General features: G+C 46.3%; 11 protein-coding genes, 3 long non-coding RNA genes and 1 other non-coding gene across 22 annotated transcripts; 7 read left to right on the forward strand and 8 right to left on the reverse strand.

Annotated features, from left to right (window-relative positions):
- Positions 1-2,946: 2,946 nt before the first annotated feature.
- Positions 2,947-4,803, reverse strand: HBQ1 (hemoglobin subunit theta 1). The gene is given in 3 exon segments (XM_007181818.2): positions 2,947-4,240; positions 4,341-4,545; positions 4,636-4,803. Coding segments are annotated over 3 exon segments (429 nt in total). The 5' UTR covers positions 4,731-4,803; the 3' UTR covers positions 2,947-4,111.
- Positions 4,804-6,647: 1,844 nt separating this feature from the next.
- Positions 6,648-7,461, reverse strand: LOC130704884 (hemoglobin subunit alpha). The gene is made up of 3 exons (XM_057529309.1): positions 7,309-7,461; positions 6,998-7,202; positions 6,648-6,872 (listed from the first exon to the last, which is right to left on the reverse strand). The coding sequence occupies exons 1-3, from the start codon at positions 7,401-7,403 to the stop codon at positions 6,744-6,746; spliced, it is 429 nt and encodes a 142-aa protein (XP_057385292.1). The 5' UTR covers positions 7,404-7,461; the 3' UTR covers positions 6,648-6,743.
- Positions 7,462-9,573: 2,112 nt separating this feature from the next.
- LOC103009910 (hemoglobin subunit alpha) lies at positions 9,574-10,377 on the reverse strand. The gene is made up of 3 exons (XM_007181819.2): positions 10,235-10,377; positions 9,924-10,128; positions 9,574-9,798 (listed from the first exon to the last, which is right to left on the reverse strand). The coding sequence occupies exons 1-3, from the start codon at positions 10,327-10,329 to the stop codon at positions 9,670-9,672; spliced, it is 429 nt and encodes a 142-aa protein (XP_007181881.1). The 5' UTR covers positions 10,330-10,377; the 3' UTR covers positions 9,574-9,669.
- A 1,665-nt stretch (positions 10,378-12,042) lies between these two features.
- On the reverse strand, positions 12,043-12,824 carry HBM (hemoglobin subunit mu). Its single transcript, XM_007181821.2, has 3 exons — positions 12,696-12,824; positions 12,336-12,540; positions 12,043-12,225 (listed from the first exon to the last, which is right to left on the reverse strand). The coding sequence occupies exons 1-3, from the start codon at positions 12,785-12,787 to the stop codon at positions 12,097-12,099; spliced, it is 426 nt and encodes a 141-aa protein (XP_007181883.1). The 5' UTR covers positions 12,788-12,824; the 3' UTR covers positions 12,043-12,096.
- Positions 12,825-13,522: 698 nt separating this feature from the next.
- On the reverse strand, positions 13,523-14,884 carry HBZ (hemoglobin subunit zeta). Its single transcript, XM_007181822.1, has 3 exons — positions 14,790-14,884; positions 13,752-13,956; positions 13,523-13,651 (listed from the first exon to the last, which is right to left on the reverse strand). The coding sequence occupies exons 1-3, from the start codon at positions 14,882-14,884 to the stop codon at positions 13,523-13,525; spliced, it is 429 nt and encodes a 142-aa protein (XP_007181884.1).
- Positions 14,885-25,466: 10,582 nt separating this feature from the next.
- On the forward strand, positions 25,467-60,188 carry NPRL3 (NPR3 like, GATOR1 complex subunit). 3 transcript variants are annotated; one of them, XM_057529191.1, is made up of 14 exons: positions 25,467-25,836; positions 29,836-29,905; positions 30,439-30,504; positions 36,636-36,765; positions 37,656-37,730; positions 43,058-43,211; positions 44,387-44,468; positions 50,997-51,134; positions 52,059-52,215; positions 55,146-55,252; positions 55,688-55,817; positions 57,727-57,916; positions 58,608-58,800; positions 59,352-60,188. In XM_057529191.1, exons 1-14 carry the CDS (start codon positions 25,719-25,721, stop codon positions 59,515-59,517), a joined length of 1,776 nt encoding a protein of 591 aa, XP_057385174.1. In that variant the 5' UTR covers positions 25,467-25,718; the 3' UTR covers positions 59,518-60,188. The 3 variants fall into 3 exon arrangements, with proteins under 3 accessions (XP_057385174.1, XP_007181887.1, XP_057385175.1); XM_057529192.1 differs by lacking the exon at positions 30,439-30,504 and adding an exon at positions 35,135-35,264 and having other exon boundaries at positions 25,701-25,836; XM_007181825.2 differs by lacking the exon at positions 30,439-30,504.
- MPG (N-methylpurine DNA glycosylase) lies at positions 60,138-73,131 on the reverse strand. Of its 2 annotated transcripts, none has more exons than XM_007181824.3 (4): positions 72,997-73,131; positions 65,837-66,070; positions 62,975-63,179; positions 60,138-60,577 (listed from the first exon to the last, which is right to left on the reverse strand). In XM_007181824.3, the coding sequence occupies exons 2-4, from the start codon at positions 66,056-66,058 to the stop codon at positions 60,171-60,173; spliced, it is 834 nt and encodes a 277-aa protein (XP_007181886.1). In that variant the 5' UTR covers positions 66,059-66,070; positions 72,997-73,131; the 3' UTR covers positions 60,138-60,170. The 2 variants fall into 2 exon arrangements, with proteins under 2 accessions (XP_007181886.1, XP_007181885.1); XM_007181823.3 differs by lacking the exon at positions 72,997-73,131 and adding an exon at positions 68,085-68,242.
- Positions 73,132-73,195: 64 nt separating this feature from the next.
- On the forward strand, positions 73,196-89,403 carry RHBDF1 (rhomboid 5 homolog 1). Of its 4 annotated transcripts, XM_057529424.1 has the most exons (19): positions 73,196-73,335; positions 81,912-82,052; positions 82,122-82,252; positions 82,521-82,625; positions 83,202-83,415; positions 83,856-84,065; positions 84,139-84,261; positions 84,334-84,491; positions 85,002-85,259; positions 85,360-85,471; positions 85,592-85,666; positions 85,747-85,908; positions 86,992-87,092; positions 87,253-87,316; positions 87,702-87,796; positions 88,012-88,087; positions 88,160-88,260; positions 88,368-88,521; positions 88,726-89,403. In XM_057529424.1, exons 2-19 carry the CDS (start codon positions 81,936-81,938, stop codon positions 89,143-89,145), a joined length of 2,676 nt encoding a protein of 891 aa, XP_057385407.1. In that variant the 5' UTR covers positions 73,196-73,335; positions 81,912-81,935; the 3' UTR covers positions 89,146-89,403. The 4 variants fall into 4 exon arrangements, with proteins under 4 accessions (XP_057385407.1, XP_057385406.1, XP_057385409.1 ...); XM_057529423.1 differs by having other exon boundaries at positions 81,912-82,252; XM_057529426.1 differs by lacking the exon at positions 82,521-82,625 and having other exon boundaries at positions 88,726-89,402.
- A 597-nt stretch (positions 89,404-90,000) lies between these two features.
- On the reverse strand, positions 90,001-92,839 carry SNRNP25 (small nuclear ribonucleoprotein U11/U12 subunit 25). The gene is made up of 5 exons (XM_007181828.2): positions 92,596-92,839; positions 91,725-91,815; positions 91,394-91,499; positions 90,704-90,778; positions 90,001-90,272 (listed from the first exon to the last, which is right to left on the reverse strand). Exons 1-5 carry the CDS (start codon positions 92,635-92,637, stop codon positions 90,215-90,217), a joined length of 372 nt encoding a protein of 123 aa, XP_007181890.1. The 5' UTR covers positions 92,638-92,839; the 3' UTR covers positions 90,001-90,214.
- A 173-nt stretch (positions 92,840-93,012) lies between these two features.
- On the forward strand, positions 93,013-96,303 carry POLR3K (RNA polymerase III subunit K). The gene is made up of 3 exons (XM_007181829.2): positions 93,013-93,171; positions 94,238-94,325; positions 95,525-96,303. The coding sequence occupies exons 1-3, from the start codon at positions 93,061-93,063 to the stop codon at positions 95,650-95,652; spliced, it is 327 nt and encodes a 108-aa protein (XP_007181891.1). The 5' UTR covers positions 93,013-93,060; the 3' UTR covers positions 95,653-96,303.
- Positions 96,304-98,030: 1,727 nt separating this feature from the next.
- Positions 98,031-114,648, forward strand: IL9R (interleukin 9 receptor). Its single transcript, XM_057529891.1, has 8 exons — positions 98,031-105,079; positions 105,401-105,506; positions 105,588-105,766; positions 106,238-106,383; positions 106,714-106,915; positions 107,397-107,502; positions 108,862-108,946; positions 111,648-114,648. Exons 1-8 carry the CDS (start codon positions 104,596-104,598, stop codon positions 112,143-112,145), a joined length of 1,806 nt encoding a protein of 601 aa, XP_057385874.1. The 5' UTR covers positions 98,031-104,595; the 3' UTR covers positions 112,146-114,648.
- An 11,337-nt stretch (positions 114,649-125,985) lies between these two features.
- Positions 125,986-331,196, forward strand: LOC130704965 (uncharacterized). Its single transcript, XR_009005565.1, has 4 exons — positions 125,986-126,429; positions 257,780-257,867; positions 329,751-329,860; positions 330,558-331,196. It is a non-coding gene; the product is annotated as an uncharacterized LOC130704965 (long non-coding RNA).
- On the reverse strand, positions 175,590-175,696 carry LOC114237897 (U6 spliceosomal RNA). Its single transcript, XR_003623366.2, has one exon. It is a non-coding gene; the product is annotated as a U6 spliceosomal RNA (small nuclear RNA).
- Positions 331,197-331,340: 144 nt separating the features above from the next.
- Positions 331,341-341,400, forward strand: LOC130704964 (uncharacterized). The gene is made up of 4 exons (XR_009005564.1): positions 331,341-333,431; positions 334,265-334,355; positions 337,183-337,451; positions 340,525-341,400. It is a non-coding gene; the product is annotated as an uncharacterized LOC130704964 (long non-coding RNA).
- A 13,898-nt stretch (positions 341,401-355,298) lies between these two features.
- LOC103012798 (uncharacterized) lies at positions 355,299-369,049 on the forward strand. Of its 2 annotated transcripts, none has more exons than XR_450955.2 (3): positions 355,299-355,404; positions 357,343-357,425; positions 368,978-369,049. It is a non-coding gene; the product is annotated as an uncharacterized LOC103012798 (long non-coding RNA). The 2 variants fall into 2 exon arrangements; XR_009005566.1 differs by lacking the exon at positions 368,978-369,049 and adding an exon at positions 365,318-366,570.
- The last annotated feature ends 93,640 nt before the right edge of the window (positions 369,050-462,689 follow it).

The raw sequence follows: 462,689 nt of genomic DNA on the forward strand, positions 1-462,689 counted from the left end.
CTCTGTTGCAGTGTGCGGGCTTCTCATTGCGGTGGCTTCTCTTTTTGTGGGGCATGAACTCTAGGCGCATGGCCTTCAGTAGTTGCGGCACATGGGCTCACAGTTATGGCTCGCAGGCTCTAGAGCGCAGGCTCAGTAGTTGTGGCGCACGGGCTTAGTTGCTCTGCGGCATGTGCGATCTTCCCGGACCAGGGCTTGAACCCGTGTCGCCTGCATTGGCAGGTGGATTCTTTTTTTTTTTTTTTTTTTTTTTAAATTATTTATTTTGGCTGTGCCAGGTCTCAGTTGCTGCGTGTGGACTCTTAGTTGCGGCATGCATGTGAGATCTAGTTCCCCGACCAGGGATCGAATCCGGGCCCCCTGCATTGGGAGCATGGAGTCTTACCCACTGGACCACCAGGGAAGTCCCGGCAGGTGGATTCTTAACCACTGCGCCACCAGGGAAGCCCAAAAGAAATTTAATATTTTTAAAAAAATAAAGGATACATACAGCCAGCGGTGTGCTGGAGCCTGCACAGGTTAAGTTGGCTCAGGTTAAGTTGTAGGAATTTTGAGAGCTTGTTGTTAAACACAACCACTATTAAAAATTAAGTTATAGTAATTTACAACTAAATAGGTCATGTGAAAAACAGGTAATAAATACTGAAAGCCAATTACTTCTTAATTATGTTACTACAGTTTACTGTCATCTACGCTTACGTCTCTTGTATCTGGACAGTGGAAATACGACACAATGGCAGCTACTATACGTCTCTTCCTTTTTTTTTTTTTTTTTTTAAAAAGGTGAAACCGAATCACTCTTTTTTTTTTTTTTTTGCCGAGCCATGCAGCATGCGGGATCTTAGTTCCTCGACCAGGGATTGAACCGGCACCCCGCTGCAGTGGAAGCACAGAGTCTTAACCACTGGTCCGCCAGGGGTGTCCCTATATATCTCTTCCTAATTTCCCATTCAGTGATAACCTGTTTGATAGCCTGAATCAACCATGATGGCAGTAGTTATACCACGGAAATTGGCAAATGCTACAAATCAGTTCCCATTCCGTTCTTCCTGAGTGCCAGTTATTTAAATGTTTACCAGCCCACAACTGTATACATCTGAATTACCTCCCAAAAGGTTATACTAAAACTTCCACCAGGAGTGTATTGGATCTTGCCTTTTTAAATATTTCCATAACAGGTGTCTTGTTAATGAGCATTTTAATTTGCATGTCTTTATGCATCTTTGCAAATGTCTCTTGGTCGTTGGTACACTATGAGTTGACTGTTTGTCCTTTGGCTAATTTTTCTATTGGGTTGACTGGTGTTTAAAAAAAAAAAAATGTAGAGGGGGTGGGAAAGAAGAATTTGGATCTTGTAAAGAAAAAGATAATAACCCTTTGCTATTTGTGGCAAATATTTTTCTCCCAGTTCCTCTTTTAACTTTGTTTATGGTGTCTTTTCCTCCCATACCAAGTTTTTGCTCTTTATATCATCCAGTGTGTCCATTTTTTCCAGTGACACTTTGAGGATACCATTTCTTAAGAAAATCTCTCCAAGGAACTTCCCCGGTGGTCCAGTGGTTAAGACTCTGTTCTTCCACGGCAGGAAGCATGAGTTCGATCCCTGGTTGGGGAACTAAGATCCCACCTGCTGCACTGCACGGCCAAAAGAAAAAAAAGAAAATCTCTGCACATGTGCCTAGAAGGACCTGGAAGGCTTATATTACATGCTACCTTGTCACATGTCTCTGTGGGGCTGTTCTGCCTGTGGGTGTTTGCAGCTCTGTGTGTGTGTGCGTGTGTGTGTGTGTGTGTGTGTGGTATGTCTATTCCCTTTTTATTTTTTTTAAATAATTGTTTGCTGTGTTGGGTCTTCGTTGCTGCACACGGGCTTTCTCTAGTTGCAGTGAGCAGGGGCTACTCTTTGTTGCAGTGCGAGGGCTTCTCATTGTGGCAGCTTCTCGTTGCGGAGCATGGGCTCTAGGTGCGCGGACTTCAGTAGTTGTGGCACGTGGGCTCAGTAGTTGTGGTTTGCGGGCTCTAGAGCGCAGGCTCAGTAGTTGTGGCGCACGGGCTTAGTTGCTCCGAGGCATGTGGGATCTTCCTAGACCAGGGCTCGAACCCGTGTCTCCTGCATTGGCAGGTGGATTCTTAACCACTGTGCTGCCAGGGAAGCCCTCTATTCCCTTCTTATCCACTGTTTCACTTTCCATGCTTTCAGTTATCCACAGTCCACCCAAGTCCAGAAATGTTAAATGGAAAATTCCAGAAATAATTCATAAGTTTTAAAATGTGCATTCTAGTATTGTGATGAAATCTCCAGTGTCGCACTGCATCTCGCCTGGGATGTGAACCATCCCTTTGTCTGGTGTGTACCACCCATTTGTCACTGAATAGCCCTCTCTGTTATCAGATAGACTGTCCCAGCATCTCAGTGCTTGTGTTCAAAGTGATCCTTATTTTACTTAATAATGGCCTCAAAGCACAAGAGGATTGATGTGCCAAAGAGAAGACCTCACGTGCTTCCTTTAAATGAAAAGCTAGGGCTTCCCTGGTGGCGCAGTGGTTAAGAATCTGCTTGCCAATGCAGGGGACACGGGTTCTAGCTCTGGGCGGGGAAGATCCCACATGCTGCAGAGCAACTAAGCCTGTGCATGTTACAGCTACTGAGCCTGCGCTCTAGAGCCGGCGAGCCACAACTACTGAAGCCCGCATGCCTAGAGCCCGTGCTCCACAACAAGAGAAGCCACCGCAATGAGAAGCTTGCACAACGCAATGAAGAGTAGCCCCCGCTCTCTGCAACTAGAGAAAGCCCTCACACAGGAACGAAGAGCCAACACAGCCAAAAATAAATTAATTTTTTTTTAAAGCTAAAAGTTCCAGACTTAATAAGGAAAGAAAAAAATCATATGCTGAGGTTGCTAAGATCTATGGTAATAACAAATCTTCTATCTGTGAAATTGTGAAGAAGGAAAAAAATTCATGCTGTTTTGCTGTCTCACTTCAAACTGCAAAAGTTACAGCCACAGTGCGTGGTAACTGCTCTGGTATTGAGATGGAAAAGGTATCAAATTTGCACAGCAAGATATTTTGAAAGAGAGACCACATTCACATAGCTTTTATTACAGTACATTGTTATCGTCTTATTAGTTATTGCTGTTACTCTCTTACTGTACCTAATTATAAATTAAATTTATTGTAGGTGTGTACATATGGGAAAAAGCATAGCATGCTTCAGGTTCGGTACTGAGGTTTCAGGCATCCACTGGGGGTCTTGGAATATATCCCTCAGGATAAGAGGGGACTCCTGTCTGTGCATGTCACACATGTATTCTTGGATGGGACTCCATGCCCTCCATTTGTTCACACAGTTTCCCCATGTATCAAGTGGGGAGTGAAGGAATAATGGATGTGCTGGGCCCACTGGGATACACAGGCAGGTGCAGCAAGTGGAGTTGTTCTCCGAATTTTTTAAAGGAAGGCGCTCTGAGGTCTGCCTCCTGAGAAGTGTGGCATGTGGGCAGGGCTCTCTGACGGCTCCCTGGTCCGCCCTGTCCGCTGCAGGAGCCACCTCCTTCCACCAGGTCCAGAGTCTGGCAAAGGCGCCTTTGACCCCAAGCCTACCGGTTACCCAAAGTCCCTAGCACGTTCCGGAGGCGGAGTTCCGGTCCGCGCCGGCAGGGGCGCCGGTCTCTAATTTTCTCCCAGGCTGTGCCGCGCGGTTCTAGGTGGATCTGAGGTGTCCGAAGTGGGCAGTCCGGAGAAGGGTCCGGCCTCGCCAGCTTGTGCCTATGACCGCCACCTGCCACCCCTTCCCGAGCGGCCGAAGCCCCGGGTCTGCACCGCTAAGTGGCCGCGCCCAAGGGCATGGCGAGTCGGGGTTTACCACTTGGGATTTGGGACCCGCTGTCCAGACTTGCCTCAGGCTGCCGGGGTTCGGGGGGCGTCCGCGCTGGGATCTGACAATTGGGAGTGAGACTCGGGCTTCCTCAGACCCCTACTTCCTTTGGGAGGGGCGCCCCCGCCCCTCGTCAGGCCCAGGGCGCACTCCCCTAGAGAGAACACGTGCGCACGTGAGGCTTTGTCCGCGGACTTTACTCAAATACGAGCCCCACGCGACCACCCTCCCAATTCAGTGACAGTTGGGGACCAGCGCCGAGATCACGTGGCTCAGAAACTTGTCCAGCGAGGCCTGCAGGGAGGGGCTGAAGTCTCCGGGGTAGTGCCGGGCGAGGGTCACCAGCAGGCAGTGGACCAGCAGCTGCGGAAAGAGGGAGTCGTTCCCACGCGGGTGCACACCCCTTCCCTGACGGGAGCCCCCTCCCCCGGCGACAGGGGTCAGGCCCCGCCGGCGAGCTCACCTTGAACTTGACGGGGTCCACGCGCAGCTTGTGCGTGTGCAGCTCGCGCAGAGCCGACAGGGCGCCGGGCAGGTCGTCCAGGTGGTCCACGGCGAGGGTCAGCGCGTCGGCCACTTTCTGGCCGTGCGCTCTGACCTAGGCGGAGCCGGGGCTCAGGTCCAGGTGGAGGAAGTAGGTCTTGGTGGAAGGGAAGGCCAAGAAGGTCCTGCGGGAGGAACGGCGAGTCAGGCTGGGGAGGAAGGAGGACGCTTTCCCGAGCGGGCTGAAGGCAGGGGAGCTCGGGGCCTGTGCGCACCTCTCCAGGGCCTCGGTCGTGTAGACGCCGACGTTGCTACCCAGCTTCAGCCACAGCGCGCGCACCGCAGCCTGGTCCGCCGCCTCCAGCACCATCGTGGAGCCCGGCCGGCCGCGCGCTCGCCGCCTTGATGAAGCCCGGGTTGCGCCTGCGCGTATCTGCCCGCGGTCCCCTTGGCTTCCGGGGTTCGCCGTGCCTCTGGTCGCAGAATCTGGCCCCAGGGGCCCGGACCGCTCCACGGAGCGTCTGCTCCGACCTGGGGCCTTCCTAATCGCCCTGGACTCTGAGGCCCCTATTTTTGAAGGTTTACTCTATGGAAACTAATATTTAGTATGTATCATTAATATTAGGTAGCCCTGAATTTTAGCATGGATTTTGGCATTGAACGTCAGCTTATTCTACCTCCCTCCCGAGTCTATTATGACACCTTTCTGAGTCTATTTTCTCATTTATGGTATATAAGGAAGGTAACAATTTCTTCTTTCCAAGGTTGTGCCTGGCTCATAACAGACGCCCCTTTCTGACAATGAGCATTTATATTGGGTGCCTGGGCTATATCCCAAAATAATAGCTAATACCTATGCAGCACTCATGCTGTGCCAGGCATCACTATACATCCTTTTTTTTTTTAATTGCGTTGAAATTCATATAACATAAATTTTACTGTCTTAGCTATTTTAAGGTGTACAATTCAGTGTCTTTAATTACATTCACAGTGTGTGCAACCATCACCACTCTCCAGTTCCAGAACGTTTTCATGGTCCCAAATAGAAACTCTGTCCCCATTAGCAGTCAGTCCATAACCCCTGCCCTCCAGCCCCTGGCCATTACCAGTCTTTCTGTCTCTGTGCATTTGCCTATTCTGGACATTTCATGTGAATAGAATCATGCAATATATGGTCTTTTGTGTCTGGCTTCTTTCACTTAGCATGTTTCCGAGGTTTATCCATGTTGTAGCGTGTATTGACACTTCGTTGCTTTTTATGGACGGATAACATTCCATTTTATGGATAGATAGATCACATTTTGTTTGTCCACTCATCTGCTGATGGACATCTGGGTTGTTTCCACTTTTAGCCCAGGCCCTCATTTTTCCTAATAATAAAATAAGGAAGACTGCCTCTTACAGAGCTCATACTGTGCCACCAGCTGTGCTAAAAGCATGACACACTGAGTCAGGGAACCCGCCATCGCATTTTCTGAGGATGACACTTGGGCCCAGGGAAGAAAGGACACTGCTCTCAGTCGGGGGCTCAGGGCTGGACGACTACCAGGACTGGACACTAGGGGCACTAGGGGCATTCTCCATGGGAAGGAAGCACATCGGAGTGCAGGTGCCCCACCCCCACCCCCACCCCCACCCCGGGCTCTCTTCTCCACTGCTGCACTGGGGGGAGTCAGTGGGCCTCAGGGTGATGCAGTGGATCCTGAGCTGGGCCCCCCAAATCAGGCCTTTAGACCCTGTGAGTGTCCTGGGGGGTGTACCAGGTGAAAGGGGCATATCCAGGAAATTGCCTGGCTCTGCAATGGCACTGCTCACCCCAATTTCCTCTAGACTGTGCATGTACTTGGGAGGCACTTCATGGGGAGGGGGCACTCAGTGAGCCTCTGAAGAAGTGTGATCTCTGTGTTCTCCCCACCACCCAACTCTGGGAAGAGCCCTGGGAGAGCTCCAAGGTCCTAGGCTGGAGGTCCACCAACTCTCAGCACAAGTGTGTGTGCCATAAAATGTAAAGACAGGAAACAAACCCATTATTTGAGCAAACCCGCGATGAATATGCAAGTCTCTAGAATTAATTCGGTAAAAGGCAAGTCACTCCAGGGTGAGGGTGACGGCTGCCCAGGGAATCCCGGGCAGTGGCAGTGGGACTGGCTCCAACCCACTCTTCTGTACTGTTTTCCCCTTCCCTCTCTTCACCTGCCTCGGAGAGTTGCTTGGTCCAAGGCAAAGAGAACCACTCCGACCCCTCCTGGTATGGTTCGTGGACACAGAGAACTGAAGCTACAGAGGCTGCAGCCCACTCAGACTTTATTCAAAGATTGGGAAGTGAGGGTGCCCAGAGCTCCAGGGGGCCCCAGGCCAGGGTAGGGATCGCGGAGGCTCCAGCTTAACGGTATTTGGAGGTCAGCACGGTGCTCACACTGGCCAAGAACTTGTCCAGGGAGGCATGGACCGAGGGGGTGAACTCAGCGGGGAGGTGGAGAGCCAGGGTCACCAGCAAGCAGTGGCTCAGGAGCTGCGGAGAGAGGGGGTGTCAGGGGGCGTGGGGTTGGGGGGCACCACCGTGCTCCACCTCTGGAACCCCACCGCACTCTCTGCCTTCCTAGCTCAGATCTCTCCCGGCCCGGCCCGCGAGCTCACCTTGAAGTTGACCGGGTCCACACGCAGCTTGTGGGCGTGCAGGTCGCTCAGATCAGACAAGGCATCGAGCAGGTTGTCCATGTGGCCCACGGCTTTGGTCAGCGCGTCGGCCACCTTCTTGCCGTGGCCCTTGACCTGGGCGGAGTCGTGTCCCAGGTCGAAGTGGGGGAAGTAGGTCTTGGTGCTGGGGAAGTTCATGAACATCCTGAGTGGAGAAGAGGCGGGAGAGCCGGGCTTAGGCCGGTCGGCCCAGGACCAGGACGCGATGGGGCGACCGGCCCCGGTCCCAGCCAGGCAGGTGGGCTGCTCACCTCTCCAAGGCCTCTGCGCCATACTCTGCACCGTGGTTGCCAATCTTAGCCCAGGTGGCCTTGACGTTGCTCTTGTCGGTGGGAGACAGCACCATGGTGGGTTCTCTCTGAGTCTGGGTCAGGACCAGAAGCGTGCAGGGCTCGGAGTGCGCGAGCCTTTATGCCTGGGGCGCGAGGGGCACGCCCGATCGCGCCGCGCTCATTGGCTGGCGCGGGGCCGGGATGCGCCTTTGGACCTGGACAGCAGGGGGCGCGCGGCGCAAGGTCTGCGCCTGGCTGAGCGGTGGGTGCTTCGCTCCCAGTTTGTGGAGGGACCTGGAGACTCTGGCCAGGGTGTTCTCCCTCCCACCGGCTGCTTCCCGCCCGCTGCGTCCACCTTCCCCGGAAGTGATATCCTGGTCCCAGCTGGCGGGGGCCGGTTTGTGGAGCGGGGTGGATGCCCGCTCTTCCACCCTTTAGAACCCCCGAGGGATGGAAGGGAGTAGGTCATCCCGTCCCACCCACCCTGGACCTAGGCTTGGCACACGCTAGGCATTTTAAATTTGGGCAGAATCAGTGAATGAATGGGCGATTCAGTGCGTCTAGTTCAGGCCAGAGACGGATGCACACAAGACGTGTGCGCATCGCTCACATGTCCTCAGCAAATCTCTCCTGGAATCCCTCCGGCTGGGGGGCTCCGGGTTCAAGTTTCTTCTTCCAGGGTGGTAGTTGCTGCACCCCAGCCTTTTCTTTTTTGGGGGGGGGGAGTGGCGAGCCGCGGGGCATGCGGGATCTTAGTCCCTCGACCAGGGATCGAATCCGTGCACCCTGCAGTGGAAGTGCAGCGTCTTAACCACTGAACCGCCAGGGAAGTCCCCACCCCGGCCCTTTTAAGGCAAGATTTGAGGAACATTTCTCAGCTGATGTCTTACATTCATAATATGGGAAGACCTCCCACAAAGATATAAGGAAAAGACAAATGACTTATGAGAACAGTTGACAGAGGATTTTAACAGGAAATTAATGGAAATATCAAAATGACCAACAAATATATGAAGTGAGACAGAGCTGAATGAATTGGCCAGAAGACAGGTAGAGGAGACACAGTTCAGTGAGAAGAGCAGGTTGTAGAAGAAAATGCCTAAGGTAGAATGGTATTTTTGACCAAAAAAAAGTACAGTTGTAGACGTAGCTGTGTCCCCTCAGCGCAGGATAGGAGCCAGTGGGCTCAGTCCCAAACTGTGAGCCTTGGCTCTTTCTGCGGGGGTTAGGTGGACAGGACAGAGGGACTCTCTCCCTCCTTTGAATCACACAAAGAGGGTGTGCGCGTGTGTGTGAAAAAAACCATGGGTGGATTTTAATTTAATTCTTCAGTGTTTTTCTATATTTAAATGAAAGTGAATTGGACTGTGGGGCAGAGGAAGAGTGCGTGGTGGAGAGGGGGAAGCCACTCCCCAGCTGTTCAAAGAGGTCCTTGTCCAGAAAGAAAGTGGTGAGCAGGGGCCCCACCACCCTCCCCAAACTTTTATCCAGCGCTGGGTGTTGCCCTGAAGATGAGGGCTGGGCTGGAGGTGCTGATAGGGTCCCTAAGAGCTACAGGGTGGGTAGGGTGTGCAAGGTTTCAGCGTGGAGTCCGGGGCACTGGCACGTGGGATGGGGGCCTTTGTGAAGGTTGCTCACAGCACCAAGGCAGAACTGCCGGGAGACCCCAGGAGCCTGGGGCTAGAGGTTGGGGGTGGGGTGCATGATGAGCTGGGATCACAGGGCTGGGTGCACAGTCAGCTATTCAGGTGTATCTGGGACTACAGGGACAAGGGAGAGAGGAACTCTGCTCAAGGCTGCAGACAGCTCGAGGCCCCTCTTCTTCCCTGACTTCCCGCCTCCCTCCACACCACCGCAGGGAGTTACTGTGACCCCAGGAAGGGTGCCTGAGCCTTCGACCCCTGTTCCAACTCACCTTCCCTCTGGTAGGAAGGAAGTGGAAACTCAGGGAGGTTGTCCAGCTCCTACATTTGCACCAGGAAAAGCCTATTTGTGTGGTTTGTTTGCTTGGATCTAACTATCTTTAAGGGGGATCAGAGAAACTGCAAAACAGGGTGGCCATTTTAGGACTCCCCACCTCGGGGAGAGCCCTTGCAAGTCAGAGCTTGGTTCACTTGGTTCAGCAGATTCTGGGAGGCCTCAGCCTTAGCTCCCGTCGCTCGTCCACACTCCCACTCCTCGCTGCTGGGAACCACCCCGACCCCGGCACGGTTCGTGTACACAGAGAACCAAGGCTACAGAGGCTGCAGCCCACTCAGACTTTATTCAAAGATTGGGAAGTGAGGGTGCCCAGAGCTCCAGAGGGCCCCAGGCCAGGGTAGGGATCACGGAGGCTCCAGCTTAACGGTATTTGGAGGTCAGCACGGTGCTCACACTGGCCAAGAACTTGTCCAGGGAGGCATGGACCGAGGGGGTGAACTCGGCGGGGAGGTGGAGAGCCAGGGTCACCAGCAGGCAGTGGCTCAGGAGCTGCGGAGAGAGGGGGTGTCAGGGGGCGTGGGGTTGGGGGGCACCGCCGTGCTCCACCTCTGGAACCCCACCGCACTCTCTACCTTCCTAGCTCAGATCTCTCCCGGCCCGGCCCGCGAGCTCACCTTGAAGTTGGCCGGGTCCACACGCAGCTTGTGGGCGTGCAGGTCGCTCAGATCAGACAAGGCATCGAGCAGGTTGTCCATGTGGCCCACGGCTTTGGTCAGCGCGTCGGCCACCTTCTTGCCGTGGCCCTTGACCTGGGCGGAGTCGTGTCCCAGGTCGAAGTGGGGGAAGTAGGTCTTGGTGCTGGGGAAGTTCATGAACATCCTGAGTGGAGAAGAGGCGGGAGAGCCGGGCTTAGGCCGGTCGGCCCAGGACCAGGACGCGATGGGGCGACCGGCCCCGGTCCCAGCCAGGCAGGTGGGCTGCTCACCTCTCCAAGGCCTCTGCGCCATACTCTGCACTGTGGTTGCCAATCTTAGCCCAGGTGGCCTTGACGTTGCTCTTGTCGGTGGGAGACAGCACCATGGTGGGTTCTCTCTGAGTCTGGGTCAGGACCAGAAGCGTGCAGGGCTCGGAGTGCGTGAACCTTTATGCCTGGGGCTCGAGGGGCACGCCCGATCGTGCTGTGCTCATTGGCTGGCACGGAGCCAGGAGGTGCCAGCCTGGAAAGCTTGGTCTCGAGAGGGTGCAGGAGTGCTGGAGTCCCAAGCGGGCCCCACCCAGTCCTGCCTAGAGCTGCCTAGATCCAGCTCTCTAGGGCCCTCTCTTTTCCTGCTCCTGTGGGTCTGGGACCTCACACATGTTTCCGAGCCACCCAAACCCACTGGCACCCGAGTTTGTCCCCAGCTGGGGTAGCCTCGAGGTGTCTATTTGCCAGTCTTGGAGAGGAGCACAATCTTTTCCGAAGTGAAACAAGCTGCTTTCACACTAAACTTTTCTCCAGGATGAAGAGCTGTAAACTGCCCATGTAAATAATGTGGGTGCAGGATGTAACAGGGGGGAAGTCCTTTAAGCAGCGTACCCACAATGGTGGGCAGGCCCTGGGGCAGCGCGGGTTAGCAGGTGTTGTCATGGACGGCGGGGGCATTCCACCCAGCCAGGGTCAGGGCTTAGCATCCAGCAGCCCCTCCCCACCCCCTGCTTTGGACTTGGTCCCCCACTTCCCGGCCCTGCACAGATGTGAGATTGTCAGCCAGGGAACCATTCTCATTCAGAGTTTGGAGAGCTCCTAGGGTCAGGCTCCTGCATTCGCAGAGGCTCTATCTAAACGGAGCACTAAGATCCCTGCACCAGTGCTGCAGAGGGAAGACAGATTGACAGGGCACGTGTGTGTGTGTGTGTGTGTGTAAGGTGGGGCGCCATGGCCCAGGGACCCCAGAGACTGAGCGGGGCGGCTGGAGCTGGGGTGGGGTTTGGGTGGCCGTGGGCCTGCCAGGCACCCACCCTACATTACGATCTTCTAAATTATTTCAAGACCCAGCGAGGTTGGGAATTTTCCATCGGATGCATTAGGCTCAGCTCGCTTAGGGACAAGCCTAGTATCGCACCTCATGTTGACGTGACACGGGTTGTGGCTGTAGAGGTCTTCCTCCCTACCCCCACTCCCTGCCCCAGGAGATTCAGAGGAAGGGACTAACTCGGACCAGGGCAAGGCAACTACAGAGTGAGCGCTGGAGGTAGGGGAGAAGATGGGAAAGGACAGAGATGAGGGTCCGTGGAGCCCTGGGCCACAAAGTCTGTTTGACCTCAGGCCAGAAACTTGCCCCCTAGGCCTCAGTGCCCTGCCTGTCTGTTAAAGAGGCGAAGATTGAGGCTTGCAGTTCCCGGAGCGAAGTAGGGACGGAGATGAATGAGTGTGTGAATGAGGACGTGCTTTGCGAATGGTACAGCACCGCACGGGTGTCAGATGCGAGATGAAGCTGAAGACCCTTCCCCCATCCGAGCACGCGCTCGGCCCCACCACATTCCCCTGCCCCGGGAGGGCAACTGTTCTGTGCAAGCCTCTGGGTGTACACACCCGGCCCGGACCCCCAGACTGTCAGACCGGGAACTGTCCTCGTTCAGGGTTTGTTGAGTGCCCAAGGTCCCGTTCCTGTGCCCCTGGTTCCATTGTCAGCAAAGGTTGGGGATCCTGCCCTAAGATTCCGCGAGGCTCCCCTCAGGACCCGGAGCTTCTCTGCCCGGCAACTGTGACGTCAGTCCGCCCGCTCCCCAAAGACCACACCTGCGCGGGGTCCAGCCTTTTGAGCCTTGTTTATTGACATGCGCAGACCTAGACCTGGGGCACAGAACTCAGCGGTACTTCTCTGTCAGCACTACCGCCAGGCCCGTCAGGAACTTATCCCACACCGCCTGCATCTCCACCGTGAACTCGCCCTGCAGGTGGGAGGCCAGCACCACCTGGAAACACTGGGTCAGCAGCTGCGGGAGAAAAGGCTGGTGAGAAGAGCTCTGTCCTCGCCAATTCCTTGCCGAATGCCTCCCCACCTCGGCTGCGCGCGCGAACCCTGCTGCGTCCCGGGGTGGCTCACTGGGAAGTTGGTGGGGTCCACGCGCAGCACATGTGCGTGCAGCTCGGCAAGCGGACTCAGGGCCGCGCGCAGGTTGTCCATGTGCCGGACGGCCACTCCCACCGCCTCGAGCACGCGTTGTCCGTGGCTCAGCAGCTGCACCTCGTCAGGGCGGTCGCCCAGGTGCTTAAAGTAGGCTTTGGTGCTGGGGTACACCGTGAAGAGCCTGCGAAAGCAAGGGTGAGGAGGGAGGGCGGTCCCTCCAGCGTCTGCGCCGCCCAGACCCCGCGAAACCCCGGTCAGGCCCGCCCCACTCCCGACTCAGGCTCAACACCCCAGTCTCCGCCTCGCTGCGGTTCTGGAGACCCAGCCCCAACCCACCTGAGCAGAAGCTCCGCCCCGAAGGGCGCCTCATGGCCGGCGATCAGGTCCCAGACCTGTGCTACGTGGGCGCGCTCTTGGGCGCTGAGCATGGCGTTGGCGTGGCGTGCTCTGGGGGCCGCGCCCGCAGTCCCGGCCTCCTTATAGCGGCCCTGCCCCCGGCGCCCTGCCCGCCCTTATCTTCAGGAGCGCGGCGCGATCCTGGGGACCCTGGTTACCAACCCAGGTCCCTGTCACCGCGGAGGAACTGAATCACGCCGTGTGTGTGTGCCTTGGCTGCAGACTTTAGGGGGATCTACAATTATTCCACAGGGAGCCGATGGAGGGATTGGGAGAAAGAGGTCGGAGGGCCAGGAGGTATCAAGGGTCCTCTCAGTGCGTGAGCTGTGACAACAAGCTTTGAGGAAAGGCCCCTGAGTCCCTACACATACCCTACACATACACACAATACGCTGACTGAAGCGACAGACTGGGTGATTTGGGAGGCGGGAAAGAGGCACAAACTCAGGTCTGACCCGAGAAAACGGCGTGGGCGGTCCTGGGCTGTTCTGCTCCCTCCGGTCGCGACTCTGGGGTCCTCAGGACCAAGGACCGCCCCCAAAGCACCCTTGGAGTGACCTCCAGGCCGGGGGTGACACTAGGGTCGGCCGTGTTCCTGCGAAGCCCCCATTCCCTCCCTTCATTCTCCTCCGCTTCCCCCCAATACTGAGACGCACGACCAGGCTCCCTCCATCCTCATCCATTTATTGGGGGTCCCGGGTGGAATCGTAAGAGGGTGCAGGGGAAGGGGAGGGCTCGAAGCCTGCCCTGGGGGTCGGGAGGCATCCTCAGCGGTACTTCTCGGTCAGGACGCGGGACACAATGGACAGGAACTTGTCCCAGGCAGCGTGCGCGTCGGCCGTGAAGTCGGCAGGGAAGTGCGAAGCCACCGTGACCAGCAGGCAGTGGGACAGCAGCTGGGGCGACAGGGCGGCTCAGGGCGGGCGCGGCGCGAGCGGCGGGCACCCAGCCCCGCCCCCGGACCCCGCCCCGCCCCGGGCCCCGCCCCGCGCCCACCTTGAAGTTGACCGGGTCCACGCGCAGCACGTAGGCGTGCAGCTCGCTCAGCTTGGAGAGGGCGCCCGCCACGTTGTCGATGCTCTTGACCGCGTCGCCCACGGCGGCCACCACTTTGGAGCCGTGCGCGCGCAGCTGCGCGGAGCCCGCATGCAGGTCGAAGTGCGGGAAGTAGGTCTTGGTCTGGGGGTAGCTGGAGAAGAGCCTGCGGGCGGGGCGGGCCGGGGCACGTCACGTTTGCACGCGGGAGTTAAAACGTAAATATTAGGGCAAAAAATGCAACTTGACCCCAATATGAACATTTTAAAGACAGACAGGATCGGTATTGCGGACTTCAGCTGTTGCCCCGGCTCCAGTATGGCCCGGCCCACCTCACCCTCACCGCCCCGTCCTCCAGTCATTCGTCCCTTCCTTCACTCACTCATTCAGTCAGCAATGATTGTGGAGACCTGGGTGCTGGGCGCGGAGGGAGAGACACAATCGACCCTCATCACCCTCCCCATTCCCCTCCTCTTCCTGCCCGCTGACCACCGTGCACCCGCCTCACCGCTGCTCATGCTTACTGAACCTGCATATGTCCCCTCCTCACTGTCCCCTCCTCAGTGTCACCTCCTCACTGTCCCTCCTCACTGTCCCCTCCTCAGTGACCATCCTCAGTGTCACCTCCTCACGGTCTCCTCCTCACTGACCCCTCCTCACTGACCATCCTCAGTGTCACCTCCTCACGGTCCCCTCCTCACTGACCATCCTCAGTGTCCCCTCGTCACTGTCCCCTCCTCACTGACCCCTCCTCACTGACCCCTCCTCACTGACCATCCTCAGTGTCACCTCCTCACGGTCCCCTCCTCACTGACCATCCTCAGTGTCCCCTCCACACTGACCCCTCCTCACTGACCCTTCCTCACTGACCCTCCTCACTGTCCCCTCCTCACTGACCCTCCTCGCTGACCCATCCTCCCTGACCCCTCCTACTGACCCCTGTCCTCACTGACCCACACTGTCCCCTACCAGGCTCCATCCCTCCCACCTGGCGCTCACCTCTCCAGGGCCTCGGTGCCGATGATGTCTGCCTGTGTGGAGATCTTGCCCCACATGGACACGACTATGGTCCTCTCAGCCCTGGTCAGAGACATGGTGGCGGCTGAGTGGGAGCTGGGCGTGCTGAGAACTGGCGTCCGTGGTGCTCAGCCCCCAGGGTCCCCTTATATACGTGGAGCCAGGGTGGGGGCCAGGCTGTGGTCATCGCTGGGAGAGGGGAGGGGGCCATGGGGGGTGGGTCTCTTATCAGATCCAGTGACAGTGGGCAGTCAGGGCCCGGTGGGCCTGGTGGGGTGAGGGGCTATCACTCCGGCTGCCCTTGCTGGGCCTTAGAGGGGGCGTTGGCTGCAACCTGACCAGACTCCAGGGGAGATAGGGGCCCAGGCAGCCCAGTGCCGCACTCCCCTTGTCCGTTTCAGAATTACAAAATGGGAGAAGCCAGAGGAGCAGTGCCCACACACCCTCCTCGGCTGGCCTGTGCCCGTGCTGCCTGCATTGCTCCTCGGTGGGTCCTGTGGCTGGACCCACGTGCCAGCACCCCACCCCCACACCCCCCTCCCCCCAGACACTGGCTCTAGGATCCCTGGGTTTCCTCCAGGAAAGCAATGGTTTTGCCAAGTGGGCCCTGAGGAGAGAGGTGCTGACTGGTCCTGTTCCCGAAAAGCTGGAGGAGGTGGCCAGTCAGTAAGAGAATCCTAATGTCATGTGCTTTTGGGGACTGCTCTGTTGCTCACCATGTTATAATTTCAACATAATGAGGCAAATATGCCTTTTAATTTTATTTCAACATACAATACAGCTGATTTTTTTAATGTACTGCTCTGTGAATTTTGACACGTGTGTAGATTTGTGTAACCCCACCACAGTCAGGACACACAACAGCTCTATCAGCCCCAAAACTCCCACAGGCTGCCCCTTTGCAGTCTCACCCTCCTCTGTCCTCTAAACCCTGACAACCACTATAATTCTGTCTTTTTCAAGAATATCCTATAAATGGAACCATGCGGCATGTCATCTTGTAGGACTGGCTTCTTTTACTTAGAGTAATACCCTTGAGATCCGTGCATGTTATTGCCTGTATCAGTAGTTGGCTTCCTTTTATTGCAGAGTAGTACTCCACGGTACTAATATTCATTCATTCTCCCACTCAGACATGTGGGCATTTTCCAGTTTGGGGCTATTACAAATAAAGCTGCTATGAACATTCTTGTGTAGGTCTTTATGTGAACATAAGTTTTTATTTCTCTGGGATGATACCATATCTAGGAGTAAGATTGTTGGTTCATGCGCTAAGTGTATGTTTAACTTTGTAAGAAACCACTAAACTGTTTTCCAGAGTGGCTTTACCATTTTGCATTCCACTCAGCAATGAAGGGAAGTCCTAGTTTCCGTGCATCTTTTTCAGCATCTTTACATGTTAGTAGTTCTGACGGTTGGTTGTGAGACAATATATCATTGTGGCTTCAATTTGCGTTTCCCTGATGGCCAGTGATGTGGAGTGTCTTTTCACGTGCTTATTTGCCATCCCTGTAGTCTCTTTTTAATTAATTAATTAATTAATTAATTAATTAATTTTTGGCTGCGCTGGGTCTTCGCTGCTGTGCGCAGGCTTTCTCTTGTTGTGGTGAGCGGGGGCTACTCTTCATTGCAGTGCACGGGCTTCTCATTGCGGTGGCTTCTCTTGTTGTGGAGCACGGGCTCTAGGCACGCAGGCTTCAGTAGTTGTGGCTCGCAGGCTCTAGAGTGCAGGCTCAGTAGTTGTGGCGCATGGGCTTAGTTGCTCCACTGCATGTGGGATCTTCCCGGACCAGGGCTCGAACCTGTGTCCCCTGCATTGGCAGGCGGATTCTTAACCACTGCACCACCAGGGAAGTCCCATATATTCTCTTTGGTGAAATATCTCTTCTGGTCTTTTGACCATTTTTAAATTGGGTTGTTTGTTTTCTTATTGTTGAATTTTGAGAGTTCTGTATATATTCTGGATGCAATCCTTTGTCAGATATGCAATTTGCAAATATTTTCTCCTAGTTTGTAGCTTGTCACTTCATCCTCTTAATAGTGTCATTTGCGGAGCCAAAGTTTTATTTTTGATGAAGTATAATTTATCAAGTTTTTCTCTTAAGATTCATGTTTTTAGAGTCATACCTGAGAATTCTTTGCCTAATCCCAGGTCACAAAGACTTTTATCTATGGTTTCTTCTAAATGTTTCATAGTTTATATTTTACACTTAGATCCATGATCCATTTTGAGATAATTTTTGTATGAAGTGTGAGGTTTATGTCCGGGTTTTTTTTTCTTTGCCTATGAGTGTTCAATTTTTCCAACACCTTTTGTTGAAAACACTATACTTTCTCTATTGAATTGCCTTCTCTAATTCATTTGTAAAAGATTAATTCGACATATTTCTGCAGGTCTATTTCTGTACTCTCTATTTTGTTCCATTGATCTATGTATCTATCCTTCACCAAAATCACACTGTGTTTATTACTGTAAACTTTATGTTCGGTCTTAAAATTAGATCCTGTCCCAAGAATGGGAGAAAACATTTGCAAATCATACATCTGTTAAGGGACTGATCCACAATGAAAAAAAATCTTACAACTCAAAAATAGAGACAAAAAACTAATTGAAAACTGGGCAAAGAACTTTAATAGACGTTACTCTAAAGAAGACATACAGATGTCCAATAAGCCAATAAGCAATAAGAGATGCTCAGCATCGTTACTCATTAGGGAAATGCAAATCAAAACCAAAAAGAGCGCACTCACTATAATCAAAACCCCTAACCCTGAACTCTAGCCCTAACCTTACCTACACCTATTAGAATGGCTATATTTAAAAGACAAATGACAAGTGTTGGTGAGGAGGTGGTGAAATTGGAATCTTTAGACACTACTGGTGGGAATGTAAAATGGTGCAGCTACTGTGGAAGACAGCCTGGCAGTTCCTCAAAAGGTTAAACATAGAGTCACCACGTGACCCCAGCAATTCCATTCCTTGGTATATACCCAATAAAATGAAAACATACATCCACTCAAAAACTTGTACTGTGTTCGTAGCACCACTATTTATGACAGTCAAAAAGTGCAAAAAACCCAAATGTCCTTCAACTGATGAATGGGTGAATCAAACATGGTATAATCTATGCAATGGAATAGTATTCTGTCATAAAAAGGAACAAAGTACTGATACATAAATGAACCTTGAAAAAATACATATTGTGGGACTTCCCTAAGTGGCACAGTGGTTAAGAATCCACCTGCCAATGCAGGGGACACAGGTTTGATCCCTGGTCTGGGAAGAGCCCACATGCCGTGGAGCTAAGCCCATGTGCCACAACTCCTGAGCCTGTGCTCTAGAGCCCACGAGCCACAACTACTGAAGCCCACACACCCTAAAGCCCACATGCCGCAACTGCTGAGCCCACATGCCACAACTACTGAAGCCCATGTTCTCTAGGGCCCGTGTACTGCAACTACTGAGCCTGAGTGCTGCAACTACTGAAGCCCGCAGGCCTAGAGCCTGTGCTCCACAACAAGAGAAGCCACCGCAATGAGAAGCCCGTGCACCACAATGAAGAGTAGCCTCCACTTGCTGCAACTAGAGAAAGCCCGAATGCAGCAACGAAGACCCACCACGGACAAAAAAAATTAAAAATACATATTGTATGATTCCATTTATATAAATGTCAAGGACAGGCAAATCCTTAGAGACAGAAAGTAGATTAGGTTGTCTGGGGCCGGGGTAGTTGGGGGGTGTGACTGCTAATGCGGATGGGGTTCCTTTTGGGGTGATGAAAACGTTCTAAAATTGCGCTGATGGCTGCATAACTCTCTGAATATACTAAAACCCATTGAATTGCACACTTTAAATGGGTGGAATATATGGTATGTGAATTTTATCTAAATAAAGGTGTTAAAAGACTGGGTGATGTCATTCCTCCCTCATTATTCTTTTCCAAAATGGTTTTAGTGATTCTGGTTCCTTTGCCTTTCCATATGAATTTTGGAGTTAGTCAAAGAGTTACCTGCACAAAAGCCTATTAGACTTTTTACAGAATGGGTAAACGTTTCCCGCGTGGAAAGTTCTGATCACAGATATGTTGCTGAACTATTCTTAGAGAAAATTGTGAGGCTCAGACAAGCCCTCTGATTGGAAAACGTGTACAAGAATAAGCAAGGATCGAGCACCTTCTGTATGCCAGACACTGTGCTTGGCACGTTATTGTGCCATGATGTTGGTCTCTTCTACGCCCAAGCCGGGCTTGATGGGAGTGTGGAGGTTTGAGTGCAGGAGCTGAGTCCAATGGACGCCTCCCCACTGCTGAGCAGACAGGGCAGGGATCTCACCCGGGCTGTTGGTGCCTGTCTGTGGCCTGGAGGTCGAGTCTGCCTTCATGGAAGCCCCTTCCAGGTCTCTCCCTACTTACATTTCACAGCTGTCCCCCTCTTCTACTGTGACAGGGTCGCCCTCTCCCAGGGAGGCGCTCACCCTCCACTGGCCTTAGGCTTGTTGCTACCTCTCCTGGCAGTGCTGACTCCAGGGCCCCAGGTGTTCACAGGGAGTGCGGTTTTGCCTCTCTGGGTTCGTTCCAGAATGGGATGAGCCCGGCCCTCCCCAGTCACCTCTGGCTGTTGCTTGGTTCAGAAGGAAACTCCAGGGCCACCGCCAGCATATGGGCCTTCCATAAGGGTATGTAAGGCTGATCCTGAGGCTTCAGCTCCTAGAAAGGAGAGGTGTCAGCAGGGAGACAGACAGAGACAGATGGACAGACTGGCAGAGAAAACAGACTGAGCGAGGGAGACAGAGGAGGCTGAGCGCCAGGTGGAAGGTCACGCAGAGGGAGGGAGTCTGGAGGTCCTGGGTGAGGCTGGAGCGGGCCTGCCAGGCGAAGGTATTAGGTCTGCCAGAGGGGGAGGCACAGTGGGGTCTCAGTGAGGGATGTGTCTGGGAGAAGCCCCCCAGCTGCAGCGTCTGGGGTCTGTGGCCAGGAGCCAGTGCGGGAGGTAATGAGTGCGGACTCTAGGCCTCCCACTATGGGGCCGGTCCTCCCCTCCTCTCCGGCCTCAGGGCCTCCTGCTACTCTCCTGGCAGCACTTCCCCCCATCCTTGGCCTCCATAGGAGAGGGAACCACAGGAAGCCACTTTGTTTCTGAAACGACCAAGCCCTGCAAAGCATTGGTGTGGGCAGGGGTCCTTTTCTTTTTTTACTTTTTTCATTGTAAAATATAGCACAAGATTACATCATAGCCTAATGAATTACGTCATAGCCTAATTAATTATTATAAGGCACATCTCAGCACCCCAATCCTCCCCAAGGGTGACCCCTACCCTGACTTACCTTCTTGCTTTTCAATAACTTTTTTAACATTTTATTTATTTAGTTAGTTAGTTTTGGCTGCGTTGGGTCTTCGTTGCAGTGTGTGGGCTTCTCACTGTGGTGGCTTCTCTTGTTGAGGAGTACAGACTCTAGGCTCGCGAGCTTCAGTAGTTGTGGCTCGCGGGCTCTAGAGCACAGGCTCAGTAGTCGTGGCTCTGCGGCACGTGAGATCTTCCCGGACCAGGGCTCGAACCTGTGTCCCCTGCATTGGCAGGTGGATTCTTAACCACTGCGCCACCAGGGAAGTCCTTCAATAACTTTTTACTACCCAGACATGTGTCCTTAAGCACTTTAGTTGGTTTTGCCTGATTTTGGCCTTCAGGTACATGAAACAGTACAGTGTCTTCTGTCACCCATGTTTGTGACATGCCAGAGATGCTGTGGGTGTTCATTGTCATCTCTGTGTTGTATTTCCTTGTAGGAGCATATCACAAAGTTACGCAGGGTACTGGGGAATGGACATTTGGGTTGTTTAGTTCTTGGTTGTTGTGAATGATGCTGCAGTGAACATTCTGTCAGATATATTCCTAGGAGTGGGGCTGCTGCGTCTAGGGCATGGGAATTCTCAGCTTCAGTAATTAATGCCATACCGCTTTCTGGAGCAGCTGTACCACCTTGCATTCCCCTAGTGATGGTTGAGTTCCTCTTTCTCCACATCCTTACAAATGTTTGCTGTGGTAGGTCTCCTGGTCTCAAATTTTAGCTATTCTGGTGGGTGGGTATTAGTTTCTCATGTGGTCTTAATTTGCACTTACCTAACACTGATGAGCTTGGGCCCCTGTTCACATATTTGCTGTCCTTTGGATTTCCTCTTTTTTGAAGTTTCCAAGTCATGGCCATTTTTCTCTGTGTTGCCAGTCTTATTGATTTACAGGAATTTTAAAAATATTCTGGATATAAGTTCTTTGTCAGTTTCATGTGTCTTATATCCCCCAGGTCTGTACCTTGCCTGAAGCCTCTTAGCACTGTTTTTGAAAGGAAGTTTATAATTTTAATGCAATAAAATGTAGTGATTTGTAAAATTGGGTTTAAAAATGTTGTACCTTTCTATACTCAACAGCCAAAAGGTGGAAACAACCCAAATGTCCATCAGTGGAGGAATGGATCAACAAATCATGATACTTCCATACAATGAGATACTATTCAGCCATAAAAATGAAGTACCAACACACCCTGACATGGATGAACCTTGAGAACATTATACGAAGTGGAAGAGGCCAGATGTGAAAGGCCACACATATTGTGTGATTCTACTTATATGAAGCATCCAGAACAGGCAAATCCAAAGAGACAGAAAGTGGATGAGTGGATGCCAGGGTCTGGGGGGAGGGCAATGGGGAGGATGGGGAATGATGAAAATATTCTGGAACTAGTTAGTGATGATGGTTGCATCCATTACGAATATACGAAATGCCACTGAATTAACTGTTCACTTTCAAATGGTTAATTTTGCGTCGTGCAAATTTTACCTCAATTTTTTAAAAAAGTGGAATAAGCGTTGGACTGAAGGCTTCAGTGAAGTGAACCTTCTGTATTACTTTTCTAAGAACTTTACTGTTTGGTCCTTTGAGCCGGGCAACAGTCCACCTTGGACTGATTTTGTGTGGTGTGAGGTGAGGTCTGTTGTGTGGCCCTAGCTAACATTTACCAAGTGCTTTCTAAGTCCTGGGCATAGACCGATACTCTTCATGTTGGGTATTTGACCCTCACAGCTCTGTGAGAGAAGTTTTATTTTATTATCATGACATGTTTTAAGATAAGGAAACAGAGGCTCGGGAAGGTTACGAAACACGTTCAGTTTCAGTGGAGGGGGACCAGCCCCAGTGGGCAGAGGAGACCAAGTTTTGTTGTGGGCAAGGTCTTCTGTCTCTAGGCCTTGCATTCCCCGCCGAAAACAAGAGGGGCCCGAGCCTGTGCAGGACTTCAGGGTGCTGAAACCTGCTGGCCTCTGGGCCGAATTCCAAGCCCCAAGCTTGTTCTGAGCTTGTGTAGCTGGGGCTGAGTTCAGAGGGCCCTGGTCTCAGCAGAAGACTGAAGAGGGATCTGCATACCCTCACCAGAAAGCAGCCCCTGGGTGACCCTGGGCAGGGTCAGGTAACTTGTGAGCCCCAGTTTCCCTGGTTTAACCTCGGGTGGGGGTTAGAATAGCCTCCACCTCACTCTTAGGAGGGATGAGCTGTCACCATGTGACCTTGAGACACGGCAGCATGAATTCAAGATTATCGTGGTTCCTATTGTAGGTGAATGATTCTTTCTGGGCAGAGATGGTGGAGATGTCAAGGTGGGTCTGAGATAGGGTCTGTGAGCCCCGCCTGGCCCTCTGGCAGTGGTGGCTCTATCAGGCCCAGACCAAGTGGCAGGACTGATAAGGCCTGGCCATCCAAGGAGCCTCCTGGCCCTGTCCCGGGGAGTAGGGGGAGAACCCAGGCTGGGAGGAAAGGTCAAGAGTTTCAGTTTCCAAGAATCCACTTACCTTCCAAAAAGCAGGTTACTACAGAGAGTTATCTAAATTTAAAATGAGGACTTAGAGGTGAGGGGTGCTGGCAGGGAAGAGTCTGAAGACATACCCTGCAGGGAGCAGAGGCTGGGCCTGGGCACGTCATTGTTCAGGAGACCATTTGTTCCCACTGCTGTTACTGGTGGGGAACCTGAGGCCCAAAGTAGGGCCAGCCTACCCTCGGTCCCTCTGGCTGCCGGCACCAGGCTGGATTGGCCAGGGAGTGACCGTGAGCCCTGGCTTCCCTAACAGCCCAGTGAGGCAGACAGACAGACAGACATGGACTGAGATGCTGCCAGTGAGGGTGATGTGGGATTCAGACCCTGCTTTCTCCAGTCCAGCCCTCGACAGCCCTGCACCTGGGCCTTGGGAAGGGTTGTATCCTATATCTGGGACCTCCGGGAGCAGGGATCCTGGTGAGCTCCCATCACCATTCATTGATTCCAGTGCTTGTTACAATAAAAAGACATTAGCCACACAGCCAGAAAAATAAACAATGGATGCTTTTGTGAAGGTTGCTAGCAGGGAGCGGGCCCTAAGGGGGTAATTGAGGAATAGTGGTTTCTCCATGTCTGGGCCTTCCCCCAGCCTAAGGACAGCCAGGTTCTGGGGCCATAGGACCATCCAATGGGCAGCAGCATGTCCAGGGAAGTCGGAGGAAGGAGGCCTGAGTCGGAGTCCTGGTTCTTATGTCTGGGCACACGCAGAGTCCCAGCACCCCTGTGGGGTGGCCCCCATTACCACAGCTAGCCCATCTACCCAGCTCTCCCAGCCTCACATCCTGCTCCTGTGCCCTTGTTTCCATTCTGGGGACATTCATGGGAACTGGGGGGAGAACTCAGAAAACTTTTGATGATACATAAAATCAATATATTCTAGAGTGGGAAAAGGCTTGCAGAATCTGTAACAGAGGGTAACTAACCCTCACAAAATAAAAATACATCAAAGAAGGACAAACAACCCAAAAGGAAACATGAAGGCAATTCTTAGGCTCTGGCAAATAATCAAGTGATACAGTTAGTTCTGCTCCTCAGTAATAAAAAAATGCAACGTAAGACACTATTTCCTTTTTTTTGAAATTTTGGGAAAAAATAAAGTCCATGCTATGTAGCCCTGGGCAGGGCAATATGTTGGTGGGCAACGTCTGAGACACTTCAAATGCATGTACCCGTTATCCTGGCAGATTCAACCCATGAATCTGCCCTGCAAAATACACGTTTGTGTCATCTCAGTGCAAGAGGTTACTTTGGCAATGAAAATCTCATTCCTTAGCCCATTGGTTACTTTCTCATGCATCTGATGTGCTTGAAAAGATTCGGAAACAGTTGCAGTAGACTCTTCACTACAGTAATCTCTGGGGGAAGACTGAGATGGGGTGGGTGGGGTGATTTTTTTTTTTACTTTTTAAAAACAGCTGTATTCTGAGATAGAATTCACATATCATACATTCCACCCATTTAAAGTGTGAAATTCAGCGGGTTTTAGTATATTCAGAGTTATGTGAACATCACCACAATTTTAGAACATTTTCATCGCCCAAAAGAAACCCCATCCCCATTAGCAGCCACACCCCCCAACTACCCCGGCCCCAGACAACTTAATCTACTTTCTGTCTCTAAGGATTTGCCTATTCTGGACATTTATATAAATGGAATCATACAGTATCTATTTTTTCAAGGTTCACTCATGTATCGGTATTTTGTTCCTTTTTATGACTGAATACTATTCCATTGCATGGATTATACCTTATTGGATTCACCCATTCATCAGTTGGAGGACAGTTGGGTTATTTGCACTTTTTGGCTATTATGAATAGTGGTGCTATGAACACAGTACAAGTTTTTGAGTGGATGTATGTTTTAATTTTATTGGGTATATACTAAGGAATGGAATTGCTGGGTCATATCGGAACTCTTATGTTTAAACTTTTGAGGAACTGCTAGGCTGTCTTCCACAGTAGCTGCACCATTTTACATTCCCACCAGCAGTGTCTCAAGATACCAATTTCACCAACACTTGTCATTTTTCTTTTGGATTATAGCCATCCTAGTGGGTGTGATGTGTTCTCTTTCTGGTTCTGATTTGCGTTTCTCTAACGAGGAATGACGTTTGAGCATCTTTTCACGTACTTCCAGGCTACTTGTCTATATTTCTTGGGGAAATATCTATTCACGTCTTTTGCCCACTTCTCAGTTGGCTACTTGTCTTTTTCTTGTAGAGTTGTAAGAGTTTGATATATATATATTCTGGATACAATTCCCTCATCAGATATATGACTTGCAAACATTTTCTCACGGTTCGTGAGCGCTCTTTTAACTTTGTTGGTCTTGTCCTTTGAAGCACAAAATCTCGCAACTCTATTCAGGCCAATTAACTTCTTCTTTGGTCGCTCGTGCACTTGGTGTCGTATTTAAGAAACCTCTGCCTAGCCCCAGGTCACGAGGACTTACCCCCGTGTTTTCTCCTAAGAGTTTTACAGGGTCAGCTCTTACATTTAGGTCCGTGATCCACTGAAGTAATTTTTTTTTTTTTACTTTTTTATTTTTAGTACTTTATGTTTCTAAAAAAGAACTTTCTGCCCAAAGCAAGTGTTCCTTTTATAACGAAGAAAGCAACATTTAGAGAAAGAGTCCTTGAACCGGACGGCTAAGCCGGCCGCACCCTTCCGCTAGCATTCCCGCTGGTTCTTCTCCCCACTGCAGAAAAATGCCGCCCCCCGCATGCGCGCGAGCACAGCGCCCAGAGACTGCCTCGCGCCTGCGCACACGGCAGCCTACGCCTGCGCAAACTCCTTCGGTCTGCGCGCAGGCATCTTCTGCGCGTTTGCCCCGTGCTGTCGCGCGAGTCTCGTGAGCGTCGCCGGCCGCGTTAGGGGGCGCCTGGGTTGCGTCACTGTCGCGCGGGCGGCGTCGGCCTGGCTCCCCTCGCCCCCCGCCCCCAACCAGTCCTCAGAGCTCTCTGTCCCGCGTCCCCGGCCCGTCCTCCTGGGGGTCCCCACCTCCCCGTCCCGGCCTTGGCCCCGGCCCGACCCCTCCCCAGGCCCCCGGCGGGATGGGGGACAACACCAGCCCCATCAGCGTGATTCTGGTGAGCTCGGGGAGCCGGGGCAATAAGCTGCTGTTCAGGTACCCCTTCCAGAGGAGCCAGGAGCACCCGGCGTCCCAGACAAGTAAGTGGGCGCCGGGCGGAGGGCCTGACGCCGCCTCCCTCGCCGTTAGCGGAGATGTCGTTTCCTTTTTCCTTCTCCTTATCGTACAGGCGGTGCCTTCTCATCACAAGAGTGTTGGGGAAGGATAGAAAAGTAAAAAGAAGCAGGGAAAAAAAAAATCACTCATAGTTTTAGCATGCCAAAGCCACTCCTGCTAACGTTTCATCGGTGTCTCTGGCCTTTTAAAAGAGCTAAAGCACCGTATGAATGTATTCAGCTTGGATAAAGTAGGAAATACAGGTACATCGGAAGTTTTCTTTGACCGCTTCCCCCCAGTTCTGCTGCTCCTCCCCCGCTTGCAGGGATAACCACTTACCATGTTCATAATTGTTCCTCCTGTACATAGACACCAAATATACCTCCATAGAAAAATAGTTTATTGCTTTGGGTTTTTCTCCCTCTCACATAGATGTATTGTTCTCAGTCGCTCTTTTTTCCATTGGACCATCTGCCTTGGAGCATTTTCCAACCTAGTAAACAGATAACCTCCGTTTTTGTTTGTACACAGCTGCCTGGTAAGAACATGCCCTTTCCCTATGGATGGAAGTGTAGCTTACTTGCAGTTTTTCACTATCATGAATGTTCAATTTGTAATTTATGTGATTTTAAAAATTACTTTTTAAAAAAAATAAATTTATTTATTTCATTTATTTTATTTTTGGCTGTGTTGGGTCTTTGTTGCTGCACGCCGGCTTTCTCTAGTCATGGCGAGCGGGGGCTGCTCTTCATTGCGGCGCGCGGGCTTCTCATTGTGGTGGCTTCTCTTGTTGTGGAGTACGGTCTGTAGGCACGTGGACTTAAGTAGTTGTGGCACGCGGGTCCAGTAGTTGTTGCTCGTGGGCTCTAGAGCGCAGGCTCAGTAGTTGCAGCGTGAGGGCTTAGTTGCTCCGTGGCATGTGGGATCTTCCTGGACCAGGGCTCGAACCCGTGTCCCTTGCAGTGGCAGGCAGATTCTTAACCACTGCACCACCAGGGAAGCCCTAAAAATTGCTTTTAAGTTTGTTACTATGGTACAAAGTTTTAAAGGTACAAACGGATTTAGATTATGAAATGAAAGTTCTTTCATCGATCCCAGCCACCCACATCCCCTTGTAGGGTCACGTGCTGTTACCATTTTCTTGTGCATCTTTCCGAAACCTTCTGTATAAATACAAGCATATACATGCATTGTTTTATTTTCTAAACACAAGTGAGCACACGATTCACACTGTTCTGCCCTGTTTTCATTTTCACTTTACATCTTGGATTATAGATTCAGAATTATCAGAATCATGGGAGGAACTTGCTGTGATTTAGTCATCCAGTCTTCTGTTGATGGGCATTTAAGTTGTTTCCAATCTTTTGCTAATACAGTGTGAATGTCCTTTATGGATATATATTTTCATTCTGCAGAATATATGATCGAGTCACAGAAATGGGGTGTTTGTATCCAAGGGATAATCCGCTATGTATTTCTTTTTAATTTATTTTATTTTTGGCTGCGTTGGGTCTTTTGTTGCTGCACGCGGGCTTTTCTCTAGCTGTGGCGAGCAGGGGCTACTCTTCGCTGCGGTGCATGGGCCTCTCATTGTGGTGGCTTCTCTTGTTGCGGAGCACGGGCTCTAGGCACGCAGGCTTCAGTAGTTGTGGCTCGTGGGCTCCAGAGCGCAGGCTCAGTAGTTGTGGCGCACGGGCTTAGTTGCTCCGCGGCATGTGGGATCCTCCTGGGCCAGGGCTCAAACCCGTGTCCCCTGCACTGGCAGGCGGATTCCCACCCACTGTGCCACCAGGGAAGCCCCTCCGCTATGTATTTTTTTTAAAATTTTTTTTAATTTTAATTTTTTTAATTTATTTATGGCTGTGTTGGGTCTTCGTTTCTGTGCGAGGGCTTTCTCTAGTTGTGGCAAGCGGGGACCACTCTTCATCGCGGTGCGCAGGCCTCTAACTATCGCGGCCTCTCTTGTTGCGGAGCACAGGCTCCAGATGCACAGGCTCAGTAATTGTGGCTTACGGGCCCAGTTGCTCCGTGGCATGTGGGATCTTCCCAGACCAGGGCTCGAACCTGTGTCCCCTGCATTGGCAGGCAGATTCTCAACCACTGCGCCACCAGGGAAGCCCTGTATTTTTAATAGATCGGATTTTTCTATGTTTGTTAATGAGATAGGTGAAAAAGTGTATCTGAAAGTAGTTTTTATGGGCATTTGCCTTCCAGCTGAGAGTGATCATGTTTTCTTGTTTTCAAAGCCATTTGGATTTCCTTTTTAGTGAACCACCTATTCATAACCTTTGCCTAATTTCCTCTTGGATTGCTTGATTTTTTTTCTTTACAGATTTGAAGGCGTTTTTTATATATTTAGGATAAAGATACACCTTTTTGACAAAGCTGTACATATTTAGCCAGTTAGCCTCTGAGTTTTGATTTTTATGGAGTCAAGTTTTCAGTCTGTTCTTTCGTGGTTTCTGAGTTTTGTTACACATAGGAAGGCCTGCTCTCCAAGATTATTAACAAAAGGAGTCTCTCTTGTTTTCCCGTGGAATGTTTATCTTCTTGTGTTTAAAATGTGTTTCTTTTGGTGTAAGGTGAAGGCTCCTCCCTGGAGCTGGTATTTTCTGGGCACTTGCTGAGAGTTGTGTGTGTGCCCCCATTTGCCTCCTGGAGCCCTGTGGAGCGGGCGCTGTGATGGATGAGGAAGGGTGTGGGAACATGTGGCCCACACATGGCTGGAGAGGGGTTGGCTCAGAGTCAGTATAATTTTCTCTTCCGTGTGTCTGCCTGGTCCCAGCATCATTTTATGGACTGATTCACGTTGCCCTCCTGATTAGTTTTGCTGCCTTCATGGCATACTAAATTCCCATGTTTATTTGAGTTTGTTTTCTGACTTTTCTTACCTCTCCCAGTAATCTATCTATCTATGTGTGGGTTCCACACAGATGAATTATTGTAACTTTATACTGTGTTATACCATCAGGTAGGATTTGTCATTTATCATCACTTTTCTTCTTCAGCATCATCCTGGCGTTTCTGCCTGCTTTCCTGGTAAACATTAGTAGTGACTGTGTTAGGCCCCACTCCCAAGCCATTGCTGTTGTTTTGGGGGTCACATTAAACATGGTGATTAAATGGGGAGAATGGGATCTTTATGTTGAATCTTCTCATTCAGGAACATAGTCTGTCCTCTTTTCATTCTCGTCACCCTTGTTAGCATATCTGTTTTCTTCTTGGGCCTCTTGTACATGAAAAACTTGCTTGTGATAAATGTCCTTAAGTCTTTAAACTTTATTATTTGGGTAAGATATTGTTGTTTTTGTATATGAAGGATATTGCTGTATAGACATTTAAAAATTCTTTCTTTTGCCTTTGCTTTTTCCAACCTAGTTGCCAGCATACACTGAGAGCGTGTGTGTGCGCATGCACGCATATATATATAATCCCTTTTTTTTTTTTTAACTTAACATAGTAGCAAGAGCATTTCCCATGTTATCACAACTTCTTGGAAACTATAATTTAAAACTTTTTTTTTGTGGCCGCGCCACGTGACATGCAGGATCTGAGTTCCCCAACCAGGGATTGAACCCACGCCCCCTGCAGTGGAAGCACAGAGTCTTAACCACTGGACCGCCAGGGAAGTCCCAGTACCACACTGTTTTGATTACTGTAGCTTTGTAGTATTGTCTGAAGTCTGGGAAGGTTATGCCTCCAGCTCCGTTCTTTTTTCTCAGGATTGCTTTGGCAATTCTGGGTCTTTTATGGTTCCATATAAATTTTAGGATTATATGTTCTAGTTCTGTGAAAAATATCATGGGTAATTTGATAGAGATTGCATTAAATCTGTAGATTGCTTTGAGTAGTATGGCCATTTTAACAATATTAATTTTTCCAATCCAAGAGCAGAATCCATCACTTTTAATGGTTCAACAACCTTACTGTATGTGGATGGATCCTGTTTTCTTAGCTATTCTCCCCTTTTTACCTTCACTCAGGTAAGCCTCGTAGCAGATACGCTGTCAACAGCACCAGAGAGCATGCCGAGGACCAGGACGGCGACTCCAGGTATGGGCTCTGCAGTCACTCTCCGTGGCAGGACTGGTCCTCCCATTGACCCAGATGTTTTCTCCCCTGAGAAACCCCGTGTTCTCTTTTCCACTTGGTGGGTGTTTCAGGCAGACACAGGTGGGGATTGTGTTGCCAGTCTCTGGCTTTCTGCATAATTCAGTTTCATGGTCCTGCTGTGGGCTGTGTGGTTGGTAGGGCAGGTTGGAGAACAGATGAGGCCGTGTCGCTGCAGGATGTTTATCTCCCATGAGAGGAACGTGCAGGACGGCAGATCCCGGTGCTGTCCTCAGACCCTAGTCGTCAAGCACGTGTCCAGAGGTCAAATGTAGGTGCTTAGGTGCAGCACAGCCTGTCCAGGTGGTGAGGTGGCCTGAGAGCCAGGGCTGTTGTGACCCTTGCTTTTTAGGGCCCGGATGAAAGGCAGGTCCTGTTCTTTCCTGTGCATGCTACCCCTCTTCTCTCTGGGAAGTGCTTTCTGGGTGGCAACCTTGAGAAATGACCACTTCTGCCTTCTTATGTTCATTTTAAAGCTTAATGAATGGTAACTCAGGCCCAGATGAAGAAGAAGAGATTGTAAATTGCCAGTCCTGCGTGAGGTAATGTCCGTGGGAAAGTCGCTGAGGTCCCCATGCTGGGCCCTCGCCGTGCAGTGTGTTAGTACGGTTTCCCTCAGTTCTCCGACATGGCACCGTGCCTGCCATAGCGCTGTGTACTTCCAAGAGTGGTTTGTATCCCTTTGTGTAAGGATGTCAGGGGCCTCTGGCATGACCAGTGACTACCTCTGAGGGGAGTGGGTTCTGGAAGAGGGACCAGTGGTGGGGGGTGCTGCTGGATATCCTGTGGGTCATCCTGCTTGACTTAGAGGCCTGTGGATGTCATGTCCTTTAAAGATGGCAACAGGGAACAAACTCTTGTTTGTGAGGCACATAGAAAGCTTTTGCCCCTGCACACCCCCTGAGTGCATTTTGTCCCCGACCTGTGTCATGGAGAGTTCAGAGCAGGGCTGGCCACCTGCCTGCTCCGTGACGTGAGGCTCGGGCTCCTGAAGGCTCAGAAAGAGTTCTTGGAACAGTCTGTAAGGAGGACCGGCAACACCTAATTGCTGCAGTTACTTTTCAGAGGCTTGTAATAAAATGACCATGAGGATGTTTTCTGGGGAATTCATTCTGTATTTAGCATAATGAAGAGAGGAAACCAGGGGAAGGGAATAAGACACTGTGGGTCTTTCGGGACCCCAGACATCCTTGTTCCCTAAGGAGAACAAGCTGGTCTCTTTAGACGTTCATTAAACTGAAGAATGCCTCTATTTGGTCATTTCAACACATTGTAGCACCTGGTGATCCCACTCCCCACCCCACACCTGCAGAGGTGCAGGTCAGTACCCCCAGGGGCCCGGCTGCATTTTGTCCTACAGACCTGCCAAGCTCCTGCTCTTGCCCTGGCACCGGGGGGGCCCTGTCCCAGCCCAGACATCTTCCCGGAGCCACGCAGTGACGGTGCCTCACAGCCATTCTCCATTTTCCTTAGTTGTCATTTTCAGAGGTGCTTTTTCTTCTGCAGCTGATGGAACGTTCCTGCTTGTCAGTTTGCCAGGTCAGAGGCACATTAATAGGGCTGATGGGTCGCCTCTGCGTGTGGTGATGGCCGGCCTCAGGGGAGGGAGGACGCAGAGCTGTGCTGCCCAGGGCTGTCCTCCCTGGCCCGGGTGGCCGTTTAAAATGAGGTGGACTGAAATTAAATAAAATTAGAAACTGGGACTTCCCTGGCAGTCCAGTGGTTAGGACTCTGCGCTCTCACTGCCGAGGGCGTGGGTTCGATCCCTGGTTGGGGAACTAAGATCCCGCAAGCCGTGCAGTGAGGCCAGAAAAGAAAGAAAGAAAGAAATTGAGTTCCTCAGTTGCACTGACCACATTTCAGGTGCTCAGTGGCCACACGTGACCAGCTGCCACTGTGTTGGAAGGCGCAGGTTTAGTGTCTTTCCATCGTATAGAAAGCTCTGTTGGCTGCACTGCCTTAGAGCACGGGCTAATTTTATAAGATGAATTATCATCATGATGTGTTTCAGGGTGCACGAATTGACCGTCACAATTTTTTTAACCCTTTTCTAGAATTCACTAGGGAGAGAAGAAAATGGTTATTGTCTGTTTTTTCTACAGCCTGAAGGTCAAGCTTAGAAAATGTGTGGTCTTCCTGTCAGGGAGGTCAGCTCTGCAGGTGGCCACAGGACCTCGGGAATCGGGGCTGAGATACTCATCAGCGCTCTGCGGTTTTCGTGAGGCTTCGACCTGTGGGACTTCATTTGATCTTGTTGAGACGGTTTGGTCAGAAGATTGAACACTTGTGCCCAGGCGTCTAGCTAGTGCGTGTGGTGCTGGGCTCTGACCGGGGTCCTCTGGCCTTGCTCTTGCTTCTGGGAACTGACTCATTCTTGCCTGGCCTGGGTTCACACGTGAGGATTGCAGCGTTGGTGGAAAGACTGTGCAGTACGTCTTCCACGTGGGGAGTGTCTGTTCTTGCTTGTGTGGCAAAGTGGCTTAACCTTGACCTCAGTAGTTAATGTAAGTGGTGGTACTTCTGCCAGACCTTAGCACTGTGTTGATCACGACCTCGTAACTCTTCATGATTTTTAGAGTTGGTGTGTTCTTGTTTGGTCTCGATGGTCCTGTTCCCATCTCAGCGAGCCGTGTCCTCCAGGCGATGGGTGGTTGGCTGCAGGGTAAGGCCAAGGGTTCTCCACCGTCCTTCTGTCTCAGTTCCTGCCGCCTTCTCCTGTTGTTGTGCTGGACTCCTGATTTCCCTCAGTGTTGGAGAAGGACTGACGGGCACACAGGCTCACTGCCCTGTGCCCCATGAGTGCCCAGGCTTTCCACAGCCCCTGCCCTTTCTCCCCCTGGACTTAGTTAGCTGGTTCTCTGTACCTGAGTGCCAAGACAGGGTTGGCTGGCACCAGGGACTTCTGGGACTAGGCATGCACACAAATGCCCCCTCCTCCAGGCAGACACCGTGCCCTGGGAGGGTGGTTGGCAAGCAGGAGCAGGTTTGCTTGTCTCACCCGCCTGCTGCCCCCCAGAGAGACCCTTGATCATTGCTCCTTGCCTTCATTTATCAGCGGGGCTTAGTGGGGGTCTCTACCAAGGGCTGAGTGTTCCATGTGATGCTTGGGCTTGGATGCTGTTGTGTGTGCCCATTAGAGGCAAAAATGTTCCCATGGGGTTTATATGACACTTTACTGGAAGGCAAGGATACAGTGGGGCCCTCCCATCCCCGACAGGGTGAACCCCCTGGGTGTTGGAGGTGCACAGAGCATCTGGGAGCCCCCAGAATGGGAGGGGGCAGAGTCGAGCTCTCTTCCGTGCTGTCCCTTCTTTTTTTGGCCAGGTCAGAGAACAAGCCCTGTTCCCAAGTGTCTTAGCAGGAATGGAAGGTCTTGGCTTGTCTTCCAGCTGGGCTGATTCATCTTTCTAAATGTGTTTTCTTTCTTAATCTCTAAATTATTACAGGAATGTTAGTTTTTGTAGCAGCGATTTTATTGTGTTACAATATATTTACCAGGCCTTTCACCATCAAAACAAGGGAAAAGTATTTTTCTAAATTTTGGAAACAACAAACAAATATTGAGGGAATTCCCTGGCAGTCCAGTGGTTAGGACTTGGTGCTTTCACTACCAGGGCCCAGGCTCAATTCCCTGGTCAGGGAACTAAGATCCCGCAAGGCATGTGGCACGGCCAAAACAAACAAACAAACAAACATTGACACTTGTTTTTGTTTCAATTTGCTATTTATGGCAGTTATGTCATGAGGGACATAACTCTGTCTTTGTGCATGTTATGTCAGCAGATGCTGTATAAAGTATAAAGCCACTCAAGTGTTTTTTCTGTCATCAGTGTGTAATATTAAGCTCTGGTGAGTGGATTTCTCTGTGAACCAGACTTGCTCAGACAAGCAGAGTGGCCAAACAGCAGAGGGACCTCCCTGAGTGGCCACTTAGGGCAGTGTGGCTTTTAACTTGAGCAGCACCTGGCTTTCTGGTTGGCTGCCTTCGCAGACCCCAGCCTCTCTGGGCCCAAGTGGGGAAAGCGCTTTCTGTTTGGCCTTTGGATTTGGACATTTATAGTTGTGAACTTGGCCACCACTTCTTGCCTCTGAATCTCAGGCCCCATCCCACAGCCCGGCTAACTTAGGTTCCTGGAATGGTGGCTGAGGGTCAGGGCTCAGGCCCATCTGAGGCTCTTCGTGGCAGAGCAGAGGTTTTCGGTAGAGATTTTTGGATATCACGGTAAAAAGTGAAGTCTCTGGGGTGGCGGGAGGTTGTTTTTCTATCTGTTAATTGGTGTGTCCTGAGTCAGTGGGTGGCAGAGTAGAGGGAGGTGTTTGTTCAGATAGGGCGGGTAGTGTTGGCACTGGGTCAGGCGCTAGGGCAGCAGTGTTTGTTAGGTTCCACCACCCTGGGCCCTCCGTCACCCTAACCGGGCCCCCAGACGCAGCTTCCAGGGCAGAGTGAGCCATTGGGGGCTTTTGAAGAAAGCATGTAACGATTCCGGTCTAAGACACTGGAATATTCCATCTCTGGTTTAATCACTCCAGAGAGCAGTATTCCAGGGCGAGACACCCACAGGGGAGGCCAAGAGCTCCGGCTGTGGGGGCCGCGTGTCCCAGAATGTCTTTGATGGTATTGGTGTCGGAAGGTCTGACCGCAGCCCAGACTGTGCAAGTGGAACGGCAGCCCATTCTGACAGACCCTCTGCATCTGGTTTGTTTGGGGGCCACGGGGCGACTTAGGACGCCTAGAAGACCATGTCAGTCCTGGAGGAAGGCTGGACACCAGCGTGACCCCACCCCAGGCTCCCCACCCGCTGGCGGGGAGAGGCTTGGGAAGTCCCGTGCTTTGTCTTGCTCAGTGCTGGTCGAGCGTAGCCAGGCCCTTGCTGCAGGTGGCTCCGAGTCACTCCTGCTTCTGTTGGTGAGCCCTGCAGTGTGCGAGGAGCCGGGAGTGAGTGGCCCCTCTCCTAGATCCGTTTATCCCAGAGGTGTTGGCTGTTTTGGAGTTGCAGCATTGTGCAGCACCCTTCCCTTCTCTGAAGGCGAGGGTTCTGGTGTGAAGTGCTTCCCTTCCCCCAGAGCAAGGGCCTCCTGGAGAGAAGTATCTGGTGTGGTGCCCGTTCACCACAGCTCCTCTGGAAGGCCCAGGACTCAACGCTGAGTGTTTGTCCTTGATGGGCTCTTTAGGACAGAATGCGGCCCCAGGGAGGCTGGAGCCCCTCCCAGCACAACCTGTCCTCCGACCTGACCTGCGTGATGGAGATGCTTTCCCCAGGTGGAGAAATGAGCACAGGACTTGTCTGCCTTCTGGCTCCAGGTTAGACACGGTTTCCAGAGTGGAGGCCCCGAGCCTGGGCTCTGAGATAAGAGTCTGCACTGTCCTCTCCTCCCTGCAGTGACTCTCCCTTATCTGATCCGCACCCCCGCCACCGGCCTGGGCAGGAAGGAGACCTAAAGGTGCAGAAGAGCCTGGAAAAGGGGCAGTTTTACAGGGATCATATCCAAATCTGCTCTTACCTGCACCCAGTCATTCCTCCTCCGTGGTGTCCAGCCCTGTCCATCCCTCCGTCCATGTCAGTCAGTGGGTGTGCACATCTAGTGCATCTGGAACCTTTCTTCCCTAATAAAAACTGGAAGGTTTAAGTGTTGAGGGTAAGGGAAGGGACGGGCAGCCGAGCTGTGAGGAGAGTGATCCGTACGCTGCAATTCGTGCTTCCTCTCGGCCTTCGCACAGTGCTGAGGGGTGGGGGTCCCGGGGGCTGAGGGGAGCAGCCCAGCACACCTGGGCCGCTGGGGGAGGCCCCCAGCCTGACAAGCCGCGCAGGCTCCCGCAGCTTCCTCCTCTCCGGGCAGGTGCCTTGTTCCTCCTGCCCTCCCAGGCGGGCAGGGCCCAGGGTGGCAGCACGCACCTTCCGCCTTGTAGTTCTGGTGACTTTGTGACCCTAGTCTTGGGGATTGCTTTAGAAGGGAGACTGTCGGGGGACTTCCCTGGTGGCGCAGTTGTTGACAATCCGCCTGCCAATGCGGGGGACATGTGTTCGGTCCCTGGTCCGGGAAGCTCCCATATGCCGCGGAGCAACTAAGCCCGTGAGCCACAACTATTGAGCTTGCGCTCTAGGGCCCGCGTGCCACAACTGCTGAGCCCGCGTGCTGCAACTACTGAAGGCTGCGCACCTAGGGCGGTGCTCCGCAACAGGAGAGGCCACCGCAATGAGAAGCCCACGCACTGTAACGAGGAGTGGCCCCCACTCACCGTAACTAGAGAAAGCCCACGCCCAGCAACGAAGACCCAATGCAGCCAAAAATAAATTTAAAAATAGGGACTTCCTGGCGGTCCAGTGGTTAAGACTTCGCCTTCCAATGCAGGGGGTGCGGGTTCGATCCCTTGTCGGGGAGCTAAGATCCCACATGCCTTGGGGCCAAAAAACCAAAAACATAAAACAGAAGTAATATTGTAACAAATTCAATAAAGACTTTAAAAATGGTCTACATCAAAAAATAAATAAATAAAAAATAAAGGAAAAATCTCCAACGTCCAAAAAAAAGAAGGGAGACTGTCAGAAGCTTCCAGGTCAGTGGTGGGGGCAGAGCCACCCTGCGCGCAGCTGCCCCCCACCCCTGGGGCAGCAGGCTTGGTGCTGTGGCACTTGGTTAACTCTTTCCCACTCTACCTTTTTTTAATTTTAAGGTTTTCAGATGTCATTCTGGCAACAATTTTGGCAACCAAGTCTGAAATGTGTGGGCAGAAGTTTGAACTGAAGATCGATAACGTGCGTTTTGTTGGGCACCCGACGCTGCTGCAGCACGCGCTGGGCCAGGTACACCCTCCCTGGGCTGACGCAGGCCTGTAGAAGGCAGCCCCGTGCAACAGACCCCATCAGGTGCTTGCCTAGCTGCACCTCCTCCTGGGCCCTGAGGGTCTGGCCGAGAAGGACACAGGCATCCTTGCCCTGGTGTCTCAGCCCCTGCCCTTAGCTTTTGCTGTTTGCATCCAGCCTTTCTCCTGACTGTGGCCTTCTACTTTGTAGATAACGATGCCGGTTTCTGGGGGGAGGCCAAGAGAATGAGATCAGCAGCGTTTGTCAGATTCTTGAACTTTATATAAAGTAGTACAAGCATTTCTTCTTACTTATTAAGTGATATCATAGCCAGTATTGTTATTAATTTAGCTCTTACTGTTGTGCCGTACCCTCTCTGACAGGCCTGATTGAGACGGCCCAGGGACTCCCCTGCCCTCTGGTGGCAACACTTGTAGGCAGCTTGGTGTTTGGGCCCTGGGCTGGCTGGGTGGCAGCCCTGTCTCTCCTGGGTGGGAGCATTGTCCTGAGTACTTGTCCTGCCTGGGAGGACTCAAGTGGGCACGGGGGTTGGCGTGGGGAAAGGAGGGTCTGGGCAGGGAGCACTCCATCCACTTGAGCACCTCTCCACCTTTTCTCCTCTGGGCACCTCAGCTCAGTCGAGGTGACTGGGACAGTCTCGTCACCTTGGGTCTCAGCACCTTCCTGCTTCTTTCTCCACTGCGACTGTCTGTCCATGCAGCCAGCACTTGCCTGTGCAAGGGCGCTGGTCACTTATCAGACACCAAGGTCTCTGTTTTTCTCTGGTTCTGCTGTATTCTGGAACACTTTCCCTGCCTGAAGTAATAGCTCTAAGTGCTTTTCTTGGGAAGTGGTGGCTCTCATTCACTAGAACTGTGCCTCTTTCACAGGTCTCCAAAACAGATCCATCCCCGAAGAGGGAGGCTCCCACCATGATTCTTTTTAACGTGGTATTTGCACTGAGGGTGAGTGTATAAATGGCTGAAGAGCAGATCAGGGAGGTGGGGTGGGGAGGACGGTGGGGAGGGGGTGGGAGGGCAGAGCTCATTTCCCGTGACCGTGTTGTTGATTTAGAGCTCAGACCACTGTGGGCACGGCACTGGCCCTCGTGGGGTGCTGGAAGAGTCTAACTTCATTGTTTCCCTCTTTTTTTTTTTAAGTAAAATATACATAACATCAAATTTACCATTTTAACCATTTTAAAGAGACATTTTGGTGGCATCTGGTAGCAATGTTGTGTAACCATCACCACTATCCAGTTTTCGTTGCCCCAAAAGGATACCAGTTATTCCTCATTCTCTCCCCTCCCCCAGCCCCCAGAAACAACCAATGTGTTTTCTCTTTCTGTGGATTTACCTGTTCTGCATGTTTCATATAAAAGGGATCCTACAATATGCAACCTTTGGTGTCTGACTTCTTTCACTTAATATAATGATTTTGAGATTCATCCATTTTTTTTTTTTTTTTTTTTTTAATTTTATAGCTACTTTATTTATTTATTTCTTTATTTTTTGGCTGTGTTGGGTCTTCGGTTCGTGCGAGGGCTTTCTCTAGTTACGGCAAGTGGGGGCCACTCTTCATCGCGGTGCAGGGACCGCTCTTCATCGCGGTGCGCGGGCCTCTCACTATCGCGGCCCCTCCCGTTGCGGGGCACAGGCTCCAGATGCGCAGGCTCAGTAGTTGTGGCTCACGGGCCCAGCTGCTCCGTGGCATGTGGGATCTTCCCAGACCAGGGCTCGAACCCGTGTCCCCTGCATTAGCAGGCAGATTCTCAACCACTGCGCCACCAGGGAAGCCCCCATCCATTTTTTTATAATTTTTTTTTTTTACTTGAAGTGTGGTTGATTTACAATATTTCAGGTGTACAGCAAAGTGATTCAGTTAGGTATACGAACTATCTTCAGTATCTTGTAATAATCTATAATGGAAAAGAATCTGAAAAAGAATATACATGTATATCTATATATACATACATATCTCTACTGCTATACAGTAGGGATATATATAGCAGGTCCTTGTGGGTTTTTAAAAATTATTTTTAGTTTTTTTTAAAAATAATCTTTTAATTGAATCATCCATGTTATAATGTATATCAGTACTTTATTCCTTTTTATGGCCCAATCATATTCCATTGTATGATAGACCGTACTTTATCTGTTTATCTACTGGTGAACTTTTGGATTGTTTCCACCTTTTGGCTATAAGAACAATGCTCTTAAGGACATCTGTGTACAAGTTTTGTGTGGACAGATTTTCCTTTCCCTTGGGGTCGACAGCTAGGAGTTGAGTTGCTGGGTCACGTGGTGACTCTATATTTAACCTTTTGAGGAGCTGCCAGGCTGTTTCCCACAGCAGCTGCACCATTTTACATCCCCACCAGCCATGTACGAGGGTTCCAATTTCTCTACATCCTTGTCAACACTTGTTGTTTTCTGTTGTTTTATAATTAAGCGTAATTATTTCTTATGGCAGTTCCCAGCACTGTCTGAAGTTGTGTTTTCACTAGTTAACAGGGAATTTCTTTTCAATAAAGCTGTCAAAATATAAGGGATCTAAATAAATATAAAAAGCACCCCTGGGTAAGGACTGGCTGGTATTACGAAGGGACTTTGAAATTTAGGAAATGTGTATATTCTGTACTGTTAAATAATGGCATTCCTCAGAAATATCCCACTATCAGTTTTCACCAAAGAATTCAGTAGTTCTTTCTGGCTGGGCACATGTGAGCTGCACGATGGCTTTTTTTTTTTTTTTTTTTTTTAAATCAAGGTTGGGAACCATGGTTTTTAAACTTTGGGTTTATTTATTTATTTATTTATTTATGGCTGTGTTGGGTCTTCGTTTCTGTGCGAGGGCTTTCCCCAGTTGTGGCGAGCGGGGGCTGCTCTTCATCGCGGTGCGCGGGCCTCTCACTATCGCGGCCTCTCCTGCTGCAGAGCACAGGCTCCAGACGCGCAGGCTCAGCAATTGTGGCCCGCGGGCCCAGTCGCTCCGCGGCATGTGGGATCCTCCCGGACCAGGGCCCGAACCCGTGTCCCCTGCATTGGCAGGCAGATCCTCAACCACTGCGCCACCAGGGAAGCCCCGCACGATGGCTTTTGTACAGAAGTGTCAGTGAGAAAGTGGCTAGATCTTGGTGACAAGGAGCAATGTGCTCTGTACCCTTTGGTGTGGTGGGGGGGAGCCTGAGCAGGAGGGAACCTGTCCTATCAGGTGCCGTCTTAGTCTCAGAGTGTTTTTCCCACTGAGGCTTTTCTGTTGTGGAGACCACAGGTCTCACTGAAGAGTTCAGAATCAAAATAATGCTAGGGAAAAGCTCTTAAATGGAACTTTCTCCTTTCTGAAGGGAGCTTAATTCTTAAAACTGGCCCACCTTGTTGATAAATAAAGAGCTGCAAGTTAAAATAAAGTCAACTGTTCCTGGTGGCTGTCCCTGGGGCTCAAGGTTCCGAGAGGAGACTCTTAATTTCTGCTTCGTGCACTTCCATAGTGTTTGCATTTTCACAGTGTCCCTTTATTACTTATATCGTTACGTAATACAAACATCTACAAAGAGAACTCAAGTTAAAGACAGGCAAACCAAAACCGTGACCAGTGCTGTCCCCCTGTCAGCACTGATAGCCCTGTGGGGTGGGCCATGAGAAGCAGCCTCGGCCCCACCCTGGACGTTGCTGGCAAGCCCTCATCTCTGGGGAGCAGGGTGTGATAGCGGAGTGTATGACACCCATGGACATGGCAGTCAAGAAAACAGGCAGATTTTAAAGTTGTATGAAGATTTTTATAATAAGTAGGCTGGAAATAATCCTGGTATCCAGTAGTTGGGGATTGATTAGACAGGGTGGTGGTTTTACACACTGGAACGTCCTGTGGCCACTGAAGATGAGAAATGGGGGTGAGGCCAGACCCTGGAGCGGGTGGGTGGCTCACTGCCAGGTTAAAGCAGTGGGAACAGGGCAGTGTAGGATTTCAGAGCACAGAGGCTGTGAGGTGAACAGTGGGAGGAATTTAAAATAGCGTAAAGGGTGGACCAGTTTTTTTCTTCTTTTCTGTAGTCACTTAAAAATGTGCAGGCTAAAAAAAAAATGTGCACCCTTTTTACTTTGAAAAGTTTTAAGCAAACCCTGAGCTAGTGACAATAGATTGATGGTCCTTGCACACCTGTCTCTGAGATGCCACAGCTGCTGCCTTGCACCCTGGCTCCATCTGCCCCCAACCCCATCGCTCAGGCATTTCAAGACAAGTCTCAGACCTCATGTCTGCTCACCCCCACATACTTCAGAAGGCGGCTCTGGAAAAAGGGGGACAGCTATTTTATACCATACCTGACAGAACTCACCGTGAGTTGGTATCAACTACTACCTGGTCCATGGAAACGCGCCCTAGTTGCCACAGCGTTTTTTCCCGTTGACCTGTCTGAACCGGGGTGAAAACCAGAAGCCAGCCCACACAAGCTTGGGGGTTGTGTCTCCAGGTCTCTGACTCTCCCCTCCTTTGTCCCGTGAGGGGTCCACGGTCGGACCCATCTCAGTGCGCAGGCAGGCTTGCTCCACGTCCGTGTGTTTTCCGCAAGCTGAACGTTAGCTCTGAAGGCCTGACTGGATTTGGGTACAAGTTTCAGGGTGAGAAAGTCTCGCAGGCAAGTCCCTACACTTCATTGTTGCTTCATGTCGCATGCGGGGAGAGTGGGTGTTTCTCAGAGCTCCATTCAGGGCTGGCACGGCCTGGGTGGTCGCTTTCTCACTGTGGCCCCACGTAGCCCAGGCTCTGTGGGCACCCTGAGCCGAGCCTGGCCTGTGCAGCCGGTGGGGACACCCAGGCACGCTCCATCCTCGCTCATCCCGGAGTGTGAGCGTGCGGCCCCGGACGCCTGACTTGTGACACCGTTGTGCCCCAGCCAGTAGGAGCGTGATGGAGGGTCAGGCCCTCAGGTGTGACTGGGCTACTTCTTCAAGGGAGTAACCACGCGCCTAGGTCATTCTCCTCTCTCTGCTTTGCTGCGGGGAGGAATTTTACACAGATTTCTCTAAAATCTAAAGCAGAACATTTTGTTCTGAGGCAGTTGTGTACACCCTATACCCCAGACCCTCCGTTCTATGACCTTGCGGGGACACTTGAGGGGCTGTCCTGGGCATGGGGCAGGGCTGCTGCCTGTAGGTGGGCCCGGCGTGGAGTCAGCCCTCAGCCCTGTCCCCGCACAGGTGTGCTGCCTGGGGTGTGCTCTGTTTGCGAACATGGGTCTGCTAGGAGCTCAGAAAGTGTCTCCAGCTCCAGGTGGTGAAGGGGTTTACTGAGTCAGGTCAGGATCTGGCCCAGGAGCCTGGCTGTGGACACTCACCGCAGGGCCCTGCCTGTAGATAACCGGGAGCGGGGGCGACCAGAGGTTCTAATCGTGGGCACCACTCCTCCCCCTCCTCCCACCTCCACCCGCGGGATGACTCAGCTGTTCTGGCGGCCTCCTGGAGCGCTGAGTCACGGTGGGCTGGTTATCTGCTCCGGGGACCATCTTCACAGACCCCACAGCTGCCTGCCCCACCCTTGGCCTGGGTGGATGCGCCCGCCTGGCCTGGCTGTGGCCCTGATAGGTCCCAGAGTGAGCACGGGTGTGGAGGGAAGGGGGTGGCCTGGCGCCTCCTGGCTTCTCTGTTAGCCAGGGTCTCAGGAAGAGCTGCTTACCCTGAGGACAGGTCTTCACTGAACAGTGGGCCTGGTGCTTCTGTTTCTCACACTGTGTCCTTATTGTAACATGGGCCGTGTGACCAAATTCTCACACAGCCGGTCCTGTCCGCTAGCACTCAGCGGCACATTGGTGACCGCAGACACTGCCAGGGGTTCTGCTCTGTTCTGAGCACCTGACATGTTGACTGATTGCTCAGAGAGGGGCCACTGTTCTTCTTTCTCAGATGGCAGCCTGTGACCCAGGGTTGCACAGCAGGTGGCTGATGGGATCTGTGCCTTCCATTGTGCCACTGGGCTGCCCCTGTCATGCCCAGAGTGGATGCCTGAACGTCCTCTGCCTTCCTGGATGGCCCTGGCCTGGGGCCCTGGGCATGGGCACCTCTCTCTGCTTGTTAGAAATGCCTGTGTTCCCCCTCCCTCCACACCGGGGACCCCCACGCAGCCATCTGTGCTGCCGTCCAGGCGGCCGTTCCATGCCCACGTTGCTGGGACAGGCCCTAGAGGGCACCTGGGACTGGGGACAGTGGTGGCGCCCAGAGAGGGGCTCTGAGTGTTGCTGCGTGTCCTCCCCGAGTGCGTGTGCTACGATCGAGTTGGCTGTGGCCTCTCCCTGCAGGCCAACGCTGACCCATCGGTGATAAACTGTCTGCACAACCTCTCCCGCCGCATTGCCACCGTGCTGCAGCACGAGGAGCGCCGCTGCCAGTACCTCACGCGGGAGGCCAAGCTGATCCTGGCGCTGCAGGACGAGGTGTCTGCCATGGCCGACGGTGAGGGCTGCGGGCGGCCTCTCTGTGCAGGGACCCCACTGGGTGGGCCGATCTGGAAACTAATGGTCTGTATGGTGGGCTGAGCATGCCCTGGGTGCACAGGAAGACCCCCAAGGGACACAGCTAGACCCAGATTCCTGAACTGATGTTCCGGGAGTGACTTCCCAGCCCCAAACGTTCCCCTCCCCCCAGACCCCTGCATGGTGGCTCTTCCTGCAGGTCAGGCACCGCCTGTCCCGCCCTGGTCCCGCTGGACAGTCCCCTGAAGCAGGGGGCATGCAGAGGGGCAGCAGGAAGATTGAGCTGGCTGAGGGGGGGCCAGTTCTTTGCTTTCACCTAAATTGAAGGGGGACCCAACTGAGTTGTCAGTTGACCAGTTATTAAAAGTAATGTCTGCTAATAGATCCCCATGAGGCTTTGGTGTACTGTCAACATTTTAGAGCAGAGAGATGCCCACCTGTCACACACTGTTCACCTCCGTCTTCTCGGGTCAGCACCTCTATAACAGAAGAGAAAAGTAGGAACAGATTTGCCAGTGAACCTGGGCTAATTTTAGCAATAAGTAGAAGTGTACATGAACTGTGTCACTCGGGTGCATTTTTTCAGTAAAAATTAGCTTTTGATGTTTGACAGTTAGTTGTCAAAATGTGTAATATATTTGTTTTGCCCAGTTATGTACTAGCTAATAACAATCCAGAAGTTTTGTTTTTTAAACATTCTCTTTAGAATCTGTGACTTTTTCACAGGAAAGTTTTAAAAGTTCAATTTAAGTACATATATTTTTTGTTAGACATTTATGAGAAAAGATTAACAAGAGACTTTGGATCCTGAAAATAAATTGCACTAGTGTAAGTGTGTGGAGGAAGGAGTGGGGTGAGGCAGGGAGTGCTTGGTCTGAGGTCGGGGTGGCTCTGGCGGCCTGCTGGGGGCCTGCAGGGTAGCTGCAGAAGGGTTTCTTCCTGTAGGGCTGTGGCTACAGGGTCAGGTTGGGCCACTGGTGAAGGGTAAATCCAGACATCCCGTGTAAAGACGGTTGAGCACACCAGTGGGGAATTTCCTGATGTTTGGTTTACAGCCACTTAAAATTCTTTTTAGGTTAAGCTCGTCTTCTGGCCTGTGCAAGCTCCTCGCTGTGCAGACTCTGAGTCGAGTCCTCTGTGTTACAATCCTTGCAGCAAATGATGGGCCTCAGTCCCCGTTCCATCACATCCTGCCCAAGTGCAAGCTGGCCAGGGACCTCAAGGACGCTTACGACAGGTGAGACGGTGGCCTGCTTCCCATGGGCCTCCCCAGGCTGGTGCCGTTTCCCTGCTGTGCCTGAGATGGAGGGAGGCTGGGGAGGAGCCCCACTGGGACGGTCACCTCCACACTTGTCTTTAGCCAGAAAGTGAACCTGAAGAAAGCTGAGCATGGGACCTGAAATGCACGGTGATGCTGACCGAGTGCAACACCGTGCCAAGTTCCAGGCCCACCTTCGTTAGGCATGGTCACTGTCACCACCTCACCCACGAGGAGACTGAGGCTCAGAGGCTGGGGCTGGGGTTGGCTCTGCTCCCCCCGCGCCAGGGTCGTGGGGGTTTGGGACCCTGAGTGTGTGAGGGCAGCAGGCGTTGGAGACACTGCTCATATTAGTGGCTCAGCACCAACTCTCTTAAATGTGGACCAGCAAGGCACTTCTCTTCTTTTTAAAGAGCATCCGTGTGGCTCTGACCACTGCTCCCTGGCCCTGGGTCTGCAGTGGGGATGGGATGGGGAATGGGGGTGGGGGGGCCGTCTGCCCAAGTGCACCTGGCCAGTTGGCTCACCAGGGGCCTCTCAGGGCTGAGGGGACCTCGCAGCACCAGGCATGTTGCTGGACAGATAGTGTGCAGGTGCAGGCCTCCCTCCTCTCCACCACCCCCAACTTCCCCACATTCTCCTCTGCTCCCCCACCTCCCCCGCCCCGGCTTTCTCGGGGCTTCGCTCTGTCCAGTGGACCCACATTCCCTGCTGGAGGTGGACCTGATCTGAGAGCTTGGGGCCACAGCACCATCGGGGATCTTCGTTGCAGCGTGCGGGATCTTTAGTTGCAGTGTGCGGGATCTTTAGTTGTGGTGTGCGGGATCTAGTTCCCTGATCAGGGATTGAACCCGGGCCCCCTGCAGTGGGAGCGTGGAGTCTTAGCCACTGGACCACCAGCGAAGTCCCTTTCTTTTTTTTTAATGTTAATATTTTTTCTGATTTCACCAATGATATGTGTTTATTATAGACATTTAGGAAATATAAGAAAATATAAAGGAAATAAAAATCATCTATAATCCCATACCCAGTGATAATCACTATGACCTTTTGGTAATTTTCCTTTTTTTTAACTTAAGCCTTTGAAAAGGTCACCTGTCCTTTGAGTCTGAAAGTCAGAGCACAGAGTTTCTTTCCCGTTGCACCCTCGCCAGGTTTCCTTCCTGGTGGCAGGGTGCATTGCATCAGGCAGCCGAGTGTTGTACGCCCTGTCACAAGGTGCTAAAGCACATACGGCGAACCCTTTCGCAGCCAGAGCGCGCTGAGTGCACGGTTTGCCCTTTACCTCCTCACTTTAACGTGTAGCTTACCGACAGGCTTCTGTCTGTTGGTAAATAGGGACTGACTTCTTGCTGTACAGCTGCCTCCCCCCTCCCTGGGGCATCATTGGCTGCAGCTTTTGCTGCTGAAAGACGTGCTGCTCAACTATATGCGTGTTATTTTGTGCGAGTGCCTGTGCATCCATGAGATAAAGTCCTAAAAGTAGAATTGCCGGGCTGAATAGGTCAGGTGTGCATGTCATTTGGAGGCACTTCCTTCTGTGGCTCAGTCTGCATTCCCATCAGCAGCACCTGAGCTTTGCCAGCACAGGGTCTTGTGAGCTTTTGGGTTCTGCCCACTGTGATGGGTGGAGGACGGGGTCTCAGGGCAGCTTTATCTGAACGCAGGTGTGCACGACTTCACGTGTGGAACATCCCTGTTTCCTATTCTGTGAGCGCTCTGCTCCGACCCCTCACCTGTTTTGTTTTTTGTTTTTTTTTTTCTTTTTTGGCCCAGCTGCACAGCTTGGGGGATCTTAGTTCCCCGACTAGGGGTTGAACCTGCGCCGTCTGCGGTGAAAGCGTAGAGTCCTAACCACTGGACCACCAGGGAAGTTTTCCCCCCTCACCCATGATCTGTTGGGGGCACAGGTGCCTTTATGTGGGAGGGAGAGCTGTCCTTTGGGGTGTGCGTCTGGGCTGGAGTTTCCATTTCTTTATTTCGGTGACCTCTGGGCATTGGGGGAAATCAGAGCAGCATGAAACGCCCCTTGCTGTGTGATTGCCTTGGTTTCTGGTCCTTCCTGCTCTGGAGACCTCTTGGCGAAGCCTTGGTCTTGACCCAGAACAGATTTCTGGTCTTGTAGTCTGACCCTGTCTCTTTTTATCCACATGATCACATGGAAGTTTTTCCTGCAGTAAGAGAATTGCTGCCCTCTGGTCTGGGTGGGCTGGTATGAGAAACCCCTTCCTTGGAAATTGTTGCCATTTTCTGAGTGGGAGTTTGCATGCCTCAAGTAGGATTAGACTACAAGCTAAATTCACGCTAATGTGGAATTACAATAAAAAGCAAACCAGAACCACACTTTATGTTTCTAAGTGAATATAATGAGCTGTGATTTCTTAGGTTTGAATTGTGTTGGAAAGTTGGAGGGAATGAGGCCCTGGAGAGTTGGCTGCTTCCTTGGTGACCTGCTGGGCCGGCCGAGCTGGGGCTTGGGGCAGCCCAGCACCCTCTAGTGGCACTAGTTCCAAGGACAGGAGTCAGCGTTTGCGGCGAAAACAGCTGCCAGGGTCCACCATTCAGCACTTAGCTTCCTTCCAGAACCCAGGTGTGTCAGTTTCCTCCAGGTGAAACCCCACCCCATCCTTCCTGTTTCCAGACCCCACTCTGACCAAGTGGGGTCTGGAAACAGGCTCCTGGGTCCGGCCCCAGGGAAACCGGCAGTGCTTCTCCCGCAGGAGTCCCAGGGGCATCGGTGTCCTCCCCGTCCCCTGTCCCCGCCTGGCAACAGCAGCGGCTCTGAGACTTCCCAGGAGCCCCCTGGTCTGTGGCCTTCCCTCTGACCCGCCAGGTCTGCGTTGGCCTCGAGGGTCTGGACTGGCCCGCTCCGCTCCTGCAGGGTGGACTGCACCTTGGAGCTAAGAAGGGGAGGCTGCGCAGGTGGCGGGGAACATGCAGCTCTTTCTTGGTGGAGACTTGCTGGCTGACCGCTGGGAAGGGCGTTCTCAGAGCAGAAGTGAGAGGCTGGAAGCTGTGAGAACTGGTTGAGGTTAGGGGTTGGGGTGGGACTTTGCAAAGGAATGGCTCTGGATTGGCTGCTTTAATTAAAATCCGGGTTTGTGGTGTGGCCTGGCGGTCCTGTGCCCCGGGACCTACGCGTCTGTGGCCGCCTCAACTTGCCCAGCACCTGTGTCTCCCCGTGCAGCTTGGTGACTTGAGTGACAGCACCCCGCGAGGTCAGGGATGTCCCCTCACTTTCTGTGACACAGCCCTCGTGCTCGGCATGTGGTTGAAGGGATGAGTAAACAGGAGTCCCCTTGATGTGGATTCCGTGGGGCTCGAAGAAGTGTTTGTTGAAGAGTTCTCAGAGCTGACAGGGCCTGTGGTGGGCCCGGGAGGCTGGGAGCCTGGGGAAGCCACCCAGGTCCGGGCCTGCGGGTGGTGCTGTGTGCGCGGGGAATGCTGCCTCACTGCTGCCCACCCAGAGCAGGGGTGGGCCCACAGACGCGTCCGCAAGTGTCCTGGGAACTTCAGTCCCTGTTGCCATTAAACGCGCTTAACTTAAACTTTAACATTTCAAGGTTGGCCTTTTGGAGCCCACCCAGACCTCGTGGGTCATGTGCAGTTTCGTCCCACTGCATGTTGTGTTTGGGACCAGAGGGTGCAGGGCTGGCTTCGAAGGCCTCTGGCCTGGGGCAGGAAGAAGGGTGACCGGTCCGAGGCTAGAGGAGGACGTTAGGTTAGGAATTGAAATTCTCTCTTGGATGCTGAGGTGTGAGCTGATGAAATGAGCTGGTGCACAGTCGTCTGGGGTGTGAAAGATAAGAACTTGTTGGAAGGCCGGTGTGGCCGCCTCAGGACTTGGGCTCTGGAGGAGCATCTATCTCAAGTCGCAGGCGGGGCGGCGTCTCGGAGCTGTGTGAGGGGCCGGATAAGCCTCACACAGGGACAGTGTTTTTCCTCAGTGTCCCCAGACCCAACCGTTAACTGCCGGCAAATAGAAGTGAGAGCTTCCCAGGACCCTTTTCGGGCCCAACTTCTACTCTGCTAGTCTTGTCTTAAAACCGCACGCACTTGAGAAACAAGGGCAAACGTTTCTCTTTCCTCCTGACAGACCTCAGCACAGCTCCGGGCTCACCTCTTGATGGCGGTGGGGTTTATAGGGCATTCCCAGCGTGGCGCCCTCCCTCCTGGCTTGTTCCAGGGTGTCCCGGGGTTCGCCTGGGCCTGCTGCTGGCCCTCGGGTGTTGCTGGAGGTGGCGCTTAGGGTCTGCACGCTACAGAGCTCCGTTTGTTTGTAAAGAGGCACCAGCCTCAGTGCCAAGTGCCCCACGGGAGGAGGTCGCCAGTGTTGGGAACACGGAGTAAAGTCCACGTGGAAACTAGGGACCCAGGGAGGGCGTGTCTCCCCCCAGAGAAGAGGACCCCATGCCAGCGTGTGCCCAGACTGTGTGGCCAGGGCTCTGGGGACAGTGACATGGTGGAGAGGCTGCACAGGCCTTGACTCTTCGTTTCCCTGGTACCCAGATTCGGCACTTGCAGCTGAGTCTCCATGAGGCCTGTCCTGAGACCCTCCCAGCCCATACACACCCCTGCACCCTCCCCCCATCCTTTTCTTACCGCTCTCTCCAGCTTCTCGTGTTCACACAGTTTGCTTACTATTCCCCATGTCTTTCTCGGCACCGCTGAGTGGGAGCCCCTAAGTGCAGGGCTGTAAATTGTGCCCCAGGAGCCCGAACCAGTGCTTGGGGCCTCTGCACGTGCCACGTGGCTCGGCGACCTGCACGCGGCATCCCTGGACTCCTGGAGGAGCCCACACGGCTACCTCTGAAATGAGAGGCCTCTCAGTGTTTACTTCTGACTCTGTGGCATTCATTCCAGCAGGCACTTTGAGCCGTGTCCTAGAGGGGAGCTCAGAGACAGGAAGGCCTTGATTTTGAATCCACCAGCCTTTCCAAGCAGGGGTGAAGTGAATGGAGGAGGAGCTGGCGCCCGGTTTCCCCTGCCTGCTTTCCCTCATACACAGATGCTGAGAGCATAAATGTTGCCCAGTCAAGTGGAGCCACTACCCTGGGTCCCCTGGGCGAGTCTCTTCGTGTGACTTTTGATCCCGGAAGATGCTGTTTGTCAGGGTTTGACGTGAGCCGTCCAGCCCACAAAGGCCCTTGGCCAAGGAGTGGGGAGGCTCCAGGAGCCTCCGTCTGCTCAGGTGTACTTGCTTCCTTCTGGAAGAAGCCAAGAGCGGTGTTCTCCACTGGGACCTGGGGAAGGACCCGGGGTCTCTTCCCCAAATCGTGGCAGTCACCAAACTCGTGCCAGGGTTTCACCCTGAGGGGCTGTGGCATCAGCAGTGGCCAAACCTTTGCCCTCCAGACTCAGCCACAGCCTGCAGCCCCACCCCTGCAGCTCAGAGCCTAAGACCATCCCTTGAGGGGGGCTCCTGGGGGCCTGGTTCTCCTGATGCCCTGGTGGCAGGACAGGCAGAGGGAGCAGACGCTGGTGTTGGCAGGAGTCCTGGGGCAGTTGAGGTCACAGACGTGCTCTTTGTTCTTCCCACGGTCCTCTGCCCGTTGCCCATTCCCTGCTGGAGACAATGAAGGCTTATTTTTACATTTGAAACTGCTGACCATGGATTCTGCCGTCCGTCTGGGCGGAGCTGTGGGGAGAGACTGTAAGAACGGCCTGTGGGCACAGGGCGGGGGCCACGGGGCCGCCTCCCAGCACCCTGCATCTGTGTGCCTGAGAGCCCTGAGACCTGGGCGCCAGCAGGGCCAGCAGAGTGGGGCTGGAGTGTGACGGGGAGGGCACCCCGGGCAGGGCAGGCGGACCTCGGCTGGGCACAGACCCCCTTGCCCTCTGCTCCAGCAGTCGCTCCCCCCGCGTCCACACCAGGTGCCATGCCACGGAGCCGTGGCCCCAGCTTTGTGTGTGGTCCCCCTGCACGGCGCCGCTAAGAGACTGTTCTCCTGGCAGGGGCTTCCTGAGAGATGGTCCCCCCAGAGCGGACACATGTTCCTCGGGCCTTTTCCTTCCTCCATTCAGGAAATGCCCTCAGTGCCCCCGCGTACCCCACCATTACCGGCTGTGCGGTGAGCAGTGCACCCTGTGACTGAATTCTGGTCGGGAAGCAGCACTGACCAGCAGACGGCAGGTCGTGCTGCTGTCCGGTGCACAGGACACGGGAACTGTGAGCGGCCTGTGGGGCCTGGCTCATGGTTGACCCACTGAGAAGGTGGCGCTTGAGCTGAGATTTGAAAAGGGGGGAAGGAACCCCGGGGCACCTGGGGGAGAGTGTGTGGCCCAGGGCAATTACACGGGCCTGGAGAGCCGCAGGGCAGCCTATTCTGCTGGACCCATGGGAGGCGGGGAGGAGACAGGGTCGGAGAAGAATGGGCAGGTCCCACAGGGCTCTGGCACTCTGGGGTCTTGGTTGGGACTGCTTACGTGGGAGCCCTGGGGGTCTGAGTGGCTTGTGTGCACGGCTGGGAGCTGCTGTGTGGGTGGCTGATGGCCCGCTCTCTGCAGCCTGTGCACATCTGGTGTGGTGCGGCTCCACGTCAACCGCTGGCTGGAGGTGAGCTTCTGCCTGCCCCATAAGATCCACTACGCGGCCACGAGCCTCATCCCCCCCGAGGCCATCGAGCGGAGCCTGAAGGCCATCCGGTGAGTGCCAGCCCCACGCACACCCTGCCGGGGCCCTGCTCTCCTGTGTCCTGAGGTTTACCAAGTACTTGGCTCCAAAAAAAATCGTCTTTTCCCTTTCCTGCCACAGAAATTGGCAGGTAGGGCGCTGCTGTTTACAGAGTAAAAACACACGCTTTTGTGTCCAGTTTTGTCTAGGGATGACCACCCCAGGTTCCCCACGGGCCCTCTCAGGGCTCTCACGGGCCCCCACTGCCTGGCCAAGCGGGGCGCTGTGCTGCGGTCCCAGACGAGGGCCTGGGCAGGGCTGGGGGGCTGAGCATCATGGCGGGGCCCGGGAGCCGACCACCGGAGGCATTGTGTCTTCATGGTGGTACTCACCGGACCTCCTGCTCAGATCAGAACTTGTGAGATCTGTTTCTTCATGTCACTGATTTCCTTCAAGGAAAGCGCTGAGCCCAATCTTCTGCCTCCCCCTCCTCCACCAAGTCCTTTGTTTCCTTAAATGTTTTTTAACCAGAAAAAGAAATCTGGGTACATAACAGAAAATGTTGAGACGACAGAAAGCAAAGCACTGCCTGTTCCTCCTCCCTCCCCAGGCCTGTGCGCCGCCCCGGGCTTCCTTGCTAAGCGTATTTCTAGGTAGTTCTGTTCATAGTCTGCAGTGGGGATTTTGCTTTTCCTGTATTTGGACTTTTTCCATAGGAAAGATTCACTGGTTTTTGAACGAACGTTTGCTGGGCAATCCCAGAGGTGGTGGGATGGGGCCGGGTCACCCGTCAGGCCTTCCTTAGTTTTTGCTGTGGGTGATCCTTGCAGGTTTTTAAAGGCCTCAGGGCAGAGCACTGTCTTCCGCTTCCTCCCCGGCCTCTTCTCTGCAGGTGCACACCCAGGGCAGGGGCCTGGGGCTCGCTGGTTGTGCTGACCCGTGTCTCTGCCCCACAGCCCGTACCATGCCCTGCTGCTGCTCAGCGACGAGAAGTCCCTGCTGGGCGAGCTCCCGATCGACTGCTCCCCAGCCCTGGTGCGTGTGATCAAGACCACGTCTGCTGTGAAGAACCTGCAGCAGCTGGCCCAGGACGCAGACCTGGCCTTGCTGCAGGTACCCTGGGGGCTTGGGGAGACACCCTGGGTGGGCAGGATGGGCAGCAGGGAGGGGCTGGACGCATCACAGCTGGCACCTCAAGCTGCCTCCCGAGGGCCTCTGTCCAGCCGAGGGCTGCTGCATGGCCTGCTGTGGTGATGGGTGGATCTGGAGTCCGACCTGGGATCAGGGCCTCGGGATTGACTTCCTCCTCTGTGGAGGGAGGGAGCAGTGAAACTGCGGCAGAGGAGTGAGGCCGTCGTGATGCCAGGTGATGGGGCCGCACAGGACCAGAGCCAGGGCTAGGGACTTGCAGGGTTGAAGCAGGGGCACGCAGGGTGCCTTAGCCCATGTGGGAGCCATGCAGAGCCAGCACCAAACCCAGTGGCCTTGATTCCCCCCGCCACGCCCCGCGGGCACACAGGCCTGTGTTCTGTGCAAGGTGCCACCTCCTTGCTGAGCCACGTGCTCGTGAGCTGCCCTTTCTGATCAGATGAGGGCCCCTCCGCCCTGCCTGTGGATCTGGTTTGAACCTGGGCAGGGGCTGGGGCCAAGGAAGAGCACAGGGAGAAGTTGGAGGCCAGGGGCAGGGGGCCTTCCAAGCGACAGCGTGAGGGTGGACTCAGGGTCTGGAACGGGGCACTGTGTGACCGCCAGGGGGCAGCAGGGCATGGCCCAGGGACCAGCGGCTCCTACAAAGGCCAAGGGTGGAGCACCATGAGGCAGGCCCACCTAGGCCTCTGCGAGGCACCTCCAGGGAGCCCTCGGCCTTTGCTGCTTAGCACGTTAGGGGAGCTTGTCTACCAGGCCTGACTCTCAGGCCATTTTTCCCCAAAGCTGCCTTTCTGGATTCTGTCGTCCAGAATAAGCCCTTCCCCTGTCTCTACCCCATGACTTTGTCCACCCCGTCTGAAAGTGTTTATCGGACTCTGCCTTGGTGTTTCACATGGGCTCCTGGACTGCCTTCCTAGCACCCACGAGACACAGAACATTTAACGCGCTAGCTGTTGTGTGTGTACCGCGGAGTTTGTGTTCTGACCAGTACTGGCTGATCGGCAGATGCCTGTGAGTGTGCAGCTCTGAGGGGGTGACCCTCACTGTCCCCTGAGGCTGCCCATCACGGAGGCTGTTTGGATGCTGTGCCTCACAGTTCCCCAAGACACAGACAAAGCTCTGATGATGTCCCCTTCGCCTCTCCCCGGCCTTGCCATGGGGTCCCCTTGCTGTTTCCTTCCATGCCCCTCCCTACTGAACCCAGTGCAAATCAGGGTTTGCCGCTGGTGTGGAAGTGCAGACGCCCCCTGGGGCCCAGCCCTGGTGGTGGACCTTACCAGCCTCTGGGACTGCTGCTTCCTGCAGCAAACCACCTAGCGGAGGCCCCGTGGGGAGGCAGGCCAGCGAGCCCAGCTGGAACCTCGAGCGCAGGTGTGAATGTCACCAGATGATTTAAAATCACTCATGTTCCATTCTAGGCAAAAAAGCTCTACAAGTATTTTGAGGGTTTTTTGTCATGATGAAATTAATATATTCTTATAAAAATTCAAATATCATACAAATTATAAACAGAAAAAGAGAAAGTCCCCATAATCCCATATCCTAGTGGTAACCTAGATTCCTCCAAGCTTTTTTTTTTTTTTTTTAAAGATTTATTTATTGATTGATTGATTGCTATGTTGGGTCTTCGTTTCTGTGCTAGGGCTCCCTCTAGCTGCGGCAAGCAGAGGCCACTCCTCATCGTGGTGCGCGGGCCTCTCACCATCGCGGCCTCTCTTGTTGCGGAGCACAGGCTCCAGACGCGCAGGCTCAGCAGTTGTGGCTCACGGGCCCAGCCGCTCCGCGGCATGTGGGATCCTCCCAGACCAGGGCGCGAACCCGTGTCCCCTGCATTAGCAGGCAGACTCTCAACCACTGCGCCACCAGGGAAGCCCCGAGCTTTTTATATACATATTAACACATAATCTTTGAATAACAAAATTGGGATCACACCTTACTTGTGATTGGGTGAGCAGTGGCCCCGTGGACCTAATCCTTGGGACCTGTGAGTGTGACCTTCCTTATGTGGGACTTTGCAGATGGGAATAACGCCCTTGAGACAGGGTGATGATCCTGGATGACCTGGGTGGGCCCTTGTTAGAGGGAGGCTCGGATGTGACCATGAGGCAGAGATGAGACGTGTGGTCACAGCAGCTTGGAAGCAAAGAACAGAGTCTCCCAGCCGACAGCTTGACTCCAGCCGGGTGATCCTGATTTCAGACTTGTGGCCTGCAGAGGGCGCTCTGGCTGCAGGGAGAGGTGGGAGGTGGAGCCCATTGGGCGAGGGTGGTGGCAGAGATAGAGGGAAGGGGGCCTGTGTCCTTTAGAGCCATCAGCACTGGGACTTGGGCTGAGAAAGAAGAGGGTCAGCGATGGAACTGAAATTTCCTCTGTGTTCGAGTTGGCTGTGGCACTGGAGGCCCTGTTTGCCGAGACGAGGTAGAGGTGTCCCCGGCACTGTCACAGGTATGCATGCACCCTCAGAGGCACTTGGCCGTGGTGCTGCAGGATGAGCGGTGCCCGTTGCCGTGGTCTCACCCTGGCTCCCTGTCCTGGCATCATGGTCTGTGTGTGGCCCATCCTGATGTCTTGAGAGTCCAGGGCAGCAGGACAGTGGGATGTTCTCCAGGGATGAGTGTGTGGAGTGGGGGCAGGTGCAGTGACCCACATCCACTGTCACGTGGAGCCCCGTCCCCGTGCTGGGCGCCTGCTGGGCTGTGGGCTGGCCTCTGCCGGGATGTGCAGCCAAGCCCCTTGATCAGCTGGACTGGCCTCATCTCGGGTGCCCCAGCGTCCCTGTGCTGGTGCCAGCCAGGACGGCTCAGGGACCAGTGATGGAGAGGCTTGAGGCCATGAGCCAGGGGGCTGCGTGGGTTGGCCTCCCCAGCACTGCTCTCTCGGCCCTCTGCCCACAGGTTTTCCAGCTTGCGGCGCACCTGGTGTACTGGGGCAAGGCCATCATCATCTACCCGCTGTGTGAGAACAACGTCTACATGCTTTCTCCCAACGCCAGTGTGTGTCTGTGAGTCCCCCTGGCTGCCAGAGCCCAGGGCCCCCGAGTGGGCAGGGGTGTGGCTGGCAGGGCCGGCCAGGTGGTGCTCCCCAGGTCAGCTGGGCCCACGTTCCAGTTCTGGCCTGGTCCAGCCCTGCATGGCACCCCTGGCCTGTGCTCTTCCAGCACCTATGGCCTCCAGGAAGGGTCTGCGCCTGCCCGTACCTGCCGGCCAGTGGGTGCTGCATGGGGCACCTGGTGGGAGGTCGGGAGCCTTGGCCTTGACCTGGGGGCTCATAGGGGCTGTGGTGTGGGGAAAGCATCTGGGTTCTGTCATTGCACCCATCCTGGCCCACCCACCTGGCTGCGCCCCCTCCTGCCCACCACAGGCTCATGGTAAGGGTGCAGACGCCTGAATGGTGGGGAAGTCTGCTGAGCTCACGGACCCTCATCCCCTGTCCCCAGGTACTCTCCGCTGGCTGAGCAGTTCTCACGCCAGTTTCCATCTCACGACCTGCCATCTGTCCTCGCTAAGTTCTCCTTGCCAGTCTCCTTGTCAGAATTTAGGAACCCCTTGGCCCCCGCTGTGCAGGAGGTGAGTCTCAGGAGCTCAGGGAGCCCAGGAACCACCCACCTGGCGTCAGTCCCTGATCCCAGGCTCTCAGTGCTGCCGTGCTTTTAGCCTTGGTTTGTGGGGAGGTGCTTGCTGTGTAGGTGGTACCTGCCCTGCCAGGGTGACCAGAAGCCGGGTCCCTGGCTAGGCCGCCTGCAGACACTTGGGCATTGCAAGTCCCTCCCCCCATGGAGCCCCCCTGCCCATGGTGGGCACTTCTTAGGGTTAGAACGCAGTTAAGAGGCCCAATTGGCAGGAGATCGGTGACCTCTCCTGGGAGGACAGAGCCACTTGGTGCCCCCTTCTGGGCCTGGGGATCCCATAGTTGGGGGACGCAGAGGGGATTTTGCTTTCACTGAGCCTGGTCCCTACACTCCTACTCCCTCCCCTGCCTGCCATGGTCCAGGTAGCCACAGGGTCTGTGGGTATAAGTCCTGGGCTCACTGGTCCCCAGAATCTCCTTATCCAAGGGGTCCTGGGTCTTGGTCAGGGCGAGAGGCAGGCAGGGGTGCTGGGTTTGGTGGGCTGGCCACCAGGGAGGGGTGAGACGTGTGGAGCGAACTGGTGAGTTCTGCGTTTGTGGCAGGGTTGAGTGTAGCCTGGATCCGAGAGGCTTTGCCTCCTCCCCTCTACTGCAAACCTGGGGCTCTGGGGCTCTGGGGCTCTGGGCAGGGCCAGGTGGGACAGGTGTTGGAGATGGGTCTGGGTGTTCTCAAGGCTTTGTCTTCAAAAGTAAAGTATTTGTTTTAATAAGTGCCAGGTCTGTTAGGCAAAAACAGTCCTTAAAAGCTTAAGCAAACTCAGGTTGTGAATGAGGAGGAGACCCTGTTGGTTCGCTCATTTAGATGCCAAGCGTGACTGTTCTGAATGCCGTCTTTCACGGCACCTTTGGTTTCCGGGAACTGTGCCAGGTCGTGCCAGCTGAATAAAAGACACACTTTGCATGTTCACCCTCTCCCCTCCCAGGCGGAAACTTCCCGATGGTCCGGATGGCGGGTGGCTTTTCTAGGCCGAGCCCGAGGGGCCCGGATAGAGCCAGTTCTGGTTCTGCTCAGTCCCAGGGTGAGGCCACCTGCCTTCCATACCTACTATTTCAGGCCCAGAATGTGCTCAAGTGCTGATGAAGTCTCTTAATTTAATTTAATATAATATTTATTTATTTATTTATTTATTTATTTAGGGTGCGCTGGGTCTTTGTTGTGGCGTGCAGGCTTAGTTGTGGCATGTAGGATCTTAGTTCCCTGACCAGGGATCGAACCCGGGCCCTCTGCATTGGGAGCAAGGAGTCTTAACCAGTGGACCACCAGGGAAGTCCCTCATAATTTAATGATTTTACAATCCTTTTCAATTTTCTTTGGTGTGACTGGGTCACATATGCCCCTATTTCCATGCCCGGTCAGCCAGCCCCTCCCAGCAAGGGACCCCCAGGGATGAGCAGGCGGGTGTGTGGGTCTGAGGACGTGGGCACCATGTGCACACACGCCCCCACTCACAGCTGCTGGAGCACCACCTGCACAGGCTTCCCTGTCCCCGGGCAGGCTTTCAGGTTGACCCAAGGGGAGGACTTTTCTGCTCTCAGGGCAGCTGCCAGCAGCCTCTTTCTGAACAGTGTCCAGGGTCCTCACAGAGGCCAGTGGGCTGGGGAAGAGGAGGCAGAGCAGGTCCTCCGTGTCACAGGTCCTGCTCTTCAGCTCTGGGCAAGAAAGGACAGCCGTGGGCAGCCCGGGCATGTGATGGAGCAAGGGCAGGTGTGGCCCTGCTGCCTCCCCTGGACGGGAGTTGGGGTTGCAGAACGGGTGGCAGCTGGGCGCTCCCTCTCTCGAGGTGTGGGGCCTCACCCTGACCTCCAGGGTGACCTGGGGGTCATGTCTCAGGCCTGCCCGTCCTGCAGACGCAGCTCATCCAGATGGTGGTGTGGATGCTGCAGCACAGGCTCCTGGTCCAGCTGCACACCTACGTTTGCCTGATGGCCTCGCCCAGTGAGGACGAGCCCCGCCCCCGGGAGGATGACGTGCCCCTCACCACCAGGGTTGGTGGCCGCAGCCTCAGCACGCCCAACGCCCTCAGCTTTGGCTCCCCAAGTAGGACCCCCTGCCCAGGGCATCTGTCTGGTGGGGGGTGAGCACCTTGGGCGCCCTTGGAAGAGGCAGGCAGCCAGGAGGCCCAATTTGGGCGCCGCAGGGAATGACCACAGCACCTTCACAGGGCTGCACTCGAAAACGTGCACACACAGTGCCCGTGGGCAGCTGTGTCCCCGAGGATGCCACTTCGCCCAGCTGGGCAGCTCTCCCTGGCCCCCTCGCCCGCCTCCCTGAGGACGAGGCTCTACCTTGCTGAGTCAGGAGCATCCTGGCCCAGCCTGGGGTCAGAGCAGACCGCACCCCATCCCTCAGAGGACCGCTGAAACCTCCGTGCTCAGGGCCTATGAGGAGACAGTGACTGTCATAGTCCCTTTTTGAAGGAGCTGTTTTGGCCACGGTGTGCCCCCTAAGGCGGCAGCCCCGAGCCCCAGGTCCCTGGCTTGGGGAAGACGAGGGGCTGGAAGGCTTAGGGGGAGGCACCTCCCCAGGCTAAGGCGGGGCCTTGGACGTCAGGCTCAGTGCGGGACCTGCCTGCCCAGGGCTCCTGTCCTCTGAGTGGGTGGGAGGGGTTGGATGACCAGGCTGGCCTTGGGGTGAGGGGCTGCTCCCCAAGGGCACAGCAGTTAATTCCCAGGTGGGCGCAGGTGACTCGGGCTGGGGGTAGCCGCTCCCTGACTGTGCCCGTCCTCAGCCAGCAGTGATGACATGACCCTCACCAGCCCCAGCATGGACAACTCCAGTGCAGAGCTGCTCCCCAGTGGGGACTCGCCACTCAACAGGAGGATGACGGAGAACCTGCTGGCCAGCCTGTCCGAGCATGAACGGGCAGCCATCCTCAGCGTGCCCGCAGCACAGAACCCCGAGGACCTCCGCATGTTTGCCAGGTGGAGCAGGGGCCACATCTAGGGTCAGGACAGAAAGTGGATCTCAGCTTAAATCCCGATGGCAAACAGCCCTCACTGGTTGAGGTGGCATCTGCAGTACACAGCCGTCCCCACCTGGCACCTGCATGTAGGGGTCTCTCCTGTACTTCCTGGGTGTTTCTTGTCACGTCTTGGGAAGCAGCAGCAAGTTCTTGTCCTCATGGGGATCGGGTGGGGCCCTTGGTCTCCACACCATAGGTGACACAGACTTGTCACACCCAACCCTGAGTTGGGTGCGCTGGGTGTATGGTGTTCTGGGAGCGTCAGGTTGTCAGGGACTGAGCCCCCAGCCGAGGTGCCCCAAGAGCCACAGCAGCATGAAGCAGAGAAGCTGCCAGCTGACCCTGCACTGCCCTCACCTCCGTCAGGGCACTGAAGCAGGGTGATATTCCAGGGGCCACGGTGGGCAGCGGGTCCAGGGCACTGCTCGGGGCAGGGGCCTGAGGACTCCCCCCCCCCCCCCCCCCCCGCCAGCTCCGTAGTTGTGCTCATACCCTCCCCCCACCCCCCAGGCTCCTGCACTACTTCCGCGGCCGCCACCACCTGGAGGAGATCATGTACAACGAGAACACGCGGCGCTCCCAGCTGCTCGCGCTCGTGGACAAGTTCCGCAGTGTCCTGGTGGTGACCACCCACGAGGATCCGGTCATCACTGTCTTCCAGGCCCTGCTCACCTGAGCTGGGGCACCGGAAGGAGCCTCCCCCACCCCAGGCTCCTTCCCTCCCCACGGGGCCCCTGCTCTCCACATCCTCACCCGCCTCCAGTCCTGGAAACAGCCTCAGGGGCTCTGAGCTGAGAAGGTGAGGCTCGAGCTGGGAGAGCGTCCAGGACTCTTGCCTCTGAGTGAGGCTTGCAGGCTGCCCACACCAACTCGGCCCGTGTTTCTCTCAGAGCCCCGCCCCGCCTCCCGTGTTCCCCAGGCCTGGGCCGTCCAGAGCTTCAGGTCCGAGGGCCTGGCCTGGACTGTATGGCCAGCACCGGCCACCTGCAGGCACCCTTCCCCCCAGCTTGCCGGTGCCTGGCCCAGCCCCTCCCCCCACCACAGTCCTGTGTTAGCCACCAGGAGGCCATGGCCAAGTGGTCACCCCCATGCCATCTGAGGCATGAGGACCTGGGCTAATGGTGTCCTGCAGCTGTCTTAGCTTTCCCTTGGGGGGGTGTCTGGTGCACCGGTGCTCCCCACACACGGTTGCCTCAGGCCTGAGGAGGAAGTCTACCTGCTGGCCCCGGGTCCTCCCACAGAGACGAGCTGGCCACTGATGGGGACTCTGGCCAAGACACAAGTGACACTGTTTTCTATAAACACAGCATTTATTTCATTTTTAAACAATTAAAAATCCTCATCCTGGTTGGCCTTTGCTCTGGCCTGTGCGTCCCGCTCGGCCGCTCTGTCTACCACACTGACCCAGGGGCTGCCCTGCACATAGAAGCGCAGGGGCTTCAGGGCCCACTCTCCTGCGTGGCCTATGCCCACTCGGGCTGCTGCTACCACAGCTGGCTCACTGGGCCCCAGGGGGCCCCGCTCCAGCCACACAGCCTCGTCTGTGGCTAGGTCCCGCTGGTCGAAGCTCTTGTCGATGGCCAGGGCCTGGCATAGCTTGGAGGGACCATTGCAGAGCTCAAGGTCTTTGAGGGCTCGTCCAGCAGCGCCTTTGCGGAGGGTGTGGCGAAGCTGCCGCATGGCCTCCAGGCCCCCCAGGGGCTCCACCGCTCGGAGCAGGACACACGCCCCGTCCCCTGTGGAAGAGATGGAGCCTCCCAGGCTGTTGCCCCGCTACCCAAGACCCGACCAAAGCTGCTTGGGTGACACCTGTGCTCACTCACCGTCCAGACCCTCTGCCTGCCTCCCCATCCTGCACACCTGCACCCACAAGGCACCTGTGCCTCCTATGGGCACCAGCTGGGGACACATGGAGCTCCCTGGCTCCCTCTGTGAGGTCAGCAAAGAAAACCCCGGGGTCCCCCACCCATCTCCCCCACTGGCTGTTGGGGAAGCTGGAAGCCTGGCTTGGAGCAGCCACCAGTGTGCACAGGACGCAGGTGAGCCCCACCCCAGGACCCAGTGCGGAAACTGACAGAGCAGGAGGTACCGGATATAGCCCCCCACCTCTGTGGGGTCCCCTCCCCAACCAGGCCACTTGTGGGACGGCAAACAGACACCCAGGCCCAGGGATTCCCTCGAGAAGACACATCTGTCCAGACCCCCTTGGATTCCTGGCTGGGGACAGTGATTACTTCATGCGCCCTGGACAGAGGTGCCCTGACCCTCCAGCAAGGCCACTGTCCTGGGACACCTGCTCCCCTCTCAGCCCACCCGCTAGCTGGGAGTCTGAGGGGCTCAGCCTGAGGTGTGGCCAGGCCAGTCCCTCTCTCAGGCCTCAGCCACACAGGCCTTCCCATCAGCACCCAGGAGCTGGCCTCTTGCACAGCCAGCAAGTGGGGGGGGGTGTGCGACCAGATGCCCCTTAACCAGCCAGCTTTCAAAGCACTTCAGGATGTGCCCAAGGGCACCTAAAGCCTTGAGTTTTAGTCCCTCTGTGATTCCTGGGCCACTCCCCTCACTGGCCTCAAAGCTCCCTCTGGTTCCATCCTGAGCGTAGTTGGGTACCACCTGCAGACAGGTCTGGAGGAGTAGCTGACCCATCTCCTGGGACGCACCTGAGTCCAGACTCCTGACAAGCAGGACATCCCCACCTCGTCACACCAGGCCTCCCCATCACCCCCCGCCAACCCCGTCTGCCTGCACCAACCGCGCAGCCCCAAGTCTGGTCTCTGCACGGCCTCCACCCCACAGGCAAGGACTGTCTCGGCTGCCCCTCTCCCTCACTCCACCTGGATGACCCTTGGCCCTGTCTGTACCCATGTAGTTTTCTGCTCCCCTAACCTCGACGTTCCTGGGGCATCCTGGTCATGTAACCAGAAAGTAACACACCACCTCCCACATCTGCTCTGTCCACTGTACCTGCAGAAACTTGGGCTCCTCCCTTTCCTCACTGACTGCAGCCTCTTGTCCAAGTGCAGTCTCCTCTCACGTGAGGGGTTGGTTCTAACGCCAAAGAAAAGCTCAGCGACCGGAATAAGCTCTGCGCCTGGTAACAGGGCCCTCAGAGGCAGTCCCTGTCACTCAGTTTCACACAGCACCTGCCTTCTGCTGGGCACAAGGCCAGTCGTGGATTCCCTGTGTCCTCTGGCCCTGTGGCTCTGGCTTCAGGCATCCCCAGCTGTCCATTCTGGGCAATCACAACTCAACACGTCAGTGGAATCCTTCCACGTGTGTGACCGGCAGCCCCTTACTGTCCTCGAGCCTTCATTCATCTTGCGACGGCGGCGGGAGGCTCAGCAGATGGACGCTAGCACTGGCTAGCCAGAGTGGGTTGGGCAGACCACCACCCACCCCTCACCCCCACCGCTGCTGCTCAGCGGCGGCTCTGGCAAGACGGTGCTGGGCGCTTCCTTCCCAGCACAGACCACTCAGAAAACACAGCTGCCTACCCACGGAAGACCCAGTGGGTCCCCCAAGGTGCGTGGACCCTCCCGGGAGCTTTAGACCAGCATCTCTCCCATCGGCACCACTGACCTTTGGGGCCATGATTCTGTGGAGTTGGCCATCCTGTGCATTGTGAACTGTTGAGCATCCTCCCTGGCCTCCACCCATTAGAGGCCAGGAGATCCCCACAGATGTGATGACCAAAAATGTCTCCAGACACTGCCTAATGTTCCCCAGGGTGGCAGTATCATCCCCAGTTGAGAACTGACCCAGACCCCATAACTGGCTGCCTGGCGAGGCTCCTGCCTGAGCCCAGCTCACCCCAAATCAATCTCACTCTTGTTTCCCCACATCAGCCCCTCCCGAGTCCTCTCTGGGCCGGCAGTGACACCAGCACTGAGCTCTGGGGCCAGCGGTGGGCTCGTGAACCCACGTGCTCTGTGTTCAAGTCAACCCGTGACCTCTATTCTGTGGGGCCCCTGGCACCTCTAACCACCATCCGTGCAGCCAAAGCTCCTGAAACCCCCGCCTAGCCTAGCAAGGGAACCCCTTGCTCAATCGCCTAGCCAACCTGGTCCTCCCGGGGTCTGCCAGCTGAGGGGGCTCTGCCCAGGCCTCCTGCTTCCCCAAGCCCCAGCACCACTCACCTTGGCTGGAGACATTCATGCAGAAGTACATGCCATAGATGAGGTACACATACAGCGTCCCTGGCTTCATGAACATGCCGCGGTTGCGGGGGGTCTGTCGGCCGCCCCTCGAATGGGCAGCTTCATCCTCTGGCCCCAAGTATGCCTCAGTCTCCACGACGCGGCCACGGAGCTCTGTGCCATCATCCAGCCGTCGGACCAAGACCTGCTCAGCGTAGGAAGGAGCCGGGTTCGCTCCACCCTGACAGTCCACAGCCTGGACTCATCTCCCCAGCTCAGGGTGTATAGGTATAGGACACCCAGGTACAGCCGGCTCTTCCCCACCATCCCCTCCATCCTGCTGGACCACTGGACCACAGGCCCTGCTCACCAAGTGCCCTGTCCACAGCGTGCAGCCATCTCAGGCCGGCCAGGGCTGGGCTGGGCACCAGCACTAGTGAATTCTCGCACTTCCTCTCAGCAGGGTCCCCTTGGACTTAAAGCTTAGCCTGGGGCTGAGCAGTGTGAAGGGCACAGGGCCCCGCCTGGGATTCCAGAGCCTGTGGAGCCCCCTCCCCCTGGACTAACTGCAAAGGACCATCACACTCAGCCCCCACCCAGCCAACTCTGAAAGCAGCAGGACCAGCTGCCCCGCAGTGCCCCAGGCCTGGCCTGGAGGTAACGAGCTCCACAAGGAGTGGGTCAGCGCAGGCAGCAGGCCAGGAAGGCGAGCCTGGCGACGGTTGCCTCGGACAGCACCCTGGGCAGGGTGGGTCCAGGAGGGGACAGAGGGGCCAGCCAAGGACAGGGCAGGGGGCAGTTGTCAGGGGCTGTCCCCAGAGGGGTGGGTGCTCTCAGGCCAGCAGAGCACCTAGGAGAACAGAGTAGGCCACAGGAGAGCCAGGCAGGGCCTGCGGAGCGCTGAGTACCCCAGGAGCTGAGTCCTTCCCCGCCTGGAGCCCCTCTGCCCTTCGCCACGCATCACCATGGTACGGCCCCAGGAATGGCCAGCAGTCATGCCCGTGTCCGGAGCCCCAGGTCTGACTCAACCAGGGTTCACTGTGGAGTTTCCAGGGCCAATCACCTCACCAGGGCTGTCCCTACCACCTGCCTTGTCCTTAGGCCAGAGCCTTAGGCCAGTTGGATGGCCAGGCCACCATGCCTTAGCCCACGGAGCTCAATGTGTCTGCGGCCAGGGTCAGTGTCGTGGGGGCAGGGAGGGGTGTGCTGGAGGCTGGACTCGGGGGTAAGGGTTAGAGGAGGCCTTCCTGGAGACAAAGCCCATAAATCCCCGTATGTGTGCACAGGTGGGCTTGGCCAGAGCACCTCAGGTGAGGCCTCCCTCCCATCTTCCCAGGGGATGAGAGGGAACATTCCCTGTCAGCCTGACATCTCCATGGGGCCTGGGGAGGAGCCTCCCACAGCCCTTTCCTCACTGTCTTCTTTCCTGTCCTGAATTTCACTGATATCATTTCCAGATAGCAGATGGTGGCTGCCCCTCACCCCCATCATAAGCATCTCCTCCTTGCTGGTGGAGGGTCCCGAGAGAGGCAAGACCCTTCTCAGCCGAGAGGGTGACACAAGAGTGGTCTGGGTTGTCATGGCAACTCATTGCTCCTTGCAGTGACCTGCTTAAGGATGAGTGCATGACCCAAGCCTGGTCAAGAGGTCTGTGAGGACATCCACTGGGAGGTAATGAAAAAGGCTCTCCTCCCTAACCAAAGGCACATACAGGGTGAGACCCTCCCTTCTCTGCTGGTCATCGCCCTGTCTACCCTCGGGCTCAAACAGGCGTGATGCGAGCCTAGGGGAGCCTAGGGGGAGATGGTGACACACTGAGGCCCTTAGGCACTCGACCTGATGCTGGGCCCACCTGCCCCATGTGCCCTTTTACGTGAGATCATAACCTCTCCTGACTTAAGGTGCTTTTACAAGGACCTTCTGGCCCTTGCAGCTGAAAGCATCCTCATGGGAACAGACTCTGGTCCCTTCTCGATGAGGTCACACTTGAGGTCACACTCCACTAGCTCACATTTTAGGATCTGTTCCTGGCACCAATTTTGTATTAGCCACAGAAACTGACTCTCCTTGGCCACTTTAACCTAAAAGTAGGCTCACTAAAGGACCCAGGGTAGCCATGGAACCTCCAGGAAGACCAGAAAGCCAGGCCTAGCCAGATGGTACTCCAGACGGATGTGGCCAAAACTCTGCTGCTGCAGCACATGCCATGTACACATCGCATGGTGATGGGCTCCACCCCCAAAGGCCCTGGGGGGTCCTGTTTCCCACCCCAGAACTTGGAGCTGCAGGGGCTGCTGGGAAGCCAGCTCTGGCACTGTGAGCCACTGTGGGGAGAAGGAGGCTGTCCTTCATCTAGACAATCCTGATGCTGGGCAGCCCGTAGGCCATGGCCTCAGCTGCCATGTGTCTAAAGCTGCTACACACATAGACAAGCTCCAGCAGGGGCACTGACTGTGTCAGGGGACGGGGCAGGCAAAAGCAGCCCCTCACAGACTGAGGGGCCAGCACTGACCGTGGTCCTTGTAAGAAACCTGCCCTGAGGGCAATCCCAGGTGGACCAGGGGTAATGCTCCCACAGCCCCAGGGGGAAGGCTAATGTTGTAGCTGCCCCGTCCTCACTGCCCAGAGCAGGCAGGCACCCCTAACAACCTCGGCATTCTTCCCAGCTGACCCCGGACCCAGACGCTGCCCCAGATGACTGAGGTGAAGCTACCCAGGAGCAAATGTGGGCAAAGCGGCTGACTGCATGAGGCCACGCAGGGCCAAGTCAGGGACGTGAGCCCAGCGGGGAGAGGGCTGGGCCCACAGACACTGCACGGTGATGACCCTTCAGCAGAGGCCACGCCGCTACATTTCCATTACCTGTCCCAGAAATGCCCGTGCCAGGGGGACTGCGGGCTGGTCAAAAAACTCTGATCCCAGGCGAGCAGGGCGGCCCTTTAGGCTTGAGAAATAGATGCTGCGCTGGGGGCCGAGGGTCATGGGTGGCCCCAAGCGGGGCTCCTTGGGGGAAGCTGTCCGGGTCACACCTGGCGGGCTCTGATGCCGCTTGGCCTCCAACAGTCGCTGCTTTTTTTGCCCCATTCTTCAGGAAAGCTGAAATGGGAAAGGACAAGATAAAGGGTCTGAAAAGGAGAGGACAGATGGTTGTGCAGTGAAGTCAGGAGCTCAAGGACTCATTCAACTGCCTGCCTGTCTCCTCATGTGCAAAAAAGGGGCAACCAGCCTGTGCAAACAGAATGCCATACCTGAGCCATACCTGGCATGCTCAGCCCTGCGCTGGGACCCAGGAGGACTTGGGAAATGACGGCACGTGAAGGCAGGCTGGTGGCGGCAGTGACAAGGTAGCCACTCTGCTGCACGTGCCATCCACAAGCAGGAGTGGCAAAGGGCTGCAGGGCCTGGGGAGGGGACAGTGGCACCCAGGCCTGGGACAGGAGGGCTACTACCCTCTGATTGCCACTCATCACGTGGTCTCCAAATGAACTTCTGAGCTTCTTTCTGGAACCCTGCCCTTTGCACCTGCCCCTAACCAGGAATTTTAAAACACCTGTGACCTCAGTGGGGCCTGGTCGAGGAACGGATTGTGGGTCACTGTGTCATCCACACCCCTCCCCAATGCTGGCAGGGCTCCCACTGTGCCAGACCCCTCCTAGAATGGCCCAGAAGGCCTGATACATGCACATGGGTGAGCACCAGGCAGATCGTCTACTTGGCCCCATCCCAAGCGCTCAGGGTGTGACCCCCAATGAGTCCCCAGCTATCCTCTGTCTCATGACCCAGGATGTCAGAATAAGGAAAAGTGAGGCAAAAGTGAGGTGCGAGGAATGAGGAGGATCTGCCGAGACCGGCGCACTGTCTGCCTCCCACCTGCTGCCACAGGGCCTGGGAAACCTGACCACACGCGCTTGGCCGTTCTGGGACCAGCTGCTCTCCAAGGAAAGGAGCAGCAGGGGAGCACTGGGGCCTGGAAACACCCTCCTCAGGGGCTGATTCCCGTACCTCCCTGGCATGTGACAGACCCATTATTTTTAACGTAAGTGCTGACATTCTATGCTGTCCAGAGCCGGAGCCGCCACCCTGCTGAGAATGGATGTTGATATGACCCTGTCTGCAGCCAGGCACATCTGCCAACACCCACCACAGGCTGACTCCAGGATGCTGCGGCCCCTGTTCTCCGCCCAAATTTGGCCCCCGGCCTGCCCCGAGGCTCTGGGGTGGCGCTGGGTCTCTGCCCTGACCCACCCTGCGCGGTACAGGGGGCTCATGCAGATGCCCTGGGACTGAGGCTCAGAGAGGCCTTGGCTCCCCCTCTGCAGACCTAGGATTTGAACCTGCCTCAGAGCCTCAGGCTGAAGAGTGGGGTGACCCTGCCGTTGCACCCAAGAGTGACCGCTGCCCCAGAAAGTGACCTAAGGTGTCTGTGCCTCTGTTTCATCTGCAGAAAGGGAACCAACATTGTCACACAAGATGGTTCTGAGAATAAAATGAGAAGCCGGGTAAGCACTTGTCTGGGTACAGCGAGCGCTCCCCAGTGTTAGGAAGAAACGCAAAACCTGGGGACAAGGGTCTCTTCCCAGGCTGGGCCCAGCCAGTGGAGGGCAGAAAACAGCAGCCTGGATGGGGGCACCCAAGGGACCCGCCAGCCCTCCATCAAAACCTGGGCAAACAGTGAGTTAGTAAATAAAGGGAGAGCATTTATCCGTCTGGGACAGACACTTAAGGGAGGAGTGTGGGGAAGTGGCCCCTCGAGCCAACCCTATGGTCATTTCTGCGGCAGGCGGGCTTGGGGCAGGGGGCGTCTGATCCAGGCCGAGCGCCCAGCACGTAACCAGGAAACCGGTGGCGGGCGCTCCTCCCAGACCTCACTGGCGACCTCGGGCCGGGCCTCGGCTTTGTTTTTGGCAAGTGGAGCAGCCAAGCCGGCCCAACCCCGCCGTCAGGCGCTCGTCTGGGAACTGCAGACGCCGAGGGGCGGCCCGTGCGCACATTACTGGCTCCCACTCAGGGCTCACTGCGGTGGCGGTGCGACTCCGGGGGGGTCCGCCCCCGAGGCAGTCCTAAGGCCGTGCGCCCGGCGAGGAGCACGCTCACCTGGGCGCGCACTCACCTGGGCCCCGCGGCGCGCGGGCAGCCGGCGGTTCCGTCAGGGCTCTCGAAGCTGGTACCTGCCTGCGCGGAGCCCAGCCCAGCGCGGAGCACACCCCCTCGCCCACCCGGAAGCGCCGCCCGGCCCGGGGCTGGAGCCGGCGCCTGCGCTGAGAAGGACGGAAGCCCGGCGGGGGGAGGGGGCGGGCGCAGGCGCGGATCCGCCCCGGGGGAGGGGCCGGGCTAGCGACCGGAGTTCCCCGCCGTCGCCTCTGCCCGGCGACCTACCTCCCATCCGGGACAAAGGCCCGGGGCTGCTGGGGCAGTTGTGGTGTGAGGAGGGGGAGCAGGCAACTGGGGTGGAGGGGAGCCCTCCGCCCCCCGCCCCACTTGCATCCTGGTCCCGCCGCAGCCGCAGCGCTCACTCCACCTGGTGACCTCCAGCTGGTGGTCAGACCACCAAGAAAGAGGCTTGGTCCCTGTGAACCTTGACTGGGCCCTAGAGGGGCTCTGGCTGGGGGTGTAGTGGTTTGGGAGTGCACCAGACGGTTCGGTGGGGTGCGCGTGGAGTGTGCGTGAGGGAGGTGGTGTTGGAGCCCCTGGTCCTTGGGACTGCGGAGGGGCATTACTTGCTCCATACCTGCTGAGCATTTGGGTGGAGGGGACAGATAGGGCGGGGGAGTGGGCCAGGAAGACTTTGCCCTGGAATTGGACCCAGGCCTTTCTGGAAGCACCACCACTGCCATCACAATATGGATGGGTCTTGGGATTCTGTGTCTGCAGTGGGGCCCCCTCCCTTCCCACCACCGAAGGATGCTGAGAGGAGCCCGCCCAAGTCCGGGGGTGGGCCTGCTGGAGCATGGCCAGCCTCCTGAAGAGGCTGAGGCCAGCAGGAGGGCTGTGGGGACCCGCGAACACCCCTCCTGCAGGGCAGTGGCTGGGGGCAGTGTGAGGTATGCCACTGCCCTTTGGGGCAGCAGGGGGAACGCCCCTGCCCTGGACCATGTCCTGAGCTGTCTGACTTGTGTCACCCTGGCCCTGTGAGGGGTACCCGTGGGGCCTTGGAGAACAGTTGGGCAAAGGATGGTGTGTGTGTGCGGGGGGGAGGTGCTGGACGGGCCACGTGACTGGAGCCCTGGGATGAGCGAGTGTGGCACCTGGTCTCAGGGCAAGTCCAGCTGGGAGAATCCTGGTCTCCAACTCCTCCTCCTCCTCCGTGGACCAGCCCAGGAGCTCAACTCCAGCCCAGGCCCAGGCCCAGCTGTACTCCCCGCTCCCCCCAGGGCCCCAACCAGGACTTCCTGCGGAGGGAGGAGCAGCAGCCTTTCAGCTGCCTGCTGGAAGCCACCCAGCTGTCTGTGGCACTTTGTGCCGCTTCCTTCCGGGGGTGGGCAGTGTGTCGTCAATGAGTGCTTGTGAGGCGGGCCTGGATGTGACTCTCACCCCTTTCTTTCCTCCTTACCCGCTGCAGCCATTCTGCCCGAACAATGACTCCCCCTCCTGCCTTCCTGTGTGCCCAGCCTCCCTTCCCTCCTCCCTTCCCCCTCTCCCCGCTGTGGGAGGGAAACTGAGGCTACAGTTGGGCCAGTCCCCCTGGTGGGGGCAGGGGCAGGGTGGGTGCGGTTTTGTATTCATTTTCATTTTGATTTCACAAATAGTGCATGGTCCTTGTAGAAATCATGGGGAGTCCACGCATTCCCAGAGGGGCGTCTTTTTCCCAACTTGAAGATGAGGAAAGAGAGGCTTGGAGGACAGCCCAGGAGGAGGAGGAGGCAGGGCTGGAGCCAGCAACCCCTTCTCCAGATGTTCCAGCCTGAGTGCAGGGCCTTGCACAACCTCTGCCCCCCCTTCCCCCCACCCCCCCACTTCCTGGTTTGTGGTCTGAGGCTCCACCACAGGCTGGAAGTGGTGGGCTGAGCATTCCCACTGTGGCCTACAGGGCAGGCAGGCTGCGGGTAAGAAGGTGGTCTCGGTGGGAGGAGGGGCCTGGGGCCTTCTCTTCTCATCCCCAGAGTGCCCTGCTTCTGGGCTGGGAGAGGCTCTTTGGAGGATGTCAGTGGAGAATGAAGGTGAGGACACCCTCAATGCTTTGAAAGGGGCCAGTACTGGGGTGAGTTGCTCTGCCCTGCCAGGCTAGCCATGGCCCCCGGAGGAGCCGTCAGACCCTGGAGCCTTGAGAGAAAGGACGGCGGCTCCAGCAGCCACAGAGGCCAGCACTGTTCCTACCCAGCACACTGTTCACTGTTCTTCTCTCTATGTAGGGGCAGCTAACACCGTGAAAGGGGCAGCACCTTCTGGGGGTGCCATCTCAGCAGGGCGGCCACTGGGCCGCACTGGGCCCTGCGCAGCTGATGGGTCCTGGGGGCTCGGAGGCTCCTTGGGCAGAGCGAGCAGCTGTGGGCTGCATCTTCCCTTCCTGGGGCTGTGCTGCCAGTGCTGCCGGGCCCTGAGGCCAGGTACTTAAGGGCCCCCTTGCCAGGCCCCAAGACGTGGGGAGGGGCAGCTGCCTCAAATAGACAGTGACTTCAGGCCCTGGCTGGTCTGGCCCACTTCTGTCTCTTCCCCAAATAGCCAGGGGCTGGTCCCGGGCCCATTCAGGCCCCCCAAAGCTCAGGCTGGCTTGCTGAGCTGATTCCAGAGTGGCTGGTGGGGATTCCTCTCAGTGGTCAGGACTGCCACCCCCTCAGGTCCTAGAGTGAAGTGTAGTCAGGGGGTGCTCCAGACACTTGCCCATCCCCAGTCACCTGCACACATACTGGGCAATTGCAGCTGATTTCTATTTCCAGGGCCTGGGAAAAGGAAAAAGAGGGACAGGGAGCTGGGTTTCCATGTCAGGGCCTCCTCCACCAGAACACAGGGCAGTGGGCCAGGTGTGAGGTACAGCACATGTGTGTGCACACACGTGTCCCTGTGGACTGGGTCCAGGCCTCTGCTCATACTGTCCTTCTGATACCCGGGTCCTCGCTCAGGAGGCTCGGTGGGCTGAGAACCTGGGGATTCCTGGGTTTGCCTGCCAGCGTGTACTTGGGAGCCACACCTGTGAGGGGCAAGGGTTTGCAACAGAGGCTGCTGGGGGTCCCACTGGAGCTGAGAGGATCCTTTGGCGGTAACCCGAACGAATGAACCAGGGGGAAGCCACATAGCTGTGACTGGACATAGATCACCCTCTCTAGGGAGGGGGTGTTACTTGGGGCAAGGCAGCTCTCATTCACTGAAGGTGACTCCTGGTGGGGCGGGGGTTGAGGTGGGGGGACTGGGGGATGGGCACCTTTCTCAGCTGTGAGCCAGCTATGGCTGTGCTCCTGGCAGCTGGGAATGAGTGTCTGGGTCATGGAGGGGGCCTGGGTACCCCGCAGCACCCACTGCATGAGACCTGGCAGCACTGGATGCCTGGCCATGGCAAGCTTTGGAGGTGAGCCCAGGCCCTGGACTCCAGAGATGACACCACTGCCGCTGGCCCTGCCGGCCCAGGCTGAGCGTCCAGGTGGACGGGGCATGCTTATTCCTGGGGGGGTTCGCGAATGCCAGGCATGGAGAGACTGTCTTTTCTGTCGGTGAGAGCCTGGCATGGGAGGGGTGGCAGTGCAGGCAGCCGGAGCCCTGAGCATCGGCACTGGGCAGCCTTCAGCCTTCTTCTTGCCTCGTGTCCCCAAGGTACTTGTAGTCACCACCCCAGCCCCCAGTGAAGGAGTCCTCTTGTATCCCCTCCAAAGCTTCCATTGTCTCCCTCTACCTAGGAATTGTGTTGATACACCTGAGTTCGTAAATGACCCAGAGTGTGCAGGCACCACTCTGTCCTGTGGTGTGGACGAGGAGACAGTCGGAGGATTCTGTCCCTTTCCCAGGCTCCAAGGCCAACTGTGAGTTGGCTGCCACCTCAAGTTGTCTACTTTCTGTGTAGCCAAGGACCAGGGCTTTGTCTGCGGTCGTACCCTGGGCATAGCTTGCTGACCTGACCGTGGCAGCACCTCTGTTCAGAGAGGACCACTCCCTCCTGGTCCCAGACCAGCAAAGGGCCTGTGAAGACACACTTGTGGGCCCTCCAAAGCTGGAGGGGCTGGGCCTCATGTGCCTCAGTATTCTGGCTCCCAGCGGAAGTGTCCTTAAGACACCCATGGTCCCAGTTCTGCTCCCTGCAGGGGAAGTCTGTGCCCCTCCACCACTCACAGCTCCTGGTCAGCCCTGCCCTGCTATTGGCACCCCCTCCCCCATTCCCGGGTCTTTCTCTGGTGATTGTGCCCCACTGACTCCTGCAATGTCAGGAGAGAGGGAGAGGAATGCTGGAAAACTCCCGCCAGCAGCCTCAGCCTAGAGCAGATGGGCCATTTTGTGTTCGACTCAGGGAGTGCAGGGATGGGCCCACAGGGCTGGTGGGTGAGCCCTGAAAGAGGGAGGAGCACAGAGTGGTCGCCGGAAATGGTGCTGCCGCCTCTGCGCCTCTGCTCCAGGGGTTCCAGCCTGGCCTGGGAGTGCCTGTTGGGGGAGCGGGGCTTCAGCGGGTGGGGAGCACAGGGGCCCCGGGAGGAGGTCACTGCTCTGATCCTGCTTTTGGTGCGAGTGCGACTGAGTATGCATCAGTGGTTGTGTGCACGTGTGTAAATGGGTGAGAGTGAGCATGGAAGTGTTACAGTGTGTGTATGCGGAGGTGTGTGTATGTGAGTCTGTGTAAACAGGTGTGGGTAAAGGAACACGTGGGCGACCATGAGTGTGAGTGGGTACAGAGCGTGTGTGTAAGTGCATGAACGCAGGGGCATGTGTATGCGAGTGAGGCTGCCGTGCGGCTTAGGGTGAGAGGCTGGGCAGCGCGGCCTTCGGAAGAGGCTGGCGGTTCGGTTTACGGTAGATCCAGGGCCGCCTCACACCTACCCCTCCGCCACAGCGCCCCCCGCCCACTTCTCAAGCACAAGTCAAGGCAAAAAAAGGTCAGGACTCACTCGGAGTTCGGGAGTGGCTGAGGCTGACCATCAGGTTCGGTCCAGCTGGGCCACCAGGTCCTCCCTCCCCGACCAAGGCGCTTTCGACCCCCAGCCGCAGGTGTCCCCGCCGCCCTCCCGGAGGAGGTGACTCGGCCCGGGCGGGCCGCGCGCATTCCTGAGCCTTGAGTCAGCGCGGCCGCCCCCTCCGGCCGGGCCCGCCCCCGGCGCGCACGCCCCTCGCTCCATGGCATTCCCGGGCGGGCGGGCGGGGACTCGGCGCGGGTGCCCTCGGGCCGGCGGCGGCAGCCCCTCCCCGAAGCCCTCAGGACCCCCGAGGCCCCGGTGCCGGCGGCGGCGGTGAGTGAGTGCGCGGGGTGGGGGGCGCGGGGCGCGGGGCGCGGGCCGGGTGGGTTCCGGGGCTGCGTCCGCCGCGCGCGGGGCCCGTCCCCACCCCTCCACGGCCGAAGCCGCTCGGAGCGGCCGGAGTCTGGCTGCGTCCCGGCTTCGGGCGACTCTCCGCCCGAGGCGGCCGGACTTTCCTTCCCGGAGTTTCCCGAGCCGCCCGAGGAGGCGGCCCAGCCCCGGATTCCTAACCCGGCGCGCCGCAAAAATAGCCCGTGGCCGGATTAGCGCGCCCCGGCGGCCTGACCCGGCCGGACGTCTCGGCTCCATCCCCCGCCCGACAGCTGAGGGTCCCGGGAGCGGGAGGGCTCGGAGTCCGGGGTGTCCCCAGGCGCCTCTGAGCTGTACCCTCCCCCCCTTACGCTTTCCTTCCCGGCCACCACCAGTGGGTGGTGTCTCCAAGTCGAAACTCCAGCTCAGAGGGTGGGACTTCTCCGGATCATCCCTGTCCCAGCCGTGTTCCCTGGGGATGGGAATAATTTCAGCAATAATAGCAGTAGCTGTGGAGCTGGGGGGCGGGCGGTGCGAGGAGGGAGTGACCCCACCTTCCGCTTCACAACCCAATCTCCCCGGCTTTAAACACTGGAAGCTGCCGGGCACTTTCCCTACCCTGTGCTCAGTGGCCAAGAGGAGCAGGCCAGGGCTGAGCCTGTGGCCACTACACGGTGCCTCAAAGCAGGCCTGCTCTTGGCTGGGAGATTGCTGGACCCCAGGTGCTCAGGGCACTGGAGGAGGGCCTGGCTGTCTGCCCTGCCGGGGGCATGTCTGTGGGGCTGGGTGGGGAATGGGCAGGGGAGCCAGATGGTCCTGAGCAGAGTTCCTTCTTCTGTGTGTGCAGTTTGGGGTGGTGTGTCTGTGTGTCTGTCTGGGTGGGCGAGGTCTGGGTCTGGAGGCCCTAGCCCTGTGCTGGGAAAGGCCCCCCCACCCCCACCTGGGGACTTCCTGGCAGAGAAGATTCAAGGATGAAACTGGCTTTTCAGGTTTGGCCCAGCCAGATGCTGGGTTCTCCCCACCCTGTGGAGCCAGCCCCAGCCCCCTTAGCCCCCACCCAGAGGTTGGGAGGAAGCTGGGCCACCCAGCAGATGGCGGGGGCCCAAGGAGTCCCTGAGGCTGAGTTCCCTGCAACCAGGGGTTATTCTGGGCAAGCTAGGTCCTTTTCCTTGAGAAAAGCAGGGGCTACTAGCAGGGGCTACTAGTGGGGCATAAGAGTTGAGTGGCCCTGGATGGAATGTGCCAGGCCCCAGGCTGCTTCCCAAACCCTCCAAGCAACCTCCGCCCATTGCACAGAGAGCTGACTGAGAGCACCAGAGCTGGAGCACTGCAGTGACAGCATCCCCCGTCCAGCGTCAGTGGGCCGGCCGGCAAACCACTGCCCTTGGGAGCTTGAATTCTAGGGGAGCCCTTGGTTCAGAGGGAGTCACGCAGGCCTTGCCTGCCTTCCTGGGCCCACCCTCAGGGCCTCCGGACTCAAGCTGCTGCTCAGGGCACCTCCTGTAGCTCCTCTCCCCAGATGTGAGGGGCTCCCCCCGCCTGCACCTCCCCAGCTCCAGTCCCTCCATGTCATCGGTGTCTGTGACAGGATCGACTTTCAGCCCAAGGATCAGATTCCTTAGCTTCTGCCTGTTTTCTGGGTTAGGTGCGTTTGAGGGTGACTCCTTCCTCCCTGAACTGAGATGCTCTGGGTGGAGGTGGGGTGGAGTGGTGGCCCAGAGGGGCCTGTTAGCCCTCCCCAGCCTGAGGAGCCTAGATGGTCTGCCCCTCCCCTGGGGGGCTGTGGCTACCTCCCCGGCTCCTGGGCAGACATGGCCCCAGGCTTTGAACCCCCCTGGAGGCTTGGTGACCACAGGTGGTGACTGGCCTCTCTGAGCCTCAGTTTCCTGATCTCTAAGATGGACACAGAGGACCCCTGCAGGGGTTGTGACAGGTCAGTGGGGCTAGCCAGAGTCAGGTTTGAGGCAGGTGTGCCAGGCTTCTGCTGACTGAAGCCATTTCTGCTCCGATAATCGACTTCAGGGGCTTGGTGTCCCCTCCCGCGGCCTTGCAGATACTATCCAGCAGCTGATGTGTCCTGAGAAGGGTTGCTAAGCCAGAGGGTATGTGGGCACCGGGAGCTCGTGTGGGGGTGGGGGGTTGGTCAGGGGCACTTGTGGGGCCTCTAACTGGTGATTAGGCTGCTCATCTGCCTTCTGTCCAGGCCTGTTGATGGGATGTGGGTCTTTCCACTGTGCAGCTTGAGACAGGCTTGCACCTACCTCCCAAGGTCCAGCTAGATTCCAGATTGTCCCACCCAGAAGCTGCTATAGCTGAGCCCCTGCCCTACCCCACTGCTGGCTGTGTGGCACGGATGGGTCCTCTGACCTTTCTGAGCCTGGGGCTCCCCGACCCCAGGGTGCATCCACCCTGCCAGACCCAGCCGGGTCATAGGCTTTAATTCTGGTGGCCAGTTACCCTCTGGGTCATAGTCTGCCGAGCCTTTGGGCAGCTCCCAGTCCACAGGGCCAGTGCCCCCTTTCCTGCACCACCCTCCCAGGGCAGTTACCTTCAGGGCCTCCTGTGCAGAGAGCCTCCTGTGGTTCTGTTGTTGGATCCCTGCATCCCTATCATCTGGGGTGACAGCTGGTGATGGGCGCCTTGGGGGGGTAGCGATCTGATGTGTCCTCTTGGGGACAGCACGGGGCACCCAGCAAGCCACTGGCCAGGTGTCAGGTCTGCCCTGCTCCCTTCTGAACCTCATATCTTCCACAGAAAAGTGGAGGGGTCTCTGGGAGGGGTGAGGGCCTGGCCAGGATCATTCCCGACAAGATGCCGGTTACTGATGATGAGGTCAAGAGGCACAGGGCAGCCAGCTCACTTTCGCTCTGCCACATAGTAGCACGTAGTGGAGGACTGAATTCTAGGCTGCCAGACAGCTGGCGATCCCCCCTCCCAAGGGAGACCTGGGGCCGGGCATCAGACTAGGGGTCAGACAGGACACTGAGGGTCAGAGGTCAGGGCTCACATGGGGAGGTCAGAGGAGCTGGCGCCTCCTGGGACCATGCTCAGGTGAGCTGGGCACACGTCTGGGCAGGTGTCCTGGGGTGGGCCCAATTGCTCCAGCTGACATGGGTGGCCGGCGGTCCCCTGGGCAGGTTAGGCCCCAGGCTTGGTGGGTCTGGTCCTGGGGCCGGGCCGCTTGCTTGACCTCCAGCTGCCCCTGGTCCGTGTTGTCCCTCAAGTGTGCAGGGCAGGCCTAAGTGCAGAAATAGAGGGTCCAGCTTAATCCCGGCCACAGCCTGTCCAGGCCTGGGTGGGCCAGAACTTCTCCCCTGTCTCCTCCTGCCTCTTGGCCACACCTTCCCAAACTGGGCCTCCCCAAAGGGTGTCGCCTGGGTCCTCCCACGCCTTGTGCTCTGGTTGAACGCGCTCCCGGGCCCTCCTTGGGGAGCTCCCCACAGCCGGCAGGCAGCACCAGCCTGCTCGTTTGTTTGTTTCTTTCTTTTTAGTTGAAGTATAGGTGACTTACAATATGATATTCGTTTTAGGTCCAGCCTGTTTTTTTTTTTTTGATTCAGCTGCCGCTTCTCGAGCACCTACTGTGTGCCCAGCACTGCTGTGGCCCCTGATTTTCAAAGGGGAAAATTCAGGCTCTCTCAGGGTTGCAGGTGGTAGAGGGGAGCTGGGTCAGTGCACAGTGTCTCAGGCCAGGCTCCCCGACACTGGCCTGCCTGCACTGGCTCCTGCTTCTGGACCCTCCTGGACCCCTGCCCAGGGTCCCCCGTCATCCCCAGAGCAGGCGTGGCTGCTTCTCAGGGCTGCCCCACAGCCCTCCACCCTGCTGGCTGCAGCGGCTCCCACTCCCCTCGCTCCCGCTTGAAGCAGCCCTGGTGGTCCCGGTACCCTGCGGGCCCTCCCTCTGCATCCCCTCCAGCCTCACCCCACACTCCTGAGCTGCTCAGAGCTCCGTCCTCACAGTTAGCTTTTGCTTCATCAGCCTCCCCGCTGCGCTTCTAGTTGCCTGTTTGGGTGTCTCCTGGTGGGTCTGGGCCCCGGGTGGGCAGCCACGAATGTCACCAGAGTGACTCAGACGGCAGGCAGGCCCTCCCTGGGCTGTGGTCTCTCCCTGCGCTGAGGGGCAGCAGAGCAGAGATGCTGTTGGGATTCCCCCTCAGGGACCGTCTAGGAACAAGAGCCCACTGTGCGCCTGGGGGAGACCCAGACACTGAGCCACTGTCTCCTCTGGGCGGGCACTGTGCCCCTTCCCGGCCCAGACTCTTTGTCCGGTCTGGGCCCGACCCTCCCCCACACCCTCGGGGTCCACTGTGGAGCCACCCCCGACCCTGCTTGTGAATCCCACCCACTTGATGCCCAGATTGCCGCAGGGGCGCTGGGGGATTGGGCACACAGGGGCGGGTCAGGCCGGGAACCCATAGCACTGAGGGCAGGGAGCTGTGTGGGTTATGGGGCACCCTCCAGCTTCTGCCCCAAACACAGGAGGGATCTGGTGGGGTGAGGGCCACCGGGAGGTCTGTGTGTCCAGGCAGGGAGCTGGTGCCTCCCTCGTGAGGGGACCGGCTCCTGTGTCTGGTGGGCCCAGGCCAGCGGGGGTCGGGGGGGCGTCTGGCTCCTGTGTGTGCTCACCACCCCCTTCCCACCTCCTTGCTTGTGCTGTTTCTGTTCCCACCCGGTCATGTGGTAGCTCCTCCTCCCACACCCAAGTGAAGGGGCATCTTTGGGAACTTGCCATCACCCCACTTCATGGGGACGGGCCCCTGCTAGCTCGTGCTCTGAAATGACCAGTGATCATTCAGCAGTGGCTCTGGAGCAGGCCTGTCCTAGGCACTGTGGACCTGGCATGACAGGACCGGACAGCACACACGTGGATGTGCTCCCGGCCATGCCAGGGGAATCCAGGGCCTGTCAGGGAGGGGCTGCCTGACTGAGGCGGGGGGTCCTTGAACACATGGGCAGAATGCGTGTACTGGGAGAGCCAGGTGTGAGGAGAGGCTGTGGGAGCACAGTGGGAGCCAGGGAGGGTCGCAGGTGTGTGTGTGGTGCTGAGCCAGTCAGCTGGCAAAGGTTCCTGGCACTCTTTTTTTTTTTTTTTAATATTTATTTATTTATTTAGGCTGTGCAGGATCTTTAGTTGTGACATGCAGACTTCTTAGTTGCAGCATGCGGATCTTAGTTGCGGCATGTGGGATCTAGTTCCCTGACCAGGGAACGCACCCGAGCCCCCTGCATTGGGAGCATGGAGCCCTACCCACTGGACCACCAGGGAAGTCCCTTCCTGGCACTCTTTGAGTGGAGAACCAGCTTCTGTCACCTAGAGGTGCTGGGCGTGCGTGGGGAGGCTCCTGTAGGGGCTCGTTCCTGGCACCCAGCCTGCCTGGTACCAGCAGTGATCCCGGGTCCACACTTGGCCTCTCTGGACCTCACAATAGCTTCACCAGGAGCGTATGAGACTCTGTGAGGCATGGGGTGGTCGGGTGGCAGGGACAGACTTAAGGTACCATAGCCTCTCCCATCTGAAATGCTAAGGGGGTCCCCATCCTGTCTGGCCCCTTCCTGACAAGGCCCCATGGGCACAGCACCATCTGAGGGGTCTGATCGCCCAGATCTCCACCTGGCAGGCCCAGCCCGCCGTGGCTCAGAGGGTGCACCCAGGGTGCTGTCCCAGCCCTGCAGGTTCTGGGCGCGCCTCTCAGCACCTTCTGCCTTCTCGATACGCCTAACGCTGTCTGAGGTTCCACCATTAGTGCTTGAGACCCGGAGCTGTCCTGCCCAGTGATTTCCTTACCAGCAGGGAGAGCTTACAATCACCTTGGTCTGTGAAGGGAGGGCTGGTGGATGACAAGGAAGATGCTGCCCTCCCAGGATGCTGACCTGTGGCCTGGTCAGCCACAGCTGTGCAGGGCTGGGCTGGGTTGTGGTGCGAGTTGGATGCCGAGTGCTGGTCTCCTGGTTCAGGTCCCAGAGGGACCCAGTTCTCAGTCAGGATGCCCTCATGTCAGACGCTGCCTCCATCCCCTCCAGGGACTCTCCATCTGACTACAGCTTGTGGGGCTCAGTGTAGGCGGGGCCAGGAAGGGATTCCCAGGGATGTGGGAACAAATGCTGCCCTCAGCCCTTTTCCTGAGACCAGAGCAGGTGAGGGCAGGGAGAGGCTTGGCCCTGGGAGCTGTGTTGATGGAAAGACTCCTGCATAGTCAGCTCAGGGAAAAGGTCGGAATGTGAGGGATGGGCCAAGAGTCAGAAGGCATCCCCGAAGGACTGCCTCCTTCTGGGCCTGTTCCTGGTTGGGGTAGGGCCAGTGGGAACCGTGATTAGTGTTCAGGCTCAGCCCCATTTGGTACAGGACCAGTAGGAGCTGCCAGCTGCATCCTGGCCTGGTGTCCGGTCAATCTAGGGCCAGTAGGACCTGTGTGCTGGGTCCTGGGCTGGTCCCCGATTGTCATAGGGCCAATAGAAGCTGTGTGTTGTCCTGGGCCTATCCCTGGGTGGCAGAGGGCCGCTAGGAGCTGGGAGCAGCATCCTGGGCTCTCCGTGTTTTGTGAGCAGCACAGGAGTGTTCTGTGTCATCCCGCGTCTGTGTCGGGGGGCCGGGGGTGGGGGTGGGGGGGATGAGCGACATCCCTGGCCGTTCCCAGGTCCATAGGGAGCTGTGGGGTGGCACTGAGCAGGGTTCTGGACCCCTGGACCTTCCCTGATCTGTAAAGGGCCAGTAGCAACTGTGTCCTTAGTTATGCCGCCTGAATATGTGGCCTTGGGCAAGACAAGCCTCTCTTTCTAGGCCTCAGTTTCCCTATTTGTAAAGTATTTTCTCTGTATCTCTCCAGGCAGTTGAGAGGGAGGCTCCAAAGTAGAAGCTGTTTCTAGTGACCTCAGTGGATGGGTCACAGACCCCGCAGGTCAGAATCTTCGGAGTCTGAAGCTCTTTGAGAGGCTGAGGAATTTTGGAGTCTCCACCACGCTCCTGCTATCCTTGCCCCCGCTGTGCTAGGAACCCTTCTAGTCTTGGATATCCTGTTTCCAGGCCTTGTGATCCTTCTCTGGGGCCGGGGAAGCAGATATGCCCTGAAACTGCCATTTCGTAAAGGGGGAATTAAGTGCCAAGGAGCCATGCTTATGTGGCCACTGCCTCATGGTCACATGGCCAGGCTGGGGTGGCCCAAATCAAGCCCTGGCCTCTCTGCTCTGGGTCTCAGATGCTTAAGGTGGCACGGAGCAAGGCGTCTCCAAGCACTGTTGGGCTTTGCTGCTGTTTCTGGGCCTGTGGCGCCCCCTTGTGGTCACAGCGGCCTTTTCACCAGGTGGTTTCCAGGAGGTCCCTTGGCTATAGGAGCCCTTGGCCCCTGGGAAGCCAGGTGGTCCCTCCTCTGAGAGATGGAGGGACCACGCACCCTGTCGTGGGCATAGTGAGCCCTCTGTCTCTGGAGCAGCTGTCATGGTGGTTAAGAAACTGAGGTCTGTGTCCAATAGGCTTGAGATTTGCCCCGTGTACAGACCGGGTCAGCCCCTCAGCTTGCCTCTGCCCTCGTGCTTATTCATACCTCTGCACTGGCCATTCCCTGTGTGGGGAACACCCTGCCACCTAACCTTGCTCACTAGATCAACTCGAAAGCCTTTGCTCAGATGTCACCGCACAGAGAGGCATCGCTCCTCTGGCAACTGTAATGAGCTGTTTTCTGGGTTTTTTCAAATTAACTTTTTAAAAAAAATTTATTTTTGGTTGCGTTGGGTCTTCGTTGCTGTGCGCGGGCTTTCTCTGGTTGCAGCGAGTGGGGGCTACTCTTCGTTGTGCGCGGGCCTCTCACTGCGGTGGCTTCTCTCATTGCGGAGCATGGGCTCTAGGTGTGCGGGCTTCAGTAGTTGTGGCACGCAGGCTCAGTAGTTGTGGGACACGGGCTTAGTTGCTCCGTGGCATGTGGGATCTTCCCGGACCAGGGATCGAACCCATGTCCCCTGCATTGGCAGGCGGATTCTTAACCACTGTGCCACCAGGGAAGTCCTAATGGGCTGTTTTATCCCTGTCACACATTGCAGCCTTTAGCACAGTGTATCTACGTGTAAGCTTATTGTTTGTCTGGACTCTAAGCTTGAGGAGTGCAGGGATTTTTGTGTTTCTGTTTCCCTGCTTCTCCACCAAGATGTCCCAAGCACCTAGGAGTGGCTCATAGTAGGTCCTCAACTATTCATCACATGAATGCATGTCGTCTGAGGACCTAGTGCGTGCCCAGCCGTGTCTTTCGGGACAACAGAGGCAGGAACCGAGCGCGTGGGTGCTGAGCCCGTGCTGGGACTCTGGCAGTGGAGCTGTGCCCATGCCTGTTAGGCTATCCCTGCTTCTTCCTCCTCCTGGGTCTGGGCCGCGTGAACCCTCAGAGATCTGCCAGTGCTGTTTTTGGGCTGCGCCGTGCGGCTTGCAGCATCTTAGTTCCCCGACCAGGGATTGAACCCAGGCCCCTGGCAGTGAAAGTGTGGAGTCCTAACCACTGGGCCGCCAGGGAAGTGCCTGTCAGCGCTGTTATTGAATAACACACCACGCCCCCTAGGCCCCCCTAGCTCTGCCTGGAACCATGGGTGAGGCCCGCAGGGACAGCACCAGCAGCCTGCAGCGCAAGAAGCCGCCGTGGCTGAAGCTGGATATCCCGGCCGTGGTGCCCCCGGCAGCAGAGGAGTCCAACTTCCTGCAGGTAGGCCCTGGCCAGCGGGGGCTGCAGGTGCAGCCCATCCAGCCGCCTCACTGGGTCCCCGTTGCCCAGCCCCTGAGACGCCAGGCGTTCCTGCGGAGCGTGAGCATGCCGGCCGAGCCCGCCCGCGTTCCCTCACCCCACCAGGAGCCCCGGCGGCTGGGGCTGCAGCGCCAGATGTCCATCACACAGACCATCCGCAGGTACTTCGCTGTCCTGGCTGGTCCGCGGCGGGCTGGGGGCTGGGCCGGTGGGACAGAGGCAGGCATACAGGGTCCCCTTCGGGCACTGGGGCTGGGAGTGGGGCAAGGGCTTTCTCCTCCATCCCGTCCCCACATCACCCTGTCCTCCTCCTGCTCTGGGGACTGACTGCTGTCACCTACTGCCTTTCTCTGCCCCCCCGCCCAGCGCTTGCTCTCTCCTCTCTCTCTCCCCACCCCCCCACCCAATGCTCTGGTCCCCCCCGAACAGCCGACAGGTGCGCTTTGGGCGTGTCCACACTCTGCCCCTGTTGGGCCCCCCTGCTGCCCGCAGGGCCCTCACACAGCGCTCGTCTCTCTCTCGGTCCCTGCTCAGGTACCTTGGGCAGGGCATGAGTGTGTTGGCGTCAGCTGGTGTGTGCATGGCTTGTGACCTCCCGGGAGCTGCCAGCGTGGTTGGTGTCCCCCGGGGCTCCTGACGGCAGGTGCTGGCAGTGTTTTTGCGTGCGCGTCCAAGGACTGTGGGCAGCCTGCCTGGGTGTGTGGCACCCACTGCCTGAGTTCTGTGGTGTCCAAGGTCAAGCTGCTGCCCAGGGCCACGCTTTCTCTGGCTGAGCTAAGGGCTGAACTCTGACCTCTGTCTCCAGACTCAGTGTCTCCCGACAAATGCCCGTCTCAGGGATGGCGTGAGGGCCTGTGTGAAATACTCACCTATTTCACCAAGGCCTGCCATCTCTGGTGCTGGTGGCAGTTTGGAGCTGGCTAATTGTTTAGAGGGTGGCCAGGGCCGAAACCCACTTACCCTCTTTATCAGACCCAGCCCACCTGGACCCCAGACCCTGGAGTGTCCAGAGGCCTGGGGCGGGCATGCTGCCCAGGTGGAGTGCCTCTGAGGCCCCTGCTGGGGAGAGGGGACAGCTGGCCTCCCCTTGCTGAGTCCCTCCCCTGGCAGGGGCACTGCTGACTGGTTTGGAGTGAGCAAGGATAGTGACAGCACCCAGAAGTGGCAGCGCAAGAGCATCCGTCACTGCAGCCAGCGCTACGGGAAGCTGAAGCCCCAGGTCATCCGGGAGCTAGACCTGCCCAGCCAGGACAATGTGTCGCTGACCAGCACTGAGACGCCCCCTCCTCTGTACGTGGGGCCATGCCAGCTGGGCATGCAGAAGGTATGCTCTCCCGCTGCTGCCTCCCACAGTTCCCTTACTCTGCTGCCCTGAGCTGGGGCTGGGGACACAGCCAGTCTAAGCACAGGAGGTTGCTTGGAGCTCACGGTCTGGGAGGGTGGTCGATGGTCCCGTAAAGGCACCTAAGATACTCTCTGGGAAGGGGGGCTTGGGGGAGAGGACAGGGTCCTGGGATTGTACCACATGCCAGCCTATGCGTGGGAGAGCATCCCAGGATGAACAGCAGCGTAAAGGAAATACAGGCGGAGAACGGGACCCCTCTGGTGCAGTGGGGTGGGGTGGTACCCACTCAGCTGTCCAGGGACCCACTGGGGAGTGGGACGAGCAGCAGCTGTGTTCTCCATGGTGGGGTCTGGGGTGGTGAAGAAGCCCCCTTGGCGATGACCCAGCCCCCGACTCCTGCATCTCCTCCCCTCCTCCAGATCATAGATCCCCTGGCCCGGGGCCGGGCCTTCCGCTTGGCGGATGATGCCGCCGACGGCCTGAGTGCCCCGCACACGCCGGTCACGCCGGGTGCCGCCTCCCTCTGCTCCTTCTCCAGCTCCCGTTCGGGTTTCAACCGGCTCCCGCGGCGGCGCAAGCGCGAGTCGGTGGCCAAGATGAGCTTCCGGGCAGCCGCTGCGCTGGTGAAGGTGGGTGCAGGGGCCGGGGTGGGGGCAGGGGCTGAGCCAGCACCACGCTGCGTCCTCACCCCCTCGCTGGCAGGGCCGCTCGGTTAGGGATGGCACACTGCGCCGGCTCCAGCGCCGAAGCTTCACTCCTGCCAGCTTCCTGGAGGAGGACACGGCTGACTTCCCCGACGAGCTGGACACATCCTTCTTTGCCCGGGTAAGAGCCTGGCACCATCACCCATGACCCTGGTGCCTATGCTTCCCACGCTGACCGTGCGTGTTTGCTCAGGAAGGTGTCCTCCACGAGGAGCTGTCCACGTACCCAGATGAGGTGTTCGAGTCCCCATCGGAGGCAGCGCTCAAGGACTGGGAGAGGGCCCCGGAGCAGGCGGACCTCACGGGTGGGGCCCTGGCCCGCAGCGAGCTGGAGCGCAGCCACCTGATGTTGTGAGTGCCTCCCGGCGCGCTCCGAGGGGGCCGGGGGGCAGGTCCTGCGGCTCTCAGGAGCAGCTGGCCCCAAAGGCACGACCCTAGAGGGCCCCGGGAGGGGGTCATCTTGTGGACTGGGAACCCAGCTTGGCAACTGTGTTTGGGGAACCCAGGGGTGGGCGCCATTCGAGTCTGGGCTGCCCACACCTGGAACAGGATCACAGTCCCAGAGCCCACAGGCTGGAGAGAATCTCGGGGGAAGGAGGAGGTGACGTAGTTAACACTCGCAGATTAGCAGGGACCCTCCTGTAGGTCCGAACCCACCTCCCTGCCATGCCAGGAGTGGCTGGGGATCACGCTTTTACTGGTAAGGAGGGGGCTGACATTAGCCTGCCACACAGTGTCTTCACCACTAGTTGGGAGCAGGACAGACAAGGAGGGTCGCCCGTGTTCGCCCGTGTCCCGCCGGGGATGGACTGCGGCAGGTGGGAGGTCTGGGGCTGGGGGTGATGGCACCCCTTCCCCCAGGCCCCTGGAACGTGGCTGGCGCAAGCAGAAGGAGGGCGGCGCAGCGGCCCCGCAGCCCAAGGTGCGGCTGCGGCAGGAGGTGGTGAGCGCCGCGGGTCAGCGGCGGGGCCAGCGCATCGCGATGCCGGTGCGCAAGTTCTTCGCCAGGGAGAAGCGGCCATATGGGCTGGGCATGGTGGGCCGGCTAACCAACCGCACTTACCGCAAGCGAATCGACAGCTATGTCAAACGCCAGATTGAGGACATGGACGACCACAGGTAGGCGTGGAGGGGATGCGGCTTCGGGAAGGCAAGGCTCCAGGTGGGCGTGGGGGCTCCGGGTTGGGGATGCCGCCTCTGCTGACGCTTTGCCCCGCAGGCCCTTCTTCACCTACTGGCTCACCTTTGTGCACTCGCTCGTCACCATTCTAGCCGTGTGCATCTATGGCGTGGCGCCCGTAGGCTTCTCACAGCACGAGACCGTAGACTCGGTGAGCCTCGGCACCCTCCCTGGCGAACCCTGGGCTCTGGGCTCCCTCCCACCCATTCTCCTCCCACCCGAGGAGAGGGCTCAGCTGAGATCCGTCTGATCTTTCTCCCCAACCTCCCAGGTGCTGCGCAACCGAGGGGTCTATGAGAATGTCAAGTACGTTCAGCAGGAGAACTTCTGGATCGGGCCCAGCTCGGTGAGGGCGGGGCCTGGCGGGGGCGGGGCCCCTGGGCTGGCGGAGGGCCTGGCCGCAGCTGCACATCCTCTTCCCCACAGGAGGCTCTCATTCACCTGGGTGCCAAGTTCTCGCCCTGCATGCGCCAGGATCCGCAGGTGCATAGTTTCATCCACGCTGCGCGCGAGCGTGAGAAGCACTCGGCCTGCTGTGTGCGTAACGACCGGTCTGGCTGCGTGCAGACCTCGGAAGAGGAGTGCTCGGTGAGTGCCCGCCCGCAGCTCAGCTCGCACCCTTGTCTGCACCTTGTGTTTGTGGTTATCTTGGGACTTCAGATAGAGCCGGTTGGTTATCCTAAACCCCTAGTTCTCAGCACATTATGCCGTCCGTCTTTGCCAGGCCCCTTGCATCACATTCTTTCCTTTTTATCCCACACCTCCTCCATCTCCTGCTGCTCACCCTGTACACCTGTGTCCTTAATTTTTTTTTTTTTTTTTTTTATGGCCGCGCTGCAAGGCTTGCGGGATCCTAGTTCCCCAACCAGGGATCGAACCCAGGCCCGGCATTGAAAGCGCCAAGTCCTAACCACTGGACCGCCAGGGAATTACACATGTGTCCTTAATTTGGGTGTGCTCTTCCCACACGTGTCCATCTTGTTTTTGTGCACGTGTCTTAAGTTTCTATAAATGGTATTGCCTTTTCCCACTAAATTAAAAAAAATTTTTTTTTTGAATATTTATTTATTTGGCTGCATCGGGTCTTATTTGCGGCAGGCGGGATCTTTGTTGCGGCGAGTGGGCTTCTCTCTAGTTGTGGAATGTGGGCTTTTTCTCTTCTCCAGTCGTGGTGCGCGGGCTCCAGAGTGCATGGGCTCTGGAGTTTATGGCACGTGGGCTCTCTCATTGAGGAGCACGAGCTCAGTAGTTATGGCGCGAGGGCTCAGTTACCCTGCGGCATGTGGGATCCCAGTTCCCCGACCAGAGATCGAACCCGTGTCCCCTGCATTGGAAGGCGGATTCATTACCACTGGACCACCAGGGAAGTCCCTGAATTTTAAAAACGTTATCCAAGTTTTTATCATCTTATGTGGAGGTGCCATGGTTTGTACCAGTTCTCTGATTTTGGACACTGGTGGTTTCTATTTTTAAGCTAATAGGAACTATGCTGTTGAATTCCTTATAACCATCTCCCAACATGCGAGCAATATCCAGAGTGTAAGTTCAGAGCGGTGGGGGTGTAGAACCAGAGGGAGGAGCTCAGAATCAGTGCTTCTGATTCCCGCCATCTGGAAACTGCACCGGGACAGGGTGGGCTCTGACCAGGGCTGAGCCCGTGTCCTCCCACAGTCCACGCTGGCAGTGTGGGTGAAATGGCCCTTCCATCCCAGCGCCCCAGACCTTGCTGGCCACAAGAGGCAGTTTGGCTCTGTCTGCCACCAGGACCCCAGGTCAGTCCTGCTGGCCCCTCCCTTACCTTCCTTTGTCCACGTCTCCCTTGGGAGTGCGGGTGGAGAGAGGTATAATAGCTCTCCTTGTTGTCCAGTCGGGCAGGAGGGGGCTAAGCCAAGGGCACAAAGCAAGGACTGACCACATCCTGGGCTCGTGCAGGGTGTGTGATGAGCCTTCCTCCGAGGACCCTCATGAGTGGCCAGATGACATCACCAAGTGGCCGGTGAGCCGGGGTGGAGGGGTTGTTTGGGAGTCGCCCTTATCGTGTGGGGGAGGCATCCACATCTCATCCATCAGTGATGCCAGAGGTCCCCATTGTGGGACCACCCTGTGCTTCCAGATGCTCGGCCCTGGCTGTTAGCCAGCCTGTCCGTCCACCACAGCCGACCTCTCTGAGCAGAACCCCACGTGGAGCCTTGGGAGGTCAAATGACATTATTCCAATTTGATAGATGGTCAAACTGAGGCTTAGGGTGTAGAACCTGCTTGAAGTCAAGGGAAGCCTATTTCCCACCCTAGGAGCCTGTCCATCTTTGCCCCAACCAAGCATAGCGTGGGGCCCAAGGTTAGGGGAGACCCTGACCCAACTCACCCCCGTTTGTGACACAGATCTGCACCAAAAACAGCGCTGGGAACCACACCAACCACCCGCACATGGACTGTGTCATCACGGGCCGGCCCTGCTGCATTGGCACCAAGGGCAGGTAGGGCTGCCTGTGTGGGCATGTGCAGCTGGTCCTGGGCACAAAGTGTTGCCCTGGGGTTGTGCCCTCCTCCCCTCCCCAGTCCCAAAATAACCCAAGATACCAAGGGGCGTGGGGTGAGGAAGGGGCTGGACCTATCCAGGGCCAACAAAGGTGGGCAAGTGGGGCCGAAACCTGGGCCTGGAAGCCCTCCCAACCCTGGCCTGACCTTCCAGGTGTGAGATCACCTCCCGGGAGTACTGTGACTTCATGAGGGGCTACTTCCACGAGGAGGCCACACTCTGCTCTCAGGTAGGCCTCCGGGGTGAGGGTCCCTCCCCGTCCCTGCAGCCACGGCGGGTGCTGACAGGCCACTCTGCACAGGTGCACTGCATGGACGACGTGTGTGGGCTCTTGCCCTTCCTCAACCCCGAGGTGCCCGACCAGTTCTACCGCCTGTGGCTGTCCCTATTCTTGCACGCTGGGCAAGTGACACCATGTGGGCTGAGCGGGGTTGGGTGGAGTGGGTGGTCCCAGGGACCCCAGGAGTAGCTGGTGAGCCTTCCCTGCTGAATGGCCCCCCTCCCCACAGGATCCTGCACTGCCTGGTGTCTGTCTGCTTCCAGATGACTGTCCTGCGGGACCTGGAGAAGCTGGCAGGCTGGCACCGCATAGCCATCATCTACCTGCTGAGTGGCGTCACTGGTAACCTGGCCAGTGCCATTTTCCTGCCATACCGGGCAGAGGTAAGGCTGCCCCCCAGGGTGGGGCCCTCCTACGTGCACCTGCTGCCCAGCACGAACTGGTTCCAGCACAGAGTCGAGTTGCTACAGTGCCCCGCCCGGGAGCAGCTCCACTTGGCTCCTGTCCCGATTCGCTCTGGGCGGAGGGAGGTGGGACGGGGCGACCTGCTCAGGCCCACCAGCTCACGGGCACCCACACGCCCCCAGGTGGGCCCCGCCGGCTCGCAGTTCGGCATCCTGGCCTGCCTCTTCGTGGAGCTCTTCCAGAGCTGGCAGATCCTGGCACGGCCCTGGCGTGCCTTCTTCAAGCTGCTGGCTGTGGTGCTCTTCCTCTTCACCTTCGGGCTGCTGCCCTGGATCGACAACTTCGCCCACATCTCGGGCTTCGTCAGCGGCCTCTTCCTCTCCTTTGCCTTCTTGCCCTACATCAGCTTTGGCAAGTTTGACCTGTACCGCAAGCGCTGCCAGATCATCATCTTTCAGGTGGTCTTCCTGGGCCTCCTGGCTGGCCTGGTGGTCCTCTTCTACTTCTACCCTGTGCGCTGTGAGTGGTGCGAGTTCCTCACCTGCATCCCCTTCACTGACAAGTTCTGTGAGAAGTACGAGCTGGACGCTCAGCTCCACTGAGCTGGCGGGGTGCTGGCGCCGTGTGCCCTGTGGGCCGGGGCCAGGCCTGAGGCTCGGGACTCCGCCTGCGAGCCCTGCTCCCCTTGCACAGACCCCTTGTGCCGTGTTCACTGCTGTTGAACCCCTCGTACTTCCGGGCATTTATCACAGTAGTTCCCGAGATTACCCTCTAACTAGCCTCTCGACGACCACCTCATGTGGCCAATAAATGGACCGGGAGCGTTTTAGCTGCCACTAACTTGACCAGAGCTGCCTCCTCCTTTCTGGGTTCTGGCTGGAGGCTGTGGAGGGAGGTCCTTCAGTGCCCAGGCCTCCAACTCACAAGTCCCCAAAACAGGGAACTCAGTGTCAGATGTACCTCCCAGGGAAGTCCTCAGCCAAGTGCACACACCCTGTCCCCGTTCTATAGGAGTGGTAGGTGACAAAGGGACAAGGACCTATGAATGCACAGTCACACTTCCCCACCCACACTGAGAGGCGCCCCACCCCAGCCCTCCCTGCCCAGCCGGCAGCTCCAATTCCAGCCCCGGGCCACCACCCCTTCCAGGAGCTGGTGAAGGCACTGCTGTAGGTGAGCCCTTAGGCTGAAGCGGGAGGCCCTGTCCATGGCTGGGCTCAGACACAGGCCTTTGTTTCCCCACAAGCAGAAACAGAGAGCCAGCCGCTCAGCTTTCACCTCCTCGCTGCAGAGATTACAGGGACAGGTGTGTATGGCTTGGGGAATGGGGTGGCCAAGGGCTCAGGTGCAGCGTTCAGACCATGTGACATGCCTGCACGTTCCCTGCCCTCGCCTCCTCACTGTGAGGGGCAGCGCCAGTCCCGCCTGCCCCCGTACAGTGGCTTGACTTTCCAAACTCAGAAGCAAATAGGTTTATTCTGTATACAGGGCCAGGCCCACAGCCCTGTGGGATCCACCATGGGATCAGGGTTCACGTTGAGAGTCCAGGCGGGTCCAACTGGGGTTAGGCTATCTCAACACTCTTCTGGGAAAAGGGCCCAGTGGCCAAGGCTTCCTCCTCTCGGGGAAGAGCTCGGCCACCAGCACAGAGGGTTTTCCATGTCTGGAGATTCACTTTTGTCTCAGCTTTTTGAGGAAGGATACCTCATCCCGATTCCGGATACCATAACTGAGAAAGAAATAAAGGCACAGAGTGTCCGATCTACAGAAGGGCACATCTGTGACTCCTCACCTGAGGCTTGTGAGGGATAACAGAGACCAGGTGGGAAGAGCATGGTGTCTGGGAAGGTGAGGAGGTGGCAAGGGCCATGCACACTCTTAATTCTCTCCTCTTGGCTCTATGCAGCCCTGAACCGCTGCTGGTGAGGAGCGGCAGGCCCCTTCCACTGCTCCTCTGTCTTCCGTCCTCCTGGCAGGGAGGCCTCCAGGGGGCTCCTTGCAGGAGGGCCTCAGTCCAAACAGGGACTCTCCTGGTCTCACACATTCCCTCCTTCCCTTACGAGCCTCTGGAGAGGACCCCAGCCCTATGGCAGGGCATGGGGAATCAGAGGGCCACAGACCAGATACTTCCCTGCAGCTCAAGGCGTAGCCTGAACTTACTCTCGGAGCTTCTTCTGGTCTTCTGCGAGCTTCTCTCCTGCAGAAGTCAGGTGGTACGTCCTCCACACATAGGACCTGCAAGATGGGAATTCAGTTAACCACGAGCAGGGTGAGCAGGGCAGCTGGGATGCAGCTGTGCATAAGGAGGGCTCAAGGCGCTCAGCTCTGCGGGGCCTGAGGCCGCCAGCCTCCTCCCTGGGCTCTTTCCCTGTACCTTGTGTGTACCAGGCCTGAGGCAGGTTCAAGGACGCACTGCTCTCAAAGGGATGCATGGGGTGGCTGGGGGCCAAACCCACGTTGCTAATGAAACGGGTGGCTGTACCAAGACACAGTTAATGGGACACTTGATCCCGAAGGAGACTGAGAGCTGAGAGCACCCAGGTGAAGAGCTGGCAGCTGCACCATCTGTAACCAGGGAAACCACCTCCGGACACACTGGAAGTGCCCTAAGGTGTCCTCACGTGAAGATACCCAGCTGCCTGGGTGGGGTGATGTCAGTGAAGAGCAGCTGAGGCAGGGCTCGCGGCACAGAAGCACCTGCCCTGGCCAAGGCTTGGGACAGGGAGCTCGCTGCTCCAGGCCGCACTCTGGAGCAGAGCCCAAGTGATGAAACGGCTCACGTCCAGCAAGTGCTCCTGTCAAGTCCAGCTCCTAGGAAGGGCTGCAAGGAGAAGCTGTGGCTGCACTCACCAACTGATGTGCTGAATGCCCCCTTCGCGCTCCTGCCTGAGCTGCACGTATCTCTGGATGGCCTTCTTCAGGTCCAGGACCGTGGCGTTCTGGACTACAACCACAGCTGCACAAATGGGAGAAGATCCGTGGTGGGAGTCCACAGCCACAGCCTCAGATGGCAGGAGAGGAACCCAGAAGCTTCTTCCTGAGGCTCAAGGCTGGGCAGGGGGAGCTTGTGGCTGCCCCAACACCCCTGGGCACGGCCCTGAGTTTCCACTGACCAGCCCTGCTAACATCTTCTCCCGTGAAGGTTCAGACCGCACGGCCTGACGGGGAGGGCAGCACTTACGCATAACTTCTCCATCCATCTTGCACACTCGGACTGTCATTGCTTGGCCGTATTCTAGTGCTATTTGGGAATTGACCTCTTCCAAAGTAACCTAGAAAAGACTAAGGCTGGAGATGGGAGCTCTCTTCACCACCCCAAACAACAAAGAAAAACAGCTGATAGTCTTCAAAAAGTGGTGCCACATTTTTGGGAGATTCTTGCATATGTGTTAGGATTTCCCGGTTTTTCAGCACTTTAATCTCATGTCTCATCCACGTTTTCTATGAAGTGTATGGACGCTCAGGAGAAACAGGCAAGGAGAATGAATCGCCTTGAGGAACAGCCCCTGGCTCCTCTGGGCCAGGTGCTGGGTGGGAGGAGGAACACTGGGCCCCACTGTCCAGCCTGAGAGCCCCTGATCATCAGGATCCAGGGCCTCAGGCAAGGCTGGGGCACCAAAAAACGGTAAAGATAAACATGTCAATACAACCGTTAACACAACAGAAGTTAATTTAAAAATTCCACGATGGGCAAAATAACAAGGATTTTAAAACAAGACAGTGCCAAAACTTACTGAAGATTGAAGAGAAAGGAAAAACCGGTAACAGTGATCTTTTATTGGAACATGATATTATTTTGTTTGCCGTAGGCTTTTGTAAACCAGCTTTGAGTTTTAAAAACACTGGTGAAAAGTCATGTGTGCTAACTAGTGGGGGTTTTTGGCGCCCCTTTAAATTCCGCGCCAGAGGCCACAGCCTCGCTCGCCCCCAGGCCGGGCCGGAGCCTACACCCTCGTTTACGCCCGGAGACGCCTTCCCAAGGCCTCTGGCCGCAGCCCCCATCGACACTCCGGGGTCCGTCCGCGCCCCGACGGCCCCCGGACCGCGCGCACCTGGATCGGAAGGTCGCAGAGCAGCGGGTCCTGTACCACCATGGCCAGACCCTCCTGGAACACGTCCACCGCCTCGGAGTGCGGCAGCGCCTCCTCCTCGTCCTCCTCGTCCTCCTGCGGCTCCCGCCGCGCCGCGGCCCCCGCCTCCTCCAGGCTGCCTAGCCTCCCGAGGGCTCCGCCCGCACGGTCGCTCTGCGCGACCGTGGTGCGGCGCGCACGCGCGGGGACCGCAACCGCAGCCTCTCCTTCGGGGCGTCGGGGGGCGGGGCTACCTCGAGGACCAATGAGAAGTGAGTTGCTGGGAGCCGGCCTGCCGCAGTGCTCCCTGGGAGCGCGAAGTCGGCGTGACTATTGGTGGCCTGGTTGGGGCGGGGAGGCGGCCGGGACCAATGGGAGTTCGGAGCGTCGGAGCGCCGGCGCCGAACGCCCGCGAGAGCTGTCGGGAGACCCGGGCTAGTCGCCGCGATGCTGCTTTTCTGCCCGGGCTGCGGGAACGGGCTGATCGTGGAGGAGGGGCAGCGCTGCCACCGCTTCGCCTGCAACACCTGCCCCTACGTGCACAACGTCACCCGCAAGGTGGGCCCCGGCCGGCCGCGCGGCGCGCACAGCGCGGAGGCCGACCCTAACCTTCCCCGCTCATCCTCTTCTCGGATTTCGGGTCCAGCGGGCCTTCTGCCCGCGACGCCAGCCTCTCGGAGGCGCTCCCTCCCGGCACGGGCACTACTCCCGTAGCCTGTGCACGACTTTTCCGCCCGGGTCGCTCTTCTCCCTAGGTACCCATGTCAGTCGTTGCTCGTGTCTTTGCTTAAAGGATTATTTAAAATTGCAGCTTCTTTCTAAATTTTATGTTCCTTCCCCTAATTTTATTTTTTCCGTAAGACTCGTTTGCCTTCCAGTACGCCTTGCAATTTACTAATGCTATTTGTTTATTAATACTAGGGCATAAGCTGTAGGAGGGCAGGGATTTTTCAGTTTTGTTCCCTCTTATGTTCTAGTCTGAACAACTGGAATGTATTGGATGTTCATTACGTGAGTGATGCACACTTTATTATAACTTGTTACTCTCCCTCGGTAATGCATCTTTCCTTTTTAGGACACCTTTAATTTTTAGAAGTAGAGCACGTTGGTACTACCTCATTCTTAATGTTTGTATAGTATTCCACCGTATAGCTGTGTTGTGGGAGTTTAGAGTCTGAAACTATGCAAAGGGTGACATTTCAAGGACGTCTGGTAAAACTTGGAAAACAGAAAACTCTCTGCCTGAGGAGAGTGGCTGGACTCCTTTTTGGCTTCAGTTGTATTTGGTTCTCTTATCTTGGATTACCAAGTACCTTAGAGGTGTGGGAAAAGAAGAGGGTCACACCTAAGCTATTTTTTTCCTCCTGCTCTGTTGCTTCATCCAATCCTTGGAGAGGTCTTCTCACTTCTTTTGGGGACATCCCAATCGCGGATCCTCTAAATTCTGACGGAGCATCCTGCTCTGTGACAGCAGGAACTCTGCTTTCATTTAGTATTCCTCCAGTCTGTGTTGAAGGAAGGGAGCGAAGGCTGGGGAGACACTTGAGGGCGGGTATGGTTTGGTGACCCAGGTTTGTACCGTTCACTTACTTGTAGAGTCTGAAGACCTGCTGTTGCTTATTAGGTAACAAATCGGAAGTATCCAAAGCTGAAAGAAGTGGATGATGTGCTCGGTGGAGCAGCTGCGTGGGAGAATGTTGACTCTACTGCAGGTGAGAGGGAAAACCTTTTCTGTTCCAGAGCTGTGGGTAAGGATGAGGCTGCTGGCTGTGCCACTCTGCGGCAGAGTCTGTGATGTACTTGTGTGAAATGGGCTTCTAAAACTAGAAAGTGTTTTCTTGTCTTATAATGTGTTTGTTACGCAAACAATATTGGCACAAGCTTTGGAGTCCTTCAGACCTGAGTTAGAGTCTCAGGGAGTCCTTGATTTGTCTGGGCTAATCCATAGTCATAGATTGTGAGAGCACAAATGAGCGTTTGGCATATAGCAGGCACTTAGCAGGTGTGATTGGAGTAATAAAAAACCAGTTTAAGGATTTTGTTCTCATACAGATTTCTAAAAGTTAATGATACAGAGTATTAAACTGCACTAAACAGTCAGTAAAATAAATATTTATTCCAAGTCCTGATTCATTTCTGGTAGAGATAGATGTGACCAAAGAAGGAAGGAGAGCCCTAGACATTACCTGAATTGAGAGGAGGAAGGGCTAGCGCATGATCACTGCTGTCTTTTTCCCCCCGGAGAACATCCAGATCTGCTATGTTAAAAATCCAGCACTGGCAGAATTTGTCATTAGGAGATGAATTACGTACCAAAATGGTGTTTGAGAGTGTTTGAAGGCATTTCCATCAAAAGCAAGGTTCTCAAATTGAAATCTCAGTGAAAGTAAATACGTGCCTTGGGACACTTTGAAAAGGCGTGGGATGTATGTTGAGATCTTGATAAGGACAGCCTGGACAACTTCTGCCGAGACGGATCTCTAAATTCACGGGGAAGTGGATTGGTCGTGCGTTGGGATTTCCTTTGGGAAGATGAGAGGACCTGTCCATTACCAGGTGGTGGAGATGCACTTTTTAGGGGAATCTGCAGGGCATGGACCGTGTAATGCACACAGCAGCCGTGTCACCTTTCACGTGGTGTTTCTAGCCAGTCTTCAGCCAGACTTGAAGAAGAGGGACCCAGGGAGAGGAGGACTGTTTCCAAGATCACAGGTCTCGTTCCCTCAGTGTGAGAGCGCAGTGGGAATGATAACGCTGTTGGTAACCTTAAATCGTGGTGCAGGACACCCTGGGCAAGGGATTCCAGATGAACGGTCTTTCACGTAACACCTACTTCTAACAAGTGTGTTGGTCACAAGCATCATTTTTTTAAGTAAACGTGGGTCACTTGTTTGTTTTTTCTCATTGCCAGAGCCGTGTCCCAAATGCGAACACCCTCGTGCCTATTTCATGCAGCTTCAGACCCGCTCTGCAGACGAGCCCATGACCACCTTCTACAAGTGCTGCAATGCTCAGTGTGGACATCGCTGGCGGGACTAGGGCCAGGCTGGCCCAGCTGTGTCAGCGTCTGCTTACCGTATTCCCCAGGGTGAATTCCCAGCTGCGAGTGTGAACTCTGTGTCCTGAGGGTCTTGGCTGGTGTGGTGGAAAGCAAACCCATTTAGGGTGGCTGGCCAGGGGCTGAGGAGATGTAGCCCATCTCCCAGTCAGTGGATTAACTCATTAATGTCCAGGAGGCTGTGTGTGTGGATAGGAGTATCCATAACTAAGTGCATCCTGTTTAAGGTCCTATTCTGCATCTTTTACATTTATTGGGCAGTTGACATTCTCTCACCATCAGCCGACACTCTTAAATATTTACATTGTTTGCACAACTAATAAAGTAAAACTTAGTAGTTTAGTACATTAGATGTCCCTCAGTATTTAACTGTTAATTGCAAACTTATTTAATCAAAATTTATTCTGAATATTTAATTAAAGTTAAAAGTCTAATATCACCTTCTCGGTGTTTTAAATGCCTGAAGAAGTAGACATCAAACCCCAAAACAGGATTCCAAAACTGACTACTATACTTAGGGCCAAACTAGTTACAAAATTGTGACTAACATGGATTTCTATTTCTTTATGATTTGTATTCTTTTTTCCTAGGATTGCAATAAACTTAATAGGTAGTATGTTTTTTTTTTTACACTTCATACTTTCTGTGTCCATCTGTCTACTCTAAAGAGAAAAAGGACACCCTGGGCTAGCAGGGGACAGGATCTTGGTTATTGATGGATTGGTTTCTTGCTCAGACTTAATTGCTTTTTCAGATCTCTCTCTTTTTTTAGTTTATTGAAGTATAGTTGACTTACCACACTGTGTTAATTTCTGGTGTACAGCAAAGTGATTCAGTTATACGTACATGTATTCTTTTTCACATTCTTTTCCATTATGGTTTATTACAGGATATTGAATATAGTTCCCTGTATCTCTTCTCTTCATAATGAAGTCTCACTTATGGAATGATGGGACTTAAATTTATGCCTTTGATACAGATTTTTACTTTTTTGAAACTTGGTATCTTTCCAAGAAACTATTAATCTGTATCGTTCATGTGATGGTTGACCAGGTCCTGAGCTCACTGTGTCCAATTTTTTCTGTTTCAGAGCAGTTTGTGCTGGATTTGCAAATGGGGTTTTATCCTGTGGCTGTTATCTTCAGTGTCTTCTTTCTGTGCCGTTAGTTAGTTACATTTCCTCAGATGCCTGTTCTCATTTTGGGTTGTTGTTGGAGGCAGGGTAGGGTGGATCAGTGGCGAAGGTCGCGCCCTCTGAAGTCAGCCTGCCTGCCTGTCAAGTCCGTTTCCTCCTGTGTAAAATGGAGATAATAATAGTCTATTTCAGGGGTTTACAACTTTTCCTGTAAAGTGCCAGATAGTAAGTATTTTGGGTTTTGTGGGTCAAGAGTCAAAATCTAGGAGAACACAAGAAAACAAAGTCTTATAAAGAAATTCAAAATATAATCCTACAATATTTTGTAATGCAAGTCCACTGATGAAAGGAATGGATACCATTTTGCATAATTGAAGTTCAGAGTTAGTGTTCCTTGTCATCAGCGTTGCAAACGTGCATCTCATGCTGGTTCAGGCCATGAGAGCAGAGGAAGTTCACTGTTGACATTGCTGATGGATTCAGTAGATGCAGTGTGGTGAGGGATGCAGATGTTTTCCTCAGCATATTTGCAGGTAAATAATGCAGTGCAGACTCACAGGCCATGAGCACTTTCTCTCTCTCTTTTTTTTTTTAATTAATTAATTTATTTCTGGCTGTGTTGCGTTGCTGCGCACAGGCTTTCTCTAGTTGCAGCGAGCGGGGGCTACTCTTCGTTGCGGTGCTCGGGCTTCTCATTGCAGTGGCTTCTCTTGTTGCAGAGCACGGGCTCTAGGCGCGCGGGCTTCAGTAGCTGTGGCATGCCGGCTCAGTAGCTGTGGCTCGTCGGCTCTAGAGCACAGGCTCAGTAGTTGTGGCACACAGGCTTAGTTGCTTCGCGGCATGTGGGATCTTCCCGGACCAGGGCTTGAACCCGTGTCCTCTGCATTGGCAGACGGATTCTTAACCACTGCGCCACCGGGGAAGTCCAGGAATTCTGTTTTGTGTTGAGACTCTTGCCAGTGACGAGTGCTTGGTCTGGCAACGTCGACCATTGCAGTATCGTTGCGTGATAAACACTGCTGTGCGATCCAGTTTGCTGACAGGATAATCTGCGCTGCCCTGTGCCTTAAAAACATGACGTTCAGTGCCCACTTTTCTTATTTTGACATGCTGGGTGTGCACTCATAGTAAGCAAAAAAAAAAAAAAAAAAGAAGAAGAAAATGGATACAACCGTATGGTGGCCCTTGAAACGCTGTTAAGGTCACTGCTGAGTTGTGAGCCGGCAGAGCAAGGGCTGGAAGCCCTGTCACCAGTACTTCACTGTCAGTGCATGAGAGCAGCTGCAGACAACATGAGTGGGTGGTGTGGCTGTCTTCCAGTGAAGCTGGATGCTGACATCTGAATTTCATAGTAGTTCCACATGTCGTATAATTCTTTAAGCTTTTTCCCCCCAACCATTTAAAAATGTATAAACTCTTTTAATTAATTAATTAATTAATTTCTGAGGTGCGGCTTGCAGGGTCTCATTTCCCCAACCAGGGATTGGGACTTTATTTATTTTTCATTTTTTTAAGATTTTTTTGATGTGGACCATTTTTTTTTTTAATAAATTTATTTATTTTATTTTTTTATTTTTGGGTCTTCGTTGCTGCGCATGGGCTTTCTTTAGTTGCAGCAAGCAGGGGCTACTCTTCATTGCAGTGCGTGGGCTTCTCATTGTGGTGGCTTCTCTTGTTGTGGAGCACAGGCTCTAGGCGCGTGGGCTTCAGTAGTTGTGGCTCCCAGGCTCTAGAGTGCAGGCTCAGTAGTTGTGGCGCACGGGCTTAGTTACTCTGTGGCATGTGGGATCTTCCTGGACCAGGGCTCGAACCCGTGTCCCCTGCCTTAAGAATTAAGATTCTTAACCACTGTGCTACCAGGAAAGCCCAATGTGGACCATTTTTAAAGTCTTTATTGAATTTGTTACAATATTGCTTTTGTTTTATGTTTTGGTTTTTTGGCCGCAAGGCATGTGGGATCTTAGCTCCCCGACCAGGGATCGAACCTGTACCTCCTGCATTGGAAGACGAAGTCTTAACCACTGGACTGCCAGGGAAGTCTCCCACAAGGGATTGAACCTGGGCCCATGGCAGTGAAAGCCTTAACCACTGGACTGCCCACAGATTCCTAACCACTGGACTGCCAGGGAATTCTCTGTATAAACTATTTTTAGCTCACAGGTTTTTTTTAAAGGGTGGGGTGGATTTGGCCTGTGGGCTGTAGTTTGCTAACCTCTGGTCTACCTCATATGGTTGTGAGGATTTATGTCGCTTCACATATAACATCCTTAGGACATGTCTGACTAATGGTGTTTGTTATTGGCTGTTCCTTTCTTTCAAGGGGCTGGGTTTCAACAGGTATTTGGTGACTCTGGTTGTATGGTCTTTTTCCCTCCGTCTATGGATGTTGTTTTTCTGTTTATCTCCATTTGTTATGGGAGGGGGTGGAGTGTCAGGTTGTGCTATCAGAACACTTCCTGGACAAAGTGGCACTGGTCTTCTTCCCGCATCTAAGTGTCCACGATAACCCACCTTTGTAGCCTTGGTGGTCTCTCCTTGTGGGGTTGTGGTGTGGGTGGTGTGTGGTCTGCTGGTCTCAAGGTAGTAAGTTCTAGCCTGACAGAGAGAAGGCAGCTCTTTTGATAAGGATACTAGGGAAGGGATGGCGCCAGTGAGTATAAAAGTACATGCTTATAATAGGTAAGATAGGGGCCAAGCTAACTGAAATTTAAATATTAGAAAGAAGTATGGTTATGTCCCTGGTCATTCTTAAGGTGTTTCACGGGCTTGAGCCTTTGATTCCATCTCTCCATGGGTCCTGGTTTCTCAGACTCCAGAGAAACTGGAAACCAGCTCTGGGGTCTCTAGACCTTGCCTCAGATGTTTTGATGCACAGAATACAGACATGCACACTCACACCTAAATGTAGGCACGGACACACTGAAATGTGACCTTATTTGGTACCCCAAAGAACACATAGCCAATAAGTATATGAAAAGATGCTTATCTTCACTGATAATCAAGGAAGTGCAAATTAAGACAACGTTGAAATGTCTTTGCCTATCAGATTGACAAAGATTTAAAAGACTGATAATGTATACAGTTGGTGAGGGCTACAGGCATTCTTACACATCTGGTAGGAGTAGAAGTTGGTGCATTTTGGGGGGGCCACTTGGCAATATCTATCAGTATTTTACAACAGTCAACCTTAGACACAACAGTTCCACACCTAACCTATTTTTTTTTTAATAAATTTATTTATTTATTTTTGGCTGCATTGGGTCTTCGTTGCAGCACGCCGGCTTTCTCTAGTTGCGGTGAGTGGGGGCTACTCCTTGTTACGGTGCACAGGCTTCTCATTGCAGTGGCTTCTCTTGTTGCGGAGCATGGGCTCTAGGCGCCCAGGCTCAGTAGTTGTGGCTCGTGGACTCTAGAGCGCAGGCTCAGTAGTTGTGGCGCATGGGCTTAGTTGCTCTGTGGCATGTGGGATCCTCCCAGACCACAGCTCGAACCCGTGTCCCCTGCATTGGCAGGCGGATTCTTAACCAGTGCACCACCAGGGAAGCTCCTACCTTCATTTAAAATAGCATGTAGCATATATACACCTGAAACTAATATGATAACGTCAGTTATATATATGACAATTAAATTGAAATAGCGTATGTAGGCAACAATCCAAATGTCCATCAACAGGATTATTAAACCATGGCCTGTACCACCAGTAAAGGCGTGAGATAGGTTTTTATGTACTTCCCTAGAAAGATTTTGAAAAGAGCCAGAGCAGCGAGGAGGCCGCAAAGCTCAGAGTGAGGAACGAGGCCATTAAATGTGCATTTGTTGGAGCTTCGACGTGGTCTGGAGGGACTTGTGCCTAACTTCTTACAGGGGCTTTCTCTCTGAGGTCAAAGGGGACTCCCATTTTTTATTTCCTTCCTGAACTGAGACTGCAGTACTTCTATGTTTAACACCCCCGCCACCCACCCCAGCGCTCCCGGATCGCCTGAGCGGCGCCTCCCAGGAAGCCTAGGAAAGGAGACCTGCTCTGTGCCTGGTCAGGGTTCTCACTTCCCGGCGCTAATTTAGTACATCTCACTGGTGTTTCCTGAGAGGAACGCGGCAGACACTCATCCGCCAATCAATGGACGGGTCACCAAAGTCCACGTTCAGCAACTTTTCTGTTCCTGAGGACTGAGAGGTAGGATTTATGACTGGGGTGATGGTCGCCTGTCACCCCCACTTGGGACAGCTGCTCGGCTCTGCACTTGTGGTTTCAGATGTGGGCGGCCTATGTCAGCCTGCCGTGAGAGGCTCACGTCACCGGGCCGTGCAGTTATCTCCTGAATCAGGCTGAGGGACTTGCTGCAAACGCAGGGGTGGTAGGGCGACAAGTCACCTCCAGGGCTGCAGGGTTGGGGGCCAGTCAGACTTGCCATGGGACCTAGCAGATGCGTCTGGGAAGGTGAGTCTGTAATCTGGGCTTCTCAACCACTCAGGTGAGCGTGAACTTGGCAGGACAGAGAGACTGGTGGCCCGCCATCGTGGGCCCCAGGAAGAGCCTGGGGACCACACTTGGACAGGAAGGGCAGAGGGCGTTTGGGCGGCCACCCTCATTTTACCGCCTTTGGTGTCCTGGCCTCGGGCATCTCCCAGAGACAGCAGGATTGCAGTGCTGATGACAGGATGCTGGGCTGCGATTTCCAGGCCTGTAGGGGTCACGGGTGCCTCTGGGCAGAAAGAAGGGCGCTGAGCTTGTCAGGCAGTTTGTAGTTCCTGACCTTTGTGGGGACGAGTGAGCGGGCGTTCTGGGGCCAGGTGGTCTCAGCCGTGACGACCACAAGTGGAGCTGAGGTCCAGTCCTGAGGTTGGTAAGGCCCCTTCTCTCCCCGGCACCTTTGGGGAGCTTTAGGGCAGAAGAGGAGCTGGGAGTCTGTGGACCCCCCTTGGAGCTGTGTGGACGGGGCAGTGGGTGAGGGTGGGATTCCAGGAGGGTTACTCAGCTAAGCAGAGGGAGGGGAGTAGAGGGTTCTGCTCGAATAATGTTTCAGAGCCCCCCAAGGGACCCAAGGCATTAACACCGCCTACCCCAGGCAAGGGCGGGCCTGTGGGGAGGTTCAGGATGTGTTTCTTCAACAGTGAGGGGCTGGGTGCAGGGGACGCAGCATAAATCAGACAGGTTCTTGCCCTGGAGGAGCCAGATGCAGGGGCGGTGCCGGCTGAGCCTCGCTGCCAGGGCTGCAGGGGCAGCACGGGAAGAGCAGGGGCATTGCTTCCCCGCATTTAGCCCCAGGCCTGTGTCAGTGTCCTTCCAGCCCGTGCCCATAGCCACTGCCCGCCCCGCCCCCGCCCCTGTCCTGAGCAGGCTGGGCCTGGCTCAGGGGTGTCTGCTCTGGCTGGGGAGACAGCCTGGGGGACTCGGGGGGCTTCATGAAGGTTCATCATGCAGAAGGCAGCTGGGCAGAGGGAACAGTGAGGGCTCGTCCTGAGGTCCCTCAGGTCCTCTCTGCTCCTCCGACTTCCATCCCCGGACCTCCTCCTCCCTCTGCCCTGGGCCCCACCCTCTGTGCCCCTGTCCACCCGAGGCCGCCCCTGGCTCAAGCCTGGCCTTTCCACGTCTCCCGGACCTCCACCCCACTGAGGCGGGCGCCCGTCCAGCTCAGCCCTCTAGGAAGGCAGGCGGCAAGTGCGCCGTGGAACCTCCTCCCTCTTCTGCCCTCTGCGCCTTCTCCGCGCTCTCCCCAGCTGGCCTTGACCTCTTCTGCTCCCTGCCCTTCCCCAGCAGGGTCGGCACCAGCACCACCATGGGAAGCAGAGTCCTCCAGCACTTCCGCCCCACAGCGTCAGGTCCCACGGTGCTGGGGTCGCCCACCTGCGCATGTGGGGCCCAGAGCGGGAGCCGCCTGCTCCCATTTCCAGCCTCATTTCCTGGCTAGTCCCCGTCTCCCCCAGGTTCCAGCTGCTTCTGGGGAGCCAGGACCTGGATTTCTTCCTCCTGCCCCAGCAGAGAGGACAGTGGTGGATAAGTGTGCATTTAAGCAGCAGCCTCCATCCCACCCCCCTCTGTGTCTGCCAGCTTCTGGGGTGGGCAGGGAGAGTAACAGGGTACCCCTCGCTCCCCATTAAAAATACAGACTCTGTGTGAAAGGTGACAGAAAGTGGGTGCAGTAATTGCCATGAAGCCAGTCCGGAGGGCGTGCTGCGATGCACCAGCCCCATGACAGAGGCCTGCTCTGGCCGGGCGGTTCGCCTGGCAGCAGGTGAGCGCTCGGGAGCGGAGGGGCTGAGTCCTTCTGGAGACCTGGCCCTGGGCTGGCAGCGTCTGTGGGCCCCGAGGCAGGGGTCCAGTGCACGGCAGCCCATGACTTCATGTTGGGCCGGGAAACCAGGGCAGGCAAGCTGTGGGGACCAGTGGTCATTTGGGCCAGAACTTGACCCAGAGGCCAGGGAGGAGATGGGGTCCTGAGAAGGGGCCAGAGTGGTTGTGTGCTGAAGGTCCTGATGGAAAGGGACAGTGCTGGGTGGACATGTCAGCTAGGCTCCCAGCAGGGTGGGAGGTGTAGTGGGCAGCTCTGCCCGAGGGCCCAGACTCTGGGTCCCATCCTCCTGCCGTCACAGCCGTCCCGTGACCTGGTCTTGTCTGAGCTGTGATTAGGCCTCCCTGGGGCCATCCCAGTGCCTCTGCCAGGACCAGGGAGTAGTCAGGTGGGGTTTCTGCCCCACCTGGCCCAGCGTCTGTTGCCAAGGATGGGGGCAGCCCTGCCTCAGTGTTGAGGCTCCCTGAGGAGAGAGACTGATGCCCCGGGGAGGGGGAAGCTCACAGGCTTGTGTGGGAGCTGGTGGGGCAAGTGCCCAGGCCAGGTGACCAGTGCCCCCGATCCTGCAAGTCTGGTGTCTCTGGGCCTCAGCCTCCTCGTCCATAGGAGGGTGATGGCCCTGCCCCGCTCACTATGTTTGGACAGAATCGTGCAGATGAAAAGCAGGGACCCTCCCTCTAGATGGCCGAGTTGCCGTGTGCCCTGCCCACCTCTCCCCAGGGTGGGCCTGGCCTGCTACTTCTCACGAGTGTCCCGTGTGGGTCCTGTCCTCCCCACTCCTGCCCCTGGGGCCAGCTGAGCTTGGAGCGCCCCAGTCCACGCTCCTGAGTCAGCCTGTGGCCTTGCCGGCCCAAGTCTCACAAATGCAGGTGTCCCTCCACCGCTGGGGCAGTGGCCATCCCCACTGTGGCCTGGGCCAGCTCTCAGCCGGGCAGCGGTGGCTGTGCCTGAGCCGCCCCCATCCTGGTGCTCCCTCTCATCCTGTCCTCACGCGCCCTGAGTGGGAGGGTGTCTGCTACCGGGTGAGTGTGTGCGGGCTCCTGGAGTGCCTCCGTGCTGCGGTCTGTGCATGTCTGCTGTTTTTCTGCTTCCTTATCACTCATCAGGCTTGCATAACCAGGCTGGTCCTGCTTCCTGCAGAGGAGCTATCAGTGTACCATCTGGAGCTGCAAATGGGGTGACAGGGTGTTAGCGGCCTGTTCAGCCCCAGGCGCTTCCCAGCACCCAGCCGCTGTCTCCAGTGATCCTGGGGCTGACACCCCTGCATTGAGAGCCCTGCTCCCGGGGGTGCTCTCCTCTGCAGGGCACCTGGGGACAGGCGTGTGACAGACAGCGTGTGGGAGGTGTTGGCTGTCGCGTGGACACCCTGCTGCCATCCTCCTCCACTTTCCTGGGGCAAAGCACCAGGATGGGAGCAGCTAGCTGTGTGACCCTGGGGTCAGCTCCCTTGTCAGTGATCAGGGACCGTCCCCCACCTCGTGGCTCTGGCGGGAATTCGCATGGGTGATGCGCCTCACACAGTCGGCCCAGGTGTGAGACCAGGGGGTCCAGCAGAGCTTCCCTGTGGTCGTTGTCCGCGACCCCATTCCCCCAACCGTGCCTCCCCTGCGGGAGGGCACCTGGGCCCAGGGATGGGGGGCCGGGCCCAGAGAGGCGCCCGCTGGGCAGACCTGGACACGTGGCTGAGTCAGAGTCCAGTGACCCCGGGAGGCCTGAGCTGGAGGTTCTTGCCGGTGCTGCTTGGACAGCGGTGCTCAGCCTCCTTCGCGGGACAGGGTGAGGGTGTAGGTGGTGGCCCACTCGGAGTGCCCCTCACGGGAGCACCCCTGGGGCACTCCGCCCACAGCCCCTCAGCCCAGCCCCTTCCAGGTTGGACCTTGCAGAGCAAGGTCCTGATGCGAGAGGTGGGCACCTGGCTCCTGACCTGCACCTGCATCTGCGCCTGGGTCGGCTTGGGCGTCTCTGTCCCAGGGGATGGAGGAGGTGAGGGCTGTCACTGTGTGTGGGGGGTGCTGTGGGGGCAGAGCTGGGGGCAGGGTTGCCCCCGTCAGGCTCCATGGGGAAGGGTTGGGTTTGGGCTGTGTGGGCACCCGTCTTCCTGAGATCAGCCGGGGCTTCAGCCCCACCCAGGTTGCACGCTCAGAGCCCATCCCCTCGGGGTCTCCCAGCCCTGCCAGCGGTAACTTCTCCTGGGCTCCTTCTCTGGGGCCTGCCCTGTCGGAGGGGTCAGCTGCCACGCCCTCCCCCTCCCCCAGCCCTGCCCTGAAGCAGCCACTGTGGGCTTGCAAGGGTCACTGTTCCCAGGGCCTGGGACTTTCACGTGCCACAACAACAACATCCTCAGGATTGACTGCCACTGGTCTGCCCCGGAGCTGGACCAGGGGGCCGGCCCCTGGCTGCTCTTCACCAGGTGAGGCCGGAGGGCAGGGGTGAGTGTAGGGAGCCGGGCTGGTGCAGTGGCCCTTTAGTGCCGACAACGTGCCCTTTCCAGCAACCACGCTCCAGGCAGCAAGCACAGGTGTGTCTTCCTGGCCAGCGTGTGCACCGTGGAGCTGCCACCCGAGGAGGTGCTCGTGCCTTCTGACAACTTCACCATCACCTTCCACCGTCACGTCTCTGGGAAGGAGCAGGTCAGCCTGGTGGATCCACAGTACCTGCCTCGGAGACATGGTGAGGCCTGGGTCGGTGCGTTGGCCGGGAGCATCCTGGCTACATCACCCCCACGGCCCAGTCAGTGTTCCTGGTCCCTGCTGACGGATCCAGGGCTAGGAGCAGGCGGGGCCCCCGGGGAGGGGTAGGGTTTTGGAGGAGAATGAAGGTGCAGGGCTTTGAGCTGGGGCAGGAGCCGCAGTTTGAGTCACTTGCGATCTACTTCAGTCACAGCAGGAAGGACTTCAGTAAGACACTAGGAAGAACTTCCAGCAGCAGGTTAGATTTGAAACTCACCTTGTCTGGCTGCAGAGGCTGGAGGAAGTCATTGCTGTCTTGTCCCACCTGGGGCTTCTCTGGACCAGTTTTCCAGTGAGGCCTCTGCTCTGAGGAGGCCTTGGCCATGTGCCCCATGCTTCCTGGGAATCTTTCCGATCCCCAGTCCTGGGCGTGCTGGCCCCCACACCGTTACGTGGCTTCATTCTGTTTCAGTGAAGCTGGACCCTCCCTCTGACTTGCTGAGCAACATCAGCTCTGAGCACTGTGTCCTGACCTGGAGCATCAGTCCTGCCTTGGAGCCGCTGGCCTCACTCCTCAGCTATGAGCTGGCCTTCAAGAGGCAGGAGGAGACCTGGGAGGTAAGGCTGGGTCTGCCTACCCTGGGGGCCTCTCTCTCCTGGGAGCAGCAGCCAGGGTCACTCCTCGTCCCATCTAGGGTGGTGTCACCTTGGAATTGTGGGGAGGGAAGTGACCAGAGACAAGGGTAAGTGAGTGCAGGTGTGGTGAGTGTGCCTGTGTGTACGTGTGAGCGTTCACAGGGTGTGTGTGTGTGGATGAGTGGTCATGCACGTGGATACATGTAAGTCTGTGGACACGTGTAAGTGTGCCCACGCTGTGTGTACGCGTCCTCGAGGACTGATGGGCCCAGTCTCACCCCCAGCACCTCCGAACTGTTCTCCACCCCACAGCGGGCTTGGCACAAGGATCACATCGTTGGGGTGACCTGGCTCAAACTTGAAGCCACTGAATTGGACCCTGGTTCCACCTATGAGGCCCGGCTGCGTGTCCAGATGGCCACACTGGAGGATGCGGTGGCGGAGGAGGAGCGCTACGAGGGCCCGTGGAGTGACTGGAGCCAGCCCGCCTGCTTCCACTCCCCCCAGAGACAAGGTGGGTGCTGCCGCCTTCAGGGGCCTGGGTGGGGCCTCCCCGCCCCCTGGCATCCCACCCCTTCCCCCTCCTGGGACCCCCTCCCTCGTGGCCCAGTTGACTGCCTTCCCCTGGAGGTCTGAGATGTGTGAAGGGGAAACACCTGCCAAGTGCTGGGCCTCCCAGGGAGCTGTAGCTCCCAGTCTCCTTGGAGCGAGTGTGGCCCCAGCTGCACAGCAGGCTGTTGCTGCTGTCTCTGGAGCCCGGGCAGGGCCTCGTCTGCTTAGGGGGCTGGGCTGACCCTTGTGCACAGAGGTACTGGAAAGGATCTCGGACCCTGGTGATCTTGTGGATGGGAAGGGCAAGGCCCAGGGGTGTGTGATTCACCCAGAGTGCTCTCGGAGGCGCCACATAAACCTTCCATTTTGGCCCGAGGCGCCCGTCCAGGTGCCTTTGCCAGGTGAGTTTGGAGGAACACAGCCCTGGGCCCTTCCCGCCATAGGTCGCCTGGTCCCAGCTTTGGGGCAGCCCGACAGCACCCTGGTTGCTGTGTCCATCTTTCTCCTGCTGACCAGCCTGACCTACCTGCTGTTCAAGCTATCACCCAGGTCGGTAGCCAAGGAGTGTGTGTAGGAGTGTGTGCATGTACATAAATGTGTTATTGTACGTGTGGGTGTGAGAATTTGTGTGTGCATGAGCGTGTGTGTGCATTTGTGGGTGTGGGGTAGGCGGTGCATTGAGGGCCCAAACCCGCGCCCCTCCCCCAATGCTCCTGGGTGGGGAGGGGTTTTCAGGCCTCTGCCCTGGACCAATGGGGATGTCCCCAGTTGGCCAGGTGCATGTGGGTGGCGGGCAGTGTGGCCCAAAAGAGCCCTGGAATGACCCAAAGTCCCTGGGGCCGAGTCACCTGAGGCCCTTGTCTCCTGCCTCTGGAGGTGCTTGGCGCTGGCTCATTTGCACAGTGGTTCTATGCAGGCAGTGTTGGGCATCTGGTTTCCATGGGGCCCTGTTCCCCGCCCTGATGGGTGCCACGGACAACCAGATGAACAAAAAAGCCCTCCTGAAACAAGCGATCACACATGTCAACTTACGAGATGGGGTGCAGGGGCCTTGTCCCGCAGGAGGGGGTCCCGCAGGAGACCGGCCAGGTGTGGATGGGTAGCAGAGAGGATGAGAGGAGGTTGGACAGAGGCAGCCAGGGTGAGGGAGGGACGGGGTGCTGGGCAGGGCCCAATGGGTGGCCAAGAAAGCCAGGAAGGGCTCAGGCTTGCCCTCGGGTCCCAGGAAAGCACCTGAAGCCTGGTCACGTGGGATGGGATCCGGTTTATGTTTTGAGAATGGAGTTTTGTGGTACAAGTGAGGAGGAGAACCTGCGGGGTGGCCAGAGATGGGGTCCAGAGGGAGGCAATTGTGTGTGAGCTGGCGGGAGAGGCAGAGCTGGAGCAAAGTGCAGGGAGTGACAGGGTCTCAGGATGGGAAAGTGAGGGGACATGGGGTGGATGCGATGTGACTGGTGGCCCCTGATGCCACCCTGGGGTGGGGAATTGGGACAGGCCCCCAGGGAGGCTGGCAAGGTTGATCTGGACTTGTTGGGTCGGAGTCTGGGGTGCCGTCCTCAGGGGAGGAGCAGTGGGTCTTGGGCAGGTAGATCCGGTGCTCGGGGAGAAGTCTGATGGGGTTCCCGGAAGTGCTGTCTCCCCGTCTGGCTGAAGACACAGCTGGTCACCCCCACCCCTGAACCCCCATCACCACTCACCTTAAGAGGACCCATGTCTTGGTATAAATCAGTCCTGTAGGATCATTAGTGAGGGGGCCGCAGGTGCCAGGTGTCAGGCCTGGACCCAACGAGAGGAGAGGGCGACAGCAGCACCGACGGGGCAGGGCCGATCCCTGCTGCTTGGAAGGAGCCGCATTCCTGGCAGTGACCTCCTGGAGCTGGGCCTCTGACTGCTGTCTCCTGACCTCAGGATGAAGACAGCCTTGTACCAGGACGTGCCATCCCCAGGCCCGTTCTTCCAGTCCCTGTACAGTGTGCACAACGGGGACTTCCAGGTTTGTGACCCGGTGGGCCCGGGCTGCCCAGATGTCTGGACTGCCCAGGGTGTGGGCTCTGGGTGAGGGTTGGGGGCCTCTGTCAGTGCTTTGAGCTTTTTTGGTATATATAGTGGTATATATAGTATATATGTAGTATATGTACGCACTGTGGCTCAAAGGGGCCAAAGACAAATCAGCTTTATTCTCTATTGCCGAGTTCTTTTTCTTCTCATGTCTCTGATTCCATTGCTGATGGGAAAAAATGTAAAGTTTCTCATGACGTTATCTCTGCCTCTTCTGGTTTGCAGCAGCCCTTGGAGGTAAATGGTCAGTTCAAGGTGCCAGCTCAGGGGGCTGTCTGCACCTGAAGGCATCTGTGTCTTGTGCTGCCCCTGGGGCCCTCCCTGGTCCCTGGGCTACTCTGGTGGCTGTCGTGGAGTGCCTGGCCCCTCCCGGCCCCCTGGGTAGCGATGAGTTGACCCTACACCCCCCCACACATCGTGGTGGGCTCTCACAGGCCATGACGCTGAGAACAGCCTGGAGACCCCGTCGGACCCTCCCTGCTGGCCTGGTAGTTCCTGCTCCACAGGCAGGAGGTGGGGGGAGGAGCTCCAGTGGGTGGTCTCTGGTCCCCACCCTCTCGGGCCCCTCACTTTAGGCAGAGGATGGAGGTGGTGCTGCCCAGGTTCTCCCCCACCGGCTCTGCGTGGCTGCCTTCCGCCTGGCCCTTTTCTCTCTTAACAGGGAGTCTAGTTTTCAAGCTTGTCATCCAAAAATATAATTTGAAGCTTAAAGCCGAGCACTTTGTCAGGGCTGCATGGGGGGTAAATGTTCTGATGCCCTGCACTCACCTTCTGGGCTGCAGACACCCAGCCCGTTCTCTGTAGAACCACAGCACCTGTCAGAGGTTAGTTAGACCCCTTGGGAGATGGTCTGGAGCCACGGGCTGGCTCTCCAGGGGGCAGGACAATGATGGAAGGTGTGGTGTGTGGTGCACTCGATGGAGACTCCTGGTGCCTCCTAGGAAACAGCTTCCTTTTTTTTTTTTTTTTTAATTCTTTTCCATTATGGTTTATCATAGGATATTGAATATAGTTCCCTGTGCTATACAGTAGGACCTTGTTGTTTATCCATCCTATATACACTAGTTTGCATCTACTAACCCCAAACTCCCAGTTCATCCCACCCCCACCCCCTTGGCAACCACAAGCCTGTTCTCTAAGTATGTGAGTCTGTTTCTGTTTTGTAGATAAGTTCATTTGTGTCATATTTTAGATTCCACGTGTAAGTGATATCATATGGTATTTGTCTTTGTCTTTCTGACTTACTTCACTTAGTATGATAATCTCTGGTTGCATCCATGTTGCTGCAAATGGCATTATTTCATTCTTTTTTATGGTTGAGTAGTATTCCATTGTATGTATGTACCACATCTTCTTTATCCATTCATCTGTTGATGGACATTTAGGTTGTTTCCATGTCTTGGCTATTGTGAATTGTGCTGCTATGAACATAGGGGTGCATGTATCTTTTTGCATTAGAATTTTGTCTGGATATATGCCCAGGAGTGGGATTGCTGGGTCATATGGTAGCTCTATTTTTAAATTTTTTAAGAAACATCCATACTGTTTTCCGTAGTGGCTGCACCAACTTACAGTCCCACCAACAGTGAAGGGTGGTTCCCTTTTCTCCACACCCTCTCCAGCATTTGTTATTTGTAGAGTTTTTAGTGATGGCCATTCTGACCAGTGTGAGATGGTAGCTCATTGTAGATTTGATTTGCATTTCTCTAATAATTAGTGATGTTGATCTTTTCACGTGCTTCTTGGCCATTTGTATTTCTTCTTTGGAGAAATGCCTATTTAGGTCTTCTGCCCATTTTTTGATTGGGTTTCTTTTTGTTATTGAGTTGTATGAGCTGTTTGTATATTTTGGAAATTAAGCCCTCGTCAGTCACATCATTTGCAAATATTTTCTCCCATTCTATAGGTTGTCTTTTCATTTTGTTTATGGTTTCCTTTGCTGTGCAAAAGCTTATAGGTTTGATTAGGTCCCATTTGTTTATTTTGTTTTTATTTCTGTTGCCTTGGGAGACCAACCTATGAAAACATTGGTATGATTTATGTCAGAGAATGTTTTGCCTGTGCTCTTTTCTAGGAGTTTTATGGTGTCCTGTCTTATGTTGAAGTCTTTAAGCCATTTTGAGTTTATTTTTGTGTATGGTGTGAGGGTGTGTTCTAACGTCATTGATTTACATGCAGGAACAGCTTCCTTTTGGAGATAGGGGGCCTCCTGTGGCCCCACAGAGGGGTCCAGGTCTGCTGGCCTTGGCCCCAAGGTGCCAGGCCCAACAGCACCTCCTGTGCGTGCGTGCGTGCGAGCGTGTAGTGGGGTTGCGGTGAGGGTGCCCTGGCTCTGCAGCTGCTGGCAGTGTGTGAGTCAGCAGTGTCTTCAGCCCTGTCACCGTCTGTACCCTGGTTCAGGCCTCTGTGAGCACAGGCCCTGTGCTGGGAGCCGGGGGAGGGGCCTGAAGGGAATGGGGGTTCTGTGTTGAGGCTGGGCTGGCCCATGGGGGGAAGATAGAATGTTCTGGGCACAGGTGCTCTTGGCCTCTGGGCGTGGATGTCTGGAGAGCTTCCTGGAGGAGGGGAGGATGCTCCCACAGTGAGTCCTGAACACACTGCCTGAGGCCTTCCCTCCTCTCGGTGCTCTGTTCCAGACCTGGATAGGGGCCCACAGAGCTGGTCCACAGCCAAGCCCGGACTGCATGGGCCCCGCACAAGGAGCCTGGGAGACCCATGTCCAGGAGGCCATCGCTTTGCTCACCTATGACCCGGTGGACGTGGGGCCATTAGCGGGCCTGGAGGAGGAGGGGAGCACTGGCACCGGCCTCCCAGCAGATGCGCTGCCCGCAGGATGTGTGGAGTGGGGGGGGCCGCCGCCTGCCTACCTGCCACAGGAGGCCTGGGCCCCCGCAGGCCTTGCCAGGCTGGCTCCCCCGCAGTCCCAGGGCAGCAGCAGCGACTACTGTGCCCTGGGCTGCTCCAGGTGGGGCTGCCCCTCCACCTTCACAGGAAACGCGCAGAGCTCTGAGCCCGACCCTGCCTTGGCCTGTGGCCTTTTCTGTGACCAGCAGAGCCTGGATGCCCGGCCAGGAGGTAACTGTGCAGGTGTTGGTCACAGTCAGAGGCAGGACGCTGGTGGATGGGCCGCATGAGGCCCTCCTGCTCTCGGCAGACGGTGGGCTCCGTCCCCACGGTGCTGCAGCACGTCCATCCTGGGGAACATGGACCAAAGTCCCCGGAGCCAGCGCTTGACTGGCACTGGACCTGCGGAGGGCCACCCATGCAGCCGTCAGATGTCCGGTCCGGATGGAGGCAGGAGGCTCTCCCCTCCTCCCCTCCCTCTGCATCTGTTGGGAGGGGGCTCTGCCCTCAGCATCCTGCCATCCTGGCCTCCCGTCCACCACTTCCCTCCCCACTTCCTGGCTTAACCCCAGGGCCCACAGCCAGTTCTGCCCTCCGTCCCTTCAAGGGCCAGCCTGGGCCCCGTGGACACAGGTGAGACAGGCCTAGTGTCCTGTTTCTGTGCCTTCCTGAGGTCTCTCCCCTACTGAGATTAAAAGGGACACAGCAGCTGTTTCAAACTGCTGATGGCTGGGAGAGGGGCCCAGAGGACATAGGAAGGGTGGCGTCTGGCTACTCCTGGGCTTTCTGGGCTCCAGGAATAGCAGGGGGAGGCTCAGTGACCAGCTCCAGGGAGGCCGCCTCCCCGCCCCTCCTTGTCCTCGTCCTCCCATGGCCCCCCGGGGCTGAGAGCTGTGGCCAGAGCCCCCAAGGGTCAGGGCCAGAGTGACCACCCAGCAGTGGTCTTGGTCTCTGAAGGGCCCTGCCTCTACCCCCACCCCCGTGGTCTGGAGAGAGGAGGACAGAGCAGAGGGCGCCTATGTCTGTCCCTTAGGGCTGCTGTAACGAAGTCCCACAAACTAGGTGGCTTAGAACAACAGAGATTTATTGTCTCACAGTTCTGGAGGCTGGAAGTCTGACATCTAGGTGTTGGCAGGGCCGTGAGGGCACGAGGGAGGATCTGATTCAGGGTTCCCTGCACCTCTGGTAGTTTCTGGCTTGGAACAGCGCAGCTCCAGTCCTCACAAGGTGTTTTCCCTCTGTGTGTGCCTGTCCAAATCCCCTCTTTTTATACCAACGTAATCATAGTGGATTAGGGCCAACCTGAATGACTGACTTTATTTTGGCTGGATTATCTGCAAAGACCCTATTTCCACATACGGTCATGTTCATATGTACTGGGGGTTAGGACTTCAACATATGAATTTCTGGGCAGTGCCCATGCCAGCCATGCCCACCTCCCTGCTGGCCTGAGCCGCCGTGGTCCCTCCCGGGGCAGCCCTGTCACTCTTACTGGGGGCCTCGAGCAGGAGACCCTATCCCGCCGCCGGGCTGCGGGACTTGGGTCTGGTGCTGGGATCCTCCGCCCAGTGAGGGCTGGGCCAAGACGGTCCTGGGGTTGGAGGTGCTGAAGTACTGAATGTGGGATAGATGGAGGTCTGTCCCCCTGGGTGCTGAGCCAGAGGGGGCACCTCTCAGGGGGCTCCAGGGTCCCCTGCAGCCTGAGCAGAGAGGAGCACATGCAGCCCCAGGCCCCCGAAGGCAAAGGTCCCTCTGGTTCAGACAGGCCTCCCCCTCCCCTCTGTGTGCCTGTGGAGCCCTGAGGTTTTGCGGGGGCCGCAGCGGAACCGGATCCTGGTCAGCAGGGACGAAGAGGACCCCGCATGTATCTTTAGTATCCAGAGAGCAGAGGGGTGTAGACGGAAATGAGGCGCAGGCACCATCCGCTCTAACCAAGGGTAAAAATACCAGCATGACTCCACTTCCTGGAGCCAACCCTGGGGAACCCCCAGCTGCTGTGTATATGACAGCAGCTGCATGGCTCCTGTGGCTTCACGTGGACTCGGGCCCCCATGGGATCCCACACCTGGGCACGGTGTTTGTTTGACTAACACACTCGGTCCTGGTGGCGCCTGAGTGAGGAGCCACTCAGAGGCCGGTGGTTGTAGGTGAGCCACGCCCGCCCCTTGGGACACAGGCCTGGCAGTACCTGAGCCAGGTGCCTGCATGTCGTGGGGCTCAGAAAAGGCTGATTTCCACTTATTCCGACGAGACGACCCTTGGAAACCGCACGCTGAGATCGCAACGTTTGAAAGACCCCGTGAGCCCTGGTGAGGGGTCGCTGATCCCCAGGCGTCTAGGAAGGAGTCAGAGAAGGTGGCCTGGGACTCGATGAGGAAGCTGCTGGCGGAGGAGCTGAGTGCACGGTGTGGCTGGAGCACAAAGGTCCAAAATGTGGCTGGACCGGGGAAGACCTCGGAGGCCCGGCCAGGGCAGGGTGAGGGGAGCAAACTCACCCTGCTCAGGGGAGGCTGCAGGACGCTTTCTCTTTCTTTGGCTTTTGATGAGGTGAAGTTTACATAGTACGAAAGTAACCATTTTAAAGTGTACAATTCAGTGACATTTAGTACGTCTGTAATATTTGCAACTATCACCTCTATCTAGTTCGAAAACATTTTTACCCTCCAAAGGGAAATCCCCTGCCCCTTAAGCGGTCACTCTCCTCCCCACGCCCCCTCTGACCTCTCGCCACTACGAGTCCACTTTCTGTCTCTATGGATTTACCTACTGTGGATATTTCATATAAATGGAGTCATATAATGCATGGCCTTTCGTGTTCATTTTTTCTCCTAGCGTAGTGTTTTTTTTAAAAAATATATTTATTTTATTTATTTATTATTTTTGGCTGTGTTGGATCTTCGTTGCTGCACGCGAGCTTTCTCTAGGTGCGGCAAGCGGGGGCTACTCTTTGTTGCTGTGCGCTATTGTAATTTTTTTTTTTCATTTCAAATTCCAGTTTGTCCCCTACATCATTGCTGATTGCCTTAGTCCATCTGGGCTGCTATCACAAACTACCACAGACGGGGTGCCTTATGAGCAATAGCAATTTACGTCTCCCAGTTCTGGAGGCTGAAAGTCTGAGATCAGGGTGCCAGCCTGGTAGGGTGAGGACTCGCTTTCTGGTGGCAGACTTCTCCTTGTATCTCACATGGAGGAAAGGGGCTAGGGTCTCGTTTACAAGGGCACTAATCCCATTCCTGAGTATTCCACCCTCATGACCTAATCACCTCCCAAAGGCTGCCCCTCCTACCACCATCACATGGGTGTTAGGATTCCCACGTGTGGATTTTGGAGGGACACAAACATTCTGACCATAGCACTGTGATATAGAAAATCAGTTGACTTTGGTTGACCTTCTACTTTGCTTTTCCTTACCTGTATATTTTCTGATCAAGGCACAGGACTGGTGGGCTCTACTTCAGTTGGAATTTCTAAATTATGGCATTGAATAATCGGAACACTGAATTTCAGAGATTCACCAGGACTGTCGGAGGGGATGAACTGGCCACTGCTAAACTGTGAGTGGGGCGTGTTGGGCGCTGCATCCTGGAGGACACAGCTGGGATCGTGTTGGCAGCTCTGAGTTCGCAGGGGGGAGGTGTGGCATCCTCCCAGAGATGTTAGTCTTCTACGCTTGTCTCCTGGACTCTGCCACATGGTGTATCTCTATTTCTCCTGGAGTATTTCAGCAGGACTTATTTTATAAAAGCATCCCTGCATGAAGGCTTTGGGCGCTCTTACTCATGGCACCCTGTGGTTCTTAAAGATTCAGGGTGTTTACGGGGAGAAGTCCCTGCAGAGAAAGAGGAGAAACTCTTGGGCCGTGGGGATGGCAGTCGTGCATCCACCTGAGGGCCAGATGCCCCTGTGTTCTTGCCCTCAAGAGTGTTGTAATGGTCCTTTTTTGTTACAGTGTTAACACAGTTGAAAAAATAAATTGACACACTGAAAAGCAGGTGTATTAAAACTCGCAGCATTATTTAAGTTTAAATTTAATATTTAGACCCAAACCAGAATTTATTAAAAATGTACTTTTCTGGGGACATCCCTGGTGGTCCAGAAGTTAAGACTCCACATTCCCAATGCAGAGGGCCCAGGTTCAATCCCTGGTCAGGGAACTAGATCCCACGTGCATGCCACAACTAAGAGTTCACATGCCACAACTAAGGAGCCCTGGAGCCACAACTAAGGAGCCTGCCTGCCACAACTAATACCCAGCGCAACCAAATAAATAAATAAATCTTAAAAAAAAAAAGAGCCTGCCTGCTGCAACTAAATGATCCCACATGCTGCAACTAAGAGCCTGCATGCCACAACTAAAGATCCTGCATGCCACAACTAAAGATCCTGCATGCCGCAACTAAAGATCCTGTGTGCTGAAACTAAGACCCGGCACAGCCAAATAAGTAAATAAATATTTTTTTTAGTTTAAATTTACTTTTCTGGCTTTAATGGAAGTAATCTCATCAAGAAATTTTTTTCTGAGCAAGTCAAAATTTAATTGGCATCAAAGTTTTAATGGTACATAAAATAATGTCTGTTTTGGTAAACGTTGACATCCTATATTCGATGAAATATGTAAGTACATCAAGCTTTGATATTAAAATCAGAATGTGTTAAAGGTCAATTAACACTCAGGTGTTAACTGTAAACCAATATTTTCCAATGGGAGCTTTTATATTTTCCTTAGTTTACTGTCCATTTTGTCAATGTGTATTTTTACTAGGAAATCACCCATTTCCTCTGGGTTTAGAGTTTTGAAACCAAGCAGGACCCTGCAGGGCCTTCCCTGGGACAGAAACACCACCCCGCTTCTGTGTCCATGGCCTCTTGTTTGAAGGACTTCAAACAAGTTGGCTTTGCTGTGCACAGGTGAGTGGACCTGAGTTTGGTTTGGTAACATGCCCACCACCTCATCATGAACTTCTAGAAATAAATTGGCAACTCGCGTTGTGTATCTTCTGCTGCATCTAGAGAGGCGATTGTATCCATGATTTCTTGTTGAAGAAAAGCTTTAGCCTCCTAGGCCTTCCCCAAGTTCCAAAGAACAGATACAATCAGAGAAGGGAAAAAATTCAGAGACAAAGGAAAACAGTCAGACAAGACAAAATAATAATAGTTTAGCCATTAAACAAAGTCAAGGACCTTTAATTCCTCCTCAAGGGCTATAGATAATATTCTGAGCCATATACTTTGAGCTGTTTTGCAGATACTGAAACTCCCACCAGGTGAAGAAGTTAACTTCATGCTGACCACAAACACATAGAGCCCAGACCTGTTAGAACCAGAAGGTTGATGATGCTGACTCCCAATTACCTCATCACCAACCAGTCAGAAGAATGTCCATGAGCTGATCACGTACCCCGCAACCCTCTCCCTCAACCTGTCTTTTTAAAAAAATTTATTTATTTATTTATGGCTGTGTTGGGTCTTCGTTTCTGTGCGAGGGCTTTCTCTAGTTGTGGCGAGCGGGGGCCACTCTTTATCGCGGTGCGCGGGCCTCTCACTGTCGCGGCCTCTCTTGTTGCGGAGCACAGGCTCCAGACGCGCAGGCTCAGTAGTTGTGGCTCACGGGCCTAGTTGCCCCACGGCATGTGGGTTCTTCCCAAATCAGGGCTCGAACCCATGTCCCCTGCACTAGCAGGCAGACTCTCAACCACTGCGCCGCCAGGGAAGCACCCCCTCAACCTGTCTTTAAAAACTTTTCCCTGAAAGCCTTTGGGGAGTTTGGGCCTTTTGAGCATGAGCTGCCTGTCCTCCTTGATGGCCCTGAAATAAATGCTGCACTTTCCTTCACCACCACCCGGTGTCAGTAGGTTGGCTTTGCTGTGCGCAGGTGAGTGGACCTGAGTTTGGTTTGGTAACATGCCCACCACCTCATCATGAACTTCTAGAAATAAATTGGCAACTCGCGTTGTGTATCTTCTGCTGCATCTGGAGAGGCGATTGTATCTATGATTTAGCATGTGAATAAATATGCACGCCTAGGACATTATATCCAGTTTTCACCTGAAAATTGATATCTAGTGAATGCTAGCTTTTCAATAAATGGCTGCATTGCACATAAATCAATGAATCTGTATGATAAAGAATGTGACCGGTTTTGTATGTGTTTTTATCAAGGCACTCTTTTGCGATCCTTTTTAAAATAAATGTGTTAAATTCTATAATTAATCAACTTAGACCTTGTTAGCGGGCTGGCATTTTCAGTCAATAAAGGGCAGTGAGATGCATCAGATCCCTTAATCGGCCTCCACGTAGGAGCAGCTCCATTAATTCAACGGTTCTTTATGGAGCACCTGCTGTGTAGCAGCGTCTATGTTTGGCTCTGGCCCTGGTTAGCTCCTGTTTAATAGATGCTTAGATCTGTGGGTGGAGGACAAAGGCCAAACAGTCTTGGGGACATTAAGCCCATGAGTTAGTTCTTTTGTCTCCTACACCATCTTCCTGTGTTCATTGCTCTCAGGAAGTACATCTAGGTTTGGGGGAGATAGGTTTGGAAACCTGGCCTCTACTTGAGGTCACTGCTGCCTGACGTCAGAACTCCTGGTCCATCCCCAGACTTGGTCCACGGTTGTCATGTCACTTGTCTTGCGTGTGCAGAACCAGGCACCTATTCACATCTATGCTATAGTCTTTGTGCTCTTCTCATTTCAGTAAACACTGTTACGTGAACATCTTCTCTTGGTCTGCAAAGGTTCCAGAGCGTTCCTTTGTTTACTTAGTGCCATGTTGCTGGATATTCCACTTTTTAAGCTATAATAAATAATGTTAACCTTCTAAAAAATACACTTGAGTAGTATTCGGGATTAAGATATCATCGTAGTAGATATCAAATTGCTTCACTTAAATTTTGCTTCTCTTTTCCAAAGGAAGTGTCCGTCGTGTGGGCTGCTCTCCTTCTGGAAGTGCACATGCCCAATCCAGGGAGGGAGGTGAGACGTCTTGCCTGCCCTCAGGGAGCGTGCAGTGTTGGAGACATCGGCTCCCTCTCTGACTCAGACACAAGGCCCCGATGGCATCTGTCCCTAATGGTTGTCAGCCTCAGGAGATTGAGTGTCACCTGGTGTACAGGTGTGCAGCCTGCCTGAGGTCAGACGTTTTGTCTAATGAGAGTTAGGAAGAGCGGGCACTCGCCTACGTGCATGTGACCAGGTGACACCTACGTGCGGCTGACCCCGACATCCAGGAAGCCCTAAGGAGCCACACCACATCCTGACAGTCACAGTGAGGGCACCGCTTTGCTCACAGTGCGCTCACCAGGCACTTGTTCTCTGTGCTCTGTTATAAAACGTGCAGGGCTTTCCTGGTGGTGCAGTGGCTAAGAATCTGCCTGCCAATGGAGGGGACATGGGTTTGAGCCCTGTTCCGGGAAGATCCCACATGCCACGGAGCAACTAAGCCCATGCGCCACAGCTACTGATCCTGCGAGCCACAATTACTGAGCCCACGTGCCACAACTACTGAAGCCCGCGTGCCTAGAGCCCGTGCTCTGCAGCAAGAGAAGCCCAAGCACTGCAAGGAAGAGCAGGCCCTGCTCGCCGCAGCTAGAGAAAGCCTGCGCACAGCAACGAAGACCCAATGCAGCCAAAAATAAGTAAATAAAATAAATAAAATTTTAAAAAAAGATCAAATTCTAAAAATAAAAAAAAAAAGTGCAGCCACAGGACAACTGGAGCACAGAGAATGGAAGGCAGGAGGCATTTGCTGTTGCAGGAGAGGCACGCTGGCAGCGGTGACCAGAGGAAGAGACTGGAAAACTGTGAGCAGCAGATCTGAGAGATCAAAAAGCCCAGCACACAGGGCAGGTGGTACCAGGGCTTCTTCCTTGGGTCCAAGGGCCGTTCTTTTGTTCAGTGAGGCGTGGCCTGATCTTGCAGACATGCGTGCCGTGGTCCCGGTGGGCAAGGGATTTCCCAGGCTCTGTAGCAGGTGCTTTGCAGTCATGACTCAAGCTGGTGTCTTTCTCACTGTCCGAGGAACAAGAGCATCAGTGGTCTCTGCAAGCTGCACCCCAGGCCTCCAGGTCTCAGGGGGCTGCAGTAAGGACGAGGCCTCCAATGCAGCGATGTCTGACCTCACGGGGCCCCCTCGTCGGCAACCTTTGTGCACTTTGGAAATGGGCCTGACGTTAGCTAATTCAGCCTCATCAACGTCAATAAGATCAAATTAGGTTCTATCATATTACATTAGTTGACAGCAAATCAAATTAGACATTTTTGAAAATCTGAGTTGACAGAGAAGGCTACCCCGACAAGTAAGTTTTCCAGAAAATAAGCCACGACTTCTGGAGCAGCAACTCACAGCCCAGTGACCTGGCTTGTAGCTGAGGCCCTCCTATAAACTCCTCTCCGTGGCTCATGCCGCATTTCCTGCTGCTGCCTGGTGGCGATCAACCCCAGGGCTGGCCTCCGTCCATGGCACGTACACGCCTCAGCACAACCAGATGGGCCGCTGGCATGGAAGCTGGAATGGAGACTAACAATTCTCTGAGCCCAGATGTAACGTCCAAGGGGATCCAGCCCGCAGAGCAGAGCTACCTGGGCATATGGCTCTGACACAGACATCCATGGTGCTGAAATGACCCCCTGGCCTCCCCCTACCCCACCTCCTCCTGCCATAAACGGATGACTAGAAATTCCAGTTCTAGGTGAGTGAGGGGGTATTAGCCCTGGGAGGTGGAGGGCAGCAAACTGTCCCAGGTCCGATTTCTCCCCCTTCTGGCCCATCCCTGGCAGCATCAAGTCATCTTCGGCCCCAACGTCCTGCTTCAGGACCAGACGGAAGGAGACCACTTGAAAAAGCCAACCTCACAGAATCAGCATTTCTTTCCAAGACTCCAAGTCACATCTGAGAAAGGAAAGATCAACTACAAGCAAAGAGCAGCTCTCAGCCCAGTGCTTCACACCAGCCCTGGCTGGTGCTCCAGGGTCCAGGGTTCCTGGGGGAGGATTCATGGGGTCGGGGAGGAGAGCTGCTTCCAAAGGTCTGGGTGTCTCTTCATCATTTCCACCACTGGGTGTGATTTTCTTGGCTTATCCCCCTGCAGCCTGCAGATGCTCACCTCTTCAGGGTGACAACCTGTCCACCAGAACATGTGTGCTTTAGGGGCACTTCGGGGCTGCAGAGGGGGCAGGAGCACCCGCAGGCCTGCGTTCCTTAGAGGAGATGCCCCCATGGTTAGGATGTCCGCTTGTCCGAGTGTGGAGGCTGAGGAGATGGTTGCTGGGGAGTGGGGGGGTGGTCAGTGTGACCAGGGGAAGGGATGGGGTCCAGCAGCTGGCACCCCCTGAGACCTTGACACTTGGAGGGGCCTCAAGATGACATCCCTGGTAAGGCCTGCATCCCCTCCTTCCAGCCCACTTTACCCTGCTCGGACCCACCTCTCAGAGGTCTTCATGGAAGAGTCCCCTCGTAGGTGGCCTTTGATGTGTCAGGTGACTGGAGTGTCACCTAGAGACACATGCTGGGTGAGGGGTCCCCCACCCCGACCCCCATCCCAAACCAGGAGATGCATGTGGGTCTTGGGACTGCTCTCCTCCAGGAGGGCATGAGGTCCTCTGTGTTTCAAAACCGCCCACATGTGAGGGAGGTGCTTGGTGAGGGCTGCTGTCCACCAGTTCCCTGCTTTTCCATCCCTGCCTCTCCCAACAGGGGCCCTTATAGGAAAAGCTCCTCAGATTCTTCTTTTTCAATTTCACTCTTCTCTCCCTCATTTCGGAAGGTTCTGAAGCACATTCTCTCGTTCCTTTGTCAAGCTGCTGTGTCAGAGTTTGAGATACCGTCAGGAGGCCCCTGAGCCTGGCACTGCTGGGGCTTCATCACAGGGGCTTGGGTGGAGCTCAGAACCACTGCAGCCCCGCCGATGTCCCCACTGGGAATGAATCCCATCAGGGCACCAGGGCTCACAGACTTCAGGGGACCCCTGCCTTTGGGACTGGTCTTCCTCCTTGCTCTCACCTGCTTGTCAGAAGCCCAGGCATCCCCACCTTGGCTCCAGCCCCCTGGGACAGCTTTGGGGGAATTCAAGACCCTCACACTCCTTTATCTGCCTGGGGATGAGGATGTCTTTTTTTTAAGATTTTAAAATTATTCATTTATTTTGGCTGCATTGGGTCCTCATTGCTGCACGTGGGCTTTCTCTAGTTGCGGCGAGCGGGGGGCTACTCCTCGTTGCAGTGCACGGGCTTCTCATTGCGGTGGCTTCTCTTGTTGCGGAGCGCGGGCTCTAGGTGCGCGGGCTTCAGTAGTTGTGGCTCGCGGGCTCTAGAGCGCAGGCTCAGCAGCTGTGGCACACGGGCTTAGTTGCTCCATGGCACGTGGGATCCTCCCAGACCAGGGATCGAACCTGCGTCCCCTGCATTGGCAGGTGGACTCCCATCCACTGCTCCACCAAGGAAGTCCCAAGAATGTCTTAAAAACTGCAACTGGCTGATTATGGAGGGCTGAGTGTGTGCTGCAGGTGTGGGTGGAAAGATGGGGTGTGAGGTTCCTATGTCTGCAGGGTCTTCCAAGCGTGAAGATCTGTGTGTTTCCCCCAGCCAGTCGACTCCCCACAACGTCCTCCCAGGAAGCCCAGATCCAGGATTATGAGGGCAAAGGTTTTCCCCTTGCTTATCTGTAACTTCCACTCCCTCTTGGGTTCAAGTCCCAATCTGAGTTGCATGGTGTCATATGTAGATTCATCCATGTCTTTGCGTGGGTTGATGGTTCATTTCTTTCTATCGGTAAATAGTATTCTATTGCATGTGTATGGGAGGAAAAATAATTTTCCCTCTACCCTTCTAGGTTCTTGCTTGAGATCCCCTTACCCCCCCCACCAATAAAAGACAGATTAATAGGCAAAAAAAAAATAGAAGTTTGATAACATGTATACCTATTGTATACATGGGAGATAACCCAGGAAAACTAACTCCCTGAAATGACCCAAGTTATTTCCTTAAATGCCATCTTCAGCTAAAAACAAAAGAAAGATGATGGGGTTGGGGGGGAGCCAGTAAGGGAGCTTATCAGGCAAAGGACAGTGAACAAGGGTATGATTCTTATGCAGATTTAAGTTCAGGCCTTCTCCATTGACAACAGTTTCATGTGATTTAGTCATCCTTCAATTCCCTGTGCGGAGAGGGAGAACCCTTTCAAATGGAGATTTGCATAAATGTAAATCTCCCTCCCAAAAGGGCAAATTCTACTCATTTTTTCAGAGATTCTCCTGTGTCTGCTGTTTTTAAAAATAAATGAGGGAGCGTACTGCAATGAAGAGTAGCCCCGGGCTTCCCTGGTGGCGCAGTGGTTGAGAATCTGCCTGCCAATGCGGGGGACACGGGTTCGAGCCCTGGTCTGGGAAGATCCCACATGCCGCGGAGCGACTGAGCCCGTGAGCCACAATTACTGAGCCTGCGCGTCTGGAGCCTGTGCTCCGCAACAAGAGAGGCCGCGAAAGTGAGAGGCCCGCGCACCGCGATGAAGAGTGGTCTCCACTTGCCGCAACTGGAGAAAGCCCTCGCACAGAAACGAAGGCCCAACACAGCCATAAATAAATAAATAAATAAAATATTAAAAAAAAAAAAAAAAAAAAAAAAAAAAAAAAGAGTAGCCCCCGTTCGCCACAACTAGAGAAAGCCCGCGCATAACAACGAAGACCCAATGCAGTCAAAAATAAATAAATAAAATAAATTTATTAAAAATAAATAAATAAATAAATAAATGAGGGACTTCCCTGGTGGTCCAGTGGGTAAGAGTCCGAGCTCCCAATGCACGGGGCTCAGGTTCGATCCCTGGTCGGGGAACTAGATCCCGCATGCCGCAACCAAGAGTCCACATGCAGCAACTAAGAAGCCCGCTGGCTGCAACTAAAGTCTGCATGCCACAACTTAAAAAAAAAAAAGATCCTGCATGCCTCAACAAAGATCCCGTGTGCCTCAACTAAGACTTGACACACCCAAATTAATTAATTAAATTAAAATTAATTAATTAAAAATAAATAAATTAATTAAAAATAAATGAGCTCAGGGACTTCCCTGGTGGTCCAGTGGTTCAGAATCCGCCTTCCAATGCAGGGGACGTGGGTTCGATCCCTAGTCAGGGAACTAAGATCCCACATGCCGCAGGGCAAGTAAGCCCACGTGCTCTGGAGCCCGGGCGCTGCAATGAAGATCCCGCGGGCCACAACTAAGACCTGAAGCAGGCAAATAAATAAATAAATATTAAAAAAAAATGAATGAGCTCAACAATAATCCTTATGCCAAAGAGACATATTTTGGGGTGGCACATTCTGCTCCCCTTGATATGTATGTGCCCCAATTTGCTTATGTATTCATCTACAGAAGGACATCCTGATATCTTTAAGTTTTTAGCCATTAGGAATGTGCTGTGCATAATTTTTAAAAATATTTATTTATTTATTTATTTACCTGCGCCGGTTCTTAGTTGTGGCACGTGGGATCTTCGTTGCCGCATGTGGGATCTTCGTTGCGGCGGCATGCGGGATCTAGTTCCCTGACCAGAGATAGAACCTGGGCCCCCTGCATTGGGAGCTCAGAGTCTTAACCGCTGGACCACCAGGGAAGTCCCAGGATCTCCTCCTTGAATGTCGTGCCCCTGTCCTGACTCTACTGAAGGATATATTTCAGAAGTCTGAGCTGTAAGAAAGAATGAATAACAAAAACAGAGGTAAATACAAACATTGATTGTATGTACAGTTATAATGTCTATGGAGTTAAGAAGGAAACAAACAAAAAAAACAGCCAAAAATCCCTACACAGACCCAAAACAACCGTCCTGGGCTGTGCATAATTTTATGTTAGTTTTTGTTTGAACACAGTTTTTCAAAGCAGTTGTCTAAATACTGGAGGTGTGATTGTTGGATCCTAAAGTGAGATTTGTTTAGATTTGGAAGAAACTGCCAAATTGACCTCCAACGTGGCTGTACGTGCATCCCACCAGCAAGGAAGGAGTGCTCCTGTTGAGGCAGGAGATAGACGGGCCCCAGGCTGAGCAGTTGGAGTTTGTCCCATGTGGACAGATACTCCAAGATGAGGAGAAAGAGAAGAGCTGAGTCCTGCCCAGATAAGAGATAAAAGACCACATATTCCTCATTCTCGAGGTCAAGGAGATCTCTCCCACTACACATGCGCAGAAAGGCTCCTGGGGGTCAAAGAGGGAGGGGCCGACACCCCACAGTAAGTGATGCCAACCTACCCATAGGCCTCTTCTCTAGAATACATCTTGGCTAAGAGATGCACGCACACACATGGGAGGACCCTGAGATAAACCAAATACGGACTCAGAACCAGGCAAAGCAAGATGATTGGCCAAAGGAAACCTGGAAGAAATGCCCCATAAAAGTGATTCAAACTACCACGAGGGCGCAAATCTCTCTCTGAGCCTGCCCGTGTGACTATCTACAGGTACCCTTTTTCCTCCTAATAAACACTTTACTTGTTTCACTACTTTCCATCTCTATGTGGAACTTCATTTCTACACGGCTGACGGGCCAGGGCCTTGTCACTGGCCACTGGTCCCTGGTGGTCTAGTGGCTGGGATTCAGCGCTCTCACTGCCACGGCCTGACTTCAGTCTCTGGCAGGGAACCGAAACCCTGCTTCAAGCCGCTGCAGGCCGAGGCCACCCGCCATCACTGTCTAGTCCACTAGCTCGTATTTTTTAATTAAAATTTTATTATTATTATTATTTTTTTGGCTGTGCCGAAGGGCATGTAGGATCTTCGTTCCCCGACCAGGGATGAATCTCCGCCCCCTGCATTGGAAGTGCGGAGTCCTAACCACTGGGCCTCCAGTGAAGTCCCTCCTCTAGAATTGTTAGTTTTGCGATTTAAATTTGTGGACAATTTTGAGTGCCTTTCGGTGTCAGTTGTAAAAGCTTCTGTCTGCATTCATTTCATTCCATATGGTTTCCAATTAGTTGCGCCTTAACTATGTTTTGAGAAGACACGGCAGGATATTCAGCTCGATTTCAATTTGAATTTCCAAAATTTAGTGGGAGCAGCCCAAGGGCCCGCAGGGAGTGCGGCCTGGCTGAAAGCGGAGCGCTGCGGGGCCTGCACTTCCTGGGCGTCCCGCAGGGGGCGCGCAACCCCCCCCCGGCTGACCCTACCGTGCGTGCGAGTTCCGCCCCCGGACTTCGGTTTGCGGCCGGCTGGCGGGAGCTCGGTTTCCTCGGCACCCGCCAGGGCTTCGGGACAACGCGGGGCCGTGTCCTCGCTGACAGGAGTCCAGTCTCCTCAGGACCTGCCCGGAGGTGCCGACGCGGGAGGAAACAGTGAGGAGAAAGTGGGGAGACTTCCTGAGCTTGCGCACACGCGTTCCCCGCGGGCTCGACTCTGCGCGCAGCTGAGAGCAGTTGGGTCTCCTCAGGCACTGCCGGGGCTTCGGCTGGGACGCCCGGGTCAGCGTCTCTGCTGACGGAGCTCAGTCTCCTTAGGACTCGCCGGGGTTTCAGCTTTAGGACAACACGGGGCTGCGTCCACGCTGACGGGAGCTGGGTTTCCTGACGACCCAGGCGACGCTGGGAGGAGAAGGTGAGGAGAAGTGGGGAGAAGCTTCCTGTGGGTGACTGACGGCTGTTTTCAGACGACCCAGAAGCGCTTGCTGTGGAAAACTGTGTTTTTAGTCAGTTTGGTGTGTGGTGTAGATGGTGTCCAGTTTTCCCAGCACCGTTTATGGTGGGGACTGTCCTTCCTCTTGGTGTGTCCTTGGCCCTCTGTCATAAATTAATGGACTCCCTCCATATGGGTTGAATTTTGGGCTCTCTGTCCTGTTCCTCTGGTCCGTGCGCCTGTTTTTGTGCCAATTCCGCACTGTGTTGGTGACTGTAGCTTCATACCGGTAGTGTGAAGTCGGGGAGGGAGGTGCCTCCAGCCTGTTCTCCTTTCTCAGTGTCGCCTTGGCTATTTGGCGTCCTTTGTGGTTCCACACAGATATTAGGAGGCTTTGCTCTATTTCTGTGAAAAAATACCATTGGAATTTTAGGAGGGCTTGCATTCACTGTGTACATTGCGTTGGGGGGAATAGACATTTTATTTTAATAAATTTATTTATTTATTTATTTATGGCTGCGTTGGGTCTTCGTTGCTGCGCACGGGCTTTCTCTAGTTGCGGCGAGCGAGGGCTACTCTTAGATGCGGTGCGCTGGCTTCTCATTGCGGAGCGCGGACTCCGCAACAGTAGTTGCGGGCTTCAGTAGTTGTGGCTCGCGGGCTCTAGAGCGCAGGCTCAGTAGTTGTGGTGCACAGGCTTAGTTGCTCCGCGGCATGTGGGATCTTCCCCGACCAGGGCTCGGGCCCGTATCCCCTGCATTGGCAGGCGGATTCTTAGCCACTGCGCCACCAGCGAAGCCCAGAATGGACATTTTAACAATAGTAATTCTTGCATTCCATGCGCACGCGGTATCTTTCCATTGATTTGTGTCTTCTTCAGTTTCTTCATCAACGTCTTAAAGTTTTCAGTGTGCAGGTCTTTCACATCCTTGCTTAAATTTATTCCTTGGTATTTTGTTCTTTTTGATGCAATTGTAAATAGGGTTTTTTTCCCCCTCTTTCTGATGGTTCATTATTAGTGTTTAGAAATGCAGTTGATTTGTGTGAATTGATCTTTACTGAATTCATTTATTATTTCTAATAGTTTTTTGGTGGAATGTTGTGGAAAATTGGAATTCCAAAATCCCACTGTTTTTACCACATCCAGGTCATCCACAACAGGGAAGAAAGGGAAGTCCTTTATATTGGGAAGTCCTAATATAGTCTTCCCACAATGCCTCTAAATGACATGTGGACTTTGGGGGAACTGGGTCTGGGTAAGGCTTGGCCTCTGTATGGAAGTTTGATGTTTTCTCTGCTTTTCTGGCATGGTTTTGACATGGTGGTTTGAAAAGTAATTTACTTCCCAGTAATTTCAAATGTACAGACAACTTTACATACATAAAAGCAAGTCTTGTATATTGATTAAATATATTCTTAAGTATTAATGTTGACATTATTTAAAATTAAATTGTTTTCATAAGTTCTTTTTCAGATTATTTATTGCTAGTGTATACATATAAGATAGATTTTTGTGAATTGATATTTTGTCCTATAACTTTGCTGAATTAGTTGACTAGCTCAAATAATTTTTTGTTGTTACAGGATGTTTTATATATAAGATGATGTGATCTGTGTTCTGTGAGTAGACACAGTTTTAATTTTTCCATTCACATATGGATGCCTTTTATTTCTTTCCTCAAAACTCTGGGTAGAACTTCTAATACACTATTAAGTAACAGTGGTGAAGGCCAGTTTCCTGGCCTTGTTCCTGATTTCAGGAGGAAAGCTTTCAGTTTTTAACATTGAGCATGATGTTAGCTGTGGCTTTGTGTACTACTCTTTTTCATATTGAACAAATTTCCTTTTATTCCTACTTTCTTGAGTGTTTGTATCATGAAATAGCACCGGATTTTGATTATAGCTTCTTCTGCAATAATTGATACGATCATGTGTTTTTACTTCACACCGTTATAGAGGTTCAATACATTGCTTAGTTTTAATATGTTGAACAACCTGACATTTCTGGTGTAGAGAGAGTTGCTTATGGCATCGTCCATTTCATGTTCCGTTGGTTTCATGTTGCTCTAATTTTGCTTGCGTTCATATTTACAAGGTATACTGGTGTAATTTTCTTTTGTATGATGTATTTGTGTGGTTTGAATAGATCTGGCTGGGTGTTGGTGGTTTGGAGGGTCAGCATTAGGGCTAGGGCTGGTGTGCAGGCTGGGGCTGGTGGCCGTTATGTGACCCACACGTCGCAGACCCGGCCGCCCGCCTCTGGCCGCCGCGTCCCGCCCGCCAGCTCCGGCCCGGCCCTCAAGAGACTCCTCACTCCCCGGAGGGCAGGGCTGACCGCCCCCTCGGCCGCCCTCTCGCCTCTGCCTGTCTTTCCGTCCTCCCTGAGTCAGGACACCACGTCCTCCGTGAGGCTCATGGCTTCCGGCCTTGGGGCCCCACCCCCACGAGCTGTGTCGACCACTAGGATTGGTCACCTCAAGAGGCCCCGGAAGACGGACTCCTTGGGACCTCAGAATGGGACTTTGTGGGCAGATGGGCCACCGCAGAGGTGCCCGGGGAGAGACGAGGTCACTGACCTGTGTGTGGGGAGGTCCTCATGGGCGGAGGTTTGGACACAGTCACACGGGGGAGCAGGCAGTGTGATGGCAGAGACAGAGACGGGGCTGAGGGTGGCCTGGGACCGACTGACCCCAGAACCCGTGGGAGGGGCGGGCCCCCAACACCTTGATCTAGGGCTCCAGGCCTGAGAGTAAACGTCCCCTGTTCCAACCCCTGCCACCCATCTGGTGTGCAGTGACGGGGCCGCAGGAAACCCACACCCGGCCTTGGGGGGGGGTGCTGTGCTTGTTGACACCCAGGACTGTCACTGGCCCCTCCCCTCTGGGCATGACCCCCACTCCTCCTCGGGGAGGGACCCAGGGCCCCCATCCCACACGTCCTTGTCACGGCGACCTTCCCCCCGCCACCGCTGGGGCATCTCATACCCCAGAAAGGAGCCGCGGCGGCATGGTGACCACGGCGAGTGGCTGCAGGCCACCCCACCCCACCCCGAGACCTGAGCGTGGTCATCTGAGAAGTGACCCACCAACCCCCCCGACCCAGGCTCCGCGTTTCACAGGGCAGGTCCTCTTGCCGAGTTCCTGGAGGGGGATGTCGAGCAGGGGTGACTGAGGCCTGTGAATTTGTGGTTCAGAGAGATCCTCCCCAGGAGCCCAGGCACAGCTAGGCCAGGACGAATCCATCCCTCCCCTCCCGTACCCCACGGAGTGACGATAAAGCCCCAGTGACCCCCAAGAAGAGACATGACACCCAGAGGGCTAGAGCATCCACAGAACGGGGACTCAGTGTCCACCTCATTCCCCCAGAGAGAACGATGTCTTCACCGGGGCCACCAGGCTGGCCCATGTCCCCACAAACATCCAGCCTCAGTGAACCAGCCAGACAGAAAACTCTCTTCCAGGGTCCCCTGTGTTTATAGACCCAGGCTCGGGGGAGGCGGGCTGGCCCGAGGGAGGACGGATATGCTCCAGCACTGGACACTCACTGCCCATCCCCCTGCCCATCCCCTATCCCTCTCCTCCCTGTGGTCTCACCCCCTCAGGAAACCCTCCTCTCCAGGCTCCAAGCACCCACATTTCCCACCTCAACCCCATCACTCTCCAATTCAACTTGCTTGTTTCCCTGCTGGGTGAAGAGGAGGGTGAATGCCCGGCACGGTGTTTCCAGCAGTGTAGATGGGGCTTCCCTTCTCTTCCCGGCTGGGGTCTGGCCAGACACCGGGTGGTTTCCAGCTGTGCGGGTCTCAGGCACCAAACAGCAGGGAGCAGCCCTGATACCTGCGCCTGCAGCGCCGCCTGCTGGTCTCTCTGTCCTCCCGTCGGGCACAGTCTTCACCTTCCCCGCTTCCTCGGATGATCCGTCTCCTCACTGTCCAGCCATCAGCCCCTTCTCCCCACCGCCATCACCCCCAGCTCCACACCCCTCATCCAGCCTCCGGGATGACCCAGGACCCTCCCTGGGCTCCCCCGCCTGCCCACCCTTGGTCGCTGTCCTCAATCCACCTGTGCAAACAGGTGAGGGTTCCCTCCAGCGGCTCCCAAACGCTTCAGCCCAACATCCTCCCCGAGGTCGGCCCCATGTCCCGTCGGATGTCCCACCATCACCAAGCCCCCATCTCCATGGCAAGGGCAGGTATCAGGCCTGCTGCATGCACTGCTGTGTGTCCTGCTGTATACACAGGCATGACCCTGCCCCAGGACGCAGGAAAGGTGGCCCTACCGCGGGATGTGGGGAGGTGTGACTGACCACAGGGAGCCCTGGCGTGCTCGCACCCTCCCGGGGAGGACACTTCAGCGTGGTCCCTGGAATGACCGGGAGGTCGGCCAGCAGCGCCCCCACCCAACCTCACTGTCACCACAAGAAACAAAAGACGCCTCCGTGCAGAAAGTCGGAACATCACCAGCCTGATGCTGTTCTGAGCAAGGTTGGGAACTGGGCTGCTGTAGTGGGTTGAATGGGGGGCCCCCAAAAGTTACATCCATGTCATGCCCCCCAGAATCTGAGAATGGAACCTTATTTGGAAGCAGAGTCTTTGCAGTTACAATTAGTTACGGATCTGGAGATGAGGTCATCCTGGATCAGGGTGGCCCTAAATCAATGACAGTGTCCTTCTAAGAGACAAGAGGAGAGACACAGAGGAGACAGCAGGTGAAGATGGAGGCAGAGATGGGAGAGATGTGGTCACAAGCCCAGGGACGCCTGGAGCCCCCAGAAGCTGGAAGAAGCAGGAAGGACCCTCCCCTGCAGCCTCCGGAGGGAGCGCGGCACTGGGACACCTTGATGTGAGATGTCTGGTCTCCAGGACTGAGAGGACAGGTTTCTGTTGTTCTGAGCCTCCGTTTGTGGCCGTTTGTCACAGCTGCCCCAGGAAGCTAATGCAGCTGGTGAGCAGCTCCCTGCCCTGATCTAAACCCTCCCTCCTCCTGCTAGAGGCAGGCCGCTGCACCTGTGCTGTCTTCACAAACCATGTGGTTCACGCCGAACCCCGGCTCCCCTTCTGGGCACTGGCATTTTGGAGGGTGAGGGCAGACAACACCATGTGACCAGCCCCCAGCCAGGCGCCTAGTCTCTAGTGAGCTTCCCCGGGGGGACGGGGGTGGGGGTAACTGTCATGGTTCTGCCCTTCCTCGCTGGGGGAAGAGACACCCTAGAGACCCTCGAGGGAAGGAGGGGACACGAAGGGTCATGACGTGTCTGGAGCAGGGGCCCTCCCACCCGTGCATCGCTACTGTGCACCGTGACCCGTCTCAGCCGTGAGCACACAAACGTGTGCTGAGTCCTGCGAGCCTCCCAGCAAGTCCCTGAAGGTGAGGGCAGCCCTGCAGACCCCACCCCTTTCCTCCACGTCTAGTAGGTGGAAGACCCACTTCTCCTTGCCATTCCAGAAGCGGTTCTGGAGCTGCTCTGGGAGTGGTTCTGGGGTTTTGCAGGCTGAACCCCTGTTGCTATGCCCCCACTTCCCCACAGTAACATCCAGAATAAGTTGTTTGCTCTGTTGCCTGAATGCCCCCCCGCCCAATATTCTCAGGAAAGAATCGGAGAGGACGCTCATTCACATGCCCCTTGCAGCGCACAGGGCTCTCGTGGGCAGGCACCCAGCAGCCCACGGGGCTCACATGGGAAGACCCCTCTCAGGGCACAGGGCCCATCTTTGCAGGCACCCCGACAGGCTCAGCACACAGGAACCGTGCACATAGCCCTCGTTGCAGAGTACCCCCAGCCCACCTGTTGGTCAGAGCAGGACCTGAACTAACAAACAGCAGCTCCTGGATAGGTCTGTGACCCTGGGCTTCACTCATGCGCCTCCCTCCACCGGGTCTTCCAGAGGCTTCTGCTGCCTCTGGGGCACTGGGCTCCTGTCTCCACCCACCACCCCTCCTCTCCCTGACTCTTGGGTTCTTCTCAGTAGGAGAGGGTCTTCTTGAAATCGTCTCCCACTCGTGGGCCAGATAAAATGATTAGAAAACAAGCGAGAGCTACAGCCTCATGTCCATCCTGATCCTCAAGACATCTGTTCCTTGGACTTGGCCAGTGCAGCAAGACCCATTTTCTGCAATTACAAGCCCCTGATGGGCGAGGACTGGCTGACCTGGGCAGCCTGACCCGGCCAGCCAGCCCTCCCCAGGTGTGCCTGGGTTGAGCTCTGTATAGACACCCTCTCCGGGCTGCAAGAGCACCTGCAGCTGTACCTGAAGCCATACTCTCTGCCCCATCAGCCACCGCGGGGCTGGGCTTGTGGGAGGGAGTGAGGGGCCGTGGCCTTGTGGGTGGCCCGGTCTGAGTGGGGCTCTGCTGGACCTTCCACAGGAGTTGAGCACACTGGTGTGCTGCAAGCCCTTTCCTCCAGCCTGTAAAGTCCTTGCACATATTTAGGTTTGCTTCCCTGTGAAGGGTGGATAAAGTTCAGGAGCAGCTGGCCTGGGGGTCAGCTAAGGTTTACTCAGAGACGCCGCCGCACCAGCTTTCCAATGAGGACGCTCCTTGGGGTGGGGGAGCTGCCGGCTGCATGAGAAGAAACTGCCCACCTCTGACCAGCTTGAGACTTGTTCATCGGTGTAGCAAGTGTCCTGATAGGGTTTTCATCTGTGTACCTGGCGGGTTCTTAATTAGCAGCGTGAATGGTGACATCAAAGGTCCTGAATCAAGACTGAAATACTTACTCCACACACGTACAGGTGTAAGAACCTGGGGAGGCCGTGTGCAGCCGGCACCCTTAGGGATGGGCTTCCGACTTGACCCCCAACATTCTGCTGCCCAGCCACTGCTTTAGGGTTTCTGGGGGCCCAGTGCTGACTCTAAGGGTTCCGCAATCCAGCCTCTGTCTGCCTTTAGTGAGACCCACACTTCCAGGATCCTACAGAGCAGGGTCTGTGTGACTGTTCTGTGGCTTCTCTAACAAATGACCACAAGCTGGGTGGTTTAAAACAACAGGAATTCATCCTCCCCCAATCCTGGAGACCAGACATCTGAGATCAAGGTGTTGCTGGACTGAAGTCCCTCCAGAGGCTCCAGGGGAGGATATTTCCTGCCTTTTCCAGCTTCTGGGGGCTCCAGGCGTCCCCAGGCTTGTGGCTGCATCCTTCCCGTCTCTGCCTCTGTCTTCACGTGGCTTCTTCTCTGTGTCTGGGTCGCTCCTCTTTTGTCTCTTATAAGGATGCTGTCATTGGCTTTAGGGCCACTCTAACCCAAGATGACCTCATCTCGAGATCCTTAACTACATCTGCAAAGACCCTTTTCCCAAATATGGTCCTGTTCATGTGTTCTGGGGGGACACATCTTTTGGGGCCACCATTCAACCCATCATCTGTGTATGAAATAACCCTCTCATTTTAGGAGATTACCAAGGTCCTGTATAGACTGGCACAGACAGCAGCCAAGTAGGTGGGGGTCTGGGGAGAATGAGGACCCAGGAAGCACCTGGAAAGGATCAAGGCCTGGTGAGCTCTTTCACCGTGGGGCTGTGAAAACAGCCACTCCACTCTGTCCGTGGAAAGGAGCCCAGTGCAAGTCCAGAAGTGGTCACCTTGCAAAGCTGGCTCTTCTGGGATTTCATCATCAATAGCATCATGTAACCAATAACTACGGGCTTGGAGGAATCGCTTTCTGGTGTGTGATGACGGCACTGTCACTTTAGGCTCATCAAGCCTAGAATAGGAATGTTTGAAGAAGAGTTTGGGAGATTGTGAAGGCATCTTCTTTGGGAGATTATGAACCAGTCTTCCTTGGTTGTCAAGGAAACCAGGAAGGTTTGTCAAGATTGTCAAGGAAACTGCTTTGAAGCACCATCACCTGAGTGGTGGTCTCAGCGTGAGCTGTGGTTTGAGAAAAGTGTGATGAGATTAAGCCTTACTTTCTGTAACAGCTGGGGAGGGGTTTGTAAAGCACCTTGGCTTTTAGGGCAAAGGTTCGTTGCTGGAACAAAGTGTCTCCTCAGATGGGCTGAGGCTCAAGGTGTCTCTGTCCCCTTCATGCAAGAGTCCAGGGCAGGTGGGTGTCAGGGCCCAGGCTCTGTCCCCCTTGCTTCTCCTCCCTGCTTCCAGGTGGAGAGCTCCAACCAGCAGGGTGGGGTGACCACGTGGGCACCAAGCCCTCTGTCCTAGGATGCAGACTGGCCAAAGCCCTCACCCCCTCCACCACTTCCCCTTAGTAGCAGGAGACACTGCGCCCCAGCTGCAAGGGGTGAGAAGGCTGGGAGGCGCAAGGGGAGCCATGAGCAGGAGAAAGGAAAATGGGTTCTGGTGGGCAGCTGGGCGGCTCTGCTGTGAGGGTCGCCCGGACACCAGTACACAGTCCTGGGTGCTGTGAAATGACACATCAGCATGAGCTCTTCGATGTTTTGTGGTTCTGGAAATCCTATAGGAGGTGGTTCACAGCAGGTGAAGCTAATGCTCTCAATGGAGGTGGTCAAGCCAAAGGTCTGCAGTTCAGACTGAGGGTGCCAATGTACACACAGGACAAAACCATCTCGTGTGAATGTAGTTCAGGCATGTTAAACGTGAATGCAGTTGTGTTATGCCTAAAATCTTCTATCTTGGGCCTCTCCTCGGGGACAACATCCTCAGTTCCTGAGATTCCTGTAACTCACGTACGGGGGAATGGAGAGTGGGCTCTGTCCATCTGAGACTTGAGTTACTACCCTGTGTGTGAGTCTGCTCGGGGCTGCCCTAACAAATACCACAGACAGGGCAGCTTAAACAACAGACCAATGTCCTAGTCCTAGATGCTGTCTGAGATCAAGGTGTCTGCAGGCTGGTTTCTCCTGAGGCCTCTCCCCTTGGCATATAGACAGCCATCTCTTCTCCCCATGTTCTCACATGGTCTCCCCATGTGCCTAACTGTGTCCTAATCTCTTCTTGTAGGACATCAGTCCTATTGGATTAGGATCAACCCTAGTGACTCCATTTTACATGATCACCTCTTTAAAAACTCCGTCTCCAAATACAGACACATCTGGGGTCTTGGGGGTTAGGGATTCAGCATGTGAATCTGGGGGGACACAACTGAGCCCACACTATCCTGCTTAGGTACCAGCATGTGCCTTGGTCCCTCCTTCCCTCAAGTCACACGGGGATCATGTGATGGCCCAGGGAGAGGCCACTCCTGCAGTGTTTGTGTCCAAGCTGGGGAACCCTTCTCTGCTCTCTTTGATCACGCAGCAGCAGTACCAGCCCTCTCCTAAGGTGAGCAGTTCTGGGGTTTTGTGCCGTGTCGCCTGGCCTGCTGAGGTGCTCAGTGTCAGGGAACCCAGGAGCTACAGCCTAGCAGGGGTGCCGAGGACTCTCAGGGCGTTGGCAGATGTCTGTCTCACCAGACACCCAAGCAAATGAGGGAAAACTTTTGGGGGGAATCACAGGAGGGAGGGAGTCAGTCTCGTTTATGCTTCAGAAAGACCACATTGGGGTGGGATGTGAGATGCACCGTGTGGGTGTTACTGAGTCCAGGCTGGCTCTGCTTGCTGCACGACAGGCCAATAAATCAGAGACGAGGTGTTGAGGCAAGGAATACAACTTTATTCGGAAAGCTGGTAGACCGAGAAGATGGCAGACTAGTGTCTCTGAAAAACCATCTTACCGGGGTTTGGATGCCAGTTTCTTTTATAGAATAGGGAGGGGAGGATATGAGGAAGTAAAGTAAAAAGACCATAACATTTGCAAATGTCCCCTGGAATGGCCAGCCTCCGGGAGGTGATGTGTTAATTTCTTCTTTCTTGCAGCCATCCACAGGTGGAACAGGGTCAGGATGTACAAAGGCACATTGGTTTAACATTCTGGCAGAGGGGCAGGGTTCCCTGAGGCAGGCCATTCTGTATGATTAAAATAACAAAAGCAACGAAAAGCAAAGGCTAAAGTCAAAGAAATGATCGAACTTGGAGTCTGATTGAGCTCTTCCCTGTTACAGGGGCGGGGAGCTTTGTCAGGGTCTGATGGAGGAATCAGGCCCAAGATTGGGCTTGGGCCAGGGCTGTGGGTGTAGAGGGGAATTAGCGTGGGGACTGGCCATAGACTCTGGAGGAGGAGCTGACAGTCACTGGGCACAATGGCAGTGGGAGCCTGGAGACCCCAGTGTTACCGAACCAAACTGGGTTCCACGTGCCCATGCGTGGTAAAGCCAGTCTACTGACACCAGGCTGTGGTGAAGGAAAGTGCAGCGTTAATTGTAAAAGCACCAATGCAAGGAGGACAGGTGGCTTGTGCTCTAAAAACCCCGAACTCCCTGAAGGGTTTCAGCAAAGCAATTTTAAAGGCCAGGTGAGGGGATCAGCTGGTGCACAATTCTCTGGCTGATGGTGAGGTAACGACGGTTAACATTATAAATTCTTAGGCACCAGTAGCTCTGGGGCTACGTGTTCATGATCATCAAGTAGTTAATTTCTTCCATTTGGTGGTGGGTTTAGCATCTGTAAAACAACTCGGGAAGTGTGCATCAGATACTATCTAGGTACTTCAGAGAAGAGTTACAACAGAGGATATGGTAGAGGGGTCTGTCCCGGGAAGGCCCCAGAGGGTCCTGCTCGGTTACAGCAGGTGTCTGGGCTCAGCAACCAGGGGAGGTGGGTGCCTCCTGGGTGTGGGGAGCAGCAGGATGACAGTCCTCTGAGGGGCCTGTTAGCCCCAGGGTGAGATGGGGATGCAGTGGCTGGACAGAGGTGTCTGGCCTGGGAGAGGGGTCCAGGCTGGAAATGTCACTGGAATCATCGCAGGGAGGAAGAAGAAAGACCAGGCTGAAGCAGGTGGGTCATAGCAGATTATGTGCAGGTGACAGTGGTCCTGATAGAAGCAACTCAGAGCCAGAAAGGAGTAGCTGTCAGGGGCTCAGCTTCATTATCTTGTTCCTTTGTAAAACTCCTATGACAGCTTGAAACACCGCCAGGAGACTTCTGGGCCCAGCGCTGCCATGGCTTCATCAAAGGGGCCCAGGTGGAAAACAGAACCACTGCAGGCCCCGCTCATGTCCCCACTGGGAATGAATCCCATCAGGGCACCGGGGCTCACAGACTTCAGTGAACCCCTGCCCTCAGGACTAGTCTTCCTCCTTGCTCTCACCTGCTGGTCAGAGGCCCAGGCACCCATATCCTGGCTCCACCCCCCGGCCCCCGGGACTGAGTAGTGTTCCATTTTATATCTGTACAACATCTTCATTTTTCTGTCAATGGACAATTTGGTGGTTTCTCTGTCTTGGCTATTGTAAATAATGCTGCCCTGAAAATAGGGGTGCACATGTCCTTTCGAATCATGATTTTCTCCGGATCTAAGCCCAGGAGTGGGATTACCGGATCCAATGGGAACTCTATGTTTTGGTTTTTAAGGAACCTGCATACTGTTCTCCACGGTGGCTGTACCAATTTGGATCCCCACCAACAGTGTAGGAGGATTCCCTTTTCCGCATGCCGTGTCCAGCATTTATTCTTTGTAGATATTTGTTGGCGATGGCCATTCTGACTGGTGGGAGGTGATACCTCATTGCACTTTTGATTTGCATTTCTTTAATAATTAGTGATGTTGGGTACCTTTCCATGTGCTTATTTTTTATACAGTGTGAGTAAAATTTACTCTTGCAACTGGCTTCTTGGAAGTCAGCCTGTTTTGAATTCTTTTCTGATGATTTACCCCATGGCATTTCTTGAGGGCAGGTGACATTTAGAGCCCTGCAGGCCTTGTGAAGATTGTGTCCCAGCACCGGTTTTAAAGTTGTTACGGGAAACGGCCACAAGGTGGCAACATTTCTTCATGCCCAACTCTGGTTACTCGGGCAACCAGAGCCTTAGGGAATGTCCTGTTCCTGGGTTTTCAGTTAGAGTGGAATGTGCCTGAAGAAACACCCAAGGCTTGTGTGACATTACTTCTCCCCCTAATTCCTTGCCCACGGGACAAATCCCAACTCTTGTAACACCACTCTGCTGAGGGTGCTGTCATCCGTTAAGTGGGGCGACCCTAAGGAAGGAGGCTGGAGGTGGGAGCCCACCACCAGGAGACATGGAGCCCAGGGCACTTTTCAAAGCTCTTCCAGCTCCGAGGCTCCACCATCCTGTGGATGCACTAGGCTTGCTTTCCGTGTAGGAGGGCCTGACTCGATCTGGAGACTGTGGGCTCATGCAGAGGAGAAGAGACACGCCAGGTCCTTCCGGGGGGCTCACTGGCTGGCACATCCTCCCCAGCTCACTCAGCCGCACGACAGTCCAGCCTTGAGACCCAAGCCTGCTCAGGTCCCATGCATGTGACACCATCCCAGGACCCAAGGACTGAGGGGAATAGAGTCAGCATCTCTTTTTTCTTTTTTCTTTTTTTTTAATGTTTATTTTGAATTGGAGTATATAAGTGACTTACAATGCTGTGGGTTTTTTAAAGGTGTACAGCCTGATTCACTTATACATAGATCTATATGTGTTCTTTTCCAGGTTCTTTTCCCGTATCAGTTATTAGACTGTTGAGTAGGGTTCCTTGTGCTATACAGTGGGTCTTTGTTGATTATTTTATAAATAGCGTGCATATGTTAATCTCAACCTGCTAATTTCTCCCTGCCCGCAACTCTTCCTGTTTGGTAACCATAAATTTCTTTTTTAAGTCTTCCAGGTTGTTTCTGTTTTGTGAAGAAGTTCGTTTGTATCCATTTTTAGATTCCACCTAGAAGTGATATTATATGATACTTGTCTTTCCCTGTCTCACTTACTTCACTCAGTATGATCATCTCTACTTCCGTCCATGTGCCTGAAAATGGCATTATTTCATCCTTTTTTATGGCTGAGTAATATTCCATTGTGCCTATGTAGCACATCTTCATAATCCATTCATCTGTCCTTCTACACTTAGGTTGCTTCCGTGTCTTGGCTATTGTACCTAGTGCTGCCATGATCACTGGGGCACAGGGGTTTTTAAAAATTTTGGATTTCTCTGGATCTAAGCCCAGGTGTGGGATTGCTAGCTCATATGGTACTTCTATGTTTAGTATCTTAAAGAATCTCCATACTGTTCTCCATACTGGATGTACTGATTTACATTCCCATCAACAGTGTAGGAGGGTTCCCTTCTCTCCACACTCTCTCCAGCATTTATTGTTGTAGATTTTTTGATGATGGGCATTCTGGCCGGTGTGAGGTGATCCCTCATTGGACTTTTGATTTGCATTTCTCTAATAATTAGTGATGCTGAGCATCTTTTCATGTGCTTTCTGGCCATCTGTATGCCTTCTATGCAGAAATGTCCACTTAGCTCTTTGGCCCTTTTTTTGATTGGGTTTTTGTTGTTGCTGTTTGTTTTTGATATTGAGCTGCATGAGTTGTTTGTATGTTTTGGAGATGAATTCCTTGTGGGTATCTTCTTTTGCTGGTAATTTTTCCCATTCTGAAGTTTTTCTTTTGTTTATGGTTTCCTTTGCTGTGAAACGCTTTGAAGGTTAATTAGGTCCCACTTGTTTATTTTTGTTTTAGTTTTCATTATTCTAAGAGGTGGATCAATAGAGAACTTGCTGTGATTTATGTCAAAGCGTGTTCTGCCTATATTTTCCTCAAGAGTTTTATAGTATCCATCCTTACATTTAGATCTTTAATCTATTTGGAGTTTATTTTTGTGTATGGTGTTAGGGAGTATTCTAATTTCATTCTCCTTTTAATTGTTTAGGGAACCTCCACACTGCCTGCCATAGTATAGTGGCTGTTACCAGTTTACATTCCCAGCATCAGTGTAGGTGGGTTCCCTTTTTTCCACACCATCTCCAGCATTTCTTGTTTATAGACTTTTTGACAGTGGCCATTCTGACCCGTGTGAGGTGATACCTCATTGTAGTTTTGATTTGCATTTCAGTAATATTTAGCGATGTTGAAATCTTTTCATGTGATTTTTTTTTTTTTTAACAGTGTGAGTACAACTTACCTCCTTAAATTGGCTTCTTGAACGTCTGCCCTGTTTTGAATTCTTTTTCGATGACCTATCCCAGGACATTTCTTGAGGGCAGGTGTTTTTTTACTTACAGTCCCGCAGGCCTTGTGAATATGAAGTGTCCATCACCGCTGGTTTTAAAGTTGTTGTTATGGGAAACGGCCATAGGAGGCACCATTTCTTCAGGCCCACCTTTTTTTTTTTTTTTTTTGTAATTTCATTTTTATTTTATATTGGAGTAGAGTGATTTCCGATGTTATATTTGTTTTAGGTGTAGAGGACCTTGATTCGGTTCTACATGGACATATGTCTATTCTTTTTCGGGTTCTTTTCCCTTATAGGTTATTACAGTGTGTTCAGAAGAGGTTCCTGTACTTTTCAGTAGGTCCTTTTTGATTAATTATTTGATATGTATTAGTGTATATGTGTTAATCCCAACCTCCTAATTTATCCCTCCCCCACCTTTCCTTTTTGATAATCCTAAGTTTTTCTAAGTCTGTGAGTCTGTATCTGTTTTGTAAATTAGTTCATTTGTATGAATTTATAGATTCCAGCTGTGACACCTTAGGATATTTGTCTTTCTCTTTCTGACCTACTTAACTTACTATGATTATCTCTAGGTCCACAGGTGACTGCAAATGGCATTATTTCATTTTTTTCATGGTAGAGTCATATTCCATGTGTACACGTGTCACTTCTTTATCCATTCATCTGTTGATGGACATGTTGTTTGCTTCCATGTCTTGGCTATCGTAAATAGTGCTGCAGTGCACGCTTGGGTGCATGTGTCTTTTCAAATTCTGGTTTTACTCTTTTTTTTTTAACATCTTTATTGGAGTATAATTGCTTTACAATGGTGTGTTAGTTTCTGCTTTATAACAAAGTGAATCAGCTATATGTATACATATATCCCCATATCCCCTCCCTCTTGTGTCTCCCTCCCGCCCTCCCTATCCCACCCCTCTAGGTGGACACAAAGCACCAAGCTGATCTCCTTGTGCTATGAGGCTGCTTCCCTCTAGCTATCTGTTTTACACTTGGTACTGTATATATGTCCATGCCACTCTCTCACTTCTTCCCAGCTTACCCTTCCCCCCTCCCCGTGTCCTCAAGTCCATTCTCTATGTCTGCTCAACACATATACTCTTAAAAGTGGGACTGCCAGATCATATGGTAGCTCTATTTTTACCTTTTAAAGGCACGTCCATAGTGTGCTCTATAATGGCTACTACCAATTACATCCCACCAACACCATAGGAGGGTCCCCTTTTCTGAGCTCCCACTCTCGCAATTATTGTCTGTAGTCTTTTTGATAACGGCCATTTTGACTGGTGCGTGGGGGCATCTCTGTAGTTTTCATTGGCGTGTCTCTAATAATTTGCCGTGATGAGCATCATTTCATGTGCTCTTTTTTTTAAACAGTGTGAGTTGTATTTACTTGTTGATATTTTCTTCTTGATAGTTTGCTCTGTTTTTAATTATTTTCGTTTACTTGCCACTGGAAGTTTTTTGAGGGCAGGTATAATTTAGAGCCCAGCAGTTCTTGTGAATATTAAGTGCCCGTAAGCAATAGTTTTCAGGTTGTTGTTGCTGGAAATGTCCACAAGGCGGCAGGATTTCTTCTGGCTAAGTCTGGTTAGTCCGGCTACCAGAGCCTTAGGAGAAGTCCTGTTTTGGGGTTGTAATTTGAGTGGAAATTTCCAGAACAAACACCCAATAGTTCGTATCTCATTAGGTCTGCTTTTTATTAAATTAATTTCTATTTCTTATTGGAGTAACATTGATATACAACATTGTTTGTGTTGTAGGTGTGCACAAAGATTCTCATTTATACATACATATATATCTAATCATCTTTGGATTCTTGTTTCATATAGGTTATTAAAGAGTATTGATAGATATCCCTTGGTATATATATACATCTTTGTTTTTTTTTTTTTTTTTTTTGGTTTTGACACTTTATTCAGCATGGCCCTTTTTTTTTTTTTTTTTCTCACACCAGGTTTATTTGCCTGATACATAGCATTAGTTTAGGTAGATGCAACGTCTGTTAATTCTCTACAGGGTCTTGAATATTTTTTTTTTTCCACACACACACACTGTATTTTATTTTTACAAGAGATAAATAGACTGACACCAAGCATTGTACATGGATGACCACAACAAAAGCAACAATGATTGCAATTACCAAACATGAAACACACTCATACTATGTCATAATATTGACATTCAGTCCAGTAATTCTCCACTGTAATATACATCTTTGTTGATTAACTATTTTATATGAAAGAGTTTGTGTTTGTTAATCCAATCTTCAGAATTTATCCTTTGCCCCCTTCTTTCCTCTTTGGTAACCTTAATTTTTTTTATTATTTATTTATTACTTTTGGCTGTGTTGGGTCTTCGTTGCTGTGCACGGGCTTTCTCTAGTTGCAACAAGCAGGGGCTACTCTTTGTTGCAGTGCTCGGGCTTCTCATTGCGGTGGCTTCTCTTGTTGCAGAGCACGGGTTCTAGGCACGTGGGCTTCATTAGTTGTGGCACGCGGGCTCATAGTTGTGACTCAGGGGCTTTAGAGCACAGGCTCAGTAGTTGTGGCACACGGGCTTCATTGCTCCGCGGCATGTGGGATCTTCCCAGACCAGGGCTCAAACCTGTGTCCCCTGCCTTGGCAGGCGGATTCTTAACCACTGCGCCACCAGGGAAGCCCAATTTTTTTTTTTTTTAAGTCTTTGAGACTGTTTATGATTTCTCAGTTATTTTATTCGTGTGCATTTTTAGATTCCTCCTGTAAGTGATATCTTATGATATTTGTCTTTCTTATTCTGAATTACTTCACTAGTTTAATTATCTCTAGGTTTGTCTGTGTTCCTGCAAATGGCATTATTTCATTCTTTTACATGGCTGAGTCATATTCCGTTGCTTACATGCATCACTTATTCTCTATCCATTCATCTGGACATGTTGTTTGCCTCCATGTCTTGGCTCTTGTAAATGGTGCTGCAGTGCATACTCAGGTGCATGTGTCTTTTCAAATTCTGGTTTTCTCTGCATATACTCTTAGGGGTTGCACTACCGGATCATGTGGTAGCTCTACTTTTACGTTTAAAAGGCACTTCCATATTGTTCTCTACGGTGGCTGTTACCATTTACATCCCACCAGCACCGTAAAAGGATTTCCTTTTCTCCATGCCCTCTCCATCTTTTTTTCATTATAAATTTGGTGATGGCCTTTTAGACCGGTGCAAGGTGATCCCTCTACCTGTTGAAATTGCCTTCTTGAAAGTCTGCCCTGTTTTCAATTATTTTCGAACATGTAGGCCTGGACATTTTCTGAGGTTACCCCGGCAACCAGAGCCTTCGGGGAAATCCTCTCTGGGGTTTGTAAATTAGAGAGGAATGTGCCAGAACAAACACCCAAATCTTGTGTCTCATCACCACTTTTTTATTAGATAAATTTTAATTTTTTTGTTGGAGTAACACTGATATACAATGTTGGGTATGTTGTAGGTATACTGAATCAGTTTCAGTGATACATATACAAATATGGAGGCATGTTCCGCTTCTTTTCCCACATAGGTTATTAGACAGTGTTGATAGCCCTTCCTTGGTATGCATAGATCCATGTTGAATATTTGTTTTATATGAAATAGTTTGTTACCTATCCTTTTAATTTATCCCTTTACCTCTTCTGTCCCCTTTGGTAGCCATATGTTTGCTTTTTAAGTCCCTGAGTCTGTTTATGTTTTCTCAGTTATTTCAATGGTGTGTCTTTTTAGATTCCACCTTGAGGTTATCTCATATAATATTTGTTTTTCTGATTCAGACTTACTTTACTTAGTATGATTATCTCTAGGTTTTTCTATGTTCCTGCAAATGGCATTGTTTCATTCTTTTACATGGCTGAGTCATATTCCATTCTGTACGTGTATCACTTTTTTATTATCTGTTCATCTGTCCATGGACATTTTGTATGTCTCCACATCCTGGGTATTGTAAATGGTGCTGCAGTGCAGGCTTGGCTGCATGTGTCCTTTCAAATTCTGTTTTTCTCTGCATATACTCTTAGGGGTAGCACTGCCAGATCATATGGTAGCTCTATTTTTATGTTTAAAAGCCACTTCCATATTGTTCTCTACAGGGGCTGTTACCATTTACATCCCACCAGCACCATAAAAGGATTTCCTTTTTCTGCATACCCTCTCCACCATTTTTTCATTGTAAATTTCGTGATGGCGTTTTAGACCGGTACAAGGTGATCCCTCGTTTTAGTTTTGATTTTCATGTCTCTGCTAATTGCTCTGTTGAGAATGTTTTTTTTTTTTTTTAAGATTTTTTTTTTTTTTTTTTTTTAGAAATTCACGTTCTTTTATTTATTTATTTATGACTGTGTTGAGTCTTCGTTTCTGTGCGAGGGCTTTCTCTAGTTGCGGCAAGTGGGGACCACTCTTCATCGCGGTGCGCGGGCCTCTCACCATCGCGGCCTCTCACCATCGCGGCCTCTCTTGTTGCGGAGCACAGGCTCCAGACGCGCAGGCTCAGTAGTTGTGGCTCACGGGCCCAGTTGCTCCGTGGCATGTGGGATCTTCCCAGACCAGGGCTCGAACCCGTGTCCCCTGCATTGGCAGGCAGATTCTCAACCACTGCGCCACCAGGGAAGCCCCGAGAATGTTTTATGAGCTGTTTTTCTTCATAAACAGTGTGAGTAGAATTTACCTGTTGATATTGCTACCTGAAAATCTGCCTTGTTTTCAATTATTTTCGAACACTTAGGCCTGGATATTTTTTGAGGGCATGTATCATTTAGAGCTCAGCATTCCTTGTGAATATTAAGTGCCTATATGTAATCCTTTTGAGGTTGCCTTTGCTGGATATGGCCACAGGGCGGCAGGATTTCCTTGGGTTCATCTCTGTTACCCTGGCAACCAGAGCCTTAGGGGAAATCCTGTTTGGGGTTTGTAAGTTACAGTGGAATATGCCAGAAGAAACACCCAACTCTTGTGTCTCTTTACCACTTTTTAAATTAGATTAATTTTTATTTTTTATTGGAGTAACATTGATATACTCTTAGGGGTAGCGATACCGCATCATATGGAAGCTCTATCTTTAGCTTTTAAAACTCACTTCCATGATGTTCTCTATAGTGGCTGTTACCATTTACATCTCACCATAAAAGGGTTTCCTTTTCTCCATGCTCTCTACACCATGTATTCATTGTCGATTTTTTTTAACTTTTTATTTATTTAATTTATTTATTTTTAATATATTTATTACTTATTTTTGGCTGTGTTGGGTCTTTGTTGCTGCATGCGGGCTTTCTCTAGTTGCGGCGAGCGGGGGCTACTCTTCGTTGCGGTGCATGGGCTTTTCATTGAGGTGGCTTCTCTTTGTTGGGGAGCATGGGCTCTAGGCGTGTGGGCTTCAGTAGTTGTGACACACGGGCTCAGTAGTTGTGTCTCGTGAGCTCTAGAGCACAGGCTCAGTAGTTGTGGCACACGGGCTTAGTTGCTCCACGGCATGTGGGATCTTCCCGGACCAGGGGTTGAACCTGTGCCTCCTGCATTGGCAGGCGGATTCTTAACCACTGCGCCACCAGGGAAGTCCTCATTGTTGATTTTTGATGATGGCCTTTCAGACCGAAGCAAGGTGATCCCTCATTGTAGTTTTGATTTTCATGTCTCTGCTAATTGCTATGTTGAGCCTGTTCTTATGGGCTGTTTTCATTCATAAACAGTGTGAGTAAAATTTACCTGTTGAAATTGCCTTCTTGAAAGTCTGCCTTGTTTTCAGTTATTTTCGAACACTTAAGCATGGACATTTATTGATGGCAGGTATCATTTAGAGTCCAGATGACCTTGTGAATCTTAAGTGCCTAGAAGCAATTGTTTTGAGGTTTCTTTTGTGGGAAAAAAGGAGCAGGATTTCCTCGGGCCCAACTCTTGTTGCCCTGGCAATTAGAGCATTAGGAAACCCAGTATGGGGCTTGTAAATCAGAGTGGAATGTGCTGGAACAAACACCCAAATCTTGTGTCTTGTCACCACTTTTTAAATTAGATTAATTTTTATTTTTTATTGGCGTGGCATTGATATACAATGTTGTGTAAGTTGTACGTATACAGAATCATTTTCAGTTATACATATACATATATCTATGCATGTTCGGCTTCTTTTCCCATATAGGTTATTAGGGAGTGTTGATAGCCCTTCCTTGGTATACATAGATCCTTGCTGAATATTTTATATGAAATAGTTTGTATTTGTTAATCCCATCCTCCTAATTTATTTTTTCACCTTTTCTGTCCTCTTTGGTAACCATATGTTTGTTTTTTAAGTCCTTGAGTCCGTTTATGTTTTCTCAATTATTTCAATGGTATGTATTTTTAGATTCCACGCACAAGTGATATCACATAATATTTCTCTTTCTGATCCTGACTTACTTTACTTAGTATGATTATCTCTAGGTTTATCTATGTTCCTACAAATATGGCATTATTTCATTCTTTTACATGGTTAGTCATATTCCACTGTGTGCATGTATGACTTCTTTTTTAACTGTTCATCTGTCCATGAATATTTTGTATGTCTCCACATCTTGGCTATTGTAAATGGTGCTGCAGTGCTCGCTTGGGTGCATGTGTCTTTTCGAATTCTGGTTTTCTCCGCATATACTCTTAGATATAGCACTGCTGGATCTTGTGGTAACACTATTTCACCTTTTAAAGGCACTTCCATAATGTTCTCTATAGTGGCTTTTACCATTTACATCCCACCAGCACCATAGAAAGCTTTCTTTTTCTCCATGCCCTCTCCACCGTTGATTCATTGTAATTTTTTGTGATGGTGTTTTAGACTGGTGCAAGGTGATCCCTAGTTGTAGTCTTGATTTGCATGTCTCTGTTAATTGCTATGTTGAGCATGTTTTTATGGGCTGTTTTTCTTCATCAAAGTGTGAGTAGAATTTACCTGTTGAAATTGCCTTCTTGAGGGCAGAGTCAAGATGGCGGACTAGGAGGACGTGGAATTTGTGTTTCTGCACAACTAGGGCACCTACCAGGCACCGGTGGGGGACTAGGGACACCTAAGGGGACGGGAGGAACCCCCAGCCACCGGCTTGCAGGATCTTGGTTCCCAAGTCGGAGGTTGGGCCTGAGCTCTGTGGTGGGAGCTCCGAGTCCAAACCGCTGGACTAACAGAGAACCTCAGACCCCAGGGAATATTAATCGGGAGTGAGGCCTCCCAGAGGTCCTCATCTCAGTACCAAACCCGGCTCTATCCAACTGCCTGCAAACTCCAGTGCTGGACGCCTCAGGCCAAACAACCAGTAAGACAGGAGTACAACCCCACCCATCAAAAAAAATAAATAAATAAAAAGAAACGACAAAAAATATGTTGCAGACGAAGGAGCAAGGTAAAAACCTACAAGACAAAATAAATGAAGATGAAATAGGCAACCTACCTGAAAAAGAATTCAGAGTAATGATAGTAAAGATCATCCAAAATCTCGGAAACAGAATGGAGAAAATACAAGGAACATTTAACAAGGATCTAGAAGAACTGAAGAGCAAACAGTGATGAACAACACAATAACTGAAATTGAAATTGCCTTCTTGAAAGTCTGTCCTGTTTCAAACCCTTAGGCCTGGACATTTTTTGAGGGCAGGTATCATTTAGAGCCAGGCAGTCCTTGTCAATATTGAGTGCCCATAAGCAATCGTTTTGAGGTTGCTTTTTGGGAAATGGCAACAAGGCGGCCGGATTTCCTCGGACCCAACTCTGGTTACTGCAGCAACTGGAGCCTTAGGGAAATCCTGTTTGGGGCTTGTGAATTCGAGTGGAATATGTCAGAACAGACACCCAAATCTTGTGTCTCATTACCACTTTTTTAATTAGATTAATTTTTATTTTTTATTGGAGCAACATTGATATACAATGTTGTGTTTGTTGTAGGTATAGAGAATATTTTTCTGTTATACATATACGTATATCTGTGCATGTTCAGTTTCTTTTCCCATATATGTTATTAAAGAGGGTTGATAGCACTTCCTTGGTATACATAGATCTTTGCAGAATATCTGTTTTATATGAAATAGTTTATATTTGTTAATCCCAACCTCCTATTTATTCCTTGACCCCTTCTGTCCCTTTGGTAACAATTTGTTTGCTTTCTAAGTCCCTGAATCACTTTATGTGTTCTTAATTTGTTCAAGGGTGTGTATTTTTAGATTCCAACTGTAAGTGATATCATATGATATTTGTCTTTCTGATGTTGACTTACATTATTTAGTATAATTAAAAAGAAAAAGAAAAATATGGGACTCTATTCCTCTCAGTCCTTGATGACCTGGGCTGTTGTTGCATCCCTGGAGCCTGAGCAGGCTTGGGTCCCAAGGCTGGACTCTTGTGGGGCTGAGTGAGCTGGGGAGGATGTGCCAGCCAATGAGCCCCCAGGATGGACTTGGAGTACCTGATCCGCTCTGCATGAGCCCACAATCTCCAGATGCAGGCGGGCCCTCCTACATTGAAATCAAGCCTAGTGCGTGCAAACGATAGTGGAGACTCTGGGCTGGAAGAGCTTTGAAAAGTGCCCTGGGTTCCATGTCTCCTGCCAAGTGGAGTTGGGATTTGTCCTGGGGGGGAAAAGGGTAAGGTGGATGAAGTACTTTGACACAAGCCTTGGGTGTTTCTTCAGGCACATTCCACTCTAATTGACAACCCAGGAAAAGGACATTCCCTAAGGCTCTGGTTGCCCAAGTAACCAGATTTGGGCATGAAGAAATGCTGCCGCCTTGTGGCCACTTCCCATACAACAACTTTAAAACTGGGGCGGATGGGCTCTTAACATTCACAAGGCCTGCAGGGCTGTAAATGACACCACCATCAAGAAACATACTGCGGGGGCTTCCCTGGTGGCACAGTGGTAAAGAATCTGCCTGCCAATGCAGGGGACACGCGTTCGAGCCCTGGTATGGGAAGATCCCACATGTTGCGAAGCAACTAAGCCCATGTGCAACAACTACTGAGCCTGCGCTCTAGACCCCGTGAGCCCACGTGCCACAACTACTGAAGCCCGCACGCCTAGAGCCCATGCTCCGCAACAAGAGAAGCCAAATAAAATAAAAATGAAATTACAAAAAAAAAAAAATTTGGGCCTGAAAACATGCTGCTGCCTTATGGCCATTTCCCGTAACAACAACTTTAAAACGAGTGCTGATGGGCACTTAATACTCACAAGACCTGCAGGATTGTGAGTAGAAAACACCTGTCTTCCAAAAACATCCTGGGGTAGGTCATCGAAAAAGAATTCAAAACAGGGCAGACATTCAAGGAGCCAGTTTCAGGAGGTAAGTTTTACACACCCTGTTTAAAATAAAAATCACATGAAAAGATTTCAACATTTCTAAATATTAGAGAAATGCAAATCAAAACTACAACGAGGTACCACATTCACACATGTCAGAATGGCCATTGTCAAAAAGTCTACAAACAAATGCTGGAGAGCGTGTGGAGAAAAGGGAACCCTCCTACGCTGATGCTGGGAATGTAAATTGGTAACAGCAACTGTGGCAGATAGTGTGTAGCTTCCTTAAAGAATTAAAAAGAGAATGAAAGTAGAATACTCCCTAACACCTTACACACAAAAAAACCCTCCAAATAAATTAAAGATCTAAATATAAGGATGGATACTATGAAACTCTTGAGGAAAATATAGGCAGAACACGGTTTGACATAAATTGCAGCAAGTTCTCTTAATGATCCACATCTTAGAATAACGAAAAATAAAACAAAAATAAACAAATGGAAATTTGCTTTAAATTAAATTAGGAAATGGAACCTAATTAACCTTCAAAGTGCGCAGCAAAAGAAAACCATAAACAAAAGAAAAAGACAAATTTCAGATAGGGAAAAAAAACTTGCAAATGAATATACCCACAAGGAATTCATCTCCAAAACATACAAACAGCTCATGCAGCTCAGTATCAACAAACAAACAACCCAATCAAAAAATGGGCCAAAGAGCTAAATGGACATTTCTGCAAAGAAGGCATACAGATGGCCGGAAAGCACATGAAAACATGTTCAGCATCACTAATTATTAGAGAAATGCAAATCAAAAGTCCCATGAGGGATCACCTCACACCGGCCAGAATGCCCATCATCAAAAAATCTACAACAATAAATGCTGGAGAGAGTGTGGAGAGAAGGGAACCCTCCTGTGTTGTTGGTGGGGATGTAAGTTGGTACATCCACTATGGAGAACAGCATGCAGGTTCTTTAAGAAACTAAACATAGAACTAGCATGTGACCTAGCAATCCCATGCCTGGACATAGATCCAGAGAAATCCAAAATTTTAAAAGACCCCTGCACCCCAATGATCATGGCAGCACTAGGTACAATAGCTAAGATGTAGAAGCAACCTAAGTGTAGAAGGACAGATGAATGGATAATGAAGATGTGCTACACAGGCACAATGGAATATTACTCAGCCATAAAAAAGGATGAAATAATGCCATTTTCAGGCACATGGACGGAAGTAGAGATGATCATACTGAGTGAAGTAAGTGAGACAGGGAAAGACAAGTATCATATAATATCACTTCTAGGTGGAATCTAAAAATGGATACAAATGAACTTCTTCACCAAATAGAAGCAACCTCACACTTACAAAAGAAACTGATGGTTGCCAAAAGGGAAAGGCTGAGGGGCAGGGAGAAATTAGCAGGTTGAGATTAACATATGCACACTACTATTTATAAAATAATCAACAAAGACCCGCTGTATAGCACAAGGAACCGTACTCAACACTCTGTAAAAACTGTTATGGGAAAAGAACCCGAGAATGAACTCATATACGTCTATATATAAGTGAATCGAGTGGCTGTACACCTTAAAAAAAACAAAAACAAAAACCCACAGCATTGTAAGTCACTTATATACTCCAATTCAAAATAAACATTAAAAAAAAAGAAAAAAGAAAAAAGAGATGCTGACTCTATTCCCTTCAGTCCTTGGGTCCTGGGATGGTGTCACATGCATGGGACCTGAGCAGGCTTGGGTCTCAAGGCTGGACTGTCGTGCGGCTGAGTGAGCTGGGGAGGATGTGCCAGCCAGTGAGCCCCCCGGAAGGACCTGGCGTGTCTCTTCTCCTCTGCATGAGCCCACAGTCTCCAGATCGAGTCAGGCCCTCCTACACGGAAAGCAAGCCTAGTGCATCCACAGGATGGTGGAGCCTCGGAGCTGGAAGAGCTTTGAAAAGTGCCCTGGGCTCCATGTCTCCTGGTGGTGGGCTCCCACCTCCAGCCTCCTTCCTTAGGGTCGCCCCACTTAACGGATGACAGCACCCTCAGCAGAGTGGTGTTACAAGAGTTGGGATTTGTCCCGTGGGCAAGGAATTAGGGGGAGAAGTAATGTCACACAAGCCTTGGGTGTTTCTTCAGGCACATTCCACTCTAACTGAAAACCCAGGAACAGGACATTCCCTAAGGCTCTGGTTGCCCGAGTAACCAGAGTTGGGCATGAAGAAATGTTGCCACCTTGTGGCCGTTTCCCGTAACAACTTTAAAACCGGTGCTGGGACACAATCTTCACAAGGCCTGCAGGGCTCTAAATATCACCTGCCCTCAAGAAATGCCATGGGGTAAATCATCAGAAAAGAATTCAAAACAGGCTGACTTCCAAGAAGCCAGTTGCAAGAGGTAAATTTTACTCACACTGTATAAAAACTAAGCATATGGAAAGATACCCAACATCACTAATTATTAAAGAAATGCAAATCAAAAGTGCAATGAGGTATCACCTCCCACCAGTCAGAATGGCCATCGCCAACAAATATCTACAAAGAATAAATGCTGGACAGGGCATGCGGAAAAGGGAATCCTCCTACACTGCTGGTGGGGATCCAAATTGGTACAGCCACTGTGGAGAACAGTATGCAGGTTCCTTAAAAACCAAAACATAGAGTTCCCATTGGATCCGGCAATCCCACTCCTGGGCTTAGATCCGGAGAAAATCATGATTCGAAAGGACATGTGCACCCCTATTTTCAGGGCAGCATTATTTACAATAGCCAAGACAGAGAAACCACCAAATTGTCCATTGACAGAAAAATGAAGATGTTGTACAGATATAAAATGGAACACTACTCAGTCCCGGGGGCCGGGGCGTAGAGCCAGGATATGGGTGCCTGGGCCTCTGACCAGCAGGTGAGAGCAAGGAGGAAGACTAGTCCTGAGGGCAGGGGTTCACTGAAGTCTGTGAGCCCCGGTGCCCTGATGGGATTCATTCCCAGTGGGGACATGAGCAGGGCCTGCAGTGGTTCTGTTTTCCACCTGGGCCCCTTTGATGAAGCCATGGCAGCGCTGGGCCCAGAAGTCCCCTGGTGGTGTTTCAAGCTGTCATAGGAGTTTTACAAAGGAACAAGATAATGAAGCTGAGCCCCTGACAGCTACTCTTTTCTGGCTCTGAGTTGCTTCTATCAGGACCACTGTCACCTGCACATAATCTGCTATGACCCACCTGCTTCAGCCTGGTCTTTCTTCTTCCTCCCTGCGATGATTCCAGTGACATTTCCACCCTGGACCCTTCTCCCAGGCCAGACACCTCTGTCCAGCCACTGCATCCCCATCTCACCCTGGGGCTAACAGGCCCCTCAGAGGACTGTCATCCTGCTGTTCCCCACACCCAGGAGGCACCCACCTCCCCTGGTTGCTGAGCCCAGACACCTGCTGTAACTGAGCAGGACCCTCTGGGGCCTTCCCGGGACAGACCCCTCTACCATATCCTCTGTTGTAACTCTTCTCTGAAGTACCTAGATAGTATCTGATGCACACTTCCCGAGTTGTTTTACAGATGCTAAACCCACCATCAAATGGAAGAAATTAACTACTTGATGATCATGAACAAGTAGCCCCAGAGCTACTGGTGCCTAAGAATTTATAATGTTAACCGTCGTTACCTCACCATCAGCCAGAGAATTGTGCATCAGCTGATCCCCTCACCTGGCCTTTAAAATTGCTTTGCTGAAACCCTTCAGGGAGTTCGGGGTTTTTAGAGCACAAGCCACCTGTCCTCCTTGCACTGGCCCTTTTACAATGAACGCTGCACTTTCCTTCACCACAGCTTGGTGTCAGTAGACTGGCTTTACCATGCATGGGCACGTGGAACCCAGTTTGGTTCGGTAACACTGGGGTCTCCAGGCTCCCACTGCCCTTGTGCCCCAGTGACTGTCAGCTCCTCCTCCAGAGTCTATGGCCAGTCCCCACGCTAATTCCCCTCTGCACCCACAGCCCTGGCCCAAGCCCGATCTTGGGCCTAATTCCTCCATGAGACCCTGACAAAGCTCCCCGCCCCCACAGTGCATCTCACATCCCACCCCAATGTGGTCTTTCTGAAACATAAATGTGACTGACTCCCACCTGTAATCCCCCAAGTGTTTCCCCACTTTCGCTAGGGTATCTGCTGGGAGAGACATCTGCTAAGGCCCTGAGAGTCCCCGGCATCCCCACTAGCTGCTGGCTCCTGGGTTCCCTGACACTGAGCGCCTCAGTAGGCCAGGTGACACGGCACAAAACCCCAGAACTGCTCACCTCAGGAGAGGGCGGGCACTGCTGCTGCGTGATCAAAGAGAGCAGGGAAGGGTTCCCCAGTTGGGACACAAACACTGCAGGAGTGGCCTCTCCCTGCGCCATCGCATGGTCCCTGTGTGACTTGAGGGAAGGAGGGACCAAGGCACATGGTTGTTCCTAAGCAGGATGGTGTGGGCTCAGTTGTGTCCCCCCAGATTCACATGCTGAATCCCTAACCCTCAGGACCCCAGGATGTGGCTGTATTTGAAGATGGAGTTTTTTTTTTTTAAATTATTTATTTTATTTATTTATTTTTGGTTGTGTTGTGTCTTTGTTGCTGCACGTGTGCTTTCTCTACTTGCGGAGAGCGGGGGCTACTCTTCATTGCGGTGCATGTGTGTCTCATTGCAGTGGCTTCTCTTGTTGTGGAGCACGGGCTCTAGGCGCACGGGCTTCAGTAGTTGTGGCACGTGGGCTCAGTAGTTGTGGTGCATGGGCTTAGTTACTCCGCAGCATGTAGGATCTTCCCGGACCAGGGATCGAACCGGTGTCCCCTGCATTGGCAGGCGGATTCTTAACCACTGCGCCACCAGAGAAGTCCCGAAGATGGAGTTTTTAAAGAGGTGATCATGTAAAATGGAGTCACTAGGGTGGATCTTAATCCAATAGGACTGATGTCCTACAAGAAGAGATTAGGACACAGTTAGGCACGTGGGGAGACCATGTGAGGACATGGGGAGAAGAGATGGCTGTCTGTATGCCAAGGGGAGAGGCCTCAGGAGAAACCAGCCTGCAGACACCTTGATCTCAGACAGCATCCAGGACTAGGAGATTGGTCTGTTGTTTAAGCTGCCCTGTCTGTGGTATTTGTTAGGGCAGCCCCGAGCAGACTCACACACAGGGTAACTCAGGTCTCAGATGGACAGTACGTGAGTTACAGGAATCTCAGGAACTGAGGATGTTGTCCCCGAGGAGAGGCCCAAGATAGAAGATTTTAGGCATAACACAACTGCATTCACGTTTAACATGCCTGAACTACATTCACACGAGATGGTTTTGTCCCGTGTGTACATCGGCACCCTCAGTCTGAACTGCAGACCTTTGGCTTGACCACCTCCATTGAGAGCATTAGCTTCACCTGCTGTGAACCACCTCCTATAGGATTTCCAGAACCACAAAACATCGAAGAGCTCATGCTGATGTGTCATTTCACAGCACCCAGGACTGTGTACTGGTGTCCGGGCGACCCTCACAGCAGAGCCGCCCAGCTGCCCACCAGAACCCATTTTCCTTTCTCCTGCTCATGGCTCCCCTGCGCCTCCCAGCCTTCTCACCCCTTGCAGCTGGGGCGCAGTGTCTCCTGTTACTAAGGGGAAGTGGTGGAGGGGGTGAGGGCTTTGGCCAGTCTGCATCCTAGGACAGAGGGCTTGGTGCCCACGTGGTCACCCCACCCTGCTGGTTGGAGCTCTCCACCTGGAAGCAGGGAGGAGAAGCAAGAGGGGCAGAGCCTGGGCCCTGACACCCACCTGCCCTGGACTCTTGCATGAAGGGGACAGAGACACCTTGAGCCTCAGCCCATTTTGGGAGACACTTTGTTCCAGCAACGAACCTTTGCCCTAAAAGCCAAGGTGCTTTACAAACCCCTCCCCAGCTGTTACAGAAAGTAAGGCTTAATCTCATCACACTTTTCTCAAACCACAGCTCACGCTGAGACCACCACTCAGGTGATGGTGCTTCAAAGCAGTTTCCTTGACAACCTTGGCAAACCTGCTCGGTTTCCTTGACAACCAAGCTTCACAATCTCCCAAACTCTTCTCCTTCAAACATTCCTATTCTAGGCTTGCTGAGACTAAAGTGACAGTGCCGTCATCACACACCAGAAAGCGATTCCTCCAAGCCCGTAGTTATTGGTTACATGATGCTATTGATGATGAAATCCCAGAAGAGCCAGCTTTGCAAGGTAACCACTTCTGGACTTGGCACTGGGCCCCTTTCCACAGACAGGATGGAGTGGCTGTTTTCATGGGCCCATAGTGGAAGAGCTCACCTTCTGGTGAAGGCAGGCCTTGATTCTTTCCAGGTGATTCCAGGGTCCTCATTCTCCCCAGACCCCCACCCACATGGCTACTGTCTGTGCCAGTCTATATGGGACCTTGGTAATCTCCTAAAATGAGAGGGTTATTTCATACACAGACAATGGGTTGAATGGTGGCCCCAAAAGATGTGTCCCCCCAGAACACATGAACAGGACCATATTTGGGAAAAGGGTCTTTGCAGATGTAGTTAAGGATCTCGAGATGAGGTCATCTTGGGTTAGAGTGGCCCTAAAGCCAATGACAGCATCCTTATAAGAGACAGAAGAGGAGAGACCCAGACACAGAGGAGAAGCCACGTGAAGACGGAGGCAGAGACGGGAAGGATGCAGCCACAAGCCTGGGGACGCCTGGAGCTCCCAGAAGCTGGAAAAGGCAGGAAATATCCTCCCCTGGAGCCTCTGGCGGGACTTCAGTCCTGCAACATCTTGATCTCAGATGTCTGGTCTCCAGGACTGGGGGAGGATGAATTCTTGTTGTTTTAAACCACCCAGCTTGTGGTCATTTGTTAGAGAAGCCACAGAACAGACACACAGACCCTGCTCTGTAGGATCCTGGAAGTGTGGGTCTCACTAAAGGCAGACAGAGGCTGGATTGCGGAACCCTTAGAGTCAGCACTGGGCCCCCAGAAACCCTAAAGCAGTGGCTGGGCAGCAGAATGTTGGGGGTCAAGTCGGAAGCCCATCCCTAAGGGTGCCGGCTGCACACGGCCTCCCCAGGTTCTTACACCTGTACGTGTGTGGGGTAAGTACTTCAGTCTTGATTCAGGACCTTTGACGTCACCATTCACGCTGCTAATTAAGAACCCGCCAGGTACACAGATGAAAACCCTATCAGGACACTTGCTACACCGATGAACAAGTCTCAAGCTGGTCAGAGGTGGGCAGTTTCCTCTCATGCAGCCGGCAGCTCCCCCACCCCAAGGAGCGTCCTCGTTGGAAAGCTGGTGCGGCGGCGTCTCTGAGTAAATCTTAGCTGACCCCCAGGCCAGCTGCTCCTGAACTTTATCCACCTTTCGCAGGGAAGCAAACCTAAATATGTGCAAGGACCTTACAGGCTGGAGGAAAGGGCTTGCAGCACACCAGTGACAGCATGCTTACTGAGTTGGCTCCCGCAGGCCATGTAGGATGGTCCTGGCCCCGGGTCCTCTTCTGGAAGCTTTCCATTTACCTACCTGAGCTATCCCTCCTCTCCTGACCCCCAATGCCTTTTTTCTTGCTTCCTCACCTCTGCCTGGGGAGAACTTCCAACGGATGTATGGGCGACACATCCTCTACCTTAGCAGGTAGCAGCCCGGCAGCTCCTGTAAAAGGTCCAGCAGAGCCCCACTCAGACTGGGCCACCCACAAGGCCGTGGCCCCTCACTCCCTCCCACAAGCCCAGCCCCGCGGTGGCTGATGGGGCAGAGAGTATGGCTTCAGGTACAGCTGCGGGTGCTCTTGCAGCCCGGAGGGGGTGTCTATACAGAGCTCAACCCAGGCACACCTGGGGAGGGCTGGCTGGCCGGGTCAGGCTGCCCAGGTCAGCCAATCCTTGCCCATCAGGGGCTTGTAATTGCAGAAAATGGGTCTTGCTGCACTGGCCAAGTCCAAGGAACAGGTGTCTTGAGGATCAGGATGGACATGGGGCTGTAGTTCTGGCTTGTTTTCTAATCATTTTATCTGGCCCACGAGTGGGAGACGATTTCAAGAAGACCCTCTCCTACTGAGAAGAACCCAGGAGTCAGGGAGAGGAGGGGTGGTGGGTGGAGACAGGAGCCCAGTGCCCCAGAGGCAGCAGAAGCCTCTGGACGACCTGGTGGAGGGAAGCGCGTGAGTGAAGCCCAGGGTCACAGACATATCCAAGAGTGCTGTTTGTTAGTTCAGGTCCTGCTCTGACCAACAGGTGGGCTGGGGGTACTCTGCAACGAGGGCTATGTGCACAGTTCCTGTGTGCTGAGCCTGTCGGGGTGCCTGCAAAGATGGGCCCTGTGCCCAGAGAGGGGTCTTCCCACGTGAGCCCCGTGGGCTGCTGGGTGCCTGCCCACGAGAGCCCTGTGCGCTGCAAGGGGCATGTGAATGAGCGTCCTCTCCGATTCTTTCCTGAGAATATTGGGCGGGGGGGCATTCAGGCAACAGAGCAAACAGCTTGTTCTGGATGTTACTGTGGGGAAGTGGGGGCATAGCAACAGGGGCTCAGCCTGCAAAACCCCAGAACCACTCCCAGAGCAGCTCCAGAACCGCTTCTGGAATGGCAAGGAGAAGTGGGTCTTCCACCTACTAGACGTGGAGGAAAGGGGTGGGGTCTGCAGGGCTGCCCTCACCTTCAGGGACTTGCTGGGAGGCTCGCAGGACTCAGCACACATTTGTGTGCTCACGGCTGAGACGGGTCATGGTGCACAGTAGCGATGCACGGGTGGGAGGGCCCTTGCTCCAGACACGTCATGACCCTTCGTGTCCCCTCCTTCCCTCGAGGGTCTCTAGGGTGTCTCTTCCCCCAGCGAGGAAGGGCAGAACCATGACAGTTACCCCCACCCCCGTCCCCCCGGGGAAGCTCACTAGAGACTTGGCACCCGGCTGGGGGCTGGTCACGTGGTGTTGTCTGCCCTCACCCTCCAAAATGCCAGTGCCCAGAAGGGGAGCCGGGGTTCGGCGTGAACCACATGGTTTGTGCAGACAGCACAGGTGCAGGAGCCTGCCTCTAGCAGGAGGAGGGAGGGTTTAGATCAGGGCAGGGAGCTGCTCACCAGCTGCATTAGCTTCCTGGGGCAGCTGTGACAAACGGCCACAAACGGAGGCTCAGAACAACAGAAACCTGTCCTCTCAGTCCTGGAGACCAGACATCTCACATCAAGGTGTCCCAGTGCCGCGCTCCCTCTGGAGGCTGCAGGGGAGGGTCCTTCCTGCCTCTTCCAGCTTCTGGGGGCTCCAGGCGTCCCTGGGCTTGTGACCACATCTCTCCCATCTCTGCCTCCATCTTCACCTGCTGTCTCCTCTGTGTCTCTCCTCTTGTCTGTTAGAAGGACACTGTCATTGATTTAGGGCCACCCTGATCCAGGATGACCTCATCTCCAGATCCGTAACTAATTGTACCTGCAAAGACCCTGCTTCCAAATAAGGTTCCATTCTCAGATTCTGGGGGGCATGACATGGATGTAACTTTTGGGGGCCCCCCATTCAACCCACTACAGCAGCCCAGTTCCCAACCTTGCTCAGGACAGCATCAGGCTGGTGATGTTCCATCTTTCTGCACGGAGGCGTCTTTTGTTTCTTGTGGTGACAGTGAGGTTGGGTGGGGGCGCTGCTGACCGACCTCCTGGTCATTCCAGGGACCACGCTGAAGTGTCCTCCCCGGGAGGGTGCGAGCATGCCAGGGCTCCCTGTGGTCAGTCACACCTCCCCACATCCCGCGGTAGGGCCATCTTTCCTGCGTCCTGGGGCAGGGTCATGCCTGTGTATACAGCAGGACACACAGCAGTGCATGCAGCAGGCCTGATACCTGCCCTTGCCATGGAGATGGGGGCTTGGTGATAGTGGAACATCCGACGGGACATGGGGCCGACCTCGGGGAGGATGTGGGGCTGAAGCGTTTGGGGGCCACTGGAGGGAACCCTCACCTGTCTGCACAGGTGGATTGAGGACAGCGACCAAGGGTGGGCAGGCGGGGAGCCCAGGGAGGGTCCTGGGTCATCCCTGAGGCTGGACGAGGGGTGTGGAGCTGGGGGTGATGGCGGTGGGGAGAAGGGGCTGATGGCTGGACAGTGAGGAGACGGACCATCCGAGGCAGCGGGGAAGGTGAAGACTGTGCCCGACGGGAGGACGGAGAGACCAGCAGGCGGCGCTGCAGGCGCGGGTATCAGGGCTGCTCCCTGCTGTTTGGTGCCTGAGACCCGCACAGCTGGAAACCACCCGGTGTCTGGCCAGACCCCAGCCGGGAAGAGAAGGGAAGCCCCGTCTACACTGCTGGAAACACCAGTGCCGGGCATTCACCCTCCTCTTCACCCAGCAGGGAAACAAGCAAGTTGAATTGGAGAGTGATGGGGTTGAGGTGGGAAATGTGGGTGCTTGGAGCCTGGAGAGGAGGGTTTCCTGAGGGGGTGAGACCACAGGGAGAAGGAGAGGGATAGGGGATGGGCAGGGGGATGGGCAGTGAGTGTCCAGTGCTGGAGCATATCCGTCCTCCCTCGGGCCAGCCCGCCTCCCCCGAGCCTGGGTCTATAAACACAGGGACCCTGGAAGAGTTTTCTGTCTGGCTGGTTCACTGAGGCTGGATGTTTGTGGGGACATGGGCCAGCCTGGTGGCCCCGGTGAAGACATCGTTCTCTCTGGGGGAATGAGGTGGACACTGAGTCCCCGTTCTGTGGATGCTCTAGCCCTCTGGGTGTCATGTCTCTTCTTGGGGGTCACTGGGGCTTTATCGTCACTCCGTGGGGTACGGGAGGGGAGGGATGGATTCGTCCTGGCCTAGCTGTGCCTGGGCTCCTGGGGAGGATCTCTCTGAACCACAAATTCACAGGCCTCAGTCACCCTTGCTCGACATCCCCCTCCAGGAACTCGGCACGAGGACCTGCCCTGTGAAACGGGTGGCCTGGGTCAGGGGGGCTGGTGGGTCACTTCTCAGATGACCACACTCAGGTCTCGGGGTAGGGTGAGGTGGCCTGCAGCCACTCGCCGTGGTCACCATGCCGCTGCGGCTCCTTTCTGGGGCCTGAGATGCCCCAGGGGTGGCGGGGGGAAGGTCGCCGTGACAGGGACGTGTGGGATGGGGGCCCTGGGTCCCTCCCCGAGGAGGAGTGGGGGTCATGCCCAGAGGGGAGGGGCCAGTGATGGTCCTGGGTGTCAACAAGCACAGCGCCCCCCCCCCCAAGGCCGGGTGTGGGTTTCCTGTGGCCCCGTCACTGCACACCAGATGGGGGGCAGGGGTTGGAAAAGGGGACGTTTACTCTCAGGCCCGGAGCCCTAGATCAAGGTGTTGGGGGCCCGCCCCTCCTGCGGGTTCTGGGGTCAGTTGGTCCAACTCCTCTGGGATGACAGGGCATCAGGGACAGGGTCTTCCTGGACCAGCCCTGGACTGTCTGCCTCCAGGCCCAGCGTGAGGGATGCCAGTCCGTTTGCTACTCGGCTGTGGGGCCCTTTGTTGCAGCCGCTGAGCCTTATCCTAAGCAGGACAGCGGTCCTGGAGGGGACATTTCTTGGGGTTCCCTTGGGTCTGGCTGCTCCCAGGACCACAGGTGTCTGACGTTTCCAGCCCTCCATTCCATGGGTGACAGCCAAGCTCAGCTCCATCCCACTCTCCTCTCCGGGTGCTTTTCTGGAAACTAATGAGTGAAGATCGATGCTCCCGACTAAACGAGTCTGGAGCTGATATCTTCCTGGGGCACCACCCTCACTCTCTCTCAGAGATGCAGCTTGTTTTGAAATATGCTGCACTGACTGTTTTCCTGCTAATATCTGTAGATTCTAATCAAATAACTCAGGGAACAGGCTGTCTCATGTGTGGTGTAACTTGATTATTGCTGGAAAGATGAGTTTGGAACCGAAAGCTTCCCTGCTAAGCTGACAAGTGTAAAACCTTAATTTGAAAAACCAACCAAATTCCACTCACAGTGTGAAGGCAGATACCGGGACTTGGTCAAGCCTGCGCCTGATTCCTCACTTTGGGGAGACAGACAGTTAAGACCTCACAAGTGTCTGGTCCTGTCCATGTGATGTTTATATGCCCTCCACCCGGATGGAGCCTGTGATTTTATGGGAAAAGGAATTTTAATACATATTAAATTATTAAACTTGATGATATTGTAAAAAGGTTTATAGTTCATTTGTTCTTCATTTGTTTACTCTGTGTCTGCAAAGCGTCTCGTAGGCTGGTTTAAAATAGAACGTTTAGTAGAAAATTTGAGGTCAGTAGACCAGCAGATCAGGAGACAACTGCCATTTAAAAGAGAGTTTCGGGGCTTCCCTGGTGGCTCAGTGGTTAAGAATCCGCCTGCCAATGCAGGGGACACGGGTTCAAGCCCTGGTCTGGGAAGATCCCACATGTCATGGAGCAACTAAGCCTGTGCTCCACAACTACTGAGCCTGTGCTCTAGAGCCCGCGAGCCACAACTACTCAGCCCACGTGCCACAACTACTGAAACCCGTGCGCCTAGAGCCTGTGCTCCGCAACAAGGGAAGCCACCGCAATGAGAAGCCTGAGAACCACAATGAAGAGCAGCCCCCACTCGCCGCAACTAGAGAAAGCCTGCGTGCAGCAACGAAGACCCAACGCAGCCAAAAATAAATAAAATAAATAAATTTAAAAAAATTATTAAAAAAAATAAAAAAAAAGAAAAGAGAGTTTCTACTCGCAGTCCCAGAGGATGGGGAAGGCGCACCATGCAGGGCCTCACCACGCAGGGAGCACGGGGAGGGCAGGAGGCGGAGGAGCCTGGCGCTGTGGACGGACAGGAGCCTTCATCGCATCTCTGCGGAGGGAACGGCAGGCGGGGTGAGCAGGCTGAGGACTGGCCGCTCTGAGTGACTGTGTGGGCTCTGAGGTGCGGGGGCCCCGAGCAGCCTGGACCCTGACCCTGGGGGAGCAGCGTGGTGGAGAGTGGCTTGGAGTGTGAGTCCAGTAGAGGACGTGGTTGGTTTGTATTTGAAAAGTGGGCCCTAGAAGGACTCTTCCTGGGGGAGGAGGGGACTGACAAGGCGGGCAGGAGGCCAAGTCCAGGTGACTCAGAACAGGGGAAGGGGGAACGAAGAGCCAGATCCCAGAGCCCAGGACGGATGAGGGCTCCCAGTCGGCCAGAACACAGGCTATGGTGGCGGCAAGATGCCCATAAAGGGGTGAGGCAGGCCTCACACTGCAGCCCCTGCTCTCTGTCCCCACAGGGCGCCCTGTGTTTCATGCCTCGGCCTGGGTGGCTGGCCCCCATCACTCTCTGTTAGGGGGATGCCCATTCATTCACTCATTCATTCATCACGTATTTGGTTCCTGCTCTGTGCCAGGCCCCGGCTGGATGATGGCTCGTCCTTGGAGGCCCAGCTCAGACATCACCTCCTCCATGAAGCCCTTTCTTGATCCCCATCCCCGCCTGCAGCCCCTCTGGCCTCTCCTGGGACCCCCAGTGCTGTGATCACACTCTATCTCTCCAGCCTGTGAGATCTGTGAGGGCTCTGGGCCCAATGCAGAAAGGGGCTCAGAAAAATGTTATGAGGATAAAGCACCAAATAGATGAAAGAATTAAACAGGGGTCACATGTCCATCAAATCATCCTTCTCTGTCATTCCAGGACCAGGGCTCCATCATCAGTAGGAACCAGAGGGACCTGCTCTCACCCTCATGCTCATTTAGACCATTAACAGTCTGGATTTTTTTTTCCAATTTTAATCTTTTTAACTTGGAAGCCATGTCACGATGGTGCCCCTCAGGAGTGAGAAACTTATTCACCACTTCAGGAGTGGGAACCATGTCGTGTCTGAGCTGAGACTGGATGAGATGGAAATGCAGGATGTGGAGGAGGGGATGGCTCAGGCCCTGGGCCTCGGGTGCAGGAAGAGGGGAGATAGAGAAGAGGAGGTCAAGGCAGGAGGAGGGGAGACCAGGGGCTACCAGGGTCCCTCCTGTCACTTCCTGCCGCCCCTGCCTCAACATGGGAGCCTGTTCCCCACGCTGCATCACACCTCCAGGCCCTCACATGGCTGGGCCTGCACCAGGAGCCCCTCTCCTCCACTCACCAGCAGCAACGTCCTCAGCTTTCAAGACCCTGCTCTTCTGGGGACTTCTCCCTGACCCTGCCTGCCCAGGGCGCCCACCCCACCGCGACTCACTCACCTGCTCTGCACCCAGCTCTCCTGGTTGTCATTGCCTGAGGATGACCTGTCTCCCTGGGACATGGTCTACTCTTCGGGACCAGCAGACCTCAGTTATAAGCTCTCTAAGTCTGTGTGACCCTGGGCGAGTCCCTATCCCCTTGGAGGCTCCGTTTCTCACTGTAAAGTGTCTGGCAGTGGCCACCCCACAGCAACACTGAGCTGGTGGAGCTGCCGGAAGCGGAGCTGGCTGGGGGCCTGTGGCTGTGGCCTCAGGGCTGACCCTGGGACCAGGCCCCCATGGCCAGGGTTTGCAGAAAGCCTGGGTGCAGCAATGCATGAGGAGGTGGGAGAAGGGCAGAGGTTAGAGGGCAGCTTTGGAGCCAGAAGACAGGGCATCTAGGGGACACTTGCCAGAGCCCTTGGCCCTGGTCCTTGTCCACATCCACCCCTTCCTGGCTGCCTTCAGAGAGCACGCCATGAACCCCTTCTTTAAGGGCTGCACTCTCAGTGCATTTATCCTACCCGCCCCGGGGGTCAGGGTAGGCTCCACACGGCTGTGGCCCTCATGTTGCTTGTGAAACAGTGGAAGCTCCATGGGGCTAGAGGGAGGACTGCAAACTCAGATGTCTCCAGGGCCCAGGCAAGGAGAGGCCAGGGGAGAGCCTGGGCCTGGGGGAAGCTTAGAGAGTGGTGGTGACAGTGGCCAGCTGGGGATACAAAGTCCATCCAGAGGGGGCTCCCACTCAGCCCCAAAAGAGCTTTGCCCTGAGGGAACATTACCCAGGAGGCCAGATCTTCTTATTTCATATCAAAAACAAAGCTAGAAACCTGAGTTTCTGTCTGAAATTTTCCAGTTTTTAAATGTTAGAATTAATTCAAGAAAACTAGATTTGCCCCTGGGCCCTAGTTCGAGGCCCTTGGTTTAAGATGCTTGACCAAGGGTGGGCTGGGCAGCTGCCCCAAGGCAGGGTCCAGACTGGATGCTCTGTCACCGTTCAGCCCCTGATCCCAAGTCCCGGCCCAGTGCCTCCTCGTGGATGTTCAGGGGACAGCTTCATCCCGCAGGAACCAGCCCCCGGTCAGGGTATGGAGGGGACAGGACTCTTCCGGGGCTGCCCTTTCCTTCAGCGGATCCTCGGAAGCTGGAGCTTTGAGACCTACCTGTTCCCCCCACGCCCCACAGCATTGATCCAGCCCTCTGTGCACCAGACTAGGCTTGCTCTGCATGCTGAAGAGCTGGAGTTGGCCTCCTCCAAAGAAGCATCCCTGTGAAGGAGAGTGAGAGTGACTTCTCTGCAGCTGTAAACCTGTATTAAGCACCTGCTGTGTACCTGGTCCTAGGATGAGAGCTTGGGGGACGGGGGGAGCCTGGGCATCTGACCACAAAAGACCAAATAATGCCAGATGGAAGGCAGTGGTGTCCAGAGCTTCAAGGAGGAGGGAGGATCCATGTGATGGCGGAGGGGGGCTGGTGACTGGGGTGGCCATGGAGCATCACCACGATGTGATCTGGTGGGGACAGGGGACAGGTGTGCTTGGTGGAACAGCATGCACAGTGGCTCAAAAGGTGTGGGGAGTAGAGGGGATGTGACCCTGTCCCTATAGCAGGCCTTCTTCCCCCTTCCTCTGTAATGATGGGGCTGCTGATGAGCTCTCAGTGAGCCTTCCTGAGCCCTGTTACTAGTTGTCTGTTACAGACAAGGACACAGAGAGGGCAATGGCCACCCAAGGTCACACAGCAGGGTATTAGAGAACTGTCCTGGGGGATTCATTACTAGTTCCTTAAAACTGATGAGGACACAGGGGCACAGAGAGGGGAATGGTGGCCCAAGGTTACAGAGAAGGGTCTTAGGCAGCCATCCTGAGGGGGCCTGTTACTAGTTCTCCATTACAGTGACAAAATTGATGACAGAGAGGGCACTGCTCGCTCAATGGCAGAGAGCAGGGTCTTAATGAGCCTTCCTGGGGCCCTGTTACTAGTTCTGTATTACACATGAGGACACTGAGGCACAGAGAGGGGGCAGGGAAGCCCTGCTATAACCCAGGCCCCACGGCCCATATCCTTTACAACCGGCTCTATGCTGCCAGCAGCGGTGCCGGCTTGGAATGGACGTTGAAAGCCGACTGAGCCCCAGGCCTCATCGAGTGCCGACTCACCCTCAGGAAACACCCCTCAACACCTACTTGCTCACCCCCAGGGACAGGGACCTCATTGCTGATTTTTTTAAAAAATTTAATTAATTAATTAATTAATTAATTAATTAATTAATTATTTATGGCTGTGTTGGATCCTCGTCTCTGTGCGAGGGCCTTCTCCAGTTGTGGTGAGCGGGGGCCACTCTTCATCGCGGTGCGCAGGCCTCTCACTGTTGCGGCCTCTCCCGTTGCGGAGCACAGGCTCCAGATGCGCAGGCTCAGTAGTTGTGGCTCACGGGCCCAGTTGCTCCGCGGCATGTGGGATCTTCCCAGACCAGGGCTCGAACCCGCGTCCCCTGCATTGGCAGGCAGATTCTCAACCACTGCGCCACCAGGGAAGCCCCTCATTGCTGATTTTGGAAGCTGGGTGGGCCTCCCTGTTGATTGACCCTGGGGAGCCCAGGAGAGACTGTGGGAAGTCACAGGGCCCCTGAGGCTCCCTGTCCCCACCTAAGCAGCTCTGGTCCCTCTGACTGTCCTTGGCAAGGGGCTTGGTGACAGGAGGTGTCAGCTGTGCAACCAGGAGTGCTGTGGAGACGAGGAAATGGTGGGCACAGTGCAGGTACATGCAGATGTTCAGGTATTCACTCAACAAATGTCGATTCAGCCCTTGCAGTGTGGCCGGCCTGGGCCTGGGCCTGGGCATCCAGCAGTGAATATGACCCAGGCTCTTGAGCTGCCTGCCTCCTGGGAAAGCAGTGCTCAGAGAAACAGGCCCCCAGTGCCCCCACCCTGCTCCCTGCAAATAATCACTTAGCTGAGTTTGCAGCCGTGGGTCCCAGTGGAGGGTAAAGGAGTCAAGGGACACCCAACGTGGGCACTGACCATGAGCCTGGATGCTGGAGCTGGACGGCCTGGGGCAGTCACTTCACCTCTCTGTGCCTCAGTTTCCTCATCTGCAGAAAGGGGTGATGATACTGGTACCTCCCCCACAGATTTCCATGAAGATTAAGTGGGTTCCTGCTTCTAAGGCATGTAAGACAGTGTCTGGCAGTGGATCAGGCTGCCGCTCACCTCAGCAACAGTCTGTCCCCATTTTAAGGATGAAAAACCAAGGCTGAGAGGGGTTATGAGACCAGCTTAGGCTCACCCTCTCCTCATGCTGTGCTGATGTCCCCTCTCTGTCTAGCTCTCCTGTGTTCACCTCATCTCTCTGTCCCCTGTAACCACCCAGCAAAGTAGGTGCTAAGAACCTCTGATCAAGTTAATGCATGAATGAAGACAAGCCCTGCTCCCCGCCTTGCGCTCTCGGGACCGTGGGCTGGACTGGGGCATCGGGCTCCCCCAGACCATCCAGGAGGGGCACAGTGTGTCCATCACCTCACTCATACCCGGCATGGAGAAGGTGTAGGGGCCAAGGGCCAGAGGGCACTGGAATAACCCCTGGGGGAAGCACAGAGACACCTCTGAAAGACAGTCTCCAGGCAACCAAGGTGTGGCAACAGTGATGCCCAGGAGGGGCAGAGGATGGAGTCCAGTCTGGCATCGCCCCCTGCTGGACATTGAGTGGGGGGTGAGAATTGGACAAGCCCAGCCCCGACTGGGTCTCCTCCTCATCCAGCAAAGGGAAGAGGAAAAGATAAGAAGACCAGTACAGCTGACCCCACGGCACTCCATGCGTGTCGGGTGCTGCTTCAAGGATTCTGTAGGTTCCTCAGAACCTTGTGAAGTGCCTGCTGGTTCCAGCCCCATGTGTACAGGAGAACTGAGGCATAGAGGACACATGTATCCTCCCTCCTCCTCACCCCAAGGACAGAGCCAGGACTCAGGCCAGAGTGTGTGCGCTGGGCCCCTTGCTGAGAGCAGCCTCTGGGCATCATGGACTCTGGAACTGCCCCCTCCTCCCTCTTACGGCAGGTTCTGGGTCCTGGCTTCTTAGGCAGGGAGGCTCCCTGTGCCGATCCCTGGGCCTCTCTGAGGGACGTTGACACGTGGGATCACAATGGCCCTGGGGAAAGGAGAGAGAGTGTGGGCTGGGCGTCAGGTCTGCATCAGACCCCAGCTCTGCCCCTACCAGCTGTGGGACCTGGAAACATTCCCTGACCTCTCTGTGCCCGACTTTCCAACACTGACTCAGAGGATTGCTGTGCTTGGCACACAGTAGGCCCTCAATAGGAAAAAGCCAGTCCTCCCCAAAGAACTGTACCTCTTACATGCCCAAAGCAAAGCATGTGTGCCACAAGTCATCAAAGCTGATCCTTGACAAGCAGGACAAGTGCAATCTAGCAGCTCCTCCAGTCCCTGCCTGAGGCCTTTCCCTCCTCAGTGACAGTGGCTCAGAGCAGGTCACAGCCTCCCAGGAAGTCTGAACTGAGCTTTTGTGACTTGGGGGAATTCCCTGTTCCCCACAACTTGGTTTCCAGGTCGTTCCAACAAGGAGCAAAAGCACCTGCTCAGTGTTTCAGCCGCAAGGTCCTCCCTTTACAAATTGCCCCATCATTGGGTGTCAGGAGATGTGAATTCCAGAGCACGTGACCATCTGATGACTTCAGGGGAATCGTGCCCACCCACCACGACACACCTCATAGCCAGGCTCCTGGAAGAGGGCTCAGTGATCCACGGCCAAGTACAGTTTTATGGGAGCACAGCCCCATCCACTATTGGAACTACATGTGCGAGAAGCAGAGGATCCTGAGTGCCTGGACCCCCAACATCCAGAAAGCAGAGGTCAGGGCAACAAACACAGGGAGAAAGTACTTTCAGATCAGATGTCTCATAAGGGGTTAACACCCCAAACATACAAAGAACCCCTACAATTCAACAGCAAAAAAACCAAGCAATCCAGTTTAAAAATAGGTAAAGCAACTAAATAGGCATTTTTCCAAAGAAGGTACATGAAAAGATGTTCAACATCACTCATCATTGGGGAAATGCAAATCAAAACCACAATGAGATATCACCTCACACCTGTCAGGATGGCCATCATCAAAAAGACAAGAGATTAGTAGTGCAGGTGAGGATGTGGAGAAAAGGGAAATCTGTGCACTGTTGGTGGGAATGTAAATTGGTGCAGTCACTGTGGAAAATAGTATGGTGGTCCCTCAAAAAATTAAAAATAGAACTACCATATAATCCAGCAATTCCAGTCCTGGGAATATACCCAGAGGAAACTAAATCTCTATGTCGAAGAGACATCTGCACTCCCATGTTCACTGCAGCATTATTTACAACCAAGATACGGATGTAACTGAGGAGGACCCTATGGGGCCTTCCTGGGTCAGACCCCTCCCCCATATTCTCTGCTGTAGCTCCTCTCTGACGTACCCAGATCATAGTATCTCATGCATATTTCCTGAGTTTTTCAGGTGCTAAAACCACCACCAAATGGAAGACATTAACTACTTGGTGACCATGAGCACATAGCCCCCAGGGCTCCTGGAGCCTAAGGGTTCATACTGTTAACCCCTGTGACACCTCACCATGAGGCAATCCGAGAATTGTGCAGGAGCTGGTCACATCCCTAGGACGCCCTTCCCTCACCTGGCCTTTACAAATCCTTTGCTGAAATGCTTTGGGGATTTGGGGTTTTGGGGGCATGAGCCATCTATTCTCCTTGCTCGGCCCTGCTCCAAGCTTCAGCGTTTCAGTTTGTTTGGCTTCACTGTTCATCGGGCACACAAACTTGCATTCAGTAACATGGAAACAACTTAAGTGTCCATCGACAGATGAGTGGATAAAGAAAATGTGATATATACATATTATATATATACATGTATAATGGAATCTTATTGAGCCATAAAAAAAGAAGGAAATCTTGTCATTTGCAACAACATAGATGGCCCTTGAGAGCATTATGCTCAGTGAAATAAGTCAGACAAAGACAACTACTTACTTACAATCTCACTTATATGTGGAATCGAAAAAATAAACCAAACTCATAGAAACTCATAGAACAGATTGGTGGTTGCCAGAGGTGGGGGTGGGCGAAATGGGTGAAGATGGTCAAAAGGTACAAACTTCCATCTATTAGATAAACAAGCCCTGGGGTTGTATGTACAGCAAGGTGACTGGTTAGCACCACTGTGTTGTGTATGCGAAAGTTGCTAAGAGAGTCGATCTTCAGAGTTCTCATCGCAAGAAAATAATTTGTAAAAACATAGTTGTAATAATATAAATGCTTGTAGCTTCACTCTTTCAGAATACACGGTACAAGAAGAATGAAAAATTAATTAGGGCCAAAATCTGAATGTACGTATTATTAATCTTGATAGTGCAAAGCTGTGGCTGATGGAATCTGGAAAGTAGAAGAAGGAAGACCAGTGGTGAGAAGTAAAATAGGTCTGAATATCCTTACCTTCTACAAAAAAAGACCCAAGAAATACTTTTGATGCTTATAAAATAAGAAAATGCCCTTTAAGATACCAGGTGACAAATCTGTTTCCCAAATTTTACTCATATGAACTTTATCATATCTTATACAACATGTACTATTATTTATTAAAATTTTCCTTTATTTGAAATTATCTCTTAAGCATAATCTTCATATCACTGTGAAGTAGGAAAAGCCATTATTTTTGCCATGAATAGGAGTTATTTATAATGGCAATAAGTTGATTTAATTTAAACATAAAATTTAAAATAATCAACATAATAAAAATGTATCAAAATAACTTAAAAATATATACATGATAAGTAATTCCTTTCTGAAAAGGATGGCTCTCTTTATGATGATATAATAATCAAGAGTTAGCTTGGTGGTGTCAGCAAAATGGTAGAAAGCTGGGGTAGCTACACTTAGACAAAATAGACTTTAAGACAAAGACTGTAAGAGACAAAGAAAGTTCTAATGATAAAGGGATTATTCCAACAAAAGGATATATCATATGTAAATATTTATACACCCAACATAGGAGCACTTAAATATATAAAGCAAATATTAACCAGCCTAAAGGGAGAACTAGACCACAGTACAGTAATAGTAGGAGACTTCAGTATCCCACCTTCAACAATGGATAGATCATCCAGAAAGAAAAGCAACAAGGAAATACTGGACTTGAACCATACTTTAGACCACGTGGGCCTAACAGACATATATGGCACATTGCATCCAACAGTAGCAGCATACACTTTGTTCTCAAAAGCACATGGAACATTTTCTAGGTTAGACCATACGACAGGTCACAAAACAGGTCTTAGCCATTTTAAGAAAATTGAAATTATACCAAATATTTTTTTCTGGCTACAGTGGTATGGAACTAGAAATCAGTAAAAGGAGGAAAGCTGGAAAATGCACAAATATGTGAAAATTAAAAAACACACTTCTGAACAACCAATGGGTCAAAGAAGAAATCAAAAGGGAAATTTGAAAAAAAAAAAATCTTGCAACCAGTGTAAAAGGAAACAGAACATATCAAACCTATGGGATGCTAAAAAATTGGTTCTAAGAGGGGAATTTACAGCAATAAATGTATAAATAAAGTAAAAAGTAAGATCTCAAACAACCTAACTTTACATCTCAAGGAACTAGAAAAAGAAGAACAAATTAAGCCCAAAGTTAGCAGAAAGAAGAAAATAACAAAGATCAGAGCAGAAATAAATGAACTAGAGACCAGAAAAACAATAGAAGAGATTAATGAAACTAAGAGCTGGTTTTTGAAAAGATAGAAAAAGACAACCCTTTAGCTAGACTAAGAAAAATAGAGAAGACGAATAAATGAAATCATAAATGAAAGTGGAGACATTACCACTGCTACCACAGAAATGCAAATAATCATAAGAGACAACCATGAATAATTATATGCCACAAAACTGGACAACCTGGAAGAAATGGGTCGATTCCTAGAAACAAACAACCTATCAAGGCTGAATCATGAAAGAGAAAATTGGAGCACACTGATAATGAGTAAGGAGATTGAATCAGTAATTAAAAAAATTTCCCAACAAAGAAAAGCTCGGGATCAGATGATTTCACTGAGCCATCTGTTTCAATTCTACCAAACACTTAAAGAAGAATTAATGCCAGTCCTTCTCAAACTCTTTTAAAATTGAAGAGGAGGGAATACTCCCAAGGAGTATTTCACAAAGAAAATACCTGTAGAAGATACAAGAGTAAATGAAATCCATGGCTTTCAGGAAGTGCAGGCCAGGAGCTGGAAGCATATCAGGGCAAGCCAACTAATTTCCACTTTCTCTAATTCTCCTCCATCACCCTTATCCCTGTTCTCAGCCTGTCTGCTTCATCATTATTTCTCTACAGACATTCTGTTCTGACTCGCAGTGTTCATGGCTAATGGTGAAAATGTTAGAGCTTCAGAATTTACACACCCTATGATCAAATCTCCCATGGGGATTCGTGACATCTCTGCATTTCAGTTCCAAATTCTTACAAGAGAAACTACCTCATTGGCTCAGTTTGGCTTCATTGGTAAACCTGAACCCAAACTTCTACCACTATGCAGGCGGTGCTGGTGGTTATAGCTTTGCAGGCATAAACAGAGCAGACAGTGGGAACTGGAAAAACGCTCCAAAGTGCACCACGACATCTCTGTATATTACTTAGGTATCTGCATAGACAATATTGATGGCCCAGGGCAATCTGGGCAACTTTCCGTGTGTTTTCTTAAAATTCGCTTAGCTTATCGGTGACTTATGGATTGTAGAGTGATGGGGAAAGTCTGGTGATTTGTGCTTACAGCAAAGAAAGCTGTGTTTGAATATTTAAGCTGTGTCAGTATAAGGCAGAGAAAGGCATGATTTAAACGGTGTTATGAAGATAATTTTAGCATTTGTCATACTGAAGTAAAAAGAATAACCTTTGTTTTTAGAGGATAAGGAAGAGACAAGTACAGTTTTCAAAAATTGATTTTTTTAAACTTTAAGGATTGAGGTTTGTTTTTATTGCCCTTTATTTCAAGGTCAAAAAGATAGAAAAATTTAGAGCGGTTGAGAGGCGTGAAAGTCAGTCCTTTTTGAGAAAATATGACTATTGAAGACAGTCTTAAAGACAAAAGAAGGAATCAGTCTATTATGTATGTCATGAGTGGTTAATTCTAAGTATGGGAGACGGAAAGAAAGATTGCTGAAAGGTAAGAAAAAATAAGTGAGGAGTGTGAGAAGCCTATTTGGCCCAGTTTAAAAGAATAAATAAAGGGAAGGAAAAATCAATACAGATTTATTCCTCAAGTTCATCTGGAAGAAAAATAAAAGTAATTGGTGAAAATAGCCAGAAAGTTTTTAAAGAGAAAGAACAAGGAGAATAAAGTGTTTCTCCTAATATAAAAATAAACTGGAGAGCTACAAGAATTAAAGCCATGTGGCACTGGTCAAAAACCTAAAAAATATATCAAACAAAATAATGAGTCCTGAAAGAGACCCTAAAATTAAAAAAACAACAACAACTTTGAAAATAGAATACAGGAAATATCACAAATCAATGATGAAATAGGATAGGGGGAAAAGGTAGATCCTTGATTTACATTATATGCTCAAATAAAATCCAGCAAAAAGGAACAAATGGAAACAAAACAAAAGAAAGAAGTAATAGTTTTCGATAAACTAGTAGATGGATTTTAGCTGAATTTGGGTGGGGAATGACTTCCTTAACGTAAAAGCAAGGGAAGAAATCACAATTGCTCAGCCTTGCTGTGTCCCTGTACCCAGGGGAGAGCTAACTGATCACAGAGTGAGAGCTGACTTTCTTTCATCTGCAGAAATTGTCTCCTGAAATAGGCAGGTCTGGATTGGCAGGAGCAGGACCTGATGGCTCAAAACTGTTTCTCACACTGTGATCAGTAGAACAACTGCATCAGAGTCTCCCGAGATAACTTGTTAATGAAGGAATCAAGGAAGGAAAGAGGGAGGAAGGAAGGAAGGGAGGGAGGAGAGAAGGGAGAAAGACAAAATATTTTTAAAAAGATTAAAAAGAAATTTAGATTCTATCTTAAACAAACTGAATTAAAGTCTCTGGCAGTACAGCTCAGGACTCTCTGTATTTTAACCCACATTTCAAACACAATAGCAAGTTTTGAGAATTATTGGCTTAAAAGAAATATTACTAAGTGGACTATAAGGAGAGTGTTTTAACAGAGGTGTTAGAACATTCCACAGTACCCCTACTGTGACCTCCCAGGGATGCCCACAGAAAGGTGTTGGGTTCTGGTAAGGACAAGGCAGATTCTCTGCCTCTGACCCCTCCACCTACCCCTCATACCCCCTGCCATTCCGTCTGGGTTCACAGCAGGCAGTTGGCACGTTTGCTCACAATCAATGGGTAAAAGTGCAAAAGAGAAATTTGTATCGTATCTAGGAGGATTTCCCATCACTTGCAGGGAAAGTAAGCTATCTGCCATTTTTTATCACTGGCTTTGTGAACAAATTCCTGTTGACTAGATCCAAAACAGAATTGCCTCATGCAATCTTCATTTCACCTTTCTTCTAAGTTTGAGAGGTTAGAAAGCCGGACACTGTGTTTTCCAGGCTTCTTTGCTGTTGGAGGTAAGGGATGAAAATTAGGTTCTGCAAATTGGATTGACTCACATGATATCCGGATCCTAGGAGCTCCGTGAAGGCCGTCTTCCCATACACTCTGCTGGTAACCCAGGGGGCTCTGCAGCACCTCCCCAGTATACTTTCTCGCAGGTTCTCAGGGTAGAGACACCAGTGGCTTGTTGATTTGGGGAGAACTCCAGGGGTGGTCTCCGAGGAGGTAGTTCTTCTGGTGGGTCAGATCTGCAGTGTTCTGACAACCAAGATCCTGGAAGTCCAGCCTAGAACTGCTCCGTTAGGATCCACAGTGACTGTGTAAGCACATAAGACCCTATATTAAACCCCTTCTTGCCTAAAATATGCAGAGTGGCTTCTGTTCTTACACCAAACTCTAAAGGACAGAACAATAAAGAGTGTCAGGGATTCACCTTTAAATGTCTTGATCAGGTTTAAAAATGCCAGTTTCACTGAAGAATGACCTCGAAGAAGCAGAAACAATTATTAATTTTATTATTTACTCTTAAATAAATGTCTTTAAAATTTTCTGCATGATGAAATGAGAGGTAGGCATAAAGCACTTCTGCATGCCAGACTGTGTTTGTCTAGAGGAAAAACACTTGTAAGGTTGTTGAGTTGTGAGATGAACTAGTTACTTTTTCATGAAACCTCATTTTTACTCTAAATAACAACTGACAGATAAAGCAAGGTTATTCAGATTTGGGTATTGGCAGATATTCTCTCAAAAATGCACAAAATGAATCTGTCATTGCAAGGAAAACCACTTGGTAATTGTTGCCAATGACACAATTTGAACTTCAAAGCAAAAATTAAAATTTTGGGAAACGTGTATCCACCGCAGTGGGCTTGACATTTTCTCAACTTAAAGACTTTTTTTTTTTTGATGTTCTAGTCTTTTATTGGATGAATGTTGATAACAGTAATTTAAAGAATTGTAAGCCCTTTCTAAATACATTGAATAGACATTTACAGTTTGCTGTGAGGAGAAGAAGAAATGAGCAAGGTCATTGTTTTTGAGAAGTTTATAATCTAAGAGGGGAAGAATATACTGTACATTATGTAAACATGAGGACTGAGTAACTGTGATGTACAGTGGAACTTGATAAGTAGTGTAGAACAATGTCTGGGGAGTTGAGAGTGGCAGAAAAATATGGAACGCTTCACGACTTTGCGTGTCATCCTTGCACAGGGGCCATGCTAACCTTATCTGTATCGTTCCAGTTTTAGTATATGTGCTGCCGAAGTGTGCACTAAAGACTTTTCTGATGACATTGGTGGTGAAATTACTAAATACATTTTTTCCTATTGTAGGATGTAATGGAATATGTTAAAACCTGGGAGGTCTACATAACAGCAGCCAGTGCTTTCCAAATGGTCAAGGGATAATGTTACAAATCCATGCATGGATAAAGATCCATTCAAAGTGCAATAGAGACCAACAGAGTTTAATGTAACAGAGAAGGAGAAGTTCACTGATGTGTTTTCAGATTTCACAGAGCAACTAAACTTTAAGAACTGTCACTTGTCAAATTTCAGTGTCGCATCAGAGAAGAGTATACACGATTATTTGAAAAGGCTATGTGTCTGTGAGGGTGGATTTTCTTCATGTACTTCAACCAGAGCAATGTCTTGAAATTGAATGTAGAAGCAGACGTGAGAATCTAGGTGTCTTTTATTAAGTTCTATACTAGATATGCAACAATTTAAAACAAGGCAATTATTCTCACCAATTTTCTGGTTTGGAAAACAATGATACTTTTCATAAAAATATGTTATTTATGTTAATATATAATGCCTTTATTATTGCTATTTTAATACATAAAGAAATATTAACATTTTTTGTTTTCAATTTATAATACTATAAATATTGAGTCTCAATATGGATCTTCAATAATTTGGGGGTGTAAAGGGGTCCTATGAACAAAAACCTTGAGAACTACGGTTTTAGTGTGCAATTCAATACCACATGTCACCAGGAGGTGGCGCCACGAACATACCGTGGACGCTCCCCAGCCCTGGCTTAAATTTAAGGCTTTGAGGATGGTCCCAAACCTGCAGGGAGGAAACAAGCACAGTTTAGTGGCAGCACCTCCATTAGTGAGTGCTGGTCCATCTGCACCTGACCTTGAGGCTGGAAAGCATCTCTGGATTCCCAGCTGTTAAACGAGATCAGACTTTTCCCTGAAGGAAACCCCCTACTTCTCTGATCACTCTTTGCACCAAGAGAACGATTTCTTACTGTGAACATCAAGTTACTGTGAGACTTGGCCCTGGCTTTATCCTTCACTGTCTGCAAACTCAATTTCTCTCACTAAATTTACAGAAGCAGTTCTCTGCATGATAACTCACAATTCTGTAGCTATCATATACATAGAAATGCCAATTTCCTAGTATCATGAAAAAGTATATGATAGAGTATATATTCATGCAGTGTGTTCCTTGGGAAATTTGTTCTGAAAAAGCCACATCATTCCAAAGATGTAATGCGTACCACCTGGAATGTAATTGTGATGATTGTAGGCTAAACTCTGTAAGGTCTCCATTCCTAATCATCCAGCCCCATGAGCAATGCTCTAAAATGTTGATGTTTCCCCTCCATGTATTGATGTCAGTGCACTCAGAGATCATGCATCGCTTCTAACTTACAGTTGCTCTAAACAGTGAAATGTGAGGATATTACTGTACTGAGCTTCAGTTCTGGAGCAGAGCCACTTCCTTTACTGACCTTTTTTCTCTGTTTCCTGTTCTGCGTCTGAATCCCCCTTGCTGTGCTGGTGCAGGCTCACTTCTTTGTTCCTCCTGATTTTCATTCCTCTGCCTTCCTCAAGGGAATCCCTGTGCCTTGTGCTGACTTAACACCCCCTGGCCTTGCTCTGGATGACTCACACTCACTGCCCTCCACCTACCACCAGACGAGAAAAGGCAGTGGCTCTTTCTTCATCTGCAGAAGAGGAACCCCATCTATATCTGGCATGTATAGAAGAGAGTATAATTTCCTGGGGTAACTCACTTATCACAGTGCCTTCTACCCTGCCTTCCAGAGAGCCAGGTAAACTAGCTTGACCATCAGTGCCAGAGTTGGTTGATAGCCAAGACCAAATCTGTTGGACTGAGAATTTCTGGGGGCTTCAGTTTCTGGAGTCTTCTCAGCCTCTGGGCTCTGGCTTCCCTTCCTCCTGGTTCTGTTCTGTCCCATGATGTATGAACCTCAATACCTTCTTTGTGTTTTACCAGAAGCCCGCCCGCTCAAAGCACTGGTGAGCACTGTGCACCTGTGGGACACTTTAGGGGAGTTCACAGGAGGACATCGATAGAAATCACGTTGCCATGGAGTCGTAAGCTTTACCATTTTCCTTTGCCAGATCCCCCCCTCACCTGGTCCCAGCCACCTCCACCTTGCATGCTCTTTTCTCCCCATCCTTCCTTTGCTCTCATCTCTCCCTTGTCTTCCTGAATCATAAGGACTTTTCCTTCTTTAGGAAGAAAGGCTGCTTTTGCCTTCCCTTCTGCGGCTTGGTCCCAGGAAGGACCCCCTCCTTTAAGGTGTCACCATTCATCCTGGTATATATCAAGTTATATTCGGAAAAACAAAACAAAACAAAACAAGAGAAGCTCTTTTGGCTAAATAACTGATGACAATTTTTCTACCTCATTATTATTTTAGCTTGCAGCTTCTATTAAATTGGGATCCCACAAGCAGACCTCAATTCAAGAGTTTTCACGAGAGTGGTTTATTTCGGAGGTGGCAGTGAATGGGAGGAAAAGCAATAAGAGCAGCAGAGCACTTACAGATGAAGGTGCTGGAACATTCCTGTGCAAACCTTTATGGGACACATGCTTTCATTTCTTCTGGGAAATGCCTGGCAGCAGAATGGCTGGGTCATATGCAAGATTTAGGTTTAATTTTTTAGGAGATTGCCAAACTTTTCCAAAGTGGTTGTAACCTTTTACATTTGCATCAGCTTTGTGTGTGTGAGGGATCCAGTTTTCCAGGATCTGTATGCCGAAAATTACAAAGCAGTGCTGAGAAAAATTAAAGGAGCCAGGTGCGTGTTCGTGGGTCACAAGGCTCAAGGGTGTTAAGGTGTTCATTCTCCCCAAACTGATGTACAGATTCAATGCAATACTGATCAAAATCCCAGCAGGCATTTTTAGGAGTAAAAATTGATAAGCTGATTTTAAAATTCATACAGAAATGCAAAAGACCTGGGACAGACAAAATAACTTTGAGAAAAGAACAACAGAGTTGAAGGGATAATTTGACCTGATTTCAAGAATTCTCATAAATATGGGCAATGTTTAAAAATTCTGAGGCCCAGTCCATGCTGCAGATGGTCTAAATCTCAGTCTCTAAGGGTGGGGCCCAGCAGCAGGAGGTTTTGAGGCCCCCCTAGCTAATTCCTCTGTGCAGCCCACACTGAAAATCCCTTTTAAAAGATTCTTAAGTGAATATATTTCATGAGACCACTAGGGGGCATCCTAAGCTTATGACTGCCAGGGAATTGCCCTTCCATCTAATAGAGGGTCACCCTGGCAGCCTAATTTTTTCAGGTAATCAGATAAGTGGGGGGAAGGAGGAAAGAATAAAGAAAATAAGACTGATGGTCACTGCCTTTGGTAGTTCTTTAAAAAATGCATTAAATATTCACAGAGCATGGGGATTGAGAATGCCTTTATCGGTTTTTGATTCTGTGTTGATGGCATCTTGGTGTGAAAAGATGGTGTGAAAAGATTCTGTGTGATGGCATCTTGGTCTGCTACTTACAGATCTGGGTGGCTGATAGAATTTTAGACTTAGCCTGGCATTTGAAACCTTATCAAACTTGGTTCTAGTTTAAACTTCTATACTCCCAGACTCCTACATAAACCCTCTGTTTCAGACACCCTGAAGGGTGGTTAAGGTCTAGTGTAATCACCTTCTTCCAAACTTGATGTCCAACTCCCTCTGACCTTTGAGTTCCTCAGACAGAGAACGCTCAAGTTGCCTGTGCCCAGGTCGCCCTCTGGTTCCCTCTGGCCCTCAGGGACCCCTCCCTCCCCAGAGCCCCGTAACACCTCATCAGGATACTCACTGGGAACTTATTACAGGACACCCCCTGTAATTTTGAATTGCTTCATACCTTGTCTGTTGACCATTTCAGAAAGCTCTTTGAGTCCTGGGACCCCCACCTTTAATTTAATAACCGTTGGTAGTGCTTGCATGTAGATGGTTGATTGACATTTGCTTGATGAAAAATTTTGTATGATTAGTTGATCTTAAAGTGAGCTTCCTGAGAAAAGGGCGATTTTTACCCTAATGCTTAGCATCCTGCCTAGAACAGTGCGGGCCCTTGATACATGAACGTTGCCTTGAGATAAATGTGTCCACGTTCAATATTTCCTTGCTTTAAGCTGAGTCTTTTTTCTCCTCCTCCTCCTTTTTCTCCTTCTCTGACTCTTTTAAAAAGACAGCTTGGTGCAGTCTGCCTCTGGGCTGCCGTATTTCCTTCCCTCTTCCCGCCTCCCCTCCCCTCTCCTCTCCTCTCCTCTCTCTTTCTTAATACGTGTGCATCTACGGTAGAATAAAAAACATGTTTGGTCTCTGCCCCCAGTTTCTGGCACAGAGCTTCCAAAACCCTTGTAGCTTCCTGAGTGACAGGGATGCTGGGAGCATCTTTTGTTCTAATATTGGGTTTTTGACCCCAGTTCCTGACATGGAGCTCCTGAATTCCTTGGATTTCTGGGGTGATAGGAGCATATTTTGTTCTAATGAGGTGACTCTGGGCGGGCTCCTGGATGGCTTCAGGATGGAGGCTGGTCACCAGAAAGACAAAGACATGATTAGAAGCTTGGGACTTTCAGCTCCATCCTCCATCCTCCAGGAAGGGAGACTGGAGATTGAGTTAATGATGGATCATGCCTACATGGTGAAGCCTCCATAAAAAAAAAAATCCCTAAACTGTGGGGTTCAGAGAGTTTCTGGGCTGGTGAACACATCCACGTGTGTGGGGGTGATGCACCCCAACCCCACAAGGACAGATCCTGAGCATGGGACCCTTCCAGACCTTGCCCTATGTACCTCTTCATCTAGCTGTTCATCTGTATCCTTTATCATATTCTTTATAATAAACCAGCAAATGTAAGCATCTCCCTGAGTTCTGTGAGCCATTTCCACAAGTTAAGGAACCTGGGAAGGGTTGTGGGAACCTCAGATCTACATCTGGTTGGTCAGAAGTACAGGTGGTGTGATGACCTTGGGAGTGGGGACATCCTTGTGGGGCTGGTTCCCTAACTGTGGGGTCTTTGCTGACTCTGGGTAGTTAGTGTCAGAATTGAATTAAATTGTAAGACACCCCCTACAGCTGAGGTCGGGAGAATGGCAGTTGTTAGAAGAAAAACCCTGGACATTAGTGTCAGAAGTACTGTGAGGGGAGAAATTGTTTTCCTCGAGCTTTTTTTACTAACACATTAAATGACAAGATTGAAGTAGTGATAAGCGGAATAGTCGAGATACTTAACAACTCTGATGCGGTCTGCACGTAGCTTGATGTTATTGGTGACAGAGTCACAGGAACCACCAATGCTACTCTGGTTTATCAACCAACATTCACGGTTGAAAGCAAGGAAATATTGAACAAAATGTTAAATTGTGGTAGAATTCAGTGAACATAAGGATGTAATTTCTCAGGACTTCCCTGGTGGCGCAGTGGTTAAGAAGCCGTCTGCCAATGCAGGGAACACGGGTTCAATCCCTGGTCCAGGAAGATCCCACATGCCGCAGAGCAACTAAGCCCATGTGCCACAACTACTGAAGCCCATGTGCCACAACTACTGAAGCCCGCGTGCCTAAAGTCGGTGCTCTGCAACAAGAGAAGCCACCGCAATGAGAAGCCTGCGCACCGCAACAGAGTAGCCCCCGCTCGCCGCAACTAGAGAAAGCCCGCGCACAGCAACAAAGACCGAACACAGCCAAAAATAAATAAATAACTTAAAAAAAAATGTAATTTCTCCCCATATATGCTCAAGAATCCTCTCCATTCTATCTAGAAACCTCTGGTGCCAGGGGAGAGGTCTGTGGTCTCCCAGGTTAGAAACCTCTCTTGTAGCACAATATGTTGAGTACATATTTTTCTTTCATGGTCAAATGAATTCTCTTTTTCTTTTTATTAAAAAAATTCAAATCTTCAGAAAAGTTTCTAGGCTGCTACCTTTGAGTGTAAGGTCACATGGGTAACCTGAGGCCAACATCGGTGGTTCTCAAACTGAAGCATCAGAATCACCAGGGCTTTTCTCCTGGGACTGCTGATGCAGGTGTGGGCTGAGAGTCTTCATTTCCAGCAAGTTTCCAGGCAATGCTGATGTTGCTGGTGTGGGATACTTCTTGGAGAACTACTCCCTTATGAGAGTTTGGCCTTCTGACACACCGAGGGCTGGAATTGGGCGAGTGACCAACTGGGAAGGAGAGTTGGACACAGTCCAGGTGAAGCAGGAAGAGCTGCTGTGTGTGCTTGTGACATGAGGGGGCTTTGGTGGGGGGGGGGTAGCAGGGGGGATGGGCTACGTGTGCCACTGGAGACAGAGCCGGGTGGCAGGTGACTTGGATGTCCCACCTTACTTTGCCAGCAGCTGGGGCTGTCACCCTCCAGCTTGCTGACATTGTCCGGAGCCAGGACTTCCACCTGCATCACCTGTGCCCCTGCACACAGGGAGAGTGGCACCCTCAGTGGCAGTGTCTACCCATCGGGGTCCCTGAAGATATTCCCAACCTCCCTGTTCCCACACCCACGTGCTTCCAAGTGACTTGAGAGCCTGCCGCCCACAGCAGGGACCCACTCACTGCATCTCACTTTAACAGCCACCTCGACCTTTCCTGTCTCACTCTCTCCTCTCTCTCCCCCCTGCTTCCTGGAATCACCTTCCAAATAAAATGACCCGCTTCCCAGTGCTTGCCTCAGGGACTCTTTGGGGGAAATGCAACCAAAGATGTGCATTCAAATCCTGGCCTGCCCCTCACTCTCTGGGTGCCCCAGGAGTGAATCAGTCTCTCGAGCTCCATTTTTGCATCAGAACCTCGGGGACCACACTACCTACTTCCCACTTATTGCCAGGATGGATTAACATCACATTCAGGAAGCGCCCTGGGCCAGTGCCTGCAGTGGGTACAGGAGCTCAGGAGCATTTAGTCCCCTCCTCCCTTGAGACTGGCTGCAACCTGCGAGGAAGGAGGAAGAAGGCAGAGGAAAGAATTAATTTGTCAGACCCGTGAAGCCCGCAGGCGCGGGGTTCGCATCCCTGCAGTGATCCGGTGTGAGTGTGCGGGTCGCGGCTCCATTCCCCGAGGATGCAGCTTTCACTCTTAGAGAATCGGACTGACAGTAAAAACATGCGTGGTGGCCTTGCATGCTTTGAGCCGTCCTGCTTCTGTCCTGGGATTTAAAAATCCTCATCTGCAGCACCTTCTCCCACAAAACATATTAGGTTTTAACTGTTGAGTTTCGAGTGGGGAAGATTGCCTCATTGATCATCTGACAACACGCCCTTGCCTTTTCCCTCTCTACCCCATCTTACTTCAGGAAGTGGGTTTGCCTTTTTTATTTTTTATTTTATTTTTATTTTATTATTTTTTTCCCTTTAACATCTTGGAGTATAATTGCTTTACAATGGTGTGTTAGTTTCTGCTGTATAACAAAGTGAATCAGCTATATCTATACATATATCCCCATATCCCCTCCCTCTTGCGTCTCCCTCCCATGCTCCCTATCCCACCCCTCTAGGTGGACACAAAGCAGTGACCTGATCACCCTGTGCTATGCAGCTGCTTCCCACTAGCTATCTATTTTACGTTTGGTAGTGTATATATGTCAATGCTACTCTCTCACTTCGTCCCAGCTTACCCTTCCCCCTCCCTGTGTCCTCAAGTCCATTCTCTACGTCTGTGTCTTTATTCCTGTCCTGCCCCTAGGTCCATCAGAACCATTTTTTTTTTTAGATTCCATATATATGTGTTAGCATACGATATTTGTTTTTCTCTTTCTGACTTACTTCACTCTGCATGACAGACTCTAAGTCCATCCACCTCACTACAAATAACTCAATTTCGTTTCTTTTTATGACTGAGTAATATTCCATTGTATATACGTGCTGTATCTTTTTTATCCATTCATCTGTTGATGGACACTTAGGTTGCTTCCATGTCCTGGCTATTGTAAATAGAGCTGCAGTGAACATTGTGGTACATCGCTCTTTTTGAGTTATGGTTTTCTCAGGGTATATGCCCAGGAGTGGGATTGCTGGGTCATATGGTAGTTCTATTTTTAGTTTTTTAAGGACCCTCCATACTGTTCTCCATAGTGGCTGTATCAATTTACATTCCCACCAACAGTGCAAGAGGGTTCCCTTTTCTCCACACCCTCTCCATCATTTATTGTTTGTAGATTTTTTGATGATGGCCATTCTGACCAGTGTAAGGTGATACCTCATTGTAGTTTTGATTTGAATTTCTCTAATGATAAGTGATGTTGAGCATCTTTTCATGTGTTTGTTGGCAATCTGTATATCTTCTTTGGAGAAATGTCTATTTAGGTCTTCTACCCATTTTTGGATTGGATTGTTTGTTTTTTAGATATTGAGCTGCATGAGCTGCTTGTATATTTTGGAGATTAATCCTTTGTCCATTGCTTCGTTTGCAAATATTTTCTCCCATTCTGAGGGTTGTCTTTTCATCTTGTTTATGGTTTCCTTTGCTGTGCAAAAAGCTTTTAAGCTTTATTAGGTTCCATTTGTTTATTTTTGTTTTTATTTCCATTTCTCTAGGAGGTGGGTCAAAAAGGATCTTGCTGTGATTTATGTCATAGAGTGTTCTGCCTATGTTTTCCTCTAAGAGTTTTATAGTGTCTGGCCTTACATGTAGGTCTTTAATCCATTTTGAGTTTATTTCTGTGTATGGTGTTAGGAAGTGTTCTCATTTCATCCTTTTACATGTAGCTGTCCAGTTTTCCCAGCACCACTTATTGAAGAGGCAGTCTTTCCTCCATTGTATATTCTTGCCTCCTTTATCAAAGATAAGGTGACCATATGTGCGTGGGTTTATCTCTGGGCTTTCTATCCTGTTCCCTTGATCTATATTTCTGTTTTTGTGCCAGTACCATACTGTCTTGATTACTGTAGCTTTGTAGTATAGTCTGAAGTCAGGGAGCCTGATTCCTCCAGCTCCATTTTTCTTTCTCAAGATTGCTTTGGCTATTCAGGGTCTTTTGTGTTTCCATACACATTGTGCAATTTTTTGTTCTAGTTCTGTGAAAAATGCCCTTGGTAGTTTGATAGGGACTGCATTGAATCTGTAGATTGCTTTGGGTAGTAGAGTCATTTTCACAATGTTGATTCTTCCAATCCAAGAACATGGTATATCTCTCCATCTGTTTGTATCATCTTTAATTTCTTTCATCAGTGTCTTATAGTTTTCTGCATACAGGTCTTTTGTCTCCCTAGGTAGGTTTATTCCTAGGTATTTTATTCTTTTTCTTGCAATGGTAAATGGGAGTGTTTCCTTAATTTCTCTTTCATATTTTTCCTCATTAGTTTATAGGAATGCAAGAGATTTCTGTGCATTAATTTTATATCCTACTACTCTACCAAATTCATTGATTAGCTCTACTAGTTTTCTGGTAGCATCTTTAGGATTCTCTATGTATAGTATCATGTCATCTTCTTCTTTTCTGATTTGGATTCATTTTATTTCTCTTTCTTCTCTGATTGCTGTGGCTAAAACTTCCAAACCTATGTTGAATAATAGTGGTGAGAGTGGGCAGCCTTGTCTTATTCCTGATCTTAGAGGAAATGGTTTCAGTTTTTCACCATTGAGAATGATGTTGGCTGTGGGTTTGTCATATATGGTCTTTATTATGTTGAGGTAGGTTCCCTCTATGCCTACTTTCTGGAGAGTTTTTATCATAAATGGGTGTTGAATTTTGTTGAAAGCTTTTTCTGCATCTATTGAGATTATCATATGGTTTTTATCCTTCATTCTGTTAATATGATGTATCACATTGATTGATTTGCGTATATTGAAGAATTCTTGCATTCTTGGGATAAACCGCACTTGATCATGGTGTATGATCCTTTTAATGTGCTGTTGGATTCTGTTTGCTCGTATTTTGTTGAGGATTTTTGCATCTATGTTCATCAGAGATATTGGCATGTAGTTTTCTTTTTTTGTGACTTCTTTGTCTAGTTTTGGTATCAGGATGATGGTGGCCTTGTAGAATGAGTTTGGAAGTGTTACTCCCTCTGCTATATTTTGGAAGAGTTTGAGAAGGATAGGTGTTAGCTCTTCTCTAAATATTTGATAAAATACACCTGTGAAGCCATCTGGTCCTGGGCTTTTGTTTGTTGGAAGATTTTAAATCACAGTTTCAATTTCAGTGCTTGTGATTCGTCTGTTTTTATTTTCTATTTCTTCCTGGTTCAGTCTTGGAAGGTTGTGCTTTTCTAAGGATTTGTCCATTTCTTCCAGGTTGTCCATTTTATTGGCATATAGTTGCTTGTAGTAATCTCTCATGATCCTTTGTATTTCTGCAGTGTCAATTGTTACTTCTTTTTCATTTCTAATTCTGTTGATTTGAGTCTTCTCCCTTTTTTTCTTGATGAGTCTGGCTGATGGTTTATCAATTTTGTTTATCTTCTCAAAGAACCAGCTTTTAGGTTTATTGATCTTTGCTACTGTTTCCTTCATTTCTTTTTCATTTATTTCTGATCTTTATGATTTCTTTCCTTCTTCTAACTTTGGGTTTTTTTTTGTTCTTCTTTCTCTAATTGCTTTAGGTGTAAGGTTAGGTTGTTTATTTGAGATTTTTCTTGTTTCTTGAGGTAGGATTGTATTGCTATAAACTTCCCTCTTAGAACTGCTTTTGCTGCATCCCATAGGTTTTGGGTTGTTGTGTTTTCATTGTCATTTGTTTCTAGGTGTTTTTTGATTTCCTCTTTGATTTCTTCGGTGATTTCTTGGTTATTTAGTAGCGTATTGTTTAGCCTCCATGTGTTTGTATTTTTTACAGTTTTTTTTCCTATAATTGATATCTAGTCTCATAGCGTTGTGGTCGGAAAAGATACTTGACACGATTTCAGTTTTCTTAAATTTACCAAGGCTTGATTTGTGACCCAAAATATGGTCTATCCTGGAGAATGTTCCATGAGCACTTGAGAAGAAAGTGTATTCTGTTGGTTTTGGATGGAATGTCCTATAAATATCAATTAAGTCCATCTTGTTTAATGTGTCATTTAAAGCTTGTGTTTCCTTATTTATTTTCATTTTGGATGATCTGTCCATTGGTGAAAGTGGGGTGTTAAAGTCCCCTACTATGATTGTGTTACTGTCGATTTCCCCTTCTATGGCTGTTAGCATTTGCCTTATGTGTTGACGTGCTCCTATGTTGGGTGCATAAATATTTACAATTGTTATATCTTCTTCTTGAATTGATCCCTTGATCATTATGTAGTGTCCTTCTTTGTCTCTTGTAATAGTCTTTGTTGTAAAGTCTATTTTGTCTGATATGAGGATTGCTACTCCAGGTTTCTTTTGATTTCCATTTGCATGGAATATGTTTTTCCATCCCCTCACTTTCAGTCTGTATGTGTCCCTAGGTCTGAAGTGGGTCTCTTGTAGACAGCATATGTATGGGTCTTGTTTTTGTATCCATTCATCCAGTCTGTGTCTTTTGGTGGGAGCATTTAATCCATTTACATTTAAGGTAATTATCGATATGTATGTTCCTATTACCATTTTCTTAATTGTTTTGGGGTTTTTTTTGTAGGTTTTTTCCTTCTCTTGTGTTTCCTGCCTAAAGAAGTTCCTTTAGCATTTGTTGTAAAGCTGGTTTCGTGGTGCTGAATTCTCTTAACTTTTGCTTATCTGTAAAGGTTTTAATTTCTCCATCTAATCTGAATGAGATCCTTGCTGGGTAGAGTAATCTTGATTGTAGGTTTTTCCCTTTCATCACTTTAAATATGTCCTGCCATTCCCTTCTGGCTTGCAGAGTTTCTGCTGAAAAATCAGCTGTTAGCCTTATGGGGATTCCCTTATATGTTGTTGCTTTTCTCTTGATGCTTTTAATATTTTTTCTTTGTATTTAATTTTTGATAGTTTCATTAATACGTGTCTTGGTGTGTTTCTCTTTGGGTTTATCCTGTATGGTACTCTCTGTGCTTCCTGGACTTGATTGACTATTTCCTTTCCCATGTTAGGGAAGTTTTTGACAATAATCTCTTCAAATATTTTCTCAGCCCCTTTCTTTTTCTTTTCTTCTTCTGGGACCCCTATAATTCGAATGTTGGTGCATTTAATGTTGTCCCAGAGGTCTCTGAGACTGTCCTGAATTCTTTTCATTCTTTTTTCTTTATTCTGCTCTCTGGCAGTTATTTCCACCATTTTATCTTCCAGCTCAGTTATCCGTTCTCCTGCCTCAGTTATTCTGCTATTGATTCCTTCTAGAATATTTTTAATTTCAGTAATTGTGTTATTCATCACTGTTTGTTTGCTCTTTAGTTCTTCTAGATTCTTGTTAAATGTTTCTTGTATTTTCTCCATGCTGTTTCTGAGATTTTGGATCATCTTTACTATCATTACTCTGAATTCTTTTTCAGGTAGGTTGCCTATTTCATCTTCATTTATTTGGTCTTGTAGGTTTTTGCTTACTTCGTTTGCTCCTTCGTCTGCAACATGTCTTTTTGTTGTTTCATTTTTTTTTCCTCTTTTTGATGGGTGGTGCTGTATTACTGTCTTACTGGTTGTTTGGCCTGAGACGTCCAGCACTGGAGTTTGTAGGCAGTTGGATAGAGCTGGGTCTTGGTGCTGAGATGAGGACCTCCGGGAGGCCTCATTCCGATTAATATTCCCTGGCATCTGAGGTTCTCTGTTAGTCCAGCGGTTTGGACTCAGAGCTCCCACCACAGGAGCTTGGGCCCAACCTCCGGCCTGGGAAACAAGGTCTCGCAAGCTTCGTGGCATGGTAAAAACAAGAAAGAAACAAAGGAGCAGTACAATATCAAAGAATAAAAATCAAAATAAGGGCTTCCCTTGTGGCGCAGTGGTTAAGAATCTGCCTGCCAATGCAAGGAACACGGGTTCGAGCCCTGGCCTGGGAAGATCTCACATGCTGTGGAGCAACTAAGCCTGTGTGCCACAGCTACTCAGCCTGAGCTCTAGAGCCCGCAAGCCACAACTACTGAGCACACATGCCACAACTACTGAAGCCTGCACACCTAGAGCCCGTGCTCCACAACAAGAGAAGCCACAACAATGAGTAGCCCGTGCACCGCAACAAAGAGTAGCCCTGGCTCACCACAAATAGAGAAAGCCCGCGCACAGCAACAAAGACCCAACACAGCCAAAAATAAAAAATAAAATAAAAAAATAAATTTATTAAAAAAATCAAAATAAAATTAGAAAGATAAAATATATATTAGGAAAAATAAAACTGTAATTGAAACAACTGCAACAAGGTAAAATAAAACCAGAACAGGAAAAAAAAAAAAAAAAGGTGGGGGGAACAAGCCAAAAGGAGAGAACAATAACAAAGTATAAAGAATAAAATAAAATTAGAAAAATAAAAGATTTATTAGGAAAAATAAAAATACAAAAGAATCGACAACAATTAATCAACAAGGTAAAACCAAACCCCAATCTAAAAGAGGAAAAAAGAAAAGAAAGGAAAAAAAAAAAACAAACCTTGGGTATGGGGGTGGAGTTTAGGCAGGGGTGGAACTTAGGCAGGGGTGGGGTTTAGGGTGGGGCAGGACCTAGGTGGGTGGGGGGGGGTGACGTTTGAGCGTGGGGCGGGGCCTCTGTTTAGGACCTGCAAGGAAGGCAGAGAGGCAGCATGTGGAAAGGCGGGCCTCCGGAGTGTGGAGTTCAGGAGTGTGGGGGTAGGCCCCTGAGTGAGGGTGTGTGGGTGGGGTTTAGGCCCAGTGCAGTTGGAGGGGGTCTCAGAGGGGGTCTCTGAGTGTAGAGGTAGGGCCCTGGGTGGGGGTGTAGGGGCGGGGCTTGGGTTCTGCATGGCAGGAGGGAGGCTCCGAGGGCAGAATATTAGGGCCAGGAGCCCAGCAGGCTCCCTGGTGCCTAAGTGGACAGGGAAAGCACTGGCCACGTTCCCTTCAGTTCCTTTGTGCCCCTCCCCCACTGTCTCCCCCATTGCCGCTGGACCCCTAACTGTGGGTGGGTCCCTCTGGGTGTAGGAACTCCTCCCCTCCCCCAGCCACCACTCAGGGGTCCCCTCCCGGAGGTCTGGCCTTTACTTTTGCTCCCCCTTCCCTCCCTCCCACCCCCTCAGGACCCGTGCGGGTGGAGGGGGCCTCGGTGGGCAGAGGATCAGGCCCGGGATCTCAGCAGGTTCCTGGGGGCCCAACTGGGCAGGGGAAACCTGGCCACGCTCCCTTTTGATCCTCTGCCCTCCCAATGGTTCCCCAATTTCCCCCTTCCGCGGGGGATCCTTTCCCCTCCCCCAGCCGCCCCCTGGCCTCCACTTCTCCTCCCCCTTAACCTCCCCCCCCACCCCCCACATCCTACACGGTCGCTGGGGGGTTCCTCCCGTCCCCTTAGGAGTCCATGGTCCCCCACCGGTGCCTGGTAGGTGCCCTAGTTGTGAGGAGACGCGAATTTCACGTCCTCCTAGTACACCGTCTTGACTCCGCTCCTCTGCCTTTTTTATTATTTTGATCATTTTATAGCAGAAGTATTCATGAGATGCCTGGCATTCACTGATTTGTTTGACCTGTGGCCTTTTAATTTATTTATGGTTTGGTTAAAATTCTGTAAAATTAAAAATATAAAAAATCTTTAAATTAATGTCAGAATTCCTCCCTCAGCAAGCTTCTCCCCTCCCAGCCAAAAACACGATGTTGAAACAGAATTGGACAAGAGGCACCGATGGGGAGAGAAGAGCAACAAGGGCTGCCTCTTCCCTCTCCACCTACTTGGTGTGAATTTTCATGCAGGCTCTGTCAGTGGGGATATGTTTCTAAGTACATTTGCTACAGGCACATGCATGCATCTGGGGACAGAATTGGAGGGAGACAGAGGTAAACAATATGAAGAGAGCATGAAATGCAAGAGAAACCAAAACAAACACACATTTTGAGTGGCAAATCAATTTTTTGTAACTAAAAATGCTTTAAAAAGACAGTTTTTATGAGTTCAAACGGAAAGGAGAGCACCTTTCTTCTGAGAAAATTTTACATGTAATTTGAGGTGTGGAGCTGTGGACACCAAAGTGGGCTTTATCTTCCACTTCATTCCTCAACTCTGTCTCAGCCCACAGAGCCTGTGTGAGCCAGTGCCGTGTGTCTCTCTGGCTCCTGGCAGAGCAATGGAATACGACAGCGGGTCAGGGAGATCAGGGCCCATTTTAAATAGACGGATGGAATTTGAGATGCAGACGATTAAAAGCTAAGAAGCTGAGGTGAACCAGTTACTCCGTTGATGGGTCACAGCAGCCTGTTTCCTCAACCACAGTAGACATCAAGCTACCTGTGGCCAGGATTCATACCTGGTACATCGTGAGTGTTTGCACAGCACCCCTGGCCCTTGAAAAGATCTTTTCTTGTGTAAATACTTTTAACCTTCAGATTTTATTGCATAACATCTTTGCTATATATAGTGTGTGTATAAGCAAAATGTCAAATATTGAATATATACATGTGCATGCACACACTCACAGTGAAGAGAGAGAGAGAGAGAGAGAGAGAGAGAAGCGCTTAAACACAGAGCCCAGAAATTTGCATAGAATTCAGTTGGCCAGAGGAGTTAGTCTCTAAAAGTTTGTGAATGGACTATCGATAAAACTAACATTTGCTTTCGAGAAATTTACTGTGGTGATAGATGGATTAATTATCTAAGAATTTGGTAGTATTGGGGTTGGTGATTAGAAGCAGAAAGGATAGTTTGGAAGCTCTTGGAAATTGTCTGGGTGAGAAACAAGGAGAGCTTACGCAGCACCAGGAACAGACGTGAATTAACCTGTTGGAGAGACATTGAAGAAGTTGGGTGACTGTGACATGGCAGGTCCCCATGCGAGGGGATGAAAGGAAGGAGTCTAGAAACGCCATGTCTGTCTATCCATCTCTGAGTCAGGACCTCATTAAAAGTACCACACCCAGTTATTTATAGTGTTGGAAAGTCCTCCAGAGAAACGCTCTGTGTCCTCCAGCCTCTGCTGTCCTAATGTTCCTCATACTGTCTGTTCCCACAGGTGATAGCACTTCTTCCTTACAGGTAATTGGTGTGAAGGCTCTGGTTTTATATAAAAGTAAGAGGGCAGCCTTTCACATTGAATATACTCTGTTTAAGATGGAATTTGGTTTCACTTTATGAGATCAGCTGAATTATCTCGGAAGGAGAGAAGATGGCCTCCTCATCTTTGGGATGGGGAGATGGTGCTTTGGAGCACACAGAAGATCCTAACTGTAGCCCCCAAGCTCTCCAGGGATGGCAGGACCTAAGGAGTGTCAGCATGAATGTCTTTGAAGACTGGGCAGTAAGCACTGTGGTTTGGGGATTAGAGGAAAAGAGCCCCAGTGGTCCAGCTTGTGGTCAGTGGGGTGAGCACTTGAGAGGGACCAACTTGTGGTTTTCCTGAGCCAGACTTCTTTCTTATTTTCTTGATGTCATATAAGAAAATCTCTGGGTTCTCTATGATCCAATAGATGGGGTGAGGGAGCCCCAGTAAGGACTGATATTGGATGGACATCTTACTGATGTTGGTAAATGGAAGCTGGGAGCCAGGCTTAACTTGTTTTAAAGAATAAAGAAATATGGTGATTCATCTACTCAAATACTGTGGGCCGCAAATACCTGTTACAATGATTAAAATGCAGGGCTCTGCACTTTTATTGGGCAAATTTTTTAGAGGTGTTTACTATAGCTGATTTAATTGGATTTACCTCACTGTGAAATTCTCAGCTTCCTGGGCTGGCTGATGCTAGAGTGGAAATCTACTACTGTCAGTGCTGTCAGTGGCTTGGGAAATACAAGATATGTTGTGGATAATTTTTTTGACCCTTGTTAAAGGTGTATATGCCTCTAAGATCAGTTCTTTATGAGCCTCATCCATGGTAATTCCACGCCTGTTACACCATTCTGAAGATTAACATTGGTCATCCCTACATTGGTATAATTCCCGTGCTGAGAAGTGCAAAGGGAACAGGATGGGACTCATCGTTGGAGGTGAGGATGAGCCCACACGTGAGTCTGAAGCATATTTTGAGCCTAAGTGCAGGTCATTGAACAGAACAGCCACACGTTATCCAGTGAAACCTGAACGGCCAAACCCAGGACACCAGGACACTCAAGATGCAGGGGTGGCTTAGCGTACATGCACGCTGAGGGCACTGCCACGTTTCCTTCACCTTGTCTTAGGAACGCCTCCCATTTGCTCTCTCTGAGAACATCTGGGGTTGCAAGAGACAAATCTGAGCGTGCCCTGTTCCCCTTGGAAATTACTCTCTTTTAAGAATTCCCCTTTTGCGTGTCTTCTGTATCTTTAAACCAGCACCTAATTTCATTAAGTCAAGAAGTGCCTTTTATACCTCATTATCTATGGAGGGTCTGATATGTTTAGGACATTCCTGTGGAACTGATGAAACACAGAGTCTGTTTGTAAATGTTTGAGAGACTGCCCTCCCCATCATAAACTTGTGGCCTGATTGTATGAAGGACTTTCATTTAAAGAGCTCATTTCAGCCTTACCTTGTCTTGTATGGTTAGTATGATCACCTCTGCGGAAGAGGAAAGCTACTTTCAGATCAGAAATAAACAGGAAACATTTTCTCTCTCTCTCTCTCTTTTTTTTTTACTGAAAGAAAAAAACGTTTGACAACCCCTTTTCCCTTTAATTCTTTAACTAAGATGTAGTAAGATGTGGCCTTACCCTGTGGAATGCTGGGTTAAACCTTCCTTTCAAAAAAAATTTTTTTTCTAATTGCCCTTGTGATTTCTTCTTTGACCCATTGGTTATTTATAAGTGCTTTTTTTTTTTAAACATCTTTATTGAAGTATAATTGCCTTACAATGGTGTGTTAGCTTCTGCTTTATAACAAAGTGAATCAGTTATACATATACAATATGTTCCCATTTCTCTTCCCTCTTGCATCTCCCTCCCTCCCACCCTCCCCATCCCACCCCTCTAGGTGGTCACAAAGCACTGAGCTGATCTCCTTGTGCTATGCGGCTGCTTCCCACTAGCTATCTATTTTACATTTGGTAGTGTATATATGTCCATGACACTCTCTCACCCTGTCACATCTCACCCCACCCCCTCCCCATATCCTCAAGTCCATTCTCTAGTAGGTCTGTGTCTTTATTCCCGTCTTGCCACTAGGTTCTTCATGGCCTTTTTTTTTTTTTCCCTTAGATTCCGTATATATGTGTTAGCATACTGTATTTGTTTTTCTCTTTCTGACTTACTTCACTCTGTATGACAGACTCTAACTCCATCCACCTCATTACAAATACCTCCATTTCATTTCTTTTTATGGCTGAGTAATATTCCATTGTATATATGTGCCACATCTTCTTTATCCATTCATCTGTCGATGGACATTTAGGTTGCTTCCATGTCCTGGCTACTGTAAATAGAGCTGCAGTGAACATTTTGGTACATGACTCTTTTTGACCTATGGTTTTCTCAGGGTATATGCCCAGTAGTGGGATTGCTGGGTCGTATGGTAGTTCTATTTGTAGTTTTTTAAGGAACCTCCATACTGTTCTCCATAGTGGCTGTATCAATTTACATTCCCACCAACAGTGCAAGAGGGTTCCCTTTCCTCCACACCCTCTCCAGCATTTATTGTTTCTAGATTTTTTGATGATGGCCATTCTGACCGGTGTGAGATGATATCTCATTGTAGTTTTGATTTGCATTTCTCTAATGATTAATGATGTTGAGCATTCTTTCATGTGTCTGTAGGCCATCTGTATATCTTCTTTGGAGAAATGTCTATTTAGATCTTCTGCCCATTTTTGGATTGGGTTGTTCGTTTTTTTGTTATTGAGCTGCATGAGCTGCTTGTAAATCTTGGAGATTAATCCTTTGTCAGTTGCTTCATTTGCAAATATTTTCTCCCATTCTGAGGGTTGTCTTTTGGTCTTGTTTATGGTTTCCTTTGCTGTGCAAAAGCTTTTAAGTTTCATTAGGTCCCATTTGTTTATTTGTGTTCTTATTTCCATTTCTCTGGGAGCTGGGTCAAAAAGAATCTTGCTGTGATGTATGTCATAGAGTGTTCTGCCTATGTTTTCCTCTAAGAGTTTGATAGTGTCTGCCCTTACACTTAGGTCTTTAATCCATTTTGAGTTTATTTTTGTGCATGGTGTCAGGGAGTGTTCTAATTTCATACTTTTACATGTATCTGTCCAATTTTCCCAGGACCACTTATTGAAGAGGCTGTCTTTTCTCCACTGTATATGCTTGCCTCCTTTATCAAAGATAAGGTGACCATATGTGTGTGGGTTTATCTCTGGGCTTTCTATCCTGTTCCATTGATCTATATTTCTGTTTTTGTGCCAGTACCAAACTGTCTTGATTACTGAAGCTTTGTAATATAGACTGAAGTCAGGGAGCCTGATTCCCCCAGCTCCATTTTTCGTTCTCAAGATTGCTTTGGCTATTCAGGGTCTTTTGTGTTTCCATACAAATTGTGAAATTTTTTGTTCTAGTTCTGTGAAAAATGCCAGTGGTAGTTTGATAGGGATTGCATTGAATCTGTAGATTGCTTTGGGTAGTAGAGTCATTTTCACAATGTTGATTCTTCCAATCCAGGAACATGGTATATCTCTCCATCTATTTGTATCATCTTTAATTTCTTTCATCAGTGTCTTATAATTTTCTGCATACAGGTCTTTTGTCTCCTTAGGTAGGTTTATTCCTAGATATTTTATTCTTTTTGTTGCAGTGGTAAATGGGAGTGTTTTCTTAATTTCACTTTCAGATTTTTCGTCATTAGTGTATAGAAATGCAAGAGATTTCTGTGCATTAATTTTGTATCCTGCTACTTTACCAAATTCATTGATTAGCTCTAGGAGTTTTCTGGTGGCAGTTTTAGGATTCTCTATGTATAGTATCATGTCATCTGCAAATAGTGACAGCTTTACTTCTTCTTTTCCGATTTGGATTCCTTTTATTTCTTTGTCTTCTCTGATTGCTGTGGCTAACACTTCCAAAACTATGTTGAATAATAGTGGTGAGAGTGGGCAACCTTGTCTTGTTCCTGATCTTAGTGGAAATGGTTTCAGTTTTTCACCATTGAGGACAATGTTGGCTGTGGGTTTGTCATATATGGCCTTTATTATGTTGAGGAAAGTTCCCTCTATGCCTACTTTCTGCAGGGCTTTTATCATAAATGGGTGTTGAATTTTGTCGAAAGCTTTCTCTGCATCTATTGAGATGATCATATGGTTTTTCTCCTTCAATTTGTTAATATGGTGTATCACACTGATTGATTTGCATATATTGAAGAATCCTTGCATTCCTGGGATAAACCCCACTTGATCATGGTGTATGATCCTTTTAATGTGCTGTTGGATTCTGTTTGCTAGTATTTTGTTGAGGATTTTTGCATCTATGTTCATCAGTGATATTGGCCTGTAGTTTTCTTTCTTTGTGACATCTTTGTCTGGTTTTGGTATCAGGGTGATGGTGGCCTCATAGAATGAGTTTGGGAGTGTTCCTCCCTCTGCAATATTTTGGAAGAGTTTGAGAAGGATAGGTGTTAGCTCTTCTCTAAATGTTTGATAGAATTCACCTGTGAAGCCATCTGGTCCTGGGCTTTTGTTTGTTGGAAGGTTTTTAATCACAGTTTCAATTTCAGTGCTTGTGATTGGTCTGTTCATATTTTCTATTTCTTCCTGGTTCGGTCTCGGCAGTTTGTGCATTTCTAAGAATCTGTCCATTTCTTCCAGGTTGTCCATTTTATTGGCATAGAGTTGCTTGTAGTAATCTCTCATGATCTTTTGTATTTCTGCAGTGTCAGTGGTTACTTCTCCTTTTTCATTTCTAATTCTATTGATCTGAGTCTTCTCCCTTTTTCTCTTGATGAGTCTGGCTAATGGTTTATCAATTTTGTTTATCTTCTCAAAGAACCAGCTTTTAGTTTCATTGATTTTTGCTATTGTTTCCTTCATTTCTTTTTCATTAATTTCTGACCTGATCTTTATAATTTCTTTCCTTCTGCTGGCTTTGGGGTTTTTTTGTTCTTCTTTCTCTAATTGCTTTAGGTGCAAGGTTAGGTTGTTTATTCGAGATGTTTCCTGTTTCTTGAGGTAGGCTTGTATTGCTATAAACTTCCCTCTTAGCACTGCTTTTGCTGTGTCCCATAGGTTTTGGGTCATCGTGTCTCCATTGTCATTTGTTTCTAGGTATTTTTTGATTTCCCCTTTGATTTCTTCAGTAATCACTTCGTTATTAAGTAATGTATTGTGTAGCCTCCATGTGTTTGTATTTTTTACAGATCTTTTCCTGTAATTGATATCTAGTCTCATAGCGTTGTGGTCGGAGAAGATACTTGATACGATTTCAATTTTCTTAAATTTACCAAGGCTTGATTTGTGACCCAAGATATGATCTATCCTGGAGAATGTTCCATGAGCACTTGAGAAAAATGTGTATTCTGTTGTTTTGGGGTGGAATGTCCTATAAATATCAATTAAGTCCATCTTGTTTAATGTATCATTTAAAGCTTGTGTTTCCTTATTTATTTTCATTTTGGATGATCTGTCCATTGGTGAAAGTGGGGTGTTAAAGTCCCCTACTATGATTGTGTTGCTGTCGATTTCCCCTTTTATGGCTGTTAGTATTTGCCTTATGTATTGAGGTGCTCCTATGTTGGGTGCATAAATATTTACAATTGTTATACCTTCCTCTTGGATCGATCCCTTGATCATTATACAGTGTCCTTCTTTGTCTCTTGTAATAGTCTTTATTTTAAAGTCTATTTTGTCTGATATGAGAATTGCTACTCCAGGTTTCTTTTGATTTCCATTTGCATGGAATATGTTTTTCCATCCCCTCACTTTCAGTCTGTATGTGTCTCTAGGTCTGAAGTGGGTCTCTTGTAGACAGCATATATATGGGTCTTGTTTTTGTATCCATTCAGCCAGCCTGTGTCTTTTGGTGGGAGCATTTAATCCATTTACATTCAAGGTAATTATCGATATGTATGTTCCTATTCCCATGTTCTTAAATGTTTTGGGTTTGTTATTGTAGGTGTTTTCCTTCTGTTGTGTTTCTTGCCTAGAGAAGTTCCTTTAGCATTTGTTGTAAAGCTGGTGTGGTGATGCTGAACTCTCTCAGCTTTTGCTTGTCTGTAAAGGTTTTAATTTCTCCATCGAATCTGAATGAGATCCTTGCTGGGTAGAGTAATCTTGGTTGTAGGTTTTTCTCCTTCATCACTTTAAGTATATCCTGCCACTCCCTTCTGGCTTGCAGAGTTTCTGCTGAAAGATCAGCTGTTAACCTTATGGGGGTTCCCTTGTGTGTTATTTGTTGTTTTTCCCTTGCTGCCTTTAATATGTTTTCCTTATATTTAATTTTTGACAGTTTGATTAATATGTGTCTTGGCGTGTTTCTCCTTGGGTTTATCCTGTATGGGACTCTCTGTGCTTCCAGGACTTGATTAACTATTTCCTTTCCCATATTAGGGAAGTTTTCAACTATATCTCTTCAAATATTTTCTCAGTCCCTTTCTTTTTCTCTTCTTCTTCTGGGACCCCTATAATTCGAATGTTGGTGCGTTTAATGTTGTCCCAGAGGTCCCTGAGACTGTCCTCAGTTCTTTTCATTCTTTTTTCTTTATCCTGCTCTGTAGTAGTTATTTCCACCATTTTATCTTCCAGGTCACTTATCCTTTCTTCTGCCTCAGTTATTCTACTATTGATCCCATCTAGAGTATTTTTAATTTCATTTATTGTGTTTTTCATCATTGCTTGGTTCCTCTTTAGTTCTTCTACGTCCTTGTTAAATGTTTCTTACATTTTGTCTATTCTATTTCCAAGATTTTGGATCATCCTTACTATCATTATTCTGAATTCTTTTTCAGGTAGACTACCTATTTCCTCTTCATTTGTTAGGTCTGGTGTGTTTTGACCCTGCTCCTTCATCTGCTGTGTGTTTTTCTGTCGTCTCATTTTGCTTATCTTACTGTGTTTGGGGTCTCCTTTTCACAGGCTGCAGGTTCATAGTTCCCATTGTTTTTGGTATCTGTCCCCAGGGGCTAAGGTTGGTTCAGTGGGTTGTGTAGGCTTCCTGGTGGAGGGAACTAGTGCCTGAGCTCTGGTGGATGAGGCTGGATCTTGTCTTTCTGGTGGGCACGTCCACGTCTGGTGGTGTATTATGGGGTGTCTGTGGCCTTATTATGATTTTAGGCAGCCTCTCTGCTAATGGATGGGGTTGTGTTCCTGTCTAGCTAGTTGTTTGGCATAGGGTGTCCAGCACTGTAGCTTGCTGGTCATTGAGTGAAGCTGGGTCTTGATGTTGAGATGGAGATCTCTGGGAGATTTTTGCCGTTTGGTATTATGTGGAGCTGGGAGGTCTCTTGTGGACCAGTGTTCTGAAGTTGGCTCTCCCACCTCAGAGGCACGGCCCTGTTGCCTGGCTGGAGCACCAAGAGCCTTTCGTCCACACGGCTCAGAGTAAAAGGGAGAAAAAATAGAAAGAAAGAAAGAAAGAGGCTATAATATAGTGAAGTAAAATAAAGCTATTATAAAGCAAAGCTATACGGACAAAATCTCACCCAGAAGCATATACATATACACTCACAAAAAAAAGGAAAAGGGGAAAAATTAATATATCCTTCTCCCAGAGTCCACCTCCTGAATTTGGGATGATTCGTTGTCTATTCAGGTATTCAACAGATGCAGGCACATCAAGTTGTTTGTGGAGTTTTAATCCGCTGCTTCTGAGGCTGCTGGGAGAGATTTCCCCTTCTCTTCCCTGTTCGCACAGCTCCTGGGGTTCAGCTTTGGATTTGGACCCGCCTCTGCGTGTAGGTCGCCTGAGGGCGTCTGTTCCCCGCCCAGCCAGGACGGGGTTAAAGGAGCAGCTGCTTCGGGGGCTCTGGCTCACCCAGGCCGCGGGGAGGGAGGGGTACAGAGGAGGCGGGGCGAGCCTGCGGCGGCCGAGGCCGGCGTGACGTTGCACCAGCCTGAGGCGCGCAGTGCGTTCTTCCGGGGATGTTGTCCCCGGATCCCGGGACCCTGGCAGTGGCGGGCTGCACAGGCTACCGGGAGGGGCAGTGTGGAGAGTGACCTGTGCTCACACACAGGCTTTTTGGAGGCGGCAGCAGCAGCCCCAGCGTCTCACGCCCGTCTCTGGGGTCCGCGCTGATCGCCGCAGCTCACGCCCTTCTCTGGAGTTCGTTTAGGCGGTGCTCTGAATCCCCTCTCCTTGCGCGCCGCGAAACAAAGAGGCAAGAAAAAGTCTCTTGCCTCTTCGGCAGCTGCAGACTTTTTCCCGGACTCCCTCCCAGCCAGCTGTGGTGCGCTAACCCTTTCAGGCTGTGTTCACGCCGCCAGCCCCAGTCCTCTCCCTGCGATCCAACCGAAGCCCGAGCCTCAGCTCCCAGCCCCGCCCGCCCCGGCGGGGGAGCAGACAAGCCTCTCGGGCTGGTGATTGCTGGTCGGCACTGATCCTCCGTGCGGGAACCTCTCCGCTTTGCCCTCTGCACCCCTGTGGCTGCGCTCTCCTCCGTGGCTCCAAAGCTTCCCCCCTCTGCCACCCGCAGTCTCTGTCCGCGAAGGGGCTCCTAGTGCGTGGAAACCTTTCCTCCTTCACAGCTCCCTCCCACTGGTGCAGGTGCCGTCCCTGTTCTTTTGTCTCTGTTATTTCTTTTTTCTTTTGCCCTACCCAAGTACGGGGGGAGTTTCTTGCCTTTTTGGAGGTCGGACGTTTTCTGCCAGCGTTCAGTGGGTGTTCTGTAGGAGCAGTTCCACGTGTAGATGTATTTCTACTGTATCTGTGGGAAGGAAGGTGATCTCCGCATCTTACTCTTCCGCCATCTTCTCTCCTCCCCCTATAAGTGCTTTTTAAAATTTCCTCATATTTGTAAATTTTCCAGTTTTCCTCTGTTACTGATTTCTAGTTTTATCCATTGTTGTTTTAGAAGATATTTTGTATGATTTTAATCTTTTTAAATGTTTTGAGACTTGTTTTCTGGCCTAATATATGGTCTATCCTGGAGAATGTTTCATGTGTACTTGAGAAGAATGTGTATTCTGGTGGTGTTGGGTAGAGTGTTCTGTATATACTTATCTGGCTTACTGGATTTTAGAGTGTTGTTCAAGTCCTCCATTATCCTTATTGATCTTCTGTATAGTTGTGCCATCCATTAGTGGAAATGGAGTATTAAATTCTCCAACTATTATTCTAGAACTATTTCTCCCTTCAATTATCAGTTCTTCCTTTTTATACTTTGGGGCTCTTTTGTTAGGTGTACATATGTTTATAATTGTTATCTTCTTGATGTATTGACCCTTTTATCAATATATTATATATTTCTTCATCTCTTGTAATTTTTCTTTTTACTTAATGTTGATTTTGTCTAATGTTAGTATAGCCACCCAGCTCTTCTTTGATAACAATTTTCATGAAGTATCTTTTCTATCATTTTACTTTCACACTATTTGTATTTTTGGATCTACAGTGAGTCTCTTGTAGACAGCATATAGTTTGATCATGTTATTTTATCCATTTTTTCAATGTTTGTACTTTAATTGGAAAGTTTGGTCCATTAACATTTACTAATTACTAATTAGTAATTACTAATATGAAAGGACTTCTCTCTGTCATTTCACTATTTGTTTTCTGTATATCTTATACCTATTTTGTCCTCAGTTCCCCCATTGCTTTCTTTTGTGTTTAAGTAATTTATATACTTTTTTCATAGAGGTTACTGTGGGGATTACAATTAGTAACTTCAATTTATAGCAATCTAGTTTGAATTAATACCAACTCAGTTTGTACTAATACTTTACATAAATTTTGCTTCTATACAATTTTATCCTTTCCCTTTATGTTATTATTGTCACAAATTACATCTATATACATTTTGTGCCCATTAATATAGATTTATAATGATTATTTTATGCATTTGTCTTTTAAATAATGTAGGGGAAAAAAAGAGGAGTTACACGCCAAACACATAATAAAATTCTGACTTTTGTTTTTACCCCCCCAAAAAAAAAATTTCTTTAAGAAATACACACACACACACACACAAACACACACAGTCAAACAAAAAAATGTCCAATCATCTAAATGGTAAAACTATTTGCTTAGGATCTTATGCCAGGATTTCTGAATAAAATTCTTGAGGTTCTGCACAAAGTCTTGGAATTTGTTTTGTCGAAGAGGGAGAAGATAACTCTGTCCTGGTCCAGAAGACATCTTAAACTAATGAGTGGAACTTATTTTAGGAGGCAGACTTCAATCTGATAAGTGAAAGAACTTTCTTAAAAAGATGACATGACTTCATATTCATAATACATTCTGTATCCAAAAAAAATCCCAGTTTCTAGAGCAGTCTTTATAGTATGATACTATTTTTATCAAAAGGAAAATGTGCATATACGCACAATAAAAACTTTAAGACTTAGTTTAAAATGATAATAGTGTTTTTCTTTCTTTTTATTTATCTATGTTTTCTAATATTTATCCATGAGTCTGCATTTCTTGTCTCATAAAAATAATAATGCAGGGCTTCCCTGGTGGTGCGGTGGTTAAGAATCCTCCTGCCAATGCAGGGGACACGGGTTCAAGCCCTGGTCCGGGAAGATCCCACATGCCACGGAGCAACTAAGCCCGTGTGCCACAACTACTGAGCCTGAGCTCTAGAGCCCGCAAGCCACAACAACTGAGCCCACGTGCCACAACTACTGAAGCCCGTGTACCTAGAGCCTGTGCTCCGCAACAAGAGAAGCCACCGCAATGAGAAGCCCACGCACCGCAATGAAGAGTAGCCCCCGCTCACCGCAACTAGAGAAAGCCCACGTGCAGCAACAAAGACCCAATGCAGTCAAAAATAAATAAATAAAATAAATAAATTTCTAAAATAATAATAATAATAATGCAGAAAAAAGTAAAAGGACATATTAATAGTTAGAGCTGTTCAAAGGTGGGGCAGGTTATAAGGCAATAAATCACCCATCAGCAGAGGTAATGAGCAGAAGTGAGAAGGTTAACTGACAGAAATTCCATAGAAGGAGAGCCTTTCATTTAGTTGCCACTGGGAGAAGATAGCCTCTAATCCCCAGTTCAGCCCCGAGGTCTATAACTTAGAATTCCTCTCGTGTGGGCTATATTTTTCAGAGCCAATTATAAATACTCTGACAGTCATGGCTCCTGGTCACTTGAAGAGAGTGCTAGGTTATTTTTAACCAGTGCTAAATCTCAAATATCCTCGGTATGTATTTTTTCCTATGTGAGCAAAGTGAAAAAGGTACGATTTTGTGCAGAAACTGGGCTGGTTGCATAGTAACTGTCAGTGTCCCCCAAACAGACCTGCCTCCTCCTGGTGAGATAAGCCAAGTTAGCTGCCTCTTAATGCAGATTGCTAATTTCTTGATGAAGTAAATAAAATAATTGACAAATAAAGGATAACCCAGATTTTCCTGGCACAAGCCAGTCTATCCTTTTTTTTAAACCTGAAAACATTTTAATTGGCAGTGATCCTCCTATCCAGACAGGCTTTAAAAAGAAAGGGAAGACCCCACAACAGGGCCTGTCCATAGGGGCCCTTGTTCAGCCACTCTCACTGGAACAAACACCTATCTATAGAAACGAGAAAAGCTGTTTGCAGAGGATCAAAGCAACGCTTCCTCGTGGGGCAGACAGAAGCTGAGGGGTCTCTGCAGAAGACTTTAACCATTTCGTGGGTCCCCCGAATCTCACCTTGTGAAATGAAAGGAACTCCGTGAATAGAAACCCCAACTCATAAAGCCCCATACATGAATGAAAAGACACAAAACACTGAGTACATTTTCTTCACTTTCCTCCTATTTTTTTTTTTTTCTCTCTTAGGACAGTTTGTTAGGCTTGGTAGGACCTGAAGGCCCGGCTCCATACCTGCTGCTCCTTTAGATGTTCGGCAGTCCTCTGCTGGCCCTGAGTAATCTATCAGAAATAACGTGGAGGTTGGCAGTGGCTGCTGTGCAGAACGTAGTCGGCAGAGAGGGCATCTCTCCTTAAGTAACCCCACGCTTATTCTGGGAAAATTTCATAGGAAAAAAAAATGAAGTTCAACCAACAAGAGAGAAGTTTTGCATCATAGTTTTCTTTGCCATTTTTGTTATCTTTAGGCGAGAAGGGGAGTATGGCACAGTTTTTGTTAATTACGGGATATTTGGTGGGCATCTTGTGTCTAGATTTGACATTGGGCTTTCCAACTGCACAGGGCAGTGAGGCTTCAAAGCCCACAACAAGTTTAACTATGTTCATCGATTGTCCTAAACCAGCGCTCTGAACTCAAGCCGCAGGCTCTCAGGGTATCTAAATCTTTGTGGGTGATTCGTTTTCCATTTTCCCCCTCCATATACAATGTATTGCACAGACAGTATTACAGCACAAAGGAAGGCACCCTTTTTAACCAAAGAAATATGATACCACCCTACGGTATCAATTATTTTATATCATTGTGCTTCCTTCTGGTCCTTATGTATATTACGTATGGAGCGTATGTACTTTACAGAGGTATTTGTAGAATAATCCAACTGTCGTTGGTTTTATATTCTGCTATTTTCAGTTATCTTTGTGTCATAAACACCTTTTCCCATTTCTCATGGCTGTTTGTAACTACTCTGTGACATAATATCATAGGGTATGATGTACTGTAATTTCCCAAGCCTTCTCTTACTAAACTTTTGGGTCATTTTATGGATATTCACACTGTTTTAGATATGACATAAAGACAGGCTTTGTTTACATTTTAATAAAGACACAAACTATCATTTGACTCCCTAATGGGTTACTAAAGATATTACTAGCTGTGTAATTGTTTTTGAGTGTCTTTTGTATATGATTATACCGCCATTAGCCTGTTGTGTTTAAGGCATACACTTCCTACTGATGGGCTTTCTGGGAAACTAGAATTGAAACGTGGCACCATGAGGGCCACTCAAGTCTGAAAATGAAGTTTACTTATAAAAAGCAATTTAAGAAAATCCAAAAAGACCTTGATAATTTAGAACATCTGAGTGGAGAGTGTTCAAGTTAATTGAATTTCCTGGTATTTGCTACAGCTGTAATTATTAGCTTATATTTAGAGGTTAAAAAACTATTTTCATCATATAATGTTTTAAGTCATGTATCTTGGGGTTGGTAAAGAGACTTGTTCCTTCTTTATCTTGGTTCCCAACATTGCATGTGAATGCATGGGTCTCTTTGTGTCAGGGCAGTGCCACAAAATGTCTCTCATGTGGTGAGTGTAGTCCCACTCCTTTGAGAGGGTGCCTTGCAGACTCACTTGCTGTCATTCTGAACACCCTGAGGGTGTAACATCATCCCTGCAGTTGGAGTAGAGGGGCCACAGTATGGTGAGACTTGAGGATTAGCCACAGGACCCAAGGCACCCCTTTGCATGCATGACTGTTTCAACAAAATTCCAGATATGAGTATTTGGGTCTGTACATTTGCTCTTTCCCATCACAGTATATTGCCACAAGAATTCCAGATAATCAAGGACTTCATCATTTAAGGTCTACAGAACTCCAGAACATGTAGAGACTGTGATGATCATCCAGGTGAGGAATTTGAAGCCCAGAGGAGTCATGAGTTTCCTTCAAAGATTAGGACTTGACTTGAAACCTTAGAGTCGTGATTCGTTTTTCAGTGCTCTTTCATCACCTCATGGTGGTATTTAAAGTTTTATTGCATATACTCTGGGATCTTTTTTTTGAAACAGTCAGAAGCAGTTGACAGAGCATCACTTAAAACATTCACTGATCTTATTCTTGGTTTTGCTATCAACTCGCTGGGCAGGACTGCATTAAGTAATAAAGCAAGGATATTTGATTTACTGTCATTCTTCTGTTAAATTTTTATTGTGTATCTACATTGTGTTTGGGTAGGAGCTAGGTGCTCAGAACACAGAGACAAAGATAATTTGTGAGGCAATTTGGTGTGGTAGTCAAACAGACCAGGGCTTGAATCCCAGCTCTGCCATTTATTAGCCATAAATGTAGGGAAATTACATGACTTCTCTATCTATGTAGAGAGTCACAGAATAAAGTCCAGAAGTCTAGTTTATTTCCTCTCCAGTGCTCCATATTCCTTGCCTTCTGTATTGAGAAATATTTGAGACCATGGGTCTCTGGAGGGGATGGATTCCAGTCTGCCCTATGTCACCTGAGAACATGTGATGCTTGGGTATCTCTGACGAGAGGAATGGGTAGTGTGGTGACAGAGGACCACCCTAGAGACCGAAGGATTCAGGAATACGCTTGAGTCTGTCTGTTGGGTAGCACTGGCCCCAAGGAGGGAAATTGCTTGTGGTGCCAATAAAGCTTTCCCTGGAGGTCATTTCCTGTCTGCCAAGAACTCTACAGGCCTACTGGGCTTGATGTCTTCTTGACTGAATGTAACCCGGAGACATCATCTCCTACAGAACCCCTGGGATTTTGAAAAGATTCTGCCCCAGCAACCATCCCGTGTGGCAGCTACAAGTGTGGCCACGTTCTTGACTTTCTTCTGTTCCTCTCTACATAGTTAGACAGGTCAAGAAATCTTTGAACTTTTTTAAGTTTAGGGAGGGTAGGAAGAACTTCATAATCCTTAGACATCTATTATAATTTTTCCTTCTACACCTTTTGAGAAAAACCTGCCCCACCTCTTGGTATGCAGTGCTGGTCAGTAGGGTGATGCTCCAAGCCCAGGAAAGGAGGATAGGGCCTCCTGGGATAGCAGGAACACTGGATTCTGCAACTTCCAGATTAGAAGACCAGTCACTGTGAATCAGAATGACTGGCCAAAACCCAGAGAAATAAGGGCCAAAGCAGGGTAGGCCTGACGGAGTAGGCCTAGCACTGATCCTGGAGGGGTGCACAGGTGGTTGTTCTGGATTCCAAAAGTGACTCACACAGTCCTCTTCGGAGCAATATTTGAAGATTACATAATGCTATAATTTTATAACTACGTGTGTGAGAGTGTAACTGAGAAGCTCTGTCTCGATATGTTTTTGCCACAGCCCATATTAAAATATAACCAGCAACTTCCCTCATGAAGAAACAACACACAGTAATGAGGATCATGAAATGCAGTCTCTGGGAGGGACTATCCTTTGAAGGACACTTTGCTACCCATCGTTGAACAGTGGATTCACCATGCATCTAGGGACCAAGACTCAAACCTAGAAACCATCTTACATACTCATTTTTCTCTCCCCATCTTTCAGTTAACATTCCTTCATTGATTTCCCTTACATTGTTTTTTAATAGTCCTTCCGCCCGCTCACCAGGACTACTTGCTGATCCCAAGATACCTTTTTCTTCACTCCATCCATCTCCTGACGTCTTTCATAACTTCCTTGTACACAGCTATGATAAGGACCCTTTCTTGCTAAAGAGTCTGGGTTGGATCTTGACCACAGAAGAAACTCTAAACTCCTTTGTCTAACATTTGTCCTCGTTCACCTATCCGGCCTTTGACCCCACTACTTCCCAATGCTTCCTTTACTGCACTCACATATTCCCTAAACTTCCACTAAATTTGCCTAATTTGCCCTGTGGTTTTCTGCTCCTGGGGCACCATCTTCTCCCTGTTCTTGACTTTTGAAATCCTGTCTTCAATATCCTGTCCTCCTCTATGAAACCATCTTTGATCTGCATCTCCCCTCTAATTTGGAAATAATCTCTCCTTCCTTTATACTCTCATTGTGAGTCATTTGGACATTCTCCCATGTAACCTTTTGGATGCAAGAGTCAAGAAACCAGAAAAGACACCTATGCTAAGAATATATGTTTGAGAGTTTTCAGCCTATATACAGGGTTTTAAGTCATGGGATTGGATGAGGTCACTTAGGAGGGAGTATAGACAGGCAAGTGGGCGAAGAGGAACACCAGCGTTTAGAAGTCCTCGTTGTGTCAACTTCATGGGATCATGTAAGTCTAGCACAGAGCAAGCATCAATCATTGGCCATTGAAGTGAATTGAAAATTGAGTCAGTATTTCTTTTTAAAATTTTTTTTAATTGGGGTATAGTTGTTTTACAATGTGTTAGTACAGTGAAGTGGAGTTCCCTGTGCTATACAGCAGGTTTTCATTAGTTATCTATTTTATACACATTAGTGTATATATGTCAATCCCAATTTCCCAGTTCATCCCCCCCCACCCCCACTTTCCCCCCTTGGTGTCCACATGTTTGTTCTCTACATCTGTGTCTCTATTTCTGCCTTGCAAACCGGTTTATCTGTACCATTTTTCTAGATTCCACATATATGCATTAATATACGATATTTGTTTTTCTCTTTCTGACTTACTTCACTCTGTATGACAGTATCTAGGTCCATCCACATCTCTACAAATGATCCAATTTCATTCCTTTTTATGGCTAATATTCCATTGTATGTATGTACCACATCTTCTTTATCCATTCGTCTGTTGATGGACATTTAGGTTGCTTCCATGACCTGGCTACTGTAAATAGTGCTGCAGTGAACATTGGGGTGCATGTGTCTTTTTGAATTATGGTTTTCTCTGGGTATATGCCCAGTAGTGAGATTGCTGGGTACAGATGGCCAAGAGGCACATGAAAAGCTGCTCAATATCGCTAATTATTAGAGAAATACAAATCAAAACTACAATGAGGTATCACCTCACACTGGTTAGAATGGGCATCATCAGAAAATCTATAAACAGAGACTTCCCTGGTGGCACAGTGGTTAAGAATCTGCCTGCCAATGCAGGGGACCTGGGTTCCATTCCTAGTCCAGGAAGATCCTACATACCGCAGAGCAACTAAGCCCGTGTGCCACAACTATTGAAGCCCGCACGCCTAGAGCCCGTGCTCTGCAACAAGAGAAGCCACCACAATGAGAAGCCTGTGCACCGCAACAAAGAGTAGCCCCTGCTTGCCAAAACTAGGGAAAGCCCACGCACAGCAATGAAGACCCAATGCAGCCAAAAATAAATAAATAATTAAAAGAAAAGAATATCTGCAAACAGTAAATGCTGGAGAGGGTGTGGAGAAAAGGGAACCCTCTTGCACTATTGGTGGGAATGTAGATTGATACAGCCACTATGGAGAACAGTATGGAGGTTCCTTAAAAAACTAAAAATGGAACTACCATATGACCCAGCAATCCCACTACTGGGCATATAACCAGAGAAAACCATAATTGAAAAAGTCACATGTACCCCAATGTTCATTGAAGCACTGTTTACAATAGCCAGGTCATGGAAGCAACCTAAATGTCCATCGACAGATGAATGGATAAAGAAGATGTGGTACATATATAATGGAATACCAACCATAAAAAGGAATGAAATTGGGTCATTTGTAGAGTCAGTATTTCTTGAGCATTGGAGTTTCAAACGTTTGGGGTGTCCCTGTACTAGGGATGGAAGAGGGGTCAACTATACCCTTTTCCAGAATGCTGGTCCATGAGCCATGTCTTACCCACCAACCACTGCCCTAAGGAACAGTGGGTTATTGATAGATCCCTGTATTCATTCACAAACATCTGGAGACTGCTTCTGTAGCATGCAAGTAGTGAAAGAATAGTTAATACAACAGTAAACTGATGAGATGTTGAAAGAGTGTGAGGCCTATGGGAACAGGACAGAACTCATCATACTGTGTAGTTAAACGCTACCAATGGGGCAGGAACAGCGTGGTTGTCTCTCATCTGCACTTGGAGGAGAGAGGAAACAGGCAGTAGGGGATTTGTCCAAATCAGTGTGAAGACACCATTCTCCAACGGGCTAGTGAAAAAAAAATGCCCCTTCAATCCTGATGTTCAGTCTTCCTCCAGGTTTTGAGAGGTGTCATAGTGCGGGGCTAACAGCCTGAACATTAGAGTCAGAGAGATCCGGGCTCAGTACCCAGTCTTGTCACTCATATGTCAGCTGGAGTGAATATCAAACCTTCTCGAAACTCAGGGCTGTCATGGTGGTATAACAGTACCACCCCTTGTGGTTCTAAGGTGGGATTGATTTTTATTGTTTTTGATGTTGTTTCTATTCCCTTTACATCAGGTGTAGCAAGAGGAGTGGAAAATGAGTTAGACACTCTCTTAGCTCTCAAGGGTGTGCTTTTCTCTACAAGTTGAAAATTACCTAAAATCTGCGAAAGTGAAAAGAAGAACTTGTAGCTCTTTTGAGTGGATGGAGGAGTGAGGAGCCTTTTTCCTTACACTCAGGCACACTGAGTGCTGACTAATAGAAATTTTATGATGTTTGTATGTGAAGTTAAATGAGTGATGACTCAGGAAGCCACGGTGAATGAGTGATTGTGAACCAGGCAAAATATTTCTGTGTACTCCTTCCTAGTTTTTTATTAAATGAGTCACAGAAAGGAAATATGAAACTGACTCCATAGAAGCCAATCTGTTAAATAAAAAACCCAACCCAAAGCTTAACAACAGGGAAAAAAAAAAAAGGACCATAAATTACTCTCCCGAATGGGAGCTCGATGACAGTGTGGGGCTAGTGTTCACTGTTTTCAAAAGCCAGAAAAATTGTGCTACAGCCTTTCCTTCTTCTCAGATAATAAGGAATGGAATTGGAGTTGGAAAGGAAGCTTTCTGAAGTTGATTTACTCTAAATGAATGCAGTAGTGCTGTGCAGCCCCACATGCCAGAGACCAACATCCCTCCAGATTCATGGCCTAGACGGTTCTAATGATTTATTTTTATGTAAGAAACAATCCCAATCTTCACTGGCTTAAAACAATTAACTGCCTATCATGTCTTATGATTTCTTAGGTACTTCGGGATAGGTGCGTCTGGGTAGTTCTTCTGTTCCATGGGGCATTGACTCAAGTCACTTGCTGGTATTCATCTAGTAGAAGGGCTAGTCTGGAGGGTCCAAGGTGGCCTCACTCATGCATCCAGCATCTTGGCTGGGCTTGTGGAGAGCTAAACTCCACTGGGTCTCTGGAATGGAACACCTACGCATGGCATATCCCAAAAGGCAGTCTCAGGACAGTCAGATTTCTTCCGTGGCAGCTCAGAGCTTCTGGAGTGAGGACTCCAATATGAGTGATAGCTGAAAGCATTCATATGTGAAAGCTCAGCTCATAAGTCCCAGAACAGCAATTCTACCATATTCTATTATTGGTCAAGCAACTCACCAAGTGCAGCCAGATTCAAAGGGAAGGGAGTGAGAATTGACCTCTTCATGAAAGGAATAGCAGAGGATTTGTGGCCATTTTTATTCAATTATACAGACTTACACCTGGGTTATAAATGCTAGGGACAGTTCAAACTCAAGTTCCTCATTATATACCATTGTTTAGCTCTGGATAAGCATCTTTCTTTGTACTCTGATGGCCTCTTACTGCAATCATCTGTTACTCTCTGCCTAAGAGTTTTCTCTGGCCACAGGATTTTTCTCAGCCCAGTCAAGGATCAGGCTGGAAGACCTGGGTACTTAGTGCTTGCCAGTGATGGATGGGAGGTGGTGAGTTGGTATTATTGTGTTACAGAGAATCATCGTGCTGGACTCATTTATCACTGAGGCTGTTTAGAATCACTAACACACTGTGTTGAATACAAGTAGTGTTAATGAACATGCCTGTTTAGCTCCTAGATGAAGAAACAAAACATTAGCAGTCACCCCAGAAAACAGTATGACCCCCTCATGCTAGCTACTATCCCTCTCCCAAGGGGCACCACTCCCCTGACTTTTAACCCCTTAGATTGGTTTTGCCTGCTTTTGAACTTCACCCGGGTGAAATTGTATAGCACGTGCTCTTTGGAGTCCGGCTTTTTTTCACTCAATATTACGTTTAATCAGCTGTTTAAATCATTGGTACATGTAGCAGCTTGTTCATTTTATTGCTATAGAGTGTCCCATTGTTTAATATACCACAGTTTATTTTTCAGTTCTATTTTTCAAATATTGACTGGCATTTGGGTGGATTTCTGGCTTTGGCCCTTATGAATGTATCTTTTCGTGGAAACACACAGGCATTTCTCTTGGGTACCTACTGAGGAGTGGAGTCTCCCAAGTCTTCTTTGGACGTGCATTTTCCTTTCCTTTCCAGCCATAATACCTCTGCTCATCTTTGCACCTTTAGTTATGTCTCTCTTGAGCCACTGCAAAACTTTCTGACTTAAGTAGGTCCCTTTTCCAATCCATCTGTTTACACTTTCATCACAGTTACTCTTCTAAAACTGATATTGCTTGATGTCCCTCTTCTAACCCCAAAACATCTGGTGGCTCTCCACTGTCTTCGAAATAGAGAGCAGTGTTGGAGGTCTTCCAGCATCAGGCTCTGACCAATCCTCCTAGCTTCTACCAACCTCTGCATCCTTTGGCACATTCTGTTTCATATTATCTTTTTTTAAAATTTATTTATTTATTTTTGGCCGCGTTGGGTCTTCGTGGCTGTGCGTGGGCTTTCTCTCTAGTTGCCGCGAGAGGGGGCTACTCTTTGTTGCGGTGCGCGGGCTTCTCATTGCGGTGGCCTCTCTTGTTGTGGAGCATGGGCTCTAGGCGCGTGGGCTTCAGTAGTTGCAGCACGCAGGCTCAGTAGTTGTGGTGCACGGGTTCAGTTGCTCCTCGGCATGTGGGATTTTCCCGGACCAGGGCTCGAACCTGTGTCCCCTGCACTGGCAGGGGGATTCTTAACCCCTGTGCCACCAGGGAAGCCCTAGTCCTATTATCTTATTCACAGTTCCCCAGTCACACCAGTCCCATTCTTTGGGGGTATTTTCTCAGCCTAAAATACTTGCTATCCATTTCTCAGTTCTCAGAGTTTTAGATAAACGTTTGTATCACAAAATAGTACTTGCTGTAGAATCCTCAGAGTGGGTAACGTAGCTATAGAATAGGCATCGCCAACTCTTGATGGATCATCCCCTACCCGCTTCTCCTCCACCCCATCCCAGTCACAGGCACCTCCCGTGGGCTCAGCTGCTCAACTCAGAAGCCACCTTCCTGTCCTCCTGGCCTCCTCCTCTCCACATCCAACTCCTGAATGAGTTCTGACCACCTGCTCTCTCTGCAGACACATCCCCAGCTCTGACTCTGGCCTCCCCGCCCCCCATCAGTCTTATACCAACCTCATCACCTCCAGCCTGGACCATATTGACGCCTCCCTACCTTCCCACAGGTTCCTCCTCTTTCCTTCTTGCTTCCTGGAGTCGTTCTCCACAGCAGCCCAAGTGATAAAAATGAATGCATTCATATCATTCCACAATTCTTAAAACCCTCGAGTGTTTCTGACTTCACTTGGCATAAAACCCAGCCTCCTTACTGCCACCTAGAAATCTGCACGACGTGCTTCTTCTCAACATCCAGTCCTCTTCCCTAATGTTACTTCCTCTGAGATGGTGCCTGAGCCCCTGCAGCTCACTCTATCCCCTTGCTTTAATTTCTAGAGTTCAGTCTGTGGCCACAGACGGAAACAATGCCTGCTTGTTTGTTTTTGGTCTCCTCTCACTGGAATGTAAGCCCTGAGGGCAGTGCTTCATCTTGGTCATCTCTGCACCCCCAGGGAACATCATGGTGCCTGGCCCATAGTAGGCATTGAATAAATACCTGTTCAGTGAGTGAATATGTGAATGAATAAATATATCAATAAATACACAGCAGCATAATTCCTCCACTCATGTCAAGACTCAGGATAAAGGCTCTCATTCTCCTGCCGTCTTCCACAATGCTCCTATGAGATCGACTTGCTCCTTCCCCTGGAGTAATTTATACTAGCTTTTAATCTACTACTTATTTCATTCAGTCTTATAAAAATGTTAGCTTACTTGTCAACCTCCCCTGTGGGTTATAGGCTCCTGAGTGCAAGGCCTCGCCACTCACGGCCATCTCTGTGTGCTGAACAGGCCCTGCATGTGGGCTTCTAACCTTCCAAGGTTGTTGATGTGTCATTTAGAGCCATCGTGTGTTATGGAAAATAATTCTGCTGTTCTTGGTTCTAAAAGGAGGTGCCTGAGATGTCCCTAGTTTTCTCTTATGTGAATTTGGAGGAGAGATATGCAAAGGAAAGGTCACCTCTGCACGGTACCCACAAAATTTATTTATTTATTTAATAACATTTATTTTTTAATAACCAAAGGGAGTAAGAGAGATACAGGGACATCTTTTTCTCTTTGGAGATTTTCTTTCTTTTTTTTTTTTTAAAGTAAGTAAAAAAACAGAAACCTTATTGTCTGTATCATGCTCAGTGTGTTTAAGAGCCCACTTAATTAGGGGGCTATTTTAAATAAATCATACAAATTTTATTGTGGTTGTATCTTTTGAGATTTTCTGATAGGACATTTCATGAGAACTAAAGACGCTTCATACATAAAGACAGAACTATAACTAACTTTTCAAGCCATGTTTCAATTATTTTTAACAATCAACTAGGGTTTCTTTCTTTTTCCCCCCTCATTATTCTGCCATCCTGTAAATAGGACAGATAATTATGTCATCGGAATAACAAAAGGAAGTCTGAGGTAAAATCCTATTAAATTGCAAATTCCTACATTACTGCAAATGTAAAAAGCAGCAAAGCAGATATTTTATATGAATTTCTCTTAAGTCCCATGCTATTTTAGAGATCATAGCCCTATCTATAAAACAATTTGAGACATACAGATATGTCTAGAACTTTAATCATATCTCAAATCATTTCATTATATCTCTAAAGCCAAATTAGTGCATTTATGTTGAAGTTTACGTAGAGTGACAATAGCTTGATACAGGAATGATATTGCAATAATAAACATCTATTTGGGGAATTTTACCCTAAAATTTAACCATTTACAATTAAGGGGATATAGGTGTGACACAGCTAATGGTTAAAAGCAAGTCTTTCCTTTGATAACAGACATAATTTTTCTCCAGTCTGGCCTCACCATTTACTAGCAAAATAAACTTGATGAATTATTTGGCTTTGATTAGGGTTCTTGGTTATAAGCAGCAACTAAGACTCTGCCTTACTTAGACAGGGCGGGAATTATTTAGAAGGATAACAGATAGGAAGTCTGGGAAACCAGGGAGAGGAAAACACACAAGAACAGGGAAACTAGGCAGAACCACAGCCTCCGTCCCACTCCAGGAGCATCTATTGAGGGGCTGCTATCACGATGCCTGGACACTAGTTGCCACCGTTGCACCGGATGCTATCATAGTCACCCTGGACTTGAGTGTCGTAAGCAATGAGCGTATTGAAGAGGCCCAGGTTCAGTCCTTGGTCTTCTCATCACCATCTGCACTCAATCCCTTTGTAGTCTCACCTGGTCTCATGGCTTTAAATATTACCTCTATGATGCTGACTCCCAAATTTACATCTCCACTCCTCCTCTGTCCTGAGCCCTAGACTTATACCCCGTTGCCTACTCAACTTCTCCGCTGGGATGTCCGAGAGAAAACTCAACACAGCATGCCCAAAACTGGACTTCCGTTCTTCCTCGTTTCAATTAAAGTTCACTCCATTCTTCCACTTCCTCACTCTTCTTTTTCTCACACTTCCCCTTCAATCCATTGGGAAATTCTCCTTGTTCCATATTTAAAGTGTATCCAGAATCTGACCTCTGCCCTTCTTTACTCCCCGCACTCTGATCTGAGGACCATGATCTCTCATGGTGATTACTGCGCTAGTCAGCTATTCAGTCTTCCCGCCTCTACCCTTGACCCGCCACCCCTGCCACACTCTGCTCTTAGCACAGAAGCCAGAGCGATCATGTTAAATGTAAGTCCTTACTAGTTTCATGCTCATTTCTCACCACCGCAGCCCCTCCGGCTTCCTCAGGGCACTGGCGTGGACCGCTGCTTCTGTCTGGATGATTTTCCTCTAGATCCACGGTTCCTACGAGGTGCACTCAGGTGTCTGGGGCACTGACTCCAACTCACAGAGGTGCTAAGGGCTGTTTTTCCCAGTTTTATTGAGATGTAATTGGCATACATCACTGTATAAGCATAAGATGAACAGCAGAAATACAGCGGGAAATACAGCGACATCTGCTGGACACGCCACAAACTACTAACTTAAGGTTCTTAGCATTTTCAGCATTAGATTGTGCCACATTACCTTCCATGACATGCCAGTTGTGGAAAAAAAAAAAAAAGTATAATCTTGGAAGTTAAGAAGCAAGCACTGAGTGAAAATGAACATTAAACAAGAAATGAGATAGCCCTTTTCTAATCCAATTCCAAGTCTGGAAGTTGTTTCATGCCCAACAGGACACCTGAAAGTAATCCCATTAGAAAGTAATTGTGATTATTTACGAATTCAATAACAATTTTATTTTTTTCTATTAAAGAAAGCTAAGTAATCATGCCAAGGTCCTTGCATAGAAATGATCCCATGATCGCCCCTTCCTCAGCCTTTACCGATGGGTGGTGGGGTCAATCTCCCATTTGAATTCATACAACAGAGACTTTCCTAGACTTAGGGAGAGTGCAGAGACACTGGATAACCAGCATTTTTAAAAAAGGTTCACGCTATGATATAAACTCTCCATGCTTCAGTTTACTCACAGACTAAGTGGAACTTTCAATAGCATCTACATTTCAAGGCATTTTGAGAATGAAATGATCTGATGCCTAGGAAATAGTTATCAAATGCCCTGTACTCAAGAGACTGCAGGTCATTTGAATGAGTACTTTGTCTTTAGGACCAAAATAGCCCATTTGAAATGTATAGGAGCTGTAGATGGGTGAAGTCATCAAGAGAACTTTAGAAAACATGAGAACTCTCATACCTCATGCCCACCTCAGCTACCTTTAGAGGTTCACTTTTCATAAAGTCTTCAGGAAATGGTGGTATTTGGTTTTGGTTTTATAATTTCCAAGAAAAAATATAATCTAACAGTTTTGAGTCTTCTGCAAGTTGAATGGATGTAACCATTGAGTAACCATTCAAGTGAAGCATAAGACTGTCTCTTTTATTGAACACCTTATAATCCAAAAAGGATGATAATTCACACAGAAAGTAGAATCTGATTGAGCACTCATGCATGACCATAAAGTATTAGCAATGGACAGAAGGAGAAATCAGGTTGGGTTGGAACAGTGGAAAAAAGGTTTTAGTGACAAGCTCATTCTTAAGATGGTTCCTGGATCCAATCCTGTGAGCATTTGGGGCTGTTGATATTTGAAGTGGAAGGTGCTTATGATGTTGAGATGTGTATATTTGGAAGGAGAGGCTGAGAACATCTGCAGTTCACCTGTTTCTCTTCTGGATACATCCCGGTTAATTCTGCACTGACTTTCTCCATTTTTTTAAATGGCACTACCACTTTCCTGGTGCACTAGGCACAAATTGTCATGGCACCTTGGATTTGGGAACTGTTTGGTTGGTATGCCTTCAGGATTATTATCTGTCTCAAATTTTCTTCCTTGATCTCCAAAAGGGTGTGTGTGTGTGTGTGTGTGTGTGTGTGTGTAGTATTTAAAATTGTGATGTAATTTTCTCTTGCTTTATGTAATATTCTAGTCACTTCTGTTTTTATCTTACCCCCATATTCCTTGAAGGCAACACTACTCATATTCATTGAACCCCCTGAAATGTGTGACAAGTGTCTTGTCCATCTTTGACGCTCAGTAAGAATTTGTTGGTTACAGGGGAAGAATCTATTATGGCCTCTCGTGAACGTTGATTTCTCTCCTTTGTGCTATTTCTAGAATTTGAGCCTCTACTTACTTTGCTGTTTTTTGTTTTTTTTTTTATAGCTACTTTATTTATTTATTCATTTTTGGCTGTGTTGGGTCTTCGGTTCGTGCGAGGGCTTTCTCTAGTTGCGGCAAGCGGGGGCCACGCTTCATCGCGGTGCGGGGACCGCTCTTCATCGCAGTGCGCGGGCCTTTCACCATCGCGGCCCCTCCCGTTGCGGGGCACAGGCTCCAGACGCGCAGGCTCAGTAGTTGTGGCTCACGGGCCCAGCTGCTCCGTGGCATGTGGGATCTTCCCAGACCAGGGCTCGAACCCGTGTCCCCTGCATTAGCAGGCAGATTCTCAACCACTGCGCCACCAGGGAAGCCCCTTACTTTGCTGTTTTATTCTATCGCTCCCTAATCCATAGCCTTGCTAACAAGATTCCCAGCTGCTTTAAAAGATGCCTTGAGTAAATGCCAGAAGGTACAAGTGGCATTTACTCAGAAAATATTTTTAGAGCAGCTGATGGTGTTTACAGTTAGAGCAGTACTTGAAGGCATCGTTTTCAATTCAGAAGCAAGTAAACAAAAGGGTCTTCTCAGCTTGAGATGTGTTGCCTTTATAAAACATTTGTCTAGCTTGGAGAAGAACAGCAGTATTGACTTACTTTCACCTCCACCCTCTGCTTGACACCAGCAGACACATAGTCAAACAGTTTGAGGTTAATTTGCTTTTTTGTTTATTTGTTTAATTAAAAAATATTCTGGGTAGGTAAAACACAACAAAATATAAAAAGTGTGGACTTCCCTGGCGGTGCAGTGGTTGAGAGTCTGCCTGCCAATGCAGGGGACATGGTTCGAGCCCCGGTCTGGGAAGATCCCACATGCTGCGGAGCAACTAAGCCCGTGCGCCACAACTACTGACCCTGCGAGCCACAACTACTGAGCCTGCCCACCACAACTACTGAAGCCTGCGCGCCTAGAGCTCCTGCTCTGCAACAAGAGAAGCCACTGCAATGAGAAGCCCTCACACTGCAATGAAGAGTAGCCCCTGCTCGCCGCAACTAGAAAAAGCCCGCGCACAGCAACGAACACCCAACGCAGCCAAAAATAAATAAATAAATATAAAAAGTACAAAATGTTATATAGGGGAAAGTAAAACTATTTCTCACTCCTGTCTAGTTTCCTTCCCCAGAGACAAACATTGTTAGTGGTTTCTTGTGTATTCTTACAGCTAAATTTTATATATATGTAGACATACTTTACTTATGTGAATATTTTCCAAATGGCATACGCTGTCATGTATCTTAATTTTGTCAATTGACGGTATGTCTTGGGGGTCCTATTACACCATTATATACAGACCTGGTTTATTCTTTGTTACGCTGGTGTAACTTTTCACCATGCAGCTCAACTGTTACTTATTGAACCTGCCTCCGCTGATAAACACTTAACGTAGTTTTACTATTACAAGCAGCCCTGCAATTAATATCCTTGCATGAGTCATTTTGCATATCTGTAAAATATCTGAAGATAAATTTGTAGCAGTGATTTTCTGAGTCAGTGGGCATGTGCCGCTGAGTTTTTGTAGAGGCAGCAGGCCCTCGTTAGGTATGTGTTCATTTGCATGCCCACCAGCAGGCTGGCTTCTCCAAATCTTCCCTAAGCCTGTTACCAAATGTGATGACTTTACCAATCTGATAAATGAGAAAATGGAATTTCACTGCAGGTTAATTTGTGCTTCTCCTGTTGTAAATGACATTGAACATCATTTCCTGTGATTTAGGGGCTTTGAGATTTCTTAAGTGTTGTTCATGCCCCTTCTCCATTTTTTCTACGAGTTCTTGCTCCCTTATCAACTTGATTTTGGGGACCTCTATATATTCAGGAAAATAGCTCTTCTTGTGATATGGGTGGCAATTTTGTTTTTCATAGATTGTCATTTGCACTTTGACTTTTTAAAGAATGTTTTTGTGATGCTGAAATTCCTCCATCCTTCCCTCCTCCTAATGCTCCCCTCCTCTCTTCGTTCCTTCTTTTCTTTCTTTATGCTTAGAAGGACTTTCTACACTTCGAGATTATGAAAAATCTCCCATGTTTTAGTTTAGTGCTTTTGGGACTTTGTTTCTGCATTTATGTTTTTTAATCTATCCAAAATTTTTTTAGCACAGGCAGAGACACAAACACATATCTTACCCGGAAGCTGCTTGGATGTTTTGCACTGTTTGTAGATAATTCATCTTCCCCCACTGACATGCACTATTATCTTTATCACACTTACTCTGTAACTTTTTTCTGTTTCATTGTGGTCTTGCATTTGAGGCCTGCGTTGTACCTATAAATAATATGTTCTAATACCTGGTTGGGATAGTTCCACTTCATTCACATTCTGGCTATTTTTGTTTATTTTTTTTGTGTTAACTTCTAAATCAGCTTTAAATAATTTAGAGTTCATTCTTTAAAAAAAAAAACTTTCTGCATATTTTTTAATGAATTAAAATATATTACCGATCCTTTCTATCACAAAATGGGGCATGCATTTTTTTCATATTCTCATGTAGCATTTTAGTGTTTTCCCCATATAAATCCTGTACATCTTTTGTTAAGCTTATTTCTATATACTACATGTTTCTTCTATAATCTACATGTATTAGTATTTTAATTCCTTTTTCTCCTAACTTTTCTTTTCTTCCTCCTATTTTCCATTTGGTTGTTGTTCATATAGAGCAGAGTATTGATTTTTGTATATTAATGTACCCAGGCCGCTTACTAATAACTTTCCGGTCTATTCTCTTGGGTTTTCCATGGTAAACAGAGTATATAATTCATAATAATTTCACCACCTCCTCTGCAATTTTTAAATACCTATTATATATAATTCATAATAATTTCACCACCTCCTCTCCAGTTTTTAAATATCTATTATTTCTTTCTCTTGCTAAATGCAATGGCTAGGACCTCCAGCATTGTTATTTGTAAGTAGAACTTAGAATTTTTCCTTTTTTCAGTGATTTGAAGCAATTTAAATACATGCTGAGGTATCTACTTTTTAATGATTTGATAAAATTCCTCTGTGAAAAGCCCAGAAACTTGACTTTTTTTTTTTGAGAGAACATAGTTCTTTGAGATCTCTCTCAATTGTTTCCAGGGTTTTTAGTCTACTTAGATTTTTCTAACTCTTTTGGGGTCACTTTTGATAATTTCTATTTTCTAGAAAGGTACCATTTCATCTACATTTTTAAGTTTTAGGGTTGAATAAAGCAATCTCTTATTAGTCTTTTAATTTACTTTCATTTGTATTGTTTACCTGACCTTATTTCTTATTTTGACTATTTTATGCATTCTCATTTTTTTCAGGAAGGAGTTAGCTATTTTACTCTGTTCCCCTCCAAAAAAAATCAACTTTTAAATTTATCTACTTATTTTTATATTATCTAACTTATTAATTTATTTTAATTTTATTAATTTCTTTATTCTGATTTCCTTAGTATTACATTTTTTTCTAACTCCCCGATTAATTTTCTTCTTTTTCTTTGTTTAGGTATACGACTATAAATTTTCCTCTGAGCACTTCAGCTGAATCCTATACGTTCTGATATATGTTTATACCTAAATCATATTTATATTTACATCCATATTCATATTTATTTATATAATAGACAAATTATTTTACTGTTACTTTTCTAGATATTCAGTAATTTTAATTTTCTTTTTGATGCAAAAAATTTTTAAGCAGAAGTATTTTTAACTTCTAGGTAGATGAGCTTTTTTCACTTAAAAAAATTAGATACTAGTTATATTACATTGTAGTCTGAGAATGTTGCCTGTACTGATTTTTAGACTTGGCTGAGATTTTGATATTTTCATGGACACATGAAAAAAAGATGTATTCTGTTTTTAATGTGTATACTCTTCCTCAATCCTATTTTCCCTTCTTCCCCCAGATGTAGCCTTATCCTAAATTTTGTGTTTATAACTCCTATGCATGACTGTTTGTATATATGTATATATATACATATAAATACATGTACATACATATGTATATTCACATATACATACATATCATTTGTAAAAGTTACGTATTATTCTCGTAAAACTATTCCACATTTATACAAATGGTATTATACTTTACATATATTTTTCAATTTGCTTTTTTTAACTTATTCCATCTTGAAAATTTCTGTGTTAATATACATCACTGGTCTGTATTCACTTTCACAGCTGTAGTACTGCATTGTTTGAATATACACAGAATTATTATTTGTACTTTTCCCCCTACAGGTGGACACTAAATTGCTTCCAATATTCTAAAATTACAATCAATGCTTATATATTTATTTCTGATACTTTAGTGGTTACTCTTAAAGAAAACTATGCCAAGTGTGATTAATACTCGTTTTCCTCTCTCAAACAATGCAAACATCTTTGAAGGGCTTAACTCTGATCTCAACCCCACATCACACATGACACTGGGCTTCATGAATGAATCTCATTGTCTTTTCTTTTTTTAAAATAAATTTATTTATTTATTTTATTTTTGGCTGCGTTGGGTCTTCGTTGCTGCGTGCGGGCTTTCTCTGGTTGCGGCGAGCGGGGACTATTCTTTGTTACGGTGTGCGGGTTTCTCACTGCAGTGGCTTCTCTTGTTGCGGAGCACGGGCTCTAGGCTCACGGGCTTCAGTAGTTGCAGTACGCAGGCTCAGTAGTTGTGGCTCATGGGCTCTAGAGTGCAGGCTCAGTAATTGTGGCACATGGGCTTCGTTGCTCCGCGGCATGTGGGATCTTCCCGGACCAGGGCTCAAACCCGTGTCCCCTGCATTGGCAGGTGGATTCTTTTTTTAAATTTTTATTTATTTATTTATTTATTTTTGGGTGCGTTGGGTCTTCGTTGCTGCGCACGGGCTTTCTCGAGTTTCGAGCGAGGGCCACTCTTCGTTGCGGTGCATGGGCTTCTCATTGCAGCGGCTTCTCTTGTTGTGGAACATGGGCTCTAGGCATATGGGCTTCAGTAGTTGTGGCTCACAGGCTCTAGAGCACAGGCTCAGTAGTTGTGGCCCACGGGGCTTAGTTGCTCCGTGGCATGTGGGATCTACCCAGACCAGGGCTCGAACCCGTGTCCCCTGCACTGGCGGGCAGATTCCTAAACACTGAACCACCAGAGAAACCCTGCAGGCGGATTCTTAACCACTGCACCACCAGGGAAGTCCTCATTGTCTTTTTAAACCCTCAGTCTAGCCATTGTTGCCATTTTGTACAGTTGAGCTTTCTCAGATATACCCTCATGTTCAGCAACTTTTCCCCCGTTTATTCTTGTATCTCATTCCCTTCCTCTGACTTTAATCCTCTCCCTCCTGAAGCTCATCCTTCAATAGTTCCCTCAGTGATTGTCCAGTAGAGAAGCCGGAAGACTTGTGAGCTGCCTTCCAGAGCCGTTGTTCCTGTGTAGTCTTTCTGAGCTTTGTTCCTTGTTGCTAAGAGTCCTTGAGATTAAAACCTGAGGTGGATTGAGTTGATAGCTTTTTTCTAATTATTAAAACTTGAGGAGGATTGAGTTGGCAGCTGTTCCTTGAAACCAGCGTCTTGACTAGACAAATGTGCACACGTATCAGAACTCTTTTCATTGATGTAACAGCAAAATCAACCAAACAGGCTTATGCCAAATGGGGCTGCTTGGCTCCAGGCACCCAATTTGATCTGATTCAAGTAATGTCAGCAAGACTTGGTTCTCCTCTATTTATTTATTGTGTCAGTTTTCTAGGCGCTGCCTTTATTCGTGGGTAACTCTCGAACATGGGGTTTCAAGAAGACCTACAAGTTTAATGCTGGGAGAAAAGAGGAGACGGTTTCCCAGCAATCTTAGTAGAAGTCTCCTTGTGACTCATTGGGTATGATTGCATCACCTGCCCATCTCTGAACTGATTACTATGGCCAGAGAAATAAAATACTTTGGCCAGACCTGATTTACCTGTCTTTCTCTGGAGCCATGTCCACTGAGTCCACAGTGGAATCAATTCCACTGAAAATTCATGAACTAGAGCAGGGCAGGAAGTGACTTCCTAGAGGAACAATGGGATACAGTTTCCAGAATAAGAGTGAAAGGAATTGGGGCAGAATCAGAAACAAACAAGGATAAAACAAACACAACAGGTGTCATGACATCCAGAACTCTGCCAGGCACTGTGAAGACAGGTAGACCTATGTTATGCAATCCCTACCATTAAAACACTTACTCGAAACTTTGAAAGACCAGCCCAGCAAACAGTATTGTCAGCTCCATATCTTCATCTCCCAGAGCCAACTGCAGCTGCAGCGGACAGCTTCCACCAAGCTGAGAACTTCTCTCCTCAATGCCTCTATTTTTCTTTTTTCTGCTTGAGGGTTTTCTTCAGTACCGAGGTGCAGGGAAGCTCTGAGATGCGAGGGAGTGAATGCCTTGGGGGCAGCTCTTAGACTGTGAGGTTGTAGAAGTTGGTGGACAATGCCCCAGCCCCTCCAGCAGCCCCAGCCTCTGTGGAGTTGATTCTGAGGTGTATTGGACACAGTGTCTCAGGAAGTTCCCAGCAGAATGGAGTTGAGGTTTCCCATAGAAGTAACCCACTTATTAATGTACTCGCTTGGCTTTTCTTCCTTCTCTGTTGCATTCTCCCCACTCCATCATTTATGCTTCTGGAATCACTCCCCATAGAAACTAACTGCAACCAGTCCTGTCTTGGTGTGTGTGTTGGGGGAATCAAGGTAAGACACAAGGTATCTTATGAGAAACCATTGAAGAGTGATATCATGTAGTATTTTATTGTTATGGAAGGATGGAGGTAAACACTGGCTTAAGGGAGAAGGAGATGAGAAGTACTTCGATTCTTAGAATGACTGGAAGTCTTAGAAAGAGGAGAGAGAGAAAGAGAGAGAGAGAGAGTCTATACTCAGTGACTGAGTAGGAATATTCCAGAAAGATAGAATAGCATAAGCTAGATGGGATACCAGGAGTGTGTGATGCCAGAAGTCAGTGAAGTTATCCACAGATTAGCACGTGTTTATTGAGGGAATACTAAATGCCAGGCCTTGTTCTAAGGGCTAGGCTGCAGTGGAGAGAAGACCCCAAAATCTCTCCCCATAGGAGTCTGTATTCTCACTGGCCACCCGGAGTGTGATTCCTGTAGAACAGAAAGCTCTGGCATTTGAGAGGCACAGGGGAAGCGGTAATTATAATGACTATGGAATTGGAGGCCTCTTGCTAAGTACAAATGATGCATTGGACAAATTTAATAAACGGGCAAGAGTGATTAATCCTCAATTTAAGGCAACATGTGAATGTCGGAGGACTTCCTTGCCATTGTGTGAAAGAACTGTCATATCCTGTAGCTGGAAGGCAGTAAAAATCTAAGGACCAGGCCTAGAATTTAATGTAAAAAGTGGCAGAATTCCAGAGAAGGTGGTCAAATTATTGCCATCTGGACATCCTGTATGTTGGTTGGGCTAAATTAACAAGATTGGCAAGAGTACAGCGATCTTGGTAAGAGTCCTGTGTTCCAGATGAAGGAGTAAACCCTATAAAGGATTCAAGACCTCCTACATCAGTGAAATGTTTAGGGGTACAGTGGTCTGGGAACATGGAGGATATTCCATGCAAATTATTGGGTCTTCCAAAAACTTTGACCACTAAGAAGGAAGCACAATTCCTGGCAGGACTTTTTAGATTCTAGAGTAGCATGTCCAACACATCATATAGTGCTTATCCATTTTCTAGATGACATGGGAGACCACCAGTTTGGAGTCGATGCCAGAACAGGAAAGGATTCTGTAGCAGATCCAGACTCTGGTATAAATAGCCCTGCTGCTTGGCCCATAAGCTCCATCAGACCCTAAGGCATGAGGGGAATCTATGGGGCAAAAGACACTACGTAGACCTTGGCAAACCCCTCCAGGGACCAATCTGCTTCCATGACTAGGAGATGCAGGCATAAAAAAGCTGGCCTCCTTACCTCAATTTGTGATGTTTCTGAAGGGCCATCCAAGCTTCAGAGCCTCTCCTAGGGTCAGCCGAGCCTCTGTTGAGACTGAATCCATTTAAATTCTCCCTCTGCCCATCCCTCTTTCCCTCATGCTCTGTGGTGGCTTTTAAGGTTTGTTTAGAAACTCTTTGGAATCTCTACTCTCAAGAGGTAGAGTTTAATTCCCCTCTTCTTGGGTGCAGGCGGGACTTACGGACTCATCCTGGTGAACAGATTCACAGCAGTCGGGATGGGGTGTCACTTCCTGGATTAGTTTATGGAAAGACGGGTTCAGTCCCGGGTACACCCCATCCCTCTCTCGCCCTGTCTTACACTCTTTCGGGGAGGCCAACTGCCCTGTTAGGGACACTGTGGGAAGCCCACGTGGCCAGGAAGGAGTTCTGCCAACACCATGCAGTGAGCTTGGGAGTAGATCCCCCGATGGATGGGCAGCTTGATGAATCCTCATGGGAGTCAGAGCCACACAGCTAAACATTCCTGAATTCCTGACCCACAGACACTGTGGGAGACAATAAATGTTTATTGCTTTAAGCTGCAGAGTTTGAGGTAATTTTCTAGGTAAGAGATAGTGAGTACACTCCTTTACAAATGTCCTTGAGAGAACTCTCCAGAGAACTTCTTGCCTGCAAATCTCTGCCTCGGAGTCTGTTTCCTGGGAAATCCATCCTAAGAGAGAAAGCACAGGCATGTAGATGTTAAAGGGCTTGCTTTTTCTGAGGGATGCTTAATAATTTATTGTGGCTCAATGTAGGAAAGCTGATTTATGGAGTGACGTGGTGGGGAGTGAGAAAAGAGGTCTTCTACACCAGGCTCATGCAATATAACTTTGCTTTACAGGCAGTTAGGGGGCTACTGAAGGTTTGGGGGCAAGAAGAACATTCTAGAAACAGAATGAAGGATGGATAAAATGGAGAGACTAGCAATAGGGAAACAAATCTGTAGCCTGCTGTGATGTTTGGACAAGAAGTAAGGAAATAAACTACCTACTAACCCCCAGTGGATGAGACTAATAAAATAGGGATAATAACAGTATCTACCTGACAAGGAGTTAATGGGATTAAGTGAGTTGACAATGGTCAAGGGCTGAGAACAGTGCCTGGCCTGTAGAATCCCTTTATAGCGTTTGTTAGATAAATGTGGGCTAGGCTGTGTGGCACCTCCATGGCCAGAGAATTTACAGGTCAATGTTGAAACATGCCAGAGTTCAAGGGGGAGGGAGGGGCAGACAATGGTGTGATTCGGGGTAAGGTCAGTGTTCTAGGAAACTTACTAAAAAGAGAAATTGTGTTGGGTCTATGGTCACCATTCCAAGTTCAAGGCCTCCCTCCCTCCCTCAAATTCAGTTTGTGCTCTTGATAATAAGGGCAACTGGAAAGAGAAGCAAAAATCCATCACTGTGAAAGTAAAAATACATTCAGATCTTATGTTCTGCTGACATCTGATCAGCAACTCCGAAGCCTCCTGAGGAAACTACAGGACGGAAACCTATCCATCACCGCCTGCCGTGACCTTACTCTGCTCTCTCTCTGCAAAGTGGACCCATTGCTAGAGACTTCTAATGCCTTCAGGGCTGTACTGCATCTCCTCCAGGAATAGGAGGAGAGACTGTTGATGCTTTAACCTGGCAAGTTCTTGCTGCCTCATCTCACAGATCACAATGGATTATTTTTCTGAAAGGCAATTTCCCACTTGCTCAGGGCTTAAAAGGCTTCCTCTGATATTTCAGCTGCTGGCTCCAGCTAATGTACCCGGCTAGCCAGAGCAGTTATTCAATATCTATGTAATTAAGAACGTATCAGATGTTGCGTAGAATAAAAAAGAGGAAGTTTATGGCAAAAATATAAGATGGACCGATGCCATATAAAAACTCAGTCAGAAGTGAGCCTCTTTAGAACAGTATCCTAAGATGAGGCTCCTTACCTGGTTTTGCCAAAACTGAGCTCCAGAATTTTGACTCTAAAAATGGAGGCAGGGGGGCTTCCCTGGTGGCGCAGTGGTTAAGAATCCTCCTGCCAATGCAGGGGACACGGGTTCGAACCCTGGTCAGGGAAGATCCCACATGCCGCGGAGCAACTAAGCCCGTGCGCCACAATTACTGAGCCTGCGCTCTAGAGCCCATGAGCCACAACTACTGAGCCTGCGTGCTGCAAGTACTGAAGCCTGCAAGCCTAGAACCTGTGCTTCGCAACAGGAGAAGCCTCCACAATGAGAAACCCGCGCACCGCAACGAAGAGTAGCCCCCGCTTGCAGCAACTAGAGAAAGCCCCACGCAGCAACGAAGGCCCAATGCAGCCAAAAAAAAAAAAAAAAAAAAAAAATGTAGGCAGGGTCTGCCCAAACTAGAGTTTTAGGTACAAAGCCGTCTAATGGGAGTTCTTTAATGTGGGACTTTTTGAAGATGACAGGTGAATTTGTGGAGAACCACCAAGCCTACATCCTAGAGTGGAAATGACATACAATTTTCTCACCTGGGGTTGCCTCCTCAAAAAAGAGCCTGTGACTAGGGCTTGTGCAGGGAGCTTATCTGGGGGGGTGAGTTCAAGGACAGGAGTGGGGCCCTGAGAAGAGTCCAGATACACACACAGATGCTCTTACAGGGTGATTTTTCATGATTCAGCTGCAGGGTTCCCTCTTTGTGGATAAGTCATAATTCATTTAACCACGTTCCTATTGTTCAGTATTTAGGTTTATCCCATTTTTTTCTGTTAAAAACAATATTTTGAAATGTCCCTGTGCATTATCTTTGCAAACAAAGCTGATTTCCCTAGGATAAATTGTAAAAGTAAAACTGCTGAGTCAAAGATTTTGATGCAGATTGTCAAATTTTCCTACAGAAAGTTATACTAATTTACATGCTTACGAGCAGTGTATGGGAATGCCTGTTGCTTCATAAGTGACACATTACTATTCTTTTCATTTTTTCCTGGATAGAAAATGAGATCTCAGTTGCTTATCTCTGATGTGAACATTTTAACTTTGAACAGAACATTTAAAGATGTACTTATTGGCCATTAGAATTTTTTCTTTTATGGATTTCCCTTTCATATCTTTTGTTCTTTTTTCTAGTGATTGTGCCAGAAGATTTTTCATATTTATTTTAACAAATTCTTTGTGTAATAAGACTTTTAGCCCTTTGCAAAAAAAAATGTATATTTTTTCACCAGTTTGTTGCTTATTTTAAACTTTAAACTTTATTTTAAAGTTTATTTTAAACTTTAACTTGATGCATGAAATTTTACAGTTTATGATGTAAAATCTGTCAAGGTAAAAATATTTTATGCTTTTCAACTAGAATATGTAAGTACATATTCACCTTATATTCAAGATATTTGCTCTCTCTTATAAATAGCTGTGAAAGTTTTATTTTCTAATCATCTTTCCTTTCTCCACTAATCTAATGTTATCTTTATTATGAAGTAAATACATACATTTAAGTCTGTAAAATAATCACAAAATGAGAAATACAGACACTTGAAAATGTTTAGAGAAAACTGTGTAACTCTGTGCTGATAAATGTGAAACTATAAGTGAAATAAACAATTTTCTACAAGAACATGAATTTTCAAAGTTAATTCAAATAGAAGACCTCACCAGATCAATAACCATATAATACTTTTAAAAAATTATTTGCCCTTTAATTTTATTTATTTATTTATTTATTTTTGGCTGCGTTGGGTCTTTGTTGCTGCGTGCAGGCTTTTTCTAGTTGCGGCGAGCGGGGGCTACTCTTTGTGGTGGTGCCTGGGCTTCTCATTGCAGTGGCTTCCCTTGTTGCGGAGCACGGGCTCTAGGTTCGCGGGCTTAAGTAGTTGTGGCTCTGGGGCTGTAGAGCGCAGGCTCACTAGTTGTGGCACATGGGCTTAGTTGCTCCGCGGCATGTGGGATCTTCCCAGACCATGGCTCGAACCTGTGTCCCCTGCATTGGCAGGTGGATTCTTAACCATTGCGCCACCAGGGAAGTCCCTAATCTGTGACTTTTTAAGAAGGTCACCTTGTCTTTTTTCCTTGAGCTCTGGATTTCATAAGACTTTAGTCAAACTCATAAAAATTCTGTCCTGACCACAGAGAAATGATCAGGCTCCAGGAGAGGGAACTTGAGCGCGACACAAAGAGCTGCATGAAATGTGAGGAAGTGCTCCTTAGCGTTGCTTCTGATTGTATTGCTGCTGTTCAGTGTTCCAGGAAGTGAAAGTCTTCTTGATTAAAGGGAAAAAAATTACATTTTTTACCAGTGCTTGTTCAACATAGGTTATTTTGACAAGGACATATTTGAGTAATTCTGGGTTATGGAGTGAAAGTGACAAGTTTTATTTATTAGCCTCAATTGGCAGTAAGATACACCACAGTGAATACAGCTCAGCATTCATGCGGGGCAGCCGCGGGGAGAGGCTGCACATTCTAAGCACATTCTCAGGGTTCTAATTGTATCATGAAACCAAAGACGTGATAGATGTAGAATTAAGAAAAGAAACATAAGAGATAGATATCTTATTCTCCAAGCTCAGCTGTGTAATAGATAAATTTGATTTATTTTGCCATGATTCGAATTAATATTTCAAGCCTGTTTCTGCCAGAGTGACTTGGAATAGTGTGACTTTTCTTTTCCAGCAAGAATTTATTTATTTATTTTTTAAAAATTTCTTTAACTTGATCTTTTTATTTATTTATTTACTGGCTGCGTTGGGTCTTCATTGCTGTGCGCGGGCTTTCTCTATTTGCGGCGAGCGGGGGCTGCTCTTTGTTGCAGTGTGCGAGCTTCTCATTGCGGTGGCTTCTCTTTGTTGCAGAGCACAGGCTCTAGGCACGCAGGCTGCAGTAGTTGTGCCACATGGGCTCAGTAGTTGTGGCTTGCAGGCTCTAGAGTGCAGGCTCAGTAGTTGTGGCACATGGGCTTAGTTGCTCTGCGGCATGTGGGATCTTCCGGCACCAGGGCTCGAACCCGTGTGCCCTGCATTGGCAGGCGGATTCTTAACCACTGTGCCACCAGGGAAGTCCCCAGAATTTATTTTAAGAGATGAAAAGAAAAAGAGAGATGGGAAAAACAATACGGAAAGAGGGGCAAGAGGGTGGTCTTCAGGGCTCAGAGACTCCAGCCCTGGCATAGTCGAGACAGGAAGTGATCAGGAAGTGATCACCTCAAAGACCACTCCCAGGGCAGAGGGGCTGCCTTGGGGCCTGTAGATGGTTCAGCCCTGGATGGTCAGAGCAGCACCAGCCAGGACACCCGCCTCTGAAAACCTGCTTCCAACACTCTCCTTTTCCACCTTGACCTCTGCAAGGCGTTGGCTGGCACTGGTGTTCCAGAGAATCTTCCTGGAGGAGCTGAAATTCGATGTTGTGGGTTTATCATTTGACCATACACTGATTATTCCCCATCCTGGTGTGGCTCTTAAATATTTTATAGACTCATAGGAGGTAAGAGTTAGAAAGGGGCAGTTGCAATTCCACGATTTGCTGTCTCTCTCTCTTAATTGAGTTGTAGAGATCCCTATCAGTTGAAATCTTACTCAGAACTCCAATCTATAAAAGAGAGTGTGAAGTGGGGAGAGGACAGGCAATCCTGACAAGCTAGAAGTTAGGAGACCCAGGTATCCATTTGGTCCAGCCTCCATCACACTTCCCACCGGTTAATAAAGTGCTTTCACACAGCATCACCTTATTTAACTTCTTGTCAATCCTGTGAGAGGTAAGGCAGTGACAATGTTGAATTTGATCTGAAGTTTAAGAAATCCTCCCACCTTTTTGTGTTCTGGAAAATGGCTCACTGCAAAGGACCACCTTTCCCCACACGACTTCCCTAAAGGCTTACGAATGCCTCCCTTCTCTACCTGTGACAAGCCTACACGGTCCCTTTCTTTACCGTAAATGATTAGCTGGACTGCTTTGTCCCCATTGATCATTCGGAGCAAAATGTTTGTTAGCCGAACTTTGATTACGGTTCTCTCCTTTCTCCAGGCCCCTGAAGTCTGACCCGCCCTCAGGCCACGGCAGCAGACAGCCTCTCCTCAGGGTAAAACATTCTCTGATCTACTGTCCCATTACGTGGCCCTTTTACCCTGCTTCCCCATGTCTGCTTCTTTCTAGCTTTATTCGTTCCTCTCTCTATAAAAGGGAACTCCTTTTTACCTAACTCTGAGATGCTTGTAGAACTTATGGGCTTACAGTGTTTTCCATATTGCAACAGTCCCCCCTCATCCTATGACAATAGCTGCCCCCCTACAGCTTGCAATAATTCTTACTAAGTTTGGTGTTTATTTGACAGTAGGTATTTTGATGCCCATTCCGTGGAGAGGAAAGTTGAGGTTTGCAGAAGTTGATGCACGGCCTGGGTCTGGTGGTCAGGTTAATGAAGTGTGGCACAGGCTGCATTCAAACCCACGTCCTCTGCAGACATCACTTCTGGGGCTTTGTGTACAGCCACGTGGGTTCTTTCTCAGTGCTTTGGCAGGTGACTTCGCTTGTGTAAAACTGAGAAGATTGGAATAGAGGTCCTCCTCAGTTCCGCCAGCTCTGAAATGCTGCAGGGACAATACAAAGAGGTCCCGATGCCCAGGGCAGAGCCCAGAATATCCATGTTCAATGAGAAGACCAGGCCCTCTGATACCTGAGAGCCCTCAGAAAGTGAGCTGACTTCTCAGAAAACATTCCTGTCAAAAAATAAACATAGAAAGGGAATTATAGGCTCAATAGAGGTAAGGGAGGTGAATTTGCCCATCCAGCCTAAAACCTAAAAATAAAAACCCATTTGCCAAGTTTTCATATTAAAAGAATATATCAAATGAAATCTTGGGGTGTATTTTGGCTTGTTCATATCACTGAGGGCTACATCTGACTCATTCTGGATGCCTGAAATTATCTTTTGTCTGGCCTGTCAGAGTGAATTACTTCTAAGGAAAATCCAGAGAAAGCTTAAACAGTCTCCGAGTTCTGTGACGGAAATTTAGGCAGTGCAGCATGGTCCCAAGCCAGCAGCATGGGCATCACTTGGGAACTTGTAAGTAATGCACATTCTCAGGTCCCACCCAGACCTCCTGAACCAGAAATGCTTGAGGGAAGGCCCAGCCTTCCGTGTTTTGACAAGCCCTCCAAGGGATTCATGTGACCCTCCAGGGTGTCCGGGCTTAAGGATGAGCTTTCAGGTCAGGTCTGCCCTAGGTGACAATCCTGAGGGTGCAGGGGACTTTGCTGCCCTAGGCTCCTCCTCCTCTGGCAGCTGCGTTCTGCAAGGTACCTCATCCCCACCCCCTCTCAATCGCTCTCCCTTCCCAGGTGTTGTTCCTAAGTGTTTTTTCTAGAAGTTTCTGTATTCAAAAAAGGGAAAGAAATCAAAACATACTGAGTGTCCATGAATGTGCCAGGCACTTGGGCTTGGCACCTTTGATGAGTTATTTATGTAATCTTCACAAAAACCCAAAGAGTAGAAAAACATGTCCCATATTTCATACAGAGGGATATTTGAATTTTGTTAGAGGAACCCTTAAAGACCTAAAAGAATTTATGGCCTGGAAAGATTTCTATTGGTGGAATTTCACGCACTTTATGGAGGTGGGAGAGAGATTTTTGTTGAGGAGGAAGGCCAGGTTGGCACGTGCACTGAAAGGACGGTGCTTCCAAAGGGCAACGGTCAGTTCACAGCGTGTGGCTCAGCATTTCCACTCTGGGTTACAGTTTCCGAAGAGACGCCCCCCAGGTCCATAGGAAACAGGAAGGACAATCCTGCAGCGTGGCCTGTGGTGGTGGTGGGGAGGGGGTTAGAGCTGATCTGGATGCCCATCCCTGGGGGGATGCACAGAAGACACGATAGACGCCCGCTTTTGGGAGGGAAGATCTGGAGGTGCCGACAGCAACACAGATGGGGTTCACAGATGTAACGCTGCATCAGATATGAGGCGGGGGGTGGGGGTAAGCAAATGGGTGAATGTGGTCAAGAGATACAGACTTCTAGGTGTAAAGTAGGTGAAAATGTACAGCATGATGACTAGAGTTAACAACACTGTAGTGCATAGTTGAAAGGTGCTAAGGGAGTAGATCTTAAAAGTTCTCATCACAAGAAAAACAAAAGGTGATGGATGGTAACTAAACCTATTGTGGTGATCATCTTGCACTATATACATATATCAAATCATTAAAACTAGTGCAGTGTTAAATGTCAGTTATAGCTCAAATAAAAAAAGTAACCTATGGGGACTTCCCTGGTGGCACAGTGGGTAAGACTCCACGCTCCCAATGCAGGGGGCCTGGGTTCGATCCCTGGTTAGGGAACTAGATCCCACAGGTGTGCTGCAACTAAGAGTTCACATGCCACAACTAAGGAGCCAGCGAGCCACAACTAAGGAGCTCGCCTGCCACAACCAAGACCCGGCGCAACCAAATAAATAAAATAAATATTAAAAAAAAAAAGTAATCTATGGTTCCTGAAGACGTCATAGCCAAATCTTTGTTCTGATAGCATTAATTTAGTGCCTTTTCCTCTCTCTGCCTCAGGGGGGATTTGGGATCTTTTGGCAAGAGCAGAAGAATTCTCCTGCTCTCTCTGCTGGAAGGTCTGTACTGGGCCAGATTGTTCGCTGGCACCAGAGGGACCTTTAAAGTGGCTCATCCAGCCTTTCGTTTTGTGAGAGAATAGTTGAGGTCCCAAGAGGAGGGATAAGGTGAGTGGCAGAGCTAGACTAGAGCATGACGTCTTGATTCCTAGTCTGGGGTCAGTTCTGGACCCCTCCCCCAATTTTATAGTAAAGTCATCTGGAAGCTGTTGAGAAAAAACAGATCCCAGGGCCCCCCTACTGAGCTTTGGATGAGTACGGCTGGGGGAAGGCTCAGGAACCTGTATCTCCCCGAATTTCTCCAGGGATACTGCCATGAAGCTGGGTTTGAAGACCACACCCTGCCACACTCATGTCCATCTGCAAAAGTGCAATAAAGGGAGAGGTCATAAGACTTTGGCCAGTCTGTTGAGCCTGTTTTTCTATCAAAGAGCCCAAGGGAATTCTCTTGTGAAAAAATCTACAGGGTACCCCAAACAGGTATAGAGGTTTTTGTAGTCTTCTTATCTTAGGGGTAGTGCATTCCAACTACCAAGGCATCCTCTTCTCCTCTCTTTCTATTTCCCAGGGATGGACAAGCTCTATCACAGGTGGTGATCAACCTGTGTCCATGCCTTCCTACATTTATTCCTTAGCTAATTACTTATTGAATGGCAACTTGAAGCATACTACACTGGTGCCTGGGAGGCTGCATAGAAAGATGAGATGTGGAACCATCCCTGAAAGCCGTCCAGGCCAGTGGGGGTGGGTGGGTGACATGCTCCAACAAGGACAGAATGCTGGGCGACACCAGGGGACCGACGTGCCGAAGTCTCCCTCTGAGGTCCTGGTTTGCAAAATAGCTTTGAGTCTGTCTCAGGTGGTATTTTTATTGCACATTAAGGAATTATAATTGGATACCCTCCATCTTTTTCTGAACAGACCCACAGACAGTGGCGTTATCCCCATTGTGAGGTGCTTGGAAATTTGTTCACATTTATTTCTCAATATTCCTTTTTGTCTGCCCAAACCACACAGCACAGTTTTACAAGTGGCATAAGGGATATTTCAACCTTGAGATTATGAGGTTGTTATGGGTATTCTGAGACCCTCGATCACACTAAGATGGCTATGATGGGTAAGTCATCAGCTTCTGATTTGGTGTTTGGAAAAAGTCCTCATGACCTCTCGTGGTCATCTGCAGGATTGCCTGGCTCGGGTACCTCTCCCTTCTCTCATCACAGCTAACGAAACGCAGCCTTTTGCACTACATACCCCATCTTTCTGACCTCAGTTAATTAGTCTAAGGATGGGCATCTGACCAGGATAGGCCAGTCAGAATCCCCGTGTGGAATTTTTGGATTGGGGACCAAGGGCAATGGGACTGTCTCTCTCTAATTTCTGAAGCAGAGTACCTGCTTAGGGCTCGACACTGTGCTGGGCTCTGAGGCTCTGGCACTGAATGAAAGAGAGTGCCTTCTTTCATGGTGCGTGGTTATAGTCTGGTGGGGGTGGGGAGACAAACACGCAGACAAATAAATATATAAATGTAAAATATAGCCCAGAATTGGTCAACCATCACAATAATGATAATAATAATAATGAAAACTGCTATTATAACAACAACAGTAGTGAATATCTACTGAGCACTTACTCTGTACACAATGCTTTGCATGTATTAATACGCTTAATTACATGTATTAACTCACCCCAGGAAGTAAGTCCTATGATTAATCCCATTTGGGAGAAAGCTCTCATTTCAGAGACAGGCAATGGTGAAAACTGTAAAGTAGGGAGACTTCAAGGTGCTGGTTCTACATTTAACCAAGGCCCATGGTGATTTGGTTCACATAGATGCTGAGGTTGTTCAGTGTTTCCTTGGTTTCATGAGTGAATAATTTCCCCCGGCCTTGAACTTCCACAAACTGAATTTCTGTCACCTACAACCAAAGACTGCCAAGATATTCTGGAGACTCCTCAGCGTTTGTTGGGTAGCCTCTGCATGTGCGGCAAGAATGGGCGTTGCTGCTCTGATGAGGGTGAACTGACAGCACCTCAGCCGCAAGAGCAGTCCACAGTCCAGTAAAGACACTGAGACGGCAGAGAAGGAGACCAGAAATGGACATCTGGCCACGTGACATGATCTCATCCACCTCCAGTTTGTCCCCCTCTGAGACGCGTACCCCAAACCCATCACGTCTCCTCTTTCAACTTTTTAATATTTATTTATTTTTTATTGTGGTAAAAAATACATACCATTATATATACCATCCTAACTATTTTTCAGTACTGTTGGATACATTCACATTGTGCAATAGCCTTCTAGAACTTTTTCATCTTGTAAAACTGAAACGCTGTGCCCACTGAACCCTAATTCTCCCTTGCTCCTCCCCCTCCCCAGCACACCCCCTCTTTGGTGCAACTGTGACCACCTCATCATCTCCATTACCAAGGTGTATACAGGCCCCCAGGGAGCAGGGCCTCATCTGTCCTGACTCCTGTTGGATCTTCTGATCTCAGGATCCCTTAAAAATTTTTTTTAAAAATTTTTATTATTTTTGGCTGCATTGGGTCTTTGTGGCAGCGTGCAGGCTTTCTCTGGTTGCGGCGCGTGGGCTTCTCATTGCGGTGGCTTCTCATGTTGCGGAGCACAGGCTCTAGGCGCAGAGGCTTCAGTAGTTGCGGCACATGGGCTTAGTTGCTCCGTGGCATGTGGGATCTTCCCGGACCGGGGCTCGAACCCGTGTCCCCTGCATTGGCAGATGGATTCTTAATTAATTAATTAATTTTTAAATTCTTGACTGTGTTGGGTCTTCATTTCTGTGAGAGCTTTCTCCAGTTGCGGCAAGTGGGGGCCACTCTTCATCGCGGTGTGCGGACCTCTCACTATTGCGGCCTCTCTTGTTGCGGAGCACAAGCTCCAGACGCGCATGCTCAGCAGTTGTGGCTCACGGGCCCAGTTGCTCCGTGGCATGTGGGATCCTCCCAGACCAGGGCTCGAGCCCATGTCCCCTGCACTGGCAGATGGATTCTTAACCACTGCACCACCAGGGAAGTCCCTCCAGGATCCCTTTTGCACATGATTCCAAATTAAAAGAAAAAAAATTCCACCAAGACACATCTGACAGCTGAGCATGGCCGTCCCCCTTCAACACTTGTTTTGAAGCTTTAGTAGCCCCTGTTTCTCATTCAAGAGTAATGCTGTCTCAATGGAATTAACTTGGCCATAAAAAGAACAGAATTTTGCCATTTGCAGCAACATGGATGGACTTGGAGGGCATTATGCTAAGTGAAATAAGTCAAAGAAAGACAAATACTGTATGATATCACTTTCATGTGGAATCTAAAAAATATAGCAAACTAGTGAATAAAACAAAAAAGAAGCAGACTCACAGATATAGAGAACAAACTAGTGGTTAACCGGGGGGGAGAGGGAAGGGGGGAGGGGCAACATAGGGGTAGGGGAGGAAGAGGTACAACCTATTAGGTATAAAATAAGCTACAAGGATATATTGTACAACACAGGGATTATAGGCAATATTTTATAATAACTATAAATGGAGTATAACCTTTAAAAGTTGTGAATCACTATGTTGTACACCTGTAACTTACAGAATATTGTACAGCAACTATACTTCAACTAAAAAAAGAAAGAGAGTCACACTGTCTGCTAGGTGTGTGCAGGGTGGGGCAGCTGAGAAGGGAGAACCCAGGCTGCCAATCTGGGTTTTCTCCTTCCTTTAAAAGTCTCACTAAATCCACGTCTCTATACCGGGAACGTGAGGTTGTCTGTGGAACAGGCAGAATGGCCTACGGGTGAGGCTCTTGGGCTCTGGAGTCAGATCCTGATGAGTCAATGATCAGGACTACGACCTCCAGGGAACCACCTAACCATCCACCTCCAGCTTCTTCACCTGGAGAATATAGTATTGGTGCTTTCCTCATGGCAGTGCTGTGAGGATTAAATGAGAAAATACATATGAAATACTGAAATACAGCCTGATTGGCAGAAAGCACTAAAAATGGTAATTATCACTATTACTATACAAGGATAAAAATGAATAAATATATGGATCTATATGTTCAATGAGGGTAAGTCTCAAAAACATAATGTGTGAAAAAAGCAAAAGAAAGTCGCAGTATTATACATAAATACAGTGTGGTATACTTTATGTCAAATGTAAAACATGAAGTAGTATGATGCACTGCTTATGAATATATACTCAATAAATCAACACTTGGGCTTGTGTGTGTGTGTGTGTGTGTGTGTGTGTGTGTTAGAAACCATAACAGCATGCCCAGGAAATGTACATACTGTCTTCCAGATAGTGGTTACCTCTGGTGGTGATGGTGGTGGCGTGTAGGGGGGTGTGTGTCTGTGTGCGTGCGCGCACGCACGCACGTAGGCAGAGCAGAGGTGGTCTGCATGCTTGAAATGTTTCATAATTAAAAATGTTGGAGAATGCATTATAAAAACCTGCTCATGAGAAGGCTGTCTTGTTCATTTGTATTCTACTTGGCTGTTCAAACTTTCCTTTTGCTATGCAAGAGAAGTTGCAGTGTGATACCCATCTGATATGTGAATTAATGAGGCTTTTGGGCCTGGGATAGTTCCAGACTGAGGTTCTGTGGCTGGAGTTTGGGGGCAGGGTGGGAGAACAGCTAGGAAACTGGTTTTATGAATTTACATTGTACCTCCTTACATGATCTGGGGAAAGAAAGAGATTTAGAGTGAAACACCACCGACAGTTTGCTTAATCTCTCTCAGTACATTTCCTTTGCTATAAAATAGGAATAATAAATCATATTTTACGAGGTTGCTGTGAGAAGTAAATAAACACAGAACATGGCACTTGGTAAGAATATCAAATACCCAGGGTTCTGACACCCAATTTACATTCAAAGCTTATATGTGATCAACTTTAGAGAGGAAAAAAATATCCGTCTTCTGCCAGGCTGAAAGATGATTTCTGCGGGGGTCAGAGCAACCAATGAAATCTCACCCCGGCCACCATCCTCCCCAAATCAATAAGGGCACTGAAAACACCAGAAACAAAATGTCAAATAAAATCTTTCTGGATGCTTATGAAACCCCACCTATCTTCCCCTACCTTGTGACGTGTGAGAGCTCTAAGCATCTGTGTAGGGGGGTGGAATGGGGAGCTGGCCCCTCCCTGGGAGGGAGGACAAAGACAAGGCAGGGACCACAGGCGGATTTGGGAAAGCGGTGGGAGGCTCAGCAAAGCCAAGGGAAGGAGGGGTTCAGGGGAGAGAGCGTTGCAGGTGAGGGAGGGAAGAGCTTCGGGAAGGACAGAGAATATGTGAGTCACCCCGAGGGGGGCAAGTAGAAAAAAAAGTGAAGGCTGAGTGAGGCTATCTGAGGTCAGGGATGATGCAGCTGGATTACAGAGCATGGAGAGGAGAAATATGACCTCCAGTGGCGGATTGGATCTGGGGAGTGCTCTGAGTCTCCTGATCCAGCTTGTGACTTCAAGCTGGACAGCACAAAGGTGTTCTTCCTGTAGAAAGATGTAGTTCATCTAGCCATCAGGGAACTAATGTAGGAAGGACAGCAGAATGCCATAAATGCATCTTCAGTAAGGGGGCGATGTGTTCCCCACAACTGGAAAAATCAAAGCTCATTGGTGTTGCCAATTCTGCTAATGATTCAAAACCTCCACTTTGTGACTCTTGTCCTCAATAGATGTAAACATTTAAAAAAATAGTCAAGCTCTTTGGTGCCATTTTGACTCATACTTCACCATTTCAAAAAGCATTTTTCTACTTTTTTAAAAAAAATATTGATTAATTAATTTATTTATTTTTGGCTGTGTTGGGTCTTCGTTTCTGTGCGAGGGCTTTCTCTAGTTGCGGCAAGCGGGGGCCACTCTTCATCGCGGTGTGCGGGCCTCTCACTATCGTGGCCTCTCTTGTTGCGGAGCACAGGCTCCAGACGCGCAGGCTCAGTAGTTGTGGCTCACGGGCCTAGTTGCTCCGCAGCATGTGGAATCTTCCCAGACCAGGGCTCGAACCCATGTCCCCTTCATTGGCAGGCAGATTCTCAACCACTGCGCCACCAGGGAAGCCCTCAAAAAGCATTTTTGTTACTGATGCTTTTAGCCACAATGGATGACAAAGGGAAAATGTGTAGACTCCATCAGGAGGCAACTCAATATGGTGGGAAAATAGTGGATTTGAAGTCGGACATACCCAGGCTCATCCATTCATTCATTCAACAAATATTTATGGAACATGTCCTATGTGTTGGGCTTGTAGTATTTACTTTCTGGTGGAGGGTGATGAAAAAGAAAGTAAGAAATGAAAGACAAGATGATTTAAGGTGTGGTAGAGCTGGGAAGGAAGTAAAGGGAGGTGGATCCAGAGTGGCCAGGAAGAGCGGGGGCTTTATAGTGGGTTTACTCTGGGCTGAAGCCTCGCTCCAAAGCAGCCGGCCCAGGGGAATGAGCATTTCATGCAGATCATGTAATGAGCTCTCTTTGTTTACTGCTCTGTAGGAAGGCACTTAATTTTAGTATGCCAATCATATTTCTAAACATCTTACTGAATTTTTGTAAAATTTAAATAGTTTGAAGTGGACTCTATTGAGTTTTCTAGGTAGATAAATATATAACTGAAAGTATTAATTACTTGTCTCTCCTCCCCCTTTTAAAAATTGATTAGCTTAAATCCCCAAGGATAATTTTGCATAGTAGTAGTGACAGCTGGCTTCTTTTCTTTGTTTCTATTTTAATAGAATTGCTTATGATGTTTCCACATTTAGTGTGGTGTCTGTTGAAATGCTCTGGTAAATATCTTTCTCATTTTGGTTTATGAAGAATTAGTTTTTTTCTAATATTTTTTTTCTGGTATCTACGGCAATTGTTGCAGTTTTTTCTTCTTTAATCTGTAAATGTAGTAATTTATGTGAATGCTTTTCTAATATTGAAGAATACTTACTTTTCTTGGGTAACTCTTTCTCGGTTATGATCATTTTGTCTTAATATGTATTCAGTATGCTGATATTTTATATAAAATTTCTCCAGTCCATATTCATAAGTGAGATTGGCTTATGATTTTGCCTTTCCTCTGCAACCATTTTATGGTTTATGCATTAAAAGTTGTACTTGTCTTATAAAATGAGTTGGGTAGATGCTCTGAAATAATGTATTTAAGATGGGAATTATCTGTTCTTAAAAGTCTAGTGGAATACTCCTGGATCTGTTGCCTTTCCAGGGAATAGATCTTTCACTACAGTGACATTTTCTTCTGTAATTACTGATCTATTCAGATTTTCTAATTTTCCTGTCAAGTATGATGATTCATATTTTTCTACTTTATGTTGTATCAATTATCAGTATAAATTTGTATGTAGTATTTTCTTATTTTTATGTTTTCTATATTTGTCAGTTATGCTTTTTCCTATGGGTGTATATTTCCTCTCTCTCATTCTCTTTCTCTGTTTTAGTTATACTTGCCAAAGGTTCATCTATTTTATTAGTCTTCAAAATTTACATTTTTAATTATCTTAATCAACTATATTGCATTTTTGTTTTGTATTTGTATTAGTCAGGGTTCTTCAGAGAAAATACATAAAATATGAACAGATATAGATATACATAGATTTATTATAGAAATTGGCTGAGATTATGGAGGGTGAGAAGTACCATGACCTGCTGTCTGTGAGCTGGAGAACGAGGAAAGGTGAGGGTGTAATTCAGTTTGAGTGTAAAGGCCTGAGAACTGGGAGCACCAAGGCCCGAGGGCAGGAGAAGGTGGACGTCCCAGCTCAACGGAGAGCAAATTCACCTTTCCTTGGTCTTTTTGTTCTTTCTATTCAGGTCCTCAAAGGATTGGATGATGCCCACCCACATTGGTGAGAGTGGCTCTCTTCACTCAGTCTACTGATTCAAATGCTAAAATAATGTTTTACCAGCTATCTGGACATCCTTTATCTCGGTCAAGTTGACACATAAAATTAGCCATCACAGCATCTTACTATTTTCTGCTTTTATCTTTATTATTTTCTACCTCTACTCTCTTTGTTGTTCTTTTTTTCTGCCTTCTAGTGTTGATGAAGAAATCATATTCCACACCAAGCCACAAAACCTACTAACAAAGAAGTCAATAAACTAAGTGGTCTGAATGTTCTACTGAATAAATTTCATGACCAATTTCAAATGTCTTAGATTGGATCCATTTAGAAAAGAAAACTGTGATTTGATGTTAGCTGTATATAAAATTCTACAATTTAATTATTTTCCATCAACACTTGGAAGATATTAATCTACTGTCATCTTGCATTTGGTTGTTCATCTGCCTGAATATGGACCAGCTTTGGTGACTTGCTTGTAATGAATAGAAGGTGATGTTGCTTAACTGTTTTATTACCTTAATAAAAGTGATACAGCCTACATCTGACCTCTCTCAGGACGCTTGCTCTTGGAACTCGACCACCATGCTGTGAGGAAGCCCAGGGCATGTGATGAGGCCATACACAGCGTTCCAGCAGATAGCACCAAACTGAGGTCCCAGCCAACAGCCAGCAGCAGCCACCAGGAGAGTAAGGAAGCCTTTATGATGCCTGCAGCACAGCCATTGTCTGACTATGTGAAAACCACCTAGTTAAGCCCAGTTGACCCCCCAGAAATCATGAGCTGGGCCTCCCAGCTCTGCCATTGACTAGCTGTGTGACTTCGGACAGATTATACAACTTAAAATGGTGCTAGTAATACCTACACCAGAGGGTTGTTCTGAGAATTAATCAAAATAATACCTCTCCAAGGTAGTATTGTTAGGCTTATTTTACCCATGAGAACACGTACCAGGAAAGGTCAGTTAATTTACGCAAAGTCAGTCAAACATATAGTAAGAGACAGAATGTGAGTTTGAACTTAAATCTGACTCCAAAACCGATTCTCTTTACCGTTATTCAATTTCATTACTAAAAACATCACCATAGCAGCTCATTAACCCACCTAGTCTCACACAAGGACCTAAGGAAACAGTACCATCCCTTTGCATGTCTAGGTTTATTTTAAATCAGACTAGGCAACAGGCAAAGTTGCAATGCCATTTAAAGCAAAAGAGAAAAACATTCATACCGTAGGTTTTGAATACCTGAGCACATCACACTGTGCCAGCGTGAGGGAGAACAGCAAGTTCTTTTTGGCCTCACTTTCTCATAATGCTGTTTTGGGAAAATGATTTTTACCAAAATAGCATGCCATGTATGAATCTTGTTCAAATGCCAGAGTCGCTCTTGGAACCAGAATGTAGTTATATTGCGTCTATTTGTAGAGGTTTCCAGCACATGGTAATGAGGAAAAGGAGCTGGGTAACAGAGGGGTGTGGTGGGGTGAGCAGAGTCTTCATGCAGGAGTAGATTTGCATGTGAATCTCATACATCAGCCTGGGTTCAAATGATGTCGCAAAGTATAAAGATGATCAACACCAACAGCAAAAGTCATACTGTATTTGAACATATACCTTGGAAACACTGTTATGAATTCAAAAGATAATGTCAAGGTTCTACCTTTGTCATGTGGAGAAGTAGTGAGAATTTGTTTTAGAAAGGGAAGCTGTGTTTCAGAGTCTCTGCTTTACCTGTGATTTGCTGCTGACAAGTTGATTTACCTCCCCATCAGTGTCATCATCAGTTACTTTGTTGAGCACTTAATATACTTAATATGTAAGAAAGTTACTATGTAATTTACTTACTATGAAACAAGGAGAATTCTTAATACTTTTCATATATTGTCTCCTTTGATCCTCGGAACAAAGTATGTTGTAAATACTTTTTTTTTTTAAACATCTTTATTGAAGTATAATTGCTTTACAATGGTGTTAGTTTCTGCTTTATAACAAAGTGAATCAGTTATACATATACATATGTTCCCATATCTCTTCCCTCTTGCATCTCCCTCCCTCCCACTCTCCCCATCCCGGCCCTCTAGGTGGTCACAGAGCACCGAGCTGATCTCCCTGTGCTATGCGGCTGCTTCCCACTAGCTATCTATTTTACATTTGGTAGTGTATATATGTCCATGACACTCTCTCACCCTGTCACATCTCACCCCTCCCCCTCCCCATATCCTCAAGTCCATTCTCTAGTAGGTCTATGTCTTTATTCCTGTCTTGCCACTAGGTTCTTCATGACCTTTTTTTTTTCCCCTTAGATTCCATATATATGTGTTGCATACTGTATTTGTTTTTCTCTTTCTGACTTACTTCACTCTGTATGACAGACTCTAACTCCATCCACCTCATTACAGATACCTCCATTTCATTTCTTTTTATGGCTGAGTAATATTCCATTGTATATATGTGCCACATCTTCTTTATCCATTCATCTGTCGATGGACATTTAGGTTGCTTCCATGTCCTGGCTACTGTAAATAGAGCTGCAATGAACATTTTGGTACATGACTCTTTTTGAGTTATGGTTTTCTCAGGGTATATGCCCAGGAGTGGGATTGCTGGGTCGTATGGTAGTTCTATTTTTAGTTTTTTAAGGAACCTCCATACTGTTCTCCATAGTGGCTGTATCAATTTACATTCCCACCAACAGTGCAAGAGTGTTCCCTTTCCTCCACACCCTCTCCAGCATTTATTGTTTCTAGATTTTTTGATGATGGCCATTCTGACTGGTGTGAGATGATATCTCATTGTAGTTTTGATTTGCATTTCTCTAATGATTAATGATGTTGAGCATTCTTTCATGTGTCTGTTGGCAATCTGTATATCTTCTTTGGAGAAATGTCTATTTAGGTCTTCTGCCCATTTTTGGATTGGGTTGTTCGTTTTTTTGTTATTGAGCTGCATGAGCTGCTTGTAAATCTTGGAGATTAATCCTTTGTCAGTTGCTTCATTTGCAAATATTTTCTCCCATTCTAAGGGTTGTCTTTTGGTCTTGTTTATGGTTTCCTTTGCTGTGCAAAAGCTTTTAAGTTTCATTAGGTCCCATTTGTTTATGTAAATACTTTTTAATGCACGTTCTACAAATGAAGAAATTGAGGCTCAGAGAAGCAAATTCAGCTGCCAGGGTAGGAAATTTGGTATGTGCAAGGAGATGAAGTTCAAATCCAGAGCCCATGTTCTTAACTGCTCAGCTATTTATTAGTGTTATTAATATTAGCATTATCATTATTTAAAAATTTTACAATTACATATTATATTTTTAATTTTTTTGGCCATGTCGTGCACCGTGTGGGGTCTTAGTTCCCTGACCACGGATTGAACCTGTGCCCCCTTCATTGGAAGCACAGAGTCTTAACCACTGACTGGATCACCAGGGAAGTCCCAGCATTATAATTATTAATTATAAATATCATTTACTGATATATGTGCCAAGCTAGATGCAAAGCCTTGACCAACGCCAAGGGACAAAAGAGAGTGAAAAGGAGATGATTTTCCTCAATGTGTGAGTCAATGTTACCTAATTCCTTGCTCCTTTCCTTACTATTCCTTAGTGAATCCTTTGGGTTCCTTGTTATAACATTTAAACTCATGCGTTCACAGAAAGCTAGAACTGTGCCTTTTCTACTAGCTCCTTAATTTAACAGATGAGATCTGAACATCTGTATATCATGAGGACCGTGCTCTCTGTCCTCTGGTGGCGGGAGTGAAATTATTCACAATTATATTCATATACCAGGCTCTGTGCCCCTGACTCACTGTGTGACCCTGGCCAAGGTGTCTAATCTCACGGGGCCTTAGTTTTCTTATCCATGTGAGGTTGGTCTGTGACATCTTAGATTCTTCATAGCCATTGTCTGGGTGGAGTGTCTGTGGTGTGGCCATTTTATCCCAATATTAGGAGATAAAGCACCCGCTTATACAAAGATTTCATTTTTCTGTAAGTCCAGTCAGACTGTACTGTCCTAACCAGTGCTTCCCAAAATATGGGTTAAGATCACCCACTAAGAGTTTTGATTATAAAAGAGAAAGGGACAGGAATTAAATGACATGGAATCACATATTTCTCTTTTGGTCTTTCTGCCTTCATCAAGGTGAAGGTCTCACTTTGAAGGTAATGTGTCTTTATCACTCCTCTAGCACTTACCTCTCTTGTCTAAAAAAAAACCTTCCCAGACAACATATCTAGCCAAATTGTAGTAACATTCTTTAGTGTTTTCATTGTATCTGCTTTTGGTTAACTTCTATATTTGTGTCAAGCGAATTTTTTTTCTATTTGCACAGTGCTACGAAGACTATTTAAAAATTAAGTTATTTAAATGGAAAGTTGCTTTAGAGAAAAATGTTGAATACCTAAAAGTAAGGATATTTACTGGTTATTTATTGCTATATCACAAACCACTCCAAAAGTCAGTGGTTCAAACTAGAACCATTTCATTTATCCTATAACGTGGGTGGGCAATTTTGGCTAGACTCAGCTGAGTGGTTGCTCTGGTCCCAGCTGATTCTCTCATTATTTGCAGTTAGTTGAATCCCATGGATTCCTTCTCAAAATAGTGTTCTTAGAGGCATAAAATAAAATACATAGAATTACAAAGGAAACCAATTATATTGATTGAAATACAAGTGTCGAGACACTACAGATTTTTTTATATCGCAGTGTATGGATTCTTTATTAACACATGGAGTAGCAAGATCCAGTGGCTGGTCAATTAACTACTGTAATTTTGAATAGTGGTGAATGTAAACAATATTTTGAGATCTCTGCAAAAACTTTAATGTGGTACACCTATTATTTCTATTGGTTCCAAAGTCATGAATTCTAACAATATGACTGTCATCTGTTGCCTAAATTCATAACCGAAATAAATGTTAAATATCATTTCAGAAGATGTGAAAAATCAAGATGCAGATTTCTTTTATCCATTCAAGATCATTATTCTCCTCTACGTAAATGGGGAAATCTGCTTATGGGTTACGGCTGCACTCTTCTTCTTTTTTCCTTAAGAAAAGCAAAGGTGTGAGTGTCAAAAATCTGGGGAAATAGTGATTCCATTTTGATGAATACATGTTCTTTCAAATTTTTGTTGGCTGTTATTACTTGGGGTTTTTTTTTTTTTTTTTTACTTGGGGTTTTTAATGGGCTATGTGTTGTCTTCCAGTGTCTAGCATAACAAAATGTTCTTCCTAACTCAGATGTGAGGTTCTTTGGCATTCTGCTAAAGCTCCAGGGAGCTCTCTTTGACCCTTCTCTTATTTTCACAGGACTTACATGAGCCTTCCTCGACCTTATATTTCCAAAGGATTCTCTGATGCCTGAGATAAGTGTCTGCCATTCTAACATATTTGTAGTTGGTAGCCTGAGGATGAAGATTGTCGGGGGGGGGGGCGGCGCGGGTGGTGGGGAGGAGTGAGACCAGGAAGTACATAAATAGGGAGGGATGAAGAATGAGATGAAAACCCAGTTCTTCTGGTATGACAAAGATGTTTTCTGGTCAGTGTTTAGGGGAAATGTTGGAGGGGCTGGGTGTTAGGGCTGCTGACGCAAACCCAGAAAGCAGCTATGTTTCATCCCATTCCTCTGCCTTTTCTGGGTAATTCTCTAAGTATCGTGGGGGACATCACAAAAAGATCTAAGGAATGAAAAGAACCTGAAATAACCGATCCCTCTTTTCAAAGAATTTTAGTAGGTACTTATCATGCTTTGCTATGTGGGATTCATTAGGGTGTGGAGACCGTTTGTGCCAGGGCATCTGACTCTTATATTACTGTTGAACTGTTTGCAATATACAAGAGTATTTCCATTTGGAGTAGACTTAGGTAGTGAAAATATAAGAATTTTAAAAAACAAAAGACTGTGCTCATTATCTATAGCTGATGACCAGTATTGGCTAGGAAGTTTTTTTAATCTCCTCAGTAGAGCTGCAAACAGAACTCTCTGCAGAAGGAAGAGTGATACTACAAATACGATGATATACAGCCAAGCAAGTCAGCCAAGAACACTGTTATTTTGGGGCTAATTGAGAATGCAGAGGTTCCAATGGCTCTCATAGGGATTAAAAAAAAAATGGAACTAGCATTTTCTCCATGCAGGATTAAATAAAGAATGGTACCTGACTAATTCAGTGTCAAAACTAAAGAGTCATTTGTACCCAGTAGACTATTTTTTTCTACTGTGTCATCAAACACCCATGATTCATGCAAAGCATTGCTTGTTTTACTTGTTCATCTTTTAGATTGCATAATTAATAAATGTTTGTTGCAAAAACCCCACAAACAATACAAGTAAAAAGAGAAAATTCTTTCCCCCTACTAATCTCATCCTTTAAGATAATAGCCTTTAACAACTTTGTATGTACACTTCCTTCCTAGATTTCTTTCTCTCTCTCTTTTTTTTTTTTAAATAAATTTATTTATTTATTTTTGGCTACGTCGGGTCTTTGTTGCTGCATGCAGGCTTTCTCTAGTTGCGGCGAACGGGGACAACTCTTTGTTGCAGTGCACGGGCTTCTCATTGCAGTGGCTTCTCTTGTTGTGGAGCACGGGCTCTAGGCGCGAGGGCTTCAGTAGTTGTGGCACTCGGGCTCAGTAGTTGTGGCTCATGGGCTCTAGAGCACAGGCCCAGTAGTTGTGGTGCACAGGCTTAGTTGCTCTGCGGCATGTGGGATCTTCCCAGACCTGGGCTCAAACGCATGTCTCCTGCATTGGCAGGCGGATTCTTTTTAAAAATTTTTTAAATTTAACATCTTTATTGGAGTATAATTGCTTTACAATGTTGTGTTAGTCTCTGCTGTATAACAAAGTGAATCAGCTATATGTATACATATATCCCCATATCCCCTCCCTCTTGAGCCTCCCTCCCACCCTCCCTATCCCACCCCTCTAGGTGGTCACAAAGCACTGAGCTAATCTCCCTGTGCTATGCAGCTGCTTCCCACTAGCTATCTATTTTACGTTTGGTAGTGTATATATGTCAATGCTACTCTCTCACTTCGTCCCAGCTTACCCTTCCCCCTCCCCGTGTCCTCAAGTCCATTCTCTACGTCTTTATTCCTGTTGGCAGGCAGACTCTTAACCACTGTGCCACCAGGGAAGTCCCTCTAGATTTCTAAATGTGCATATCCACATACAAGTGTGTATGCATGTACAAGCAAAATAGGATTATTCTATACATTAGTTCTGAACCTTGCTTATTTCACTTAAAATAACTGTCTTCCATCTCTCCATGTCTATATTAGAGGGAAACTCCTATTTTTTTTAAAATTTAATTTAATTTATTTATTTATGGCTATGTTGGGTCTTCGTTTCTATGCGAGGGCTTTCTCTAGTTGTGGCAAGCGGGGGCCACTCTTCATCGCGGTGCGCGGGCCTCTCACTATCGCGGCCTCTCTTGTTGCGGAGCACAGGCTCCAGACGTGCAGGCTCGGTAACTGTGGCTCACGGGCCCAGCTGCTCTGTGGCATGTGGGATCTTCCCAGACCAGGGCTCGAACCCGTGTCCCCTGCATTGGCAGGCAGACTCTCAACCACTGCGCCACCAGGGAAGCCCTTTTTTTTTTTTTTTTTTTTACAACTGTGCTGTGTGAAATTCCATTGTATGGCTGCCCTACCATTTATTTACTAGTCTCCTAATGTCTGGCATCTAGGTTGTTTCCCACTCAACAAATATTAATTGAAAGCTTGTTATTCTCTAGAGATGCCACAGGAGTACAAGATATATAAGGAGCTACCTCTTGTCTCGAGGAATTTGAGACTGACTATGTGAGTCAGATAGACTGTGTAACAAATAGCCTTCACATTTCAGCAGAAGATACTAAGAATTCCAATGTCACAGAATCTAATGGCAAACCGAACGAAAATAGTCCCTCCAAAGAAAGACATTGTACAAGAGCATTATTTTTTTACAAGAGCATTTTATTGGTAGAAAATCCAACATATCAAAACAGAATGGTTAAAGGGCAATTATGGCACAGAATAAAGGCTTTTTCTTACAAAATGTTTGATTTGTTAAGTACCCCTCTAGTACTTAACTCTTGATTTTTGTACCAACAGCTATTTGATATGGTTAAGGGGAACTGCCAAGTAAACAGAAGCTTGAATATTAGGAATCCATGAAGGCTGGAATTCTAGCTCCTTCTCTTGAAATGTTTAAGTGAAGAAGTATAATTCAATATGTTTAAAAGGGCTTTTCAAAACCTAGGTATGTCAGGAAATTTTAGTTCCACTTCAGATCATCCTAGGCTCATCTTTCTCCAAGACTCTTGGCCATTTTTTCTCTCCAGCTTTCACTTTGGAGACAAACTTCACGTAGGTTCTCATAATTGCCATGGCCTCACGCGATACTGAGCAAGAATTACCTGACAGCAGCTTGTCTCAAGCCCACGGCTTGAGCCTCTTGTCTTCAACACAGGGCTTCCCTGTTGACATTGAGACTTAAGATACATCGGGACCTGCTTGGAACTCACAGCGATACATACCAAAGTGCAGAGGAATTAATGCCCCAGGGGATAAACCTTCGATCAGTGGGAACTGAGAGTTAGTGGATAAATATTCCTCCCTCTTGCTTCACACCTCACCTCCTCCCCACAGACAATCTTAAGATGCAGTAGCCCTTATGGCCTCTCAGAAGATGGTCCCTTGAAGTGATGCAATTAGTTGGTCTTAATATGAAACGTTGGCCATCTCTGTGGTGCACCCCTCATATTTGCTCTTCCCTGACCCCTTCCCTTTCCCTCACTTCTGCTTCCCTGGGATTGTACTCCCTAATAAAAGAGTTCAGATAAGCTATTGGCTCAGCCACTGTTTTCTGGAGAATTCAGGCTAAGACAACACAATCTTAACAAGCGAGATAGAGCTGGATATACTGCACTGTGTGTGCTCATTACCTCATTTATAGCTACCCATTACTGAGCACCTAAGTGCCCAAAGTTTTTTCAAAGTGCTTTATATGCCATCGAATAACCCCCCTATGAGGAGGTTATTACTATTAATAGCAGTTTTTATTCTACAAGAAAGAAAACTAAGGCTTGGAAAGTACCTTGCTCTAGGCTGTATCAGATCACTTTCTAATTTTGCAGTTATTGCAATTGGTGGAGGCTTGGGGAGCCAGATGGTGCCCATCTCTACTTAATAATTCAGGTCCTCTTTGACCTCAAGTTTCCTCATTCCTTAAGCCCTCAAATATATGTATCAAGTATGTAAAAATGCGGTCACTGAATGAGAAAGACAGACTTTGGACTCAGAATTATATGCGTGAGGCAACACAGCAGAGGTGCCAACTCAGAGAGGCCCCTATGTGCGTCCAGTCAGAAAGGCTAGGCTCGGCCAACATGGAGTGCTGTTCATGGCATGACTCAGCTGTGGCTTCAGCTTTCACACCTCGGGGATGAGTAAGGGTAGCACAGTTTCTCTGCTAAAATCGTCCCCGACTTCTCAGAGTGCCACTCGGGAAAGAGGATGGAGGGCTCTGCAACCAGGATCTCTAATTCCCGCTGTTCTTGCTGCCTCATCACACTCTCTGCTCCTGTCCTGTCTCCCTTAACCTGGGCTCAATCCCATCCAAAGTTTGGTGCAAGAGAGTCCCCCCATCCGACTGATTGGCAGCCTGACTCCCAGCCTCCCCAGGGCCACCACACTGCTCAGCAATTATTTTCTCAGTCTCAGTGCCCCCCTCCTTTATTCCATTTTACACAGCAGCTGTTCCAAGCATTTACTACTCTTCCACCTTCTCTCAAATGGTTGTCCCCGTGCCACTCTCAAGAGAAGGAAGGTGAGAGCTCTTTACCATATCCCCCACGAAACTACACTCACCTAGCCCTTCACCTAGTCCTCCCCATTTCTGTCAACTCAGTCCACGATGCTCTCTGTGGTGCTCCGTGCCCTGGTGGGATTCAGGAAGAAACCCCAGACCTCCACGATGGGCTCCCAGGTCTGAGGCTGGGCATGGAGTAACAGCTTTCCCTCCCTTCTTTCCATATGATACAAAATATAGAAGGAAAAACATCATAGGACTTTTGTCGTAATCCTTTAAAAAATGCTTAGCTAGCTTTTTGTGCACGTGTGAGTCTTACTTGTAAAAGCCATTGTTGACAGCCGTCACTTATGTATATGGATTCCTATGGAAGAGATGGACACTGAGGTCAGGTCACTTCAACCTTGGTCATACCTGGGGAGATGGGTACCCAGAAATGGGAGAGGGAAGCATCTGGTTTTATTTTAATTAATCACAGAAGAAGTTCTATAAAAGTTCTATAAAGTTCTAGAAGTTCTATAAAATCTTGTAAAAGTCATGATCTCTTGAATCACAGCAGAGTACCCTCCCCAACCTATTCATTCCTGAGCGCATCATACCGGCAGTCCTGCTGGTAGCACATATATTGTCCTGGTGGAAACAAATTTAAATTAAGGTTGGTCATGAGCGTGTACCTGTGGTACTGCTCCTGGATTATGAAAATAAAATTCAGGTCAGAGAAAGCAAAAGCCCTTTTCACAGAGCTAAATTACTTTTGCTCTATACCAAGTTCAATTAAAGAAACAACTTTCTCTTCTTGGCAAAGTCTTCTCAATTTTTTTTCCTACCTCTCCGGTCTACTTCCACCAATCCTTCTACTCTATAATCAAACACGAGAAAACATAAACAGTAAAATTTCACTTATGTGGTTTAAAAGGAAAAGATTGGTTTAAAAAAGTTTGCACTGGACTTGGCAAAAATACAATAGAATACTTTCAAATGGGCTGAGAGAGCACCATTTCATTCAGTGTCTATATCATATCTTCTTAAACCAATCGTGTGTTGATGGGCACCTGGGGGGGTTTCCATGTCTTGGCTGTTGTAAATAGTGCTGCTATGAACATTGGGGTGCATGTATCTTTTCAAATTGAAGTTTTTATCTTTTCTGGATATATGCCCAGGAGTGGGATTGCTGGATCATATGGTAGTTTTATTTTTAGTTTTTTAAGCAACCTCCATACTGTTCTCCATAGTGGCTGCACCAATTTACATTTCCACCAACAGGGTAGGAGGGTTCTCTTTTCTCCACACCCTCTCTAGTGTTTATTATTTGTAGACGTTTGATGATGGCTATTCTGACCAGTGTGAGGTGATACCTCATTGTAGTTTTGATTTGCATTTCTCTAATAATTAACAGTGTCGAGCATCTTTTTATGTGACTGTTGGTAATCTATGTGTCGTCTTTGAAGAAAGTTTTCTGCCCATTTTTGGATTGAGTTGTTTGTTTGGATATTGAGTTGTATGAACTATTTGCATATTTTAGATATTGATCCCTTGTCAGTTTCACGTTTGCAAATATTTTCTCCCATTCTGTAGGTTGTCTTTTCATTTTGTCTGTGGTTTCCTTTGCTGTGCAAGAGCTTTTAAGTTTGATTAGGTCTCATGTTTATTTTTGGTTTTATTTCTTTTGCCTTGGGAGACTGATCTAAGAAAATATTACTACCATTTATGTCTGAGAATGTTTTGCCTATGTTCTCTTCTAGGAATTTTGTGGTGTCATGTCTTATATTTAGGTCTTTAAACCATTTTGAGTTTATTTTTGTATATGGTATGAGAAGGTGTTCTAATTTCATTGATTTACATGTAGCTGTCCAGCTTTCCAAACACCCTTGCTGAAGAGACTGTCTTTTCTCCATTGTATATTCTTGACTTTTTTGTTGTAGAATAATTGACATAGGTGTGTGGGTTTATTTCTGGACTCTCTATTCTGTTCCATTGATCTACATGTCTGTTTTTGTGCCCTTTTGATTACTGTAGCTTTGTGGTATTGTCTGAAGTCTGAAAGGGTTATGCCTCCAGCTTTGTTCTTTTTCCTCAGGGTTGCTTTGGCAATTCTGGGTCTTTTGTGGTTCCATCTAAATTTTAGTACTGTTTGTTCTAGTTCTGTGAAAAATGTCAAAGGTATTTTGATAGAGATCACATTAAATCTGTAGATTGCTTTGGGTAGTATGGCCATTTTAACAGTATTAATTCTTCCAATCCAAGAGCATGGGATGTCTTTCCATTTTTTGGAATCATCTTCAATTTCCTCTAAGAGTGTTTTATAGTTTTCAGCATATAGGTCTTTCACCTCCTTGGTTAGGTTTATTCCTGGATATTTTATGTTTCTGATGCAATTTTAAGTGGGATTGCTTCTTTACTTCCTCTTTCTGATATTTCATTACAATGAAATGCAACAGATTGCTGTGTGTCAATCTTGTATCCTGCTACTTTGCTGAATTCATTTATTAGTTCTAATAGTTTTTGTGTGGAGTCTTTAGGGTTCTCTATATAGAGTATCATGTCACCTGCAAATAGTGACCTATTTATCTCTTCACTTCCAATTTGGATACTTTTAATTTCTTTTTCTTTTCCAATTTCTGTGGCTAGGACTTCCAGTACTATGTTGAATAGAAGTGGTGAGAGTGGGCATCCTTGTGTTGTTCCAGAATTTAGTGGGAAGGCTTTCAGCTTTTCACTGTTGAGCATTATGTTGGCTGTGGGTTTATCATAAATAGCTTCTAGTATGCTGAGATATGTTCCCTCTATACCCACTTTGGTAAGAGTTTTTATCATGAATGGATGTTGAATTTTATCAAATGCTTTTTCTGCTTCTACTGAGATGATCATGTGGTTTTTGTCTTTTCTTTTGTTGATGTGGCATATCACATTGATTGACTTGTGTATGTTGAACCATCCTTGTGACCCTGGGATGAATCCAACTTGATCATGGTGTGTGATCCTTTTTATGTGTTTTTGGATTTGGTTTGCTAATATTTTGTTGAGGATTTTTGCATTTGTATTCATCAAAGATATTAGCCTGTAATTTTCTTTTTTTTTTGTAGTGTTTTTGTCTGGTTTGGTATCAGGGAATTTATTGGAAGGATGTGGTCCAGCTCGTAGGATGAAGAAAGATGAAGAACTGGGTTTGAAACAAGTAAGACCCAGGGAGTTCAGAGTGCTTCCTCAGCAGGACCACCTCCCCAGCCTCACGGGGGTAAAAAAAACTGGAGGAACTGAACTGTAGCAATTTTTACTACTTGCATTACTCAACTCAAGTTTCAAAGTTTGAGAATGAAGGGATAAATTGGCCAACATCAGGACATAAAGTATGCCTGTGGATGTACCAAGAAAGTAAAAGGAAGGATCTAGCAGGAGTCCTCAAGGTCACCATCAGCTATTGCTGTGTGTGTGCAAGCACTTGGGTTTGCTGTCCCACTAAGACTGCACAGAGTGGAGGAGAGTTAATTACCCTGAGGAAACTGAGGCAGTCAGGAAAGGCAAATGGAGGCTGGTCTGAGTAAATGTCAACAGTCCCTTATACTCTGGTGGCATTAGAAAGGTTTCATTCTACATACTTCAATTGCAGTTGGATCCTAAAACCCACTCTAGCTTCACATACTAAAAGGTTATCAAGAAAAATGTGTTCTTTCGGCTTGTCCTTTAGTTCTTCAGACAGAAACCAAAACCACAGTGTCTGAGAGAGCTAAAGAGAGCATAGATGCACACAAGAAAACCTGACATTCTTATGGAAACTTGACCCTGGGGAGTAGCCAGTGGTGACAGCAGCATCAGCCTATTGGCTGCTGTACGTAATCTTGACTCTAAGCCCCAGTTCCCTGATTTGGGAACTCTGACTGAGAGGGTTAATCTCTGACTTTCAAGCAAATCACAGATATATTCTATTCTGCAGCGTGTGGGACTGAACTTAGAGTTGTGAGGATTTCATAACGTTGATTGTATGTGGAATGTAGTGCATAGCATAGGTTTTCTCATATCTGAGGGAGTTTAGGTTTGAGACCCCTGAGAACTGGGATGGACTAGATGACTTTTGAATATGTGATCCTATCATGTTTTAAGCAAAAAGGCAAAGTAAGAGCATGTTTCTGTCCTACAAAATGATTTTGTTGCCTCTAGTTACAGAAGCTCATAACTGGGCTTTGTTAAGTCTAAGGAAAAACATAAATAAATAAAAATAACTAACATAGAAGGAATGTCCTTGTGCACAGATGTAAAAAGTTCTATTGTTATCCTGCTTCTTTTTAGAAAACATTTTCTTTTTTTTAAGTTTTTGACAAAATAATTTAAGATTTACAGAAAACTTGCAAATATAGTTCAGAGAGTTCCCATAAGCCCTTCATCCAGCTTTCCCTAATGTTGGCATCTTACAGGGTTCTGCTACAGTTATAAAAGTCAAGAAATTAACATTGATATAACCTACAGACCTTATTTGAATGCTACCAGTTTTCCCATTAATGACATTTTTCTGGTCTAGAATCTAATCCCACATTGCAATTAGTTGCTGTATCTTCTTAGTCTTCTCCCATCTATGACAGTTTTTCTTTCTTTTTCATGGCCTTGGAACTTTTGAAGGATATTGATCAGTTATTTCATGGAGTATCCTTCAATTTGAGTTTTTCCAATGTTTCTCTCAGAATTAGAGTTAGGCTGTGCATTTGTTATGGACTGAATGTTTGTGTCCCCCGAAATTCATATGTTGAAATCTTAATCCCCAATGTGGTGATACTTTGTGTGTACTTTGCCCTTTCAGTGTATCATATTGAGGAAACATGGTGTCAACCTGTCTTATCTCTGGCAGAGGTTTACTAGATTACTTGATGAAGGTGGTGTCTACAGAGTTTTTTCATTGTAGATCCTCCTATTTTCCCTTTGGTAAAATGCTGTAAGGACATACTTTGAGACGATGTAAATATTCTTGTTGTTCATCATACTTTCATCTGTTAACTTCAGAACCCATCGAAGATTCTGTCAACAATTATCACTGTGGTGTCTACCTAAGATGATTTTCCATTTTAATCATGTCCTCTATGTTTTCAATGTTCGTCAGTTGGAATTTGACTCTAAGGCAGAATTTAGCAAGTATGTTCTAAATGTCTGTGCTGTGAGGGCAGCAGGTCAGGGAACCAGCCTTCCTTCTGTTCTTGGAGGGTTCAGTGCTGGTCAGTTAAGCTCCCGTTGGCTGTTTGATCCCCAAAACAACAGTTGCAGAGGGAGGAGGAGAGGATCCGCTTCCCTTGGCTCTTCGCTGCCCTCTGGGTTCGCTCCTGCTGTTCCTTACACCGGGCGCCCTCTGCCTCCCCTTCTAATTGTTCTACTGGCCTCAGCTCTGGTAAAGACTTAGTAGGGAGCTTTCTTATTCTTCTTCCTCCACAACCTTAGCACTTCTCCCAGCTGACTCTGTCACAGCAAAGAATATGCTGTCCTAAAACAGCCAGATTTTCTTGTACGTTGCCCAGCACACTGTGAGTAAAGACCCCACTATTTAGTCCAGATTTCTGAGCTGTTGGGCAGCACCTGACAAACAGGACCTCCCTGGGGAGGATCTGATAGAGAAGGAATGAAAGTAAAATAGAGTATTTGTCACAAAACCCTTCCTTACATTTAACATTTTAAAAAATATTTTGAGGTATAATTTGTATACAGTAAAGTTCGTTTTTTTGATGTACCATTTTATGAATTTTGACAAATGTATATACTCTCAGGTAATCACTACCACATCAAGAGATAGAAATCTCACATCCCCTCAAAAAGTTCCCTCGTGTCCTCTGTAGTCATCCATCCCACCCCCTCCCTTAGCCCCTGGCAAACACTCATCTATTCTCTGTTCTTTTAGTCTTGCCTTTTCCAGAATGTCATATAAATGGAATTATAAAATATGTAGCCTTTAGAATTTGACTTCTCTCACTTACCATAACACTTGTGAAATTCATTCCTGTTATGGTTGCTGTGAGTACTTCAGTTCTTTTTATTATTGAGAAGTATTCCATTTTATAGATTTATCACAGATTGTTCACTCACCAGCCACTGGACATCAAATTGTGTTCCGTTTGGGGGGTTATGAGTAAGCTACCACAAACATTCATGAACTAGCTTTTGTGTGGACTTATGTCTTCATTTCTCTTGGGAACATACCCAGGAGTGGAATCACTGGGTCATAGGGTAAGTGTGTGATGAACAGACCTCTTTCCAGGGTGTATCTTTTTGCGATCTGACCAGCGATGTATGAGAGTTCTTCCTCCTCACCAGAACACTCAGCTAACTGCGCGCTTTCATCTGCATTACTTTAGACCAGTAAGGGTAAGAGTCTTTTCTTTTCTTTTTTTTTTTTGGCATGCAGGATCTTAGTTCCCCAACCAGGGATGGAACCTGTGCCCCCTGCAGTGGAAGCGCCAAGTCTTAACCACTGGACCGCCAGGGAAGTCCCGGTGAGCATCTTTTCTTGTGCTTATTTGCCATCTGTATATCTTCTCTACTGAAGTGTCTATTCAAATCTTTATGCGTTTCTTATTGGTTTTTTAATTTCCCTATTATTGACTTTTGAGAGTTCTTTGTATATTCTAGATATAATATCTTTATCAGATATGTGACTTGTATATATTTTCTCATAGCCTTTGGCTTCTCTTTTCATTATCTTAACAGTGTCTTTTGAAAAGCAGAACTTTAAACTTAAAAAAAATTTTTTTTAAAAACATCTTTATTGGAGTATAATTGCTTTACAATGGTGTGTTAGTTTCTGCTTTATAACAAAGTAAATCAGCTTTTAATTAATTAACCTAGTTAATTTAATTAATAATCAGACGCAAGAGGGAGGAGATATGGGGATATACGTATATGTTTTGTTTGATTGGTGTTGGTTAAACTTCTTTGTCTGAATGATTTTCTTCTTAGAGAATTTCTGAAAAAAAAAAAAAATACAAGTCTTGCTTTCTAAAGCCATAGCCAGGACAAGTCACTTAGCCTTTGTGTGAGTTAGTTTTCTTAGCTGTTAAATGGGAACAACAGTCCTGTCTTTCTTGGGAAACATTTGTGTTGCCTCTAGGATAAAAACCAGAAGACATTTGCCTGAAGTGAAAAGGCAAAGAAATGTTTGGGCTTTGAGAGTTTTATGTTAGCAGCAGCAGGTTGAAGAGGGAAAAAGGAAGTGAGCATTTACAGGGGAAGAAATGATGGAATAAAGTATTGTTGGATCCTTACTTACAGGAAGACAAGGAGCAGCAGTAAGCAGAGAGACTTCCCCTTGACATGGCTAGACTCCAGAGCAGGAAGAGAGAAGTCTGGGAAGCAGATATAAAAAATTATTAATATTCAATAAATTTAAGAGAAAGTCCCCAAATTGAAAAGTAATAAAAAGCCAGGTGTTTTTATTCTTTGATGATGTAGTTAGCACGTCCTTTGGAACGGTATTTTTCTGTGCAAGTATTGTCTGGGCTTAGTTCCCTTTAGAAGGTTAATAAACAATTAAACAAGAAGATCCCATATACCGAATCCAAGGATTCTTGTATAAGAAACTTTGCACACCTCTCTCTCTGGGTGCTCACACCTCCCCATGAGAAGTCAACTTGTAAGGAGGCTCAGTCCCAATAACTGCAGATGTAATTGATTATGAGTGAACCTTATCATGCAGCAGGACTGAAAAATTGAAGGGACCCTCTTCAGAAAGCCAAAGTTCATTCCTCCCTATCACACTTCAATACACCAGGCTTCTTTCTCTTTATAAAGACAAGTGGGTCCTGAGAGAAACGCAGGATTCTTGATGTCGTAACCGAGTAACTCTGTTCAGACAGAATGGCTTCTCAACATCCTGTTTTATTACATTCCATACTTTGATAACAGTTCTTCCTAAAAAGATGTCCTTCTGTGGCATTGCTTGCTTAGGGAGCTTTTAGGTACCAGGGTGGTCCTTCTACCCCAGTCCACCGTAATGAACTGCTGATTAATTCTTTACCACTCACTTTGCAAGCGAACGGTGAGTCGTGTTTAAGTAGGATGGGATAGAATCTTATCAGACAGGACTTCACCAGCTGGAAATAGAAACAACTCTGTCCATCTGGCCTGGGCAATGTGCCCTCCTGGAAAATTACTGAACAGCACCCAACTCCATAAAAATACATTCCTTAAAATGCCAGCAGAAGGCACAGACTTATGGTGAAATGAAGAAATTATGCAGCCTGTGCAAAGCTCAATTCATCACCAGGCTTGGATAATGGAAATAAATGCTCACCCAGACTTTGTGCCAGGAACATTAATAATTAGTTGGTGGGGACTGTCATGCAGGAAGGTCCTGGCTGTGATTCAGATTCTGGGCGTGAAAGTGTGTGATGTAAACCCCGTGAGATGGTAGAGCAATGAGACATTTGGTCCTGGGTGGGCTGGGAATCAGCAGCAGCCCCCCTCTCTGTAGGGAGGCAGTGGGAAGTGATGGCTTTGGGGATGTCTCCCTGGGTTGAGGAAAATTTGCCCCGTTTAATCTGGCTGCCTTTCCCTTTCCCTTACTGCACCCTTTACAGAACTTTGGCTGCGGCTGTCTTCCGTCGTACAAAGGGGAAAGCCCGCAGACTAAGTGCGTTGTGTGCTCCTCGCTGCCCTCCCATGGCCACTGTCTGTTCCCAGGTGCCGTGATGTCTCCTCACTGTTCTTCCCCCAGTCGTGGTCCTCAGGCAGGTATGGGTCCCCTTCTCCATGGAGCCCTCCTTGCTCTCCCAGCTAAGAAGACACTGCCCGCTTATATTCCATTTTTTTGTGGCACATGTTATTTCTACTTCACATCCTAAATATCCCGTGAGGCTGGGAGCCATGTCCGATTCAAATTTGGTTTCTTCTCATCCCCAGCACACTGCTTTGCAAGTTGTAAGTTCTCTACCAATATTTGCTGAGTGAATCAAAGAAATAACTCATGACTGATAATGGCTGTGTGACCTCCTGGCCAGGAGCATTTTTGTTTCAAATGTGTTTTAAAAGGTGGCACGGGGTGACAAAAATAACCAGGTCTTTGTGATCAAACAAATCTGGCTACAAACGTCAGCTAGACCACATACTCTTATTTCACTGCCTTTATTTCACTCATCTCTAAAGAGTTATTTCTGCCTGTTGTACAGGGTTCTTGTATGGATTAGAGAAGGTAACATGTGCAAAGACCCTTTAAAATTTAAAATGTTCGTTCCCCTCAGAATGGAAGTGCTTAACCTGAAGAAATAAAGTTCCAACGAGAACTTTAAGTGTCAGAGGCCCCTGGCTGGGACAGCCACCTCTGCAGGACGCGCCATCCGGGAGCCCACGGGCTGTCCCTCAGCACACGGGGTGAACAGCTAGCCCCTCTCCCCTCCCAGGCCGTGAGTGCACGGGGAAGCAAGGTGACGGCAGGGGAGCCTCCCAGGAGTTCAGACTGATGTGAGAGCTCCAGACCCCAGGTGAGAGCCTCGCTGTGTGAGCCCAAAGGGTCCCCGGCTGGTACAGCCAACCTGACTCCATCATCCACTGGCTGCCGAACCGCAAGGGGATAAGACACGTGAAGTTCCGTTCAGTTCAGCAGATATTTAACACGTGGCTGCTCCCTGTGGGTCCGCAGTGTGGTCCCCGACCTTCAGGGGTTGCCCCGTCGTGGGCACAGACAGTCACAGAGCAGGGCTGGGAGCCGCAGGCGCAGCGAGCCTCCTCCTTCCCGGATTCCACATTGGCAAACTCACCTACTTGCTGAAATCTGTTAGCTCAGCATCAGTTGTCGTGAAGTTTTTCTGGTCATTCACAGACGTGTGTAGAGCAGGGAAAACATCTGAGTCCCTCGACAGGCACATCCCCAGGTGAGGGGAACCAGGCGATGTTTCAGCTCTCATACCGTAAACAAGTGTCCTTTTCATGGTCTGTGTACTATGCCACCTTTTCCACATTTCTGTGCTTTTTGTTGGTGATTTTACTGTTCAGAGTAGCCCCCCAGCACAGCGCCGAAGAGCCGTCTCGCTTTCCTAAGTGCAAGAAGCCCGTGATGTGCCTCAGGGAGAAATACGGTGCTGGACAAGCTTCACTCAGGCGTGAGTTACAGGGCTGTCGGCTGTGCAGTCAGTGTTAACGAGTCAACAATACATGTTAAATACGGTGTTTTAAAACAGACAGTCACATAAAACAAGGTACCTGCTGATCAGCTGATGAAAATGTGACCAGAGGCTCCCAGGAACTAAACCCTGTATTTCCCCTGGGAGCAATGGTTCAATAATCTCTAATTCATTGTTCGTGGTGACTTTATAGAACACAACGACAGCAAATAATAAGAATTGACTACATTTAAAAAAATACTTATTTATGTATTTTGGCTGTGTCGGGTCTTAGTTGCAGCATGTGGGATCTTTTGTCGCGGCACGGAGGCTTCTCTCTAGTTGTGGTGCGCAGGCTCTGTAGTTGCGGCACACAGGCTTAGTTGCCCCGAAGCATGTGGGATCTTAATTCCCCAACGAGGGATTGAACCTGTGTCCCCTGCATTGTAAGGCAGATTCTTAACCACTGGACTACCAGGGAAGTCCCAAGAACTGACTACATTTTGGTGTGAATTAGAGTTCAGGGTTGGGAGTGATGGGTGGGGCTGGAGAGACACAGTGAGGAAGTTTCTTAAACGGCAGGACTGGGCCTCGTCTTGCTGCTGGAGCGTCAGGGGCAGTGGAACACGGTTAGATTAGATTTTACACTCTGCTGCCTGGAAGAAGGATGGATTTGAAGAAGGATTTTGGCAAATGGAGTCAGGTTTAAAACTACTCTCCAGGAACCTTTTACCTACATCGGCCAGCCACACACAACTTTTAGGTGCACATACACTTCTAAAAGTATGATTCTGTGTGTGCTATGGACCGAATTGTGTCCCCCACCCCAAATTCAGACATTGAAACCTTAACCCCAAATATGATGGTAGTAGGAGGTGGGGCCTTTGGGAGGTAATTTGATTTGGTCACGGTGGTGGAGCTTTCATAGTGGCATTAGTACCCTTATAGGAAAAGAAAAGCACTCTCTCTCTCTCTCCCCCTACCGTGTGGGGACGTAGTGAGAAGGTAGCTGTCTACAAGCCAGAAGAGAGCTCTCACCAGAAATCTGCCATGCTGGCACCTTGATCTTGGACTTCTAGCCTCCAGAACTGTAAGAATATAAATTTTTATTGTTTAAGTCTCTAGGTCTATGATATTTTGTTATGGCAGCCTGAGCAGACTAAAGCAGTATGAAAGCTCTAAAATTGCTAAAGATGCTAAAGAAGAGGCAGGCAGGCACCTTTTTTTTGGTTGGGATAAAAATTACTTTGGGCATTGGATGTATGGTCATCTTTCTACTGAAAAACCATGAGATGAAAAACAATTGGATATTTTCTAATTTGAATTCTTTCCTTTATCTGATTAATTACACACACACACACACACACACACACACATTCACATTCAAACACTTCTCTCGACTTTGGAACACGTTAGAAAGAGCAATGAATTGGGAGGCGGGTGATTTGAGTTTAAACCCCAGTTTTGCCACCAGCTAAATGGTGTCTTCGGGCCTCAGTTCCTCAGTGCTTAAGTGAGGACAGTAAGGTTGTGTTAGCTCAACCCAGATCAGAGGGTCATTGCAGTGAGGGGAACAGACCGTAGATGTAAAAAAAAAAGTTAAAAGTCTACATAGATGCAAAGTATGAACATGGCAGAAATAGAAATTGCTTCTGAATTGCTGGGAATCCAAGCCTGAAATAATTCTTGGAAGCAAGAAAGTCATTTGGGACTTCATAAGTGTCACATTGCTCTTCATGGTTTAAGAACACCAGAGGAGCTAAGACATGTTACTAAGAAAATGCATTCCTACCACTTGATAATAGTTGTTTTTATGGAACTCCATTTTTACTCTCATCTGTATGACAAATATACCCATATGCAAACTAGGTCCAGCTTCAACTAAAGTTCCAGAAAAAAAAAAAAAAGAAAACTTAGCTAGAAACTGAAGTGGCTAATGAATTAATTTATCCTGTCCCCAGATATCTGTGAGCCCATTACGTGCTAAGGATTGTTTGGAATGTTTGGGGAGGTGCCCAGCAGCATAAGGTCAAATCCCTGCCTTTGAGAAGCTATGAGAATGACACTAAGAGCTGCTAAAGAGAGCAAGGAAGTCATACAAGCGATGTCATGGGCAGATATATGACAAGTGCTGACAGTAAGTCAAGATTTCAGAGAAGGAAGAGATGAGTGAAAGCTGAGCTTCTCATTGAATTTCCTGTTGAAAAGAAGGGACTTGAGTTGGGCCTTGTTGATCGACTAGGATTTGGATGAGAAAAGAAAACAAGGCTGGCTTTGCAAGTGGAAGGAATGTGCAAATCAGCTCGCTGGGTCCGCCCAGGCAGAGCCTTTATGTGCAGTGTTACCCACAGTACAGCTGGGCTCAGACCTGGGCTCAGACCGGGATCTTGGATACACTGATGGCAGAGCTCAGGCTGGAGTCCTCACTCCTGCTTGCTTTTGGGTCACAGGGCCTTCAAAGTGCACAAGCCCTTGAGATTATAACTTACAACAGTGATGCCTGCAGTGAGTTCCACGGAACCTTTGTACCTTTTGAAGTATATCAGTAGGTCTTGCCCTAAAAATAAAGACATGTGGGCAGAAAAGTTTAGGAAACGCTACCTACTGTGTCCCTAACAGAGACGTTCAATACCCATTAGTAGCTTTGCCAGATTGATTTTGGTAACTCCAACCCATTCCTACCCCCATTTTATTTTAAAAAATATTTATTTATTTATTTGGTTGCACCAGGTCTTAGTTGGGGCAGGCGGGCTCGTTAGTTGTGGCATGCAGGCTCCTTAGTTGCAGCATGCATATGGGATCTAGTTCCCTGACCAGGGATCGAACCCGGACCCCCTGCCTTGGGAGTTCGGAGTCCCAACCACTGCTCCACCAGGGAAGTCCCTACCCCCATTTTATAAGTCTTAAAGATTCCATGATAGCAGGGCATAACACAGGGACGCTTGGCTAGATGAAAGCAAAACTCTGCCACTTAGCGCTCCACAGGAGAGAAGGCTGCCACACAGGGCTGTGCAGCGGGTTGCATCTGGGGGCAGGATGACAGCAAACTAGAGATGTTGGGGCAGCAGGCTGGGGTTTGCTAGGTTTCACAGGCTCTCTGTGAACTGGCTCATTTGAATAATTCCATGGGCTCTAGAGCATAGGGGCTGCCCTTCATTGTCTGGTACCAGACCCCAGGCGACTGGGGTGAGTGCATAATGGCCCAAAGTATGAGATCCTGGTGGGTAAAAGGGTTGGGATGTGGACATAATCAGGGGAAAACTGATAGGGCCTCAAAACTGGGTTAAGAGAGTAATTCCAAAAACAATAACAACAAAATATGTCACTCCCTTTTGTGATGTCTGCAAAATGTAGGGACTAGAAGCCTGATAAGTACATTATTGAGATTCCCTAAGGGACAGAGCTCTGAGGAGACGCTGCCATAGAGAGACACTTAACCAGAGAGAGAGAAGACAGAAGGGAGAGAAGACCTACTGTCTTTTTTCCGCAGGCGGCAGGAGCGCGGACGAGCTTGGGGGATGTGAGGTTTCACAGTCTTTTCCAGAGAGCTCCCTGAACGTTTGTCTCAGGGCTGGAGATGGCAGTGGTGTTTGCTGCAACTTCCCACCTCTTCGATCCTTGGACCTCACGGTACCTTCACCTGATCTTGGCAACTCCAGCCCTTTCAGTAGGGTTGTAAGTTCCCCATGTCCTGCGGTCAATCTTTTTCTGCTGGAATCCTAATGTGGTTGCTGCTTTGTTGGCTGGACCCCAACAGTATGGCATAGATAAGCTTCTGAGAAGTCTTGCTGTAAGACAAGACAAAATAGTTTAAACTAGCACTTCCCACATACTTGATCACAGAACCTATTCCCCCCATCCTACTCCAGCCCCTGCCCCCCAGAAAACACCTTCTAATATCCGGGGGAATCTGTGTTCCATGGTGCACCCTTTGGAAAACACCCAAAGGTTTGTCGACTGAGCACTAGGAATCCAGAAACATGGGCTTCATTTTAGCTGTGTGATCTTGGGTAATTCACATCGCTTCTCTGGCCTTTAGTGTTGTCGCGGGATCAAAGGAAGTGTTGGATGAAGTTCACCAGCAGCAGTTTTCCCAGCTCTAACATTTTTTGATTCTGTGAGAAATGGTGTCCTTAAAAAAAAATCACTGTTCAGATAGTAAAAGCAAAAAAACAAAAACAAAAACAGAAGCAAAAAACAAATCCACTGTACAGTATTTTGCTTTTTGCTTTGCCTTCTCTTCCTTTTTGGCTTAATTTGCATGAATATTTTGAGATTTGAGCTAGGACAATCCCAAGAGACTGGCAGCAAGTAAAGAAAGGCTGGGTAGCTCTTACTGAAGTGATGTGGTACTTTTAGAATTCCAGGATATTAGTGCTGACCCTAGAAATATGGCCCCTTCTGAACAGATTTACTTTTACATTGCCAGAGCACAGAAAAAAGAGATGCAAGGAAGAAAGTTCTACCACTCAAAATGAGCCATTTTAATAGGCAGCAAGCTCCCCATCACTGGGAGCATTCAAATGGAGACTAGATGTTAGCTTGGCAGGAGTAACAGAGAATAAATTTTGTCTTTTCAGAGTGTTGTGGCTGAAAGGGATGGTACAGATTATCTACACGGATCCCCACATTTTACAGATGAGGAAACAAAAGATCAGAGAGTTTATATGGATTTCCCAAGGTCACACAGCTAGTCAATGGCAGAACTGGGAGAAAGACGCAGGATGTTCCTTGTTCTCCACTGCGTTATTCTGCATGCCTGGAATTCATTTTAGTTTTTTTGAGAAGTAAATTCTCTCCCTGAACCTCTGTTTTCTATCTCTTTAAAGAAGCAAAGTCATTTAGTTTGCACTGGAAAACTCTTGAGGTTGCCAGGTACTGTGGGAGGCTGACAAAGCTGGAAAGTTTGAAGTCAACCTTTTGCCCTCAGAGTTCTTCTCTGAGCATGCCAGACCAGCCACCAGCTTCCGATGGCTGCACAGCACCCTTGATCCTGTGAAAGACAGTCCCACTTGCTTCATTCGTGCAATGTCTGTCTCTACGGGCAGCTCTGAAAAACCAACCTGAATATAAGTCTCTTCTGCACAGTCTGAGAACAAACCACTGCCCCCAGAGAGGCCACAGAAAACAGCCTGAAGGCAGCGCTGTTTGTGGTGTTGGTGTCTAGGAGCTGGGGTTTCCTTTGCTATCTGCTTGACAGAAACCACGTTTGCTTTCTCAGTGCAGCTGGTAGTGGGTGTGTGTGCAGGGTAATGGCCTTTTCCTTTATTATCCGACTGCTTTTATTATCAAAATGCTCTTGAAAGGGGGGGGGGGACCAAAAATTGCTGCCAAAGCAGAGAGCTGTGGCTGTGACTGCAGAGGAACAGGTGCCTAACGCAGATCTGATTTTATTCTGAGCTTTTCCCCCAAGGCAACCCAAGAATGGTCAAGGAAAACGGAAGGAAGTGCTAGAAACTTTTGAGGTTTTCTCTTTTCCTAAGAATGATAGAAACAAAGACAGAGGAGCCTCTAGTAAAAATATTTGAGTTTTAAATAAGCTATTTGTTCCTTTTATGTTACAGGGTATGGGATTCAGTTAGACCTCAAAAGAGCTTCTCACAATGAGGAAGCTAGGGACCATGGGAAAAAGACAGCCCTGACTATCTGACAGGCTGTGCCTGGGGTTTCTGCTAAGTCGAGAGGGCAGGTTAGATTAGGAGAGATGGGCCTTATTTTTATTTTTCCAGAGTTAACACTAAAGCACTACCTTTAACCCTACTCTGATCTCTTGGTCCCCGCACTATAGTGACCACAGGTTCTGTTGACAATTTCCCTTTGATTCCACACCCATGGTCATTCCCTAGTTCAGCTCACCACCATCACTTGCCACTTTTACTTGCATTACTGGTTTCTCACTGGCAGCCTGCCTTCATTCTCCACATGCTACAGTTGGCTCCTGGAGACAACCTTCTCAAGACCAGACTTAATTCTGTGAGCCCCCTGTTCAAAATTCTCTGATATCTTGACCCTCAAGGCCTCTTGTGACCTACCAGTTCTCCTCCCTGCTGACCTAACCTCGGAGCAGACCCCATCTCCAGTCTTGTTATTGTTGTTATCTGAGATCTGTGGACCTTCAGAGGAAAGATGTGGCTTAATCCACACTCTCCATGACCAGGTTTAGCAGTGTGTTCCCACCCCTTGATGCCGTCCTATTTATGGTGCAAAGAGAGCATCATGATTTCTCCTCTGAGTAGGACAGCTGGCTTGAAAAATGTTTATTCATCTGCTAGATGTCTGTTTAGACAGCAGGCTCTATGCTAAGTTCCCAGGGTACATTAGCAAAGCAGACAAGCAAGACCCTTGCTTGTGGGGAGCTTAAATTTCAGTAGGAGATGCAGAAAACTAATAGCTAACTAAATAAAAGTGATAATTATGGATGGAGCTTACCCACGTGGTATGTTGTATCAGAGTAGGGAGGAATGCTATGTAGACTTGTCATCAATACTTCATAGACTTGCTCTATGGCAAGATGTTATTTAACTTGAAGTACAAAGAATAAGAAAAAGGTTCTTACAGAGGACTGTCTTTGGAGAGGGAATGGACCTGGAGAAAATGGTGGCAGGCAGACCACACACAGTAGGAAAGGGCATTGTGCCAGCTGACTCTTCCCTTCATCTGGGAGAGGAACAACAGAGGAAAGCCCACAAGGCAATCTGCCACCTTCCCTCCTTCTATTCAATATTGTAATTGAAGTCCTAGCCAATGCATTAAGGCAAGAAAAAGAAATAAAAGGTATAAATATTGGAAAAAAGAAGTAAAACTTTATTTGCAGACAGCATATTATATATATAGAAAATCTAAAGGAATTAACTTCTAGAAAAAAGTTAATTTACCAAGGTCAAGGTCACAAGATACAAGTTAAATATAAAAATGTCAAATGTATTTCTATGCCAGGAACAAACAATTGGAAAAATGACAGTAACAATAACATTATTTACATTAGCATCAAAAAATATGAATTACATTGCAATAAATCTAATAAAAGATGTGCAAGACCTCTATACTGAAAACTACAAATCTTGCTGAGAGAAATTAAAGAAGTCCTAAATAAATAAAGTGAAATACCATGTTATGAATTGGAAGACTCAATATTATTAAAAATGGTAATTCTCTCTAAACCAATTTATAGCTTTGATGCAATATTAATAAAAATTCAAACACGATTTTTATAGGAGTTGACAAGCTCAAAAATTTTATGAAAATCTCATAATTTCGTCAAAATGAACAAAATTGGAGGACTTACACTACTTGATTTCAAGACTTATAAAGCTATAGCAATCAAGACAGTGAAGTAATGATTGACATGTAGATAAATGGTACAAAATAGACAGCCTAGAAGCACAGTGGTACATATATGGCGGAATGATTCTAAACAAAAGACTCAGTGAGATTCAATTAAGTAAAGAAACTCTTTTCAACAAATGATGGAACAACTGGACATCTGTGATATTGTGATTTAGAAGAAATATATATCTGGTCATTCAGATGATCGAAATATATTTCTCATATGTATTTGGTCTTCATTCATGGTTCCTGGCCCACAGCTTCCCAGACCTTTAGAATTTCCTAAGCAATAGAACAATGGGAGTAGCTTTTGTCATAATATTTTATCTCTTGTCCTCAGTTTCTGAAATCACTTCAGATCCCTAAAGGTGATGGGCATCTTGTTTGTTATTCATAACAAGCCTGTTTCCACCATAAGTGGGTTTATGTCAGTGAGTTGACTTTTGGAAAACATCTAAGAAGGGGGACTGGTTGCCAGGGAAACCAACCAGGAATGGAAGGTTGGAACTTTCAGTCCCACCCTTTCTGGGGAGGGGAGAGAGGAATTAATCACCGAAGACCAATGATTTACTCAACCACACCGCTGTAATAATGAAGCCTCCACAAAAATCCCAAAGGAGGGGGTTTGGAGAGCCTCCGTGTTGGTGAACATGTAGAAATTTGGGGAGAGTGGTAAACTCTGAGAGAGCATGGAAGCTCTGTCCCTTTCCTCCGCTTATTTTCTAGCTCTTTTTCTGTCTTTGTTTCATTCTTTTTTTCCTTGATCTCCACCTGCTTTCCTGGTGTTTTTTCCCCCCACTCTGTCAGGACCTCAGAAAAGGAAGGGATACATTCTTGACCACAGATCACTCTGGGAAATTCATTGCTCTGCAATTCTCCACTAAATCCCTGATAATGGGCAAGTAGTGAAGGGGAAAGGCCACAGGTAAGCAGAGACATGACTGAATAAATGCACAGGAAATGCTGAATTGATTTGAAAGAAGTGCCCCAGCAGGGTGCCGCCTGAGGTGCTGTTCCACAAACCACATTAAGATTACTCATAGGACACCTTGCTTGCTCCATCTCAAAGAGTTTTAAGTATTAATTAATGAGCCATTAGTTAAGCCTCATTAGCTATCGCTCTAATAAAATGGGTGCTGAAGCATGAAACTCAACCAGTTTGAGTGTGTTATTGCTATTCTAACAGATCTCTCTAATTCGACAATTAGGAAGCATGAAATGTAGTTTAATAGACATAATTTGATGATATAAAATTGTTCATCTGGTGTGAGCTGTTCATATTCATTAATACGTCTCAGGTCACGTGGAAAATGACTCTTCAATTGGACCTACAAAGTCTGTTTGTTTTTCTTCCCTGTCCTCTAAACTACCTGTGCTGGGAAACCAGCGGGGAGGTTTTTCTGATGCAGTCTCTGTTATCAGCTCTGCTCTTGGGCAAGCCACACACCATCTTGTCAGGCTGGACGATTTTGTTGAAATGCCTGTCTTGACTGCACAATAAAATCAAGCTCTGGGCATAGAAACCCCAGTCTTATATCTCATGTGTATCCCTCTAATGCCTAGAAGTTATGATTAACAAGTATTTTGAACTAAATTAAACATTGAATTTCAATCACTGAATTGAGTCAAAAACAAGATGAGAAGACCTTCATGTGGAATTCAGTGAGTTCACATAAACTGTAGGTAATTTATTGTCATGTATGTTTCTCTGTGCAGTGGTTCCCATTTCATTTATTCTTAGAGAATTAACAGTTTTATAGCTTCACAGCTTCTTTTTTTTTTAAATTTTATTTATTTATTTTTGGCTGCATTGGGTCTTTGCTGCTGCATGCGGGCTTTCTCTAGTTGCAGCAAGCGGGTGTGTGGGCTTCTCATTGCGGTGGCTTCTCTTGCTGCGGAGCACGGACTCTAGGCGCGCAGGCTTCAGTAGTTGTGGCTCGTGGGCTCCAGAGCACAGGCTCAGTAGTTGTGGTGCACGGGCTTAGTTGCTCTGCGGCATGTGGGATCTTCACAGACCAGGGCTTGAACCCGTGTCCCCTGCATTGGCAGGCGGATTCTTAACCACTGCGCCACCAGGGAAGCCCCCTCACAGCTTCTTTCATTGATCCTCCACTGGCTTCCCAACACACCACCATCCAGCCCTGACACCCTCCTGCCTCCTTCATCCGCATTTGAGTATCCACAATCATCTTTGTCAAACATAAAATCCCTGGTCAAGCTTCTTTCTATTTTGGCCTCTTCTTCAATTCCTGGTTTTATCATTCATGACCCTTTGGAAGTTGCTTCTCAGAGAAACTTTGATAATTAAATAGAACTTAGGGCTTCCCTGGTGGCGCAGTGGTTGAGAATCTGCCTGCCAATGCAGGGGACACGGGCTCGAGCCCTGGTCCGGGAAGATCCCACATGCCACGGAGCAAATAAGCCCGTGCGCCACAACTACTGAGCCTGCGCTCTAGAACCCGCGAGCTACAACTACTGAAGGCTGTGCACCTAGAGCCCGTGCTCCTCAATAAGAGAAGCCACCGCAATGAGAAGCTGGCACACTGCAACGAAGAGTAGCCCTCGCTCACCCTGCAACTAGAGAAATCTCGCATGCAGCAATGAAGACCCAACGCAGCCAAAAATAAAATAAATAAAATAAATAACTTAAAAAAAGATAAAAGACTTAAAAATAAGTAGAACTTATATTTTCTTATTTTAAAGTACATTAATTTAGTGATAACGATTTCTTTTGTTCTTTAAGGATTTAATGTTATTCATTCTTTTTCACTGCCTATTGGCCAAGTCAGCAAAAATTTACATTATTCTGAATTTGAACATTAAAAGGGGCAGCATGACAATGGTGGAAATGAAAGTTGATTAGGAAGGAAATGTCCTGGGTTCCTCATCCATCTTTCTCCGCTGATAACCTAGCTTTCTGTGTATCTATGGACAAGTTTCTAAGCCTCTCAAAATCTCCCTTTACTTACCTATAAATTGAAGATAATTATACCTCCCAGTGTTGCTATTAAAATCAATTGGGGATAGTTGATGTGAAAATGCTTTAAAAAAATAAGAGTTCTGTACAAAGCCAAGATCAGCAATGTAGTCATGCATGAAAGCTGAAAGTGTTGGCCTTTACCTGCAGGGCGGATTTGTATAAAACTTACCTGCATCTCTATTTAGGTGGATGTTCTTTAGTGCCTCAGTCCCCAATGTCCAAAACCAAACTCAGCATCTGCCTTCAGAACCTGCCACTTGACTTGTTTCATAGTGTGGCTAATTGTGTCGCCGTCTTGGTCACCCAAACCTAAAACATTGAAGCTGTTTTGGACTTGGGTGGCCATGTCCCAGTTTGGATAGAATCATCCTGGTTTACATCTATTGACCCTGTGCATTAGTTTCCAAATACTACAAACTAGGTGGCTTAAAACAATAGGAATTTATTTTCTTACAGTTCTGGAGGTTAGAAGTCCAGAACTTGGTGTCTGTTGGATTGGCTCCTTCTGGAAGCTCTAAGGGAAGATCTATTCCACGTCTCTCTCCCAGCTTCTGGTGGTCGCCAGCGATCCTTGGCGCTTGCAGACACATCACCCCAGCCTCTGCCTCCATGTTCACATGGTGTCTTCACGTGGTGTCTCTTGGCTCTTATAAGGATGCCAGTCACTGGCTTTAGAGCCCACAGTAATGCAGCGTGACCTCCTTTTAACTTGATTACAACCCTATTGCCAAATGATTAATACTCGAATGTACCTTTTCAGGAGACATAATTCTAGTCACTACTCTATGCAATGTGGTTAAATGTCCCTTTTAGTCTTCAACGTGCCTGGTTTGGGTGGTAAATTGTATCGTCACCAAAAACTTTGACGCCCCACCCCTTCCTCATCATCTCATCCACTCGCAGAGCCAGGAGGGAAGGTTTCTTGGGTTTTATTTCTGTAAATCTGCGCCCACACCAGGCACCTTCCTTTCTGACAGCTCCCACTCCGTTTTATCTCCCAACATTTGCCCCTGTTGGGCCACCCCTACTGACCTGGTCCTAATCTCCAGCTTCAGTTTTCTGGCTAACACGCCAGCCCCTCATTCCCAGGTTGAACTACTAGTTGTCTGCATGGAAGATCAGCCTCTTCAATGGTCTATTTATCTAAGGGAAAAATCATTCATCCTTTGAGTAATATATAATTTGGAATTCACGTATTTGAACCTCTTTCTCCTCCTATGGGGATAATGCCTGGGACTATAAAATATTCTGCTGCTTTTGTTCAGGACTAAATTAAGTATGTACCACGGTTGTTGATATTCATTCTTACATCCTTAGGGCTTCTCTTTAAATTCTTGAATGAAGAGTAGGATGAGGAAAAGAACTGGACACAGAAGAGGGACAGTAGCCGAAGCTCAGACATTGGCAAATTATTTAGTAAATAGAATATGATGTGCTTCTCTGGGTAAATATCAGAACGTTGAGTAAAGGGCACTCACGATGTTCTCAATTCTACTTTTTAGTTTGTAGCAACTTGGTGTAGCTTGCTTTGTGTTCCTAAAAATCTGTGAGATCATGTGGAAGCAGATTATTTCAGAACCCGAGTGGTCCTGAGCCAGAGACTGTAGGAGGCACACATGACGTCTGTCTGCTTTTTCCTCCTCGCGACCAAGATTGTAGTGTTTTTGACTGAAGAGAATTTGAGTGGTTTCTAAACAGCCAGTCTGCCCTGAATTCTGCTACATAAATGCATAACAGGTCACCAGCAGGCAGGACCTGAAGGCTGATTGTTTTAAAAACCTTCAAAAGAGGGGTGGTGTGTTTCTCTTATCTAGTACCTCAAAATGAATGCTTTGAGAGAACCAGCCAGCTCTGAGTGCAGCTCATCCTGTTCAACTGTATTAAAAATAGAATTAAAAAAGAGAAACATCTTTTAGGAACAGGTTTAGGATGGACTGGAGGATTCTGACATGGTTAAGTGTTCATCTTTGGCATTTGGACCTAAGTACTACATTAAACCAGCTAAGCTTCAAAGGACAGGACACTCTGACTGCAGTGTATTCCGGGGTGATTTTCTTTTGGCTCTGGCCAAATCACTTGGAGCAAAGAGGTTTTCTTAAAAGAAGAGAAAGTAAGAAGGAAAAGAGAGAAAGAAACCTTTCTGGCATAGTCAGAAGAAATGCTAACAGGGAGGGCTGGGGGATAACTTCTCCAAGGAAAAAGGTAAGCAGATGAAGGCTCTGTCAGACCCTGCAGCCGTTAAGTGACTGAACCATGTGACTGGGTCCTTATTTTTCCTAGTACATGACAAAGGGTAGAAAAATTCTTATCATGGTGGGCCCCAGAGTGATTAGAAATAGGTGAAGATTGGAATGAGAAAGATAACAAATTGTAACATTGGTTTTGACTGTTTTTTCATCTGTGTATTTGTGTATTTTTGCATGGTAATTAGACATAGTGAAAATATGATGCTAATTATGCAAACAAATAATTATATACTTAAAGGAAATGCACAGTTGACAGGATGGCGGGCCATCTTCCTTCCAGCTTTCTCTCTTCTTATCTCGCCTAAGACATACTCTCAGGTTGGGGCTGGCCCTTGCTGCTGAAGCAGGCTCCACCCTCACCTGTGTGGGAGGACCACCCACGCAGTCTAGGAGGAAACAAAAGCTTGTGAGGCTCATATTGTAAGCCTGGATCTCGATGCATTCGATTGTAAATGTCAGACCGCTAGATCCCATCACTGGATTCCTAAGATTAATGCAGAGAAGGAAAAAATGCCATTTTCCTTTTTTAAAAAAACTTTCAGCTTTTTATTTTTTTTTATTTTTTTTATTTTTTTAAAGGAGATTTTTTTTTTAAATTTTATAGCTACTTTATTTATTTATTTATTTATTTATTTTTTTGGCTCTGTTGGGTCTTCGGTTCGTGCGAGGGCTTTCTCTGGTTACGGCAAGTGGGGGCCACTCTTCATCGCGGTGCGGGGACCGCTCTTCATCGCGGTGCGCGGGCCTTTCACTATCGCGGCCCCTCCCGTTGCGGGGCACAGGCTCCAGACGCGCAGGCTCAGTAGTTGTGGCTCACGGGCCCAGCTGCTCCGTGGCATGTGGGATCTTCCCAGACCAGGGCTCGAACCCGTGCCCCCTGCATTAGCAGGCAGATTCTCAACCACTGCGCCACCAGGGAAGCCCAAGCTTTTTAGATATATATAAATAAGGGACCTCCCAGAAGCAGCACAAGAAACAGTGAGTGAAGAAAGGACTACACCAATGCAAACACTTTTCTGGAAAATAGATTCCTATGAAAATCTTTATTTTCCATTATTTTTGTCTTTTCTCACTGGAAGGAAACTTTGAGAAAATGCCCCTGCCTTCTGGAGAGCTGTGAAGCAAACAGAAGCTCTGATTAAAAAGTGCAGCTTCCCATATGGACGATAATATTTGTTCAACCCAGCCTAAGAGCCTCTCATTAGGCTGGTGATGATGTCCCAGGGGAACTGACAGCTGAGGAATCCAAGAGGTGCAGGTGAAATAACCACCTCCTCTGTCTCTTTCCACAATCTTCATCCCTCCCCCATATCCAGGGTCCTGATAAGCAGAGGACGTTCAGATACAGGGAGTACACAAATCACAGACGAGGGACATTGGGGACTGAAGGCAGTGATTATCTTAATCTTTGGACTGATAGGAAAAGGAGTGATTCTAGGTCCACTTGTGGGTGTAGATAAAGCAGCATCATAGCAGCTTATTGATGAGACACTGACAAAGATTCTTTGCTTGACCAAACTTTAGTCAGGCCTCCTGAACCATCTCCCTAGCCCCATTTGTGCGCTATATTGTAGAAACCAGTTTCAGCAAAAATCCTTCGAAGTCAGTTTAGCAAGAATTCCCCACTATCAAACTCCTCATCCCTACCATCCCCCCCCACCCCTCCCACTCAGGTGACAGCTGATCACCCTGGCCTGCCCTTAGCAAGAATCCTATTGGGTCAGCTCAGCCAGAATCCCCCCAGACTTGAGGTCTCCTCCTAGTAACTCCACCCACAAATGCTGCACCCTCCCCACCACTTGCTCCTTGGCTGTAAGATCCCCACTTGTTCTGGTTGTATTTGGAATCGAGCCCAGTTCTAAGCTGGGTTCCCTCATCCCCTATTGCAATCATTTATTGAATAAAATCTATCTTCTTTAACTTCTGTCCAGCTCTGGTTTTTCTTTGACAACACTAATGCGCTTCAGGTAAGATTTTCATCTGCTTTCCAAACATACCGGCGTTTGCTCTGTGACCGTTCACAGGGACAGCATCCTTTTCAGACCAATCCCTGCTTCCATACTGAGCCACCACAGTGCAAGCTGGGGAGTCACTGGTCAAGTGGTCAGCCCTGTAGCCTCTTTCCTGCAGCCCTGAAAAGCTAGAGCCCTGGTCTACTCCAACCGTAGAGAACAGAGGTGAGTTTGGGAAATGCATCCAGGAAGGCTAGCTGGAGTGATGTCAGTGTGAGGATGGGACCTTAGCAGTCAGTCACCTCAGAACATTCCAACTGGACTGAAGTCATGTTAACTGTATCTGTCCTGTTTTCACTGCTGTTCCCACGCCAAACTGGATTTTCAGCAAGCGTGGTCAAAACAAAGAGCTAACAAGCTGGGCTGAGCATCTCCACTTCCTGCCGAACGGCTGTCCTAAAACTGACAACTGTGTCAAGAAAACAATGGCTCACAATGGAATAACTCAGAGGAGCAGTTTACATTGCACTTTTTCTGCACTTGGAAATTTGAATTTGTATTCTATTTCTTTTGTTTGTTTTAAAATTAATTGTGTAACATCAACCACAATTCTCCTTCATCTGAGATCACTTACTGCCTGCTTCTGAGTGTTAAAATGTTTCCTTTCTTTCATGAACTGATGTTTATAGTGAAGCTGAATCCGGCCTCTGTACCCTGACACCGAATTAAATCTTGGAGACAGAGTTCTGGGTGAAGTAGAAAAGAATAGCTTTATTGCTTTGCCAGGCAAAGGGGGCCACAGTGGGCTAATGCCCTCAAGACTGTGTGTCCTGACCTGGAGGGCGTAGTGAGGAGTTTTGTAGTAATGGTTCAAAGAAGGCGTGATCAGCTCGTGGACATTGTTCTGATTGGTTGGTGGTGAGGTCATCGGGTGTCAGCTTCATCAACCTTCTGGTTCCAACTGGTCTGGGGTCTAAGTGCTTGTGGAAAGCATACTGTTAACTTTTCCCACCTGGGTTTCAGTCTCTGCAGAACAGCTCAAAGATGTTGTTATGTGTATCCCTTGAGGGGGAACCGGGACCCTGCCCTGAGGCTACACTATTGTTTCTTTTGAGGGCTCCTCCCTGCCTCCACATTCCTAATTAGTAACTGTTTGAACCTGCCCATTGGAACTCAGGGAAGGTCCTGGAGGCTGAATGAAGCCTATTTCCTGTAATCAAGAAATGGGGGACACAGGAAGGCTTTTGTACCCAGGAGCTCCACAGGGTCCTGCTCGGTATCAATAGTAGATGACTTGGGCTTCCCTGGTGGCCCAGTGGTTGAGAATCTGCCTGCCAATGCAGGGGACACGGGTTTGAGCCCTGGTCTGGGAAGATCCCACATGCCGCGGAGCAACTAGGCCCGTGAGCCACAATTACTGAGCCTGCGCGTCTGGAGCCTGTGCTCTGCAACAAGAGAGACCGTGATAATGAGAGGCCCGCGCACCGCGATGAAGAGTGGCCCCCACTTGCCACAACTAGAGAAAGCCCTCGCAGAAACGAAGACCCAACACAGCCAAAAAAAAAAAAAAAAAAAGTAGATGACTTAAGTGGTTTTACCTTGACTTTGGGCAAAATAAAAAAGTTGATCACCATATGAAACTAAAGAAACACAAACATGCTGGACCATGGCATTCAAACATTTTAGAATCTCTAGAGAAGATGCTCACCCCACTCATTTATTCATCAAACATTTACTGAGTATCTACTTGTACATGAATGTCCTAAGGCAGCACCATCCAGGAGAGATAAATGTGAGCCACAAATGTGAGCCACCTATGTAATTTTGAATTTTCTGGTAGCTACATTTTTTAAAAGTAAAAATAAATAGGTGCCTAATTTTAATAATACATTTTAATTAGCACATTGCATTCAGAATATTATTTTGACATATAAGCAACATAAAAATGTTATGAATGGGCTATTGTACATTCTTTTTTTTTCATACTAAGTGACTGAATTCTAGTTAGTCTTTTGCTCCTGCAGCCCCTCTGAATTTGGACTAGACACCTTTCAGGTGCTCAATAGCCCCAGGTGGCTTGTAGCTACTGTATTAGACAGTGCAGCTTTAAGGAGTTGCAAGGTTAAAAATAGAGGGTCTTGGGGACTTCCCTGGCGGTCTAGTGGTTAAGACTCCCCGCTCCCAATGCAGGGGGCCCGGGTTCGGGAAATAGATCCCACATGCATGCCACAACTAAGAGACTGCATCACAACTAAGGAGCCCAGGAACCGCAACTAAGGAGCCCACCTACTGCAACTAAGGAGCCTGCCTACCACAACTAAGACCCGGCACAACCAAATAAATAAATTAAAAAATAAAATAAAAATATTCAGTCTTCCCTTTAAAAAAAAAAATAGAGGGTCTCTAGTCTCATAGAGAGGAGCTAAATAATGTGCACGATTACCATTCAAGGCAATAAGAAAGAATAAGTGCACAAAATGGGACTAAGCCTTGCCCTGTGAAAGTACTTATATTTGTGGGGATTTGGGAAGGTTCTGTGGGGATGGAGAGCCTCTGGGGAAGATGAAAGATGAGCAATGAGAGGGGCAGATAAAAGGATTCCACATGGGAAGACTAACTGGAGTGGGATAAATGTGGGTTGTACTGATGCTGGGACGCACAGCCTGAGGATCCCAGCCTTTGCCTATCGCACGCTCACCACCACCTTGCTCAGGGAAGCTTCTTCTAGCTGATATCACTGAAGGATGTGGTTTTCATCTTCTACCTCTGTGGTGCCCTCACCCGAATCTCTGCCTTGGGGAAGGGTAGGGAGACCTCTGTCCCCATCCTTAGTTCCTTCCATGGCCACTGAGCCGAGGGAAAGCAGCTGATTTTTGTGCTTGTGCTTTTGCACTTCTTCGAGTTCTCTTCTACCCCTTCTGGCAGTTAACTACCTTCTACTAGTTAATGATTCTTTGGATTAAAGTTTCCTTGTTCGAGTAAGTGGGGTCGGTTTTGTCTCCTGTTTGAACATTGACTGATATTCTCATTCACTCTCTCTCTTTTTAAAAATTACTTTTGTTCTCCTTGTTGTTTTTATTTGATTTTAGAAGGGAGGCTCAGGCACACATGCCTCTATTCCACACTTAAGCAGATTTGTTCTGGCATCATTGTGTGTGCAGCAGACTTGTCCGTGCTCTGCTCGTATGCCTTGGGCCTCAGCACTTCAGTGTACCCACCTACGCTGCCGACATCTAAATCTCCTTATTGTCAGCTTTTTCTGAAGCTGCAGAGTTGCTCTGCCCAAGCACATGGCAGTTCAGATGTGTCAAGAAATTAATACACCCTAAGAGCAGGTGTCAGCCAGTGACCAACAAGATTCAGGGTACCAACACCCCAGCTCCCTCGCCCCGCAGTCAGGGTAACTCTGAGGTGTGTGTCCTGTGTGGCCCCCAGAGTTCTCCATGGGGTGAAGCTCCGGTCACCCTCAGCAGTGGCGGCTTCACAATGCACCATTATTGGCAGTGTCCATCCCCTGTTTCGCATATTGTGCTTCCTGGGATCACCTCATAAAGAAAATACTTTCACTGGAACCCTTGTTTCAGATCTGCTTCTGCAGGAGCTCAGTTTAAGACAGTCTGATACCCCAAGTTCACTGGGGTGGCATATGTTAGGTTACAGGGCGATTCACCGCATATAAAAGTTACAGGTCATCAGTTATAAAAGCAAATCATCTATCGCAAGCTGAGGAAAATGAATTGTTCTTTTAAAAATCCTTAATATTCTTTGAAGCTATGAAAACATGTTGCTAAAACATCTGTTTGGTTTATTTACTTCAGTCTAATCATCAGTCAGTTCAGCCAGAAACATGTTTGCTGGTATAAACCCAATACCCAGGGGACCGTTGAAACTTTCCTCATTTCACTTACTTACTTTAGTGTAGCTGGGACACATCTGCCATCTCAGCCACCTTCAGAATAAACTGAAATAAGCATAGCACCACTTTCCCTAGGCTGTTGTGAGGATAATTCCTAAATATTGTTGTGAGGCACATGGCACATAGGGAAGTGTTATACAAATGTTAAGTAACAAATGTGGAATACTGTATTTCAGGGTACCCAGAGAAAAAGATGGAGCTGTATCAGTGCTTAGAGTTGGTGCTGTTTTTCTCCAGTGCGCCACCGGTTTAAAAGATATTTTATTCAGTAGATTTCCTGGTCACTTGGCTTTATTCTAAATGTGAGTAGTTCCTGGTCTTGGTCGTACTACTGTTTTGCTTATGAAGTCTGATAACACAGAACTGATAAATCAACATAAGCCTACAACGGTTAATGTGCTGGGTTGCAAATACGACCCGATCCATCCCTCCTTGCACCCACCCCTTCACCACAAGATTTTGCAGTATGGTACTTCCACCTTGGGAAACCCACCGGCTCGTGACGCTGGGCTCCACCATGTGACTTGCTTTGCCATGTGACCTGTTGGCAGACACCATGCCAGCAAAGGCTTGACGTGGGCTTTGCCTATTTTAGCTTTCTCTCTCTTGCATCATCTCTGTCTTTGCCGTGAGCACCCGGGTTAGTTTTCTGGAGGATGACAGGCATGTGGTGCAGAGTCGAGTCACCCCAGTCACCCCAGGGGAAGCCAGTCACAATCAGCCAACAGCAAGCCATCCCCCAGCCATGTGAGTGAGCCCAGCCGAGAGCAGAAGAGCCACCCAACTGAGCTCAGCACAAAGTATAAACCTACGGGCTCATGGGCTAAATTTATGCTTATTGTTCTAAGTGACTGAGTCGTGGGAGGTGTGTAGGCAGTTATGTGGGTACATGACCACACATCTAACGTGGGCAAATCGACCAGCTACTTCTGCCGAGATGGGGGCTGGTCCAGCTTCCTTCCTCATCTCCTCAGTGCTGGTGATACTCTCCGGCCTTCTGCACTGCTCACTGCCAAGATTTTCCCTCTTTCAAGAATTCCAAGGCTATTTAATATTTCTCTTCCCTTGACATCATCTGTCTTTCTAGCCTGCTATGAGTCAAATATGGAGGCAAATCGTTCAGTCTTATAATCCTCAGTAAGTTTCCTGGCCCCTTTCACCTTTTATAACTAGAGTTCATTATGACACAGCCGGCAGCAACAAAAATATTTCATTACTCTGACAGACAGCTAAAATAATTTTTCTTTGACATTCTCCAAGCCATTGTGGGAGCTAGAGAAGCACACAGTGGGTGGGAAGTACCTGATTGGCAGAGATATTTCTAATATTTTTTTTTACACAAAGGGATGCATCTATAGTTTTCATAGCATTTGACACTTGGGTTAGAACTGCAATAGCTAATTTTCCTCAAACAGTTTTAATAATATATTCAGAAGAAGACTCCCTTCTTTCCATGAATACACTTATGAAACATATACGTAGCTGGGTTCCCTTTGCAGGGCCTCTGCATGCCTTTAGCTCACTGTAGTATTCCCTTTCTCTTTCTTCCTTTCCTCCATCAAAGCTCTAAGCTAACCCCCCAAATACTAGGAATTAGTGAAGATTTTACTGGGGAAGCAAAGAATGAAGTCATATTGCCCATCATTTTGCAAAAACTCCGTGAAGAACTCTCTCACCTTTTGTCCTAGGGAGAAGGAGCTTTATAAGCAAACAGTAATATAAATACTAAAGTCCCAATATTTAGTATTATTTGGGTAACAGCACGTAGTATGAAATCTCCCTACTTCTGCTTGAAATACACATAGCTTCAGAAATTTGAGGGCTGCAGAATTTCTGGCACTGCCTCACCACCTCCTGAATTTAGTTTTTTTTTTCTTTTTTGGGGGGGCGGATTCCTGGTCATTTGCCAATAAACAGCATTATCCAACAGGAATGTACCTAAGGGACAGCTCTGAGGCCAGTTCTAGAGACGAGAGAGACTTCTTGGAGCTTCACTGGCATTTGAAGCCTTAGTGGACACCACTGGGGAGGGTTGGAGCAGAAAAGGAAGAAAAATGAAGGCAGCCATTTATCTTCCAACAATATTTGTTTGTGAGAAAGTGTGGGACACCACCATGGGTGCCCAGAGATATGTGTGGGGTTTGTTTTACAGAGTATTGGAGGGTCTGCTATATTTGGCAGGGTGAGAGCCAGCAATATAAATGTTATTCCTGGTTTTATTCATGTTTCCCTGGGAAAACATGAGTTATATATGAATAGACTCCATATACTAGAAATTCGACCTTTTCTAAGCTTCTTTAGTTTTGAACGGTATTTTTGAAATTCTTCATTTGCCTTTAATTGCAAATACTTGGTATTATGCATACGGGAACCAAGAGACAGTGTGGGCTATAAAATATTCACTTCAGCTTCTAATTTTGATTCTGGAGCCAAATAATAAATTGGAAATAAAGGAAGAATATTCCAAAATGAGTCATAAGATCCACAAAGGTTTGAAAAAATTATTTTTAACTCACGGATCATATTAGAATATACATAAGCTAATGAATCATATATCAATGCTACTTTCCGGGGTGCTAACAGATGGCACTTGCTCTGAAGGAAACTGAAATTTACTCATCTCTGTAGAAATCCACGTGGGTTGACAACGAGTGGCGCCAAGTCTAGTGGCACTCAGGCAGCCTGGGTCCATCTCTGTGTCCAGTGCTGTGAACTGGCCTCTCCACAAAAGTCCATCTCCATCTCTGCACAATGGAAGCAAATCATTAGATAGAAATAAGATGTAGCGGTGAATACACTCTACATCTTATTTCCCCTGCAGGGGGACTGTCATGTCCAGACTCAAAGAGGAGGAACTGTAGAAGCAGAGGGTTTTCTCCTTAAAGAGGAAGAAGAGTTACCATTGGTTAAACTGAATTTGTTCGCATAGAAAAGGGATGGATGTTACTGAAAGTGAAAGGAGGACAACTGAGTTGACCTTCAAGACCCAGAGGCAATGGTCGTTGGCTTGGTTGGGTCCTCATGGGCTTCTCTGCAACCTTTCTATCAGACAGTCTAGGGGCTGCGTCCACATCTTCTTGGTCTCTTTTACCATTTCTTTACCTCTCCCTTGGTTTCTGTTTGTTTTTGCTTTTAAAGGCCTTTATCTTGATTCTCTAAGAAGGCCAGGCATTGGGTTTCTGGAGCCACTTTGCCCACATGTGTAGAGTTGGAAATGCCTTTGAGTTTAAGACCCCAAGGTGGCTGTTAGCAAAGATTGGTGAGTGTGGAGAGGAAGGCCCAGCTCTTTATGTTCTAGAGCTCCCCTTAGGGTGGGGTCGAGCCTGCAATCACACCCTTGCTCGGCTTCCTCCCCTCCCCTGGGCTTGTGTCTCCACTCCTTCGCTGGTTTCTCCTGGGAGAACCTCCTTAATACATGCCTGACAAATTCTTTTTTAATGCCTTTTCCCAGGAATCCAGTCTAAGGTCCTCTTCAACAGATAGTCCTAGCAATCCACGTGCTCAAAGGGGCTTTCCTGCTCAGCACTAGTGTCTGGTTTAGATTGTAGACTCTCTTACTGGTGGTGCCCAAACACATTTCATCAGAACATCTCAGGAATGTGGAGATGGCAACAATATTCTGAACTCTCAGGGTTTTTTGGGAAAAATCAAAACTGGAATGATAATAAGCCTCAATCTTCTAATGACAGGAATAAAAAGTGACTTTTTCATTTTAAGAAATATGACTAGGGAGACTGATAAATCAACTCTCTTGATGAACAAAAGAATACCCCCTCCTCTCGGTAAACAGAAGTTAACAGTTTCCCTGTGGAAACCTACTCAAGTTGGAGGGGAGTTAGAAGCTAATTCTGAGTCTGAAGAACGGAGTCATAATTAGCTTGCACGGGACATTTCATTACGTGAGTTGCCGTGTATTATGGCTGTAGGACGTTTGCCCTGAGAATTGGGAGTGTCAGGTGGTGAATTTACCCAGACACCATGAGGAGATCAGAATTCTCCTGGTCTAGAGCTCAAAGTCACAGCTGCTGGTGGTAGGAACAAATTCAATTCATTACTTCCCGCTACATTTCTTAGTGGAAATTTGTTTTAAGAGGATTGATCCCAGTCAAATTTATGTTCTGTGAGAATATAAATAGACTTTACATGAGGAAACTGTTGTTCATTTTAATCTGAAGGACTTCCCAGAATCTGTATCTTGCTAATGTGTGTTGTAAATCTCTCAATACAATATTTCCCAAATTTAATGGCCATAAAACCCTGTTTTTCCGAGTCATCTTTGCTTTTATAGACAAGATTGTGAATGGATAAGTTTTCTCTACCTTCCTCCACTTGATTTATTTGTCTCCTTTCTTTGATTTCTTATAAGAGCTATCTGGTATGAAAATATGTATGAGAAGTATATGTGTCTATTATTCTCTTATTCACTTACTATTTGAACTCAGATATCCTTTCTATTAAAATTCAGATTGTATTTCTGGTCAGGGATAGTGTCCATTACATTCTAAAATGGTATCATATTTTGTTATTTCAGGTGTATATTTCTGTCTCCAACTAGATTAGAAGCCCCTGGATAACAGAGTAGAAGTTAAAGTTTTTTGAGTGAAATTTAACACTGATATTCATATTCAATTATAACAATTAATATCATAGTTCTGAAACTTATCAAGTATTGCCACTGGGAAGAAAAGTTTACAATAGCTTTGGGAAATAGTCTTAAAATGTAAAGGTTGAGAATTTGCTTGTCACTCTCCCTGACACAGCCCTCCCAGAGAGCTCTTATCACCACTGATTTGTGTGTCTTATCTCTTTACTCTAGACTATAGGTTCCATTGGATCCAAGACTTTAGTTTCTTGCTGCTGCATCCCCAGTACCAGGCACAGGGCAGATGCTCAATATGTAACTGTGGAGAGAAGGCAGGAAGGAAGGGAGGGAGGGAAGAATACGTATACACACGGTCATGGTACTTTTGTGCTTTTTGCTAGGATGAGACTGCTGCTTTATGCTCATATCTAAAATACATTGATGTCCCATTAAACAGTGGTATAAGTGGTCGTCTGTAACTTCAGTGCTTTAGAATAATTCTACTGGAAGAATAGTTAAGACATTAACTGTGAATTGAAAGCTACAGTGGACATCTCTTGTTTTGGCCAGCTCACTTGAAACATATATATTATAAGGGAGTTTAATTGATGCTAAATCTATTAAACACAGAAGCAACCAGGCTAAAAAGAGGAGAGGAGTTAAGTTTTTTTTTTTAATTAATTAATTTATTTTTGGCTGTGTTGGGTCTTCATTGCTGCGTGCAGGCTTTCTCTAGTTGCGTCAAGCGGGGGCCACTCTTCGTTGCAGTGCACGGGCTTCTCATTGCGGTGGCTTCTCTTGTTGCAGAGCACAGGCTCTAGGTGCGCAGGCTTCAGTAGTTGTGGCACGTGGGCTCAGTAGTTGTGGCTCGCAGCCTCAGTAGTTGTGGCGCACGGGCTTAGTAGCTCCAAGGCACGTAGGATCTTCCCGGGCCAAGGATTAAACCCATGTCTCCTGCATTGGCAGGCAGATTCTTAACCACTGTGCCACACGGGGAGTCCCGAGAGGAGTTAAGTTTTAATGTGAGGACTGGGACTAGAGTGGTGGCAGTGGAGGGGAGGTGCCATTATTGGGAAGAGATTTCAAGATATTCCAACACTGCTATTTACACTGTTATTCCACACCCCCCCACCCCCCCAAAAAAAAGAAAACAGAAAATCATATCAATTGGGAGATTCTGATCCTTTTTTCCTATAGGAACTTATTTCTTACTTTTCAATGAAAGCCAGTGGGAGAAAAAATAGGAACCTCTTTACTAGAACTGACTATAAAACCAACTACTTCTAGAATGCAAAAATTGCTATGATTCTCAATGTCCTAGTGACAGAGTAACATAACAACTTAACTCTTATGTCCCAGATGGTTCCAACACTAGAATTGCCTTTTGTGATAATTCCTTTTTTTTTTTTTTCTTTTTTTACTGATACCGCTACTCTTCCACTTTTCCAAATTAGAAATCTCAGAGTCCTCCTTGAACCCTGCCTGCTTTTATTACTCTACCCAGCCTACCATCAAATCTTATTACTTCTTCCTTCAACGTGCCTCTTCTTTCACCTCAAGTGGCCTACCCTCTATCCCAGGGACATCCCTATCACTGCCACCTGGATCACTTCAACCTTCTGTTAGCTGGCTCCAGGCTCACTGAGTGCTGGTCGTAAACCCAGGTTGCTCTGGGGAACTTTCAGGTGATGGAAAGAGAAGCATAGAGAAGCCCAGTTAATGCATAAAATCAGAAGGAAGAATCATTTTCCATGTAGCTCACTCACAAGAAGACCCTTTGTTTTGCTCAAGACCCTTTGTTTTGCTCCCTGTGGGAGGAGTTTGCTTTTCAACCCTTTTGATTTGGGTTTGACAATGTGACTGACTGACTCTTGGAATATAGGTGGGAATGAGAGATTATCATACTAAGTGAAGTCAGACAGAGAAAGACACATATTATATGATATGATTTACATGTGGAATCTAAGAAAATAATACAAATGAACTTATTTACAAAACAGAAACAGACTCACAGACACAGAAAACAAACTTATGGTTACCAAAGGGGAAAGAAGGGGGAGGTCCCCGTCTAGCTGCCAATTTACCGGGCTGGACCAGAGGGTAGAAGAGCTGCAGGATGACAAGGGATGCTGTTGGCTGTGGCAGAGGAAACATAAAACAAGCAGAGGAGTTGAAAGAACAGCAAAAACAAACTCAACAGAAAGAGGAAGGAATAGTGAACAACATGCTGGGTTTCATGTGGACTCTTCCGAGGAAGAAAAGGAGAGGCATGAGGACGGCGATGACAGTGATGCCTTGTCTCGTGTGGCCAGACCTGGAGGGAGCACTGATCCTGCACCTTCTCTTCTGATGGTTCTAACAGCTGAGGGCAGAGGTTCTGCACTGGTGCCCCCTCACAGCCTAAGACATGGAGGTTCAGAGAGGTCTATCGGATTAAAATTTGAGGCTGTCTAACTTAAGGTCCTCAGTGATTGCCAAATCTGAATGTGCCTTAGAAACACGTGGAGATATTTCCAAAATGTAGAACAAGTGAAAGGTGTGGCTTTGTTTGGGCTGATCCAACCAGTTGAAGAGGCTTCCACTATGACCAGGGAGAAAGTCCGCATACAGGGCAGGTGTGCTCATGTTTAAATGCCCAATACAGCATAGTCCCAGGTAACAATTAAGAGTAAGTCCAAATGAGCAATGAAGGTCCCAACCTAGAGTCCAGGAGCAAACCAGGAGGAGGCATATGACCTGAGGGGAGAGGTTGTCAAGGGGGGATGCCTTCTGCATATCCAACCACCCTCAGGTCATCGGTGGTTGCTCTTGAATCTTTCTCCTTGTGTTCTGCACAACGACGCCTGCATGAGTTGTGGTGGTAGGAGATCCTTACCACTCAGAATCCTGAGTTCTGTGCCCCAGCTTTCATCCTTCTTTCACAGACCATCCTTGCAAATTCTAGCCGAGCTGGAAGACAAATTCCCAATGAAAGGGATTGGGGAGTATAATTATTCTTCTATAGATGGAAAAACAAAGACACCAAGAAATTTATTAGCTTATACATGATCTAATTTCTAGATTTATTTCCAGCACCTAATTTCCAGGTGCTTTTGATGAGTCTTCACTGCCTATCTCTTCTGAAATTGAGCTTCAGCGTTTATACCAAATCACTATTCCTACAGCTTGTTATTATCAAATAACATTTTTAAGGGTTGTTCAAAAAATAATATTGCTAGGTTGTTTTTGGTGCATTGCATAAAGTATAATTTTGGTGACATAATATTGCATTACTTAATTATCACAGCTGAACTAAAATGATAAGCCGTGGGTATAAATTGTGCTTGGTATATATCACAGCCTTTTGTAGTGATAAGCTGTAACTGGCTATGTGTTGATATATTATTAGTTTAAAATGATTACTCTTGCATGTCAGGGGTAAGAATGATGCTGTGTGCAAACTCACTCTGTTTTAAACCTGCAAGTTGGACAGAAATTAAAAATCAAGAAAGGTGACCAGAAGAAATTAAATAAGATAAGAGCACAACACTCTATGTTCTAATATTTGAAAAATGGCAGTGATAGAAGTGAAAGACAGATCTTGTCATGACTCAGAGCCCCTACCCCACCCCAAAGCAGTGTAGAGGAAAGAAGATGTGGAAAAAATCTTTAGAAATCTGCCCAAATTTTGAGAAGAGTGAATTAAAAAGATGTGTAGGCAGTCCAGGAATAAATGAAACATCTGTGAAAATAAATGCTCCAACCACCTTGAGGTCCCAGCAGAGACAAAAATTCTATCAGGCTTTGCCATTTTGTTTCTCCTCCTGGAAGAAAAGATGAACTAGAAGACAAAATAATCATAATGACTCTGAACTAATTATCTCCAAAGATGAATAGGAATCTAGCAGAATAGAAGACAAAAGAGGAAATAAATATGCCAAGATTCTTTGAAGGAGCAAGGCGAGGGTGGGGGGAAGAGTAGTGAGGCTTGCAGATGAAGTTTCTTCCTCACTCTTGAAAACTCATCGGTCTCAGCTATATTTTCCCTCCACTTGTTGGAGGATGTGAAATTGACCTAGGGAGAAGCAGGTGATATTGGGGAAGGGAAGAACTGGGGGTGTTTGGTGAGAGTGAAGGCTCTAAGGCCCAGTTTTGAATTGGGAGAATGATCTGAAATGTGCAGATGTCCATAAGTGTCTCCTAGACCAAATAGAGTAAACCTTGGTTCAAGGCAATTAAAATTTTTTAAAAAAATTTTTATTTATTTATTTATTTATTTATTTATTTTGGCTGTGTTGAGTCTGTTGCTGCGCGAGGGCTTTCTCTAGTTGTGGTGAGTGGGGGCTACTTTTTGTTGTGTTGAGCAGGCTTCTCATTGCAGTGGCTTCTCTTGTTGTGGAGCATGGGCTCTAGGTGTGCGGGCTTCAGTAGTTGTGGCACCTGGGCTCAGTAGTTGTGGCTCACGGGCTCTAGAGCTCAGGTTCAGTAGTTGTGGCGCATGGGCTTAGTTTCTCTGCGGCATGTGGGATCTTCCAGGACCAGGGCTCGAACCCGTGTCCCCTGCATTGGCAGGCGGATTCTCAACACTGCGCCACCAGGGAAGCCCTCAAGGCAATTAAAATTTCAAAAGAGAAAATAGAAGTATTTCCAACTCCCAATCCACTAAGCTGTAGAAAAGTCCTCAATTTTCACAGCTTTTAAACTAAAGTTCTGAGAGCAAGAAAAATAGCCTCAAGAGTTCAAGGAAAATTCACCCACATCATTTAAGAGTAAACTGAACCTTTTGATATAGTTGAATTCGATCTCACAAAATAATTTTAAAAATCATAAATAAAAATATAAGCAAATGGAGGCTATTAGCACCTTAAAATCAAGGAGAGTTAGTCCCTAAAATATAAGAATGTTTAAGAATTAATAAATATTAATATGATGTAAAATCTAACAATAGTGAAATATATCAATATTATGTATTATATCTATAATATTCTATACATAATTATATCAATGTTAAACAATAGATTAAAATAATATCAATTAAGGGGGAAATTTAAGAAAATTTAACATCCATTTCTATGAAAACAAAACCAAACCAAATTGCCTTACAACACACTCATCTATTACTCAACTCTTTTTTTTTTTTTTCTTTTTGGCCACACCGCAAGGTATGTGGGATCTTAGTTCCCAGCCGGGGATGGAACCCGTGCCCCCTGCAGTGGAAGTGCGGAGTCCTAACCGCTGGACCACCAGGGAAGTCCCTATTACTCAAAACAATTTTAAAATGTATAAAACTAAAGCCAGGATCTTGTAAGCCAGTATTTGTTAATTTGGGGGAGGAGGGCTTCCCAGTGTCCAATCTTACTCTGTTTGGGAGGAATTTCCCATTGAATTAATTAGTGAAAAGTACAGTCCTTTCTTCCACATCAGAAATCTAAGGGTTGAATGTTCTCTCCTCTTGCCATCAGGTAGAGAGGGCTTAGCATGCTCATGCTTTTATTTGGGAATTTAAACCGTGAGCAAGAGAGAGAGAAAAAGAATGAGCAATTATTTGTTATGAAAGAAATATCTTAGATGGTAACTAGTGACAAAGGCAGTAGTGTCCAGTGGTGGAGAACCTCAGAAATAAGATACAAATCAGACAGATGTTAGTTTTTCATGCTCTTAGTCTGGTTTTCTAGCATCTGTTGACTGTTGGAACTACTTGATAATCTTACAGAAATTCCATCCTGCTTAAGGTAATCAGACTTAGTTTTTGTTGCTCGCACCTGGATTCTTGGCTGGAACTATGACACACTGCTTAATGGTGGTAAGAACAGAAACATTATCATTCAATTTGGGAAAAATACAAGGTTGTATACCATCATTATCATTTTTAACATTGTTCTCAAAATAATAACCAATGTAACTAGACAAGAAAAAGGCATTTGATTTACATGTTAGAAAGAAAGCAGAAAATACCATTATTTGTAGACCTTTTTATTGTCTACCAAGAAAATCTAGGAAAAAGAAAGAAACAAACAAAATGAACAATAGAATAATTCAAAGAGATTGCTGGTTACAAAATTAAAATGCAAAAATTAATAGCTTTCCTAGCTACCAATAATAGAGTCTTCAGGACAACAAAACAAATACAACAGTGGCTTGAAAATAGGGATATATATTTTTCTCTCACCAAGTCCAGAGGTAGGTAACCTTGGGACTATTATGCTCATTCCTATCAGGGAAGCTTCTATTAGTAGAGAAAAAGTGAGATTATATATCGGGGAACAGTTTGCTACCAACAACTTGAAAATATAATTGAAGTAAAGATTTCATTTTAAAAAGGAGGCCAAATAATTTTTAAAACCAGATATAAACTTAATAAGATGCATAAAATTTTCTATCTCATGTGGAACTGTTACAGAATAGAATGGATAAAATTCTTTATGTAAAAATGTGGAGAAGATAGTGAAAAGTTGTTAGGGAGCAAGATATCTTCGTGGTGCTAAAGTATCACTCCATAGAGCACTTACTAACACCCAGGGGAATCGCCAGCCTTCACAGTGGCAAGATCACCTGGACCAACTGATGGAACAGTATCATTAGCATTGCAACAACCTGATACTGTGGGCTTCCCTGCATGATCCAGTCTGAAGAAGAGAGCATCTCTTGTGATGCATGCACACTAGCCTAGTCAAGCCTTTTGACTTCACTTTAGATTTACAGGAAATATAGAAATATCAAACAGCAAATTGTTAAAGTAAAATACAAAATGGAGACCAAACTTGAAAATTCCTTAAGCAGGCAAAACCATTTAAGTGAAGCTTACATAAACTTACATGTAAGTGAAACAGCATATTCTGCAGAGCAAGTGGAACTTTACTTGGGCTACCTCTTGTAAATGCCTCTGAAAATCATAAAGGAAGCTTAAGCTGTTCTCCAAAATTGGCATGCTGTAGCCACTTTTATTTTTATTTTTTTATACTCTTAGTTGGAGTATAATTGCTTTACAATGTTGTATTAGTTTCTGCTGTATAACAAAGTGAATCAGCTATATGTATACATATATCCCCATATCCCCTCCCTCTTGTGTCTCCTTCCCACCCTCCCTATCCCACCCCTCTAGGTGGTCACAAAGCACTGAGCTGATCTCCCTGTGCTATGCAGCTGCTTCCCACTAGCTATCTATTTTACATTTGGTAGTGTATATATGTCAATGCAACTTTCTCACTTCATCCCAGCTTACCCTTCCCCCTCCCTGTGTCCTCAAGTCCATTCTCTACATCTGTGTCTTTATTCCTGTCCTGCCCTTACGTTCATCAGAACCATTTTTTTTTTTGATTCCATATATATGTGTTAGCATACGGTATTTGTTTTTCTCTTTCTGAGTTACTTCACTCTGTATGACAGACTCTAGGTCCATCCACCTCACTACAAATAACTCAATTTCATTTTTTTTAAAATAAATTTATTTATGTATTTATTTTTGGCTGTGTTGGGTCTCCGATTCTGTGTGAGGGCTTTCTCCAGTTGCGGCGAGCGGGGGCCACTCTTCATCGCAGTGCGCGGGCCTATCACTGTCGCGGCCTCTCCCGTTGCGGAGCACAGGCTCCAGACGCGCAGGCTCAGTAGCTGTGGCTCACGGGCTTAAGTTGCTCCGCGGCATGTGGGATCTTCCCAGACCAGGGCTCGAACCCGTGTGCCCTGCATTGGCAGGCGGATTCTTAACCACTGCGCCACCAGGGAAGCCCCTCATTTCTTTTTATGGCTGAGTAATATTCCATCATATATATGTGCCACATCTTCTTTATCCATTCATCTGTCATGGACATTTAGGTTGTTTCCATGTCCTGGCTATTGTAAATAGAGCTGCAATGAACACTCCCCTGTAACTTGGAAAACTCTAGTGATGCAACTAATCATTTAAAAAAAATTTATTTTATTTTTATTTATTTATTTTTGGCTGAGTTGGGTCTTCGTTGCTACATGCGGGCTTTCTCTAGTGGCGGCGAGCAGGGGCTACTCTTCGTTGTAGTGCATGGGCTTCTCACTGTAGTGGCTTCCCCTGTTGCACAGCACGGGCTCTAGGCACGTGAGCTTCAGCAGTTGTGGCTCTCGGGCTCTAGAGCGCAGGCTCAGTAGTTGTGGTGCACAGGCTTATTTGCTCCGTGGCACGTGGGATCTTCCTGGACCAGGGCTCGAACCTGTGTCCCCTGCATTGGCAGGTGGATTCTTAAGCACTGCGCCACCAGGGAAGTCCCTACAACTAATCATTTTAAAGAATAAACACCCTCTGCATTTTCACTATATAAATTGTCTTATCACCATGTACCTCTGAGTCTCTTTCTACTGTTGGTTTGAGAGCTCCCAGTTCACAAACTGTTCTGATATGCACAACAAACTCTTACTAAATATTATTTTATAGATCTGGTGGTTTTAATTTTGCTATGTTGGGATTTTTGACAAAATGAAACAACCCCTTAAGAAAATAAACATACAAGTCCAGAGTGTGGGATATTCTACAGAGCAAATGGCCTCTTCAAAAAGTTAATATCATAGACAAAAAAAGGTAGAGGACTGTTGTATATCAAAGAGACATAACAACAGAATAAAACATGTGGACGTTAATTGGATTCTGGTTTTAAAACAAACCCAAATATTTATCACTTGATGAATGGATAAATAAAATATGGGATGTATCTATAGAATGGAATATTTTTCAGTAATAAAAAGAAATGAAGGACTGATTCATACTATAACATGGATGAACCTTGAAAATAGCATAAGTGAAAAAAGCCAAACTCAGAAGGCTACATATTGTATGATTTGATTTATATGAAATGTTCAGAATAGGGCAAATCCTTAGAGACAGAAATTAGATTAGTGGTTGACATGGGCTGTAGGAGGGGAAATGGAGAATAATACATGGGGAGTGATTGCTAAGTGGGTACAAGGTTTCTTTTTGGGTTAATAAAAATAGTCTGGAATTAGTAATGATGGTTGCATAACTTTGTAAATATACTTAAACCCATGAAATTATGTATTTTAAAAGGGTGATATTTATGGTATGTGAATTATATTTCAAGATAGATAGGAAGATAGATAAATACATAGATAGATAGATAGATAAATAGATGATAGGGCAAAGCTGCAAAAGGCAACAAAAACCCCAAAGCCATAAAGAGCATTTTTGGAACTTTTGTGAAATTTGAATTTAGATTGGATATTAGATATTAAAGAAATTACATGGGTGTGATAATGATATTGTGGTGAGTAAGAGAACTTCTTTTTTTAGGCGATACATATTGATATATTTAGAAATAAGATATCATGATGCCTATAATTTGATAATGATATTGTGATTATCAGTAGAATGTCTTTTTTAGGAGATACATATTGATATATTTAAGAATAAAGTATCATGATGGCCGTATTTTGTTTGCAAATGGCTCAGCAAAAAATATTAATAAAATTTAAAAAATCCATAGATAGAAATAAAATATGGCAAGTATCAACAATTTTTGGATCTAAGTGGTGAGTACAGGGATTATCATTTTACTATTGCTTCAGCTTTTTTGTATCTTCGAAAATTTTCACAGAAAGGTTTGGAGAGGTACTGAGGTCCTTAAGAGATCACGCAGGTTAATGGAGAAACACGTAGGAGGAACAAATGATGTGAAGGTATCAAGTCTACCGGCATTATCTATACTTTCAAAGTCATCCCAGTGGGAATATTACCAGCACTATTTTTGGAAGTCTCCATCATACTAAGGGTAAGCTGGAGAAATAAACATGTGGGAATATCCAGGGAAATTCTGAAAATGAAGGGTAATAAGTAGAGACTGACCTTATGAGCTATTCAACCATTATATAAATCTAAACAATTTAAAAACAGCTTAGTATAGGCGAAAATAGCCAATTTAACAAAATAAAATAGGGAGTTCAGAAATTGACCCAAATGCATGTGGGAATTGCTTGTATTTAAAGGTGGCATTAAATGTAAGTGGGAAAAGGAAGGCTATGTAATAGATTTCTCTGGATCAGATGGCCAGCTCTTTGCAAAAATGCAAATATGAATCTCTACTTGTCCTTATTCCAAATACAGTCTAGATGATGCAAACCTTAAAAACAAAACAAAACATAAAACATTAGCCTACAGGTAATTAAATCACATCTTGTGTTCCTATAACTGAACAGCAAACTGAGGCTTAAAAATAAAAAATAACTGAGGCTTATGTACTTGATATTTCCTCAGTGAATGGGTACCACTTGTCCTTGGGAAAATGAGCCATGATTCCTAAAATCTGGTGGTGCTGGGGATTTTCACTGCATTTAGTCAAGGCAGGCTTTTTTGAAGAGCTTGCTGTTCTGAACATCGCTGAATGTGGGACGTTATTGTTGCCCCTTGTTTGGAAGGAGGGAGAGGGCTGGTGAGAAAGAGCAGGTTGGAGCTGGAGATGCTCACTGATCATAACTCAAGATTAGATGGACTGTGTGAGCCCGCGTGTGGTTCTTTCAAAGACGAGAACATGTGGCTGATACCCAGCATTTTGCAATCTTCAAGAGACATCCCAGGGCCAGCATGGTTAAGTAAATGACAATCTTAGTGCCATTTCCTTACTCAAGAGTTGTGCTGTGAGCATGAAAATGGACCCTAAGAATCACATGAGGTTCACATGGAAAACTAAACAGTCCACAGATCTGCCATCTCCCTAGGAGGAGCACAGTGAGAGCTACATGCAACTTCTCTCAGATGCAGTTTCACGGCCCTTGTAAATACCCAGGCTTCCCCAAATGTCTGCTGAAGTCAAGAGCCTTACAGTATTTTGCTATGTGGATGAAGTTGATTTGATCTCTCTTTCCCTGGTTTTGGGCATTGGGAAATCCCAAAGATTTCTCTAAATTCTGGAGGCGCTTACATTCTCTTACTATTTCTGTGTAGGGCAGGCTTTACTGAAATGAAGGGTTGGGGAGAAGAGGGATTTAGACTGCCCAAAGAATTAATTTGTCCTAACTGAGTGACATTCAGGTGCACCAATGAAATCCCCTTCTGCCTTTTGCTGGTGCTCTCCACCCAGATCTTGCTCCCAGGGCACACGCTCTCTCTCTCTCTCTGCTCCCCACCTGCTTGGTTAGCCCACTCCCCTGGCGCTCCTCCCACAGGCTCCCTTCATGGCATGGGTGACTGTGTCTTTAGGACCTGAGAGTGTAATAAACTTTGTTTCCTTGTGTCTCTCTTGTGTCCCAGCCTTGTGGCTGCACCTGACTGACTGATGAAAGAATACAAAACAATCCCTAAGAAACATTTGGTGTTATTTCATAAAACTAAAGATTAACATATCCTAGGACTCAGTAATTTTAGTCTTGGGCCCATACAATTTTACATGTTTTTCAAATGTCTATAAATAAAATAATAATATACTTTCTTCTGGAACTTGATTTTTTTCCCTCAACATTATGCTTGTAAGATTTATCCATATTGTTTTCTGTAGCTTTGGTTGATATATTTTCATTGCTGGATTGTATTCCACTGTATAAATATGCTACAGTTGATTTACCCAGGCTCCTGCTGATGGAATTATGCTGTTGCCAAATGTTTGCTATTACAACATTCTCTTCCAAACATTTTGTATATATATCTTCTTGACCGCATGTGCAAGAGTTTCTCTAACTGTGTGCCTAGGAATAAAATTGCTAGGTCACCAGATGTATGTATCTTCAACTTTAACAAATGCTGTCAATTTTCCCCCCAAATGTTGTGTCAATTGACCCTCCCGGCAGCAGTGAATGAGAGTTCCTTTGTTCTGCATCTTCTCCACACTTAGTAGCCTCAGACTCACAGTAGCCAACGGAAGTTTCTGAAATGCTATCATACTGTTATTTGAACTTCCATTTCCCTGATTAGTAGTGAGAGTGAATGTATTTTCATATATGTATTCTTTGTTCTCTCTTCTGTCACTTTTCCTTCCATATGTTTTGTCCATTTTTCTATTGAGCGATTTGTCTTATTGATTTGTAGAATCTATTTATGTATTCTGGATAGCAGTCCTTTCTTTGTTACATGAACTGCAGACATATTCTTCCTGGCTGTGGCTTGCTTTTTCACTTTTTAATGGGGTTATTGGTGAACAGAAATTGTAGATGCTGGCATATCTACACTTTTAAGGAGTTTTTAAAAAAGTCTTCTTTGTCCTAAGAAATTGTTTCTCATCGTGAAATTGAAAAGACTATGCTCTTATTTTTTTCTCCTAAAATTTTAAGGATTTAAAATACCATTTTATCTATATCTCATCTGTTTGGAAAGAAGAGTTTTTAAAATTACTATCCAGTTCTAAGATTTTAAAGAATTTGTTATAATTTCTTCTTTTACTTCTGAGTAATTTGGAATTAAAAAAAATTTACAAATATATGGGGTTTTTATGTGGCTTAATTTTTATTGTGGTAAAACGCACATATAAATTTTTATCATCTTAATAATTTTTATATGTATAATTCAGTGGCATTAAGTACATTCACAGTGTTGTACAGCCATCACCACCATCCATCTTCAGAATTATTTTTGTCTTGCACAACTGAAATTATATGTAAACAATAACTCCCCCATTTCCTCCTCTCCCAGGCCCCCAAAATGAAGGCAACCGACGCTCTACTCTCTATCTCTATGATTTTGACTGCTGTACATATGTCATATAAGTACTCATACAATATTTATCTTTTTGTGTCTGGCTTATTTAATTTAGCATAATGTCCTCAAGGCTCATCTATGTTGTAGCATATGTCAGAATTCCTTCCTTTTTAAGGCTGAATAATGTTCCATTTTATGTATATACAACCTTTTGTTTATCCGTTCATCTGTTAGTGGACACTCGGGTTGTTTCTACCTTTTGGCTATTGTGAATAATGCCGCTATGAACATGGGTATACAATTATCTTTTCAAGTCCTTGCTTTCAATTCTTTTGGACAAATACCCAGAAATGAAATTGCTGGATTACATAGCAATGCTATTTTTAATTTTTTGAGGAATCATCATACTGTTTTCCATAGTGGCTGCACCATTTCATGTTCCAATGAGCAGTGCACGAGGGTTCCAATTTCTTCACATCCTTGGCAACACTTGCTATCTTCTTTATCTGTTTCTGTTTTGTTTGATAGGAGACATCCTAATGGGTAAGAGGTGTTATCTTATTATTGTTTTGATTTGCATTTCCCTGATGATTAGTGATCTTGAGCATTTTTCACGTGCTTAGTAGCCATTTGTGTATCTTCTTTGGAGAAATGTCTATTTAAGTCCTTTGGCCATTTTAAAAATTGAGATATTTTGTTGGTGTTGTTGTTGAATTGTAGGAGTTCCTCATTATCCTGGATATTAACCTGATATCAGACACATGATTTGTAAATATTTTCTCCCATTCTGTGGGCTGCCTTTTCACTCCATTGATTGTGTTCTTTTTTTTTTTAAATTATTAGCGCCTTTAATTAATTAATTAATTAATTAATTATTTTTTTGGCTGTGTTGGGTCTTCGTTTCTGTGCGAGGGCTTCCTCTAGTTGCGGCAAGCGGGGGCCACTCTTCATTGCGGTGCACGGGCCTCTCACTATCGTGGCCTCTCTTGTTGTGGAGCACAGGCTCCAGATGCGCAGGCTCAGTAGTTGTGGCTCACGGGCCCAGTTGCTCTGTGGCATGTGGGATCTTCCCAGACCAGGGCTCGAACCCGTGTCCCCTGCATTGGCAGGCAGATTCTCAACCACTGTGCCACTAGGGAAGCCCTGATTGTGTTCTTTGGTGCACAGAAGTTTTTAATTTTGCTGACATCCAATTTATCTTTTTTATTTTTGTTGTTGTTGCCTTTGCTTTTGGTGTCATAGCCAACAAATTACTGCCAAATCCAATGTCAGGAATCTTTTCTCTCCTTAAACAGGAGACAATAACAATACCTGCCTATATTAGTTTGCTAGGGCTGACGAGGTAACTTAAAAGAAATTAATTTTCTCATAGTTTTGGAGGTTGGAAGTCCAAGATCAAGATGTCAGCAGAGTTGATCTCTCCTGAGGCTTCTCTTCTTGGATGGCAGGTGCTCACCTTCTCTCTCTGTGCTCACATGGCCTTTCTCTGCATGTGCATGCACTCCTGGTGTCTCTTCCTCTTCAAGAGGACATTAGTCCTATCAGATTAGGGTCCTACCCTTATGAGTCATCTAACCTTCAGTCCCTCTTATGGGCCCTCTCTCCAAATACAGTCACATTGGGGGTTAAGGCTTAAAGCTATAACTTTTGGGTGACACAATTCAGTCTGTAACACTGCTGCAAAATTCTACAAGGTATTGAATGTAGCTCATTTAGCACAGTGCTGGTGCACAGTACACAGTCGATGAATGTTAGCAATGGCTGTGACACCATCACTACTATTATTTAAAAGTATAATTGAAGGTGTGTTTAAAGTGAGCTGAGAAGTTATGTATAACTGTAAAAACTTCTTGTTACTTTTAAATGCTTGAAACTCAACTCTGCTCCTTATAGCCGTGTGACCTTGTGAAGGTCACCTAGTCTCTCTGAACATTAGTGCCTTCAGCTGTGAAATGTGATAATAACAATAACCTCATGTCAGGCTTTTGTTGGCGGGTGAGCATGTGGATTAAAGAAAATTATGCACTTAAGGTGCTCAGCATACTTCCTGGAGCATAAGGATCGCTAAATAAATAGAAGACTGAATACAAATACAAACCTCTAGCTATACAGTTTATCTGTTTGCCAGTTATGAGCCACTTAGATGGTTTAGACTTGATCACAATGAAAGAAACATGAACAGTTAAAAGTTTCACAATATTCAGAAGGTCAAAACCAACCAACTGTTCAGAAGAGGTACAACTATTTATAATTTTTTAAAATAAACAACATTTTATTCCATAAATCCTCAAAACAGACCACACAACACGTTCATCATTTCCTTCTGCTGTCTGAATTCTTACTGCTCCCTGGGGTTCCTGGCCCTCCCCTGACTCTTAGGTTCTGTGAGCTTCCTTCTATTTAATTCCCTTGTCTGTTCAATTTAGGCAAATATATTTCTCTTGCTTGGGATCAAAGACCTTATTGATCCAAATGTCCTTCTGGGGCACACATTTTGCCCTGCCTGTGTGCCAGGCAGTGTCATGGGTACTTGACATGTGTGAACTGTTTTAATCTTCACAATGATCACATAAAGTAGAAACAACCAACATGCCCATTTTACAGATGAGGAACAAGTGACAGACACAACACAACAGTTGGTTCATGATCTTAACCACTGCCTTTCCACAGTAATAACCAAAATCAGTGCCATCAGGCTATTTCTGACAACATCCCTCAGCACAGGCTGAAGCGATTGTGACAGCACAGTTCAGAATAAGCAGTCTTCAGGGGGAACAAAATGATTTGGCCCAAGTGTGTGGCTGTCTACAAATCCAAGTTAATCCAGGGATATCTCAAAGTATCTAGGGGAATGAAAAGATTTCTTATGCATCATGTGTTTCTAATTAAATCTTGTTTCTTTCTGCCAAGCATTTGAAGATATCAAGCCACCAAGAGTTCCAAATTACATACCCTAACAAGTACCAGACTGAGTACGAGCTCAGGTCATCCTGGTGAAAATTTGAACTCTGCCGTTTCCTAAGTGTGAGATCTGGGGAAAGTTACTTAAGCTCCCTAAGTTTCCTCACCTATAAAATGGCTGAAATAATATCTACCTTACAGGATTGTTGTGATAGATAAATGAGGAAAACATTTCAAGGTAAGCCTGGCTCCTGATGAATAGCAAGTGCTTAGTGCCCAGTTGTCTGTGTGCTGTTGCCTGTGGGTCAACCACCCTGCAGGTTCAGTTAAATGTAGAACCATTGCTTAAGTGACTCAAGAGCTTAGGGTCAGGACTCACATGGTATAAAAGCTGAGGGAAAGGCCATATTCCTGAAGGAACGTCTTCTTCATCTCCCCTTAAAGGTAATCAGAGGAAGCATTTGGCAGTGTGTCCACGATTCTCCCCGGAAGACAATCTTTGGTTGGTTTAACCACATTGGACAATTGGGCAAAGTATGCTTTTCAAGCATGGTTGTAGGAAAATTCTAAAGCTGGTATAACCAACAGTCACTTTAGACCTATTAAAAAGTAAAATAAAACTCAGAAAATGAGAAAGTCCAACTTTGGAAGGTCAACTTCCTCCAAAATTAGCTAACTGCAGACTGCACATTTGAATGAGGTGAGTTGTTTCAGAGGGATGTCAAATATGCAGAGCTTAAGTGAAAGCAGGTAGAGGTGGAGTTAGTGTTTTAAACCAAAGGTTTTGGTTTTAAATGACCGCTTTCTAACCCTTTTTCCTGACAATAACTTGCATAGGTGGTGATGATAAAACCTCACCAACTGCAGAATAAGAATGCTTCTTATTTTTTTAATATTTATTCTATCACCAAAGGGCATAGCATTATATGTAATGCCACTAAATTGAATAAGCACCTAGGAGACGGCCCCTAGTGATGTAGACGGATCACAAGAATGAAGTAGACTTGCAGAGCAGTTGGAATTCTCACACACTGCTGGTGAGAATGTAAATGGTGCAGCCATTGGAAAACAGTTTGGCAGTCCTCCAAAAAGTTAAACATAGACTTACCATATGACCAGCAGCTCCACTTGGAGGCATATTGCCAGGAGAAATAAAAATATATAACCATGCAAAAAAAACCCACCACATTGTACATGAATGTTCAGCACAGCATTATTCATATTAGACAAACAATGAAAATGACCCAAATGTCCATGAACTGAAGACTGGATAAACAAAATATGGTATGTCCAAGCCATGGAATATTTTTCAATAATAAAAAAGAATGAATTACTGACACATGCTACAACATGGATGAGTCTTGAAAGCACTATGAAGGCAATCACAAAAGACCACATATTGTATGAGTCTGTATATGTGAAAAGTCCAGAATAGGCAAATCTATATAGAGAGGAAGTAGATTCGTGAACGTGTAGGGCTGGACAGAGGTGGTGGGAGTGACTCCTGATGGGCAGTTTCTTTTTGAAGTGATGAAAATGTTCTAAACTTAGATTGTGGTGAAGCCTGCCCAACTCTGTGGATATACTAAAACCACTGAACTGTACACTTCAAAAGAATGAATTTCATGGTATGTAAATAATATCTCAATAAAGATGTTAAGAAGGAAAGAACTAAGTAGGTAATTTGGCTGAAGCGATGGGGGAAAACATTCTAAAAGTAGCTGTGGGGAAGAATCAGAGATGGGGTATCCCAGACCAGTAAACTCTAGAGCTGTGGTTATCAATTAAGGGCGATTTTGTCCCCCAGGGGACATTTGGCAATGTCTGCAGACATTTTAAGTTGTCATAACAGAGAAGAAGGCTACTGGTACCTAGTGAGTAGAGGTCAAGGGTGCTGCCAAACATCCTGCAATGTGCAGGACAGCCCTTGCACCAAAGAATTATCCAGCTCAGAATGTCAGTAGTGCTGAGGCTGAGAAATTCCGCTTTAGCTGAAAGGAGTCAGACAAATAGTAGTACCTACTTCACAGGGTTGTTCTTTGTATTCCCCACGTTACCAGACGAGTCTGGATTAAGTAGAGGTAGGACATTATTACCCAAAGGCATCATTTGTACTGAGAATTGCACAGTCTAACAGCCTTCAGTCTGATTCTTAGAGTTGCTGACCACCCAGGTTCTGGCTTGGGGGAAATTCACTGATGTTTGATCAATTTCCAAGAGCTGGTAGACTGGAAATAAATAGAAAATAGTATATCTTTAATTTGTTCCTATAGGCATGTCCCACGTTTAGTGTATCTTTCATAAACTCTAAGGGATCAAAGAAAAGTTACCATTTATTCTAAAGACTGGAAAATAAATTTATCTTAATTTACAAATAATCAGAATTCATTGATGGTGTGTTATTTCTGAATCCAATTTCAAAGGATTATAAATATTCACAAGGTGGAGGAGGGGACTTTTAGCCATTATCTAGCCCAGAAATAAAGTTTGTAGATTTATTTATTTGATGGAAAATCTGTACAGAAGCCAATACAAACACATGGGAGCTGGAAGCTTCTTCTAGGTTTTCCAGAGAATCTTTATAATCAGCCACACTTAGAGACAAGCCAAGCAGCTAATCAATCAAGCAAATTAGAGGCAGAGAATCTGGGGAAAGGTATGTTACCATAAGACTAGGCACAGAGCAGGTACATGCAGATAATTCTCCTGGAAGTTGGGGACATCAAATTGGGCTCAGTTTGAGTGTCAAATACAAATAAGTTGCCAAGGGTCAAGAGATTTGGCTCATTCATTTCCCAGGGCCTTAGGATCTCATTTTTTTAAATGTACAAAATAAAAGATTTGGAGTGAATTAATGTCTCCCTAGATTCATGGAGCTTCTTAAATGTCTGGATTCCTAGGCTGAATTACTAGGAAGAATGAGTTCATAGGTCTGGAGTCAGGCCCAGGCACCCAGGCTTTAAGTTACGGATGATTCTCATGTACATCCCATTTTGGGAATAACTGGACATAATTACTTTGTTGATCCTGGGTGCTGTAGCAAGACAGTGGTCTAGCACTTAGCATGGTGTGGCATTAACTGCCCCTCTGCACTCTTTGTCCGTGTAAATCATGAAGTGAAAAAATAAAGAAATCTGCCAGGGAAGATGAGAGCCTGGCAAGGAGGGTGCTAAGGGGAGTGCTGGATGATGTTGCTATGGCAACCCCATCCTTTCCCAGCGTGTGTTCTGAAAGGCTGCCTGTGCTGTGCGGTGGGCTCCACCTCTGATGGAGTGCAGATCGTTCATGTCGTCAATTTGGAGATGAGGACTTGTGGATAGAGCAGGATAATTAAATAAAAGTGCATCTGAATATTAACCATCAGCGGCACTTCTCGGTAATCTGAATTAAGTGTCTGTGTTTGGTTCAGGTCCATCACAGGTGAAACAAGTGGAGAGCTGGTTTCTGGTTTTTGTTTTTTCAGAGATTCTCTGAGTTTGCTACTTTTATACTTCTTCCCACTCCAAGCCCCCACCTCCTGGAGGTTAATTGTATCTTTATTTGGAGGAATGACAAAAATGTCACAAAAATTTTTGATTGATTTGAGTAGAGCGGCAAATTTAACCTCAGGAGGATGAACTTCTCTTTCACGGAGTCAGTCTTTCTACATCCTTTGCTTTTTTCCCTGTGCTACTTGTAAGATGGTGTGAATGACAAAGAGGGAGGAGGTCAGCTGTGGAATACTAAGTGTGGGCAATGAATGTCCACGGAGAGCCTGACCAATTCAGAGGTAGTTTTCTTGCTGATGGCTCAGCAATCTGAGGTGATGGGCTGGGGGACATCTGAAATGTGAACTGTAGTCACAGCTTTCCTACTAACCCATAAAATCTAGTATTTATTGGAGCCTGCTGTGTGCTGCCCTAAGCATTTTCACAAATTACTTATTTAGTCCTCAGAGCAGTCCAATGATTTAGGGTCTATTATTTATCCCATTTTACAGAGAGGAAAACTGAGGTTTGGAGGGTTTCTATGACTTGTCCATGATCCCACTGTGAAGTAAATAGTGGAACAGGCCCAGACATCTGTCTGTCAAAGCCTGTTCTCTTAATGAGCACTGTCTCCTAATTACCCACATGGCTTTTCTTATGTCTACATGAAAGAGTTGAATTAGACAAGAGTATTTGGAATAGATGTCACTTGAAATACGTTAGGGGAATGCCAGATGAAATAAATTAAATGAGAATTTTTTACAGGACTTCTTAAAGCCCATTTATTATGCTAACATATTCTGATGGAAAACATGCATCCTTTCCCCACATTTATTTGACCTTGGAGCACACTTTCCTCTCATCTTTCAAGACTATTGTTGAATAAAACCCACTTTAGGAAATATGGCATTTGATGATTTTTAGAGCCCTACTAGGATTAAAGCCAAGGTTCTTTCTTTCCCTCACCTGCTAATTCTTACTGTGCTCTTTGTCTTGCCCCCTCACCTTTTTTTTTTTTTTGACAACTCTACTCAAGTACAATTGATCTATAATAAACTGGACATATTTAAAGTATACGGTTGGATGAGTTTTGACAGATGTATATACCCATGAAATGACCAGTAAGACCAAAATACCAAACATCACCGTTGTTTCCTGTGTCCCATTGCAATCCATCTCTCCCGACACCCCATCTCCAGGCAACCCCTTGTCTCTCCAGTTTTAAGGTGAGTTATATGACTTCTGACCAAATTGCAGATTATTCTTGGCAATGGTGAAGTGCCACATGGTCTGTGGGTCACTTCACCAGCCATATGAGGAACTTTTTCTATCAATTTAATTTCCAATCCCTTTTTCTCTTTTTCCTTTCATTTTCACTAACACAAAATGGTGTGCAGCCCAGACTTTGCACTGGAGCCCTCATTCTGCCCATCACCGTGACAGGAAGTCCAGCAATGCTCTGACCATCAGGAGAGAAAGAAAAGGCTTTCATGTGTATTTGAGGGAACTAGGAAACATTTATCATCATAAGAAATAGTAAGGCAATAGGAGATAATTCACTGAATTCTTCAAAAAGGTGTTTGGCATTTCACAAACATTCATGTGAAGAGAATTAATCGTGCACTGTCTTTATTCATAGAGAAACAAGGGAACTTGAGGATCTGTACTATTTAGATGAGCCATGTGGCCTGGAGAATGTTTCTTAGTTCAAGAATTATCTATGAAGCTTCTACTGTGGGATCAGCACTTTGCTTGATCCTAGGGAGACAGAGACGAATAAAACACGTAGCAGTCATGAAGGAGTTAAAGAGTCAGATGTCTCCATATCATTAATTTTCATCTCAGCTTTAGTTTTTATCTTTGTAGTGAAAAATGAACAAATAAAAATGTTTCACTTATCAAGTTGTCTTTTGTGACAGAGTCAAATGTTTAGAGATTATTTGCAGTAATACTACTTAAATATCTCCTCTAGGAAGTTTGCAAAAACTGATCTCATAGAAAATGGTAGTGTTAAAAAAAAAGTCTTATTTTGCTGTCCTGTATTCATTTCAATTTTTTCAAAAACCTTTGACATGATTTAGCTTATTTCAACACCCAGATAACCTGGTAAGATAGGTAGCACAGATGTTATCGTTCCAATCCAGAAGGTATTTTAGGAAGGCCTCCGAAGGGATAAAGGGGATGATGCTTTTCTATTCTGGTTGAAAGATGGCACCTTACAGCTTGACGGGCGGCGAGATGGCTGTGATTGTCTCCACAAGACAAGATAAATGATACGGTCTGCTCAGGATCACACAGCAGGTTAGTGCCAGAGAAAGGCAAGAATTCACCGTTGGAAGCGAAGGGAAATATTAATATGAATTTGCTGCTCTGGGGGGGAATGGGATCTGCACATCCAAAGGACAATGAGACCCCAGAGCGCTTGAGACAGGAGGCGGGACAATCCCACCCCCAGCATGGAGTGAATCTGACATGAAGCTGACCCAGAATAGATGGTTGTGCCCTCACCACATTCTACCTGGAGCCTTCATAGAGTGCCTGGACAGAGAGCCGGACGTCCTCATGGCTGGACAGAAGTCATTGATCGGCCACCTTCTAGCATCTGACTTTTAGGCGGAGCTCTTGATCAGGGCCAAGAGAAAATCAAGGCGAAGAGAAAATCAAGGCGGGGTGATAGTGCCATGTGTTATCTGAGGCACTGGGGTAGGTTCATCCCCAGGTACCTCCACTAACCATCTTCATTAAATGGTCCTTAGTTTATTAATACATTCATTGATTAATGCACTCACTAACTAAAATTTTCTAACGAGTCTTTTGGTTTCCATACAGTATTTTTGAAAGAATGAGAATACTTACCCATGTTCCAAATGCAAACTCTGTGGAAATTTAAAAATTCACATTTTATCTGGGATTTTCTCAGATTTGAACTATATATTCTTTACATACTGTCTCTTTCACCTTCAACATTTAGATATCTTAAAATTGGATTCCTTTGTTTTTATTCTTTGTTCTATTTCCACACTTAAAAAATATTAAGCTATTAGCTATCATATGATTACTGGTCCAAATTCTCTATAGTTATTAGGAGGGGTGTTGGTCTGAAGTCAGACACAATGGCAGTAAATGACTTGTCAGAGAAAGCCAACAAGTGAGCTGTCAGAACATCGCTCCTGTTAGAAGCATATTGCCTCTTCCTAATCAAATTACCTTATGATTGTCAAGTTGTTCCTTTCACAAAACTGTTTCTAGTATTTTTCCACAAATGGTGTTAAGCTGACTAGCATGTAATTATTTACTCCAGTTTATATTCTTTTTTTTTTTTTAATTTTATTTATTTATTTAGGCTGGATTTTAGTTGTGGCAGGCCAGGTCCTTAGTTACAGCATGTGGGCTCCTTAGTTGCGGCATGCAAACTCTTAGTTGTGGCATGTGGGATCTAGTTCCCTGACCAGGGATCAAACCCGGGCCCCCTGCATTGGGCACACGGAGTCTTATCCACTGCGCCACCAGGGAAGTCCCTACTCCAGTTTATATTCTGTCTTTAAATAATGTTATTTAAATTTTCCAGACTGGGTATTTAATCTGCTACAAGAGACTTCCGGTTATTTGGGATTCAGGCTGCAAAGACTGTGTCTTATTCACTATCCGTGACTCCCTAGAACCCAACAGACTGCTTGAGACATAAGAGGTGCACGATCAGCACTTGTTTTCCCTTGTCCTCTTCTTTCTTTCATCATCATGGAGTTGGAACTCAGATGTTTACTACATGTATGTTAGGTTGGCCCTTGGGTCTCAAAATATCTCCCATGTTTTCCCACTGAGCCCACTTCCAATCCTGTAATTCTTCTCACATTTCCCCTGTAGTAGAAAGAAAGGGGCATGCATTCACAGCTGCAGGGTGTAGACATCATGATGGGCTCTTCACATACGTTATCTCATTGTATCCTCCCAGCAGTACTTAGAGATAAGTCGTTTTATCTCCTTTTTACAGCTGAGGAAACCTCAGAGAGCTGAAGGAACCGGCCTGATCTGACTCAATTAGGAAGTGGCAGAATCAGAGTCCAAATACAGCTGTCTGATTCCTAAGCTTATGTTCTTTCTTTTACATCATTCTGCCTCATTTTCGCAGTTTGCAGTTTCTCTGCACGTTGTTTAAAACATCTTCAACGTTGAGAGTCAGCAGCTAATTTTATCTGACCCTGGCTTCCAAACTTCTAGTACTACTCTCCCCAATCCTTTTTTTTTTTCTCCCCATTTCTTTATCTGGATCTACCTGACCTCTCTCTCTCTCGAGCTCTGTACCTTATAAATTGCTTACTGTATGTCTTACCTCTGCCCCAGCATCTTTGGGCTGTCTCCCCTCCCCTCCGCCTCCACTTTGTTCCAACAGCCCCATTGCCATTTCTACCAGAGCCAAGGGGCCCACTCTCCATCAAGTCACGCTGGACACAAACCTGGCCTTAAAAAACTTCCAAACTGGATAAAAACACAAAGCTGTGTTATACTAAACGTTAAAATAGGATTCATGATTTAAACTGCCATTGAAGACAATAATTTGAGAATGACCACGAGACCATGTGTGATAACTGTCTTGGAGAGGACATTTGTGTTGCGTGGGATGTTGGAAGAGTGAAACTGGGCCGACCGTGGAGCGTGGCAGGACCCAAACAGGTCAAGAAGAGCGTCAGGGGCGAGGCAGTCAGGGGAAATGGCAGGAGGAAACGGGGGGCCCATGCAAATAGGGCAGATTCACAGAACGAGGAAGGAACGTGTTTCTAAAGAGTTTCTGGGTCTCTCCATGAGAGATGATGAGTTCTTTTGAAGAACAGGGCCATTGAAGTTGCAAGGACAGTGTTCCGTTTCGTTCTTTTCATTATTCAGTTCCATCATTTCTTTGCAGGTTTAGAACATTGCTTTAGCATCACAGAGGACAGATAAATTTACAAGCTATGATTTAAGCGCTGACTTGGGTATTTACTGGGTTCTATAGGAATGTACCTTGCATCTTCATAATTATTATTATTATTGTTCCTTCAATTATATATGTTTTAACCTTTGCCTCTACTAACTCTTTTTTTTTTAAAGCAATGACTGAGTTGTATATACTAAAATCAAGTTCTTCTCTGTCCTCTCATAATAAATTCGGCTGCAGCCTGAATATTCTGACTAAATATTCTGACTGTAACTTTGACCTGACTTCATTTTCAAGACTGTCAAAAGCAATTAGGGACAGAGAAGTTTTCCCGCTCAGCATCTAGAATTGCGAAGATACCAAGAAGGAGTCTCAAGTGTCATTAACATCACCTTTCTGCCTGCTTTTTATATCACCCTATAAAATAGTCTATTTTACAGCCAGCAAGGCCTATTATGGGAGCTGTCCTTCTCCCTGTGGGGTGTTGGATTTCCCCCTCTACTGGGAAGCAAAAAATTAGTTCCCACCTTTGGAAGATAGCATGAGTTTTCACACTAACATTGGGCTGTTTAGTTCACCTCCCTGCCTCAGTTTCCTCATCTGAAATTACCTCTAAAGATTTTATGAGGATTCCATGGAATAAAGCAACTTGCGAAGTGATTGGCATATTATAGTACTCATTATTAGCTATTAGGGTTGGTGAGTGTAGCAGTGGAGAGTTTTTTTTTTTAATAAATTTATTTATTTGTTTTTATTTTTGGCTGTGTTGGGTCTTCGTTGCTGTGCACGGGCTTTCTCTAGTTGCAGTGAGCAGGGGCTACTCTTCATTGCAGTGCGTGGGCTTCTCATTGCGGTGGCTTCTCTTGTTGCGGAGCACGGGCTCTAGGCACACGGGCTTCAGTAGTTGTGGCACTTGGGCTCAGTAGTTGTGTCTCATGGGCTCTAGAGCGCAGGCTCAGTAGTTGTGGCGCACAGGCTTAGTTGCTCTGAGGCATGTGGGATCTTCTCGGGCCAAGGATCGAACCCGTGTCCCCTGCATTGGCAGGCAGATTCTTAACCACAGGGCCACCAGGGAAACCCCAGTGGAGAGCTTTGAATTCATAGACGATAAATTTTTCTTTTAATGAAATTAACAGAAATTGTATTCTAGAAAAACTTTATTTTTCTCCCCAGAAACAGCATGACTAAGAATAGCAATATTTTTGAAGGAATAGAGGCGAAATACAGAATATCAGAAAAGTGAAGAGTGTGATTACTGTCAGGACCCACCTTTCACTCAATAATAACCACAGTCACTGTATACTTTATGTTTTTTATTTTGTAATGATTTAAGTATTATAGAAAAGTTGCAAGAATGCACCCATATATCCAATTAGGTAAAGGTAAAAGCTGAAGGAGGACACTGTGAACAAAGACAGTCTTTCACGAATTCACAGCTTTACCAAGGGCTTCCTTTCTTACCATCCTCCTCTTCAATTAGTGGAGAAGTAGCAAAACATTTTCAGGACACTTCTGGTTCGTGCACTCTAGTAATGTATGTTCAGGTAAGCATTGCCTCTCAGCTGCAAGATAATCCAGCTTCTCATGATTTAAGATGCACTTTGTTTTAAACACAATTCCCTTTTTGTTATAAAAGACTTAATAACAAAGTAATTCTTCACTGTAAAACCTAACTAACTGAGCTAAACCTCAAGCTGACTCAATGAATTGTGATTTTTTTTGCATTCCAATTTCAGAAGAATAAAACAGATGACAAGAAGAAAGCTTTAATTATTCTGAATGGCATTGGGTTACTGGGACTCTCCATCTGAGAGTCATGATGTCTGGGGGTCCCGTGTAATTACACGTGAAAAATCTCTGGTTATTAATGTTACCCTATATAAAATAATCAGTTAAAATGGAGCCATGCAATACATAAAGTTTTCTTTTCTTTTTTTGTTTTTAAAGATTTTTTTTTGACGTGGACCATTTTTAAAGTCTTTATTGAATTTGTTACACTATTGTTTCTGTTTTATGTTTTGGTTTTTTGGCTGCAAGGCATGTGGGATCTTAGCTCCCCATCCAGGGATTGAACCCGCACCCCCTGTATTGAAAGGCGAAGTCTTAACCACTGGACCACTAGGGAAGTCCCAGTACATACAGTTTTCAGTTTTAGCAGGAAGCAACATTGGATGAGACACATCGCAGCCAGTTGTTATGGTAAGATTGGCCAAGACAGGTAGCTGCCAATTGTCAGGGTGAATAGATGGTCCCCAAGGTTTAAAGAGAGCTCAGGACAAGGAAATCCCAGGGTCTTAGGAGGGTTCTGGGAGAACAGTTGTCCTGATGAAGGTAAACATGCGAACGGGCCAACAGATTCATAGGCCCTTTTATTCTCCCTACCCCATAGCTACCTTTACTTTATTCCTGCAATGAAGAACCCTCGAAAATTGAGGTGCAGTCCTAGTGTGGCTGGCCTTACCATTATAACTGATCTATTTTCCCTTGCCTGGAAAGCTCTGAAAACCTTGTCTGCCAGAAGTGTCCTGTCTTCTGAGGTAATCAGAAGCCAGTTAGGGGTTCTAGATTTTTGGTTTGGATTAAATGCCATCTGCCGAATATAGGTGGGATAATCAGTCAGGTGTGCTATCATCTCTGTGTTCCCAAAATTTTCCCCAGTCTGCCTGGGGAATTGAAAGGAGTCTAGGCTATAAAGATGAAAACTGAAAAATAAGCCCGCATTTACGGGAGATGTGTAGGGTCAGTCCATGCTCACATGTGTGCACGTGCACACACAAACACAAAAAAGGTCTAATCTTTAAATTTTAAATTCTCCAAATTTGCATTCAGAAACAGACATTCTCACTGCAGACCTACTAAATCAAAAACTCCAGGGTGAGGCCAAGCACTCTGTGTTTTAATGAGAATTCTAGGGCATCCTGGGGAACCCTAAGGTTGGGGAACCACTATGTTAAAGAAACTCTGGGGACTTCCCTGGTGGCGCAGTGGTTAAGAATCTGCCTGCCAGTGCAGGGGACACGGGTTTGATCCCTGGCCTGGGAAGATCCCACATGCCATGGAGCAACTAAGCCCGTGTGCCACAACTACTGAGCCTGCGCTCTAGAGCCCGCGAGCCACAACTACTGAGCCCGTGTGCCACAACTACTGAAGCCCACGCGCCTAGAGCCCGTGATCCGCAACAAGAGAAGCCACCGCAATGAGAAGCCCGTGCACTGCAATGAAGAGTAGCTCCCACTCGCCACAACTAGAGAAAGCCTGCACGCAGCAACAAAGACCCAACGCAGCCAAAAATAAATAAAATTAAAAAAACCAAAAACCCAAAAATACAGCTCACCATTAAAAAAAAAAAGAAAAAACAAAAAGGAACTCTGAATGAGAGGAGCCAGTCCCCCAAATGGTTTTCTGCTTCTGTTTCAGCTACTTACCCAGGAAATTAAAGCAATGTTGGGGTTATAGGTAACAGTCATGTGTTGAGGAATGAAGGCTCAGATGTTTATTTTCATGTAGAAATAAGAATCATTCTCATTTAGGTGACTTTAAAGAAAAAATAGTCATAACCTGAAAAGTTTGCATTAATCCTTTTTAGCTCCGTGGGATCTTAAAATCCTCCTCATCTAACACTGCCGTACTCTGAGATTCTGAGGCTTGTGCTTAGTAGAGCTGGGGGTTCCTGTCCACTGCAAGCCTTTCTGTGACTCAGAGGATAGCCTCTCCCTGGCATAGAACATATTCCTTCTGTTCCATTAGCATACTGCAACAGCGTAAAGAATCTATATAATGATGCAGGCTTTAAGGGGTTCAAAGAAAACAGGAATTGTGCTCATCTATGGAGGTGAAATGTCCATTCTCTTAATAGCTACTAGTTCTAGAGTGTTTCTTATTTGGAAATGACCAAAAGTAGCTTTTCTCTGAGTAGCTGAGATCCTGAGGGGGGAAAGGGTGTGAAAAGAGGCAGGACTATAAAATACGCCTAAAGAGCTCCGTGTGGCACCAGAGGAGGTATGCGTGGTGTGCCTGAGAGCAGGAGAGAAGAGTGAGAAACAGGTGGGGAGAGGGGAGATAGCAGCACGTGCTGATGCTGGAGTTTAGGAGCTGGTGGAGGGTGCTCTATGCTCAGGCACCTGGAGGAAATTCCAAGATGCCTGATATTAAACTGACAACTTTCGTTTTACTGCACCGGGAAGTCTTCTCTTCCCTTACCCTACTCATAAGCATTTTCTGTGGGTGGGATATTTTGTGCGTGGAAAACAATGTCAAGGGGCTGGCTGGATGTCTGGGTTGATGTGGTAAGACAGCAGGAATCGGGGAGACAGAGGTCGCCATAGGAACAAAGGGATCATGAATACATCCAGAAATCTGGGGCAGGACTTAAAACCTCCATGGAGTGTTGAGGCAGAATTTGGGCTGAGCTTATTTAGGTTTCTAAGACAAAGAGACCTCAGCAGGTGTGTTTATTTGTGGTGATGTTCATAGTCATCACATCAGGAAACAGTTCCACATGGGCAACTACAGGGCTGGAATGTTGTGCAAACACTAATGAAAATGATGGTCTTCTCTCTAGACCAGTGCTGGCTGATAGAACTTTCTGCAATGATGGAAATGCTCTTTATCTGCATTGCCCAATTCAGTAACCACTAGCCACATGTGGATACTGCACACTTGAAGCGCAGCCAGTGAAGCTAAGGAACTGAACTTTTAATTTAATTTAAGTACATTTCAATTTAAATTGCTCCATGTGGCTACCATGCTGGGTGCACAGGTAGAGAAAGATTGGTATTTATTCTAGAATTAATTGAGCTAGACTTTCCATTTTATTCCCAAAGCTTTTAGAAATGTTCTGTTTTGTGATTATTTTTAAATCTCTCTATATCAATTAGCGTTTCCCTTTTAACATTTTACTTCTTTTATAGTTCCATATTCTCACCTCTTTTTCCTAATTGAGTTATTTTTATAGTGTATTGTCATTTATAGTTTATTGTCATTTTGTTTTAAATGTGTTTGGGGGTTTGTTATTTGATCTCTTATTTTGTTTCTAACTCCTTATTTGACTTTCTCTTTATTACTTTTCCCTTCTGTTTTCCTTTAGCTAATTTTATTCTTTTTTGTCTCTTTGATTTAGCTGTTTATTTAATTATGTTTCCTAATAATTATATGGTATTTAAGAGTTTAAAGTTTGTTATGAACTAAGCTTTAGCTATAATAAGTTATTCTGTTTCTTAGACATTTTTGGCTCTTTTATTCACTGAATTTTTCTTTTCACAAAGTATGCCATATGTTTCTTCCCTTTAATTTATGATGGCGTCTTTTTTGTTGATGTTTACTACTTTATTCTTGGCGGTGTCTTTATTATTTTGTATGGCAAAAAGAAAATATTTTGGGCAATATATTCTCAAACTGCCCCTGTAATCCTCAAGTCCTGGGTAGATTACTTTTATTTATACATTTTAATTGAGATATACTTGACATTTAACGTTATGTTAGTTTCAGGTGTACAGCATAATGATTCCATATTTGTATATATTGTGAAATGATCACCAGAGTAAGTCTAGTCAACATCCGTCACCACACATAGTTACAAAAATTTTTTTCTTATGTTGAGAACTTTTAAGATCTACTTTCTTAGCAACTTTCAAATATATAATTCGGTATTATTAAACATAGTTACCATGCTGTGCATTATATTCCTAGGACTTATTTGTTTTATAACTGAAAGTTTGGTATATGACTTTTTAACATAGCTAGTTTTGACATGCAGTCATGTCAACATGTTTTTTGGGGACTTCCCTGGCATGCTGCATGGCGCGGCCAAAAAAAAAAAATGTTCCTTGTGTTGTTTTTTACATGAGGATGTCATGATAAGTCTAAAAGAACAAACAAACTCTTAGCTTTAAAAAAGAAATGCAATGCATATGAAATTTAGTCTCAAACCCAGGTGTGCTATACATGTAATCTTCTTTGATTTTGTAACTGAAAATGTTGGATGACTCTGCACGCTGTCTCTCTAGTATAATCCAAACTAGTTTACTCGTGCTCTTGTCCCTGTGAAATACAGTGATTTCTCAGGTCAGCTGAGGCTCATTTACATTTGTGTCCCAGTTACAGACTAGAGCTCAGAAGCCCTAAGCCACCTAGACAGCTCCATTACCCCGGGGGATATTAGTAGAGGTACCTGTAGAGGTGAACTATGTCCACTACTTGTTGTCTAAAGTGATCTTGAAATCAATGATGCACGTGTGGACCAGGCAGAGTTCCACTCTCACTCCAGCATCCGTATGTACTCAGTCTTGGAGCTGTAACTACGTTTCCCCCGGCTCTTATCATGGCACATTTTGTTGCAATAATGCATGTCATGTTTAACCATGTGACCCCAGAAGTGGTCTCTCTGTCTCTCTCTCTCTCATTGTCAATCTCAACCTTGTACTTGCTCTCTCTCTCTCTGCAAACCTCATACCAGGGTTGGAGTCATGATAAACTTCAGGATTCTCTTACACACCACTTAGATTCAAGGGAGGTGAGGTGTCTTGAACACCAAGAGTTGCCATGATTGCAGCTCTCTAATGCTCTCTATCATGCAGGTGAGATAGACAGAAAGTGCAGTGTTTCCATCTCCAAGAGGTCCAGGCAGGAGACAGAAGAGTGGTTCCCTTGACTCTCAGACCCCCGACATCAAGGTGTAGAGTTCACTTCGTCCACATTCTTCTTACAAAGCTTTCTTCTCCTTTTGCCGTTCAAAGTCTTCTCTCATCGCTTTAGATATTTCATCCCACTTTCTTCTTGCTTGCATAGTTTTTAAGTAGAAGTTGGATGTAATTCTTGTATTTGTTACTCTACAGCTAAGGTGTTTTTTCCTCCTCTGGCTTCTTTCAAGATTGGCTAAATGAGGCCACCAGCTCAGCTCTGTAGATGGGCAGAGCCATTGGCTGGGATCTGTGCTCAGGAATGGGGTCCAATAAGATCTGAGCACCAATTTCGGTAAGCCCCTCCCCCTTCTCCATGGTCTAGTTCAGTAGATTGCCCCAGTGACCCCCATGAGGCCAGACCTGAGTGAGCCTCTGGGAAGTGCTTCCAATATTGTGGAAGCTGGATGTTCAACTCTGATTCTCTTTTCCCACTGGAGAAGCCACAGGCCCGGGGGGCCCCCCCTGGGGAAGTGCTGTGCCGGCCTGGAGGAGGGGTGGTGCAGTCAGAGTGCATCCTTCTCAGTCTTTATGGTCCAGGGGATGCTTCAGCCTCACCTTCTGGTTCTGGCATTTTCACAGTGGTGTCTCGTCTATAGCTGGATAGTTGCTAGTTGGTCTCCTTGTGAGGGGTACTGTGTTGGGGACCACCTGTGTCACCATGTTAACAATGTCATTTATGGATGCCTATTATTAGTGGAACTTACCCCATTTTCCACTTGAAATTTTCAGAGTGTACATCACATTCTGTTTAGAGGCTTCTTAGTTATGCCAACCTTACTTGATCTCTTATCTTTGGACTGTGTGGGTGTTGAGGTGTTAGCTTACAGTGCGAGCTCTTACTCTCAGCTCCAGGGTAGACCTTTATTTCTTAATCATAAAATTTCTCAAACCTATAAATCATTTAAGCAATACAGACATGAATAAGATAAAGGTCCTTATACTTGTGTTTGGAATTAAGATTGGATAAGAGACTGGAATGGAGTAATATGGAGGTAACGTCAATCATATCCATTACCTTGTAATAAGGAGCAGTAATTTCCCATTTTGACTCAGCTGACTTAATGTGGCACAAAAATGACTGCCCTAGGGCTTCCCTGGTGGCACAGTGGTTAACAATCCGCCTGCCAGTGCAGGGGACACAGGTTCGATCCATGGTCTGGGAAGATCCCACATGCCGCGGAGCAACTAAGCCCGTGCACCACAAATACTGAGCCTGCGCTCTTGAGCCCACGAGCCACAACTACTGAAGCCCGCGCGCCTAGAGCCTGTGCTCCGCAACAAGAGAAGCCACCGCATGAGAAGCCTGCGCACCACAATGAAGAGCAGCCCCCGCTCGCCGCAACTAGAGAAAGCCAGCGCACAGCAATGAAGACCCAACGCAGCCAAAAAAAAAAAAAAAAAAAAAAATGACTGCCCTAAACGAACCCCATGGTTGAATAGGAGCCCTCCTCTTGGAAACTTGGCTGTGAATGTAAGAAGAAAGGGCAATACTCAAATGGGTGTGCATAGTCGAGAGTGTTTAACTTTTTTTGTTGTTATTCTTTTTTTTTTTTTAAAGATTGATTGATTGATTGATTGATTACTATGTTGGGTCTTCGTTTCTGCACTAGGGCCTCCTCCAGTTGTGGCAAGCGGGGGCCACTCCTCATCGTGGTGCGCGGGCCCCTCACCATCGTGGCCTCTCTTGCTGCGGAGCACAGGCCCCAGATGCACAGGCTCAGCAGCTATGGCTCACGGGCCTAGTTTCTCCGTGGCATGCGGGATCCTCCCAGACCAGGGCTCGAACCCGCGTCCCCTGCATTAGCAGGCAGACCCCCAACCACTGCACCACCAGGGAAGCCCATTTTGTTGTTATTCTTAATTAAAGGTGACTCTTGGGATATGTGAAAGCTGAGAAGAGGAGAGACTCTTCCAACACAACTGGGATTAAATCTGCAGATGGCAAGCAAAGCAGAGCCAGTCCCACCCTTGTTCTTCTGCTGTGTGGGGCTGATGTTCCTGGCTTTCTTTAAGGTGCCAGATGGAAACCACTTTTGGGCAACCCTGCTTGGTGACTCAATGGCTCATTACCCCACGGCCAGCTCATGTATTTATACACTTTGTCATTCGACCTGGTAAAGTCTCCAGCACATTGGGACCTGATGGTCCATTTTCTTGGCCCCATCGTTGACTATCAAGTATGGAATTTAACCGAGGAGATATTTCCAATGGCTTGTGAATCGTCTTCTTATATTAAAGGTAAGCATTTGTTCAAGGCAGCTGGTGATAGGGAAGGAGAGTAAAGACTTTTGCTTCCGTGCTCTCTAGAGCTCCTGCAATATGCATTCCCTTAATAAAGCCAGATGCATCCTCTTGCATTTGGCTCATGCATGATCAAATCGACTCAGAGCTGTAATTGTAATATGGCAATTATTTTTTAAAGAAAAACATAAGACTGTTTTGTATGCAAGAAGATAATTTGTCTATTTCAGACATCATAGATTCTTTCCAGTGAGTATGAATGTTTATTCTCCAAGAAAGCCATTGTATTTACAAAGTTGCAGCTTTGGTATTGCTACAGAAGTTGTGGTCCAAGTAAAATTTGTGAATTATTTGTCATAAATAACATTCACTTTGTACATTTGTCAGTTGTACTACCATTGGATCATGTGAACTGTATATGACTGGATAGTTTTATAACTCATAAGCAGGGGCTGGCCCACTGGCACATGTCAGCTTGTGTACAATTGGCAGTTAGAGAGCTTCGTAAAGAAAGAGATAAACCTGATTCAGGCTTTAAAATATGACACTACTCATTGATTGGCTCCTTTAAGTACCACTTATGAGCTCCCTAGTTTTGAAATAAAAGGGAATCTCCCTTTTTAAACTAAATGATTTATTTATTTTCTTTAAAATACTTACAAGTTTTTGGGAAAAAAAGGGGAAAAATTACTTATCAATTCACCCACCCTAAAGAGAGGAAACTGCTAACATTTTTGTTTTCCATAGACTTTGACAGTATGATTGGAAGTAAAATGTCTTGTATTAGAGGAGGGTATTGTATTTGGTTAAAACACATGTATAAAACGTAAGTGGTAGGTTGAATCGGGTTTGGGAATGTGGGGAAATGTTCTGTGTGTGGTGGTACAGGAAAATGATGTGTGTTAAGAAAGTGACACATGAGGAGAAATATAAGGAGGAAGAGACTGCACAATGTTTACATTTTTGAGACTAGAAAGGATTGAGCCAGTAACTCATTTTGGAGTTCAACTAAATGAAGCAGAGGTCTAGGTAAGATGAAACCCAGCAGGGGCAACTCCTCTTGCCCCAGTAATGGGCTCCTCTAGGACAATAATAATACAATGAGAAATGCCACATGCATTTGAAGTAAGCAGTAATTGGGGCAAAGGCATGTGTGTTCTAGAAAGTTCCACCTGGGGGAAGGCCAAGGAAGAAGAGAGAGTAGTTTTCTCAGTAGGAAAAGGAGATCACGAGGGGAATGGACTTGGGTTCTAAGTAAAATCCAAGAGTTTACAGACCCCACAGATTTGAGGAGGCAAATTAGTACAGTGTTTAAAGGTGTAGACTCCAAGTTCAAACTCTGGGTTCAAAGCCTGGTTAGGTAAGAAGCCTAGCCTTTTAGTTTCCTTGATAGTAAAATGGGAACGGTAATAGTTGGGGTGATGACTGTGAGAATTAAAGGATGTAAAATGCTAAAAACAGCACTTGATCCAAGGAAAAGAAACAGTAAATATTAGCTATTATCATCCCCCAATGACTCAGTCATAATCAGTGTAGACAAACTGAGGGTGTTGCAGCTACACTGCTTCCCTTGGCTCTTGCTTCATGAAAGACACTTGAGGATTAAGCATGATCAAATGGATTGTCCTAGTGGGTTTTATGGAATGGTTTGGCTTACTAATAGTCTTGATGACTTTTTTCTGCCATACATGTGATTTGATTCTTGATGTTTTACTTAATATTAAGACACGTGATTTGTCTCGATTTTTAAATTAATATTATAATAAGCATTCTCCAGTTCCAGACATTTTTATAATGTTAATAATGTTAATTTATCCAGCTCAACATTCCACCAATGGCATTGCTAATAATTACGATTTTAAAATTTGGCAATACCTGTGATGGCTTTCAGTATACTAGCATGCCTTAGCATACCAGTGGTTATGAAAGATACTTTGGACCTAATAATTTCTAAGGGTTTGCAGTCACTTCTCTAGCTTGTATTGTGTTTGTTGGAAGAAATTAAATAATAAGGAACAAATAGCCCCAACATTTTATGAAAAAAGGGAGATTGTTCTCCTGTTAAGATTGATTTATTTTAAAATCAACAAAAAGAGGGCAAGACCTTCTGAAACAACATTTCCCCCAAAGTCCTAGAATGTTAACTGAATACAAAAATCTCAAACACGTTTCTGAATAAAATAACAGCTATACAAAAATCATTGATGTTTACATTAAAGAGTGTTGTAACGGAAGAGCCAAATCTGACTACATGTTGGATCTGTTTCTTTTACTTTACCCTTTGCTTTCCGCTGCTTTTGTTCACTAAAAGGATACCGTCTGCACATAATGGCCTGCCTCGGGGAACCCTGCCCCTCTGCCCGAATGTTAAACCAAAGTGCCTTTGTTTAGGGAAACATCCCGACCCTGTCCACCTGTGGATGGCTGCAGGAAAGAAGAAACTAACACATCCCCTCCCCGAGGCTGGCCATTCCGGTGATATTTGCAAATCTTATGGCCTGTTTACTTTACTTCCTCATCTCCACCCCCTCTCTGTGCTATAAAAGAAACTGGCATCCAAACCCCGGTAAGATGGTTATTCTGAGACTTTAGTCTGTCGTTTTTTCCGTCTGCCGGCTTTCCGAATAAAGTCGTGCGGCGAGCAGACCGAGCTGGGACTCGGTAACAGTGTGACTTATAAGAGGGCAGAGTAGGAAGACCCTGAGCTCACCTCCCACGGGCACACCAAAATTACAAATATTTACAGAGCAACTATTGAGGAGAAAGGCCAGCAGACTAGAGGAAAAGATCTTCTACAACTAAGTATATAAAGAAGGAATCACAACAAGATAGGTAGGAGGGGTAGAGTCACGGTACAGTCAAGACTCACACTCCCAGGTGGGCGGCCCACAAACGGGAGGATAATTACAAATGCAGAGTTTCTCCCCAGGAGTGAGGGGTCTGAGCCCCACATTGATCTCCCCAGTCCAGGCATCCTGTGCGGGGAAGATGAGCCCCCAGAACGTTTGGCGATGAAGGCCAGTGGGACTTGCTTTTGGGAGAGCCAGAGGGCTGGGGGTAATAGACTCTACCCTTAAAGGGCACACACAAAATATTGCAAGCTCCGGGACCCAGGGCAGAAGCAGTAATGTGAAAGGAGCCTGGGTCAGACTCACCTGCTGATCTTAGAGACCCTCCTGGAGGGGCCGGAGGGGACTGGAGCTCCCCTTGGGGCCATAGACGCTGGGGGCAGCCACATGGGGGAGCTCTTTCTACCACAGGGACACTGGTACTGACAAGCACTATTTTGGAATCCTGCTTCTAGCTTATAAGTGCAGGCACTGGCCCACCCACCAGCCTGTAGCACCAGTGCTGAAAATCCAGACAGAAAATGAATTAGGAAACACTTAAACGACATACATACATAAATGTACCACACACACACAGAGGAGTATTACTTAGCCACCAAAAGAATGAAATCCTGTCCTTGGTGACAACATAGATGGACCTAGAGGGTATTATGCTAAGTGAAACAAGTCAGAGAGAGACAAATACTGTATGATTTCACTTGGATGTGGAATCTAAAAAACAAAACAAATGAACAAACACAATCAAACAGAAACAGAGTCATAGATACAGAGAACAAACAGGTAGTTGCCAGAGGGGAGAGGGGTGGAGGAAGGAAAGAAATAGGTGAGGGAGATGAAGGGTACAAACTTTCAGTTACAAAATAAGTGAGTCATGGGTATGAAATGTACAGTGTGGGAAGTATAGTCAGTAACTATGTAACACTTTTGTATGGTGACATCATAACTAGACTTACCCGGTGAACATTTTGAAATGTATAGAGATATCAAGTCACTATGTTGTATAACAGGAACTAACATAGTGTTGTAGGTCGATTATACTTCAAAAACAGACAAAGTCATAGAAAAAGAGATCAGATTTGTGGGGGCTATGGGGGAACTGGATGAAAGTGGTCAAATGGTACAAACCTCCAGTTACAGGACAAATACTGGGGTGTAATGTGCAGTGTGACAAATACAGTTAACACTGCTGTATGTTGTATATGAAAGTTGTTAAGGGACTAAATCCTAAGCATTCTCATCACAAGGAAAAATATTTTTTCTGTTTCTTTAATTTTTTATCTATATGAGGTGATGAATGTTCACTAGACTTATTTTGGTAATCATTTTGTGATGTATGTAAGTCAGATCAGGTGCTATACACCTTAAACTTACACAGTGCTATGTGTGAATTATGACTCAGTAAAACTTGAAGAAAAAAACATAGTGTGATTTACCCTGTTTTGAAGGGTACATGGTACAGAAAGTAGAGTCACTAAAGAATCATATTTGCTTTGCCCATGCCACCATCTTGGGTTGAAAGTACACATCCTGGAGAAACTGTGGAGAATCAACACATTACATTTGATACTTTTAATGTCACTATTGAAGATTTTAATTTTTTTCTAATGACAAAAGTTATAAATCCTCAGTATGTAAAATTTGAAAAAATACAGATAAGCACAACAAGAAAGCATCACTAACTCATTACTCGGAGATAATTTCTGTTAACATGTTAGCAAATTTTCTTAGGTGTTGAGTCTAAATTTCCCTGGGATTGCAGAAGTAGATGATGTTAAGGATGAGTTATTAATAAGTCAGAAAACCAAACTTTTCTGTATATAGTATCACTGTTGCTCTGGAGACCAACATCTGACGCAGAGGTAACAAGGAAGCATGCTTGATGAGGAGGGAGGGCTGCTGAGTGGAGCGGCCTGCACCCTGTGGAAGCTGACTGCGCCCCAAATGAGGACCCCTAGAGAAACATGCAGTGCACACAGATGTCAAGGTCAGGACAGAGAGCCTTTGAGGCCTGGCATCTGACAAAAGGACGACCTTCCTGACCCACTCACAAAACCCAGGCCCCAGAGTTCCGACCCATCCACATGGGACCATTCACCACTGTATATGGCAGAGAAGGTGCTTTCTAAGCATCTGTTGAATGTGTGAGCAAAATAGGTAGAGTGATAGGACCAAAATGGCCTTTTCCAAACTCTTCCTCTTCCACTCATAAATGGCCTTTAATCAGCCTGTGATTGTTATTATGACTATAAATTTAAAAGACTCACTATAACAGGCTGGTTTTGTTTTCCCTGAAAACACATCTCCTTGGCTCTAACAACACCCTCAGAACCAGGAACTCGAAACACAGTATAACTTTGCACTGAGTTGCCAATTAGAAAATGATTAGTCATGGATGACCTTCATGCTGGAGAAGTAATTTGATAATAGTGTGCTCTGGCTGGGGGCTATTTGCTATAATCCAAATAAAGCATTTTTTTTTTTTTAAATTTTATTTATTTATTTATTTATTTATTTATTTATTTATTTATTTTTGGCTGTGCTGGGTCTTCGGTTCGTGCGAGGGCTTTCTCTAGTTGCGGCAAGTGGGGGCCACTCTTCATCGCGGTGCGGGGACCGCTCTTCATCGCGGTGCGCGGGCCTTTCACTATCGCGGCCCCTCCCGTTGCGGGGCACAGGCTCCAGACGCGCAGGCTCAGCAGCTGTGGCTCACGGGCCCAGCCGCTCCGCGGCATGTGGGATCCTCCCAGACCAGGGCTCGAACCCGTGTCTCCTGCATTAGCAGGCAGATTCTCAACCACTGCGCCACCAGGGAAGCCCCCAAATAAAGCATTTTTACAACTGAGTGGCAATATCCCAAATTCATCCTGGAACCCTCTTTCCATGGAGGTCTAAAGGGGAAAATTCTTAACTAAAATTTTTATAAGACCCTCCATGAGGTCTCTTTCACTGACAGTTGCAAAATTTATGAATTTTTATGAATCCATCCAGTTAAAGAAATAGAGTGTCTCTTAAATATATTCTAATTTCCTTCCATTTTCATTCCACTTCAAAGTGGTCTGTTGATGAAGGCCAGATAATAAGGGCCACAACTTTCCTATGATATTGCAAAGCACGTGAAAAAAACTCCTTTTGAAAGTAACTTACTAATTATTTTGTAAACTAGGGCAATTTGTTTCCTAGAGATTAAGAAAATACAATAAATAGGAAAACGTGGGGTCCTAATAAAGTGAGTAGCCTGAATAAAACATATGAGGGTCAGATCTATAAGCTGTTGTAGCCAGCTATGAGATAAGAATTTGGGAGTTCTAGGGACTTCCCTGGCAGTCCAGTGGTTAAGACTTCCCCTTCCAATGCAGGGGGTATGGGTTCGATCCCTGGTCAGGGAGCTAAGATCCCACATACCTCGTGACCAAAAAACCAAAATATAAAAACACAGAAACAATATTGTAACAAATTCAATAAAGCCTTAAAAAAAAAAAAAGTCAATTGTATTAAAAAGAAAAAAAGAATTTGGGAGTTCCATCATTAACAGTGATGAGAGAAGAGCTTGATACCCAGGCAGGCACAGTTGTTATGTTTCATCTGTATCATAGGAGTTGTTAGCTCTTCTTTTAGTCTCACCGGAAGCATCAGCCCATTGTCTTGCCAATTAATTTCAAGGTTCTCCTGGTCCTCTATGGGAATTACAAGTAGAATTCCAGACACACACACACCTGGGAGCCAGTGTAAGTTAATGAGATCCACACTCAGCAGGAAACACGAAAGGGGGTGATAAGGAACGGAATTGTGCACTGGAATTTAGTCTTCTGTGTGTCCCTCCTCATAATCCAGGCTGCTCTCATGACTCCCAGGTGTTTATCCCTGTTTAGACCTCACACAACTGTCTGACCCTCTTGCCAACGCCTGATACCTCGAAGATTTGGTTGTTAGAACTGCCACCGATCCAGGGCCCTGCTCTTTGACTATATTCCATAAAAGCCGGGCCTTTGAGAAATAAAACCTTGCCTAACAAGGCTATCTTTGTAGATTTGTGACAAGGGAAGCCCCAGGTAGGGCCGGAATAGGTCCACCCGTCACAGAACAGTGCAGCGGTTAGAAACGAGGGCTCTGGAGTCAGACGTGAAGTTGAATTTGAGCTAAGATGCTTTCTGTGACGCTGTTCTCTGTGCTGCTGATTCCTAGTCTATAAAATGAGGTGTCTACCTCAGCTGGTTGGTGGGGGGTTAAGGGGAATAATGCATGTGACGCTCTTACTCAGAGATGATGGAGTCATTCAGGACATTGTTACTAACTGTTGCAGGTTCCACTTCAGCCCAGTCCTGGGTTGGAGGCCTCATCCCCCCAACCTCACCCTTCTAGGCCTTAGTAACTGAAGGACTCGGTACCCAGACCTGTCTGACACTGGACATTGGCTGTCTCAAAACCAGGGTCAGGAAACCATTGCTTCGAAACTTCCTATCCAAATAGAAACAAAGTCATGAGGATGGAAACATATAGAAGATATGTTTGTAAATGTGAGTTGTAGCATGAAGAAAAAAAATACACATACACACACAAACGAGGACATTCCATGAAAGTAGTAAAAAATCAGGTCAGTCACTGGTTCCATTGCCACATGAGTCCCTTGTATTTTTACAAAGAGCTGTCTGTCCCTCAGACTTCCCCCAAGAACTGAAGGCTTTGTACCTTAGAGCCGTTGGGTCACCTTTTAGTCTCCTTGCTCTGTTGTAGATTTATACCTGAATGATTTGGAGGCATTCCAAGAAAGATCATCTATCCAGCTGTGGTCATTTTTCCAAAGTCTCTAGGCAAAAATGGGGAGATCAATTGTGGCAATAACTTTTAGCATATGGTTTATTCATCTCTATTATCTGTGAATATCGGTAGCTCTGGACAGGGTTCTTCACCAGGGGTCCCCAGATCCATAAATAGAAATCAGGGAGGTCTTTGAACTTGGATTGAAGAAAGTCTTTATTTTCCTGACTGATATTTATCACTTCCCTCCAATTTAAAGCTTGGAAACAATCCACAGCACTATTAGCAGTATTTGTGATTTTGTCACTAACAGAAGTCACAGATATTTTCATACCACATTTTAGTTGTTGCAGCTCACAAAATATCATTTATGCCCTTCGCCACTTCAAAATTAGGATAGTTATGTATTAAGGTAGTTAGCTATTGAATGCATTAAATAGATAGTTATTTGCTGCATTTATTAAGGTAGCTGGTTATTAAATGTATTCATAAGAAAACACATTCTTGTAAGAAATGCGTAATCACAATCTAATCATAAGAAACACCAGATAAACCCAAATTAAGGGACATTCTAAAAATAACTAAAGTATTCTTCAAAAGTGTCAAGGTCACAAAAGACTAGGGAGACACAACAGCTCCATACAATGTGGGACCCTGGATTGGACCCTGGAACAGTAAAAGGACATTGATGGAAAAACCAGTGAAATCCAAATACAGTACACAGTTAAGTTCAGAGAATTGCACCAATGTTAATTTCTTAGTTTTGATAGATGTACCACGGTTATCTAAGATGTGAACATTGGGGGACTCTGAGTGAAGTGTGTATTGAACGCACTCTACATTTTTGCAACATTCTGTAAGTCTAAAGTTATTTCAAAAGAAAAGTCTAGAAAGAATTACATTTGGGAACTGAAGAACAAATAAAGAACCACATATATTACTCTATCAAAATTTGTTTTTCTAACATTTTGACAAAAGTATTTAAAATAATTCTTTTCCTTTGAAATCCTGTGTACTGTATTTTATGATTTAAAATATTATCCTGAGAAGCAGCCCACTGACTCGCTCAGACAGCCAGAGGGATCATGGTGCAAAAAGATGAAGAATCACTGATTTAAGGCAATTGAAAGCTGCAGATACCAAATGCCAGAGTGACTGGATTAAAATCTATGGGCGGGACTTCCCTGGTGGTCCAGTGGTTAAGAATCCATCTTGCAATGCAGAGGACGTTGGTTCGATCCCTGGTTGGGGAACTAAGATCCCACATGCCACAGCGCAACTAAGCCCACGTGCCGCAACTACTGAGCTTGCACGACACAACTAGAGAGCCCGCACACCACAACTACAGAACCCATGTGCTCTGGAGCCTGCACACCACAACTAGAGAGAAGCCCGCACACCGCAATGAAAGATCCTGCATGCCACAACTAAGACCCAACACAGCCAAAAAAAAAAAAAAAAAAAAAATCTATGGGAAACAGGTAGCCAGAGGAACCTCTTCACTTTGGCTTTGGTTTTGAATGAGTTGGCCTGAATCCAAGGTATTTTCTTTTTCTTTTTTAAAAAAATTAATTCATTAATTTATTTATTGGCTGTGTTAGGTCTTTGTTGCTGTGTGCGGGCTTTCTCTAGTTGCGGCGAGCAGGGGCTACTCTTCGTTGTGGTGCACGGTTTTCTCATTGCGGTGGCTTCTCTTGTTGCAGAGCATGGGCTCTAGGCGTGCGGGATTCAGTAGCTGTGGCACGTGGGCTCAGTAGTTGTGGTGCACAGGCTTAGCTGCTCCACGGCATGTGGGATCTTCCCGGGCCAGGGATCTATCCTGTGTCCCCTGCATTGGCAGGTGGATTCTTAACCACTGCACCACCAGGGAAGCCCCAAGGTATTTTCTTTAGTGTCCTTCAGTTCCCTTCTACAGATGTGTCGTGGAGGGAAGCTGACTTTGAATAACAGGCAAGACCAACAGACTGAGGGCTTCTGGCCGTGAGCCACACACCCGTTCACTGGGCACTCACATCCTCCTCCCAACACGGCACTGCAGAAGGCTCATTTTTCTCTGTCATCCCACATTTGTTTTGAGCTTGGGTCAGGGTTTAAATTATTAATCACTTCCTGGGATATTTGTTTCTCAAATCGGTTTCCAAACCACTTTAGCTTGTACGCACAGGCTTTATCCTTCTGCCATGCAGTTATGTAAAAACAACCTTGTAGATGTTACCGGCCACCTCTGCAGGTGCTGGCGCTGGAGCCAAATCTACAGAGGAAACTAATTGGAAACAACATGTCAAGATGCTTTTCGGAATGGGTATTTATTCAAAAGGCTGCATAACACAAGAGGCAGAGAGGAGAAAAGAGCAGTGCCAAGGAAGAAGGGTGGGATGAGGAATGTGGCTGCATTAAGTCTACCCCCCAGTAAGGAATGGGCATCTTAAATAAATATGGGTACCAAACCTACACCCTTTCCTTCCCTGTTCTGAACTAAAGAGGCCACCGAGCCCTTACTGGAATGAACTTCAGTGGCTTAAAATGGAAACGTGGGTTTCAAACAGTGTGGAAACTCTCTTTAGAAATAATCTAATCAAATTAAATGGAAAAGTACAGGCTGTTGGCTTTACAGTACTGAACGATGCTTTGGCCAACGTGTACAGAAGCGGAGCAGTATTAAAACACTGCTGTCAAGTGACGCGGGTCCATCCACAACCCCTCCCCACTTAGTAAACACCTCCATTCAGGCTTCCGGAGTGGGGATACCTGCAGAACTGTGCCTGTGTTTGGCCAGATAAATGCTTGGATGCTGCAGCTGTAGGGACCATTCCTATCAGTGAGAACTAGTGAGGTTTGTACAGATTCAGAACTGAGAACGGCCTAAGGGACGTCTTAAAAGCAGAACTGAATATAAACGTCCAATGAGGGTTTGGAAACTTACATGCCGTGGGGCTTTAGGATCTGTCTTTGTGCTTTCTCTGTTGAATAGAATTAAAAACAAGGCAAGTCATTACATGAAATTTCTAAAAATCTTATATGTTCTGGTATAATGTTATAAGTCATAATCCTAGTTATTACCTTAAAATGTATAGCTCAGAAAAAAAAAACAAAAAACAAAAAAACAAGGCAAGTGTATCTTGCATTCCCTCCAAGGAACTCTTGAACTACTGAATGGAAGTTTAGGTGGGTCACTTACAATGTGCCAGACAGTGAGTTAAATGCTTTACAGGTATTATCTCCTTTAATTCTTGCTGTATTCTTAGGAGTTGGGTATCATCGGTCCCATTTTACAGAAACGCACGAGTTCTTTGTGGAATAGGGTTTGTATTTAGTGCCAAGCCACAGCTTCCTAGCCCCTGTCTTCAGCTTGGCGTTCTAAGTCCTGATCTGGTTGGAAATCGTGAGTTTCCTTTAAAAGCAATCCATGTTACTTTCCCTTAAGAAAATAATCACGTAACTATCTTGAGAGAGGAGGTGCCATAAAATACATTATGTTTTAAAAAAAAAAAACCCCCAAAAACCCCCACGCATTATGTTTAAAAGCGTAGGATTTATTTTTTTTAGTTGTACAAATTTGTGGTAAAAAATCTTTTAGATGAATACATTACGGATAAGAGTTAAAGAACCTGCCAGTTTATGACAGTGAGTGTGAAAGTAATTCCAGGCCAGAAAGGAAGATTTTATTTGAAAAAGAGTACGTATCTGAATTAATTAACAAGGGGCCGTGAACTTTAAAAATGGTGCCATTTTGAAGTGCTGGTGCTGGACAGGTGTCATTGTAACGGGATGGGAGATGAAGCACCTCCCTGAGAATTCCCGCCAACTCTGGAATCAGTAGACGGTAGTGGTTGGTTGGGAAGTCCCATTAAGGGCGGCAGATGCTGGCACTGTTTTAGGAAGCTTCCCTTGGAGGCCACCTCAGGGTAACAGATAGAGGGCTGAAAAGGGGGACCTTCAAACTGAAGGTCAGGTGGGATTTCAGGTCTGGAGGCATCAAGGGCCCTGGTAGGATGACCACAAAGCTTAGCTCTCCTGCCCTCCTCTGCTCAGGGTAACCCTTTAAGGTAGTGGTTAACAGCATGGGGTTTACAGGTTAAAGGACTGTATTCAGATCTCTTGCTGTGCCACTTCATAGCTGTGTGATGTTTGGCAAGTCACTTCACCTCTCTGATTCTTAATTTCTTGATTATAAAACAGGATTTTTATACTACCTCCTATAGAGTCCCATGAAGTTTAATTAGTTAAGTTATGTAAGGAACTTGGCAGATTTCCTGGTGCTGGAGCTAAAGGAACAGAACAAATTCATAAGAGTTAGACGGATACACAAATGGACAAAATGTCAGTGTGTCAAGTCCACGGGAGTCGCGTTAACACAAAAATGTGTAAAATATCATTAGTATATTTTCTCATTAAGTATTTTATGCTCTACTTGACTATAGTGAATGGAAAAAATATCAAGTGAAAGAACTTGCACAAGTTCACAAATAGACTTCTCCCATAAAGGCTGAAGTTCCTCAACATACATTTAGGAAAACAGAACCCTTGAGGTTGAAGAGAAATATAAGATCCACTACCTTCAAGGAAATTATAACCTCGGGCTAAACCTATGCTAGCAAGGACAGAAGATGCTTTCTTCAAAATACTTGTATGACATTAGGTTTACCTTTACATTTTTATTCTCTAGAATGATTCTTTTTTCTTTAGATTCATTTAGCAATTTTAATGCATTTTTATGGAATAAAACATTTGTTTATTTATTATTACTGAACAATACATTTCCCAGGAAAGGTTAGCCTGACAAAACTTTCATGCATACCTGAAAGACTGGCTGATTGGTTGTGACCCCATTAGTTTGAATCAGTGATACCCATTCATTATTCAACAGACATTTATTGTGCACCTACTATGTTCCAGGCACTTTGCAGATGGGCAGAGTAAAGAGGTGAGACCGGGCAACCCTCCTGTCATGAAACATACGTACCAGTGGGCGATGCGGAGCAGCGCTAACAGCAAGCAACCACCGGGTGAGTAACGTCATCTGACCTCCCCCCATCCCCCATGGGACACCCCCACCCCCCGAGATAGGTGCTACTACACACCCTTCTTACAGAGGGGCCCAGAGAGGTAGAGCGACGTGCCCAGGATCCCGCAGCTGGAAAGTGGCAGGCCTGGAATTAGAACCGGGGGTCTAGTTGTAGAGTCCAAACTCAACCATCGGGCTATGCCGCCCCTTTAAAGAAGAAAAGCAACTGGTAAACAAGTAAACATAAAAAAGAGAGTTTCAGAGACTGATAGTGCCATGAAGTGATAACCATTATGAAGAAATTAAACTGGACATTAATAGGAGAGGTTAGTGGTGATTTCTCTGTGGGGCATGTTTGCACTGAACTCGGGGAGGAGCATGAACTAGTCGTGGCCTGATCAGCTGGGAGGTGCCAGGCAGAGGGGCGTTGGGTCAACGGAGCAGAAACGGCAGTGAGGCGAAGGCTCCAAGGAGGGGGTAGGGTTACGGCATCTCAGAAGGCCAGAGGGGCTAGAGCACTAGAGCAGAGGTCAGGTGGGGCCCGAGAGCTAAACAGGGACCCGAAGTTCATTCCCAGAGCTGTGTGAGCCCTTTCACAGGTCGGGAATGCTACTCAACACAAACTACGTAGATAAGACCCTGGAGTGACTTTGTCTTGTGAAGAAGAAGCCATCCTATTCTTGGTACTTTTGACATAGACGCACCCTCGGAGGAGCAGGTCCTTCTCGCTGCGTACATCACAGATGTCACCTGACCACAAATCTTCTGCCCTCGAGACTCGCTGCCACCAGCCAACTGGCCAAGCAGCTGCTGCTTGCTCCACAGGACAGGGAGCACGTGATTTTCCCTCCTCATTCTAGTCTCTGCACCTGGAAATACGTGCTGGGAGGGAAGGAAAGCGTATTGGAGAAATAGAATTAATATGATAGAAGAGAATTATTATAAGGTACTGGTGCACACAATCCTGGAGGCTGAGAAGTCCCAAGGTCTGCCCTACGCAAGGTGGAGACCCAGGAAGGACGGTAGTTCTAAGGCTTGAGAGCTGCAGACCTGACGGTGTAGGTTTGAGTCTGAGCCTAAAGACCTGGGAACCAAGAGGGCAGGAAGCAGGAGAATTCAACCTTCCTCCCCCTTTCTGTTCTATTCAGGCCCTCAACAGATCGGATGATGCCCACCCCGACTGGGGGGTGGGAGGTGCATCTGCTTTACTCAAACTACCAATTCAAATGCTAATCTCTTCCAGAAACACCCTCATAGACACACCCAGAATTAACGTTTAACCAGCTCTCTGGGTACCCGGTGGCCAGTCAAGCTGATGAGAAAATTAACCATCCCAGAAGGGGAGCAGGCAGTACCCCCGTCTCCATTATTTGCTCTGTTAGCTTCACTGTGCTTTATGGAAACTCCCTGTCCAGTCCTTCCTCCCCACAGTCTACAGCAGAAGAAAGCTAGAGTTGGCAGAGAGAATCTCTTTGCCTTTTATCTCTGCTGCCTTTATGCCTGAATTCCAAGGAAGCTGATCTTTCCTGTGTTTACTGCTTTGTGCAGCCACTGAAGAAAGATGAGCAATTGTCTCTCTCTACCAACATTTCCAAAATGTGCTCGGCTGGAGATCTCATTTGCATGACAAAGATGCCCCATTAATGAGCCAGTGGCCTGGTGGGCCAGGAGGGCTTTGGGGCACACCCAAACTGACTCTATGAAACTACAGAATTGCTTATTACGTACGATGCCCCCTCCAGACAACCACACTCAGACCGTGGGACAGCTTCCCTGGAGTCTGCGTTCTTTGTCCTTTGGAGGATCTGGAAGATAGCAGGGATCAGTGAGAACTATGCAGACTCCCAGCTCTGCTCCCAGGTCTTGGAGGCCATGCCTTCGAGGTGGTAGTGGGCTAACCCTTATTCAGAAGACTCACCTCTACTATAATTGTTTTCTTCCTGATATTCTGCTTTATAGATCAGTCATGTGACCTTCTGAGGCCACAGGGTTTTCACTGTTGAATAGTTCTTCGGAATAACTCACACGTCCTGAGTGTGTGCTGAGTGCCAGGCACCATTCCAGCGTTCTCGTGGGTTATCTCGTGTAACACCGATGGCTGCCCTTGAGCTACGGGTGATTATCGTACCCATTTTACAGATGAGGACGCTGACCCTAACCACATCTGAAGTCCACCAAGGTGGACAGAAATGCTCTCCTTGCTGGGCTCCCTGAGCTGTGTGGTAAACGGAATTCCTGTCTTTTCAGGATGCCACTGCTGTCTCCCACTGTCCCTTTCCCTCTCCTCTCTCCTAACAGATCCTGGATTTGCTCAAAGTGACAATACTAGGGCACTGGGGATTGACTCCATTTGTATACACACAGGATTTGTGGGAAGACAGGTGCGAGGGTTTTCTCTCTCCAGTTCTCCAATCACTATTCCCCTTTTCCTGAGGGTGTGTCTTCATCTTTTCCACACGAAGAGCATCTTTCTCCTTCTCTCTGGTCTCCCCAGAACCATAATCGATGCTCTTTCTTTACTTCGATTAAAAAAATCCCCATCCCAGTAGCATTTTTTTTTGTTGTTTGAGTCTCCCTCAGATAGGTCCATGAAAGAGGGCAAAGAGCCCAGGTTCTATTTGGGGAAATCTTGATCTACATGTTAATTACGCACCTCAGTTTTCACAGTGTGTTACTTTGGTTGCAGACCCAGCCTAAGCCAGATCCAAGTGGGTTGTACAACCAAACCCTGGGAAGGACAGTGACCAGTGATGGGGTTCAGGATCCTCTACCCCCAAATACGGCACCTTGGCATGTTGAAAATTTTAAGCTAAAGGAGTCTGAGAAAACAGCAGAACTACCTTCTCCCTGAAAAAGGTCATAAAATCCTCATGTGATGGATGCCCTCCTTATACCCACAGGAAAGAGAATCTTTGTCTCCCAAGACAAAGGGACACCAAGAAGAATCTAAGCAAACAGGACATGCCTAGTCTCCCCTGTTTACTAGCCTTCCTCCTACCCCTTAACCTGTCATGTTCCTCCACGACTGTCTGCTCTTCCTCAAACCCAGCATAAAAATACCCAGTTCTGTTTCTTTGGATCTTCCTTTCCTTATGAAGGCGCCCATGTCAGGTAAAACTTAACGAAATGTGTATCCTTTTCTCCTGTTCATCTGTCTCTGGCAGTCTACTTTTCAGACCCGGTCAGGCACCCTACAAGGGTCCAGGAAAACTTTTTCTTCCCTCCACAGGGTGAACCCACGGCTCGGGAGCCCTGAATGGTGCTCGGTGTGTGCTTGACTTTCATGTCTGTTTCTCTGTGATAGTTTCATTTCTCTCCCATGAGAAGGAAAGCATGGCTGATGGCATCTCCCAAGCTTTGTATTTAACAACTTCACAGAGGGACTTAACAATCCCTCCCTTTTCTCCCTCTGGGAGGATTCGTTGGGCCAAGCAAAGACCCAGAGTAATAACATGATGGCCCAGAGTTGCCATGGGGATCACGGGACTCTGAAGAGAAGGGTTGGGCAGATGGAGCCCTAGATACCCAAGACAGTTCATCGTCCTCATTAACGTCCCAGTACAGCCTCTAAGGTAAGCACATTATTGGACTTACTGAGAATTAAATTATTTCTGAATTTTAAGCAGTTGCCTATTGCCTTCTGTTTTGATGTTAGTTTCTGCCAAGAAGACCCCAAGCCCTCCTGCTACCCTACTCCCTGCATGTGTTCCTTTCCCATGTCCCCCCGCCAAGTACCTCCCTGGATTGTACGAATTCAGGCTGTCCTACCTTGCCTTCTCTAAAGACACATTATTAGCTCACACCTTTTACTTCTTTCTCACTTCCTGCTTGTACCTCCTAATTAGCACCTTTTCTATAATTTATTAAGCCAGAACATAATGCTGACAGCATGCTGCCTCACTACCTGGCTATTTTATTCTACATTCTTTGGTTCCCAGCTAGATTGTGGGTCCCTATTGGCAGGGACCTTGTCTTATACTTCTTTCTGCTGTACTTCATGTCATAATGTCAAGCGTACCAGTTAGGTTTGCATAGCAAACCACCTTAAAACTTAAGCTCCACCTTAGGAGCTTAAAATAATAGCCATTGACTTAGCTTGTGCTTCTGTGAATTGACGATGTGAGCTAGGCTCGGCGGTGCTGTTGTGCTGGCCTTGTCTGGGCTTACTCACAGATCTGTGCTCAGTGTCGTGTCATGTCGGCGGCGCTGCTTCTGGAGTTGGCTGGTTGTTGACTGAGGTGGAGGGATTGATTGGGTTGCAGGGTTCTCAGCAGCCAGCACACTAGCCCAGCTCCTTCATGTAGTGACAGCAGATTTCCAAGAACAGCGAGAGAGGAAAGGCTCGGTGTGCAAACACTTCTCTTGTCTCTGCTCTTGTCACCTTTGCTTTTGTCCCATTGACCAGAGCAAGTCACACGGCCAAGGTCAGAGTCAGCGTCAAAGGAGAGCAACAACGTGGATACAGGAAGGAGAAGAAGTTTTGCTGATTACATAAGGTATATTCAAAGTCTCAGTAGACATATACATATCTGCCCAGTTAAATTGTATATTTTCTTTTAAAAATCTAGCTCTTAAAAAATTAGTAAAGATGATTTACTTGAAATCATATTACCTCTGTAGACATGTTCTATTTTTTTTTAATTGGCCTTTTTTATACTACATTTTCTCACCTTCTCTCTCTCTCTCTCATTTCTCCTTTGATCCTTTCATTGACTGGATGGAATATATTTATCACTCTGAAGTTGGATCCTGCACTTTAGGGCTGTGTGTGTGTGTATGTGTGTGTGTGTGTGTGTGTGTACGTGAATATATGCATGTGTACGGTAAATAGGGAAATATTTCTCCTTTGCCCAGTTTTAATTTCCTATAATCCAATGTCACATTCTTGAAACATGAGTCAAGTTAGAATGGGAACAAACTGAATACATACATGATTTCCACACGTGCTAATTTTCTCAATGTTCTGTGCTAGGAAAAGCAACAATACCAAAGCTGGTTGGACAGGGCATTCATTCCTTAGGTATAAGTTCTATGCCTCCTTTGAAGCACACTCTGGAAAACAATTTTGAGGCAGTGATGCTGTAATGGTGGCAAACAACCATGGTCCATTGAACTTCCGATTCAGCAGCCAGGGATGGTGACCTTTACCTTCATGGGTGAAGCTCACTCCTACCAGAGAAGGTCCAAGCGTGTCAACTAACATTTCTTTTCTTTTCTTTTTTTTTAAAATTATTTATTTATTTATTTTTGGCTGTGTTGGGTCTTCGTTTGTATGCGAGGGCTTTCTCTAGTTGTGGCAAGCGGGGGCCACTCTTCATCGCGGTGCGCGGGCCTCTCACTATCGCGGCCTCTCTTGTTGCAGAGCACAGGCTCCAGACGTGCAGGCTCAGTAGTTGTGGCTCACGGGCCTAGTTGCTCCACGGCATGTGGGATCTTCCCAGACCAGGGCTCGAACCCGTGTCCCCTGCACTGGCAGGCAGACTCTCAACCACTGTGCCACCAGGGAAGCCCCAACTAACATTTCAGGTCAACAAAGTACGTCAACTATTTTGACCAATGGTTACTCGATATACATTTTGCTCACTCCGCTGAATGGCCCCCTGTAGAGGAATGTGTGGCACATCAAGAAAATTATTCAGACCTTTTATTTGGAGGAGTTTATCAAATTTTAGAACTTTTGAAGCAGAAGGCCAAAATAGTATAATAGTTTAAGAGACTGCCTTGAGGTCTAATCCCCATAATAAGCCCCATTGTATATCCCTCGTTGTAGTTCTGTTTCTCTAGTCAAACCATTACTAACATTCATCTTTCCCCTTTGCCATTTCAAACAGCATTGGGAAGAAGTGGCACAGAGCCTTAGTTTGGGTTTTCCCCAGAAGCAGATCCTGAGACAAGGGCTTGGGAGTAGAGAGTTTATTTGGGAGACAGTCCCACAAAACTCTGTGAGGAGGTGAGGAGAGTGAAGCAAGGAAGAAAGAAGGCAAGAGAGAGAGTGTTACTGAGTGTTGCCCCTGGGGGCACCTGGTGAGCAATCAACCTCAGAGTCAACACCGCGGTGGGGAGGAAGGCTGGGCATCCGTCCACCTGCCCCCATTCTCTGCTGGGTGAGGACTGTCCCCAAAGTCATTCACTCTGTTGCCTCAGTCTCCCCATCTGATAAATGAAGTCATTGGGATATTTTTCTAGGCCAGGAAAAGGTGGACTAGACAAAATCCAATGAGAGGAGATGGCATATCAGGAGGTGGAGAAACTTGAGCTCTGTTTACTGTTTAAAATTGTGTTTTTAGTACAGGTGCCCTAATAAAATTCTAGTTCCACTTAACAATTGTAAGAGTGAACCATTAAAATCTTTCCCTCTAGTCAATTAGATCCTGCTGCCTACCAACCAGTGGGTTTACAACAACATTTATCCTCTTGCTTGTGGTCTGTGGGTCAACTGTGTCTCAGCCGGATGTGGCTCAAGGTTCCAGTTGGGTTGATGTCTACTCCCTACGTTTCTCCTTGACCAGTAGCCACTGAGGTTATGCCCTTTCCATGGAGGTTCACAGCAGTGCGGGAGGCATGTTCAGGGCTTCTGTGCAAATGGTGTTCATTAATATTTCATTGACCAAAGCAAATCAGGCCCAAAACAAGGGGTGAAGAAGTGCCCTCAGTCCACCATGAAGCCACCGCAATAGCAGGGACATTTAATTCTATAACCGGGAGGGAGTGAAGAATTGAAAGCAATAATCCTACCCACCGTACCATTCTCATGTTCAGAATCACTTCTCATCAGCCTCTTAATCATACCTGCTCTTTTGGCCTCTTCTGAACCCCACTCAGTGCCTGGCTGGGTCTCTCTACTGAGATTTCCTCTCACTGTCATGGCGTTTCCTATAGGGAAAATGTCTGTAGTAGACTGTTTTGGTGCCCGCCATGCAACCATTCCCCAGCTGCTGTGAGTGTTGGCTGCTAACGGCCCAGAGCTGCTCCCTTCTCCGGAGAACTGCCCTCTGTTGATGGGATGCCCCACCCTGGGAGGGGAAACCCAAAGACATGATGGACTTATGCAGAGTGCAAAATCCAGCCCCATGACTCAAGGTGAGGACAGCTTGGCAATATAATTTAGGTTCCAGAATGTTCCTGTGGATCAGGCCAAGGCTAAATGTTCTTTGAGACTACATCCGATCTTATTTCTTTTCCTATCCTGCTTCTCTTACTCCTTTGCAGTCTTCTCCTAAGAGAATGTCCTCAAAAAATTAAATGCCCCCAAGTCTTTTTCTCAGGCTCTGCTTCTAGGGGATCTGACCTAAGACAATGCCTGTTTTTTGGCATCTCTTTTAGTGCCTCCACAGCACCCTGCCATTTCACCAACTGTAACTATGCATGGGATGAATAAAAACTTAGACATTTTCCTTGCTTGGGATGGATGTGTGAAGCCTCCTCAAAGCCTGCACCCAATATTTCTAGTCATCTGTACCAATATCTACTTCGGGCCTCTTCATCTTGGCCACACGGTCACTACAGTTCCTTATCCAACGTCTTATATGATCTGTGTATGTCCGGGGTGTCTCCCTCATCCATCGCGTCCAGAAGGAGTTGTGTTTAGTCGGGTAAGTTTTTCTTTTAATATTTTATTTATTTATTTATTTATGCCTATGTCGGGTCTTAGTTGCGGCACGCGGGATCTTCATTGCAGCATGAGGGATCTTTTGTTGTGGTGCGTAGGCTCAGTAGTTGTGGTGTGCGGGCTTAGTTGCCCCACGGCATGTGGGATCTTAGTTCCCTGACCAGGGATCGAACCCACGTCCCCTGCATTGGAAGGTGGATTCCTTGTCACTGGACCACCAGGAAAGTCCCTAGTCTGGTAAGTTTTGACTTGGTGAGCCCCTAAGGTTCCTAGTGACCACTCTCCCTTTTCTCTTCACACAGAGATGTTAACCTGGAGGTCCAGGACAGGGGAGGCTGTTGTTCAGGGACTTTGGAAATGGCAGATCTGTGTTCAAATCACAGTTCTGTCATTTACAAGCTGTAGTTTTGGCCAAGTTACCTAACATCTTAAAGCCTCAGTTCAGCTTTTATAAATTAAGTACAATGGTACTTGAAGAACAATATTCTCCTTTGCACTCAGAAAAAATGTGTGGTTACAAATGCAATTTTCTACAGTGCTATGAGCTGCTTTTGAGCAGAGTTCTGAATCTCAAGTGTGTTTCACGTAGAGAAAATGGGACAATATATAGGTATCAGGCAGCCCTGAGCCTGGAACCTCACAATGACGGCTTTCACTCATTAGGTGCTTGCTATGTGTCAGCCACTAGGCTCAGCCCTTCACATGTGTTGTTTTGGAATCCTGTCAGCAGCCTGGCATTGTTCTACCTCCTGCCCCTTGTGGCTATGGGCAGTTGATCAGCCAGTGACCTTGAAAATGTTTGCAGCTGTTGACTTCCATCTCAGGAAATCAAGATTTGGGAGAAGGTGGAGGAGTTGGACTGGGAAATGTAGATGTGTGTTGCCTGGAAGGACCAGATGTAATGAAGAAGCTCACCCACTGCACTCAGAGAGAACATCTGAGCTAAGAGGTTTTTACCCCAACCGTGCATCCTATGGTCCATTTTTGTTTGCTTTCTGTAGAAGTCAGTCTTCATCATCTCTTCAAGACTTATTGGTCCCATTGGTTCTTGTAAAAGTACACAGCGCTCTTATTTCATTTTCTTTCCATGTACCCAAATCCTTTCCCCAGCCTTGCTTTCATGTTCAGATTTCTGCCTTTCCCCAAATAAATTGCTTGGACTTTGGGGGGATATAACCCTGATTTGGAGGAAGAAAGACCAAAAAGATAAAAATACCCTCCTCTCCTTTACACCCAGGAAACTGTGATTACAACTGCGATTTTCTACAAGGCTGAGAGCTGCCGGTTGCCTGGTGCCTCTTAGCAGTGTCCTGGATCTGAGATGGTAGCTCCACCGTTTTTTTTCCATATCCATGACTCCTATTGGCACCAAATACAGCTGTGTAATATCTCCAGCCACGAAATTCTGCTCTGCAATCCCCCAGGCTCTTCATTTATTATTAATTACAACCATTATTTATATGGAACTGGAGAGTTTTACATCAAGGCTGAGGCCCAGCTAGAACATAAAGCTGTGTGGGGACCAGCTTAGAGGCAAAGGGACACGAGGGATCAGTAACCCTTATCCCCTGTCACTCTCCTCCCTCCCCCACCAAGGACAGAGGTGGAAAGAGGAGGCGTGAACAGGTACAGACAGGAAGCTGAGGGAGGAGTACACCTTGCGCGAGCTTTTGTGCTCTGACAAGTTCCTTTTTGAAGCAGAAGGAGCAGCTGAGGAGGCAGAGATGGTAATATATTCTGAAATTTTATGGTTGGAAGGATAGATCATTGTATACATTAATTAATTTATTTATTCAACAGTCAGTCACTGAGTGTTGATTATGTGCTAGGTGTAGGGAAAACAGAGATGCACAAAACAGACATGGTCCCTACCCTCCTGGAACTTGCATGCTGGTCGCATTAATACACACAACTGAGACTAGGGCAGAAGTCTGGGTGTTGGGGTGGGGGAGGGTGGTGGGGTGGAGTGGTCAGGGTGGCAGGAGTGGGATAAGAAGACGGACAGTTACTTAAGAGCAAATGCAGCATGAACATCCTTTTCGTGGAGAGCCGTCGCATGTCAGCATGTCAGCAGTTTTCTAGGTGTAGATTTCTGTTCTAATTCTCTCTTGGAAGATGAACTCAGAGACTATTACTCCAACAGCAATAGTGTAGGGTGTCAGTTATTATTTAACACAGGCTAATCTGGTTTTCTACATGCCAGCTACTGTTCTGAGTGTTTTATACATACTGATTCATTTAATTGACATAACATCTCCTCAAGGTAGATTCTATTTTTGTTCTCATCTTATAGACAAGGAAACTGAGGCACAAAAGTTTAGCTGTCTTGCTGAGTCATGCAGATGTAAACCTGGCGTCCAAATTCAGGCAGTCTGGATCCAGAGTGATCCTTTCAACCACCTGTGCTTGGATTTGAAGATGCTGCAGCTCCACCCCTTGCCTCTTATCACAGTAAATTATCATTCATCCCCCCAAAAAGAATGTATCAAATGCTAACTACATGCTTAGTGCTAAGAATACAGAGAGACAGAAAGCAAGTTGGGAGTAACTGCCTAGTGGGTATGGGGTTTTCTTTGAGGGTGATGAAAATGCTTTGGAACTAGCTGATTACACATCATTGTGAATGTACCACATGCAACTGAAATGCTCGCTTTAACACGGTTAGTTTGATGTTAGGTGAATTTCACCTCAAAAGGGAAAAAAGATAGGGGTGAATATGAAAGACCTGAAGGGGCGAGAGAGGTGTGCCCACTTCATTCTAATGCAGTGGGGAATGATGCTAGCAGAATCTTGCACAGTAGCTTATGTATTGCTATGAGGACCAAGAGGAGGGAGTGATTTATTCAGCCTCAGTGGTCAGGGAAGCTTTCACTGAGGGTTTCTATTTGAGCTAAGCCACAGCAAAGATCATAAATCCAAGCGGTCCTGTGGGACAGGACGGTAATGTAAATGTGTTGTCAGCAGAAAGGCAACAGAATGGGGTACAGAGTTTTTCAAGTGTCCATGTCCCATCCTCTACCCAATATCCAACACGCTCCGCCCTTTCTTTCCACCAGGGTTTGTGTGCATGCCGACAAGTCATTCACCTGAGAATCACCAAATCATGGTAAATGCCTGTTTTTCACATGATGTGTTGGGAGTGGAATGAAGGTAAGGAACTCTGAGATAGATTGGAACTGAGCTGGACAGTTCTGCAAGCTCCTTTCTATCTTCCTAGATTTTATAGTCTGTTGTCACTGACTCTACACCCCTCAAAACCAGGGTTTCAGCTTTGTCGGGGGGCTGCACCTGGCACTTGGGGAATTGGAGCCAGACTCTGTAGATCCTCTTGCAAGGGCATCTTCAGAAGGCACATGTTGCCCCTCAGATCTGGGTCTGAAGCCCAAACAAGGATTACAGGGCCTCTTCCAGGACCTCAGCTGTGCCCTACAAGGAAAACGTGCTAAGAGTAAGCGTAGGTATTGTTAACCCAGTCACGATGGATTTAAAGTTTGTCTTCCTCACAGTGAAACTGCATTATACGGGCTCCTCAGAGTATGAGTCCAGACAAAGTCAAGTGCAAGTGGTTCACTTGTGAGATGATCCCAGGAAGCACCAGTAGGGAAGTAAGGAAGTGCTATAGGGAAGGGGAGGAAGCAAAAAGGATGGAGTGTTCAACGAGGTGGGCAAGTAGAGCTTAGCCCCACTGGGGAATGCCGAGAAGCAGTGTGGAACATGAGCGTTACCAACCTAGGGCAGAGGACGCTGCAGCATCGCCCTGCAAACCCCTGGTCATCAGTTGCTGAAGGCTGCTTCCAGGGGTGTTAGCTCTCCGGCACCTCTGGCTTTTCCTCAATGATCGTAGAAAAGGTTCCTGCAGCCAGAAACAAAACATACAAACAAGAGACTGCTCAGGCAGAGAGTCTTGCGTGTAGAGGTGAGGGCCCCGAGGATAAGGGCGGGGCTCTGGCAGCTCTGCTACAATGTGCGGGGCTGAACTGAAGTTCCCATCTTCTGTCTCTGTTCACCATCTTTTTTTTTCACCCCAACCAACAACCATAATAATAATCCATCGCAGGCAGAGAAGGTTTCTTCCAATGCGCCAGGCGTTGTACTCAGCTCTGTCCATTGATCAGTTATTTAGTTATTCAACTATTCAGCCAAATTCATCAAATACTCCCCACAGCCAGGAGCTGTGATAGAGTCTGTGAATAACGTCATGTGCAAAACAAGCACTGCCTCTACCCTTATGGGAGGGTGGACTAGTGTGGGAACAGGCATGAGCTGAACAGTGATATAAATAAATGTCTGTGCTCGGGTGAGGGTTCTGATGGATGAACTGCACTTCCTGGAGATCCGATTAATTAGCCTGCGGGTTTAGAGGAAAGTGCACAGGAAAAGGACACATAAGCTGAGGCTTGGAGGATGAGCAGGAGAAAACGAGGGGAGAAGTAGGATCAGAACACTTCAAGTAGAGACAATAGCACATACACAGCCCCTGAGGGAAGATAGAACATGGAAAATTGGAGAAACTGAGAGCAGACCAGTGTGGCTGGAAAATAATGAACAAGGTGGGTGTGTGGTGAGTGGTAGAGAGGAAGCTTGGAGACTGTGAAGGACACACGAAGGGTAAATGCAGTGGAAGCCACTGCCAAGTTTAAGCTACAGCCAAGGGGTAGAGAGGGGGAAGAGTCTGACTGCATTTTAGCAGATCGCTCTAGTTCCAGAGTTCTGAATGGTTGGAGTAGATCAGCCACAATTTGGGAGACCAATGAAGAGACGACCCCAGCAACTTACCAGCAAGGTACAAGTAGGCTGCGAGGTGTGGCAGGAGAAGAAATGGGGAGGTATGAGTGGAATGGGGAGATCTCAAAAAAGGAAAATGCACAGGACTTGACGAGTTGGTGGATGTGAGGAGAGGGGAGGAGGAATGTCCAGAAAGACTCCGAGGTGCTGGCTTGTGCCATTTACACAGATGGGAGTGGTTAACTCTTTAGTGCTTACTCAGCTTCTGGAGATGGGGACTAACATTATCACTCATTTAGTAAATGAGGAAATAGAGGCTCAGAGAGGTTAAGAAGTGAGCGTAAGGCCACAGAGCTAATAAGTTGCCAACTAAGGACGTAACTGAAGAGCCAGTAGATATTAAAACCCATGTGCTCTGTCACCCTCTGCGTGGCACCTGCTCTGTCCTGTCCAGTTCCACTGCCTTGCATATGGTACCTTTGTGTATCCCTTATGCGGTCTCTTTAATTAAATCACACAGCCACTGTGTAGGTGTTATCCTTTTGGAAACCAGCTCTGTGTTTGGTGCCATCCAATAAACCAATCAGTAGAACTAATTTGTGCTAATAGGACAAAATGTGTCCACTTGATTGCAGGCTTTCTGAACAGCACCTTTGTGCAAAGTTATACAAAGAGTATTCAGGGCTTTGACATCCTGGCCCGGTAGCTTGTGACCCCACTAAAAATCCCACGGGGAAGTTTCTCTGCCCACCCTTGGGCAGCAGCACTGGCTTTGCTAGAAAGAGAGGCTCAAGGTCGGCTCAGAGCTCCCACACAGACAGCCTTGATCCTAAGATCAGGTTCCGGAAGAAACAATGTGTAGATGTCTGTCATGTTTTTTCTTTTTGAACCTTAGCAGTTCTCCTACTTAAAAGCATACTCTGGAAATGCATGTTGACTGGCCTGGGATTTTCTAGAAGCTGTCGGCTGGTTTGAAGACAGAAATCAGGAATATTGAATGGACTCTGAACACCAAGGGAAAGCTTAAAACAACATTTTCTTTTCAAATATGGCCCTTTATATTATGAGAAAGTAACAGTCATGCTCATAAACCAATTCATTCACATACTGAAGATTTTTTTCCCATTTTCTGGAGTCACCTAAAGTGAGCAACACATGAAATCTCAAGGAAGATTATTGTCCACATTAAAGGCAAATGTCTCAGATGACCTGACCTTGCTCTTTTGTTAACTCAGTACCACAAACAGTGGGCAAGTGTTGGTTTGTTGCCATTTCAAATATTCTCTTTCTCCTCCTGGGGACACTCACCCAACTGGAGTGGGACCTCAAAGCTGGGGTGAGTACCAAGCTCTCTTACGTGGCCACAGGTAGCTGTGTGCCGCGTGTTAAGAGGAGATGTGTGCCTCGCTACCACCGTTGCAGCAGATGAGTTAAATCCGCTCAACAGCACAGATTCTCAGCCCGTAGGAAATGTCATGCCAAGTGGCCGCCATCAGGCACTGCATGTAACCATCACCTCCATCCCAGGTACACATTTCAGGAGCTCGGAAAGCAGGTGCCGTTGGGATGGGAACCTCATTTGTCTGCTGGTTTTTGCGTGTATAGGTTTCCTGCTTTCTTTCGACTTCTTTGCCTTCTGTGATTGTCTGACTGTCAGAGGATAAAGAACAACACGCCCAATTAAGCCCTTTTCATGTATTTCATCTTCTGAATAGATGGGAAATGGTGTTTATGAAGACACCCACCAGAGGACCCCTGTAGCGAATGTGTCAAAAACTGACACATTGAGAACATTGCAGGAACATTTAAAGTTCTTCCCCCAGAAGCTTGGAAATTATGTTTTTCAAAATCCTTCAGGGGCTTTGATAAATAGTCTCTAAATCTGAACAATCTTGTGTTTATTATGGGTTCTGATTTTTAGAAATATAATTTGTTATTCTAGGGCCCTGATAAGCTCTTCTCCATTCCCCTGGAAAGCAGAGCAAGGAGAAATTAATGCATATTTCAACAAGGAGCATATTTGAGTCCAAATATTTGAGTAGAAACAAAAATACAAGTTGGATTAGGTCATCCTGATACATGTTCTAAATGAGTTACAGAAATACTTCATGCCGTAGGAGAAGCGTAAGCAGAGCCTCATTTACCTTTGGAATGATAGCTAAAGGAATTATGTTCATATTGGAGAGGGTTCCTTGTATTTATGGCATGTATGGCATTATGGGCAAATGTGACTAAAACACAGTTTACCGCTGTGGCTTCAAAGAGGAACACTTAGGAACACTTAACTTGAAATTTTGATTTAATGTTAATAAGTTAGCCTTCTTGGAGCTTGTGAGAGACGGCCTACTGATATTCATCTTGGGAACTTTCTTATCTTAGGAGATACTTAAAGCCCAGGATATTCTTGGTTCGATAGATCAGCACTTCTCAAACTTTCATGTGCACACAAATCCCTTGGGGACCTTGTTAAAATGTAGGCTCTGATCTGCAGGTCTGGGGTGGAGCCCGAGAGGCTGCATTTCTAACAAGCTTCCGGGTGATGCAGTGACTGGGGCCAGTACGATGGTGTGGATTTTGTGTGTCAGGCACCTCCGGCCTATTCTAGGAAAACTGGACAAGTTGTACAAATTCAAATCTTCCTTTAGATTATGAAATTTGCTCTATTTTTCTCTTTAAAAGAAAAGCTAATTGGAAATAATTCAGAAATGTATGTATAAAAGAAAGAGGCAGAGACCATATAATGCATATGTAACCACTGTTAACATTAGAGTATTTCTGAGTGGTTCTCAACCCTCTGTCAGCATCACAGCTGCCAGAGAACCTTTCATACACCACAGACACTGGGACCCACCTGTTTGAGTAACCCTGGACTAAACCTACCGGTAAGTGAACACAGGGATGGAATAAGTGGGAAATACCTAGTGTTCTGTATGCAGGAGAGAGAAGGTTAAACATGAGGGGATCTTTGAAAGAGAATCTTGAGAGACTAGAGTTAGGAGTGACCCTGGGCACAGGGGTTCCAAGAGCAGACATTATAGATATAAAAAACTCCTAAGTTCTAGGGTGAACTGAGAGCCTTCCAGGGTGTCTGCAGAGACGCTGTCTCCCCAGTCCTCTCAGGTGGGGTTCATTCTTGTGGGAATGATGTCACTGAGATCCAACATCATCGACACAATTCCCAACACATTACAGGCCACGCATGGCCATGACTCCCTAAGGAAAAGATCCAGGCAGCCAACAGAACAGGGTCATACATTCCCTCGTTCCCTAGTTGTGTAGACAATGGCTGACCACAGCTCCAAGGGTAAATATGAAAACAGTGGGAAGAGGTTTACTGCATCCATGTGGATGGTTACCGTGTAGACAGAGGATCCCTGCTTTATTTTGAGTGAAAAGAACAGGAACCCAGGGGTCAGATGGATGAACATATGATATTACTGTGTAAATTGGTCTCAGTTTCACAGAGGGCTCTTGCCTTTGACTCTAGCAGAAAATATGTTCATACTTTTAGCCAGTAAGATATAAAAAATAATAATATTGGCCCAAGTAATAAAAAGATAGCATAAAATCTGAAAACATTTCAATGATTTTATTGTATTAATTAAAGGAGAAAAGCCATTTGGTCACCTTAATAGATGCAAAAAGCTTTTTTTTTTTTAAATTTATTTATTCATTTATTTAATTTTTGGCTGCATTGGGTCTTCGCTGCTGCACGCGGGCTTTCTCTAGTTGCAGTGAGCGGGGGCTACTCTTTGTTGTGGGGCTCAGGCTTCTCATTGTGGTGGCTTCTCTTGTTGCAGAGCACAGGCTCTAGGCACGCGGGCTTCAGTAGTTGTGGCACATGGGCTTCAGTAGTTGTGGCTCGCGGGCTCTAGAGCGCAGGCTCAGTAGTTGTGGCGCACGGGCTTAGTTGCTCCACGGCATGTGGGATCTTCCCGGACCAGGGCTCGAACCCGTGTCCCCTGCATTGGCAGGTGGATTCTTAAGCACTGCGCCACCAGGGAAGCCCGCAAAAAGCTTTTGATAAAATCCTCATGATAGAAATTAATAGAACAAAACAAAACAAACAAAAACAGAAATAAAAGGGAAGTTACTTTACCTAAAAACATGCCACCAAAAACTATTCCGACTGGTGAAGTATTAGAACCATTCCCTTTATTTCAGGAATAAAGCAAAGATAATCACTGTAGTTGTTTCTATCTGTATTACCGATAGCCAATGCTGCAAGTAAATGAAATCATATACAGCAGGAAGAAACAAAACGGTCAGTATTTTCTGATGATATGATTATCTACATTGGAAAAAAGCCCAATATATGTATGCTATTTATTACTACAAATTCAACAGGATTTCTGGATACAAGATCAATAATCAGAAACAAATTAGAAATATAATAATAATGATAATAATAATAATAAATCCATCATCAAAAGCAACATGAATCCTAAGAGGCAAGAAATATTTATCTAGCAAAATAAGTACAAAACCATTGTGGAGAAAAATGTAAGTCTTTAGTGAAATACATATAAAATAAGCTAAATAAGAGGAAGATATACCATATCATAAATAGGACGTTGAAATTGCAGTTACTTCTAGGCGTATAACTTAGAAAAACTCTCAAGCATGAATACTGAGATAAGTTCTAGAATATTATTGCAGAACTAGTTATAAAGGAAAAATAAAAATCAAGTAGCTTAACTGTCAATCAGTAGAAGAAATGGATACAAACACATATATATTACAGTATTTAAATGGGATAATATACAGTATTTAAAATGAATGAGCTAGGTCTATATGTATCAATACATGTGAATCTAGAAACAATGTTGAATCAAAAGAGCAGGTTGTGAAGAAATACACAGAGTGTGATGGAATGTAAAATTTTAAAACAAAGAAAACAAGACTAAATATTTTCTAAAGGATGCCTATGCACATAGTAAAAGTATAAAATTATGACTGAGAATAATGCACACCAAAATCAGACTCATGTTTACCTCTGGGTGAGAGGGAAATTTAATGGGTGAGGGCTTCACCTGTATCTGTAGTATTTTATTTCTTTAAAAAGAGGAGAATCTGAAATTAACTTGATATTGGTTAAAGCTGAGTGATGTGTTAGTTGTGTCATTATTTATTTCATGACAGTATTTTTCTCAATTTATCTCATCCCTGCTGGTTTCATCGTAGAAGCTTCATCTTCGTGGCAGGAACTGTATCCTATACTTTTTCTTCTCCCAAAGCAGAAGGAACCTCCTAGAAATTGTTAGTTGCTTTCTCACTGTAATCCTAGCATGGCTTTGCATGAGACCTCTCAAAGTTTCTTCTCATTAGCAAGGTTTTAATCCAAAATAAATAATTAGCAACTTGAACAGTGCTGACTGGAGTGTGGCGAACTCCATCAAACGATCGCTTGGGTGTTGGGAAATTTTGCAATTGGTGCTAAGTGATCTCCTTGACAAAGAGGTCAGCTTTGGATTAATCCACTTTATAAGAAATCCTGAGTACTTTTTCCCGTTCTAGTTCTCTTCTCAGTGGTTTAAGAATTAATTACAATGCTTTCACCTGTCTTTATAGCAGAAAAATAGCAATAGCTCCTCTGTGCCGATAAGTCTACTGGAAACACAGTTGATTACAAATGCAGTGCCCATAGTGGTTTACCTACTAAATGTTTGTGCTGATCACATGGTCTCACACCATCAGAGGTTTGCAAAAAAGGACGACTGGCCATATGTCACAACCTGTCCTCAAGTCAGTGTTGAAGGAGAACAGATCATCAATGACAGGAATTCAAGAATTGGGCATATCTCACTTAGTAGGGGGGGCTCTGTATGCAAATAGTCGAGGCTGACCAAGCAGGTGAGCATGGGCACCAGGAATCTAGACATAGTCCCTGGCCAGGGGCAACCAAGAGTAGGGATCATCTGATGGAGTTGTAGGTATGGAGGTTGAGGGTGCTCAGTTTTAAGAAAAAAGCCAAGAGTCTAGTTACTGGGTCCATGAGGCATGACAAGATAAAAAAGTCAGCTTCACTAGAGGGGTGGGATAGGGAGGGTGGGAGGGAGGGAGATGCAAGGGGGAAGAGATATGGGGACATATGTATATGTATAACTGATTCACTTTGTTATAAAGCAGAAACTAACACACCATTGTAAAGCAATTATACTCCAATAAAGATGTTAAAAAAAAAAAAGCTTCAGAGGAATGAAGAGCAGAGACTAATAGTTCAATCTACCACGTTGGGCCAAAGGTACCCAATCCTCAACACACACACACATTCTAGTATCTGACATTTTACCAACACACAGTAACTTCTTCAGACTGAGACATTATTTCTGATAAAGCTCTTGTTACCTGAGAGTTAACAAATGAAGACTTTAATAGTTACAAAGGACAGGAAAGTAATATTTTATTGATCTTTGTCTGCACTACATAAAACTTGATGAAGGAGCTCTTGTTATCCCCAGGTTTTATAAGAGGAAACAGTAGTTTAGCCAAAAGGTAATTAGATATTGCTAAAGATCCTATGCTTGTCAGCTGGGATTTAAATCCCGGTCCCTGTGACAGCAAATTCCCTGCCCCTGCACCACAGCAAGCTGCCTCCCTTATCAGGGTAATTAAGAACAGGAATTAGCACGGAGGAGAGCAATTTTGATAAGGAGTGAGAAACAGACCCTCAGGAGGGCAGCCTGACGGGTACACCAAGGGCAATACAAGCCTATCCCCAGTTTGATCTACTGCTGTTCCTACTGTCAAGCTTGCTGACCTCACAGATTTGCTAGTGTGGTGCTTCTTCTAAGACACTGCCTGTTGCTCTTGCTGTTCTGACGATCTGTACTTTCCGCAGTGTTTCAGAACCCAGAGTTCCTCCCCATTCCTGGTCTCCTCAGGCAGCTAAGGTGTCCCCTCATCAGGCTTTGGGTACACCACGGGCAGCTTCCTGGGCCTCATGGTCTAAATTTACAGAAGCAGCAGACGGCGCCTGAGAGTAGCAATTTGAAGAACTATTGGTTGGTTCTGGTTCTAAGATTAGCATCAAAGGCTAAATCAATAATGCGATGTTCCTCTCCCAGAGTCATGCAGATGGCAATTAGGACTGCATTACAGGGATTGCTCACGTCCAATCCCTGTACCTGAGATCAAACTTGGCTAATTTGCCACTCTTATTTTAATTCCATCAATTAGAGAAATAAAATGCCAATAAAAGCTCATCTTTTAAAAAGGTTTATTTTAACCTTTTATAAAGTCCTTGGGCAAAAGCATAGAGAAGCGCTTCCTAAGTGACTGCTAATTTGTCAAGGTCGGGAGACAGACGCTGTGAAAAATACTGCTCCAAACAACAGCTGAACACTGTCAACCAAATGGAAAAAAAAAAAAAAAAAAAAAAAGAGGAATGGATTTTATGGAGTTTTTGGAAACAAAGCATTTCAGCTTAGAATGGAAATCTATGGGAAAACGGAATGTTAAGTTTAGAACATAATCTAAAAATGAGCTAGCATGAAAAGATTAGTCCTTTAAATTCAAGCATCCATTCTGTTGCCAAGTATGTATTGAGCACTGGCTGCGTACTAAGTTCTGGAAAAACAGTGATAAGCTCTACGGTCATGGTCTTTGCATTCATGGAACTTGCAGCCCTGTTGCAGAGATAGTCATTAGACAAATGTATGCATAGATGAGTACAAAACAATGGTATTAAGAGAAGGCAGTGGTTGTGAGGGCAGCCGTGGTGGCGTGCAATAGGATGACACCAATTAGAGTGAAGAGATCAGAAGAGTGACCCTTAAGAGGAGACTTGGAGAATGGATTAGAGTTATTCAGGCGGAGGACATCATTCCAGGCAGAAAGAACGACCTGTGAAAAGGTCAGAAGGCAAGAAAGACATGGAGGGATCTGAAAGATCCTTGCTTGGAGGGTGGATTCAAGCAGAAAATAGAAAATATAAAAATTGTGGTTTGAGACAGAGAATCTTAAGGCTCCGGAAGGAACTTCACTCACCACCCATCCTGACATCCTGATTATACAGAAGACAAAATCCGAGTTCCCAAGGCAGGACTGAATTATCCAAGATGTCAGAGCTAGGGCAAAAAATCTAGTATTGAGGACTCAGTGTCTCTCTCAGCCCCATAGACGTTAGAACCAAAGTGTTCTTTCTAAGCTTATTCCTGCCTAACCTCCGCTGTGATTTTCACCATGATGTCTTAAAAGACCGAAGTGCCTCAGGTTCACGTTGGAAGGCCTCGGGAGAGGAGGTGGGGCCAAGGGCATATCCTCTCAGCCTGTGCCTCTGCCTCCCCTGGGGCACTCTGAGCAAATATGTGGGCATAAGGTTATGACTGATGATTTGTTCACCACTGGAGTATAAACTCCATGAAGGCAAGGACCAGGCCTGTGTTGTTGGCTTCTATGGCTACGGCAGTGTGCCTGGCAGATGGTAGACAACCAAGAAACACAACTTGCGTGACTGAGTAACTAAACGGATGGGCTCCCTCCTCAGTCCTCAGTTCAGGAACCCTATCACACCCCAGAGAGTTCCAAGCTTCTCAACCTCTTCTCTACACGCTGATTTCTATGGCCCACATTTCTAGGTAAAGAACAACAAGTTAAATCCAGTGCCAGGAAAACTGGTGTGGATTGTATTATTTAGGGCTTATCAATTTTCCTATTTTGTCGAATGTAGTTAGAACTAAGCAGTTTCTTTTAATCCCAGGATTTGTGAAGAAACAACATGCATTATTTAAAGAGCAACAACAAAAATAAACCCTTGTAAATATTGCACATTCCTTTGCAAGCAGAAGATTAATACGATAATATTATTGTATTGGGTATGGAAAACAGTCAGCGAAATGCAAACCTTGCTGAGAGAAATTGCCTTCCTTCTTGGAGAAGAGTCACAGGAGACTGGAGAGAAAATTATTTTTCTCAGCTCCGGTCCTTTAGGGCATCAAAGCTTCCTGAGAAGGATTATGCATCGTGGAAAGTGTTAATGTACCTTATTATTCCATGTCTCTCCGATGAATTCTTTGGAATCAATAAAGGTACTTAACAGCTAAGAATTACATTAGGCCACATTGCAGTACCAGGAATCTCTTAGATTAATAAAACACCTATCTTCGGCAAGTTCTTTGAAGCAATCATAGAGGATGAATAGGTTTTCCTGCTGTGCGAACCCAGTGAATCATGGCGATTTAGTGTGTTTTTCTCCTTGTGGATTTGTTAGCTGTGGGTAGGACAGAGCTTATGAAAGTATTGCAAGTTTCCTGTATGTTTAACTTTCTGTTGGTATGTTTTTAAAATATGTAAGTTCACTAAGCATGTGTCCAAAAAATGGCTGAAAGGTGGGGGAAAACGCTACTGCTCTTGGACAGAGAATTTGATTTAGTGTGTAGCCGGGAAGATGAGAGGGAGATAGGGAAGGTCGAATAGCTCTGCAAGACAAAAACACAGAAAATGTCACAAGGCAGCCCTTTGAACAATCAGCTCCTGAAGGGTAAAGGTGGAGGCGTTGAGAGTTCACAGGGGCTGGTGTGTTCTTGAGAAGAAATGAATTGACCCTTGAAGGGAAAAAATATGAGTGGCAGAAATGAGCACTGAGATTATTTCAAGAGGCATCCAAGGATGACATAGTATTTGTGTTGATTATGAGTTTCTTGCAAAACTTATCTATTTCAAATTCATTCTCAAGGGCAGCAATCACTGATGAAAAGTAAAAACCTGCATGGGTATCATCAGATAAAGGAAAGGAAATTAAAAGCCAATATTTTACCAATGCTGGGGAACCAGCTTGCGCTTCAGAGGCACCTGCTATGCAATGTTTTTCTACCTTAAATATTTTGTAAACCTTACAGCCATAGAGGATGCTGTAACTAGAATATTCCGTGGCTTTGTGACTTACCCATCCTTTGATCACTCAATTATACTACGGTCATTTGATAAAACAACCTGCTCCAACATGAAACAGCAGAAAACAGGTCTTGATCCCTGCTGATAATATGCAGCTATCAAAAGCTGCAGAAGTCCCTCCTTGTAAAACTGAGCCACCTATAACAACTTGAACCCATTCACAGATTTGTGTTCATTTGGGAAAACTTGCAATAAAAGCCACTTTTCTAGACTCTGTGTGTTGCTGAGTGTTGTGTGAGATATCACGGCCCTGAGTCCAGCTGATTCCTTGGAACCATGAATATTTTCTACACAGGCACATGCAGGGGAAAAGAGAGGCAGTTATCTGAATGGTACCATCCAAGAAAGCTGCCAAGGGGTGGGGGAGAAACAGAATAGTTTGCTTAAATCCACTGCATATTTATTCAACATTTTTTGCATCCTCTTTGCTTGTATGCATATAGGGCTTCCTTAGAAGGTACTCATTTAGAGAGGCAGTAGCTGTGATTCCTTGTAGAAGGATTTTTTTTTTCTCAAGTGCAATGAAAACACAGGGACTATTCTGATGACATTTTTGGTTTCTGTTCTGCAGGCCTGGGGCAGAACTGCTTCTGTGAATCAGTCTTATCCCAGTGCATTCCAGCTTTGATCTTCTCTCGCTTTTCACCTCTGTGCTGCCAGCATAAGCATCACTTTCCTAAAGCTAATAGAAGACTATAGTCAAATCTATCAGGAAACATCTGTGGCTTGATAAACACCTCCTCCTCCACCTCCACACTAATTAATTTCAGTTCTAATCACTTTATTCTTTGTGTGAAACAAAACATCTAAATTTGTTCCTCCCAATCTTTGTCTACCTTCAGATTCCTAAAAATGCCCCAAAATATGCATTAACATAAGGTTCTGAGAAGCAAGCTTTCTCTCTTACCCCTTAGCATTTTTCAACTTGAAAACTTCGTTGTCAGAGAAATCGGATGCAAAACATTCTCCCTTCAGCCAAAGAAATATTTCCCGTATCTGGTGGTGTTGCTTCTTCAAAGTAGATTTTCTTATTTTGGTTTCAGATCACATTAATTGCACTATTTCTTTCTTTTCCCTTTGAGATTCTTTTTCATCTGTTCTTGCTCTCTCCTGAATACATTTCCTACTAGCAGGAAGCTCTAAATGATGAATAGAATCTTAACCTTACCAAGCTTTAAGGCACTGATGTCTACATTTTGTGTTTGCTGATAGCAGGAGGCTTTTTAGTAGGGAAAGATGTTGTAAGATTCAAATTAGAAAAAAAAAAAAAAGATTGTCTCCTGATCAAAGTCTTACACAACAATCTGTGGGTTTTAGAGAAGTTGATTGGTGGCCACCTAAGGGTTTGGACTGTACATTGTCAAAAGAAAGTGGCAAAAAGCAACATGGCTACCTCTTGGACCTGCCTAGAAACACTGAACAAGGTTTCAGTCAATCTTCCTACCTGTTAAATAAAACACCTGGGAAGCATATAAATAATGCTCCAGAGAATAGGGTGCCATAGTGGAAAGAACTCTGTGTAGGCAGTCAGGAAGCCTGGGTCCTAATCCCTGACTTACCCCTAACCTACACATTTGACCTTTGGCTTGTTGTCACCTCTCTGTGGCTTGGCTTCTTCCATTTGTGGAATGAGAGGGTAAATGAAGAAAATGACCTCTAAGTCCTTTTGTAGTTTTAATAAACAGTGATGTCATAATTCTACGGTACTCAACAATAAGATGGAAGGACTGAATTCTGAGTCTGAGTTTCTCTCCCTTTGCATTATGCAAATCTGGAAACCTTCAGCATATAGACAGGGGAGGGTCACATTCTACAGTAGGATTAGTTACCCTACTTTTGGAGTGGAGGGAAAATGCAGGGACCTGGAGAATGTAAAGGTGTGGGACTGCTCCTGTGCAATCCCAGGTAGAGAGGGTTGGGCAAGCATGAGTACTGCAGAGATAACCACCGTGGCAGGGCATTGGCTGAGTCTCTGAATCAGTGTGTTTAAACCCTTGTGATTGCCTGAGTGTTAAGAATACTAGGAGCATCTTTTGTTCAAATATGTGGTCTTTGACCCTGGTTCTGGACACAGAGCTCCTAAATCCCTTAGAATTTCCTGAGTGATAAGATCGTCTTTTGTTCTAATGAGGCAACTCTTGGTGGGCTCTTGGATGAAGGCTAGTCATTAGAAAAACCAAACCATGATTAGAAGCCTGGAACTTTCAGCCCACCTCTATCCTCCAGGAAGAGGAGAGGGGCTGGAAATTGAGTTAATGATGAATCATACCTATGTGATGAAGCCTCCATAAAAATCTCAAAAGTACGGGGTTCAGAGAGCTCCCAGGTTGGTGAACACTCCCATGTACCTAGACGGTGGCACAGCCCAACTCCATGGAGACAGAAGCTCCTGCTCTCAGGACCTTTCTAGACCCTGCCCCGTGTACTTCCTCATCTGGCTGTTCATCTGTATCCTTAATAGAATCCTTTGTTATATAATAAACTGGTAAATATGTTTCCCTGAGTTCTGTGAGCTGTTGTAGCAAATGATTGAATCCAAGGAGGGAGACATGAGAAACTCTGCTTTGTAACCAAGTAGGACAGAAGTTGTGGGTCACCTGGAGACCTGCTACTGTGATTGGCATCTAAAGTGGGGGAAATCATGAGACCCAGCCCTTGAGCTGTGGGGTTCGTGATAACTCTGGCTAGTCTCAGAATAGAACTGAGTTGTAGGACATCCAGTTGGTGTCACAGAGGATTGCATATGGGGGAAAAAACCCACACCTTTGGTAACCAGAAGTGTCAGAAGTGAAGTGTTCTGTGAGGGCAGTAAAGGAGGCACACGCGAGTGTTTTTTCCTTTACGGTAGCCTTCTATGGAAATCTTCACTTTACCTCTTTACCAGGTCCGGAAGGCACTAGTATTTCTAACTCAACATAAGTGTATACTTCTGTATTTTCCCAGAAAAATATAATGGGTTATGTCAAATCCTGCCATAGTCAACTCTACAGCATGGGAGTAAACCTGAATGGGAAAACCTTTCATTTTCAAGACTCTCAGCCCATCTCCCAGTCTCCCTCCCAGTCCCTGCAGTTCCTTCCTAACTGGCACACACCTCTTTTGTCTTCCCCCCAAGCGCTGTCTCTCCTAGAAATGGAAGGACGTGGCATGGCTGACCACAGCAGGTGAAGTGTCTGACGTCATTTTCTGTTATTTTTATTCCCCTGCTTCTAAGGCTTCAAAGTGAAACGCTGTCCTGGCCAACTGTCAACCTCGGGCTGGTGAACACATCATCAGGTTCACATGAAGGAATTTTACCTGTATCTCATTGGCTCAAGGTAGCCTTGGTTTATGCCTGTTGCCCTGTAATAAGTATTAATAGCATCCCCTTTTCCTATCAAAGGGTCCTGGGTTGCACATTAAATGATATAGACACTCTAGCTTTGCCTATCATGCCAGGAACCACACTGGTGCCAAGAAGTCCTGATTACCTGGATTCAGATGGTGACTTTAAAGTATTTTTTGGTCCATGTATTGATATATAAAGAGCTCATGAGGTCACCAAATAAAACAGTCTCCCCGTGATAAATATCCATTAATGGGGTACAAAGGCAAATCAGAAATAGGATTCATTTTCTCCATTTTCCACGATTATCTCCTGCTTAGTATGGGGTGCAGGTTGTTATGGTGACGAAGTGCAGCTCACGTAGAGGATAATTATAAAGGATGTCGCACTGTGGCCTGGAGATGTCACATCACTTATTCCCCTGATGTCTGTGAAGAGTGGCTGGTCGAAAAAGTAGGCATGAGTACTGTGGAGGCTTGGTTCTGGCTACGTCAACATCCTGAAATGCAGAGCTATGTGAGACTGACCTTTTCCAGGTCCTCCTCTGAACTCTTCTTTCTACTCCAGTCCCCTTTCTCTTCCTCCCATTCCTCACACCCAGAGGTTGCATGAAGGAAGCAGGAAGCCTAGCTCATTCCATTTTGACTAATGGTTAGATTAAGAAAGTGTCTATACAGTTGAGTCAGTTATATGAGTGTTGAGTTGTCGTGGGGCTGCTTTACGGTTGATGGAGCCTGGATAGTTCTTGGCTTCTGTATTTGGTATTCTGCCATCAGATAATATCAAATTCAATTGATTGTCATTGGGTGGTTGAATATTGTTTTGTATCCTAGTTCCGTTTAATCAATCAGTGTCCCTGTATTCATCACTGACATTCTGGCAGCATGGAGAAAAGGCACTACTTGCACTGTTCATAGGTAATGAATGCTTGATCTTTAGAGAAGCAATCATCCACACAAATTCAGTTTATTTAAAAAATTTTCCCAGATTATGTCTTTTTCAGAAAAACATGAAGTACTCTTCCTTGTATGCCCATGGTTTAAAAATGTAATTTTCAAAATGGGCCAAGTCTTTGACTGGTGACATATAAACTAGGGTTCTTTGTAGTTAGTTTATAGAGGTACATTTGAAGAGGACGGAATTGACAGTACAATAAGCAAATGCCTATGGCTGGGAAACACCCAGGCCACATGTGCAGCATCTTTCAAACTAATAGTATGTGAAATCATGCTGGAATATTTGTGAGCTTTGTCTTGCCACCTTTTTGAAGCAAAAAAAATATTGACTCTCCTTCTATATTCTCCACAAATACAGACCATGAGCTTGTAGTTGTGGACTACAAAGTCGTAATACTGATTGAAATGCGTTATGTTTAAGTAGTGATGATCAATGATGATCAATTTTTAAAGGTCCTTTACATATGCAGCTTCGTATAATTCTTTCAATTATATGATGAGATATTACTATCTCTATTTTGCTAATGAGTTTGGAGGTTGGTCTTAAGCTGAAGAAATAGATTTGGGAGTCAGGTCCGTTCAGTTTTGGAGAGTAATAGACTATGCAACTTTCCAGAATCATACAAAGAAGTAATGGTACACTGTCCTAGGAACTATTTGAAGGAAAGGAATGCTGTTTCCTTTAGCTTATTTGTCACGAGAACTAGTCTTATCTGAAGCAAAGTTATTTTTGGAAGTGCACTTAGTTTGTAAAAAGGATGGGTGAGCTGACCTCATGCATTCAAATGTCCGGGATGCAAGCTCCTGGCTATGAGGTCCTTAGGATCTTTTTAGCCCGCAGACTGGATGTGCACACAGTGGAAAGCAAAGTGTCTCTTTCCATGCTCACACTACTGGAGCAGTTGAGTTGTGTTGGCTATAAAATGCCATGTTTGCTGTCACCTGGGAGACTTAATGAAGCATTCTCCATGCAGGAGGGATGATTCTGTCTGCTGACTCCTGGACTTGAAAGCAGATGGTGGAGGAGCCCACGGCTTCTGGAACAGCACAGGTGGAGGTAATGATTTGATCCTACTTGTTTTCCTTTAGAAGTCTCCTTCTTTCCTTTTTCTGCTATTGCCCTTTGTCTTCCTATTGAAAGGCTGATTGTCCCAGAAATGTTTAAGGAATATGTGTGAACATGTTTGTATGTGTAAATGTGTCTGTGTAACATTAGTTTTGCTCCATAAATCCACTTTTCTCAAGAGAAAGGTAATAAATCAGGTTGGAAACACCCTCTTGAAGAACACTCATAGAAAAAAAATTAAATAGATACTTTCTAAGAAGAACCCAAATATTTCAGTCATTTGAACAGCTCAGTTCCGGGTCTCTAAAATTCCTTCCTCTCCTTCCCTCCTCCATTCCCCTTGTTATAGAAGCACCTGGGGAAAGATGTGCTTCACATCGGGCCAGTCAGGCAGGCACTTCCATGCCACTTTCCTGGCAAGAGGAAGGTCACCTTTGTCGTCTGATTCATTCTTAAGGTTCTCCAATTAGAGGCTTGTGAAAGAGCGCGGAGATTGTGGGTTTTGTGCATCTCTCATTCTCTCCCATCTTCTCCTTTCCCAGCCCCATTGTTTTTTAAGAATATTGAAAACATTTAAGATTGTGTTAGATCTTCAAGAGCCACTTGGCTGGTAACTCATCCCAATTGTTCTCAGATGCAAATGCAATTGCCAAGTGGGCTGGCAGTAAGTCTCGATTCATTTCAATACATGTGTAGCTGTTTGAGAGTTAATAGAAAATTAGAATCAGAGCCAATATTGTCATGCATGGAGGTGACATAGGATCTGGACTCACGTGGCCAAAGTCAGGTCTGTGGTACTTGGTAAAGCAGAGCAGATCCAGCCTTGAGATCATGCTTTGCAGGTTCCCAAACACACTGGAAAGTGAAAGAGCTACCATTGTCAGTCCCACAAGTGTAGTTCTTACAAAAGAAAGACCCTAAGACATGAAAGAGCTTTTTATCACTTTGAAAACCTCTATTACTATTGAGAAGCAGAACTTTTGCACTTCCTCATGATTTTATTAAGTACTAAGCTAACTGAACAGGCACCTTTTAAGTGCCTGAAATAAATCATCTGACTTTTAAACCTCTCTAAAGAGTCTATATAGGTATGAAATGATATATAATGTTAATGAAAATAAGGACCATTAAATGCTTTGATTTTACGAAGGTGATGATGCTCATTTGTAACTCCCACAGAGGGTGAAAACTGTGAGTAAAATTTCCGAGAGAACCAGACCCAAAATTAGTTCTTCTAAAAAATATGATAGCATCCAACAAATGACCTAGGCAGATGAATACAATACAGGCTTGTGCTTCCCATGGAAGCTACATGCTCTTTGTTCAGTGTCTCAGGAGTTAATCAACTACCCACTCCAGATGACTGGCCAACAGGCAAAGGGGACTTGAGACCTTCTGACATTGAGACCTTTGGAAGCACCTTTGCCTTTCTATATACAGACTGGGCACATTGCCAGCTCACAGGCAGAAGAGCACATTGTTGAGTTGTCTGTCAGCAGTGGAGATCAGTTTTCACCAAGCTACTCAAATTTTCCTCCCTCGTCTCAATTGTGACCAGCCACACGCATTTGTAAATGTGTTCATGGTAGAGAATAGCCATAGACCTTGAGCCTACAGGTATAGATTCCACGACCTTGGTCTACTTCAACCATAGCTATTTCTGAATGCACAGTTGGGCTGCACCCTTCATCCTTCTACCCATCACCAATCTATCTCCCACGTTGTTCTAAAAATCATTGTTGGCTGTGGCTGGTTGTATTTCCAAAGACAGCTGCAACAATGTCTTCCACCCCACATGGTCTTCTTACAATGTGACTCCAGGGCTCCTCCCATTGAGTGCTGGACTCTATGTCCCTTGTCCTTGAACATGGATGGAACTTTGTCATTGCCATGACCAGTAAAGTATGGCAGAAATAATACTCTGTGACTTCCCAGGATAGATCATTAAAATGCTATGCACTCCTGCCTTGTTCTTTTGGTGCAACTGGTCTTGGAATCCAGCTCCCTGCAAGAAAACCAAACTGGCTCCTACAGAACGTCCATGTGTAAATGTTCCAGCCAATGGCCCAGCTGAGATCCCAGTGAAGTGCCAGCAAAAACCACCAGACAGGGGCTTCCCTGGTGGCGCAGTGGTTGGGAGTCTGCCTGCCGGTGCGGGGGACGCGGGTTCGGGCCCTGGTCTGGGAGGATCCCACATGCCGCGGAGCAACTGGGCCCGTGAGCCACAACTACTGAGCCTGAGCGTCTGGAGCCTCTGCTCCGCAACAAGAGAGGCCGCGATAGTGACAGGCCCGCGCACCGCGATGAAGAGTGGCCCCCACTCGCCGCAACTGGAGAAAGCCCTCGCACAGAAACGGAGACCCAACACAGCCAAAAATAAACATAATAAATAAATAATAAATAAAAAATTAAAAAAAACCCACCAGACACTGGAGTGCTGATGCCTCCAAAAGATCCCAGTCGCTCTTTATGAATCTCCCCAGTTAGGCCCCAGGCATTAAAGAGAAGAGAGAAGCTGTCCCCACTGTGCTTCATCCAAATTCCTGACACACAGAATCCATGAGCGTAATAAAAAGATTGTTTTATGCCATTAAGTTCTAGGGTAGTTTCTTATGCAGCAGTAGTAACTGGAACATTGTCAAAGCTTAGACTTGGACTGCTTTCAAGCCCTGAAACAGAAAATCATATTCCATCCTCAGAGTCTTTCCATGGCCCATAAAACCCCTCACATTTCCACAAGCTGCAAGCTTCAGTGAGAGCCAACTGAATGAAGTGTATGAGCTCAGAGTGCCTCAAGACAAAGACATAGCTCTTTTCTGAAATATACATTTTTTAAAGTAAATAAAAGTCTATTTCATCCTTATTTAAAACATTTTCTTAATCCTGGTGCCTTGAAGGACAGTATTCTCTTGGAGGAAAACCTTAAAAGGGAGATGCATCCTTCCCTCCTTCTACAAATTAGAAAGGTCTTCTCTACATTTAAGGCGACCTGTCCTGCTGCCCCTGTACCACTTCCTCCAGTGTCAGAAGAGTTAAGCTCTCCTTCAGACCCACATAACATGACTTACTTAGATTTTAGACTGATTGGATGCTTCACATGCCTTGGTAGCCAGGCATAGCATTCAGCTTTATGGCTTAAATTATCACAAGGAAGAGGTCTGCCCCCTCCCAGGGCCATTGATACTCTCTTCTTGATTGAGCTGACGTTAACCTTCCTCCCTACACATCCATGAAAAGGAAAAAGAAAAAAGTCACTAATTCCCTCCTTCCTCCACTCTCACATGAGTAAATGCTGACATTTGCCCCAAGACTGTTCTTTGGCTTTTGTTTCCTCTTGTGGGAGTCTCCTTAGAAGCTCTCAAGGGAACACCATGGAGTTTTATCCACATCCAGGTGATCAGACCAGCCCCTCCTTGTATGGCTTGTCCTAAAGCTCGAATCTGCAGTGTTTGGTGGTAAACAATGTCCGCATGCCCAAGTGCCCCTTATCAACCCAAACCAGGCAAAGGCCTCTTCAATTTCCTTTACTCATCAATCTCAGGGGCCAGACAATACATAATTTCCTCTACCATCAGGCTGTTAGGAAAGTGCATCTTGTTCGGAACTAGACACTTGCTCCCAAAGATGACAGTTTGATTTGAATCCCCAGGAATCAGAGAAAGCAATCAAAGTGGGAAGCGGATACAAGCTTTCCAATTGCCAGGCCACCAAACATGGTCTCTCTGGGATCGGCTTGTCCTGGGGGCAGGAGGAAAACATTTGATGAAATGTAGGATTTCAGTGGCAGCTGAAGAAGCACCTGTAATATGGATTGAAGGGTCCCCCTGGGGAAAGCAGAGGAAAAGTTCAAAGCCAAGGAATGATTTAGGACAAAGAGAAAAAACTATAAACCCCAAAGTACTAGCTGCAATGCTAGTCATTGATTGCCAGTATCTTATTTGAATTCAGCCAAGTTCTTGTTCAAAGAGTATGTTGATATTATGCCTGTCCCAGTGTAGGACAGCTGCAAAGGTAATTTTCCCAAAGGTTTCATCCATTTTGTGAGCCATATTTAGGCATTTCACCCACATTTAATTTACAGAAAGGACCACTAGGCTAGGTGTCAGAAAATCCTGGTACTAGACCAACTCTATTAGAAAGGATCCATATAATGGAACCTTAATATCCAGTAGGCATTCCTGGCTCGCTGAGACCTCTACTCTATTGCCTCACTCTCCTTTTTCTAAATGATGTAGAATTCCACAATTTCCCAGGTTTTCTGTACATTTCTGGGGTGAGGTAAATGTTGCCGTGGTACCTCTGATCTCGGTTCATCTTTCAATATGTGTTATCTCTTCTAAATCCTTTCAACCCACACATAGAACTTGGTCTCTCCCTCCTTGTCTGCATAATGTACCTATTCACATCAAGCATCTGGGGAGAAGAACACCGTGCATCGTGTAGCAAGCCTTGGAGAAACACAGGTCAGGCGCTCCTCCTCCGTAAAATCTTTCTGGTAACCCTGCCAACCCCAGCTTCCTGGTCCTCCATTGTCACCTTCAACTATGTGGTTTGACCTTCTAGGCAGCCCTTCCTCCCCTCTCTCTTTTCTTTCCCTTCTCTTCCAAAGACCGATAATTGAAAGCCCTTCCCCTTTTTATCCCAAAGAGCACTTTAATAATTTCTTTGGTTGTCGAACTCTAGCAAACAAAAGATCCTATAAAAAAGCTAGCCCTGTATCTAACTGAAATCATGATGGCAACTGGGCATTAAGAAAGGCACTTCCCATCTTGGTACTTGAGTTTCTCATTTTTAAGATGCCAGAGTGGAGCTGTGATTCCCCACTTTGGGATTCTCCTAGAGCCCATCGGGAGCCAACACTGTGCACGTGGAAAAGAAATGTCAGCATCTGGGCATCTGGGCTAATAAACAGATCTGCTAATCGTGTTTTACTTGAAAAGTGAAATTCAAGGAAAATCCAAGGGGATGTTAACATTGCTAAGCAGAGTCCTGTGCTGTTTTAAAAAATATGTTCATTCCTGCTCTGCCACTAATCATCTGTGAAACTCTGGGTAATTAGTTAACATATCTGAGCTTCCCTTTTTATCAATTTTGCATTTGTAACATGCTGTAATTAGTTTTGGTCATCTCTAAGGTGCACTGCACCGCTTTGAACGACTGTTTGATGAGATGTAATAAAACTCAAACAACACCCTATGGCTTACACTTCTACTCCCAGGTGTAAACCCAACAGAAATGCACATGTCCCCCAAAAGACGTGTGCGAGAATGTTCACAACAGCACTATTCATAATGGTCCTAGAGTGGGTGGAATGTTGGCCCCTATAAGATAGGTTCACGTCTTAATCCCCAGAACCTGTGAATGTGACCTTATTTGGGAAAAGAGTCTTTGTAGATGTAACTAAGGTAAGGACCTTGAGATGAGATCACCCTGGACTACCTGGTGGGCTCTAAATCCAATGATAAGTGTCCTTTTGAGAGGCAGAGGAGGAGAACTGAGACGAGGAAGAAGGGAAGGCCGTGTGAAGACAGAGGCAGAGATTGGAGTGATGCAGCCACAATCCAAGGAACATCTGGAGCCACCAGAAGCTGGAAGAGACAAAGAAGGAATCTCCCTCCGGAGCCTTCGCGGGGAACGCAGCCCTGCAGACACCTTGATTTTGGACTTTTGGCCTCTAGAACTGTGAGACAAAGCATTTCTGTTGTTTTGAGTGCCCAAGTTTGTGGTAGTTGTTACAGAAGCCGTAGAAAACAATACAAGCCCCAAACTGGAATACTATTACATTCACAATAGTAGCATGAATACATAAAACACTATAAAATACTTTACAGCAATGAGAAAGAACAAACAAGAGGAATGAAGCTTATCAAGATAATGTTAAATTAAAGAGGTTAGACTGGAAGTGCATAATGCTTGCTTCTATTAATATAAAGCTCAAAAACATGAAAAACATCATCATGTGATGGACGTCGGAATGGCAAGGGACATTGATTGGAAGAAGCCACAAGGAGACTTCTGGGGTGTTAGCAGCTCTATTTCATGAGCTGGGGAGTGATTACAAGGATGTGTTTGTTTTGCAAAAATAGGTTGAATTATATGCTTAAGTTTTAAGTAGACACTTTATAGTATGTATGTTCACCTCCAAGAAGTTTTTTCAAACTTTATTTTAATCTTAAAGTATAAACGGAGTTGAGTATTTTGTTCACATAAGCAGAGAACATTCACCAGGGTTTACTGCATGCTTCAGGCTAGGATATCAGATGGTTGGCCATGGTATTTATATGAGGAGTACTTTGTAAATTTAAAACAGAATTGGTGTAAACTAAATTCACATATTCAGTGACTATCCCAATACAGCTATTTAGGTTTCAAATATTCACACCTAAATATTTACAAAAATCCCCCAAGTGTGAACTCTACTTTGAAGGCCCCCAAACATGATCCTGCTAAAGCAAGTTGGCTTGAGCTGTTTTATATCCCTTTATCTATTCATGACATTCACTTTATAAGTCCATTAGCTCACCTCCTTCAGGGAGTCCTCCCTTCTTGCAGCTGCATCTGATACAGAAGACTGTATCTACCTAGTGCCAAAGTATTCATATTTAGATTATATTTGATTCATCACAAGTATTTGTTTATGTGCTATTCCGTAAGAGTTCCTAACTTGTTTCTATATGTGTATGATACACAGCTGATGCAGCTTTTAAGAATTTTTAACCATTTAAGCATTGGGGCCTCCTCAGGTTGTTATCTAAAAATGGTCACTGAGGTGAAGACTCCTTTGCAAGAGGTTTATTAAGGAAAAGTTCCTGGGAGAAACTGGTAAGGGGGTGAGGGAAGCAGGACAGGGAAGGGGAGGAAGCTACGCAGGAGGACGGTCCCAGGCAAGTCCTGCAGAGGGTGCCTTTAGCCTTATCCCACAGGGAGTTCTGGTAGGTTCCAGGGGAGCCAGGCTTTCCTATTCCTTTGCTGTCAGTCACTGGTAGCGTCCCTGTGGGGAGCTTAAACTCTCAGCCACCCTGACTTTTCATGCAGGCAAAGCAGCTCCACTCATCCAAGGTCAGTTCTCTGAAGAACCCCCGTAGACACAAAAGCACACTGATGCCGCAGGAAGGGTGCACCCAAACAGTGAAAGGGACCCAAAGGGACCTGGGCAGAACACAGGGCCCACTGCAGGGCCCTCCCTTGGTCTCTCTGTGCAGTTCCCCAGCCTTCCCATTGGAAAGGTGTCCTCTCCACCTGGACGGGGCAGCCCAGAGCCGCTGCTGCCATCCCTGCTGTGCTGGGCTAGGCACAGGAATAGTAGAAACCTGCCATCCCATGAGTTCCACCCACAAAGCTGGGCTTAGGCCTCCTTTACCCTTCAATCTCTCCAAGCCTATCAAAATCCAGAAGGCGAAAGGGTGACGAGGGACAGGGAATGCTGTCCTTTCTCAGGGACCCTTTCCATGCAGACGCCCTGTTCTCTCCTTGTCTGAGAAGTAGAATCGTGTGGTGGCGGGGAGTTCGTGATCTATAGGTGGTTTGCCTGGGTTGGAATCCCAGTCCCTAGTGTATCTGTGAGGCTTTGGGCAAATTACTTAACCTCTCTGTAGCTCACTTTCCTCAGGTCTAAAATGAGAATGACAGTCACATCTACCTTCTGGAATTATTTTGAGGATTAGATGAATTAACACATGACGCTCGATGAATGACATAGGGAGTGTTTACAACAGGAGGGTTCACTAGACCTTTCCAGCTCTTTATTACTAAAGTCAGGGCAGAAACCTCATCCAGTAACAAAGACATAGACAGAGATACATTCACTCTGAAACTAATGAAACGTAAGCTCCAGGGCTTCTCATTTAATTTCTGTTAGTAATGTCTTATTATTTTTCTTGTAGCGAACCCCCCACATTGTATGAGCTTTTGGCCCTTCAAAACCTGGATCCACTCCTGGAAATGAGCTATAGTTTTCCTTTGGCTTCATCTCTGGGAAACTTCAGCACAATCGAGGGAGTAGGGGAAGGTGATTGGAACCCACCATAAATACCTTGTGACCAGGAAGGGTGCAGCAAGATCAGCATCTGCATCCAGGCCGTCATCCTCATCAACCTTGCCATCACCGTCAGCTCCGCCGGCAGCCTCAGCATCGGCGTCATTACTTCCACTCGCACCTCCAATCCTCCCCCTCCTCCTCTTCTACTTCATTATCATCCGTTTCATGGCATTTCTGCTCCGTGCTCTCATTCATGCTACCACCTTTCCTGAGAAAATAGAAAAGGAGCATGTGCTGAGGTCTTCATTCTTGAGTCAGATAAAGAGGGACACAGACTGATTGATTTTACCATGATTCACTGTTCATACCACACTACTTTCAGCCTGGCACAAAGAAGACTGGATGTGTCCAAGGAACCAGGGTTCAGGGCCCCCTGACCAGAGGTCAAATCTAGGCTGTATCACTAAGGGTAGGTGCAATTGGGGAAATACCTTCATCTGTAAAAGGAGAGGAAAATAGGGCGTACCTCACAGTGAGCAAATGGAGATCAAGAGCCACTTACTTGCAACATCGAAGGCACCAACCAGACCTCTGGAATCAAATGGAGATCAAGAGCCACTTACTTGCAACATCGAAGGCACCAACCAGACCTCTGGAATCAGCTCCGTGTCCCCACCTGACCCCCTCCAAAGGACGGAATTTACATAACAGAATAAGAAAACAAAGAATAAAACTCACAAAAGGGAAGGGGGAGCAAGTATGTAAACCATTAAGAGCCAGTTTAGTTCTAACAGCTAATATTTGGCTCTGGGTTACACAGGAAGTTTTCCCCCAAAGAAGTACATAATTCTTCAATAGAAGTGAGTTTACCTTGACCTCAAATTCTAAAAGATGTTTTTCTTGTGAAATTTTACGTGTGATTTTCTGAGGCCAGTTTCCAAAAAAAAAAAATACTGAAGGGTTTCCATGTGACTGTCGTTTATATAGACCCTGGATCTACTGGGAGCCTAAATATTAAAATCCAACAGAGTCAAGGTGATTCTTCAGGGAATTACTCAGCTGTAGTTCAAGAATGGGGCCTGGGGGCTTCCCTGGTGGCACAGTGGTTGAGAATCTGCCTGCCAATGCAGGGGACACGGGTTCGAGCCCTGGTCTGGGAGGATCCCACATGCTGTGGAGCAGCTGGGCCCCGTGAGCCACAACTACTGAGCCTGCGCGTCTGGAGCCTGTGCTCCGCAGCGAGAGAGGCCGCGATAGTGAGAGGCCTGCGCACCGCGGTGAGGAGTGGCCCCCGCTCGCCGCAACTAGAGAAAGCTCTCGCACAGAAACGAAGACCCAACACAGCCAAAAATAAATAAATAAACAAATATTAAAAAAAAAAAAAAAAAAAAGAATGGGGCCTGACAGTGATGGAACTTAATACAGGGACAGAATTCAGACAACATGGAGGGAGCTGGGACTTGTCCTTAACAACTTCTTCCCTAAATGTGGCTTCTCTCCACTGCCTTTTCAGTAAGAGGTGATGAGTGGGAGGTTCAAGGTTTAATTCTTTGATAGGACGTTCGTGTACTGATGCTCGGATTCAAGGTAGGTCCATGTGTTATAATAGTAAATAATAATAATGGCGATAATAATAATAAAGCAGTTGGGTTGCAGTCTCATGAACTGTTGAGTTTTGGCTGATGGAACGTAGGAGTGTACCTGCTAACAACAACCTATGTGTCAAAATAATTAACATGAACCCTTATTTCTGGTAGGAAAAAAAACTTATTATGCTCGTCAAGAGGTATAGCCTTCTAGATTCAGTTTTCATCAGTTGAGCTCAAAATATACCAAGAAGTTGGAACTGGTTTCCTCAGAACTTTCTTCTGCTTCCTGAAAGCCAAATAATTATTCAAACCATTCAGATAATTGAAGGGTTTGAGAAAAGTGTGCTTCTTTTTCAGGTAAAGAAATTTCTCTCCTACCTCTTGTAGCTTTTTCTCTTCATCAACACAACATCCAGAAAGAACACCATCAATAAAAATTTCCAAAATTTTAGCTTTTTTTGCTTGTTAATCTCCCAGCCCCAATCCCTCCCAGTTAGAACTTTGTAACAGCGGGTGCTGTCCCTGGACACACTTCAGCTGCAGCCTTCACTCTGCATGTGTTACAGGACCTTGGCCAGAAGGTAGCTGCCAGCGTGACAATCAAAGTTGCACAACTAGGCTTGGCATGATTGGGTACGATGTGTCTCTGGGCTATTGGGATCTCTTGAATTATTCCGAGTTGGTGACCAAAGTGTACTTGTCAATATTTGTAGAAAGGTTGTTTCTAAAGAGCTGGAGTGTCATGTCACAGGGACATCTGGGAATGGATGGACCCCCAAGTTATGCAATTCTTTGAGTCTTGATTTAAAAAAATTTTTTTTTTTTATGGTTTCATGAGCAGTGATGGGGGGCCTCTGTGTTTTGTTTTGTTTTGTTTTTTTAAATTTATTTATGGCTGTGTTGGGTCTTCGTTTCTGTGCGAGGGCTTTCTCTAGTTGTGGCAAGCGGGGGCCACTCTTCATCGCGGTGCGCGGGCCTCTCACTATCGCGGCCTCTCTTGTTGCGGAGCACAGGCTCCAGACGCGCAGGCTCAGTAATTGTAGCTCACGGGCCCAGTTGCTCCGCGGCATGTGGGATCTTCCCAGACCAGGGCTCGAACCCGTGTCCCCTGCATTCGGCAGGCAGATTCTCAACAACTGCGCCAGCAGGGAAGCCCGATTTTTTAAATTTGGTAAACAAATATCCTAGTTTCCTTCAGGTGGGACCAGTTGGAAGCATGTTCTACATTGTGTCCTGGAAGTCCCAGCAGGATATAGGCCCCAGCTGCCCACACTGTATCCTGTTCACTAAAGCTCTTTGGATTGACTTCCTTCCCCATCTCACTTTCCACATCCCTAAATTTCCTGGGGTCCTCATCCGGATAATCCTTGTCTCAGGATTAGCTTCCTTTTTTATGGCTCATTTCAAAAAATTTGTTGAGGTATAATTGACATATAACAAATATACAATACAGTATTATTAACTGTAGTCACCAAATATTAGCTTCTAGAGGAACAAAAAAATGAGACACCCTTTATACACTTTTGATAAGCTATTTTCATTCCTGGTTTACAGACAAGGAAACTAAGACTTACAGTCATTAAGTAACTAGCCCTAGAGTCATTAAGTAACTAGCCCAAGATCATACTCCTAATAAATAGGAAAACTTGGTTCAGTCCCACATGCCTCTTCCCATTACACCACAGTGCCTCATAAAATGGGAAGAGCTAATTTGCCCTGCCGCTGGTACACAGACATGGCTCTGGGAATACAAGCATCTAGAACTGGCAAGTCCCTTTTTAGTAAACTGGTTTTCAAGTTTTAGTATCTCTGCAGGGCATTTTCTTGTTTCTGTTTCATTGGTAACAAAGTATATTTGGTTGCTGCTTTGTAAGTTATGCATAAATAGTTGCCCAATGAAAGTAATTGCCGTTTCATGTTAGTATCATAATATTCTTCACCTGGAGTGCTGGGTGTCTTCCCTTTGCCCCTGGCAGATCCACTGTCCCCCAGCTCTCCACCCTGGGAGGCTGCCCAACAGAACTGACAAAAATCCACATGCAAGCAAGAAGCCGTGGAATTCAAAGGTAATGGGTTAAGCTTTTTTCCAATCATGCTGTGGTAATAACTGAAATCAGTTTTTCAAAAGAGTCAAAATTAGGCAGTAGGATGTGATGAGCAAACACATCTTAGATTATTGTTAGAAAAACAGAATTCCTTGTTTCATATTGTAATAAAAATGCATTTAAAATGTTACAGAAAAATGTGATCAAAGAGAGAGAAGCCTGCCTTTTTAGATGTCCCAGAGCAGAAGCACATGTTAAAATGTCATATTTTTTAAGTTCTGGAGATAAAAAGTGAGGCTGAATGCATTAAAGTGCAAAATGGGTATTTCTAGATGTGGAAACGCGTAATGGAAAAAGTAGGTAGGACGGAATTGATTAGGTAGGCAGAGAAAGAGCAAATATTCAAGCAAATACAGGACATTTGCATGAGCAGAGCCAGTGAGAAGGAAAAGGAATTAGTACGTCAAGCAAAAATAAATCCACTTTCTACAGGCTCCATAGGCTTTCCCGAAAGAGAAAAAGAAACTTGTTTTTTGGGAGGTGACCCCTAGAATGCCCTTCTTCATTTAAGACAATTTTACCCACATTGAAGGCTTAAATCCGAAGCCTTTTCCTCAATGGGCTGACAATGCCTTAGCCAACGAACCTCTTTGGGTTTCACTCCTCCCGTTCTTTCAGAGTAAAGTCAGCTTCTTAGCAGTGGTTTGGACTTCGCAGCAGGCTTACTTCAGCCAGGCACAATCCTCCGGTACAGCTCTGCCTGCTTACTGGCAATTCCATACCTGTGCCATGTGATATGTGAGATGGTCCATTCCCTCTGCCAGGAATACCCTCACCACCCTGACACCCCATCCACCTGGCTTATTCTTACTCGTTCTTTAAAAACAATGACACCTTCTGCAGGACGTCTCTTTTTGATGAGCTTCACTTACCAAGCTTCCATCCCTCTTAGGTGTATTTGAGTAGAGGGATTATCACATGGAATCTGAATTGTCTATTCACCTGTCTCTCTTTTCTAGTACATTGGAAATGTCTTAAGGGCATTGGGCTGTATTTTATTTATCTTCGTGTATCCAGAGCTTGACTGGGACACTGGAGTTGGTAGTAGGGGAATCTATGTTAAACTGAATCAAAGTTGAGTATATTTAATATGGACTTTGGATCAATGTATTTCTAAAGTCTTCTTCAGCTCCACAGTTCTCAAATCCTTTGTCCTGGAGGTTTCTAGATATCATTTTGGATATTTGTCCCCAGATGTCTTTATGGTATGGTAAAGTAAGGCAAGTGGGGATATCGAAATTGTACGCACATTCAACTGAGTCACCAAGAGGCAAGGGATGTGTTACCTCCGCAGCAAAGTTCAAACTAGAACTCCTTTTAATGAGGCTAAGCTGATACTTCATATAAGGAGGTTTACTCTTTGTGGTTGCTCATATATTTTACGGCTGTGGTAGTCGGAATCACCTGACTCTCAGCTGTGTGTCTTTCATATGGTCCAGGGCAGCACTCGGCTCCCAGGAAACTGGGTCGCCTATGATACGATGTCACATCTGTAAGATTTGACAGTTGGGACGGAGCCGGCTGGGCGCTGCAATCAGAGGGAATTTTCTGCTGGGAGATCGTGATTTGCCGCATTTTGCATTCTCTGATGTACAATGTCTTTGATTGCCAGCACTGTCATTTCAGGTTTGACATCTTTCTATGGAAACATCTGTGGCATGCAGCATTTCTGTACCGGCAAGAAGACAGACAAGACACGGCTAATTTTTTTTAATCACATGATACAGTCTGATATATACAGTAACAGCTAGGCTGCATCTAGGCTGGAATTATTTTTCAATTTACAGCTAACAGTTGTTCATCTTGTTTTTTCTCTGGTTTTTTTTAAACTGACACTTTGTATCTATCCGCACTTCCAGGGCTCTGAGCTGAGGCCGAAAGGATGGGTATTTCTTTCTCATTTCTTCAGGGGATATGTCCTTTTAACTATGGTCCTCAGCCACACGGGAAAGCCAAAAAGGGTCGTCATGGCCCATCCTTCTCCCAGTCTTCCCTGTTCTTCTGTAAATGTCCTCCTTTTGACATCCCCTGCCATATCTGCATCACAGAATCTCCCATGTTCTTCATTTTGTTCTTGGCTGTTGCCGACGAGAGGGCAGACCTGGCTAAGAAACAGTTCTACACCAAACCTTGGAATTTTATGTTTTAACTCCCTCCCATTCCCCTTATACACAGTGACATTCACTTAATGTAATAATTACTCTTTACCAGGAATAACATCAAATGAGCCCCCCTGGGAAGAATTTCAGGCATCAGTGGTGGTTTTTGAGGAATTGTGAGTAGAAGCTCTTCCGCATTCCTGTTATAAAACTGGTCCTGCCTTTTCCCACAGTGCACGGTGTGATGACAGAGCACCCAGCTGCCTGCCTCATATTGGTTCTGGCTAATGCACTGAGTCACTGTGGACCCTGGACAAGGCGACTTACCACTCTGGCCACAGTTCTGTCAAATGTAAAATAAGGGAATGTGTATTAAATGGTATACACATTGCTCACGGCTCTAAGATTCCTACATAGCAGCGAATGAGAGTTTCTAGAACATTTCAAAAAGTTTCCCACACTTTGACATAGGGATGGTAACAAAACTAACAACAAGGCAACTCACTCTGGACGTTTATCATCATGAAGGCATCCTACTTGCTTGCCACTAAGTGAGGTATAGATACAGCAAAATACAAAATGAAAATAAAAGCAGGATATGGGTCTCGTCATGGAGTAGCAACAGTATTTTTCCCATCATCCTTTTAGATCGTTTTAATTGTTACTCATTTTTGTCCACACTTTGTTGATCACGTGACAGGATGCACCTAAAAGAAAATTGTATCTCCCCAGAAGTTTGTTTATGGCTGGTCTTTATTTTGGTTCATAGGATATGGGCCAGCTTAGACTAGACACTGCCGTCCTTACAGCTAGGTAGGGTATTGGAAGCTATGTGGCCGACTAGTGATGGCGACTCATTCTCTGACATTCCTTCCATGAAGAGGTGGGGTCGATGCCCCCAACCCTCCTATGTGAGCAGGCTCTGGAACCGCTTTGCCTAACAGAATGTGACAGAAGTGACGCAAGTTGTCTCCAGGCCTGGCCCATAAGAGACCGGCGGCTTCCACTTTCTGTCTCATAGAGCACACTTTAAGACTTGTCTTTCAAGGAAAGCCAGATCCATGGAAGAAGTTCAAGTACGGCCCCCAAGACTACCATGCTGTGAGAAGCCCAAGCCACATGAAGAGGCCTTGGAAGATGATGCACCACGTGAAAAAGGAAAGAGGCCAAGGAGCCCCAAGACACTGGATATGTGGGTGAAGAAGGCATCCTGGGCATGGATCCTTCAGCCCTGCTGTCCCAGCTGATGCCACGTGAATCAGATGATAACCATCCAGGCAAACCCTCTCCAAATGTCTGGGCAAAATAAAATGTTTGCCTTAAGGATTAAGTGTGGGATAAATTGGTATGTAGAAATAAGTACCTGGCATGAGCCATCAGGACCTGTGAGAAACGAGACAGTTGTCCTTTTTATCCAAAAGCGTCAGGGCGGTGTTAAGTGTCAGACTCTGATCTTCTCTTGTGGGGCATCACCAGTCGGCCCTGTGTCTCAGGTCTCTTTTAGTTGGAATCAAAAGGACATGATCCTTCATGAAGTCAAATATTTGCCTCTGCTAATGAAGCTGCGAGGCTTTCCATTACCAATCATTTGGAAGAGCTTAATGGATCTAAAATCCCAGGTGGTGTGTGTTTGGACAGAAATATGGATGACTTCTTTTGCTTGGTGGTGCAAAACCATGAATCAGCAGAGCACCACTTTGTTTGAGGAGAGGGTCTGGGGAGAGGAAGTAACAGAGCCAGCAACTCAGGTGGCCACAGGGAAACTTCTTCTATCCTGAGATGCCCCAACATGCACACTCTTTGGCCATGCAGACCCTCATTGCTAAACTTTGTTCTGGAGCTAGAGAAACTTCAGCCAGCTGAGCCTTTTCTACAGTTATTTGTAAAGTACTTTCTAGGTTTCTTTCCCCCGTCTATTCAATTTTCAGTAGTAAATTCTTCTAGCTGCAAGTTTGGAGGCTTTAAAAATTTTTAGATTTATTAGCTTTTCCTTTTTTGTGTTTTTTTTTTTTAATTAATAGACTTCTTTGGATACAGTTTTAGGTTTACAGAAAAAAATTGAATGCTAAGTACAGAGAGTTCCCATGGACCCCTCATCCCCAACCAATGTCCCATGTGATTAAAATCTCCCACATTTGTTACAATCAAGGGTCAATATTGATACACTGTTCCTAACTAGAGTCCAGCATTTACATTAGGGCACACTCTGTGTTATACATTCTATAGGTTTTGGAAAATGTGTGATGACAAGTATCCACCATTACAGTATCATACAGTTCCAGATTTATTGCAAAGATAGCACAGAGTTTGTGTATACCTCACACTCAGTTTTCCTCATTATAAACATCTAACATTATTATGGTACATTTGTCATGATTAATGAACCAATACTGACACTGATTAACTGAAGCCTATACTTTATTCATATTTCCTCAGTTTTTATCTAATGTCCTTTTTTTGTTCCAGGATTCCATCCAGGACCCCACATTACATTTGATTTTCATGTTGCCTTTAGCTCCTCTTGGCTGTGACAGTTTCTTAGCCTTTCTTTGTTTTCGAAAACCTTTAAAGTTTCAGGTATTTGGTAAAATGTCCCTCTCGGGATTTTTCCAATGTTTTTCTAATGATTAAACTAGGATAATATGTTTTGGGGGAGGAAAACCACCAAGGTAAAGTACCATTCTCATCATATCATGTTAAGGGTGCATACCATCAATGTGATTTATCACTGTTGATGTTAACTTTAATCATCTAGGGTGAGGTACCTTTGTCAGGTCTCTCCACTGAAAACTTACCCTTCATTTTCAACCTTTCCCTACTGTACTCTTTGGGAGAAAGTCACTGCATAGCCCACTCTAAGGAATGGAGAATTAGGCTCTACCTTTTTTTTTTCTCTCTCTCTAGCTTTATTGAAGTATAATTGACAAATAAAATTATATATATTTAAAGTGTACAACATGATGATCTGATAATGTATACTTTGTGAAATGATTACCACAATCAGGTTAAGGTGTGTTTTGTGGCTAATAATGTGGTCTATGTTTGAGAATTTCCCATATGAGCTTGAGAAGAACACATATTCTGCTATTGTTGGGTGTGGTACACAGTTTATAAATGTTGGCCAGGTCAAGTTGATTGATACTGCTGGTGAGGTAAACTATATCTTTATTGATTTCCTGACTATAATCTATCAATTACTGACATGGGTGTTAAAGTCTCCAAGTGTAATAGTGGAGTTGTCTGTTTCTCCTTCAGTCATATCAGTTTTTTGCTTCATGTATTTTGATTTTCTTTTGTTAGGTGCATATACGTCTAGGATTGTTATATCCTCTTGGAGAACTGATCCATTTATCATCATGCAGTGACACTCTTTATCCTTAACAATTTTCCTTGTTATGAAGTCTGCTTTGTTTGAAATTAATATAGCTACTCCAGTTGTCTTTTGATTAGTGTTAGCATGGTATATATTTTTCCAACTCTACTTTTAACCTACCAGAGTCCTTATATTTAAAGTAGATTTGTGTAGACAATATATACTTGGGTCCTGTTTTTTATCTGACCATCTCTATCTTTTAGTTGGTATATTTAGACCACTCATTTAAAGAGATTTTGATATATTTGGTTTAACATCAACCATGCTTGTAACAGTTTTCTATACCTAGGTATAAGAATTTTTTTTTGTTTTTGCTTTTTGATATTATTCTGCTTGATGATCTCTGAGCTTCTTAGATCTGTGGATTGGTGTATGTCATTAATTTTGGAAAATTCTCAGCTATTATTACTTTAAATATCTTTTTGTGTTCTTCTGTTTCTTTTTTCTCCTTCTAGTATTTCAATTATAGATATATTACATTGTTTGAAATTGCCCCACAGTTGTTGAATGTTCTGTCCTGTGTTTATTATTCTTTTTTCTCTTTGCATTTCAGTTTGGGAAGTTTGTATTGACCTGTCTTCAAGCTAACTTACCCTTTGCCTTGCCAAGTCAACAGTATTTCTATTTCCAGCAATTCCTTTTGATTATTTCTTAGAATTTCCCTCTCTCTGCTTATCCTATCAATCTATTCTTGCATCTGATATTGTCTACTTTTTCCATTAGATTCCTTTACATATTTATCATAGTTATTTTTAATTCCCTGTCTGATAATTCCAAACTCTATGTCATATCCGAGTCTGGTTCTGATGCTCGGTTTGTCTTTTCAGACTGTGCTTTTCTCACTTTTTTGGAAAGCCTTGTAGTCTTTTGTTAATTGATGGACATGTCCTATTAGGTAATAGGAACTAAGTAAATAGCCCTGTAGTGTGAGGACTTCTGTGACTCTAATTAGGACCTGGGCTTTGTTTAATGTTTCCTATAGCTATAGAGTCAGAAGCTTCAAGTTCTTCTCTTTTTGTTTGTTTGTTTTTGTCTTCCCTCTTGACTTAGGGCTTCTTGTAATTGCTCCTTCTCAGAGAAAGTCTGTGTCTTACAACTCTTCCAGCTGTACTTCACTGTTGTTATACTAGAGCCCAGCTAGTATGATGGCAGGTTTGGGAATGAGGAGCATTCTGTAATCTTCCAGTTACATCTCAGTCACACATTGGGCCTGTGTCTCTGGACTGTGACCTTCACGCGTGTTTTGTCCTATAGAACTTCCTCCTACTGAAGCAAGATAGGAAGCTGGGGAGGGGGGGAGCTGGTGTGGGAGGGATACCCTTCCCCCACAGCTCTGAGACAAGGCTCTGGTTAAGTCCTCCCCGGGAGGGTAGGCATTTGTTATGGAGAAAGCTCTGGGCACCTTCCCCACAGATTTCTTTTTCCCTCCCCCTGCCAGATTCACAATAGGGTCTCTATCAGATCTTTAACATGGAACATGGTGGGTTCCTGCAAGTAAAACCTATACCAATGTAAGGACCCGTGCAGATGGCAGCTCCCAGGATTTCCTCCCTCTCATGCTGTCCACACTCAGTCTCCAGAAATTCATCAAAATTGCCATGTAAGTGTTTCGAACACTCAACCAGTTAGTTCATGGCTCCCGGCTTCCACTCCAAGAAAGTCTCAGCCATGATTCTCAGCATTGCCTTTCCTCTCCAGATTTTGGGGTGGTCGATTTTCCCTGCAAATTCAGTTCTCTTATGGATCCAAGAAAAGTCTATGATTTCAGTTTGTCCAGATGTTTCCTGTAAGAATAGGAGAAACAACTTCCACACTCTTTAATGTCAGAGGTTTTGGGTTCTGCAGGTACGATATTTCTCAGGCAAAGTCAGGGTTGTGCTCTTGGGGAGAAGTTGTGCTAGGCTAAAACATGCTGCAAGTTTTTTTTTTTTAAAAAAATACTTAACTGCAGTATGCATATATGAATCTACAATGTCAACCAATACAGTGAACTTACTCACCAAACTGTACTAATAATTTATTTTAGTATTTTTCTAACATCTTCTAGAATTTTTCTAGTACTTTTCTAATACTTTAAACAGATATTATTGAGACTATTTTGGAAATTTAGTAAGTAAATCATAATTTTTATAAAAATACATGTGTGTGTATCCAATTTAAACCCTAATGTGCTCAGACAGAACATTCTTTTTTTTTTTTTTTTTTTTTTGGCTGCGTTGGGTCTTTGTTGCTGTGCGTGGGGTTTCTCTAGTTGCAGCAAGCAGAGGCTACTCTTTGTTGCAGTGCATGGGCTTCTCATTGCAGTGGCTTCTCTTGTTGCGGAGCACGGGCTCTAGGTGCACAGGCTTCAGTAGTTGCGGCACTTGGGCTCAGTAGTTGTGGCTCATGGGCATGTGGGATCTTCCTGGACCAGGGATTGAACCCGTGTCCCTTGCATTGGCAGGTGGATTCTTAACTGCTGTGCCACCAGGGAAGTCTGAACATTCTTTAAAGAGGAAGCTTTGTTACTCATCAAAGCCTGATTACAGTTTCACTTGAGAAAAACTATAGGAATCCAATAACCAAATGACATCCAGTGGGCTTCCCTGACTTTTTTAAAGGCTGCATTGTGGAAGAAGAAATAATATACTTGTACATATGGAAGGTTGCCGCCTTCTTTAACTAGTTTTGTTTCAGTTTATTGTGCCTTTAATTGCCTTTGCACTGAATACTAAAAAAAAAATGATGACATACAACAGACAATGGTAAACAATAGGTTCTTCCAATACAAAGAAAATTTATTTTTCTTTGGACCTACTTATGAGGTAGGGACTTTATTCTGTTTATGTGCATAAAAGGAGACCCTGGGAATCCTCTGTGATCCAACCATGAACATCTTGTTGACTTAACTCTCCAGGACTTCAAGCAAAGGAAGAAGTATTGACATTACTGTTTTATTTTCTATTCTACTCATTGATTTTTGGCCACTGATAAATGAGAACCTTTCATGGGTAGAGTAACTTTTAAAAATCTCTCCATGTCTCAGCAGACACAGAAATAAGAGATCGCCTGTGAGGCATAGATGTTGGGAAAGACTCCGTGAAGTGGGGGCTTCGTATACAGCCCACATCAGCGCTCTGTGTACATCCTCTGCTGATGTCCTTTCTTTATCTCCCATCCGTCACTCACTTCCAGAGTTCCCTGGTTAAACTCTCAGGCATGTGCCATCACCCAAGTGAAACGATATCTGGAATCCAACCATTTTAGATCCAGAAAAGAACCTAGAGATAAAATAGTCCTTACTCATTTCTCAAAAGCAAAAGCGAAAGCTCTGTAGTAGCTCAGAGAGGCACCCAAGTTCACACGACTGGCCAACTGCCATCACTTCCTTGCTGCCATCTTCCTTTCTTTTATAACAGCAAGCCCACCAATGGATCAGAGCATTGAGCAACTCCTGTGTGGACTTGCCTGATTCTCCAGTTTTATTTTATTGGCAAAGGGAGGGGTTTGAGGGAAGCTTGAGCCACTTTTTATTTCACGTGTTCTCAGCTAAGCTGTCCTTTGAGTCTCTGTTGTTTTTCCTTTGGGCCGTTAATTGCCATTGCACCAAACATAAAAATAACCCAGGTTCTTAACATTCCTGTTTGCAGCAAGAACACTTGATTACATGTCACTTCATTAGTCCTATGGGCAAAGACCACAGCCCTGGGCTCTGCAAGGACTTGTCCTCCCTGGGGGCTTCACTCCTTTACATGGAGAGCCAGCTTCTCCCTTGTTGATGGGCCAGGGGTAATCCTTCTGTTTATGTAACCAGCCCCCTTTCCTCTACAGAGGAGATCAGCTCTTGGGCTCTGCAGTGAGCCTGTGACCATGCTAAGTGCCCCTCATGTGGGGTCAGAGTCAGCCATCCTCTCTGTCATGATACTCCCTGGCTCCTGCCTGGGTCCGTGTCCCTCAGCTCCAATTCAGGGCTGGCTGGCCCTGTTTACTGCATTTGGAATCTTTCTCCTTACAGGTTTGGTTCTGTCCAGCTTTTATCCTGGGAATGTTTGCTCTCCACACTCAATACTCTCTCCAATTCAGTCAATATTTGTTTTCTGCATCAGCACTCTTCCTTTCTAAGTGTTTACCTGATGGCAGTATTTTTCTTTCTTGCTCACTTTCACTTCCTTTTAATTCTCTCACTGTTGAATTTCTTTTAAAAGTAGCTTTGGAATAAAAGAAGGGCAAATTAGGGGTATGGGATCAAGAGATGTCTACCACTGTGTATAAAATGGATAAGCAACAAGGAATATATTGTATAGCACAGGGAATGATAGCCATTATCTTATAATAACTTTTAATGGAGGATAATCTATAAAAATATGGAATCACTATGCTGTATACGTGAAACTAATATAATATGGTAAATCAACTACACTTCAACAAAAAATTGTATCTCCCTAGGTCCCTGCAGCTGGCCCCTGACTCCTAATCCTCCTTTCTTCCTATGAACAATGGTCTCCACATTTTCCACGGTTACCTTTGAGCACAAAATAGCAAACTCTGTGACATGCATGTCTTTTTCTGGATAAGGCTTTCTAATGAATTTTGCCTACTGGTGAAGATAGAGTCTGCCTAAAAAGCAACAGACAAAATGATGAGGATGTCACCGAGCAATAAATACCCCTAAATTCATCAGCTTCAAAGAAATTTTACCCACTCTGACAAAGGGTAAGCAATGCATCTGGAATCAATGACTTGGGAACTTTCCTGCCTCTGACATCAATAAAAAATGACTCAGAGACTTCATACCCTCTGCCTGGAAGGCTCTTCCTTTTACTTATAGCCTCACTAATTCCTGCTTATACTTCAAGTCATGAATTAATATCACTTCTTTGGAGAAGCATTCCCTCACCCTCCAGTCTAAATTGTATACTTTTATTTGATCCTCAAGTCTACAGCCCAGACCTCTCCTTTGAACCACAGATTTTGGTGTCCACCTACTTGGAATCGCCAATGGATGTCCAATTTAAGGCATCTTAAACCTAACAAATACAAACTGAACTTTTCATTTTTCCCCTCAAACCTTTTTACCCCTGGGGTTCCCCATTTCAGTAAATGCCACCAGAAGTTACTTAGTTACTCAAATCAAAAGCTTTAGAGTTATCTGTCTTAGGTTGGGTTCCTTAAAAGCAGAGCCTGAGTTGGAGATTCTTGTGTACGTGACGTACTGTGAGAAAGCTCATAGGAAAAAAACCTGTAAAGGTGTAAGGGAAGCTGTAAGGGCAGGAGAAGATGCCTGGCAGATGTGGGTTCTGCTGGCATCTAGCCTGATGCCACGGGGAGCTTGGAGCACGAATGGCAACAGCGTTGGCCACTGTGAGGCAAGGAGCTGGCCTTTGTTATTCCACTGTCAGTGAGTCATTGGTTACAAGCTTTCCCCTCCTACCCCAATATTTCCACTGCCTGAGGTGAATTCTCCAGAGAAGGAGGCAGCTAAGAGCTCAGCTGGGGGATGGGTGCACTGACCTGGTGGAGGGGTTTGCGTGGAGCACTGACAGAGTTTACTATACCATCCTGGATTCCTTTATTCCTCTCGCAGAACTGCTTCCTCCACACTCAGTCAACAAATTCTGACAGCTCGACCTCCAAATGATATCCCAACACAAACTTTGTCTCACTATTCAATCAACATCACCTTAGCCCATGCCACCATCCCTCACCTAGGCTACCATAAGTAGGTGAACTCCCTCCCACAAGAAGTAGGAAATAAAAGAATTAAGGTTGCTTTCTCAGGGATATGCTCTTAGACCAAGACATGGACAATCAGAAAAAAAAAGTGGAAAGTTGCATTTATAGGAGTAGAAAGGCTCCCCTCAGCAAACCTAGACTGGTAAGACTGAGTGGACAGGCAATACCCAAAGAAAATATCCCAGCCAAGGGAGCAGTTGGCCAGCCGGGGAAGCTACAGCAGGAGGAGTGGCAAAGAGAAGCACTGGGAGAGAGCCCGGAAGCCTCAGTCCGTGGATATCATAACTCATGTGCCTTTGACAAGACCAGTCCCATTTTAACCTGCTGCCCCTCAAGTCATCCACCCAAATCCCTCACTCCTGTGTTCTGATTCCATGCTCACCAGGTGTATAGAGGCAAAAAGAATCTGAGGGGTCCTATAGCAATGACATTTTCTTCTCATTATAAATAATAAATGGGCATTCCAGTTTTTTTTTTTAAACATCTTTATGGAAGAACAATTGCTTTACAATGGTGTGCTAGCTTCTGCCCCATAACAAAGTGAATCAGTTATACATATACATATGTTCCCATATCTGTTCCCTCTTGCATCTCCCTCCCTCCCACCCTCCCCATCCCACCCCTCTAGGTGGTCACAAAGCACCGAGCTGATCTCCCTGTGCCATGCGGCTGCTTCCCACTAGCTATCTATTTTACATTTGGTAGTGTATATATGTCCATGCCACTCTCTCACCCTGTCACATCTCACCCCTCCCCCTTCCCATATCCTCAAGTCCATTCTCCAGTAGGTCTGTGTCTTTATTCCTGTCTTGCCACTAGGTTCTTCATGACCTTTTTTTTTTCCCCTTAGATTCCATATATATGTTAGCATACTGTATTTGTTTTTCTCATTCTGACTTACTTCACTCTGTATGACAGACTCTAACTCCATCCACCTCATTACAAATACCTCCATTTCATTTCTTTTTATGGCTGAGTAATATTCCATTGTATATATGTGCCACATCTTCTTTATCCATTCATCCGATGATGGACACTTAGGTTGCTTCCATGTCCTGGCTACTGTAAATAGAGCTGCAATGAACATTTTGGTACATGACTCTTTTTGAACTATGGTTTTCTCAGGGTATATGCCCAGTAGTGGGATTGCTGGGTCGTATGGTAGTTCTATTTATAGTTTTTTAAGGAACCTCCATACTGTTCTCCACAGTGGCCGTATCAATTTACATTCCCACCAACAGTGCAAGAGTGTTCCCTTTCCTCCACACCCTCTCCAGCATTTATTGTTTCTAGATTTTTTTTTTTTTTAACAACTTTGCAGTTTTTTTTTTAAAATTATTTATTTATTTATGGCTGTGTTGGGTCTTCGTTTCTGTGTGAGGGCTTTCTCTAATTGCGGCAAGCGGGGGCCACTCTTCATTGCGGTGCGCGGGCCCCTCACCATCGCGGCCTCTCCTGCCGCGGAGCACAGGCCCCAGACGCGCAGGCTCAGCAATTGTGGCTCACGGGCCCAGCTGCTCCGCGGCATGTGGGATCCTCCCAGACCAGGGCTCGAACCCGCGTCCCCTGCATTGGCAGGCAGACTCTCAACCACTGCGCCACCAGGGAAGCCCCTGTTTCTAGATTTTTTGATGATGGCCATTCTGACCGGTGTGAGATGATATCTCATTGTAGTTTTGATTTGCATTTCTCTAATGATTAATGATGTTGAGCATTCTTTCATGTGTCTGTTGGCAATCTGTATATCTTCTTTGGAGAAATGTCTATTTAGGTCTTCTGCCCATTTTTGGATTGGGTTGTTCGTTTTTTTGTTATTGAGCTGCATGAGCTGCTTGTAAATCTTGGAGATTAATCCTTTGTCAGTTGCTTCATTTGCAAATATATTCTCCCATTCTGATGGTTGTCTTTTGGTCTTGTTTATGGTTTCCTTTGCTGTGCAAAAGCTTTTAAGTTTCATTAGGTCCCATTTGTTTATTTGTGTTTTTATTTCCATTTCTCTAGAAGCTGGGTCAAAAAAAATCTTGCTGTGATTTATGTCATAGAGTGTTCTGCCTGTGTTTTCCTCTAAGAGTTTGATAGTGTCTGGCCTTACACTTAGGTCTTTAATCCATTTTGAGTTTATTTTTGTGTATGGTGTCAGGGAGTGTTCTAATTTCATACTTTTACATGTATCTGTCCAATTTTCCCAGCACCACTTATTGAAGAGGCTGTCTTTTCTCCACTGTATATGCTTGCCTCCTTTATCAAAGATAAGGTGACCATATGTGCATGGGTTTATCTCTGGGCTTTCTATCCTGTTCCATTGATCTATATTTCTGTTTTTGTGCCGGTACCAAACTGTCTTGATTACTGTAGCTTTGTAATATAGTCTGAAGTCAGGGAGCCTGATTCCTCCAGCTCCATTTTTCATTCTCAAGATTGCTTTGGCTATTTGGGGTCTTTTGTGTTTCCATACACATTGTGAATTTTTTTGTTCTAGTTCTGTGAAAAATGCCCTTGGTAGTTTGATAGGGACTGCACTGAATCTGTAGATTGCTTTGGGTAGTAGAGTCATTTTCACAATGTTGATTCTTCCAATCCAAGAACATGGTATATCTCTCCATCTATTTGATTTGTATCATCTTTAATTTCTTTCATCAGTGTCTTATAATTTTCTGCATACAGGTCTTTTGTCTCCTTAGGTAGGTTTATTCCTAGATATTTTATTCTTTTTGTTGCAATGGTAAACGGGAGTGTTTTCTTAATTTCACTTTCAGATTTTTCGTCATTAGTGTATAGAAATGCAAGAGATTTCTGTGCATTAATTTTGTATCCTGCTACTTTACCAAATTCATTGATTAGCTCTAGTAGTTTTCTGGTAGCATCTTTAGGATTCTCTATGTATAGTATCATGTCATCTGCAAACAGTGACAGCTTTACTTCTTTTCCGATTTGGATTCCTTTTATTTCTTTTTCTTCTCTGATTGCTGTGGCTAACACTTCCAAAACTATGTTGAATAATAGTGGTGAGAGTGGGCAACCTTGTCTTGTTCCTGATCTTAGTGGAAATGGTTTCAGTGTTTCACCATTGAGGACAATGTTGGCTGTGGGTTTGTCATATATGGCCTTTATTATGTTGAGGAAAGTTCCCTCTATGCCTACTTTCTGCAGGGCTTTTATCATAAATGGGTGTTGAATTTTGTCAAAAGCTTTCTCTGCATCTATTGAGATGATCATATGGTTTTTCTCCGTCAATTTGTTAATATGGTGTATCATGTTGATTGATTTGCGTATATTGAAGAATCCTTGCATTCCTGGGATGAACCCCACTTGATCGTGGTGTATGATCCTTTTAATGTGCTGTTGGATTCTGTTTGCTAGTATTTTGTTGAGGATTTTTGCATCTATGTTCATCAGTGATATTGGCCTGTAGTTTTCTTTCTTTGTGACATCTTTGTCTGGTTTTGGTATCAGGGTGATGGTGGCCTTGTAGAATGAGTTTGGGAGTGTTCCTCGCTCTGCAATATTTTGGAAGAGTTTGAGAAGGATAGGTGTTAGCTCTTCTCTAAATGTTTGATAGAATTCTCCTGTGAAGCCATCTGGTCCTGGGCTTTTGTTTGTTGGAAGATTTTTAATCACAGTTTCAATTTCAGTGCTTGTGATTGGTCTGTTTTTATTTTCTATTTCTTCCTGGTTCAGTCTTGGAAGGTTGTGCATTTCTAAGAATCTGTCCATTTCTTCCAGGTTGTCCATTTTATTGGCATAGAGTTGCTTGTAGTAATCTCTCATGATCGTTTGTATTTCTGCAGTGTCAGTGGTTACTTCTTTTTCATTTCTAATTCTGTTGATTTGAGTCTTCTCCCTTTTTCTCTTGATGAGTCTGGCTAATGGTTTATCAATTTCGTTTATCTTCTCAAAGAACCAGCTTTTAGTTTCATTGATTTTTGCTGTTGTTTCCTTCATTTCTTTTTCATTTATTTCTGATCTGATCTTTATGATTTCTTTCCTTCTGCTAGCTTTGGGGTTTTTTTGTTCTTCTTTCTCTAATTGCTTCAGGTGCAAGGTTAGGTTGTTTATTCGAGATGTTTCCTGTTTCTTGAGGTAGGCTTGTATTGCTATAAACTTCCCTCTTAGCACTGCTTTTGCTGCATCCCATAGGTTTTGGGTCGTCGTGTCTCCATTGTCATTTGTTTCTAGGTATTTTTTGAATTCCCCTTTGATTTCTTCAGTGATCACTTCGTTATTAAGTAGTGTATTGTGTAGCCTCCATGTGTTTGTATTTTTTACAGATCTTTTCCTGTAATTGATATCTAGTCTCATAGCGTTGTGGTCGGAAAAGATACTTGATACGATTTCAATTTTCTTAAATTTACCAAGGCTTGATTTGTGACCCAAGATATGATCTATCCTGGAGAATGTTCCATGAGCACTTGAGAAAAATGTGTATTCTGTTGTTTTGGGGTGGAATGTCCTATAAATATCAATTAAGTCCATCTTGTTTAATGTATCATTTAAAGCTTGTGTTTCCTTATTTATTTTCATTTTGGATGATCTGTCCATTGGTGAAAGTGGGGTGTTAAAGTCCCCTAGTATGATTGTGTTGCTGTCGATTTCCCCTTTTATGGCTGTTAGTATTTGCCTTATGTATTGAGGTGCTCCTATGTTGGGTGCATAAATATTTACAATTGTTATACCTTCCTCTTGGATCGATCCCTTGATCATTATATAGTGTCCTTCTTTGTCTCTTGTAATAGTCTTTATTTTAAAGTCTATTTTGTCTGATATGAGAATTGCTACTCCAGCTTTCTTTTGATTTCCATTTGCATGGAATATCTTTTTCCATCCCCTCACTTTCAGATGTATGTGTCTCTAGGTCTGAAGTGGGTCTCTTGTAGACAGCATATATGTGGGTCTTGTTTTTGTATCCATTCATCCAATCTGTGTCTTTTGGTGGGAGCATTTAATCCATTTACATTTAAGGTAATTATCGATATGTATGTTCCTATTCCCATTTTCTTAAATGTTTTGGGTTTGTTATTGTAGGTGTTTTCCTTCTCTTGTGTTTCTTCCCTAGAGAAGTTCCTTTAGCATTTGTTGTAAAGCTGGTTTGGTGTTGCTGAACTCTCTCAGCTTTTGCTTGTCTGTAAAGGTTTTAATTTCTCCATCAAATCTGAATGAGATCCTTGCTGGGTAGATTAATCTTGGTTGTAGGTTTTTCTCCTTCATCACTTTAAATATATCCTGCCATTCCCTTCTGGCTTGCAGAGTTTCTGCTGAAAGATCAGCTGTTAACCTTATGGGAATTCCCTTGTGTGTTATTTGTTGTTTTTCCCTTGCTGCTTTTAATATGTTTTCTTTATATTTAATTTTTGACAGTTTGATTAATATGTGTCTTGGCGTGTTTCTCCTTGGGTTTATCCTGTATGGGACTCTCTGTGCTTCCAGGACTTGATTAACTATTTCCTTTCCCATATTAGGGAAGTTTTCAACTCTAATCTCTTCAAATATTTTCTGAGCCCCTTTCTTTTTCTCTTCTTCTTCTGGGACCCCTATAATTCGAATGTTGGTGCATTTAATGTTGTCCCAGAGGTCTCTGAGACTGTCCTCAGTTCTTTTCATTCTTTTTTCTTTATCCTGCTCTGCAGTAGTTATTTCCACCATTTTATCTTCCAGGTCACTTATCCGTTCTTCTGCCTCAGTTATTCTGCTATTGATCCCATCTAGAGTATTTTTAATTTCATTTATTGTGTTTTTCATCGTTGCTTGGTTCCTCTTTAGTTCTTCTACGTCCTTGTTAAATGTTTCTTGCATTTTGTCTATTCTATTTCCAAGATTTTGGATCATCCTTACTATCATTATTCTGAATTCTTTTTCAGGTAGACTACCTATTTCCTCTTCATTTGTTAGGTCTGGTGTGTTTTGACCCTGCTCCTTCATCTGCTGTGTGTTTTTCTGTCGTCTCATTTTGCTTATTTTACTGTGTTTGGGGTCTCCTTTTCACAGGCTGCAGGTTCGTAGTTCCTGTTGTTTTAGGTATCTGTCCCCAGTGGCTAAGGTTGATTCAGTGGGTGGTGTAGGCTTCCTGGTGGAGGGAACTAGTGCCTGAGTTCTGGTGGATGAGGCTGGATCTTGTCTTTCTGGTAAGCACGTCCACGACTGGTGGTGTATTTTGGGGTGTCTGTGGCCTTATTATGATTTTAGGCAGCCTCTCTGCTAATGGATGGGGCTGTGTTCCTGTCTTGCTAGTTGTTTGGCATAGGGTGTCCAGCACTGTAGCTTGCTGGTCGTTGAGTGAAGCTGGGTCTTGATGTTGAGATGGAGATCTCTGAGAGATTTTCGCCGTTTGGTATTATGTGGAGCTGGGAGGTCTCTTGTGGACCAGTGTCCTGAAGTTGGCTCTCCCACCTCAGAGGCACAGCCCTGATACCTGGCTGGAGCACCAAGAGCCTTTCATACACACGGCTTTTCCGTGGAGCAGAGGGGCTAGTGCCCAGAGGCTCACTGCCCTGCCAAGCCATGGAGGGCTGCTGTCGGGATGGAGCACGCTGAGGATTACGCGTCCCTGTCTCTGCGACCAGACCTTTTGGCAGCTCGGACCAACTGTCGGCATTCCAGTCTTATTCGTCAGTATTTTGATATAAGAAGCCACCAAGTGATGGATTTTCCAGTTTTGAGAGCCAACCCCGAACTGTGGCAAATTCCGCAGGATGTACAGCAGGTTTTATTTTCCGTAAATGGCCACAGCAAGAGCTCCGGTTCCACAGGGTCTTCCAGAGCTTCGCCACACCCCCATCAAGAAGTGGGAGTCCATCTCCCCTCCTCTTGACTCTGTGTGGTTGTTTGTTACTGCTTTCATAGATACTCGAGTGTTGTAAAAGTGATGCTGTGTAACTTCCAAAGCTACATCATAGAAAGCAATATGGCTTCCACCTGGCCCTTGCTCTTTTGGGATACTCACCTTTTTGCCACCACGTTGTAAGGAAGTACAGGCCTCTGGGCAAGGCCATCTGCAGGAGTTCTGGACAACAGCTCCAGCTACGGTCCCAGCCACTAGCCAATGTCACCACCAGTCATGTGAGTAGACGAACCTTCAGATGATTCTAGCCCTGGGCTTTCAGCCTCCCCAGCTGATGATGTGTAGGGCAGAGGTGAGCCGTGCTCACCTAGCCATAGCCAGATTGCAGGTTCATGAGAAAAATAAATGCTGGGGTGCTTTTTTAAAGCCACTAAGTTTTGGGGTGGCTACTTACATGACAATAGGTAATCAGAGAAAAGGAAACTTGCCTAAAATTGGCAGGTCAGCCTAATATTGCCATAATCATACCTGCTCAGAGCCAGTCTTATATGTTGGTGATTTGGGATGACTCTACTCATTCCTGTGGCTCCCCAGCCCATTTCTGAAAGGTTACAGCTTTGTCTGAGTCCTTTCCTCATGTTCTTTTTGAATTATTGTACTTTATCATGGGCACAACTTTTCCATCTACCCTCACTCCCTTGATGATTTCACTTAGTTGCTTAGCTTTAGTAAAATTATTTATGCTGCAGACTGTAACGCTTTACCTCCAGCCTGGACCTCACCCAGCACTCTACATCACACTGCTCACTTGATCTCTACACTTGGATGAATAATAGGCACCTCAAACTTAATGCTCAAATCTGGCCTCCTGGTCTCCGACTCCCTCAAAAGTGTTCCTCCCAGGCTTTCTCATCTCAGTAAATGGTAATTCTGAATTTCCAGTTTGCTCAGATTGAAAATCAGAGAGATTGAGGGGGTGGTGGTGGTGAGAGACGAGAAATATTTATTATAAGGAATTGGCTTCTGTGATTATGAAGACAGGCAAGCCCCAAGATCTGCAGGGTGAGTCACCAAGCTGGAGACCCAGGGGAGGTGATAGTGTAGTTCCCGTCCAAAGACCAGCAGGCTTGAGACCCAGAAAGAGCCAGTGTCTCAGTTTGAGACTGAAGGCAGGAAAAATTCTGTCGTACTCAGGGGAGGCTCCACTTTTTTGTTCTATTTAGGCCTTCAACTGATTGGAATGAGGCCCACCACATCAGGGAGGGCAATCTGCTTCACTCAGTCTATGACTTAAATATTAATCTCATCCAGAAACACGCAGAAAAATGTCTGACCAAATATCTGGGGTCATTCAAAAGCATCCTTTCTGTCAGTATCACTAAGAAGCAAACCTCAGGTTTAGGAAGGTGTGAGCTCTGGGGTCAGTACCTAACCTTCTAGGAGCATGAAAAAAGTGCTACAATGTGTTCTGGGAGAGAAACCTCTCCTCCCACAAGCCTCCAGAATGAGAATTTGGGGCAGCCTCCCATTTGCTACACTGTATGCTTTCCTAAGAAATGAGAGCACCAGGGAAGAAGCCAGCTCTGGAACTAATAATAAGACCCAGTTAGCATTTAATTTACACACATGCTGATTTATTCTATAATTGCACTTGCTGGAGAGGTATGTTTTTCCCTTCCCGAGCCCCCAGTGACCCAAAGGGTAATTACAGAAACGTCCCAGCTCTGCTCATAACATGGAGGCATTACAGTTCTTGAAATGACTTAACCTGCAGTGCCATCGAGCGCCCCCTGAAGAGAACTGGGAGCGAGAAACCCACCTCACTGAGCGGAATACTCCCCTTTACTCATGTATAGGAACCTACTTCAATTACCTTCTTGCTCTTCTCTGTGTAAGAAGGTACCCAGGAGACTGGAAAACAGTCGTTTAAAGAGCCTGATGATAAACACTGTCAAAGAAAGCCCTTTGGAAAATAGTTACATGGTGTTCTTTGAAGCCACGTTTCAAGGGATTTTATGCTAGTTGATGAATCTAGGTTGTCAGGCTATGGAATTTAGAGCGTGCACGCGCGCGCGCGCGCACACACACACACACACACACACACACACACACACACACACAGAGTTATCAATTCTATGAAGCCCAGTGCCTGGAATGGCCTGTGATGAATGCTGACACACTATAAGAAAGGAGATGAGAGAGGACCCACGAATGACTAAACGAGCATTTCACTAGTCAAAGCCCTGCTGGTGGCCTGGCAGCACTCAAAGTCCCACTCTGTTGTGAGGCAAAGAAGACCAAGACCACTGAAGGGTTTCTTCCACTGTACCCCTCACCCCTCTTCCCATACTGGCTTCCCATCCCAGGTTTGGCCTCTTGACCTTCCCTGACCTTGACTTCTGGACCAAGTCTTCACAGGCGATGAGACACCCTTCTGTGAAGTTAGGTAGATGTCCCCCAGGTAGATGAATGGAAAAACATTTCCAACCAAACCACCAACAACACAAAGGGTGGGACCAGGAAGGAGTCGCATGTCTGGGAACTCATGTATTATGGCTCAACCCTAAAAGAGAAAGACGGGTAAGTAGGCATAATCCACCTCAAGGAGAAATTCGCAGTCGGGCAGGAGTTTGAATTTAAATAGCTATGGAAGTGCTTGGTCAGGGCAGGGACACATCCCCTGAGGTTTTTAAGGAGGCTCATTCAGGCAGCAGTGTAGATGATGACTTGAGGGAACAGTAATAGAGGCGAGAAGACTGGACAGAGGCTGTTGAGGTTTGACGGTCCATGTTGGAGGGTAAGTGCCAGCACATAGCATGGGGGAAGAGGCAGACCACAGACACATTTGTTGGGTAGAACTGGCAGGAGGAAAGGATGTTAGGGGTCACGTCATTGTGACTAGAGATGGTGCTGGGGCTGGAGCCCAGAAAGCCAGTTTCCTGGGCCCTTTCCTCATCTCCCAGGACCATTTCCAGCAGTGAGTATGTTATGGGCGCTCAATAATTACTTGTTAACTCAATTGATCTGATAGTCATCTCTCATCTCAACAATTCTCTGGAAGAGGTAGTAAAATGATGAAATAGCAAATAATGTAACTTGGGTAGGTCTCATAAATTTTCTGATTCTGTGTTTCTGTGAGTATAAAATGCGTGGGCTGGACAGAGATCTGGCTAACCGTCTCCAACTCTCATACGCCAAGTCAGCCAGTTCTCAGGTGCTGAGCTGGCAACCACCTTCTGGGGGAATGTTGGCAGAAATCTTGAGAGACGATCAGACTGTAAGAGGATCTTCCAGGTCCCCTCCAAACCCAGAGCTAAGCAAGAGATTGCTGCATTTATTGATTTGTGTTATTTACAGGCACTGAAACAGTCATCTTTCTGCACTTCCCTTTAATGGAGGAAATAAAATGATCTCTATTGAGGGAGTGGGGTGGGGGTCCCATGTTGCCAAGGTAGGCTTACTAGTGGTATAAAATTGTGTTTTTATTTAAAGCGAGTTTCCAGTTGGCTGGATTGATGCTGCCTTTGATACCTACTCAGTGCTTTGAATACAACCTGATTCTTGTGGCTTTGTTTTCTCCAGGCCCTGAGAGGGGATCCCTGGACTGCTGATAAAAAGCCATTCAGCAACAGTCTGCCAGTGTTTCACGATAACATTCTCTTGACTGATTCATCAGGGCTGCCTGTGCAGGTGGGAGACTGGCTGGGTCTCCCCAGACAGGTGCTGCCAGCTATGGCCTTGAGCCTTCAGAAACTTGAGCAGAGAACCTGAAGGGAGGGCAGGAAGGTGCCCAGTGCGAGCTTGTCCCAGACTTCACCCCTGTTCAAGTCACTTGCCTGTGTTGTGCTCTGGTGCCCTAGCACACTGTTTTCCCTTGTCAGTTCCGTGAAGTGAGTAGGAGGCTATATGGTGAACACAGTGTGCTCCTGGTATAAAAAGGAAAGAAAGGAGAGATTCTGTATAGTTCTGCAGCAACCCTTGATTACTGTGAGAGGGGGAGGCAGGAATCACGTATAAGGGAGTATTCAGGGCTGGAATTTCCTTGGTGGAAGTGCTGGCAGGAAAAGACCCCTGGATTCAGAAGCTTGGTTGCTAATCTTATAGCTTCCTCATCTATGAAATCATGGCAAGGAGTTATCTAATCTCTACTGCCTCTTGGGTCTGGGATTCCTAGAAATACACCCCGAATAGTTAATGCTAGTTGTTCTTGATCAGTGAGGTTATCGGGTAGAAGCCAAAGGAGAAACATCAGTGCTGTCAGATCCTTCCAGCTACAGGCGTGGATAAGAACTGTCCAAGGTGCTAAGGAGGTAGAGGGATAAGAATAGTCTTTCATGCAAACTAGGAAACTTCTGAAAATGAACGAGAGGGCTCTTAATGTTTCCACCAGGACAACAGACTTAACCTGGGACAAATGGTCATCTCAAGAGAGCAGCACCCCTTGGGTAAGGTTACCCAGATAAGTGCTTCACTGTTACTCCTCTTCTTGCTTCCTGTGACTGCATTCTTTCTACCCCTCTGACCACATGCACTGAATTAATCCTATGGCTCTCATTAGTCTACCATTTATCAAGGACCTAGTATCAAACCATCTGTGTGGTAAATTGTTGCAGTAACAGCTCCCTTATCCATGGCCTTGGGTGTCCCCTCCCACACTGACTCTGAGCTTGGCCATGTGACTTACTTTGGCCAGTGGAACATTAGCAAGCATACTGCAGAAGATTGAAAAATGCTTGCACATTAGGGCACGATCTCTTGTCACTTTTAGAACTTTGCAGTGGTGATGTGTGTAACCCCAGGTTAGCCTGCTGAATGATGAGAGACCACAAAGAACAGAAAAGAGCCATTCCAAATGAGGCTACCCTAGACCAGTCAATTTAGCTAAATCAACAATTTAGCTGTTGATTGCAGACACATGAGTAAGCCCATCTGAGGCCAGAATATACTTTTGGCTAAGCCTATCCTGAATTTCCAACCTACAGAATCATGAGCTAAATAAATGGTTTTTTGTTTTAGGCCAACAAGTTTGGAGTGTTTGTTACACAACAAAAGCTCACTGATATACCTTGTGTTGTTTTAGGAACTAGAGAGATGCTCCACAAATATAGCATTCAGTACTGTACCTGGAATATACTAAATATTCCACAGAGGGTAGCCATTACTATCCCGTTGGGTGACAAAGTACTAAAGAAGTAAGAGTGATGTCTGTGTCCTCAAAGACTTTCCTGCACTCTGATGCTGTGAGTAAACTTGCTCATATGAAATGATAAGAGAATAATTCAAAGCACTGTGTCTTTGAGAACAAAAGTACTTGTTACTAATATTTGAATATTCTCATGAAGGTTGGTTCAGTTTGTACCTGAAGAGTAGAAATGATGATTACATTGAGAACCTTGTTCTGACCCCTAAGATGAGGTGGGTGAGTTTGATTTCTTGTTACCAAGGTAACCTCTTTCAAGAAGCCTTGAGAGGAGAATTACTCTGTGTGAAGACTTGCTTTGCATCGCACACCAATGTAGTTCACAGACAACGTAATACATTCACGTAAGAACAACAGGTGCTTGTGGAATCACCTTGATTTTATGGAATGCAACTATTTAAAGTTTAAACATATATCTGTGAAAGATTCAATAAGCATTAGTTTAAAAGTGTCCCACTCATCTCAATATATGAGAGGATTTTAGTATAAAGATTTAAAAATATAAATTTGTTCAGTTCCCCCACTTTACAAATAATGAAATTGAGGCCCAGAAAATTTAAGCCATAAGCTCAACATCTCAGAGCACATTAATGGCAGAACTGGGATAAAAAATTGGGTTTCCGGACTCCTAGTCTAATGCTCTTCTCATCATTTTGTATATTTTGTACAACTGTCAGTGAGGCAGAATGTATTTTAATATAATATTATTTTTAATTCTTTAAGGCAGCAATTAATAATTGACAATTCAAAACTACAGCAAAACACAAATTAGACTAAAATATCATATGGTCCTTCCATTCAGAAATAATCATGGTTAATTTTTCATATGTTGCCTTATAATCACCTTTCTACAAACATGTAATGTATTTTTTTTTAATTTTTAAATACACTTTATTTTTTTAGAGCAGTTTTAGGTTCACAGCAGATTAAAATGAAAGTATAGAGATTTCACATATACTTTTTTTAAATTTAAATTTAATTTTTATTTTTTTTTATACAGCAGGTTCTTATTAGTCATCAATTTTATACACATCAGTGTATACATGTCAATCCCAATCGCCCAATTCATCACACCCCCCCCACACCCCCCCGCCCCGTGGCTTTCCCCCCTTGGCGTCCATACGTTTGTTCTCTACATCTGTGTCTCAATTTCTGCCCTGCAAACCGGTTCATCTCTACCATTTTTCTAGGTTCCACATGTATGCATTAATATACGATATTTGTTTTTCTTTTTCTGACTTACTTCACTCTGTATGACAGTCTCTAGATCCATCCACGTCTCAACAAATGACCCAATTTCATTCCTTTATATGGCTGAGTAATATTCCATGGTATATATGTACCACATCTTCTTTATCCATTCATCTGTCGATGGGCATTTAGGTTGCTTCCATGACCTGGCTATTGTAAATAGTGCTGCCATGAACATTGGGGTGCATGTGTCTTTTTGAATTATGGTTTTCTCTGGGTACATGCCCAGTAGTGTGATTGCTGGATCATATGGTAATTCTATTTTTAGTTTTTTTTTTTTTTTTTTAAATACTTTTTTGTTAATTTATTTATTTATTTATTTTTGGCTGTGTTGGGTCTTCATTTCTGTGCAAGGGCTTTCTCTAGTTGCAACAAGCGGGGGCCACTCTTCATCGCGGTGCGCAGGCCTCTCACTATCTCGGCCTCTCTTGTTGCGGAGCACAGGCTCCAGACGCGCAGGCTCAGTAGTTGTGGCTCACGGGCCTAGTTGCTCCGCGGCATGTGGGATCTTCCCAGACCAGGGCTCGAACCCGTGTCCCCTGCATTGGCAGGCAGACTCTCAACCACTGCGCCACCAGGGAAGGCCTATTTTTAGTTTTTTAAGGAACAGCCATACTGTTCTCCATAGTGGCTGTATCAATTTACATTCCCACCAACAGTGCAAGAGGGTTCCCTTTTCTCCACACCCTCTCCAGCATTTGTTGTTTGTAGATTTTCTGATGATGCCCATTCTAACTGGTGTGAGGTGATACCTCATTGTAGTTTTGATTTGCGTTTCTCTAATGATTAGTGATGTTGAGCAGCTTTTCATGTGCTTCTTGGCCATCTGTATGTCTTCTTTGGAGAAATGTCTATTTAGGTCTTCTGCCCATTTTTGGATTGGGTTGTTTGTTTTTTTAATATTGAGCTGCATGAGCTGTTTATATATTTTGGAGATTAATCCTTTGTCCGTTGATTCGTTTGCAAATATTTTCTCCCATTCTGAGGGTTGTCTTTTCGTCTTGTTTATGGTTTCATTTGCTGTGCAAAAGCTTTGAAGTTTCATTAGGTCCCATTTGTTTATTTTTGTTTTTATTTCCATTACTCTAGGAGGTGGATCAAAAAAGATCTTGCTGTGATTTATGTCAGACAGTGTTCTTCCTATGTATTCCTCTAAGAGTTTTATAGTGTCCGGTCTTACATTTAGGTCTCTAATCCATTTTGAGTTTATTTTTGTGTATGGTGTTAGGGAGTGTTCTAATTTCATTCTTTTACATGTAGCTGTCCAGTTTTCCCAGCACCACTTATTGAAGAGACTGTCTTTTCTCCATTGTATATCCTTGCCTCTTTTGTCGTAGATTAGTTGACCATAGGTACATGGGTTTATCTCTGGGCTTTCTATCTTGTTCCATTGATCTATGTTTCTGTTTTTGTGCCAGTACCATATTGTCTTGATTACTGTAGGTTTGTAATATAGTCTGAGGTCAGGGAGTCTGATTCCTCCAGCTCCGTTTTTTTTCCCTCAAGACTGCTTTTGTTATTCGGGGTCTTTTGTGTCTCCATACAAATTTTAAGATTTTTTTTGTTTCTTGAGGTAGGCTTGTATAGCTATAAACTTCCCTCTTAGAACTACTTTTGCTGCATCCCATAGGTTTTGGATTGTCGTGTTTTCATTGTCATTTGTCCCTAGGTATTTTTTGACTTCCTCTTTGACTTCTTCAGTGATCACTTGGTTATTTAGTAACGTATTGTTTAGCGTCCATGTGTTTGTGTTTTTTACGTTTTTTTCCCCTGTAATTCATTTCTAATCTCATAGCGTTGTGGTCAGAAAAGATGCTTGATATGATTTCAATTTTCTTAAATTTACTGAGGCTTGATTTGTGACCCAAGATGTGATCTATCCTGGAGAATGTTCCGTGCGCACTTGAGAAGAAAGTGTAATCTGCTGTTTTTGGATGGAATATCCTATAAATATCAATTAAATTTATCTGGTCTATTGTGTCATTTAAAGTTTCTGTTTCCTTATTTATTTTCATTTTGGATGATCTGTCCATTGGTGTAAGTGAAGTGTTAAAGTCCCCCACTATTACTGTGTTACTGTCGATTTCCTCTTTTTTAGCTGTTAGCAGTTGCCTTATGTATTGAGGTGCTCCTATGTTGGGTGCATATATATTTATAATTGTTATATCTTCTTCTTGGGTTGATCCCTTGATCATTATGTAGTGTCCTTCCTTGTCTCTTGTAACATTCTTTATTTTAAAGTCTATTTTATCTGATATGAGTATTGCTACTCCAGCTTTCTTTTGATTTCCATTTGCATGGAATATCTCTTTTCAGCCCCTCACTTTCAGTCTGTATGTGTCCCTACGTCTGAAGTGGGTCTCTTGTAGACAGCATATATATGGATCTTGTTTTTGTAGCCATTCAGTAAGCCTGTGTCTTTTGGTTGGTGCATTTAATACATTCACGTTTAAGGTAATTATTGATATGTATGTTCCTATGACCATTTTCTTAATTGTTTTGGGTTTGTTTTTGTATGTCCTTTTCTTCTCTTGTGTTTCCCACTTAGAGAAGTTTCTTTAGCATTTGTTGTAGAGCTGGTTTGGTGGTGCTGAATTCTCTTAGCTTTTGCTTGTCTGTAAAGCTTTTGATTTCTCCATCGAATCTGAATGAAATCCTTGCTGGGTAGAGTAATCTTGGTTGTAGGTTCTTCCCTTTCATCACTTTAAGTATATTATTCCACTCCCTTCTGGCTTGTAGAGTTTCTGCTGAGAAATCAGCTGTTAACCTTATGGGAGGTCCCTTGTATGTTATTTGTCATTTTTCCCTTGCTTCTTTCAATAATTTTTCTTCATCTTTAATTTTTGCCAATTTGATTACTATGTGTCTTGGCATGTTCCTCCTTGGGTTTATCCTGTATGGGACTCTCTGCACTTCCTGGACTTGGGTGGCTATTTCCTTTCCCATGTTAGGGAAGTTTTCGACTATAATCTCTTCAAATACTTTCTCTGGTCCTTTCTCTCTCTCTTCTCCTTCTGCGACCCCTATAATGTGAATGTTGTTGCATTTAACGTTGTCCCAGAGGTCTCTTAGGCTGTCTTCATTTCTTTTCATTCTTTTTTCTTTATTCTGTTCTGCAGCAGTGAATTCCACCATTCTGTCTTCCAGGTCACTTATCCGTTCTTCTGCCTCAGTTATTCTGCTATTGATTTCTTCTAGTGTAGTTTTCATTTCAGTTATTGTATTGTTCATCTCTGTTTGTTTGTTCTTTAATTCTTCTAGGTCTTTGTTAAACATTTCTTGCATCTTCTTGATCTTTGCCTCCATTCTTTTTCCGAGGTCCTGGATCATCTTCACTATCATTATTCTGAATTCTTTTTCTGGAAGGTTGCCTATTTCCACTTCATTTAGTTGTTTTTCTGGGGTTTTATCTTATTCCTTCATCTGGTACATAGCCCTCTGCCTTTTCATCTTGTCTCTTTCTGTGAATGTGGTTTTTGTTCCACAGGCTGCAGGATTGTAGTTCTTCTTGCTTCTGCTGTCTGCCCTCTGGTGGATGAGGCTATCTAAGAGGCTTGTGCAAGTTTCCTGATGGGAGGGACTGGTGGTGGGTAGAGCTGTAATGTATTTTTAAAAAAGGAAGAGAGATCACACTGTACTATATTTTAACCTGTTTTGTTTCCTTTAATACTATATCATAAATATATGTTCCATGTAATTAAATATGCATCTAAGGACCATCTTATCAGCATAGTTTATCTCCCTGTGGCTTTTACATACACAAATAAGCTTGACTCTCAAATTAGGTCTGTCCTGAATTTCTTCTGCCTAAGTCAGCTTCACTTTGCTCCACACACAATTCTAGTGAGTTCCTGGAATCCACAAAGTAGAAAACCACCCTCATCACAGCCTAAGGAATAGAAGCCACAGCCCACAGCTCTTAGACATCAGGAAAGATGCTCAGTGTTGTGCATGGGAAGAGAAACGCATACTAAAATTGCAGTTACCCTCTTTCTCCTGTTAAAGTGGAAAAGATCAACAAGCCTGACAACACATTGCAATGGAGAGCACGCTGAGCATTGGAAATCAGCTCTGACTGATGTATTGCGGGTGGGAAGGGAAGTCGGTACAGCTTTTATAGAGAGAAATTTGGCAAAATCCATTAAAATCCCAAGTACACACATTTTTCAATTCAGCAATGTCTTTCTAAGTCTAGGAAATATCATTCATGTTTATCTTCCCAAGTACAAAATGTCATGTGCTTGAAGTTAATGATTACAGCACAGTTTCTAATCAAGCAAGACTAGGAACATCTTAAATACCTATAAATAAGGGACTGGTGGCTTCTCCATAGAATAGAAAAGCACACGGCCACAAAGAAGAATGAGGAGGCCTTCTATGTACTGATTTGGGACAAATGCCAAGAATTAATGTTAAGGGGAAAAGCAAAAAATAAGATAATATATAGACTGTGTTGCCATTTGTGTAAGGTGAGAAATATATTATCTCAAGAACACTCAAGAGATTCCTTTGTCATTCAGAATCTTGGGTACCTTGGATGGGGGTATAGCTCAGGGGTAGAGCGTTTGACTGCAGAATCTTGGGTACCATGGAAATTGATGTCTTTGAACAAGTAGCAATTTAGGTCCAAGTTTTGGCAAGTCTACACCAATTAGCAGCAAATGAGCTGTGCTTCTTGTGTCACTGTGTTGTTTATATATGTCTGCTTTTTTTTTTTTTCCTACCGGTGGCTGTTTTTCTTATCAGGAAGATTGGGCATAGTCAACAGTGTTTAAGGCTAGAAAAGGTAACTTCTGTATTAGGACAAGACTTTGATTCTCAGGCCAACACTTGTGTTTTATAAACAAACCCTTTGACATGAGTCCTAAATCAGTTCACAGGACTTCAATCAAGCAATGAGTTTGGAAATAGAGGTGGGAAACTGTGACAAGCTTCTCATCTGCTGCTGATTATTGGATGTCCATGATTCAGACAGGGAAGTTCTCTTACAAATAAAGACAGAGCAACTGAGGCAGGGCACCCTGGACTTACCACCTGGTTATGCCTGGGGATAAACAGGGCTTGTCCCTGGTGCCTTCCCTAGTCACACATGATGTCTTTCAAGCAGGCTCTGACCTTTAAACGGTAAGGCCACAAGTCTCCCATTACAAGAAAGAGTCCCACTGTGTGCACCCACTTATTATCAGCTCTGATCTGCAAAAAGATCCCGGGCTGTCGCCATCCTTCTCCAGGTCCATAGCTTTGTCTCTTCCCTTTACAGGTCCATAGCTTTGTCTCTTCCCTTTGTCTCTTCCCTTTACATCCCTTTATACTGTCAGATGGCTTAGCCAGCTCTTAGGAGCATCAGTGATCTTGAAGTCTGTTCTGTTCAATTAAAAAAATTATCCTTCCATATGTCCTTGAATTGCTGAGGACAAGAAACTGAAAGCCTAAGTGCTTAAAGTTTCAGGTTTGCTTTAATCTTGATGTCACCCGATGTCCTGTGGCAGGTACTATGAGGATCCCTTCTGTAACCTCTCAGTACTCACCTCCACATGCTGAGAGCAAATCCCAGTGATTCTCAGCCTGAAGACTCTCTTTTTGCCTGTGAACAGAGCAAGCCAGAGCAAGCTTGTTCCCATGTCTCTGGAATTGTCTTCAACCAATGATGAATGGGGAGCTGGTCCCTAATGATCTCAGTTTCCTAATCCTTCACTTACGATAACTTTAAGCGTGTTCTACACAGTCTCCTAGAGTTCTTCAGCTACATCGCGCTCCAGTTGGCCAAAGAGGTAACCTCCTTGATCATATACATAGTTACAAATGCAGAAGTAATGTGGTATAATAAAATGTGAGGAGAAATTCTAGTTAATAGTACATGGATCACCCAATACTGGATTGAAAAAAATAAAGCAAAAAAATTAAACTCATGGATAAGTTAGCTGGCAAAGGAATGAGGGAATTCTTTAAAAAGTAGAAATAATGAAAAGCCAAATCCAAAGAAGTAAGCAATGCTGATGCCAACATTTTCTCTGTAGTTATCTCTGATCTCAGGTGCTCTAAACCTTGCATTTTAGTGCAAGCATGTGATAGGGAACAAGAGACAAAACTTGGGCCCAGACTGGGCGGGAGACTTAATCAAAAATCCATACAAGAAGTTGAGACCTTTTGAAGACAATGTTCGGGGGTGTAGACCAGGAAAAAACACTCTGCCAATGGAAGAGAGGGTGGTGATCCATTAATGTCTGGCTGTGGCAATGGGAGAAACATTAATGATAATAATAATTTTTAAAAGAAACTTGAAAATCTGTAACCATAAGCCACCATCACCAAGCTGGGGGCAAAATTTATATAACCCATGTGTCCTGAAATAATCTAAGCTCTGACTGTAAAGTTAAGTGTTCCTGAGTTGGTAGTACCCTAAGAGCTGACAGAAACAAAGGCACATCATATTGGGAGGACTATTATCTTGACTCAAAAATCCAAAAACATTCCCAGAGATGAAGTTCCAAAGAAAAGAGCTCACAATCAAATAACACCAGACACACAGGAAACAAGGTACCATGAGTGACAGTCAGGAAAAACAACAAATGAGATCATCAGACTGGTAATGAGAGCAGACATTAGGATTAACAGAGATAAAATCTACGATAAATAGGTTTAATAAACGTATAGATAGAAGAGAGTTAGAAATATGATGAAGGAATAAATAAAAGACACTCAAAATTGACTAAGCATATTTGAAGAAAGAACCAAATGGAACTTCTTAAGAAAATTGTTGTAATTAAAATGAGAAATTCAATGGATGGGGAAAACAGCAGATTATACACATCTTGAGATGAGAGTTCATGAATGGAAAATTGCTCTGAGGAAAGCGCCCAGAGATGTAGGTACAGAATGCAGTACAGTGACAGTACAAAGGAGGAGAGGGTAAAGAGGTTTAACACATGTGATCAAGGTTCCAGAAAAAAAAAAAGCTGAGGCAATATCTGAAGACCTAATGACTAAGAAATTTCCAGAAAAAAAATTACATTAATCCTCAGATTCAGAAAACACACTGATCTTGATTATCAGAATAAAGAAAAAGAAACCCATATGTAAATATATCCTAGTAAGACTATATATTCTCATATTTAAAAAAAATCTAAATAGGCAGAAAAAAAGAAAAATATATGACAATTAGAAAGGGAGCTGTTGTATCAATGACAATAGAAAGCACAGGACTGTGGAATAAGATATTTCAAAGCACTAAGAAAAAAGTAACTACCAGCATAAAATTGTACAGCCAGTCAAGATAAATTTGAAAAAAAAAAGATTAAATAAAGACATTTACAGACAAAAAAATGGAGACTTTTCTACTGATAGACTCTAACCACAGAAACTTCAGAAAATAAACTTCAAAAAGAAAAAGGTCATGCTTGGAAAATCTAAGATTCAAGAGAGAATGGTAAGCAAAGAAAATGATAAACATGGTGGTAAATTAATGGTAATTTAAATTTATTTTTTAACACCATGGTAAATTAATGGTGTTAAAAAATAAAGTTGAACTAAAATTCTTGACAACAATAGTATAGAGAGCAGGAGGTATAGTGATTGGAGGTAAAATATTCTAAAGTAAAATCTTATTTTGTATGGAAGAAACATAAAGATTATGCTGAATTTTAGAACTTGTTCAGCTTATGTTAGATAAGTGTGTTTGATTTTCTAGGGTGTATAAGGAGGTCTTCTGTGCATGGGCTCTATTTCTTGATCTAGATGCTGGTTACATAAGTGTTCATATTGTGAAAATCCAGGAAGCTGTGTACTTATGATATGTACATTTTTCTATATGTGAATTATACTTCAGAAACAATTTAAAATATAAGGATGGAAATATCTAGAGCAAATAGAATATATAAATAGGATATATAATTTTCCAACCATGAGAGGAAAGAATGAATTAGAAAAACACACACAATACAAAAGACAGTAAACCAGGTAAAAAGTAAAGTAAAACAAGAAAAGAAGCATGAAAAGATAAAATAAAAAATAAAATATAAAATAAGATAATAAAAGAGAATTCAAATATACCTGTAATTGCAATCAATGTAAATTTGGTTAAAGGACAAAAATTTACAGTCTGTTAAAAGACATAAATTTACAGATCACCAAAAAAATATTTACATACCACCATATAATCTTTTAAATTGTCAAGCAAATGGTATTTATAAACACACCTAAAACACATGACATGAGATATTATGTACATACTAACTAAAGGAGAGTTGGTGTACATTAATATTAAGCAAAATAGACTTTCTGGGCAAAGCATTATTCAGAGGTAAAATGGGTCACTAAAAATTGGTAAAACTTGCAATTCACAAAAAATATTATAGGAATTGTAAATTTGTATGATACTAATAACAAAGCTCTAAAACAAACACATTTTTCAGAAGGCTGGAAGAAACTGGCAAATCTACCATAGTAGTAGGAAATGTTTAACTCCCCCTTCTCGGTAAGGGGGAGGGGGGAGGAAGCATAGGCTAGAGAAGCTTTGAGTAACAGCAGGCACCAAAGCTTGCTTTTAAAATAATACCATTCTTGGGAGAAGCAAAAACCATTCTAAAACATGACAATACCTGAGATAAAAACACCTACATATCTCTGGATGAGTTTGTTTAGAATGTTCTTTAAAAAAAAAACAAAACCCTATGGATTTTTTTTTCTGATTCCAAAACCAGTACAATATGTACAGATAAAATTGCAAGGTCTAGGGGACTTCCCTGGTGGTGCAGGAATTAAGAATCCGCCTGCCAATACAGGGGACATGGGTTCGAGCCCTGGTACGGGAAGATCCCACACGCCGCGGAGCAACTAAGCCTGTGTGCCACAACTACTGAGCCCGAGAGCCACAACTACTGAAGCCCATGTGCCTAGAGCCCGTGCTCTGCACCAAGAGAAGCCACCGCAATGAGAAGCCCGTACACTGCAACGAAGAGTAGCCCCTGCTCGCCGCAACTAGAGAAAGCCCGCACGCAGCAATGAAGACCCAATGCAGCCAAAAATAAATAAATTAAAAAAAAATTGCAAGGTCTAATAAATGTACTGTTAGGCAGTTGGTTTTCCTCAGACCTCCTTAATCTTGAGTGTGAGGCAGGAAGTGTTCTTACGGAGGCTGTGTACTGAGTCCGACACAGTGTCAAGCCCAGCACAGGTGACCACAGTCTTATCAATTAGGCCTCTCTACTCTGCTTTGTTGCCTGGAAAACCACTGGTTCGAAATTCTGGAGGGAAAAAAACAGTTCAGTGTATTAGCTGGGATTACAGGATCCAATAAAGAGATGGGTTTTTCTATCCAATTAGAGAGTGGATTTAACAGCAGGGTAAAAACTGAACAAATACTGTTTTTATCAACTGGAATTTTCCAGAGACCCTTCTTGAACAACAGTCTAGATGTACATGCAGCTTCTAGGGGATCAATAAGATTAAGCAGAAGAGAACAATGAGAAAAGAGGAAGAGCCAGGTGTATGTCCTGGTGTTGTCCAGTTAGAGGAAACACTGAGAACAGATCCTCTGGTTTCAAATCATGCACCCAAGTTCTCTCCCTCTTTTCCCTGATAAGCAGAAGTGCAATAAGTGATTTGGTAAAGTATTAGTCTCCCTGTATTAGCAACCTGCAGGGAGCTACTTGCAAAGGTTTGCTTTCTCCTCTCAGAGGACTCCCAAGCAGAGAGAAAAACTCTTTAGATGGTCAGTGTATTCATTTCTCATTGCTTCCAGAACAAATAACTGCAAACAGTGGCTCATGGAACCACAAATTTATTTTCTTAAACTTCTTTAAGTCAGAAGTTCAACAGGGTTCACTGGGCTAGAATCAAGGTGTGGGCAGGGCTGTGTTTCTTTCTGGTGGGTCTAGGGGAGCATTCATTTCCTTGCTCATTTGGTTGTCGACAGAATTCATTTCCTTTGGGTTGTAGGACCAAGATTCCTTGCTTCTTGTCAGCTGAGGGCTGTCCCCAGCTTCTAGAGGCCACCCATGTCCCCTGGCTCATGACCTCCTTTCTGCATCTTCACAGCCAGCAGTGGGGGGTCAAGTTCCACTTATGCGTCAGATCGCTCCTCCTTCTTCCAGTGTATCTCTCCCCAGCTGGGGAGAGTGCTCTGCTTTTAAGGATTTATGTGATTAAACTGGACCCATCTGGATAATTCAGGCTTCTCTCTCCATCTCCAGCTGCATCACCTTAATCACATCTGCGTCATCTCTTCTGCCATTCATGTAAGGTGATGTGTTCACAAGTTCCAGGCACTAAGGTGTGGAACCTTTGGGGGAAACCTTTGTTTTGCTAAGCACAGTGGGATAAAGGACAGAGACAGAGACAGAGACACAGAGACAGAGAGAGACAGAGAGAATGGATCTGAGCACATACCCAACAGTGAAAATACTTTGTTGTGTCACCAACAAAGTGGACCTAGCACAGGTTAGGTCTCACAGTTTGGGGATCAAGTTGGCACTTCAGCTACAGAAAGGTTCTTCTTTGAGCTGGAAGCCCTGCGGTGGAGAAGGCACGTGGGTAGTCCTGTTCTTCCTTCCCCTTCTCCACTCCCTCCCTGCAGGGTCCAAGCCCTGGAGTAAGGAAAGCCAAGAAGGTAGTGCAGTCATCACTGGGCTGTGGGTCTTTCACTCACTGTCCTGGCCAATGGTCAAAGGACCCTTTCATGGGTTCCTCAGAGAATCTCTGCAGGGCCTCGCTCCCCTGCAGTTCTCTTGAGCAAAAGAAGGTACATCTCTATCCAAGTGGTCAAATGCACTCCTCTCTCGGCTTCTGTGCATTCAGCAAGGTTTGTCCAGCACATTCCTGCTGAGGTCTCCTCACCCCTTCAACACACCAGATCTATTTCTCTGGTGGTGGTGTTGGTCCGTGAGAAACAGCTGTAGTCTCTCTACTCTTCCAAGCTATGTGTGATGGGAAGGAAAATAGGAAATCAGACTTCAGGGAGCAAGCACAAGGCGACAGGTGGGGGTCCGAGTGGGGACTTGACCACAGGACAGGGAGCTCTGAAGAGAAGGAGGCAGCTAATGCTGCCTTAATAGAGGGTGTGGAGGGAGGTCAGCGAGTGTGCAATGGGCTCTAAGACAACATCTTAATCTCAGGTGGGCGTTCTAGAAGCAGACGCTGAGATGAAAATTTGAAGGCAAGCAGTTTACCTGGAAGTTTCCTTCAACACTGGCCAGGATGTGGGGGCCTAACACAGGAATGGAAGGCAGCCTACAAAGGGTGTGTTGTTAAGTTAGCTGTATAATGAGCAACTGGAACTTCACGCCACAGGAGAGCCTGAGGAAACTGTAGAACACACCTCTGAGCTAGCTCACCTGAGGGGCGAGGGGGCTGGGGTATTTGTACACCCTCTCCCATCACTCATTTGTCAAGTGTCCTCCTGGGGGATGCTTAATCCCCAGGCACTTCTGGCCTGTCCTGAGCCAGAGTAGCCCTATTGAAAGTCTCCAGTCACAGAGATGCAGGAGCAGGCCTCTGAAGCCATCAGCTGTACGTTGACATAATAGAATTCCAGGCAGACAAGTGACGCATCCAGGGCCTAGAGTGAAAGGGAAGGGAAGCTTAAGAGGAAAGCATGTGGGTTGTCGTTGAGCCCTTTAGAGATGGAATAGGTCCTACTATCTGGATAGGGATGAATCTAGAAGTGGACAAGAGGGCATCAAAGTAGAAAGATACAGGGTTCCTTTTGACGGAGGAGCCAAGACTAACACATAAGATGTCAGCACTAGAAACCAGCATGTAAGAAGAGCTCTTGTATGCGGCATGAACGAGAGTAAATGCTGTGGGGAATCAACAAGGTGGAAGAAGTGAGCACAGCCTTGATGGAGGAAGACAGACTGGCCCATGTCTTCAAGGATGGGTAGAAGATAGCACAACTCTTCTTGTCATTTGCTTTGGTAATCTTCTTCAGCTGTGATGCTTAATTAAAGCCAGAAGGGAAAGTGAGAGAGAAAATAAATGTGTCAACACCAGGAGGGGAAAGGCATATCACCCAAGGTTCACACTAAACACGGTCGTGGGGATGTCCCCTGGGCACGTGATGTAGAGCTCGTGTGTTATCTCAGGGCTGAAATGGCTTTCTCAGCTCCCTCTCCTTAATTTTCTGGAGACTAGTCTAGAGAAAATAATTAGAGTTGTTTTGATAATGTGTATGCTTTACCACTTTCAATTAAGGACAAGAATACAGTGAGAGAGACAGACAGGGACAGAGACACAGAGACAGAGACACAGAGACAGAGAGAGACAGAGAGAATGGATCTGAGCACATACCCAACAGTGAAAGTACTTTGTTGTGTCACCACCACCATTTCTCCATGTAAACTGGCACAATGTTTTCTTGGTTATTTTAAAGTAATGAATTCCTACATTGTTTCATTTTAAACAACTTAATTAAGGTATAATTAACATACAATAAATTACACAAATAATAGAGTGTACAATTTTGATGTTTTGATATGTATACATGATAAAACCACTACTACAATCCAGAAAGTGACCATATCCGTCACCCCAAAATGTTCTTCTCTGTCCCCTCCTACTGCTACTGGCACCCCTGCCCCAGGAAACCACCTGCTTTCTGTTGCTATAGGTTAGTTTACATTGTTAGAATTTTATATCCATGGAACCATACAGTATGTACCTTTTTTTAATCTGGCTTCTTTCACTCACCATAACTATTCTGAAATTCATCTGTGTTTTTTATATGTGTCAGTAGTCCATTACTTTTTTTTTTAATAAATTTATTTATTTATTTTTGGCTGCGTTGGGTCTTCGTTGCTGTGTACAGGCTTTCTCTAGTTACGGCGAATGGGGGCTGCTCTTTGCTGCGGTGTGTAGGCTTCTCATTGCGGTGGCTTCTCGTTGCGGAGCAGGGGCTCTAGGGCGCACGGCCTTAGTTGCTCCACGGCACGTGCGATCTTCCCGGGCCAGGGCTTGAACTGGTGTCTCCTGAATTGGCAGGCGGATTCTTAACCACTGCCAGGGAAGCCCAGTCCATTACTTTTTATTGCCGAGTGGTCTTCAAGTTTGCAAGTTTGCAAAATCAGGTACCTCTTAATTTTGAGACCTGTCCATTGTATTAGTTTCCTAGGGCTGCCTTAACAAATTACCACAAACTGCGTGGCTTTAAACAACAGAAATTTTTTTCTTTCACAGTTCTGGAGGCTAGAATCTGAAATCAAGGTGTCAGCAGGGCCCTGCTCCTTCTGAGGACTAAAGGGAAGAATCTGTTCCGTGCCCTTCTTGTAGCCTCTGGTGCTGCAGCCGTCTTTGGTGTTCCTTGGCTTTTAGATGCAGCATTTCTGTCTCTACCTCCTCGTCACATGGCATGTGTGTGTCTCTGTGTCTTTCCTCCTCGTGTAAGGACACCAGTGGTATTGGGTTAAGGGCTCACCCTATTCCAGTATGACCTCATCTTAACTAATTACAACTGCAATGATCCTATTTCCAAATAAGTTCACAGTCTGAGGATCCAGGAAGGACATGAATTTGGGGAGACATTATGCACCCAAGTACAGTCCTCCCTCCCCATTAAACGCTATATGGCTCTGTTAAATCAAATTAGGAAGAGAGGGGCTTCCCTGGTGGCGCGGTGGTTAAGAATCTGCCTGCCAATGCAGGAGACACGGGTTTGAGCCCTGGTCCAGGAAGATCCCACATGCCGTGGAGCAACTAAGCCCGAGCACCACAACTACTGAGGCCGCGCTCTAGAGCCCGCAAGCCACAACTACTGAACAAGAGAAGCCACCGCAATGAGAAGCCCAGTCACTGCAATGAAGAGTAGCCCCCAGTCGCCGCAACTAGAGAAAGCCTGCGCACAGCAACGAAGACCCAACACAGCCAAAAATATATTTAAAAAAAAGAAAAAAATTGGGAAGAGAGAGTGATTAAAAAAAAAAATTCGTGACCTACCTTGAGATAATGTGAGCTGAGAATCACATTTCCCAAAGTGTGTTCCAAATAATTACGTATGAAATTGCATTCTCTAAAACTAGGATAGCATGCTCAAAAAAGTCTGGTGAATGCTGGGTTTAAAAAGAAGAAGAGTGTCTTTATTGAAGCCTTAACAAACCTTTAACATGTAAAAGCGGAACAAGCTTGTCCCTTTTCATTACCTTTCTTGGCACAGCATTGCTTTCAGAAGAGCTACAAAAGAATTGAAAAGCAATTTAAATCTTTATTGCAGAACTCTTGAAAAACACCACAGGGGAAATATACTACATTATGTACAGTAAAAATGCCCCTAAATCCTCATTCATTTTCCCCAAGCCTACTGATCACCTCACAGCAACTGCCCCCAAACTGTAGTCATCCTTTTAAATAAACCTCCCCAAAGCTTTCTCCCAAGATGAACTCCAAGCTGATCTTGTCCCCTTTGTCCCCTCCTACCCTCCTCCCTGCACAAATACATATTTTTAGAGAGAGGAAAAGCTCTCAGTTCTTTCTAATGTAGAAAAATTTAGCCTTTAGGAACATCTCTGGTTTTCCTCCCTAACTTCCTTGCTAATGCAAACACACTGAGACTGTTTTAGAAAGTACAGATGCAGTGGGGTGGGGGGAGGTTGCGAATAATGAGGAATTCTAGCAGGTCACACGGTGCAAGTGCGGCTGAACCAAGAAGAAGGGCCAAGGGAAGGAAGATGGCGGACGTCTGAGAAAGGTGGTCCATCCCTTTGCTCCAAGCCCAACCTCCAGGGCTTTCTGGAGAATTCCTAAACAATGGAAATTGCTATCTTTGATGCCCCTAGTTGGCCTACTCAAAACAGTCTGCCCAGATGGACCTCCCTCTGCTAGCTTCCAGATAATCAGTTTATGCAAAAATGGTGCAAACAAGATTTACTGTTCCCAGACTGTACCAATCTCATTTTCTCCCTTCTGTCTTTGACTCCTGCTTTTGCCTTCATTCCTTGGCTCAAGCCAAGCAGCTCCTTCTCATGTGAGTAAACAATCTGCCTGCAAAATAAACTAACAAATGTCTCTGAATTGTTCTTTGACAAGAAACATTATTTTCGTCTTAGTCACATAAACTATCCTTCACTAAGAATATCCAAGTGGGGTATACCCTGTACTCTTTTTCTAAAGTTCTACCTTTGCCTTTTAGAGCATTTTTCATGATGCACGAGAGGCTTTAAATGCTGACACCCGCTCCCCCACCACTTGACAGTGTTGGTACCAGAGCTGCTGAAGACCCACGATGTTTTCGGTTGGAAACCACCAAAAAGTAGGCGACCAGCCCATTGAACATTCACCATTCACAGAATATACTCAAAACACAATTTAATTTTTTCTACCATTTCCCTTTAAAGTAAATTCCCTGCCTGTTGGTAAAGATTGGGATAGGTCTAATGAATTAGGCAATAGACAGTTTTACGGCTACTTTAAACAACACACAAAGCTTCAACATAGAAGTTAGAAGGACCCTTCCTTGATAGCAATGAAATATCTGAACGTGATGATTTTGTGTCAAATCTCCCACTTCCCAGCTCAGCCACTGCAGCCTGTCAGGTTGCAGGGGTGGAGGCGGGGGTGGTCCTTCTTCACTCCTACCCCATCCTGCTCTCTCCTCCTGCAGGTATTGGCCCAGGCAGAGCTGGGCTTGTGAGAACCTCTCTCTGCAGTTACCTTTGCAGGTCCTTCCAGGTGCAGATCTTACAACGCAGACCATTCTTCTCCTCTGTCCAGATACTCCATGTCCCGCCCACGGCGCACATGCTCACCATTGAGGGTCTCATCATCCCTTCAAAGCGGTCCTCTTGCCCCGGACCTGAAACGGCTCCAGGAGGGTCTCTTTCTTCCAGGGTCAATAGCTGGTCCATGGGAGTCACTCATACATGCTATGTCCAGGGGTGAAGGGAGTATACTTACTCCCCACATGCAAGAGCTACTCACAGATGAACACCAAAGGATCTCACCAGCTTTCCCCTGACCTCCAGATTTCCTGGAGGTTAGGAGACAGGCTTCCAGCTCCTGGGCCTCCAAAACTCAGGGGATATATCTCAAGTTCTCTGAGGGGTCCCACTGAGCCCTCCCTGCAAGCAACTAGGGTTCAGATGCGGGAATCACTAACCTCTCTACACCTCTCAGGAGCAGTTTTCTCTAAAAAGTACTCATCACAAAATCCTCTCTTTACATCTGCACACTTCTTGAGCCTCTAGATGAGATGCCCAGAAGTCTTTTTTAAAAATTATTTATTTATTTATTTATTTATTTATTTATTTATTTATGGCTGTGTTGGGTCTTTGTTTCTGTGCGAGGGCTTTCTCTAGTTGCGGCGAGCGGGGGCCACTCTTCATCGCGGTGCGCGGGCCTCTCACTATCGCGGCCTCTGTTGTTGTAGAGCACGGGCTCCAGACGCGCAGGCTCAGTAGTTGTGGCTCACGGGCCCAGTTGCTCCGCGGCATGTGGGATCTTCCCAGACCAGGGCTCGAACCCGTGTCCCCTGCATTGGCAGGCGGATTCTCAACCACTGCACCACCAGGGAAGCCCCAGAAGTCTTGAAACTGATTATCTTCTATTTTCTTTATTAAATGATTATTTATTAATTAAATAATTAATATTTTTAGAAATTAAATTATTATTTGTAAATTAAATCCTCATTTTGGATTCCATTTCTATTGTGCCTTGGTTCTTTTTAGGAACTTCAGTTTCACAATCCTATTACAGTAAGACATGTCAGAGGACAAAATGCTAGCATACCCTTTCTCTAAGGAAAAAAAAGCCAGGTATCAGACAGGTCTAGCACTATGTGATTTTTTTCTTTGATGCTGAGTTGGCCTGATTCTCTATGTTCATGTAACGTAGAAAAATAAGACCTATGTAAACGTGAAGAAAATCATGGCTCAGAGTAAAAACAAAGTTAAATTTTTTAACTACTTCTTTGAAGTTTTAAACAGTGTGTTCTAAGTTCCAATACAATTTTTGAGATAAAACATTTAAGAATAATTAATTTTTAAAGTGACTTTGAGAAATAATCTAGATGTCCCAAAATAAGTTGTTTATGAAGTAAATAGATGCATTTTAGTTTTTGGAGAACCATGAAGTAATTACAAATAATAATCTGCATCTAAGTTTATTGACTAAGAAATGTTCATGCTATACTGTTAAATTTAAAAATTAATCAAACAGTTCTTATGGTGTGATATCCTTTAATAAGTGTGTGTGTATGTATGAGTGTGTGTGTGTGTGTGTGTGCTCATAAAAAAATGTATGAAAGGATATATACCTATATATTAAAAGGAGTCACTTCTGAGTGATAGGATTACGGATAATTTTCAGTTTCGTTTTACATTTTTCTACATTCTCTGATTTTTTTTTTTTTTTAAAGAGAGAGAGAAACAGAGGTAGAAATGTGCAGAAACATTAAGAATCAACATTCCTTCAGCAGTATGTGCAGTCTTGTTTCACCAGCAGCTGTCTGTCTTTTAAATTTATTTATTTATTTTATTTACGGCTGTGTTGGGTCTTTGTTTCTCTGCGAGGGCTTTCTCTAGTTGTGGCAAGCGGGGGCCACTCTTCATCGCGGTGCACAGGCCTCTCAATATCGCGGCCTCTCTTGTTGCGGAGCACAGGCTCCAGACGCGCAGGCTCAGTAATTGTGGCTCACGGGCCTAGGAAAGCCCCTCTCTGATTTTTTAATACTGAATACTTTTACTATTTGTAGTGAGAATAAAAACAAGAAAGATGTTTTTATTGAAATGAAATATACTCTCAAAAATGTGAGATTTTTTAATCAACATAATTGTGCTTGAGTTTACTGTTATGAAATTCAGTAAGAGCATTTATATATTAACTATAATTTTGCTTCGATTCTGAATTAGGCAGTTTTTGCATGTGAATACATCCTTGACAATTTTTTTAAAGATATTGATGAGCCAGACCATTTGCAAATGGGTTTATTTATAGTCTCACAACTTAATAGATATTCTTTTTATTCAGTGGTTGTAAACTGATTGTAGGCAAAACTTTAGCTATAAAATTAAAATTTGTAAGCATTTTCCCAAACCATAGGAAAATATCTGTAAGAATTGGGTGGCTTTAATACACATTATCATTCAAGGTTCTTGTTAAAATAGATTGCTTATCAAAAGACATACAGATGGCCAACAAACATATGAAAAGATGCTCAACATCACTAATTATTAGAGAAATGCAAATCAAAACTACAATGAGGTATCACCTCACACCGGTCATAATGGCCATCATCAAAAAATCTACAAACAATAAATGCTGGAGAGGGTGTGGAGAAAAGGGAACCCTCTCACACTGTTGGTGGGAATGTAAATTGATACAACCGCTATGAAGAACAGTATGGAGGTTCCTTAAAAAGCTAAAAATAGAACTACCATATGACTCAATAATCCCACTCCTGGGCATATACCCAGAGAAAGCCATAATTCCAAAATATACATCACCCCAGTGTTCATTGCTGCACTATTTACAATAGCCAGGACATGGAAGCAACCTAAACGTCCGTCGATAGAGGAGTGGATAAAGAAGATAGGTGCATATATACAATGGAATATTAGCCATAAAATAGAACAAAATTGTGCCATTTACAGAGACGTGAATGGACCTAGAGACTGTCATACAGAGTGAAGTAAGTCAGAAAGAGAAAAACAAATATCATATATTAACACATACATGTGGAATAGGTGAACTTATCTGCAAAGCAGAAATAGAGACACAGATGTAGAGAACAAATGTATGGATACCAAGGGGAGAAGTGGGGGCAAGATGGATTGGGAGATTGAGATTGACATATACACACTACTATGTATAAAATAGATAACTACTGAGAACAGATTGTATAGCACAGGGAACTCTACTCAATGCTCTGTGGTGACCTAAATGGGAAGGAAATCCAAGGAATAGGGGATATATGTATACGTGTGGCTGATTCACTTTGCTGCACAGCAGAAACTAACACAACATTGTAAAGCAACTATACTGCAATAAAAAGAATAAAATTTTTAAAAAAATAAATAATAAATAGAAAAAAATAAAATGAAAACCTTTTACTTAGGAAAAAATAAAATAAAATAAAACAGATTGCTTATCAATATTTGATATATCATTGTGCCTACAATTTCTGCATGTTTATTTAAATACATATTTCATAGTCACTCACTGTAATATAACTACATGCTTCACTGACATCAGTTCTTCCTGGATCCCACAAGGAGGGAATTTAACTGCTAATGCAATGCATTCGGAGAGAGAGCAGAGAGCCGCAGCCCGGCTTAACATATGCAGTGCATTCTTACTGCGTCTTCCTTCGGTATCACGGAGCTTATGGATGTGGAGTAAGTGTGGAACAAGAATGATCTGGTATAGCATTATCTTTTAATTGGAGTTTCTATTTCTGTCACTGTTTCATTTGCTCACCATAATAGCTTAAACCATAGCAATTGGCAGAAGCATCGTTGTTGGTTTGGACTGCAGACAAAAGGACACGTGCCAAGTGTTTTATTTCCAAAGAGGCTGGGGGAGGAATTTAGGATTTTGCCTAGATTTTGCTTGGGGAACAAATTAGATCCGAAAATAGCTAAGTGCACATTTAAACCAGGTTCCTGAGGTGTCTTTGCATCCAACAAGACCTGATGTGTCCTCCCAACTCTCTTTACCTATGCTACCCATTTCTAGCTAAAGGTTAATATTTGTAACTTGAAAGATGTATTTTCCTGAAAATAACGTATGAGGAAACTTGGAGCCCTTGTGTTTGTTGGGAGCTAATGTCCAAAAACATCAACACATTTGTACATAAAATGTGAGCAGGCAACTTTGTCCTCACATAAAAGATGGCAACATTTCTGGTAATTCCTATATCTGGAGGCAGTTCACAAATGGAGTGAGAAATGCTGAGTCTAGTTCACCTGGAGAATTGTATTTATATCTGCTGTTCATGGGTCAACATGAGCTATTAAGGAATACTTTCTAAGTACCTTGTCCTTTTTTATTGCAAAAGTTTAGTCCTGTCCTTACCAAGTCAATTGTGCTTGTTCCCAAACTTGTTTATCCACGTTTCTCAATTTTTAAAATCAAGCAAGCTATTAAAAACTCATATAAAACAACGAGATGTGAATGAAAAGAGATTTTAAAAAATAAAACTAAGTTGAGTACTTTGGAAAATCTCAGTAAAGATGAATGACTTTAAAAATTGCTCTCAAATTAAAAGTGGCCTCAATGTGAAATATTGGGGAGAAAATGTCAAAAGCAGAAAGATTCCACACTCAGGTTATGTCCCTCTTGTTGTTCCTGCTGTGGTCATTGTAATTTTATTCTTGTCCCTCTCTAAAGAGATCAAAAATTGGAACTGATAGGTGAATCAGGGCACGGTTTATGCGAGAAACACAAAGCGGTCCTGAGCACTGGCAATTGTTAACTGATCTGTTTGCGGGATTCTTCCTGGATCCTATGTCCAGAGATGCTGATTTAGTTGGTCTAGACCCAGTGAGATATGAGCCTCCGGATTTTTAAAATTTCCCTAACTAATTCTAACATGTAGTCAGGTTTTAGCACTAATGCGCCAGAACAGGGATTCTAGAACTTCACCTGCAGATATAATCTGTGGATTGTAACTCAGTAGGTCTGCAGTGGCGCGGCCCCAGGTTCCGCATTTATAGTAAAGCTCCTGTGGGATGTTGATGCTACTTGTTCTGAAGCACGTTTTGAGGGGCCCAGGATTAAAGAACGAGAAATGAGTACCCCGTCTAGCATTGGTTCTCAGCCTTCAGTGCACCTGCAATTACCTGGACTTGTCTCACTCATGGGGATCCCGGTTTGATTTCCAGGTGTTGTCACCGTGCACTCAAGGCCCGGAGGCACTTCTCTGGAAGACAATGTGTTAAAAAAAAAACAAAACAACTGTGCACGTGGCAAAGAACATTTATGTTGAGGCACATTGTCTGTGAATTGCTGCTAAAATATGTTGTTTGTTTTCCGTCCTCAGGATGGTTCCCCACTCCTCCATCCTCTCCCCTTCACTTATAAAGTCTGCTGATTAAGGGTCCCCTTGAATAGCCCATATCATGACACCATTATTCTCCCAGGACTTGCCCTACACAGTCAATCAATTCTGTAGACTTTGAAAGCATGAACAAGCCATCTGAAAACAGAACCATGTGTTATTCTTACCCAGATCCTTCAAACTCAGCTCCTGGAGCTGTAGAAATAGCACACGGGTTGAGACCAGATGCCGTGCTCTCCAGAAAGCTGGTTTGGTAACAGGTTTCAGCTGTGTGAACATTCAACTCCCCGGTGAGTTGGGAGGCCTGGAGTGGAGAAGAGTTGGAGGAAGATTAACCCTCTCAAGAGAGGATCTCTGGGAGTGCAGAGAGCAACTTAAATATCTAAATTCCACACCCAAAATTAGGAATGTTGAATGTGATCTCACTCTTGGAATAACTGATTTAGAGCTTATTATCAAGCTTCAAATCAGCAAAGATTTGCACAAATGTGTGATTCATTGTAGCAGATCAAGAGCAGAAGTCTTTCAGACATTAAACATTTGAAAAGAATTTGTTGGACATTTATCATGGATAAGATGGTGGGCTGCTCACGGGAGAAATGCCAAAGAACTAGTGAAAAAAAAAATGTCAGAATAAACTACGAGTGTGTGGTAGATTGCATTTTCCAAAAATGGCCACATTGGTTTCTCCCCATATGCTCCTCTTGCATGGTGATTTGACACTCGTCTCGTGGAGAGATGGGGTCTAGGTCCCTCTCCTTGACTCTGGGTAGGTTCTGTGACTACAGCAGAAGTGCCGCTATGTTTCTTACAAGGCTAGGTCGTAAAAGGTGATATAGCTTTCAGACTTTCTCTTGGGGTACTCCTATTGGAATCCAGCTGCCACGCTGTGAGGAATCTCAGAGAATCTCATGAACAGGTCCTGTGTAAGTTCCTGCCAACAGCTAGTTTCCCCATCAGACGGGTGAGTGAGGACACTTCCAGGTCACTGTAGCCCCAGCCATCCAGACACACGTCTCCTTCTATCCTCTTCAGCTAAGATCCCCAACATCCTGGCACAGATACGAGCCATCTCCACTATGCCCTGCCCAAATTTTTGGCCTGCAGAACTCACGGTCGTAACAAAAGGGCTGTTTTATGCCCTACACATTAGGGTAGTTTGTTACTCAGCAATAGATAACCGATAGAGGATGACTGAGTTTTCTATCATTTCTTATGACTATCATATCAAGCTTTCAGGGTAATTAAACCATTAAATCTGAGGCTGTCACATGTAATTTAAGGACGTTAGAAATCCAGATGTATAGCTTATAGTTTCTGTAGTAAAATTAAAATGATAAGTGTGTTTGAAATAAAAGATGAAACAAATCTAAACACTAAACACTGTCTAATGCTAACCACACATCATTGAATAGACATGCAAATAATAATGGGCAAAGAAATTGTGAATACCAAACTATAATTCAAGCTCAGTATAGTATAGAACAATAAGGAAAATGCCTGGTTATTTTTTTAATGACCTACTTCAGAATTAAAAGGCACAGTTATAGCCAAGGCTTAACTTTCAAATGACAAAATACTAATTAAATTTTATTTAAGCAAAATGAAGACAGGTAGATAAACTAATTAGAAGTGAAGTTCATTTTTGTATCATTTGTTCATGAATGTAATGTTATTCTATTTATCTGTTTTCTAATTAATATGGGAAATGGAAAAAGTGAAAGGGACTTGGGAAAATTGGTTTAGAGAAATATAAACATATTTCTATATATATATTAGTTTCTATAAACATATTAGTTTTCTAATACATATATCAGTTTTGTGTGTGGATTTCAGCTCCTTCAAAAATTTAATGAGCTGCTAGCCTCCCAAGTTTCAGAAAACTGCAAAACTAAAGGTGGCTCACAGATATAACGAACATAAAATAACGAAACAGGCCAATCAATTACATCACTACTGTGTTGCCAGGTACCTGCCTAGTGACTGACTCTTTTCTTCTCACAGGTCCAGGAGCATGGACCTCAGGGTGAACAGGCTAAAAAGGGATTCTGTGGACACTTTCTCCATCATTCACCTCTCCTTCTAAAGCTCTAGCACTGAGGGATCCCAGTTCTAAAGAGCAGTCCTGTGTACCCCCTATTTATGGTTTTTTAATGTTCAATTAATATTACGGAAACAAATCCTTTCAGCAACTTTCTTCTAAATCAATTTTCTAAAATCTGCTTGTCTCAGAATTTACAAACAAAACATACAGCTTTTTGAAGACGCAAATGTTCACAGCCCTTTATGCCACTTTATCACACCTCATGTTCTCAAAGCCCTGGAGCAAAAGGAATTTTTTTTTGTTTATTTATATTTCTGGGAAAGAATTCCCACTTGCTTCTGTACCTTATCATTTTTTTTGCCAAAATCAAACCTAAAATTTATAGATAATACCTTTTTCTTCATTAAAATCATGAAATATATTAAAACCCTACCTGCTAAAAAAAAAGGAGGGGGACTTTCACGTGGCTCAAAACAAAAGACATGTTTAATAAAATTAATTAAATTAAAAAGTGAAATCAAAATAAGAATGAAGTTGAATTCCAGCTGCCAGCCAGGGGCCTTCTCTTCCAATAAGTCGCCAGACAGACAGTAATGTGAACCCTGATGTCTACTGCAATCACCAGTGCCAGGTGTGGTTGTAGGTACACATACCTACCATAAGAAGAAGAAGGTGATATTTAGAACTCTTAAAATTTTTCTTTTTTTTACTTACAGAATTTTCCTCTCCAACAAGCTGCCTGCCTTAAAGGCTTGCTTGTTGGGGATATTTGTGGTACTGGAGTGAGTCTTATTTATCTATTTTTTTCTCTTAATTTTGCCTCTAAGACCAGATTCATATCTCTTTGAATCCCAATAATGTAAATTGTGGATTTGAGTAGATCTAGAGGAATGACAGGAATGAGAAACACTTCTGCGATATTCAGAAGAAGTTGAAGCAAATTTGGTTGATGGAACATCGCCTCCAGTCTTAGCAAGCATGGAGGCTAAAACCTGGAGAAATGGCTAATGAAGGCAAGATTTGCACCTTGTTTTCAGGAAACAAAAAAGCACCTGCTGTTTATTTCTGCTTCCCCAAATGCAGGTGTTTTGAATCTAAATACGAGGGGGCTGGCATTTCTTCCAAACAAGCTGTGCTCTGCAGCTCTTAGAGTCCTAAATCCTCAACACATTTACAGGTAAGGGTCTAGCCTGGACCACACATCAAACACAGCCACTGCTGTCTTTGCTCCAGAGCCATGAGCTTGCGGGATTGTGGTTTCGCTTCTCATGAGGCTCTGGCTGAGAAATGGCAACTATTTAATGGTGTGTTGAAGAGGTGGAAGCCAATGGAAGCGGAAGTTAAAAACTAGAACTCAGCCCTCTCCTGGTAACTCAAAGAATTTCCCCAGTTGCCATTGATGCTGGTTTTTCTTGTGTGTGTGCGTTCATACGAATACATATACGCCTCAGCAGATTCCATATATGTTTTTATGCATGTTAATAACAGTGTTTTACCACAGACGGAGTGAGAGAGGGGGCACCGAATTTGAAGTGATGTGCTTATAAAGGATGTCTGTGATTTCCAATCCAGCGAACCACTGGGGAGTGAAGGAATTATGTGGAATTGACATTTCTCAAAAATGAAGCCCGAGAAACTACAAAGGCACACAGTTTCAGCTCTCAGAGTTCCCCGTGGGAAAGAAGGTGGTTAAGAAGGTGGCACCTAGAGTCAGATGGCTTAAGTTCAAATCCCAGCTCCAATGTGTAAGTTCTCTGTGCCTCAGTGTCCCCATCTGCAAAATGGGATTTTTTGGGTAGTCAGTGAGCTAATACCTGTAAAGTGCTGAGAACAGTGCCTGGCCTCAAGCTAGAAAACAAGATATGGCAACACTGAAGGACTGGCCAGGCTACACTAGTTTTCCTTCTACATTGTTGTTCCAAGGAGGCTGTTTCTTCCATTTTTATAAGAGAACTTTTAGATTTGTTTTCTGAAATGCAGCTAAGCTTCGTCCCCTTTATTCTTTTCTCACGGCCATTACCCGAGGAGTGAGGGTTTTCCTCAGGCGAAGCTGGTGCAGTAACTTCCCAGGTGGTCTCTGTCTCTGCACACCTGCCGTCCCAGATCTTCCAGGCTGTCCGAGGTGCTGTTTGCTCAGTGCTGCTTTCACCTCACCACACTCAGTACCCCTGCCCCGCTGCACACAGCCTAAGGCCTCTGCCTGGTTTCCACACCTTTCAATCCAAACTCCTCATGCCAACCCCAGCCCCAAAGCATCCCCACGTGCAGGGCAGGCCCAGGAATACCTCCTCTTTTGCTATGTCAGTGGCCTCACCGAGGAGGGGGTCCTGTAGGATCTGCATTTTCTGCAAGGAGAAAGGAAGTGTTTTCCAAACAGAGGGTGGTAGCTGTGAGAAAAGAAATAAAGGAAACCATGAATCAGATGGACATTCTGAAGTCGAGAAATGGCGCCATTCCAAGACTCAAGGAAGAATGGAAAGCAGCTTGATACTATTAATTCTCTTTTGTCTTCACATCAGTGAGCTCTCCTCCCTCACCCAGCACCTGGGACATAAGAAGAAACCAATGCACATCAATGTATTGACGATGCCACAGGAAGAATTAATGTGTTGCAACCCTATGTTCTTTGAAAAAACTATAATGGTTATGAGAGGAAATAATTTTGAGCATAGCTCTTAGTTTTCATGTCTTCTACTCTTCGTTCCCGTGGTGCTTTTGGTTTTGTTTTTATCTCTACAATGGCTGAGTGTACATCCTCTGTTCACACCCGCACCTTCCTCTGGGGGGCTACGTCTCCTGACCCAGTCTTGGGTTTCAAGGAGGAGCTGCTGGTCATAGAATCCTGTCGCTCTGACTGTAGCTGAGCCAATCGGAGTCCTTCCCTGGGGTTTTTCAAAATCTCACCCCAAAGCCTAGTCACGTCGCCTGTCACGGGCCACTGTGACACCACTGTGTAGTGTCCAGCTGGTCCCTGCAGCCCTCCGTCTGCTCCTCTCTCCACAGGCTGCTCTGCTCTCAAGAGCCAGACGAATCTTTCCTCCAAAACTTTACTCAAATGTCAGTTGTCTTCTCAGTTCTCTTTTGACTTAGCATCCCATTCTGATGAAATTCAGAATTTTCACCACTTCCCACCGGCTCCCCCATTTCATTTCCTGCCACTCTGCTCCCACCGCCACGCCATTCCTCATACACACCAGATGCACTTCCACCCCAGGGCCTTTGCAGGAATCATCTGCTCTACCTGGAACACTCTTCCCACCAAGAGTGGCTCACCCTTCCCCTCATTTAAGTTTCTACTCAAATGGCACCTGCACAGAGAGGTCTTCCCCAAAGTTCCTGTACAAAATAACCCCTTGCTGCCCCCCTGTCCACACTCCCTCTTTTCTGACTCTTCCTAGCCCTTAACACTACCTGATATAGGTAGTTTTGGGGTTTTGTGTATTGTCTATCTCCTCCTACTAAAATTTGTTAAAAAAAAAATTTATTTATGTTTTATTTATTTATTTTTGTCTGTGCTGGGTCTTCGTTGCTGCGCGCGGGCTTTCTCTAGTTGTGGCAAGCGGGGGCTACACTTTGTTGCGGTGCGTGGGCTTCTCATTGCGGTGGCTTCTCTTGTTCGGAGCATGGGCTCTAGGCATGCAGGCTTCAGTAGTTGTGGCATGTGGGCTCAGTAGTTGTGGCTCGTGGGCTCTAGAGTGGAGGCTCAGTAGTTGTGGTACATAGGCTTAGTTGCTGCACGGCATGTGGGATCATCCCAGACAAAGGATCAAACTTATGTCCCCTGCATTGGCAGGCAGATTCTTAACCACTGCGCCACCAGCGAAGTCCTTCCTCCTACTAAAATGTAACCTTTACAAGTGAAGGAACTTTGTCTACTTTTGTTCCCTGCTGTCTCCCCAGCATTGAAAACAGTGTTCCACATAGTAGGTCCTCAATAATTATTATGAATGATGATTATTATGATGAATGTCTTACTGAACTATTGTTGAAAACTCCTACCCCAACGTCTTCAACCAAGTCCTAAGAGCTTTTGAAAGGCCACGTTAATAAATGTCTTATGCAATGAACAAACAAGAAAAAGATTCAGAAATAATCTTATCAAACCTCCTCTTTTTAAAGATGAGAACAAGGAACCCAGGTGGGTTGAGTGCAGTGCCCAGAACCACACACCTATTCACTGCACAGTTGCTTTTGGCAGAAAATAAAAACCCAGGCTGAAGCTGTTTACCAGCCTCACGTAGGAAGGCACCCATGCCGCGTGTGAGCCCCTCCTGACTTCAGTACATCTGGGAAGCTTGGGGCAGGAAGCAGGTGCAGCCAGCTGGCTTTGTTTTCTCACAGGCCAAAGCGATATATGGCCTCCCTGGAGCGTGCTTCCAGAGAAGGGACTTGGGAAGCATAGAACCGAAGGTCTCCCTGCCCCTTCTCCTGTCTCTCATTATCTTTGGCTGCACAAAAGGATTGAATAAGTGCCTGTCACATAAAAGACTCCCACGCCCCCAGAGCCAGAAGTGGGACAGCACAAGGGAACGCGCCCGAGGTGCTTCAGTCCCCACCCCCGGCTTCCCTCTCCCACAAGGAAGTGTCCCTGTTCCCTCCCCACCTCCGCACTGCACATCCACACCCCCAGAAGGATAGAGCATCACAGTGGTAAATGATTTCCAACTTGTTTGGTAACAGAGCTTGCAGAAGGCAGTGCCGTTCTTTTATAGAATTCCTTCCATTTCCAGGTGAGGGAACTGAAGTCTGGGAGGTTTAATGACAGGCCTCAGGATCACCCATCTGGTTACTGCACAGTGCACCCCAGGCCTCGAACTTTTCCTCTAAACCTTCCTATCAAATTATATCAATTTTGGTTTCTGGGGAAGAAGCAAATTCAGTTGCATTGTTCTCGTACAATACAATTCTTAAGGTGCTCATGGTAGATAATTAAACACTGCAAAGAGTTTTGTGCTAATTTACTTAATGAAATGCAACATATACATAATACATATATGTATATATATATGTTCTTTTTAAAAATATTTATTTATTTGGCTGCGCCAGGTCTTAGTTGCTGCGTGCGGGATCTTCGTTGCAGCATGCAGGATCTTTAGTTGTGGCATGTGAACTCTTATTTGCAGCATGTGGGATCTAGTTCCCTGACCGGGGATCGAACCTGGGCCCCCTGCATTGGGAGCGCAGAGTCTTAACCACTGGACCACCAGGGAAGTCCCTATATGTGTTCTTTATACATAAATATATTATATAAATATATGCGTATATATATGTATATACATATATATGAAGCTTCAGATATACAACAAGGCAAGTAGAATAATATAATGGACACCATGCACCCACTATCCAGCTTAAGATATAAAACATTAAAAATACCAGCAAATCCTCCTGTGTAACCCATCCAGAACATTATGGTTTTAATTTGAATTTCCTCATTACTAGTGAGGTTGAATGTATTTTCATATGTTTATTGACCGCTCATGTTTCCTATTCTAAAAATTGCTCATGTAATTAATTGATTTTTCTATTGGAGTGTTCATCTTTGTAAGAGTTCTTTATATATTCTGGAATTGAATCCTAATCATGTATATTGATTATATTACAATCAAATACACTGATATTTTTCCCCAGACTGTGGCTTGTCTTTTTAATTTTTCGTTTTGACCTACAATGAACATAAGTGTTTTGCCCTAGTATAGTTGAACTTACCACTTTTTTAAAGATTTGTGACTTTTAACTCTTAGAAATCTTTCCCTACTCCAAGTCCATAAAGATATTCTTTTACAGTTTCTTTTAAAAAAATTTAACGACTTGATTTTTGTTTTTAATCCAACCTGGAGTTTATATTTACATACATTAGGGAGGAAGGACCAAAATTAAAATTTCCATACAGTTACTTATCCCATCACTACTGGTTGAATATTCCAGTCTTTCTCAGTACATCTGCATTGCCTACTCTGCCGTTTATCAAGTTTCCATGTGGGCACGGACCTGCTTCTGGGTCTTCTCTTTTGTTCCACTGTGTGATCTCTCGGAGCCATAAAGCTAAAAGCAGACATGAATTTCATTTGCCTTTAATAACACAAAATCGTTGAAGCTGGATGATGGGCCCGCAGGACCTCATTATACAATCTCCTCTACTTTTGTGTATGCTTGTTAGTTTGCATAAGAAAGAGCTGTGCAAGTACTGCATCTTGGACCGTAGTGGAATACAGACGGCATCACTGAATGCAGGTGCTCATGGGCCATGCTATTAGGGCACCAAATCTTTGCTGATCAGTCCTTCTCTGGGAAACGCCCTTCTTCTTATACAGCACCTATTCTCCTGGCTAATGGCACTCACCCCCTGGAAGCATTTGCTGACCACTCCAGGCTGAACTGTTTGTGTGTGGGGGGGCTTTTGTCCATGCCATGCTCCAGCAAGACTCTTACCCCAGCTGTCTGGGGCCTTGCCTTTCCTGTCTAAGTTTGCCGCTACACTGAGCTCCCTGAGAGCAGGAACTGTATCATATTTATTTCTGTTTCCCAACAATAGAGCAAATTGCAGATATCGGATGCTTATTGATTACTCAGTGAATGAGCAAATGAATGTTCAAATATTCTTTTAGGACTAATGATAAGCAATAGGAAAGAAATGGGGAGACAGGCAGGTTTCTGACTCATATGTTTGGCCTTTAGAGTGTAATCAGTGCGGGGATGATTCCAAATGCTAAGACCCAGACTCCATCAGCAGAAGGGCTGGGAAAAACTCATCCTAAAAAGCAGGAGGTGTCTGCAAGCATCAGCAGAATGTGTGACCTAATGCACATGAAAGGATCTTGGAAACGTAAAATCCCTATGCTCCTACACAAAGTGGTGTGACTTATTATCAGTAAGTAGCTTCTGGTAACTCCTACTATTCCTGAGTATCTCTTGCACTTCTGAAACAGTGTTTTTTTTAGGAATTCAAGCTGCATGTGAAAAATCATCAAGATTATTTTCTAAAATAGCTAAGAAAAAGTACAAGATCTCTCAACCAGGCAGACAGTACAATTCATCAAAGAGCTCAAAGGTAATATGACCTGCCCTGCCTCAATGACAATTTGAAATGCACTTAGGAGAAATAAAAATCTCTACCGGCAGAACTGGTTAATTGTCAAAGCAGAGCAATAGTGTCTGTTTTGAGCGATGCGATGCTTTCTTTTTGTTTCCAGGATCAAACACAAGTGTTTTCATGTGGCTGCTCAGACTTGTTTTCACCGACAGAGGAAAAAGCCTCCACTGGATAAGACACTCTTACCACTTCCCATCACAGAGTAAACCCTTTACTTTTCTTTGGTGTTTCTTTTACTTCTCCAAAGGAGTAGCAGGAAGCTGTTTCTAACAGAATAAAGAGGACAACCTATGACGTTAATAATTAAATACCACAAAGTAACGGTTGTCTTCGGTTTAGAATCTGGAGCCCAGGGAGATGAAGGGACTGGATCCAGGATCACAAGGTGGTCAGTAAGTTGCAAGATTTCCTGACTTCAGATCCAGTGATCTCTCCCCTCCCCGCCGGATTTGTTTGTAATTAATCTACGTTACAACCCACTTAGGATGAATCAAGCAGATAATATGTGATGCCTTTTCGGAAACAGAAAAAAACTTGGACAGTTTGGTAATTGGACCGCAGATGAAATCCGTGAGAAATTAGGGGAAGATTCCAGGCATTCTGGCTGCGGGGTAACCCTGCATCAGATGGTGTCACTTCAGAAGCTTAAGACTAAATTTTCTACCAAGAATCTGAAAAATGCCTTGATCTACCTACTTAGCACAGCGTGAGACTGTAAGAAGGCAGAGAGGTGTGGCATGTGGTTTGATAAAAATTAGTAAAAACGGTGCCAGAAGAGAGGGAAAAACAAAAACAGATGTGTAGGCATGTATAATCAGAAAGGCATTATGTACATAATCCTACCAGCTTTATTCAATGGCTCGTTCCATTTCGGTGATCATGTTGGTAGATGAGCTGATTGCAAATTTGTGAAATATTCATAACGAGCAATTTCTGCTAAGGGACAATGAACTGGCACAGTCGAAAGGATTACAGCCCCTGGTGTGACGCGATTCCATAGGCCGCCTCCTGCCTTACCCAGAAATCATACCTGCCCGTTTCCTGCCTATGGCACAGGTATGAAAGAGCAGGGCACGGTCGGAGAAAGTGCCCAGGGGTGGAAGGACAGAGCGCAAACAGTGGCCTCTCAGTTTGGACACCAAGTGGAAAAGTGAGACCGATGTTCACAGGTTTCAACCCCAAGGCTGTCCTCCGACGCCCAGGCTTTCGCAAGTGGGTTTGAGGACTATTTTGTTCTGCGATCTATTACATTCTCAACTCCTTTTTTTTTTTTAATGACATAGCTCTTTTTAAATTTATTTATTTATTTTTGGCTGTGTTGAGTCTTCGTTTCTGTGCGAGGGCTTTCTCTAGTTGTGGCGAGCGGGGGCCACTCTTCATCGCAGTGCGCGGGCCTCTCACTGTCGCGGCCTCTCTTGTTGCAGAGCACAGGCTCCAGACGCGCAGGCTCAGTAGTTGTGGCTCACGGGCCCAGCTGCTCCGCGGCACGTGGGATCTTCCCAGACCAAGGCTCGAACCCGTGTCCCCTGCATTGGCAGGCAGATTCTCAACCACTGCGCCACCAGGGAAGCCCTCAACTCCTTTTACGTAAACACTGTCCTTTGGAGGCGGAAAAACTAGAGGGTCAGGTGAAGCTTATTTTCACCCATGAGTTCTTCTGTCACATGGAGCCTTGCTTCTCAAGGCTGTGATCAGTGGGCCAGCAGCATCGCCTGGGAGCATGTTAGACGCCCAGCATCTCAGGCCCCACCCAGACCTGCTGGGTGTGGATCTGCATTTTAACAGGATTTGCATCCCAAGTGAATATTATGCGCTTTAAAAATCTAGAGCAAAGGACTTGCACTTTTTCAAGGGGAACAAATAACATTTTGTGATTCAAGATCCCATGGGCTTAGAGCCTTAGATGAAATAGCACGCAAGCCTGGGATTTTGATTTTCAGGAGATCTGTTAATACCCAAAGTGTATTTGGAGGCTAACCCATCTGGTTTGCATGATTCCGTCACAGTTACCACAGTTACTGTAATAACTGTCATTAGTGTCTCTCCTTTATCCAACGTGTGGGAATTCCACTGCTTGCTTTGTCGGCTTTCACGATGCACTGCTCCAAGTGAGGTAATTCCTAGGTTTTCCATGTGACGCAAAGTACATTTTGTCAGTTAATTCCTCGACATCCTTACTCTTTGTTAGGCAGTTTCCTCGTGTAACCGGAGTCTGCTTCCATCTCCACATAGACTCCAACCCTTCTTACAGACCTGGTAGTTGGCAATTTTACGTGTTGATTTCAGATTAGTCTGTTCACATGAATGTGGTTTTCATTTCACTCCGACATTTGCCATTACAGTCACAATTGACCAACTAGTTCATTGCTCTTTCATTGTCACAATGATCTGTCACTATTTATCAAGCACCTACTAGGTGCAGACACGTTGCTCAGAGATAACAGAGATGTCATCTCTAATCCTCCACGCAAAACAGCATGCGGTATTTCCCCAAAATACAGATGAAAAAATCATCTCAGTAAGCTCAAATGGTGAGAGAAATGGTAATGTCACGATTAGAACACAGGTGTGCCTGAGTCTAAAGTGGTGTCTTCTCACTGCCTCACATGCCCCCCGTTAGCATTTGGCAACTCACATTGTTGCAACCACAATTTTGCATTCATGTAACAATGTTATCGATCCCTTCTCAGTGTTACAAGCATTGATTTCACATTGTGTGTTATGCATACATTTCATTTGGGAAAGGAATGTTGAAAAATGAACCCATGTTCTAGTCAGTTCTCTTAGTGTTGCAAGGAGAAACTCAAATTAGCTGGAAAAAAAGATAAGTATGAAGGTCCAAAGACAAGGAGCTCACCTGGGCCCCAAAGGGGCTGAAGCAAAAACTCATAAGACAGGCATAAAGGCAGCCCTGAGCCCAAACGTCTCTGGGGGTCGTGGGGTTTGTCTTCATCTTGAGTCTTTCTGCCCCAGTTTCCTCTGATTATGGACCACCCCCAACTACAGGAAGCGACTTTCCTGTATCCAAATAGAAAGGGCCCTGCTGTGCAAAGAGTCTCTCTCAGCAGCACACCCATTCCTGCTAAAGAGACCATAGTCCTGATGATAAAGAAGTGAGCTACAGAAATGCCCTAACTTGAGGCAAATCCTAGGGAGCAATGCCTGGTCCTGTGTTCCTTGACCTCCTGTGTTTTACATCTCACCAAGCTCCCCTGCAAACCAAGTCCCTTTAAGCCGGAGAATCCTGGCCCAAGTTTCAAAATGTTGTCATAAAATTAATGTCTTATTGCCTTCTCTTCCAATATCTGGTGGCCCCCAGATGGTTATCTTGACCTTAGCTTTGTATCACTGTATCTTATTCAGAGGGAACCGGACAGTTTTGTGGACAGAGATGCTTAGGCAGCATAGATGCTGAAATTCAAGGTTAGAGTAATGTGGCAAGCGGCCACCGGAAGCTGGAAAAGGCAAGGAATGGATTCTCCCCTAGAGCCCCCAGATGAAGTGTGGTCCTGCCGACACCCTGGTTTCATCCCAGTGATGTTAATTTCCTACGTCGGGCCTCCAGAAATATGAGAAAATAAATTTCTCTTGTTTTAAGCCACCAAGTCTGGGGTAATTTGTTATTGCAGCCACAGAAAGCTAGCATACTTGGACATACAAAAATTCTGTACATATATGTGAGTATATCTCTACCATAAATACTCAGAAGATGCTGTCCTACAAATGTCCATTTATAATCTTTATAGGTATTGCCAATAGCCCCCCATGGTGGCCATTGAACAGCCCCACCAGCAAGGTTTAAAGCTTCTATATGCTAACACTCTTGCTATCACAAAGTTATTAAATGCTTTGATTATAAAATTAAAAATTATATTCTAATTATAGTTTTAATGTGAATTTCTATTATTCATGGGCTTGTTATTTAAGAGTCATTTGTATTTCTTTTTTCTGAAATATCCGTTTGCATCCATTGCCATTTTTGTGCTGTGGTTTTCATATTTTGCATAATCAGTTTGTATGAATCTTTATATGTTCAAGTAATTAATCTGAATATGAGTAGCAATTAATTTTTATTTGTCATTTGTCTTTTGACTTTGCTTTGCATACAGGATTTTTACCATACAAGATTTTTTAAAAATTAATTTATTTACTTTTGGCTGCATTGGGTCTTCACTGCTGTGCGCAGGTTTTGTCTAGTTGCGGAGAGCGGGGATTACTCTTCGTCGCAGTGCGCGGTCTTCTCATTGCGGTGGCTTCTCTTGTTGTGGAGCACGGGCTCTAGAGTGCAGCCTCAGTAGTTGTGGCACACGGGCTCAGTAGTTGTGGCTCACGGGCTCAGTAGTTGTGGCTTACGGGCTCTAGAGCGCAGGCTCAGTAGTTGTGGCGCACGGGCTTAGTTGCTCCGTTGCTTCCTAGACCAGGGCTCGAACCCGTGTTCCCTGCATTGGCAGGTGGATTCTTAACTGCTGCGCCACCCGGGAAACCCCCATACAGGATTTTAAAAAAAATTTTATGTAGTTAATATTTATAGCTGCTGGCTTTTGGATCATGCTTTGAAAGTCTTTCCCACATTAAGATTATTTTTTAAAGTGCTTTCTTCCAATTATGAACAGTTTCAGTTTTCACATTGAAACCTTTGATTAGTTTAGAATTCAGTTTTGTATTAGGTATGAAAGATTAAATTAAATGTAATTGATTTTCCACACATCTATCTTGGAGTCCTAATACTACTATAAATGATCCATCTTTTTAATCTTTTTTGTGTATTTGGGTCTATTTCAGGACTTTCTCTTTGCTACAGAGATCTTTCCTTCTACACATTGTTTTAAAAAAAATAAAGTAGGCTGTAGAAAGTGAATTCTGGTTATGGTGTTCGAGTCCCCCCGCGGCTGACGTGTCAGCCACCATCAGGTCTCCTGTTCCTTTGGGTCCCAGGCCCGATGTGAGGGATACTTGGGACCCTGCAGCGTCAGGAATCCTCCAGAGACAAGCACCAGGCTGCACTCTGATGGCCACTTCCGCTCCTGCCCCTCCTCCTGGTGAAGCAAGGTTGCAGGGAAGGGCCTGGTCGTGAGGGAAACTAACTTCAGGATGCCTTCCTCTTGGCCTCAGGAAAGAGTCCCTTTGAAGGGACCGGTGAGAAGTCGGGTCAGCACAATTGTGGGGCACTTGGGAGATAAATGAATAAAAACCATCACTGTTTTTGCCAACATGGTTACACAGATAAGAAATTACAGTCTGGGCTGGGGACATAGCCAAGCACAGCCACAGGATGTCTCGGGAATCCTCTAAGCTTCCCGCCACAGGAAACATGAAATCTCTAAAGCCATTCCGGGAGTGAAAAATAAGGTGGTACATAGGGTCAACTGAGTTCTCTGCATCAAAGACTTGAATTGTGTTAAAAACAGCAGCGGGACACAATGCCCCCTGCTTCCCGTAGATCCAAACGTGGGAGGGGAGATATAAAGAATTTTCTCTGACATATCCCTTTCCCGTGATTGTTTACAAATCTTGCCGTGTTCTATGATTTATGCAGCTCCTTTAACGTTTTTTCATGTTTGTTTACTCCTTCGGTTAAGCCTCTTTGAACGCACAGGCATGCATAGTATGACTTGATATAGCAGGACTTCTTGTTCTAAAAAGTAAAAATAAATAAATAAAGTCAGCTAGCTAGATGCCTGTCACAGGCAAATGCAGATAGGCAGGAGAGGCTAGCTTGCTTGTCATGGTAAATGTGGAAAGAGGCTCCTGTCAATCACCGCCGTGATAACATCAGTCTTTGGCCTTGTCTCAGAGACTACAGACTGCACACAGAGAGCTCTCAAAGTGTCGCAGGACCTGCACAGTCTTAAAGATATCTTCAGAGCTCACGGGAAGAAAGGGATCCACCCTCTTTCCAGTTAGTCTAGATGGATCCCCATCTCGGGGGCAGCCATGGCAGCAGAAGTCTCTATTAAAATCAAAGTTAGCTAAGGATAGAAAGATAAGCATTTCCTCCTTCTTCACCTTTAAAGCAGAATGGCTTATCCATTGGGCTCAGGGAATTGCACAACTCTCAGGGAACTGTGTGAGAGCAAGTTCTGCCTGGGGTCTGCTGGGAGAGGAGCAAGAGGGTGATGGGAGAGACCAGACGCAGATCACAGATGGTGTCGCTTAAACGCATCCAGTCACATCTCAGACCTAGCAATACCGACTTTCTATGGTAACGTTTCTCATCCCTGACAGCCATTTACATTGAGCTACTAACTCTTCCTTAGAGAGGCTATACCCGGTTTGATAAAGATGTAAGGGCTGTCTTTGGGCATCTGAAATAAAAGTGGTAAGGAGTAAGACAGGAAGCTCTGCCACTTGGAATCTGAAGCCTCACATTTCTGGTGATCGTTATACAGACACACTCGTGTGTATGTGCTCTCATACACTTACACACGTGTATGGCTATTTCTCTGCTCAATATTTTAGATAATTAAGAGATGATTAAATTGGAGAGCACTTTTTCAGAGACAGTGAAGAAAGAATAGTCTTTTCACTAAATGGGGCTCTAATAATTAGATATTCATAACTTTGATTCATACCTGGCATAGTATACAAAAATTAACACAAAATGTACCATACAGTTCAATGTAAAACCCAAAACTATAAACAAATTAAACATAAATATTGGGCTTCCCTGGTGGCGCAGTGGTTGAGAATCTGCCTGCCAATGCAGGTGACAGGGGTTCGAGCCCTGGTCTGGGAAGATCCCACATGCCACGGAGCAACTGGGCCTGTGAGCCACAACTACTGAGCCTGCGCGTCTGGAGCCTGTGGTTTGCAACAAGAGAGGCCATGATAGTGAGAGGCCCGTGCACCACGATGAAGAGTGGCCCCCACTTGCCACAACTAGAGAAAGCCCTCGCACAGAAACGAACACCCAACTCAGCCATAAATAAATAAATTTAAAAAAACAAACAACAACAACAAAAAAACAAAAAACAAAAAAAACAAAAAAAACACATAAATATTAAACAAAATATTTGCAGCTTGGTTTAGGCAAAGTTTTCTTATATATGGCAACAAAAGTATGATCCACATAGGAACAAATTGCTAAATTGAACTTAAAATTAAACATGTCTGCTCTTTGAAAGACACTACTAAGAGAATAAAAAGGGAAACTACAAACTGGGAGAAAACATTTGCAGAGCACATAACTGATGAAGGACTTGTATCTAGAATACATAAAGAACCTTGAAAATTCAATAATAAGAAAATAAACAGCCCAGTGAAAGTAAGAAAAGATTTGAACAGACACTTCACAAAAGAAGATACACAGATGGCATAAAAATACATGAAGAGATACTCAACATCATTAGTCATTATGAAGATGCAAATTAATACCACAATGAGATGCCACTACACACCTTATTAGAATTACTAAAATCAAAAAGACTGACCACTCCTAGTTTTGGTAAGTATGTGGAGGAACTGGGACTCTCATACACTAATGGTGGGAATGTAAAATTGTCCAACCATGGTCCAACCACCTTGGAAAACAGTTTGAGAAGATGTTACAACCAGTTCAAAGGAGAATCCAAAGCACCACACATAGGTATAGACAAAAGATGCTAAAATAAATTGACAGCTAGATGCAAAACCAGTCAGTAGCCACAAGACATTAATCAATTGCATTCCACTGGACTGAATTTGCATTTCATGGACAAGAATCATTCGTATTACTATCAGTTTTCTACAAGTTACAGAGTTGTGAAAAAACTCAAAGACAATGGAAGGTGAAGATAACCAAGATGGATGAGCTATGAGTTAAATAAGTCTTTGACAGGTGCTCATTTTTATCTGTATAAGTGTCACGATTTTACCTGTTAAAAAATTACCCTTTAATAGGAACTTTGAACAATGCCTACCTCATAATAGATACTCAATAAATATTAGCTTTTATAGTATTAATTTTATTAATATTTAAAATGACTCGAGTCACACTTTAAATTCATCTGGGGAAGGTGCCCTGCGAAGATAGCATTTACGTGTTCAGTCACTTCAGATGTTCATCCAGTCATTATTGAGCTATTCCTGGAAATAAGGCCCAGTGTTAGTTGTAACTTATTTGATAAGACAGAGCTGAGTTTATTCTTCCGCAGTGAGTGAGAATATTACTTAGCAGGCCTTTGTAGCATTTCAGAGGGGGTAAGGCAAAGTAGGGGTACTTATGAGATTTTGAAATCTAGTTTAAAGTGAATCTTTCAATAGGAGGGGCTGTGGGCTTGGTTAGGAATGGGTAAGGGTCATGACATCATATTTTAGGATTGGTAGATACTGCAGGGTAGGGAATTTGTGGTGAAGGGTTAAATTTGTGAGGTTCAAAGCCTCGGGGTATAAAAATGTCATTTGATTCTTTCTTTGAAGAGATGATGGGTCTTTCAGGAAGTTTCTGGAATGATCAATCATGTTATTTGCAACTTCCTGGGCAAGAGTTACCTGAAATAGTGACAGCATGTTAATAAAGACAGTGGAATACTGAAGTCATACGATGTAGGCTTTACGCTGTGTGGGTATAGATGGTTTGGTTCTCAAGTAACATCTTTCTTTTATACTTCTTATTGGTCATTTATTATTTATGGCCTATTTTGATAATTACATATCTGGTGCAAATGTCTAAATACTAATACTACTGCTAATAATAATAACAACTACTGCTACTACAGCAACAGCAACGGTTGTGTTTATCCCATGCTTACTTGGGTCTGTAATTCTGAAAGCAGTCCTATATGGTAGTACTCATTATCCCTACTTTATAGACGAGCAAACTAAGGCTCAGGGAGTGGCAGAACACAGAACTGAATGCAGGACAGCAGGCTCCAAAGTCTACATTATGCTTCACAACTAAACAGTGAGCTTCCAAATGCCAGGCCCTTGGTCATGATCTTCAGCATCCAGTACAGTCCTGGGCACAGAGTGTTAATAAGCGCTGAGTAAGCATTTGTCAGGAATACTGAATAGTGAGACAATTTGTCCAAAGGCATCTGAGAAGCCTTCCAAAATGGGAGCATCTTCTGACTTTCAACCTAAACTCTATCTATCAGCCACAGTTGCTGCTTAGTTGGCTGACCAGGAAGAGTACTGCACAGTTTTATTTCTGTTTAACGACTGAAGTCCTTGATTCAGCTGCATGATGCACAGGGAAAGCTATAAGGACTCTATTACCAGCAAATTGGTACTTTAAGCCACAACATTCATTCAGTCTGGATGCATTAAAGGCCCAGGGTGAGGTGGAAACCTTCGTTCTCTAGCTTTTTCCATTATATACCGAAGATCATTGATCCCCAGGGTGAAATAGAGGGAAAGATGAATTTAGAGCACACGACAAGGAAGGAGAACAAAACTCATGCTTGTTGTGTCATTTTCACCCCAGTCTCCATGAAATTTTTGTAGCTTTCAGCATGTGATTTTGTTCATTATTTTGTTTGTAGTATTTTTTACCCGGTGCAAATTAATAATTTGTCTATCTGAACATAATATTCAATGTTAATGATCCGACATGCCCTGTGCTTTTCATCTGGCCACATAAAGGACAAGTGCCATGGAAATCTATCATCCACATCTTGCTTTATGGTTCTGTTGGGAATCAAGTTTTAGTTGATTTGTCATATCAATTTTCTCTCCAAATCTTAACTCTTTTGAACTTTTCATTACCTACCCTGAAACTGTTAAAAGTAGTGACAGTACATGCTTAGGATTCACAGTGGTTTTTATTCACCTGAAGCCTTGAGTTCACTTTGTAGTTTAATTCTTTTGGGAAGTAAATCAGAACAAGGTGAAGTGGTGTTTGTATTCATTAGTGTGAGATGAATCACTTATGGGATCAGATTCTTTCCTTGAATTCATAAACAGTTCAAGGGGAAAAAATCCACAAATAGAATAATCAGAATATGGGATTTAGCATAATTTCTTTTGTATTTAGGTAAAAAAATTCATTTTAAAACGTTCTAACAGATTTGATATAGATTTGATAGAAAAATTAAAAATAAAATAATTTATAGGTTGAAAATATTCTAGAACTGACTGTGGGAAGAGAAAATAATTAAAGATTATGGAATACTGCATTTTGTTTTATGGGCTTAATCCTATCAGAATTACTTCCTAATTTGTTTTTTACAATACTTTTTTCTCATGTGAAAACTAATATAAAATTTGTCCTTTTTAAATGAAAAATGTAAGTTAGGAAAATTTCTGTTCCTGGTAATGAATGACTAGGTAATATCTAAACTAGACAAGCAGAAAAAAAATACATAAAAGCACCAAAAGCTAACAAAAGTAAAGAATTTCTGGATCAAGTTCCAGGAGAGGAAGGGAATCCAGAAAGGTAAGCCCAGCATTCCAGGCCACCTCCATCCCAAGGACAATTGCCAGTCCTAAAAACAGGCCTGACAATCTGAATTGCACTTTTGAAAAAATCTCACCTGGCTACACGTGCCAGAGTTCTGAGCCTGCCACAGTAAACCACCCCCAATTTTGGTCTAAGATTCCAAGAGTAAGAGTGAAATTAAAATAAGCCAGCCTTTACACAGATGGTAGCCTTGCTTCAACTATTTTGGGTAGACCAGAAAATTGCAAATCTTAAAATTGGGTTAAGATCATCCCAGACTGCTGGTGCCACTAGGTGCCTAAAAAAGTCAACAGAAAATCTTTGGAGGAGGAAAGAAAAGTCATCCTATACTGTGAAGTATTTCTACAAATAATATTTCAAACACAATGCCCAGCACATAGTCAAAGATAAACAGGCACACAAAAAGACACGATATAATAAATGAGAATCAGCAGAAACAATAAATAGGAATAGCTAGAATATATGAAAATCAGAGAAAGAGATAAATACATAGGTAATTCTAAGTAATGATTGACTGCATGAGACACTAATAATGATAATAATAATATTATTTGTAATGTGCCAAAAAAAATGAGAGCAATCAAAATGGCCTTCATCGTTAGGACTGAGTATTAAATCGTCTGGTGGAATGCTACAGAGCAGGGTTCAGCCAAATCCAGCCTGTGACCTGCTTTTTCCATAGCAAATACATGACAGACTTTGTGGCCCACAAAGACTAAAATATTTACTTTCTTGTCCTTTACAGAGAAAGTTTGCTGACCCTTGCTACAAAGAAATGAAAATAAATGAGCCCAACCTACATACATCAACAAGGTTGGATGTTTAACGTACATCATTCAACCTAAAAAAAGCAAGACCAAAAGAAAAACTCCAATATGATTCCATTGACATAAAGTTCAAAAAGCCAACAAACTATAGTTTCAGGACACATTTTTAGGTAGTATAACTATAAAGGAAAGCAAGGAAGTGATTACCATAAATGTCAAAAGAATGGCTACTTCTAGGTGGGAGAGAGGAGAATGTAATTGGGAGAGACCGCATCTCAGAAGTAGTGGCAGAGTTCTTGGCCTGTGCGACTGTTATTTGAGTGTTTGCTAAATTTGCTAAAATGTAGGTTTATGTTTTATGCATTTTTCTGTACATGTATTCTATTTTATAATAAAAGAGATTTAAAAGGTGAATTGTATGCAAATTAAAAGGAAAGGAAAGAAGGAGAGAGGGAGGGAAGAAATTGTATAATTTAGCCCACTGGCAAGACTGATGTTCTTTGCCTAAATGAAAAAGAAATCCTAGGCAATATTTTCAACTAGTCTTTGATTTGATAGGTTATTTCATAGGAAATGACTGCCCATTTATATGTTTATAAAGGGCTTAGCTTGGAGAAAAGGTCAGTGTTCTTGCTGTGAATAAAATATTTATGAAAATAGCCTTGGCTTTTCTTTCTTTGTTTCCCTACCTGGGTCCAGCCACCCAGACTTAGGATGTGCTAAAGACTTGCCCTGGTCTCCGTGCCGTTCAGAGATATTTTTGCCACATCCTCTCTAAAGGAGTTGAGCCTTTTTTCCACCGTTGGCAAGGTCTTCATTCTTTTATTCATTTCCTCTATCTCTCTGAAAATATTCCACTTACCTTATTTCACTAAGGTATATTAGTATAGTGAATGCCAATTTTAGTTCATGTGTCAGAAGAACTTCGGAGCTGCCATGTTGCACAGCTCCGGGGGGTGGTTCGCGTCATGCCACTCTCTGTCGTTGTGCAGTGCTCAGAGCGCCCCCCTTAGGCAGCAGCCTGGCTAGCACCGTGCAGAGGAGTTAGCATTAATATTTCTATGGGTTTCAGGTAGAGGGGAACGGATTAAGTCTATTGCATAAAAGATTCAAGTTAAACAATATATGAACTTCTTACTTTAAAAAATTCCAAGATAATAGTAGGCGCAATGTATTTGTAACACTCTTCAGGATACAAAGCTATATCCAATTTGTATACCTTCTAGATTTTCACATAGATTGTTGCAGTTGATTCTCACAATCAAAACTAATAGCAGTAGCCAAAGTAAATTAAGTTTATGTGAACTGCATCAGATAGACCTGCCCTAAGGTCTGGGCTCTACCTTCTACTGTGAAATCTTGGGCAAGTTGCTTAACCTCTCTGAGCCTCAAATTCTTCAAAAGAAAATGATGATGATAAGAGTATCTATCTACCTTAGAGAATTAAGTGAGATGATATACATAAGGTACAGTGACTGGTACATATGTGCCCTATAACAATTAGATAATACTCTTTTTTAATTTATTCTCTAATCATTCCTGCTTCCCTTCAAAAAGGTTCCCTTCGTCCTGTATCCATCCAGTCCTCCAGTCCAGAACCTGGGAGGGATCCTCTGCACCTTATCCTTCAGTCTCCTCACCCCCATCTCTGCCATAGCTATGTAATCACCAAGCACCATTCATTATCCTGAATCCCCATATGCTCATATTACTTCCTCTCAGACTCTTACAAACTTCCTGAGGGACACTTTGCCTCCATCCATCCATCCATTCCCCATCCATCCATCCATCCATCCAACCATCTATCTCCCATCCATCCATCCATCCTTCCATCCAACCATCCACTGAAAAATCATACTGAGTACACAGAGTGAGTGGCTGAAGAAGACCTCTCTGAAGAGGTGACATCTGAGCAGCTGGGACAACTGAGGGAGTGAGCATGGAGATTTGGGGGTGGGGTGGGGAAGCATTCCAGGAAGAGAAAACGATACATGCAAAGGCTCTGAGACAGACGTGAGCCAGTAAGAAGGCAGAGAATCTCTGCTGAGTGCCAGGAGATGTGGTTGGAGCAGCTGTCACAGGCTGAACCATATCAGAGGTGGAATGATTGACAGGTTTAAGCAAAGGGGTGACATTTTTAGAAAATCACACTGAAGAGGCAAGGGGGAAGCAGAGGGACAATGTACAAGACCATTGCATGGGTCCACGTGGTGAAGATTAGCATGGCAGCAGACAGTCTTTCTAAAACACAGTTCTGAGCAGGTCACTCTCCCTACCTGGCCCCTGCATGCACTGCACATACACACACCTAAAACCAGCCAAAGTTTTCTCCGCTGCCCCTAGAATAAAGTCAAACTCTGGACTCCTTTCCAAACTCCTGTCCTACATGATCCTGTCAGAGGTCATGATTCTGTACCCCCACCCGCTGCTCCCTCACCCTGAAATCCTCTTCTCTCCCTTGTCTTTCCATTTATTCTCCAAAACTCTGCTTTATGAGCTCCCCATAGAAGCTGTCCTTGATCCCCTTCCTTCTCCCCTCCCAGAAAGACATAACTACATCCTCTTCTGAGACATAAAACTATAATCATATTTATCATTCTGTCCTGTACATTGTGAGCCACTTATGTGCAATGTTCCTATGGTTTTTGTTTGTTTGTTTGTTTGTTTTATTGGACGCCTCGGGTCTTAGTTGCGGTATGTGGGATCTTTTTGTTGCAGCATGTGGGTTTCTCTTTAGTTGTCGTGTGCGGGTTTTCTCTCTCTAGTTGTGGCACGTGGGCTCCAGGGTGCTTGGGCTCAGCAGTTGTGGCGCGCGGGCTTAGTTGCCACGCAGCATGTGGGATCTAGTTCTCCGACCAGTGATCCAATCCGCGTCCCCTGCATTGGAAGGCAGATTCTTTACCACTGGACCACCAGGGTAGTTCCCAATGTCCCCATGTTTTAATTTTTTATCTTGAGCCCTCTGCATAATTACTGCCATCAGGTATGTGTTTAATTTGTGATTAATTGTATAGTAAATAGAATTTTCTCTCTGTGTGATTTTTCCAGTGGAGCAGATTGCCTGAGATTGTTTGGGTATCTCTTGGCTGGAATGTCCAAGAATCTCAAAAGTATACTTTTGATACTTTTGTCTCAGTGTTCACATATGGCACTGCCAGCTGCTGGAGGGCTAGGATTCAGAATTTAGCCGTCAGTGCCTCCCCCACATTCACTTTCTCTCTGCCTTTCCTGGGCTGTGAGTTCAGTTTCAGTAGTGAACACTGAGTCCACTGGTGCCACCCTTCCTGACCTCCAGCTAGTCCTACACTAACTCTTCCTTCTCAGTCAAAACCAAATAAAAGTCATATACCCTTGTTGATTCGTATTGACTTCAGCTCTAAGAAATTCTCCTCTAATATTCTGTCTTGAAATCCATCATAAATGTTTCCCCCAGTCCTTTGGCAGGGGTCGGCTCCTCTTCAGTAGGCTTTAAAATGCTGTCTTTTACAGATTTTTCACAAACTCCATGGAAAATGAACAGAGTGGTGCTGAACCATAACCTGTGTCTTATTGTGTGACATGCTGTGGTTTTGACCTGGCCACAGTTCTTAAGTCGTGATGTGAATTTCATTTCCTGTTGCTTATCCTGCATGTTAACTTTCTGCTTGGTAAAGTTGCAAATTCCCAGTGAAAGCATTCTGCAATTGATTAGACCCAGGCCGCTTGGCAATTTCTTTCTAATCTTTTTTTATTGTGCTTTCCATAAAAATGACAGCCCTGGTATAAATCCTAGTTTAAATCAATACCAGTAAGTGCTAATCTCTTCACAGCACTGGAGATGAAAATGTCAAATGGTACCTGCTGGGCATTAGAACTCTCACTGTAAATCATCAAAAATTAAAGCAACACCAAATTGATTTTATTTCCCGTCTTTTAAAAAAATTACTTTCAGATTCATTATTTTTCCGTTGAGTTATTCTTTTTTTCCAGTTATATTCTGATTGGATGAGATTGATGAACTGAATTTGGCATGGCAAATGTGTTGACGTCTGGTAGTAAAATGTGTAGGACCTGGCCTGTACTAGGAAGAGCCTTAGGATAAAGTTGATATTTTAAAGAATGATGCATATATTTAAGTTATATTTCAATCATTATTCATGTGATAACACCTCAATAAAGTAGAATCTTGGTTGAAGAAGCTATACCACATGAAGTTACCTAAAAATGGTACAATTATGGAAAAGAATTTCTAGCCCTTTGTCTCCCATCTTTGAAGTTATTGTCAAAGCCACTTAAGCTATAACTAGATGATACCTCCTCTAGGGGTTGGCTGCCTGCGATCTGGGCATCACAGTCAAGATATAGGGCAATGCATAGCTTAAATATTAAATTGTCAGGTGATCCTGGAAGAGCTGGGAAATTATATGGCTTTTAAATCCAGGAGGAACTTAACTAAGCATCATTTCCAACTTCCCACACTATTTATTTGATTAAGTAAGAAACTGAAACCTTAGGAGATTTAGTGACAAAATGATGGTCATCACAGATTTAAAGGCAAACCAGCAGCTCTCTAGATGTTTAATCCCTATCTCTTCTTGTTGCCTCACAGAGAAAAATATAAGAACTATACCGACAGTGAGCAAAGGGCATACAAAACTCTGATGTGTGTGTATGTGTGTGTTCATAAAAATAGTTTTATATGAGGATAAACTCTTCAAATGTGCTGATAAAACGGAAGAGTGGCAGGAGAAAACATGTTACAGAATAGGCAAAGACTTAATTTAGCTGGTCAGTTTCAGATTTACCTCCACAAAAAATATTCTTTATGCTTCTTGCATGGTTCCCCTCCATCTCTCAAAGAGGATGTTAATTAGCAATGCAGTGCTTAAGAAATATGTAGCCCAAGGCAGTGGCAGAAAAAACACATCCCATAGACAAAGCAGGTCATGAAGGACCCAGCTCTTGAATAATGGAGGACTAGGGAAACTTCCAAGAACTGACAACAAAGATCTCTCCAATCCCTTTTAGTTCCTCAAGTTATTCATCATTTTAAGTTCATTAACAGCAGTAACTAAAGTGCAAGGGTCTCAAAATTACCTGTCTCTTCTCTTATCAGCTTAAGCCTTGCAAGAGTAGCAAGTGCAGGAATGAGCAACGTGGACTGGGTAGAGACTGGCAAATTCAAGAGCACATCCAAAGGAAACAGCTCTTTTGCCTACAGTTAAGACAAACTCTGAGACATAATTTATACTCCAGAGCTTCCCTGCAGGGCCAGGTGGAGATTTTACCTGAAATCACACAACTGTTCCGCCTACATCCCCCTCCCTTGTCTTGCTTCCCCCAGTCCTTCATCAGAGTGTTCTGGGAGCACATCCTTTATAAACCACTTACACGTGAATCCTTTGTTGGTCTGCTTCTAAGAGTCTGTCCTAAAACAACCACAAATGTATTGCCTTATTTTATTAAGAGCTAGATTTCCATCCAAATGTTTAAGATACTTTTACAAATGAAATGATTGTGTCAGCTCTGGAAAAGTTGTGGTGTGGTATGCTGTGTGTGTGTGTGTAAACAATTACACTTTAAAAATTACAAAGAAATATTAGTTACAGGACTTCCCTGGTGACACAGTGGTTGGGAGTCCACCTGCTAATGCAGGGGACACAGGTTTGATCCCTGGTGCGGGAAGATCCCACATGTCATGGAACAACTAAGCCCATGCGCCACAACTACTGAGCCTGTGCTCTAGAGCCTGCAAGCCACAACTACCGAGCCCACAAGCCACAACTACTGAAGCCCGTGTGCCTAGGGCCCATGCGCCACAATAAGAGAAGTCACCGCAATGAGAAGCCCAAGTGCTGCAACGAAGAGTATCCCCTGCTCACCGCAACTTGAGAAAGACCGTGCGCAGCAACAAAGACCCAATGCAGCCAAAAAATAAAATAAAAAACAACAAAAAAAGAAATATTAGTTACATTCTTCATGACATTCTATGCAACTAGAAAGTAGTGAGTGATACAAATCTCACTGTGCAATTAGAGACATTTAGGCATTAGACAGGATATAATGGCCCAGAAAAGCAGAACTAAGCCATTTTACCTGATTCCTTAGAGATGGGATATTATGATGTAAAGTATGATTCTATCATTTCTTGGATTTGTGGACCAAATATGTTACTTATTTCAAAAAAAGAGATAAATAATATGGCGTTTACAATTGCATTATTTTCCCATATCCCAAAATCAAGAAAATGTTTCTTCAACAACACAAGCTACATCAATTAACCAATTCCACAGTAATCTGCAAATGCATAGTTACGTAATTGATCTAACAGATATTTGGGCAGCCAATGGGAACAGAAACAGTACGGAAATCATAATGTATTTTTTTAAACATCTTTATTGTATTATAATTGCTTTACAATGGTGTGTTAGTTTCTGCCTTATAACAAAGTGAATCAGCTATACATACACATATATCCCCATATCTCTTCCCTCTTGCGTCTCCCTCCCACCCTCCCTATCCCACCCCTCTAGGTGGTCACAAAGCATTGAGCTGATCTCCCTGTGCTATGCGGCTGCTTCCCACTAGCTATCTATTTTACATTTGGTAGTGTATATATGTCCATGCTACTCTCTCACTTCATCCCAGCTTACCCATCCCCCTCCCCGTGTCCTCAAGTCCATTCTCTATATCTGCATCTTTATTCCTGTCCTGACCCTAGATTCTTCAGAACCATTTTTTTTTTAAGATTCCATATATATGTGTTAGCATACAGTATTTGTTTTTCTCTTTCTGACTTACTTCACTCTGTATGACAGACTCTAGGTCCATCCACCTCACTACAAATAACTCAATTTTGTTTCTTTTTATGGCTGAGTAACACTCCATTGTATATATGTGCCACATATTCTTTATCCGTTCATCTGTCGATGGGCATTTAGGTTGGTTCCATGTCCTGGCTATTGTAAATAATGCTGCAGTGAACATTGTGGTACATGACTCTTTTTGAATTATGGTTTTCTTAGGGTATATGCCCAGTAGTGGGATTGCTGGGTCGTATGGTAGTTCTATTTTTAGTTGTTTAAGGACTCTCCATACTGTTCTCCATAGTGGCTGTATCAATTTACATTCCCACCAACAGTACAAGAGGGTTCCCTTTCCTCCACACCCTCTCCAGCATTTATTGTTTGTAGATTTTTTGATGATGGCCGTTCTGACTGGTGTGAGGTGATACCTCATTGTAGTTTTGATTTGCATTTCTCTAATGATTAGTGATGTTGAGCATCCTTTCATGTGTTTGTTGGCAATCTGTATATCTTCTTTGGAGAAATGTCTATTTAGGTCTTCTGCCCATTTTTGGATTGGGTTGTTTGTTTTTTTGATATTGAGCTGCATGAGCTGCTTGTAAATTTTGGAGATTAATCCTTTGTCAGTTGCTTCATTTGCAAATATTTTCTCCCATTCTGAGGGTTGTCTTTTCGTCTTGTTTATGTTTTCCTTTGTTGTGCAAAAGCTTTTAAGTTTCATTAGGTCCCATTTGTTTATTTTTGTTTTTATTTCCATTTCCCTAGGAGGTGGGTCAAAAAGGATCTTGCTGTGATTTATGTTATAGAGTGGTCTGCCTATGTTTTCCTCTAAGAGTTTTATAGTGTCTGGCTAAAGCAATCTACAGATTCAATGCAATCCCTATCAAACTACCAATGACATTTTTCACAGAACTAGAACAAAAAACACATTGCACAATGTGTATGGAAACACAAAAGACCCTGAATAGCCAAAGCAATCTTGAGAAAGAAAAACGGAGCTGGAGGAATCAGGCTCCTAGACTTCAGACTACAAAGCTACAGTAATCAAGACAGTATGGTACTGGCACAAAAACAGAAATATAGATCAATGGAACAGGATAGAAAGCCCAGAGATAAGCCCACACACATATGGTCACCTTATTTTTGATAAAGGAGGCAAGAATATACAATGGAGAAAAGACAGCCTCTTCAATAAGTGGTGCTGGGAAAACTGAACAGCTACATGTAAAAGAATGAAATTAGAACACTCCCTAACACCATACACAAAAATAAACTCAAAATGGATTAAAGACCTAAATGTAAGGCCATAATGCATTTTTCAAAATAACTTAGTTGAATACTTTAGTTCAGACATATTTGGTTATAATAATTGCAAAAATCAGTGGGGTAGAGTTTCCACTCTGTGCTTAAGAGCCATGTGCTATTTGTTTTATTTTAATGGCCTGCTCAGTTGTAGGTGTATCAGATCGGAAAATAAATCCTCACAGATAGTATAATTTCAAGTCATTTTTAAAGAGACTAGAAATGGGAAGACTATTAAAATGTGAAAAATATCTTAGGCTGCTGAAGTATGTTTTATGGTGCTGAAGTAGTTTGCTAAGCCTTATTATTGGTGTCTTCCCTCAGTTATACAACCAACTGGTTTTTCTAGGGCTGTTTCAAAAATAATTCAGTAAATATGAGCACAAGTTTTTGCATCAAAAAATCTGGCATAAAAATCTAGTAGAGAGATGGAGTGGGCTTCCCTGGTGGCGCAGTGGTTGAGAGTCTGCCTGCCAATGCAGGGGACACGGGTTCGAGCCCTGGTCTGGGAGAATCCCACATGCCGCGGAGCAACTGGGCCCGTGAGCCACAATTACTGAGCCTGCGCGTCTGGAGCCTGTGCTCCGCAACAAGAGAGGCCGCGATAGTGAGAGGCCCGCGCACCGCGATGAAGAGTGGCCCCCTCTTGCCACAACTAGAGAAAGCCCTCGCACAGAAACGAAGACCCAACACAGCCATAAAAATAAATAAATAAATTAATTAAAAAAAAAAAGAAGATGGAGTAACACCTTCAAACTTAGAATCTACAAGTAAAAGTTACATTCAGCAAAACTACAATTTAATTGCAAAGGCAAAATATCAGTATTCTCAGACACTTGAGGTCTCAGGGAGAACAGCGCACACACGCACGCGTGCGCACGCACACACACACACAAACACTTTGCTGACACTTTCTCAGAAAAGAGAGAAATTAGTTCAGGACAAAGCAATGGCTTATGGGAAGTAAGGGTGTATAATGAAAAGTAAGCCACACACCTCTTATCTTTCCTATTAGTCCCCCCTATATTCCAATGAGAAAAAGTTTGGGAGCTCCAATCAGTTCTACAATCATTTGTTGAGCAAATACAAAGTGGAAAAAGCCTTAGTTATGCTCTGCACAGGACCACACACACACACACACACACACACACACCAGGCAACCAGCACTCTCTCCTCTACTTCTCCCCACTACTCAAATTCCAACCCTCTGCTCAAATAAGAGTACTACTTGCTTTCCCACCTGCCAATCAATCCCAGCTCTTGCACATGGGCCCCTCTTGGGGGTGTGGTGAGGTCCTTCCCTCTTGACCTCCAGCAGCATCAAATGGGAGTGCTATTCCAGCCCAGACCACTCCCCCGACACACACACACTAAACTGCAAGGCGGGCTGGAGGTGGGTGGGCAAGAAGAAACCTTGGGAGGAAAAGAGTTCCAGTGGCCTTTCCTAGATTTTCAGACTCCATTCTAAGAACACTCCACCACAGTAGGGATGGTGTTTCACAGGTGGAAAAATAGACGTTGGAAAGTATGGTATTGAAAACATTGATCCCTTGTTTAAAGAAAAAGCATCTGTGTGGAGGTTCCTTAAGAAACTAAAAATAGAGCTACCATGTGATCCAGCAATCCCACTCCTGGGCATATAACCAGAGAAAGCCATGGTTCAAAAGGATGCATGCACCCAATTTTCACTGCAGCACTCTTTACAGTAGTCAAAATGTGGAAACAACATACATGTCCATTGAAGGATGAATGGATAAAGAAGATGTGGTACATATATGCAATGGAATATTACTCAGCCATAAAAAAGAATGAAATAATGCCATTTGCAGCAACATGGATGGACCTGGAGATGATCATACTAAGTGAAGTAAGCCAGACAGGGTAAGACAAATATCATATGATATCACTTATATGTGGAATCTAAAAAAATGATGCAAATGAACTTATTTACAAAACAGAAACAGACTTAGAGACTTAGAGAATGAACTTACTGTTACCAGGGGGGAAGTATGGGGGGAGGGACAGATTGGGAGTCTGGGATCGACATGTCCACACTGCTATATTTAAAATACATAACCAACAAGGACCTACTGTATAGCACAGGGAACTCTGCTCAATACTCTGTAATAACCTAAATGGGAAAAGAATTTGAAAAAGAATAGATACATGTATATGTATAACTGAATCACTTTACTGTACACCTGAAATTAACACAACATTGTTAATCAACTATACTCCAATATAAAATAAAAATAAATAAATAAATAAATAAATAAATGCAGTTAGAATGCTTAAAAAAATTTTGTATAGGTCATATTTTCTACTTGTTTTATATGTTTCCTGATAAATAATTTTAGTGTTATTAAAAAAAATAAAGAAAAAGTACCTGATGTCGATTTAAGCCATGCCTCAAGAGTGCTCAGCCTGGAAGCAACCAGGTCTCCTGTCTGCTTCTCAATTCTTGCCAACTGAGCAGGAACCCAGAGGCCTCAGATGGCAGATTCATTTAAGCCTTTCTCTTTCATTTGCTCTCCCTTTGTCTAAAAAGCCTTGGTGATTACACAGATTGGGGCAGAATTTCAGTCGCCAGAAATAAGTGCCTTCTTTGTCCTGTGGCTTCTCTTTATTGGACATGTGAGTGTTGCCTTCATACATCCTGGAGATTATTTAACAACCTGAGACTGATCGGGCTGGGTGATCCATGCCATATGCCTTATTGCCACCAAACTCAAGGAAGAGAGGAAAAAAAGAACAGCTACAATCTGTCTCTTGGAACTGCTGCCTTCCCCTTGCTCAGAGCCAACTCACAGCCTCTCATATCTTCCAGGAACCAGTCTTCCACACTAGCACTTGCTGTCGTGTCACGGCCAGGATGCTACTTTCCCAGAAATATTAACGTAGGGATGTGAAATGACATCCTTCCTGCTCTGCTACACACTCACAGTCCTCTGAAAAGTCCTAGTGTCCAGGTCTCACAGTGAGGGCCATTCATAGTGAGGGGCCTGGGGTGCATTAGTGATTTGTGAAGGTGAATGTAGATGGTAGATGTTCAAAGGAGTTAACATCGCCAAAGGAATACAATAAAGAGAATTCTCTAAGACAAGGATACAGTGGATTGCAGGGAGAAAGTGAAGAGCAAAAGGGAAGAGTTTCTTCAATAAGAGCCTTACTTGTCTTCTTACGGGAAGCTGGAATGTTTGAGGACCAGCTGCAGAAAATTTATTCCAATTAAGCAAGTATTTTCGGCATCTTTATACTTGTATTCGTGAGCAAAACTCTTGACTGGTGGTTTAATTTTTCAGCCCATGGCACCTAGCTTAGTTCTTTGCTCATAGGTGCTCAATAAGTAACTAAATGGTTGATTCAAAAGAATCCTATCTCTTGGCACTGAAAAGAACCTCAGAGAAACTGAGAATTAAAGAGATTAAGCTCAAGGTTACATAGCTAGGAAGTTATGGAATCCAGATATGAATCCAAATCTGCTCTTTTTCCTGGTCATTGGAAAGAGAATGAGGGACAAAATCATGCTTAAGAGCATAGACTTGGGGGCCAGACTCCCTGGGTTTGAATTCTAGCTCCACCACTTGGTAGCTCAGTGATCTTAATCAGGGGAGTAACTTAACCCCTTTGCCTTGGTTTTAGCATATGTAAAATGGGGATAAGAAAAATATCTATTTTAAATATGGAATGAGTTAATGTGTGTGAAGTGCCTAGAACAGTGCCTGACATACAGTGAGCACTCAGTTAATGGTTTTAGCTATTTTACATGATTATTGAAGTCAGGAAATATATTGCATCCAGTAATAAAAACCTCTGAATCATGATGTAAGTTCCCATATGCTGTACCTCTTGAAAATATATACATAATGAGGGAGTAAAGTGACTGAAAATAATCACAATTTTTCTTTGCGACTAAAGTGATACATCATCCTGTTCATCACCACCATCCTCTTAATCAGTTTCATTATCACCATCAATTTCATTATCTTCATCACCAACTTCCATTTCAAAACACGTTTGCTTTATGTTTCACTTATATGCACAAACTTCTCTGCCAGACAAAGAAGGGACCCACGTTGAGGTCTCCATTCTCAAGTCAGGTTAAGAGGGACAGAGATGCTTATTTCTTATTTCAATGTGTCTCCTGTGTTTCTATCTGACTCTTTCAGCCCATAGGACAGCCTGACACAGCCTGTCATTGTCCATTTAGCATCCCCTAATCTAGTGGAAACTCAGTTTCCTTGTATGTGAAGTGGAAGAAAAAAATAAGATAGAGAGAATGTCAAGCCCAGATGACACTAGGTAGGCACTGAATAAACAGATTTTGCCAATCCTTTGTTCTGTCTCAACCATTTCCTACTTGACACAGTTAAAATAAAGGACAGGTATACTCTAAGATTAGTTAAATAGAATTAATTAAATGCATGGAAGAGAGGAATAACCAAATACATTGGAAACTAAGATGATTCCTTTAATTAGGCATCATATATGTCTCTGAGCCTCCTAGAAGCCAGGGCAAAAATTGAATGCTCCAGAAAGGAAGAAGTATACCAATGCTTCAAAAGAAATAAAGTCTAAACTGGCCAGAAATAGTGATATTTTTCTCATGTGGAATCTTATAATGTTGAGTGACATGATAGGTCTCTTGATACCAGTTTCATTTTTAAAATGCTGACCAGGTTTTTACATGGATCTTTTAATAAGGAACTTGCCTAACAAGTTGAGAGGTTAACATCAAAATCCATTTCAGTTCGAATGATTTCTTGAGGGGATTAAGCTGATATGGTCTAAGAATGATGCTGACAGTAATCCCATGTAATACAAGGGCAGAATTCAGAAAGCATAACCACTCTGAGTGCTATGGAATAAGGAATTTCTTACAGGAATTTGACATTACACAATTGTGGGAGGTGCTGGGGAAGAAAGGGTCCAAAAAGGAGAGAAGGAAGATCAGGGGGAAATCACCAAGCTGGCCTCTGGTAGCACTGCCACGAGTGGATGTGTTGGAGTTTTCAGGGGAATTTGAAGGCCAAGCACATCCTGCAACTGGATTGGGTTGTTCACCCTGCCAGGGCTGTGTAATAGCTAGATGAGAAACTCTACATGCTTTGCTTAGAGCTGCCAAGCACACTGCCACTGCCATTCTGGTTCTGGGAATTCATCTCAGTATGCCTGGGAAGCTAAACACTTGAAGTCCTCCACCTTCAAAGTCGCACAACCCCAGTCCGTGAGTTGGGCCAGGACATTATGTGCCCACTCACACATCCATTTCAAGACATTCTTTTAGGACTTCCCTGGTGGGGCAGTGGTTAAGAATCTGCCTGCCAATGCAGGGGACATGTGTTTGATCCCTGGTCTGGGAAGATCTCACATGCCGTGGAGCAACTAAGCCCGTGCGCCACAGCTACTGAGCCCAGGTGCCACAACTACTGAAGCCTGTGTGCCCTAGAATCCATGCTCCACACAACGAGAAGCCCACGCACCGCAACAAAGAGTAGCCCCTGCTTGCTGCAACTAGAGAAGCCCGCGTGCAGCAACAAAGACCCAAAGCAGCCAAAAAAAAAAAAAAGACATTCTTTTAATATATTGTTCTTAATGCTATTGCATAATTAAGGTCTTTGTTTTATTGTCCATACGTCGGACTCTGGTGAGAAGGTGGAATTTATTTATTTATTTATTTATTTATTTATTTATTTATTTATGGCTGTGTTGGGTCTTCGTTTCTGTGCGAGGGCTTTCTCTAGTTGCAGCAAGTGGGGGCCACTCTTCATCGCGGCACGCGGGCCTCTCATTATCGCGGCCGGCCTCTCTTGTCGCGGAGCACAGGCTCCAGACGCGCAGGCTCAGTAATTGTGGCTCACGGGCCTAGTTGCTCCACGGCATGTGGGATCTTCCCAGACCAGGGCTCGAACCCGTGTCCTCTGCATTGGCAGGCAGATTCTCAACCACTGCGCCACCAGGGAAGCCCAAGAAGGTGGAATTTTGTTCTGATTTTAAAAGTACAGCCTCTCATTCTGCTAATGGGGTCAAGGTACCAATGATCTGGACTGAAGCATGGCAGGAAAGAAGGGTGGTAGTCCTTGTTTTGCATCCTCCATAACACTGTTATCCAAAAAATTATGACCAAAATCATCAAAATAGACCCTCCACAAAGACCCCAGGAACCCCTTAGGACAGACCACCAGTTTCAAAAAGGAATTTATTAAGTGCACTGTACTTTATTTTGTTCATAAGCAGAGAAACTTTCTTTTTTTTTTTTTTGGCCGCTCAGCATGTGGGATCTTACTTCCTCGACCAGGGATCAAACCTGCGCCCCCTGCGTTGGAAGCATGGTGTCTTAACCACTGGACCGCCTGGGGAAGTCCCCAGAGAAACTTCTTATAACCCACATTTCTAAGAAAAGGAGGGGCTGTTATCTAAAAACAACTTGCAAATTAAGTTCAAAGGCTGCGCCATGTGCTCTGAACATATTTTTTCTTTAAAGCGTCTGCTAAGTGTCAAAGGACGGGCATACCACAGGATTGTTTGATTTATCCTCTACTGACATGAACATATCATGACAGAGATGGAATAAGTCTATCTCTAGTTCTCAGTGTTTTCTTCCTGTAACATTTCACTGGACTGCACCAGTCAGTATTTATGTAGCTTTGTTTGAGTAGAGTCTATGAATTCTTGTTATTTATTTTTGTGTCATCTTAAGAAAGTTTCCATGGTTCTGTTGTATGATCAGTTTATTAGTGGTCATTAAAATCAATATAACAGGAAAAGTATTTTTACTTTCCGTAACTCACCTGCTTTCTACAGAGAGTGCCTCCTGCTAAGTCCACAAGCAAACATACTCTTGAGTACCTGCATGGTTTGGGAGAGAAAATTCAAGGCAGTCTTGAGTTCCACATCTGAGTTAATACAGTGTTGTGAAAAGCTGTCAATGGGTACCAGGAGTCCAGCAGTGAAGGCAAGTATGAGAAAGTAGTCTTCAGGAATTTCCAGACACCTTGAGGAGGATTAGGATTCCTCCAGGACATCCAATTGGGGCTTGGGACAATTCTAGTCAGGTCCCAAAGGCTGGAAGAGGCAGTGGTGATCTCTGGGTTACTTTTTATCCATGTTTATCTCTTTTACATTCATGTGTGCTTGTTTAAAACCCAAGATAACCTTGTGAACAAGACAGCTCATGTATTTTGGGGACAAAACAAAGTTGCAAAAGGTTATACAGCTTGTCCAGCATCTTTCTGATAAGGCTGGGAACCTGGGTCCTGAGATACTTTAATGTTCCTGTCACCACACCAGAGACTTTTCCAAAATCAGAGGATGAAAGGCATAAGGTTGAACACAAGGTGGCTTTCAAGTGCTTGCATTTCCAAGTGATGATGGTTGGAACTGTGATTGTGAGGGTATTCTGTGCTTTTCAAGAACATGATCACAAAACTTGGAAGACACTTCCTGCTTCTGTTTGGTAACTTCATCAGATGAATTTTCTCCTCCTTGTTGCAATTTGTTCCAGGTTTCTTTTCCCCTCTTTACACCAGTTCATTCTAATCTAAGAAGTCACTACAGTGCTCCCATTAATATTAAATGCTAGGGCTTCCCTGGTGGCGCAGTGGTTGAGAATCTGCCTGCCAATGCAGGGGACACGGGTTCGAGCCCTGGTCTGGGAAGATCCCACATGCCACGGAGCAACTGGGCCCGTGAGCCACAATTACTGAGCCTGCGCGTCTGGAGCCTGTGCTCTGCAACAAGAGAGGCCGCGATGGTGAGAGGCCCGCGCACCGCGATGAAGAGTGGTCCCCACTTGCCACAACTAGAGAAAGCCCTCGCACAGAAATGAAGACGCAACACAGTCATACATAAATAAATAAATAAATGAACGTGAAAAAAAAAATATTAAATGCTACATTTTAAACTTAAGATCTTTAATATCAGAGCTGCAAAACTGCTCAAAACTGCCAGATGCATAAACTTTTCTCACTGACTATACGATATTTTCCTGAGAATCTACATTTTTTGCTTCTTTAATAATGATCAGACTTTAAAGAAAAGACCTATTTCTTTCCCTTGGTTAGTGTTGTTACATGTAACCGTTATGTAAAAGGTAAAACGTTAGATTTAAATTTTGATTTCTTCCAAAAACACAAAAGTATCCTTTGTTGTATAAACTAATTTACTTTTTTTAATGAGTTTTTTTTTTTTTTGGACCAGTATTCTTTATTTATTTATGGCTGTGATGGGTCTTCGTTTCTGTGCGAGGGCTTTCTCTAGTTGCAGCAAGTGGGGGCCACTCTTCATCGCGGTGCGCGGGCCTCTCACTGTCGCGGCCTCTCTTGTTGCGGAGCACAGGCTCCAGACGCGCAGGCTCAGTAATTGTGGCTCACGGGCCTAGCTGCTCCGCTGCATGTGGGATCTTCCCAGACCAGGGCTCAAACCCGTGTCCCCTGCATTGGCAGGCAGATTCTCAACCACTGCGCCACCAGGGAAGCCCAAGCTAATTTACTTTTATCCTAACCTTTAACTTTTAAAAATCATTTTTGGGCATGTCATTACATAGAGTAATCATTTTTTTCAGCCCAGAAAAAAATAATGGAAGAAATAGCAGAAATTCAGTCCTGTATTTGTGTACAGACATTTGAGTATTTCCATCCCATGATCTTATCTTCACCCTGGACTCTTATTTTGAAACTGCTCCTCAGAGTTCTCACATTCACGCCTATCTCATGGTAAATTGTTGTAGCACGGTAGCATGCTTAGATCAATTGCCAGCAGCAGTAATGTTAGTATCAATCATGTTCAAACGTGTAATAACTGGGAGACAGATGATATTACCCCCCTTCTTTTAGTCTGGTACAGTTTGCTCTTCTGGAGGATGCCTTTAGTACAAAGTAATTTCCCGGGAAGTCTGAAGGTGCATCAGTCAAGCATTTAGAGTTCTTTCAGCTCACCTGGTCCTCAGCGGGAGAGGAGCAGTCCATGCAGAAGCTCGGCCAGCACCATGGACAGAGCCACCAGGTGGATTCTTTAGATGATTCTGAGTGCAGGGTCTTGCCACCTCCATCCCAGCGCTTTATGCCCTTCACACACACACACACACACACACACACACACACGCACACACACACAGACACAGACACACATCTTTACTGACATGTCTCTTCTCTCTCCCCCCCCCCATCTCTTTTTCTGTCTCTCTCATTTCTTAGCCCTCGATATTAAGATTTCCTGGTTGTTCACAATTTTGAATTCTGGTATTTGGTCCCGGGAACTTTTCCCCCAAATCCTGATTTTCCCATTTTATCTATGCCTCTGAACACAGCTTTCCTTAATATTATTCCACTGGCCCGAGTATATGTTACATTTTTGTTCTTGTTGGTTTGTTTGTTTTTACCTTGGCTACTGTTTTTATTCAGCTGGCCTCCCAGAAGGCTGAGATTTGTTTTGATTATATTTGTCCTAAGTGCAGCATTTAAGTATAAATAACTTTAATGTAAATGTATTCTATGTCCTGAAAATATGTAGCATGTGTCATATTTTGCATAGGTAATATGTCAGTCAAGATGTTAGCAAAAAAGAGATGGAATATGCAGGTGGAATAATTAAGGAGAGCATATTAAGGGACTGTTTACAAATGTATGGGAGGATCAAGCAAATCCAACGAAGCATAGTCAAGTCTCTAGGACTAGCAACCTACAGGAGCCATTATCCCTTCAGCCTGAAGAGACAAGGGAAGGGAGGGGTCAGTGGAATTTGGAGAGGGAGTTTGTATGGAGAGGGCTCCCCAACAAAGCTGTGGCATTTAGAAAAGGGATGAAGTCAATATATAGTGACCCAAAAGGGAGGGAGCCTAGAAAATAAAAACCTTGAGTTGATTCTCCTGCCTTACTCTCCAATTTTTTCAAACGGTTCTTCCCATTGGCTGAATCCAATGGGATGCTATAAAGCAATGAATCTCATTGATGTGGCCCATAAAAGTCAATCTCCCAGGGCACAGCACACATTGGAGAAAGGTGGAGCGGAGATCTGAAGAGGAAAACAGAAATTAACAGACAGATATAATATGCATAGTTGACATCTACATAATAAAACATAACAATGTTGAAAATTACAAAGATATTATAAACTCAGATTGTATTACAGAACCCAATGTATCCATATTCACCACCTGATGGCCTTATAACAAGTAGCTGACCTCAGGGGTCTCTTGTTCAGATATTTTGTTCTCTCTCTCTTTTTTTTTTTGGCTGCATTGGGTCTTCGTTGTGGTGTGCAGGCTTCTCATTGCGGAGGCTTCTCTTGTTGTGGAGCAGGGGCTCTAGGCGCATGGGCTTCAGTAGTTGTGGCACCCAGGCTCAGTAGTTGTGGCTCGCAGGCTCTAGAGTGCAGGCTCAGTAGTTGTGGTGCACGGGCTTAGTTGCTCCACGGCATGTGGGATCTTCCCGGCCCAGAGATTGAACCCGTGTCTCCTGCATTAGCAGGCGGATTGTTAACCACTGTACCACCAGGGAAGTCTCATTTTGTTCTCTCTTGAGTATCAAAGCCCATTATTCTTCATGGGATTCCTCACTCAATACTACTCACTCAATAAATCACACAAACATGAGTAGATAACTCACCATTGTCTAATACTCTAACATATGTTTGAAATGCCTTCAGGCCAGTACATTCAGCTACATGAGAATGATTGACTTCATGTTCTACCAAAATCTTTCCCCCAATTCATTCAATAATTTAGCTTTTAAAATTCCCCTTGATTAAGGCTGAACATAACCCTTAAAATCTGAACATAGCCACAGTGCTGTGGTTTTTGACAAATCACCTCAGCTAAAAGACGCAAGCTCATGCTTCGTGTTTATTCGTCTGTTCTTGCCAAGTGAACTTGCCAACTCTTCCTGGTGCATGTCTCCTGGGAAAGATGAGAGCAGAAATAAGGGCACCTTGAAGAAACATTGTAATTATACATAAAGTACTGTGGGCAAGGCATCTCATGTGGAACTGAGAACAAGAGCCCTCCTCTCCCTGCCAGTGAAAGAAATATGAAGACTCATTCTAGCATAGATGTATATCTTTGCAAAGATTTATTCTTATCACCATTTGAATCCTGGAATTTACATACTTCTACATAGTAAAATGACTCGTTGACTTTCCCTCTTAAAGACTGAACCCATGATTTGACTTTGCTACAGCTGTACCCAGAACAGCTGAGTCAGCCCATCACCAACGTCACTAGATATGAGTTTGTGACATAGGACTAGGAACTATCATTGCCAGTTGGGCCCATGAAAATGGAATGATCTTTCTTAACAACCACAGACAAATAACTGATGCATCAAATCTCTCTCTCTGCCCAGCATTTAGAGGATGTGTTAGTATAGCACCAGACAATTTACATCTTAGCTTTATTGTAGTCAACACGTTTCAGTATAGTTCTGCTTCATAAATTGTCCCTCACCCTAATGCATTGTCCATCTTTGCTGAACAGGAATTTTAATAGACACATGTTGTTTTTACCCACCTAACATCCTTGCCCCTTTCTCTGGGGAAAAGCCTCTTGTTTTCCTTTGTCTAATAAAAATGTCTTTATACTTAGTTCCTGCAGTTCATGTCATGTGTCAGCTCCAGGAGAATGCACAACACACAGGCCTGGTCAGTAACTGATTCCAATCCTCTGGACCCTGTAATTGGGGAAGAATTGGTCTCATGCCATAAGTCAAGTTAATGAACTTCTATGCCAAGATTTTATAAAAATTACTGGGGAAAAAGCTCCCTCTCCTCTGAGGTTAAGCCAACAAAGAGGATAACAGATCCTAAAAATGAAGATGGAGAAAGTTCTGGATTAAGCCGTAACTGAATCTGTTTCTACCTGTGGACTGTTTAAGTATGCAAAACAAGAAATTTCCTTCATTGTTTAAGCCAGCTACTGTTGTAGTTCTATGAAGAAGAAGAAGAAGAAGAAGAAGAAGAAGAAGAAGAAGAAGAAGAAGAAGAAGAAGAAGAAGAAGAAGAAGAAGAAGGAGGAGGAGGAGGAGGAGGAGGAGAAGGAGGAGAAGGAGGAGAAGGAGGAGAAGGAGGAGAAGGAGGAGAAGAAGGAGAAGAAGGAGAAGAAGGAGAAGGGGAAGGGGGAAGGGGAAGGGGAAGGGGAAGGGGAAGGGGAAGGGGAAGGAGAAGGGGAAGGGGAAGGAGAATAAGAAGAATAAGAAGAATAAGAAGAATCAGAAGGGGTGGCACAGTGGATAAGAATCTGCCTGCCAATGCAGGGGACACGGATTCAAGCCCTGGTCTTGGAAGATCCCACATGTCACAGAGCAACTAAGCCCATGTGCCACAACTACTGAGCCTGTGTGCTGCAACTACTGAAGCCCACGCGCCTAGAGCCCGTGCTCCACAACAAGAGAAGCCACTGCAATGAGAAGCCCATGCACCACAATGAAGAGTAGTCCCAGCTTGCTACAACTAGAGAAAGCCTGCGCACAGCAATGAAGACCCAATGTAGCCAAAAATAAATAAATTTAAAAAAAAGAAGAAGAAGAAGAAGGAGGAGGAGGAGGAGGAGGAAGGGGGGTAGGAAGAGGGGGGAGGGGAGGAGGGGGAGGGGAGGATGGGGAGGAGGGGGGAGGGGGGGGAGGAGGGGGAAGAGGGAGAAAAATAGGAATTATTCTGATTAATACAATCTGGAATGTGTTCAAAAGTCTCAGGTCACATAACTAGATTCCATTACCTTGTCTCAACTCTGGGCTTCATACATTGCATTACGGCTTAGTCTGAGTTGATCCATTTTGAGCCAAGATCAGCCTTACTTCCATCATCCTCAAACTGAACATTGCCATTTAAGTCAGATTCAGACCCCAGCAATGCTTATTTGGCTATTCTGAAGAAAATGTCCAAAAGGACTCTAATTCTTGAGGTCTCTAAGAGGAGAGTGATTCATTGTTCCACACAGAAATTGAATTATTGAAATGTTCTTTCCCAACACTTTAAAACAACATACCACAGACACATTATAGATATCATTTTAAAATTAACACTTTAAAATGATTCTGGAGTCAGTCGTTCAAATTGGTCTTCAATCATTTAAGTTGGCTCGTGAAAATATGCTTTTCAATTAAAATGTCTATAGATGCTGGACGTTGCTTGGTGTTAAAGTCTGGGTTACTGTTCAACAACTATTCTTTCCCTTCACTCTCTCACTATGGACAGAGTTAGGCTTGGCCATGTGACTTGCTTTGACCAATAGAATAATAGTGGGCATGATGCAATGGTGGCTGTAAGTGTTGTTCCATGGCTTGGCTTGGGTTTTGAGCTCCATTGATATGTCATAAGATGAGCATGCCTCAGGTAACCACTGCCGTTTCAACCTGGGCTTCAGAAAAAAATACACATGGAGAAGATCTAAACCAAATTCATGGGTTAGAGCCAAGCTGAGCCAACCTGCAGCTTGAAGTAAAGCCACTCAGCCAAGCCCAGCCTAGATCAGCCAAACCACAGGCAACTGTAACATAAGAATAAAACACTTGCTCTAAGCCATTAAGTTTAGGGTGATTTGTTACACAGCATTATAGTGGCAATACTGGACTGCTATACTTTGTATAACCACATTGCTGTGCTTCATGTACCATAGCATAGCTCATGCAGCCAGTAGATCTTAAGAGATATGACAGGCACAAGAGAAATAAGTGCTTGGTCTAGAATATTATTATTGAAAATTAACCTTAAACAGCATCTTAGGCACAATCAGTCTAAGCAAATACTACACCCAATTTACATTGAAGCTTAGAAGATGAAGCCACTTACCTCAGGTCACACGGCTAAAATGACAAAGAACGAGCATTAAACAAAGGAATCTTTACTTCCAGTTTCGTGATCCTCCCACAAAGCCTCTCTACTACCCTCCCTTCAGTAGTTATAGACTAATAATTCATACTCTACTTCAATATCTCACTCTTCTCACATTGGCAACCCCGATTCTGTCTTCCCCTGGCATTCCTCTAAGAACTACTCTGTAGCAGAATGCAGAATATAAGAAAAACTAACCATATTAGACATTTGCAAAGGTTTTCACTACAAGAGAAGGGAGGAAATCCCAATATGTCTACTCTGTGTTATCTAATGTGGATGAAGAGTGCCTTTGGCCGAGACTGCTTCCATTTCCCTGAGAGTCTGTAGTCTGGAAATCTGAGTCTAGTTTGTTAGATTTTCTTACATCTATGATGATAGTTGTTTTAAAGGATACATTCTTATTTCCATGTTATTTGAATGTGTCCCATTAAAGGCATTATAAAAATCTTTCTAGCAAAAGTAATTGAGACCTCATAGACTGTTTAAACCAGAAGTCACAAACTCAGATGACTTTATGATCCAGGTCAGGAATGTAAAACACATGAATCAGAAAGCTGGGTGAGAATTCCAGCAAACTGGGCAGCTCAGGCCCTACTGCATTTGGGGGTGGGTGATGGTAACTACTAACTCTAGCTAACTGTGACCATATTGCCAAATCTTTAATTATTCCAAAGGAAGCCACATCTTGGAATTTTTTATGGGAAATGATCCATTTTTAAAGGATGGTGACTATTTTTTTTTTAACATTGTGATCCATACAAAAAATGTTTGTGGACCAGATGCCACTAGCATAAGTTAATACATCATAGAGGGTGTTATTAGACATTGAGTACTGTGATTAGGTCCTCTATGAATTATAATCTCCTGATTGTAGAATTTTAAAAGAGAAAATAATTCTATAAAAGCCACTAAGTAGGGACTTCCGTGATGGCACAGTGTTTAAGAATCTGCCTGCCAATGCAGGGGACACGGGTTTGAGCCCTGGTCCAGGAAGATCCCACATGCTGCAGAGCAACTAAGCCCGCGTGCCACAACTACTAAGCCTGTGCTCTAGAGCCCATGAGCCACAACTACGGAGCCCACACACCTTAAGAGCCCGTGTTCCACAAGAGAAGCCACCGCAATGAGAAGCCCGCGCACCGCAGTGAAGAGTAGCCCCCACTCGCTGCAACTAGAGAAAGCCTGTGCGCAGCAACGAAGACCCAATGAAGCCATAAATAAATAAATAAATAAAGCCACTAAGTACTGTTTTGAGTAGCTAGTTCTAGAAATGTGTTTCTAAGGTGTACTTTTTGGTTCAGTCTCTTTAGTATCATAAGAAGATAAAATGGATATTATATGATGAAGTTTCCTAAAAATAGACTAGGCCATGTTTCCAAAACCATGAAATTTTAGAATATTTTCAGAAGAGATAGAAAGTGGGATACCCGAGAGAACAGCCATAAACTTTATAGCTGTTCTTCCAGCATGTTAAATAACATCATACATCAATTTCTCCACTTGGATGAGGTCATCCAAAACAATACTAAAGGTTATATAATTAACAAAAGAATTTAGGTCTAAGTAAGGACTTTCCTCGAATCAGATGTTTCTTGCAATGGCAGAATTAACCTTAAAAAACTAGTATATACATTTTTAATGTTTGAACTATTATTTCACACATAAAATTTTTAACTTTTCAAATTCCAGGTTATATTTGCTAACAAGCCATGTACTTTGTTCTCTCTGAATTATTTCTATGTTATAGGTAGTCTGAAGAGCTCAAAAAAATCTCCCTGTTAAAGATAATTTCCATAATCATTGAAAAAAAATGAATTGAGGAAGATTTGCTGTATTTTTAAAAAGACTATGAAACAGAAAAGGAAATAACACAAGGTAGAGAATTCATGAATAGGTAATCACTTTCTACAGACAATAAGCAATCTCCCAATAAGCCCTGAGAAATAACTAATTAATTTTCCAAGTGAGAAAACATTATTTTGTAGTCCTGTAGACCTAAAGAGGAATCTAAAGATAGTGAAGAGTAATGTGTTCCTAATTTTCAAAAGGAGATTAAAAGGGCCCTTGGTCCTCATTGTTTAGCTTCTTCAAATCCTAGCAAAATAGTAGAACCTAAATTAGCACAAAAAATAAATTTTTACTGTCTTGAAAAATAAGGAAGCAATGAGTAGCTTCTGTTTATGAAGAGTTGATTAGTCCGAATAAATTTGATGGCTTGTTGATGAAGTTATAAAATGAATACAACCCAAAGCATTCTAGATTTAATGCCTTGTTGATAACAAAACTCTCAGTAAAGCCCCATGAGTCCTCCGCACTATATTGATTTGACAGCTTAGATAACAAAAGTCAGCTGAGATAGAGTCAACAGAGATAGGTCATTTAAGGAAATGGTATAAGTTGGTAAAAGCTATAGGAATGGGAGGTAGGACCAAGTGAGTCCCGGTGATTTAAAAGGAGTGAATGTATGCCAAGGAAATAAAAACTTTTGAGCACCTAAATTTTAAGTTACAGCAAATATGAGAATGTCAATAAATAGTACAGGGAAATGAAGTGACATCTTGGAAAATAAGAATTATCTGGAGAAAACTTTTAAAAAACTTGATCAGTATTGAGTTCAAAATTTGGTAGAAACCTATAAGGTGAGAAATCACAGTACTTGAGAAAGCCCAAATATGGACTAGGGTGGAGAGGAGAAGGAGGGCAGTGTCATTAGGAGGGATCTTCCTGAAAAGGTTGGTAATACACTATGATTGTAGAGAGTTGTGGCACCCAAAGAAATTCTTATTACTGCACTGAAAGTGCTCAGAATGAACTCAACAGAAATGGAAAAGCCCAACCTGATTTTTAACGAGGCTGTATTTTAAACTGTGCATTCTGTTGTTCTTACCTTATTCCCCTTCATCTCACCCAATTTGATTACACACCCATCCAACTGAAGAGAAATGAATAGAAACATAAGATCTTTTCCCTAATGGTCCAAAGAATATTCAAAGATCCAGCAACCTCTCCTCGGACTGCTTCTACCTTTCTCTCTCCTCCGCAGTGATGGGTTTCCCTTCACCTGAAGCTCCCTGGGCCCAAAATTCTCCCCAGAAATACATCTGAATGGGAGGATCCCAATCATACTTTGGGTGATTTTGCCTCTTTTAATCGCACATAAGCTTACTGATTTACAGTTATGAAGCCATAAAATGGGAATATTCTGGTCTTTTCAGGACAATGTCTTCAAAGAAACTGTAGGGGTATGTGCCACATATGAACCAGAACCAAATACCCATGTTTTCTCTACATATACAACAGTATCTTAAATAGTAAGAACCTCAGTACTGATGGTTTTCATGTCTGAATCTGAGTGTCAGCCAGTTTGTATCAGTTACTCTTTCCTCAAATTCACAAAATTAGTAAACACAAGACTCCTTGAGAGAGGTTATATAAAAATAAATAGATCTATTGGCCACCATAATGTTACCTAAGAAAGTATGATTATCCTCAACATTCCTCACGCTTTCTACATCACAGTCTGTACTTTGACATCTCTTTGAAATTGTAGGCTTTCAGACCTGGAAGGTATCTAATTCAACTGTCTCCTTTTGTAGATAAGGAGATAGAGGCTTTGAGAGATGCAATGGTTCGACCCCAGTGGCACAGCCAGTGACAGCAGAGGATACAATAGAGTTCCTGTCAACTGGATTCCATTTCAGTCTGTGAAATATTCTGCTGCCATTCACTCTCCAGTTCACCTTCTTACACCAAAGTTACTATTGTTAATCAAAAAAATGAGCTAGAAATAGTTATATAAAACACATGGATGTATATTTGTATTTCAAATAATATCAATACATTTCCTCCACTTGCTTACTACTTTGTTATGCATTAGAAATTTAGCATTTGCATCACAAAAAATTTCTATTTTCATTCGCTATGCTGTTCTGACAATATTACGATGAGCTGCATTCTGTGTAAACCACTAAAAAGGGCTTATTTTAATCAGCTATCCAGGCTTTATTTAGCTTGTATCCAATTTTACATGGTTTTAATTATTTAAAATGCAGATACATAAGATTCAACATTTACTAGCATTTCATCTTTGGAATTTATTTAGGAAATGAAGTATTGCTCTGTGGTTTCAGGAAAAAATTAATAAATATCTCTGAATAGATGGTAATTTCGTGTTCATTTTCAGAAAGAGTTAGCTACATTAGCAGCACTATTTCCCAACACCCATAATCTTCTAAATTGACTTATTTGATGCTCTTCAGATCTATTTTTCTAAAGGCTTAGATTTTTATCTCTGTTGCTGCTTTTGAAATGCTCTCCATGATTGTGAATCCATTGAATGTAATTTTCACATTTGGTGCCATTTTTCTCAAATGACAATACAGGGCAGGAAGAACCACTTGGTATTTCTTCATACCAGCCTAGTACTTTGATTCAAAATATGGGTAAAATATAAGGAAGTAAGCGAAAGGAAGAGTTGAAGGTCTCTGAGTAAGAAAACCTTGTGTTAGAATCAAATAGATGGACTATAAGGGGTAAGCAGTAGAGTAAGATAGGGTGATTTTTTTTTTTTTTTTAATTTTGGCAGAAATGAGCCTCTGAGCAGTAAAGAACTGAGGAAAATAGAGTAGTTCAGTTCCCTTTTATTAATACTTTTCCAGAAACTTTGTTTCTACTCTGGCCCCTTTCATCTTTAGCCTATGTCCTAGCACCTTCTCAGCATCTCACTTAGCTTTTCTTAAAGAAATTCAAGTAATAATAATACAAATAATAATGATAACTGCATACAGATTTCTTGTGCTTGTATCAAAGTCTTCAGTAATTCCTACATTTTTACTTGGCAATGCTTGAAAGGGCTTTCGGGGAGCGAACTCTGTCAACAATGAGATCTGTTTCAAAGACAGTGTGTCCCGTGGTATTGTGTATTCATTTCTACCATTAGTGTTTTTCTTGTGTAGATTCTAACTTCATGCTAAAGTGAAAAGGAGGAAGTCTGAAACACACACATATGTAATGTGTCAATATTATAATCTTTCTCTCTCTCTCTCTCTCCCTTGCTCCTTCCTCCCTCTCCCTCTCTCTGGATGTATTGCATACACTTAAGCCTCTAGGCAAAAAATTCTCTTCCCTCTTATCCAAGTAAGGCAGGATTTTGGACTTTGCAGCTACACAGTCAAGATCGAGCTACACAGTCAAGATCTGTGTACATACTCTGTAACTCAACACTATTTGAGTTGCTTTAAGACAATCACTCTCATTTTGTTGCAGACATCGCCTCCCTGCTTCCTCTCACTAGGGCAGGATGAAGTCAGTAGTAAGCAGTTCCTAGACTGTGAGTGCACGTTTCTTAACTGGATAACTTAGTTGACCCTTTTGCGAATTCGCCCCAGTCGAGGACGCTCAACCAGCCTCGGCCCAGTGCCTGGGATCTGTGGCTGCGCCTTTCCCAAAGCGCAGCCTGGCTGTCCTTGCGCAACGTCCTCAAGTCTGGGGGTGCACCTCGAGGCATGGCGATCCCGGCCGCGGCTTTCTTGAAGGCAGTCTCAGCGGAGCAGCCCAGACTTCTGGAGGGGTCTCATCTCTTCACACTTACTGATGGGGGCGAGCCTGATCTCCTGCCAGGCTTCCCAGCTGTTTAGTTCCAGACCCGCCTGGAGCCTACAAAATAATTAAAAAATAGCTCGCTTCTGCACTCTCGCCCCCATGAGTCACCCCAATAAGGCTACTTTCCCCAACGCCCCCCTCCCCTGCCAGGAAGGGGAGCTGCCCTGCCCTGGGATTTGCCCAAAGTGGCGGGAGGAGGGTTGATGTTTGCTTTGTTATTGAGAGAAGGGGAAGCAAGTATGCCTTGAGTGCTTGTGTGTGTGTGTGTGTGTGTGTGTGTGTGTGAGTGTGTGTGTGTGTGTGTGTGTGTGTGCGTGAGAGAGAGAGAGAGAGAGAGAGAGAGAGAGAGAGAGTTGTTTTGCAGCAGAAAATAAACAGGGAAGAAGAACCGGGAGAGGC

Source organism: Balaenoptera acutorostrata, chromosome 15 (genome assembly GCF_949987535.1).
Source record: "Balaenoptera acutorostrata chromosome 15, mBalAcu1.1, whole genome shotgun sequence".
In the NCBI taxonomy this organism is placed as follows: domain Eukaryota; kingdom Metazoa; phylum Chordata; class Mammalia; order Artiodactyla; family Balaenopteridae; genus Balaenoptera; species Balaenoptera acutorostrata.

Coding starts and splice junctions, on each gene's coding strand:
- IL9R (XM_057529891.1), top strand. CDS start 104,596: ATGGGTGATGCGCCTCACACAGTCGGCCCAGGTGTGAGACCAGGGGGT. Junction 105,080..105,400: donor TGTCCCAGGGGATGGAGGAG/GTGAGGGCTGTC, acceptor CACTGTTCCCAG/GGCCTGGGACTTTCACGTGC. Junction 108,947..111,647: donor TGCACAACGGGGACTTCCAG/GTTTGTGACCCG, acceptor GCTCTGTTCCAG/ACCTGGATAGGGGCCCACAG.
- HBM (XM_007181821.2), bottom strand. CDS start 12,787: ATGCTCAGCGCCCAAGAGCGCGCCCACGTAGCACAGGTCTGGGACCTG. Junction 12,541..12,695: donor GGGGCGGAGCTTCTGCTCAG/GTGGGTTGGGGC, acceptor TTGCTTTCGCAG/GCTCTTCACGGTGTACCCCA. Junction 12,226..12,335: donor TGGACCCCACCAACTTCCCA/GTGAGCCACCCC, acceptor TTTCTCCCGCAG/CTGCTGACCCAGTGTTTCCA.
- HBZ (XM_007181822.1), bottom strand. CDS start 14,884: ATGTCTCTGACCAGGGCTGAGAGGACCATAGTCGTGTCCATGTGGGGC. Junction 13,957..14,789: donor GGCACCGAGGCCCTGGAGAG/GTGAGCGCCAGG, acceptor CCCCGCCCGCAG/GCTCTTCTCCAGCTACCCCC. Junction 13,652..13,751: donor TGGACCCGGTCAACTTCAAG/GTGGGCGCGGGG, acceptor CTGTCGCCCCAG/CTGCTGTCCCACTGCCTGCT.
- RHBDF1 (XM_057529423.1), top strand. CDS start 81,936: ATGGGTGAGGCCCGCAGGGACAGCACCAGCAGCCTGCAGCGCAAGAAG. Junction 83,416..83,855: donor GCCAGCTGGGCATGCAGAAG/GTATGCTCTCCC, acceptor CCCCTCCTCCAG/ATCATAGATCCCCTGGCCCG. Junction 88,522..88,725: donor TCCTGCCATACCGGGCAGAG/GTAAGGCTGCCC, acceptor ACACGCCCCCAG/GTGGGCCCCGCCGGCTCGCA.
- NPRL3 (XM_057529191.1), top strand. CDS start 25,719: ATGGGGGACAACACCAGCCCCATCAGCGTGATTCTGGTGAGCTCGGGG. Junction 30,505..36,635: donor AATTGCCAGTCCTGCGTGAG/GTAATGTCCGTG, acceptor TTTAATTTTAAG/GTTTTCAGATGTCATTCTGG. Junction 43,212..44,386: donor GGTGTCTGCCATGGCCGACG/GTGAGGGCTGCG, acceptor CAATCCTTGCAG/CAAATGATGGGCCTCAGTCC.
- POLR3K (XM_007181829.2), top strand. CDS start 93,061: ATGCTGCTTTTCTGCCCGGGCTGCGGGAACGGGCTGATCGTGGAGGAG. Junction 93,172..94,237: donor TGCACAACGTCACCCGCAAG/GTGGGCCCCGGC, acceptor GTTGCTTATTAG/GTAACAAATCGGAAGTATCC. Junction 94,326..95,524: donor GAATGTTGACTCTACTGCAG/GTGAGAGGGAAA, acceptor TCTCATTGCCAG/AGCCGTGTCCCAAATGCGAA.
- LOC130704884 (XM_057529309.1), bottom strand. CDS start 7,403: ATGGTGCTGTCTCCCACCGACAAGAGCAACGTCAAGGCCACCTGGGCT. Junction 7,203..7,308: donor GGCGCAGAGGCCTTGGAGAG/GTGAGCAGCCCA, acceptor TTCTCCACTCAG/GATGTTCATGAACTTCCCCA. Junction 6,873..6,997: donor TGGACCCGGTCAACTTCAAG/GTGAGCTCGCGG, acceptor CTCTCTCCGCAG/CTCCTGAGCCACTGCTTGCT.
- SNRNP25 (XM_007181828.2), bottom strand. CDS start 92,637: ATGGTGGTACAGGACCCGCTGCTCTGCGACCTTCCGATCCAG. Junction 91,500..91,724: donor GATGGATGGAGAAGTTATGC/GTAAGTGCTGCC, acceptor CCATTTGTGCAG/CTGTGGTTGTAGTCCAGAAC. Junction 90,779..91,393: donor GGCATTCAGCACATCAGTTG/GTGAGTGCAGCC, acceptor CCCATCTTGCAG/GTCCTATGTGTGGAGGACGT.
- MPG (XM_007181824.3), bottom strand. CDS start 66,058: ATGGGGCAAAAAAAGCAGCGACTGTTGGAGGCCAAGCGGCATCAGAGC. Junction 63,180..65,836: donor CACGGGCATTTCTGGGACAG/GTAATGGAAATG, acceptor TACGCTGAGCAG/GTCTTGGTCCGACGGCTGGA. Junction 60,578..62,974: donor CATGAATGTCTCCAGCCAAG/GTGAGTGGTGCT, acceptor TCTCTTCCACAG/GGGACGGGGCGTGTGTCCTG.
- LOC103009910 (XM_007181819.2), bottom strand. CDS start 10,329: ATGGTGCTGTCTCCCACCGACAAGAGCAACGTCAAGGCCACCTGGGCT. Junction 10,129..10,234: donor GGCGCAGAGGCCTTGGAGAG/GTGAGCAGCCCA, acceptor TTCTCCACTCAG/GATGTTCATGAACTTCCCCA. Junction 9,799..9,923: donor TGGACCCGGCCAACTTCAAG/GTGAGCTCGCGG, acceptor CTCTCTCCGCAG/CTCCTGAGCCACTGCCTGCT.